At 40.6% G+C, this 576,716-nt stretch overlaps 5 protein-coding genes across 10 annotated transcripts; 2 read left to right on the top strand and 3 right to left on the bottom strand.

Moving 5' to 3' along the window:
- The first annotated feature begins 16,584 nt into the window (after window positions 1-16,584).
- MMD (monocyte to macrophage differentiation associated) lies at window positions 16,585-44,168 on the top strand. 2 transcript variants are annotated; one of them, XM_047757393.1, is made up of 7 exons: window positions 16,585-16,871; window positions 24,104-24,185; window positions 28,505-28,665; window positions 32,203-32,277; window positions 34,184-34,285; window positions 35,883-35,952; window positions 42,240-44,168. In XM_047757393.1, the coding sequence occupies exons 1-7, from the start codon at window positions 16,846-16,848 to the stop codon at window positions 42,438-42,440; spliced, it is 717 nt and encodes a 238-aa protein (XP_047613349.1). In that variant the 5' UTR covers window positions 16,585-16,845; the 3' UTR covers window positions 42,441-44,168. The 2 variants fall into 2 exon arrangements, with proteins under 2 accessions (XP_047613349.1, XP_047613350.1); XM_047757394.1 differs by lacking the exon at window positions 32,203-32,277 and having other exon boundaries at window positions 16,595-16,871.
- Window positions 44,169-96,871: 52,703 nt separating this feature from the next.
- Window positions 96,872-150,861, bottom strand: HLF (HLF transcription factor, PAR bZIP family member). 2 transcript variants are annotated; one of them, XM_047757104.1, is made up of 4 exons: window positions 150,320-150,861; window positions 147,211-147,546; window positions 106,065-106,285; window positions 96,872-101,198 (listed from the first exon to the last, which is right to left on the bottom strand). In XM_047757104.1, exons 1-4 carry the CDS (start codon window positions 150,432-150,434, stop codon window positions 100,980-100,982), a joined length of 891 nt encoding a protein of 296 aa, XP_047613060.1. In that variant the 5' UTR covers window positions 150,435-150,861; the 3' UTR covers window positions 96,872-100,979. The 2 variants fall into 2 exon arrangements, with proteins under 2 accessions (XP_047613060.1, XP_047613061.1); XM_047757105.1 differs by having other exon boundaries at window positions 96,872-101,195; window positions 150,320-150,859.
- Window positions 150,862-269,053: 118,192 nt separating this feature from the next.
- STXBP4 (syntaxin binding protein 4) lies at window positions 269,054-460,527 on the bottom strand. Of its 2 annotated transcripts, none has more exons than XM_047759350.1 (19): window positions 460,436-460,527; window positions 443,712-443,781; window positions 443,127-443,254; window positions 439,411-439,543; window positions 428,183-428,289; window positions 427,787-428,006; window positions 426,404-426,482; window positions 425,522-425,566; window positions 419,360-419,454; window positions 400,279-400,375; window positions 397,567-397,658; window positions 381,075-381,164; window positions 377,357-377,422; window positions 350,974-351,150; window positions 343,846-343,962; window positions 343,308-343,357; window positions 340,520-340,653; window positions 287,744-287,801; window positions 269,054-269,482 (listed from the first exon to the last, which is right to left on the bottom strand). In XM_047759350.1, the coding sequence occupies exons 3-19, from the start codon at window positions 443,171-443,173 to the stop codon at window positions 269,371-269,373; spliced, it is 1,719 nt and encodes a 572-aa protein (XP_047615306.1). In that variant the 5' UTR covers window positions 443,174-443,254; window positions 443,712-443,781; window positions 460,436-460,527; the 3' UTR covers window positions 269,054-269,370. The 2 variants fall into 2 exon arrangements, with proteins under 2 accessions (XP_047615306.1, XP_047615307.1); XM_047759351.1 differs by having other exon boundaries at window positions 419,378-419,454.
- An 11-nt stretch (window positions 460,528-460,538) lies between these two features.
- Window positions 460,539-468,247, top strand: LOC125115301 (cytochrome c oxidase assembly protein COX11, mitochondrial). 2 transcript variants are annotated; one of them, XR_007132028.1, is made up of 5 exons: window positions 460,539-460,951; window positions 465,068-465,223; window positions 467,314-467,439; window positions 467,608-467,703; window positions 467,840-467,973. XR_007132028.1 is itself a non-coding variant. In XM_047759354.1 (4 exons), exons 1-4 carry the CDS (start codon window positions 460,601-460,603, stop codon window positions 468,020-468,022), a joined length of 816 nt encoding a protein of 271 aa, XP_047615310.1. In that variant the 5' UTR covers window positions 460,539-460,600; the 3' UTR covers window positions 468,023-468,247. The 2 variants fall into 2 exon arrangements, 1 of the variants encoding a protein (XP_047615310.1); XM_047759354.1 differs by lacking the exon at window positions 467,608-467,703 and having other exon boundaries at window positions 467,840-468,247.
- Window positions 468,248-468,552: 305 nt separating this feature from the next.
- On the bottom strand, window positions 468,553-523,447 carry TOM1L1 (target of myb1 like 1 membrane trafficking protein). 2 transcript variants are annotated; one of them, XM_047759352.1, is made up of 16 exons: window positions 523,302-523,447; window positions 520,949-521,033; window positions 518,348-518,426; window positions 511,487-511,636; window positions 510,481-510,606; window positions 509,066-509,167; window positions 507,473-507,589; window positions 493,709-493,842; window positions 486,682-486,742; window positions 485,617-485,731; window positions 484,225-484,321; window positions 477,673-477,724; window positions 474,860-474,965; window positions 474,063-474,144; window positions 469,847-469,911; window positions 468,553-469,294 (listed from the first exon to the last, which is right to left on the bottom strand). In XM_047759352.1, the coding sequence occupies exons 1-15, from the start codon at window positions 523,357-523,359 to the stop codon at window positions 469,848-469,850; spliced, it is 1,428 nt and encodes a 475-aa protein (XP_047615308.1). In that variant the 5' UTR covers window positions 523,360-523,447; the 3' UTR covers window positions 468,553-469,294; window position 469,847. The 2 variants fall into 2 exon arrangements, with proteins under 2 accessions (XP_047615308.1, XP_047615309.1); XM_047759353.1 differs by lacking the exon at window positions 523,302-523,447 and adding an exon at window positions 521,618-521,708.
- Window positions 523,448-576,716: the final 53,269 nt, after the last annotated feature.

Genomic DNA, 576,716 nt, shown 5'->3' with positions numbered 1-576,716 from the left:
TTTTAAAAAAGCAGGGACTCTGTGTTATTAAAAATTTTTTTAATAAAAATTAAAAATCATTGATAGGGAGTTCCCATCATGGCTCAGCAGGTTAAGAACCTAGCATAGTGTCTATAAGGATACTGGTTCAATCCTAGGCCTTGCTTAGTGGATTAACGATCCCACATTGCTGTGACTGTGGCATAGGATGGCAGTTGCAGCTCTGATTTGACCCCTAGCCCAGGAACTTCCATATGCCATGGGTATGGCCACAAAAAAGGAAAAAAAAAATATTGTTAGGATAGAATCCAGAAGTTGGGGCATTCATGTCAACTGTGTGGTCAAGGAAGAGACATCCACCCAGCAGACACTTCCTGAGTATTTAGCATGTACCAGGGAAGGTCATCTGCTGAGTGGGAAATGCAAGTGGAGAAGGACATGAAGAGAATTGTGAAAATTCGGAACAGGTTCTCAGAACATTAGGAGAAGATGCAGAGCAGAGGACAAAGGGATTCTCTGTTGCTGCAAAGGGCCCATTGCAGTTAGAGACATTTTTCAACCGAATAAAAGGAAGAATTTGCTGACAGTAAAACTGTCCAAAGTTGTCATAGACTCTCATAAGAAATGACAACCTCTCCATTACTGGATGATTTCAATCAGAACTTTGCATGAATAAAACCTATGTATCAAGAATAGCCAAGCTGGATATTACTAGTAATTTTGGCTTTTAGGAGTTAAACTGCCAACCTTCACAAATGAATGACTTTAAAAATATTCTTTAGAACACAATCCAGCCTATCTCTGTAACAGCATCTGTCTTAACTATTTACATTATTGATTCGCTCTGAGTGGAAGAAAAAGGTGTGGCCCAAAGTTAATGCCAGAAATTGCACACAACCCACTAACTTTCCTATCTCATCAGCAGAGGTGATGTGTATCTCACACGTATCACCATCCATCAGGTGTGGAGTAGTGGAAAAACAGGCATCAAACTGCTTAGACAGAAAGTACTGTGGCAGAGGGGGATCCAAGAAATGAATTCCAATTCGGAGCACGGATGATGGCAAGCCGGTAGCAGTTAAAAGTCTTTCTAACTCTGATGTTTGGTGATTCTACGAAAACACTTGTGCATCTATTTGTTCTTTTGGTTTGAAAGTAAAAACTTCCTATAAGACGGAGAATGATTCACTACATAAATTATTCAGGGCTTGAAGTCCTTTAAAGAATTGCCCTCTGGTCTTTGATCGAGGCAGCCCAAGTCTCCCACAGCCCAAGTCTGGATCGAGGTTGCATTTTTTATTTCTCAGATGCAGAGAAAGGGCATGCATAGATAATTGGGCCATAGGTAACTAGGCCTCCTCCATCTTTTTTTTTTTCTTTTTTCCCACCCTGAAGCATATGGAGTTCCCAGGCCAGGGATCAGATCTGAACCCCAGTGGACATCTATGCTACAGCTTCAGCAATGCTGGACCCCTTAACCCATTGTGCCAGGCCAGGATCAAACCTGCATCCTGGTGCTGCAGAGATGCTGCCCATCCCAATGTGCCACACCAGGAACTCCCATCTTATATCTTTATAATTATCACAAGTATCACATTGTGCACAGCTTGCAATAAATTATTTTCCTTAAGGCCCAGAATTCTTGTTTGGTCAGATGAGGTGTTACTGCAGAAGGATGTCATAGCTAGCAAGGTGCATGTGACACAGCAGTGCCTCTGTGTTCAGGTATAAGCTTTACTGCTTTAGTTACCTTAGGTAAATTGCTTTCTGCTCAATGCCAGCTTCATCATCAGTAAAACCAGGATAATGGTGCCTACCTCTGAGGGTAACTATGAGGGCATAATACATACCGCATGCTTAAATTAGCATCTGACAGGTACAAAGCTAAGTACTCAGGCTCCATTAGTCAATTGCAAGTCCTGTCTTCTAGGAGTTGAGAGAAAGATTCATTCAAATGGATGCACGTTAATAACACATGCAGCCAACAAAAAAGAACGTAAAACAAAAACAGAATTAGACCATGGGTATTTTTTTTACTTTTCTTTTATAGGTTCTATTTGTTTATAAAATCAAGTACCTACTCTTTAGGTTGGCATCAAAGGCCATTCTGATCTCATGGCAATGTTTCTACACACATAACACATTCTTCTCCATTAAGTAAACCAAACCAGACCATTAACTATGGGCCCAATGGGCTCTATACTTTCCTTTTTTTAAGGTATGAGATTTTTCTGTTTAAGTTAATTTTTATTTTATATGGGAGTAGAGTCAATTTACAATATTGTGTTAGTTTCAGGTGTACAGCAAAATGATTCAGTTATACATATACATATATCCATTTTTTTCAGATTCTTTTCCCATATAGGTTATTACAGAATACTGAGTGAATTCCCTGTGCTATATTGTATGCCCTTATTCATTATCTGTTTTATATATAGTAGCATGTACACGTTAATCCCAATCTCCTGATTACACCTTCTTACCTCTAAAATCTAGTTCATTATATTTGCTCACCTATGTGTAATATGGTTTTTACTCACATTCACCAGTTAGTATCTTCCCATCTTTCACTATCTAGCCAAATGTTTTTCTCCAGAAGGCTTTCTTTAAAACCCCAGCACACAGACTGTATTTATGCCCCTCTGTGCTATCGATATAATAAATAATACCATATTTATCATCCGCTCCCTTGGTTTGGAGTTATTTTGTGAGGCTCACCAGATTTTGAGTACCCTGAAAGACAGAAATTGATCTTTATTCATCTTTACATCCCATCCTTGGACGAGACCTCACCATCGCCACCTTCACAATATGCACAGTGCAGGCCATGCCACTTTATTCACATTTGACAAATGTGGGCTGGGTTTGTGGATTTCTAGGGTGTAGGAAAACGTAAGTGGAGTGGAGATTGGGAAGAATCTCCTAAGTGGTCCAAGTAGGGAAAGAAAAAGAAGATGGCTATAACCCAAGGGCTGCAACCACTCATGAAAATTAGTTATTCAATGGCTGAGAACAAATTCTTTTTCTTTGTCTTTGTCTTTTTTTTTTAATGTTTACAGTTGTGCCTGTGCCATATGGAAGTTCCTGAGCTAGGGGTCAAATTGGAACTGCAGCTGTAGGCCTACACCACAGCCACAGCAACAATGGATGGATCCTTAACACACTGAGCGAGGCCAGGGATCAAACCCGCATCCTTAATGGATACTAGTAGGGCTCTTAACCTGCTGAGCCATAACAGGAACTCCTGAGAACAAATTCTTGCACATATGCAATATTTAGGCATCTTTTAGGTGCTGGCTACTTTCACACCTCTTTCTAAAATAACTGTCCCTCAACCTCCACAGCCCCTAATCAAATGGGGGCTAAGTCACCTGGATTGTTCTACTGTAGTCTGACCTTCAGCCTAAGTTGATTGGATCAGGGTAGCCAATTCACAGAAAGCCTGGTTACCTATGGCCCCATGAGACATGAGCAGCTCAGTCAATGGAGAATGTCAAACTGGAACTTGGAATATTCAACCAGGAACTATAAACACTGAAGCTACTGTAATAATAACACCACAGCTGTATTAATTGAGCATGTACTATGTGCCACGACTCTACTAAGTATTTAAGGACATTGTCTCCTTCTCACAATATTCTATGAGATTGAGGCTGTTACTCGCTTCATTTTAGAGATGAGGAAACTGGGACTTAGAGAAGTTACGTAACAAATAAGGAGTCAAATTCAAGCAATCTGTCTTTAGAGTCTGTGCCTTTAACCTCTGTGCTGAAATCTTTGTTTCCCCAGGACAGGGCAGGGCAGGATGAAATGTCCTGAAGACTGAGAGATGGGACACCCCTTGGAAGATCACAGACAAGCCAAGTGAGTAAGTGGAAGAAGCCAGTCTACAGAGGAAAGAAAAACAACAGCAGAAGGAGCGCCAAAGAGAATAACGTAAATGTAAGATTACACAGCAGCAGAAAGACCTCATTTCCTGTCAGCTGTAAAATTCCCAGGGGCTTGGCAATATTGTGTTTCCTGCCATAGGATTTTGTAACCTGACTGCTTATGATAAACTGACCTTTCTGTGATCTAAATCAAGTGGGTCTTCTTTGCAATGAAAAGAATCCATCTGTACTTGTTTAAAGCCTGTTTCCATATTGAAGTTTCAGCCTGCGGACTCAGAAGTCACTTTCATTGCATGGTCCCCAACTCAGCCCTAGTCCAACCCTGAAAACCCTCCTGTTCAGTAAAGAATTCCTTATTCTGAGTCAGAGGACCTCACTGGAGTTCTAGCTCCGTCATCCTATTAAACTCATGACTTGAGACTGGTCCTTGATGTGTCTGAACCTCAACAGCTTCATTTATACAATGGGAGTGGGGGAAGGGATGACCAATAACAAAACCATTGTCCTGCCTTCTGTCTCCAGCTGAGAATTGTGGCAGTGGCTTAACCAAGGCTGAGCAGGTGAAGGCTGTGCAAATATGGAGCATTTTTTAAAGCTTAGCATTCCTTAGGACTTATATGTAAACTATGGCTTTTATCAGTGGTGCTGGGTCAGTAAAGAAAAAGGTAATGTTATCACCATCACATTTACCTTACTCGTGTCTCTGTTTACAAAGTCACAGGTATTGCTAGAAAATACTCAGATTCTTGTGTTTCTCACTAGTGAGTCAATTCTGGGAGCACTAGTCTCTTTATCATCAGTAAGATATCTATTTTTCCTCTACTCCGTTTACTCATGAATATAAACAAACTCTTGGGCTGTGTTTCTTCATAGTCTTGGCACTCAGTCTTGCCATTTCTCTGCTTCACCAAACTTTACCTAATCTGCCAACTTGGGCCTAGATGGCCTCCTTCCCACCCCCAACAAGTATTTTGATTGCTGTCCAGTGGACCCCTAATGGACTGGGGAGAAACTAACTTGACGAAAATGAGGTGGGCTAAATAGATATTAGCTTGAGAGTCCAGCCAATGGTGTGATTCTCTGATATAATTAAGATCAATTGTATATTATAATACAAAACACAGAAGGGTTTTAAATTAGATTTAATTTCATTGACGGGTTTTTTTGTAAATGAAGCATGCCTTCTTCATAAATATTATTTTGTGGGGTTTTCCCAACTTTAGAAACGTTTAATGCCTCATCAAAACTGTAAAACTCACAGAGTTCCCTTGTGGTGTAGTGGGTTAAGGATCTGGCATTGTCACTGCTGTGGCTCAGGTCGCTGCCATGTCCTCTTTTTTTTGTTTGTAGGAAATAGGCCTCATTCAGCCTCCATAACCTTCCCTAGGTTCCAAAGGGCAGGTTTAAGTAGCTGCTAATCGGGGAAGCAAAGGGACAGAGAAACGAGGGAGAGCAGACAAGAAACCGGAGTACAGCCTTGGGGCAGGTCCCGGTTCCCCCTCAAGGGATACATATAACAATATCTTTGAGCTCTTCTGCAGAGCTAAAACCCCCAACAAATGGAAGGTATTAATTATTCGATGAAGTCTTCTTCATTCCAGAAGGAAGGTCACAGTGCTATCTATAGCCTCGAGGACCACCAGAACCCATCCCAGGCCATCTGACACCTGCCTTGAAGAATGCAAGCCTACATCTACCCTAATCCTAATCTGTAGCCCTATTTTCCACTCCCAAACTGTGAGACCTCATCTTATTTTCTCCCAAAGAAGGGCACAGTTTTTGGCACATTAGCCTTCTGTGGCCTCCTTTGCTTGGCAAAGAATTAATATATGAGTGGACCTGGTTCGTACCTTCATCAAAGAGAGACAGCCAGACTTTAAAGTGGGGAAAACATTTTATTCTGTAACTGACAGTAAGGGAACGAGCTGAACTCCACCCTGATCTGCACAGAGGTGACTGGGCGTTTAAAGGGAGAGCAAAGGAGTGGGGTTTTCAGGCGGGGGGGTGGGGACAGCAACTGGGGGCTCAAGAGGAAGATGGAGAACATTACCAGAGGCTGGTTAGTGTAAACTGACTAGCCAACTCTGTCAGCTAGCTGGCAATTAATTACTGAAGCAAGGAATCTAAACTCCCACAGAGACTGGAAGACCAAGGCCCTATCCTTCCAAATGATTCCATTTCAAAAGAATAGTTTTTAGGTCCCTGAGATAGACATTCCTGAGTTGTAGGAGACACATATACATTTCAAAAGGACAAAGGAAGAATATACAATTGTAAGGGTTTTTTTAGTAAAGGCTCTAAGAAAGGGAGGTCAGGGGCCTACCCTCTAGCATTGGCTAGAAGGGGCAGTAAATTATTTTGACCACCCTGAGCTCTTCCAGTAGGAACTCTACAGGGGGCTGGGCCATCCCAGGAACCTGGCCTAAGGCTGCTGGAAGCTACGGAGCATTGGTCTCTAAGTGCAGAAGTTTAGAAGGAGTCCTCCTGTGCCCAGAGATCTTTGCACTTCTCCCCTTCAAAAGTGCCTGGCACAGGAACTTGCACTTAAGAAATTACCATAATGTTACCAAATTAGATATGAGGCCTCTCTCTTGGGGCCCTGGTTTGGTCCCCCTGGTTTGGTCAGGGAGTTCTTTTCTGCTCTGATTTGTGCTGTCAATAACAATACTGAGTCTGATGCAAGCAAGACAGGCCAGAGAATGGAGAAGGGGAGTTCGTGCTCTAAAGCCACCTTCACCATGAAGGGAGGAAAATGGGGAACTTTTAAGAAGTAAGGGGCAGGTGCTTCGTCAGAACCTGGGGAGAAGGACAGGGATTTCCAGGAACAGATGGCCCATGCACTGTTCCTCAGGCGCCCTTGCATATGGCAAAGATTGTGCCTAGCAGAGTACAAATCCCCACTTTGGGCAGAGATCTTAGCATGGTAATGAAGCAAGGGTAATTTTCAGACACCTCCAGACTTCACCTGCACAGGCACATTACTGTGATCGAGTCAGAGCTGGTTTGAGGTGGTTGACCACTTGTATATCCCTCGAAGCAAATATCTCTCAAAGTACAGCTGCAAAGAGGCTCTGCCAAACATCAGGTACTCTTGAAACAAACACAAAAATAAACCAAACAATGAAAGCAGTGACCTTTAGCCTACCTTGCCCACTATCTGGATCTAACCAGTTACGTCTGGTTTTGTTGCACGCCTTTGTGGCATCCTGTGGATAAAACACAATATTAGCCTGCATGAGTTTTTGTTTTGTTTTGTTTTAGTACTTTTGTCCTATTTAAGGCCACACCTGAGGCATATGGAAGTTCCCAGGCTAGGGGTCCAATCGGAGCTGTAGCTGCCAGCCTACACCACAGCCACCGCAATGCCAGATCCGAGCCGCGTCTTCAACCTACAGCACAGCTCACGGTAACGCCAGATCCTTAACCCACTGAGCAAGACCAGGGATCGAACCCGCAACCTCATGGTTCCTAGTCAGATTCGTTTCTGCTGCACCATGACGGGAACCCCTAGACTGCATGGTTAAAAACAGTTTTGGGCCATGGGGCCTAGCCTGGGTGACAATTCATTTATTTTTTCAAAATACTATAAGATCTTTCGTGATGAAACTTCATCCAACCAGATTTTTTTACAACTTATATGTGAAGAAAGGACTTTTGAGGCAAAGCTTTAGTTGGGGGTGGGGGGAGGAATAAGAAACCTGCTTTAACTTGCTTAAAACATGAAGTCTAAGAAAAATGTTGGCAAGCAATGGACAGTTTAAAATGAATCTTATTTTTTCATTAAGAAATCTCTTTAAGGAGTTGCCATTGTGGTTCAGCAGTGATGAACCTGAATAGTATCCATGAGGACTCGGGTTTTGTCCCTGGGTTAAAGGATCAAGGACTACTGAGGCTGTGGTGTAGGCCTGCAGCTACAGCTCTGATTCAACCCCTAGCCTGGGAACTTCCATATGCCATGGGTGTGGCTCTAAAATGCCAAAAAGAAAAAAAGAAAAGAAAAAAAAAGAAAGAAAGAAAGAAAGAAAGAAAGAAAGAAAGAAAGAAAGAAAGAAAGAAAGAAAGAAGAAAGAAAGAAAGAAAGGAAGAAAGAGAGAAAAACAAACCTCTCAAGACTTGCAGTCAGTGTGGTTTTTTTGGTTTTTTGTTTCTGATGTAGTTGGTGATCTATAGGCACAAAATACATATATTTAAGTTATTCTAGAATTTGTACTATTCATTAGCTCTCATCTTGCCCCACTTTAGTCCAAATAAAAAGAATTCTTAGTTTCTGAATATGTCAGGGTACTACATTGATTTAATTATATCTACATTGCAGCTGATCTGAGCTGGGTCTGGGGAAAAGTATATGTCCTATTTTTATTTCTCTTTACTCTTTAGATTTCTATTTTTAAATGGTACTGAACTATGAGTTTAACTTAATGTTCACATAAGCAGTCATTGTGGCACTGTATTCTCATAGATTCAGGCTTTATATAAAGAATCTTTTCATCCTTCTCAGATGAGCTTCTTTCTCTCCACTCTGATGGCATTAATTTAGTTCTGACCTTAATTTCTTCTTGGCTGGATTACTCTGATCACGTTTCACCTCGTCACTCTAGCCGCAGCTGCACTCACAGTATCTGTTACACACTACCATATGTAAAAGAGATATGCATGTGACAGAAGCCCAGAATAAGAGTGGTATAAATGAGATAGAACATTCCTGCTCTGGTGTGCAAAAGTCTGATTGGCATGGCATTTCTGGACCAAAGTCATGGGGGCCAGCTCCTTGTACATTGCTGCTCTACTCTGCCGCATACTCCCAATATTGCAGTTCAGTCTGCAGAGAAAAGGACATGGACAAGGGGTATATCTTTACCTTTCAAGGAATAACCCAGCACAGAACTTGCACTTCAGTTCACATCTCATTGCCCAGAACTTACTCGTATGGTCCACACTTAGCTGCAGGACAAGCTAGAAGATGCAGTCTCTATTTTGGGCAGGCATGTACCCAATTTAAAAAATGGGGTTTCTATTAGTACAGATAAAGAAAAAAATATATAATAATGCTGTCCAATATGGTAGCCACTAGCCACATTTCAAATGCACAGTAGTGGGAGTGGCTACATGGCATGATATTGGGCAGCACAGATATAGAACATTTCTATCATCATTGAAAGCTCTATGATAGAGCTGATATAGACAACCAGTGATCTTGCCCACATTCCTCCAATTCTTCATACAAATTTTCTGATGTACAACTGGTCACTTTGCTTGGGTGTTTAAAGTTTATCAAAGATACATGCACTCCAATGCTCATTATAGCACAATTTATAATGGTCAAGACATGGAAGCAACCTAAATGTTCATCAACAGAAGACTGAATAAAGAAGATGAGATATTCCTCATCAGTAAAAAAGTAAAAAAGAAGATGCAATATTTACTCATCAGTAAAAAAGAATGAAATAATGTTATTTCTAGCAATACGGATAGACCTAGAAATTATCATACTAAGTGAAGTAAGTCAGAGAAAGACAAATATCATATGAGACCACTAATATGTAGAATCTAACAAAAAAATGAAATAAAAGAACTTACAAAAGAGAAACAGACTCAAAGAATTTGAAACCAAATTCATGGTTACTAAAGAGGATATATGGGGCAGAAGGGATACATTACAAGGTTAGGATTGACATATACAACTACCATATGTAAAATAGATAGGTAACAAGGATCTACTTATAGTATAGGGTAGTCTACTCAATACTATGTAATAAACGAGATGGGAAAAGAATCTGAAAAAAATGGATATATGAATATGTATAACTGATTTTCTTTGCTGTTCACCTGAAACTAACACAGCTTTCTAAGTCAACTATACTCCAATAAAATTTACTTTTAAAAAATAAATTTTTTTCAATGAGTGTCTACTGCTTTTGGTATAAATTTCCAATTTCCCTAGCTTAGCACATCAGTCCTTTGTTTACTCTGAATCCTTCTTACCACTCCATCTTCATCTACTACACTTTTCCACAAATGCCTTTTACTTATATCATGTGGAACTACAAGTCTTGAAACACATCATGATTTTGCATATGCTCTACTCTCTTTGTTACCTGAAAAATGGATTCAAATCTTTGTGAGTGCCAAGCCAGAAGACCCCCTACATTATTTCCTTCCAAGATTCCCCCTTGAGATATTTCACTCCTCAGTCTTGAGGGGTACAAGGCCAAATGTCAGTCTTTCATAATTGCTTCCTGCTGAGACTGGGCATTGTAGTCTCCCCAATCATAGAAATGAAATGCTCTTGTTTAAAGAGCTAGATAAGTTTTGGGGTCCATCAAAGTAGTGTCTTAACCTCACTTGAATAGCAGGTGAGGGAGGGGCACAGCAAAAGAGATATTTGACAGCAACTATGCAATGTCATTAGCAGAGACTTGAGCCAAGAGCCTCCTAAACCAAACCATTTTTCTAATATTTTCCCTAAATTGGAGAGGGGATCATTCACGTGATCTGATTTTTCACATGTGTCATAAGTTGAATCACATTAAAAGTCTCATATTTGGTACGTATTATAGCATAAGTTCATTCTTCGGATGATGTTAAAATGTCAAGGGCTATGTGGTTTCGTGGGATCACTTTTTGTATTGTAGAAACATTTTAGCTCCAGCAGATCAACAGACAGATTACTATTGTTTTAAGACTTGCTAAGTAAAATTCATTAGGCTGCTATATAAATGACAACATCCTCTATTTTTTACTTTTAAATGCATTCCTCTCCTCAATGGCCAAAGCAGATGTACAATGCATGTTTGATAGGTCACGAAATAGGCCACTTTGATCGGTATAAGTTAAATTTGATGATAAGATTTGAGTTAAACCACGTATTTGTCAAAATTACTTCCTCATACCTCAATTGGAATTTTTTTTTATCATTTCCCTTTTGATTGCAAATCTTTGGGTAGATCAAAATATTTATCCCTTCATGCCATAGTGGTTGCTGTCTGCCCTGGGTCCATCATGTCCATTGGTGCTTGGGCCACTTTTTCATTCATATATTTGCCTACCTATCCACATTGGGGGAAAACAAATCAGATATAGTGAACAAGCTCAGAGGAGGTGTTAATGAGGAAACATTTTATAAGCTATACATGTTATCAATTAAACAGAATTGTCACACAAATATTGTATACAGGCTTTTAGCAGTAGACTTAAAGCAAGACATGATACATGCCATGAGTAGTTATAATACTCTGTGACAATTTCACTAGAGAATTTTCTTTATATCCTAAACACTGGAGAAGTTTCAATAATGACAGGGAGATAAACATTTGGTGAACAGTTCAATTAAACAAATAGGATGTCTTAAAGGCCTGGTCCAGATTTTCAGGTCAGCTGCCTACCAGTGCTGTTATTTTTTCCTCATCCTGATAGGTGTCCTCTGGGGTAAGCAGTCCTTTCTACAGACCAGTCTAATGTAGAGGCCGTGCTGATAAGGGTCCTTTTAATAATCCAATTAAACTTTACAATAATGTAATGTAACAGCAAGGAACCACCTGGGAAGTGAGTTGTAGGCAGTAAATACAGATTTCAGTTAACAAAACCAGAATTTAATATCCACTGAAACATAATCTTTTCTCTCTAAATTTATTCTCATTTTTACCAAATATAGCCAAGTTAAGACTAATTTTTTTTTTTTTTGCAAAATAAGTCTGGTTAGAGGACCACATAGGTTCTTTAAATTGACTGTCCTGAAACATTTCATGAGAAAACTAATCCTTTCTGTTAATAGTTTTATGAAACCATCATGTTTTTCACTAAAATTCTTTATTACCCAGTTCAGCAGTATGATCTGATGTTTATCAGAAATCTGTAATTGTCAAAAAGTCCCTTCTGTGCAGGAGTTCCCATTGTAGTGCAGCAGAAAGGAATCCAACTAGTATCCATGAGGATGTGGGTTCAATCTCTAGCCTCGCTCAGTGGGTCAGGGATCTGGAGTTGCCGTGAGCTGTGGTGTAGGTTGCAGATGCTCAAATCCCATGTTGCTATGGTTGTGTCATGGGCTAGCAGGTACAGCTCTGCTTTGACCCCTAGCCTGGGAACTTCCATATGCCTCGAGTGCAGTCTTAAAGAAAAAAAAAAAGGAAAAAAAAAGTCCTTTCTGTGAATCTTCTTGAAGAAGTGCTTTCGCAAAAATATCAGAATAAAACAATAGCTTTTTATGAACGGCAAATGACTTAAACGGCATGGTTAACTCTTCTGTACACCTGAAATAAACACAACTTTGTAAGTGTTGAAATAAGATTTAAAAAATAAATAAATAAAAGGCATGATTAAATACCTAATCACAATACAGTTGACAAAGAATCTTGCTTATAATCACTAGAATTATGACTGATAATATTTTATCAGGACATGCCAGATTTTTAGAAATTTCATATAATTTTTAGAATATCTATACTAATAATATTTACCTATAAAGTATAACCTGAGAAGGCTTTTCACCACTCCTTTGACAATGCTTCCCATGCAATTTAACATACCAAATAATCCTAGTTAATTTAGTCTCTCTCTGAGAGACTAATTCGGGGTTACTCTGAAGCAACCCAAAGTTAGATGGTCAAAAGAACTTTAATTAGTATTTGATATTTGGGAAGTTTGTCGTAAATATCAAAAAGTTTCAAAACACCTGGTTAAACAGCTTCATAGGTCACTGTGAAATATTCACTTAACCCAAGTGACGATAAAAGATCTCAGAGGCAAATATAGAAAGTTACAATCAGATCTCTCAAAAGGCAGAGAAACTCATAATCTGTTATCAAAAGAAGCTCAACAGTCTAAGAAAATTTTGTTTTCCCAGCAGAGAGAAAAAAAAATTCCAGTCTTACATCAGACTACTCTTAATAACAAAATTCATTTATTTAATTAAATTCAATCTAATCTAAGCCAATTTTGACCATTTACAAAGCTCTTTTCTCAGTGTTCCTTTTCCACAAACCTTATAACTTAAGGTAAAGACACTGTATCTATAGTGAACACAGACATACTTAGATCCACAAAGATCCACAGGAGATCTCATAGTTTTCCTACTTGAGTTTAAAAAACCTTTACCTTTTTTCTTTCAGTCTCAGGAATTAAGAATGGATTAGATAAAAGTTCCTGAGAGTCTGAGTAGAACATTTATATCTCAAAGGCACTGAGAGAGAGAGTTCTCTGGTGGCCTAGTGGTTAGGATTTGTCACTTGCACCACTGTGGCCTGGGTTTGATCCTTGGTCTGGGGACAAAAAAAAAAAAAAAGAAAAGAAAAGAAAAAGAAAAAGGAAAGAAAAGATTAAAGGCACCAGGAGAGAAAAGCAAGTTCCTCCTAGAAAGCCAGTTGTTATTAACTGTACAGCAAAACCAGTTTTAGGTTGTCAAAGGAGCCCCATTTTTGCCATTTCCAGGGTGAGATATCCTAGTATCTCTCTTTTCTGATGTTGTATTCTCTCTTGGAGGGAGATGTTGTATTCTCTCTTGGAGGGAGACTCCTTTAGACTGCCAATACTGAGAATACGGTTCTGCTACCTAACAAAAATTCAGTTGGATCTCCCCCTATTTCTAAGGTAACCCAAGGGCTCCTTAGGGGAGGTTGGGTTGGTGTTTTGAGGAACCAGCTGGGGAGCCCCCAGACCCCGTCAGTCCTCATCTTCAGCTACTGGGAACTGAAAGGAAGGGCATTTAACTCAGGCCTTCCCTCTCTGAGGACAATCAGAGCATTTTCTCTTCCAGTGTCCCTCTTTCTTGCAGTAAATGCATTGACTAGGTCCCAGCTTCCCTGGAGGCCTGCATGGACCATGTTGGGGACAGGGGGCATTCACCCATACCTGGGGTGGGCTGCTTTTTGTCTTCTTTTTCTTCTTTCACCATGTCTTGCATACTGAGAACCCTAAAGGCCACTTCAACCAGTTGAGAGGTGGGGGTGTTAAGTCCTACCACAATCTTTTGAAGTTTGTGACAAATATCTGGAGCATTCTGAGATATGAACTAGGTGTTTATTATTATTATTGGACGTCTTGGATCCTCAGGGTCCAGGGTTGTGTATTACCTAAGGCATTCTCTAATCTTTTCCAAAAAGGCAGAAGAATTTTTATCTTTTTCTTCTACAAAACAGTTCAAGTTAAAAGATGGCAGTAGAATTGAATGAGCCATTCTCTGGTTTTTTCTTCTGGCTGCCTAGTTGATATTGTGGCCAGACAGTATACAAAAGAAAACAAGGTTTTGTTTTGTTTTTCTTTGTTTTGTTTGTCACTTGAGTACAGCCATAGAGTTTCCAATAACTCAAAATGCACCCTAATGGGCTGTCTGAGACCACAAGTATCTGGTTCCCCATATCCCCAGATAAAGCAATTATTAAAATGTAAAGCCTCCCAGCCTTTTCCCTTTGATATTTGTCATACTTGTAAAGAGACAGATTGAAAGCCAGTCTCAGAATAAGATTTATAATCAGAAGTTCAGGCAACCTTCCTGGGCATCTGGAGTCACGTCTGGAACAGAGATGCTACTTTCTGATTGAATGATTGCAGCCAAAGGACTGGGTTCCAGGTGCTTCCTAGTATGGTCAGCATCCAGTCCAGGAACTCTGCAAGAAGGGCAGATAATTCTCCTGAGAGATTTCTCTGCAGCTGGTAATTTCTCCATCATAAATCCTTTCTTCTAGGCCAGGCTATGCAAATTCTAGTCCGCAGTTGTGCAGAAAGAAGAACTAGTATTTGTCTGAGCTTAACAAAAATGTCACATCCTGCTATTGTGAAAAACTTTCCATTTTCTTCCACCCCGCAACACTAATCTCTAAATTGAATCTAGTACCTCTTTTCTGCATACTAGGGATTACTCCTCAAAAAAATTCAAATGGACACCTCACTTAAAAAAAATGTAGTAGGTGTTTACATAAATAATCCCAAGCTGTTTTGCATTTTTTATTTTTATCTTTTGAGAATTGCTTTCACTTCTGGGAAAGAGTCACCACTAATGAGGCTGACTTAAATTTGTGATTATATTGTTTAAACAAGCCACTTTTAGTGCACATTCCTGCATATTATATTCCTGTGATATTTCTATAAAGAGACCACTGTAGGTCAAGTTATTTTATTCTATCAATTTAATATAATTTTTATCTCACTAATTTTTTTCCTTGGGTAAACACCATTCATATCGATGTTTCTAAGTCCAGGTGGCCACTCATAAATCTTTCCCGTACTGACCATGACTCCTCTTTGTTCCAGCCATTGTCCCATATGAGGCTGTGTGCCAAGTCATCCCCATCATCTCTTTCAAAATCCATCTCCAGACTTCTCTCCTGCACCCCATTCCCTAATTAGCCTCACCACACTTTGATACTTCTTATCTGTGCATTCCTAAGTCATTGCTAGAATGGGTGACATGGCATCTACTGTGTCATTGGTTTTTTTAACCCTTCCTATGTTATATCATATGTTTATTTTTAATCTATTTTTATTAGTTATTTCCTTTGTGACTCTTCTCTCCCCCACCAATTCATTTAACCTAGTGACTGGACATAGCAGATTAGTAAATTTTCAATTCATGCTCATTTTTCTGAAAAAAATTTTTAAAGAGATATAACACTTAAGGAGAGGCAATCTGGTGCACTGAAAGGAACAGAAAGTTAATATTAGACCAAAATACCTACAAATTCTAGTCTTGCTTTTGGCAAGTTTCTAAATCTCTCAGTCTCCTTATCAGTGAAATGAGTAAGGTAATGTCTATCTCTTGGAGTTCTTGGGGAAATTAATGAAATAACCATGGAAAGCACCTTCTAGGTCCTGCCAACTGGGAAAGTGTTAAAGCAAAAGAAAATAGAATTACAGGTAAAAGAGTTCTCAGCTTTCTAACGCTCCACTGCATGCAGGGTGAACACTCCTAACAGGCTGGCCTAATGCTCCCCTGAGAATCTGAAGTTTGGGTGTGAGAGACTGTATGGACAGGCTACATAAGGGGAGCATATCTACATTCCAGGGGTCATAAGAGAAAGCATCAAGAAATCAGCCATTCATTATCCTTTGAATGTCTTTCAACAAGCCCTCTGAGCTTAGGGTTTGCTACAAAACCCTGATTCAAATCTACTTTTTGGTTTATTTGGAAAGCCGTTAGAAAGGAAGGAAGGGAAGGAAGGAAGGGAGGGAGGAAGGAAGGAAAACATGTAAGTTTCTCTTACATGTAAGGATTCCCTCGTTCTCAGTGAATCTGAGTTAGAAGATGCTCATCATATGACAGACAAGGAAAGGTTTTAAAATCTACCCTGGAACCTTGCACAACAGCCTAGGAGTAGTTGACTCTGAAGATGAACGGAGCGACAGTGAAATGAAAGATGGAGAATGAATGAATGACACACAGTCAGGACCAGAAGGCAGAAGTCCCAGTTTGCTGCTATTTTCTTTACAATTTCCTTTGCGATTCGGGCTCCACCCCCTCCCTCACAATTTCTCTTCCTCTGCCCTCTGCCTTAACTAATTTCTTGCTCCAACTAGACCCATTCTAGCAGTGAGCCGCCCTTCCCCAGCGCCCCGCCCCTCCGCCGCGAGGTCCCGCCCCTCCAATCCGGCCCCAAGGGAGTGAAAGGCAGCCTTGCCCCTGCTCCGCTCCGGACGCTGATTGGCCGCTCGAGGCGGTGACGCGCCGGCGGCCGCGGGAGCACGCAGGCGAGCGGGGAGGGCGGGGCGGAGCTGGGCTCCGGGGCGGGGCGCGGGCGCCCGGGGGCGGAGGACCCAGGAGGCGGGAGGCGCTGGGCCGTTTAAGTGGCCTTCCTCCCGCCCCCAGCCGCCCGGTTTGGCCCCGGCTGCGTCCCGACCCCCAGCCTGGCCCACTCAGGTCCTGCCCCACCGAGCGGTCCGCCGGGCACACGGCGGTCTCCGGAGCAACACAAGCCCATGAGGGCCGCGCGCCCTGCCGCCGGCGCTGACGAGACGGAGCTCCCGGGCCCGAAGGAGGAGCAGAGGATCAATGCGGTTCCAGAATCGTTTCCAGCGGTGAGAGGGATGGCGCCTCTGTCCCGCCGCCTGTACCGGGAGCGGGTGCCGGATCGTGCCTTCTTCCGCGTGGGTTCCGGCTCCTCACCTGGGTCCATCTCCCATGAATCCCGCCGCTCGGCCGGGGACGGCTCCCGGGGGATTCTCGGCCCTGCTGTCCCTGGGTGATCCTCCTCCTCCGAGGACCGGGATCTCGTGCCTGCCCGGGTCCCCCCTCGCGATCTGCAGACCTCGGATTCCCTGAACCTGCCCTCCTCCCAGGGGATCCCATTAGCCTACCCAGCCTCACTCTCCGACTCCTACTGTAGACCCCATCCCAAAGTCCTCCGACCCTTGCTTCGGCCTCCACCCTTTATTCCTAGCTTGGAGGGTTCCCCCGGCGCACGAAACCGGGGCCGGGTTGCTGCTGCGCCCTGCAGCGAGATTTGCCGTAGAGCGGGGGTGCTGGGCATTTTAGGGGCTTTGTCTTTGAACGGCGGTGACAGTGGAGAAACTGAGGCACGCTCCGCTGGTTTAGCCTTGCCTGGCCAAGTCCCGGCCAGCGGGTTCTCGGGCTTGGAGTCCCAGGGCATGCTATTTTGGGCACTGTGAGGGGGCAAGGTGGCGTTCGGGTAGAGACCTGCTCTTGAACCGGCTGTGTTAGAAAGGAGGAGGAGGAACCGAGGAGGCACCACCGGAAGGCTGGCCGGCTGCTCTTTCTCTGGAGAGCCCTTGGGAACACCACCCTGGGGAGGTACCATGGCCTTAACCCGGACTCCGGGTCTCTGCCGTCTAGCAATGGATGGAGGCTGGCCATAGCTGCGAGAGGAAGCTCTAGGCTTTTTTTTTTCTCCTCATTCTTCTTCGTTTAAGTGGGTGAAAGTTCACCTCTCCCGTGTTTGTGATAACTCTCCATCCCTTTGTCTGAGTCAGGCAGCCAGCTGTCCCCGTTACCAGACCATCACCCTGAGCAGGTTAGCTTAGTGTGGAGTGACCGGAGGAATTTAAAAGACAGAAAAAGAATGCATGAAATCTCCCAGGGAGGGAATTGCTGCGTTTTTAGGCATTGGCTCTTATTTCAAGATTTTAAAAGGCACTTTTTTTTTTTTTTTCCTTTTCAACTCCCTAATCCCTTGATGCCCCTTCACCCATTCTGCTGATCTCATTCCTCTCCCAGCTCCAAAGGAATAAAATATGCATAGGGAGAGTTGTGGTGGACTGTGCCATCCGAAAGGTGATCACTTTGAAGACTTGGATTAATTTATAAGTATTGCTCATCACTCAGGGTGTCGAATGCCTGTCAGTATTCCTCTAGTGGGAACATCATGTCAGTACTTCTGAAGGCAAAAAGGAACCTTGATGTTCTGGCTTTAGAACGTGAAGTCAGTCAGCAATGAGGACTGGAGGAGCTAAAAGGGAGGATGTAACAGGGGTTCAGTCATGGTTGGCAAAACCCTGTGCATGTGGTTTGTTTGATTTGGTTTTACTTCTCTGCACATCTGTGCCCTTCCTGTTTTCAGAGAACAGTGGCAACATTCTGTGAAATTACCGGTTTTTGTTTGAGTTGTATTTCTTTCCTATCCTTTGAATTGTTCTCTAGAAAGAAGAGAAAAAGAAAAAAAGAGCCTACTTTATTGTTTGTTGCACAAACATTAAAAATGTTGAGGAATGAAAAACAAACCTTCATTTAGGAACCTACCATCTCAACTGATCAAACTCTACTTTTTGCTGGACACTAACCTATCCAGTTCTTATTATCACAGTTGTCATGTGATTTTGCACTCTACTTTCATTCATTTAAAAATGAAAAATACAGGCATTTTCTTTTGGTGCAGCATAGATTAATTTTCTCAGCGACTGCACAATATCAATGGATATTTAACAGTTATTTCCTTGATGACATCTAGACCTACTCTGATTTTCTTTGAAGATTGAATGATCCCATAATTTGTTTTTTTATCATAGGCTAGAGTGGAAAGATGCTTCTAAGGGTCCATTGGAACTTAGAAATAAAGCCTGCAAATAAAAAATATAACAAACCATCCTGTTTTCTGTGGTCCTCACATTAAAATGTTGAGAGTACTGTTGTGCACCTCTTACTGCTGTGTTTATTGTACATCTTGTGAGCATTCAGATAGTCACAGGAGGGTAAATGGCAGAGGAACTAGAGAGAGGAGCAGGCAGACTTCGAACACATGTTCTCCCTCTGAAAGATTTCCTAGGCCTCCATTGAAGAGCATTTGGCTGCAGTAAAAACATTTCATTAGGTCATAGTTTGTGGCTATTCTAAATAATAAAACCTGAATACCTTGCTGGTGTGTTATAATGGAAACTTGGTGGTCACTGTGGCTTTGGATCAACTTCCAGAACTCTGCCATATCTGTGGAGGAGGGCTATAAGGACATTTAGCCCACTGTCATAGTGGAGGGCTTTCTGTAGGCATGCTTCTCAAAAAGCTTAGGATGTGAAAAAGTCCCACTGGGACACCTTTTATCTTTCTTGCTTTATCCCTTCCACATTTGATCCACCCCTCCCCCTGCCACACATACATGCATACCCACAGTCATTCCCTCCCTTACACACCATCTCTGACTGATTAGCATACCTGCTGACATTCATTGAGTACCTACCTGTGCCAAGCACTGGCTGGGTATTTGTAGATTCCTCATCTCATCCTCAACTTTGCAATGTTGGAAGGCAAATTGTATGCCTATTTAGTAGAAAAGAAAATAGGGTTAGAGAATAAAAGAGAACTTGCCATCATCACACAGCTAGGAAGGGGCAGAGTGAAGGGTTCAATATCACGTCCCTCTCCACCACCCATGCCGCTATTCATCTCTCTCTGTGAGGGAGAGCCCTAAGACCCACAGAGCTCTAATATTGATGCATCTTGTTGATGCAAGTTCTCCAGCCTGCAATGCAAGTTCTCCAGCCTGGCAACCAAAAATCCAAGGAGAAGGATACTTGTTTCCTCTGCCTGCCCTACCTTCATGACCACTGGCTGGCTACAAATTGAATATGTGGTAAAATGTCTTATTCTTAAAAGCATTAGAAAGGCTTCTAGGACTGTGTGTTGCCTTTTTTTTTTTTTTTTTCATGTTCTCAGAGACTGAATCATAGGCTGTGGTAGTCTCCTTATATATGTCATCTCCCTTATTTAATAATTAAGTTGAATGTCCCGCACCACTATCACTGCCTCTGGCAGCAGGCACTTTGCCTAAACATCATGCTCATTCATAAAGGGGAGCTATTAGGGGGTGTACAGGAGTCCATGGAATTCTTGGCCTTTAAGAATATTATTTTCCTGGGATTCAAGATTCTCTTTGGCTCTAAGACTGCCTGTTTTTCTTTGTTGCATACAAAATCCCCAGTGACACTAATTGATGACAGGATCTGTCTCAATTAGGATAAAATAGTTCAGCAGCAGGCAGAATGTCTGTCTTTTAATTCATTCCACATTTATTTATCAAGTTCCCGCAATATGCCAGTCCTTGTGCTTGGGGCTGGAAATGAAATGGTGGAAGATAGCCTTCATGGAACGTACATGACAATGGGGAAAGATGAAATTAAAAATGAACAGGTTAAAAAATCTGACTCTGAATTGTGATACGGGCTCTGGTAGAATGGGGAAGGCCGACGTGATACTTAGGTGGGATGATCAGGAAAACCTCTCTGAGGAGGTGACATTTGAGCAGAGCTTGACAGGTGAGAAGAGAGCCGGGCGTTCTGGAGAAGACTGTTCTAAGCAGAAATAGCAAATGCAGACGTCCTAGGGCAGCTAAGACCTGGGTGATTTGAGGAGCAAAAAGGATGTGGTTGGCTGGAGGCGGAGAGTGAGAGGAAGGCAGCAGCAGAGGCTGGAGAAGTGGTGAGGGCTTGTGGCCCACATGCTTTCTGAAGCACCTGGGGAAGCCAGACAGGTTTTTTAAGCTGGGGTTGGTATGTATGCCATGATCTGGTGTTGAGAGACTATTGCAGCTGCTGGGTAAAGAAGAGAGTCCACGTGTGGACAAGCTGGGAGAGCAGAGCTTTTGTATCTCTACAGACCAGAGGTTTGATTTCTTTCTTTCTTTCTTTCTTTCTTTCTTTTTTTTTTTTTTTTGCTTTGTTGTAGGGTTGGAAATTCCCAGGCTAGGGGTCAAATCAGAACTGTAGCCACCACCGGCCTACACCACAGCCACAGCAACGCCGGTTCTGAGCCGCATCTGCGACCTATACCACAGCTCACAGCAATGTTGGATCCTTAACCCACTGAGCGAGGCCAGGGATCGAACCCGCATCCTCATGGATGCTAGTCAGTTTCATTAACTGCTGAGCCATGAAGGGTACTCCCCAGAAGTGTGATTTCTTGATTTAAGGTAGGATCTGTGGTGCTCTACCGATGGGGACTCATTCGGAAAGTATTTTGAGGGTTTGGTAGCATTGACTGCATTGACAGTATTGACAGCACTGGCATTTGGAGTAGGGAATACAGGGGAGTCAAGGACAGCTTGTGAGATTTGATCTTCCTTAGGCCTCTGAGATCTCCCGGTGGGTTACAGATTTACCTTTGGAAGGCAGACTACCTTGAGCTGAATTTAAATGAGTCTAGGGAGTGTTCCCAGGTCCCGATCTGTTCCCTCTCCATAGTTTTGAAATTCTTTCATGTGGAGAGCCTGAGGAGTTGAAAGAGAAAGTGAGGGGGGCTAATGAACAAACCCTCCTTAACTAATAGCTGTATTAAATGGGGTTCCCACACCCACGATAGTCGTCTTGCCTCAAACCCTCTGAAACAGGCTGGATGCTCTTTCTCGCGTTGGGTAGCCATTAGTGTGGGTCTTCCATAAGCTCTTGAGAACCCGCTTCATTCTTTTTTTGGGAAAAGAGAATAGGCTCAGTATGGGGGAGTTTATTTGCATTTTGCATCTGCTTTTCCATTTAGGGCTTGGGCAGCTAATTTCTCCACAGTGATTTCTGCAGGAGGCTGTGTTGAAGGCTTGATTGTACCCTGCCAGATCAGAGAGAAATGGAATATTGCCTGTAAATTTTCCCACAGAACCATGTGTGGTCCCACGGGGCCCAGACGGCTCTGAGCTTGGTGTACTTGCTCTTCCCTTTCCTTATTGCCGGAATCTGGCCCTGCCCTTAACAAGAGACTACCTTAAGTCACATGGATGGGATATTTCTCTCTGAAACCTCTGAGTTTATTTTTAACCTGAGCAGTTCCAAGTGGGAAGGGACTAAGCTGTCCCTCGTCACCTAGCTTCTTTGTTTTTAGGAGAAAATTTGAAAGTCTATCCCTGTTGCTGTGTAATAGCCTATTTTTAGATTGGACTGCCAGAGATACAGATTGCTATTTTAGTCTGCAGCCTGGTGGTGGGTAGACAAACCCTACTTGTAGGGCCCTACGCAGAGCACTTGACATTTCGTCTACCCTCAGCCATCCCAGAGCCTTGCTTTTTACCCTTAACAATTCCTGATCGGGTATGCTGCTTATAGCCCTGTCGTTATGTCTTAGGGTAATGATGTGGAGATTCTTGAATGCTTGGGACACTTTTAAAGCATCCTTCCCAAGAGTGTAATTATTTTCCTTCTTACTAATAGCTGCCATATAGCAACACTCTCGTCCCTTAGGGAATTAGTAAAATTATATAAAGGATCATCAGGGGAGAAAAGATTTATTTATCTATGTGGGAGAATAGCTTGGAATAATTCTGAGGCTGTTAACTGTACATTTCTCTTAAACAGTTTTCAGGCCATCTGATGAATTCCATTCCATAAGTATATATTTTGCTTATTTCCCATTGGTGGTCCAAGTAAGGTATCTTCACTGTCCCAAATCCGTTCCTTAGTAGATCTTCCACCTGAGCTCTCTGTGCTGGGTTAGCAGGGACTGCCGCTTGATTTTTACTTACTTGCTTCAAGCTAAGAGGCCCTTCTTAATTCAGGGGGAAAGTATTGGCTAGTCTTTATAAACTGGGCACTATTTGGAATGGCTTGACCGTGTGTCTGACCTAGCTCTGCCATTTTGTTTAGCCTGGTACCATTTTTTTCATCATGTTAATTAATAAGATGTGATTAGTCAGAACTCATTAGTGATGAATAACAAAATCTACCCCCCCCATCCCTAACCCCTAAACTAGCTCAAGCAGGAGGCTACTTTATTGTACAAAGTCTGTTGACATCCTGTAGGCCCCAAGCACAGGAATCCTGCTTCAGTGCTGAGACCTGAGTGCCTCTTGGGTAACAACCTCCATTGTTTCTCTGTATCTGCTTCTTTCAGGCAGCTGCCTGTTTTTGTTTTTTTTTTCCCTGAACTTACATCTCCCTCCTCCTAGAGAACACAGAGATGAAACCAGAACCCCTCATGAAATGTGGTATGGGTATATATTGGGTCTGGGGGATCCTCACTGAACTTGGAAGAAAGCTATTCATCTTTTCAGGCCTGATAGTATTTGTGCTTTTCACTGTTTCACTGATTGCCACAAAGTTAGCTCAGAGAGAAGTATGGAATATGGGCATATGTCTATATGGGTAACAGAGTTTGATATTTAGATACATAAACACATTGTTGTGTATATATGAATTTTATAGCCACTGTAGCAAATGCTAGTCATAGAGATTTTGAGGGAAACTCTTTTAATTCAGGAAGGATGCAGGTGAAAACATACCTCTGTTTTCAGGTGACCTGGAGGCAGCCAGGTATCATTTATTTAAGCCGTCTGGTGCCGGAACAGGTAATGCAATATAGGGAGACTAGTTGGACAGGCCTACTAATCATGGGATGGAGGAGGGTTTAAAGATCTACATGTATCAAGCTTTATACATTTTGAGAGAAGCCTTTCAAGTGCATTGAATTTGCAGTAAATGACAGTTACTGGTGTTCAAGTTTAGAAAAATTACCTTGGTTTTTTTCTGTTAGGATTTAAGATTTGATTGTGCCTTTATTTTTTTATTTTTTTTATTTTTTTATTTACCATAGGGGTACCAGTTGAAGGGGGTGGATGTGGTTTTTGTTTGCTTCTGGTTGGTAGAAGGTTTTTCTTTTGAATAGACGGAAGGAATACTTAATCCTATAAACTAGGGCATTTGCTCCAAGAGCATTGCTGTTGGCTCAGTTTACACCCATTTAATGGCTTTGGGTTTGTTCCCATAACTGGGTATTTCCAGCAGTTACCTCTTCAGTTAGAATAGACCAAACAACCACAGACAGTCTTCCCCATTGTTCTTTACAAACTCAGAGCTTTTCTCACATGATGTCTTTGTCCCTGCAGGTTCATGAACCACCGGGCCCCAGCCAATGGCCGCTACAAACCAACTTGCTATGAACATGCTGCTAACTGTTACACACATGCAGTGAGTATGAGTTTTTTGATGTTTCCCTCCTTCCCAAAGGGCCTCAGTGGGAGGAAGGGGCAATTGCCTCACTTAAACTTAGCCCTGTGAGTCAAGTTTACCCATCTCTGTGACCTTGCCTGTCAGGGTACCAGTGCTGGGTCATGACACCAGGAACTGAGTGTGTCAGAGACTTGGAGTGCTCTGACCTGCAGTCAGCCCTGTCCCTCTTGGGCTTTCTTTAGATGTACAATTATGGGAGATCCCTGGTGGCCTAGCAGTTAAGGATCTGGCATTGTCACTGCTGAGGCATGGGTTCAGTCCCTGGCCCAGGAACTTCTGCATGCTGCAGGTGCAGCCAAAAAAACAAACGTATAATCTTGGTAAGCACCTTACCAAGGAAAACTCAGCTCTGGAATGAAAGGAAATACATTTTCGAGACAATGAGCTGTATTCATTTGGCAAGAAGAATTCAGCATTTGTTGAAAAGGGTATTTTTTTAAATAAGTGAATCCCTAAAATAAGTAGACACATCCTCCCCATCTCCCCTGTGGCCACTGCCTCTCAGAGCAGATGTTAGTCCGTAGTGTAGACAATAAGACTGATTTAATCCATAAATTCTTAGTTAATATTTTTTTCCTTATAAACATGTTCATTATAAGAAACTTAAGAAGTATTGAAGAATATATAAGAAAAACAAAACTACCCAGAAATAAACCGTTAACACCTGGGTGCATTTCTTCTTTTGTGTGTGGTATTTGTGAATATATATGTATTTTCATAGTTTTCCTATTAATGTCACAGTATTGGCATTTTCTTATGTCATTATGAATTTCCCTTTGTGATTTCATTATTCCTTTTGAAAGTTTCATTTAGTGAGACTTTTGAGGGATAAATCGTAGCTGCTGTATAGTGAGGATAAGAAACAGAGAAGTAGGAGTCTCTTGTGATGCAGAGGATAAAGCACCTGGTGTGGTCACTGCAGCAAATTGAGGTGTTGCTGTTGCACAGGTTCTCTGGCCCGGGAACTTCCATATGCTGTGGGTGCGACAAAAGAAAAAGAAAAGAAAAAGGAAGAGAAGGAGACCGGTTTACTCCTTTAGTGAAGAGTGTTTAGAACAGGCTAATTGAATTATTTTAGATAGTGTTAGTACAATATGTAGGTTATATACGTATGTTATTAGAATAAAGTTTGCTGGAATTCAAGTTGTGCCTTTTCATTTCTTTAATCCCCTTCTCCAAGAATAGTCAGTGTTTTCTATAAAGGAATCATGATGCCAAATAAACCTGAAGTCAACTAGTTTTGGTGGATTCTTTTATAATCTAATAGAACAATGCCACTTGGCCATTACTAGCAGAAATCAGCTGTATAAAGTATCAGTTTTATGTAGCATAATGATGAAATTCACATATTACTTCGTAATACTGAAATATTATTCCAATTTACGTCCTTCTTCCTTAGGTAGTCAAAAATTTTTTATTTAAATAATTAATATGCTGAAACCTTGCTAAACTTTTTTTTTCTTTAGAAAAAAGTTTGCACCTGACATGCCCACTCTGGATTCTATAAGAAGGCTTCAATAATGAAATTTGGAGCAATCTTACTAGTAGACAGTCTCCCTGGACCTATGGCATAGATTCTGGGGACAGCAAGGATTTAGTGGAATTCTTTAGATTTAATTGACCCCTGTCTTTGCATTAATGACATGCTTTGTGAAGTGAGCTTCACAACACCAGAGCATCAAAATGTTTAGAGTCCAAACTTGGTTTTAAAGACTGCACAGACTAATTTGACTGTCAGCTATACTTGCCTGGATATCCATCTTTTATTCTTTTATTATTATTATTATTATCATTATTATTATGGCTGATTTAATAGACTTTGGAATATTCAGTTTCAGGTATACAGCAAAGTGATTAAGTTATACATATGTTTTCTTTTTCAGATCATTTTCCATTATAGGCTATTAAAAGATACCGAATATTGTTTCCTGTGTTATGCAATAAATCCTTGTTGCTTATCTATTTTACATATAGTAGTTTGTATCTGTTAACCCCATATTCCTAATTTATCCCTCCCCGATTCCCTTTCCCCTTTAGTAACCGTAAGTTTGTTTTCTATGTCTGTGAGTCTGTTTTTGTTTTGCATATAAATTCATTTGTATTATTTTTTAGATTCCACATATAAATGGTATATACTGTTTACCTTCTCTGACTTAATTCACTTAGTATGATATTCTGTAGGTCCATCCCTGTTGATACAAATGGCAATATTTCATTCTTTTTTATGGCTGAGTTTTATTCCAATGACTATATATACTACATCTTCTTAAACCAGTCATTTGTTGACTGGCATTTGGATTGTTGCCTTCTTTTATTCTTGAATAAATGTCAAATAACTGTTTTATGACTTGCTTCTTTGTTTATTATTTCAAAATACATCCATTGTTTTCTCCATCAACTGACTACAAAACACTGATAAGAGTTACAAAAATAATGCCCTGATAGTTGTCATAATACTGATCAATAAAAACAATCAATGAAATACTTTTTTACTTGACATAATGTTGAGCACTTAAATATAATGGTTTTGCATTTCCCGTTGTGGCTCAGCAGTAACATATCTGACTAGCATCCATGCGGACGCAGGTTCAATCCCTGGCATCGCTCAGTGGGTTAAGAATCCAGCGTTGCCATGAGCTGTGGTGTAGGTCGCAGACATGGCTCGGAACCCACATTGCTGTGGCTGTGGCATAGGCTGGCAGCTGCAGCTCAGATTTAACCCCTAGCCTAGGAACTTCCATATGCCACATGGCCCTAAAAAAAAAGACGAACTATGTATATAATGGTTTGGATGTTGAAATGCACAGCTCACTTTTAAAAATAATATTTGCTTGAGATAGACCTGAATAATCCCTTGGCTTATCTCTTCTGGATTGTCATAAGGAACACTTTAGAAACCAAAGTTAAGGAAAATCTGTCAAAACATACACATTAATTTTTTAGAACAGAAAACATCATCTTATTAAACTTACTAAATTATATCCCTAATTTTTGGATTTCAGAGAGCAGTAAAATTTCTAAAATGGACCAATAAAACCTTCTGTCTAATGTCATCATTTCATTAAAGAGAAGATAGGACAGGAAAAAATTAGATGGAGTTCCCTGGTGGCCTAATGAGTTAAAGAGATAAAGATCTGACGTTGTTACTGCTGTGGCTCAGGTTGCTGCTGTGGTATGGGTTCAACCCCTGGCCTTGGAACTTCCATATGCCGTGGACATGGCCCAAAAAAGGTAGAAAGAGTATAATCTCAAAGTAAATTAATTAAGTTCTCTTTTATGATAAACTTACTTTGTTGTCCTTAATTATCTCATTTTGTTCTGGGCCAGTGAAAACTTCAACATTTGAAATTCAATGCTGATCTCATCTGGAGGATTTAATATTTTGTGGCAAGAGGGAAAATGTAGGTGTTGGGGACAGAAAAGATAGGCTTGCTAGAGTTTGATTTCTTTGCTGGGTATGTTTATTCTAATATCTCATAAAGCAGTTTCTGCTTTAATGATTTCTGCTATTCTAAAATGTTTACTTGTCCTACTGATATGACTAGACATTGAAATTTGTCCATATGTAGTATAAATTGTGGTACAGAAGGCAGAATTCTGAGACTCTAGTCTCTTAAAATTATTTGAATAGGTAGGCGTGGATTACCCTTGCTTACTTGAAAGGTGCTTTTAAAAATGAAATAAACCCAAAACACTTTCATTCTGCAGCAGCCCCCAGATTGGTGGAAAGTACATATCCAAACTAGATATGAGGACATATAACTGGAACAGGTGATTTATTTGCGTGTAGTCTGTACATTATAGAACTTAACTGACTTGATTCATTTGTTGCTCTTTGCTGCACTATTGGGCTTTCAGTAGTGCATGGAGGAAACTGAGAAGATTGTTTCAAGATCAAGACCTCCCTGGGAAAGGGGTGTATCTTCTTGGTATTTGACTACTTTAAGTGTCTACCCTAAATCACATTAGAGAATAGAATGAAACATGTTCTTAATTAACAAAATTAGGATAGGGAACATTTGTTTTGCAACAGTTGAATAATGTTTTATTCTTACTGCTTGATTGTGCACCCATTGGTGAACACAGTTCCTGGGCCCTGAATAGCAATATCTGTTTTCAGGGCAGAACCTGACAACTTCATCTGGCTCATGTGTCCAAGGAAGGCAAATGTTAGTTTTAAAATGACCGTCCTAAAATTGTCCCTGGTAAACCTGTGTATTTTTAACAAAGTTCTCAATTCAGTGTTTTACTGGCTATTTTCTTTCCCTTTCTCTCAGTTCCTCATTGTTCCGGCCATCGTGGGCAGTGCCCTCCTCCACCGGCTGTCTGACGACTGCTGGGAAAAGATAACAGCATGGATTTATGGAATGGGCCTCTGTGCCCTCTTCATCGTTTCCACAGTATTTCACATTGTATCATGGAAAAAGAGCCACTTAAGGTACAGTGGATCGTATGCTATTTCAACAGGTCACAGAAGTTGACTTGAGTCAGCCTCCTGTGCTGGTTCGCTTTGGTCACATGAGGCAAAGAAGTGGACATTTTCCTCCCTGGTAAACTCTAATGCTGTCCCATCATTCAGGACATGGTCTATGGATTGGACAGAGTTTGAGGACTCCTATATATACCTAAGAAAGCAGACCTTTGCTCAGAAACCAGTTGAAATTACATTGCTTCCCCAGGACTTTCAACGTACAATCCTGGGACCTGTTTTCAGGGTATCCGCCTGGCAGCTGGACTCCTCTGTTGGGCTTTGAGCCCCAGCCCTGCCCCTTAATCTTGTGTAGATCACTTGACCTCTGTTGCTTCTGTTACTTCGTCACTAAGATGAGAATGATAATGCCTGCCTCATGTGCTATTGTGACAGGTAAATGAGAGGATGCATGTGGAAATGATTTGAAAACTACAAAAGACTTCAGAATTCTTTGATGGATGGAGGTATACGACAGCTCAGGTTTACTGTCTAGCAAAGTTCAGCTTTCAGAATTAGGTCCCATGTATCTATTCAAACAAAATTCATGTATTTTGCTACGATTAATTGTCAAGCACTTTCCAAACAACACTGTGGTCCCTAGCCTCCCAGTGATAAGGACACAAAAGCATTCGTCCTTTGAGCGAAGGTTAATTTGGGAGATTACAAAGGGAGCAGCACATCATTCACTTGCTTGCGAAATAGATTCTGCACAACCCCAAAGGGCAAAATTTCTCAAAAAAGGAGAATGCAGAGCAAACTTAGAGTGATTTAATACATTGGAATATACCTTTGATTTTATAGAATGTCCAAAAAAAAAAAATCTCAAACTTATTCAAACAGTCTGATATTAAAAAGGTATGCTTTAGAAGTTTTCCTATTGTAGCTCAGCAGATTAAGAACCCTACATAGTGTCTGTGAGGATGCGGATTTGATGCCTGGCCTCACTCAGTGAGTTAAGGATGTGGCATTGCCGCACGCTGCAATGTAGGTCGCCGGTGTAGCTCAGATCCACTGTGGCTGTGGCATAAGCTGGCAGCTGCAGCTCTGATTTGACCATTAGCCTGGGACCTTCCATATGCCACGGGCATGGCCATAAAAAGAAAAAAAGATTCACAAGATGGATTTTGGATTCATGAGATGATTCCTGGTTTCCTCACATGTAGAATCAGAGTTTCAGAGCTGGAAGATTCCTAAAGGATTATTGAATCCCACCCCCTTAATTTTCACCCGGGGAAACTGAGGCCCAGAGAAGTGGTCAGACTTGCCCACGTCAGTGATACCAGCAGATTCTGACCATCCCAGGACCTCTCACTCCCAGTCCTGAGGTATTTTCACCACACCCTTCACAGCATTGCTTATAGTCTGCAACATTCCACCTTCGCCTGTAAGCTGACAGTTCCCCAGGCTTAAAATAGAACCACAGCATTGAATCATGAGGGGACTCTGGGACACACTCAAAAGTGAGCCTCAAAAGTACCTGTCCCAGCTCTTCAGGATGTACTGTCGCAGAGCCAAAGGCCAGAGCACTTCATTATCTTCTTGGCACAATCCAGTGCTGTGGTTGCCTTGGCTGACTTGGCTCTGCTGTCTAGATTCCTGAATCAATAAAGAGTCGTAGGTGCCGGCTTTGGTACTCAGGGCCTCCCTGCCAGGGCCTAGAGAAGGTGTGATAGAAACCAGTCTCTCCTGAACCTTGAAATAGCATTGCAAGAATCATACGCCACATGTGGATTTTTGCTCTGTGTTAATTTTTTGTTGTTGCTTTTGTTTTTTAGGGCCACACTCACAGCATAGGGAAGTTCCCAGGTCAGCAGCCAAATTGGAGCTGCAGTTGCCATCCAACACCACAGCCACAGCAACTCAGGATCCCCAACCTACTGAGCAAGGCCAGGGATCAAACCCATGTCCTCACAGATACTAGTTGAGTTCATGAACCACTGAGCCACAATGAAAACTCCTGCATTAAGTTTTTAAAATATCCAAGTAGAGCTTTAATTTAAGTATGGGGAGGGAATTAGTGTCTATTGAGTAACTACTGTGTTATAGGTGCTGTGCTAAACCATGGCTACATCATCTCATTTAATGCTTACAGTGATAAAGATGTTACACTTTTGTTTTACCTGTGAGGAAAGGGAGGGTCACAGAGGTGGGTGGTGGATCTTGAGTAAAACTGCAGGCCTTACTTTACCTGCTGCAACAGTGCATAACAGTCTAGAAAGCAGAATTAGGAAGGCCCCAAACCTGGCTCAGAATCCAAGTCATCCAAGGAATTTAAAAAAAAAACAGATTCTTGGAATTCCCTTGTGGTGCAGCAGGTTAAGGATCTGATGTTTTTACTGCAGCAGCTCAGGTTGCTGCTATGGCATGGATTTCATCCCTGGCCAGGAAACTTCCATATGCCACAGGCACAGGCAAAAAAAAAAAAAAAAAAAAGGAAGAAGAAGAAGAAAAATTAAATTTAAATTAAAAAAATTAAGAAAAGAGATTCTCTTCTTCACACCATCTTCTACCTTATCCTCTAGGCCTTTTAAATTAGAATCTTCTGGACTGGAGTTTGTGACTATGGTATAAGCTCTCTCGGTGATTCTGATGGTCAGTCAAGTTTGAGAAGCATTAATTTGGTATTTGCTTAGACCCATGACCTAAATTATTTTCAATTCTGCACTAACACGTAACTAACACTAACCATGACTGGACGACCTCAGCCTGCTTTGGTTGACATAATATCGCTGTTCCATCAAACCACAGAAGCTACCCTTGGTCCAGAAAGTGGATTCAAGATGGTGCAATGCATTTTTACTTTGAAATTACCCCAGTAAAGGGCGGATTCTGTCTCATCCGTTTTGTGAATAGATCTCAGTGAGCCAAATCTTTGTACACTTCCTGACTCTTCAGTTTTGGAAGGAAGAACTTGCTTAGAAATCCAGGTGGCTACCTTCTTGGCAGCAAATGCCATTTTTTTGTTTTTTTTCTTGTTTGTGTTATTGCTGTTCCTAAATTAGTTTCTAAATTTGCTTTATTGCAACTTATTGTCTACACTAAGATATTTGAAGTAAAACCTTCTTCAAAGAGATTCTAAAAAGAATGTGACTTTGGAGAGAATGTACTGAGCCTTCATGAATTTGTGCCCTGCACCATGATAGAAGTTGAGAGGTGGTCCACCCTCAAGGAATTTCATCTTTCTGTTTTCTAGATAGATCTACATAAAACGGAAAACATCAGAAAAGACAGATTGTGTTTGTTATTTTTAACCGCTTCAGAGTTCCTGATTATTGAGGGGTCCTTATATGGTGAGGATCTGTGATATATGCAATCTTAAAAATAATACAGAGCTTTTACTTGTGGCTTCATGTTATTAACAATAGCTGTGTGACTTTGAAGGCCAAGTTATAAATGCCAAGAGAAACAAGAACAAGCGCGAAGTTGCAACATAGAGGAGTAATAACTCTTTCTTCCAGTCTGCAAGTTTTTTGAAAACTTTGTCTAACTTTTTTTTCCCACTAGGACAGTGGAGCATTGTTTTCACATGTGTGATAGAATGGTTATCTATTTCTTCATTGCCGCGTCTTATGCTCCCTGGTAAGATCCAGTCTTTCTATCTTTGAAGGTAGTTTTTTTAATGAGCGAATTCTCACTCTTTCTCTCCCTTCTTCCTGTCCCCTGCTCCAGCCCCCTCAACACACATATATGTACACATGCATTTGTTTTTATTTTGATTTACTTGGATAAGATTGCAGATGTTAAGGGAATATTGTTGCCATTCAGAATACGTATGGCATTGGATTGTTTGAGAGAAGTGCTACAAACTCATGTGTGGGTAGCACACTCACTTCTGAAATGTGTTACCTTTGCCTTCCATACTCTTCCTGTGTGCTTCTGCTGCTGTCCAGAATACCTGGCATCTAATTGTTTAAATGGAGATGCTAGAAATACATATAAAGAAAACAAGCTCACTTTTCAAATTCATGCTCTTTGTCTTAAGTTCACTTCACATCACAGTAGCTACAGGTCTATGGGGTGCATTTCTCATTTTTTTAACGATGCGACTAATAATTAGCCACATTAGTTAGCACTTTAAAATATTTACAATTCAGAGTTCCCATCATGGTGTGGCGGAAACGAATCCGACTAGGGAACCATGAGGTTGCGAGTTTGATCCCTGGCCTTGATCAGTGGGTTAAGGATCTGGCGTTGCCATGAGCTGTGGTGTAGGTCACAGACGTGGCTCGGATCCGGAAGTTGCTGTGGGTCTGGCAGCTACAGCTCCAATTAGACCCCTAGCCTGGGAACTTCCATGTGCCATGGGTACGGCCCTAGAAAAGGCAAAAAGACAAAAAATAAAAATAAAAAAATAAATAAATAAATAAAATATTTAGTATTCAGTTCAGTGTCCTTGATTTTCTTGCCTTTTGGTATAGGTCAGATAGAATTTTGCTGCTTTGAAATGCATAATTAAAGAAACATTAGTTTTCCTCTACCAAGACATGGTCCAGTTTTAACCACTCAGAAATTCATATAATGCCATCAGCGACTGTAGTCATTAGAAAGAGCAGGCCTCTGGATTCTGACTAATGCAGCAGCCGTCATTCAAAAGAAACCTAATTATCTGTTGGAGTAAAAAGTAAGTGCTGTTTCTTCCTAGTACCTGTTACTAAATTATAGGTCTGCATCATATTGGAGCAAGAACACTTAAAGGCTTTTGTGAAGTATACCTCAATTTAAAATAAGTAAATAGTCATTTGAAACGTAGGCTGAAAAAAATCAAATACTATAGTAGGCAGTTTGTTCACATGTAGCCTTCGATATGCAGGCGCTACTTTTTCCATTTGGAAGTATTAATTTTGTAGTTATGGCCATTCAGAACATTTTTTAATATCCATTCTTAATCTGAATTTAGTATAGATGAGTATGCAGCATTTTAAATTCAGGCTTCACAAGAGTCCATGGTTAAATTCTAACAAGGTATCTTGCATAACCTATATTGGGTTCATCCTTCTCATATTCTCTCTTGGCAGAGAAGTTGACCATGGAGACACCTGGTCTGTGTATTAGGTATCTGCTGTGTGTATTTGATCCAGTTCAGGGTTTTGTTGAATTCTCAGTAAGCTTTGTAAACAATCCGCTCCCAAATACGGAATCAGAAGTAAGAAAGCGAGTAGCTTGGACAACAGTCTGCCTAATAAGGAAAGCCAGGCATCACAGGTGTGCCAGGACTCACTTCTGCATGTCTCCTTTTAGCTGGTTCTGTTTTTAAACCACATTAGAGCTAATTCTAAGTCCTAAAGATTGAATGACGATTTTATCTTTGAGTTACTAATTTTACCCCAGTTGCCCAAATACCTCCACAGCATGTTGAGTGCCTTTTCTTTCTGGCCATATCCTAGTACCTTCCCTCCCGGTTTTCAAGACTAGAGGAAAACACAGGTTGTCTGAATTCCCTTCATTTATCACTTCTGTTCTTTGTTGTCATGTTTACATTTTTTAGGTTAAATCTCCGTGAACTTGGACCCCTGGCATCTCATATGCGTTGGTTTATCTGGCTCATGGCAGCTGGAGGAACCATTTATGTATTTCTCTACCATGAAAAGTAAGAGAAAATAATTTATGTTTGATAGCTTTAAAATTAATTTCCTAAATTTTGTCTACCTTATAACACAAATTACATTTTCATTTCAAAATAGTAGAAATACATAAATAGAATATATATTGCTTTAACAAATCTTCAGAACCATTTGATACTCACTATTGGTGGATAGATTGCTTCAGAGAGAAGAGAATGGTATGCTTGTGTGGCATAATGTTAGTTGAAGGCCAAGGTGGACTTGTCCCTCACAACACTTACCTAGAGAGGAGCCCAGAGGATATTCCAAACCAGTATTCCCTGAGAAATGGGACGTTTGGAAGGGCATCTAACTCTTCATGCCTTCAGCATGTGACACACTTTCTTTAACCTGTCATTCGTAGCTCCTAGTCATTAGTGTTAAGCAATATAAAAAGGATGCATATTGAAATTCAGTATTTTAGTTCTAGGGCAGACCTTCAAGGTCATCTGTTTCCACTTCAGGCTTTAAAAATGAGAACATTTAGTACATGCATCAAATTGGTGACTCATCTGGACTTAGGACCCACGTGTCCCCATTCCTATTCCGTCACTCTTTTCATTATCTCACATTCCTGGACTTGAAAAACTTACAACCATGAAGTCGCTGACATTGGATACAGTTTATTAAATTCGTTATGTATTGTCTTTGGCATATTGGCCCTCAGGATTGAGTGTTATTTGTGTTTATCACAAAGTATTACATTTTTTTCTCTTTTCAAAAGAAAATGGTAGTTTGAGCAAACTTCGCTCTGACTTTGAAATTCATTTAAACACATTTTTGACCATAATTAGCAATTCTGAGTAGTGTTATGTGTTATATATATCCAAGGGAACAGTTTGTTTCGCAGCCTCAAACCCTAATTTATATCCTTGGATAAAATAGGAAATTAAGTAAGACAACTGTTTTTTCTCCTACTCCAGGCCTTTGTTGTAAACCAAAGCCATATTCTTCTCCAGTCTACTTCCTGGTGGACTTTGAATATAAAACACTAAGAATGAGATCCAAGTCACCCTTGACTCTTAAGTCAAACTATAAACATAAGCTGAATTTCGGTACAGTGTGTTTCTTAGCATTTTCAGGTATTCCGCACCCAGTGCAATGAACCTTATGAATTGGAGTTTGTGCAGGTGCAAAATAAAGAGACGAAAATATATGCCCTTAGTTTCTTAGGGCTCCTATCCCTGTGCCACTGATAAACCCGGCTCCATGCCCCCTCCCTATGCAGCTTCAAAACTTCAGGGTCTCCTACCAATGGATGGGAATGACAAGGCAAACATGCTGGGATTAGAAGGGGAGAGATGCATGGTGGATTGGATTCAACGGTAACCAGTTTTGTCAGGAAACATCTTCCCTGTAGCAAGTGCAGTTTGATATCTTATCAGTTTTGAAAGAAATGCTAGTTCACTGTTACTCAACTACAGCTACAGTATTTCAGTTAGAGGCCTAATATTCTCCTACTGGGAAAATACACTTCATTTGAACAGTTAGGTGTTTACGTTCTTTTTTCAAAAGGAAAAACTGGTGTAGAAATGGTCTAAGTGTTACAAGAATAGATAAATCAATGGCCTTTCTCTCTTGCAGGTATAAGGTGGTTGAGCTCTTTTTCTACCTTACAATGGGGTTTTCTCCAGCCTTGGTGGTGACATCAATGGTAAGAAGCGGCCTCATAATCTTAATTATTTCACCTTATTTTCTTTTAAATTGCTGTGACCCTTAATATGTCTATAAATATGATACGTAGCTTTTCTTTCTAAAGCTATGACATGTCTTATTAACTAGAGACGCCAAAGAAAAAAATAAGTGAGTTACAAAGTGCCGCAGCTTATACTAGTGATTGTCTAAAATTTGGAAAAGCTATACATTGAAGTGTGTCTATGTGGTCATCTGCTGTATTTGTTCTTTTACATAACCTTTCTGTTCACCCTACCCCTACCCTTTTGCCAAAGAGGTATGAGATTATGTGAAAGTGAGCCTTTCTACTTGAATTACTTAGTGTCTTAACCCTAAATCCTAAATTATGGTTAGTGACTTCTTAAACTTAAGAATTGGAAGGACCTCTAAAGGTCATTTTTGGTTCCTCATGTTGTTGGCTGTTTCTCACATCCCTTCATGCTTACTTTTCCTTTCACTTGCATATTATTTCTATTTCTCAAGAAAGTGCTTTTTTTTTTTTTTTTTTTTAACTGTGCTTGAAAATTCCTTGTGGGGACTTTGACAGGTGAAAGTGTGGCATTACCTGCAGTAGGCATAGGCATGTATGTGTTTTGTACTCCCATTGAGACCGATCACTGTGGAGACCTCGATGTGTGTGTGTCTGTCCATTTGAAACAGTAACATAACAAAACAATCTCAGGATCCCATCCACTGGTCCCTTGGGCCTTTAGCTTATGTATTCCTGGTGCTACACTTTGCATTTTGGGGCACTAGCCACTATGTTACAATTTGAGCTCTCTTCTCAGCCTGCAGTGATCACAATTATACCTATAATTTCAACCCTGAGGTCCTAGGCATGTTACAAGAATGTAATTTTGCTGTAGATCTTGCCCTCATCACAAAAAAAAAAAAACACCTGCAAAAGGTTTTAGAATTTACAGGTTTACTTATGTTTCCCCCTTTCCCCACCAAGAGAATATCTTAGGAGAATGTAACAGTATATATTCTTTGAGATAGGAGATTTATAATGGCTTTAATAATTACCTAGCGCCAAAAATACATACAGTTTAGTTGGTCAGGGCAACAGGGAGGTGAGGGGAGGGAGATGAATGACAGAAATGAGGAAAATCTGCCTTGAAGGCCATATAGTTAGAACGTGACTGAGGACACCAAAGCAATGTAAGCAAGATCTAGGTTGATAGGTTACTGATCCTTAGAGTGGAAGTTCAAGTAAATACACTCTTATCATAAGAGTAAATTTATCGAGTATTTTTCGTAGGCCTAAGCCTTTCATGGCATTTTCACAAAGTGGTACAATAGCAGATGACGAATGTTTGTGACAATCAAACAGGAAAATCCCCACACTTGCCATGATAAATTTAGAATCAAGCAGAAAAATACCATTCATATAAAAAAGGAAACTACCATAAGGTTTTATAATGTCTTTGACTGGGGAAAGTGCAGCCTGCCATGGGAGCACATAATGCTAATTAATCTGATTCAGAAAGATAAATAGGAGCCAAGAGATGGAAGAGGTGCTTCCAGTGGTACAGAGAAAAGATACAGCATGGAGGAAGCTCTAGAGACAGGGAAAGCACAAGCATCTTTGAAGAATTAAAAATAGTATCTGTTTGAATATGCATATATGCATGAGGGCATGTAATTATGCAGGTAGCACAAGTCTTGTGATAAAAGCCCGTGAGCTAGATGGAGACCAGATCAAAAAGAAATTCATCAGCCATCTGAAGGAAAAAAGCAGCAGTCTAAGTGATGAAGACTCAAACCTGAAGTGTTTTAGTCAGAATAACGGATATCAGACTTACCCTCTGCCGTTAAGAACTATAAAATTGGGAAAAGTATATGAAACAATTGTTTTTCGTCATTGGACACAGACACTTAGGACTGTGATCCTTGAAAGGAAGAGAAACCACAAGATGAGCTTCAAAGGCACTGCAGTTTTCTCCCTGCGCACACTTTCCAAACTGCAGTAGAGGAACGTAGAGTCCAAGAGCAGCCGTCTAGATGGAGGAAACAAATCTGCATTTCAGCTGCAGAGCTGGCTGCAGTTTGAGGGCAGGGTCCTGGAGAGGAGGGAGCGCCACTCACAGAGAAGAATCTGCAGAAATCTACAAAGGGGTTCCCTGGAGTCCTTGCCTGAATATTAAGCTGCATTTGTTCAGGGCAAGACTCTGTGGGCCCTGGCTGAGAATAGCTATTGGAAGGCTGTGAGATAAATAGAGATTCCAGAAGGATCCTATGCTGGGAGATACTAGCCGGAATAGAGTGACCATGCTGAACAACTCAGTATTCTGTTGACCCCACCAGAATACTGGGGCCGGAAGAGCTACACTGGTTCTAAGTGAGGGTGGCTCTGGCACTGCCGTAATAAAGCCCAGAAACCTCAAAAGGTCAAAAGTAATCCTCCTGTAAATAAACTGCCTGTCAGAATAAACCCAACATTCTTTTGAGGAAGACAACAAAAGCTATACTCTTTAACAACCTGGCATTCATTATCCAAACAAATATTACTAGATAAGAAATAGGAAATATCTAAGGAAAAACAGACCAATAAAAACAGTTCCAAAGATGACAGATGGTGTTCCCATTGTATCTGACTAGTATCCATGAGGACTCAGTTCGATCCCTGGCCTTGCTCAGTGGGTTGAGGATCCGGCATTGCCATAAGCTGTGGTATAGGTTGCAGATGTGTCTTGGATCCAGCATTGCTGTGGCTGTGGGCTGTGGTGTAGGCTGGCAGCTCTAGCTCCAGTTTGACCCCTAGCCTGGGAACCTCCATATGCCACGGGCACAGCCATAGAAAGACAAAAAAAAAAAAAAAAAAAGATGGCAGATGTTGAAATAGCATACAAGAACTTTAAAACACAAGGAGTAAACTGATGAGGAATCTCAGAAAAGAAATGGAACTATTAAAAAAGAGAGCCAAATGGAAATTCTAGATCCAAAAACTGTATGTTAAGAAAAAATTTATTGGAGGGGTTGAACAACAAATGAGACACTGCAGAAGAAAAGATCAATGAACTTTAAAATGAATAGTCAAGCCCCAGACTGGGAGAAAATATTTGTTTTCTCTGTGTATATCCGACAAAGAATGTATCTCAAATATATAAAGCACTCCCAATCAGTAGTAAAAAAGCTAATTCTATAAAAAAGAGTAGAACACTTCAACAGACACTTGACAAAGAAAAAGGTATTCAAGTATCCAGTAGCCCTTGGATAAGTTCTCAGTGTCACTAGTCATCAGGGAAGTCAGGGAAATGAAAATTAATACCTCAGCATGCCACTACTACACCCCCTGTAGAATGATGAAAATTAAGACTGATGCCACCAAATATCAGCAAGGATGTGAAATAATTAGAACTCTAGTTCATTGCTGGAGTTTGAAATGGTATAACCACTTTGGAAATTTGTTTAGCAGTTTATGATTAAAAAATGGAATTCCTTGGTGGCTCAGCAGGTTAAGGACTTGGCATTGTCACTCCTGTGGTTAAGGTTCAATCTCTGGCCCGGGAACTTAGGCCACAGATGCACCAAAAAATAAACAAATAAATAAAATAAAATTAAGCATACCTTTATGACTCAAGCAGTATTATCCAACAGAAATAACAGCATGTATCTACAAAAGGACTTGTAAAATAATATACATATTAAATTTATTCATGATAGCCCTCAAATGGAAAGGATAATCAAATGATGTTAAATAAATCAGTGGGATACTAAGTAATAGAAAAAAAAAAGAATGACTTGGTACACAGTAGCACATTCATGAATCTCAAAAACATTGTACGCTGTTCATTTCAAAAAATGAAGCCAGACACAAAAATGTACATAGAGTATAATTCCATTCATGTGAGGTTCTAGAACAAGCTTAGTCTGCGGTAAAAGCAATAAGAAAAGGGGCACCAGAGAACTTTGTGGGGTGTTAGGATACATGAGCGTGAGTATCTTGATGGGGTGGAATGGTTTACATACATGTGTGCATTTTATCAAAACCCTTACTGTTCACTTAAGATCTATGCATTATCCTGTGTAAATTAATCATCTGTTTTTTAAATGACCGCCCCCCCCCCAAAAAAAAAGGAACATAAGTTCAGGAAATAGACCACCTTGGTTCTTTGTTCACATCATGATTCTGACACTTAAAAGCCTCATAGCTTTGGGCAAATAATTTACCCTCTCTGTGTTCTGGCTTTCTCATCTATAAAGTTGAGATTAAAATAATATCAAAATATTAAATGAGGGTTTCAAACAGGGCCTGGTACACAGAAACATATTGACATTGATAATGAAGAAAACATAGCTGGTTTTGTTTGCTCTAGGTTTAACTATGTTCTTGTTCTTTGAGGGTTGATAAAGCAGATGTGCTGTCTTGAAGAACTAACCATCTATTAACAGAATGTGTGTCAGAACCAGCCTGTGCGCTTGGTTTGGTCTCTCGTATATTGTTTTAGCAGAAGAAAAAAGAACAGTGTCTTTGGGGCATCAAGCAGCTGTGTGACTTTGTTCAGGTTACTCGTTTCTCTGACCTTCTTAGTGTCTTCATCTAAAATAAGGGGGTTTGGGGAGTTCCCTTCGTGGCTCAGTGGTTAAGGAACCCAACTAGGATCCGTGAGGATGCAGGTTCGATCCCTGGCCTTTCTCAGTGGGTTGGGGAATCTGGCGTTGCTATGAGCTGTGGTGCAGGTGGCAGACATAGCTCAGATCCCTCGTTGCTGTGGCTGCTCTGTAGGCCGGCAGCTGTAGCTCCAATTTGATGCCTAGCCTGGAAATTTCCATATGCTACAAGTGCAGCCCTAAAAAGCAGTCAATCCGTCAATCAATCAATCAATCAATAGGAGTTAGTTGAGTGACTCCTCACTGAGGAGTAGATGCCCCTGTGAGAATCCCATGAAAACCTCCTCTCTTAGGAAAATGCCCCTAATACACATACACAGAGAATTGCGTATAATTATAGAATATCAATTGCTTTGTAACCTTTAGGAAATAATAAGTGTGTATGGTGGTTTGTTTTGCTTGTTTTCCTTTTTAAGGAAAACGAAATCTGGCTGATGTCCTACCTTAGCGAGGTTAATGAGAAATCTGGTATCTGTCATTTTGAATTGGCTCCTTCCCTCATCATTTTATCCTACAAAAACCATGGTGCTTATGTGAACTTGAAAAATACGGCAGATCCTCACCCTGGCCCTGGATCCTCAGGCCTGGTTCTTGGCACACATCGTCTGTGGCTGCCATTGCTCTGGCCTAGGCCCATGGGGCCCTTCAAGCAAGTGGTTACAACGAGGCTTCCCTGTGTTCCCTGTTGAACTTGGCCACGGGGATCTGCTCCAAGGCTCCCAAAGTCACAGCCACCCGGTCGGTGCCCAGTCCTCTAGGTTATCCATACACCTCTCCCCATCCAAGGCCATGCCACAATCTGGCTTTAGTTTCCACTCACCCTACAGAACCTGATACCTTTTTATTCCTAGTCTCCAGGAATCCCAACTTGTTTCTCCATCAGCTTCCTAAGCCCTGCCTCTGTTCTCTTCCCCTCTCATTCATACAGCCCAATTTTAATCTTATAAATGGGCCAAGGTCTTTGAAAACCAAAAGTAGCCTACGCATTCTCCTTTTTATGCTATAAAACACACAAGGCTGTTAATTTCCTGCTAAGCTAAGAAACTCCCAGGTGCAAAGACAAAAAGGCCTGGGAACATCCAGAAGGTTAGGAAATATGCCATGTGGTCTCAGGTCTCAGAGGTCATTCCTAGCTGGATTTTCCTGTGTCAGCCATAAAGAAGCAGTAAGCTCACCGAAGCAGGGGGAGAGTCTCAGAAAAGTAATTAGTGTAGAACAGAGTTTGAGGAAGACAAAGGAGTGGAAACCAGGCTGAGAGGTGGATTATAAATGGAGTGGTGTGGGTGTGCCTTAGTAGGGAAAAAAAGCTCTTAAAGGGGAAGATGAAAGCCAAGGACTGTACTTTATTAAAATGAATTATCATTCATTTTAGATGCAATCACAGTCTGCTTAAACTTGCTATAAATGAGCAGGAGGTGCCACTTTTTACCATGGGACCTGTAACTTGACCGCTCAGTCAGGTCAAGACACTGATCCAGAGGGTAATCTAGGTCAATTTAAGTGTAGTTCATGTTTACAGGTCAGGGTTCTGTCTATGCAGAGCTACTTCATTGTCTAGACAGTTAGGAGGCTTAGGGGGAATTGCAGTGATCTCTTTAGCTTGTCACATCAGAGTAACATCAAAACCTTATTATTTTTTTCCTCTGTTGACAGAATAACACTGACGGACTCCACGAACTTGCCTGTGGGGGCTTAATTTATTGCCTGGGAGTTGTATTCTTCAAGAGCGATGGCATCATTCCATTTGCCCATGCCATCTGGCACCTGTTTGTGGCCACGGCAGCTGCAGTGCATTACTATGCCATTTGGAAATATCTTTACCGAAGCCCTACAGACTTTATGCGACATTTATGACCAATCTGTACTAGGTCTCCAAACCAGTATTATTTCAATTATGGCACTTAAAAGAGTGAGGTCAGACCTGAAAACTGCACGGAGGAAAAAACAACAAAGAAGACAACTGCACTGACTTTCTTTATATCTTTTGAATATAATTACTGTGAAAGTACAAAAGCTGTGTTCTGGAGTTTTCCCCCTCACAGCAAATAAGTAAAGTTGTGACTTAATTATTCATTCCATTCCACTATTATGAAGGACTCTGGATAGGCTTGGCCAGCTGATGTTTACAAACCAGAATTTTGTATTTTAATTTTACAGATTTTACTACATGATTTTTCTAAATTACCAGGTCAGGTTGTAAAAGTCAGTGCAATAACAAAACTTCCTTTTTAAGAGAAAATTATTTCTATCACTTTCCCATTAGCCGTGTAAAGAATCATGGACAGAACTTACACTACTTTTTACCATGTTTCATCTTGGCATAACGCGGTTATTTTTTAAAATAGAAACTTCAGTTTTTTGTAAATTTTTTAAAAAAATACTTCATTGAAGCGCATCTCTGCGGTTCCTCATTCATGTGAATTTTTGCAGCAAGCTGTCAACATTCCACAAGAGAACAAACATTATACCTCTTCTGATAGTTTTGTGAAGCATGGGGAAATTGCCAATTTTTAAAAACTGCAAGTTTTCCAAAACTTTTCTGCCAACCTCTGACTCCGAATTCCGTGCTGCTTTGGGTCATATACTTGACCTAGTTAGGTGTCCCAGTGATGGAAAAGTATTTTGATATAAACTTTTTCAAAAGATTCAACCTTTTCTCTATGCCTTTGCCATGTTTTCTTCAGGGTCTTTTCTCAACAGCGGATGCCTATTCAGTCTGTATTAGAGTATTGTTGGATTGGCCATCCATAGAAAACTCCTGAAGAGCATTCTGAATTACAGAGAATAGTGGTCATGCCTGTTTGGTGCCTAATGGTTAAGTCATTGTCACTTAGCTGTACATTATCAGTTTGATATTCATTTTAAATTGTGGAACTAGATGCATAAATTCACATTTCTACCTTTCCTTTGCATTTCTTGATATACTTTTTTTTCTTTTTCATAAAAAAAAAAATATTTAAAGCCTTGTTTGGCAGATAAAAACTCATGTGCCTGTAGTCCATGGGTTGTATCCTGACTCAGTGGAGTGGTATTTAATATGTTGTTTTTGGTTTTCCCTCAGTGTCTTATATTAAGATTAACATATCAGTTGCTTTGTTGGTTAATCTCCTGGTGGTGTTTTAATAAATGAGATAACCTTGCCTTTATATCAGGTGCTGATATTGCCTGTTTTCCAGTAATGGGTTTGATCATTGGACTTGTTGGCTTGACAGTATATCAAATTCAATTAATTGAAATATTGTACTGATGTGGCTTTAAATGAGGGTTTATTTTGTGTGTGTGTTTAGAAATCTCTGACTTTGGTAAATTACATGGGAAAGAAGAACAGAAGAACTGCTTTTTTGCTGGTGAATTCTTAAATAGGCAAGGTACCCAGTCATAACACCGTCCAGACCACCCCTTCTGCATGATTCTGAACATCTGGATGCCTGTTGTTTTATTGTGTATATTTAATTTTTAATATATTAACTTTTGTGGATTCATTTAAAGTCTGCTCTAAAGTAACACTATCAAAAACCACTAAAATGTATATAAAAAATTGTGCTGTAGACTAAAATAAAATTGTTACTTGGATTTGTTCCACTGTCTCTAAATTAGATGACTGTGAAAATGATAATGCGTTTTTGAAAGCTTGAGCTCATCTAGTATTTGTCATTGGTATACTAGCCTTTTTTTTTTTTTTAAAAAAAAAAGGGTGAGAAGACAAATGTGCCCTGTCATCTAGAGCTTTCTAGTCCACTTTTTAATAGTTGAATTACCAGAACCAGTGCAAACATGAAAACCGAACCACAATTTTCAGTTTAAAATATGCTGTCAGGGGCTAAAGATTATAAATTTTATACATGATGTGTCTGTCGCAGAGAGGCCTTTTGGTTTAGTTTATATAACATACTGTAAGGCTGGGGTTACATGTTTTTATGTTAGCAAGCAGGCACGTATCATGTTGCAAAGCTAACAACTCTGTGAGTGTTAGGTTTCATCTCCCTCTTCCACACACCAGGAACCAGAGTCAGAGAACTTCCACTGCTTCATCCTTGGCCAGGGATCTAGGAGCAGGAACCCAGGTCCATCCAGTTCCAAAACTTCCTATTCACTTTGTACCACAGCATTGTCAGCAAAAACAAATGAGTTGAAAAACTTGAACTGAAAATTGTCAGGCATGCACATGGCAAAGGAAACAAAGCTTCACGCAGTCTCCATACACCCTCAGGCAAACCTCTGTCAAGTCTGATTTTGAAGACTGAATGCCTTGAAGCATTATTATTCCCAAGAATTCTGTCCTCTGCTCCACCAGGGTAACTCATGTCTTTTTAGAGCATCTGGCAACCTCTGTGCTGTCACCTTCCTTATCACTATCTGCAGCCTTACACTGGTGTCTGAAAGCCAGACCTCTCTAATCAACTGCCCAGGTGCCTCCCACACAGCCCAGCACACTTCACTCGCCTGGTCCCAAACTGAGTTCATTATCTCATCCTTATTCCCCCACCGAATCCATTCCTCTCAAGTGTCCTATCCTGGTTAATGGCATAGCCACAGTCATCTATCCATCCTTCATTTCTCACCCCCCAGATCCAACCAGCTAGCCAGAGCTGCCACCTCCACCTCAGGCCCAGCTCCCCAGTCCAGGTCCTCACCTCCCTTCCCACTGCAGGGTCCTAAAAAGCCCATGTAGCAATCCTCAGACTACTGCAGCCCCCTTCTCATCTGTACTCCTGCCACTGGCCACACCTCTACCCTGCTACCAGTGTTATCTTCCTGAAAGTCTCTCCCCGCTTCAAAACTGCCACTGACTATGAGCCTATACAATGTAGGCCAATCACCTTCCTGTGGCCTCTTCACTCTTCCTGATCTTCCTCTCCCTGACTCAGCTGAATCCCACAGACCAGCCCCACCCCAACGTCTTGTGCACATGGTGGCTTTGTAACTCTGTTTTGGTACCTGCTGTTCCTGAAACTGGAATGCCCTTACCGCAACACCTCCCCTGCCCTGGAAGCATTTTCTAGGTCCAAGCCTCCACCAGTGCCACCCAGGCCCAGTGAATGGTACCCTCCCCTTTGACCCTGCAGCACTGATGCCCCTTCATGGCCCCTGTCATGTTGCACTGGGATGCATTTGCTTGTCTGCTCCCTCTGTGGCCAAAGACTGACCTCTCAAGGCAGGAGCTGAGTCTTATCCACCTCTGTCCCCAGCACAGCACTGGGCTCACTGTAGGAGTAGAAAGAGGGCTTGGAGAGTTCTCTGGTAGCTCAGTGGGTTAAGGATCTGGCATTGTCATTGTTGTGGCCCTGGTTACAGCTGTAGTGTGGGTCCCATCCCTAGCCTGGGAACTCTGAATGCCATGGGCATACCTTACCCCCCAACAACAACAAAAAAATGACAACAAAAAATGAAAGTGATTGGGAATGAAAGGAAAGAGGGAGGGGTGGATTGGAGGATGGTGTCATGGAAGAGAGAGACTGAAAATAAAGTGCTTTTAGGATGGACTTGGTTTCCACCCAGTTCATCTGGTCCATGAAAGCTGAGGCAGGTCTTGCTGCCTGACTGGAGTCTGACTCTCATTCCCTATCCTACTGGCTTCCCTGGCTCAGGGGTCATAGCAACCATGGCAAAGTTGATGAGATACTGCCGTGGAAACATTAAATAGTGTGTCCTAATTAAGGAAAAATCGAAGCTTGTTTACTGAAGGGTTCAGAGAGCCTAAAAGTCTACTCTGCATCTCTCTGCTCCTCTTCTCCAAACATAACAATAAACTAAATAGAAATAACATTCAGTTCTGCAACCCATGAGTCTCAGTCCAGGTTGCACTCAAAAAGCAACAACTTCAGCATAATTCTAAATATTATTTTGTATATTTTTACTCTAAAAATCATGCAACTATATAAAGCACTTTGGAAAACAGGAAGCTAAAAATTACAGCGTTCACTCATCCTAATGCATTTTCATATATTTCCTGCCGTTCTTCCCCCCACCCCATTTATGGGATTTGGGTTTTGTTTTATACAGTTGTAAATAGGCCATAAATGCAATTATGTACCCTGCTCTTTCCCACTTATTACATTATGAACATTTTACAAAATGATTATGTAGTTTTTGTAGCCAGAATTGTTAATGGCTCCACCATCTTTCCAAACCAAACATGCAGCCCATTTTGCTTAGTCATTCACCTAATTTGGGGTTTTTAGATTCAGATTTTTCATTTTTGTAAATAGTGCTGCATGACAGCTTTGCATAATGCTTTGTCCATGTTTATGGATGGGTCTTTAAGGTAATGATAAGAAACAATTGAGTACTTCCTATGTTTCGGGGACTGGGACTATACTAGTTACATGTATTATTATCTCATTGAATCTTTACAAAAACCCTCATGGGTAGCTAAGTTTATTGTCTCCATTCTGCAGATGAGGAAACAAGCACAGACGAATGAATTTGTCCAAGTGTCAGAGCCAGATTGAGCCCAGGAAGCCTGGAGTCTTAGTGTTTTCATCCTCAGCGGTACCATCCCTGGGTCAAAGTTTTATTCACGGGTTTACCCAAAAGAAGCCCCTTTAAAGATAAAGCTCATTCCAAACCACCACATTTTTACTTGGCACCTTCAGGTTTTGTTTCTCTACTCCTCTTGTGTACCAATCAAACAGAGAGCGAAAGAGGAAAATCTCCCAATGAAACTGACCTCGAGGAAGCTCATTCACCTCCCGCCTCGGGAAGCCAAATAAAGTTTCTCAAGCGGATCCAAGGAATGTTTTTAGTTTAACAAGGTTAGAATGACTGTATTTGTGTCTTTCTGCTCCTTTTGCTGGTTGAAACAGACAGTGCCAACCTGTTCTTACATTCTGTGCTTCTTCCTCCTACATCCCTGCAATGTATCGGGGGTGATTTTTCCAAGAAACAGTGCTGCTTTGCAAAGGGATTTAAAATTGTTCTCAGGGGTCTGTTCCACTCAGTAACACATGCTCCTTCTCCTACACAGCGCACTGTCTCTTGGACTTTCACTGCACTCGGAAGCCTTCAGGGGGCCTTGGGACAATGTGCTCTTAAGTCTTACTGTGTCTCCTGGGAGAGGCCACAGATCCCTTTGCCATTTTGTGCCAGGCCAAACTTAGTACATCCAAAGAAATGTGTCAGTCATTGAAAGGGTCAGGAAAATGCATTGATCTAAAAGATTTGGTTCTCCTACCTATGAAACAGAAATAGACTCAGACATAGAAAACAGACTTGTGGTTGTCAAGGGGAGGAGGAGGAGAGACTGGGAGTTGGGGGTTAAAAGATGCAAACTAGTATATATAGAATGGATAAGCAACAGGGTCCTATTGTATAGCACAGGGAACTATATTCAGTATCCTGACATAAACCATAATGCGAAAAAATATAAAAAAGAATATATGTGGAGTTCCTCTGTGGCTCAGTGGGTTAAGGATCGGCCTTGTCACTGCTGCAACTTGGGTCGCTGTTGTGACTCAGTTTCCATCCCTGACCTGGGAACTCCCACATGCTGCAAGGGCAGCCCTCCCGCCCCCCCAAAAATGTATATGTATGTATGACTGAACCACTTTGCTGTGCAGAAGAAATGGACACAACATTGTAGATCAAGTATACCTCAATTTAAAATTTTTTTAAAAGATTTGGTGTATAACTGATTCACTTTGCTGTACACCAGAAACTAATACAATATAAGTCAACTATACTTCAATAAAACTTAGAGAAAAGGGAGTTCCCTTTGCGGCGCAGCGGAAACAAATCCGACTAGTATCCATGAGGACGCGGGTTCGATCCCTGGCCTTGCTTAGTGGGTCACGGATCCAGCATTGCCATGAGCTGTGGTATAGGTCATAGACACAGCTCGGATCCTGGGTTGCTATGGCTGTGGCTCCGATTCGACCCCTAGCCTGGGAAACTCCATATGCCACGGGTGCGGCCCTAAAACACAAAAATAAATAAATAAATAAAATTTAAAAAAAAAAAAAAAAGATTTGATTCTCTTAAAATCATGAGTATTTTCTGAACCTCGTCTGCAAGCTGAGAGTTAGCATGGAACCAGCCAGCCTGAGACTGACTTGCCCGTGAGCACTGGCAAGTTGTGACCTGGGAGCCTCAGTTCCTACCTGCAAAAGAGGCACAGCACCTCCCTCGGGGTGCAGACCTGGGATTAAATGACAGCACCTAAAGTGTCCAGTTCATGCAGTCTGGTATATGACCGGCACTAGACAAAAGTTAGCTTCCTTCCCACGTGGCTAAGCTTTTTAAATGATGGTTGTAGCCCCCCTGAAGAGATTTTCATGCAGAAGCAACTTGAAGGAACAGTTAGTAGCACTGTTAGAAACTCCTGTGCATTTTTTAGTTCTTGAAAATGGACTGAACTGTGGCCAAGGGTAAATTGAGGCACATGGACACCGCCAGCCTTCCAATGATTGTGAGCAAATGCTCTTTAAATATTCAGTATTTCTTGAGACAGACTGAGAAGTACATGGAGAAGGGGTGGACAAGGGAAGCCGGGCAGTTCTACTTCTGTGCCCAGATGAGAACGTGCATCCTCCACTTAGTAAACCTGAAGGCCTCTAGCTAACTGGGCCCATGCTTTTGGACAGCAATTCCGTCACTATCTTTTTACATGAGCGCACCACTGGGGAGACTCACCCACCAGATCCAACTTTGGTGGCTTATTAAAGAATTCCTTCTGGAGTTCCCTGGTGCCTCAGCAGGTTAAGGATCTGGCATTGTCACTGCTGTGGCTCAGAACACTGCTGTGGCATGGGTTCGATCCCTGACCCAGGAACTTCTGAATACGCTGCAGGCGCAGCTGAAAAAATTTCCTTGCACCTACAGGGCTACGATGTCTCCTCCATCTTCTGTCCCAGTGAAGTTGCACATTCATTCAACAAATGTTCAGTGGAAGTCGAGTCTGTTCTAGGGACTGATCTACCACTGAGGATCATATAAAAGGACAAACCCCTGCCTATCCCTCAGGCAGATGATCCCCTGACTCCACTCACTTATGTGAGGCCAAGGTGGGTTTTTCCCTGACCTATGTTTTGGCGCTTTCCAGATGACTATGGCCAGTGTACACAACGCTGTGAATAGGCAAATAGAAGTCGATGCTGGGTTAACTAGCTTTGCAGCAGGTGCAAGAGGGGTGTCTTGCTTGGTGCAATAGATCTGCATCTGCTGGGCCGGGTTCAGGTGCCCCGTCTGAAAATCAGCTCTTGCTTTGGAGAGCACTGAAAGCAGCTTACGATATAAAGGAACCCTGGGTGAACTCTGCCCTCAGACGTGTGATTCCTGAGAGGGAGGGAGCTACCCTGCACCCCAGCAGCTCCTAAGTTCAGGTGTGTTCGGCACCTTTGAAACAGGTCCCCAGCCTCCCAGGCAAGGGGCGGCTGCGGGGGGTGAGAAACACCTGCCTGGCTGAGAGGTTTCCTTTGGTGTTGACAGTGCCCAGGCTGCCTATAGCCTTCCATCTCTCACCTCAGCCCTGGGTGTGTCATCCATGAGGAGGTAACACCAAATAAGGTAAGTCTGTGCCCTCCAGCCATGGACATTCTCCTGGAGAGAAAGAGGAGGGAAATTAGCAATTATATTGCAACTTAATTGCAATGTTTGTATTGGATGCTATTATTGGAGGAGGGAGTGATTAACTCTGCCCAGGGGAGTCTGAAATCCTCCCTGTAGAGGCAGTTTCACCTGAGACTTGAAGGGTGAGTGAGGAATTACCAGGGAGCAGGAAGTGAGGGGACAGTGGGGAGAGAGAGGGTGGGGGAAGGACAACATTTCAGGCATAAGAGCAGCATGTGCAGGGGCAGGTGACGGGAGAACTCCGGGCAGGCCTCAGGAACATGGGATGCACATGGGAAATGCTGTGTGGGATGTCTGGAGGGGGAGATGATACTCAAAAATAATAGTAACAGCTCATATGGACTGAGGACCTCTTATATATGATGTCTCGGGAGACTAGAGAGAGAGGGAAAGAGGGGGTTTCAATTACTTTGGATAACAAGGAAGATGATCCTGTATGCATGTGGATTTTTCTGCAGCAAACTCTGAATCCTGGAGGGGTTTCTTTGTTCCAATATTTCCAGGCTGCTTTTTCCTTTCTTTCAACCCCTCATGAGCATATAACATCATAGAATTCTTATGGGAGGCAAATACTCCATGGTACATTGGAGCTAATTCCTGGATTACTATATGAAAATGGAAGTAGCACATGGTGAAGTATGTTATAAGTTGGTCGGGTAGGTCATCCAACAATGGGGACTATTATCCTTTGCTGTTGACATAGATAAGCAAGATCAGAGGGTATGGAGACCACCATTCAGGCAGCCAATTCTCTCAACAAAGAATAAGCCCCTCCTTCATGCCAGATACTGAGGCTACAGCAGTAAGCAAAACAGACACCAAACTCTGCCTGGTGGGACCGGCATTCATTCTCCTTGGGGGAAAACAGACTATAAACAAAAATGTCTTAAGTAAGCACAGAGCATGGTACTTGGTGCTAATTGCTACGAAGCAAAGCCAATGAGAAAGAGGCATGGGGAGAGCTGAGGGCAGGGGTGGGCTTGCGCTCATAGATGGGGCTCTAAGAGCGGAGATTGAGTAAAGACCTAAGGGGCTCTGATTACTGTTGAGAATTTGTTTTTTTCCAGTGCCTTTTGGCTTTTTATTACTTTACATAATGCTTTAATTACTCTTGTGAATGGCATAGAGAGTTTTATAAGAAAAGTGGATAACTTGATCAAGTCACAAATATACAAATGAGATATAATTTCCCTGCATCTCAATCATGGTAGTGATGCCCATCAAATACATGCTTTGCAGAACATGATTGAGGGAGTTGATTAGAAACTGTGGTTGACTTCTACGTGAGTCTAAACTTTGTGGGCACTTGGAAACAGATCGCATGCCAAGGAGGAGGGGGGCACAGAAGGAAGCCTGTCAGGTGCACTTTAAGTGAGGGGAGAACAGCCTGGCAATGAGGTCAGGAAGGCTGACAAAGACTGCCTCCTTTGACCAAACTGGAGTCAGCCTCCCAAGCGCTCTTGCTGACTACCCCTGACCTTGGACTCCAACCTTGGCCGGGGTAGTCCAGTTTTAGCACGAATCCTGCTGGATCACATTAGTGGAAAATCCCTGGCCATTGCTAGCTAATGAAATCAATTAGCTGGGTTTCCCCCTCTGGCTCAAGAGGTTAAGAACCCAATGCAGTGTCCATGAAGATGCAGATTCATTTCAGTGGCTTAAGAATCCAGCATTAACACAAGCTGCAGCATAGGTCGCAGATGCAGCTCAGATCCCTGTGTTGCTATGGCTGTGGTGTAGGCTGGCAGCTGCAACTCTGATTCCTTAGCCTGGGAACTTCCATATGCTGCAGGCACAGCCCTAAAATAGATAGATAGATAGATAGATAGATAGATAGATAGATAGATAGATAGATAGATAGATAAAATTCCTCATCCCTCACCATTAATATCTTGTAACCAGGCCCTGGATGCTCCATCCACTGGCCCCCTACCCCCACCCCATGCTGCCCCACTTGTCAATCTCATATTGAGTCAAATCTCTTTCTCCTCCTCCAAAGCCCACTGCAGCAGCCCCTGAATGAAGTCTCCCCTTTCACAAGTGTCATGGATGATTTCGTCTTTAGCAGGGTAACTAAGTGGTGAACACATAGGGTCTTAGAAGCCACAATAAAGTCCACAGGTATGTGTGTGGGGTTGTTAGTGGAGGAATTCCTTGAGGGATCACCTTCACCTCTCAGGGTTAGAGAAATCTCAGCACTGGGTTCTGAATAATGAACTGAATCCTGGCTTCTAAATAGTGGAAAGGACATGGGAAAGTCCCTAAGTTTTGGCCTTTTTTTTTTTTTTTTTTTTGGCTGTGCCTGTGGCATATTGAAGACTCCCAGGCCAGGGACTGAATTCGAGCCACAGCTGTGACCTACACCACAGCTGCAGCAATACCAGATCCTTAACATGTTACACCACAATGGGAACTCCAGTTTGTTTCTCTTTTTTTCATTTTTTATTTCAAAGGAGTTTTATGGCATAATTCTGTTATTTGTCCCACAAATAACGTATATTTATAAATTAATAAATGTACATAAACAAAATCATTTTAAATCACTTATCATCACCATCCAGAAGTAAACACTATTAAGATTTTGATGTTCCAGAGTCACTGTCCTGGCTCAGTAGTTAACAAATCTGACTAGGAACCATGAGGTTGCGGGTTCCATCCCTGGCCTCACTCAGTGGGTTAAGGATCCAGTGTTGCTGTGAGCTGTGGTGTAGGTAACAGACACAGCTTGGATCCCGTGTTGCTGTGGCTGTGATGTAGGCCAGTAGCTCCGATTCGAACCCTAGCCTTGGAACCTTCATATACCGCAGGTGTGGCCCTAGAAAAGACAAAAAAAAAAAGATTTTGATGTTCCAGACTTTTTGTGTGGTGTATGTATACACCACACCAAAAAAAAATCATATATTGATTTTATTTGCTTCCTTTTAATTTTGTAATTTTCTGAATATAAGAGTAATAACCTACTTTTTGGAGTTCCCGTTGTGGCTCAGTGGTTAACGAATCCAACTAGGAACCATGAGGTTGAGGGTTTGATCCCCAGCCTTGCTTAGTGGGTCAAGGATCCGGCATTGCCCTGAGCTGTGGTGTAGGTTGCAGACACCGCTCGGATCCCGTGTTGCTGTGGCTCTGCCGTAGGCCAGCGGCTACAGCTTCGATTCGACCCCCTAGCCTGGGAACCACCATATGCCACGGTGTGGCCCTAGAAAAGACAAAAAGACACACACACACACACTCCCACACACACACACACACAGAGTAACAAACTATTTTTTAAACTATTTTTAAATATTTTTGAGTAATAGAAATTTTGGAAAATAGAGAAAGAATTTTTAATTTTTAATCATGTATAACCTTACTACCTTACTATGAACATATTTAGTATTTTAAAGTATTATTCTGTCTTACAGCTATAATTCTTGAAATTTTTTATTTTAAAATCTGAAAACATAAAAAATAAAAATTCATCACTAATGTAATAACCCCTGTTAAAAAGTAGATGTTTACCCTTCCTCAACTATTTCCTGGGTTTATACAAATACTTTTTACCAAAAAAGTGGGATCATATTTTATATACTGTGTTTTCATTTATTTGGGGGGGTGTTTCTCTGTAAAATGCAGATTTTAATAATAAGATCAGCTTCAGAGGGTAGCAAAATACTATAGAAGTATTGATTTAAAAATGAGCACCAATCTTAGAGGTAAAAAAATGAGCCCTTATATTCCCAAGCAGCCTTGAACTAATTGTTTAGGAGAGGAGATATGCAACTAAGTCTTGTGGGAGCTGACCTCCCTGCAACCAGCTGCCCACTCCCACCCCTCCCTGGCTGACCTTTGCACTTGAAAAAGAAAGCCGTTTTGTGCAGGGCTTATCTCTCTTCTGCCCCTTGATGTAACATGTTTGTGCGGAGGCCTCCTTTTGGTAGAAATCTACCCTGTGTCTAGCCCAATCTTATCTTTTCTCATCAGCTTTAGGAACTTGAGCCAGTGAGAGATAAAAGGCTGGCTCTTCACAGATCTGTTTAAGGGGCTGTGACCTGGCCAGTAGAGAGGAAAGAGAAGTGACCTGACTGGGACTTAATGTCCTCAGTTCAAAAGGGAGGATTATGCTGGCACCTCAAAGGCCTATGCTGATGTTATTTGTGTGAAGCATCTAACACAAGACCTGACCATCAATAGGTGTGGAATTCCACGTCCAAGTGGTCTTTCTCATCAGGTGCTCCAGAGATAGTGAAATAGCTCTCAGCCAGGAAACAGGGCAAAGAGATACAGGGAGATGGCTCTCTTTCCCAGCTCCTTTTGAAGCAACTCAGATTGAGACTCAACCCAGCCAAACTTGAACCCACGCACCTGGTGTCAGGACTTCCTGAAGCTCAGGTTCTCTGTGTCTCAGCACAGAAGGAATTCAGCCAGAGGCAAAGTGATAGGTAAGAAGGACGTTTACTGAGGGAGATGGACAGAGTGTGGGCCTCTCAGGAGGCAGGAGGCCCCAAAACATGGCATGGTGAGTCTTTATGAGCTGGGTAATTTCACAGGCTAATAAGTGGGAGGATTATTCCAACTGTTAGGAGAAGGGGCAGGGATTTCCAGGAATTGGGCCACCCCCTACTTTTTGGCCTTTTATGGTCAGCCTTGGAACTGATATGGTGCCTGTGGGCATGTCATTTCGCTGCTAACCTTCAATCATTTGGGCCTAATCAGTTCTAACCAGTTTATGTCATACCCACAAGAGCTAGGCCATTCTTTTAAAGGTTCTGCCCTGCCCGCCCCGCCCCCTCCTGTTTCACTTTATCTCATGTTAGAGAAGAACAGCCCTCCTGCTGGCTAAGGCTCTTCCTGAAGCCCATCAGTTACAGAGGCCTTGCTCTGCCAACCACGTCCCCTCATTTTTCGACCTTCATCATAATCTTCTCCCCCAGGAACTTGACAGCACTATCCATCCCCATCTGAAAACTGCCCTGCCCTCCCTGTCATGCTGCCTGTTGATTCCCCCTGCATTTCTGGCCTGTCTTTCTCAGCCTTCTTTCCTGGACCATCCTGATCTATTTGACCTGAAATATTGGTTTTGTGGGGTCCTCCTTGGCCTTCCTTCTTCCCCTCTTCCCCCTCTCATCCTATGTGACCCCACCAATGCCCATGGTGATGGCCTCTGGCCCCAACCTCTCTCTTGTCTTCCAATCCCCAAACCCATTTGCATTCTGGCTACTTCCACATGGATGTCCCATACACACCTCAGTCTTTTCAAAGCTAAACAAATCATCTTTCTCCCAAACCTGATTCTCCTTCTGTATTGCCTAAGTAAGCCAGCAGTCTGATTATCTACAGTCGCCTAAGCCAGGAACCTGGGATCACTCTAAACTCTCCCTCTCTTGATTCTGACCCCAATTCCATCAATCCCTGAGTCTCATACCCTCTGCTCGGGTCCCTCTCCAACTCTCCCCTCCTCCACCAGCACTAGCTGAGTGGTGGCCTTATCCATTCTCAGCTGGCTTAGGAGGTAGCTCCTGACTGGTCTCCCTGCACCCACTCTACTCCTTCAACCTCACATGTCTCTCTTCTCATCTCTACGTTTCTGCCAGAGCATCCTTTCCAAAATGAGAATCTGACTTGATTCTCTGAAGTCCATTCCCCATGTTCTTCAGGATAAGCCTAGTCTGGACCTGACATCTACTTACCTGGAATCATCTCCTCCCACTACAATAAGTACCCTCAAGCCAATCAGAGTGCTTGCTGTTCCCCAAATATGCCACTGCTGCATCATGTTGCCATGCCTTTGCACATGCTGGGCCCACTTCCTAAAATGTTCTCCCTCCCCCCACTTCATCTTGATCCATCTACATGAAAAATTCCTAAATTCCTAGTCTTCAATCCAAGTTCAAGTGTTTCCTCCTCCTGAAAGTCTTCTCTGACTCCACTAAGCTTAGAAAGGGTCCCTCCTTCACAGCCTCCAAAGGCATTCCACTATGACAGTTATTGATCATGCCACATTGTACTCATCTGTTTCCCACAACAGACCTCAAGGAAGTTTTCTGCTCTTTGTACACCTGATCCTTAAGAAGTTCTTGACCTGTAGGAGCTACCTAGAACATATAGGCTTAATTGAAATAGTGCATGAATGATTAAATGAAGACTTGATGGTCAGTGGCATTTGTTGAAAGAGCATCAGTAGCATTGAGAAGACAAGAAGCTGGGAGACCAGGCTGTCAGATGAGCCATCAGCAGGTGTACTGAAGCCTTTGTAAGTGAAAGCAAAGACAGGTGAGTCTTGAGCCAGACTTAACTCCAGATGACCTTCCTTCCTCCACCTGATATCTATCTGGGTCACCTCTCCCTTCCATTTTGCAAAGCTAAGCCTGAGAAAACAAATTTAAGAAGGTTAAAAAAATTGTATTATAGCAATGTTAAATTAAAGTGATTCTACTCCTCGAGATGATCTGCTCTTTGAGCTGATGATCTGCCCCTCAGTATGGATATTCAAGGACTGACCACATCTCTTTCTCAGGACATTCCACTTCCTGAAGGATCTGTGCAAATTGATAACACCTGGGGTGAAAGCTGTGTCCAACCAACCAAACCAATCAGGAGGCATCCAGCTTCAGAAGATCTGAGTCTCATCCCAGCCTGGTGGATCACTGAGGTCCTTTCAGCTTTAATTTGAGGGAAACAGAGAATGCCAGGGCCCTGGGCTGTAGTAACTCACACACTCAGGTGAGTTTAAGGAAAGCTCTAAGAATAATAATATCTCCCAGCTTAAAATGTCCTTTTTGGGAAAATTTCCAGTTGCCGTCATGGCTATCACTCTACCTTCTCTTTCAGTTTTCTTGGGAGGCCCATTTGGTGCCAAATAGCATAATTCCTATGTTACAATCGAAGAAAGTGAGCCTCTTAGGAGAGAAATAATATCTCAAGATCATACAGTGAAACGGACGTCCACCCAGGACCAACACTTAGGCAAAAATACCTTCTTAAAGACTGCTTCACCAAGTCTTCTATAAGCATCATCTGCTCTTTATTTAAGTCTGGGGAAAAAATTAACTTTGGGAAAAAAGAATAGAAGCATAATTAAAGGATCTGGCAGGAGAATATAAAACCCGGAGGGAACAACTCATTCCTTTGTGCCTTTTTTTTAGCTGCTTGAGCACGCGCATGATTTTTCTTACTTCTTATTCCCAAATGTTCTTTTTTCTTTTCTTTTTTTATAAGTTGGCTCTGAAAGCACTGAAGCCCAAATCCTTCAGCACCTGACTTCCTTGTGGCCTGACCTTCCCTTGCTTCTTTCTGCCAGGGACTGACCAAGCCACTCAATTCCATTCTTTTCATTTAAAAAATATTTATTATGGAAAATTACATATGTATACAAAAGTACACAGCAACTAGAGTTCCCTGGCAGCTCACTAGGTTAAGGATCTGGCATGGTCACTGCTATAGCTCAGGTGATTGCTATGGCTCAGGTTTGATCCCTGGCCCAGAAACTTCCGCATGCCATGAGCAAGGCCAATAAAAAAAAAAAAAACTGATTTAAAAAAAAGTACACAGCAACCCAACTCTAAACACTTTTGACAACTCTTTCAACAAATAATGCAACACAAAAAAAGCCTTGGCCTACATATGTATTTTCATCTCATTAGCCCATTTTTTGGTCAACTACACTGAGATAGCAGGAACTCAGGACTTGAAGGAAAGCATTTGCACCCAGCTTTTCCTCTTCTGAACTGCATGGCTTTTGGAAAGTCGCTCTGAGGCTTGGTTTCTTTACTTGCAAAATAGGAATCACCAACACCATAGAATGGCTGTGACAATGAAATGAGGTAATGTCTGGGAATATGTTTTGTAAGTTATAAAATACTCAAACTGTGAAGAACAATTATTAATCTTTTATGAGGCCCTTGGAACATTGCCATGCAAAGGTGTGGTTAATATGCTCAGAATGCAGACCGAGGTTTGTGGGGCAGGAGCACTGCCATGCCCACCCCTCTGCTCAGACTTGGTCCTGAATAGGTCATCTCATGCCATTTTGATTTTCACCCACTTGACTATCAACCTCGCTTCCCACTACTTCTTTTCCTTCTTATTTCAAGGACAATTTGTCCATCAATCTGTCTTCCCAACTTTACCCAGGTGCCTCTGGTCAGCAGTTCTGTTCTTCCACCCTGTCTGTATCAACTCAGGCTGCCTTTGTTTAGAAAGATCTCTTCCAAGTGGCATCTGTGAGCCTCTTATTCCAGTAACATCCTGATTGGCAGCACTTCACCCAGTAGTCAGGACCCAAGCAGGAAAGCATCCTGGGCTTAGGAAGGAGGCAGGAGAGGATGAACCCTCTTGCTGGGTCAGGCTCTCTCCTGAGGGTCAAGGAAGGACCCCCCCACACACACACTTAGAAGGTGGTTTAGGGACCAGTGGCAAACAAGATGAAATCCATGACCTCATGAAGCTTCTATTCCAGAGAGGGAGCTAACTATAAATGAACAAACACACGAATAAATAATAAGTAAAATTGAAAAACAAATAATAGTTCAAATTGTGAAAGAAATAATGCAGAGTGAGACTGCAAGACTCTCCAGCAAGAGACTGGAGGTAGGGATGGTTAATTAAGATGTCATGGTCAGGATTTCCCGCTGTGGTGCACTGGGTTAAGAATCCAACTGCAGCAGTTTGGATCACTGCCTAGGCACAGGTTCAATCCCCAACCTGGTGCTGTGGGTTAAAGGATTCTGTGTTGCCATAGCTGCGGCATAGGTCACAGCTGTGGCTGGGATTCAATCCCTGGCCTGGGAACTTCCATATGCAGCTATACAATTAAGAAGAAAAAGACAGCATGGTCAGAGTCATGGGTTGTGGCTTTAGTTTTAGTTTTGCAAGTTGCAAGTGCTTTCCCTAGCCTACCTCATGGTGAACAAGGAAGCTAAGTGTTGCACTTGCTGCTGGCAGCCATCCCATACCCTAAAAGGAGCTAGTTATAGGATTAAGCCATTGCTATAGAAAACAGAACAGAAAAAGGGAAAATTGTGTCCTTGATGCTATGGTTAAGCTACTTATCTTTGAACCCTGAAGCCCACCTAACTCTGGACCTCCTAGGTAACTGAGCCAACAGCTTGTCCAGGCCATTTTGATTTGGATTTTCAATACCCGGCAACCAAAGGCATCATGACTGATAAATGCCTCTTGTGGGTTATAATCCTCACCCAAGCAGCTTATCCATCAAGCCACATGCAACTCTTCCCATGAAGATTCTAACAAATCTGAGCTTCTCCACTCCCCTTCTTATACCTCCCTGGATGCTATTACCCAGGTGGGGCATTCTTCTCATGTCTCACTTTTTTCTTTTTTTTTTTTTTTCTTTTTAGGGCCACACTTGCAGCATATGGAAGTTCTCAGGCCAGGGGTCGAATTGGAGCTACAGCTGTCAGCCACAGCCATAGCACTGCGGGATCCGAGCCGTGTCTCTGACCTACACTACAGCTCTCAGCAATGCCTGATCCTTAATCCACTGAGTGAGGCCAGGGATCAAACCCATGTCCTCATGGATACTAGTCGGGTTCGTTTCCTCTGTGCCACAACAGAAACTCCTCAAATGCCTCACATTTTAATGATACTTGACAAATGTCTGTAGAGCTGAAGTGAGTCAATAAGCCAGAGCACTACTTCAAAGACAAGATGTCCCAAAATAAAACTCTTCAGCCCTTTCTAGGTCACAGAAAGCTTTCACATACCTTACTCCATTACAAGCCCAGGGGCCGTCATTGTTGTTGGTTTGTGGATAAAGAACCAGAGGAGAAAGGTCCAATCAAGGAGCATGGCACTTTGATACGCAAAGGTTTTCTGACACCCCATCTCTTTTCTGGATTCTGCAAATAAGCTGGTGGACACAGTAGATATTCAGGAAGGACCAAAGAGATGTTCATGGGCTTATTGACCTCAGAGAGCAAAGATCTGGAGACAATGGTGTGGAAAATGTGTTTATCCAGAAGCAGTCGGGCACTGGAGGGACCACATATTTGAGACAGGAACATAGGAACTCTTTTCTGTGTTACTTCAGCCAAAGCTGAGTCCCTCCTTATTCATGGGAAAGTATGATAAAGGCTTGGAGAGCACCTTCCTCCCACTCCACCCTTATAATACCAGCAATAAATTTACTGCACTTTTTTTCATTGTGCAATTCATCTTTTTTAAAAAGTTATTTCCAATGAAATCTTAATTTTAGAGTAACTTGAGATTTACAAAAAAAGTTGTGACGGTCGTATTAAGTTCCTATATATTCCCCCACCCCACTTCTCCTTATTATTAATATCTTACATTAGAATGGTATATTAAGGAGTTCCCATCGTGGCTCAGTGGTTAATGAATCCAACTAGTATCCATGAGGACGCAGGTTCGATCCCTGGCCTCACTCAGTGGGTTAAGGGTCTGGTGTTGCCGTGAGCTATTGCGTGGCCCCAAAATGACAAAAAAAAAAAAGTATATTAATCACAATTAATGAATCAAAATTGATAAGTTATTATTAACTCAAGTCCTTACGTTCAGATTTCCCCAGTTTGTATTAGTGCCCTTTCTGCTCCAAGATCTCCCCCAAGATCCATTTAGTCTTCATGTCTCCTTAGGCTCCTCTTGGCTGTTACAGTTCCTTAGACTTTCCTTGTTTATCATGATCTTGACAGTTTTGAGGCAGACTAGACAGGTATTTGTGGAATGTTCCTCAGCTGAGGTTTGTCTGATGTTTCTCATGTGATTAGACATGTTTATGGGTTTTGAGAGTGAGACTGATGGGGGTGACGTGCCTTTCTTATCATTTTATACAAGGAGTGCATGCTGTCAACACGACCTATCACTGCTGACGTTGACCTGGGCACCTGGCTGAGGCTCTACCGGTCAGCTTTCTCCACTGTCAAGTTGCCCTTTTCCCTCTCTTTCCATACTGTGCTGGTAGGAGGAAAGTCACTGTGCACAGCCCACCCTAAGGAGTGGGCAGTATGTCCCCTCCTTGAGGGCAGAATATCAACATCAGTCATCTGGGATTCTTCTGCAGGAAGATGCGGCTATTCTCAATCCCATTTACTTATTTATTCAGTCATTTATTTCTGTCAGGATAGACTCAAGGGTATAATCCAACACTACTTTGTTGCTTAGATTGTTTCAGCTTTGGCCACTGAGAGCTCTTTCCATTGGCTGACTGCACTTTTACCCCAAGTATATATATTCTGATGTCTTTTTTACCTGAGAGCAATGAAGCAAAGAACCAGAAGAACTGCACCCTGCTCCATCTCGACCACAAATTTCTGTGTCATTTTGAGCAAAGCTCAGCTCGTTTCTCTGTTTCTTCACCTGTACAGTGAAGTAAACACCATCCCCTCCCCTTTTATCTCTGCTGCGCTTGCAAAGCTAAAATGAGGGAGTGGGTAGGAAAAGACTCTAGAAAATTACAAACAAAACATGCAGATACATCATTTTAAATTTCGGCTTCCCCTCCCTACTCACTCTGTTAAGCTTCACCACTGAAGCGCTCAATAAATAGTTTCTGAGTGAACGAATGAGCGAGCAAATGAAAAAATGCATGCACACTTCCTGAGCTAGAACAATAGATGAGCAAAGGAGAGGATGGGGCTCAGCCCAGGTGTGCCAGGCAAACCTATCACCTCCACCTCATCCCAGTTCAGAGCCAGCTTCTCAGGTAGGCATGTGACGTGCAGGCCTCAGGCTCGGGGAGAGTGGGGATGTGTCAGACACATCCTGCCACGAAGGAGTTTACAATCTAGCAGGGGGCCAGGCATGCAAACTGTCTGCAAAGGATGTCATATATCTCACAGAGGCCAGAAATGCATTTCTTTTCTTTTCTTTGTTATTTTCTGTAACTTGATTTCATCTCTATAAAAGCCTCTACTCCCCCCCCCACCCCCATCACCACCACCTCACCCACTTCTAACTGAATTCTTAGTCGCGCATCCTGGGCCTTCCCAGTCAATCCCATGTGTTCCACTTTTCTTTCCTAGCACTTCCTGGGGCTGCGTGTGAGTAAGTATCATATGCTGAGAGGGCATTAGAGGTTGGGCAGGCACCTGTCACCACTGTGCTGGCCTCTGCATGATCCTCAGGTGTGGTTACCTGCGGTGTGCTTACCTGACCATCTGCTTCATCATGATGCAGACAGCACCAGGCTCTGTCTCTCATACTCTGACTTGGAGACCCAGGGAAATCTGGAATTCTCCCAAGCAGCTTTGGAGCCCAGGACACTGAGTGGCTGCTTCCAACTCTTTCTGCTCTCAGCCTCTGACGTAATCATCTCTATCTGCTGCTCTCATGACACAGGGGTGGAAGGAACACCTTCATAGCTGCCTGAGTCTCGATCCAGGCAGGGCTCCCCTACTCCTGGATATTCATCGCATCCCCTTTGAAGCTGGCTCGGGGGAAGAGGGACCCTTCTCAGGCACACTCACCTGCTTTCTTGTTTTCCTTCCAACCCTCTAAACTTCTTCTTGGAAGACAGATGTGGGTAGAGGGAGCCTAGCTCAACAAGTATCTGTTAAATCATTGCTGCTCAAACCTGGATTACGACGGCGATCTTGACAATGTGATTCTTGCTCGTTAGTCCCACCTTGAACTTCAGAGCCATCTTACCTAGCTGCCTGTATACAGAAAGAACTCAAAAGGATAAAAGGGAAAAGCCAGCCGTAGTAATTGGGTAACATCCAAGAGCCAATGCGAGTGCAAATCTGCATCTTCCCTCTCTAGGAAGGGAATATGATGAAGAAAGAAGACAGGGTGGCAGTCGTCTTCATCCGCGCCTCCTCCGCACTTCACCCCTCACCTGCCTCTCCAGGCAGCATGAACTCCTGCATCGAGGGAGGCGTTTTCTCTCTTCTCCTCTGCGTTAGTGACCTTCGGAGGTTAAATGATACTAGGACTTTAGGTTTGCTTAACATGTCACAGTTTCCTGAGCATTTTACATCCTTCAGGGCATTACGTTATCACATCCCCATTTTACAGATGAGGGCCCTGAGGTTCAGAGAGGTTAGAGGACTTGGCTGGGTCAAACCAGATAATGACAGCAATCACCTTACAGTCTTCTGTGGAGGGTACATTCAAAGGTAGCCTCATGACCTTGGGAGAAGGAACAAATGGCAAGGCAGCAAGCCCATCACTTTCTTTCAGCTTCGAGGAAATTGCCTTGATGTAACAATTGCAAGAGCACTAACTTTTCAGTGATAGCCAACAGCTGCTTTTCAGGTCCCTGGAGGGGACTATGTGATAACAAAAGGGTGCAAACTTGGGTGTTAATCATTTGTTCATTCGATGACGTTTGTGAATTGTCTATTAGTGTTTGGATGTTTGTTCTAGGTGCCAGGGATGAAAAAGATGAATAACAAGATTTAGGAATTCACTCCCTAGCAACAAGAGACACAAATACGTGAAATACGATCTTTGTGCAAGTCAGAGATTGTTCAGCTCAGAGAGGGATAGATAAGTCCGTCCTGGGAGCAGAGGTGGGAGCCTTCATGGAGGAGGAGCCTCTTGGGCTGACTCAAAAAAATGAGTGGGTTTTGTCACTTGAAGAAGATGAGAGACAGGGCCATGGAGGGAGAGGAGGTGTGGGGTAAGGTCCTGAAGCATGAAATGATGTGAAGCATCTAAGGAAATGCACTTCACTGTAATGAAGCGTTTTGTGCCGTGGGGACAGAAGGAGCTAAGACTGGAGACCAGGGGGAAAAAGCCAAGTCCTTAGAGGTAGGGCTGCCCCAGAGGCGGGGCCAAAGGTCAGGAATTTTTTTTTTTTTTTTGGTCTTTTTACCTTTTCTAGGGCCGCTTCCCACGGCAAATGGAGGTTCCCAGGCTAGGGGTCTAATCAGAGCTATAGACACCAGCCTATGCCACAGCTACAGCAACGTGGGATCCTAGCCGCGTCTGCGACCCACACCACAGCTCACGGCAACGCGGGATTCTTAACCCACTGAGCAAGGGCAGGGATCGAACCCACAACCTCATGGTTCCTAGTCAGATTCGTTACCCACTGCACCATGAAGGGAACTCCAAGGTCAGGATTTTGTCCTCAGAGCCATGCTGTCGGACACGGTAGCACTACCACATGTGACTATAGAGCCTTTGACATGGCGTAGCCTGACTGAGAAGTTGACTTTTAATTTTAATTCATTTAAATTTCAGAAGTAGTACACAATTCAGTTACTGGGAAATGGTTAGGCATGTTTGGAGCAGTTTGGATAAGTACATCAATGCTTTCAGTACCCGTGTAAATCTTATGAAATCTAAATCTAAATCAAGTAGTTTTAACAAAAACTTAACACTGAGTTGAGGTACACTGTAAGTGTAAAAATATATGTGAGGTTTCAATTCTTTGGCATAAAAAAAGAATAAAATATCTCATTAATGATTTTTATCTCATTTACATGTTGAAATTATAATTTTGATCTATTGAGTTTAATAACATATTTAAATTAATTTCATTTTTTAATTAAAATTTTTCTAGTAGCCACATAAAACTTCCATATGAGCCTGCATTATATTTCTTTGGGGATAGTGATGCTCAGACACTGAGGGAATATTGAAGAATTTTATGTAGGGTAGAGACATAATCCGATTTGCACTTGGAGGGAACATTCCGGCAGGAAAGGAGAAGACGCTCAGAGGAATCAAAGGCTGGAGAAAGGGACACAGTTAGGAAATGACTGTAATAGTTCAGATGTGAGGCGAGGAGGTCCTGACTTAAGAGGTTCAGGGATGGAGTAATTAGAGACATAATGATGAAGGTCAATGTAGAGTGTTTATCACATCACCTGGAAGGCTTGTCCCAGCCCCAAAGATGCTGTTTCTGAACGAGGGTGGAGTCCAAGAATTTTTATTTCTTGGATTCTGTTGCTACTGGTGAGGAAGTCCTTACTCTGAGTATCTCTCCTCTATGGGACTTGGCCACCAGTGGGATACAGGAAGAGAGGGAGAGGAAATGGGAGAATTCTGCGAACGTGCAAGTTCCTGCTTGTGGCTGTCTGGGTAGACAGAGACTAAAAGAAGCGATGCTTGTTTGGGACAAAACTGGGTGGGTTTTCAGTTTGGAATATATTGAGTTTGATGTCCCTGAGGAACCCCCAGGAGGAGACATATCATCAGTCATTGGATAAATGGGTTGGAACTCAGGAAAGAGGTTGAGCTGTCATTCAATGATTGGAAGTTAAAGCCCTAAGCATAAGTTGCCCAGAGAGACAGTAGGGAAGGAGAAGAAAACCCAAGGGCAGATTCCTGTTGATGGAGCTATGTTTTGATCAAAATCATTAGTTGGACTTCCTGTGTGGCTCACAACATAACTACTCGGCGTTGCTTCTACAGTGGCTGTGGCTCGACCCCTAGCCTGGGAACTTCCATATGCCGCAGGTGCAAGAAGAAAAAAAGAAAAAAGAAAAAAAGGAAAAAAAAATCATTAGTGATCAAGAAAGATAAGATAGGCATGAATTTCCACTTGTCATTTTTTAACTGTACGCCTCTTGTGTTTGATCATGGTGACCCAGGCTTAGGTAACAGTTTCAGTGGACTTTAAAATTCTTTTTAAGATTCGAGTCAAAAGTTATCTATGCTTCACCCTGACATTACAGGCATTAAACAAAACCTTTTGTTTATGAATCTGATCATTAATAAAGTAGTCTTGGACAAGACCCTCCTAAGCTTCCGTTTCTTCGTCCATAAAATTAGGATGCTGATACGTCTCCCACAGGGTTTCTCGAAAACTAGGGATAATGTATGTCAAGGCACAGCACCTGATAGACACACAGGAGCATGTCAATATAGGTAATTACCATTATTGCCACAAGACCACCTTCTAGATGAGGCTGCATTCCTAACCAAGCCTACTGGATAGGGGCCAAGGAAAGAGTCACAACCCATGGAATTCCAGCCAATGCCCAGAGTGATTTATAGTCTACCACATGAGCAAGGAATCTCAATCCTGGGTATATATTCAGACAAAACTACAATTCAAAAAGATACATGCACCTTTATGTTCATAGCAGTACCTTTCAAAATAGCCAAGACATGGAAACAGCCCCTAATTGTTCATTGACAGAAGAATGAATTAAGATGATGTGGTACATACCTAAAATGGAATACTACTCAGCCATAAAAAGGACAAATAATGCCATTTGCAGCAACATGAATGTAGCTAGAGATTCTCATGTTACGTGATATAAGTTAAAAAGAGAAAGACAAGTACCATATGATATCACTCACATGTGGAATCTAAAATATGGCACAAATCTACAGAAGACCTAGCTCACAGACATGGGAAGCAGACTTGTGGTTGCCAAGGGGAAGGGAGGAGGGAGTGAGAGGGACTGGGAGTTTGGGGTTAATAGACACAAACTATTACTTTTAGAATGGATGGGCAATGAAGTTCTATGGTACAGCACAGGGAACTGTGTCCAATCTCGTGGGATAGAATATGATGGGGGTTGATATGAGAAAAAGAATGTATCTATATGTATGACTGGGTCACTTTGCTGTACAGCAGAAATTGGCACAACACTATAAACCAACTATACTTTAATTAAAAAATTTAAAAATAAATTTTAAAAAGTCAACAATAGCAGTAATAATTTCAGTATTACAATTATTGCAACTTTGGCATTCAGAAGGAAATACAATTCCTTAGAGCAGTGTGTGTACATTGCTTCATTGTAATTTTATGACAATTGAAGTGGAAGGAAGGTAGCCTTCCTATGTGCTAGGCCAGCCAGATATATTATTACATTTAATTTATCAATTTAAGGCCCCAGTGAATTGCACTAAGTGTTTCTTAGCAAGAGGAGCTGAGTCCCTGTGGTCCCAACAAATGCCACTGCTGAGGCAATCAAAAGCTAGGTTGTTGCAGGGGGCCTGTTATCATGTATTCAGAGCAGCAGAAGGCTGGACAGAGTTCTGACTTAACCATTGGGCAGACCAGACCTGTGTAGACAAGCACAGCCATTCTTTTGGGCATTTAAACCATTTTCTCCATTATCCACTCCTGTGCTCCCGTTTTGTTTGAACTCCCCAGCATTCCTTTGATTTGCCTGCTTTTCTTACCCCAGACAAAACCCTTCTCAACCTGAGAGAGCAAGTTCTCTCACATTACCTTTAATCTGAATATCAATTTCAGCATCTTAACCAGAGAGCCTTACCTGGCCTAGCTGCTTTGATTGAGGTGTGGTCTGGAAAAAGCAAAATTGAATTTGTGGGACCTGGCTGACATTTCTCCTAGTCCTCCTATACTTTCCTTTCAAGAGAATTCTCACCTCTCCCCAGGTCCTGGTGTGCTAATGAATTAGATACTCTCTTCTGTTTCTGCTGGGCACAAAATGAGGCCCAAATGCATTTCCTAATGGTTTGTTTTCCAGCTGGGCTGAACAGAATCAAAGCCCCAACTAGCAGCAAGGGCCCACGAGGGTTAGAAGAACAGACGAAGCTATTTAAAATGCTAGAAAAATACAATGAAATGAAATTGGAGGCCAGTGGAATTCTCTGTAGTTATTTTATTGAGTAGGAGGATATTATGTTTATATAAATGTATAGCATTAACAAATTATGTCATAGTAAGTTACTTACCAAACAATCAGCAATGTTCATGCTGCTTAAAAAAAAGTCTATCTATGCACCCCCCCATCCAATCAATCTTTTCCTCCTTCCTTCCCTCCCAACCCTCCACCCCGCCACCAAGAACTCCCACTAAGTCATCAGCAGACTCAGCTATATCCTCAAATTCTCTGAGTATTCCCACACCTCCTGGCCCTGGTTGAGACCCTAGGCAACTGTGTGTCCCTCCCTCTCCTGCCGCTCGGGGTCTGATGGGAAGAAAACTCCCATCTTGGGGACTATTGCTGCTTCCAACCTGTCTTCCCCTCCCCTCATGTAAAACAAACGAACACAAAAGCATACAACAACAACAGCAAACCCAGCTCCTCTGGAGCCCACACTGTCCCACACTACCTCCCTCTCCACACCCTCCCTTGTCACCTTCCCTCATTCACTGGAGCTTTAGCTATGCCTCCTGGTATCCACGCCCCTAGCTTACTAACTACACATGCAGGTAAGCTGCTCACCCACTCACGGACCTTCCTTAGCTGCTCCTCTGCCCATGATTCCAACACAGACTCTACCTCCAGGAACCTACAGATCTGATGTTTAGACCACATCTTCCTATCCTGCCAGGAATTCTTCAGCCTCCAGTCTATTAATTCAACTGCTTATTTTATTTTATTTTTTTCTTTTTCCATCTGCCGTCTCTTGACCTCACTTCAATCTTCAGGACTTAGGGTTCATGGTTCCTCAGTATCACCACTCCCCTGCCACTGCCTTTAACCCTATTACCCTTCTCACACACACCTTACAAACTGAACAGTTTCTATACCGGTCCCTCCAGGAATGGCTACAGAAAACCACAAAATAGATTGTTGTCAGTTTAAGTGAATAACTGACTTCAGCTGGGCACATCATGAAGGCTGGGATTCCCACTCTCTCTGACCAGCTTGATCTCACTCCTTTTGTTCCTGCCTCAAATTTCTTGGGCTTATCTCTTACCTTTTACTTTACAGTTAAAATATAGGCCGGGAGTTTCCTTTGTGGCTCAGCAGAAACGAATCTGACTCTATCTATGAGGACATGGGTTCGATCCCTGGCTTTGGTCAGTGGGTGGGGGATCCAGTGTTGCCATGAGCTGTGGTGTAGGTCACAGAGGCGGTTCAGATCCTGCCTTGCTGTGGCTGTGGCGTAGGCCAGCAGCTGTAGCTCTGATTCTGCCACTAGCCTGGGAACTTCCATATGCTGCATGTGTGGCCCTAGAAAGCAAACAAAATAAAATAGAAAATAAAATAAAACAGGCCATCATGGAGGAAGTGCTCTTTCCCTGACCAGTCAGGACACCTGCTTGTCTGCATCCATCTCCTCTTTTCTGTCTGGTCCAGAGGAGCAAGTGCCTACTCCTGCTCCTCTGAAAGCCCACCTTCTCAATGTGCCAGGCTTTTCTCTCAGAGGTCATGCCCCTTCTCTACGGCATGTCATTAACTGCCCCATCTTAACTGGGTCACATACAATCCCATCTACACATGAACATTGTGCAAGAGTTCCCACCTTAAAAATGTTACAAACAAGGAGTTCCCGTCATGGCGCAGTGGTTAACGAATCCGACTAGGAACCATGAGGTTGCAGGTTCGATCCCTGCCCTTGCTCAGTGGGTTGACGATCCGGCATTGCCGTGAGCTATGGTGTGGGTCACAGAGGTGGCTTGGATCCCACGTTGCTGTGGCTGTGGTGTAGGCCAGAGGCTACAGCTCCAATTGGACCCCTAGCCTGGGAACCTCCATATGCCACAGGAAGCGGCCCTAGAAAAGGCAAAAAAAAAATTTACAAACTAGCAAAACTCCATCCCCTTGAAGCCCCACCCTATTCTCTTTGCTCCTTGTGCCTCATTCAGACCACGCGTGTGTCTCCACTTCTCAGCACATTCAGACTCCCCTTCACTCTTGCCCCCATTCTGGTCTGCTTTCTCCCCTCACCACTCCAGAACAGCTCCTCTCCAAGGTCCCAGCAACTTCTTGGTCCTCATCTCATTCTGACGATTCCCGAAGGGGCAGCATATCCCTCCGACTTGGCTGTGATCAAAGGGGAGTTCTGGGCATCTCTTTCCCTGGTTTTCTCTCTTAGGCTTCTGGCTGCTCTGCCGTTTTGCCTGTATCACGCGGACACCAGCCTCCTTGATGGCTCTCCGAAAAGATCACGGTTATTTTCAACAACGCTCTTAGGCATGGAGTTCTCCGTGACTCCAAATAAACTCAGAGCCGTGGAGCTTTTCATTCTTATGACCTGCCTTTCCCTCCAGGCAGAACCCCTCTACCACTTCACTGGAGCTGGGTCAGAGACCCTCTTTCCCCAGAGGGACATCCCGGCTTTAGAAGCAAGTTCTGCAAGAAGGGAAAGTGGAAACCCTTTGTCATCTCTGCATAGAATCTCTGCCCTGCAAGTGAGCTGGGGTAGGGGCAACCCTAGTACCCTTTACTTTCCAAGCCTGGAGGAGAGCTTCCACCCCACAAGTGGGGGCTGGATGAGGAGAGGGAGACAGGGTCCTTTAGCATGCCTATCTGGAACAGAACTTCTGCAAAATGGGCCTGGGGACCGCAAAACTCCAGCATCCCTCTTCTGGGGTCAAACCACAGCCCCAGACTGGGATCTCAGGAGAGATGGAGCCCTTGGCTGCTCATGCCTGGGGTAGAGCTTCCATAACATGGAGCTGGTAGGGAGCGCGATGGAGCAGAATTTCACTGTTTTAATTGAGATACCGTAGATTTTTTTTTTTGTATTTTTTTTTCTTTTTTGCCACACAGGCTGTATGTGGGAATTCCTGGGCCAGGGATTGAACCTATGCCGCACAGCAGCAACCAGAGCCACAGCAGTGAGAACCCGCTAGGCCATCAGAGAACTCCCTGAGATACCACAGATTTTCTTGAATGGATATTTCTCCTTTGCTGTGTGCCTTTAGGACACTCCAGAGACTTTCAATGATGGCTATTTTAAATAATATTCCCAGTTATTTTGTTATTTTGCTGGAGAGAAAGCCTGCCAGAGTTCTCCATTATTCCAAAAATCTCTTAGTTCCCCTTTATACGCCCACTGTAATGTCTCTTGCATGTTTGCCTAACCATCAGCAGCAGCACAAGCCCCGGTATAACTAACTTGGGTTCAAGTTTCTATTCTGCCACGTGTTAGCTGTGTTACTTAGAATGAGTTATTAAACCAGTGGCAGCAGGGGAGGGTGGTGAGGGTAAATGAACTAATCTGAGCATGATATTTGGCTCAAGAATTCCACAACCGCTCAACCATCACATCTTCTTAGTAAGCACTGCATGGTGACAGATTGCCACAAGGGGGCACCAAGAGCCAGGTACAATGATGAAGCACTCCAGGGATTTAGTTAGGTCATCCCAACACATCCATCTGTAGGCCAACCAGAAGAAGGTATTTTTCCAGACAACAGAGGCTGGAAGAGTTATTTTGTTTGTCTGTTTATTTTATAAACGCTTTACCATTTTTTTTCCTCTTTGGCTGTGCCCACAGAATGCGGAAATTCCTGGGCCGGGGATCAAACCCAAGCTAAAGCACTGACAAGGCCAGGTCCTTAACCTGCTGAGCCACCAGGGAACTCCCAGAAGTTGGAAGTTGAAGGCACTTCCTAAACGTCACCACACCACTTTCCACAGAAGATAGAAATTCAGGACCTTCCTAAACATCACCAGGTCTCTTCCCTGTGGAAACTGAGCTGGGCACAAGGACACATGCCGTGAAGAGGAAGATCTCTGTAAGTCACCACTACTGTGTTCAATGTCATGCTCTAAGGAGCTGGGAGGATGCAAAAGTTCCCGCAAGGACCAGTCAAATGTGGTTAAGTTGGTATTTAGTTATAAAGTGCCAGCCATGCCTGAATGGGGGCATCACCCCTTTCCTTTCATTCTGATTGAAGAGGGCCCAGGGGCTCTGCTGGGGATATCATTTGTTCGGAGGATCATAAAAAGTCAACAGGTATTCTGGAACAGAGAGGAGGAACCTTAATGAAGAGGCACTCAGCATGATTTATTTGGAGTGATGTGGTGGAACGAAGAGTGGCAAAAGTCAGGGATGCCCGGCAATGTTGCAGCAGGCCAGCACGAAGCCAAACTCTGTGACAGCAAAAACTCTTAATAAAGATAAATTGTTAGAGAAACCCCAAATAGTTAAGAAAAATAAAAATGAAGCCATTGTTCTGGCTGAAACAGGAGTATGGAACCTGGGTCTTCACCCTCTATGCCTCTTTCTTACCTTCTTCCTGCCCCCAAAGGGTGAATTGGTTACAGTTTTTAAAATCGGAGTTCCTGTCATGGCGCAGTGGTTAGCGAATCCGACTAGGAACCATGAGGTTGCAGGTTCGCTCCCTGGCCTTGCTCAGTGGGTTAAGGATCCTGCATTGCTGTGGCTTGGTGTAGGCTGGCGGCTACAGCTCTGATTCTACCCCTAGCCTGGGAACCTCCATATGCCGCGGAGCGGCCCAAGAAATGGAAAAAAGACGAAAAAAATAAATAAATAAAATCATGGAGTTCCTAAGTGGTTCAGTGAGTTAGGGCTCCAGTGTTGTCCCTGCTGTGATGTGGATTCAATCCCTGGCTCAGGAACTGCTGCATGCCATGGGCATGGCCAAAAAAATCAAATCACATGTTGGGAGAACCTTGGGTGTATCTCTGTGTAACACGATGTGAAAACTCCTGAAATGGTCCAAAGAGCACAGTGAGTGGATGGAGACCCAGGATAAAGGATGCCTATAGGGATGAAGATGATGGGGCAGAAGGGTAAGCCAGCACTTATGCCAGCTGTCAGCAGCCTTGCTCATCCCAGCTGCTGCCTGTGCCCTTTGCCCCCTCCTCCACTTCTGTTCCCCCTCATTCTGCCCATTGTCTTACACAAGGCTCAGGACCTGAGCCATTCTTTGGCATTTATCTTGGTTCTCATCCTGGGTTATAATTCACATTTGGCTTTCATTTCCGGGAGACAACCCCGCCTGCCCCAGCCCTATACGTGGGAACCCTAGTGTGGACTTAGGAGGTCACTACTTTTGCCAGAATTTTCTAGCTCCTGTGAAAATTAGGAAAGCAAAATGAAAGGAGCCTAACAAGTGATTGTATATGGAGGCAGAAATGTGTATAGTATTACATACTGTAACTATTTATATATGGAGGATATGCCATGTAAGTACTATGCATAGTTCTATATACTATACACATTTATATACGGAGGCAGAACTACTATATACTATGTATGTAAAATACACTATATATACTATACGGTATATATTATGTATATGGAAGCAGAACTACTAAAGGAAGGGGAAGAAGAAAGAAGTGTTAGCAATAAGCTAGTATTTATTATTAAGTGGTGGTTATGTACCTGGCATATTGTGGGGTTTTTTGGTTTTGGGGTTTTTTTTTTTTTTTTTTTTGGTCTTTTTGCCTTTTCTAGGGCTGCTCCCATGGCATATGAAGATTCCCAGGCTAGGGGTCGAATCAGAGCTATAGCCGCCAGCCTACGCCAGAGCCACAGCAATGCGGGATCCAAGCCGCGTCTGCAACCTACACCACAGCTCACAGCAACGCCGGATCCTTAACCCACTGAGCAAAGCCAGGGATCGAACCCAAAACCTCATGGTTCCTAGTCGGTTTCGTTAACCACTGAGCCATGACAGGAACTCCGACCTGGCATATTGTTAAGATCATATATATTTATATTTATACAAATATAAGAGAAGCAGATAGGACTGGGACAAGTTTAAATGCACAAAGCACAATGTTTTTGATGAGAGTCAGGCATTTTTCCTGAGTAAATACTCCTCGGATTGTTGCAAGACTTTGGTTCATTTCTAGAGTTCTGAGAATGCTGATTCTGATCATTTTTGTTAGGGTTCTCATGGCTTTTGGAAGAGAAGATGTTCCGAAGTCTCTGCTCTGCTGTGTGCAAGCTGGGGCCCCAGCTGCAGGCTTTCTAAGCAACAATATCATGTTCTCACTCATACTTGGCTTTGTAGTCATCAAAACTTCAGTCTTTTGTCATGAGCTGTTGGCTACTTTTTCCTGTATTTAGTTGTTTCTAAGGAGGTTTAAGCCTTTTTTGTTTGTTTGTTTGTTTGTTTGCTTGCTTGTTTGTTTGCTTGTTTTGCCTCAACCCAATCCACAGCAGCAAAATGCCACATCCTTCACCCACCAGGCCACCAGAGAACTCCCATAGGAGGCTTCAGATTTTTCAGTTCGCTAATTACATTTCATTTTTCTTCACCATTGTTGTTTCAGGATGTCAAAAATTGTGAATACTGCCTCAGTAAGTATGATTTTTGGTTTCGCTTAAGTCTCAGACAAGGTCACTGACTTAAGTCAGAGAACAGACCAGCCCATTGTGGCTTCATTAGGTACCCCTCCAGCGGGACTTGCAAACCATTAAAATCTTTTGGAATCTTTATCTGTTTCCAGTCTGTGCCTCTAGCATTCCAACGTCTACCAGTGAGGTAACTTTTTCTCAAAAGGGAAGTTGGTGAATTTTACATGATTGATTCATAGCAAAATTTCCCAACTCTCTTGCTTCACTGTTTCTTCACTGTACAGACATCCTTTGTTTCCAAAGGAACGTCCTACTTAGTGAAGCATCAGGGAGCCAGCCATCAGTGCCCCTTTTTGAAAATTGAGGCAACCTTGGTCTGCCCTCAAGTTGCCCTCATCTTTCTCCACAAATTTCTCAAAGGACAATGACAGCTGGGTGAGAATTAATCTGCAGGCTTCACAGCCTTGTTCCTGGTGAAGGAAATTCTGACCAGGAGGAGCATAGTCTGGGAAAATCCAGCTCAGCTGCATAAGCTGGTTCCAGTGTGGGCAGCACATTGATCCTTCCAGGTGTGGTGTCATGGGCCGTCATTGAAACCAGAATTCCACACTGCATGCAGAGGGCTGTGGTGGGGTTCAGAGCTGGCATTGATTGATTGATTGATTGATTGATTGACTGTATGAGAGCACCTAATTAATGATTAGTGGACTAGTGGATGGAGGGAGGAGAATCGAGCATTCCCCACTCCCTAGGAGGGGCTGGTGAGAAGAGCATGGGATAATAAGCCCCAGTTACATGGACTGAAATTCAGGCTGCAGCTTCTGACTTAGTCCCCGGGCAGGAGCCCTGACTTGGGCAACTGTGTGGGCACAGGGACACCAGCCCTTTTGATCCTCCTGCTGATGTGTCCCTTGCCTGTCTCACAAACAGCTCAAGGCAGGGTGTGGCGCCTCTATGATTCCAGTTGAGAGGGGCAGGAGAAGACAGGAGACCCCAGGGAACACTGCCTTTGAGGATTTGCCTGGTAGAGTGGGAAGAGAGTTTAGTAAGAGTTAATAGAGATTGTGGTGAAACCTCTTGGAAAGTTACATAATAACTTTGTGTTTCAAATTTCTCATTTATAAAATAAAGATAATCTCACCTCTCTTGCAGGATGGTTATGAAAGAAAAATAGGTGCATTAAGCTCTGAAAACACAAGCGGCCCCATAAATTGTATTTTGGGGAATTCTATTCTGTAGGTGGGTTGCTTTCTGGGAGCAGTTTCCCACCTTTACTACCAGATGGCGCCTGTGAGCACTGCTGCCCTTTCCAAAGGCTTTCCTTCCCGCCCCTTGGGTGCTCGGGCTGGTATTTAAGATACATTATTGCACACAGACTTTGTGTTTTTGATCCATCTGCTCCATGAAGAACTGTGAAACTCAGAAACACGTACTTCTAGCCAGACACCCATTTCCCCCCTAGGATTTGTCAGTTGATAAGCTTTTGTGATATAACCAGGCAGTTGGATATTCAAAAGGAAGTCCAACACTTAGCCAGGAACCTGGCTTTTTGTATGTTTATCTCTATTATAAATTAACGAATCCAGAAAGAGTACAGAAATTCAAAATTCAGGCATGTGTATTTGAATCTCAGGGAGCTGAGCAACTCTGGACAAACTGTCTGAGCCTCAGTTTCTTCATCTCTAAATTGGTTGTAATCATTATGGCTGCGTCACAGGATTGTTGTAAGGATAAATGAGATAGTATACATAGGATATTCAACACAAAACCTAATACATAGTAAGCATGTGCCGAATGTAAGCAATCATGACTGTCAAGGGCATGAGCTTTGAGGTCAGACAAATGTCCATCTGATGTCTAGTTTTGACTTAAATGTTGCATCATCTTAATAAATAAGTTATGTAAACTCTCTGAGCTCCACTTGCCTTGCAAGTTGCAAGATTATCATGAAAATTACAAAAATGTGTATACAATGCTTTTCACTTTTTATTTGCCTCATGACCCCATTTCGGGTCGGCTTTGAGTTTACCCACTCAACAAAAAAATTAGCCCAATGACTTTTTTTAAGTAGGTAACAAAATCAGGGTGAAGGAAAACCAAGGATGGGAAAAATGAGGAAGAACATGAGACAAGGTTAGGATCTTAGATCTCATCGTAAGAGTCTGTGTAATTGCTAGTGCTGAGGCACAAATCTGGCTTTGAGCTTCTTAGCATCCGAGGCAGTAAAGACAGGAAATCTGGTTAGTGAAATGATTCAGAGCCAAGATGAATGCAGAGGAGTTCTGAAGAAGAAGCCCGGCTATTCCTAGATCTGAGACTGAAGAGCACATGGTGGATACACAATAGACACATAAATGTTAGCCGTCCTCATCTTCAGCTCAGAGGAAAGAGTGAGTCTAAGAATAAAAGCGACAGGGAAGGGGTAACATTTGAGCCAAATAAGACTGAACAGAATTTTCCAGGTGCCTGGAGGGCTGGAGAAGAGAGGGAGCCAGTCCATTAGGGGAGAGGGACAGTCTCCGGACCACCCTCACCCCTCAAGCACAGGGGTAGGGGCTTGGGGTGGGGCTGGGTGGGGGGATGCAGCTCCCATTAGGTTAAGAGGCACCAGCGGGACCTGCCTGAGGAAGCTGGAGGCAGCCTTGTCCACGCAGCTGCTTTGGTTTAGAGTCTCTCCCTGCTGGACATCTGGTGTTTAATGACAATCCTCAGAGGGAAGCTAGTTGTCTTTTTTTTTTTTAAGTGTTTTGTTCTCTTTTCCCGAGAACCCAGTCTTAAGGCTCTTGATGGAAGAACATGGTCAGAATGGTTACAGAAAATGTTCCTTTTTCCCTCCAGGTCTTCTCAGCGCTTATAACCTGAGAAGGGGATTCTGGGAGAATCTGTGACATAACACTGAGAAAGTGGGTTTTTTAGGCTGTAAAGACCCAGAGAACTTTTGGGGAATCATACGTATTCCTCCTCTTCTGGTGTCTCACTCCCTCCTCTCTGCTTCTTTCTCTTCCTTCATTTCTTCCAACACATTCCCCACCACAACCCCTGTATCTTGGTGGGAGAGGGTCGGGGATGGGATAGACCTGGCAGAAGTGTGTTTCCTCCTGCTTCAACCAGGCAGAGGGGACAGGCTCTGAGGAGCATCCAAGTTCCTACATTCCCCTGCAACTTTGTCCTAAATAAACTTATATGTAAAGACAGAGCTTTGCTGCTTCGAAGTGTTTGTGCTCAGGAGGTTGAAAATGAGCTCATTAGTGCTTCCAATTAGGTTTGGATTTCTGAACACACACTTGGTATTTTTGCCTCTCTCTAGAGACAGTTGAGGACTTAAATGTCTAGAGACATTTTCAGGACTTAAATTCCCTTTGGGCTCTGCCTGGCCTGCCCAGAATAGGCGGAGGTGATCATGCAGCCCAGGGAAGTAGCTCACTATCTCTGCAATCAGCCATGTTCTAAGAACCCTCCCCAGGGCCACTTCTAGGAATGGTTCTGATCACTATCTTTGTACCCTCTGTGTGACATCTGTGGCAGAGTCTACATGCTCTACCCAGGCACAGTAGAAGGGCCGCGGGATGGGAAAGTCAAGACATCTAGGCTTCCGGCTGTGACTATCACAGACAGGTTTGGTGGCTTTGGATAAGTCACTTCTATTTTCTGGTCTTCCTTTTCCCCATCTGTTACAAAATTTGCATGTTGGGAATTCCCGCTGTGGAGCAGTGGATTAAGACTCTGGCATTGTCTCTGTAGCATGGGTCACTGATGAGGTGCAGGTTCAATCTCTGGCCCTGCACAGTGGGTTAAGGATCCAGCATTGTCACAGCTATGGCATAGATCAAAGCTGTGGCTCCAATCTGATCCCTGGCCTGGGAACTTCCCTATGCCACTGGTGCTGCCAAAAAACAAAAAAACAAACAAACAAACAAAAAAAACCATATTAAAAAATGTTTGCATGTGGATTTTTCTGAGGAAATTGTTCATGGCTGCCACTGTTTTCTCAAAGGCTCTGTGACCAACAATGGCTAAGATCTAGACTTGTCGATTCACAAATTCTTATCATCCAACTTGGAGCGAGTCTTTGGCTCTGTGCTTCTAGGAATATTGTACATTTACCTGTTCAGCAGTTTTTGCCAACTGTTTACTGTGTACCAGGTCCTTTGATAGGGTCCAAAGATGCAAAAGTAAATAAGATACCTTCCAAAGAGACTACTCTCCCATGAGAATGCTCAGGAATGCAGAGGTATGTGGAACAGGAGCCCTGCTGTGCCCACACTCCGCTCAGACTTAGTCCTGAACTGGTCATCTCACACCACGTTGCTTTTTAACTTGATTACCAACCTTGCTGCTGCCCACTACTTCTTTTCCTTCTTATTTCAAGAACAACTTGTCAGAGTTCCCACTGGATCTGCGGCATCACTCCAGCACTGGGACACAGGTTCGATCCCCTGCCTGGCACAGTGGGTTAAGGATCTGCAGTTGGCGTAGCTGTGGCATAGGGTTGAAACTGTGGCTCAGATCTGATCCCTAGCCCGGGAACTCCATACACTGTGGGGTGGCTAAAAGAGAAAACAGAGAGAGAGAGTTTAAAGGACAATTTGTCCATCAATCTTGTCTTCCCAAATGTACCTGGCTTCCTCTGGTCAGCAGTTCTGCTTTCCCTCCAGTCTATACCAACTCAGGCTGTCTTTGTTTAGAAAGACCTCTTCCAAGTGGCACTGGTGAGCCTCTCATCCCAGTAATATCTCCTATGAGGGAGAATTATGATGAGATGTCTGAAACTAAAGATGGAAATATACTCAGGGCTTTGAGGAAGTATGGGGCGCCTTCCTCCCCACTGCCAGAGGGACATGAAGGGCTGAAAAGAAAGAGCCCTTCAAGTGGAGGGCATGCCCCCAGCCAGCACCAAAGACCATGGGCTCCCACTGACCATCTCTCCCAACACCCTCCACATGGGGTCTCTCTCCTTGTGCTGCCAGCAAGCTTGTTGGCCTTGTGTGGAAATGGGGTGTCACCCCTACTGTGTATTCCTCAGACCTGCATCTCCTGGAGGAGAAGTCCAAGATCCTTCAGGAGCCCCAGACTCCCACCTGACCATCTTTTCCTGCCTTTCCCAGGGCCTCTTGGGCCCTGTCAGGTCCATCATTGCAGGAGAGTGAACCATACAGATGCTGAAAGGTATGAATCAGAGTGGCTCACTAATCTTGCTCAGGGGTCGACCTTAGCAGCTCCCAGTGACCTCATGGCTCTGCAGGAAGCACTGTTCAACAGGGCATCTACTTAAAAGAAAGGCAGAAACATTTATACTGGCACATAGTGGGCCAGAGGGGCAGGTGCTACAACAGACCTGGTTCTTGTCCTAGTTCTCTGACTTACTTGGATCCGAGCTTCTACAACCCATTGCTGCCCTATAATCCTGCTACCATCATCTCAGCCCTCCACTGTTCCACTTAACATCCACGTATGTTCCACTATAACTGATACTCCGTATGGCAGCCAGAGGGATATCTTTAAAAATATGTCAGAACATGCCACTCCCCTACTAAAGCTTTCCAAATATTTTCACTGCACTTGGAGTAGAATCCAAACTCTTCACCAAGCCCTGTGACACCTCCCATGACTGGCATCTGCCTACCTTTCTAGCTCTATCCTGGACCCCTTCCTCCTCACTCACCAAGCTCACTGACCTTCTGTCTCCACATTGCAGTAACGGCCTTTCTGCCTCAGGGCCTTTACACTTGCTGTTCTTGTTGACTGAATGACTATTCACCCCTCTTGGTATGTCTTCTTCCTTTTCTGATTCAGATCCCAGCTTAAAAGATACCTTTTTTTGTTAGAGTTCTTCCCTGAGGCTCTATCTCACCTAAAGATTCCCTACCCTATTCAATCACAGCCTTTTCACTCTGCTTTCTTTTACTCTATTTGTTGTCATCTGAAATTATCTAGTTTATTTATTGTGTGCCTCCCCTGCCTCACTAATGAAGCCTGTCTGTCCCATTCATTGTATCTTCAGCATCTAGAATAGGGTAGGGCCCATAATAATAATCAAATACTTGTTGAATGATTGGATAAGTAATGATGATAAAGTCATTTAATATATTGGAGCACCCAGTCTTCAGCTAAACATCTGCTCTTTCATTATCTTCAGAAAATTCCCTGAGATATTACCATCATAGCCACTTTATAGTTGAGGAAATGGAAAGTCAGATGAGTTTAACAATTTGCCTAAAATCATACTGTGGCCTGGACATTTATCTCTTTTAAGATGCTAATAGACACTTGGGGGAGAGAGGCAGAGGAGAGAAATTCTCTCTATTCTTCCAAATTTTAAATCCCACATCATGTTATCCATTCATCAGAGAATGGAATAATGCACTGCCTGTCTGGTCCATCCAAAAGTAAGATCTGTGGCCAGAACTCAGTCCCAGGGGGTGACAGACCCTCTTCCCACACACAGCTCTTCTGCATCTGATTCATTCTGAAAACATGCCCACAACTTCCGGTTATTTATTTATTGATACATGGATTCATTACCTATATACTCTTCACAGGTACAATGGTAGACACCTGGCAGCTCCAGGGAGACAAGTAACCTCTATTCATGCTAAGGTTTTGTCGCTGGTCCTCCCTAGAAATGGATGATGCCTAATAGGGCCCGTGTACTTCTTTTGATTAAAAAAATAATGCATAGAAAATGATTATTAGCTGGGATTCTAGCTTGGAGTAGGCAACCAAGGAATATTAGTGATGATGAGAAGGTTATTAGAACCTGGACTTCTTTTCTCAGTCAGGTTGCCTACAAGGGGGGAGGGAATTAAAAATACCCTTGGACACTGTAAATCAACTATACTTCAATAAAAAAAAATTTTTTAAATGGAAAGAAATTTTTTAATTTAAAAATGCCCTTGGACATTGTAAATCAACTATATTTCATTAAAACTTTAAAAAAATGAATGAATGAATAAATAGATAATAAATAAATAAATAAATAAATAAATAAATAAATAAATAAAAATGTCCTTGGCATTTTTTCCCTTCCAGAGCCATCCCATTAAAAACTCCAGCTCACATGACTCCCACTGCCTTTTCCTAAATCCACAGCCTGTACAAGAACTGCAAGTAATAAGCATAATTTAAATGCTGTGTCTTTCCTAATTAAAATCCTTCCAGAAGGGAATGCCAGAGTTATTTCAGTCCATGTGCCAGAAGAAGTTCCATTATATTAGTCCAAGCTTTTAGACAGAGCTGGAGGGGAGACGTGTCCGTTTGCGCCCATGTGTGTGCACATGCGCACGCGTGTGCATGGAGCATGAGTTTGGGGCACTCTCAGGAATGCGTAGTGGGCTCTGAATAGGTTGAAGGCTATCTATTTTGAAAGGGAGCTGTTGATGGAGCCACCAGGGACTGCTTTCAGGGTGCCTAAGGATGGTGAGTAACCCTGGGGTCTGCCCTGGCCCTTTTAGGTGCTTCTGAAGGAAGCCACTGGATGGATTTTCCAGGAGATGATCCTGTCCTGGCTCCCTCCGTAGGATGCTCCATGTGCTTGGCGGCTCTCCTAGAAAACACTGGTTGCCAGAGCAGCTGTGTCAGCCCAGCTCCCCCAGAAAAGAAGGGAAAGCAAGCGGGGTGCCGTTTGCTAACCCAGGGTCCTCTTTCCAGGGGACAACGCCCAAGAGCAAACCACAGAGAAAACCAAATCCAGATAGAGAGGAGATGACAATGGAAAGTCAAGGCAGAAAGGGAGAGAGGGCAAGAAAACTCCGAAGGGCAAGGAGGTTTAACAGGTTTAAGAGGCATTCTCTCTGAGAACAGGTTTTGCTTAGCAAGCGCAGGAGTAGATCTCTGTGTGGGAGACAGTAGGCTGAAGGATGAAGACACTCTGGGGACACTTTTCATGTCCAGAGGATTCTTCTTGCTCTGAGCCCTCATTATAACTGCTAATATTTTTGAAATACTCCTCCATGTATTTTCTCTTATTGACAAAACCATTTCTTTCCCAGCAGCCCTTTGGCCATATGGCCCCTGGGAAGGAGAAGAAAGCCATGGAGTAGAGAAGAAGCAAGACCGGATGTTAAGGGAACCCCACACCCAGCAGGAAAGACATTTGCAGGTCTGAGAAGGGGGCTTAGAAGAGAGGGATGAGAGGGAAAGAAGGTGTGGGTATTTCTGCTTCTCAGCTCTGGGTCAAATCCAGGTGATCGGGGGTGAGAGGGCACAAAAGATATTTAGCAGGGGTTAGAAACACCCAGATGGAGAAATAGGGTGCAGATGTCTTAGCCCAGGCAGGCCCAGAACACTGCAGCATGGCCCCAGGGCAGCAGGCTGAGGAAGGTGTCCTGGAGGTCCAACTGGTGGAGACTTGCACACTCTAGCTGGGTGCAAGATACACACCTGAGAGTTCCTGAGGGAGGCATAAGCAGAAATCCATGAAGGACTAAGCTAGATCTGGATGATGGAAAGATGACTTATCTGGAGGTCAAGTAGGGGACCCTACACAGAGCTCCAAAGGACAAGGTGGGATTCCTTTCCCAGACAGTACCCAGGAACCAGACCAGGAAGGCCCACAAGTCAGCACCTACTACCATGACCAACATATAGAACTGTGACCACACCCTGTTTCTGTAGGATGTTTTTTGTTTGTTTGTTTGTTTGTTTTTGGTCACAAGCATTGCATGCACAAGTTCCCAGACCAGGGATTGAACCCTCACCACAGCCGCAACTCAAGCCACAGCCGTGATCCTTAACCCACTGAATTCTTATTGTAGGGCCTGCACCCAGACACAACCTGGAGAAAGGGGATAGATATTTTGAAGGAAACTGCTCTGGATATTTGTATTTTGAATTGATTCGATTCTTATCCTAAAGAGAACAAGTTGAATGGTGGAGACTTTTAAATTGGAGAAGAAGAAATTACTTTTAATTGGCCAATTAAGTTTTCTGGGGACTCAAAGATGAAATCAATTACAGATACTTTTGAGAGCTACATTTTTTTTTTGCACAATTGAATTGCCATGTAAAAATGTTGACCTCTGTCTAATGATGCTTTTACTCATCCTCAAATGGATGTAGAGCCATTTTCACATGTGTTATCATTTTTGAACTTGACATCAAATCAAAGTAGATGTTTTATTCCAACTTGACAGATGCAGAAAAGAGAGGGTCAGTGATGGCCGGAGCCTTGTTCAAGTTTAGCAACAGCGAAGTCAGCCTCTTGCAGGTCCATTTCAGTACACACTGCAGAGTCTTTGTCTACTGTAGTGGTTCTCAGCTGGGGCCATTCTGGAGACAATTTTTGTTGTCAGACTGTGAGGAAGGATGCCACTGGCACCCAGTGGATGGAGGCAGGGGATGCTGTTGAACATTCAGTGATGCAGAGCACAGCCCAAGTTAAGAATGATCTGGTCCCAAATGCCTAGTGCCGAGATGGAGAAACTCTCCCACATACATTATAGGAGGTTGATTCCAATGGGGGGAATTGTGTCTCTCTTTTCACACTTGTGAAAATGGACTGGGACCCAGAGCCAAGGTGATTACCACTTAATAAGGAAGATGCAACTGATAAACCTTAACTTGCCAAAGACATAGCCTCATTGGAGCCTCATTTCTAACATGCTATGGGGACGGAGGGGGGGGGGGGGGCGGTAAGTCAAATGTTTTGTGGGGTCCAGAGGAATTTGTGAGAACCCTGGGCAGGCTGGTGCCTGGGGTGTACTCAGAACAGATAATTGTCAGCTTCCTTTCCTCTGTGCAGTACACTTATTTTCAGTAACAGTCAAATGAAAACAAAAAATGGCCAGGAAGCTGAAATTTTTTTAAATTGAGTGTCATATATATAATCATGTCAGTAATGAAAAATAAGTATAAAGAAAAGAAAAAAGAGCAGTATAATAATACTTTCTATTTATACTATAGCATTTTCTTTCAAAGGAAAAAAAGTATACCTGTATATTCGTCTGTTGCAATAATGAATATTATAGATTCTGTGTTCATGCCTTGATTTCTAAAAATCTGTCAATGATTTTGTTAATATTAGTCTTATTTTTCAAAACTAGCCTTCTTTGCATATTCATGTTTGGTAGACAGTACAGCCAGTTTTGTCAAGCTATCTTTACTCGTTGTTGACCAAATAATTTTTTGGGGGTGGTGCATGCAGAAATTTCTAGGCCAGAGATTGAACCCAAACCACAGCAGTGACAGTGCCGGATCCTTAAGTGTTAGGCCATCGGGGAACTCCAAAAAATATTTTTTTTTCATCTTAATTTTGAATTTTTTTTTTCACATAAAGCAACAGGTTTACAAGTAGGAATTTTTTAATACCTACCTAAGGATGAGTTTGGCTGAGATACATAACATATCCCATTTCTCAATAAATTCTAGAATTTGCAATACTCCTGGTTTCTTTGTTTCTCTTTGGGATTTACTCTAGCAGCTTTCCAAAGTCTCCACAGTTGAAAATTTCCACTAAAATACTTTCAACAGAAATCTTTCTAATTTCAGTGCATTGGGTAAAAATTTTGAAAAATGTTTCTTCCACAAAAACAGAAAATGACTGAGTAACAGGGAACATTGACATCGTTTTAAAAATCACTTCTGACAATGAACCCCTTACTGCCTACACTCAGGGCTCACCTGTCCTGTACCCTCTTCTCCCCCTCAGTGCCCCCTCAGGCCTGCCCACTGCCCAGCCCTTGGTGGACACTTCCTGGAGGAGGCGAGTTCCTAGTTACGTTGTCAGAGGAGGCCTGGGTGCTTCATGGAATCAGTATTCCACCAGTAGGTCTTTTTTTTTTTTTTCCACTCTTTGTATAAAGAGTATGAAAATACAGGAGTTCCCATCATGGCTCGGTGGTTCCAACCTGACTAGTATTCATGGGGACACGGGTTTGATCCCCGGCCTTGCTCAGTGGGTTAAGGATCTGGCGTTGCCATGAGCTGTGGTGTAGGTCACAGACGCGGCTCGGATCCCACGTTGCTGTGGCTGTGGTGTAGGTCGGTGGCTGTAGCTCCAATTGGACCTCTAGCCTGGGAACCTCCCTATGCCGTGGGTGCTGCCCTAAAAAGACAAAAAGCCAAAAAAAAAAAAGTATGAAAAAAGAGAAACACATTAAAGAATAAGAATGACACACTGCACTAGTTAGGATCATGTTTGGTTTTCCATCCATAACGTAGTCTCCGCCCTTGAAGAGACTGACGTCTTTGTGGACGGGCCACGTTGTAGACCAATGTATCGTTGCAGGAAGTTAGGCAAGAGAGGGACAGCAGGAGAGCTTGGGTTGGAAGTGGGGTGAAATTCAGCTTGGGGAGTGACTGCACCCAAGCAGGAGTACTAGAGGAGATTTCACCAGAAAGGGACATTTCGGTTTGTCCTGAATAATGAATGAGTAGGGTCTGGATACTGAAAGTAGGATCTGCTAAGACCTCCATTTCTCCATCTGCAAACCAAGAAGCAGATCATCTTTGGCCCTCGGGTCCACCTCGGAAACAGCGCAGGAGGAGACAGGGCCCGGTCTGGGAGGCAGAGCCTTGCTATAATTGCACTTAGCTGTGTGTGACATTCAGCAAGTCACTTTCCTTCTCTAGACCACAAAAAAAAAAAACAAAAACAAAAACGAAAGGATTTACCGGATGAAATAGCTCAAAGGTATCCTCTGACTCAAACATTATTGTGCAATGCTCAAAGTGCCTTGGGGTGGATTTCTGAGAATGGGAACTGGGCTTCCTGGTCACATAGACACTTCGGTGAATGGATATTGCTTACGAGTTGGCTGTGGTGTTTTCAAGGTCACAGTCAGGGGCCAGGAACTTGGGGCTTATCCTGTCCCATCCACCTGCCTGGGGCCTTGAACCTCTGTCCCCACTTCCCCTGTATCCAGCCCTCTCATCCCCTCTCCATCTCCAGCACACACGAGGGAAGGAAATAAGAAGGGAGAGAGGGTATGAGGGAGGGGGCCGAGAGAGACAGAGAGAAAGGAACCATCTCAGGGCACACATAGCTCAAATCCAGGCTTCCCACCAACAACTGAGATCAAGACAAGTCTCATCTTTTGGTTCACTCACCTTCTCTCCTTTTTAAATCACTTTTCCTCTATTTCTGAGATTCATCTTCATTCAAAAGAAAGAAAGGCCCTTTGGTCTTTTAAGGGTAGCTTTTCATGAGGCCTTTGTGTGTGTCCGTTTCCCTCTGTAGTTCTGGGGAGGCAGCAGGGGGCAGGGGCACTGAAAGAAGGGTGGCAAGGTTTCTGGATGCTGCAATGCTGCCCAGGGAGGGAGGTGGGATGGGCAGGAGACGGTGGGGGGTGGGCAAGGGGGGGTGTCTCTGGGCTGTCACAGAAGGCCTGTCAAAGTACTCATGTTCTGGCCTTCAAAGCTAGGAACAGAAAACTTAGGAAGAGAATAAGGGGACAGGTGGGGAAGATGCATTTTGGAGAAAGGCAGTCCTATTTCATATGAAATCAACCAAACCCAGGTTCTCTCTCACAAATCCTAATCTGATCTCAGAGGTGGAGGGTGAGAGAAGCACTGGGTACAGGATGAGGAGTCAGCACCCTGTCAGAGGCATTTTTTTTTTAATTTATTTGAAATTTGGAATTCCCATCGTGGCTCAGCAGTAATGTATCCGACTAGCATCCACAGGGATGCAGATTCGATCCCTGGCCTCACTCAGTGGGTTAAGGATCTGGCGTTGCTGTGGCTGTGGTGTAGGCTGCCCGCTACAGCTCTGATTAGACCCCTAGCTTGGGAACTTCCATATGCCATGGGGGCAGCCCTAAAAAAAAGACAAAAAGACCAAAAAAAAGTAGAAAAAAAAAATTTGAAATTCATTAATTATAGCTGAGGAAGTTGGGGCATATTTGCAGGGCTTTGAGGAGACTCGAGATGGACGCGACAAGGTCAGTACACTCCCTTAGGGAACAGAGGAATGTCGAAGCCACTCTGTAGCTCAGGCTGCCCCTCCTCTTTGAACTTGAATGAGGCTTGCTCTCACCAGCCCCCAGTTTCCTTATTTATTCTATCCCGAGCACCTCACAGCGTTGTTGAAAGGGCCCAAATGAGAAAACAGATGAGGGACCATTCTGTGATGCAGTGGTGTCCAGACACATCCGGAACCTCAGCACGTGGAAGGAAGTCATTTCCTTCCCTGAGTGTGTCTTCCTCATGTGACAGGTTCAGGAAGAGATCTGCCCTTTTCTCTCCTTCCTTTCACCCCCCTCTCAAGTCACAGGAGGCTGTGGGATAAAGGACAGAAGTGGAGACGAGAACTGGATTGGAGCTTGGACTCATGCTGGAAGCTACTTACTCCCCAGGAAAACTGTATAATTCCCAGCTGGCTGGGGCCTGCGTGTTCACCCTGAAGGGGCATGGATCTGATTCTTTACATCCTGAGAGTCATTTTGAGGAGTGGCTTTGGAGTTCCTAGGTAGACGTGGCTTAGTGCCATCATTTGGGGAGTAGGGTGCAGCTAGAAGAGCTTGAGCCATGTTAGTAAAGAGCATTCTGGTTTTACTTAAGCACATGCTACTGAGGGAAAGCTTTCAGAAGTTAGTAGTGATCATGGGATACAAAATTCCATGAAGCTCCACACCTTTTTGAAACAAGAGGGAAGGGGACAAGGGGACAACTTTTAAAAGAATGACAGAGCTGTTGAGAATATGACAAAAACTGATTAGAACCCACTAGACCCAAGATGGCAGAGAGTGTGACTTCCGGTGGACCTTGAGACTCATTCTACCATTCTAAGCTCACCGTAACACCTTAGCAGTTAAATGACACATCCACAGGCACCATGATGGTTCAGAGGCCGACCATAAAAGATTAAAAATGGGGTGGTGGGAGTTCCCGTCGTGGCGCAGTGGTTAACGAATCCGACTAGGAACCATGAGGTTGCGGGTTCGGTCCCTGCCCTTGCTCAGTGGGTTAACGATCCGGCGTTGCCGTGAGCTGTGGTGGAGGTTGCAGACGCGGCTCGGATCCCGCGTTGCTGTGGCTCTGGCGTAGGCCGGTGGCTACAGCTCCAATTCAACCCCTAGCCTGGGAACCTCCATATGCCGGGGGAGCGGCCCAAGAAATAGCAACAACAACAACAACAACAAAAAAGACAAAAAGACAAAAAAAAAATGGGGTGGTGGCCCAAAGTGGGCAATTCCTGGAAACCCCCACTCCTTCCCCAAAATAGTTGGAATACTCCTCCCACTCATTAGTCTATGAAATTACTTAGCCCGTTAAAAACTCACCGTCCCACATTTTGGGCCATTTTCAAGGCTTTTGAGATGGCCCACACTCTGTCTATGGAAGGTGTTATCTTCCAGGCCACTCCTTTTGAGATGGCCCGCACTCTCTCAATCTATTTCTTACCTTTCACTTTGCTTCTTGCTGAATTCCTTCTGCATGGAGACATAAAGAACCTGAACTTTAGTAAGTCCTGAGTCTGGAAGCATGATTTCAACTAAAAGATGGTGGGTTCAAGTCGCAATCTGGGTTTTGGCTGGGTTAGAGTCCCAGTGCGTGGGTTCAAGTCCCGATCAGAATTGTGCGGTTTCAAGTTGATCTTGGAGGGTAGAATTAAAGATTGATTGTAGTTCTTAGGGAGCATGTTAATGTCATAGCAGGAGCATTAGACTGGGAGTTTGCAAACTTAGGATAGAATCCAATCTCCACCAGCAAATATTTTATTTCTCATCTTAAAATAAGGGTAGTAGATGAGAGATTCTCCAAGACTCCTTTTTTAACCTATTCCTTCTCCTCTGATGTGTTGGAATAAGCCTCTCCTTCCTCCAGCTTCTTTACCTCCTGCAAGGTCAAGGAAAAGGGGAGTCAGGCAGTATGAGGGAAGAGACTAATACTTGTTGAGTGTTCAGTATTCCAGGTTGCCAGGTGCTTCATATATGTCATCTTGCCTAATGCAAATCATGTTAAGAAGGCATTAAATAACTCTGAGGTCCATAAAAATTAAATATAATTCTACTTAAAAAAAAACTTCTCTGTGGTGAATGCTCAATGAATATTTGTTTATTAAATAAATGGAGGGAGTTCTCATTGTGACTCAGTGGAAAAGAATCTAACTAGCATCCATGAGGACACAGGTCCAATCCCTGGCCTCACTCAGTGGGTTAAAGATCCGGCATTGTTGTAAGCTATGGTGTAGGTTGCAGATGCAACTCAGATCTGGCATTGCTGTGGCTATGATGTAGGCTGGTGGCTACAGCTCTTATTTGACTCCTAACCTCAAAACCTCCCTATGCCCTGGGTGCAGCCCTAAAAAAGACAGGGGAAAAAAAAAAAGGATATCAGAGATGGGATTTGAACACAGGTTTAATTCAATTCCAAAGCCTTAGATTGTCAATTCACAATTTGCAGTTGGAATTACCTGAGGAGTTCTTTAAACTACTGCTGCCTGGGTTCCATCTACCCCAGTAGATTCTGAAAACAACTGGTTTGAAGTATGGCCTGGGAATCAGGATAGTTTCAAAAGCTCCCCAGGTGATTAAAATGAGCATCAAGTTTGTGGGTTTTGTTGTTGTTGTTGTTGTTGTTGTTTTGTCTTTTTGCCTTTTCTAGGGCTGCTCTCGTGGCATATGGAGGTTCCAGGCTAGGGGTCTAATCAGAGCTGTAGCTGCTGGCCTATGCCAGAGCCACAGCAACGTGGGATCCGAGCTGAGTCTGCAACCTGCACCACAGCTCACGGCAATGCCAGATCCTTAACCCACTGAGCAAGGCCAGGAATCAAACCCGCAACCTCATGGTTCCTAGTCAGATTCGTTAACCACTGAGCCACGACGGCAACTCCAGCAGCAAGTTTTAAGAGCCCCTGTCTTCAGCTGACTCGAGGGAGTGGCTTCTCTGGGGTTAGGTGTCCCTCCTAGTTCAGGCCACCATGGATGGAGCTGGGGCTCACAAACTATAAATACATCAGCCCCACTTGGGACTATGCAGGGAAGGTGGGCAAGGATCAGCAACTCTGAACAGTAGAGGGCTTGGGGGGTCCATACAGCTTGTACAAATCCTGGCATTACATTTCTCTGGTAGTAAACTCTGCTCCAGAGATTCTGATTTCAGAACTCTGATTTCAGAACCACTCAGAGGCATGGTTTCTTTAGGTGCAATGGGAAAGGTCTCGAGTGAGAATGTTTGAATTGTCACGAAATGGATATGATTTCAGAGAGAGAGCAGTGGGTGATGGCTTGGAGCAAGATTTTACTTCTCTGCTCAGGAAGTGAACCTGGGCAGCCTAGTTGAAAACCAAGAATCCTTAGCCACTAGACCAGCTAGAGGCCAAAAGTAGAATTGCCCTGATTCTTGCCCCCGTTTAAAGCAAGAATGTTTCAAGGAGGCAAAGACTGTAAAAACAGGTATGAAGTCTATTGTTAGAAACACAACACAGCATGTGGGAGGCACAGAGAAGTCTATTTATCTAAGGCAGAAGCAAAGCAGTAATACACAGCCGAAGGAGAAGTGTGGGTGCCGGTGTCCCCCTCAGTGAGGCGCGCACCAGAGAGGTGCTTTAAATCACTTCTGTGGGGCAGTTCTTCCAGGTCTTCGCTTCTCTTTGGCCAATTATCTTGCTTTATCTTTCACACCTATTCAGACCCAGGGCCCTCCACAGTATGCCTGTGCATCTTTTGGCCAAGATGGATTCCAAAGCAAGGTATGGTGGGAAGGTTATCTAGACTTATTATGGTCTGACAGCCCCCTCCCTTTCTGACCCAGAGTGGTCTCTCTACACATGTATAGTTGGGGGTCTCCTTGACCCAAAGATGGGAAGTATGTGACCTCTTGGTCCTTTGCCCAAGCAGGATTTAGCCTGTCTTTTGATCCTGTCTTTGCTGGTGTTTAACAAGTTCACAGAAGACAAATACCAATTATTTGCCTTGTGCCTGTTGTTATTTCTATCTTGAAGTATAGATAGGTGGCTGTTTGTAAATGTCTATCCCAGAGTCCATCTATCTCCTGCCTCAGGAAGTGCAAACAAGAGGCTAGTTGTAAATGGCTGTCTTCGACCCGGTCTCTCTCCGGCTTCTAATATACCTTTAGAGAGATAGGATGGCAACTTCTCTGGTAACTTTCTTCAGACACTTCCTCATCTTTTGAAATATTCCTTAAAATCCATAAGATAGAAGTGGCCTCAAACCTTCCTTTCTGAGCCTTGCCTTGGCTCCATATCCCAATCAGAGTGTGCTAAGGGTCACTGCAGTGCTGTTGAACCAAGGGCATGAGGGAAAGAGTCAACTCGGAGAGTTTTCTAAGGAAGACAGGCTGGTCTTCCACACCAGAGGCTGCAATTCTTAGAGGGGTGCAGGCATGTGTGTCTTTACAAGCTCCACAGATGATTCTTCTCTTCATCCCTGGCTGTGACCCACTGATCAGCTAAGGTCATGTAAATGAAATCTCAGAGATGCCCTTGACTCTTCTATCAAACCCTGTGACTCAAGCTCCCTAATCTACCCACCCAGCTCACCCCTAGAGTCTTATTTGGAGACTAATGTAGGGACCTCCCTCACCCTCCAACTCCTCCATCTTTCATATAGTTGACCGGGTAATCTTTCTAATCAGGACCTTGCTTATGCCACTGTCCTGATCAGGATGAAGTCCAGAGGCCTTGGAATGCTGTGCAGGGACACTCAGGGTCTGGCCACACTTCGTTTTCCACCATGATCCCCCTCAGATCCTAAGATCCTACAAGGCTGTCCCTCCTAGGAGGGTTCTGGTTTCTCTGACCTCTGTCCCGCTCTCTGGAATATCCCTCCTCCTCATCTTTTCCTGACAAACTTCGGCTTTTCCTCATTCAGCTCAACCATCACCGTCCCTGTGGAGCCCTCCCACACCCATCCTGGCCCCTGTCAGAGAGTGAGGGAGGCTTGGGGCCACTTCTGTCTTATGGATTTTAAGGTATATTTCAAAAGGTGAAAGTACTCAAAGAAAGTTACCCAAAAAAGTTGCTATTCAGAGTTTCCGTTGTGGCTCAGCAGTAATGCACCCGCCTAGTATCCATGAGGATGCAGGTTTAATCCCTGGCCTCGCTCAGTGGGTTAAGGATCTGGTGTTGCTGTGAGCTGTGGCGTAGGTGGCAGACATGGCTCAGATCCTGTGTTGATGTGACCTGTGGTGCAGGCCAGCAGCTGCAGCCCTGATTCGACCCCTAGCCTGGGAACTTCCATATGCTGCACGCCTGGCCCTAAAAAGAGAGAAAGAAGAAGTTGCTGTTCTATCTCTGTGAATGTACATTCATTTGGTGACAAATCAAACTTCCTAATTTGAGACTTGGACATGCAATTGTGGGATATGTGTGCACAGGCAATTTTTAAGGGAATTTCTAGATCTTCAACTTCTATATGTACTTTTTCTTAAATTGATTTGTCCAAGAAAGTGCTCATTGATGCTGCTTCTCCTTTCCTTTCCTCCCTTTTCTAAATCATACAAATTCCAACTGGCTTTTTCAAATGGATCTTGGCAGGTATCAAATCACTTGGGTTTTTGTACCTCAGTGGCTATGTTAAGAAGAGCCATGTCATGCTTTATTAAAATGCCAATATTTAGAGCAGCTATTGCTCATCTGCAACTATTTATACTTGTGATAAAAATTTTATATGTCCGCTTTATAATGTGTAATGTGGGTTCACGGTTTAAAAAGAATTTTAGGGAGTGAATTAAAAAATGGGAAGATCAGGAGTTCCCATCATGGCTCAGCAGAAACGAATCTGACTGGCATCCATAAGGATACAAGTTCGATCCCTGGCCTCGCTCAGTGGGCTTAGGATCCAGCATTGCTGTGAGCTGTGGTGTAGGCTGGCAGCTACAGCTCCTATTGGACCCCTAGCCTGGGAACCTCCATATGCCATGGGTGAAGCCCTAAAAAGACCCCTCCCAAAAAAGTAGGGGGAGATCAGTGCTCTAAGAGATGTTAGACCTCAATTCTAGGGAGGTATTTGAATATCTGGGGTGAAGGACAGGGGAGGGACCAAGTGGTAGGGAGAGAAAGTCTGGGCTGGGGGAGGGATGAAGACTAGTCAAGCTGACCTGGAGGTAGAGGCTCGTCCTCCTAGGGCAGCTGGACAGCTCTAGACACTGTTCAAATGAAGGAACAACTGAGACAAGATGTAGGCAGTAATATTCTGGAGATCAGGCTCAACAGGCTGGGCCAAACCAGGTGGGAAGTTTTCCCAGGAGGTAGGCAAACCACAAAGTCCTGCATGTGAGAGATGATGAGCCTGGGTTCCAACCAGGAACAATCCTCCACTTCCCAGCATGGGGAAGAAGCTGGCATAGATAGGAAGACCTCAAATAAGGATGTTATAAAACCTCAGAAGGTTTCCCAACCAGGGTTGGCTGGCCACTGCAACAACCAACCCCAGGATCTTAAAAGTTTATTAGTATAGAGTAAGGTTTCCCTCCCTCATGTAACAGTTCAGTGACTCATGGATCTAAGTGCCTTCCTTCTTAGTCTCCACCTTATCATGGCATGTGCTGGAGGCAGAAGAAGAGAGAAAGTTGGGTAGCAATGTTTGTGGGCCAGGCATGAGATCACACTCAGGAGCATTCCTGCTCATAGTCCATCAGCCAGAATTCAGGTGTTTGGCCACACTAAGGGCAAGGGGGCAAGAAAAGGTGGTCTAGGGGAATGTCTAGGAGGGAAAGGTTTGTCAAGCTGCTGACTTACTTCTCACCCTTGACATAGACCATGGGGACCTTGGTCTGGCTCTACAAGTGATTAGCAGTAACTAAAATAGGGAGAAAGAGATAGACATACAGATCTATATCTATACAGACATAGGTAGAGATATAGACATAGACATGGGTATAGGTACAGTGATAGGTGTAGACACGGACATAGGTACAGGTATAGACATAATCATAAACATAGATATAGGTATAGACATAGACATAGGTGTAGATACAGTTATAGGTGTAGGCATTAGACCTACAGATAGGCATAGATATAGACCTAGACACAGGCAGAGACATAGACCTAGACTATAGATATGGACATGGACATAGACATAGATATAGACATAGAGACATGGACATACATAGATATAGACATGGACATGGACATAGATATGGACATGGACGTAGACATGGACATAGACACAGGTAGAGGTAGAGGTATAGATACATAGCTGGGATACTGGGGCAGGCCTGAAGGCAGAAGTTAATGGAAGACTCTTGGGAACCACCCATGACTTCTAATCTCTGTATGACTAAGAGCCTTCCCTCACACTGCAAGGATCAGCCTTTTAGTACTGTTCAGTACATTCATTAATGGCCTCCAAGATCCCAACAATATCAGAGGCAACGGAGTTGGCTTGAAATTGGTGATGCTTCATGAATCTTATGTGTAGACAAATAAATCTCAGAAGCACAATTTGGCTTATAAAGGGGTCACACTCTCTCCTATTTACTCATTCATGAAACAGGGATGTTGCCAAAACATAGCAGTGGCTCTTGAATCAAGTGTTTGCTGAATAAAAATGTATCCACTAAAATATACTACGTATAGATTGACTCTCTGGTAACACTTTGCTGGTTAAAATCAAATCAAGCAATATTTATTAATAATGACTATTATTATTACAAAAAGCAAGTATTTGTTGAACTCCTGTTACACTTTGGGCATTGATCCAAGTGTTTTAATTGCATGTTCTCAATCCTAAAAATGACCCCATAAGGAGAGTAGTAGTAGGCCCATTTTGCAGATAAAACTCAGGGCCATTTGGAGAATTTTCTATGGTCACACAGATAGTAAGAGATGGGATTTAAGTTGAGGTTTGCCTGCGCCAGGCTCATCCTCCTAACCACGGTAATTGCCTTTGCTGAGTCCCTAATTGAAGTCATGGAGTAGAGTACCACAGAACGCAAACTCTGGAATAAGGCTTCCCATCTGGGCTTAAATTCTGCTTACTTTGTTTCCATGAGCCTGTTTCTTTATCTGTAGAACAGGAAAAATATTAGAACCTATTTTAGAGTATAAAAATTAAGTGAGATGTGGCAGGTACAAGGTTTAGGACTTGCTAACTTAGCTTTTCCTATCATATCAGGATTTGCAGGATGAAAAGAAGTCAGAGAGGGGCCTTTGCACCTAAGGCCTCACTGACTCAAAGCCTAGAGAGGCAGAGGATGCTGACCAACTTCTTAACTCTGGCCTTTCTCCTCTGATAGGTTCTTTACGTTTATTACCAAGAAGCCACAAAGGCAAGATTTCAATAATTCCCTCTGGGTTCCTGGCTAAAGAGGCCCAAAGAGGCTGCTAAGCCAGTGATTTTCAAAGAGGGAATGGAATTCCTGTGCTTTGAAAAGCAGGCCTTTGTGGTTGGATGGATCGTTATGTTTAAATGTGAATGGAAGAGCCATCCCAAGGGCAGCATGTGACAGGCCCTGGGGGCTGAGGGCTTGTGAATGAGTGGGCAGTCTACACAGCTGGGCTTCACATGGGTTCCTGACATCTTAAGAGTCAAAAGTCTCCAGACATGGAGCAGCCGTCATTTCCTCTGAGATATCTGAAGAAGCCAAAATATAAAATCAGTTGCTCAAAGAGAATCTTAGGTTATGGTCATTCATTGGACCTAATCCTCTGAGAAAGGTAAAAGGAGTTTGTTGATGAAGTAGAGCTGAAGCTTGACTTGTAGCTGCTTAAACTGGAAGGTGCCACCTGGATGGACCTCACCCAACCTGTGGCCAAAGCTCTGATCTACTAGGGATGTCAGAGTTTGGACCACACCTGTGCTGGGAATCACCTGTTCCCTTGCCACCAGACACCTGCCCCTTCTTCCAAGCAGAATGGTTTCCTGAGGGAACCAATGGTCTGAATATTGAACTGGAAAGAGTGCTCCAGATACACATTCTACTCTCCAGGCCCCCATGGCAGTTATTTATTTATTGAGGGCCGATGATATGCCAGAGACTATGCATTTATTACATCATTAGTTTTCCCATCAACCTTCAGGGGTGGAGAGTCAACCTGCCTCTCACAGATGAGGAGATACGGGTTCGAAATTGCTTAGTAGCTGTTCAAGGTCACACACCGCTAAGTGACAGATGTGAGTTGCTAAAATCCTCACCAGAACTCCCTGTTCTCCTGCCAGAGATGCTGAGATCCTTGGCCTGGGCTGCGGCCATTGCAGCCAGGGTTTGGAGCTCCCCAGGTGACTCTAATGAGCCACCTGGGCAGGGAACCACCACACTACATCAGCCTTCTTATAAACTTTTTTCACTCCATCCTGCATCACAGATTCCTTTGGCAGGTGGGGAAGCTATGGATCTCCTCTACAGAAAAAAAGAAGTGTTATACACAAAAAAAAATGCATACAGTTTCAGGTAATTATGAAAGTTCTGAAGGGTCCACATAGATCCACCAAGGGTCATGAACTCAAATTGAGTCAAGTCTGTAAATCCTTGGCTTCCATTACGTGGCCACGCATGGGAGTTAGCTGGGAGCCTTTAAACAATTCAGGTTTCCAGGCCCCATCCCAGATTTACTTATTCAGAATCATTGGATCTGTAGTCTTGTAATATGTTTCCAGATGATTCCTACACATCTAACCAGAAAACAATCTTCAGACTGGTTTTTGGAACTACCGTTCTAAATGACGGCCATTTGCTGGATCAGAACTCATTTCTGTCGCTTCTTCCAGCTACTTAACCCTCAGGACCTTCTACCTTCTCTTTCATAGGTGGAGATAACAACTGTCCCTATCTCATAGGGTTGACATGGGATTAAATAAAATAGTCCATGCACAGTGTCTGGCACCTAAGTACTCAATGTTAATTTTTCACTCATTATGTAATATTATTACTTTATTATTGATGTAATTAATCTCTGTAAATAGCCTCTTGGTGATAGAAATGGGAAGCGCATCTGATTTCCAGCAGACTGTCAACAAAAATACATGAAAGACAGGAAACAATTCAAAGTTTATTAAACATTAAGAATAACAGATAAAGGTTTGGACTAAACAGCATAAACACCACCAATACCATGGTGTACAATTAAACTGACCTCAAGTGAACCTGTACCTGTGTAACAGATGCAATCTTTGCAGTGTTGCCAAAGGATGAGGTGGTGGATTATCGATGTTTGGTAAGGTGCTCCAAAAAGAAAAGATTTTATGTCTCAACTATTCACACACACACACACACACACACACACACACACACATTCCTCTACATACACTTGGCTCTCTGCAAAATGTACTGACTTTACTTGCCAAGTCTAATGCACCAAGATCAAGGACATGGCTTTGCTCATTGCAAAAATGACATTATTAATTATAAAGAAAACCTAGAGATCTTGGGCTCCCCAGTGGGGGCCTAGGAGGCTGCAGCAAGAAGCTGGCAGACTGAGAGCAGGAGTCTACCCGCTTCTGGGATTGCTCTAATTAATGCTGAGAGAGTTTGAGTTACCCTAAAAGGAACATCAGGGGGAAAGTAGATAAACTCTATTTCATTTTACAGAATAACATTTGTTTTACTTTGGGGTGGTGGGGGCGGTGAGAGGGACTCTACTTAAAATTCTTGACTCTTCCGAAAACAGACCTAAGACCTTTCAAATGTATGTTTAGAATTATTTCAAGTTCCCTCACAAAACCAAGGGGTTGGGAGGAACCTCTGGGCCATCTGGTACAGCGTCCTCCCTACCCAAAGCCAGAATTCTATCTGCACGCTCCTCAAATAGTCCTGCTTCAAGGGATGGTTTCACCACAGCCTGTTGTATTTGAAGATGAAAGGCCTCTCACAAGTCTTGCCCACTGCGGGTTTTGAATGGTCAAAAGGTAGCCACTTTCCCGAGGCAGAAATGATCACTTAGAACCTTCTTCCATCCCTCACCTACATCCTCAAGGCAGCACAAACCGAGGACAGGCTGACCAATTTTTGCCTTTCTCTGCAAGTCTAGTCAAAAGAGAGGATGATATGACCTTGTCAGGAAGTCCTAGGCTGCTCATTCCAAATCATGTCTAAATGATGTTGGGCATAATATGATTTGGATTCATTTTTAATGGCCAAGCAATTAATCTCTGCAAGATGCTTATGATGAAAAGGTGAAAAATGACAACAGGACTCTTTTAATAGCTGCAGTCTACAGAACTCATTTGACCCTAGATGATCCAAGTCATTCCAAATTGGGTCATGGCTTCCCACGCCACTTAGCCGTACTGCTTTATTTACTAGTTAACTGCCCCGACAGACAGCAGTGAAAGCAGGGTGAGTGCTCATGTGCCTGGTGACAATGACCTACATAGAAGGCACCTGTGCAGACTCCAAAGGTTTTACATTTTTAAGACGAGGTAAGTTACTGAAACCTCCTCTGGCATGCCAAAGAATAAGTTTTACAATGCTCTTTTCCTTTCTTCTGTGGAAAACATTTATGATGCTCTTTTGATACAAACAGCCTAATTTCAGAAAGACCAATGTTCCAATACAGGGTTTATTTTTGTTTTTGTTTTTTTTCTTTCAGCCACCACTTTATATGTCAATGAATTTGGATGGTCTTTAGTACAGTCCTTCAACACTCTCCCACTTAAAGATATTTGTTTCTGTTTTTGTGACTATTTGACCACTCTGCTGCCATTAGTCACCTTACCTATAAAGAGGCCAACTCCATGTCCACTTGGTTCCCTTTCTGAATACCACTTATCACTTCTCTTTAGGTTTGCCAAAGGTTTTGTTTGTTTATTGTTTACCTGAACAATGCATTCCAAGTCCAATATTCTCCCACCTCCCGCCATAATCTACAGCTTGGGATAAAATGGATACCTCATAGGAATATCTTACTATTCAGATTTCCCAAGACTATGACACCATGAGAGGAATGCTGCTGATGGAATGACAGTGAGACCACCGGGTCATTAAAGAATTACATCTTCTGGAGGCAGGAAACTAGAAAATCCCATGGATGAAAGGGTATTTTAATCTAGCAGAAAATGTTTTTTTTGCAACAACAGCAGAATCTCTTGACACAAGTTAGAGAAATGAAAGAACAGTCGTCTTTAAGGTCAAAACATCTATTAAATTACAAACCATACACATAGCACCGATATTAACCTTATGCTGTGTAAGATGCACGTGCCCACAGAGGAGAACAGAATTGTTTGGGATGCTTACAGTGATATTCCATTCCAGGAACTCATAATTTTGAAGTGAACATTTTTGTGGCAGATGCTTTTCCTAAAAAACACTGCATCATCCAATAAATATTTGACTAACATCCATTTTGTGCTTTTGGGTTACGTTAACTGACTTCTTTCTGAGACCTAATAAGAAATAAGAAAGCCCCTTATATATTTTAGAGCAGAATTCGTCACAGCAAGCTTCGATACTGTCATAAAAATTTAATTGAAAGCGGAAAACATGCTGATGTGTTGGTGATAGGCTTAAAATATTAAAGACTTCAAAAACCCCCAAGCACTTCTTCTCTGTACAACGTTGATGAATATATATCTTTGCTATATAATTTTAAAACATGGAATAGTTTTCCTTTTCTCTTTGCTATATATAATATATGTCTTCCAAAATACATTGTCAGTATTTATATCTGAAAAATACTGTACAAAAAGAACTTCCTATAATTACTCTGTATAAACATTAGACATTTAATAATCTCTCCTTTTGGTCTACAGTAAACATTTAAATTGATTGGATTAACCACAGTTTGTGACAACACCATCCCCTTCTGAGGTACACACCAGTGTCTTTTACATTCATTTTTCAGAAGTCCACTTTATAAGAGCACATACGTTCAAAAGCAAACAGAGAAGAAACATAAGCTCCAGAATAATTAATTTATGAAGCATTCAAAAATGACACCACTAGGAAAAAGGGTTTTACAAAACATCAACTTATTAACTTAACTGATTTTTTTTAAAGCAACCAGGTATAATTCACAAAAATATATATATTACAAAAAATGGGGAAAACTGAATCTTAAGTAATTGAATTGTATTGAATATCAAGAGGGATGTGGAAAAAGTTAACTAGAAAATTGGGGGTTGGGAGTCTGGGACAGGGGAGAAAACAAAGCAAACACATCAATATCAAAGCTGTTCCAAGATGCATTTTTGGGCTGTATACTGGTAAGTTAACCCCTCGTTCTTAGACCTGGCATTTCCCTCTGCTTCCCTGTCCTGGGGATGTTCTGGGCATGCTCAAATGCATTACTGTAATTTTTGTTTTTTAAAAGACAGTGAAATTCTTAGGTAGGGAAAATATCCTACGTCCACTAGTAATACTCAGGCAGCATGCTCTAGCGTACAATAGGATTATTGCTTTAGGTAGAAACAGTGCAAAAACACACTCTGTGTTCTATAATAGTACTCTTACTTGCTGGGGTTGGTAGAGTTCAAAGGAAACTTAGTAGATAGCAGTAAGTAAATATGGGATCTAATAAATCTAAACAGCACTTTAAATTTGAAGACGATTATCACCAAAACGGAAAATATGAGGAAAGCAACTTAAAACTGAAGAGAGCTGCAGTGTAGTGCTAAATTATTCTGTGCACCTTATTAGCTGGGTAACTTACAGATTAAACAGAAACAAGAGCCTGTGGTCTTGAAAACCGACATATACTATTTCACCAGGGCCCTTCTTAGTGGACCCAAGCAGAGGGTCCTGGAAAACAGGTAAGAGCCAACATGAAGCCACGCTGAAAGGGCAGGAGTGGAGGAAGAGGAGGGGGCAGGAAACCCTTGAGAGGTCTCCGCAGTCCAGTAAAAACATGGCACCTTTCATTTTAGGAACTAAAAGACCATGAGGGCTATCAAAATGGCAAGTGCAAAGGAACGCACACACACAAACACACACACACACACACATACACACGAGCACAAGCACATACTCACACACACCATTGACCACACATGAGCACAAGCACATACTCACGCACACATACACACACCAAAATGTGAGTCCGTTGTGTTGATGCGTCTGGTAAAGTGCTGATGTCAGGAAGGTCGGTCGGGTGCGGTGCTATCAGCCAGGCAGCCACTGTCCGGGGCCGCGGACGCCCGCCTACAGGGGCCCGTGCCGGGCCTCGTACTTGGCCAGGATGTTCTTGCACTTGCCCAACTCTTTGCGCAGGTCGGCCACCTCCTGGCGCAGCGCCGAGTTCTCCTTCTCCAGGAAGGACGCGCGGATGGCGATCTGGTTCTCCTTGAGGCGCCGCGCGTCGCGCGAGCGCTTGGCCGCCATGTTGTTCTTCCGGCGGCGCGCCCAGTACTTGTCGTCCTGCTCGGGGCGGACCGACAGACCGCGGTTAGACCTCGGCCGCGCGCCGGCCCCGCCCGGAGCCCAGGGGTTGCGCCCGGAGCCCAGGGGTTGCGCCCGGAGCCCAGGGGTTGCGCCCGGAGCCCAGGGGTTGCGCCCGGAGCCCAGGGGGTTCCGTCCGCAGATCACGCCCCCTCCCTGAGGCCCTGGCAAAACCCGGGGTAACTGGCGGGGGCACTCCCCCACCTCAGCCCCATGCTCCCTGGATGAGGCCGATGCCTTTCCTCTCTTTGCTGAAACTGTTTGGAACCCTTTTCTTCCCCACGCACGTGGCCACACATGCTTCCTGCTCTAAGTGGATCCATTATTGTTGGAAGCCACTGGGCAAGATCAGCGATTTAAATGCCGTGCCATCTCTAAGCTCTCATCCTATTCCAGTCTTCATCACCTGCTCACTCCCACGCGCACAAAAGTTTTATGCAGCGTTGTTTGTAGTAGAACAAAATGGAGAAAAACTCCTATTTATCGGTAGGAACTTTAATAACTACATCATGGTAAACACAGAGAACTGTTAAAAATAACCATCCGGCTGAACCGGAAAGATGCTCGGGATGTGCCACTAGGTGCAGGAAGCAGTAGGTGATTTGCAGCTATGCAAATTTCCTGTTTAACTGTTCTCTAGGCCTTCTTAGCCTGAGTGCTGTTTAATTGTGGTCAATGTGAAAGCAATCCCTCCTTGCCCCCCATGGCTGCTCCCCCTGCCACAAAGGGAAAACCTTCCTAGGAGCACTAAGGTATGTAAGCCTTCCTTTCATGGTACCACCTGGTGAGTTTTGCAAGCTTCTTTCAGTAACTTGCAGCAATAAATTCCTGGATCCTAGCAAAGCTAATACCTGCAGTAATGTGACACCCAGAATAAGGGTGAGTGACTGCGGCCAGTTCTTACCCTCTGCAAGGGTTCCAAGGGGCATTTGGCACTGGAGGAGGTCACATGGGTTGGGGCCAAGGCCCAGAGAGAGCAAGGTCCAAGGTCAGTGATCTGCCCTATCCCTGCCTATTACCCTCCAACATTTGCCCAGCAAAAAGACAGGAAGTGTGAGATAGAAAGCATGTTCAGGCACCTTCTGCCTGCCCTTCACAAGCTGGTACTGTTCCCTTATTTATAAAGCACTCCCAGCTTGCTATACATATCATAATAATACATAACAAAGTGAAAAGCATGATATTCATAATAGCTGGTACCAGAATTCTCCATAGAGAGGAGGCTGTCCTTTGGAAAATACCTGGATAAGTAAGCTTGGGGCAGGATTTGTTGACTGTCCTCCAGAAAGGAAGGGGAGAGAGGCTAGGCCAGTTGGCTAGAGAGAAGCTGGGAGGGGCTAAGAGAGTGCAAGACTCCACAGGCTCATTAACAACAGTGAGAACTCCTATTCTGATGGAAATTATGTTACTAAGCCCCAATTCCATCCCCTTAGTCAGTAAACCCACCATACTCAACAGTGTTCCCAGGAGTGTGGTTTCTAACTTGATTTGGAAGAGGGGCTGACTTAGGATGTATCAGAACCTGCACAGAGGGGTCAGGAAGTGAGGAGGTGGCCTGAGAACAAGACCCTGGGAAATTGGAGAAGCTGTGTGTTTGGGAGGGGATGAGGAAGAGGTACCACCACAGGCCATGGATCTGGTGGTTTGTGACCAGCTTTTAAGGGACAGAGGAGTCTTGGGGAATCAGCCTAACAGCCAATTTACGAGCTCTTCTCACTGGAACTCTAGGGTGCCTTCAATTCCTAGCCTCAGCTGCCTATCTGTGCAAGTGAGTTAGGAAAGGTGTGGAAATGGGACCACCTCAGGTGAGAAGGGAGTTGGGAAAAGGAGTGGAGCAGAAGAGCAGAAGGTAGGAATGTTGAGAGAGGCACTGTCCCAGACTAGAAAAACCAGCTTCCCCTGCTTTGTTAGCACAGATTGGGGTGGGGGCGGGGGACAGTATATTGAATGGGGCTCATATAGCACCTGTACCCTTCTCTGTCTTCCAGGCACAGATGCCACCTGGCTCCTGCAGTACCCCCACCTGGCAAAGACCCTCTCAGGCCAGTCCCATCCTCTTCTTGAGAGTCTTGTGTTTGATGCCACCTCCTCCCAGCAGGTCCCTCCTGGCATGTTAGCATCGAGGGTAGGAACACTGTCAGTAGTGGCTCACCTTAGAATCCCCAGGCCCTGACAAAGGACTGGCCAGATACCCACAATTGAAACATATTTGTTAAGTGAATGGATGGGCGTTTGAAAGACACCACGGTGATTAAACGGATAATCAGCCAGGAATCAGTATGCTCCACCTTCAGCCTCCCAGGAGGCGCCTGCTAGCCCAAAGGAATGGCTCCCAAGAGGAAGTTAAGGCAGCAGAAGGGAGGGCCATTTCACTGAGTTTGCCCATCCAGTGCTGGAGGCCACACACATCTCCCACCCACCCCTATTCAGCCTTCCTGCCAGAGGAGACACATGTTACGGCTCTGGTTCTTGCTTCGCCCATGCTCATGGTCTGGGGCCTGGGGCTTCACTCACAACTGAAGGAATGCACGGACACCTGGCAGGAGAATGTCCCTGCCCGCTTCCCCCACTGGCATGTGAAAAGGCCAGGCCCAGCCACGGTGCTGGTAATAGGCATAACTCCAGCATGGACAGTTTTCATGTGGCCTCTTTGCTTCCAGGGTTACCTGGGTCATTAAGTAAGCTTGCTCTGTGCTTTAAGTCGGCAAGTCTGGAGATCCTGTGCAGGTCTAGCTAGAAGTTCTATATATTACTCAGCAGCAACCCTTCAAACTTGCCTCCAATCACAAGGAAACCCATGCTGAATGGGCTCCCTGGTTCAGTTTACGAGGCAGGTTCTAAAATGCACACAGAATTGAGTGGCTAAGGACACAAGGTAAAAAAAGCATCCGTTGAAAGAAGATACTTAACTGCCAGGACCTAATCCCCATGGGCCCCTTTCTTATCCCATCTTAGTCTAACCATCAATTTCCTGATTAGCTTCAATTTTTCTCATGTTTTTATTCATTTTCCTATTTTGATTCTCAGGGTGACAGCTATTGGTTTGTCACCCAAAGGCCCCTCTCATAGCTCTTGTCAGGACTAACATGATGCAGTGGCCTTTCTGGAAGCTAGCTGACTTGGAGCCAGGGTAAGCCTTACTCTAAACAGTGGTGCTCACCTTCCCTTTTCTGCATCTCCATTTCCTGGGCAAAATGACCACGGTGATCTAATGAATCTCTGAGGTCCCTTTTGATGTGGATATTTTATGATTTTGCATCTTAGGTATGTGGATGACAGCAGTGACTTAAATCTGCCAGGTAGGAGTTTCCATCATGGCTCAGCGGAAATGAATCTGACTAGCAGCCATGAGGATGCAGATTCGATCCCTGGCCTCGCTCAGTGGGCTTAGGATCGGGCGTTGCCATGAGCTGTGGTATAGGTCTCAATACTGCTTGGATCTAATGTTGCTGTGGCTGTGGCGTAGGCCAGCAGCTACAGTTGCAATTTGACCCCTAGCCTGGGAACCTCCATATGCCACAGGTATGGCCCTAAAAAGACAAAAAAATAAAAAATAAAATAATAATAAATCTGCCGGGTACTTTTCCCGCCAGTGCTCTTTGTAGATATGAAAAACAAAGGTAACTGGTCTAAATCAGTTCCAGGACAAAGTCCCAAACTCCCATTTTCCCAACAGGAGTATCTCTTCATGTAAACCACGTTCAGGTTTGAGAAATGGGGGTCACAAGTTAGAAACAATTTAATTATGTCTGCTTCCGATGCCTTAAATGCATATAATTGTATCTCTCATCCAAATGATTGGAAAGCAGCATAAACACAAAACATTCTAAGCGATGGCTCATCAAAAATGGTTCTATTTCAGTATTAGCAGGCATGGCATAATTTTAGAAAGAATTCTCCCTAAGGTATCATTAAATGTGTCAGATTAATTTTGTGTTAAGTTATATTTGGTTTCCTAAGGTAAATCTATTTTCCTATATAATGTGTCCCTTCAACACAACAGAGAAAAACCAACCCAATATTAACCTTTTGTTGTGATACTCAAGTGACCATGACTTGAGACACAGAGTGAACATTACTTATACATAGTATCAGGAGACCCGCTGGCTTTCTTAAAGAATCCCACCCTGGCACCCAAGGTTGGCACTGTGGACAGAGGTCCTATCTCTGGCTGTTACTTTCTGAGGCCTACAGAGAAATGGCAGCAGTTCATTAGCTTTCAATCAATTCTCAACGGGAAGGTGACTCTTGGAGGACTATGAGATCCAGATACCCTTCCCAAATAATCTTCTTTCTCTCTCCAACCCTGAAAGATCCTGGCTTGATTTTATTAGGCTCTCGTGGGTTTCCTTGCAGAGAGTAGTGGGCTGGCTTCCTTCACAGGCTGCAAAGCACTCCATTTTGTTGCTTTTCCTCATTTCCGTGCATTACCAAGATACGAAAGGCGTACTTCAGAAGACACCCAGAGAGGAAGCAACCTGCCTAGTCACATGCCAAGAAATGGGATCAGAAATCACAAGTCCCGGAATTCCCACTGTGGCGCAACAGGATTGGCTGCATCTCTGCAGCGCTGCCACGTGGGTTCGATCTCCGGCCTGGCACAATGGGTTAAGGATCCAGTGTTGCCACACCTGTGGCACAGGCTGCCGCTGTGGCTGGGATCTGATTCTGACCAGGGAGCTCCACATGCCACGGGGTGGGGGGGGGTGGGGGGCAAAAAAGAAAAAGGAAAAGAAATCGCAAGTCTTTGTTCACTAGCTTCTGTGATTTTCCTGGGGTCCCCCTTTTAACCTGCCTCTCTATCCCACTCTCCAGTTGCCCACAGCCTCATTACCAGTTCCAATTTACCTTCAGATCATCTGGGATGAAGACTTTGCGAGCTTTCTTAATCATGGGCTGTGGCTTCAGTTCTTCCTCGGAGAACTTGCGTTTGCGAGGGTCAAACATTTCCTGCCCGGGGATGCTGGAGAGGGCAAGGTCAGCTGGGTCTGGCTCATAGCCCACCGGGACCTGGATGGTGTCAGGATCAATGGGGCTCGGAGTATTGCGGTTGGCAGGCAACAGCTGGCCTGAAACGACACAGGAGTTTTAATTCATAAACACTCTATCCAGACCCAGGAGATACCTCCTTGAGGAGGCACTGGGATGAGTGGCAAGAGTTTTTAACTCACTTACATGCGGCCTTAATGAAATTTAACTTGTTCGTCCTCACCCATGTTCCTGAGACACAGCAGGCTGAATGGCTTTACTCAGACCAGGGGAAACAAGGACCCACATACGCGTGTTCACAAACCAATTTAAAGAATATATGCAGAGTTCCCACTGTGGCACAGTGGGTTAAAAATCCGACTGTAGTGGCTCAAGTCGCTGTGGAGGCATGGGTTCAAATGCCCAGCCAATGAAGTGGGTTAAAGGATCTGGCATTGCTACGGCTGTGGCACAGGTCACAGCTGCAGCTCAGATTCAATCCTTGACCCAGGAATTTCCTTATGCTGTGGGCACAGCCATAAAATTTTTTTAAAAATGCATTCCTTCCTTCCTATAACATATTCACAGAACACCAACTATGTCCTAGATACTCTGCTTTTTACTTTTCAGGTACTTTCCAGATAAGTTGGGGAATCAGACCAAAACTATCCAGTGAAATACAGTGAAGGGATGGAAGCAAACTATATATGCTTCCAGAGTGTGGGGAATAGGATATAACAGGAAGGAGGGTAGGGGACATGTCCTAGAAAAGATGCTTCAAGAGATGTGGTCAGAGAGGTAAGCAGTCCTTGAATGTCACTGAGGGGAACGTTCTGAGCACTGAAGTGACGAGCAGAGCTTAAGTGTGGAAAGAAGACTCAGGCAGTGTGAGGAGTGAATAAAGGGGGCAGGCCTGGAGATGGGGGCCGAGCTGTCCTGCTAAACCACATGTGCATACAAGAAATATTGTGCAAAAGAGAAAATACATGATGGAGACCATCCACCTTCCACTTGAGGGTTCTGCAGAGCAAACCACGGAAACATGCACTGCAAAGCAAACCACCGCAAAGCAAACCACTGCAACATGTCCAGGTGGACTGCATGGCAGAATGTGTCTTATTGGTGAAGAGACCACAGTGCTTACACGCAGAGCTCTGAATCTTAACTTGTAGTTCCATCTGAATTTTAGAGTCACTCCTTTCACGCTCAAAGGATAAGCGAGAGGATTCGGCTCAGCTGGGTTTGGCCCACATCCTCCTCTTCCTCGTGCCATGTGGGGTTCCAGGAGGTGCCCTTAGAACCTACCCCTGCTGAAGGGTGAGGCCATTGGCTTGCTTTCTGGCTAAGCTGTGAAACCATGCTCCGGAAGGGCCTAGTGGGGAGCTTGCAGAATGAATGTTCTGGGTGACCTTTTTGTTCCCACTCTGCTTTGAGCTCTCTTTGTATCCTGCCTGCCAAAGAGGAAGAGATGGGCCCCAAGGCTTTGGCAGAGGATGGGGATTTCTCATTAGCCAAGCCCAGTTCACTCCAGCTTCTGGAGGCTGCTGAGTTCTGTACTGGATGGTGTCAGGCTGGATTTGATCTTGGGCCTCTTGACACTGCCTCAGAAAATGAACCATATAAGAGTCAAATGAGGATTTTATTTTCCCGTTAGAAACTCTCTTTGAACTTAATAATAAAGCTACTCCATGGCCTCTCACTCCCCACCAGTTCCTTTGCCCCCACCCTAAACACACACTCACAGGCACATACACCCTCTCCTACCCTTTGGAAGCATCACTTAATTAATGTTTCCTGAACCTAATTGCTTAAAGTTACTTTGAGTTCCTCCTCAGTACTTCAGTATTCTGTTAATTATGTTGTATTTAAATGTTCTCCTTTATTGCTTTATAAATGTTAAGCTTTATACACACACACACACACACACACACACACACCTCCTCTCCCAGACCACATGGTCCTTCATGTTTTCTCTATTTTATTCCCACCCCTCTCCTTATGGTAGTGCCTATTTCAGAGCTCTGTTTCTACAAAGAATATTCCTCACTTAATGGTGGCCCTCTGAGATGCTGGGTACTGACATTCATTCTTGGACAGTCTAACAGTAACACTGCACAGTTAGAACCTTTATCTGCATTCTTTCTCTCCAACCCTCTCTCCCAATGGAAGTAGGTCAGCCCTACCTGCGGATGGAGATAAACCTAACCAGACCACAGATGAGTCAATGGCTTCCTCAGCATCAAGAAGCAACCAGCAAAGGACCTGAGAAACACAGCCACATCTCCTTTCTGTCAAGGTACCCTTGCACCATCCTGTTTGTCTATATTTTCTGTTGCATTAACTCTGCTGGACTCATCTCCCCCCCCCACCTTATTCCTAAATGTCAACAGTATCACTGAGTAACAGGGAGGTAGATCTTCATTATTTTGTCCTACCTCCTGTGGATCTGCAAAATTTTGAGAATTTTTAAATTAAGAATGCATCATTGCATTAATTTTTTTAAATTAGCAAAGATGTTCATTGCAAAATTTCAACAAATGCGAAATGTGTTTCCCCTGCTCCCAATCCATCTTGCTCCTCTTCCCAGAAGACACCACCCTTAACTGCTTGGTACAAACCTCTCAATTCTTGGTCTTCACACATAAATGATTGAGCCCAAATAGGATTATACTAACACATAGATCTTAAATTACTTTTTCAATATACCAGTATATCCTATGCAACTACCCATGTTAGTACAAACAGAACTACTCTGATCTTTTCAAAGAGTGAGTAGTATTCTATAGTTTGGATATATAATGCTTTACCTAATCATTCCCCAAAATGGGTTTTTAGGTATGTAAGTACACTTATAGAAGAGATTTCTAGAAATGAAACTGCTTATGCAAAAGACATGTGCATTTTATATTCCTAAATGCATCATAGCTAGTTATACTTGCATTAACATTTATGAGAGTGCATTTTTGCACAATTAAATATTCATTTTATTTGTTAAATTTAATTAATTTATTTTTGGGCCATGTCTGCAGCCTATGCAAGTTCCCAGGACAGGGATCAAATCTGCACCACAGCAGCTACCTAGGCCAAGCAACAATGCCAGATTCACTACCAGCTGCACCAGAAGGGAACTCTGAATTTTTAAAATGTTGCCAATCCAATATACACAAATGTTACTATTATTTAATTTACATTTCCCTTGGTACTAGTGAGACTGAACATCTCACATGTCTCCTGGGTATTTATTTCTTCTCCAGTATACTGCCCTCTTTATATCGTTTGCTCCTTTAAATGGATTTTGTTGTCTTACTCATTTGTAAGAACTGTTTATATAGACTATTGATATAATCTGTTCATCTGTTTTATTTGTAGAAAATATTTTCTCCCAGACTGTTTATTTTCTACCTTTGCTTATAGAGTTCTGCACTATTAGTGAGATCTTACCCCATAATACAGTAATAATATCTTGAAATTCTCTCCTTTATGGCTTCTAATTTCATACCTTCTCTATCCCCAAATAATACTAAATGTACACACATATACATACATACATATATGTATACATATTACCCTATACTTTTCTCTAATACAACTATAATTTATATTTTTAGGATTTTGAGTCACCTAAGATTTATTTTTGTATATAGTACAAGAGGCTTTATATATTTTCCAAATATCTTCATATAACAGTATTAGTAAGGTTTGATATTTGATAAGGCAAGTTCTACCCTCTTTATTGTTCTTTTCAGAAACCTTTCTTCACTATTTTTATATCTTCTACATGGATTTCAGAATACATTAAGTTATATTAAAAGTTATTAAGGGGATTTTTGAATGAAGATTGCATGAAAACCACAGGTTTATTTTGGGACAACTGGTACCTTTAAAATATTCAATGTAGAATGGCTCAGTGGTTAACGAATCTGACTAGGAACCATAACGTTGGGGGTTCATCTTGGCTCAGTGGTTAACGAATCTGACTAGGAACCATGACGTTGGGGGTTCAAACCCTGGCCTTGCTCAGGTGTTGCCATGAGCTGTGGTGTAGGTTGCAGACACGGCTCAGATCCCATGTTGCTGTGACTCTGGCATAGGCCGATGGCTACAGTTCCGATTAAACCCCTAGCCTGGGAACCTCCATATGCCGCATGAGTGGCCCTAGAAAAGGCAAAAAGACAAAAAAATATCAAAAAAAAAAATTCAATATACCCATCGTATACTTCTCATTTTAATTTTTTGGACTTTTTCTTATATCTGTCAGTTAAGTTTTATAGTTTTCTTCACTTTACCCTTTCGCATTTTTTTTGCCAAGTTTATCCCTTGTGTTCTAATAGTTGTTGTTAGTGTGAATTTCCTGTTATACTAATTGGTGATTGCTGACATAGAAGATGTTACTCATTTTATTCCTTTTTGCGTTTTATGGGCACACCTGCAGCATACGGAAGTTCCCAGGCTTAGGGGTCGAATCAGAGCTATAGCTGCTGGCCTACACCACAGCAACACAGGATCCGAGCCACGTGTGAGACCTACACCACAGGTCACAGCAACGCCAGATTCTAAACACACTGAGCAAGGCCAGGGATTGAACCTGTAACCTCATGGCTCCTAGTTGGATTCGCTTCCGCTGCACCACAACGGGAACTCCATGTTACTCATTTTAAAAGCTGGGTTTATGTACAGCCTCTTTACTCCCTAATTAATTCTAATAGTTCTAACTTCTCTGTGTTTTATAGATAATCTTTTCTGCCTCTAGAGATATGTGGCTGTGGCATAGGCCAGCAGCTGCAGCTCCCATTTGACCCCTAGCAGGGAACTTCCATATGCCGAGGGCATGCCCATAAAAAGAAAAAACCTCCCTGCATTAGCTCTGCAAGACCATGCGTAAAAGGGATGAGACTAGAGATCCCTGCTTGTCCCAGACTTAAATGAAACAAGCTTTCAAAGCTTCACATCCTTAAGGTTTGTTCCAGAATCCTTGTAGGTGAGAGTTTGACAAGCTAAGATAGTTCCAACCCTTCCAGCCCTATTGCACCGAGACCCCCCTTTTTTTTAAACCAGAAATTATGTATTAAACTTCCTCAAATGCCTCCTTAGCATCTGTTAGGATGATCATGTGGGTTTTTTTTTTTTTTCCCTCCTGTGTTTGTTAACTCTGAGCTTGGTATTTCTCCAAGGCTTTCTCTGAAAGATCTGGGGTGAATAAGATCAATTCTATAGTGTAGATTCTGCAGGTGGCTGGAACATTGTATTCTTCCATGAAAGCATCTTAATGAAAGTCACTTCCAGAAGGGCCAAGGAGGATTTCTGGTGGAAAGGGTGGAACAAAGGGCTTAAATCTGGAAGGAGATGAGAAGTGACCTTCAAACTCAAAATTGCCCTCCCTTTTGTCACAGAGTAGCCTGAACCTCCAGATAGCGTAACTGAAGATAGGATGTTTCTTATTCTTAGATACTTAGCAAGAATTTAGCACATGTTCGATAAGCTGACTGTCTAGAAGTCATCAAAGAATGGGGACAGCCACAGTCCAGCATCCCAACCTCAAGTTGATGGTTTATTTCCAGCTACATCAAAGCAAAAAATTGTAGCTACATTTATGACTTAACCCTCAAAACTAATTACGGCACTAATTCCTGATGTGCGCCCCATTCAGGAAGTTAAACACAGCTGTGCTGCCAGGACAGAGCACTGTCCACCACTGACCAGCATTAGCCCGCAGATGAACATGATTTTCCATAAAGAATGCTGAGAAAACATTCAGGTTTTGATCAAAGGGTTGTCTATTAGAACTGATAGGTGAAATAATTCTTTGCGATCCAGAGCATAGTCCATGATCCTCCTCTTCTCCCCATTGCCGGTCTGTGGTCAGTTTGCTTAACAACCTGCTTGACCCCAGAGAGTCATAATTTGGGTTTGAAATAGCATCTCAGACTCTATTTGCATCCACTGCTTTCAGAAGAAAACCACCATCAGGGCTCACTTCACTGGAAAGTGCCCTGCTTCTGAGGATCCTTACATTACAGGGAGCCAGTGAGCTTAGAAGACTGCAGTAGCACTCAAGCATTAATAAAGATTGGCCATAGTAGATTAAGTGAAGGCTTCACTAGTACATCCCAAGGACACAGAATTCCTGGACTATGAGGCTGGTTAGCTGGTCGCTAGTCCGATGCCAGGAACCTGCTGTCCTGTCCGACAAGAGCTCTGCAAAGGCAGCAATGTCCGTCCCTCGCCTCACGTCCTGTTCTATGTGTCTCTGCAGTGCCGGGCCGAGGATATTCCCCCACCCTTTGAATCTGGGCTGGCCTTATGATGTGTACCAGCCAACAGAATGTGGAAGAAGTGACAAGAGTGTGAGTTCTGAGGCTGTGCCCATAGAGGCTCTGCATGTTCCTGCTGCATCTCTGAAGCACTTCTGTCACCACCAAAAATATGCTTGGTCAAGCCTCCTGGGGGTTAAAGGACATGTGGAACAGGCCAGCCTGGTCAGCCCAAGTCCCCTGTTCCCGAGATGTGTGAGTCCAGCCATGATCAGCAAAGCCCTAGACCAACTTATGGCAATTTCAAACGAGTGAACAATAAACCCTCATTCGTGTGTGCTACTGAGTATTTGTGATTGTCGGGTAAACCTGTGATGGCAATAGATGACTGACCTACAAGCTGAGCTACGCTATGCGGGGAGATGCTTGCACAAGAACATTAACATTATAGCAAGATTTGAAAATGTACAGGGTAGTGGTTAAGCTGTGAAGTGAGTCAGACCTGGGTTTGAATTCTGATTCCCTCAGCCATGTTATAAATATGGTGTTTGTGAATAAAGGACTGGCAAGAAATACTCACCATTTCCTAATAAGGTCTGCTGTAAGAATAGCAACTACTGGTGACTTTCTCCCCCTTTTTCAAATCTATCCCTTTGAGTTTCAATTTCTTCCACAGCTAATGGAAATTACCATGTTTGCTCCATAGGGTTGAGAAATGAATGAGACAAGGTATCTATAAAGTGCTTAACACAATGCATAGTACCTGGAATGTAAGCAGTGATCTCCATATAAACACAAATATAAAATATAGATACCATGATTCCAGATATTTTTTAAAAAATTGAACAAAGAGCCCATGCCTCCTTGTCCGAGCCAGCACGATTCTCTGCTAAACCCTGTCATATCCTTCTAACTACTCTCCCTCCGTCCTTCCATCCGTGTCCCTACAATGGATTGTCCACACAGCTACTGGGAAGCACGCTAAAAGCACATACCTCTGTGGGCAACCCCACCTCAAACCCTCCAAAGGCTTTCCACTGCCACAGGTGATACCACTCAAGGCTCCCCCTCACCCTGCATGGCCAGCCTTGCCCCCTTCCTTCTGCTCCTCAGATGCCCCAAGAGGATCCCCCCAGGCCTGTGTCCTTAGTGCTCTCTCCACCTAAACATTTTCCCCCTGCGTTCTGCCTGCCTGGTCCTTCCACATCCTTTAGACACCAGTTCAAATGCCACCTCCTCTAACCCTCTGACTTTCCTCTGGTCCAGCCCACCGCCTCTCAAACTATCCTATTTCATTTTCTTTGCAAAATTCATCTTCACCCCCAAATGATCTTTTGTATTTGTTTGACACAATCTCCCTCCTCTTGCATGTAAGCTCCAAGGGACGGGGACCTTGTCTTCCCCACCTTCGAGAAGAAGCCTGCATGGAAGAGGTGTTCAGTACTAACTACTGAGTAACCAGAAATCAACACCCCTGGTTCCTAAAAACGACCGTCTGGGACAACAGGGACTGCTTTTTTTTTTTTTTCAACTGATTATATTTTGCAAATTGTCTATAATGAGCATCTTTTACTTCAAATACAGACATAAAACATTATTTTAAAAATGGACTTTGCTTCACCTTGTGCATCTATAACTTTCAAGAGGCTGTGTTAAATGCTGCCAAGAGAAGGCTATTCAAGCCCCTAGAAAGGAGGAAGAGGTGAAGAAAGAAAAGTCTTAGCCAAAGATTAAATTAGAAAGTGTCCTTCTCAACCCCAGCAGCTGGGAATCTGCCATAACCCTGATTCTTTTCAAGTGTCCTGAGCCTCATTGAGCCATGGCTGATACAATGACTTCAAGGGAAAGATAAATCTCTCTTCTCCTCCCCTTCTCTCTCTCTTTCTCTTTCTCTCTCTCTCTCACACACACACACACACACATACACACACATCCTTTGTGACAAATCCAGAAGGAACCCAGTAAGTGCTGCCCATGATTGCAGGATAAGTACACTGAAAGGTCTGCTATAAAGATGGCTTTGATCAAAGCAGCTCTTTTCCAACAACTTCCCCCCACACAGCAACAGGCTGTCAATGCAAATAGGGGTAAAGCACAATGCTGAGAAGCCAGCCCAATTCATTATGCAGAAACATTAGGAAGGGGTCTATCTGTTACCATTTACTGAGATGACAAAAGAAATGGAGTCCCGTGAGCTGTTAGACTAGCCTCCCCAGTCCACTGAGTAACTGCTATTGTACGTGCTGAGCAGCCAGGAGGAGCTCCCGCCATCTCCCAGGCACTGCTCCTGTATCACCTCACTCAATCCTCACAATAGCTATGTGAAGGTAGAGTCATGAGACCCCCCCCATTTTCTAGATGTGGCAATAAAGGAATGGAAAAACACCATTTAACACAAGCTCAGAAATGCAAAATAATTTGCCCAAGGTTGGCCAACTAGTAGATGAAACAATCTCACCTCCCAATTCTTCTGACTCTTTAAAACCCAAGTTCTTAAATTGTTTCGTCAAAGGAAAGCAAGGGACTCTGCTTCCTGATAGAGTCCAGTGTCAGGATCTGGGTCTCCTGGCCTCATGTACAATATCCCATGGACCCATCAGCCTGCCCAATTTATGGATGAGGAAATGGAAGGTCAGAGGTGAAATCACCTGTACAAACTCATGCATCCAGAAAGCTGGGGGAAAGCCAGTGGAGCATAGTGTCCCAGGGCCACTGCCCTTTCTACTCTGCTCCACTGTCCCCTCAAAGGGCAGCAGAGAAAGAAAGGCGGACTCCCTCCAGCTCCCTCCCCTCTGGTCTACCATGTTCCTGGGCAGCAGCTGGTTCCCCAAGAAAGCCTCCTGTCATGGACAAGAGCCCCAAGAATACCCAGGCAGGCAGCCACCCCATTCCCTTTCCCTCCCTCCCTCCTCTCCTCTCCCTCCCCTCCTTCACGACCTCAGTCCTCTTGAATGGTGAGCTTGTGCCAAGGGCACGCCTTCAATGACAAAGCAACTAATGACCCACAGGGCTAGGGGCCCTGTCAACATTGCATCTCACTCAGGCATCTTTAAAAGAGCTTCTAGACAGCCGGAGACCACGCCTCATTTACTCTGTTATGGGATGTGGCTGCAAAGGTCACGTCAGGGGGAGGCATGTTTTACTTCTATCCCCCTAAAGTGTTCGAATGCCAATTCCTACTGGGTCTGTGTTCGGGCAGAGACAGTTGGAACACTGCTCCAGGCTTCTGGCCTTTGTCCCCCACTGTGACCTGTCCAGGGAGATGGCATGGTTCAGCAGAAAGCACAGACAGACTTGGACCCCCTGTGCCTTTGCCCCTTAACAGCTGTGTGGCCGGGGGCCAGTCACTCCACCACCCAGAGTCCTGCTCCCTCATCTGTCTGCTAGGGCTGTCTGGGATGGGCAGTACAGGGGGAGGCCCCTCGGGGACAGGGAGTCCATGCGTCCCTCCCCAGGTCCCCCCCTCCACCTCCCCAGAGCTGTAGTCCAAGCAAAGCCTGTTGGATGTTGCCAAGTGTGACCCCATGTCCAGGACAAGCATGTTGCCCTGGGATCGTGCATCAGTACCCAAAATGGCCCTGACTTGACTTGGCAGCTCCTGACTTGGCAGGGCTGGACTGGATTAGCAAGGCCTCTCATTCCAAGGGTATTTATCATCGGGCGCCTTTGCCAGTGGAGTCAGCAAGAAACCTGCCTCCTTGAACCGACTAAGAGGTGACAGCAAAGGGGCTCAGAACCACGCCTGTTAGCATCAGTGACACAAGTCCAGGACAGGGGTCAGGGTACGTGTGGGCTGCTCGCCCCTCCACCTCTTCTCCTGGGGCCAGAGCCTCTCCCCACTGGTGTTACAGCATCTTAGGGTGCAGAGAAGTAATGGGGTGGCCAGAAATGCACTCACAGTGCCAGAGATCAAGGCCTGTGTGAACTGCACCTCAGATCTTGCAACACTGACCACCCGGCCCCCCACAAAGGTGCATAGGGAGGGTCATGAATGGGAAACAAGAGGCACTGTCCTACCCCCACACACTCATGTCTCTGCCCCCAGTGCATCCCAAAGTCATGGAACACGGAGAAGAGCAGGCCCCCTGGTTTCCTTTGCACTTGTAGCAAATGGGTAAAGGCCTGGGAAATAGAAGGTTAATGCCCACCAACCATGCACTGGCCAGTGTTCAAATCTTGGCTTCAGCCATTCCTTCTGAAAGAGCTCCATCCCTCCCAAGGCCACCACAGTGACAGCAGCTGTAATCAAAAATGGCCACATCAAGCCTTTCTGCAACTCCACAGGCTCGAGAACGAGCAATGAGAGACATCTGGAGAGGATCAAGTGGGGCCTGGAGTCCCATGGGTGTTCACCTCGTCCCTCCTCAGAGCCCCCCCCCCCACATGCACAGTGATGCTGTCAGCTTTCCACAGAGGAACAGGTGAGAGGGGCTCCTGCCTGCATTTACACGCTGCACCTAGACCTGGTTTAGGTGCACGATGTGTGAGTATCTACAGCCTCGCCCTGCCTCCCGACTGCCCTGCCAAGTATACAGGTCCACTGGGTACCTTCTACCTATGGAGAAATTGGGCCACTAAGCAATTTACTGAGGTCTTCCTAGGATGGGGCTACCTTCTTATCCAGAAGAGGAACAAGCTCTCTATATACCTGCAGCCTATTTTCAGAAGCTCTTTCCATTTTTAATGACAACACACACCACTGGAATCAGCACCACTGAGGTCCCTGGCGTCTCTTTAATTGTCTGAGTTGGTGAAAATGTGCAGGCCTAGTCGTTTGAAACATGCAGTTTTCAAAGTGCTGCCACGGCGAGTTATTAAACTGACTCTTCTCCTTTGGGCCATGTGAGTTTTCTGTTTGGATTTGGAGGTGAGAGTGAAGCAAGGGACGAGGGAGGGGCGAGGCTTGATGATGCCCACTGTGAACCCCGGGACACACTGCAAACAAATGGCTCCCCCTTTCCTGAGTGACACCCTTCCTCCTCTCCCAACCCCCAACCAATCCAAACAAACATAGGAAGAAAAACAGGATTGTTTTAAAGCCTGAGTTTCCGGATGAACATGAATAGGATTCAGGTGTGTCGGTGGTTCTGCGGCTTCTCAAGGAGATCCACAAAAATTCTTTCCTGTGCAAGTTTCCAAGCTGAGCACCTAAAGGTAAACAAGCTTTTCCAAAGCCTCCTGCCTTGGCACCTAGCCAGTGCTCTCCGAAATCCTCTCACCCCAAAGTTCAGAGAAAGTCCTGCACTGGGCAGTGTGCGGCTGGTCACTGCCTCCTGCTCACTGCCGTCCCGAAGCTAACATGTTTAAGCCAAACTCATCCTTCAAGCTCCCAGGGACACCAGCCCCTCCTCCAGGTCTGCTCGTGCCTGTGAACCATCTTGCCTCTTTTCTGTAAGGCCCTGAACTTTAGCCACACCCCCCTCATGCAGAAGGGAGAAATGAGCCATGGATCCGAATCCACAGACCCTGCCAGGAGCTGTTGGGGGAGGGCCTCCCTAGGCTTGGGTTTGACCACCTGTTATATGATGAGACGAGAGTCTGGACTGACAGCAAAGGCTCATTCTAGCTCTAGCAAGAAAGTACCCTTTAGTTCAGCGGAGGTTTTCCGTTGTGGCTCAGATCCTGGCCACAGGCCAGGGGCAGGCCACTCCTTTGAGGACTTGGGCAAATTCAACACCTTCCTAACTGGTCTCTGCCTCCTGAAATCCTGTCTCAACACAGCTACCAGGTTCCTTTTCCTAGAACATCACCATGATCAAAGGTAGCCAGGGGCCTCCCACTGCCTCCCAATCTGAGCTCTCTGTCTGGAAGTCAAGGACTTCCTCATGCAGGCACTGCTGCTCCCACCAGCACTCTCTGCTCCAGCCACGCTGGTCAGCCTTGTCTCCTGGACATTGTTGCCTCTCATCCTCTCTACCTGTTCTACCACCACTCAAGGCCTAGGTGGTCTCCCTCCGGCTGACTATCCCAATGTTGGCGACAATGCCCAACTTCTCTCACATTGAATGTCTATATGATGCTGCACTTCAGCGTATGCCACCTAGAAGTTTTCTCAGGTGAAGTGACTTTGTAGCATTTAAGCCATTATCCATCCTCCAACTAGACTGGAAATCTTTTCAGGAAAAAGGCTTGCAATGCCTTGCACAGAATGATGAACAAAGACCTGTTGATGAAAACATTCTTTTTTTTAATAGACATTTATTGAGACCTGTTGATTAAAACATTCATTTTTTTAGTAGACATTTATTGAGACCTACTATGGACTAGGCTCTGAAAATATATAAATAAACCCCAGCCCCTGGGAGACGTGTCTGGAGGTGGAAACACATAAGCACCAGGTTTGGGGCACTAGTGCCAAGTGCTGCGGGAGAGCGCTGCCCAGGAAACCCAAGGGTGGACTGCAAAGCCGGTCACTAATCCAGATCCTTGGAGGAAGTACAGGGAGGAAAGGCTTCTCAGAGAAAGGTGGCATCTTGAAAGATTCTCGGAATCAGCCGTAAAAGTAAAGAGATAAGAGGTGATCAAGGCAGAGAAAACAGAAACTGAAGTCACGAAGGTGGGAGAGAACTCATGGGCCAGTTAGGGAATCGAAAGCAGTCGGTGTCCTTGGAGCTCAGAGGGCAAGGAGCAGGTGGAAGAGTTGAGGCCTGACAAAGAGAGGCCCTCCGGGTGCAGACCTCCTTATCCTCAATGGACAGGTGAGTGGAGGAGGCCGGGGGGCGGGGGGGGGGGGACAGGAAATGGCAAGCATTCCCCCACATCAGTGGAAGAAGAGCAGGTAGATTCAAAAGTTGTGAACTGGGGGGGATGGGGGCGGTGCTATGAGTCTATGCCAAGTCAGTAAGGGGAGAGAGAAAGAGGGTAAATATGGACCTTCGGGTTTCTGGCTCAAACAGCCAGACAGGTGGTAAAAATTCACCGAAACAGGCAACATGGGGGAAAAGACAGCCTCTGACAGGGATCCATTGAGTCCGAGGCACCTCTGAACTCCAGATGAAGATGCTGGTGGACACAGCTATCAGCTTTATACACGAGTCCAGGCTTCAGAAAAGTAATCCGGCCTAACTAGAAGTACAGACTGCAGGGCCTTGCCCCCCTGGAGAGAATACAGAGCAAGAAGAGAACCACAGAAAAGGCCTTGGGGGACCAGTGACATTTTAGGGACAGGTAGATGAAGAGGACTCTGTGCATGATACTTCAGAGAGACCAGAAAGGCAGGAGGTAGGCTGGTTCTTGGACCAGCTGCTGAGATGGGACTGACGGTGGGAGGGTTCTCCTAGCTCCATTACCCACCCCTCCTGGGAAGTCACTGTGCCTCCCAATCAGGGAACTGCATCACCTGCATTGAACAAACCGGCACCAACGTGACTAGACAGCTTGGGTAACTCGCTCAAGGTCAAACAGCTCATAGGTTGGAAGAGACTGCATTCAAGCCAGGGCTGCTCTAAAGCCCGAACCTTCTTCCTGCACTTCCACCTGTGCATGCCCACCCACAAAATCAGTGCTGAAGGCTAGCAGCCGATGATTCCCATCATGCAGCCCTCACCTGGCCCTACCTGCGGCAGGAATCCTGGGGTGCTCCTCCGGACACGGGTGTCTTCCCTGCATTCTCCGTGGGAGGACTCGGAGGGGTGCTGAGTGACTCAGCCTAACAGAGACGGCCCCTCTGCACCTGCTGCATCAAAAGACTCAAGTCCCCGTGACATCTTTTCATTTGTTCACTCTTGGTCTGCAGAGTGTATGTTATGGGTGGGGGCGGGCATGGGCTATGGAGACAGGGAGGATAATGAAAAATACCTGTAGATACCCCTCTAACCCACAACAGAGATTTCCATACCACAAGCTGTGTATACAACGCTGAACACAGACACTCTTTCTCCATGTTGGTTAATGATAATTCTGAAAGATTACTAAATAAGTGTTGCTAGGCAATAGGAGCTGAGGTGGGGACTGGGGGTATGCTCAGTCAGGGATGTAGATTCTTGGGGAGGGGGGGAAATCAACTTAATTCCAAGGAGTGGGCTGGTAACTAAACAAAAGGGACTTCATGTCCCCCAGCGTCTCCTGTTGGGTGAGATGAGCACTGCCAGCCTCTACAGCAGCCCCTCGGGCACTCAGCTTCATGAAAGTATTCACTGCACAGGTCTTGTTATTGCCTGACGGGCATATACCTTTGTGATGAGGTTTCACGTGAAAAATGACATCATAAAGAAGTGACAGCTTGATCTTGGTCATCCGGGCAGAGGAAAAGGGGAGACTAAAGAGCAACATACATCGTTTACAGCCATCTAGAATCTGAATCAACATTCCACGAGCATGCATCATGCCTCTGATTTTTACATCCAGGAGCAAGCCAAGACGTGAGAAAAGGCACACACTCAGGTTTTCTCGACTACATTCAAGTCCCACCCAAGGGAAAAGCTGACAAACAGCCACTGAATTTTTTAGTAATTAAAAAACAAAACAAAACAAAATGGAGGGGCTTACTTAATCCGGTTCCTATCACCACCTTGTTGATGGGGGACAAAGGGAGAGGCATGCACATTTTCAAACGTATTTATAAGCCTGCAGTAAGTCAGCTCATAGTCATGCAGCTCCCGAACATACGCTAGAATAATATTCTAAACCAGACAATTTCTTAGAAATGTGTTGTTTCAGAAAAACTGGAATTTTCCAGCTTGCACTAAGATTAGCCAAGCTAAACCCATCTGGCTCCTGCCTAATGTAGAGAGCTCTGTATGGGACAAAAATCTGCCTTTCTCTTCCACAGGCACGAGGTGAGGTCCGTGTGCCTCTCAGGTAAACAGAAACTAGATGCTAAGCCATTCTCAACATTTGCGTGGGTCCTCGGGGGTGTGGTATGTGTTCTCCTTCAGCGTGGCCCTGGGCCCACCAAGACCACTCACGAGAAGGGAAGACCCAGCATAGACTGAGACCCAGGGTGTCCTGGCACCTCTGAGACCCTCTGCCATTCCAGCATGCCCACCCCCACGCCCCAACCAGCTCAGATTTCCTCATACAAACTCCTTAACAAAAGGCGGTTCTTACCTAATCACTAGAGTGAGATAAAGAGACCAGCTGAAATGATCTGTGGGCAACTGAGAGATGGGAGGGGCAGGGGTCAGGTTCCTCAGAAAGGAGAAGACAGACGTGCTGTGAGGTGAAGACAGTGGCCTTGAGGTTGGAGGGAGGTGTGGGGAGTGAAGCCTGGACATGGCTTCCTGATGCCACAGAGCAAGAGACACTGTGTCCTCTGCCAAACAGTTCAGTGGACAGTGACACGGAAGAGGATGGCAAGGCACGTCCTCAAGGGGAAGAATGAAAGCCCTGAAGGTGGGTGACTTTCTTCCGAAACAGGCTGTGAAGGAAGAATCACTCCCCAAGACGGAGAAGGCTTAGAACGGGTTTCCGAAAAGAGAGGTCCATTTTCTCTCTCTCCATCCATTGAAGCTAACTAACCTCGAGACAGAAGGAGTTCCTGCTGTGGCTCAGCAGTTAACGAACCCGACTAGGATCCATGAGGATGCAGGTTTGATCCCTGGCCTTGCTCCGTGGGTTAAGGATCCAGTGTTGCCGTGAGCTGTGGTGTAGATCAGATCGCATATGCGGCTCAGGATGCTGTGGTGCTGTGGCTGTGGTTACAGCTCTGATTTGACCCTGAGCCTGGGAACCTCCATAGGCCACAAGTGTGGCCCTTAAAAAAATAAAATAAAAGCTAGAGACAGGACACATTGCTACTTCGCAAAGCTGGCCAGCTGTGTAGCAGCTGGCTTTTCATACTGAAATCAGAGAATGAGGTTTTGTCTTTAATATCCATCAACTCTACCTCTTCTACTGGAATCTGGGGCCACACCGAAAGGAATTAAACAGTTATTTCTTAAGAGTCTTTAAAGGTAAAATGGATTATAACCAAATCATTATAGGATAGTGGGGAAAGTATCAAACTACCTAAGCGTTAACTTCTCTGACTCTTGCAATTTTAATCCTACTCAATATTAACAAATACGGATTTAATGTTTACATCATGCTAAATAAACATCTCTAGTTTAACAAGGAAATGGGTGGCTCTATTCCCCAGCTGGCCACAGTAAGGGCAGTCTTGTTGTTTGGATCTGAAAGGGTGTGACTCAGACATCATCACCTAGGAGCAGGGCTCCAAATTTTACCCCCTCTAAGGCCATAGCTCCCAATCCTGGTTATGGACCAGATGCACCTGTGCTTCTTTTCAAACATATCAATGCTAAGCACCCTCTTACCTCGATCAGAAGCTCTGAAAATGGGACCTGGGCTCTGTATTTTTGTTTTATTTATTTATTTACTTATTTTAATGAAAGTGGAAATAGCCTTCTCATATACGTTTGGTGGGACTATGAACTAGTATGACTCTTTCAGAATTCACATACTTACATACATCTAGGGGTTTAAACTTTAGATTATGCTGAATGTATGGAGAATTGCAACCAAGGAGAAAAACAAGCTAAAGATACTTGTTAAATAAATGATGGCATATCCAGAGGACAGGATTCCAGGTGGCTGGTAGATCTGTATGTACTAATATGGAAAGACAGTCAAAAGCTATTAAGTAATAAAGCAAGTTGCATAATCTTATGTATACATGCACTATGTATAATATAGATACTACATATACTATTCTGTTTAGTGTGCATATACATATATTTTCATACTTCTGTACACAATCTCTAACTATACAAATATATTTATACATGCATATGCTTATAAACACAGAAAATCTGGAAGAGTATGCAAGGAAGTGCTGACTGTTAAATCTGGGAGTGGGATATAGGAATGCAAGCTATTATTTTAATTTACAATGGTCATATACTACTTTTGTAATCACGTATTTTTAAATAACTTGTTTTCAAAAAGCTCCAGAGGTGATTCGCATGTGAGGCCAAGGTTGAGAGCCAATGGTCTAGAGGAAGTAGCCCCTGTGGAGATAAGTAGTTGCTTACACTAAAGTAAGGAAACCCACCACCCACACATATTCACACCATGTCATACCTAGGAGTTGCCAGAAGGTGGCGCCGCAGAGGCAATCACCTAGCTCTTCCGCCAAAACTACAAAACCAATTTTTCATTAACTCTTTTCGCTACTCTAATGACTATTTTATTTATGCTTAAAGCATTCTTTGCTGCTCCTTCCCTAAAGGGAGGTATACACACATTTATGCCATATGCGTTTTTCAAAGCAACGCTCAGATCATTCAATACATTCAAATACAACACGGGGGAGACGTTTTCCTGAAAGGTGTTGGTGCTGCTTGTTCAGACCGCCCCCTCCTCCTCCACATAGTTTCCCTGTCGTCTTGGCTCCAATTTATTCATCTCTTTGTCTTTTTCCAGGGTCAATTCCACAAAGGCAGGCAGCAGTCAGAATCTGTCTGTACCACGCGGCTCAGAACAGGCAGTGTGGGGCAGGGGGCAGCCCAGGGCAGGTACCACAAATTTTCCTGCCCTCCCACTAACACTAACTTTCTGGAAGTGGGTGTGTTGCCACAGCAACTGTCAAATCACATTAGTTATGCCGCCTCTAAGCTCCCAACTTTTTTAAACATACCTCGTCTGAGACACGTGGCTCGGCTGCCCTGGCATTGCAGAGCCTAGGTCTCTCACCAGGGAGGATAGTCGCCTCTGTGTAGAAGGGAGCTCATTACCCCTCCATGGATTAACCACCACGTTATGTTCTTTTTATTCTCCCCTGACACACCCTTTTTTATTCCAGTCCCATGTCCCTTAACACTATGATCTGAATTAATTCTTGAGCATATTTAATGGAATTTAACTTAGTATCAGTCAAAAAAAACTCAATGAGTCACATAAATGTATCCTTCTTACTGAATAATTTTTGCTCATTCTTCAAGACACAATTCGAGGAAGTTCCCTGGTGGCCTAGCAGTTAAGGATTAGGCATTGCCACTGCTGTAGTGCAGGTTTGATCCTTGGCCCAGGAACTTCTGCATGCCATGGGCACAGCCAAAAAAAAAAAAAAAAAAGCACAATTTGAGGATCATCTCTGATCTTCCGTCTGCATCTCATTCCGAGCTGACCACTCTGGCTTTCCTGGTTTCATCCTCTACATCCCCTATTACATTTCATTCACAATGATTTATCTCCTTGCAAATGATAAACTTCTCCAGTTCAAGGGACGAAACCTTCCTTGTCTCTGAATTCCCAACACCTAGTTTGGTGTCTGGTAAAGAGCTGGGCCTCAGTAAATGTCAGGTAAGGAAAAGGATAAATGCATCCAAACAAGCGTCCAACTGCTGTGTTTCTCCATGAATTTTTACTACGTTATTAGATAACAGGGATAATGACATGATGACCAGGTATTAGGCTTGAAAGTAAGCTCCAAAGAACACATAACGCAAATCCTTTTTAAGAAGGAGAACACAGAAAGTTCACTCCTGAGACTTTCATCCTCTTTTTCAGATCCAAGAAGAGCATGGAGAGAGAGCCTTCTCCATATGGAGAAGCAATGAAGCCCCGAAGAAGGAAGCCGTCACATTCCTGGAGTCCGCACCAGGCAGCCTGACATCTGGTCCACACTCCAGGAAAAGAGGCCACATCCTCACATGGAGATCTATTTTTGCATCCGAACTGCTGATGTTTCACTTGTACAACTTGCCTCACACACAGGAAGAGGAAGGGAACTAATATTTACCAAGTGCTGGTGGCATGCCCCATGCTGCTTCACACACACAGCCCCCAAGACTGCATGCTCCCCATGGTCTGGATCTGCAAGGAGCTCTCAGCAAGCACTTCTCTGAAAAGCACGTGAAGGTGAAGACTCCCGCCCTCCCTCCAGCTGATGGCAAGGTGAGAGCCGCTGCCCAGCACACCCACATGGGCTTCTCAGGGCAGCTAAAGGCAAGGGGGAGGGGACCAAGATTCTACAGACTGATGGGTCTCCCTATTGCACTGGGGCAGATCAGCAAAGCATGGGCGCCAGGAGGATGATTCCTGCTGTCTCTGCCTTGCATGGATTGTGAGGCTGGCACTGAGGCAGTGCTTGGTCCTAATACCCTCTAGACTGTCCCTGACTCTTCCTAGATGGTTGTGTTTATCCTTTCAATGTTTCCCTTTTAAGATCACACTAGAAGGCACTGCAGATTTGAGAGTCATACAAAAGCACAGAAGCCATTTTTAAATTAAATCCTTCATGATTTAAAAGTCAAGCCTGTGTTCCGAAAACCAGCCTCCCTGGGCCCCAGCTACAGACATGCATTTGACCTGATCTTGGGGCTCCTTTCATCTGTGTCCCTTGCACATCCAGGTTCCGGTACACCTACATCCCTGTACTGACTGACACGGGTTTTCCGAGGTCCCAGGAGTTTGCCAACTTCATGAGGGAAAGTGCCTCCTACGGAGAAGCAGTGAAGCCAGCGGCTTGGCACACAGAGGCTGGCACGAAGGTGGGAGGTTGTACCTGCCAGCCCCTGTCTCCTAACTGGGCTCCTATCAGCATTTTACTCAGATCTCTGGGCCTTGGTGTTCTCATCTGTGAAAGGGTCACAATAATAGCACCTACCCAGTACGAATAATAGCAGTACCCAGAGGTTGAGTTTAAACGAGGTAACACATGCAAACCTCCTAGCTTAGTGCCCAGGCTACAGGAAGCACTAGAAAAGGGTTAGGTGTCTCTTTATGGTTTCTTTTCTCTCCATCCGAGGGGAACTCTGTGTTCAGAGAAAAACTGCTGCACACTGTTGACTGCCTGACTCTCAGGATCTCACCAGGCAGAAGGCACAATGGTGACTGGTTACTGCCCGGTCCGGCTGCCACACAGAACCAGGACCCCCATGACACCTGTCTTCAGGCTGCACCATGCCCTTCCTTGAATGCTGGTTTTGTGTAGTTAGTTGTCTGTTTTTCTTCAGCATCCAGGGAAGAAGATCACTCTGCTGTGGCCTGTCCTGAGGTTTAGGGATCCTCCTCTTACATTCCCAAGGGAAACACCCAGAAACTCTGTGCCAAAGAGCTGCCTGCCCACCCTCTGTCAAAGTCTAACCAAGGGGAATGCGGTGTTCTGATGAACCAGCCTGGATTTCTTCTCTAACTAGACTAAAACCAGGCTTATTTATTAATACAAAGGGGCAGGAGGAATTCACACCTGAGAAAGCAGATTTGGAATTATTTCTGATCTGCCTTACAAATTTATACACAGCTCTTTTTTTATAAAAGTTCACCCAGATGCCAACTTAATCTATAATGTTTACATTCATAGACAAATATATAGATAGATTTAAATATGTATATGGTAAATATGTCAAATTGTTAATTCTGGATAATGGAAGAAAGGTGCTTGGTATGTATTTCTTAATACTTTAAATCTGAAAATAAGCCTCAGTTGTTTGAATAATTTTCTGCACTATTCTTTCCAGAGCCTTTGCAATCTTACCCTGGTAGGAGGGAGGTTATTTTCCCCAACATTCTACATGGCAAAGTGAGACATGGTAAACTGAATAGCACCAGTGCATGTAGGAAGGGTCAGGCATCAATGGGTGTTGCCAGAAGCTTCACACTTGTTTCCCTGCACACAGAGCAGGTAAGGGGCTTAGAATGCATTCTGCTCAGGGAGAATCCAGCCATCACTTGTTCCAGCTCTTGACTTTCTGCTGTGGGAGCAGTGAGCCAGGAGGATTCTCCCACCACCAGCAGCCCCCTCAGTGGGGGCTGCAGGTGCCTCCGGTGTGGACGGAAAGGGGACCAAAGCCCCTCTCTTCTCCAGGAGCACCACGTACATCTGAGTGACTCCAACCGCTGGCTGCCAAGGGTGGAGGCACCATTCCATAAACCAAATCCTATGCTTAAGAAAGGCATACCCTAACCTGCCACCCAGAGAGGCATCTTCCAGCATCTACGATCCAAAGAAATATAAGATTTTTTTGTTTTTTTAATCTACACCCCTTTCCATTCCTCCCCTCCCCCAGCCCAACATGGAATTTCTCGACTTACTTAAAATTCCAATTAAGAACCTGTTAGATGAGTTTTAAGAACTCTCACAGGTGCTCTGGGACTACCGTACAGGCTGGAGCTGCTGACTTCCAATTGTGTCTCTCATTGAAGATGGAAAATTAGGAGTCAGTAACCACTCTGATGTGCAATCTCTCATCTGAAAACACTCTTTATCCTTGGCTATGAAACAACTGATCAAAAAAACAGCTAGATGTTGACATGGAAGAGCAGCTCGCTGAGGCCTCCTGGTGAGCCCTGGCCCTGGGACCACATCCATCCACAGGGGTCTGTCTGCAAGTCACCTCCTCGGAGACCAGCCTTGCTGAGCTCTGCCCCAAGGGGCTCATCAAGCTCTCTTGACCCTTTGCAGAGACTCGCCACGATGAATTGCACTGTGCTCTCCCGCTGAAGGTAACTCGAGCACAAGGACTCTTTTAAATATAATGAAAGTAATGTCTTTGTTATTTCAATCATTCAACAACGTTTACTGAGGAAACACTTTCACCAACTACAGTGTAAAGCATGGGCTTAGGTGCTGGAGAGAAAAGCCCTGTCCCTGCCTCTGAGACACCTGCCAGCCGACGGCAGGGTCCACACAAGTGCTTTGGGGAAGATGAGAGTCAACACACCCTCACCTGTTTTATGCAAAAACAAAAAACAAAAACCCTGCAGGATTCAAGTACTTGCACTAACACAAGAACAGGCCAAACTCAGGCCCAACCACTTAACCTACCGATTTTCAAAGTACTCCCAAAAGAGTCAATTCTAAGTGACAAGTGTCCTGCCATGATAAGGCACTAAGAAAAGCACTGTGCATTGCTTCAGTTAACTATAACATGAAATTACACTCCCCAAACACTTCCCCAAGCAAGGGCAGAGGGGAGAAGCCTCGAGGTGCTGTCTTGCTGAGTGGCAGGTGACAGCTAGCCAAAGCTTATTCATTCACCTCCACCAATGCAGAAAGCGGAAGATCCACACGACAAACCTGCCACGGCCAGCAGATCAGACCGTCTCAGTCGCCGGCCTCGACTTCTGACCATCAAAAAGAAAAGTGTGACTAAAGAATACCTGTCTTGTTTATAAGCGGAAGGAGAACAAAGCTTCAAATAAACTTCTGAACTTCAACCATTTCTCAACACTTTCAGGAGACCTCTCTGAAACTGCAGGACGACTTTTATCTTTCCAATTACCTTATCTGACCTCACCTGAAATGACGGATGTGATTGCAACAGTTTCACTTTGTGAAGTAACACTCTTTCCACCCCCCACTGAGCTGAGGCCTCTGCGGCCCTACGAGAACTTACCATTATTTTTAAAGCTAATCACCTGCAGGTTTCTGAGACAGGTGGAATAGGTTTCTGCCACCTCCCTTCTGCAGAGTAAGCAAAAGCTTCACCAGGTGACTAGCAGGAGACTGCAACCTGGTCCCCCCACAGTTCTGGGCATCCAGAACTTGCACTAATACAAGGGGGAGGGAGGGTTTCCTGTGGGTGGCCGGTCCTATGAAGCAGAAACTGGCAAATGCATCTTGCTGAGAAAAATTTCTTTAAATCTTGATAAGTTGTCGCTTGGCTGGATGGGACTGATGGCAAAAGCAATATCCCAAAACAGTGAACACTAGGTCAGAACAAGGCTTGGCACTTGGGAAATCCCATGGAATTTATAGGTTGGCACAATGAGGAAGGAAGAGTTTTTCAATTTTTGTGCTTCAAGATGGATCTATGTCATTGAGAAAAGAGGAGTCAGCATCATTCCAAAAAATCTTTGTTTTCTAACTATTCCAATCTTTCCCAAAAAGGTTTTAAAATTTCAGAACCAAATTTCCTTTCAAAACCAAGTCAGGCTTAAGGCATCCACCTGTAAGAACTGATTATATTCAGGAACACCCAATTCCTCTTTTTGAAATTAGATATTTGTGTTATTAAAGGCAAAATGATCAGTTTGGCTCCTAAGTGAGATGGAGATGGGAGCAGAGGTGGAGAAGGGAGAGTATTACAAAATGGTAAAGTACAAGGGAGGAAAAAAAAAAGGAAATAAAAATAGACCAGTAAGGGAAAACTGAATGGAAGAGGTTCCTTTGTTTATTTTAACAGTGTTTGCCATTCCAGGAGGCTTGGTGAAGTTCTTTCCTTCAATGCTTGGCCTTGGACCAGCATTTGAAAAGTCTTAGATCTCTGGAAAGGAAGATTTGGACAACAAAGTTGTTTTATCTGGGAGGGTAACTAGTTTACTCAAGGGTTCCAGGACTTTGGTTTTGATGTTATTACCTTGGCCTAAGTTTCTCTGTCCCAGGCAGTCCTGGCTGTGTTTACTGATTTAGGAAACAGGGAACCTGGGGGTGGGGGAGGGCTTCTCTCTGGTGCTGCTGCCACACTCAGTAGATCCCCTGACTCCCTGGGCACCTTGAAGACAATAAATGCGGGGAAAAGTCAAGCATTTTTTTTTAAAGGTCCCATCTCTCGACACTCATAAGAGGGAAATAACACTTCGCTAACTTACTCCCCAAATAGACACCGCCGTGGATGTTCTGCCAAGGAGTGATGCGAAAGTGTGTTCCAAAGTGAAATGTAAGCTTGGCCCGGTGCCCAGCTCTCGGCTGTATTCTGCACAGAGCGCTGCAGGCTGGCGAAGCAAAGGAGCACATTTCTCTCCATGTGACGGCGCGAGCCAGGCAGCCCAAGCAGATTTCTTTGTGTTAATAAAATGTGATCTCTAGACTGTACACACCAGCAGCCCTGGGGAAACATGAGCCAACGAGAAGGACCCAAGGAAACCCATGGCCCTGGCTGAGAAGGGACCGCAGGTGTCGGCAAACTTGGTTGTACTGAGGAAAGGCATCCAGGCCCGGCAGGTGCTGAAGGAACACAGGGTCAGAGGTGGAAGGCGGGTCAGGGCGCAGGTGAACACTGATTAAGACACAAAGACAAACACCATCCTGTGCCAAGGCTCGTTCTTTCTTCACAGGCCACAGGCGCAAGTCCTCCAGGGAGAGCTTCTCAAGATTTGGAGCTGACCCACGGAACAGATCACCCCAAGTAGGGCAGGAATTTGGCTCCTGGGTTAAACTGTGGGTATTCTGGTCTGGTGGAAGGTGTGGCAAACAGACATAATTCCAAGAGCTTGCATTCGTGGGCAGCTCCCACTCTGTTACGACTGTGGCCTTGGCCTCCTCTGACACCAGGAGGGGGTCACTGCTCAGGGTCTCAAGCCTGTCCATTTACATCTTTGGGGCAGCGAAGTGGAGGGGGTGTGGTCATAGGCTGAGGAGGAAAGTGGGGACTAGTAGCTCTGCTCTCTGGGCCCCTTTCAACATATTAGATCCCATCATCCCCAGACTTTCCAAGTTACAGTGCTCTCCAGCCGTCTGGATCTTCCCAATCTGGAGAGTGTTAGGGCTGGAAGGTACGGGGGCGGGGGGGGGGCGGGGCGCAGAGGCCGAGTGCCAGGTCGCCAGGAGCTTCTGAACCTCTCAGGGACTGGGCTGGAGACTGTAGGAGTTTAATAGCCAGCAGGCTCCTCTGGCTGAAGGGAGTGGAAGGTCCTAGAAGACCCTGCAATTCCCCCGCCCCCTGCCCCCCAGCGCAGCAGCAGCCCAGCCCTCAGGGTCCTTGACCATGGGGTACGCAATCAGCCATAGCCAGCTAATTACGGGCAGCTGAGTTGATGAGCACCTCCCAGGCCCAGGTGAGCCTTCACCTTGGTTAATCTGCAAACCGGTTAATCAGCCTCAGGATATTTGAGTTAATCGTGTGCACAGCTCAAGTGCAGTCACTGGAAACAGCAGGAAACTGCAGTAGCAGGGGATGGTAGGTCCACTCTCAGGGAACTCTTTGCTAGACTTTCCATAGACAATGTTTAACCTTGAGCCCACTTCACCCACCACTCCATCCCTTCCTGCAACCTACCCCTTGTCATAGCGACCCAGGTGCCTGGGAGCACACAGTAAGTGCCCAACAAATGGCAACTATTATTAATCCACTGGTGTCGTTCATGGATTTAAAGTTAGGGGACTAGGAGGTCTCCAAGCCACCTGGCTAGCTAGGGGACACATACTGGGACAGCTGTGAAAAGTACGACACTCCCCCTCAAGGGTGCTTTACAGAAAGAAAAATCCGCAGAGTTCAAACATCACTAGGAAAGCAGATCGACAGTACAAAAACATAAAAAAGCACATTCCAAAACCGAAGAGAAATAAGCTTCAGAATGACTTGCATGGATAACTGAGGGTCATCCCCAATTTTAAGTAGATGAGTAAATTCTTCAATGCCCTCTTAAGGAAAGTGACAGAACTTGTGTTTTAAATGTCAAGCATCAGTGTGTGGAGCACGAGGGCCCAGACTCCTGGTCCTTCCAAGGCCGGGTTTCCAGGGAATCCGTAGCATGATCACTGGCCACAGCTTGCCAGGCTCTGTGGTTTGTGGCTGCCTCTGTTGAGTAGCAAGCACCCCTAGGATGTACTCCACTGGAGTATCCGCAGGCATCTGACGGGGACTGTTGGCATCACCGCTTCCCTCGACCTCATAACTCCTGTCCTGGGACCATGGTGCAGAATCAATGGACTTCCCTTCCTCCATCTGGGAAGCCGACCAGGCTGCGTCTCCCACTGAGAGCAAAAGAGTGCATGCCAGGGGCTTGGAAAAACACTTTTCCAGGACATCGGAAACAGCACTGGCCTGACTCTTTGATCTTTTGCCCACTGGAGGGCCACTGTCCTGAAGGATCTTCGCAACCTGCTCTGTCAGGACAGCAAATACCTGGCACAAATAACGGTCCCAACTAAGCCCAGGGCAGACATTCCTCATCAATCACAGAATTCTTTCCACTGAGCCCAGACCACGTTTCGGTCTCTGAAATGACATTCCAGGCACCTACTAATCCACTGAAACTGGCTGAGGGGAAACCTACAGCACGGAGAGCTCCTTCAAACCGGAATCCAGCCACCCAGAGGAGCAAACCGAGAGCATAGCTGGCCACTGCCCTTCTAGAAAAGCTGCACCAAAGCCAGTGCAGGGCCTTGGGGTTTTCCTTTTTTGCTTTTATAGAAATTTTATTGTCTGGCTAATAAAACACGCTTTTAGAAAAATCTAACCCTTGGAGCAATGATTCCAGCCAGATAACTTGCTTTCAGCGTTACCCTGGAAGGCTGAACACCAGAAAGAAGCCAGCAGTTCCCATTCAGAATGAAGACCACTTTTTAAGGAAGCAACCAGCATTAATACTATTGCCTTCCCCTCCCTCCTGCCCCCACAACCTCGCAAATGTGTCAAATGTCTTTTGCTTTTCAGTCTTAGTTTTTTGTTTCCTTTTTTTTTTTTGGTCTTTTTGCCTTTTCTACGGCCGCTACTGTGACATATGGAGGTTCCGAGGCTAGGGGTTGAATCAGAGCTGTAGCCACCGGCCTACACCAGAGCCACAGCAACTCAGGATCCAAGCCTCATCTGCAACCTACACCACAGCTCACGGCAACACCAGATCCTTAACCCACTGAGCAAGGGCAGGGATCAAACCCACCACCTCATGGTTCCTAGTCGGATTCGTTAACCACTGAGCCACGACGGGAACTCCTTGTTTGTTTCCTTTTTATGGCCACACCTGTGGCCATGCTAGGGGTTGAAGGGGAGCTACAGCTGAGGCCTACGCCACAGCCATGGCAACACCGGATCCATGCCACATCTGCAACCTACACCGCCGCTCGTGGCAACACCAGATCTTTAACATGCTGAGCAAGGCCAGGGATGGAACCTGCATCTTCACGGAGACTACGCAGGGACCTAAACTTGTTGAGCCACAGTGGGAACGCCAACAATCTTAGTTTCTGAACTCTACCACCCTTTATGAGTGACAGAATATCAGACCTTTAATCCACTGGCTAGCGTGAGTGCAGTACCCCAAGTATCACCCCAAGAAGATTTACATTTTTTGCATCAAAATTTGAATATTAGTCTTCCAGTTCATAGTAGCCTTAGAATACAGGATCACAGAGCTAGCACAGCACCCACATTTGACAGATAAGAAAACTGAGGGCTTGAGAGATTCAGGGACATCTCCAGAGGTCCAGTCCAGAACCTAGACTGGTTGGTCCAAAATTGTGTGCTCTTTACAAATGGCCTACCTTGAGACTGCTATGTGTGTTCCCCTCTTGCCACCTAAAACGCAACGGAAATAACAATGCTAACCCAGTTTATACTTTGATTTGACTTTGGTTTGGTCAATTTTCTAATTGGTTATCTTATAGTTATGACATATTTGTAAGTCAGAAAGACACAGACTATTCCCATCTTACATATGAAAAAAGGAAGCCCAGAGAAGTTGACAACTTGCTTAAGATAATTAACAGCACAGCTGAGACTATACAGATACCAAAAGAAGCATCATAGGGCTTGCAAAGACTCAGCCCAGCAACTCAGAAACCTAAAAGTGAGATTCCAAAAATATGAACTCCAAGTACATTCTAGAAAGTGATGTGTATTTTATTTTATTTTAGGGCCGCACCTGCAGCATATGGAAGTTCCCAGCCAAGGCAACACCAGATCTGAGCCACTTCGGCAACCTACACCACACCTCATGGCAACACTGGAGCCTCAGCCCATTGAGCGAGGCCAGGGATCAAACCAGCATCCTCATGGTTACTGGTCAGGTTCGTTACCACTGAACCAAAACAGGAACTCCTAGAAAGTGATGTTTAAATAGCAGATTCTTACTCTGAGTTAAAATTTACTGAGTGACAGCTCCAGCAGGCACAGTCTCAGGTCTGTTCCCTGATTAGCCCATTTAATGTAATTTAACCCTCACAATGATCATATGAAATAGGCTGTTGTGTTGTAGTTGAGAAAAAGGGCTCAGAATTTAGGTGACTGGACCAGGGTGTCACGGCCTCGCAGGTGACCTCTGACAACAAATCCAATTTAGTTTAGTGTCTAACAACCGTGTAGGGATGCTATTAGGACCATGTTTCTCCGAATGTCTTTCTCAAAGTTTGTTATTTCTGTCTTAAAATGATTTCATCCTGTTCTCCATGGTTTTTGGCCACTGAGATAGGCCAACATTTATTTTTAAGCAGCTTGTAATCAGAATGGAAGGCCTACGATGAAAAGAGAAAACATGCTTTGGCAACGTATCCACAACATCCAATCCTCTTGGGAGCAGACTCAATTCAAGGAACCAATTTCATTTCTAATATGAGTTGATTTCCACAGCCTCTTACATTAAGGGCTTAGCAGCATCCGGGCTTTAACACACAGTGGGTATTGCTGTGACTTCATTTGAATTTATCACATTTAAACCTAGGAGCACTGTGCCCACTCATTATAAAAGCTCAGAAATATTTGGTTGGATGTAAAAACATGTGGAGGGAGCTTCAGCTGGAATCAAATATCCCTCTCAAGAGGGAACATCTTGCCTAATTTTGTTTTTGTTTTTGGTCTTTTTGCCTTTTCTTGAGCCATTCCTGCGGCATATGGAAGTTCCCAGGCTAGGGGTCGAATCGGAGCTGTAGCCACTGGCCTACACTAGAGCCACAGCAACGCGGAGATCCGAGCCAAATCTGTGACCCACACCACAGCTCACGGCAATGCCAGATCCTAACCCACTGAGCAAGGCCAGGGATCGAACCCGCAACCCCATGGTTCCTAGTCGGATTCGTTAACCACTGTGCCACAATAGGAACTCCCCTGTTTGTTTTTGGTTCTTTTGGGAATGCTTAAGGCATGTGGAAGTTCCCTGGCCAGGGACTGAATCCGCGACACAGCAGAAACAACACCAGCTCTTTAACCCACTGAGCCAACAGGGAACGCCTACCCTGCCAGCTTTGATGCTGATGTGCTTTGTTATCCTTAAGACAGGACTGCTGTACCTTTAAAAGGTTAATCCCACCACACCCATATGAACAGTACAAACTGTACTCTATCAAAGCCCATGCCAAGAATGCCACTTCTCTAACCTGGTTGAAAAACAAAGTTGTAACAGGTTAATCCCAATTCTTAATCAACTTCCAGTTGCCCCTTGGTGTAAAAAGTACTTTCCCACTTTTCTTCCAAAAGAGGAGTCCCTCATGTTTCCATTTGATTTTGATAGAAAGGTTTATTTTTCTTCTCTGCTGACCCCCTGCCACTTTTTCATTTTATAGGGTGAATAAAGGAGGAGTTCCCTTGTGGTGCAGTGGGTTAAGAATCTAACTGCAGCAGCTCAGGTTGCTGCTGAGGCACAGATTCAATCCCCTGTCCGGCGCAGTGGGTTAAGGATCCAGCATCACCGCAGCTGAGGCGTAGGTCACAGCTGGTGCTTGGATTCAATCCCTGGCCTGGGAACTTTCCACGTGCCACAGGTGCAGTCATAAAATTCAAAAAAAATAAAATAAAATAAAAAAGTGTTTGAGAGAGTTACACCAGGGGAGCAGAAAGCCAGGGGGTTCATTATCACTGGAAACCCATGGCCCTGCCTCCCCCACGCCAGGCATACTGCTAGTCCTCCGCTTCACACACAAAGCCACCACCAAAGAGGAAAAAGAAGAAACCCCAGTCACAAATCCTGTAGCTCACTGGAAAGGCTTAAGAGCACTAACCGAAACAAATTAAGTCCCATTTCCCCCTTTACCCGCTCAAGGTCTTCCAGGCACAGACTCGGAGGATGGCAAAGAGTATGAAGATGAAAGACACGGCTCTGGCCCTCAGAGCTATCCAAGGAAGCCGGCATGTACACCCTTACAGAGTCAAAAGCAGGATTTTCAGGTGAGGTCTATCTTTTCACAGATGAAAATACCTAGGACACTCACCTGCTCTGCCTCTTCATTCCCCTTTCTTCCCTACAAGGCCCGAAAAGGTGGGGAGCAGTTCCTGGCCATCTTTTTTTTTCTTCCAACAAGAGGCCTTCACATATTTATTACTGAGGCAAAGTGCTATGCAGAAACACCCACACACAGGGGACCCGTTTCCTGATACACCCAACTGTGGCTGTGACATTTTCAGAGTGACATGGTCAGATGCAAGTGACTGTCATATGGCATAAATACATGTGTCACCTCATGTGCGGAGGCTCCCTACAAACCCAGCTTGGTTCACCTCCAATGTCTTCTTTTCTGTCACCTCATGTGCGGAGCCTCCCTACAAACCCAGCTTGGTTCACCTCCAATGTCTTCTTTTCGAGTTGTACCTGATTTTACCAGTTTTCATTCGAATCCATTGGGGAATGGGACAATGTTGCATTTGTTTCTTGGCCAGGAATCGCTTGATCCTGAAAGTCTTGTGAGAAGACAGGGCAAGGAACTAAATTCAACCGCACACAGGATGGCGGAGAAGAGAAGAGAGTCTGGAAGGTGCCGTCGGGGGTGGGGCTTGGGGAGGTCTGGCCATCTTTGCTACAGCACAAGATTCATTTCTACTTAAGCGTCCTTAAGATGACATTGGGGGTAGGAAAAGAGGAAAACAGTAATCAGAGAATACAAATAAAAGCGGTGGAAGCTTCTATTCACATACTGACCCCTGTTGTAAGTGCTTTCCATACAGCAGCTCACTGAGTCCTCCAGAAACTGGCTGGAGCAGGGATTACCATACCCACATACAAAGCAGAAAACAAAGGCAGGAGGCAGAGAGCTGGTCAACGCAGAGCCAAGATCTAAGCCAAGGCTGGGATTTTAACCACATCATGGTGCCCCACTGCTGAAGGGAAGGGAGGGGAAAAATGAGAAGAGGCTGCTCTAGTGGGTGATTATTTCATTAGAAGCATGAGTTCAATCCCCTGCCTGAGGAACTTCCATACACTGCAGGTACAGCCATTAAAAAAAAAAAAAAAAAAAAAAAAGGCGGTATTATTCTAACTAGATATAAGATTTCCATCTAGTTTTCTCTAGTAAAAGCTCCATAATCCCCTTCAGCGATACTAGCTAAGCCTATAGCACAATGACTCCGTTCTAAAGTGAATTAAGTCTTCTGATCAATCCTTTGGGCAGATGGAGTTTGACTGCCACCTTCCTTGGAACTCTTCCTATCTTGGGGTACTGAGATCTCCGTTCTGGATAATCTGATTACTGCCTATCTAGATGATCTTGTTCATCTGGTTTATAGCCTTGATTCCCATTGGTCAGGGCCTGGTGGCTTCTTTCCCCAAACAAACCTTCGCTTTCCCATTCAATTCCATTCAAGAGGCATTTATTGTGCATGAATGGACAGCCTCGCTTAACTCTTTCCATTAAGTGCAGAAACACAGAGCAGCAGTGAGACTTTCCTTCTCCACTGTCCATGCTTGGGTTCCACAGCAAGAACATCAAAGCAGACTGTTACCCAGAGCTAATTACAAAAGAAAGCACTGCTCTTTCCCAAAGAGTTTCTGCCAAGGCACTTACTGCTGCTGATCCATTTATGCAATCCCACTTTCTAAGAGAACATTTTGTCACAGAAGATTTAGTGTGCAGCTCCCTGGAGCATCTTCCTGTAGCGTGCACCCATTGTTTTGAAGGCATCTAGGGTCTTCCACACAAGATCTTTCGGTTTAATTAGCCACAAGCCAGCTCTCATGATGAGACCCCAAATGCCAAAGCATCCTTCCAAAAATCATTAGTGGGGGGAAAAAAATTCCTAGATGAAACTTCTAAAAACAAAACTTTCAGGAAATCTGTGGCAGTGGAACTGTGCAATTATTTAGGACAGAAAGTGAGACTGGATTCCCATTCTGAGCTGGGTGGTTAGAGAGCTGAGACAGTAACAATACTTGTTAAAGTCAGAAAGGAAGGAAAACAAACATTTTAGGAATTTTCACATTAAGTCATGGAGTGTGTATCCACCAGAAGCCAATTTAGCAGGAACACGTACTGTATAGTTTTCCCCCAACAGACGCTTGATGCTGCCAACACTCCTGTAATTGTCTGCTGTACAGAGCTGGAGGTGAAACTGCACACGCCGAGTGTTATTTTTTACTTAAGTGGACCAGTTTGGGTTATGGCAACTCCTCCCGCTTTCTGTAATCTTTGCTCAATACCACAGAACACTTCAGAGAGACCTGAGTGAATTACTTCATGCAGGTGCCCTTCAGGAGCCCCCATGACTCCCCCAGAGGCTGCTTCCTCCCTCAGGTCCCTCTCCTCCAGCAGCAACCCCAACACAACACCCTTTCCTCGGCAGCCCCAGATCTCAGCATGATGCGTGGCAAATTCCCGGTCCAGGGAAGAAGGGAGACTGACACAAGGTCAGGACTCAAGAATACAAAACTGTAATAAGGACTCCTTTGTCTCTAAGAAGCAAAATTAATAAGCTGGCCAAACACTTGGCTAAATGTTTTCAGTCTGATATTACTGTTGCAGGTAACCCTTATAATCAAGTACCATTTGTATCACTGAAGCAGTAACACCTTCCTTCTTTCTCTCTCTTACATATGCATATATATACAAGTACCTAAAAAAAAAAAAAAAAAAGACTCATAGAAATAGGTCTAACATACCTGTTTGCAAACCCAATAAGCTTTATAACATAGAGGCATTTTAAAGACATGAATGCTCATGGATTGGGTTTACGAAAATCTATTTTTTTACTCCTATGAGACCAGGCCTGCTTTTGAACTTGTAAATTCCCTCAAACTGCTTTCTTGCCAGAGCATTTCCCCCAATCACCAAAATGACGGGCTGTGTAACTGAAACTTAAACCCTGTGTTTTTGAATTACTTTCTCTAGATCATTAGAACATTGTGTTTTGAAAAGCTGTTTGATGTTCAAGGGAGAGTATTTATTTTCAAAATAACAATCATAAGGAAGTCCCGGTTGCCAGAGGAAACTATTGTGAAGTATCTAAAAATGTTTCAAATCCAACCTTGAACCCAAGAGGAAACGTCCACATGCCATTTCCCTGCTCAAAAACCTTCAATGGCTCCCCACTGCCTCCTGGATAGAGTTCAAGCTCGGTAGCCTGGCATTCATGAGGCTGCCAGCCTGGCTGGCACCTGCTCCCTAGATGCATCTCCCTGCCTCCTTGATGTGAATTTTCCGCACCGGCCAAACTGGATCAACACCTTGTTTCCCAAACCCCGGTGGGCATTCCTGCCTTCACACTCTGCTGCACCACTGCCGCTCACTCACAGTTCTGGCTCCTCCACCTCTCCCTCTGAGGCCCCAAAGAAGGTCCAACTCCTGCAAGAAGCTTCACCCCAGGCCCTGGTGCTCCAGACTGGGGCAGCTCCCTGTGAGGCTCGGCAGTCCATAGGGTCTGCACTTGCTCCCTTATTCATTTTCAAATGTTTTACTGTCTTGCTTACCCTTTCACCCTCCTCTTTTCAATAGATACTGGAGGCCTCTCTGTACCCATCATCTGGCACTGAGAACATGCTAGCTTGTCCTGTCACTCATCCTTTCACCCAAAGTTCTAGCGGCTCTACTAAATTGCCATCTCCTTGAGACCAGCTGCCAAACCATACCCTTGTCTTGTCTTCCCCAGGGAGGAGTAATGCCCAGTGGGATGCTATTTCTGGGGACTGTCCACAGTGCTTCCAGCCCCTACAGCTTCCTCTGCTGCTTTCTCATCTTCATATCATCGACTCGAGGAAAGGGACTGATCTGGGGTAAGACTTGGCCTACCACGGGCCAGATGCCATGCTGGCCCCTCATGCACATTAGAAAGCTCACATCAACCCAACAAAGTGTTACTTTGAAGACGAGAAAGTGAAGGGGCAGAAAGAGTGAAGATCTATTCATCAAAGGACCATTTGGAGGAAGGAGGAATTATTATTCTGGAAAGTCTTGCTTGAAGGCACAAAAATGAACTAGACTTTTCTCCTCTCCTAGCACCTAACATGGCTTTATGGTTTCTTTACCTCCAAGGTCCTGTATTTCCTTAAAGTATAATTACTGTCTATTAGGAAAATTCAATAGTAACATCAATTGATTTACTAGCCATATATGGCATGGAGAAATCCTCTATTCCATAACTTCTTTGAAGTGCATTTGGTTTCCTTTCTTTCTCTCTCTCTCTCCCTTCCTCCCTCCCTCCCTTTCTTTCTTTCTTTCTCTCTCCCTCTCCCTCTCTCGGCTGTAGCATGCAGGTGCTTGATATGGGATCTCAGTTCCCAGACAAGGGACTGAACTCAGCTGCAGTGGTGAAAGCACTGAGTCCTAACCACTAGATCAACAGGGAACTCCCCTTGTTTGAATTTTCTGATCTCATCCATGAGCAAGCAGCATTGAATAAAGGTTACAGTTAGCCACTCGAGGTTACTTAAAACTCAGAGGTGAAGAGAAGGGTGAGCAAGACTTGGCAGAGAAACAGAGAAGAACTTCCAATTCCAGAGTCCTGAACTGGCCAAGAAGGGAAAAGCATGGAGGCTGCCCGGGAGTCTGACACAAGCTCCTCCTATAAAAAATGAGATCAGATGGGAGTGAGGACACCACTTCCAGCGGCGGATCCTGGGTGCTTACCGTGTGCCAGACACTGTGCCAAGTATTCTCCAAGCAGCAGGTCGTATGAACTTCAACAATCCTAGGAGGCAGGTCCAGTGATTACTCCCAAGTTCCAGATGGGAAATCCACAGCTCAGATCATTTAAAGGACCTGCCCAAGATCATGAGCAAGCATGGCAGACACAGCTGTGTTTGTCTTTCGGCTCTTATGCCCTACAACACTGCTTCACTGCCTGGATGGACCCGTGTCTCAAACACAGCTCGTTCTGACGGACATGTGAATGGCAGTCAGGAGACATCTAGGTCTGAAGATCTTTTAAGTTTATTGCAAAACAATGGTTTAGTGGTTTCAGGTTAGGACATTTGCTGAGGGAACACCAAATATCATAATAAAGATATTAGACGGGACCAAAATTCTCAACCATTCCCATCAGAGAATCAAATGCAGGTCCTGCTCCTCCTCATCTATCTCCCATGTATTCTTTTCCGATATGTTTTCCATCTTAATACTTCCCCTACCACCTTCCCTCTTCCCTCCATTTTCTCTGCTGAGACATAAAAAATGATTCCTGGGTAAAAGTGATTAGTGCTGGTCGGAACAGAGGTTCCTGAGAAACCTAATCCATCACTGCTGTCTCTCACCCTCCGGCTCTCTGCATTAGGATGTTATCACGGCTCCTTTCTTCCCACCTCCCCCACCCCCTTCCTTCTTCTCTACCTAGTTCTGTCTTTATATTGCTATTTTTCTAGTCTGGTAGACACAGTGCTGAACTGAAAAGCCTCTGCCAAGCTCCTTGGCAGCAGCCGGCCTGCAGGAATCCTGCCCACCGCGGCAGCGCAGAGAAGACAGCACCTCTGGGCAGACAGGGAGGGGAGGGGCCCGCATTTGGGGTCTGGCTAGAACGCGGGGCAGGCCAGGTTTCCCTGGCATATCAACTGCCCTCCGAAGCTGGGCTTTCTCATCATGCCAGGGTCAGGATTACAATTTCTCGCTGGCGCTTGCTGGAGCTAGCCTGGGAAGGGAGGCAAGAGTGGGGGCGGGAGGGTGGCAGGCAGCCAGCACGCCACCCAGCGCTGGGCGAGCTCCACAGGGCACAGCCACGTGCCTGGAGCACACGGTCACACAGGCGGGCAGCCAGGGGTGCTGGGGCTTGCACAAGAGCTGGGGGCTGGGGGCGGAGCGGGGGGGGGGGGTGCTGTTTCCACGCTGAAAGAATAGGAGGTTGCTAAGCCAGAAGTGCCGCTACTGGGGCTAACATCACAGAAGTGGCTTGTACTAGCTCAGAATGAAGGAGAAAAGTCAAGCTGGCTACACAGAACAGGGTTTGGGCATGCTGGCAAAGAAAAACAAAAGCATGCACATCCTATTTTTGCAGAGGGAAGGGCACTGGATGAAACAAATCCCTAAACAGAGACTGCGGCTGGGGATAAGCCCTTCCTTTCCCTACTCACACGCCATGACATTATTCTAGGTCCGGTGTCTGAGTGTACATGTGCCACACACCCTGCTAGAACGCCACAGGAGGGGGACTATTTATAGTACCCCTTCTATTCATGAGTAAAGAGAGACTTAAAGAGGTCAAAAAACTGACACAAAGTTACACAGCAAGCCAATGCGTGTCCAGGAGGTGGACCCAAGTCCCTGGGTCTTAACCACCAAGGCACGCTTGCTGTCCACACCTATCTGGGAATACCCCTTCCCAGAAGGCTAGGATCGGCCGTCCTGGGAATGCTACACATGACAAAGTCAAAAGCACAAGGCAAGCCTGTCCTCCACAGACTATGGTGGAGAAGATAGACCTCTGCAAGAAACAGAACCAAAAAAAGTCCTGCCTGCCTCCTAAACAGAGCTATCCCAGGAGGAGTTCCCATCATGGCTCAGTGGTTAACGAACCCGGCTAGGATCCATGAGGATGCAGGTTCAATCCCTGGCCTCACTCAGGGGGTTAAGGATCTGGCATTGCCGCAAGCTGTGGTGTAGGTCAAAGATGCAGCTCAGATCCCTCATTGCTGTGCCTATGGCGTAGGCTGGCAGCTGTAGCTCCAATTCGACCCCTAGCCTGGGAACCTCCATGTGCCATGGGTACGGCCCTAGGAAAGACAAAAGGCAAAAAAAAAAAAGCTATCCCTGCCCGAACCGCCCCACCATCCCCACCCCCCAACTCTGTGATCACCTTGATCCTGATGAAGGAAAAGCACTTCCAAGATACCGGAGGCACAGTGCACCTCACAGCGCTCCCAATCTGCAGACATACCAACATGCTAGATGGGAAAATAGAGGAACTGCTTGCCCTTAAGGGAAGGGAGAAACTAGAGCTTTATCTCATGATGTTGGAAAAAGCAAGTGAATCCTGCTGCCTCAGCAGGACTTCCCATAATCCCAAAACTACCAGCACAGAACTCCCCTTCATCATTGTTCAGATCCACGGCCAGCATTTTCCTTCCCTGTCATAACCTCATGACAAGGGAAGGTCAGTAAAAACGGAACAGAGGTTTCACCCTACGAAGGTGCAATGGCTTCTCCCCTACCTCCCCACTCTGCTTGGGCCACCCACTCATGCCCCCCTCTCCCCAACACCACCACATGGAAGAGTTTTCACGTCGCTCCGTAACCAGCTCTCGTCACAGCCTAGTCTCTGTGCTCAGAACTGGAAAGAGAGGCTTCTCAATTCTCAGTTGAATACGGGTCTAACAGTGGTAGGACACCCCCAAGCTATTCAAAGAAAAACCACCAGAGGAAACAATTTCAAATCTGGCTTTACAAGCATGTGATTTAAAAATAACTCTGCCTTTGTCTGCTATAGATGACTTTCCCTAAAGGGACTGCTGTCCTTAAAGCAATCGCTCAATTCTCAGAGCAAACTGATTATTTTCCTAGGACCCAGCACATACCTCCAGCAAAGCACTCTTGGGTACCACCTCTGACAGTATCTGACAAGCAAACGTCAAAGCGGTCAGGATGATTCCTGCCATCTCTGCGGCACCTCCGGGGACTGCACAGCCTGTGCAGGTGGCTCTAGCATCCAGGCACCAGCACTCTTCCTTTAGTACGACGTCAGCTCAGAAAGCTCAGCAATAACCTCACAGCCATAGGAGGTGTCAATGGATCCCTGGGTTATTTCTTCAAGGAAAACTGTATTTAGATATTTAATTCATTCTTTGATCAGACAGCTACACAGAGGAATAAGGATGGGTGTATAAAACAAGAAAGGAGCTGGAAGCCAGTCGGGGTAAATGGTAAGAGAATCCACAAGACTGCTCACCTGGGGTACGCCTAGAAGTGCATAATCTGTCACCTTAGGGCTTCATTTCCATTCAACTACACAGGTAGCAGTTATGGCACAATGCTTCAGAGTGTAACTCAAAAGACACATGCCGAGCAGAGAGCAGAAGACAAATGTTTAGGAAAACTGCTTTGCAATTATCTGCTGATTAGCCTGACGCCTTAGTTTTATCAACTAACAGTGTATAACTATGTTCTTATTAACATTATATTTCTTCTTGGCAACTTAAGGTCTCCTGACTTTCTCCAAAGTTTTGCCATAAAATGTTACAGAAGTAGAAAAACATCCATGTGTGTGACAGGATGCCGAATTAAGCCCAGATTTTGCAGTTCAAGTTGAAAGTCTAGAGCAGTAGTTCTCAGCAGGAGTGATTCTGCCCACAGGGGATGTGTGGCAGTGACTGGAGACATTTTTATTTGTCACAGGGTAGAGTGTAGGACCAAACATCCTACAGTGCACAGGACAGTCCCTATGACAAAGACTCACCTGAAACGCTAACAGCGCCAAAGATGAGAAATCTTGCTTGAGACTGAAATTCTACAATTCCCGGAATGTTCACAGCTACGTCTGTGCTCCGCCCTTCTGAGGACTTATTTTCCTTGAGATTAACTTGGTGGTTCTATTCTGGTCACCTCTGCGATTACGCAGAATAATCAAAAAAACGTTCTCCTTTTTCAGGTTTGCTTGTAATAGAGCATCCATCCGTTCCACATTCCCTAGCACCTTACCTCACAGTGTAATCTTTATAATGGTCAGCACTGTGAGAACAGCAGTGCCATGTTAGCTGCATTTGGTATTTTAAGAAGAGCTCTAACTTCTTTTCCCTTTTTTTCCAGGAGTATCATTGAGTTTAAATGAACTGAAGATTATGTTGAAGTATGTTTCTATTATAAAAAAAAGACGTTTAAATGAAGAGCTTATTGCTAGATCCCAGGGCCCTCTTTAACTCTATAACCTAAGAAAATGATATCCATTGAAACTCAGGAGTCCTCTGCTGTGGACTGCAAACCGGACTGGGGTATCACAAATTTCTGAAAGTCAGTGATTAATACTGATTCTAATGAGCTCTAACAAATGACTTTTAAGGAAGCTTCAAGCTCTAAAAACTTGATTCTTAATTTTCAGGAAGAACCCAGGTGGGAACACAACATTTGCATGCCTCTTGGGGAAAAAAAATAAAACAGTATTTCCAACATGGCACACATCCTGTACTCAAAAGAAGACTGAGACATACTTGTCAACTGAGTGTAAGTGTTAGGCTTAGAATACCTCAAGCCAAAAGCTAGTGGTCAAAATCTCCTGACATTTCTCTCCAGAATAAGGGGTTATATACTGCACACTTAATTACTCTATGAAGATAAACAATGCTTTCATTAAAAAACACTTAGTGCTAGTCACTTGACCCTTTCTACTTTATCTATAGTTTCCACAAATAACCCAGTCAAGTAGACATCACACCCTTCTACACAAAGGGAAACTGAGGCCCCAAGAGGTTGGGTCACTTTGCAAGTCACATGGCTAGGAAGCGGTCATCTCATCCTGCAGAGCACCACAGCCTTCTCACTGGGGCGCTGTCCCCTTCCTCCTGGCTGTTTTCTCACTCTGAATAGTTATTAATTTTGTCGTCTGTTCCTTGGAAGAAACTGGGACAATGGCCCTGTACCTTCTAAGGGACAAGGGCTCCGGGCCACATACAGGAGGGTTTCCCCAAGCTTCTGCAGCCTCCCGAGGTGGTCGGAGGCTAAGACTCAATTCCATTCCAGCCAGAGGCCTTGATGTCATCATTCAAAGTGGGTTTTGGAGAAGGGGCAGCACCAAGAAATTTGAGGGGAGCGCTTTAACTCCAATACTAACATTTCAAGGCAGGGGCATCCTCTTCCTCCTCTGCACCATTTCCTTTCATTTCAATCTCGCTCTGCGTGGCACAGAAATTCTGTATGAGTTGAGGACACAGAGTTCAGGAATGATCTCTAGCACAAGTCTCCCATTGTCCTGCTTTCTGTCCTCCCTGCAGCTAAGGCCCCTGGCTCAGCGACCTTCCTGACAATTTATCCGGCTGAATCTTTGTTCCTGGTTACCAGTGCACATGAAATGGCCTTTCTTCCTGTTCATTTTGTACTACAGGGTGCAAAAGGCACCAAGACAGAGCCACCTCCACTCATGTTTATATCTGAGCATTTAACAGTGGGTTTTGAAACACTGGTCATTTCAGGTAATGTTTTTGTGTAATGTTTCAACACCATTTAAAGCTAGCCTTGTGGGTTTTGATAAAAGTGGATTACATGTGGTGGACAGATGAAAATGAAAAGGAAAAAAAGGAAGGACAATTTGGTGTATAGGAATAGTGAAGAAGGAATGATAGGCTCTAATGCTCAAGAAGCCTAAGCCATGCGGAATATGAGAGGTACTTCTAGATTCAGTTCCTCAATCAGTGACAACACAAGGTGAAATGGATGAAAAAGCTATCTGCCCAGCACCCCTGACTTGCATTTGTTTTCTTTAGGCCAGAAAACAGGAACAGAGGTAAAGCACAGCCTTACAGAGAGTCTCCCAAATCAATCAGCAAAATCTTATTATCTGTGTATTTGGGAAATGAGGGAAAGAGACAGAAGGTGAGATAGATGGCTTCATTAGCTAAGTCATTAGCTGTAGGTCGGTTGCAGTTCTTGAGTCAGCTGCATTAGAATCCCCTAGGGAGCTGGTTGAAAACGCATATTCCTAGGCTTCACCCAGATCTGAAAAATCAGAATTTCTGAGGGTAGGTCCATAGAATTTGCCTTCAGCTAACTCTCTAGGTGACACACTCATTGAAGTGGGACAACCACTACTGTGGCTGAAATACAAGACTCCACTTTTAAGGTATGCTAAAAGCACCCCTGATTGTTAAGGTGACTGTGTCACCCACATCCTGTGACCATTATTTATTTATTTATTTGTTTGTTTATTTATTTATTTTTGGCTGGGCCCACTGCATATGGAAGTTCCCAGCCAAGGGACTGAACCCACACCACAGCAGTGACCCAAGGCCCTGCAATGACGTCAGATCCTTAACCCACTGTGCCATAAAAGAACTCATGTCACCCCCATCCTGCCCCACCTTTCCCCCTCCTCCCCATTTGAAGGGAGAACCTTTTGAGAGTTTACCTGGTCTGATGGGGCTCTGCATGCAGGTCGGGGACGGGATGCCAGGGTGAATGGGTGCAGAGGCCCGGCTGCTGAGGTCCATGACGGAGGGTGCAGCCGAGGAAGCTGGCTGCAGCCCAGGAGGGTGAGGGCTGTGGTCATGCTGAGATGGGCTGGGGGGAATGCCATTTTCCGACAAAAACTCCTCCAGGTCCATGTATTCCAACTGGAAAGTATCTCCGTCATAGGGAAGGGTTTTGTCCCATAAGGTGGGTCCCAAGAATGCAGACTGGGGGACCGTCGGGCTATTACTCTCATCATCCAGCTTCTTTTCCTTGTCTTTATCTTTACTAAATGCTGCAAAAAAAAAAAGGGGGGGGGGGTGGGAAGATTGGACTTTAAAAAATAAAATAAAAAAGTGTCCCTTTTTTGTCACCCCTTCTGGCTTCTGCTACAAAACTACTTTCCACACACACAAGGGCTCTTCTCTGGCTGCTGGCTTTGTGGCTCTAGAGTTAAAAGTTCAGGCAGGACATGGATCTCTGCCTGTTTTTCAACATCTTCCTATTTACTTTGGAAAGAAAGCACCAGTCCTTGGGACAGGGTTAGAGACCTATCTAGCATATAAACAAGACAGCACAGGCTTCAGTGCATTATTTGAGGAGACAAATAATAATTGAAATCTATAGAGGGAAGAAAACACCTGCAATTACATACAACTGCTGTGATTTATAAGAAAACAGCCAATAACCAGGCATGATTTATCTTCCAGGAAATTCATTACAGTAACAATATGAGGTCATTCAGATTTAGAAAGCCAGTACATGGGTAATTCTTTTTTTATATGTAATTTTTAAAGTTTCATTGAAGTATAGCTAATTTACAAGGCTGTGATAATTTCTGCTGTACAACAAAATGACCTAGTCATACATATACACATATGCATTCTCTCTGATTCTTTTCCCCCATAGATTATCACAGAATACTGGGAATACTCTGTGCTATACAGCAGGTCCCCTTTAGCCAACTGTTCTATATACCTCAGTGTGCATTGCATTGGTGACTCTAATTTTGGTAAAACAAGGACTCTCTTCCCTTGAGTACCTACGACATACCTTGTTCTTTCCACATATTTCCTCCCTCCAAACATCTCATAATAAACTTGCAAATATTGACTATCCCCATTTACAATGAAGAAATGGAGGCTTTAAGACTTACAGGAGCTTAACGAATGTTTCAGATTGCAGAGAAGAGAGCTGAAAACTTCCTAGTCCACATGTTTTTCCTTCTAAAGTCACTGCAGTACATTGTATTTTAACAACAGAGCTCTTTTGTTTTGCTTTGCTTTTATTTTATTAAAAAAAAATTCTTCTTAATTTTTTCTGGCTGCACCTGCAGCATGTGGAAGTTCCCAGGACAGGCAGGGATCGAACCTGCTCCACAGCAGTGACTAGAGCCACTGCAGTGACAATGCCAGATCCTTAGCTGCCATAATGAAACTCCTTGTTTTGCTTTTAAATACAAAGTGTTTTCTTTCTCCCACCTCCAAAAAGCTTAAGTATGATCCAACTCAAAACATACACAACCTGTCAAAAAGCACAGCTACCAGAAAAGGTGGTTCCTCTATCTACCTGTGATGGAGGTGTGCAGCTATTTTCTACCTAGATGTGTCGTTCACCCAATTACATCTTTACATTTTAATAAATTATACTTGATTTACAATATTGCAGTAATTTCTGTGGTCCAACAAAGTGATTCAGTTATACATATACACATATCCATTTTTTAAAATTTTCCTCATACAGGTTATTACAGAAGATTGAATAGAGTTCTCTGTGCTATACAGCAGGTCCCCACTGACCATCCATTCCATATACAATAGTGTGCTTAAAGCAGTTACAAACCCCCATTGGATCTTCAACCAGTAATCTGGATTTGGACAAGTCTAGTACTCAGGCGTGGGTAGAATCTGGGATTAAGGAATTTGGCTTCTGAGTTTCTTCCTTAGGGAAACACAGCCTCCACCGCCATCCATTCTAATCCTCCACAGTCTCATCTCCTGAGAGTCTGACTTCAAAACACCCACAGATACACAAGCCTGCAGACAGCACCTTCCCCCCAAGTGCTACTCCATAAAGGAGAGTCAAGAGGGAGCTATGTTCTGCAGACTGCGAACCAAACCCCTCAACTCTTGCAATGCAACAGGTTGTCCCTGCTAGGAAAGAAGATGCGAGTCCTCCAGAGCTACTTGTAACCAGATTATCTTTCAAGACCACACTGTGAGCCTCACGATTTGCATCTGCTATTGGGAAGGCATGAAACCCATCAGCCCCAAAGACAAATCCCGGTAGCATCAGCTCTATTCGGAGCCTCCTCACACGACTCCAGCCAAGGTTGCCTGCGGAAGGTTTGTGACTTACCAAGAAAAGAGCTCAAGCCAAAGGAGGCTCCTGCGAGGTTACACGTGAGCCTGCTCTGCTCTCCCCTCCCACCAGGAAAAGTGCACAGGGAAGGTGGCAGCGTTGGAGGCAGTGCGCTGAAGCCGCCCAGAGACCACTCCCCCACCCACCCCCACCCCCACCCCCACCCCCGGCCAGCCCCAGCCCCCATCCTCCTTTCTGAAGCACCCTGCCCGATCTCACCTCTGGAGTTCCAAACAACTACTAACAGCAGCAATAAGCACGATTCCAATACCAAGGCTCCGCATTAGGACTCCCCCCTCCCCTGGCTCGAGCCCCCACCCGAGTGGAAGCCTTCTCTCTGGTTTCTCTCCACAGCCGGCGAAGCTCTGCCCTCGCAGGCAGTTTCACTCTGTGTGCGGCTAAGCCTCAATCTAGGGAACACTGACCTGTCAAGTTCTATCTCCCACCTGAGCCTCCCGAGCTGGACGCGGGGAGGCCGGGCCGGTCTCCAACGCTATTTTAAACGTGGTTCGGAGAGGGGGTCCCCCCTTTTTGAGAAGGAAGGGTGGGGTGATGGGTGAGCTCTTCAATTTCATCAAAGCAGGGCGGGGGTGCCGGCGGCAGGGATGGAAGGGACGGATGCTCCAGCGGGGGTGCCCAGCCCAGGAGGGGTTCCCCAGGAACGTAGTTCTTTCCCAGAGTGGGGCAGCCAGGAGGGCAGCGCTCACCGTCTTCGTGATGAAGGGGGAGCTTCAGCGGGTTCTCCAGCAAGGACCTGAGCACGCCGTAGGGAGGTGGGATAAAGGTGGGATTCAGGGGGAGCGGTCGGGACATTTTCTCCATCGCGATGCACTCGAATCTTTTTCTTAAAAAAAAAATAACAAAAAACCCAGCCGCCCCCCAAAATGTTGCTGAGCTTTTTCCTCCGTCCTTTGCCAAAAGTACTCGCTTTCGAGGCGGTGGAGAAAGGGGAAGAAAAAAAAAATACTTGTGTCTTTATAAATACATCTACATAAAAATATAAAAACAAAAAACTTTCAGGTTCCCAGTGCAGATGGTCCCTGGAGAGCGCGCCAAGTGGCCGCGGGCTCCTGGGCGACGCGCAGGATGCTCTCACCTGCCTCGAACCTCTCGTCTTGCAAAATGTTCAAAATTGCGAAAAAGGCAGGAAAAAAAAAATGCAGACAGCTGCAGAGAGCGGAAGGAACCGCGCCGTCCCGGCCCGGTTGCGCGAGCTCGGAGGCCGCGCGCCTTCCCACCCCACCCCCCTCCCCGCGCCGGCGGCCGCTGCTCCCCAGCGCGCAGCGGCCCCGCAGCGCCCGGCTCAGCGCATCCGGCCGCCCATGTGCCGCGGCCTGACAAGAGTGACGTCAGGGCCCGCACCGCGCGCCGATAGGCGTGCGGGGGCGGGGCCCACGCGGCCCCTCCCGCCCCGCCGCCGCGTGTTTAGCGTCGTCGCGCGCGCGGATTTTTTGGGACTGTGCAGCGCTGGCAAGCTGCAAAAGGACGGGCACCAGGCGCCAGGTCTGCTGGCCACCGACCCGGGCTGCGAATCTAACTTTTTCAGAGTGAAAAGAGGAATGAGAGATTTATCTCTGTACTTTTTAATCTAGGAGTAGTCTAGAGAGTTTAAAAAATATCCAGATGCCCAGGCCACAACCTAGATCAATTAAATCAGACTCTGGGCTGACATCCAAACAATATTAGGGTGTTGTTGTTGTTGTTTATTTTATTTTATTTTATTGTCTTTTTGCCGTTTCTTGGGCTGCTCCCCCGCATATGGAGGTTCCCAGGCTAGGGGTCGAATTGGAGCTGTAGCCGCTGGCCTACGCCACAGCCACCGCAACGCAGGATCCAAGCCGCGTCTGCGACCTATACACCACAGCTCATGGCAACGTCGATCCTTGACTCACTGAGCAAGGCCAGGGATCGAACCGGCAACCTCATGGTTCCTAGTTGGATTCGTTAACCACTGAGCCACGACTGGAACTCCCAATGTTAGTTTTTAAAGCTCCCAGGGTGGTTCCTCTGGGCAGCCAAGTTTGAGAATGATGGGTTTAGATCAAATTGAAGGTAAATACTTATAAATATTTCTCTTGGCCCCAGGCGAGCTTAGCACCCTCTCTCTTGCCCCACCTCTACATGCACCAAAAAATAAGCACTTGTTACAGGTTCTAATGAGATACAAAAAGTAGAGGGGGGAGCGACAGAGGAGCGCTGTGAACTGTTTCCCACGCTTTCAAGGGATGCATGTTGAATAAAGGCAAGAGAGAGACACACTGAAAGGTATTTAAGGAATATTTGCTCTAGGAGAGCGCATAGGGCTGTGCCTGGGTTACAGTAAGGTCTGCGTGGTAATTAAGATAATTTATAAGGTATTCCTTCAAGTGGTATTGGCATTCAAGGCCATCCCAGCTGCTGAGCTTCACATTTTGCCAGTTGGCTCCAGTCGCGCCGGTGGTCGCTGAGCGCTGCGTGCACGCCCACACCGGTGTGGGTTGGTTGGGAGCGCTCGCATCCTGGCCTGGAGAGCTCCCTGCAGGCTTCAGGGTCTTCCCCTCCCTCCCAGTCTCCTCTCTAAGATTAGAGTAGCGTGATTTGGGGAAAGGTGGCATAGTTTATTGGGAGGTTCCCAAAGTAAGAATCTACTGCAGACATCCAGTTTTGTTTTGTTTTTGTTTTTGTTTTTTAATCTTCAAATAAAGGCAAATAAGATCAGAGAATTTATCCAACATCGTCTGGACAGAGCCAGCACTTGGACCAAAACCTTCTAACGGAAGTCCAGCGTGTCTTGGATGAATATATGTCCCCTAGGTCGTTCCTTCAGTATTAGTTCAAAACAACTTGTGTAAAGCTCTGAATACTATAAGATAAATCAGACCAGAGGGATCAGGCCGATGGGAGCTTACAAACTAGCTGGATGTAACCAATGTGAAAAGGGATGTTCTAAGGGAAACAGAAAGAGTACAGAAGAGGTTTGGAGGATAGAGAGAAGGGAAAAGAACCTGCAAGTTTCCTGAAAACAGAACATTAAAGATATATAGTATTTGTACATGCAGAAATCAGGGATGGGGATAGGAAAAGGGGAATTCCAGAAGGGAATGACATAGGTGAAGATATGGAGAGAAGAAATTGACAATTTGAGAATGCATTTGTATTTCTCTTGGGTAAACAAGTAGAAGTGGAATTGGTTTCATTGGGTAGATGTAGGTTTTACTTTATGAGAAAGTGCCAATTTTCCAAACTAGGTGACTTAACTCTATTTTTCAGCAGCAGTTGAGAATTCTGGTTGCTTTGGATTCTCACCAACATTCAATGGTGTCAGTTTTTAAATTAAAGTGAGTGCTTTCAATTTGAATTTGAATTTTCCTGATGACACACATTGTTAAGCTCTTTTTCATGTGCTTATTAGTCATTTGTACATCTTTCTTTGCAAAGTGTCTGTGCAAGTCCCTTGCCCGTTTTAAAATTGGGTTATCTTTCCTATTGTTGAATTTTAGGAGTTCTTTATATACTTTGGATGCAGATCTTTTGAATAATGTGTTGTGTTTTCTTCCAATCTGTGGCTTGCCTATTAATTTTCTTAACATTGTCTTTCCATGAGCAAAAGTTTTTAAATTTAGTGAAATTCAATTTACCAATTTTTTTCATGGTTATTACTTTCTGTGAACTAAGAAACATGAGTCTTGGTAATATTTTGCTCTAAAGCTTTTATAGTTTGAGCTTTCCCTTTTAGGTCTATGACCCATCTCAAATTAATTTTTGTTTAAAGCATTGAGATAGGGGTTGAGGTTTATTTTTTTCTCATGGGACTATCTGTTGTAGAAGAAACTGTTGAAAAAACTTTCATTTCTTCCTTGAATGAATGACTTTGGTGAATTTGTTGAAAATTATTTGACTGTATTTGTGGGTGACCAAAACCTCTGACCCCAAGGGAAAATGGGTGCTTTATCTCCGGGGACAGAATAATGCTATTTCTAAGTTTCTTAGGCTCTGATTCATTTCAAGCAACAGAACAAAGTTCATCAAAGTTCATTGCTAAAATGAATGGCTCACTTTTGATGGCTCATTTAGCTTGTTTCAAAACCTTCTACCAATTGTCCATGTTAACTTTAATAAGAGCCTAGAGGCAGAGGCAATGGCCAGTTTGCTTTTTATGTATATGAGCAAATAATTAAGTCTATTGAATGCTTTTGGTTACAGCTATGAATATTTTCAGTGCTCTTGTCCTAACCTGCATGTGCTTGGGGGGGAAAAAGCTCAAAACTAAACCTCTGTTGCAAAAGTCCAAACAAATAACTACTGTAAGGAGAACATTTGACAAGTCAGTGGAAAACTCTTCAGCTGTCTCTTCAAAGAGGGAAGGAGAGCAGAGGCTCCTGGGATATGGAACTGTCCTAAAAATAGATATGACCATGGAAGAGGGGAGTTCCCTGATGGTCTAGTGGCTAGGATTTGGCACTTTCACCACTGTGGCCGGGGTTCAATCCCTGGTCTGGAAACTGAGATCCAACATCAAAGCACTGTACCATCAAACCCCTGCATGCTATGGCCAAAAAAGACAAAAAAAAAAAAAAAAAGAAGAAGAAGAGAAGAAGGAGAAGAAACGACCATAGAAAAAAAGTTTCTCAGAATCAACTTCTTAAAAGATGCCAGCACAGCCCTACTCTGTCCTGAAACTCTGGAAATCAGCCTTCTGCCCCGCCAGTGGTTTCCAACCTGTCTGTCATCTCAGAAGTTTGCACAGGGAGGTTGGGCAAGGAAGTCATTCACAGCCTGGGGTGGGGGGTGGGGGGTGGGAGGGCAGAGGTGATGCAGCCATCTTCGCCCCTGCAGATCTGCAGAAAGGTCTTTGCGGAATAAGTAGCGTCTGTGATTTAGATTCCCAATGGATATGAAATCTTGTTGAGCACACAATGCCTGCCACTCTACCCTACCAGGGCCTGGAAGCCTGGGGTGGATAGGGCAAGCACTGTGGTCATGAAAGTCTTTCTGTGTCAGTGAGCCAAACCTCCAGATGAACCTGTTTATCTTGTTGCCAGAAAGGACGCTTTATCTAGGGAATTAATTCAGAAGTGAAAGAGATCACATGGGAGTTCAGCTAGACCCACCTAAACCAGCTTGTCCTTCTCTCCTTCCTGAAACCTCTAACCCACCTAAAACACCAAAAAATGGAAAATTATATTTAATTAGCTTAACCACTGGAGACCCTCAAATCCATTCACTTGGAGCAGGAACATGCAAACCCAAATCAACACGTGTTGGGAAGGCTAAGCTGTCCTCCAAACAATGACTCGTGCTAAGAACCATGGCTGGGCTTCCTACCTCAGCTTTGGGTCCTGCCATGCTTCGTAAATGTGAGTGAGAAAGACTCAGACAGATGGGTGTAAGAGGTAGGTAGTAAGCCAGGCACATGTGTGTTTATTGAAAGCCAGAGGTTTTATGCATGTGTGATAGGAAGGAAGATGAAGAAAAATTGTGTTCAAGAAGAGAGAAAATATATATGTTGCAAAGGGAGAGAAAAAAATCAATGCAGTGTGTTGCAGTAGAATAAGCACAGTTTGGGGCAAGATATACCTTGGTCTGTTACTGAGACATACCTCGGTATCTGTTACTCTTCCTACTAAAATAATAAAACAACAACATGGAGAGGAAAATGCTCATTTCTTATGTGCTTAATTGTGTTCTGACTCAGCAGTAAACTTTTTCTTGCTCTTTAGGGCCGCACCTGTAGCATATGGAGGTTCCCAGTCTAGGGGTTGAATCAGAGCTACAACTGCTGGCCTACACCACAGCCTCCAGCAAGGCGGGATCCAAGCCATGTCTGCAACCTACACCATGGCTCACAGCAAGGCCAGATCCTTAACCCACTGAGCAAGGCCAGGGATCAAACACGTGTCCTCATGGATCCTAGTCTGGTTCGTTAAGTACTGAGCCATGAAGGGAACTCCAGCAGTAACACTTTTTAATATATTCTCTCACTTTTTACTTACAACAACAGCATGGAGTATGGAGCATTATTACCCCTATTTTACATATGAGGACAGTAAGGTCCAGTCAATTAGAGACCGGCCATGGTCCTATGACATGTAGAAGCTGTGAGTTAAAAACACCTCTGCTTGGAGTTCTCTAATGGTGCAGTGGGTTAAGGATCCAGCATTGATGCTGCTGTATATCAGGTCACAACAGTGGCAAGAGTTTGATACGTAGCCCTGGAACTTAGGCATGCCTTGAGCAGGTGGCCACAACCAACCAACAACCAACCAACCAAACAAACCAAAACAAAACAAACTAGCCCTCTGCTTGTTTCCAGAGCTTGTGCTCAGAACCTCCATACAGTAAATGAATGACAGTCTGACCATCCAGTAAACTCACTGGGCTTACAACTGGTTCAAATTCTGCCTCTGTCCTGTGACCTTGGATAACCTCTCTGATCTTCATTTTCATTGTGTAAAATATAAACTAAAGCCTCTGTTTCCCAGCTCACAGAGTCGCTAGGAGAACTAAATGAGATAATGCATATGGAGGTACTTGGTAAATTGTGAGGGACTAAACAAATGTGAGAACTTGTTAATTGGGGCATTTTTGCATTTACTGGTTCTTCTGATCCTTAGCAGGAACACTCCCACTTGTGAGTCTGCATATCTGTTTATTTAGTCCGTGATATTAGCTGCTCCTTTTCATCCAAACACACATGTCCTTTTGTCTTCTCACCCTTTTCTCTGTCTCATCAGGGTAGCCACCTTCTATTGCTCAAGGGTCCAAAAGACATACAAGTTTGAAGTTCAATGAAAGACTCAAATATAGCAGGTCCCAAATAGCCCTTCAGCCTGGGTAGGGAAGGGATGCCCATTTCCCATATCTTACTAAGGGGTGAGGAATAGTAATGTGGGGGTCAATTGGCTGTGAAAATTTCAAATCTAGCAAATATAACTGAAGTCAGAGATGATTGAGCTACAGAGGTAATGACTCAGACCCTAGTCTTCAGTTTGTTCAGGATTCCAGGGTTGATCAGACTCAGCAAAACTGACCAGCATTCACCACACTCCAAGCCGCATGTTCAGCTCTTTTATGTGCATGGAGAATGCAAGTCCAGATGTCCTGAGGTGATGAGAGTTTAGTGTTAGGCTAAATGGGCAGAGAGGAAGACCATAAAACTCTGCTAAGGACACGCATGCGTTCATGGACCAAGGACTTCCTTGTCCATTGCACCCCGCAGACCTGGAGAGAACTCTCCTCACACTGGGGTGCAGGACCAGCCTCCTTCCATTCATTCTGTCTTCACCCCAAGACAAAGGTTGATAGTAGACATTGTCACCATTCGAGTGTTTTTTGCACTGGGCCAAGTTTCTCGTGAGCTGTCTCATAAATGACTGGCCAACCTGATGCCTACATATGGGTGTCTTTGCTGGGACACTGAGAATCAATTCAACTGCTAGAGGCCAAGGCAGCTGGTTTAACTCAAACATATGCTCAAACCATGTGCCACCAGATTCACTTGGCATGGCTTTCCTTTGGAAAGGAGCTCTGGGCACGCCAGATACGTTGAGCTTCAGGCAATACTTAAAAATTCGTGTCAGCTGGACCGTGTGTTCCCTGCCCTCTCCATGGGACCATTCACGCTGAGCATGGGAGCAGAAGGGCAAGTGAGTTACGTGGCCTTAATAACACCAGGCAGTGCCAGCCGGGTGCACACAGTCTGGCTCGGACTTCTTTCCCATTGAATAAGTGTGAGGATGCAGACATTCCCATCACAGGGACCCAGAGCCAGGGTAGAAGAAGAAGGAGAAAGGGGTTTGCTTGGTTGGAGGTGGTGTTAGGTCTTCCCACACTGACAGACATGCTCTAGGCTTGCTTTTTCCTACTCATTATGTCTCAGAGTTTTCACATCTGCTGGTCTTTGCCCAAAGCTGGAGGCAGCCTTCCTGGCTCTTTGGACTCCACTGTCACTAGGTGTCAGCCACATAACTCCCCATCTGTTACTCTGTGTGTGTGTGTGTGTGTGTATGCGTGTGTGTGTGTGTGTGTGTGCGTGCGCACGCGCGTGCATGTGGCAGGAAACATGAAGATTGAGGAGCTTTCAGCGAGCCTGCCTTCCTGCTTCTGCAGGTCCTCTTCTCCTCCATGCAGAAAACACTGATGGAGGGCTCTTCAGGGCTGACTGCCATGCTGACAATTAAAGCAGGGGAGTATGGGGTTCCCTGCAGTCAGGTGGGGACACAGCCACTTAACCAGACACCTGTCCCTGTGATCCATACAACTGAGAGAGATAAAGGGAGTGTGAAGAGGGAGGTGACTACCTCTATCTGAAGGGCTTAGGAAGTCTTCAAACTTTGGGAAGGTTTTGTAGGTAGAATAGGAGTAGATTAAGGAGGTGAAGAATGGGAGAGGCATGCCAGGGACAATGTACACTCTTAGCATAGCCAGAGCTAAGGGTTTTTCAGTTTCCAGAATGCAAGGTTTACAAAAGAATGATACCATGATCTGAACCACAAGTACTATTTGCAGAGCACTGACCCAGCCTGGCTCTGTGCTAAATATTTTGCATCATCACAGTCCATCTTCAGAAGATGGGCACTATTTTTTTTTTTTTCTCTTTTAGGGCCGCACCTGTGGAAGTTCCCAGGCAAGGGGTTGAAGGGTTGAATTGGAGCTGTAGTTGCCAGCCTACACCACAGCCATGGCAACACCAGATCCAAACTGCATTTTTGACCTATGCCACAGCTTGTATCACTGTCGCATCCTTAACCCACAGAGCAAGGCCAGGAATCAGGGATCGAACCCACAACCTCACACTATGTTGGATCCATTGAGCTACAATGTGATCGCCTCAACCTCCTTCTTTAAGTATTAATTTTTAGCAGTTTCCCTGTCAGAGGGTGGCCCCTTTGTTTCAAGGTTCTGGGTTCAACTTCTGCACATAAATGCTAACTAAATACAAGATAGTGGACGAATTAAACTCACACCTTTTTGAGCTTCAGTATTTGATCAAAACTAAAATTGATAGTCTAATAAACTGCCTTCAGTGTGTGAGGATTACATCCTGTCTCTACCTAGAACTATATTTCCATGAAGAGAGAAGAATTTGCAATGAAGTAATCACATTCTTTCGTCTCTCCCCTCAAGGATGATAGCGCAGTCTGTGGCCATGCAAGGGTTCTTTTGGTGACAGAGATGGTGAATTTTCCTGTGTTTTATGTTCTTTCAGGTGATGATCAGACAGGTGTGGCCACAAGAAGGGACAAGGAGAGGCTCAGGAAAACAAGTTTATTATACTTGCAGGTCCTAGAAACAGGAGGCACAGCACCCCTGGCACCCCAGGGCCACGTGGAGAAGAACCAGGAGTGAGTCAGGAGGCAGAGGGCCTGGACTGAGGGGAGAACTGCGGCCATGGCCTTTCCTGGAGTTTCTAGGAGAAAAGCAAGGGGAGGAAGGATAAACAGTCTATGATTGGCTAGTTTAATAACATCAGTGGGTCCAGGCTATAGTGATAGTTCCTAGTTGCCTGGTACCTTGCCCCGGAATAATTTAGGCAAAAGAGCTCTGGGACATATACAGGCCAGATAGAGGAGATTCGGCTTTGGGTTGGTTAGTTTTTATATCAAATGTATGCCCCCAGCTGAGTCCTTTGCTATCTCTAAGTATTATCTGCCCCCAAGAGGGGCAGTATCCCCTGAGCCAGAAAGGTTTTTAAGATGCCAAATCACCATAATACAAAGAAAATAGAAAATAGAAACAATATGGCCAGGCTAGCACAATTTTTTTGTCTCAGCCAAATAAGCTTGGATGCCCTCATCCTCAGGAAGTTCCAAATATCTGAGAATCTAATTCTCTTTGCAACATAACCTGAATCACGCTCCCCTTTACTCCTACTCTCAAATAAACGAATTCTTCCCCCTTTTATACTTCCTCCTTCCCCCACTGGTACCAGTTTATCCAGTCACCAAGTTAGAAGCTCCAGACTTGACCCTCCTTTCTTCCTCATCCCCCAATTTGACTCTTTGAAAACTAAATACAATTATTTATAATCAAAAGCAGCTTCTATTTGTTTCTCAGAAATATCCCCTCCCTCTATCCTCAATGCTGCTGCCTTGGTTAAGACTTACTTCAGCTCTCCCTCAGAGGAAAGCCTCTTTCCTTACTGCTGTCCTTATACTTCCCCTCTTCACTCCCACCCCAAATAGTCTTCCACCAAAGTTATCTTCCAAAAGCCTGATTGGGTTTTGTTGTGTGTTGTTTCACTTATGAGCCCTTAGTGTCTCCACACCACCTGCAGAATGAAACTCAACATTTTTACCATGCTGCTTGGACCCTACCCTCCAGACTCATTCTAGCTCCTGCTCTATTCCCACTCCCACTGCCCTCCAGCTGTACCCCAGCCCCACCAGCAGGGGACAGCATCCAGTGCTGGGGTGGGAGGCTCTGGAGCAATTTGGAGCTCAAATCCTGGTCCCACTACTCATTAGGTGGATGATTTGGGGCAAGTCGCTTAGCTTCTTGGTGCTTTGGTTTCCCCAACCATAAGATGAGAATAGCTCTTGTACCAATGTCACAGGCAAGGACTAAATGCATAAAAACACAGGAAGAACTTTAGACCTGAGCCTGGCACAACGTATGAGCTCCATAAATATGGCAGCCATACTTTCACACTTCCTGCTCACTTCCTTTCCTCACTTAACGAACACTCTCTTGACCTTCAGGGCCCTGTTGCCACTCCCTGCTGAAGGCTTCCTGATGCCCCCAGAAACACTTCATCCTCCTTTGTGCTCCTGAAACGCTTGCTTCCGCATCCGTCTCCCCCTCTGCTCCTCGAGGGTGTGGTTCTTTTCCCTTGGTGTACATCACCGCACGCAACACTGTACATGCCAAGAAAAGACACCCAACACCCATCTGAAGGCATAAATATATAGATTCCATGGAGGCAACACCAAAATTTAGAGGCATCTGCCTGCGGCGTCCAAGCGTACTGCTCAGTTTACCTAACCACTGTTTTCACATTTCAGCCATTCCTACTGGCCTACCTTGGGAGGTGTGGGAAGATCATTTACAAAGGTCGGTTGAACCTGCCCGCTTTGATCCACATCTGAGTGTTAGTCGTGTTTGTTATCAGTGCTTCCCAGATTCTCCGTTACCTCTCCAGCTTGGTTTCTGTTTACCTGCTGAGACCAAGCTTTGACTGTTCAGCCGTCCTTCCTCATTCATTTCTGCCCACACTGAATCAGAAGGGTTTCCCATCCAATGAGACCTGCCACCTGATCTTCAGGTTTATGGCTCCCGTTGCTACACAGATAGTGTTTAAGTAATTATAAGTCTCCAATAACTAGTAATCTGGATATCTCATACCTCTGCCTAATAATCCTGGGTTCGGTGCTAAGAAAACAGCAGGCAGCCTATGTGATTTCCTTTTCCATTAAAAAAAGAAAAAAAAAAAAAAACCTGGAGTTCCCGTCATGGCTCAGTGGTAACAAACCTGACTAGGATCCATTAGGATGCAGGTTCAATCTCTGCCTTGCTCAGTGGATTAAGGATCTGGCATTGCTGCAAGCTGTGGTATAGGTCGCAGATGTGCCTCAGATCCCAAGTTGCTGTGGCTGTGGTGTAGGCCGGCAGCTACAGCTCTGATTCAACCCCTAGCCTGGTAATTCTGTATGCCTCAGGTGTGGCCCTAACACAAAAAGACAAAAAAAAAAAAAAAAACTGAAAAAATGGGTCCACTTCAGCCCCAAAAGACAGAAATCACACTCCATTGTTCTTTATCAGCAGCTGTCAAGCTTTGTGTGTCAACATTTAGAGGGGTTCGTTAGAATGCAGATTCCTGGGTCTGCTGCTAAGGCTTCTAGTTAAGGACTGTGGAATAGGGTCTAAGTATCTGCTTTTTCTTTGTGGGGGGCAAGGGGGGGTTGTGTGGCATGAAGAAGTTCCCAGGCCAGGGATTGAATCCTCACCACAGCAGCAACCCAAGCTGCAGCAGTGACAACGCCGAATCCCCCATCCCCTGAGCCCCCAGGAAACTCCCTAAGTATCTTCTTTTTTATCAAGATGTATCGTTTCCTAGGACTGTCCTAACAAGTTACCACAAACTTGCTGTTTGAAAACAAAAGGAATTTTGGAGACCAAACTGAAGGTGTTGGTAGAGTCAGGGTCTCTCCAAAGGCGCTTGAGGGGAAACCTTCCTTGCCTCGTCCTGCTTCTGGGGTCCCAGGCATTCCTTGGCTTGCAGCTGCATCCCTCCAGTCTTTGCCTTCACCTTCACGTGGCCTTTGCCTCCGATGTGTGTCTCACATATACCTCTTCTTTCACTTGTAAGGATACTAGTCACTGGATTGGGAACCCATCCTAAATAGGGAAGGATTTCATCCAGAGACCCTAAACTTAATTTCATCTCCAAAGATGCTATTTCTGCAACTGGGGTTAGGACTTGGGACATATCTTCTCAGTGGGACCAAATTCAACCCACTACAGAAAGTTATTCTGATGCACAGGGTTCTGGGGGTTTTACTGTAAAAGCACTTCCCCAGATCCTGGATCTGTTTTAGAACTTATTTATTTATTTATTTATCTATTTTGTCTTTTGAGGGCTGCACTGCGGCATATGGGCATTCCCAGGCTAGGGGTCTAATTGGAGCTGTTGCTGCCGGCCCATGCCACAGCCACAGCAACACCAGATCCGAGCCACGTCGCCAACATACACCACAGCTCATGGCAATGCCGGATCTTGAACCCACTGAGCGAGGCCAGGGATCAAACCCAAAACCTCATGGTTCCTAGTCAGATTCATTTCCACTGAGCCCTGATGGGAACTCCACATTTTAGAGCTTATCTTTATACTAGTTTTCATGATATCGAGACAGTTCTACACTAGAATACTAATACGTTGAAAAAATAAGAAGCAAAAGAGAGAACGCTCTGCCCCTGGGGAGAGCATTTCTTCCTTCCCATGTTGCCACTGTGGACGAGAGGAAAGGGGAAGACATGCTGAAGAGCTGGCTCCCTCTTCTGCTCGGTACTGCTCCCTCCACGCCCCTCTCCTCCCCTTCTCTCCCCATCTCTCTTCTCTGAAATTCTGGGTCTTTTCCTTCCTAGCCACCAAAATAAGACTTTGGCTCTAAAAGCATAGTTTTAGATTCAGACTCTGCCTCTTCAACCATATGCCCTGAGCCTACTGCTGGAAATACAGATATTAAAGGCATCGATGAATGAATAAACACACAGAAGAATGGAAGTATTTCCTCTTCTTTCAACTTACTCGAGGTTTTGTATGTGGAACCTTGAAAAAAAAAAAAATCAACCTTTCCTCCTGGTAATCCTTATCCTGGTTTTCTCCTCCTTATGTCTTATCAGCAGGGTTTTATCATTGAGATAAGATTCCTCCTCTTTCTCTTCCTGTATGTTAGTCACTTTCCCCATCCTGTTTCAAACCAAAGAATTCTTTGAAAGCAAGGATCCGCAATAATACCTGCCTTTTCAGCAAAAAGTATGGCTGTCTTAATTCCATGTTTGCAATCTGCCTTGTCTACAAGAGCCCCGTCTCTTACCATATGTTTATTTCCTGTACACCTAATCCATCAACTATCAGTTACAAATCCTTTAGCTAGTGCCCCCTCTTTAGACAAGACATATTTTACCTTTCATACACTCCTCAATCCCTTCCAGGTCTTAGAAACTTTCCAGAAGCTGTGACCCTCCTTGACATTAGGATCAGGCCAATCACACTGTTTTCCATCCCCAAACTCTGTCTCCCCTTTCTAAGCCCCTTCTCAGACACTCTCCTGAAAGTAAAACCGGTTAGGAGCACCTCTTCACTGGTGTCCGCCTCTCTCATCCTGGTACCCCTGCTCTTCATTCTCCCCTCAGTGAAATGAATGAACCCACTCCATGCAACAATGTGTTTAGTCTCACAAATACAACATGGATGGAACCAAGGATCAGACCAGAAGAAGATGCATCAAGTATAAAGTTTCTAGGGATCTAGAGTCCAGTAGAGTAGCCATTACTCTTGGAGGAATGAGTGGGGGACTGATGAACGTTTAACATTGGCTCTCAGAAAAAGAAAGCCTTGATTTATAGTGTTGGCTGATTTCCCTGGTGTAAATATTCCTATCATGGCCAATTTCAAGCTGTTAATGTGATGTCGCTTAATGCAAAGTTGGGAAATGCTGTTTTGTAGCACAACATTATGTGGGATTTCCACTGGACAGATGTGAAAAACTTCAAGAGTGTAATAATAAAATGTAGTAGAATGCTTAGGAAGTGGAGAATTTGAAACATTTATTACCTTTTTCTGTACGCCAAGTGATCTGTCCAGCACCTCACTCACATACAAATTTGAAAGCCCCTACAGCTAATATCTTCTAAGATACAGGATTGAAATGACTTCCAATGTCCAACTACCCTCTTGGTTCCACTAATCGTGAACCCTCCTAGTCTATCGATATTTATTCAGCTTATCAACAAATATTTAGTGAGCTATGTTCCAGGCACCTTTTCCCCTTTTTGACAGCTCTGTTGAAGTATAATTGACATACAGTAAACTACACATGATTGAGTATACAATCCAAGTTTTGCTCTCTGTAGACACCCGCAAAACCAGTGCCACAATCAAGATAATGAACACATCCACCACCCCAAAACTTTCCTGATCCCTGTGTGACGCCTCTCCCCTTCCCTCCCTGCCACCCTCCATCTCCAGGTCATACCGATCTGCTTCTGTCTCTATACATTCATTTGAATTTTATAAGATTTCTTACCTTGCTTTTAATATAATTTTTTAAATTAGAGGACTGTGTGTGTGTGTATACACACACATATACATACATTATAATGCATGTATATATATACACACTTATATACATATATTATAATGTGCATATACACACACACACATATATTATAATGGCTATGTTTCGTAACAGTTCATAAATTCCTGAAAATTTGATCCCCATCACTCACAAGCTGCCAGGAGTCAGCTTCAGCACAAGTCAGGGGTGGCTAAGGAATGAAATGGGATGTGAGGGGAGATTCTGGGCTCCAAGGAATGTTCTGTTTCTTGATCTGAGTTCTACTTAAATAGAGATCTTCACACTGCTAAAATTTATTAGCCGAACACTTACAATATGTAGACTTTTCTGAGCTTATTTTAGTCTTTGATAAAATTTACCCATAAAAGGCACAAGGATTTTAAACGTTCAAGGTGGAGTTCCCACTGTGGCACACTGGGATCAGTGATATCTCAGGAGTGCTGGGAGGCAGGTTCAATCCCTGGCCCAACACAGTGGGTTAAGGATCTGGTGTTGCTGCAGCTGCAGCTTAGGTGACAACTACAGCTCATATCTGATCCTTGGCCTAGAAACTCCATGTGCTGGCGGGCAGCCAAAAAAAAAAAGAGGAAAAAAAAAAAAGGTAGGGTTGTTGGATCATTTTTCTTCCCTATTTAAAAATCCTTCTCTGGCTTTCTGCTACATTTCAGCTAAAACCTAAGCTCATTTCTAACACCTCTAAAGCCCTGGCCTACAGATTCTGGCCCCCGATTCTATTTCCAGCTTCATTTACTTGAGCCTCCAATACTCAAAACTCTTCAGTTCTTTCCAGCCTTCAGGCGCTTGCACACACTATTCCCTCTGCCCAGAGCACTTCCTGCCACAAATGTGTAATGGTTTGTTTATTCCTTTGTGTATGGCCTGGGCCCCCTACTAAACTATAAGATCTCTGAGGCCTGGTACCATGTGTCTTGTTGCTCAGTGTGACCTGGGCACAATATCAGGCTCCTAGAAGGTACTCAATACATATTTAGCGAATGAAGCCATGAATCCTTGACTTCCTTGGGGCCTTTGGGAAGCCGTGGCCCAGGGGGGTGTGTGGCTGCAAGGAATGGGAGCAGAGGCGCTGGCCCAATATATGGATCGGGAAGCAGTGCTCTGGTCTTTCCTACCCTAGCTGCAGGTTCCACAAGAGTCCAAGACCACCCAGCTCAACCCCAGCACCCCACTGTTTGCAGACATGGACACTGAGCCCACAGAGCCCCAGAGTCCTGAGAATCCCTTTTCCTCAGCCCCATCCAGAGCTCATATCTCCTCATCACACTGTCAGAAATTAAGAGTAGGGACAGGGTGTGGAGGGAGAGTTTTTAACAAGCACAAGTTGGCTTCTCAACTTCCTCGTTCAGCATTCATGCACAAATAGCCAAATCTCTTAAGCCCGTTTTCTCATCAATAAAATGGTGATCAAAATGACAATTTATTGGGCTCTTGCTCTTGTGTGTAAAGCACTGATCGCATTATTGGTATTAGGGAGAAACTTTATTGGTTGCCTTTTTCTCTCTGTAGTGGCAGCAGCTGGTCAGGGCAGAGCAAGACGGGACCTTTCTTGACTATGCCATGGATTTCCTAATCAGGGCTCAGACTACTGCCCAATTTAATTAATACCCTGTCAGTGGGTTGATATTCACTTAAGTGTGTTAAGAAAAGAGCTGGTACCACAACACGGTGCTAACACATCAAGCTTCTGCCATTGAATGTCTAAAGAATTCATTCCTGCAGGCGCTCTGAGAAGTGTGAGAAAACTAAGGCTCAGATTGGACCAAGAGCTAGCTATGACCGTTACAAGGCATGAAACCAAAAATGCCTCACTTCCCCAAAGAATAGGAACTTTTTCAAGGTCAAAAATATAGGAAGACATCTCCTGCCAAACGTTGTAGTGATGCACTCCTCTTAAGAACAACTTTTCTAATTATTGGTATTTAGTTTCCCATTAAAATGTAGTCACACTGATCTTAGGGTTTCCAGACACTAAAATGATGTACTGAATACGGCAGGGGGAGGAGCAGGGCATTAGTATATTTTTAGTACATACTTTGCTCCAAACACTGTGCGAGGTGTTAGCCTCCCTATGAGTTAGGTGTACTTGTCTTCATACTAAGAGTTTCAGATTTGGAGTTCCCGTTGTGGTGCAGCAGAAACAAATCTGACTAGGAAATGTGAGATTTCGGGTTCGATCCCTGGCCTTGCTCGGTGGGTTAAGGATCTGGCATTGCCGTGAGCTGTGTTGTAGGTCTCAGACACGACTTGGATCTGGCCTTGTTGTGGCTGTGGCATAGGCCGGCAGCTGTAGCTCCTAGCCTGGGACCCTCCATGTGCCACAGGTGCAGCTCTTAAAAGGGAAAAAAAAAAAAAAAAAGAACTTCAGATTTAAGTGTGAAAGGAAATATACCAGTTAGGTGGGAACTAAGATGCTCTAACAAAGGGACCCAACCATATAGAGGTTCCAACAGGTTAGAAGTGTGTTTCTCTCTCACATAACTGTGCACAGGTAGGAGCCTAAGATCAGGAGGTAGTGGTACCCCCTCAAGGCAGTGCTTCCATCTCTGCACTCATGATGGCTGCTACTCTACTGTCATTGTGCTTGCATCCCAGACAGCAAAGTCAGGGAAAGGCAAAGTGATCCAGAAGTACTGCACATCATTTCTGCTCACAGCCCTAAACAGCAATGCTTTCAATAATATAGAAGTTTACTTCTCTCGTAACTAGTCTGAAGTTAAGCAGTCCAGGGGCCTCCACAGTGCCAGGAACCATTCTTCTTCTTGTTATTCCCTATACCTTGCCATCTTCTACATCAGGGAAGGTCACTCACCATGGCATGGTACCCATGCCAGACAACAGAGCCAAGGGAAAGGAGAAGGAAAGGACAACTCTTTTCTTCCTAAGGGCACAATCTAGAAATTGTTCACATCAATTCTGCTCATATCTTATTGGCCAGAATTTGGTCACGTGGCAAAAACTTGCTGCAAGGGAAGGTGGGAAATGTGCCTAGCTAAAGGTAGGTAATTTTATCAGTAGAGGAAGAAGAAATAAATGATTTCTGGTAGAAATAAATTATTTCCATCATAGAAAGTCATCATAAGGATTTGTGCAAGGCAGTGACCCAATCTGACTGATTCCTCAGCAGTTGCTATGGCTGCTAGAGGAAAACAGCTTCAAGGGGGTCTGCACAAGTGTGGAAGCAGAGACACCCATTGAGACATAAAGATAGCTTGGTCTAGGATAGTAGCAGCTGAGGTGGTGAGAAGTGAGCTGATTCAAGATATATTTTGGGGGTTCCCACTGTGGCAGAACGGAATCAGCATCCTGAGGGCTGGATGTCAAGTGAGACAAAGAAAGAGGAGTTGAGGATCTTTGGATAAATGGCTTCTGCAGGTTGTTCAGGGGTCAGCTCCAACACTGAAGTTATCCTTGATCCACTGCTTCCTGGCAGTCATGCTGCCACCTCATCCTGGTTCTTCTTCCTAAACATATCTCCATCTGAAAAGATCTTGTTTAGTTTTGTTTGTTAAATTATTTTCTCCTCCCACTAAAGAGTATGCTCCATGGAGTGGAAACTACATCCATCCTGTTCATACCTCTACTGTTGGCAACCTGACACATAGTAATATGAAGAGCAGCAACTTGATACTTGTTGAAAGGATGAATGAGTTAAAATAGATAGTTGGTGTATCTGAAGATAACAGAATAAAAAGAAAATTTAAATGATATAACAAGAAAATGCAATGATGGAAGCCAAAGAGCTACACAATGAAGGGTCTATGGTTTTCTAAAAAAAATGATTAAATATTGACCAATGTTATCACATAATCTTTGGGAAGTTGTTATTCTAAAGTTTACAATCTACAAGTGCCCTAGCAGAAGAGTCAGGTTACTTTAAAAGAAATATTCAAACCTCCCTTTGGCCTAGCAGATGACAAAAAAATAACAATATTTTTTAAAAAAGAAATCCCAGAATTCTCATTGTGGTTCAAAGGTTATGGATCCAACATTGTCACTGCTGCAGCTCTGATCACTGTTATGAACTGGGTTTGATCCCTGGCCTGAAAACCTCCACATGCCCTGAGTGTGGCCAAAAAAAAAAAAAAAAGTCCTAGAGACATAAAGGGGAAAAGCAGTGACCCAAGAATTTGAAAACGATCAAATCATCATTCTCCACTCCAAAACTATTGGAACTAATAAATGAATTCAGCAAAGTTGCAGAGTATAAGATTAATATACAGAAATCTGTTGAATTTTTCTATACAGTAATAATTAAATATCAGAAAGAAAAAGTAAAAAAACAATTCCATTTAAAATTGCATTTAAAAATACCTAGGAATAAACTTAACCAAGAGGTGAAAAACCTATATGCTGAAACCTATAAAACATTGATCAAGGTAATTGTAGATGATTCAAAGAAATGGAAAGATATCCCAGGTTCTTGGGTTGGAACAATCAATATCATTAAAATGGCTATACTACCCAAAGTAATCTACAGATTTAATGCAATGCCTGTCAAAATACCCAGAACATTTTTCACAGACCTAGAACAAATAATCATAAAATTGAGATGAAACCATAAAAGACCCAGAATTGCCAAAGCAACCCTGAGGAAAAAGAACAAAATGGAAATATAGCACTCCTAGACTTCAGACTATATCACAAAGCTACAGTAATCAAAACGATATGGTATTGGCACAGAAACAGACACAAAGATCAATGGAAAAGAATAGAGTGCCCAGAAATAAACCCATGCATCAACAGCCAATTAATCTACAAGGAAAGAGGCAAGAATGTATAATAGTGAAAAAAACAGTCTCTTCAACAAGTGGCTCTGGGAAAGCAGGAAAGCCACACGTAAAACAATGAAATTAGAACATTCCTCCACACCAAATGTTAAAGTAAACTAAAAATGGCTTGAAGGCTTAAAGATAAGACATGAAACCACAGAACTACTAGAAGAGAACATAGGCAAAACATTTTTGGACAAAAATCATGGTAGTATTTTCTTGGATAAGTCTCCCAAGACAAAATAAATAAAAGCAAAAATAAACAAATGGGACTTAACTTAAAAGCTTTTGCAGAGTGAAGTAAACCATCAACAAAATAAAAATACAACCTACAGAATGGGAGAAAATATTTGCAAGTAATGCAACTGACAAGGGCTTAATACAAAAAATATACAAATACCTCATACAACTCAATATCAAAAAAACCCCAAACAATCCAATTGAAAAATGGACAGAAGACGTGAATAGTTATTTTCCCAAAAAGACTTACAGATGGCTAACAGGACCCTGAAAAGTTGCTCAACATCACTAAGTTTTATAGAAATGCATTTCAAAACTATAATAAGCTATCACCTCACACCAGTCAGTATAGTTATCATCAAAAAAAAGTCTACAAATAACAAATGTTGGGGAGAATGTAGAGAAAAGGGAACTTTTGTACACTGTTGGTGGGAATGTAAATTGGTGCAGCCACTATGAAAAACAACATGGAGATTAAAAAACTGAAAATAGAATTACCATAAGATTCAGCAATTCCACCCCAGCTATATATCTAGAAAAAAAATGAAAACACTAATTCGAAAAGATATGCACACCAATGTTCTTATCAGCACTATTTATAATAGCCAAGACATGGAAGCCACCCAAGTGCTTCAAGAGAAAATTGAATTAAGAAGATGTGATATATGCATATATATACTGGAATATTACTCAGCCAGAAAAATAGAATAAAAGATTGCCATTTGCAGCAACATTCATGGACCTGGAGAATATTATGTTTAGCAAAAGAAGTCAGAGGAAGACAAATACTATATATCACTTATATGCAGTGTCTAAAAAATAACACAAATGAGTGTACAAAAACAGACTCACAGACACAGAAAACAAACTTCTGGTTACCAAAGGAGAGAGAGAAGGGGAGAGATAAATTAGTAGCATGGGATTTATAGATAGAAACCACTACATGTAAAAGTGATGAGCAACAAGGATAAACTGTATAGCATAAGGAATTATACAGATTATCTTGTAATAACCTATAATAGAATATAATCTGCAAAAATACTGAATCACTATTCTGTATACCTGAAACTAGGACAGTATTATAAATCAACTGTACCTCAAGTTTTATAAATTGTCGTTCAAATATGAAGAACCCTGGGAATATATCACTCACATATCGCTTTTGGAACCAAAAGATATCATCAGGGCCACTGAGCATGATTAAGAATAAGGTATTTATGGAAGGGGTGATATGGAGGCATATAAGGATTATCAGGTAACATTTAAATATACCTGACAAAAAGCAAATTTTTATTTTTATTTATTTATTTATTTGGCCACAGCATGCAATGGCTTGATGTGAGATCTCAGTTCCCAGACAGCAGATGGAACCCAGGCCACAGAGATGACTCTAACCACTATGCCACCAGGGAATTCCCCAAAAAGTGAATTTTTTTTTTTTTTTTGGCTGCACCCGAGGCATGCCGAAGTTCCCGGGCAAGGATCAAACTGTGCCACAGCAGCCACCAGAGCCACAGCAGTGACAATGCCAGATCCTTGACCTGCTGAACCACAAGGGAACTCCAAAAAGTGAATTATTAAATAATAATGGTTATAAAACTTAATGTGAAAGTTACAACTCTCAAAAGAAAAGCTATAAAATATAAAATAATAATAGGAGTTTCTGTTGTGGCTCAATGGAAACGAAGCTGACTAGCACCCATGAGGATGCAGGTTCAATACCTGGCCTCACTTGATGGGTTAAGGATCCGGCGTTACCACGAGCTGTCAAGTATGTAGGTCGCAGATGCGGCTTGGATCTGGCTGTGGTAAAGGCTGGCAGCTGTAGCTCTAGTTGGACCCCTAGACTGGGAACCTCCATATGCCGTGAGTGGCCCTAAAAAGAGACAATAAATAAATAAATAAATAAATAAATAGAACGTTGATTTGGTATCTCTATCTTTAACAGATACCAACTTAAGTGGTTAAAATCATGATAGAAGATCATATATGAAAGGGAATGTATACACATGTATGACGGGTCACTCTGCTGTACAGCAGAAACTGGCACAACATTGTAAATCAACTGTAATTAAAAATAAATTTAAAAAAATAAGATAGAAGTTTAGTTCTCCCTCTTCCAGCAGTCTGATTGGAAACAGTCCAAGGCTGATCTGGGACTCTGTGGTGTTGGAAACCCAGGTTTTCTCTCTCTTCTCATCCCCCATTCCCTAAAGGGTGGCCCTCTTTGGCTTGGTTGAATATGGCTCACTGGGTCCATATTCTAGCAGCAGGAAAGGTTAAAAGAAAGGGGCAGAGATTGCACTCATATCTTCTACTCACATCCAATTAGTCGTCTATCTAGTAGCAAGGGAGGCTGGGAAATCTAGGCTCTAGCTGCATGATACATGTCTACCTAAAACTTCTATTACTACAGAAGAAGAAAAAGACAGGTATGGGGAAGAGAGGTATCATTCATCTTTGCTTTACTACTTGAGGGGTTGCTGTGAGGATGAAATGAATAGGATACAAGCTTAATACCTATACCTGCAACATAGTAAGTATCCTGTGATCATTAGCGTTTTTTTGTTTGTTTGGTTTTGGTTTTTGTTTATTGGCCATGCCCATGGCATACGCAAGTTCATGGGCCAGGGATTGAACCCTTGTCACAGTGGCGATCCCAGCCACTGCAGTGACAAAGCCAGATCCTTAACCCGTTCTGCCACAAGAGAACTTCTGGGTATTCTTTTTAAATGAAAATAATCTTATTTTTTTCTTATAAAAGTGTTGGTTATAAAGTATTCAAACAATATGAAAGAACACAAAAAAATTCCGGGTCACTCTGAACCCTATCTTCAGAATTAACCACTGCTAATACTTTGTCCATATTTAATGGTTTATCAAGTGTTTGAGTTATTTTTATGAATGTTTCTACTCTTTAAAAATAATATGCAATTCCTCTTTACAGGGTAACTTGATATTCATGTTATTTCAACTATTTTCGTTATGTTTTACATTTTTGTGTTACATTATTTGGGGCAAAAAGATTTACGATAGTTATACTTTGTAGTAGATATACTTCTCTTTGGTTTTGAAGTCTGATATTAACATCACGACCCTTCCTTTCTTCTTCCACTTCCTTGGAGGCTCAGGTTGATACAAGAATTTGCTCCAAGTGAATATAGGACTTCAACAGGTTAATTTTTTTAAGGGCTCAATTTTCTTCTCTCCTTCCCTCTTAACAACTACGGTACAGTTTACAGCCACCTGCTTTGTACTTGCTAATCTTAGGTTCTATAAGAATCTGAGATCTTGTAAATACTACATATCCTATTTGAATCCACTTCCCCCACAGTGAAGAAGATTGAGCCTCAACTCCAGGGAGCTAGAGTTTTCACAAGATTTCCAGTGGCGCTATCCATTCACAGCTAATGTGCAGTTCAAATGAAGTTTAAGAGCTTTTCATTTTCTTGAGCATGTCACATATACCTTAGTATTTGCACATTTCTGTACTTCATCTATAGAGAAACAGCCACTTCAGAGTTGGCATCTCTGGTTACCAAGAGATTCCAAATTTATTCGTATTCCTTCTGAATTCCTCTTATAAAGAGGGAACTGTGAACAAAAAGTAAAGCCTTGCTCATTTGCATCTATTTTTTTCTAAGAAAATAATGATGATGATGCCAAGAACCATCTGGGGGTGCCTATTATGTGCCAAGCACCTTACATACATCAGCTTTACTCTGATCCTCAGAGCCACCCTGCCACGTGACTGTGATGTGCCATTGTTCTGACCGGAAATTCAGCAGGTGAAGCTGCAAGGAGTTACACATGTAAACTAGTTGTGGCAAGAGGGAGCTGGAGTTTGAACCAGTTCTGTTTGACTCCAAAATGTCTGCTGATTCCACAGCTCCAAGAACTTTACTTCTCTGGGAAGCAGGAAGTTCTTTGTTTTTCTCTGCATTGAATAATGTTTCCTCTTTTTCACTCCTTGGATGCTCTTTGCTGGAATCCAATGAGAACAAATTCCATATGCAGCTACAGAGATGCAAGTCTGAAGGAGTGGAAAGCTGGAACCTGTTTAATTTACAGTTCAGCAAGCAAATGCAATTTCCTTACATAAACCCTCCAGGAGAGTTGACAGAATCAAGCCTCTTGTTATTTTTGTGCTGTAATTCCAGAACATACCTCAGTGATTTAACAAAGAACATTGATACCAAATATTGCTCAGCACCTATTGTAAATGCCATACAAATTTTGTCGTTGTTTAGAGTACATTAACTCTGTAGAAAAACCCAATCCTAGTTTCAGAAATGCTAACTGCATTTAGAATGGCAAACTAGGTAAAATTCTATGAGTTACTTAGATTTTTTTTCACAACCAACTAAAATTCCTAACATGGAACTTTGTGTTCTTTTTTGGCCATACCCACAGCATGCAGAAGTTTCCAGGCCATGGATCAAACCAAAGCCACAGCAGTGACAATGCTGTATCCTTAACCACTAGGCCACCAGGTAACTCCCTACTATGTAACTTTGGAAAAAAAAAAGAGGCATCCCTATTGGTTACAGATCTATTTCCACTAATGTGAGCGGGACTTGTAATACACGGTGTTTTAGCATCATTGGCCAAAAGGACCTGGGAATGGTTTAATAGGAAGGGTGAAACTCACAGTTCAGAGGAGGAGGCACTCAGCATTATCCCTATAAGATCTTCCCACAAATTCAGGCCTTTCTTCAGACTCACTGATTCAAAATATTGAGAAGTGGAGTCACAGGCTTATGTGCAGAAAACAATGTCACAGGTGATTCTGGTGTGCATCCCTGGTTAAGAAGCCCTGGATAAGTATGCCTTCCTGGGATGGTACCCTGTAGCAATGACAAGTATTTTCCTTAGAATGCTGGCTTCCACCACAAACAATTTTTTCCTTCCCCTTTCCTCACTTTAGGGAAAAAATAAAATAAAAGAATACTACAGTGAAATTAACATGAGCAGATGTTCAAAGATGGGAGATCTGGATCATCTCATTCTGAAGAAGTGTGCCTTCGTGATCTATTGTGAGAAACTGATGCAGGTGTTTTTTGTTGTTGGTTTTTTTTTTTTTTTTGTCTTTTTTGCCATTTCTTGGGCCACTCCAGCGGCATATGGAGGTTCCAGGCTAGGGGTCGAATCGGAGCTGTAGCCCCCAGCCTACACCAGAGCCACAGCAACACAAGATCCGAGCCGAGTCTGCAACCCACACCACAGCTCACGGCAACGCCGGATCGTCAACCCACTGAGCAAGGGCAGGGATCAAACCCGCAACCTCATGGTTCCTAGTCGGATTCGTTAACCACTGTGCCATGACGGGAACTCCTGATGCAGGTGTTCTTTAACAGCCACTTGCATGCTGGGAAAGAGTTTTTGAGAACAATAAGTGAAGTTTTTATATACAACAAAGCCCAACAAAGAAACCAAAATACCTTCTTTTCATCCAATCGTATGATAGGTAGACAGATACAACATTGGAAATTGTGGAGTCCAACTGCTTCACTTACATTTGGAAACTGACCCCACAATTGGGGAAATGACTTCTATGCCTCACGACTTTTCCCTAGAGTACAAACTCTGTAACTCAGTGACCAGCCTAGGAAGGAAAACCAAGCTTTCCATTCTGTTTTGGAAGCTTGCCTTACTGAAATGAGAAAGAACGGAGAAACAGCTGTTCAACCATGTCTAGAAATGAGATTCCACTCTTCAATAAAGTACCAGAAGTTTAGCCAAGTCTCAGGTGGGAAATCTACCTCCTCCCTACTCTCACAGCTAGCTCCTTTTCTTACACCTCTCAGCTTTATTTTTCTTCTCCTAGTGGCTGGACCGCCTCTGTTTCATATGTTTCCTTCTTTTTTTTTCTTTTCAAAAAACCATTGAATCAATTGCAGACAAATGGCCTTACAGACCTACAGATACCACCAGATCCCTTCCACTTCACCCACCCCTTAATCAACACCCTTATTCAGCAGGAAGAAGCTACAGAAGAAGAGACCTCCATCCCTTTTCCTATTAAAAACAGGGAGGAATCATAGGTAGGAAATGAAACAAGACCTAAAAGGACAAAAATTAGCATAACCCAGCAGAATCCAGACTTGCAGACTCCTTCTTATGAGCAGACCCATGTAATGGATAGAGTTCCCTAGAACAAAGACAGCCCCAAGCCTGCAGACTACATGGCTTAACAAAGTGACACCTGTCTATAAAAAACCAAGCACTCCCCTGTGGGGAGGAGCCTGAGTCTTGCTTGAGCTCCTAACTCACTCGTTGGTCAATGAACTCTACTTTCAATCTCATTGCTCCAGCCTCAGCCTCCTTCTTCCCTACCATTCTAACACCAAGAAGTGTTAAGAGGGGAAAAAAAAAAAAAAGGTCTGCCTGAAGAAGATTCTTTAGCAAAGTTGCCCTTCTTCACAAAGAGTAAAATAACCAAAGCTACCTTTACATTTACCTTCCTGTTATCAATGTGAAGTGTCCCTTGAGAACAGATATTTAAGAGAAGATTTACCCTGAGCTTCACTGCATGCAGGTTTTCTGGATCTATACTCAGAAGCATGCTCTTCCAACCTCAGTCTCTCTGTCCCTTCCTCAGCCCCTACACACACACACACACACACACACACACGCCCCTGAAACAACAACTAGAATAAGACTTAAAGTCTGATATTAAATAATCCACATTATATCATTCATATCTTGGAGGTTATGAGCTGAACTGTGCCCCCACCTCTGCCAATTTCATGTTATTAATTCCCAGACCCCAGTACCTCAGAATGTGTTTGTATTTGGAACTAGGATCTTCAAAGAGGTAAGTTAGTTAAAATAAGGTCATGAGGGTGAGTACTAACCCAATACAAATGGTATCCTCATAAGAAGAGGAAATTAGGAGACACACACCAAGGGAAGTTCATATGAAAACATAGGGAGAAGGAGTTCCTGTTGTGGCTCAGTGGTTAACAAGTCTGACTAGCATCCATGAGGATGCAGGTTTGATCCCTGGCCTTGCTCAGTGGGTTAAGGATCCAGCATTGCTGTGAGCTGTGGTGTAGGTCTCAGATGTGGCTTGGGATCTTGCTTTGCTGTGTTTGTGGCAGAGGCCAGCAGCTACAGCTCTGATTGGACCTCTAGCTTGGGAACCTCTGTATGCCACAGGTGAGGCCCTAAAAGCAAAAACAAAACAAAGCAAAACAACAAAAAACAAAAAACAACACAGGGAGAAGACAGCCATCTACAAGCCAAGATGAGAGATCTCAGAAGAAATAACTTTGCTAACACCTTGATCTCAGACTTCTAGCCTCCAGAACTGTGAGAAAATGAATATCTGCTCTTGGAGCCACCAGCCTTACCACTCAGTGGTTTTTTTAATTGGGGTTCCCCTATAAAATGAATGCATTGGATCAATGTATTCATCTGCCATGGAGGTAAGATTTAATCCTGTTCTTTAACAAGTTCATGCTCAGAAGGGAATGCCCCTGTCATCATTTTGACCCTTTAGTTAGAATAAGGACTTTGGCCTGGTATCACTTAGGCATGGTATCACTTTAGGAGGTTCTGCTGGCAAATAACAGGTAATCTAACTCTAATGACTGAAGTAACAAATGGGATGTGTTTGACTCAAACAAATGAAATGTTAAGAGGTAGTGCAGGCTGCAAGGGAAGTTTGATCAGGGTGTGGCCTCCTCTGCCCCTCCTTATTTATCAGGTGTATGGTTGGGTTGGCTTCCCTTAAGGTAGAAAGACAGCATCAGTAGTTACACATGTTTCTTTATCCCCATCCAAGGAGAAAGAATGTCATCATGTAACCACTAAAAACAAGTTCAGGCTTCTTCTGATTGAACAGTCATTGTTACACTATAATAACAACAGCAGTATCAACAACAAATGTTCTCCAGCTCTTAACATGTGCCAGCCAGCCTTCTAAGTGCTTTTGCTGAATTAACTCTTTTAATCCCCATAAGAAGAGCAATGGGACTACAATGATTTGTTAATTCAATCAAGGTCTGAGGGCTGAGGGGAGGTAAGTCCTGCCCCTCAAAGTATAACACGCAGAATGGATATTAGGGAAGTAACCACAGTATGAACTATAATCATGTTTGCAAAATCATAACTGCACCAGGCTTCTGGTTACCTTAACCATCTAGCTCAATACAGGCAAAAAAGTAAGATATGTCCTGCTTTCATTGTCCACATTACCTAAATTACTTTCCCCTAAATGTCCTTTTGAGTGTCACAGCTTTGTTTTTTCCTTGCAGGTACAGATGCCAACAGAGACCAAGCTGGGAAGCATGCAGGTTTCTGGAACTTAGTACCCAGACTCATGACCTTCTTCCTATAAGTTATAGTGGCCTTTCAGGTCAGTCTCAGGGCTTCTTTGATTCTGCTGCTTTTCTGACATTTTCAGAGAGGTGTGGAAACTTCTAAGCTTGTTCTGGCTTGTGTGAAGCTACTTTCTCTGTTCCTCTTGATTCACAAGAAAGGAGCAATCAGAGAGAGCATTTGTGCTCCTTTAGTAGGTATCACTCTTATCCTTCCCTTCCCTCATATGTTGCTACCCAGTTCCCCATAAGGCGGAAATGCACTGATCTGCCATTTTTTTTTCCATTTTTCAAACTTGAATTCAATTAGAATTGTATCATGGGTCACAAAAACTACACATGCATGTATTACGATTTATGGCATTCTAATAAATCATGGGTTCATTTCATCAAGCTTCATTGATTTGAAATGAGTAACAGGCAATTTACTGCCTGAACACTAAGTATTTAAATTATACATTGCTACAAATTACTACAACTGTGTAGTACAGTGCTTTATCAGAAGTTACAGGAGTTCCCTGGGGGTTCAGTGGGGTAAGGATCCAGCAGTTGTCACTGCAGTAGCTTGGGTTGCTGCTGTGTTGCAGGTTCAACCCCTGATGTAGCCAAAAAAGAAAAATAAAAAAGAAGTTACAAAATATTTCTGCCTTCTTTCTAGCCATCCTATTCCTAGGATTTACTTTAAAATGGAGAGGTAAAAGCGTTGTGCACAACTATGTTCATTAAAGACTGGTTTAGAATAACATAAATGGAAACTGTATACATTCCAACTACATGTGCTGGCTAAGACAATTATAGTAAAGGACTCCATGAGGGAAATATTATGTAACTATTAGTAGTTCCCTTTGTTTGGAACACTTCTTCACCCCCTCTGCCTTACTTTTCTGCCAGCTAACTCCCACTTAGCCGTCCAGACTGAGGGTACCCACCCCTGCGCTTGGGTGCCCCTTCGCTGTGCTTATGTAACACCTGGGCACACCTCTGTCAAGGATTTACAGCCCACGGCAGCGTAGCCCATTGACTTGGCTTCCTCTTCTTCACTGGATTGCAACCCACTGTGGCAGAGCCCGTTGTGCAACAAGTTAAAAAGCAGAAAGGGAGGGGGCAAGACCTAAAATTAACTCCAAATACATAAAATTCAGGCTTCAGTTGATTCAGGGCTGCCTTCACACCCCCAGGCCCATCAGCACCACTATCACCTCTTAAGTCTCTAGTGGAAGGTGAGAAATGTGCTTAAAATCCCTGTGGGGAAATGTGGGGGAGGGGTAGGTGGTGGTGGTGGAAGTGGCAAGGAGGGCAGTGGGTAGAAGATGAGAAATAGGGGGCGTAAGAAGATTGCTGCAAATGTTCAGAAGCCTTTCACATTCTTTTCTATTTCCTTTGAAAAAGTTCGTTTCCATGTATGTCTGAGTTCCCTTATAGCAAACAGGAACCGCAAAGAATCGATGGGATTCTGTTGACACCTCAACGCAATTTGACCTTTCCTCTTTACAGGCAGCATTGCTTCAGAAAGCCGCGTGCGGATGTCAGGGACGTGAGCCCGCTTTCCCGTGTGGGTCATCTCCATCCCGCTTCCAGAGGCACTGCGCGGCGCTCCATTTGCCCGCCCGACTTCGGAGCGGAGCGCCTCAGAGGGAGGCGAACCGGCAAATCCTTTCGGGCGCCGAGAGCCCGCGGACCCCGCCCGCCCCGCCGCGCCCAGCGGTCACGTTGGCTGCGGAGCGCCTGCCGGCTGCGCTCCAGCGGGAGGTGCCGGGGTAGCTGGGGGGAGCTGGTCACGTGACAGGAGGAGTCTGACCTACTTTTCCCGAGGCCGGCGCAGGCGCACTTCTCCTCTGCGCGCCGCTGGATGCCTCACGTGGAATCGCACGTGCGGCTCCTCCGCCGGGGCTGCAAGCTGTGCGCGCGCTAGTGTAGGGTCGGCGGACGGGCGTGGCTGAGCCCAGGGGCAGGAGACCCAGAGCTCGCTCTGCGGATACCGCGATCTTCACCCCAACATGGAACCCGCAGCTTTGAGGAGGTGCTGCGGCGCCTGCTCGCGAATTCATCGAATTTAACATTTCATGAATTCAAAAATGAAAACAAAGTTACTGAACATAAGCCCTTTGTTTGAATCAGCAATTCCACTACCCAGAATTGATCCTACAGATGCGGTCCCACTTCTATGAAAAGTCTCCCTAGAAGGGTAATCATGACACCACTGTTTGACATAGCAGAGGATGGGAACTGCTCTTAAATGTCCAACAGTAAATCTGGTCAAATTCATGGAAACAGAAGTTAGTTTAGGGCTATGTTTGGAATTGTCTGCACTGGTTACAAAGCAATGGACTCTATAGATTCTGATGTGGAGAGACCTCCAAGATACACTGTGATCTAAAAAAAATATATAAAATGGGGCACAACATTGTGGATGAGTTAACATTTGTGTCATATATATATATATATATACACACACACACACTCATATATATTATATATATTCATAAATGTATAACTCTGGAAATAGGCACAAGAAATGCAAAGGAAAACATGGTGGTTGAGGGGGTCAGGAGAAGAAGAGAGATTGATTTTACACTTACACCCTTTGGTAACTTAAATGTGGTACCCTGTATGATTAATTTATTTTTAAAAATAAAATCTAAAAGATTTTTTAGCACTTACTCTGTGCTGGGCACCAGGTTTCATGTAAATCATTTCCTTCTAGAAGGTTTGTTATGTGCCCTATTTGCTACACTTCATTCTGCTCAGCTTTATTGTAGTGTTTCAAGCTTTCTGAGAAACTCTTGAGAAAAATTTTAATTCCTAAGATACCCATCCAACAAGGCTTCTACATATTTAAGATCCTCTCTCAGTTTTATATCTTAAGGGAGACAACGTAACAGAGGGAGGGCCTCTCAGCCACAAACATTTATAAGATAAAGCCTATAGAGCACTTTTGGATCTGTAATTAACCTTTACCCTCCCAATTACTCTGTGAGTTTGTAACCCAGCTATTATTGTCATTATGGTTATTATATGTCGACCAGTTATAATATATTTGGTTGCCAGTAACACAAAAATCCAACTCTAAGTGGCTTGAACAGGAAACTCATTTAACTGAAGCCCAGGATAGGATGGACTTCAGGGATGGTTTGATTCAACAGCTAAACAATATTGCTAGGACCTGGTTTCCTTCCATCTGTCTGCCATGCCTTCCAAGTGGTCAGCTTCATCTAAAGTTTTGGGAAGTTCTCACTTAATGAAAATGCTTCTTTCCCAGAGTCAGCAAGCAGACATCTTTCCTGGTCTTATTGGCCTGAATTGGGGCAAGGGCCCACATCCGAACCAACAACCATGGCAGGAGATGGAATTATGCTGATTCATTTGGATTAATCCCATGTGTTTTGAAGGGAGCTAGAGGGAACAAGCAAACATACTGGATACAGATGTGGAGAGGCAAACACAATGCCCCTCACATTGCTTCTATTACTACTATTGCTTTTACTGTCTTTTTTTTCCCAGGTGTGGATTAAGTGATAGATTTTGGTTTGCCCCAAATTATGAGCTAGTATAAGTGCATTTTTTCCTGCAATGTACACCTTTGCAGTGAGGCAGTGAGTAAGAGCATCAGATCAGGAAAAATCCATCTCTACGACTAGAAAAACAACTTAAGTTATGGTGAAAGATCAGTGATGTCATTTTGGTAGAACCACATTTATGTGCTATTTCTTCATCCATACATCCGATACATATTAGACTCCTTCTATATGTGGAAGCACGAGGGCTCTTGGAGGAATATGGAAGACATTCATGACCCCTGAACTCAAAAGGAATACAGTCAGGTTAGGCAAACAAGACAGACACTTGGAAAGTGTTAAATAATGAGACAGCATGCAATTAAGTGCCTAAGAGGATGATAATGCACTGTGGCAGATATTCACAGTAGAGAGGGACCATAAGGCAGAGAATAGTTTAAAAAGGTAACACATTGCTGTGGCTGTGACATAGGCCACCAGCTACAGCTTTGATTTGACCCCTAGCCTGGGAACTTTCATATACTGCAGGTGCAGCCCTAAAAAGCAAAAAAAAAAAGAGGGCCTTTAAGGATTGCTCAGCCTAGGTTAGATAAACAGGGAGAAGGGAAGGGCTGTGGAGGTGGTTGGATGCCATATGAGCAAAGGAGTGGAGGTAGTAATGAATCCAATATTCTCAAGATTTGAGACCAGATGTATTGGCCTGGGGAAGGTTGTGTTGGTGAGAGTGATATATGATGTCGGGATGTAAGAAACCAGATTCCCCAGGCTTATAGCCCTTGTGGATATAGATGCATAGTAATTATTTAAATGGCCCTGGCTTCTACTCCCACCTGCTCATCCTTTCCAAATCTCTTCCAGTTGTATCAGAGAGTACCCAAAGATCTTTTGCATGTGCGTGGAGATCAGTCAGCTGATTATAGTCGCCCCGCAGAATCTCCTATGCTCTTCCTATCCTGCTCTGGTACACCTCCTATCATCTTTTCCTAGGAAGCAGGATGAAAGATGTCTCACCATCACCTGATTGGTTTTATGGAAAGGAGAGGGAGGAGTCAGGAACAATCCCTAATGTATACACCATGTTTGTGGCAGGCTGTGTCAACACCTCGTTCATTACATCCCCATGTTCACACCATAAGGGGAAGGTTCTCCTCCAACACACTGGATACTCAAATATTCACTACCTATCAATTTAAGATCAAGGCATACCCTCAATGGCAGGACCAAGACTAAAGCAAGGTAAGTGAAGCTGGCTGAGAGGCACTCACTTGGGGTCCTGCAACTTTTAAGGAATGGTGTATCACCATCTTTGTCTTGTAGTCTGGACAAACTCAAACTAGAAAACTCAGAGTGTCCTTCTGAGGCTTTTGTTTGTTTGTTTGTTTTGTTTTGTCTCTTTAGGTCCATACCCACAGCACATGGATATTCCTGGGCTAGGGGACACATTGGAGCTGCAGCTGCCAGCCTGCATCAGAGGCACAGCAATGGTGAATCTGAGCCAAGTCTACAACCTACACCACAGCTCACAGCAACACCACCAAGCGAGGCCAGGATTGAACCTGCATCCTCCTGGATACTAGTCAGATTCGTTTCCACTGGGAACTCCCTTCTGAGACTTTAAGATTCACAGTATATCAAGGAAGTCTTAATAATTGGCAGTGGTAAATGCTGATTTTGACTTGCTTCCACGTTTTTATGTGTTTTTTTCTCTTTCTCTTGAAAATCTTTATCATCCATCCTTCTTTCCTACAGCCCAAATCATACTCTATAGACTTTGGATTATTAACCATGTCTGTGAATTCATTTATATAAGCTGTCTGTTCACCTGAATTATCATGGTGAATTACGTGCATTGAAGGTCTGCAAGGATAGGACTATGATGAAAATAAATTTAAAAAAAGTTTTGCTTTCCAGGACATCATTTGCCATAGGAAAAGACAAGCTTATAAACAGACGAGGACAATAAGCAAGCGTAAAAGTGTGTCAGGGTTAGAGGGACACAAGAGAGTGAATGGCAGCCTCCACTACAGTTGGCGGTGGGTAGGAGGTAGCTGAGGTCAAAACATTCTTTCCATAGGATGTGACACCTGAGCTGGGTCTTCAGAGGTGAGTCCTTCCCATAAGCTCCCCACCCCATAAGCTAGGCCTTGCGTTAAGCAATTGGAGTAGGGAAAGGAGATGTATTTAAACCCTCGCAGTGCTCTTGGGGATAAGCCTGAAAACAGAATTGCAGAAATCCTGAGAAGTGGTCCACAGAGGCTTCTGCCCAGTGCTATGAAGAACCATATTAGTAGCCACTGGTAAAGAACCATTTTGAATTATCAATAAGCCATGACCTCCTTCTTTGGCAGTGCAATTGCAATGCAATAGCTTGTGTTCAAATAATCAAGTTATGGGTGTGTTTCCATCAGGATAAGCTAGGGTGAACCACAGTAACAAACTCAAATTCCAGTGGCTCAGCTAGCAAAGAATTATTTCTTGTTCACACTCTATGTCCATTTCAGGCTGGCAGGATCTCTGTGCCATCCTGTCACTGTCCTCAGTTGAGGATGGAAATAGAAGGAGCAACCCTCATCTGCTGGTCTTCTGGCATGTTCTGCATCAGAAATTCAAAACCCCAGCCTGGACGTGACGCATATGGCTTCCACCCAGTGGCCAGAACTAGTCATGGGGCCACTCAAGCAGTTGAGTGAGTCCTGTTCCACCTGGCACCAGGAAAATCTGGGAGCTGGAATACTTTGTAAAGAGTTTCAACAACTGCTACACATGTGACACCCTTTTCCTCTAGCTGGTTCAACAAATTCAGATTCTGATGGACAAACTGAAATACTAGGAATATTAGTGGTGAGAATAATAATAATGAAGAATATTTATTGAGTGCTTGCTAATCAGTTACACTTGAGCTAGGCACTAGTGTTAGCACCTTCCCTGTAATAACAAATTTAATTCTCCCAAAAACCTGGAATCATATAAAAGGTAGGGCAGGGAGAGAGAGTCTCTCAGCAACAAGTGTAACCTTGGAGTCATACAGATTTTATTATTAACAGAAAAATGAACTTATTTTATAAACCAGGTTCATGAAGGGGGGTGTATAGATTTCTCATGTATATCCATTTTTGCTTTGCAAAGGATGGATTCAGTGTGTAAGAAAGCAAGGGAAGTATAAATTCAAGGGCCTGCATAAATTTGTTCTTGTACCCCGCTGTCTACAGTAATACTAGTCACTTTATCAACTCATGCCCAACATTTTATCACAGGCTTTCCTCATCCCAAGCAACCATAGGCGCATCCAGGGAAACAGTGATTAGCAGACCTTCCTCTACGTTGGTTCAAGAATCAACCCTGGAGGGCCAGAGCCAAGAGAGCTTACTGGGACACATTGTAGAATTCTATCTGAGGGGCACCTGGAAAATGTGTGTGTGTGTGTGTGTGTGTGTGAGAGAGAGAGAGAGAGAGAGAGAGAGAGGCAGACATGACTATGTATCCCTGAGTGTGTTTTTCTTCTCATGCCTGCACATCTTCCCTGCACAGTCTGAATATCTGTCCCCCCTGCCCCAAATTCCTATGTTGAAATCCTATCCCCAAAGATGATTATATTAGGAAGTAGGCATTTGGGAGGTGCACAGGTCGTGAGGGTGGGGCTCTCATGAATGGGATTAGTGCCCTATAAAAGAGGCTTCAGAGAGCACGCTAGCCCCTGCCACCACATCAGGACACAGCAAGAAGGCATGGGCTATGAACAAGAAGGGGACCCTCACCAAAGGCAACCATGCTGTCACCTTGATCTTGGACTTCCACCCTCCAAAACAGTAAGCAATAAATTTCTGTAGTTGGAAGTTTCCATTGTGGCTCAGTGGTAATGAACCTGACTGGTAACCATGAGGATGCAGGTTCAATCCTTGGCCTTGCTCAGTGGGTTAAAGATCTGGCATTGCCGTGAGTTGCTGGTGTAGGTCACAGATGTGGCTTGGATCTTGCATTTCTGTGGCTGTGCTACAGGCCGGCAGCTGCAGCTCTGATTTGACCCCTAGCCCAAGAACTTCCACACACTGCAGGTGCAGCCCTGAAAAGCAAATAAATGAATAAATAAATAAATTCTGTTGCTTAAGAGAAGTCTGTGGTATTTTGTTATAGCAGCTGGAATTAAGATATTGCCCAACTACTTGTAAGTAGTTTATTGAGAGTCTTTCTTTCACTGCTATTTTCTGAGCCCCCAAAGGGGCTACCAAATATTTCTGAGAAATTGTTGCTGATTTGGGAAAATATTTTATGAATTGTACATCAAAATAGTGACATAATAGCTAACACGTGAGAGTTTAGTATGTGCTAGGCACCATGCAAACTACTCTACATGCATTGTGTTATTTACCCACAAAAGAACCCGAGGAGGTGAGTAATGTGATCCGCTCAAGCTGGCAAAGAATGTGTTGAGGCAGCGAAGTCACACTGCTGATTGCCAGAACCCCAGAGCCTACACTTAGAACTTCAGCTTTCTCCTGCCCCCACCAGCCTTCCTTTTGCCCACCAGTGTCTGGCCCTGGGTTCTAACCCTGACCCACTGTTAAAACTCATCATCCCCTGCCCACTTAGACTTCCTGCTTCTGGCTCTTGGCTGTGTTCTGAACACCTCCAGGTTGATTTGCATGACTTTTCACTTTCAGCTCATTCTATCCCCTTTGCCAGGTTGGGGTGCAGAGGTGACTAGGACACTATCCATGCTCTCAAGTATCTTACAACATGGTGACAAGACTGATACCAGCAAAGTAGTTTAGATGCAAAGCAGGGTAGAATTTAATGCTTTGTCAGAGGAGGTGTGGAAAGTAACTCATACTTACTGAGTCATCCAATGTGATAGAGAAATGGCAGCTTTGCTCCAGCCACCGAGCCAAAGGGTGAGAATGCAGAGGTTGATAAAATACAGTCCCGCCCTGAAGCAACAACACATCCAGGGAGGCCTGGGACATTGGTATGTGGCCTGGCTTTACACACAGTGACCACGTTCTGGGTTGATCTCAGATTCTCCTCAGTAATGACCTTTGCTGCCCTCAACTCCCCTCCAGATGGGCTGGTGCTGCTGCCCATGCTATGGATCAGAAACACAGATCAGGAGGGCTCCTCAGTGACCATTTATTCAACGGTTTCAAACTGTCCTGTGTGGCCATCAGAGGTTCCCATGGGCTCTTACAGGGGCAGTTGGGGGTGAGGAAATGGGGCAGAGAGAAATCAAGAAAGAAAGTTTAATCTCCACCCCTTTCCATTTCAACCGTGGCAGCTCATCTTTATTTGTTTTCATTTTCATGTAAAATTTCACTCAAACAAAGGATTGTAAAGCTGGAAAAGTTTGAGAGGCACTGATTTTATTTTCACAGAGAAGAAATCTGGACGAGAAATGGCCCTTCCAGAGAGATCCTGGGTGTTCAACTCATGAACTGCTGCACCATCCTCCCAACCGGCTCCCTGGGAGGCAGGCACATCTGCAGGTGCCTCAGGCTCCTCCCTAAATGCCTGTATCGGGCCCTTGTTGAGTTTACACATAGGAGGGGGTGCAGGGCCGTGGAAGAGCTGCTGTTGGTGGTGTCTCAGCTCTCAGGTCAAGGTGGCTTTGAGTGTGTTGAACACGTGCATATGCTGTGAAAGAACCCAGAGGTCTCTTCCTGATTCTGAGAAAGAGCTGTCAGTCAGGGGCTCCTGGGAGCCAGAGATCAGAAGGTAGAGTGCATTTGGAAAGAGGGATTATTTATGATGTGCCCCAGAAGAAACAGAAGGAAGCAGCTTTTCCCAGGGCCTCTGGAACCCAGGCAGCTTTCAGAGTAATGACCCACCCTTCACTGATATGCCAAGTGCCTGTGGGGGAAACAAAGGCACATCAGCCTTTGTGTTTAAAGAAACCTGTGCTCCAGTGGGGGTGGAGGTAGGGGGGTGGTTAAGCACCTACACTAAGGATGACAAGAGGGTGAAAGAGAGAGGGCCATGCGAGCTAAGGGAATGGGGGCAATGTGTGCTTCCCCGTGCAGGGTTGCTTTAGGCTGACACTTGAAGCAAGGTGAGCCCACAAGAGCTGGGAAAAGGGCTCCCTGCAGAGGACACAGCAGGAGGCAGGCACAGAGGCAGTTCTCCCTGGGTCTGGAGTGCTTTAGTCTGGTTTTGGTGCACACTCTGGAAGGCTGTTTTGAACTCCATCATGGTCTTCCCAGAACCTGAGGGGGTGACCTCAGGTGGCCCTGTGCCCTGGAAGACTAAGGGGGCTGTGGCTGACATGGTTAGCTTTTGGGGATATGGTTTTGCTGCCTCCTGAGAGGAAGCTGACATCAGAGAGAGACAGTCAAAGGGTTCCAAGTGACGTCACAGCTTTGAACCTTTTCTTTGGTTTCTTCCCAGAGGCCCCACAATGAGTCTGAGAGGGAGGGGTGTGGATGGCATTCACTAAGAACTCTGGTCTCCCTCTGACTTGGACTCTAGCAAACAGCTTGGAAACCAACCTGAAATCACCAGGAATAACTAACTGCTGAGCCAGTTTGAAAACAGTGTTTATTGTTCTTTGGCACCTTCCCAAGCCAGCCACCTGACGTTACTCACAGAGGAGAGAGGGAATGGAACATGTCCCATGGAGGGCATCTCCTGCTCCCCTAGAGAGAAGGTGGAAAGGGGCGGGGGGGGGGGGTGGCATTCAAGCAGGTCTTGAATGATGTGGCTGAGATCTGATGCATATTGGTTTCTAGAAAATTAAATCATTATCAAGGAAAACTTGGAGACAATAATGAAATGCTTTCCAAGAAAGCATGTGTTTGCCTTTGACAAAGCATGCAAACAAAATAATTGCATGTTCCCTATGAATGTGTGACCAGGTGGACAAAAGCTGCCATTCAGAGATCCTCAAGCTAGAGATCCAGCTAAGCAGACATAATTTTGAACTAATTTTGATCATTTATATTTTCCTTATAAAAAAATCTTTGAAATTGGAGTTCCCTGGTGGCTTAGCAGGTTAAGGATCAGGTTTGTTTCTGCTGTGGCTCTGGTTACTGCTGTGGTGTGGGTTGCATCCCTGGCCCAGGAACTTCTGCATGCGGTGGGAAAAAAAAAATCATTGAAATTAGCATGGAATGATGCATGATATTCTATTAAAGGTTTAGAAATAAAAAAACTCTTCTCAATAATTTTAAAGTTGTAACGTGCTTTCTTTAATGAAACTGCCATAGAAAAAGACTTATTTGAATAGTCAAAACATCTTAATACATTGTGAAGTATGAAGAGGTAGCAACCAAGTATGTTTTTTATTTTTATAAACATCAATATGTATAGAATGAGAGAAAAAGAATTAAAATACATACACTTTTGTGCTCATCTATCTTCTCCATTGGTATGTGTCTTCAGAGGTGCCAAGACTGGCCAGTGCTTGGAGCATTCTGTCCTTCAGCTATCTGTTCTCAGAGAAGGTGCTGGTGTGGGTGTCAGAGGCTGGACTCAAAGGGGCTGGAGTGCAAATGAAAAGAGGTCAAAGCAGGGGAAATAGGATAATAGCAGCAGAGAGGAGCCTATAGTCAGAGCCAAGGAATGGAGTAAGAAGAGGTCAGGGAGTTCCCATATGGCTCAGCTGGTTAAGAACCTGACAGTGTGTGTGAGGATTCGGGTTCAATCCCTGGCCCTGCTCAGTGCGTTAAGGATCTGCCAGCATTGCCACAAGCTGCAGTGTAGGTCGAAGATGTGGCTCAGATCTGGTGTTTTGCTGTGGCTGTGGTGTAGGTTGGCAGCTACAGCTCTGATTTGACCCCTAGGCTGGAAACATCATATGCCACAGATGCAGCCATAAAAAGAGAAAAAAAAAGAGAGAGAGAGAAAGAAGAGATCAGGTGCTGAGGTGACAGCAGACTGGGTCAAGAAATGAATTTGCTGTGATCTTGGGTAACAGGGCTCTAGACTTGGACTCTGTAAGGTGTCAGGACTAAGTTTCCCAGGATATTGGCTATGCAGTTGGGAGTGGCTTGGATGATTTAAAGAGCTTACCTGGGTTGGGTATGTGATTAATTCACTGAACCCAAGTTCATGGCTTGATATTTATCTTTGTTAAATTCATTCTTGCTATATTAGGTCCATTGTTACAGCTCAATAAGATATTTATGGGACCTGATTCTGTGACCCAAGTGTTAGTTCTTATTCCTAGGTCTGTCCATAATCCACACATTGAATCAGCATGTCTTTCAGGCACTCATATCAAATCCACTAAAATCCAACACCAAAGATCCCTCCTGCATCCTTTAGGGAGAATCATTCAACCATACGCCAGTTCCCTCACCCTTTCCCTTCTTGTCTCTGAGAATAACTTGAGAGGCCCCACGAACTCCTTTTTTGTAGAATAATCCCGCCCCCCCCCCCAGATCCATCAGTTTAATGATCCTAACTGAAAAAGACATTAGATGAATTTGAAAAGACTTGTTTCACTGAGCAGATTGGATCCCATCTCAGCATTTTTCTCCTCTAGGCTAAGTAATCCCAAGGCTCTAATCTTTTCCTGACATCAGAACAGGGAGTAATGAATTGCAATTTAATTGAGTGACAATAAGCTAGATCCATCTCTGCAGAGGTGATGTACGAATTTCCATTCCAAAATGCTTGTGTGGCTGTGTAGAATCACTTTACCTAAAGAGTCCAGCTGTCTGGAAACCCAAACAAGTACCCATAAAGTAACCTGATCTTAGTCCTAGATCAGGTCTGGGCCCCAGTCATTTGCTTTCTTTGGTCTAGAAGCTCTTTGATCAGTTCCTCTATAAATGAAGAGATTCAGGAAAACCAGCTGATGACAAACATTCATTTATTCAACAAGTTTATTGACTTATTTGAAGAGAAAAAACACTTTTTTTTCCTTCTTCTTTAGCTGCGCCAGCCCGATCAGAGACTGAACCTGCATCACAGCAGTGACCCAAGCCAATGCAGTGACACCTGGATCCTTAACCTGCTAAGCCACAAGAGAACTCCAAAAAAGTGTGCGTCTTTGTATCTCCTTTGTGAGTGGCACTGTTCTGGATACAGCCGCAAACAGGATAGTCTCCGTCCTCACTGGATTATGTCAGTGAGAAGAGGCAGATGATAAATAAGTAATCAAATAAATAAAAGATGAAATTTTGGATACTTTTAAATGCCATGAAAAAATAATGCAGGATGGGGGATACGGAGTGACGGGAGTGTGGCTGTTAGATAATTGATTATATTAATGTATGCATTGTTAGTATGGATTTCCTTTTCTGTGGTCAATGCTTGTGTCCTCTCTCCTGAGCTTTAGTTTTGCATTATAGGGGACAGGAAAGCAAATTGGAATGCATGTTAATTTGGAAATCAAGGGACTGGTACAAAGGAAGAAAGATGGTAGAATGTGATTATAGCCTGTTCTGTTGCACTGAACCTCTAGTAGACCCAGTGGAACGATAAGACATGAAATATGGACTATGAATATTATATAACTGTGGTTCAACAAGCAATATAAACCTAAACTCAATAACGTCTTAGAGATACGATCTGAGATATCTCCTCTCTCCTCTTCACCTAACCCCAAGCTAAAGGGTACGAAGACAAGAATGCACGGTTCTGGGCTCTGAATTCAGACTTGACAACCCCCTTGCTCTGTGTGGGCTTTTGAGCCCATCCTCTATATAACAGTAGAAGCAAGGGAGGTATTAGAGTCCTGCTCAGTCATATCGGCATCTATTCATCATTTCATTTAAACTGTGTAGTGCTTTTTAGCTAATGAGAGAAATTATAAAACAAAAAAACTTCAGCTGAGTCTGACTTAACAGTGTTGCCATCTGCAAACTTGCAACAGCCTCAAAGACTAGGTTTCTAGTCTAGCTCAGAATAAAAATTAAAGCTATACATTTTAAGCACTTGCTATGTATCAGGCACCATTCTACAGGTTTTACATAAACTTAACTTACAAATACAAAGCATTTAGTAGTGTATTAGTAAAGACGGTTAGCTGATGTATCAAATGAATCCCCAAAGGAATAAGAGTTTACCCCCTAGAATTTAATCTTTTCTCCTACAAGCAGTCTGAAGTGGTTCCAGATTCCTAAAGAGGCTCTGCTCTACAGAGTCATTCAGGTTCCTAAGATGTTGGATGCTCTGTCATATCCAGCCAGTGGGAAAGTAAAAGGATGAAAGAGTAAATATAGGACGTTTTTAATGGGTTGAGTCTAAAGGAGTTGCATACCCCTTCTAGGTAGAAATCAGTCACGCAGCCACTTCTAAAACTTTAGGAGAGGTTGGGAGATGCAGCCTCACTGTGTGCCCAGGAAAAGGGGGCAAAAAGGAACTATTAATACTATCTCAGTTTTACATATTAAGAAGCCAAGGCTCAGAGAATTTGAGTATCTTGTTCAAGATAGTAATTGTCAGTAAATAAATAAGTGGATAATCTAGGGTCCTGGAGTTCGAACTAGGGTCTTCTGAGTCTAGAGGCACCCTATTCGGCATTCTCTATGGCTTCCTGAAATATCTGCAGGCTGTGGCGAACCTTCCAGACTTACAGTCTCTCTCCCTACCGGGTACTAAGCACACAAATCCAAATCTTGCCTCTCTGATTCCCATTTTTCTATACTTTTTTTTGGCTAACCAACACTCTTCCTTGCCACAGTCTTCCTTTAGATAGGTTGATATCAGTTAGGCTGGGATTAACTTGCCTTTTCCCTTTGTCTGGGAAAATTTTCCATATCCTATTTCTGCATTGATTTTGCTGACAAACTGTCAGAATCCTCAGGTGCCTTTCATTGTTTCTTCTACTTAAGATGATTCTGCTTTTAGTCCATAAAGTCACTGCAGAAAATCAGAGTACTTTCTAGACAGCATTTTTACATATGTGCATTCAAGGCTGTCAAGCCAGCTCTCTCTTTTGTTGTCGTTGCCAGGAATGTCCTTTTTGCAACTGTTCCTTCTCTGAGATGCTTGGGTAACATGGTTCTGTCTGTCTTCAATCAATGTTACTAACCTGATGAGCATATGCTCATCATGGGAGCAAATGAGTGAGTGACAGCTGACTGTGAATGACAGCTCAGGGGGTTACACTTTCACAAAGATATATCATTGTTCACAACCTGCCCTGTCCACATTGCAATAACTTCCTCAATTCCTTCCCAGTTTTGCACATATGCTCCTCCAGCCATAAAACCTACAGCAGTAATATGTAAGGGGAATGTTTTCAAGATAGATAGGAGGAATGAGCCTGACTTTGACCCCAATTCAGAGGTGTTTGCCATTGGGGTCTTGTTTAGTGGCAGGAGGTCTGTGATATGGGCTGGTTGACCAGTGATTGGAAAGTGGTTCTTTCCTCAATATGAGACCAGACATTACAGCCTGGTCTCAGCCAGGGAAGGATGCTGAGTCAGGGACGGATGCTCAGAACCACAGATGTCTTTTCCAGCATGAATAGAGTATGTCACTATGGATGAGGTAAAATTACAGCTCTGATGATGGAATTATTACTATTTTTTTTACCAGAAAACCTCTTGCAAAGAAAGAGAATGCTGTGGTCTCTGCAATGCAGGATTTTTAGGGAATAATAGAAGTACTACCCTGAAGAGAAAAGGGTCAAGAAATTAATTGGATATATTTTCTCTTTAAGCTGGAGTATCACTATAGTGCATCCAAATTCTGCTTAAGGATTCCCACGTTCAGAGCTCCCTAAGTAGTAAATAGATTGTATGTGATGGGAAGTATGGCTGATCTTGTCACTCTTCTCTTTTCTAAAATTGCTAGAGGGTTCCTTACCATTCAGCTTTGAGGGAAAGTGTGCAAAATGTAAACAGGGCATCCTCTTTTATTTCAACCAAGAACTTCAACAATCCATTGCCTATAGTTTTTATAATATGAATATTCAACTCATAAGGTTGAGTATTTCTTCACATCCTCTCATATATGATCCATATAACTCTGACCGACTAGGGCTGATGAAATTCTGTTTTCATACCGGCCCTCTCCTCCTCTTGAAGAAAATGGTAAGATGTGGAAAGGAGAATTGGTTTCTGTGACCTGATGATTCATGCATTTGAGAAAGGTAAGTAGAAAAAGGGTATTTTGGGGAAATATCTGGGTGAGCAGAAAGTTTGTTCCAAGGTGGAGAGGTAAGAAGGTTCTGAGATATTCGGTAACCACTGGTGGGAGCAAATGCTTTTGAGCATAAGCCTGGAAAGTGCCACCAGACATTCCTTGGCACCTGAGGAGATTGCCTGAAGTTCACTAGAAAAGAAAGACAAGTGGAATATTAGATCTTGTGCTCTACAAATTAGTGACCATCATTGTCTTATTCGCCACTGTGCCTCCAGTTTTAACCTAGTGTCTGGTATAGAGGAGCTACTGGTCAAATGTTTGTTGAATACATGTTGAATGAATGAATGAAGATGGTGAAAGCCAAACTACTCTTTGGGGTTGCTTGTATGTTAAAGAAGTTATGTTAATCGCTGGAGAGAGAACTTTCTCTATTTCAATTAGCAGTGGAAAGTCAAGTGAGGCAGTGATAACCGGAGGTTAGAAATGCAGCAGAGGTGGCAAAGAAGAAGATCTGGTGGTCAAGGCCACCACAGGGCAAACGGGGCTCCCCTGACAATGTAACAGAATGGCAAGCTATACAACCACAACAGAGAACAGTATAGAAGTTCCTTAAAAAACTAAGTAGAGAACTACCACTATCATATGATTCATTAATCCCACTCCTGGGCATCTATCTGGAGAAAACCATAATTTGAAAATATACATGCACGCCAATGTTCATTGCATCACTATTCATAATAATCAAGACATGGAAGCAACCTCAATGTCCATTGACAGAGGAATGGATAAAGAAGATGTGCTACATATAAACAATGGAATATTACTCAGCTATAAAAAAGGACCAAATAATGCCATTCACAGCAACATGGATGGACTTAGAGATTATCCTACAAAGTGAAGTATGTCAGAGAAAGATAAATATCATATGATATTACTTATATGTGGAATCTAATAAAAATGATAAAAAAGAGCCTTAACTTATGAAACAGAAACAAACTCACAGATTTTGAAATCAAACTCAGGGTTACCAAAGGGAAAGCCAACGTGGAGAAGGGGTAAATTGGGAGGATAGGATTAACATATACACAGTACTACATGTAAAATAGATAACTAACAAGGACCAACTATATAGAATAGGGAGATCTACTGACTGATCTGTGTAATCTACATAGGAAAAAAGAATAGATCTCTGTATATGAATAGCTGACTTGCTTTGCTACAAACCTAAAAGTAATACAACATTGTGAATCAACTATACCATATGTTTTTTTAAGATTAAAAAAAAATGGTAATCTAACAGCAAGAAGTGAATGAATCCTATCTCTCAGGACCTGCCACGGGAAAGCAGGAGACCCAAGAATTCCAGGGCCAGAGATTCTACTGGGAATGTGATTTCCAGCCATGTGGATTGTGGCTTGAACCTTTAGCCATGGCTCAGCCTCTCTCCTCTTAGCTTCTTCTCCCTGGTTCCCACTTTCTTCCCTCCATGCTAATATGACTTGGGAGAAATGAGAGAGTAAGTTTCTGTTAAAAAAAACAAAACAAAAAAAACCTTCCTCCCTGAAACTGAAATCTAATTGTGCATTGAGGAACAAGAACCCCAAATAAACCAAATTTCTTTTCTACTGTGAGTCCTTCTAACAGAGAAAGTATAAGAGCAAAGAATTCCATTTTCCTTTTATCTTGGAAAAAATCCAGAGGTTACTTCTCACTACTTACATTGTGGTTGTTGGAGGATTTTGTTCAAGTTATACCTCACAGTCTCATCTTACCTTCCTGAGTCTCGGAGAAGAATTTAATTTAATTAAGACACTGCAAATTGATTACTAAATAGAAGTGGGACCTCGCACTCCCCAGTTCATTTTCTTGACAATTCCAAAGTCATTTCAGATTGGAGACATATTAATTTGGGTTTGTTTTTTACAGAGTGAAAATGTGCTCACTGTCCAATACATAGAACCCAGGTGGATAGACTTTGTCTTTCATTTCACATGATCAGATTTATAAAATCAAAACTGCATGTAAACAAATAATTTGCTGCATGCTTAAAGCTGGTGCTGATCTCCACAATAACTGCCCATAGGGTAAAATGTCCTTTATTTCTACCCTTTGTTTCTGGGGATTCTTCCGTTGCAAGAGAGCATAGATCTGGGAGACTCTCTTCTGGCTGGTCTTCAACTCACTTTGAAGTACATTTTTTGGTAATTAGTGGGCACGTATGGCTTGTCCTAGAGTCTCTTTCCCCACCCTTAGGCTCAGGAAACTGCAGAACTACTGGCTTCCTTCTTGTTGGCTCTGAGTAAGGAGGAAGTGGGTGTACATGTGGTGACTTCTGTTAGATAACGAGATTTGAAACTCATGAATTACAGATTAAAATCTAGAAATATTAAATACAGTTTGGTTCCTTCCTTCACACCATGACCCTATCTCAATTGACTCAGCAGCATTAATTGCCTCAGGGAGTAATCATTGAAAGAAATCCAAATAACTTAGTAAGAATAGGGGCAAGTTCTTTCATTCTTTCCTTTTATTAATTCCAAATAGACTCTTTTTTTTTTTTTGGTCTTTTTACCATTTCTTGGGCTGCTCTCGTGGCATATGGAGGTTCCCAGGCTAGGGGTCGAATCGGAGCTGTAGCCACTGGCCTACGCCAGAGCCACAGCAACACAGGATCTGAGCTGCGTCTGCGACCTACACCACAGCTGACGGCAACACCGGATCATCGTTAACCCACTGAGCAAGGGCAGGGATCGAACCCGCAACCTTCTGGTTCCTAGTAGGATTCGTTAACCACTGCGCCACGACGGGAACTCCAAATTCCAAATAGACTCTTGAAACTCAGAGCAGAGTCATTAGTTTTAGACCTTTTTAAAAAAAATTTTTTATTTCTCTAATACATTATTTTTTTCCCCTACTGTATAGCATGGTGACCCTGTTGCACATACATGTATACATTCTTTTTTCTCCCATTATCATGCTCCATTATAAGTGACTAGACAGTTCCCAGTGCTACACAGCAGGATCTCATTGCTAATCCATTCCAAAGGCAATAGTCTGCATCTATTAATCCCAAACTCCCAATCCATCCCACTCCCTCCCCCTCCCCTTGGCAACCATAAGTCTATTCTCCAAGTCCATGATTTTCTTTTCTGTGGAAAGGTTCATTTGTGCCATGTGTTAGATTCCAGATATAAGTGATATCATATGGTATTTGTCTTTCTCTTTCCGACTTAACTTCACTCAGGATGAGAGTCTCCAGTTCCATCCATGTTGCTGCAAATGGCACTATTTTGTTCTTTTTTATGGATGAGTAGTATTCCATTGTGTATATATACCACATCTTCTTAATCCAATCATCTGTTGATGGACGTTTAGGTTGTTTCCATGTCTTGGCTATTGTGAATAATGCTGCAATGAACATGTGGGTGCATGTGTCTTTTTTAAGGAAAGTTTTGTCCAGATATATGCCCAAGAGCAGAGATGCTGGGTCATATGGGAATGTGAGCTGGTACAAACACTATGGAGAACAGTATGGAGGTAACTAAGACCTTTTATTTCTGAGGCAGGAGATGAAGTTTTTGGTGGCTTCTTTGGTTTGGGGTTCTGTGCTTCTAGGCTAAAGCTCTGAAGGAAGCCAAGTATAGAGTTAATTCCCTCTAGAGGTTTCTATAAGAAAAGGTGACAACCTGAGTGAAGAGGAGCTTCAGAGAAGGATGATCGAGCTTAGCTGCCAGTCAGTCCCCGAGATGGGCTCCTTCTCCCTGCCCTGAATAAGTCTGGAAAGGATAGATGCAGCAGGCCACAGCCCAGAGAGGGAAGGGGGTAGCCAATGTAGAGATCTGCATATTTCTCTCCAGATAAGCCTGAGGAGGGCAGTGCTTTAGAGAAATCTTTTGCATCCACTTTGGAAAGTTGGCTGTAAATGGGGCTAGGGCAGAGCTAGGCAAAACGGGCTTGAGACAGCATCCTTCCTACCCAACAGCTCTTTCTTTTATGTCTTATGTCTGTCTGTCTATCTATCTATCATCTACCTATCTTTTTTTTTTTTTTTGTATTTTAGGGCTGCACCCACGGCACATGGAGTTTCCCAGGCTAGGGGTCGAATCAAAACTGTAGCTGCTGGTCTACACCACAGCCACAGCCATAGCAATGCCAGATCCGAGCCGCATCTGCAACCTACACCACAGCTCACGGTAACGCCGGACCCACTGAGCAAGGCCAGGGATCAAACCCCCATTTCATGGATACTAGTCAAATTTGTTTCTGCTGAGCCACAGTGGGAAATCCTTTATCTATGTATTTTTTGGCCATGCCCGCAGCATGTGATAGTTCCTAGGTCAGGGATTGAACTTGAGCCATAGTAGTAATCACAGCCACAGCAGCAACAATGCCAGATCCTTAATCTCTAGGCCACCAAAGGACTCTGAAAATCACTGAATTAATTGACCGTTTAACTGGAGCCATTGGGGAATTCCCCAATGGTTCTCCTGACACCCAAGAGACTTGGAATTATGGCCAAATGTTCCACATGCCCCTTAGAGCCCCACAGAGAGGCTGACAAAGGATGGCTCACCAAAGAGGAGCCTGGTCATCTGAATGAAGAGAATGACCTCTGTGACCCTGTCTGCCAGAGGCAAGGCAGGCTGAAGCACATGCTAGCAGATACAGGAGGGACCCAAGTAATGACAGGGTCTGCACAGGGTGGTTTATAGCCCAGCAAACTCCATCAGAACAGCTCAAACAGGAGGAAAGCTGCACACCAGACAACCCAACCCATCAAAGCTCCTCTCAAAGTTTACTGCCACTTTAGAGGTAGAATCATTAAGTCTTAGCCTGAAGGGACTGGAAAGAAAACCACTTAATTTTTTATTTCTATTTTTATTTTTATTTGGCCATGCCCACACCGTGCAGAAGTTCCCAGGCCAGGGATGAAACCTGCAGCACACAGTGACCTGAGCCATAGCAGTGACAACATCGGATCCTTGACTTCTAGGCTACCAGGGAACTCTAATAATCACTTAATTAATTGAAAGTTTACCTGGATTGAATAGATTATGTTTTATACATCAGATAAAATGAAGGCCCTGGATGAGTTATATTGGATGAGTTAGAGAAAAATTTTACCATTATATTCTTTGTGTCCATGAGTTTTATGGCCTAAAAATTAATATCCACTGTTTATATTAGGGCTTTTGGTGGCAAAGGGCCTGCTCAGAAACAAGGATTTGATTTTATTTAATGAAGTCTCCTTTACAGGTTTCTTAAATAGTGGGAATTTGCATCTGACACAGATGGCATAGCTGTTAACTCAGCCTATAGACAGATCAATGGACTAGATGACCAGGACAGTCTGCCCCTAGGGTTTACTGGTTTGATCTTTGGGCATTTAAAAACATATCTGCTGCTATACAAACTCCCTAGGATTAAATGATTAAATGTCCCTTTCCTAATTTGCTTCATCCTTTCATGAATTTTTTCTTGCTTATTATTTAAATAATTTAAAAATTTTAACACATCTATCTGGCATGCTGAACATCAGGAATTAAGGGACACAGCAGAAAACAACTTGCTCCTGCTCTTACCACTGCTCCTGCATACTAATTTTGGCAGGCCGCTTATTTTCTATTCTCCTGGGTAAAATCCTGGGCAGCACCTTGCAGCTCAGTCCTCTTAGATAATTGATGTCTTCAGTTACTTTAGGCTGCAAACATTCTCAGTCCAGCCCAAAGTCCAAACTCTCACTGAAGTTAAAGCTTCTCCTATTTTCCAGCTTGGAGTGTGTGTTTCCATTCCTTCTCCTCGGTTGCTGGTACCATTTCTGACCATTCTAAAGTCAAAATGGGTGGGGGGCAGGGACAGGAAGAGAGGAGAAGGGCAAGAGGGCAGATAATGTCTTATTTGGTTCATATTATGCATTGTCCCTCTCTGGGCTCAGATGTTTTCTTTCCTTTTCGTTTCTTTCCCCTTCCTCCCACCCTCCCTCCCTCCCTCTCTTCCTTCCTTCCTTCCTTCCTTTTTGATCCTGGCTAGAAGGGCTCTCAGAGGCTACCTTGCCAGGTTATTTTCTTTCTTTTTAAAAAATTTTTATTGGAGTATAGTTGATTTACAGTGTTGTATTAGTTTCAGGTGTACAGCAAAGTAATTCAATTATACACATGCGTATATACATTCCCTTTCAGATTCTTTTCCCCATAGGTTATTACAGATTATTAGTAGAGTTCCCTGTGCTATACAGCAGGTCTTTGTTGGTTATCTATTTTATACATAGTAGTGTGTATATATTAATCCCAAACTCCTGATTTTTCCTTTCCCACCATGTTTCCCCTTTGGTAACTATGAATGTGCTTTCTATGTCTGTGAGTCTTTTTCAGTTTTGTAAATAAGCTCATTTGCATAATTTTTGTTAGATTCCACATATAAGTGATATCATGTAACATGTTTTTGACTTCACTTAGTTATGATAATCTCTAGGTCCATCCATGTTGCTACAAATATCACTATTTCATTCTTTTTCAGGCTGCAGTAACATTCCATTGTGTATATGTACCACATCTTTATCCATTCCTCTGTCGATGGACATTGAGGTTGCTTCCATGTCTCGGCTACTGTGAGTAGTGCTGCTATGAACATTGGGGTGCATGTATCTTTTCTAATTATGGTTTTCTCTGGATTCATGCCCAGGAATGGGATTGCCGTATCTATTTTTATTTTTTAAGAAACCTCCATACTGTTCTCCATTGTGATTGCACAAACTTACATTCCCACCAATGGTGTAGGAGGGTTTCCTTTTCTCCACACCCTCACCAGCATCTATTGTTTGTAGAATTTTTAATGATGGCCCTTCTGACTGGTGTGAGGTGTTACCTCCTGGTAGTTTTGATTTGCATTTGTACTTTTTGGCCATCTGTGTATCTTCTTTGGAGAAATGTCTATTTAGATCTTTCGCCCATTTTTTTATCGAGTTTTTTGTTGTTGTTGTTGTTGTTTTATTGAGCTGCATGAGCTGTTAGTATATTTCAGAGAGGAATCCCTTGTCAGTTGCTTCATTTGCAAATATTTTCTCCCATTTGTAGGTTATCTTGTTTATGGTTTCCTTTGCTGTGCAAACAGGCCAGATAGTGAAAGGGGACTTTCTTTGGAGTACTTTGTGGCTTCTTTGCAGTACCCCTAGCACTGAGGGTCTCACATCTACCATGTCCTGATATGGAAAATGTACACTTGGACAATTATCCCAACTCTTCCTTTGGCTTCCCACCTCTTTCTGATCAAGTCTTCTTGTGCCACCAGATAGCTGCACTGATTCTATCTAGTCCCTGAGAGAACAGGTTTCTTAGATCTGCTGGTGGTGGACCCAGTTTCTTTTCACCATAGTTTTCTTTCTTTCTCTACTTCCTGTCTAAGGATGCTTCAGACTCTCATCCTTTAGATCCCTGAGGCATGACTCCAACACCACACCATCATGCTGCCAGCTCCAGGGTACTGACAACCACCTTTCTGGGTGGTCCCAATGCATCTACCTTCACCTGACTTGTGTAGAGAGGAATGCATCCTCCACATTTTCTCTGTGGTGCATGTGTATTTTGTGCAGAAGGGAGGGGGAGTGGAACAGGAGGCAGCTTTCAGACTATTCTCTCTTTTAAGAAGTCTCAATTTCCAAGCTTCCCTCGCCTCTCCAATGTAACCCTTGTGATGTTTGAGAAGGTTAAAAAGACAAGGATCATGAAACCAGTTTTCCTGGCCTCCTCTGCTAGTCCTGGAAGGTGAAGGTCATCTCACTTTGGAATACAGATGTAGTTGACACCTATGGTTTGGGGGTTTCAGCCATTCTAACAAGCAACAATTAAAAGATGTGGTGAAAATGACTTTAAAAGAAAAAAAAAAAAACCAGCATTCCAAATATCTAAGCATAAACATAAGTAAGTAAATAATAAGTAAAGATGTAGGGTATCATTCTTAGAAATTTAGTGAAAAATACAAAATAATATTTGAATAAGTTAAGAGGCATTACAAATTCTTACATGAAAGACTAAAAATCTCCAATGTAATATGACAATAATAACAAAGTATTGAACCTAAAGCATGTAGCAGTCACTATGGTAGGAACTTAAAATTTTTAGGGTTCATAATTTATATCATAATATTTCTGGATGAATTTAAGATGGATTTATCCAACCATTTTTTCACTCACAACGTATTTATTGAGCACCTGCTTTGTGCCACCCTGGAGAGGCATCATGACCCCAGGACCCTGCTCTCAGGGAGGCATCAGATCCCAGGACCCTGCTCTCAGGGAGCTTATAGTCCAAGGGAGGAAACTGAAGCTGGAAGGGGTCAAGTTGGTTGCCTGGGATCACATGACTTGTAAATAGCAAACAGCCCATTTGAACTCTTGCATTAGAGACCCATGCTCCCAAGTGCTAAGGTATAAAAAAACCAACATTTGCCCAAACAAATGTATAGGTGCAACATGATCTCAGTGGAATGTTAAATTGGTTGGGGAACTTGTCAAACTGATTCTGAATTAATAAAGACATAGTTAAGAAAATGGAGGGAAAAATGTTAAAGTGTTTGTAAATGATCAGATATCAAAACAAATTACTCAACCTCCTTAATTTTGGCATAAAATGCTAAAAGCAAAAGGGAATAAGTTGAACAGGATGGAGGCTGTGGAATAGTAAATAAATTGTGTGATGAAAGAAAATGTACTAATAACAGGGAAGGGGATATTCAGAAACTAACACTGAAGTAGTTAAATCTATTTGAAAAATTTAAGTTTCTTTTTTTTTGGCTACACCTGAGGCATTTGGAATTTCCCAGGCCAGGGACTGAACACAAGCCACAGCTGTGACCTATGCCACAGCTGGCAATGCCAGATCCTTAACCCACTGCACCTATCAAGGGATCAAATCCACACCACTCAGAGGCAGTGCTGCATACTTAACCCACTGCACCAGAGCAGGAACTCCCTCAAATTAGATTCTTATGTTACACTTCCCAGATGATGAATTTCATGTGAATTAAGTATTTTTTAAAATTTGAAAACATGAAGAATGTATTCAAATAGTAAACTAATTGGGGATAGAGGAGTACTTCTAAGCATAAAAGCATCAGGAAAGGTCTTTTTAAAATGATTGCTATATCTGGCTACCTAAAGATGTAAGGAATTTGTCACCAGCACCAAAAACCAAATGAAAAGGTGTGTGACAAATTGGAAAATCCATTTGCAAACCAATAAAATGAAGGGCTAATTACCTTAAATTAAAAATTTTAAAAATCAGAGTTCCCAGTGTGGCTCAGCAGGTTAAGAACCTGACATAGTGTTTGTGAGGATGTGCGTTCAATCCCTGGCTTTGCTCAGTGAGTTAAGTATTTGGCATTGCTGTGGCTGTGGCATAGGCCACAGCTGCAGCTTCGATTCAACCCCTAACCCGGGAACTTCCCTTTGCTAAAAGTATGGCCTTAAAAAAATAAATAATTTTTAAAAACTTAAAAAATTTAATTATACAAACAATAACACCAGTATAAGAAATGTGCAATGGACAAGCACACAAATTGACATGATTGAATGATGCTCAAGGCTGGTGAGGGCGGGGTGAGTGCTTGGCCAGGACTCCCTCTCATGTGAGTCACACAGAGACAAATTTCATAAGAAGTATCCTACAAAATGAGCACTTCTCTGAATGTAAAAATTCCATGTCTAGAATCAAAAGTGGTATCTGATTCGAAATTTATATTTAGGAGTTTCCATCATTGCTCAGCGGAAATGAATCTGACTAATATCCATGAGGATGCAGGTTCGATCCCTGGCCTCTCTCAGTGGGTCAAGGATCTCACATTGCTGTGAGCTGTGGTGTAGGTCAAAGACATGGCTTGGATCTGGCATTGCTGTGGCTGTGGTCAGTGGCTACGCTCCGATTCGACCTTAGCCTGAGAACCTCCATATGTAGCGAGTGTGGCCCTAAAACAAACAAATAAACAAGTTTATATTTAAACATGTTTACTTTTCATGTATTACTTATAATGATGATCAACTGGAAATGGTCCCTACAAATAATGATAGGGGCTTGTTCGATTAATAATAATTTATGCCTTACCCATGATGGATAGATAGCATGTAGCCACTTAAAAATTGTTTTCAAATACGATTCAATGTCAGAGCAATGATAATAATATCAGATTAAATGGAAAAGAGCAGGATACAATTTAAGTATGATGTGTGATTCCAATTTTACCACATACACATATGCCCCCGGATTTGCATATGTGTCTCTTCATAGAAAAATGCTAGATGAAAACACACATAATGTATATAATGTCTACATATATTTCAAGTGGAGAAAAAAAATCTACCTATCCAGGAATTAATCTTTTCTTCTTCTTTCTAATTTTGTGATTTTTGTAATCTGGTGAAAACATGATAAATTGGCACATCAAGCAAAACCATAATCTTATTTTTGGCATTTGTTATTTCTCCTCTGAACCCTATCAAAGGAAGTAATACAGGCCGTTCAGATGGCAGCTTGCCAATACCACAGATCAAGATTTTAATGAATTCCCTCCTTCTGAGGCCTAATTTAAGCCCGATTTAAAGTAAACAAAACAAACATATTACTCCACAAAGGAGAGTGAACACTTCTTTGTTGTGTAGGCTTTGAATTTGAATCTCTTTATAAAATGAATAGAGCAAAAATGAGCTTAATAAGCTAGACTTCTCCTCTGCTCAGGCTTTTCTCATTAAGTTTTAATAACGTAAAATGCCATTAGAAAATTTATTTACATAGTGCCTCAGTGATTCAGCTTTCTCCCTGAATGTTTAGAATGAGTGGATATTCTAGACGCAGGGGGTCAGCATGCTCTGGAGATAATCTGCGGGTTATGAGTGACCTCAATCCTTTTCATCTCACTTCTTTCTTCTCACTAAACACACGTGTACACACACATGAACACATCTGCATGCACACACACGTACACACTTACCCTGACTTGTTTTGTGAACCTACCCATCGCCAGGGGTGTTAGACCTTATACAATCAACCTGCCTCCTGAGGATGCCCTGAATCTCAAAAAATGAGAAGCCAGTGACCACACGATGGGTACCCCTTGGAAGATGGACACAAATGGTGGGATGGACAGCCACATTCTCCGTAAGCAAAAGCTGTCATACAGAGCATGACATGTCCTGCAGGATATTAATGGGATATGCTTTGTCTGTCTTAGTCCATTTGGGCTGTTATAACAAAAATACCATAAACTAGGTGGCTTGTAAACAATAAACGTTTATTTCTCACAGTTTTGGAGACTGGAAAGACCAAGATCATGACAAGGGCAGATTCAGTGTCTAGTGGGGACCTGCTCCCTCATAGACAGGTGTCCTTCTTTTTGCTGTAACTTCATGTGGTTGAAGGGACAAGGGGGATCTTTAGAGTCTTATTTATTTATTTAGTCTTTCTTTTTTTGTTATAGCTGCACCTGAGAATATGGAAGTTCCTGGACTATAGGTCAAATCAGAGCTGCAGCTGGGACCTATGCTACAGCCATGACAAACACTGGATCTGAGCCACATCTGTGACATACGCCACAGCTTATGGCAACTCCAGATCCTTAACCCGCTGAGCAAGGCTAGGGATCGAACCTGCATCCTCACAGAGACAACATTTTGTCCTCAACCCACTGAGCCACAGTGGGAACTCCTGTGGAGTCTCTTTTATAAGGGCACTAATCCCATTCATGAGGGCTCCACCTTCCTGACCTAATTGACTCCTCAAAACACAACCTATAAACAGCATCACATTGGGGGTTAGGATTTCAGCATCCGAATTTGGGGGTGAGGGACACAAATACTGTCTATAGCATTGTCCAGGTCATCAGCAGCAGATGGGAAATAGCAGAGACTAGTGGAACACAGGTCCCCAGGCTGCTCACTCTTTATAAGAACAAGTGTTTCAAAATTATTGGCTCTATGGAGTTCCCGTCGTGGCGCAGTGGTTAATGAATCCGACTAGGAACCATGAGGTTGCGGGTTCGGTCCCTGTCCTTGCTCAGTGGGTTAACGATCCGGCGTTGCCTTGAGCTGTGGTGTAGGTTGCAGACGCGGCTCGGATCCCAGAGCTGTGGCTCTGGCGTAGGCCGGTGGCTACAGCTCCGATTCAACCCTTAGCCTGGGAACCTCCATATGCCGTGGGAGTGGCCCAAGAAATAGCAACAACAACAACAACAACAAAAAGACCAAAAAAAAAATTATTGGCTCTGGTAAGGAAGATGCACACCTGCCATGTTTGTCTCACTGAATTTTCACCTCACATTGTAAGGTAGGTGTTTTTTCCCAAATGGGAAGATGAGGAAAATGAGGCTCAGAGATGCTTACACTATTTTCCCAGGTAGTTTGTTCAGGTCTTTTATTCCGAAGCTCAGTCTTGTCCTCCTCTCAGATGAATGGTTGTGACTGGACGAGCCTCAGCTGGGTCTGGACCTGAAATGGCATCTCTGCCAGTTGTCAGCAGCCACCAGCCAAACCCCTCCAGCTCTCCTCTCTACCCAATCTGTTGGGAAAACTTTGTTTCCAGGGCGTTTGTTCTCTGAAGCATTATTATGCTTCCTCGCACAGCCGCTATTTGTCTGTCAAGGGTTGAAAATAAACAGAATTATTTTCCTTCAAAACCTTCAGCCTTCCCTTCCTTCCTGATAGCTTTCCATCCCTCCCCTTTTATAATGTGACTTGAAATTGCTAGCTTTTACCAAAATTTTTATGCAGGTATACTACTTGTCGCAGTTCTATTTTATCTTCAAGCTTCATGTCACTAATTGTGAAAAAGCTTTATGTACCACACAATAATTTGTAGGACAGTAAAACACTATGGATATATTCTCCCACCTTCTCCACGCCCCAATCCCCTCCTTTCCCTCCCTCTATCTTTCCTCCCTTCCTTCCCTCCTTCCTTCCTTCTTTCCATGACTATATAGACTTGTTCTCCCAGAACAGTCTGGATTTTCAAGTGCTACACCTGTGTAGCTGTGAGTAGCCCTCACTTTGACTATCGGAAATGTCCTGTTTAGAATGATAAATCATATGACCTCTCAACCATTCAACAAGCACTTACCTGAACATCTAATATACATTTATTTTACATGGGCACTGTCCTGAGTGCTGTGGATGAAAAGAGGCAGTTCACAGCCTATAGGCAATCAACCAACACCAAGTGTTTCACTGCCTGCCACCCTTCTAAGTGCTAGATTATGATATACAAGAACTGGAGAGGGTTTCTGGAGGCAGATGACATTGGTTTCTGAACCCAGGGCAGTTTAGAACATTGACCAAATTGGCCTCAAAGAATCCTCATCTATCCAAAGGGCATAAGCGTGGGTCTATGAAGAGGATTAAAACAGGTAATGTTCGTAGAACATCCAGCATGGAGCCTGGTACTTTGAGATTTGAAATACTAGCTATTATCAATATTTTATTGTTATTACTATCATTAGTTTTTTATCATTTCCATAATTACACAGGAATTGCATGCTCATTGTAAGAAAATTCAACAATAGAGAAATATAGAATGAAAAATGAAAATCGCCCATCACACTGCCCCCCGTTATACTGCAGAGGCATCATTGTTCACAGTTTGTGGGTCTCCTGCTTCCTGTTCCCCATTAACAGAGCAAATATATGTTTATATGTGTATATATATCGTGTAGATAGATATGAGTATGTATTATATGTATACAAACACACACACACACATCTGTATCTGTGTGCATGAGATAGTGAGGGAGATACAAATGTGACAGGATGCTAAACAGGATATTTCCCATTGTTTTGGATTTGCAGCTAATGCACCAAAGCTGAAGATAGTAGGTGATAAGTGACCTATATTCTAAAGAGAAGCATGATACACACTCACACAGGATTTTCCAAAACAAAGCACAATGAGACCAGTGACCTTGTCACTGACAGCTTATGGGAAAGCAGCTAGAAATCAACAAGAAATACCATTATTTGAAAGGAATTTGGTGGGTCTTTGGATTTTCGCCTCCAATTCACATTAAGGGACTCCCTACACAAATGGTGCATGTGACAAGGGAAACAGCGGTCCTATTCCCTTGCTGAAGCCCTGCTGAACTGCATGCTTGGAAAGGGGCCTGACATGAACAGAGCAGGGTGGGCTGTGTGCCTCCACGAGAGCACTAGGATGGACACCTGCCGTACAAAGGGCATCGACAGGACGCAAGGATTATCACAGCCATGAACAAGCAAGACATCTGGCTCTTTCCATTTAAAACCTCCTTTTCCAAGACTTGAAGCCGTCAGCAAGGGTGGGAGGAAAGAAAGAGTAAGAGGATAGATGTTTTCCCCCAACCCCACAGCTGGTCTTCAAACTATCACGCCTTTGCTAAGACGAAGGGGAGGTTTTAAACCGGATGAAACTAAAGCTTTGATTTCATGGGCTACATTTGATGGTACTTTCAAGGCAGCAGAAAAGAGGCTACAGGATCTACCTGTTATAGTATTATACAAGAGGGAAGAGAAAACATGAAGGCAAATGCACTGCCATTTTCTGTTGTTTGCTGAGTTCATTTAATAAACCACTTATACACATACACACAGAAACACACACAAATATACTATTCACAGCCGAATTTTTTTTAGCTGCACCTGCTGCATGTGGAGGTTCCCATGCCAGAGCAATGACCCGAGCCGCTGCAGTAACAATGCCAGATCCTTAACCCACTGAGCCACCAGGGAATTCTGTACCAGTAGAATTTTAAAGCAAATGGTGCTAAAAATTTTTTATAACTTGCTTTTCTCGTAATCAATATATATGATAGTAAGTATAGAACTACCTTGTACTTCTTAGTAGATGTGTAGTGTGCTATTTAATGTGTGCACAAAATTTTATTAACCATTCCTTTACACAAGATGCATTTAGTTTCCAATTTTACACTGTAAGAGAAGTAGTGCTTCAGTATATTTCTTTTTACTCAAGTGCCAATACCTCTATAAGAGAGACTCCTGGAAGTGAAATGATAGGCATATTTTAAAGTTTGATAAATATTGCCAAATTGTCCTCCATAATAATTGCATCAATTTATCTTCCCACGAAGAGTATATAAGAGCTCTTATTACTGTCCACCCTTGACAAGAATGTATGTAAAATTTGTTAATGCGAAAGATTTAAAAAACTTTATCTTATTATTTTGTTTTTCAGATTTTTTAAAAAATGTGGTAGTTGGACATCTTCAAATAGGTTTTTGAAAAAAATTGTAACGTAGATTGACTCTTCACCTTGCTCACTTCTGCATTGGATAGTTTTAATCTTTTTCTTGATTTGTGTTAGGGCTGTTTCTGTTTCCCTCTCTTTTTTCTGTCTGTCTCTCTTTATATATATATATATATATATTTGCCATTTCCAGCTTGTTGTTTAGCTGTTTGTTATTACCTGTTTAATTTTTAACACTGCTTATGATTTCTTATGCTGAATTCATTTAATAACCCACTTACACACATACAGAAACAGTTTTATTTAATGTAGACAGTCAATTATTTGGTTTTTACTTTATGTGTTAACTTAGGAAGGGTTTCTCTACTTTAATATTATGATTTTTTGAATCTTTAGATCTTTTATTCATCTAGCATTCATTTTATATGAAGTAAAATTTCTCCTTTTATATAACATATAGTAAATACACAGTCTAACAAACATTTCTAGATTGTTTCCTGTTAAATGGACCTGCTATTCTTGTCTCAGCCTTACACAGTTTTATTATTAAAACTTTGTTGTGAAAAGACAAATTCCCCCTAATTAAAAAGTTTTTCCCTTGGCAATTCTGTTGCATTTACTCTTCCAGATAAAGTTTAAGGTTTATCCAGTCAAACTCCAACCTTCCATACAAACCCTCTAGTAGGATTTTGACTCTGGCAGTGACAACAAGTCCTCTTATTAAGAAGTACTAGATAAGCTGGACAACTAATATTTAAAAAAAAAAAAACTATTTGAAAGTATTGGAAGGCTACGAAGATGGCAAGAAATATAGGTATAGATATAGACATTTTGGAAGATTTTATATATATGTATATGTGCCCCTGTGTATAATTTTTTCAAAGGTATTGGAGAGCAGAAAGTACTGGAGGGGGTAAGAAATCAGGGAAGATGAAGTCCATAGAATTAAGCCCAAATGGTGTTAATCAGTGGCTGAGAGGCTGCAAAGCCAATGAAAGTATTCTTTTGATTCATAGGAAGGAGACACTGCCAAAAATTGAGTGCAGAGCCTACTAAAGAAGATAGATCTTAGTAAATACATATCCAGGGCTTCCAATTGGAATCCCTGAAGGGCTGTACTTTGGGAGTAGATGAAGCCAGAAATAGACTAACTTCACTGCTTACAAAGACTGAAGCCTGGCTGAAAGGGATTAAGGTGATCGAAGTGTCTAAAACTACAACAGTTGTCAGAGCAAAATCAGATCTTTTCTGAGGGAGATAACCTCTTTCATAGCCTTGAATTATCTTTGCAATTTTTCATACGCAACATGTAGAATTTGACAAAACAATAAAGAGATAATAATGAACAAAAAAATCAGATAAAAACCCCAGAAAATGGAAATAAACCCACAGATGATCTAGATGTTGGAGTTATCAGGTGTGGACTTAAACTCTGGTTAACATCAAGAAATTGGGTGACAAAATGGGGAATTTCAGCAGAGAACAAGAGACTATGAGAAAGAAGTAAATAAAAATTGTGGAAATAAATAATATAGTAATTGAAGTTGAGAGTTAAGTGGTTTAACATCACATTAACCATAACTAACGAGAGAATTAGTTAACTGGACTATAGTTCAGAAGAACATATCTATAACAATACAAGGAGAGAATAATCTTAAAAATCAGAAGATAGACATGGTGAAAAGATCTACCATACATGTGGCTGAAGCCCTAGAAATAAAGGGAATAGAAAAATGGGGCAGAGCATATTTGAAGAGACTGGTTGAGATTTTCCAAAAATGATAAAAAAATTACATTTTCAAGAAGTGCTATTAAACTCCAATTGTATCAAGGAATAAAGGGAACCACAATATGCATAACAGTAAAACTGGTTAAAAAAAAAACGTGGACAAACAGAAAATATTAAAACCGTTTGATAAAAATTGTTTTTTCATATTGTGCTAAAATGTATCTGCCTATAATTTTCACCAGTTTTAGTTTTACACATGAGAATTTCAAAGAATTTGGAGTTTCAGGAATTTTAGAGTGAATTTTCCTCTTACGTCTTTGTGGAGGATAATTCTCAACAGCTTCTAGAGTTTGGGCAACAGTTTTCAAGCTTACCTAACATCCACTACCATCCATCCTTTCTGCAAACACTGAGCATCAATTATCTACCTATCACATTCCTGCATGGAGGTGAATGCAATGATAACTATGACCTGCTCGTCCTGGATGAGAAGCTCATCACAGAGAGGGTAGAAAAGACAGTAGATGGCAACTGCAATGCTGTGTAATCATTTCAATTATAGGTGTAGTATGAGATGCTTAGAGAGTATAGAGCAGGTGCAGCTAATCAACATTATGGAAAGAGGACAGATCTCCTAAAGGAACTTATACTTGAGATAGGTATAGCTATGTTATTTTTCTTTTTGGATGGAAAATCAAAAGAGGTGTTCCAGATGTAGAGAACCATACATGCAAAAGCATAAAGAAGGGTCTGGTCTTTCTGCCTTATTCTCAAGTCTAGTAGAGGAGTTCCTTCCCGCAGCTAGGAAATATAATTTCCGGCAACTCCAGAATGGCCTTGTTCCATCTTAGCCAACTCACTGGGAAGAAGCTTTTACCTATAGTCCATTTATCATTTTCCAGTGATGGGGCGTTAGTTGAACTTGCTTGGCCTTTGTGCCCAACCCCTTTGTGTCAGGACCACTTAGTTTGATGCAGCACCAGGACTGGACAGCCTTGAAGTATGTAGGATGTACCCACCCCTTGGAATAAGAGGGATTAAGATTAGAGAAGGATCAATAGTTTCCATCTCCAGTGGAATCATGTGGAAGAGGGAGGGGAGGATCCCAAGGGATAAGACATTGGTCAGAAATAAGCAATGTTTGTTATACTCTCTCAGCTTAAACGGCAAAATCTATCTGCAGTTCCATTCTCCAGAGTTTTTCTGTGTCTTCATGGATAGAGCATGGAATGTGGAGTCTGATCTTCTGGCCACGTACCACACTTATCACCATGAACAAGTCTTTAAACTTCAACTTCTGTATTTATTTATTTATTTTGGCCATGCCCACAGCATGTGGAAGTTCCTGCATCATGGATTCAACCAAACCACAGCAGTGACAACACCAAATCCTTAACCACAAGGCCATTGGAACTCCCTGTGTTTCTAAAAATATGTGCAATATCAGACTGGATAAATTCTTGACAAATTTAAAATCATATCATCCATATAAAAGCACCTATAACAAGTTCTCATACTCGATACCTATTTAGATTTCCTTTGCTTTTTCCTAGGAGTCTCAGAAATCTAATTCATTGAGGTGAGAATTATATGTGTGCACACACACACACACACACACACACACACATCAAGTATTCCCAAGATCAAAGGACCTAGATCTTGGAACTGTGGAAGGGAAAATGTGGAAAGGGCTGAGTTAGTGGGAGAGGAGCAGATATGGGAGTCATGGTGGAGTGTCTTAGCTTTTGAGCTGTCACCCTTTGTGTGTGTGTGTGTGTGTGTGTTCATATCCATCTCTTGATTATATTGACCAAGTTAAATGTGAACTATTGACACTAATACTGAAGAATAAAGAATAAGAGAAAAAAATCTTGAGTTAACCATATAAATATAATTCCACCCTTCAAATGAGTTGTTTACCACTTATGCTAACTACTCAGCAGCATAATAACTCTGAATAGTATGAAACATGCTTCAGATTAAATTTGTTGCAAGTTTCACTTGGTGACAATGGTCAACTGTGTATATGCATCCTCAGGCTTGCAGCTGGCTCCTTGCTCACAATTTTGAAAGAGAAAGAAAACTGCTGAGGAAGCAAATCCAGATAGAGCAGACCTCTTAGTGTTTCTTATCTTGCCCTCCCCTGTCTTTGCTGTGAATGTTTCCTTCACTATGACCTTAGCAGTTACAGCTTGATTAGACTTCTTTTTCCCCAGAATATGTTCAAATTTCCTCAGCATGCTGAGAAGGGAATTGGAAGTTGATGGGAATGAGAAATGCTATACTTAGAAGCATCTTAATATCGAAAAAGAAATTGGATCTTTAAATTTATTTTCATTAATAACACAAGACACTGGCATCCTGGAACATACCCCCCTTTCCTCCCTCCTCCTCTGCTCTGCCTTCCTATCACCTCGTCTTCCCCTCTCCCCTCCCTTTTTTACCTTCCTTACCCTTCCTTAATTTTGATCTTCATTGTTTGAAGAAAACATCATAATAATAAAAATAATTTTGAGATGAACATTTATTATTTAAATAAAAACATTATAATCATTATGTTAAAAAAAATTAAAGCTTAACCGACTTTAAAAATTGCTCTTGTAATTACTGCTTTACACACCAGTGTGACTGTGGAGGGGAGGCTTATTTCTGCAGCCACAGCTTACGCGCTGCCATGGAAACATCTGGACTACAGCATTCACAGTGAAGCTTGTCATCAAAATCAGCTTTGGCATGGAAAAGTTACAGTAAATGCAACAATTTCCACTGTGGGATACTTCCATTAAGCAAAGCATGTATACACATGTCTCCAGAGAGGAAAAAAAAAAAAAATGGATGAGTCCCTCCCTGTGACCATCCTTAATATGGAGAGCAGTGGGCTCCTCACTGGCTTAGAGAGAGCCTGACCTGTTTACTCCATCTCTTCCATTGTCTGTTTTTCATGGATTTGTTTTGTTTTTAACATATGAGCTGTGTTTGTTAATTGTTAAAAATGTATCCTGAAATTCTTCCTAGAAAAAGAATTTTCTCCAGCAAGTTAACTTAGACTTAATTTAGCTGTACATTCAATCAAATTTGAAATCAAACTATAGTTTTCCTTCAGGGTAGATTCCTCCAAAAATCGTCTCCAGACTTTGGCAGGAGTAACTTGACTGCAAGACAGAGAGACTAATGAGGCAGGGATTGGGTAGGGGGGAAAGACCAGTAAATTAAGAACCCATCAATTTGGCCTTGAGTCCTAGTTCTGTCCCTTACTAATTTGTGATCTTTGGCAACTAAGAAGATACAGAAACTCTGAACTTAGTTTTTTCTTCCCTATCATATAGGGAAGATTATAATGGTAACAGCACAAGGAAGCTTTGTGAATTATAATGTGTCATATAAATGTCAGTTATTATTATGGGATTTAAGTCCCTTTGAAAATGTTTACTTTCTCATTACAGAGAAAGGGACTTACTAAGGAAGTTTCATTATTAGTTTCTATTAGTTTCATTATTATTAGTTTCTAATGGTTTCACTATTAGTTTCATTAGCTGTGACAGTGGAAAGACACATGTCTGTTCTATTGAAAAACATACTTTTGTCAAATTATTAATTAAAATATTAATCTGAATCCATGCATTCATTCATTTATTTTTATAGATATCTGAAATTAATTGAGATGCGAGTAAGTAAAAGGCATGGTACTAGGCAGTGGAGATACTATAATGAACAAGAATAATTTAAGCTCTGTCTTTCTAGTGACTTCCTTCTACTGGGAGATAAAGGCAAAAAAAGTATACACACGAACAAATTAATTACAAACTGTAATTAAGAGGTACAAGAAACAAAGAAGGAAATTAGAAAGAATTTACAGCAAAAGAAAGGTAGGGCCAGGTGGATATGATCATAAAGGACTATCAGAGGACTTAAAGCTCTAAAAGACAGAGAGGAAGGAAAAGTATTCGGGAGAAGCAGTGTGTACAAAGGCCTGGGGAAGAGAAGATGTTGGCTTACTAGAGAGACAGAACAGAATTTTGACCAGTGTGTCTTGGGCATATGGGCCAAGGAAAGAGGGGCATGGTTGAGAGTAGAGACACAGCTAAAGGCCAGATCATACTGGGCCTTGGTAATTTTATTCTATGTGAAGTGGAAAATCATCGAAAAATTTTTAAGCAATGGAGCAACACAGTTTCTTGGGCTATTCTATTGTTGAGTCTTTTTGAGTTAGAATTCTAGTTATTTTGATGAGTACCTTAGCATACTTGAACATACAAGTACAAAATAAACTCTGGTTACCACCATTAAAGGAAATCTGAGGATTAAGCTGAGTCCCCCTTTCCTATCAAATTAGAAAGTTAACGTGAAAACAAGAGAGGGTTTGATTAGTGGAAACATCCTCCATTTGTATGATGAAAAACATCTTATGTTGATAGTCCTTAGAAACTGAGGTACAGGGAGAAACAGACTGAGGATTTTCATCAGGGAGGCATGCATATAATGAACTGAAATTCTTTGAACTTAACTGATTTTAGGGGGAAAAAAAAACCCAAAACATTGTTAAAAGATTTTATTAGTTTCCAATAGGGCTTTCTTTTTCCTGAGGAGATATTCAAAAATTCACAAAGTACTGTTTTCAGCAAGAATATGAAGAAAACTTTCTGTTCTGTTGTGCTTTCTGCTTTAAAATTTTTGTTCTGGGTAGAATCCTGTCAACTGAGCAAGAAATGCTAATTGGACATTTGATTCATCTGGACAGCTGTGAATGGAATTTTTGCTAACCAGCAGCAGATGTAGACCTGAAACAGCATGGCAAATGGCCGTTGGCATAGATGTGATGTTAGCTGGCTGTGCCCATGCTCCGATCCACAAAGATCTCAAAGTCTCTGCTTTTTTCCTTGAAAGATTTTTATTACATATTTCTGTAAATTAATCTTAGTAATTGCAAGAGGCCAACCCAATTCATTGGCATGGAAAGGGAGACTCTGTCATAGCATTTATAGCACTCCAAAGAGTGCATCGGCGGAGTTTGATGGGAAATACTTGCTTTCCAGTTGCAAATGTGGAACAGATGCTGGCGTTATTAACAGAACATTGCCTACTTGCAGTTCATGTCCTGTATGGAGTTGTATGCCACTTGGTCTCTTACTCTTTAGTTTATTTAGGAATAAATGTGCCTTTGGAAAAAGAAAGAATTTAATACATTCCGAAGAGGATAATGATCTTTCTTTTTGCTTTTAAGTTGGATGAATTGGTGAATTGATGTTCTATCAGAGGCTGGTTCATTTAAAGCACTTACTTTACCCAGAATAAACCTTGGAAATCACCCGTGAAATTTACAATAAACAAATAAGCAAACAAAATGGATTCTATCTCTAGAGTTTTTGGGTTTTTTTTTTCAAAATACTTCTTGGATGATTTTGATGTGTATACTCTCCTAGTTGAGAATCTCTCACCAAAATAACCCTTAAAAAGTAGTTTAAAAGCTCTATTATTAGCTCGATGCAGTGTCCATGAATAGTCACACCATACATGCATGGTATAGTTCCCATGCTGAAGAAAGAAGTGGGAGGAAATCAAAGGGTTTGGCATTCCCAAATCTGGCTGGTTGATCCTCCCTGCAGTGTTCTTTACTGTTGCAGCCTGAATTTCTAACGGAAATTAGGTCATTTTTTCCACAGCAGATTCCCTGGTCCAAGGGATGGGTTAGCTTCCCAATGTGTCAAGCAGTGCCCTATTCTCCCTCTCATTCCATGTAAAGTAGAAAATTTTCCATTGGCCACTTTCATTTGAGGGGAAACATACTTTCCCATTGATACTTAGATCTTTGGAGTGTCTTCCTTTATGCAGAGTTGCTCAAGTTCTCCACCTTGTCTATATATTAGAATTACCTGGGAATTTAGTGTTTTGTTTTGTTTTAGGTCATACCTACACTCTCCACCACCCAAGAGATTCTGATTTAATTGGTTGGCTCTAAGGTGTCTGTTTTAATGTTTTAATAGTTTTCCAGATGATTTTAATATGCAGACTTAAGGTGTCCATAGCCTCCCACTGTGCATCTAAGGATCTGGCTTATTATATTAAGAATGATCTATAAAGATATTTGTTACTAGATATTTTACAAATATGCTGAAATATATGCATATTCTTCATCATAACTTTATTACCACTTGGCTATTTACATGTCTATCTGCAGATCCAACCAATTTTCCAAACCTGTGGGTTTAGCCCTCAAGCCTCAGAGGATTGTCATCAAGTCTATTTTAGCACCAGACAGGACTATTCTTAGAGCATCCTTTATTCATTCATCAAACAATTATTGAGTACCTCATATTTGCCAGAAATGGAGATAGATCCTGAGGAGATATACTGATCTAAGAAGCTCACAGTTTATTTGGGAGAAACATATGTGCAAACAAATATAATGTCATAAAAATTCTATGTAGGAGCAATGCACTCAAGGAAAATTAAGATTTAACTAGGGATAAAAAAAAAATTTCTACTATTTATAAATAGTTTTAAGTGCTGGTATGATGGTTTGTTCATATTGCCCCAACTGCTCATTTTGTCATTGGGACTAATCTTCTAAGAGCCAGCCCGCTGGGTTCTGACCCCAGGTCAGCCACTCCTCAATGTTGTGACTTGAGGCAAGTTGTATAACCTCCCCATGCCTCACTCATCATCAGTGTCTGCTTCACAGGGTTGTTGTCAGTGTTGGTCCAACATGGGCCTGTATGTCAGTGTTCAGAAGAACACTGTGGAGAGGGGTGTGTCACAGTCCTTATTGGACTCAACAACAACTGTGTCATTTGATGTTGGTGATGATTAAATTCCATATGCATTAAAGCACATAGCATAGCATCTTATCACCCACAGTCTAGGATTCATGCTGGTCTCTTGGATTGAAACACCTTCCTTGGAATTCTCTGATGGTTCAGTGGGTTAAGGATCTGACGTTGTCATTGCTGTGGCTCTAATTACTGTTGTGGGTGCAGCCACAAAAAAAAAAAAAAGTTAAGGAAAAAAAAAAGAACCATCTTCCTCAAACTATATCCCACTACCTTTAAATAACCTGCTCCTAACACCAGCCTCCATGAAGCTTTCATGAGTGTTCCAGGCTAAATTCATATTTCTTATTTCTGAGTGCCTGTTGGTACTCAAATTTTTCTGCAATATTTTATGCCTATGTATATTGGTTCAATACCTGGTGTTTGCAGTCAGATAGATCTGACTGCAGGTGTGAAATTGGGCTGTACCCATTATTATCTCAGTGTGTTAACTTCTCTTGGTGTCAGTTTCCTCATGAGAGAGGCTCTTCTGTGACTGTGACAGAAGACACAAAATCAGGGGTCACACTGTTTGGGTTTGAATCCTGGCTTTAGTGCACACTAGCTGCATCCCCTGGAAAGTTAGTTAACCTCACGAAGCCCGAGTACCTTCATCTGTAAAATGGGCATGCTATTAGTAGATACTTCAGAGAGTGATTGTGAAGATTAAATGAAGTAATCCGTATACAGGTTAGCAAATTCCTAGAAATAGGATCAATAGAGTGGGAGCCAATCACTCTTAGGAAGACTGATTCTTCTCCTCTTGGAGAAGGAAAACTTCCATGGTTTCCAGGAAAGAGTGACTCTTTCCTTCCATGCAGAAGGAGCTCAATCGGTGTAAAAGTCCTGGTATCTTTCCTCCCTTTTACTTGTTGCACCTTTAAGGGGAAAGTAGGGTGGAGTAACTGACTTGACTGGTAAATTCAGGAAGAACAAACTGACCCTGCTTGGTTCAGTACCTCCCTTTCTTCCTCTTGAGTGTGAATTGCCTGCATGAAGTATGTTTACTTCTCTGTGGCTCCATGCTATACATTTTATAGGAGAGTGCCTCTCCATTCGGAGATCTGCTATGATTCAGGATATCTGTGTGAGTTTATTTACTTCTGGAGAACAGTAGTGGGAAATGCATTCATAAAGATGATATGTTTGGTAACTTTGTCTTTTTCTCAATTATTTCAGAACTCAGAGAGAGATAGAGAGAAATTCCTTATTGGACTCAACAACAACTGTGTCTTTTGATGCTGGTGATGATTAAATTCCATGTGCATGAAAGCACATAGCATAGCATTTGGTCAAATATAGATGTTTATAAATCAGAATTCTTTTGGGTTTTTTTGTTTGTTTGTTTGTTTTGTGTGTGTGTGTGTGTGTGTGTGTGTGTTTTGGCTACACCCATGGCGTGCAGAATTTCCCAGGCCAGAGATTGAACCTGCTCCATAGCAGTGACCTGAACTTCTATAGTGACAATGGCAGATTCTTAGCCCAGTGCACTACAAGGGAACTCCCAAGAATTCTTTGGCCAACTTACACAGAACAGGAATCTATCAGAAGGCCATTGGATGACTCACATAATAATAGAAAAAGAACGAGACTCAGGACAGGAAACAAAAAAGCTCTGGAAAGAACTGAGGGAGAATTTCTGGGGCACTGCTGTCCGGGTGTCAGCTCCAACTACTTTCAGTCTTCCTGTCACTGTGCTCAAAATTCAAATTCTAGAAGAAGAGTCTTTGATTCACTTGGCTTAGGTCATGTGGTCACCACTTACCAGGGGAAGGCAAACCATTGTCAATTTAAAAAAAAAGCAGAACTTGAAAGTTGAGAGTAAGTTTTATTTGGGGGAAGATTAGGACTTAAGACCAGGACAAAGCATCCCAGGTAGCCCTGAGAAACCATTCCAAGAAGGTGAAGGGGGAGCTAGGATATATTAGAATTTTTGCAACAAAGGGCAGGTAGCAGGAACAAAGGAACTCTGGGCTCACTGAAATCATTCTTTGATATGCACCTCCACTATCAAGGCCAGTATCCTGAGTTTTCACAGCCTACAGGATGACCAACACTCACCCTTGGAGGCGGCTACATTTGAAAATGACCATGACATCTTTTGTTTTGTCCACTTAACTACAGTGCCTGGGTGGCAATATTTCAGATATCGCCCAAAGAGGGAGGGGGGAATATCAGGATATATGTGACAAAGGTGAAAGGGGAGGTGCATGCAGCTATACACATATTTCACAGAAGTTTACTGCTGGTCTCCTGAACGTTACTACTAGTCACGGACATCAGTCGTTATGAAGGATTTTAGTATTTTTCTAGATATGAGGAGATGCAATTGGGTACATAAAACCCCCTTAAAATATCTTATACCTGAAGACCTGATTTTCTATTTTCCCAGAGTCCAGAGTGCCTCACTCCTGATCTCTGCTCAGGGGGTGCTGAGGGTTGGCAGCTGCAGTGGCTCATGATTTAATCCATGTAGAGCTGATGGCAAGTACCAAATGCCAGTTCATATCATCCTGACTGGGAGCCTCATCAGAGAGTAACTACAGAGGAAATGTGGTCCCTACCCGCTTTATCGCAAAATGAGGAATGAATGCCGGCTCACAAAGTCAAACAAATACACTAATAACTAACCTCTCTCATTGATAAAAATGCGTAATCATTCTCATTATCAATTCGCCAACTAGATTTAAAGCATCCTAGAGGGAAATAACTGTCCTACACTTTTTTTTTCAATACTTCATAGCACATTTTGACTTACACTGAATATCCCCTTCTCTTATTACTTGATACCATGCTTTTCTTGTCCCATCTTTTCTTTCTTTCTATTTTTTGTCTTTTGTCTTTTTAGGGCCCCACCCATGGCATATGGAGTTTTCCAGGCTAGGGTCAAATCGGACCTGGAGCTGATGGCCTATGCCGCAGCCGCAGCAATGCAGGATCCAAGCCACATCTGTGACCTACACCATAGCTCAAGGCAATGCCGGATCCTTAACCCACTGAGCCAGGCCAGGGATCAAACCCATGTCCTCATGGATACAAGTTGGATTCGTTAACCACTGAGCCATGACAGGAACTCTTCTTGTCCCATCTTGTGTCTCACTTCTAGACAGTGCTTCCTGAGTATACTGGAGCAGTTGGTGAGCAGATATTGATTGATTAATTATGAAGATGAATTGTCATTGCCTATTGAATTGGAAGGCATCATGGTGAGTTGGCCTTTGTTCTGAAGGCAGGATGCAAGGGAGAGTGCAAAATGTGAGCCATTACTTGTCGCTGTAATTCAAGAACTTGGACTGATAGTCAAGCATAAGAGAGGGGGAAACACACTTGGCATTAGAGACTGAGAGAGATGCAGCAAGAGACCAGAAGAGACAAAGACAAGGGTGAGAAGTGAGATAGATGAATTATAACAGAAGCCTTTCATGTCCCACAAACATCAACGGGACCAGATATTGCTTAGGTAAAAGTCGAGGGACTACTACTTGGCATTTTGAAAAAGTAGGAAGGATCACCCACTGCCATAACCATTCAAAATAATTTCTCCTGGGAAACACAGCTATGATTGTCTTTTCTTGTAATGCCCTTTCTCCAGCAGCAGTAGCAGCGTCATGAAGCCAGGTGGAAATGCAGAATCTCGGGCCTCACCCCACACTTTGGACTCCAATTCTTCAATTTTATTCCCAGGTAGCTCAGGAAGAGAACTGCCCAGGTTGAGAACTGCCTGGGGATGGGGGTGGGGGAGAGCGGGTATTCAAAAATAACTAGAGGGAAAATCAGAAGACTTGGGTTCTAATATTCCCTTCTCTCCTCTCCAGCATGTGACTCTTGAAATGGCTTATTCCCACAGAGTCTCTGCTTTTCCCTTTTGTAGAGTGGGGATGATATATTCACACTCCTTGTTTTCAGGACTTATTTGGCAGAACCAATAATTTGAATGTAAGGGCCCTGGAAGAGGAAGTCTTCACTTGGTACCCAAGGCTGGGGAGGAAACCCTGACCCTTCCCCTGGCTGTCACTTGCAAGTTGAACTTGACTACTGTAGCCTCTCTTTCTAGCCCCAAGTAAATTTGCCCCGTGTGAAGAAGATGTGAACAAGTCAGCAGATGATGCATTTATTCTTGTGCACATTACTTTCTTTATCAACTCTATTTTCTGAGGGTATCACTGTATTACATTAATGCCTCAAGTTGTTAACAATACCAGCTGGCACTGCAGGCATCACTTATCCTCATGGTATAAAAACTCAGGGAGTAGACTGGAAATTGCCGTCCAAAGCCCACTGCTGGATCTCCTCCTTAGTGTGCTTTTTTCCAAAGTCTTTTATTCATGATATCGTTTGGCATCTCTGCAATGTATTTATTTTTTCTCTGATGGATTTTGAGGTTTGAGGGGAAAAGAGACTGTTCATGGGTTCTTTTATTTCTGTCTCTTCAGGGCTTAGCTCATAGTAGGAATGCAAGAAATATCTGTGTGATGTGAAGGGTGGCAGAACATACAAGGTCTACCAATTTGTCCTTACTTATTTATTTAACCTCAGGATCAGCGGGACTTTCAGATAAGCTATCTTTGACAGCCAAGACCAGACCCTGTGCTCCCCAGCACCCTTTGAAAATGCTCATCACAATGTACCTCTTGAATGTATGTATTTCCTGACAGCTTGAGAGATCTCTGACAGCAGAGTTTGTCTCTCTTATTCTTCCCTATATCTTCAGGGCTCAGAACGATGTCTGTCCCTTAGTAGATATTCAACAAATATCTGTAGGTTTAAAGTGAGTGATTTGATATGGATTCCATTTTTTAAGGATTTCTACTTTTGATGCTTCTTTCCACAACCAGTTTATTTCGACAGTAAACGTCTCCAGTTGGAAATCTGGGCGATGTCTTCCCAGTTTGGGAAGGTTTCCTATTGCTGCTTTTTCTCTTTAGGGGCCAACTAACTACCTGGAGAGAAGGAAAGTAATATTTATTGAATGCTATTTTCAACAATATATAATAATAAGTGTTATTACCTCTGCTTTTCTACTGAGAAAAATAGTGCTCAGAAAGTTAAGTGGCGTAACCAAGGTCATTGCTCTACAAGAGGCAGGATTTCAAACCGGGTCTAACTGAATTTATAGTCATACTCTCTCTGAATCACATTGCCTGTGTAGACTTGCTTCAAGGCAGCAACTTTGTCTGTATAGGTGTCACAGAACTAATCAATGTTTGAGAAGAGGGATATTAGGAATTTAATTCCTTATATAGATGTATTTTCAACAAGGACCACTTCATATCTCAGCCTTCATTCTTTCACATTAAGCAGTCTCCTTCCAGCTGGGGCCTGTAACTTGACTGTGGCCTCATTCTATCTTTCTCAGATCTAGGGAAGTGATGGTTTCTCATAGATTCTTATTGGTGATCTTTTCATCCTGTGATGGAAACTGGGTTAAGGTTCAAAGTAAGCTCTGATGCAAATGTATTTGCATTTTTAAGAAGTACGTCTTTCTCTCTCCCAGATAAGTGGCCTATCCTTGGCTTCTACTTACTCAGAGCCTATTCAAGTCACATAGTTCATAAAATCTAAAGAGGAAAAATGACCATCAGTATAATTATTGTTTCACAGTAGACCCACTGTTTGTTTGTTTGTTTTTTTAAGTATAGTTGACTTACAATGTTGTGTTAATTTGTGCTGGGCAGCAAAATGACTCAGTTATACACACACACACACACACACACACACACACACATTCTTTTTAAAAAATATACACTTTCCATTATAGTTTATCATAGGACATTGAATATAGCTCTATGAGCACTGTCATATTCTTAGCATACATTCACATCATATTCTCATAATACACATTCTTGTAATTCTTGTTTAATCTCTTACTTAATGTTTTAATTGATTTTTTGAAGCATTCTTTCAACATTCATTCCCCACATACAGTTGGCCCTTGAACAACGAGGGTTTGAACGGCACAGGTCCACTTATTTGAGGATTTTTTTCAGCAGAAGATACTACAGTACAGCCACCTGCAGGTGGATGATTCCTTGGATATGCAATCAGATACAGAGAATTGACAATAAAGTTATATGTGGATTTTGACTGCATGGAGGGTTGGTGCCCCTAACCTGCCCCTTGGGTCAACTGTACAGTAGTCCCTTGATATCCATAAGTCCATTGATATTTGTTCCAAGACACCGATGTGGGTGCCAAAATCCATGCAAGTCCTTATGTAAAATTCAGAGTGTTCGCATATGAACTACAAAGCCTCGCATATACCCTAAACCATTTCTAGATTACTCATAGTACCTAATACAATGTGAATGCTTTGTAAATAGTTAATGACGTGGGGTAAATTAAAGTTTTGCTTTTGGGAGCTTTCTAGAACTTTTTTCCCCCTAATTTATTTTGACACTTGGTTGAATTGAATCACTTGGTTGGTTGAATCATGGATGTCGACCCAACAGATATAGAGGGCCTTTGTGCATATTGGATGTCTATTGTACATCAGGTGTTTTGCTAGGTACTGAGAATGCCAAAGGGATACATCCTGGGCCCTGGCCTCAAAGATGATTCATTCCTACAAAAAGTGCCCCTGTGTACCTCACAGACTTGAAAAAGGTTTTCTAAAGGGAGGGGACCTAATGGTGACTGGATAGAGGAAAAGAATAACTATTTCTGGAGCAATTGGGTGGTAGCTGAGAAAAGGACATGGTATAAGGACAAATAAAGGAACAGCCAGTTTTTTCTTGTCTTTTTAGGGCCACACCCATGGTGTATGGAAGTTCCCAGGCTAGGGGTCAAATCAGAGCTGCAGCTGCCAGTCTATGCCACAGCCACAGCAATGCAGGATCCCAGCTGTGCCTACGACCTACACCACAGCTTATGGCAATGACGATCCTTAACCCACTGAGGGATTCTGGGGATCAAATCCACATCCTCATGGATACTAGCTGGGTTCATTAACTACTGAACCACAACAGGAACTCCTAAGAACAACCAATTCTTTGGTCTTCCCAGGTACTATTGTTTAATACATTAAAGAACCCCCCCCCCAAAAATAAAAGAAAGAAAGAGGAAAGAAAGAAAGAAAGAAAGAAAGAAAGAAAGAAAGAAAGAAAGAAAGAAAGAAAGAAAGAAAGAAAGAAAGAAAGAAAAAGAGAAAAAAAGAAAAGGGACTTTTTAAAAGAGAAAAGGAGCTGCTGAAAATATTCAAGGTCATAGTTTTGCTCTGAGAACATTCTAATAAGTTTTTCCTGTCCTTGTGTTGTCCTTTTGGTGAAAAAGACCTCTGAATTTCAATTGCCAGGAAAGAGCCATCAGGCTGAGCAAATAGAGAAGTCCCTTCATGGGGTCCTTTAAAATCAGGAGTGGCTGCAGTGCTCTTGACTGAGACAAATGGGACAATCTGGTCACCAAGAATAAAGTGGCAATTGTGATAAAGGGCCTCTTTTGTTAATGGCAGTGCCCTCTCCAACCAAGCCACAGGATGCTCTAGAATGATGTGTGTGTTTTCCAGGCCCCATACATTTTTTTTCCCTTGGGAAAGAGGAGTAATTTCATACAGCTGAAGGGATTTGAGTCAAAGTTACATTGAGCACTCAGTTTAGACTTGATGGATAGTTGAATTTAAATCCTGGCTCACCATATCCCTCATTAATCATATCATACAACCGAGAAAGCATCTACTCTAAACTCCTCCATTTAGATGAGGAAAATACAACCCAGAGAGGTCATACAATTTTCCCAAAGTCACACAGTTAATTAGTGCCAGGTCTGTATTAACCCAGTGCTGACCTTATAATAACATCATGTAAACTGAAGTTTGGCACTTGCCATTGGCCTCTACATGGAGTAAAACATGAGCAGCTGCCGACCTGCAGCACCCCATGAGTGGAGCTCAGGGTGGAGACCAGGAGTGAGGCACTCTGTGCTCTGGGAAAACTGGAAGAACAGGTCTTCAGATAGATATTTTTAGGAGAAGATTTTATAAGCCCAATTCTTGCATCTCCTCATATCTAGAAAAACACTAAAATCCCTCAATGATGACTAATCTCTGTGACTAGTAGTAATCTTCATGAAACCAGCAGAAAACTTCCATAAAATGTGTGCATGGCTGCATGCACCTCCCCCTTCACCTTTATGACTTATATCTTGATATCCCCCCTTTCCTCTGAAATACTACCTCTGAAGTTCTGTTGAATGGTTACCTTTGTGATTTCTTTGTTCCTTATGATTTGATAAATGCACTCTATTTTGAGTCTCTTGAGTCTTTGGGCTGCAGTTAGTGGACAAAACAAAAGATGTCATCTGTAAGACCAGCACTCCCAAGGGTGGGCCAGTGGCCCTGAGGGAACTCAGGAAAGCCTATCAAAGGAATGATTCCAGTAAGCTCAGAACTTTTCATTTTCCTAGAAACTGGTTTTCTGTAAATCTTCTTCTGTAAACCTGGTTATCTGTAAATCTTTTGTTCCTACTACCTCCCCTCTGGTGCAAAAACTCATAGATCCTAGTTTCCCCTCACCTCTCAGAATGGTTTCTCAGGGCTACCTGAGATGCCGTCTCCTGGGCTTAAGTCCTAATTTCACCCCAAATAAAATCTAACTGTCTACTTTCAGGTTGTATTTTTTTTAGTCAAAAATCAGTTACATAGTTATTTTATCAAACATTATTTGCTGATATAATGTTACCAAATTCGAGGTCAGCTTCTCAATGTTCAAGAGCCAATACTTGAGAGAGGAGTGTTGGTTGGAAAGGAAAAATGGGGGAAACTGAGAGGAAGGTAGACTTGTGTCCAATAACCAGTTCCAAAGATTCTGCTCAACCATGAAAATTTTTCAAAGGAGAATAATTGGGGAGTGGGGGTGTATGTCTTTGCTATCTTTGACTTTGTGCAGACTTTCTTTTGACTGGTTGGTGGTGAGGTAACAGGGCAGTGCTCCAAGAATATTGTGCTCAGCCTAAAGTACCATCTTCCACTCAAGTGAGGGCCTTAGTTATTGCAAAAGAACTCAAAGATATTATTTTGTTGTTGTTGTTGTTGTTGTTTTCGGCTGCAACTGCAGTTTGTGGAAATTCCTGGGCCAGAGATTGAACCCATACCACAGTGGTAACCCAGAGCCACAACAGTGACAATGCTGGGTTTTTAACCTGATGAGCCACCAGGGAACTCCAAAGATATTATTAGGTACCAAAGATATTATTAGGTATATTCTCTGATGAGGACCCAGGATCCTGCCCCAACAGTCCACTGTTGTTTCTTGACTCCACCTCCTTTGTTCTTTCCTCCTCTCCCTGATAATCAACTAGTTGAATCTGCCCTTCAGAGCTCCGGGAAGGTCAAGGAGGCTGAATGAAGCCTATTTCTTCAAACATGAGACTGGAGGACACAGAAAGCATTTGTACCCTGGAGGGATCCACAGGGTCCTGTGTTGTTTCAATGATGTGCTAAACACTTTGTTAGGATGATTGTTGTCATGGATTTTTTTTTTAATTTATTGGAATATAGTTGACTCACAAAGATGAGTTAATTTAGGCACATGGCAAAGTAAATCAGCTATAAAATAATTATATCCATTCCTTTTCCCAAATAAGCTACCATATAGTACTGACTAAATTCCCCTGTGTTATACAGGAAGTCCCCATTACCCATCTATTCCATATATAATAGTGTAGATGTATCAATCCCGACCTTGCAATTTAGCCCCTTGTCCATGTCATGGATTATTTTCAGTAGAGAGGCCGTGCTCTGATATGAGTTCGTGCTTACTGCTGTTGGATCTTAGCTTAGCTGCATAGCCTCTAAAGCCCAATTTTCCTATCTGTAAAATGGAGATGAAGAGTTCCTGTTGCACTGACATCATGAAGATTAAATGAGATAATGCACATAGAGCTCAGCATAGCATCTGGCACACTTAATACCCAGTTCACTAAGATTTAATCCTTCTGGGCTTTCTATCCGAGTGAAGATCTTTACTCGGTAATTCTTATGTCTGTGTGCCCTAAAGATGGTTTTGAAAGGTTTATTTCCTTTGAATACTTTCATTCTCTCTAGGTCCCTCTAAATCCCTGATCGACAAGTCTGGAGGGCTTGTCTCCCTCACAACCATCCTCTTCTCTAGATCTTCCTTCCCCTCCTCCAGGTTCTTGGCAGCCTCCCCTGGAAGGAATTCAGATGTGTTCCCATTAGCGCCTTATAACCTTGGGAGGGAGTTTCATCAACCATGTGCCTGCAAGTCTGTCCAGATCTATTCAGAGAGGAACAGGGGCCAGTTCCCTGATGGCATATCATCCATCTCTGAGCTTAGCCAGGTTTAGATTGGCTCACAAGATCTGGGGCTTGCTGTAATTTCTGGCATTCTAAGAATGGGTTCCATAGAGCCCTGAAGTTAAAAATATAATGAACAGGACAGCACATCAGCCCTTTTGGCAAAAACCAAAGGAGGAGCTCTTTTTCACATATTTGGCTGTGCATGGTCCTAACAGCCTAATAGAGTTTTCTTGGTTCCTTTGGAAGCTTGATCACTTCTAATGTAAAAAGTCATCTTCTGGGCAAGATTTGTGCACAGGCATGAACACCCTGCTTCTCTGATCTGCTTTTGCAAATCATCCTCCCTGTGAGTGAATGTGCACAACTAGATGGAGGGGAAGCTGGCCATTCAATGCACATTAATGCTGGCAATGCCTTCCAAAGGGAGGCAGAAGCTTCAGCAGAGGTCTGGAGAAGATTTACAAAATACTCTATCTGCATAACACTGCTCTAATCATTAGTGAATTCCTTAGGGCCACAGCCTCTGAAGTTCTTTGTGATTTCTTTGTTCCTTAGATTTGATAAATGAACTCTATTTTGAGTCTCTTGAGTCTTTGGAGGATCTTGTCTTGCTTTTTTTTTTTTTGTCACCTATGAAAATGAAGATGTAGCTTTGAGGTGGGGCAAGAGGAATAAATGAAGGACTTTTTGTGGGAGGAGTATTTACATGACAAGACATCCATTTGTCATTTAATCTTCATGGCAACTGGGCCCCAGAGAGATTAACTGATTGGCAGAAGATCAGAAGGACTTTGTTTTTCTGCATCCAAATACTGTGCGCTACAGCACAGATAAAATGATTTCGTTATTTCATTACCTCTTTTTCAGGTCAGGAGTACATTTTTTTTATCCCCAAATTTGCCTCTCTCTTAACATTTATGTGTTCTTTTGATCTAAATATCATACATTCTTTAGGATCTGGGGCATTGCATATTTCTTCCCATTTGTATTCGAATATTTATTTCTTACATACTTGTTCTTTTACAGCAATACATGCTTTGATTTACTAAACAAATCCACTCAAGTTTCTTTTAATTTGATTAGTGGTGGAAGTATTATTGTGTTCATTTGCTTAGTTTATGATTAACCTCTCTATTCAAAACATTCCATTTCTTGTCCTACACCTGTTCTCAAGATTGAAGAGTATCAGAGAAAAGGGGGAATTTTAACCATGCAGGATGCTATGAGGCCTTCCTGGGGCAGACCCCTCCCCCATACCCTCCGCTTTGGTTCTTCTCTTAAGGACCTAGATAACAGTATCTGCTGCAAATGGTTGTCCAAGGCTGGAGCCCAGGATTCATGTGTGGAGGCAGCAGGCCACAAAAGTAGCCTGGACTTATTCTGAAGGGGATGGTGTATCATAGGTTTGATTTTTTCCTGTGGATTTTTATAGATACCATTTGTAATATTAAGGAAGTTCCTTTATATTTTGAGATTTCTGAGATTCTTAAATCATAAGATGGAAATGATAATTAGTCTTTATTTTGTTAAAGTTGTAAGTTAATTGTTCAATTTTTTTGACAGTTAAACCAATCTTGCCTTCTTGGAATGTGACTTTTTTGTCATAATATATAACGTATTAAAATTTTTAAACATTGCTAAATTTGGTTTGCTATATACTTGTTTATACTTTGTGTTTCTTCAGATTGAGTCCACCCTATAATTTTCACTTATAATATCCCTGTCAGATTCTGGCATAAAGATTGTGCAGTCCTTATATATGAGTCTGGGAGTGTTCCCTTTTATGATGTTCTCTGAAACAGTTTGTGCATAACTGGCTCTGTCTTCCTTAAATTGGTAGAATACACTTGTGAAACTATTTGGTACTAGGTTTTCTTTGTGGAGAGTTTAAGATTATAGTTTAAGATTTAGTTTCTTTGATGTTTTAGGATGACTTAGGTATTCTATTTTATCTTGCGTTAGTTTTATAAATTGTATTTTTCATGTAAGTTTTTCTATTTTGGCAAACTTTAGAATTTAATGATCTAAAATTGTTTATAATATATATACAATATAATATCTTTTCTGTTTTTGTCTTTTTTTTTTTTAGGGCCACAACCACAGCATATGGAGGTTCCCAGGCTGGGGGTCAAATTGGAGCTGTAGCTGCTGGCCTGTGCTACAGCTCACGGTGACACCAGATTCTTTTTTTTTTTTTTTTTTGTCTTTTGTTGTTGTTGTTGTTGCTATTTCTTGGGCCGCTCCCGCGGCATATGGAGGTTCCCAGGCTAGGGGTTGAATCGGAGCTGTAGCCACCGGCCTACGCCAGAGCCACAGCAACGCGGGATCCGAGCCGCGTCTGCTACCTACACCACAGCTCACGGCAACGCCGGATCGTTAACCCAGTGAGCAAGGGCAGGGACCGAACTTGCAACCTCATGGTTTCTAGTCGGATTCGTTAACCACTGCACCACGACGGGAACTCCAACACCAGATTCTTAACCCACTGAGTTAGTCCAGGGATTGAACCTGCATCCTCATGGATTCTAGTCAGATTCATTTCTGCTGAGCCATGATGGTACTCCTATCTTTTTAATATTTATAAGATTTTTAATGATTTTCCTTTTTTCTTACCTAACATTTGTTATTTTTTTTCTCTTTTTTCTTGAGTGTTGCTAGATAGTTATTAATTTTATTATTCTTTCCAAAGGATCAACTTTGGACTTCATTGTTTCTCTCTATTGTAAATTTGTTCTCTTGCCTTAATTTCTGTTTCTATATTTCCCCCCTTTATTCCATTTTCTTTGGTTATGAATTGCTCTTCTATTGCTAATTTCTTGAGATGATTGCTTAGTTCATCACTTTTTACTCTTTCTTCTTTTATAATGTATACATTTAAAGGTAGAGATTTTCTATAATATGTATTCTGTAAGTGTTTTTATGTACTGTTTTCTTGATGTTTCAGAATTTTTATCTAAAGTATTTTCTGGAGTTCCCGTTGTGGCTCAGTGGCTTAAGAAATTGATATAGCATCCATGAGGATGAAAGTCTGATCCCTGGCCTTGCTCAGTGGGTTAAGGATCTGGCATTGCTGCAAGCTGCGGTGTCGGTTTCAGATATGGCTTGGATCTGGCATATCTGTGACTGTAGTATAAGCCTGCAGCTGTAGTTCTGATTCAACCCCTAGCCTGGGAACTTCCATATGTGGCAAGTATGGCCATAAAAAGAAAAATAATAAAAATATATATTAGTAATTTTTAATTTTGATTTCTTCTTTGAATAATGTGTCGTTTAGAAGGATATTTCTTAATTTGCAAACATGGGAATTTAACATTTTGATGTCATTGAGTCTTAGCTTAATTGTACTGTGGTTTAAAATTCATTCTATAGAATGATTTCAGTTCTTTGACATTGATTAAGATTTGTTTTATGATCAATAATATAATCAAGCTTTTATCAATGCTTCATGTGTATTTGGAAAAAATGTGTATGCTACATGTACTGAGTAGAATGTTCATACATGGTAATTATGTTACATTTACTAATGTGTTGTTCAGATTATCTATTTCTTCATTGATGGTTTTTTCACTACATATATGATTACTGAAACAAGAATGATAAACCTCCCTAAGATATTGGGTTTGACTAATTCTCCTTTCAGTTCTATCAGTTTTTGTTTTGTATATTTTGGCCCATGTTACTTGGTGCATGTAAATATATAATTGCCATATCTACCAAGCAAATAAAAGCTTTTTAAATGATAAAGTTTATTTTTTATTCATTTGTAATATTTTAATCTTAAAGTACATTTTTTCTGATATTAAGTTAGCAACACAGCTTTTTTCAGTTATTCTTTGCATGGTATATACTTTCCATTTTTAAAAAATTTTTACATCCTTTTACAAAAATCTACATATTTATTTTACTTAATTTTATTTTATACTAGGGCTGCACCCATGGTATATGGAGGTTACCAGGCTAGGGGTCAAATTGGAGCTGTAGTCACCATCCTACACCACAGCCACAGCAATGCCAGATGTGAGCCACATCTGCAACCTACACCACAGCTCATGCCAGATCCTTAACCAATTGAGCAAGGCCAGGAATTAAACCTGCATCCTCATGGATGCTAGTCAGATTTGTTTCAGCTGGACCACAACAGGAACTCCCAAATCTTCATATTTTAGATTACCCTTGTGAAGAATTGATAGTAGAACTTTGTTTTATTATAAAGTGTAACATTCTTTGCCTTTAATTGGAAAATTTGATCCATTTACATTTAATTTATTACTGATATATTTAGTTTGACTCTCTGATTTACTGTTAGCTTTCTATTTATGCCAACCAACATACATTCCTATATTTCTTGTTTCTTTTCAGAAGACAAGAATATAAAAGAATTTATATTATTTGAATTTTTAAAAATTTCATTTACCCTGTACTCTTTGTTTAATCCTTATAAAATTTTACTAGTGTTTTGGTGATGTCTTACTCAGTTTGGGCTGTATAACAAAACTGGTTGGCTTATCAAAACAGGCATTTATTTCTCATATTTCTGGAGGATAGAAGTCTGAGATCATGGTGCCAGCATAGCTGGGTTTTGATGAGAGCCCTCTTCTGGATTGCAGATGAAAAACTTCTCCTTACATGGTGGAAAGAGAGAAGGGAAACAAGTTCTCTTGTGACTCTTACAAAGGCACTAATCCAATTCATGATGGCTCCACCCTTATGACCTCATCTGATCCCAATTCCTTCCCAAAGGTGTATGTCCTCGTATAATCACATTGAGGAGTATAGTTTTAGCATATGAATTTTGGAAGGACAGAAACATCCAGTCTACAACAGGTGGTCACTCTAAAGATTACTACATGCTTCCACTGTCTATCAAAGGCTAATGTTATTTGGTACTTTTGACTCTCTTTCTATACAGTGTAAAGATCTTAGTACATTTGAACTCTGCCCTTTTAATTTATATAGTCTTGTTGCTGCATATAAATAAATTTACAGATATTTTAAACCCTATTACAGCTAACAATGATTGCTTTATACAATAAATATTTACTGAACATTAATCACACATTTACTCTTTCAAAAAATTTTTTTTTCAATTTTTGTGGCCCTTGCCATGGCATATGGTCCAGGGCCAGGGACTGAATCTGAGCTATGTCTATGACTTATGCTGCAGCTGTGGCAATGCCAGATCCTATAACCACTGCACTGGGGCAGGGAGTGAACCTGTTTCTCCACAGTGACCTGGGCCACTGCAGTGGCTGAAACTAAAACTATATTCTAAGAAAGGTGTTTTTTGATAGCATGAAGACTTTTTCAAATCTATTTAAATACCTTGATAGATGTGGATAGTCAAGAAGGGAAGAAAAGCTGAATAACTGCAAAACAAGATAAGAATTTGGAGTTTTGTGTGACAATCATAGGCAGAGGAAGCGAGGGAAAACCAAGGGAAAAATTAATAAAGACAGATGCCAGTGTGATGGAGGTTATGAGCTTAGCAGTGTACATCTGTACATCTCCTTCCACAACTACTCTCCTCATCTTCAGTAAGATTCAGTAAACTCAACCTTTATAGCAGAAAACAAAACATGAATTATTTTTTATCAGTTGACATGGTATAGAATGAAATCTTGGAAGAGAAACTCAAAAAGGGAGTTGGACTTCCACAGGCTGGATGAGGTAGCCTAGGTACACATCACAACCTCTGGGCTATAAGCAAAACTGTCTCTCCTCCTATCTGGAGTCTCTTCATGGGAAAGAAACTCCCCTCAGTATAGACCTGGGCAAATTTTGTTTCCCTGTGATGATGGAGGCTCTCTTTTAATACCACATTACCTTCCCACACCTGTCATAGTGAGGTGTGAGAGCTTAAATGACAGACAGTATAGGGACCTAGGAGTTCAAAAAACTGTGTTATAATTCTAACTCTGTCTCAGAGAATATGGGATTAAGATGGTGGAATAGAAGGTCTGGAGCTCACCTTCTCTCATAAAAACATCAGAATTACAACCAAATGCTGGACAACCTTTAAAATAATGGACTGTAAACTTTCAAAAAGATATCCTACTCCAGAAGACAAAGAGGAGGAAACATCAAGACAGTAGGAGAGGCGATTAAATGATATAAGCAACCCCATATGCACTGAGTGTGAAGCTCACAGACTGGAAAGTAACTGTATCACAGAGACTAACCTACCAGAGTGAGAGTTCTGAGCCCCATGTCAGGTCCCCACACCTGGGGATCTGGCACTGGGAAAAAGAGGCCCTGGAACATCTGGCATTGAAGGCCAGTGGGGCTTGTGCACAGGAGCTCCAGGGGACTGGGGGAAATGGAGACCCCATTCTTGAAAGTTGCACACAGGCTTTCACGTGCACTGGGTCCCAGGGCAAAGCAGAGGCTCCATAGGAATCCGGATCAGACCTGACTACAGTTCTTGGAGGATCTTCTGGGAAGACAGGGGGTGAGTGTGGCTTGTTGTGGGGGAAGGACTTTGGAGGCAGAGGTCTTGGGAATATTCATCAGCATGTGTTTCTCTAGAGGAGGCCGTTTGGGGAAAATCTGGCTCCACCCATCAGCACTGAGAATCCCCAGGCCAAACAATAATCCAGGTGGGATCACAGCCCCAACCATCAGTAAACAGGCTGCTTAAAGCCGCCCCTACTCTTACCTAGAGACAAAGCCCCACCCACCAGAGTGATAGGAGTCAGCCCCACCTACCAGTGGCACCAATCCCTCCCATCAGGAAGTTTACAGCAAGCGCCCATACCAGCTTCAGCCACAAGGCAGACAGACATCAGAAGTAAGAAAGGCTACAAATCTATTGTATGCAAAAAGGAGACCACACCAAAAACATATAAAAATGAAAAGGCAGAGAACTATAACTTAGATAAGGGAACAGGAAAAAAAAAAAACTAGAAAACCAGCTAAGCGATCTGGAGATTATCAGCTTCCAGGAAAAAGACTTTAGACTGATGATGTTAAAGATGATGCAAGACAGGAGTTCCCGTCATGGCTCAGTGGTTAAAGAATCTGACTAAGAGCCATGAGGTCGAAGGTGTGATCCCTGGCCTTGCTCAGTGGGTTAAAGATCTGGCATTGCCATGAGTTGTGTAGGTCGCAGACGCAGCTTGGATCCTGTGTTGCTGTGGCTCTGGCATAGGCCAGTGGCTACAGCTCTGATTGGACCCCTAGCCTGGGAACCTCCATATGCCATGGGAGTGGCCCTAGAAAAGGAAAAAAGACTAAAGAAAAAAAAAGATGATGCAAGACATTGGAAATAAACTGAAGGCAAAGACTGATAATTTACAGCAAACACTGAGCAAAGAAATATAAGATTTAAAACTTAAGCAAGCAGAGATGCAAAATACAATAACTGAAATAAAAAATTCATTAGAAGTGATTAACAGTAGAATACAGGAGACAGAAGAACAAATAACGAAGGTGGAGGACAGACTAGTGGAAATCACTGATGTGGAACAGAAAAGAGAAAAAAGATTGAAAACAAATGAGAGTCACAGAGAACTCTGTGACAATGTTAAACACACCAACATCCATATTATAGGGGTGCCAGAAGGAGAAGGGAGAGAGAAAGGGACAGAAAAAATATTTGAAGAGATTATAGCCAAAAACTTCCCTAACATGGGAAAGGAACCACTCACTCAAATCTGGGATGTGCAATGAGTACCACATAAAATAAACCCAAGGAGGAATGCCCCAAGACATATATTAATCCAACTGACCAAAATTAAAGACCAAGAGAAAACATTGAAAGCAGATCAGGAAAAGAAACAAATAACATACAAGTTATTGGCATATATTTCAGCAGAAACTCTGCAGGCCAGAAGGGAGCGGCATGATATACTTAACGTGATGAAAGGAAAAAAACCTCCAACCAAGATTACTTTACCCAGCAAGGCTCTTATTCAGATTTGAAGGAGAAATCAAAGCTTTACAGATAAGCAAAACTAAGAGAATTCAGCAACACTAAACCAGCTTTACAACAAATACTAAAAGAACTTCTTTTGGCAGAAAAGAAAAGGTCCAGACTAGAAACAAGAATACCACAAATGACCAGGCTCACCAGTAGACATACATACAGTAAAGATAGGAAATCATTCACCCATAATCATGCTACCAAAATCAGAAATCATAAGAGGGGGTACAAATGCAGGACACTGGAGACACATTTGCAATTAAGAGACTAACAACAATCTCATATGTATTTAGACTCCTATATCAAAACTTCAGGGTAACTCCAAACCAAAAATCTACAATTGATATAAAAACAAATAAGAAAAATCAACTCAAATACAAGAGAGAACAAGAGAAGAAGGGAAGAAAAAAGAGCAACAAAAACAAATCCAAAACAGTTAATAAAATGGCAATAAGATGATACATATCAATAATTACCTTAAATGCAAACAGACTAAATGCCCCAGCTGAAAGACTAGACTGGCTGAATGGATACAATAACAAAATCCATACATATACTTTTTTCAAGAGACCCACTTCAGGGAGTTCCCATCATGGCTGAGTGGAAACAAAACTGACTAGCATCCATGAGGATGTAGGTTCGATCCCTGGCTTCGCTCAGTGGGTTAAGGATCTGGCATTGCTGTGAGGTGTGGTATAGTTTGCAGATGCAGCTCAGATCTGGCATTGCTTTGGCTGTGGCTTAGGTCAGCAGTGACAATTCCAATTTGACCTCTAGCCTGGGAACTTCCATATGCTGGGGGTGCACCCCTAAAAAAAAAGACCCCTCTGCCCAAGAAAAGACAGACTCATTTCACTTCTAGGGACACATACAAATCGAAAGTGAGAGGATGGAAGAAAATATACCATGCAAATGGGAATCAAAAGAAAGCTGGAGTAGCAATACTCATATCAGACAGAATAGATCTTAAATTAAAGAATATTGTAAAAGACAAAGAAGGACATTACATAATGATCAAAGGATAAATCCAAGAAGAAGATATAACAATAATAAATATGTATACACCCAACATAGGATCACATCTGTATATAAGGGAACTGCTAATGACCTTAAAAGGAGAAATTGACAATAACACAATAATAGTGGGGAACTTTAACACCCCATTTACAGAAATGGACATATCAGCCAGACAGAAAATCAACAAGGAAACACAGGCCCTGAATGAAGCATTAGATCAGACGGACTTAATAGATATTTTTAGGACATTCCATCCAAAAGTAGCAGAACACACATTCTTCTCAAGTGCACATGGAACATTCTCTAGGATGGATCACATTGTAGACCACAAATCAAGCTTCAGTGACTGTAAGAAAACTGAAATTATATCAAGCATCTTTTCCAACCACAATGCTATATGACTAGAAATCAACAGCAAGAAAAAACGTGAAAAAACAAGAACACGTGGAGACTAAACAACATACTACTAAACAACCAATGGATCACTGAAGAAATCAAAGAGGAAATTAAAAAATACATAGAAGCAAATGACAACAAAGATATGACACTCCAAAACCTATGGGATGCAGCAAAAGTAGTTCTAAGAGGGAAGTTTATAGCAATACAAGCCTACCACAGGAAACAGGAAAAAGCTCAAATAAACAAAACCTAACTTTATATGTAAAGCAGCTAGAGAGAAGAACAGACAAGACCTAGCAGAAGGAAAGAAACCATGAAGATCAGAGCAGAAATAAATGAAATAGAAATGAAGAAAACCATAAGAAAAATCAATGAAACTAAAAGCTTGACCTTTGAAAAGATCAGCAAAATTGACAAACCCTTAGCCAAACTTATCAAGCAAAAAAGAGAGAGGACTCAAATCAATAAAATTAGAAATGAAAAAGAAGTAACAATGGACATCCCAGAAATACAAAGGATCATATGAGACTACTACATGCAACTATATGCTAATAAAACTGAAAACTTAGAAGAAATGGACAAATTCTTAGAAAAGTACAATCTTCCAAGACTAAGTCAAGACCAAAAAAAAAAAAAAACCCACAAAAAAACAACAAGATGAACAGATCAATCACAAGTACTGAAATTGAAAATGTGATTAAAAAATTCCAACAGGAGTTCCCATTGTGGCACAGCAGAAATGAATCTGACTAATAACCATGAGGTTGCAGGTTTGATCCTTGGCTTTGCTCAGTGGGTTAAGGATCCGGTGTTGCATGAGCTGTGGTGTAGGTTGCAGACCTGGCTAAGATCTGGTGTTGCTCTGGCTGTGCTGTAGGCCAGCAGCCCTAACTCAGATTTGACCCCTATCCTGGGAACTTCCATATGCCCTGGGTTCAGACCTACAAAGCAAAAAAAAAAAAAAAAAAAAAAAAAAAAAAAAAACCAAAAAAACCAAAAAAAAAAACAAACAACAGTCCAGGACAGGACGACGTCACAGGCGAATTCTAGCAAACATTCAGACAAACTAACACCTATCCTTCTGAAACTATTGCAAAAATTGCAGAAGAAGGAACACTCCCAAACTCATTCTATGAGGCCACCATCACCCTGATACCAAAACCAGACAATGATACCACAAAAAAAGAAAATTACAGGCCAATTTCACTGATGAACATAGATGCAAAAATCCTCAACAAAATACTAGCAAACAGACTCCAACAATACATTAAAAGGGTGGTACATCATGATCAAGTGGGATTTATGCCAATGATGCAAGGATCCTTCAATATCTGCAAATCAATCAGTATGATACACCACATTAACAAACTGAAGAAAAAAAAAACATACGATACTCTTAATAGATGCAGGAAAAGGCTTTGACAAAATCCAACACCAATTTCTGATAAAAACCCTTCAGAAGATGGGCATAAATGGAACCTACCTCAACATAGTAAAGGCCATATATGACAAACCCACAGCTAACATCATTCTCAATGGTGAAGAGCTGAAAGAATTCCTGAGATCAGGAATAAGACAAGGATGTCTGCTCTCACCACCACTATTCAACACAGTTTTGGAAGTCCTAGCCATAGCAATCAGAGAAAAAAAAAATAAAAGAAATAAAAAGAATCCAAATTGGAAAGGAAGAGGTAAAACTATCACCATTTGCAGATGACTTGAAAATCCTAAAGATGATACAAGAAAACTGTTAGAGCTCATCAATGAATTTGGAAGAGTCACAGGATACAAAATTAATACCCATGAATTGACTGCATTTCTGTACACTAACAATGAATCATCAGAAATAGAAATTAGGGAAACAATCCCATTTACCATCTCATCCAAAAGAATAAAATACTTAGGAATAAACCTACTTAAAGAGACAAAAGACTTGTACTCTGAGAACTATGAGATGCTGGTGAAAGAAATCAAATATGACACAAATAGATGGAAAGACATACTATGCTCTTGGATTGGAAGAATCAATATTATCAAAATAGCTATACTACCCAATGCAATCTACAGATTCAATGAAACCCCTATCAAATTACCTAGGACATTTTTTACAGAACTAGAACAAAATATTTTAAAGTGTGTTTGGAAGCACAAAAGACTCAGAATAGCCAAAGCCATCCTGAGAAAGAAAAATGGAGCTGGAGGAATCAGGCTCCCTGATTTCAGACTATACTACAAAGCTACAGTCATCAAAACCACATGGTACTGGCACAAAGACAGAAATATAGATCAGTGGAACAGGATAGAAAGCCCAGAATTAAACCCAAGCACCTACAGTCAACTAATCTATGACAAAGGAGGCAAGAATATACAATGGAGAAAAGACATACCATTCAATAAGTGGTGCTGGGAAAACGGACTGCCACATGTAAAAGAATGAAATTAGAACACTTCCAAACACATACACAAAAATAAACTCAAAATGGATTAAAGACCTAAATATCAGACCAGATACTGTAAAATTCTTAGAGGAAAACATAGGCCAAACACTCCCTGACGTAAACCACAGCAACATCTCAGATTCACCTCCTAGTGTAATGACAATAAAACAAAAATAAACAAGTGGGACTTAATTAAACTTAAAAGTTTCTGCACAGCAAAGGAAACCCTAAACAAAGTGAAAAGACAACACATAGAATGGGAGAAAATATTTGCAAATGAAGAGACTGACAAGGGATTAATCTCCAAAATTTATAAACACCTCCTGCAGCTCAAGACCAAAAAAGCAAACCACCCCATCAAAAAATGGGCAGAAGATCTAAACAAACATTTCTCCAAAGAAGACAACAGATGGCAAAAAAAACACATGAAAAGATGTTCAACATCGCTAATTATTAGAGAAATGCAAATCAAAACTACTATGAGGTGCCACCTTATACTGGCCAAAATGGCTGTAATCAAAAGTCTACAAAGAATAATTTGCAGAGGGTGTGGAGAAAAGGGAACCCTCTTACACTGTTGGTGGGAATGTAAATTGGTGCAACCACTGTGGAAAACAGTATGGAGATTCTCAGAAAACTAAAAATAGAATTACCATTTGATCCAGGAATCCCACTCCTGAGCATCTATCTAGAGAAAACCATGGCTCATAAAGATACATGTACTCCAATGTTCACTGCAGTACTATCTATATACAATAGCCAAGACCTGGAAACAACCTAAATGTCCATTGGCAGAGGAGTAGATAAAGATGTGGTACATATATATACACAATGACTCAGCCATTAAAAGGAAAGAAATAATGGCATTTGCAGCAACATGGATGGACCTAGAAATTATCATGCTAAGAGAAGTCAGTCACACAGTGAGATACCAACATCATATGCTATCACTTACATGTGGAATCTAAAAAAAGGACACAATAAACTTCTTTGCAGAACAGATACTGACTCACAGAATTTGAAAAACTGTGGTTTCAAAATGAGACAGGTTGGGGGGCAGGGAGATGTGCTGGGGGTTTGGGATGGAAACGCTATAAAATTGGGTTGTGGTGATCATTGTACAACCATAAATAAAATTCATTGAGTAATTAAAAAATAATAATTCTGCCCCACATTTTTGGTTGCCTTACCTTCATAGTCTCTGTTTCCTCATCTATTAAATGAATTTGCTTTAGAGTTTGCAATTATTCTCTGAGGATTTACTGTTAAAATGAAATATTAAATGGAAGTATACATGGTGTGGTCTGTGTGGGGGTTGGAAAAGAATTTCCAGACTCAGGAGTTCCCGTCGTGGCGCAGTGGTTAACGAATCTGACTAGGAACCATGAGGTTGTGGGTTCGGTCCCTGCCCTTGGTCAGTGGGTTAACGATCCCGCGTTGCCATGAGCTGTGGTGTAGGTTGCAGACGCGGCTCGGATCCCGTGTTGCTGTGGCTCTGGCGTAGGCCGGTGGCTACAGCTCTGATTCAACCCCTAGCCTGGGAACCTCCATATGCCGGGGGAGCGGCCCAAGAAATAGCAACAACAACAACAAAGACAAAAGACAAAAAAAAAAAAAAAAGAAAGAAAAAGAATTTCCAGACTCAGAGCAGGGTGCAGAGCTAGACAAGTTTATTGAGATAAGAAATGCTACTATCTCAGTGAGAGGACTTCCTTCTGATCAAGGAGAGCCGACACTGAGCACGTGTTTTTATCTGTTTTTATAGCCCAGGGACAAAGGTGAGAGGAGAGGTTTTTTGTTTTTGTTTTTGTTTTGTTTTTTTGTCTTTTTGCCATTTCTTGGGCCGCTCCCGTGGCATATGGAGGTTCCCAGGCTAGGGGTCCAATCGGAGCTGTAGCTGCCAGCCTATGCCAGAGCCACAGCAACGCGGGATCCAAGCCGCATCTGCAACCTACACCACAGCTCACGGTAACGCCGGATCGTTAACCCACTGAGCAAGAGCAGGGATCGAACCCACAACCTCATGGTTCCTAGTCAGATTCGTTAACCACTGCACCACGAGGGGAACTCCAGAGAGGAGAGGTCTTAAGCACACCTGCCAAACAGCTGATTGGCTGGAGAAGGAGGGGTTCTTACAATAAACTTGCTGGTTGGTTAGGGCATATAATGCCCCTATAGGGGCAATGTAAGGATGGGCCAAATACCTTCCCCAATATGGAGCCGGGAGAAGTGGGGCAGGTTGCTGAAGGGGGAGGGAGAGCTCAAGGACTTTGTAATAGTTGCAATGGTACCAGTAGGGGATAAGGGTCTGGTAATTTTTATCCCAGTCAGATCATCTTTATTTTGTTGGAGAGGTTTTGAAGTCCCACAGTGCATACATAAAGCAAATAGTTGAAGTGGAAGGGCGGGCAGGGTGTAAATCTTACCCAAATGTGCTTCCTCCACCAACAATGTTTAAGAAAGCTCAGTGTAAAATATGGCCTGATAACCAGTGGAGTTGATGGTTCTTTCAGTTCCAGCTATCTCCTTATACAGAGAAGAATGAATGCCATTTTTCTGTCATCTGAAAACAGTAATTTAAGTTTACATTTTCCCTTAGTGAGGTGGGAGACAGAGAGTGGAAAGAAAGCTTACATTCATGCAGGTCTTAAGTGCCATACACAGAGCTAAGGGCTTAACCTACCTAAGGGCTATGTGGAATTAGTTTTATGCCCAAAGGAAGGAGCCTCTGAAGCTCAGTGATGAGCATTTGGCTCAAGGTAACATGGCTAGAATGTGGAGGCTGTATTAGAAGCTCAGTTCTTTATGACTCCACCATCAGACATGAAGGTGGTGCTTAGAAAGTAGGCACCTCTGTAAATGAAATATAGGTTTGGGTCTAGGAAAAGGCCATGGGACATTTAAAAAATTTTTTTTAAATTAAGATATAGTTGGTTTGCAATGTTCTGTCAATTTTTGCTGTACAGCAAAATACATATACATATACATTCTTTTTCTCTTACTATCTTCCATTATGTTCTATCACACATGATTGGATATAGTTGTCTGTGCTATACATCAGGACCTCATTGCTTATCCACTCTAAATGTAATAGGTTGCACCTACTAACCCCAAACCATGGGACATTTTGTACAATGAAAATATATACATCTTTTTGTCTTTGGTTTTAAACTCATTTTTTCCCTTGTTATTTACTGTGATATGGGAGAGTCTGATGAGATGCCTCACCCCAAGTAAGTGCCTTCTTCTAATTCATGGTCTAAACTTTTCCTTGCTTGTTTCTATACTCACAGCCCTAGCCTAGAGGGCTGGCAAGAAGCTGTTAATTAGGGAGTTTCCTGGAGGCCTAGTGGTTAAGAATCTGGCGTCATCACTGCTGCAGCACAGGTTTGAGCCCTGGCCCAGGAACTGCATCCTGTGGATGTGGCCAATTAAAAAAAAGAAGAGGCTGTTAATTAGGCTTTTTAAAAAGTGCTCTAGGGAACAATATGTAGCATTCTCCTATTTCTGAATTACTAACATACCTTCCCACCTCTTCCCAAGATTTTTAGGGAAAAGTCCCAGTGGTAAGAATATTTGCCATGAATTAACTGAATGTGCAAATTGTTGAAAAATCCCCCTAGGGAATAAAAAATTGTATGTGGCTTTCGATTTCATTGTCATTATACTGGTGATTCTTTTTGGCTTCAAGACTATGTGATACAGTGGCTGGACAGACATAGAAAGCCAAGTCCACAGTAATTACAATAGTAATAATATTGCTAACAAAGCACCATTTCATAAGCATGATGGTTAGTTTTATATGTCATCTAGACTGGACCACAGGGTACTCAGATATTTGCTTAAACATTATTTTTGTGCATGTCTGTGGTGGTATTTCTGGATGAGATCACCGTTTGAGTTGGTAGACTGAATAAAATTGATGAGCTTCCCAGTGTGGATGGGTCTCATGCAATCCACTGAACACCTGAATAGAATAAAAGAGTGAATAAGAAGGAATTCTTTCTCTTTACCCATTTTTGAGCTGGGAGTTTGGCTCTCCTGGCTCTAGGGCCTTTGGACTCAAACGGGATTTACATCTCTGGCTCGCTTGCATCTCTGGTTTGCAAATGGTGGGACGTCCCAACCTCCATAATTGCTCGAGTCAATTCCTTATATTCAATCACAAATTTTGTTTCTTTACAGAACCCTGACTAACATACTAAGTGATTACCGTGCCCTGAATTTCTGACACATAACATCTCATTTGATATGATCACTCACTACCTTATGGATTCAGTGTTTTGCTATTTTCATTCTGCAGATGAGGCTTAGAGCAGTTAAGTAACTCTGCCAATGCATAGAACTTAAGTGGGAGGACTTTCATACACCAAAAGTCATGTGGCTTTGAGTAGTCAATGAATTTATCTGCACTTATGTGTTAAATGGAGATGATAATGCCTACCTTGACACTGTCAGGGGCATTACACGAGGTGATAAGTGTGAATGACTTAGATAGGGTAGAATGCATGGTAGGGACTCAAGAATAGTAGCTTTTTCTATTTTATTTCTTATTGTGTTACAAAATTCAGAGGATTTGCAGCTTGTAGAATAGATGTAGTTTCTCCAATGTAATATATCAGTAACATCTGAATTTAATCATTGGTTCATGTCCATTAAGCTCCAACGATATTTCATATCATCCTGGGGAAAAATGTGATTACCGTGACATTTAAAATTCTGCACAACCCAGGGAGAGGGAGGAGGCACACTCCTGGAACAAGAGGAAATCCTGGTTAGAGTGTCATGAGACTCCAGGTTGCTATGCTTTAGGAAGCTGAACAGCTGCAAAGGTCATCAGGAGATGCTTTGTTTCCCAAAAGGTGTTTGGTATTTACTTTCACTCAAGCATGTTCCTTCTGCTCTGATAACCATTGTCATCTTCCATTACAATAAAAGCTGTCAGAGGGATTTTTATGGGCATATGGCATTAATTTAGTTTTCCCTCCGTGGTCATAGGAGAGTTTGCAAAAATGAAAACAAAACAAAACAAAGCCCTGCTCAGCCATTCATCAATTCATATTTATTGGACAGAAATCATGCGCCACACAACAAGGAGGACAGGATCTCCATTTCAAAACCCATGGCATGCACACCCTCCTTTCAGCATGCTGGCTCCAGTGCTGCTTCATTCTCAATTTCCTCTCTAGTGTTTGGGAAACGGGTCGGAGTACCATGCCAATTTCTTTGGGAAAAATAACAATATCAGCCACATTTTCTTCCCATTACACTAGTGGGGATGCTGGCTGCACCTTAGAGTTGCCAGAGTCTGTTCATGTTCCTCTTATTCTTGCCCCAGTCCAGTGAGGTCAGCTGGGCAGGACTGATTATTTTTGTCACATAAGGCGAGGGAACTTGAAACTCAGAGCTGTTGAGACACTTGGCCAGGGTCTCAGCCAGAGAAGGGGCAAGTCTATGAAAACTTCCACTCTTGTTCCTTGCCCATCACACTTTGGAGAGCTTTTAAAAAAATCTGATTATAGGAGTTCCCATCGTGACTCAGTGGAAACAAATCTGACTAGCATCCATGAGGATGTAGGTTTGATCCCTGGCTTCACTCAGTGGGTTAAGGATCTGGCGTTGCCATGAGCTGTGGTGTAGGTCCCAGATGTGGTTCGGATGTGGCATTGATGTGACTCCAATTCAACCACTACCCTGGGAACCTCCATATGACATGGGTGCAGCCCTAAAAAGACAAAAATGTCTGATTACAAAGAAGACATGGTACATATAAACAATGGAATATTACTTAGTCACAAATAAGAACAAAATAATGCCATTCATATGGGCATTATAATGGGGTATAGTTGATTTATAATATTGTATTCGATTCAGGTTATATATGTATAACCTGAATATATATATTCAGAGTGAATCAGATATATCTATATATCTATATAGATATAGATATTCTTTTTCCCATATCAGTTATTACAGAACATTGAATAGACCTCCCTGTGCTATGTAGTAGGTCCATGTTAGTTATCTATTTTATGTAATAGCTATACTGAATCCCATTGTATCACACTTGCTCTCATCTCCCTACCATTACTTAGGAGGCTCTTTCTACTTACTCATTATTGAAATCTCCCTTTGGACATAAATTTCTCCAAGAAGCTCTCCCTGATCTCTTATTTTTAAGCTAGCTGCTTCTGCTCTGTGCATCTGTCACAACCTCTTCCTTCCCTCTGCTATGTCTATTTGACCACCTCTCTCACTGTGAGAGTGAGGACTTTGTCATCTCATGCATGGGCAGCACCTCTGCACCTAGAAGGCAGGCAGGAATTAAGGAGTGAATGGGGACTTCCTGTCATAGCTCAGCAGTAACAAACCAGACTAGGATCCATGAGGATGCAGGTTTGATCCCTGGCCTTGCTCAGTGGGTTAAGGATCCAGCATTGCCATGAGCTGTGGCGTAGTTCACAGACGTGGCTTGGATCTGGCATTGCTGTGGCTGTGGCCTAGGCTGGCAGCTACAGCTCTGAATGAACCCCCAGCCTAGGAACCTCCATATGCCTTGGATGTAGCCCTAAAAAAGACAAAAAAAAAAGCAAATGGTTCATTTACTCATTCTGATGAAATTTCTCAGAGAGCAGATCTTCTCTTGCACACCGTTCAGGGATCACTGGACTACTCCTTAGGCTGATTATCCTCCCTCCATCTGTCCCCTTCTGCCCCAGGAAGAAGAGGAACCCTCAGTTTTCCTGCTGGATGTTTTGGGCCGGCTTTTTTCCAGCGGTGGGAAGCACCCGCAGGAGAAGGAAGAAGGGTCAGGACAAACCCCCTTCCTTTCTGCTCCTTCTTGCTTTGACACCATGTTCTGAGAGTAGCTTCATCCTTCTGCAAGTACAGCTCCAGAGGAGCCTCTTTCTCCACCAGCCATGTTCAGGGTATATCAGCATTACACCTTTCCTTATCCCTCAGCCCTAAAAGTAGAAATGGCTTCTAACTATTGTGAATTTCTGGGTGCTTTGCCATCACTTGTTTCTTCCCTGAACCTCACCTTAGGTCCATGGTGAATCTTAGACCTCACCATAGGTCCAAAAAGAATCTTCATTTGGACCATCCATGGTGGCTTCTTTTTCCTGCTAGGACTGATGAAATACTCTGCTTGGTACAGGTAACATGATTTTCAAATACTCTGGTATTGTTTATGGCAACTTTAGATTCTTGGAGGTAGTTCTCAAGGACAACTACAGATTGCTGCCTTATTGTACAAAAGAATTTCCAGAAGTTTAGCGATAAATTTCCCCCCCTGCTTAATTTTTAGTATTTCATCTATGAGCTTCATTAGGTAGATGTATATCTTATCTTTTTAGAGCTGCACTTGTGGCATGTGGATGTTCCCAGGCTAGGGGTTGAATCAGAGCTGTAGCTGCCTGCACAGCCATAGCAATGCCGGATCTGATCCTCATCTATAACCTACACCATAGTTCACGGCAACACCAGATCCTTAACCCACTGAGCAAGGCCAGGGATCAAACCCGCATCCTCATGGATACTAGTTGGGTTTGTTAACCACTGAGCCACAGTGAGAACTCCCAGCAGGTAAATTTAGACCTCCAAAGTCATATTATCTTCTAAGCCATTTTGATGTCTATATATCTATAGAATTCAGTGGTAAGGAAAAGCCCTCCTCCCTGCTCAGGAATGGTTCTTTAGTGTTCTCAAAATTCCTTCCAGTTCACCTTGACTTCCTCTCAGTTGAGTCCCCTAATGGTACACTTGTGAAGGCCACATCCACAGTCACACAATGGTTGTTAAACTGAAGGGACATGGGTGTGGAAGTAGGTAGAAGTGCCATGAGGTTAGGCATCAAGGTTTTCCTTTCAGATCCTGTGATCTTATAATAATTTTTTAATGGAACAAAAGTTGTATTCTGTAAGAGGAATATAGAGATATAGAGATAGAGTAATTGCTCATATAAGTGTGGGTTCATTTCTGAGCTCTCTAAGTTTTTTTGCTTGTTTATTTGTTTGTTTTGTTTTGTTTTTGCTATACCCATGGGCCAGGAATCAAACCTGCACCACACCTGTGACCCAAGCTGCTGCAGTGACAATGCTGAGTCCTTAACACAGGTAGCCACCAGAGAACTCCCCAGGCTCTCTTTTCTGTCCCATTGATTTATGTGTCTGTGTTGAGAATTTTGGATCAATATTCATCAGTGATTTTGGCCTGTAATTTTTTTGTGTGTGATTTTTTTGGGTCTAGTTTTGGCATCAGGGTGATGCTGGCTTTGTAGAATGAATTCAGAAGTGTTCCTTCCTCTGAAATTTTTGAGAATAGTTTGAGAGGAATAGGTATTAATTTTAAATGTTTTGTAGAATTCTCCTGTGAAGCCATTTGATCCTGGATGTTTTTTTGTTGGAAGTTTTTATATCAGGGTTTCAATTTCAGTACATGTGATTGGTGTGTTCATATTTTCTATTTCTTCCTACTTTGGTTTTGGAAGACCATGCCTTTCCAAGAATGTCCATTTCTTCTGTGTTAGGTTATCTTTTTTATTTGCATATAGTTGCTTGTAGTAGTCTCTTATGATCCTTTGCATTTCTGTGGTGTCAGTCCTAACATTTTTTATTTCTAATTTTATCGATTTGAGCCCTCTCCCTTTTTTTTCTTGATAGGTCTGGTTTATAAATTATATCTTTTCAAAGAAGCAGCTCTTAGTTTCTTTGATTTTTCTACTTTTCTTTACTTTTTATTTCTTTGATTTCTTCTCTGATCATTATGATTTCTTTTTTTCTACTAAATTTTGATTTTTTTTGTTATACTTTTCTATTTCCTTTAGGTGTAAGATTAGGTTGTTTGAGATTTTTCTTATTTCATGTGACCTGTATCACTATACACTTTTTTTGTTTTGTTTGTTTTTTTTTGCTGAGTCCCATAGATTTTGGATCACTGTGTTTTCATTTTCATTTGTTCGTATTTTAAAATTTCTCTTTTGATTTCTTCAGTGCTACCTTTGTTCTTTAGCAGCATATTGTTTAGCTTCCATTTGTTTGTGTTTTTTGCAGTTTTTTTTTATTGCTGATTTCCAGTCTGATAGTGTATGGTCAGAAAAAAATGCTTGATACAATTTCAATCTTTTAAATTTACTGAGACTTGTGTTGTTGCCTAGCATGTGATCTATCCTGAAGAATGCTCCATGTGCATGTGAAAAGACTGTTTATTCTGCTACTTTTGTATGGAATATCCCACATACATGTATTAAATGGATTTGGTCTAGTGTGTCATTTAAGCCCAGTGTTTCCTTTTTGATTTTTCTGCCTGGATGATCTTTCCATTCATATAAGTGGGGTGTTAAAATCCCCTAGGACTTTTGAGTTACTGTCCTTTCTTTCCTTACATCTGTTAATATTTCTGTATTACTCCTATGTCATGTTTATCTATATTTAAAATTGTTATATCTTCTTCTTGGATTGATGCCTTAACCATTATGTAATGTCTTTCTTTGTATCTTAAGTCTGTTTTGTCCAATATAAGTATTGCCACCCTAGCTGTCTTTCTTTTCCATTGGCATAGAGTACCTTTTCTATCCCCTCACTTTAATTCTGTGTGTTTTAGATCTGCAGTGAGTCTCTTGTAGGCAGTATGAACATGGGTCTTGTTTTTTTTTTTTTTTAATCCATTCATCTACTCTACGTCTTTTGATTGGGACATTTAGTTGGTTTACATTTAAATTAATTATTGATAGTTATGTACTTATTGCCATTTTGTTAATTGTTTTGCAGCTGTCCTGTAAGTTCTTTTTTGTTACATTCTTCTTCCTTTGTTCCTTGTAACTTGATTATCTTTTGTGTTATATTGGATACCTTTCTTTTTTCTCTGTATGTATCTATTATAGATTCTTGGCTTATGGTAACTAAGATATAACTATGTATCTATGTATGTGTATATTTATCTACCTATCATCTATCTATAGATATACTTTTATATCTACCTATGTTTATAGGTATCTATCTGCACTTTTAAGTTGCTAATCTCAAGTTCATAGGCATTTCAACAACCATGAAGCTTTATTGCCCCCTCCAATGTTGATTATTTTTGACATTATATTTTGCATATTTTTTTGTTTTGTGTATCCCTTAACTACTTATTGTGGATATAGATGATTTTACCATTTTTGTCTTTAAACCTTTCTACTAGCTTTACTATATATTTATTGATATTACCTTTATTATATATTTGCCTTTACCAATGAAAAATTTCCTTTTATAATTTTCATGTTTCTAGTTGTAGCCTTTTCTTTTATCACTTAGAGAAGTCCCTTTAACATTTCTTGTAAAACTGGTTTGGTGGTGCTGAACTCTTTTAGCTTTTACTTGTCCTTCATCAAATCTTTTTGAAAGCCCTGCTGGGTAGAATTTTCTTGGTTGCAGTTTATTCCCTTTCATCACTTTAAATATATTGTACCACCCTCTACTGGCCTGCAGATTTTCTGCTGAAAAGACAAATGATAGCCTTATGAGAGTTCCCTTTTATGTAACTTGTTGCTTTTCTCTTGCTGCTTTTAATATTCTCTTTATCCTTAATATTTGCCTTTTAATTGTAGTGTATCTTGGTGAGATCCTCTTTGAGTTGATCCTGTTTTGGACTCTCTGTTCTTCCTGGACCTGTATGTTTGTTTCCTTTCCCAGATTAGGGATGCTTTCAGCTATTATATCTTCAAATATATTCTCTGCCACCCTCTCTCTTCTCCCTCTGGAATCCCTAAAATGTAACTGTTGGTGTGCTCGATGTTGTCTCAGAGGTCTCTTAAACTGTCCTCCTTTCTTTTATTCTTTTTTTCTTTTCTCTGTTCAGCTTCAGTGAACCCTGAGTGAACTATTCTGTTTTCTGTTCCTCTCTATCATTTAATCTACTCCTGGTTCCTTCTGGAACATTTTTCATTTCAATTATTTTTATTCTTGGCCTAAAAATGAGTGAGGCCAGTTCCTGACATGGCTGGCTAAGGGGTCTGGAGGATCCTAAAGCTGATGTCCACCAGCTGGTGAGTGGGGCTGGATACTGAGGTGGCTGATTGAGCTGGTATCTGCCTTCTGTGGGTGAAGCCACAGTCATGCAGGGTGGTGCCTAGTCCCAGAGCAGATGCTGGCCTGCTATTGGGTGAACTGCATCCTGATACTGCAGGATATAGGGCTTCAGTAGCCCTGGGGCTGATGTCTTCCCACTGGAATATAAGGCTAGTTCCTGGGGTCTCTGCCTGCAGGGATTGTGGGTCCTAGAATTGGTGTTGGCCCACTGCTGGGTGGGACCAAGACCAGAGAGTTCCAGTGCTAGTCCTGCTCACTGGTGGGTAAAGCCATGCCCCAAGGTTTCTGAATGTATGTATGGTCCTGGGGATCCTGTAGCTGGTCTTTTTAGCCTACTGGTGCCTAAGGCTGGTCTCAGGGCTAGTGATGACCCACTGTTGAGCAGAACAGGTCTCAGGTCTCTGGCTATAGGGGCCTGGGGCTTCAGGGCCTAGTGCCAATGTACTGGCATGAGGGGCCAGGTCTGGTGAGCAAGGCTGGGTCTGGAGTACCTATGGGATCAGGGGTCTTAAGGCAGCTGCCTGCTGGTCAATGGGGTGTGCCCCCACCCCCAGCTAGTTGCTTGGCTAGAGGTGTCCCAGTATTGGTGTAGACAGTCTAGTGGGCATATCCAGCTAGAAGGAATATTCCAAAATAGCTCTTTCCAGCACCAGTGACTGTGTGGTATAACAAGCTCCCCAGAAGGGCTGCCACCAGTGTCTGTGTCCCCAGGATGAACTCCAGTTGCCTCCTGCCTCCCAAGAGCCTCTCCAGGATCAGCAGGTGGTTGTGACCCAGGCTCTTTTCAATGACTGCTTCTACCCTAGGTCCTGGAACATATGAGATTTTGTGTGTAACTTTTAAGAGTGGAGATTCTATTTTCCATAGTTCTCTGGGTCTTCCATAAGTTAGCCCCACAGACATTCAAAGCCAAACATTTGATGGGCTCATCCTCCCAGTGCAGGGCCCCTGGGCTGGGAGCCAATGTAGCACTTGGATCACTCGCTCCTTTGGGAGAACCTCTACAATTGTAATTATCCTCCTGTTGGAGGGGAGTATGGGTCTTGACTCTACAGGATCCCTGTCACACCTACCTTTCTTGTTTGGTTTCCTTCTTTATGTCTTGTAGAAGATCTTCCCTGCTAGTCCTTTGGTTTTTCTCATCAACACTTGCTAGGTAAATAGTTGTACTTTGGTGTGAGAGAGGATGAGCTCAGAGTCTTCCTACTCTGCCATCCTGGCCACTCCTGGGTATGGATTTTGAAATGGTGATGTTATCTTAGATTTTCTGGGTGGGCCCAGTGTAAACAAATCACATGAGACTTTAAAGCAGAGACTCTTTCCTGGCTGAGTCAGAGAGAGATGTGATGTGAACGGCTTTGAAAGTGGAGCAAGGGGGCCACGAGCCAAGGGAGGAAATAGTGGTCTGATTTCTATAACTGCAAGGAGCTGAATTCTGCCAATAACTGAATGAGCAAAGAAATGGGTTCTTTCCTAGAGCTTCCAGAAAGGAAGGCAGCCTCACTGACAGCTTAGATTTAGCCAGCTAAGACCCACGTTGGGTTTCTAACCTATGGACCTGTGAGTCCATAATAAGTGTGTATTGTTTAAGCCACTAAATTTGTATTGTTTAAACCAGTAAGTTTGTGAAGCAATGAAAAAAAAAAAATACACCACATGCTCAAGCAATCTTGCCTCTGGGCATTTCCCCTAGAGAAGTGAATCCTTATGTTTATACTAAAACAGGTACTTAAATCTTATATTATGTGAGATTTTAAAACCATAATTGAAAAACAACAAACACCAAGACATGAATGTGTACAGCAGCTCTATTCATAATAACCAAAGCCTGGAAACAATCCAAACGTCTTTCAGTAGGAGAATGGATGAATAAACTGTGGTCCACCCATGCGATGGAATACTCCTGAGGAATGAAAATGAACAAACTTGATACACCCGACGACCTGGATGAATCTCAGAGGCATTATGTTGAAAGAAAGAAGACAGTCTCAGAAGTTTACACATGCTATGATTATTTACATATTCTCAAAAAGACAAGACTATGGTTATGGAGAATAGAGCAGTGATTGCCAGAATTTGGGGATGGGGTGAGTATATCTATTAAAGGATAGCAGGAGGGAGCTTGTGGGATGAAAAAACTGTTTTATTTCTTCGTTATGGTAGTGGTCAAATGTGTCATGTTTCATTTAAAAATTCATTAAAATATGTTACATTAAAAATTCAGGAGTTCCCGTCGTGGCGCAGTGGTTAACGAATCCGACTAGGAAACATGAGGTTGCGGGTTTGATCCCTGGCCTTGCTAAGTGGGTTAAGGATCCGGCGTTGCTGTGAGCTGTGGTGTAGGTTGGTTGCATACACGGCTCAGACCCACATTTCTATGGCTCTGGTGTAGGCTGGTGGCTACGGCTCTGATTAGATCCCCTAGCCTGGGAATCTCCATGTGCTGCAGGAGTGGCCCTAGAAAAGGCAAAAAGACAATTAAAAAAAAAAAAAATAAATAAACAAACAAACCAAAACTCTAACAAGCCAACAATAACTAAACAAAACAAATCATGGAAACAAACCTGATACAGCTTTCCACTCTGTGGTCTGGGAATTTCGAGTCCTAGGGATTTATGGTTCAGGGGGGAGATTCCATCACTTTCCTTTCTTTGTGCCCTGGCACCCCCTCCACATTGATCCCAGAGTGGAGGCTAGGTTGAATTGGAACTGTAGCCACCAGCCACATGGGATACAAGCCACCTCTGTGATCCACACCACAGCTCACGGCAATGCTGGATCCTTAACTCACTGAGCGAGGCTGGGGATTGAACCCACATCCTCATGGATGCCAGTCGGGTTCCCTAACCCCTGAGCTATGGCGGGAACTCTTCCTTCTCCCTTTAAAAAGAGGGGTTGACTTACACACAACTCAACAGTCCTTCAGAGCTGGTAACTTGGGACTCAGTCTCCTGCCATAGGTTGACCAACCAACTTGGCTTGCGAAAAACTGAAGGGGCTCCTGGGATATGGGACCTCCAGTTTTGAACTGTCCCAGGGAAATGGGGACAAGTTGGTAATCCTAATATGATTTAGGAAATTCACAGAACTTATCTGGGCTTCAGTGTTTTCTCATGTGCAAAATAGAAAGAATGCTTACCCTGATTACTTCACCAGGTTATGATGAGAGGCAAACTTTAAGCTGTAAATCCTGTATAAATTTGAGTTGGGGGCATTATTGTTGCTGTTAAAAAACAATAAGGGAATTTAGAGGCAGTCTCCAAATATGCAAAATGGGGAAGTGTTATCAAAGAAATCATGCAATTGGACAGTGTGTATGTGTTTGTATCTGATTGAAAGCATTGTTGAGTTTGCACTTTCAGTTTTGTGACTGTAAGAATATAGGCACCAGAGTGGTTTTGGGCAGCCTGCTCCCTGGGAAGTTTCAGTTACCTGGATCCAAGATAGGTAAAGGCAATGATTCTCCACCTTGGCTTCATACTGTAATCACTTGGGGATTCTTAAGACATGGGTGCTGGCTCCTACTCCCAGGGATTCAGTTTCAACGAGTCTCGGTCCGGCAAGGCTTCATGAGTTTTTAACACTTCCCAGGTGATTTAATGTGTAGCCATGGGCCTCTTAAATATTGGCTTGAGCATCACCCACATGGGCCCTGTGTAGGTTTGTGCTCACTGCTACCCCATATGGATCAGATGGTGCTCAGTCTAGTGAGCTTAGGCCATGAGGGAAGAGGCTGGGAGGAACTCACCTCTACAAAGAATGACCAACAGTGCCATCAGTCACTCAAGTGACTGATACTGTGATTATTACCGTTTTCTAATATAAAGGGGCAGTTGTGGATTTGGGGGAGGTCCATTAGTTTGCTAGGGCTGCTGGAACAAAGTATCAAGAACTGAGTGGCTTAAACAACAGAAATGTACTGTCTCACATTCTGGAGGTGAGAGCCAAGACGGAGGTGCTGGCAGGGCCATACTACTCCTGAAGGCTCTAGGGAAGGGTCTGTTCCAGGTCTCTCTCCTAGTTTTGGGTCATTCCTTGGATTGTGGCAACATCACTCTCATCTTCTCACGGTGATTTGCCTCTGTATGTCTGTCTCAAAATTTCATAGACACTAGTGATATCGGTGAAGGGTCACCCTAATGATCTCATTTTAATTTGAGTGTCTTTGTAAAGGGCTTATCTCCAAACAAGGTCATACTCTGAGATGCTGAGGGTTATGACCTGCACAGAGGAACTTGGGGAGAGGGCTCAATTCAACCCATAACATGAGAGGAGTCAGTTTCCACGTAGACAATACCATGTATCTCATTCAGATATCCTACGAAACACCATGGTGGGATTGGGTCGAAACCACAGTATCCCACTTTGCCTCCTGTGGAAAGAGGAAGGAACTATTTTACTGTTATCACCTATATGCATGATTTCAGAAGAAGGTATAAGCCCTCATAAAGAGGTGTATCAGGAATCAGCAACTGAATCCTTAAATGACTAAGAGAGAGGAAGTTGAACATGAGCTTGAAAACTACAGAATGAACTTATCTGAAATCCAGCAAACAGCTTCTCTTTAAGAAAAATGCTGTATCTTAAACTTGGTAAAGTAGGGTTTTTTATTCAAAGCATTAATAATTAAAAGCAATTTAATGAGAAAATAATTTTTTTGTGGATTCTTTTCCTTTTTTTTTTTTTTTGTCTTTTTAGGGCTGCACCTGCAGCATATGGAGGTTCCCAGGCTAGGGGTTGAATCGGAGCTATAGCCAGCAGCCTACGTCAGAGCCACAGCAACTTGGGATCCGAGCCGCATCTGCGACCTACATCACAGCTCATGGCAATGCTGGATCCTTAACCCACTGAGCGAGGCCAGGGATCGAACCTGCAACCTCATGATTCCTAGTCGGATGGGAACTCCCACGATGGGAACTCTACTTTTCCTTTTTTTGGATTTCTTTTTCCGTCAGCAAAGAAAATCCAAGTGAGAAGGCTAACTCAGAGGTTATTTCTTTTTGATAGATCAAAATCTTGGTTGGAAGTTATAAGAGATGAGTTTTTTTTTTTTAAATTATCAAGTAAAATAATTTTAAAAGGTGTTAGCAAGTTCCTCCTCAATAGGAATATCCCAGGAAAGCCCTGAAGAGCTATTGCTTTTTTTAATGTTTAATTTTTCAATTTAATTTAATTTTTATTTTATACTTGGTATAGTTTATTTACAGTGTTGTGTTAGTCTATAAATTTATATATTATATATATTCATTGTTTTATACACATGCACATATATATAAAATGCTTTGAAAGATGTCCAGGCTAGAGGGACTTGAAAGTTCATATCGACTCAAGATTTTGTGCTTCCTGCAAATATATTATTCAGAGTTTCACCTAATGTTTTAAGGAAAGAGTCCTGTACCAGGCCTGTGTCCAAAGGAAGAATACTTCAGATCTGGTTCTAGGTAAAAACAACTATGTGACAAACCTAATGACACATCAACTCTGCTAGAATCCATTGCTATTTTAACTGCACACATGTTTTCAGTGGAGAGACAGTGGGTCCAGGATCTTTGAAAATGGCAAGATACAGATGGCAACCCCAAGTGCCCTGCAGGACAGTTCACTCAATGATACTGCTCAGGAATATTAGTTGACACCTATAACAGCAGTGAAGGCCTCAGTCTTCATGCTGCCCTCACACCTGGCCCTCCCTAGAGAACGGAAAAGGAATTATCAAGTCTGTGACAATTCTATTTTTCTAGCAAGAAAGAAGTTCTGAATAAGCATTAAATACAGGCAGTAACTCTGGCCACACAACTGGGGTAGACACAAATATTAAATACAAGTCTATTTTTTGTTTGTTTGATTTCATAATAATCAATTTAATTGTTGAGATTACAGGTCAGGTCCCATTCATACCCACAGCCCAATCAATCCTCTTTCCAGTTCCTATAACATAAAAATTTTCATTGAATTACATAAAGCGTTCTAAAGCAAAATCTCCTAGAAAATGAAGAAATTAAAAAAAATCAAAACAGATACACTTTTTTCCATACATACATCAAATTATTAATATTAATTTTTTCTTATAAAATACTTACTATAGAGAATTTTCTTTTTTTTTTTCTTTTTTTGGCTGTACCTGTGGCATATGGAAGTTTCTGGGCCAGGGATCAAACTTGTGCCACAGCAGTGACCTGAGCCACTGCAGTGACAATGCAGATCCTTAACCCATTGTGCCACAAGGGAAATCCTAGATAATTTTTAAAATGTAGAAAAATATAGCGAATAAGGGAAATGGCATTTATAATGTCATCTAATAAAAGAACTTCAGGTTCTTTTATGACATTTATATATAAAATACTATTGGTATCAAATTGTACACAGACTTCTGTTTTCTTTTATTTCCACTTAATGTTATAGTGTGATATTTTCCCTGGGTCATTAAATATATTAAACATTTTCCATCATATTACATTTTATTCAGATATTCTCCTAGTTTGAGGCCTACAAGTATTTTCTAATCTATTCTATTCTATTCATTTAATTATTTTATGGCCACACCTATGGCATGTGGAAGATCCCAGGCCAGAGGTAGAATTGGAGCTGCAGCTGCAGGTCTACACCACAGCCATGGCAACACCAGATCTGAGTTGCATCTGTGACCTGTGCTGATGCTTGTGGCAACTCTAGATCCTTAAGCCACTGAGGGAGGCCAGGGATCGAACTGCATCCTCACAGAGACAACCATTGGGTCCTTAACCCAAGCTACCACAGGAATTCCTATTCTATTTTTTAAAAAATTTTATTTATTTTTTATCTTTTTAGGGCCACACCTACAGCACATGGAGTTTCCCAGGTTAGGGGTCAAATCAGAGCTGTAGCTGCTGGCCTATACCACAGCAACAGCAACGCAGGATCTGAGCTCCATCTGCCACCTACACTACAGCTAACAGCAATGCTGGATCCTTAACCCACTGAGCAAGACCAGGGATGGAACCTGTGTCCTCATGGACGCTAGTCAGATTAGTTTCCGCTGAGCCACAATGGGAACTCCCCTATTCCGTTTCAAATAGTGCTTCAGAAACCTTTTCAATACAGTTTTTAGTTTTTCTGAGGAAAATTCACAGTAGCAGGATATTTTTAAGGTTCTTGGTAGATATTCCAAGATTACATTCCAGAAAATTTATAGTAATTTATAAATGCCCTAACAATATTTGAGAATATTGATGTAATTTGCCCTCACCACCATAGAGCATTACTATTTTAAAAAATGTTTTTTTAATCATATCTTAAATAATTAATCAATAATTCTAGGGGAGTTCTTTTCAGGTGCAATGGGTTAAGGATCTGACATTGTCACTGCAGCAGTTCTGGTGTGGGTTGCTGCTGTGGTGTGGGTTTGATCCCAGGCCTGGAAACTTCTGCATGCCCTTGGTGTGAATGAAAATAAAGAAATAACTCCAGGGAAGCCTCATATCACAGGTGGGGAGGTTTGTTTCCAATTTCTTTGAAATTGGCAGGAAAGAAGGCACTGGTGTATATTATTAAGGAGTCTGAATTGTCCACAGGCTGAGAGATTGACATCACAGAGTAAATATAGAGTTATCTGTCCTGGATAGTTTAGACATTCAACTCTTGTTAATGCTGGGGTACACATCACTTGATCTCTCCCAAGTATTTTCTGCTACGATTTTTAAGAATAGCTTTTAAAATAATTTGATTGAAGTAAATAATTTTTTAGAAGGGCCATTCTGTTTTCATTTGTGAAGACATTTCATCTTTAACTCAATTTTAGGGATGTTATGAGAGGAGGCAGGAACAAGGAAATTTGATCCTCAGCACCACATTTCATCAATTCCAAGACACATTTTTCACATTTAAATGCCTTTGAAATTGGGATGTGAGACAGACACGGTCCGTGCTCTTGGATCGCTCTACCACTCTCCTGAACACGAACTAGCTCTGAGTGTTTTCAGTCCGAACATCCAGCACCTGCATCCCTTTGTTGGAGGGCTGCGGGAACCCACTTTGCCTACACAGGGCTAGAAGCACCTAGAAACCGACTTCTCCTTCCAGGCCTTGCATACTTAACCCATGACTGATGGTGTAGGGGTATAAATAACTAGCTCCAGCTCCCTGAACTGACTTGGACAACTGACATACGACTCACTGCCTCCAGAGCTCCCTTGTGGACGGAGCCTAGTGTCATACCCACTCCACACCCTGTGGTGGGTGGACTTTGCTTGACATCACACCCTTGTGTGTTTTTTTCCTCTATTTTTAAATGTTCCAATTGCTTCCCCGCCTCCAATTCACACAAATTCACACCTTAGTTCGGGAGAACCGAACATATTCCAACGTGTGTCTTAAACTTCGTGATTACTTGCAGTTGCTGTTGGCCAGACGACCATAGTGGAAGCCAGCTAAGCTCACCACTATACCACCAGCACTGCAAGACAACCATAATGATCTTGTCTTTGCCTGTACATGCATGAACTTGGTTATTTTTCTTGTGGAGTGGATGGACTGCGACTCTTTTGCTTTTTGGTGAATAAAGCATTTACGAACTATTTGAGAAAGGAATATGAATCCTGGTTACTGCCTCCTATTCAATCCTTTTGAAAAAATTAAAAAAAAGTACCAGCACTAAAACTGCAGAATAGACATCAAAAATACCTGGGGAGAAACTCTGGGGGACAATAGCGGCACACGCCTTTATGAAATGCTTCATTTTGAAGTTCCCACTGTGGCTCAGCGGAAATGAACTCGATTATTATCCAAGAGGATGTGGGTTCAATCCCTGGCCTCGCTCAGTGGTTAAGGATCCAGCATTGCCATGAGCTGTGCTGTAGGCTGCAGATAAGGCTTGGATCCTGTGGCTACGGTGTAGGCCTGCAGCTGTAGCTCCAATTCAACCTATAGCCTAGGAACTTTTCATATACTGCAGGTGGGGCCCTAAAGAGGAAAAAAAGAAATAAGGAAAGAAATAAAGAAAGGAAGAAATGCTTCATGTTGATGGCAGAGAGGTTGTTATTGTGAAAATTGTAGATGACAACTCTGACTTCGAAGAGAGATTCAGGGCTTTCCTCGTTCAGGAAGATGCCCACACCTGTACTTCTCTTTTGGGTGTGTATTACTGGTTTGCTTCTGTTTTAAATAAATAAACTACTTCCCCATGTGCTCTCCCAAAGGGGAAATAAATAAGAGGTTCAGAAGAGTTCCATTCTGAATATATAGAAGTTATAGGGGAGTTCCGTCATGGTGCAGTGGTTAATGAATCCGACTAGGAATCATGAGGTTGAGGGTTCGATTCTTGCCCTTGCTCAGTGAGCTGTGGTGTAAGTCGCAGACGCGGCAGCTCGGATCCTGAGTTGCTGTTGCTCTGGCATAGGCCGGTGGCTACAGCTCCAATTAGCCCCCTAGCCTGGGAACCTCCATATGCCGCAGGAAGCGGCCCTAGAAAAGGCAAAAAGACAAAAAAAAAAGTTATAGGAATATTACAATTTATTTGTATTTCATTTTCCTTTATATATACATGAGGAAAAAAACTACGTTCAAATAGTTCTTAGATTCACCTAAAAGGCCATAAGACAAAAATTCAAAGTACTATGTCTATTTTAGATGCTTTTTTTTTCATTTTCATTGATACATAAAATAATGATATGTCATAATGAATAGTGTCTTACATTTTGTGAAATACTAAACAGGAATATGCTACTCAAAAAGATAGAAAGAACGGAATCAATGAACAACCAAGCAACACGGGGACAACAGAGATAACTTCACAGACTTTTCACCTTGTGTGGGTCACAACAAGGGTCCATTTGTGAGTGAGGAGCCACCATTGTGTCACATTCTTTAAATTTTGTAGACTTTAGTCTATCACGTACATTATTCCCTTCAGATTTTCCTTATGTTGCGTACTTTTACTACTTGGAGAAGTAACTGCTGCTTTTAATTTGGTGCCACTTTTTATTTTTTTATTTATTTTTATTTTTTGTGGTGATCACCGAATCATATATAAGCCATGTGATCACCACACAAAAATAAAAACCTGGCATTAGATTCAACGCATGGTTTACTTCCCTGAATGATAAAACCACTCAGTATACAGAAACAGGATCTGCCCACAAACATCTTTTCATATTCCATTTCAGAGAAATACCTGACCTGAACTATCTATATGCCAAGTAACTTTATTATTCACTCCATTTGTTTTGTCTTCCTGTTTTCCCATATTTTGCTGATGAAAGATGAATTTCTCAATTGCGAAACCGCACACACAAGCAATTCCACTGGGCTTAGTTACAAATGGTATAATTTCTGAACTTTCAGAATACTGTGGCCATACATAGCTCCCTGTGCCAAATCAATTCTTCAACCATATGATTAATTAACCTGTCAGAACTGAAGTTTAATGCTGTTGCCTTGAAATGCACATGTATTTTGCTTTTGGGTTTTATCTACCCTTTCATACAAAAATCATTCTGTTATTATGTATTCAAAACCTTGGGCAATCAACCATTTCTTCCTATGTGCTTTACAATGTTTCCACTGCAATCATACTGTGAGTTTTATGGTCAGACTTATGCAGCACACACTTTCTTCTCAGCAAAATCCATTACACTGTTCCAACTCTAGTAGAACTAGTTGGTACAGACATGCTTAGTTCACCCCCATCTCATTTTCTTTTTCGTTTCCTTTTTTTTTTCCTCAATCAGAAGCAGGAAGCAGCCATAAAAATTTTTGAAAGCAATGAATCTCTTTTAAAATGTATGCTATAAACATTTATTGAACCATATCATGCTCTGTGAGAGGGATAAAAAAACAATTCATGGACACTGATTTAAAGGGCTCAAAGGTTAGTAGGACAGACAGATGCCACCCTTTCCCACCCAAAGTCATTGCAAAAATAGTGCGACTGAGGCTTTATGAAAAGGTTTGCAGTGATGGGGGATGGGGAAGGGTTTTAGGGCATGTCTCCTCCCAGGTAACTTTCTCAACGTCCAGGTTCTAGATAAAAACACCCCACTGCTACAATAGACAAGTAAGAAACAACAGACTATCTAAGGAAATCTCTGACTGATTTACTCACCTAGCTGCTGATGTTGAATGGGATAGCCACAGTGAGAGAGACTAGGTTTTATCCAGGTTTTAAAACTCTGGTTTTATCCAGGGTTCTGATGCTTGTTACCATATGGAGAGAGGAAGCCCCCAAAAGAAGGTGGGATCAGATCTCAAGCCTTGAAGACTCAGTAACTTAGATCACTAGATAGAAATAAATTAGTAAAGATGTTTGGACAAACAGGTCAGCACCTCATATTGGGGGGGGGGTTTCCTTACTCCACCACCCCCTAGTGGGGAAGTTGGATGGACATGGGTGAACCAATGCAGAGGGGGCACCTGGAGAGTGCCAGTGCTGGGCATGGGGAGGGCATCTTGGGCGAGGATCTTACACAGGAGGCGAATTGAGCTTGCCTTGAAGGATGAGAAGCAATCTGATAAGGATATGAGGCAGAAGACACTTCCTACACAGGACGGTCTATCTGAGTGACTACTGGGGATGCTAAATGCGGCTGGAGAAAAAGAGGAAGGGGTCAAGAATGGAGACGGGTGTCACAGGGAGGGAGAAATGTATATTGCCTCCATTGTCATTATCCAGGTAATACATGAGAAAGACCTGAAAAACAAATAGGCAGTGTTTGCATGGATCAGAGACAGGAGACTATAGTAAGAAATGTTCTAAAAACAGTCCATGTCTTTTTCTTTATGACATGCTCACCAAGCATGTAAGTTACTACCTGAGGGTGCAGAGGCAGAGATAGGCCAGAGGTATTACGCTAAAGGAGTATTTTCCATCCAGGAACCATCAGGGATAGGGAATAAATGATCTTGACCCATAACTAATCTCAGTCAATTTGCTGTTCCCTCCATTCTCTGGTCATTGCTAATCTCTGAGAGGCGTACTTAGTGCCAGGGCACTCTGGGTTTGGATGGTCGGATGTCATTGTCCAAACTGGGTTCCACTGAGAGGCTATGTGGATTGAATGGGGAAAAAATCCTCAGTCAGGTCCAGTTGGTCCTCCTGTTACTTCTTGGATCCTTTTGGATTCATCGAAATCAATCTGATCTTCCAATCTGGGCCACAGTTGAGGAAGCCAGAGGAAGCTCAGTGAAGCGGTTCAAGGCTCCATCTGCTACACACACCATGCAGTCATTTCCATCCAGGGTACAGCAAGGAATGGGCCTCCTCTGCTTTCAAAACTAACACATATAATTGGGTTTTGCTGCTCCCGGGAAGGTGGCCCAGGAGGTGGGACCCTGCCCCTTTCTCTCAGCCTTCCCAACATTTTTGTTCTTTCTTCTTTACCGTGGGGAGGGAAATTTTTCCTAAACAGGAAGTAGGAACACTTTGCTCTTCCTCCTATGTGCTCTCACATCTTTGATCTAAATCATGAATCCTTTCCAGTGCCCTAAGGAGCCAGGTTTTTGAAACTCAAAAGAGCATGCATTCCTCTGCTTTCTGATGTCACACACCTTTCTTGAGGCAATGAACATTAAAGGGCCTAGAAGTTCAGATACAGGATAAAGAAGGGGAATAAAGAAAATAAATGGAAAAAGCTTTGGTTTATTTCAGTTGAATGTCCTTTGCATAAAATATAAATCACATAAAGGCTAGGACCCCATCTGCTTTGCATTGAATCTCTAGGACTTTGCAGTGGTGTCTGGCATCTGGTAGCACCAAGTGTTTTCAGTGGATAAATAAATACAAGGGCATGAGACTTAAAAGTGGGAACTAAGTCCTAGTGATGGACAGCACATTACCCATTCTATTCGGCAAGTGAATAATGAACACCTACTCTGTGACAGGCCCTGTTAGACCCTCCCTCATGGTGCTAGATCTTTCCTACGGTGGTGAAGGAGACAAATCCCTACCATCAGGGAGCTCACTCCCATTCTTACTCTCATTATTAAAGAAGACAATAAACAAAAAGATCATTACAAATTGAGAAACAATGTAAAGGGGAATCAAAGGGTAAAGTGATATAGAATATTTTGGTGATGAGGGAACAGGACTGGAAAGGGGTCAGAACTATTAATCTGATGCCACGTTCCTTCAGACCACCCCTGTACCCTGGGAGTGAAATTCGAACTTAAAAAAATAACAAAAGCCGTATTAGTTAAATGGAAAGAGTCATAGGAAGAAAGCAAATACAGAATTGCATTGAATATTTACATAATCATCATGCAGGCACAGTGCTATTATGTGTGGATAGGTGTGGTTAAAACATCTCGGGATTTTATTTCTAAAGTTAAGTTCACAGACATATTCTATTTTAAAGTTCTCATCCTCTCGAAATTTATAGCCAGTAGAGTATGGAAACTGTTGTAACGTTAGCTTAGTTCTCTTTGTTCTGTATACTGTAACATTCGAGTTTGTTGACTTTTGAAATTGTTGCATATTACTTAGCAGAGAAAATAAAAATGTCCATTTCCTCCTAGAAAAAGGATAATATTTTCTAATTTTGCAAACACTTTATGAAAGTATCATTTGACTCTGTATTTTTACAGCTGCTTAGCATTTATTATCGAAGAGGCCCTTCATACACTATGTTCCTTTTCTTCCATTTCTAGTTAAGGGGTGTTGTTAATATTACTTTGGAATTATTCATATTAAAGAGAGTGAGAAAGGGTTTCTCTTCAGGGGTCCTTACTAAACAAACCCCTAACTTATTATTCCTTGAAGAAAAATAAAAGATTTTTGAAGAAAAAGGAAAGAAAGGAAGAAAGGTTTTGGACTACAGGATCCTGATTTGGGAGTCATAACTACTCAGTGTGGCATCTTCGAGGCCCTGCACTTCGTCTGGCACTGAGCAGGTGCTCTGCAAGTGGCTGCTGGGCCGAAAAGGGTTGGGAAGAGTCGGGGGATTACCATCCTCTTCATAAAGGTGGAGAAACCAAGGCTCAAAGTGCGTCTGTACTGGGCTTTACCAAGGCCTCTCACCCAAAGCAGCGCATTTAAAAGTTGGTCCTCACCACCAATATATATGGCAGCAAAGGTCAATACTTTGAAGTTAAAAGCTGATAGTAATGATGTGTTCGACACAGAGTGAACTGGTCACTGTTGGACTCCCCTATGTCCAGCCTCTGCTGCCAAGGGACAACTAAAACTCAGTGATGAAAAAACTCAGGTTCTTAAGACAATGACGGAAAGAGGATTACTCTCCTAGGGACAATCAGAAAAGTTATTGGCAATCTTTGGACTAAAAATAGTGTGGTAATACATAGAGAAAAAGCTCCCATACACTCTTGCGATGGTGTAAATTGGTTATATTTTTATGGAGGAGAACTTCTGATGATCTACCAAAATTAAAATGAATGTAATTTTAATGTAGTGATTCACCTTTTTAATGAATGTATCATCAGTGCATAGATATGTGAGGAAAAGGATTTAATGAGCGTGAGAATGGTCACTGTGGCATTGTTAGTAACCAGAGATAATTTAAAACAGCCTCGGGAGGGAGTGGGAGGGATCGGGAGCTTGGGCTTATCAGACACAACTTAGAATAGATTTACAAGGAGATCCTGCTGATAGCATTGAGAACTTTGTCTAGATACTCATGTTGCAACAGAACAAAGGCTGGGGGAAAAATGTAATTGTAATGTATACATGTAAGGATAACCTGACCCCCTTGCTGTACAGTGGGAAAATAAAAAAATTATTAAAAAAAAACCAAAAAAACAGCCTGGGTGTTCATCGTAGATTGCTGGCTATGGAAATTATGAGTTACCTGGGTAGTGATATTTTATTCAGACATTTGAAAGATAATATTAGTCTATGTATTACCCTGAAAAAAATGACCATATTAAGTCAAAAGACAGATGCTTAACAGTATGGTTTCCTTTGAGTAAAAGTACTCATCAAATTACTAGTGATGGCTACCTCTGGAAAGTGATATGGGCTGTTTTTTTAAGCTTTATGCAATTCTATACTACTTGGTTTTTTTTTTTTTTTTTAATGGAACCAGATTATCTTTAACATTCAAGAATTAAAGAGAAGTTATTCAACTCTGGTCATCTGAGAAGCTTTTAACTCTTTAACCAACAGTAAGCAGACCCCAGGAAATGGTTCACTATTACCCAGTTTCACCATGCTTGGCACATTGTTGGTGGTTGGTCAATATTCTGAGAATAAGTAAGGAAGGAAGGCTAAGCCTGGTCACTCTTGAGTAAAGTGAGATGCAAGCACATTAGACCACTGAGATTTTCTAATCCTAAAATCTGATTCAGTGTGTCAGTAGAGGAGAGTGTACACTGACCAATGAATTAGATTGACTTATATTAAAGAAAGGTGGGTTATACAAAGGTCGGCTCAATCCAGAATAATTTGGGTGTTCTACCTGCATTGAATAAGAACCTTTTTTTCGGCTGTGGCATGCAGCAGCTTGATGTGGAATCTCAGTTCCCAGACTAGGGATTAAACCTGGGCCACAGTAGTGAAAGCTCTGGGCCTAACCACTAGACCACCAGGGAACTTCCTGGATAAGGATTCTTTTTTTTTTTTTTTTTTGTATTTTTAGGGCCACAACTATAGCATACGGAACTTCCCAAGCTAACAGGTGAATCTGAGCTGCTGGCCTATACCACAACCACAGCAATGTGGGATCCCAACTACTACGTCTGTGATCTACACCAGAGCTCATGGCAATGCCGGATTCTTAACCCGCTGAGCAAGGCCAGGGATTGAACGCACGTCCTCATGGATACTAGTTGGGTTCATTACCACTGAGCCACAACAGGGACTCCCTGAATAAGGATTCCTAAAGAGTCCCCACCACATGTTTCTTTAAGCTCTTCTGGGGCATTTATCTGTTGGTTTGGAGCTCTCAGACACACGAAGAAGAAATCTCAGACAGTGCTCAAATGGTCCGGCCAGTTTAGATCCTGAAAGTTCTCAGCAACATTCCCCTAATGAGGAGTTCAGACGGACAGAACACTTCCTGGGACATGGCTTCCATTTTCTCCTGGGGAATTCTTTCCTGATGCATCCTAGCTACCACAAAGCTCCTTATCACACTGAACTGGAATTTGCATCTTTGTAAAACTCACCCATAGACTCCAGCTCTGCTGCTGGTGTCACACACAATGGCTCTAAGTGGCTCTGCACAGTGGTTTAATTAATTTATTTATTTTTTTGTCTTTTTGCTATTTCTTGGGCTGCTCCCCGGCATATGGAGGTTCCCAGGCTAGGGGTTGAATCGGAGCTGTAGCCACCGGCCTACACCAGAGCCACAGCAACGCGGGATCCGAGCCGCGTCTGCAACCTACACCACAGCTCACGGCAACGCCGGATCGTTAACCCAGTGAGCAAGGGCAGGGACCGAACCCGCAACCTCATGGTTCCTAGTCGGATTCATCAACCACTGCGTCACAACAGGAACTCCTTTTTATTTATTTATTTATTCATTTATTTTGTCTGCACAGTGGTTTAAGAGAAGGGCACTTCAAGACTTGAGCCTCAGCTTCCACTCACAGGTACTCTGTGACCCTGATGAAAAGATGAGCAATTCTCTCTAATCCTAAACTTCTGTACAAAATGGGAATGATCATAGTTTCTACTTCATGGAACTGTTTTAAGAAAAGAATGAAATAATAGATACAAAATGCACACCACAATGTATGGCGCAAAATGCCCAGTAAATAATATCATTACAACATTTATAGGCCTTTTCCGTTAGGTATTCATTAGGAAGCAGGGAGGAAAGGGGCACAAAAGCAAAGTTAACATACGAGGTGTCCACTAGTGACGTGTGTCCTGAAAACTTTGATGCCAAGTGACTCCAGCATTTCTTGTATTTTTCTCACCAAAAGCAAATTAGAAAAACACTCCCAATAAGGTGAGGGAACTTTCATGCCTTTACTTTGGCAACAACAAAAAAGTCTGTACTTTCAGAATTATAGATACTGACATATACAAGTAACTTGGGGTGTCTGAGAATCTGTCATCTCTGCCAGACACAAAGAAAGAGCTCCCTTAGGTCCTTCCCTCTAAGCCTGTCTCCCTAAAGCTTCCTAACATTCGCAGAGCTGTCAGGTAAAACACAAGTCTTCTCCAGCCATTCCGAAACTTTTCTCAGGGCTAATGACTAGCTATCAGCTTGGATTTGATTTATGTTATTATTCAAGACATACATCGTAAATCCTACCTATGTTCAGAAATGTATGTGTGAGCACAATGTACATGTATATTTACAATATAGACCTATTTGACATACCCTTTGAAATTTAGTGACTAGGAGACTTAGGATCTAGGCCTAAGTCTGACCTGGCCACTAACTTCCCATATGAACTTAGGATCTCAGCTTATTCATCTATAAAATGGTTACAATTGATGACTCTAACACACTATATTCTAAGGAGCTTTTGGTCTGCATAGCAGTGCTGGTGGCTGTTTTAATTGAGATCCAGGCCTCCATCTTGTTTTAAGCAAAACAACAATATTTAAAAAAAATTCTGTTACATATATTGAGATTCTGCATAAGAATTCACTTGAAAAATGAGTCTTTTTCACCAAAAGATGTTTGAAAATCAGTAAGTCAGGGGATCCTCAAGGCTCTGAGTTCCTTTTTCCTACTCAGAGATGGTGGGGAGGGAGAGAGAGAGAGCAAGAGAGAGGAGAGAGAGAGAGCAAGAGAGAGGAGAGAGAGAAGGAGGCAGAGGAAGAAGAGAAAAAGGAGGAGTGATGGTTGTAGAGGTGGTAGTGGGGTGGGGAGTGCAGAAGAGAAGGGAAGAGAAGAGGCCAAAAGACACAGTGACTTCTCTGTGTTATGGGAATAGAGGCTTGGGCATAGAGGATTCTGATTAATGAATGATTCCTGCTCACTTTCTTCCAAAGTATATTACCTAACAATATAATAACACTGGGTAAGGATAAGTCCCTTTTTATTATTCAGTTGGTACTTAATGCTGAGAGCATTTAAAAATGACTTCCTCCCCGTATCACATCCCCCTCAAGGCCCCTCCCCACCCCATTTCCTAGCCCCAGGTTTAAATCATTAAAATGAGAGAAAATCTTTAGCCCTCCAAGTCAACGGCTCATTCCTTCCAGAAACTGTCTAGTAGCATCCTTAGAATAAAATGAAGTAAGATCAAAAGCAGGATCAGTTTGCAGGGTGATATCAGCAATAATGAGGTCAGTCTGTCAGGCACAGCAGGAGTTCAAGGATTTCTCTTTTGATAGAGAGATTCTGGGTGCTCCTCGATTCACCAGCTCCCTTCAGATGCTCCCTCTGGCAGGGGCAACCCTGGCAGGGCAAATCCCTGATGGGAGCTGAAAGAAGCCTGTTGAAACAACACTGCAAAGCTGTGCCCTGCCTTGGTGTTTCGGGGGAGGGTTTAGAGGAGAACCGTGGGGTTAGGTGGGGCCATGTTTGAATGACGACGTGCCTTATGCCTCTGTGGCCCCTGAGGTGCACAGCTGTAGAGTTCAGCTGCATCAACAGAGCCCCGGGGCCCTGTGTGTTGGGCTGCAATCTGTCTCTGCAGGGGCAGTAGGGTTCGGGGTGAGGGGTCTGGATGTGGAATCAGAAGATGTGGGTGTGAGCCTCAGCTCCAGGACAAGGTGCTTCATTTCTTTGAGCTAATTCCCTAACTGAAAAACACCCACTGGATCTGCCTCATAGGCAGCATGGTTTACACAAAACAGGGTCTGACAAGCATTTTGTAAATTAGAACATACCATAAGGATATAAAAGATGTATCCAGGGGTCTATGAGATTGTTATCTAAATTGATCCTTCAGAACTCCCAAAAGCTTGCTTAAACCGCTTTCATAAGATATGCATATAACAGGTTAGTGAATTATCAAATAAATGAAGTATTTCACTAGGTTCACATAATTTTTCAGTATGTCTTAACTATAAAAAAAACCACTGGATCGGAAGTTCTATCAAGAACTATAATATTACAAAGATCTAATTACACATGAAAAATTACACATATTATAAAATCTCATTATAGATGCTTTCAAAAAACATGGCAAGATTTTTCTTAAAGAACTACTCTAGTGGCCATCAATTTTGTGACTATATACAGTTATATCAAAAAGTTATACAAAAATAGCCTAAATCAAGAGTCCCCATTTCACAACTTCATTAAGTAGTGTGTGTTTTACTCCTATTTTGCATGCTGCGTTTTTGGGGTCATCCATGTAGATGGAAATGCCAGAGCCCCAGGGCGAGCAGCTTGCCACAGAAAGCCATCAGTTCTGGTCAGGAAGTTCTCTGGAGCAATCCTCTTCATTCTCCTCTGAGCAGGACAGGCTCAGCGCACTCATCACGGGATGTATCCAGGATGTAGTCTGTGTCACATGACTTGGGAAGAAGAAGGGATGCAATTACACTCTGAAAGACGGTCCTTCTGCCCACCATCCAAGTAGTGATCCCAGTGACAGTGCTTCCACTCCACTACAGCTCCCCTGAATTAGGAAGCAGCTGGAACTGGATCCCATAGGTTTTTAGACATGCTTTTAGGCTCAACAAAACTCACTTCTCTCCTTCTTCTTAGGTAAAAAAACAATGCAGAACAACGCATCTTCTTTGACTCCTTGCTCTTCCTTACCCACCAAGTCCTTGCTGTAACAGCTCTGGAATCATTTCCTTCCTCTCTTTTTCCAGTGCTCTAGCCTGGGTCACTGAAACATCTGGTCTGGTCTCTCTGTCTGTTCTAGTTTGCTCATTCATTCTCCACTCCAGCCAAGAGATCCTGCTGTTCCTTCCTTCTCTCTCTTTCCCCCCTCCCTCCTTCCTCCCTCCCTTTCTTCCTTTTTTTTTTTTTAAATGGTTGCACTCATAGCATATGGAAGTTTCCAGGCCAGGGACGGAACCTGCACCTCCACAGCAACCTGAGCCACTGCAGTCGGATTCTTAACCCACCATGCCACAGTGGGAACTCTCAAGAGATCTTTCTAAATGACAAATCATAGACTGTTGCTCACCTGCTAAAAATTCAGTGCCAACCAATGCCTTCTGGATCAAATACATACTCCTTGGCATGAAATACCTTTTTTTTTTACCTGCCTCAACAATATTTTTTTCTCTGTTACAATCTTCCTCCTTCCCATCTGATTTATCCAGCTGACCCATACTAATTCTAAAGAACCAAATCTCCCTCAAGATTCCTCCAATCTGTGCCCTTGGCCTTACCTCTCATTACACTAGATTACCAATGCCTGTTTATTTTTCGGCTTATGAAGCTCCACAAGGACAGGAACTGTTTATCTCTGAATCTATGGTGCCTAACACGTTCTCAGAACAAATGACTAGGTATTTCCAGGAAGAACACAAACAGAGGGAAGGAAGGACATACAAAGATATAAGGCATGTTCAGGGAATGGTGAAACAGCATCACTAAATGTGCCCCTAGCTGGTGGGATGGGGTGTCTTGGTTATAATATCCAACTCCTGGCCCTTGGCTGGTTGACTTTCTGAAATCCGCCACATGTGCCCAGCTCCTTAGTGCTGGACAGCAGCTTCTGGAATGAGATGATTTGTTTCTTCTCCTTGGATCTTCATTCTAGCCCTGGTTTACCCCCCCCCCGCCCCCCACCCACCCAACCTATTCATCCTAGACCAGCTTCCCCTGCCCATATCCTGCCCAAACTCAAACTCAGAGCAGCATCCTGTCTTTGATCAAGTCCATCTGAGGGCTGGCACTTACAAAGAATAAATAAGATTTGTGGATCTGAAAGTGCCTCTTACCTTACAGAATAACATTTCCAAGTGTGTTACCAGGGTTTTTAATACATGTTATGTTACATAAAAAAGAGAATTCTATGGTCAAATACATTTGGGGTTCACTAGTTTAAACGTAGTTATATTTCTTTACTGTAAGATTCACCAGAGCCTTAAATATACAAATATGCTTTACAGCTTTCCAAGTGTTTGCAATATTACTCAGACTGACACGCCTCTGTTAGTGCACATGTGATGAGCGTTCCCTTGAGCACAAGTTGGGATCTATCACAAAAAGGCCCTTGCTTTTTTGGCTGTTGATGACAATAGCTGAAATATTGGACTTAGAACAAATGGTCAGTTCCACTGGCATTACTGGATTTATTTTTGTTTTCAATCCCATTCTCTAAATTCTATCCATATCCCCCAATAAAGATTCTATGGTCAAATACTCTTTTGTTCAGTCTCTCTTTTTTTTTGCCTTTTCTAGGGCCACTCCCCTGGCATATGGAGGCTCCCAGGCTAGGGGTCTAATTGGAGCTGTAGCCCCCAGCCTACGCCACAGCCACAGCAACATGGGATCCAAGCTGCATCTACAGCCTACACCACAGCTCACAGCAATGCTGGATCCTTAACCCACTGAGCAAGGCCAGGGATTGAACCCTCAACCTCATGGTTCTTAGTCGGATTCGTTAACCACTGAGCCACGATGGGAACTCCTGTAACTCCTCTGTTTAAATATTGAAAGTGCAGCTTTGCACGGACAAAGATGACTTATAGTTTCACTTAGATGCACTTAAGTTGTTGAAAAATCAAGGTGGAGGTGGCCACGCCTAGATATCTTCACGGTTTTGAAGCCTCTCAGTGTATGACACAAAGAATCATTATTCCTTTGACAGTAATCCACATTACTATTATCTCTTTAAAATGGTTTAATGGAATTTCTTATTATAGAGGCTACACTTCCTAAAGCATTTGATTCTGCATAGGTTAACTTGTTTCAAGGCCTTTTTAAAGCTGGAAAGCTGCCTAAATTGAAAGTGGTTTTAACGAATTACCAGGGAGTGTAACACAGAGGTCTAGAATACCACTGCAAGGGGAAATGAGGACACACTGTCCTGTACAAAGCACCCGTCTAAAACTCAAAGGGAGACGCTTGATGCGCTAATTTTTACCATCTTGGTATACTTGCTTTCCTAGTTCTCAGCACTTTATAATATGTCAGTCCAAAGAAGAGACTTTAATTTAAATTACTATAAATCCTTCCTCCCTAACTGGGGAGGGTGAAAAGGAAGAAAAACCAGAACAATGACCTAAGGATGCATGGGTCTGGGTGCATGCCTTCTTATGCAGCTGAAAAAAATTCTCAATAACGGCTTGTATATGGACATTCCACTGAATTGATAAAACAAGCAAAAGTAAAATTTTGGAAAAAATGTAGTGATGGACTCTAAGCAATGAATATTAGAAAGTTCTACATAGAAAGTCATCCTTGACAGTAACCTTCGTTAAATGCTTTTTATCTATGAACATCTTTCTTCAAATACAAAATAATGCCATAAAATATTAATATTAATTGATTAATCTTATGTTCACAACATGCTTCTCTGTACACGTTTAAGAAACACACACCTTAGCACCAAACATGGAACTACAACAGTCACTCACTGGAAAAAATAAAAGGGAAACAACAGAGAGTTAGTGTTTTGTGCTTCAAGTACATATTTCACACCTGGGTTTTTTAGTAAAAGCATTTAGAACCAATGCCTCTAAAACTCAGGTAATGCATGTAAAATGCCTGGCAAAAAGTAGATATTCAATAAATGATCATGGCTGATTTTTTTTTTTTTTAATAATTAGGGCTTTCTGAATATTGTTGGAAAAACTTGGAATTCTTCCTGCAATGCTGGAACGGCGCCATTTGTGCGTATTCCATTCAATTTTATGTCCCAGTGAGCATTGTGACTAAAGAGCTTTGACATAATCAGTATGATGAGATAATCCCAGATTTGCTGGCTTGGAGAACATTCTAGCATTAGAAATATTTTCTCTCTGGTTTGTGTGCTTGGTAATTCAACTGAGAAGAGAGAGAGAATAAATCAGCCCTATTGACTCTGTTTAATTAATAAAGACCCCATGGTTCACAAAGTGAGATGCTGCTACTTAGTATGAAAAATTTAGAGGTCTGGAAAATAAATGAGGCTGACTATGAAACATGAAAATCTTCCATTTGAACATACAGTACCCCTGGCAAATGTTCCTGCAGAGAGTGCATCTGACCTGATTTGGGGAGCAATCAACAGCAGTTCAGATATACTTGAAATTCTAAAAAGCCTAATACTACTTGCCTTTGAATGACTGCCAAATCTGTTGTTGGAAAACAGTAATATTTGAGCTGGGAAAGTGATAGTGTGTTTTTTCTTTTATAATATTAGAAATTTGAAAGACATATTTTAGAGCTTATTAAAAAAACCTAAGAGAACATGCTTTATTTTATTGGCAAAGAAATGTAAGTGAATTATTTAAATCCCATTATAATTATCCTCCTTATGTTTCTTACCTCCTAGCATACAAAATGTTTTCTTTCAAAATAAAAATTTAGGACAGCCTGTTAAGAGAAAAGTGGTTTAAAGACAAAAAAGTGTGCTAGTTTTGTAGAAATTCATTCTTATAACAGTTTAGAATGATGAAAGAGGTTCTTTTGTTAATCTTCCACTGTAAATGATACTATTTATATGTCATTGTGAATTTAGCAAGATTGCATGTATTATTTTATCTATTTAAGATAAAGCTGCAGAATAGGCCAAAGTGATTAATTTATGATGTTCTTTTTTTTTTTTTTTTTTTTGGTGGGGGGTAGGCGGGGTGCTCGTGTATATATAATACTCATATCAGCCAGAAAATAAAGACAAATACATAAATATGTTAAGCTGTCTCTGGTATCACTATCTTGGAATTGTTGAAAAATTTTACACCTGGTCATAAACTGCAAGCAGTAATGAAAAAAAAAAAAAAAGATTTAACAAAAAATATTCCCAATTGAAAACAAATCAGAAAGCAAGAACAGAAAGTGAACCATGTCCATAAAACTATACAAAAGGTACCAAACCTTGGTGAGACAGTATTGTAATCTTGTCAGGCATGGGTTATGAGGATGACTACAGATTAGTAATAGAAAGGATCCATTTCAAAATACGTTTGAGAGAAAAATGGAAGCAGTTTGTTTTCACATATATATGTATATATATAGAGAGAGAGTTCCCTCTTACGTATTTTTGGAAGTACACCCTTAAAATCAAAATGAATATTTTTCATTACTGAACTTTGTAAATATCACAGAATACTTTGAACATTTTATAATTAGGCATTTGGAAATCCAGTGAGGTTCTGATCAAATATGAGTAGGATCCCATTCAAATCTTCAGTCTTGAAGCAAATTTTATTTCTATTCTATATTTATGGTACTGTTTATAAAAAATACATCAGATACATTTTGAAATTTAAAAAATCCAATTAATTAAAAATGTCAGAGTTCCCATCATGGTGCAGTGGTTAACGAACCCGACTAGGAACCACGAGGTTTCGGGTTTGATTCCTGGCCTCGCTCAGTGGGTTAAGGATCCAGAGTTGCCCTGAGCTGTGGTGTAGGTCAAAGGCAAGGCTCGGATCCTGCATTGCTGGGCTATTGCATAGGCTGGCGGCTACAGCTCTGACTAGACCCCTAGCCTGGGAACCTCCATATGCCGCAGGCGTGGCCCTAGAAAAGACAAAAAAAAATAAAAATAAAAATGTCTTTAGGCCTAGATATTACACTATATTATAAGAATCTAAAGTTATAGTAATATATTACTTATGTATAATATTGGAAAAATTTACTATGTCACTAGACTTATAAAAAAGGAATACTGAAAAGTCCTGAAAATATGAATTACATTTTTTGAAATAATATACCCTGGCTTAGATTGCTGTCAATCATTGCATAAAACCAAAAATATCTTAAGTATAAAGCTGAAACAATAAAGAGAAAGAAGGAAAGAAAAAGAAATTGTTCTATAGTCTCAGGCTATAGTTTGGGGGTAACTTTAAAAAATCTATGCTGTTTTTGATTGTGGAAGGATAAAAAAATACAAAAGACCTCTAAGAACATGGCCTACTGACACTGGTACCCATACACTGGACTATTGGACACTACAAAACAATTTTAGAGAATTCTGTAGTTGGTATTTCTGTACATCCTCATATACCCATACTGTAAAGTTGTTACCAGGAGGCAGCTCCCAGGCAGAGACTACATCCTTATGTGAGCACGTGACTAGTTCCTGTGAATGGATGGGGAGACAGTTGATGTTTGTGTCTTGTGGGCCCGGGGTTTTTTAGAACAGTGCTGGAGTTCCGTCTCTACTCTCACTCCTCATCCATGACTGAACTCAGAGAGAACGCTGAGGCCCTAGTGGGTAGCAAAGCCATGAGCTGGAAGAAGCTGGGGTCTCAAAATTGCCACTCAAAGAAAAGAAAAGCCACCCATCGACCAGGAATTCCTGCACTGCCTGGTGTGTGAGCCTTAAGCCACTGAGAGGTGGCATTTGTTACAGTAGTTAGTGTCCCTCCAACTACTGAAAGAGATTATTTTAAGATGAAGCCATGACTATTACTTTCCCAGAAAATACATGTACAACTTTTAAAACCAAAGAGCTTCTTCTTCTAAAATATAAAAAACAGGCGATAAATACAAACTTCCAGGCCACTTTTAAGAATCAATGTCAAGAATCAAGACTCTGTCAGAATACAGATTAATGGAAACTAAATTTAATTAGAAACAAGTGTACAAGACCATTGCCAAAGTTTCCACCCACTTGTGAGTAGAAGTGCATGAACTGTAGAAACTATTTTAATTTTAATGTTCATATTAAAATGGTAAGAATTATAATATAAGGCTTTTTTTTTTGTCTTTTTTGCTATTTCTTGGGCTGCTGCTGCGGCATATGGAGGTTCCCAGGCTAGGGGTCGAATCGGAGCTGTAGCTGCCAGCCTGTGCCAGAGCCACAGCAATGCAGGATCCGAGCCGTGTCTGCAACCTATACCACAGCTCACGGCAACGCCGGATCGTTAACCCACTGAGCAAGGGCAGGGACCGAACCCGCAACCTCATGGTTCCTAGTCGGATTCGCTAACCACTGCGCCACGACGGGAACTCCATGGCTTTAATTTAATTTATGCAATAAAATAACTTTTCTTAATTACGAATTTTAAAGATTTTTGAATTTGAAATCCTAAAAAACTAAGATTATTTAAAACATACAATTTCAACTAATTTTGTACTTATTCTAATATTATTATTCTATCAAAGTTAAACCTACTATACAAAGAATATAAAGCTATAAATACACATTATTTTAGAGAAGAACTAAACATTTTAAAATCACAAAGCATGGAGTTCCTGTCACGGCTCAGCAGAAACAAATCTGACTAGCTTCCATGAGGATGCAAATTTGACCCCTGGCCTCAATCAGTGGGTTAAGGATCCAGTGTTGCTGTGAGATGTGGGGTAGGTTGCAGACTCAGCTTGGATCTGGATTGCTGTGGCTGTGGCTGTGGCTGTGGCTGGCAGATACAGCTCTGATTCGACCCCTAGCCTGAGAACTTCCATTTTTAGTAGGTGCAGCGGCCCTAAAAAGACAAAACAAACAAACAAACAAACAAACAAAAACTACAAAGCTGGAAGGGACTTTGAGGGGTTCCTTAAGAGACCATTTCTAAATTCTCGAGATGTCTCATCAGTATTATCGGATCCATAGTGCCAAGTGCAGAAGCTCCTTGAAGGGAGTGAGTGCTATAACACAGAAACTTTCCACTACAGTAAAATATTACGGGATAAAAACCAAATGTGCCATCAACCTTTACAGCTGTTTCGTCAATTTTACATACTGATTATTTCTAATAGTACCACTTTGGAACTGTGGATAAATGGGCTGAACTGTCTTTTAGAACCTTGTTTTATATTTTATAAATACTATGTACTTTATATATTTTAATTCATCTATTCATATTATATATATATATATATATATGTATTTATATTTTAAAGGGGAGAAAGTTATATTTTTTATCCTCATTTTATATATGAGAAAGCTAATAGAGTGGTGAAATAACTCACCCCAGGTCATAAAACTAGGAAATGTTAAGAGTCAGGATCTGAATCCAAATCTGACTTCTGAGAATTTTACCACTATGTTAAACTCCTTTCTGAGGCTCTGTTGGTTTCAAAAACAATATACATGGAAGCTCTGGGATGGATTAAAGGATATCATCTGAAAAGGGCTCTTTAGTTGTACAAGATGAAATAATTAAATCTGTGTTAAGTCAATGATCATAGATGATATAGGTCTAAAGCATTTTAAAACATGTACCATAAAATTTGTAAAAATTTTTATTCAGTAAGTATGAATAAAATTTATTTCTGTTGATGCCTGCTTTCCCAGCAGTCTTAAACTCTTCATCCTTGTGACAATGGAAGAAACTGAGGTTAAGAGAGTTCCAGGGCTCTGTCCAAGGTCACACAGCAGCAGAGCTAGGGCTTGGATGCAGGCCAGGATTGCAGTTTTTTTGTTTAGATTGTGCAGACCTTGTCTGAAATTCCGTATTGCCCATGCACTAACAGGGTCACTGGTATGTCTCTGGGACAGTTACCTAAACTCTGAGTCTTGATTTCCTAATCTGGAAAACGTATAATAATCTGCCTCAATAGTGTTGGGAGATAAAATATATAAACCACCCAGTTTCATGCCTGACTCATGCTAGGTCCATCATAAGCATCACCTTCTCTCCTCTTTTTTTTTTTTTTTTGGTCTTTTTACGTTTTCTAGGGCCGCTCCCGTGGCATATGGAGGTTCCCAGGCTAGGGGTCTAATTGGAGCTGTAGCCACTGGCCTATGCCAGAGCCACAGCAATGCAGGATCCGAGCCGTGTCTGCGACCTACACCACAGCTCACGGCAATGCTGGATCCTTAACCCACTGAGCAAGGCCAAGGATCGAACCTGCAACCTCATGGTTCCTAGTTGGATTTGTTAACCACTGCGCCACAACAGGAACTCCCACCTTCTCACCTCTACATCTAACTTCCTATGTTAGTCTTCTATTGGTGCGGTAACAAATTACTACAAATGTAGTGGCTTAACGCGACGTTAATCTACTGGTTTACGGTTCTGCAGCTCAGAAGTCCGACGTGGTTCTCACTGGGCTAAAATCAAGGTGTTGGACAAGTTACATTCCTTTCTGAAGACTGTTTCCTTGCTCTTCCAGCTTCTAAAGGCCACCCACATTCCGTGGCCTACATCTCCAAAGCCAGCAACACAGCATATCTCTGACCCTGCTTCCACTGTCAAAGCTCTTCCTCTAACTCTCTCCTTCTGCCTCTCTCTTTCACTACTGAGGACTCATGTGATTAGAGTGGACCCCCATGGAAATCCAGGATAATTTCCCTATTTTTAAGGTCAGCTGATTGGCAACCTCAATTCTACCTGCAAATTTAATGCCCCTTTACTGTGGAACTGGTCATATTCAAAGATTTTGGGGATTAGCTTGTGGGCATTGTTGGGGAGCCATTATTCTGTTTACCATATGCCCCTGCCCCTCAGCTGCTTCTCCCACTAAAGGCTAGGGTTTAAGGGAAGAGGCAGTGGTTTGTATTAATTCTTGCAATTTGGCAAATGTACATACAGAAAGACTATGTGCCACATTGGGTTTTTTGTGTGTGTGTCTTTTTTCTTTTTCTTTTTTTTTTTTTTAGGGCTGCACCTGTGGCATATGGAGGTTCCCGGACTACTGGTCAAATGAGAGCTGTACCTGCTAGCCTACACCACAGTCCCAGCAACGTGGGATCCAAGCTGTGTCTGCAACTTACACTACAGCTCAAGGCAGCACCAAATCCTTAACCCACTGAGCAAGGCTGGGGATGGGACCTGCGTCCTCATGGATGTTAGTCGGATTCGTTTCCACTGAGCCATAACATGAACTCCAATTCTATGCTACATTCTAATGTAGAACATTGTCTGAAGAAAAAGGTGCTAGAGATCTTATGGAAAGTAATTTAAGGGAGAAGCAACTGTTACGGATTGAATCACCACCCCCTCCTCTTCAACTCCCTAGCAAAATGTTGCAACTCTAAACCCTAATGTGGCTGCATTTGGAGAACAGGGCCTTTGAGAAGTAATTAAGGTTAGATGAGGTCATGGGGGTAGGGTCCTGATCCAATGGGGCTGCTGTCCTTGTAAGAAGAGAGACACACTGAGACCTGCCTTTCCAGGTACACAGAGAAGAGGCCATGAGAGGGCACAGTAAGAAGGTAGTTGTCTATCGCAAGAAGAGGGGTCTCACAAGAAACCAATCCCAATGGCACCTTGTAGCCTCCAGAATTGCGAGAAAAATTAATTTCTGTTGTTTAAGCCACCCAGTTTGTGGTATTTTGTTATGGAAGCCCTATGACACTAATTCAACAATCAAATTTGGAAGGGAAAGTGACAAAAAAATAGTATCTGTTGAGAAATTTAAATAAAGGGTCTTGGGAATCCCACATCTGACTAAATAAAAATATAACCCCAGAAAGATAATGACTTTCCAAAGTACTTTACACAATCCCAGAGGATTTTCTTATATCATCCCAATGAAATGCTAAAAAACATGCTTCTGTGGAGTTCCCATCGTGGTGCAGTGGTTAACGAATCCGACTAGGAACCATGAGGTTGTGGGTTTGATCCCTGGCCTTGCTCAGTGCGTTACGGATCCGGCATCGCTGTGAGCGGTGGTGTAGATCGCTGACGAGGCTTGGATCCCGCGTTGCTGTGGCTCTGGCGTAGGCTGGTGGCTACAGCTCCGATTCAACCTCTAGCCTGGGAACCTCCACATGCTGTGGGAGCGTCCCAAGAAAATGGCATAAAGACAAAAAAAAAGATTAAAAATAAATAAATAAATAAATAATAAAATACATGCTTCCTGCCTCAGGTATACCTGTCATTAGTTAACTGGGGATGAAAAGAGTTCGATGTTGGCTGTCTAGATGTGGGTGTTTTATTCATTTCAATGGGTTTTGCGATTCTGTGTAACCTTGGCCAGCTGGCTGGCCTTCTGTTTAAAAGATAGTTGCTCATACACCCCTTTGTAGATATTTATAGAAAATCCAGAGCAGCCTGTCTCAGGCTCCTGAGCAATCTCTGCTCCCATCACAGGGCTTCTAACTGGCTGGGGAGAGGCATAAGTGTAGGTTTTGGCTACTGGTTTCTATTTGCAGCTGTGCAGATGCTGTGTAAGTTTAAAACTCCTCCACTGGCAAATGCAGTAGAAAAAAATAAGGGCAGGGAGGGGAAACTAAAATCTGTTAGGCACTCACCTTGTTCCAGTTATTTTATTCAATTCTCAAAACAACCCTGAGAGATATAAACTACCACCCTTATTTTTGGATGAGAAAATGGGGTAAAGACAATTGAAATAATACCAATTATACCAAGGTCACACTCAAAAGTGGTGGTATAAACATCAGAACCCAGGCCTGTCTGATCCAAAAGCCCATAATTTTTCCCCACCAACTGCTTCCTCAATGACAGTTATTTCTCATTTGACAAATATTTATTCAGTCCCTACACATACCAGGCATTGTACTAAACCAGTTATCTCATAGATGGGTACATCCAAACTAGTTTTATTTATTTATTTATTTATTTATTTATTTATTTATTTATTGTCTTCTTGCCATTTCTAGGGCTGCTCCTGCGGCATATGGAGGTTCCCAGGCTAGGGGTCGAATCGGAGCTGTAGCCGCCGGCCTACGCCAGAGCCACAGCAACGCGGGATCCGAGCCGCGTCTGCAACCTACACCACAGCTCACGGCAATGCCGGATCGTTAACCCACTGAGCAAGGGCAGGGACCGAACCCGCAACCTCATGGTTCCTAGTCGGATTCGTTAACCACTGCACCACGACGGGAACTCCCCAAACTAGTTTTAATACCTTACAGTTTATTCATAGCTAAGGAGTGTTCAGGGACAAAATACTAAAAAGTTCCATATTTCCTGTTTCAAGTCCTTCAAGTCCTCGGTTGGTTTCTTCAATATCGTCTTGTTAAGCATGAAATGCTCAGGATTGTCATATGTGTAAAGACAGTGGGGAACCTACCCCCATTCTCCGTATCTAGGCTGAAGTTAGGTGCATAGAAATTTCCCTGACACCTCAGCAAGTGTGCTACTTAGACTTCAGTAGTCTGTCAGTGGGCATTTCTTAACTCATCCAAAATTAATCAAAGCAGCCTAATTAATGAGGTTTTCAGAGGGAGGGCTCCTGACAGTATCTACTAAAGTGAACTGAAATAACCTGCCAAGGATTTAGCAAAAGTTAAAAGTAGTAGCTTGTTATGTCCAATCCTGAACCCACTCCTTCCTCTCCACCTTCCCTTTCCCAGTCTCCCTAATTTCTTTAAATTACATTAGAATTACCTAACATAGACTCTATATGCAAAATAAAGTTGGAGGTAAGAAAAAAGTAACCTCAACTTTTTCCCTTTTGTGTTCTCTATTTTTTATTTATTTTATAAATGAGATGATACAATGTTACCTAAGTCTTTAATTAGTATAGTAGGCTGACAATAACAAATTTCATTCACATACAGATTATGATCCACATTCTTCTCTACCTGGAAACAATTAAGGCTGTGCTATCCCAAGTTTAGACAATCATTTAGGGTCATTAATGAACTCTGACTGGAAAGAAAAAAGAAAAAACGTGCCTACTGGAAATCAGCTTCCCTTTGAAGTCATAAAAGGCAAAGCTCTTAAATACTGAGTATCTCGTAAGAACTTTGGTGGTGGGGGCGTCACCATTTATTTTGTCATTTCAACCTATGATTTGAATTGTTACTGTTTATCCTGGCAGAGTTCCCGTGTTGGCAGTATGCTCTAGAAGACCAAAGAGTGCAAAGATGTCACCCACAGCAGACATTTCTGATGGATCCAGACACACATCAGTGAGGGTGAATATGGTCTCAGAATCCTTCACAAGAACACTAGAGAAAGTGAGTTGAAATCTGTTTGCTCTCCCTGCTCTAAAGAGAAGTTTCTAAAGTTGTTTTATTCAGAAATCACAGACTCCCTAGGTTTTACAGATGTGCATCTATAATATTATAATACTTCCTGTGTAATGGAGAATAGGTTTTATAATATGAGGAGTGTGATCTCAGATTTCAAGACCCGACTTGAAGGCATATCAACACAAAGGAATTATCAGCCACGTGTGAGTAACTTTTAAAAATGATTATACTGGAATTCCCATTGTGGCTAAGCGGAAATGAACCCATCTAGTACCCAGGAGGATGGGGTTTGATCCCTGGCCTCGCGCAATGGGTTAAGGATCCGGCATTGCCGTGAACTGTGGTGTAGGTTTTGGCTTGGGTCCCGTGTTGCTGTGGCTGTGGCATAGGCTGACAGCTGCAGCTCCGATTTGACTCCTAGCCTGGGAACTTCCATATGCCACAGGTGCAGCCCAAAAAAGCCAAAAAAGAAAAATTAAATAAAAAAATTAAAAAAAAAATAGAAATCACAATGCCTACTCAAAAAATAACCAATAGTACAACCTTTGTTTGAAGCAAGTATATGATACTGATATTTCTGTATTGTTTACACAGATGTATATATTATATATAATATGTTTAATTATTAATACATTCCATGGTGAAAAAGCATTGTGGAGGGCATCATCTAAGATAGCTGCCAGTGGTCCTTACCTCTGGCACTCATGCGCTTGTGTAGTTGCCTCTACATTACATCAGGGTTGGTCTGTGTGGCCAGTAGAACATTGGGAGAAGATACGTAACTCACTTCTGAGACTGATTATCAAAAGACAGTTCAACTTTGGTCTTGGTATTTCTCTTGCTCTCACTCTTTCTTTTGTTCCTTGTTCTGGGGGAAGCCAGCTTCCATGTTGTATGCAGCCCTATGGCCCAGGGATGGAGAAAGGCCCATGTGTCGTGAGGAACTAAAGCCTCACATGTGAGCTTGGAACAAATATTCCACCCCGCTGAGCTATTCTTCAATTCCCAGATCTGGCTAACAGCTTGACTGCAACTTTATGAGAAACCCAGGTTGAGAGAAAGCTAGCATGATCCAGCAAAACCACATCTGCATTCTTGACTCTCTGAAACTTGGGTAAAAAAATAAATGTTTATTATTTTAAGCTGCAAAATTTGGGGGAAATTTATTAAGCAGCAAAAGAGAATTAATATGATCATGGCCACTGATCACATTGAATTAGAACTTTTCAACAGAAAAAAAAGAGTACAATGAAAGCAAGGTAGTGGCTATGTGTCATTTGTAATATCTAAGTTCATTTTTACTATCAAACAAATCTCATAATTTTGTTAAGTTATATGATATAAAGTATATGAACTTTTAAAGTGGAATTGTGTCAAAAGACTATCATAAATTCATAATGATACACAACTTCAAAAGGAAGATAAAAAGATGAGTGGTAAGACAGATTCATCAGATAATTTCATTATGGCACTATTATGATAACTGGTATTTTGTCATTGAATTTAGGAATGCTGCCGCTCTGTCTTTAGGGAGAAAGTAATAAAGCCTTCTCTTGAATGCACTGATAATATATATAGCAAGTGATTAAGCCCTGCTTATTTGCATATATGCACACACATATTGGTATATACACAAACACATATATAGACATACATACTTGTTAGTTCTATGAAACACTGGCTCTAGCAATGTCAACATTTTGATTACATTTGTTTATACCAGGTAAAATGCTTTCTTCTCTTGTGTCAGAATGTAAATAGAGGACTACAAAGTACTAATGGGTGAGCAGTGGACATGTGGGTGGTTAGGAATATTCAATGAAAGCTGTCTTCATCTGGGCATTCTCAGGACAGCATTGACAGTTATTCCTTTGCCCAAGGCTTGGCTCCCATCAAATGTAACAATTCAATTTCTGGGAAGACAGTGACAGGTGTCAATCTCAGGGAAGAGATTACCATCAACTCCTCCAATGTTCTGGAAGGGTGATTTCAGTCACTGTTCTTTTTAAGTAAAGGTGACAGAGGCAATGACCTGAGTTCATTTCTTGTTATTTCTTGCCTCCAAAGTACCATTCACACAGAAGATGAATTACCCCTACCTCAAAAGCTAACACAGGCTATCCAGGTGCAAAATTTTGGTTGGGATAGTGAGAGGATGAAAAAAAAAAAAAAAAAAAGAAATCTTAACAGATCCAAGAAAGACATATAGTGGATGCTTGCTTATACAGACATTACTTATCTGGCAACCTATCTGAATGCAGTTAAGTGCAGAGAGGAAATGCTCATGGAAGTGTTAAGAGTGAGGAGGGAGTGAAGGGACCTACTTTGGGTCAGGTTCTCTGATAGGTTCTTTACGTAGACAAGCTCATTCGTTCTGAGCAGGAACTCTATGAGGGGCTAATACTCTTTCCATTCTATAAATGTAGAAAATTAAAGCCCAGAGAGGTTAAGTAAACATGCCCAGAGCCAAGACTGCCCAGCTATTCTGTGGTGACACAAGCATTTGAATCTAAATTTTTCCAAATCCAGAGCCTGTGCTCTTCTTTTCCCTGTACCAGATGGCCTTCCTGGAATCAAAACCACCTGTACCAGAACGTATGCACTTGGCTCACACACAAACCCTTGCAGACCCACCTTCTAGCACTATTTACAAGTAATTCAAATTAGTCTGATTTAGCATTCTGTCCTCCTCAAATAAGAAACTTCTGGGGAAGACAGTAGTGTACAGAGGATTTAAAAAGGAGAATGGGGATGAAGAGATGGCCAGGCCTGTTGAAAGCAGGGAGAGATGACAGCTGTCTCTATTCAAGCTTGTACAGCTTAATATCCCCCTGCAGAACTCACTGTATTATGCATAAGATTGATGCTCATAATTTTTGTTCAGTGTCCTCGGTATAAGAAGGCAGGGAAGCATACAATACTTTTAAAATAACACTTTCATCAAGAATAGTTAAACTAAAATAAATGTTGGTGCTTGAATGGGATTAACTTCTAGCAAAAAAAAAAAACAAAAAAAACAAAAAAAACAACCAACTCATGGTAAACACTTGATTCCTCCATGAGATAAGATAGAGAAAACACGGGTATATTGTTAGATTTTCTTATCTTTACGGTTTGACCTTTCTAATCTCCAGGAAATAACTACTTATGCTTACAACTAAGTTTCTATTCTGCAGTTTAACAATGGATAAAGTACAGAGTTCTACCTAAATCAAGATCTGTTTAAAATCTCTTTGTTCTCTGTAAATACCCTACATGACAGTAGAGAGGTGGAGATGATGCAGCATGGGCCTGTGTTTTAGGAGGATGGCTTTGGAGTCAGATAATCCTAGATCTGTATTTCTACTTTGCAATTTTACTACTGCATGGCCTGGACGAGTTTAGCCTCTTTTCCAGAGTTTCTCCAATTGTAATTTGTCCTTCAACAAATCTATCTCATCTCTTTCCTGCTTTTCTTAGGAATCAAGATTAAAGTCAAGGAAGAGAACTCCCTAATGAGTGTATTTTCTAGACTGGAGTGGAGTATCTTTCTAGTCCTTCCACAGGGACTGAGTTCAATGGTCACTCAGTAAAAGGACTTGCTTACTGCTTCTCTTCTCTCCTCTCTTTGGATGCTGTTGTCCCTTGCAGCAGGAGCCCAACCAAGGCTATTGTTCCCGTCTGCAAGGGACAGTGGCTTAAACCAGCTGGGTACCAGGCAATGAGACACTTATTCTCTGACTCAATCACACTCACGTCGCTTTCTCCCTCTTTTTCCTTGGTCGATGGTGATTGTGCCCTTAGTATCTTCTCCTCACAGGGCACTGTTTAGGCTGACAGAGTTTTGGTTAGGATTCTTAGGCTAAGACTAAGTTGAGGTGAAGGAGTTCCCCACAGGGGCCAGATTCATTTACTGACATTTTTCAAAGGCCCCTGAATTCAGAGCCCTGGTTTACAGTGAATGCTAGTTTGCCTTCCTTTGACTGGGCATTTCTCAGGAGACCTTCTAGGAGAAGGCATGGCTGAGGGCAGTATACAGCTCACCAGAATCATAATACCATGATAATACCATGAGCGATGCCCACTTTCCACATTGTTAAGAAGATTAAATGATACAACAATGCATAGAGAAATACACCCAACATCTGCCTGGCTATTGAGCATCAGTTGGTGCTCAATAAATGCTCACTCCTCACCTCCCCATCTTTTCCCTTCTCCATCACAAAGTGAATCTAAGAAAGAAACCCAATGCAAATGTGAATGTGGCTTTTCATTTTCCTGCTACACCTACAGTATAGTGATTCACATCTTCCAGGAACTAAACATAGTTAACAAGGTATACTGGAGAGAAACTTCCCTCACAGAAGAGTTATGCTTTGGGAAGTGAATAGTGTGGTGCTAAGTGTACATGGAATTCCTGGGTCCTCTGCTCCAAAAGTCCTTTTCTCCTTCATGTGTTAAACTACAAACTATTGGTTGTGTAAATTATTTTTTGGTAAGGACCACAAGAAAAAAAACCATGAAAATACTTTTCCAGGTTTACCTCCAGTTTTTCCTTAAATCTTTGCAAAATATGAAGCTTTTGAATTCTCAATGTTTTTAATGGTCATATGATTTTCCCTGTTCTTTTTTTCTACCATGATGGTTTTCCCATATTGTAAATTAATGCTGACTGTTTATTAGACATATACTGTGTTCAAAATTTTATGCTAGGTGCTTAACATTTAACAAATCTATAAAATAGGTAATACACTCCTTACTTTATGATGAGAAAATTGAGGTGATGAGAGAGACAGGAACATGTACAAAGTCACAGAGCTTGAGAATCCAATGTGTGGATACTGCTTTGAAAAATACCTGCACATTTGTAAGAACAGCCAAAACACATCTCTCTTTTCTTCCCCAAATGCATACCAAGTATCAGTTGCTTAAAAAAGGACATATAACGGAGTCTCTTGGGATCTTAAGAGTCTGTTGGGAGTCCCCTCTGTGTTCTCATCACTCCAACTTTGACATGAAAGGAGATATCCAGAACATAGTGGGAATAAACCAGATTGCTGGGTTCAGAGTAAAACTAACCAGCCCAGCAGTTAGAAAACATATTTCTGTTGGGGCTCTCAAAGAGTGGTCTCCATCAGCAGTAGTCTAATGCAGTGGAAAGAATCCTGGCCTGATGATTTAGTAGCTGTGGATCTTTGGCAACTACTCTAGGCTCTTATTTTTTTCATCTATAAATGAAGGGTGTTCTGAGACTCTATTGAAATGAGGTTTGTTCATATACTGACTCACTTATCTCTTCAGTTATATGCTATATGTTTTTCCTCACTGTTAAGAAAACACCCTATTATCAGAGAACTGCTCTGTATATTTCACTACTTTCCAAGGCATGGAACACTGCCTGGCACACAACAGATGCTCAAAAAATATCTGCAGAATGAATGAACTGTGTGCAATGTACAGCATTAAAAAGATTGGTTATTATTAGCATTATTGTTCATAAGTTTCAAGATATATAAAGGAGACTTTTTCATTAGATGTTAACTTTGCATAAATATTAATACTTTTAGTCAGAAGTGAATTTAGGCAGTCAACATTTAGGTTCAAATGACAATCCTGTTCCAATTTTTTGATGTTTCCCTTGAAATAATTACTAGGTTTTTTTTCCCCCCCCAAATGGTATCTGATATTAGCATTTAAATCACATGAAATGAAAATGGTGAAGTTTCATTTCTTGTTACTAATTTTTGTAACCTCCAAGAGGGTTTCTTGGTTTTACTGATTATTCTGCAACTTCCAGGTTCCCTCCAGATGTGAAGAAAATTGCTTACTTGGTCTGGATGCTTGTACTTACTTGATGAAGTACTTGATTCCATCTGCTGTGTAAGCTTCCTCCCACCCATAAGGTAGACCTAGAGTGAAAGGAAACCAAAAATACATTTAATAAGATGATAAAGATAACTATATTTCCTGAACAGAAACTTCCCACAGCTTTACAATTATTTGAGCACGTTTCTTGTACAAAATAATTGTCTAGAAAAGAGGAATTAAAACAATTCAGATGAGCTTTCATACTCAGCATCTTAGAATACAATAAATAAGTCTTGAACAGTTAACAATCTGCTTTAGTTGCATTAAATGGATTATGACTTGTCATTTACATGGGGTGAGCATTTTTGTCAGCAGGATTCAGGCAAAAATTTTTTGGTGCAGGGGATGGCTTTTGCCAGGAGGCAGAAGAATGGACAAGAGGGCCTCTGCTTGTCTGTTTTGGCTCTTTAATTGGCTCCCTTTACATTCTTTCAGCTCATCTCCACAGGGAATCCATCCAAGAGTGCCAGATCAGCAGGAGTTTGAAAGGCGCTCTTAGATAAGACAAAAGTCCTTATGAAGTTTGAAAGTTTAACAAAGTGATTTACAATGGACTGTGGTATTTTGTTTTGTTAATTAAGAATTTTGTGCACTAAACATAAATGACCAAACAATTGGCTAAACTTAGCTTCTGTTTCTGTAATGAGACTGAGAATAGTTAGCTATAAAGAGATGCAGATTGAAGTAAGTAAGCAATTACCTGGCCATATTTCTGTAAATAAGTACATTTTTATCCACATCATACTAACAGAACAGGACCAGGATGAGGCAGCCCATTCTCTTATATTCCATTACGGGTGGTACCTTTCTAGAACTAGAACACAAGGGTTTCCATCCCTTGACTCTACCCCTGACTGTTGTGAAGGATTTTCTGATCTTTCAGATCAGTCCTTTGGTATAGACTTATCAAGGCTCCTTTAAAAGGTCTAAGATATATTAACACACCAAAGAACACACTGGCTCAGGTAGCCTACTTCTTTAGAAGGTAACTGAGCTATAACAACAAACCATTGACTTCATTTCCCCAAGCTCAGCAAGGGGCAAAGGAAAAAGGCAGGAACTGCAACCATCTGAATGAAATAAAACCTTACTCAATCACCATTTGCCTCCTTCTTTGCAAATAGCTGCTTTTATAATTAAGGAAAATAAAACAAGCTTTATTTTATATTTATCTTCAGTCTTTTAATATAAGTTGTGTAAGATAAAACCTTGGCCAAAAATTCTGTAACTATTTCCTTTGTGGATGAACACAGACCACCTAGGAGTTTCTTTTCTCTCTTAATGAATAAATGTTCCTATTTTAAGAAGAAAATTTCTAGAAACTCAGCATAAGCAAACAACTGGCTTCCCCAAAGCCCCTGAAGTGTCACTACATACATCTCTGTGAATATCCATGGCCAGCACACACTTAGCCAGACAGGCCATGATCAACCACTGCTGCTGCTCCAGTTCATGTGGATTTATTTACCCTCTTTATACTCTCTGTATCTTTGTTATAGATTGTTTCATCCTTCATCGACAAGCCCCTCACCTGAAGGGCAGAATCTGATGACTGTAGATAAAAACCTTGCTTTTATGACAAAAACGTTCAGAAATGCCAGGACAGCTGATCAATAAGGTGTGAACTGGAGTTTGGCACTTGCCATCTGCCTCTATATGGATTAAATCATGTAGAGGAGCTCAGTGTGGAGGTCAAGAGTGAGGCACTCTGTGCTCTGGGAAAACTGGAAGATAGTTACTTTAGGAGAAGATTTTATGTGCCCAATTCTTGCATCTCCTCATATCTAGGAAAAAACTCAAATCCTTCATGGTGATGTCTGCCCCTTGGAGTCACCTTCTAGTAGTACTGTCTGCTCTAGTAGTACTTCTGCTTCTGGTAGTACTGTCTGCATCCAGTAGTCACCTTCACGAGACCAGCAGCAAACTTCTGTAAAAGATGTGCGTGGCTACATGCATCTACCCCCTCACCTTTATCACTTATATCTTGATATTTCCTCTTTCCTCTTGGGGGTGGTATTTCAGAACTATCTGAAATACAGCCTTCTGGGCTGTAGTTAAGTGGACAAAACAAAGGACGTCTCAATCATCTTTGAGTTTAGCCACTCTCTTTTGTTCCTACTACCTTCCCTTTGTTGCAAAAACTCCTATATATCCTAGCTTCCCCGTCACCTCCTTGCAGTGGTTTCTCAGGGCTACCTGAGATCCTGTCTCTCAGGCTTAAGTCCTAATTTTGCCCCAAATAAAACTTAACTCTCAACTTTCAGGTTGCGTAATTTTTTTTTTTTTTAAGTTGATAAAAGCAAAGACAGCTAAAAGTTAAGTAGAAAGTCATTCAAATAAGTGACTTGTCTGTCCAGGGCAATTTCTTAATTCACAAGTTTTTTTATGAGAAAAAAATGTGTACTTTAAAGATAGTATGTTTTAATCCACAAAATAATTTGAAAATTGGGAATGATATTGGGATACCACAACCTTTATGCCATCAGGATAGAGTTCCTCGGAGTTCCTGTTGTGTTGGCTCAGTGGTTAATGAATCTGAATAGGAACCATGAGGTGACGGGTTCGATCCCTGGCCTTGCTCAGTGGGTTAAGGATCCGGCATTGCCATGAGCTGTGGTGTAGGTCACAGATGCGGCTCGGAACTGGCATTGCTGTGGCTGTGGCGTAGGCTGGTGGCTACAGCTCTGATTAGATCCCTAGCCTGGGAACCTCCATATGCAGAGAGTGCGGCACTAGAAAAGCCAAAAAGCCAAAAAGCCAAAAAAAAAAAAGAATAGAGTTCCTGCCCTGATTATTTTCTTACAGTTATTAAATAAGGACTATAACTTCACAGTGGACTTACTAAAGGTACCAATCCATATCCATGTAAGTCAAAATGCTTATTCAATGACTACAGCCATCAATTTATTCCTATGTATTAAATAATATGATAGCTTATACAGATAAATTCTCTGTCCTGAAAAACATAAGCATTTCTTTCTTAGAAGACTGTGCGGCTTCATCTTTTTCATGGAGTAAATATAATCTGTAAAAAACAAATTTGGGGACTAAATTGATAGTACCTATTTTTCAGTATAGGTCCGTAATAGAAAACACAATCACTGTCCATGTATAAACTGAAAGCCACAATATATTGATAAACCAAACAACCTACTTTATATAAAAAAAGAAATTTTGATTTCTACAATAATATATAATTATGATGGACTCGATTTTCCATTAGAAAATGTTTTCATCTCACAGTAAGTGATTTGGGTATAATTATAACATATTTATCTAAATACTTTTCAATAATTTTTATTGTTCCAAGGCATTAAAATTTCTACTTGCCCACATCTTTATACTTGCAGATATATAATGCTTCTATTTTTCCTTTTCTTTTCATATTTGTTTTAAAACTGTTATGACTATAGTTGCCAGAAATTGTTTCTGATTGAAAGTATTTGTTTATGAACCCTCACATAACATCTTTCCGTCAGAGATGATCTTTTCCAAAATACTTTCCATGAGTATTTTGCCAAACCAGGAGTCTCTCATGCATATTCAACTTAGAATAGTGGCTTTCACTTAACAATGCATCCAAAACCAAACATCACATGTCCACACAAAACAGTTCCCTCTACTTTCCCAGTCTATTTATGCACCAAGGTTTTCTTTGTCATATTTGGCCCATTCAGTAAATATTTATTGATCATTTTTATGTGCTTAGCATTTTACTTGATGTTTGCTAGACAATGATTGACAAATAAACATGGACCCTAATCTTATAGAACATTAAAAAATCATAAATAAAGACATCATTAAAAATAGGAATAAGTACTAGGGAGGAAAAGTATTGAATACTATGAAAGAGTAACTCATAGCATAGACAAAAGTTAAACGCCTTAATACATAAATAACCCCAAGAAATCAGTAAGATAAAGAAAGACAAATAACAAAGAGAAATCAAGCATGTGGAACATTCAGGACACAAGTGTCCTTAAACATATGAAAATATGCTTAATTTCACTCTTAACAAGAGAAATGCAAATTAAACTAGTATGAGATGAAGTGTTCATCATGTCGGCAAAGGCTAAAAAGTAGTTTAATAAGACATTGTGTTGAGGGTAGGAAGAGGCAGTCATTCTCCTACTGATGGAAGAGTATAAATGTGATAGACCATATTTATGGGGAGAAACATGTCCAGATCTATCTAAAATTTTAAATGCTAACAGTAACAACAGTTGACCTTAATGGAGTGGGTACGTGCTAGACACTGCATTCTATGTGTACCAACTCTCCACACCTCACAACAATTCTAAGAGGTGCTATTGTTATCCCCATTTTCCGAATGAGGAAACTGGGGCATGGGAAGGTTCAGTCACTTGCCCAAGGTTATCAGCTAGCAGGTAGTAGAGCTCAGACTCTTAAGATGGCACTGAACTGTCTCCATGTACCATTTAATCCAGTGATTCTAGGGATTTACCCTGTATATAACCTTTACGTACAATATTATTAATTGTAAAAATAATTGTAAAAATAACCACTAATTAAATAATCTAAAATAACAAAGGGGGGCTGATTAAAGACTATATATCAAGATGATGGATATTGTTCAGCTGTAAGTAAGAATGAGGAAGTAATTCATGTACAGTTTGGACAATGGGATGTAGGATGAAGGAAGGCTCTCTGGAATTGCTAGAGTCGAGTCATCCAGGTGCAGACATGGGAAAGACACTCTAGGCTGAATGAACAGCAGAGTGCAAAGGCTCGGGGATGGGGAGCAGCTCGGCACATTTGAGGAACTGAGGGATCACTGTTACTGGAGCATAGTCTGTGAAATGGGGGGGTGGTGTGCAAGATTTGGCTGAAGAGACAGACAGATATGACTATGCAGGGTTTTGCAGGCCATTTTTAAATTGTTTGAAAGTTTCTTAAAAGGGAAGCAGGAGCTCTACTTCTGTTTAAGATGAACAAAGCTGCAAGAGAATATTGCTCCCACCATATGCAGGGAAAGCTGCACAGCCTTAAAAAAATAGTTGTTTTTTTTTTTTTCCCAGTTCCTCAGAGACTTAGTTCCTCACCTGAGCTGAACCTCAGATGAAATGAATTCCAAGGGCGACAAGCCCCTCTGAGGAAAGATCGGGGCCCATGAACTCTTTCTCACTTGGCAGAGCACAGGAAGAAGTGTTGCCATAAAGTGGGTAAGAAGAAAACATCTAAAATTATAATAAATTTTGAAAGCCTGATTGTGGGCTAGCCGGAGTTTAGTGTCCCTGGGAGCCCTAGACACAAGAGCACCTACTCTCCCTAAATAGCTCTTTGCTTGGGATATAGGTTGGGGGTGGTCAGGGACCTGAGAGAGCCTCTGGGTGGAGCAGGCACATGCAGGACAGCAAAGGTTCCAGGGCGGGGCAGGCATATCACCCATGCCCTGGGCTCTCTCCTGGTAGGAAGTAGCTGTGGCTGCAGCTGGGGGAGAAACAAGGGACACTCCCACACCCTGGACAGGACTCTGAGTGACAAATGACAAGTCCTCTGTTCCTGGGGGAGGGTCAGGAGACTGTCACATCCTCAGTCCCTCCCAGACTCCAGGAAAACCCCATGTGTTCACATCCTCAGTCCCTCCCAGACTCCAGGAAAACCCCCTGTGTCCTGGAGGGGCAGGTAGCAGTCTTCACTGCGCAATGAAAATAAGTCACTGGAGATGCGAGGGCAGGAAACCTTTCAAATCCAGAATCCTGCACTAACGAGAAGCAGAGGTTGCCTTCCACAAGGAGAGGGGCAGGAAACTCACCTGAGCACTTAATAGGAAGTGGGGTTACTTGCCACCAAGGAGGGACAGGAAGGCTGAGAAAATCCTACCCCTGAGACTTGGGCACAGGGCCTGCCTAAAAACCAGAGGCCAGAGTAGGGAAACCAAGAGCCTCTCCCACATCCCACACTCCGGACATCCACCGAGCACTGAGCTGTCTACTCTGGGGGAGGGCAAGAGAGCCAACAGTAAATAGCCACTGTGATGCGGGTGTGTGGAGCCTGCTGCCAGCTGAGGATGCAGCAGGAGTACTGAGAGCCCCCACCCCCAGCTCCCCAGACCTCGCATAAGCACAAGAGAACAGCAGACAAGCACTTGAGGAACTGGAAGTCTCTGGTAAAACTCAACAGTAGAAACAAAATGCAAACCCAGCTTGCCCACAAATGCGAGAGAATAACCCTCCTCCACTAATGGCAGTCATCTTGCCTGGCTTATAGGGTTATCATGAGACTCTTATTAGATAATACATACCCATACAATGATATACAAAAGGAGACCACTATTCAGAGTAAGGAAAATAACAGCTCCTTCTTCACTGTTTATGGTTCTAGAGATATAGAGCAATTTGGATGCTTAATATAGGAAAGGTATTTAAATTATCTACAGGGGAAATCTCCATTAATATACAGGGATATTTTTTACAATCCTCTCCTCAATACAGGAAATTATATAGTCTCTATTTCAATCATTATAACATCCGATAAAAGAATAAAAGAAACCAGTGGGATGCTCTTGAATCTCAACGAGTAAGATGATGATCAGTGTTTAACAACCAGTTCTTAGAGGGCCAGTGGAGCCCTAATTTGTAGCATTCCTTGATTTCCTAGGTATAAAAATACCTACCATGACTGATTCCCAGCCACTAATGTCATGTCACTGACTAAAGAGTTGAGAGGTGGAGTTCCTGTCGTGGCTCAGTGGTCAACGAACCCGACTAGGATCCATAAGAACTTGGGTTCCATCCCTGACCTCACTCAGTGGGTTAAGGATCCGGCATTGCCGTGAGCTGTGGTGTAGGTTGCAGACGCGGCTTGGACCCTGAATCTCTGTGGCATAGGCCAGTGGCTACATCTCTGATTTGACCCCTAGCCGGGCAACCTCCATAATGCCGTGGGTACAGCCCTAAAAAGACAAAAAAAAAAAAAGTTGGGAAGAAATATGCATGATATAGTATTCCCAGACATGAAAGACACAAATAACCTCAAGAACAAAGATAAGGAAAGGAATTAGGAAGTGGTAAATTTTGAGTATTTAGCTATAATTTTCAATTTAAACATTTCAATTTTTAATAATGACTATGTTTCACAATTAATTCACAAAATTCTTGCAAGCCAGTACTATCCAGCTTCAGGATAAGCTCCTGGCCCTAGCATTATGTTAAAAAACAAACAAACACTTAGAATAGATATACAAGGAGATCCTGCTGAATAGCATTGAGAACTTTGTCTAGATACTCATGTTGCAACAGAACAAAGGGTGGGGGAAAAAATGTAATTGTAATGTATACATGTAAGGATAACCTGACCCCCTTGCTGTACAGTGGGAAAATAAAAAAATTAAAAACAAAACAAAACAAACAAAGGATAGAAATACTGTTTTATGCAAAAGTTGATTACATTAAACGGGTATCAATCTCTAATGATGTGGAGAATCACTGCCCTAACAATAAACTATTTTTCAATGTTCACATAAAGAGTTTTCTATGTGTCTGACATTCTTCCAAGCATTTTATAATGTTAACTCATTTTATCCTAACAATCACTTGAGATAGGGGCTAATTAACCTCATCTTTCTGAGGAATCAAGAGGTTTAGGGAGTTCCGTCGTGGCTCAGCGGCTAACAAATCCAACTAGGAACCATGAGGTTTCGGTTCGATCCCACTGGCCTTGCTCAGTGGGTTAAGGATCTGGCGTTGCCGTGAGCTGTGGTGTAGGCGGCAGACACAGCTTGGATCCCAGGCTGCTGTGGCTGTGGCATAGGCCAGCGGCTATAGCTCTGATTAGACCCCTACCCTGGGAACCTCCATATGCTACGGAAGCAGCCCAAGAAAAGGCAAAAAGACAAAAAAAAAAAAGAGGTTTAAGTAACTTGCCCATTGTCACATTGCTGATAAATGGTGCAGTCACAATTTGAATCCAAGCAATCTGGTGTTACAGACTATGCTGCTTTCATTTCCCTAATTCCTGTTAGCATTGCCAATGATCAATATTTTTAAATGGTCTAAAAATAACATTTTGAAGAAAAAAAGAAAAAAAAAACACTTGACACCTCAATTTCTGCATTATTACCCAGAGAAATGTACTTCTGAAATAAACTGAGATAATTTTTAGGCTTGAACACAAAGCAGTCTATTTTAGAGACGTTTTAGATTTATGATTGTACAAGTTAATTTGTAGGTATGAAATGCAGTGCCAATTTTAAAATAACTACTAGCTAATTTTCCTATGAGAAATGAATCTATTATACTGAGAGATGGTTGTAACCTATAAATAACCAAATAATGCAGTATTTTAAGTATAAAAACTTTTTAAGGAAATAATTTATTAACTGTATTAGCAGACAAATTTGGACTCGTGACTTGATTTTTTACCATATGGTTACATATATCATCATTTGAACAAACTAAAAAGCAAATGACATATAATATAGGAAGATTTTATGCTTTTATATTTACATGCCTCAAATTCAGAAGTGAAAATGTTAATTAGACATAAATTATTTCTAGCTAGAATTCACTCATTGAACAGGTTAAAAGCTGTAATATATTAAAGGAACAACACGATAAAAGCATTTCTAGAGGTTATTTTGTGGTTCATAGTCCTCTTTATCTTATCACTCTTTAGGGGTAAATACTACCCACTTTTAGGAGGAGAGAAAATGCTGACATTCATTTTATACATTTCTTTCCCCAACAGATGCAAAAGTCAGTATTTTTACAGTTGAAATTCTTCTCATATTCCCAGTTAAAATCATGGGGTGATTTGATTTCCTTGAACTCTGATGTGCAGATATTAGAGAAGCCAGCTGAAATGTTCTTTCTTACGCTGCTAGCTTTCATCCTGTGAGCCAAACTGAAGGCGAGAATGCAGGATTTCACTGGCAGTTGTCTCTGGGCATTCTGACAATACTGGGAGAATGATCTGGTTTAGGTTGTTTGGCTTGAAATCGACAGCATACAACAGACTTCATTTTATGCGCTAATAAAACAGCACAAAACTTGCTGAAGCTTTTCACTAGAGATGAGATCTCTCTCTGCATAACCAGACTAAGAGGTGGTGGTGGTGGTGAGGGGGTGTGTGTGTGTTGTGTGTGTGTGCGCACATGCGCTCCTAATTCCTTTCAGATTTTCTTTAAAGCACTGCTATTGCTACAAAAATGAAAATATCAAGAGGTCAGTGACTGTGGAATATGAATTAGTCAACAACATACTTCAAGGGAAGAAAACAAAATGCGTTTTCCCCTTTCTTCTCCATTTGGCAAGACTGATTTTAGTATCAGAGGTGGTAGAGTTGCTTTCAAGCAAGCTTGATTTCCATGGGTTAAAGGTCTCATGGAAATACCTTTAGTATTTGGTATTTTTGGTAGTCCAAAATGGACACTAATATTTGCCTGCAACTAACAGCTGTCTAAAAGGAACAGCTAGACAGACTTGATTTAGGAAAATAGGAACAGCAGCTTTTTGACTAGGTCAAAATGTTAGATTCAAACTGACAGGGAAATTAGTGTTTCTCTTTAGGTGATTTCATGAATATTTCTATAGTTCCTACCACCATATTTATAAAAGTATCCCATACCAGAATACCAGAATTCAAAAAATTAAATATTATGGAGGTAAGCTTTTGAGAAAACATACTTACTGTCCAGGGTTGTGTTAATTTTCTACTCTTGCATAACATATTACCACAAACTTAGCAGCTTAAGATGACACCCATTTACTGGCTCACAATCCTGTAGACTGGAAGTCTCTGCCTGGGGTATCAAGGCTGAAATCAAGCTGTCACTCGGGATGAGTTTTGATCTTGGGGTTCTAGAGAAAACTTGCTTGCAAATTCATTATTGTTGTCTACAGAATCTAGTTCCTTGCAGCTGCGCATAAGACCGGAGTCCCTGTTTTCTTGCTGGATGTCAGATGGGGGCTGCTCTCAGCTCTTAGAAGTAGCTGAAAATTCCTTGCCATGTGACCCGCCTCTATGTTCAAGCTAGCAATGGCATGTAGAATCTTTTTCATGCTTCCAATCTGACTTCTCTGTCTCTAATTTCTAGACTCAGATTTAAAGGGCTCATGTGAGTAGGGCAGGCCCACCAGGATAATCTCCCTGTCTTAAGGTCAAGTAATTACATATGCAAAGTCTCTTCATAGCAGCACCCAGATTAGCATTTGGTAGAGGTGACTGTTTACTAGGGCCAGGAATTTGGAGGCCACCTTAGAATTCTGCCTACCACAATGTTCATATTATTTATTTCACATAACATCTGAATCAGAGATGGGGCACCACCTTTTTATTTATTTATTTTTTGTCTCTAGGAAGGGAGATATCTTTGACAAAAATATGTCAAAAGCCACATACAAATAAAAAGACCTTCATAACTAATTTCCATTTTTAAAAAGGCATATAAAATATCAAAGTATACTACAATTTAAATTAGTCATCTGATTACAAATTCCCCCCCAATAAATCCAGATAACTAAAAAACAATTTTGTCTTTCATCCTGCAGTCAGAGAGAGAAAGTTATAAAAGAGGAGAAAGGGGAGGAAAAAGAGGAGGAAGCAAGCAAGGGAATGAGAGATCATAAGGTAGGAAAGTTGTAAGGAGATTTTAAAAACACGTATTGCTCTTAACTAAATTGGCTATGAACTCTTATAGTTGTGTATAATTATAAGCCACACCAAGGAAAAAAAGGAGAGAGAGAGAGAGTACATAAAAGGGATTATGGCAAGTTAAATTTAGGCATAGTAAATTTGGGCAGACAAAGTGGACTTGGAGATGGTAGACTCAAATCTCCACATTCTATCTATCTTGAAATCTGATCTGGAGTCTCATCCAAGTTATTACTGGTACAGTTAGTCAAAATCTCCCTCATTCTTGTCTAGCATGGTAACCTCCTGAACATTCTCAGCAGTGCTTCTGGCTCTTACTTACCTAGACTCTGGGTCTGTCAGAAACTTCACTCAACACTTTTTCTACTCATACTTGTTGAGTGACTACTATCCAAGGCCTGGTCGAATGGTGACCAGATTCAGAACAGTGCCTCACACACATATCCTGGGCACTCAAAAAATATTTGTTGACTGACTGTGGGAATTTGCCTCCCATGAAGGCTGATGATTCAGTGATTCCTACACATATTTGAAATTTTATTGTTGTTATAAGATCTTTGTACTCATCAGGGGAACATTCTCACAAATATTTGCACAACTGTTATTTGTGGATTTTGATAACAGGATAGTGGAGGACCAAAAGATATGCAATTTTAGACATACCGTCACAGACCAGATGAAGTTAAGATCATTTATGTTTCCGCCCTGAGGATAAACAATGCAATTCCAGGCATCGTTAGTCCCTAATCATATAGTACCTTGCTCTAACATCTTTGTCTTTAAATTTTTTAAAAATGTGATTATCCGAAAATCTATTAAGGATGTCACACTATTTTGAAATAAAATCAGAAACAATCACAAAAACAAATTTCTTTTGGCTATCTTCCCTTAAAAAGATTTGTTTAAATTTTTCTTAAATGCATTTTTTAAAAAAAAAAAGATGTAAAGAAAAGCAATAAAAACACTTTAATAGAGCAAGTAAAATTTTCAAACAATAGCTTTCATGCATCCAGATAAACTCAATATTGATTAAAGAGTTACAAACTCAGATTAAAAGAACTTTGCTCTTTCTCTTCTGCAAATATTAGTGTTAACAGTATAATAGATTACCACTTAAAAAATTAAAAATCTATAGCATGGCATTTAAGATCTTTTTAAAATACACATCCACAGAAAGACATATACTTGAATGTTCACAGAAGCTTTATTCCTAACAGCCCCACCTGGAAGCATTCAAATGAATGTCCATCAATTGGTGACTGGATAAATAAATTGTGGAATATCAATAAATGAAATACTGTTAGAGTCTATTTATATGAAATTTTAGAAAAGGCAAAACTGTAGCCACATAAAGCAGGTCAGTGGCTGCCTGGGACCAGGGGTAATAGAGCGGACTGAATACACCGGGGCACATGAGAAAGTTCTGGCGTAATGGAAATGTCCTGTAATACGATTATGGTAATACACCACTGTATACATCTATCAAAACTCAGTGAATTCTATACCTACATTTTACTGTATGTAAATTATTCCTTTTAATTTAAAACTTTAAAAAGCAGAGGAAAAACTCTTAAAACAGCAGGATAAACAACCCCATTTTAAAAAAGACACTTTATTATATGGCTTTAATTTCTTTTTCATCTTTATGTCCTATTAGTTCCACTTAGTGTCTAGTCACTGAGGTATTTCCCAGAAGTATTGACTTTTCTCCTTCTATGGTTTTTTAGATGCTGTTCTTTCTATCCAGAATGCTTATCACTGTGGAATATGTTCACTCAATAACCACCTTTGGATGACTTCAGAGACAACGGTCATGTACCAGAGTCCCTTTGTCCGATTACAGGCAGGTCTTTAAATTTAGAGACTTCAAGTCTATCTAGGTTTTTTTATTTGATGTACAGTTTATATATAATAAAATGCACAAATCTTAAGTTTTCATTCACTGAATTTTGACACATGTTTACACCTATGTAATCTAAAACTCCATCAAAATACAGAATATTATTATGGCCTCATAAAGACAACTTTTCCATTGATTCCTACCACCATTCCCCAGAGGCTACCACTGCTCTAAATTTTAAAGACACTATGTTTTTTACTTTTAGAATTTCAAATTGGTTTAAAAAAGGATATCTATTTCTCTAATTACATATCCTATCTTTGCATTCATTGTGAATATATTTTCTTTTTCTTTTTGTCTTTTTGCGTTTTCTTGAGTTGCTCCCATGGCATATGGAGGTTCCCAGGCTAGGGGTCTAGTAGGAGCTGTAGCCACAAGCCTACGCCAGAGCCACAGCAATGTGGGATCCTAGCCACGTCTGCGACCCACACCACAGCTCACGGCAACGCCAGATCCTTAACCCACTGAGCAAGGCCAGGGATCAAACCCTCAACCTCATGGTTCCTAGTCGGATTCGTTAACCACTGTGCCACAACGGGAACTCCGTTTGTGAATATATTTTCTTATACTTCACTGAACATAGTTATAATAAGCACTTTCAAATCCTCGTTCCAACATTTCGATCTTTTGGGAGTTGGTATCTTCCCATTGTGTTTTTACTTAAGAATGGTCACATTTTCCTCTTTCTTTTTACACTGAGTAATTTTGGTTTATATTTGGAAATTATGAATGTTATTTTGTAGAAACTCTGAATTCTGATATATTTTTGTTTTTGCAGGAATTTTACTTGGTTGGACTCAAGCCCTAAGATCTACCTCTTGGGCAATGGTTCAAATCTCAGTTCAGGGTTTTGTTTTTGTTTTTGTTTTTAATCTCCTTGGCTGGGCTGTTGTAATCTTCCCTAGGCTTGTGTAGTTTGGGGACAACCAGAGAGTTGGGCAGAGTTTATGCACAGAATGTGGGGGGCCTAGGATCTGACAGTCTCCTCTCTAAGCCTTCCTTCCTCACTTTCCAGCAGTATTGGTTGCCTCAAACTTAATCTTCTAGTTTTAAGCCAAAGAGATTTCAGGTTACCAGAGTTTTACTGTCCCATGAGTCCTGCTAGGTCTTGGAGAAGGGTGAGGCAAGCAAGGTGTCCATGGTGCAAAATTTGAGAAGGCGCTCACCCTCAAACTCATGCAAGTGCAGAGTCAGCACCCAAGAGTGAGTGCCTCCTTAAGAGGGCCTTGCTAGCCTTGCTGTAAGTCCCAGCCCTGGGTCCTGCCCTCAACTTGAAAGTGGAATGAAAATAAAAAACCTTATCTCATGTTTATTCCTTCTTCCAAGTTTTGACTAATGTCCAGAATCCGTATGATTTTACTTAATCGCCACAGGCTTTAGGTCGCTGTTTTAATATTTTGCCCAGAGTTTATATTTAGTTCTGCAAGATGGTTAGTCTGTCAGGAGTTTACTCAGCTATACTGGAAGTGGAAATCTCAGAATCAAAGAATTTTGGGAGTCCCCCTAGTGGCTCAGCGGTTAACCAACCCAACTAGGATCCATGAGGATGTGGATTTGATCCCTGGCCTTGCTCAGTGGGTTAAGGATCTGGCACTGGTGTAAGCTGTGGTATAGGTTGCAGGTGTGGCTCGGATCCCACATCGTTGTTGCTGTGGCTGTGGCGTAGGCCAGCAGCTGTAGCTCTGATAAGACCCCTAGCCTGGGAACTTCCAGATGCCACAGGTACAGCCCTAAAAAGCAAAAAAACCAAAAAAACAAAAAACAAACAAACAAACAAACAAGAAAACCAAAGAATTTTTGAGTGGAAGGAGATCTTAGAAATTCTTCTATTCAACTGTCTGGTTGTATAGAGACTGATACCAATACAGGTTAAAAAGCTTTGTCATAGAGTCAATTATAGGAAAGGAAGGACAGTAATGTAACTTCTAATCTAGTCATCTTCTGCTATTCCACTCTGTAATGATGCTGAAAGAGCAACATCTGTGCCAAGTGCCAAGTGTGGCACTCAGACTTCTCTTTCAAATGTAAATAGTGTGTCAACTCTCAATTATTAATTACTGCCTGCTTAAGAGTTTGCTATTGTTATGGAGTGAATATTTGTGTTCCCACTAAATTCACACCCCCAGTGTGGCTGTATTTAGAGATGGGGGCATCTAAGAAAGTAATTAAGGTTAAATGAGGTCGTAAGGGTGGGGCTTTGATCTGGGAGGATTATTGTTTTTATAAGAAGAAATTCCTGACCCCTCTCTCCCTCCTTATGTGGGCCCAAAGAAGAGATCATGTAAGCACACAAGGAGCTGGTGGCTGCCTACGAGCCAAGACGATAGGCCTCAGAATAAAACCAACCTTGCTGGTATCTCGATCTTGAACTTTCCAGCCTCCAGAACTGTAAGAAATAAGTTTCTGTTGTTTAAGTACTCAATTAGTGGTATTTTGTAATAGCAGCCCAAGCTGGCTGATACAACTATGAAAATGGATCCAAATTTTGCCCTCGACAAAATTACTTCAGCGTGACTACACAGAGGTAAATTCATATTCTTTTTAAAAAGAATTTGAACTCATACAAGAGTAAAAATCTGCCAATTGGTATGATAAATCTAAAATTTTTGGGGGGGCTGTGTCCATGGTATGTGGAAGTCCCTGGGCCAGGGATTGAACCTGTGTCACAGCAGGGACCTGAGCTGTTGCAGTGATGATGCCAGATCCTTAACTGGCTGAGCCACAAGGGAACTCCAAATTAAATTTCTTTCGAGTGCTAAACCCAACATTTTAGGTAAATTTGCTGAGATGCTGGATGGGAAAAAGTGTTTCTAAAACAATTTCATCCTATTGTTTTTCCTTCTTTATTTTTAAATACATGTATTTTAAATGCATATATATGTATATATATAAAACAAATAATATACAGCAGAGTCTATTCTACAAATGCCTTATAGAGTCACACCTTCCAAAACAGCAGGTAAACTGGCATCATGTAAGAGTGACGCCTGAACACATAGCCCTTATTTGCATCTTTTCATCTGGCAGCACTTAGTAAAAATCATCTATGAGAGGGAACAAAATATGAGAGTTATTTCTCATTTGACCAGTAATGACAATAATTTCTGATAGTTCAGACTAAAAACACTTACTTGAATTATAAATAGTCAAAATTCTTTTATATAGTAATTTTGTTTGACGGATGCAAACAATCATTCCAAGTAAATAAGATGCCAATCCTGCCAACTCTCCCCTTAACTTTATACCATCATATCCAGCTTTAGGAAGGCCCTAAAGTATTTATTTCCCTTTCATTTAATTATCTTAAGTTACTGAACAAAAAAGAAAAGCTGTTATATTTGAGGATTCTGATAACAAAAGTACTTAGGCAGGAGATTATCTAACTACTATGTTGGAATTTGGGGTTCTTTGAACAATGCAAGTTTTAGGACTGGAGTTTGAGGAAAACCTTCCAAAACTGTATGTCTGCTTTAATTAACAACAGAAAAGAAGAGGAATAACAAACACAAGGAATATAAACTCTAAATTTGAATTTAAAAAGGAATTAGTGAAATTTCTGAGAGTTTCTTTTTCTTTTCTTTTCTTTTTCTTTTTTGCTTTTTAGGGTCACATTGGTGGCATCAGGAAGTTTCCAGGCTAGGGGTCCAATCAGAGCTACAGCTGCCAGCCTACACCACAGCCACAGTAACACAGGATCTGAGCCACGTCTGTGACCTATACCACAGCTCACGTCAACACTGGATCCTTAACCCACTGAACGAGGCCAGGGATTGAGCCTACACCCTCCTGGATCCCAGTCTGGTTTGTTATCGCTGAGCCACTATGGGAACTCCCTGAGAGTTTCTAATTAAGAAAATTTAGTTTCCTATTTTCAAGTACACTTTGATTTGAGATAATAATCTTCAAGGATTATTAAAGACACACACACATATTATTTACTTTTTTAAGGCCGCACCTGTGACATATGGAAGTTCCCAGGCTAGGGGTCCAGTCAGAGCTGTAGCCTCTGGCCTACACCACAACCACAGCAACTCCAGATTCCAGCCCTGTCTGTGACCTACACCACAGCTCACAGCACGCCTGATCATTTAAGCCACTGAGAGAGGCCAGGAATCGAACCCTCATCCTCATGGATACGAGTCAAGTTCATTACCACTGAGCCATGATGGGAACTCTTAGGATATATTTTAATGATTGCGTAAAATATTTTTACCGAAAATGTTAAGTATTTATAGCTAAATAAGTGCTTCAACAGTGCTTAAACATTTCTTCTTTTACTTAAGGCAATCTCCTTCTAATTCTAATATTTTAATTTGCTTAGAAAGTCATATATCAACACATATATCTAAATATGTGAAATTACAGTCTAGAGATAAACTTCTGATTAGCTCACGTTAATATTTTCATAAATTCAAACTAGATGGAGTTTAAATTAAGTAACTTCTATGAATTATATAAGTAGGTTTATTGAGTAAAATTTATCTTCATTTTTAAATAGAGTCGACTCTGAAAAAAAAAAAAAAAACTTAAAATTTTCCAGCCACTCTCAATTTTTTGCTTTTCCCCAATACCAGCCATGTTCCTCCAACTCATCATTGCATTTGCTCAGGCTATTAACTCCACCTACAGTTACTAACTCTTTCTTCCCTGCTTGTAAACTTCTGCTCACCGAACTAGAACCAGCTTAAATAGTACTTGTTCTGTGCATCCTCCCCCAATTTCCTTGGCAGAGGTCATCTTCTCCTCCTCTATGGTAGTTCTGTGGTTTGTTCCAGTTTCCATCACAGCACTTATCACTCTTTAATGTCAAACACGAGTTCCTTGAGGGCACTGACCATGTTTTATTTATCTTTGTATCACTTTCTGGTTCACAGTATAGTCTTTGGTGCAGAGTAAATATTCACTAATGGTTTGTTGAGTACTGACATCTAGGAATTACAACTTAAGTTCAGATTTTTTTTTTTTTTTTTCCTTTTTACAGCTACACCTGTGGCATATGGAAGTTCCAAGACTAGGGGTCAAATTGGAGCTGCAGCTGAGGCCGACGCCACAGCCGCAGCAATGCTGGGTCTGAGCTGTATCTATGACCTACACCGAGCTTGCAGCAATGCCGATCCTTAACCCATTGAGCTGGGTGTTGAACCCACAACCTCATGGAGACTATGTTAGGTTCTTAACCTACTGAGCCCCAATGGGAACTTCTTATCTTTAGATTTTTAAAAGCAAGATTGCCTGGAGAATTTAGGAAAAATGTGGCATATTAATTAGGAATGTTTTCAAGTGAAAGTGACAGACTACCTAATTAAGGGGGCGAACAAATAGGAGTTTATTTTTAGAGGCTGGAGTTTGCCCAACAATAACATCAAAGTCCCAGGTTCTTTCTTTCTACTTCAGCATCCTTAGGGCAACCTTTTATTTGTACAAAGCCCTCCAAAGCTACAGACATTATATCTATATTGAAGGCAGGAAGAAAGGCAAGAGAGGTGGCCACAGCCTCCATTCTTATCCATTAATTAAAATTTTGCAGAAGTTCCTAAGCAGATTTTCCATCATATCTCATTGGTCAGGATTGGGTTGAGGGGCTACCCTCAGATGCAGGAGGCCGAGAAAGCAAGTTTCTGGTTTTACAGTTTCCAATATGACAGAGTGAGTCGGCCATACATAGCAGAAACAAAAGGACAACAGGAGAGTGGACTAAGGTTAGTTAAGATATTAAGGTACCTGATTTGTCAGAATGAGTGTGCCTGAGACCTTGGGGACCCTAGGGTATCAGTACGAATGTGCATATGGTTAATTAATGTTACAATATTTTTTAAGCCTGTGTTGCTCATAATGGCACAAATAATGAGATATCTGTTTCAATCTTGCATCTCGTAATTCTTTCAGTGCTTTTAAATTATGACGGGTTTTCTTTATTTTCCATTTGCTCCAATTTCCTTTTGGTTCCATCCCTGCCATTCAAAATTTCTCAGAGCCAAGTCTTAAATGTTTCATTCTCTATAAATGCTTTCCTGACTTTACAACAATTTCCCACATTGATCTTCTGAGCTGTTAGCACTTTTTACCATTCATAAAATACTTAATTTTTAATTTAGCATTATGACAATCAGTTATTTTTTTCTCCTCCTTCTGTAGACTGCTAGCTTCTTGAGGGTATTGAGTCTTACTCAGACATACTTGGTTCTAAAACATTTATTTTTTGAATTGAATATTTAATTCATGTCCTTTCATTTGCTTATTCAAACTCTTAGTTTTGGAGGGAAGGAAATGGAAGGTAAAACTTACATGTATAAGAACAAGGCCACTGCTGGTCTATGGGGACATAAAAACTAGAAAAAAGAGGTTCTGTTCTGAGTTGAAAATGTGCAAGGGCTGGAAAATAGAACCTCTATGAGCTGATGCAACTCAGCTATGGAGCTTGGAAGGCTGGTGGTCCTTCTGTAAAAATTATAAAATGGCAGTCCTTCCTCTAGGAGATGCAGTGCTGTACCACAGCATCCAGGTGGGCGAATATGGCAGGGATGGTGCTTCAGGCCCCATGTACTCTCCTGACCTTTACAATATGCTCAATGCTCTCCTGCAGCCATACAGAGGCATTTCAGAAGTTCCATTTTCATCCAATATATCTACAAGTCTTTTATGATTTCTCCTGGCTCTGTAGTGATGGGAAATATAGGAGTTGGCATTTTTGCATAGGTCTAATGGTCCAAGGTTCTTGCTCATAAGTGAGTGAAAATTTGTTCTCCTGTTGCTTCTATCTGACGGTCCAAAGACTTAATTTTTGATGCTATATATAATAACCATGTCTCAAAGCAATGAACATGTCTCTGGCAGGAAGCCACATCCTCAGCAACACAAAAGTAACAGAATGTTGTGAAACTGTTTATAGATAGGGACCATGGACATATGTATTTGGTTATTAGATATCTGTGTATGTGTACAAAAAATCAGTATTTAAAATCCAATAAATCCAACATAAGATTCTAATTTGTAAATTCTTGCAATCATTTCTATTTTTCCCCCAATGGATCACCAAGCTATTATACCCTATTTTATTACCTACTCACTTTAATCACTTGCCATCCTACATTGTTCACTGACAATCTGACTATTAATATGGGAATTTTAATTCGAAAATATTATTATTGATGATTAAATACTTAGAGCTAAATTTATAGAACAGTAAGAACTTACATTTAGAATATAGCAACATTAAAAAAGATTACTTCTCATGTCTTCTAAGTATCTTGGGCAATGTCTGAAATTAGTTGCAAAGAAAATTTCAGAAAATAAGGGTTAAATTCTTTTAATTTATAATATTTTCTATTTGAGAAGTAGGCTTTAGTAACCTTAACTGTGGTTATGTTTAAGAAGTGAGACTATAATGTTGGTTTGAATTAATGAGTAATCAATTACATTCTTAAAGTTATCAGTATGATTAAAGTAAACAAAGGCCAAGTGCAGAAACAAAGGCTAGGTACAGAAGAACAATAACATGTACTTAGAAAATTCAAAATATCCAAACTTATTTTCCTTGTTTGAGGAATTTAAATATCAAAACCATGAAAGATAAAGAATAAACTTTTTTTTCTTTTTATGGCTGCACCTGTGGCATCTGGACATTCCTAGACTAAGGGTCAAATGGGAGCTGCAGCTGCTGGCCTACACCACAGCCACAGCAATGCCAGATCCAAGTTGCGTCTTTGACCTACATTGCAGCTTGCAGCAATGCCAGATCCTTAACCCACTTTGTGAGGCCAGGAGTCAAACCTGCATCATCATGGAGACAACATCAGGTTCTTAAGCCACAACAGGAACTCCAGGAATAAACTTTTATTGAAGATTTCACTTATTCAATGATAGTTTGTTAATCCCTTTTGGTAATGGAAGTAGGCTGAGTTAAAGTTTATTGTTGGAGAGTTTCCACTGTGGCTCAATGGTAACAAACCCAACTAGTATCCATGAAGGGGCGGGTTCTATCACTGGCCTTGCTCAGTGGGTTAAAGGTTCTTGTGCTGCTGTCAGCTGCGGTATAGGTTGCAGACACGGCTCAGATCTTATATTGCTGTGGCTGTGGCGTAGGCCAGTAGCTACAGCTCGGATTCGACCCTTAGCCAAGGAACTTCCATATGCTGCAGGTGTGGCCCTAAAAAAAGATTAAAAAAAAATTAAAGTTTATTGTTATATTAGCTACGGAGGAAGGTTAACCATCAACTAAGATATCATATATATGTGGATATATTTTTCTTTTATATTTATGTATTTTATTTTAAATCAAAACATGTAAGTATATAATCATTTGCCAATCTTTATCAGGCTATAATCTTTTTTTTTTTTTGCTTTTTAGGGCCACACCCGTGGCATATGGAGGTTCCCAGGCTAGGGGTGAAATTGGAGCTATAGCTGCCGGCCTACATCACAGTCACATCAACGCAGGATCCAAGCTGCGTCTGAGACCTACACCACAGCTCACGGCAATGCCACATCCTTAACCCACTGAGCAATGCCAGAGGTCGAACCTGCATCCTCATGGTTGCTAATCTATTTGTTAACCACTGAGCCACGATGGGAAAAGGAGAATCTCTTCTTTGTTGATCAGCCCTCTGATTAGGGTTCTGTGTTATTTTTCTTACAGAAACCACGCTCAAAATGCATCAGCTATTGCTTCCAGCTTCAGGTTCTTCAAAGTGGATTAAGAATTAAGAACTTTTATGAAACAATCCAAGAGCAGAGAAATCCTTCTAGACTTCTATATTTTCCCTCCAATCTTTTACAGATGACTCTCTTACATCTAATCAATAACATTAACTCACCTTTATCAAATCTCTCTAAAGCACTCAACTTAGTTTTGTAAAATCAATGTTTTCTTTCCACATTTCATCAAATTACCAAAATTACAATTAATTTATAGTGGCAAATACAACTAGCATTAGTCATTTTGGAAACAAACACAACTAACTCTAATATACATTTTAACTGGTAGCACTTTAAGTTTATTGTGGTTCTAGAAAGGGGCCTATTAAGATTGGTTAAGATAATTTCCACATTTGGAGAAAGTGGTCCTAAATATATATAATACATAATATAAATATATAAAATATAAAAATACAAAATGATACACATGATATATAATGATATATTATAAATATGTAAAATATAATTTTCCATCTAAATTTAGAAAATGGAAAATGTCATCTAAATTTTAAAGGATTATTCATTTTTAGTCCAGCTTCTTTCTCTAGAGACCTCTAAATGTTCCTAGGGTTCAGTCTTGCATCCACGTCTTTCCCCTTCTCATATTCTCATCCTAGGTGATCTTATCACTTTCCTAGCTTTAAAAATCCTATACATGCTGATGACTCTTACACTTATTTCTCCAGTCCAGCCTTTCTTCTGACTCTAAACGAGTATAGGCAATTTCCCAATAACATCTTCACTCAGATGTCTCACAGGCAAATTATACACAATTTTCCCAAAATTAAGTTTTGATTCCTTTCTCAAAAGTTGACCCTCCTTGAGATCCTCCCCATTTCACTAAAGGAATCCACTCTGGTCTCCTTTCATTTCTTGGAGTTGGAAGTTCTTTGCTCAGCCTAGAATGCTCTCCCCTTAGCTCATCAGAGAGCTGCCCTCTTTCAATTTCCTCTATGAGGGTAGAGGTCATATTTGTCATTCAGCCTTGTCTATTATGAACCTAACAAAACAGCTGACATATAATTGGTCCTCAAAAATGTTTGCTGAGTAAATAACACTTTATTCTTGTTCTTTAGAATACTTACCATAATTTGTAAGAATATAAATGACTTCTTAAAAAGTATCCAAATGTATGTTCCCAGAAGGTCATGTCTATTTTACTCCCCCACTTAGGACACAGTGTTTGACACACAGTAGGTATTCAATCAGTATTAGTTATAGAAAAGAAGAGGGAGATGAAGGAATAGGACAGATGACGAGATTGAGGGGGAGAACAGAGCCTACAGGAGAAGGCTTTATAGTGAGACTGTGGTAAAAATTCAAACACAAGCTCAAAACATTCAATTAATCATTCAGTTGTTTTGCCCACATAATGTAAACATCTGTACCTTTGGAAACAGATGAGTCAGTATTTCATCTGTAATACAGATGTGTGAGGTTATTTGGGTACAGCTGCAACTATCATTTTATTTTCTATCAGTACAGCCAATTTGGATAGAATTATACTCCTTTAAGATACACAATTCTTACGAGTGCTGTGCTATTTAGTCAAGGCCAGAGTGTCGGGAAGTCTTGACCATGTGATGCACATTCGCTGAAATAACCTGGAATTTGTCCAATCTGCTAACAGTAATGATACAGCATAATGGTTGCCTAAGACCTTTGTCATGATCAAAATCTGAATGGGCTACAAAGAGAAAATTTCACAACTAGTCTTTTTTATACTAAAGACTGAGCCACGAGGAAAAGCTAGACTATGGCTGAAATATGCTCCGTCACTTTACATATGACAGAACTGGATAGATGTTCATCATTTTTCTAGAGTGTAAATGCTCATTAAGAAAAAAAAAGAATGAGTTTTTTTTGGTCTTTTTTTCTAGGGCCACACCCCGCAGCATATGGAGATGCCCAGGCTAGGGATCCAATTGGAGCTGCAGCTACTGGCCTACGCCAGAGCCACAGCAACGCAGGATCCGAGCCGCCTCTGCGACCTACACCACAGCTCACGGCAACACCAGATCCCTAACCCACTGAGCAAGGCCAGGGACCAAACCCACAACCCCATGGTTCCTAGTTGGATTTGCCAACCACTGAGACACGACAGGAACTCCAACGAATGAGATTTTAATAGTAGACTATAATAACAAGAAAGAATCTTTGAAGAGAATTGATCAAAAATATTTGCTTAGTACATTATTAAAGAGTCAAGAATTCCAAGATTACATAAGGCATGGAAATAAGAAATTTCTTTATGTGTACAAAAAAGCATACTATTAAAAATATTGAGTGAATCTTTAAATATTTACTGCCTGAGAAATTTCTCTCTAGAAAGGTTCTTAATTATAAGAACTAGCTCATCTGCATTATAATGACACTAGGTATTCATTTTTTCAATTAATAAAAGTTTTTGAGTGCCTCTACATAGCTGACTCATATTTTATTATTAGTGGTAGGTGCGCAGAGAGGGAATGCACCGGTGTTCTAGAGGAAATACTACAGAGATTTGAAATCTAGGTCATATAACAGAGCACTGTCATAACAGAAGAGCACAAAGGCCCAATGTTTTTTTTGCCTTCCACTCAAATAACAAAATCATATTTAAACAAAAGTTAACAATTAACTGCTTTGTAATTATACTTGGTTAACTTACATGATAATTACATATAACCATAATTATCTTTTTGACCTCTTCACAGTCTTAACAGGTTATCTTCATAGTCAAGTAAATTTATATTCAGTGTGTACTAAGAACAAGCACTAGATAGAAAGCCAGATAATAAAATTTGTGCTTCCATGAAATTTTTTATTTGCAAATCTCAAAACTTCTAGATAGCAATTAAGTTTCTGTGGCATCATAAGGCAGTAGAGTTAAGATGGGGAAACTTGACTTGTCACATGGCGAGTCAACAACTAAACAGAAAAGAAAGCACACTTATTTTCATCCTCACACTCATTAAAACAAAAACAAAAAATGAAAAAAAAGCACACTTACTTTCCTGTGCATTCCAACAGATTTACTTGTCTTCCTGGTTTTTTGGATGTTATATTACGGTAAACACATATCTCTGTGCTATGATTTAGGCACTAATAGTCTTTGACAATAAAATATTTAATCTGTGTTCTCAAATGCAAATATACTACAAAGCAATGTTCTGAGTATCAGGTCTTTGAGTATATTTTTGAGTATATTTATTGGGCCTTTGAGCATTAAAAAATGTTTATAAATGTGTATATGTCATTGAACTTTTTTTAAAAAGCTCTTCAGACATGAGAAAGTAGTTTAGTGTTTTCATTTAAATATAAACAGTGGAGGCAGGATCAAGATGCTGGAGGAGTAAGATGTGGCGCTCACCTTCTTCCACAAACACATAAAAAAAAAAAAAAACCATCTAGGAGCTCCCGTTGTGGCGCAGTGGTTAACGAATTCGACTAGGAACCATGAGGTTGCGGGTTCGATCCCTGGCCTTGCTCAGTGGGTTAAGGACCCAGCATTGCCGTGAGCTGTGGTGAAGGTTGCAGACGCGGCTTGGATCCTACACTGCTGTGGCTTTGGCGTAGACTGGTGGCTACAGCTCCGATTAGACCCCCAGCCTGGGAACCTCCATATGCTGCGGGAGCGGCCCTAGAAAAAGGCAAAAAAAAAAAACCCATCTACATGTAGGATGATTGGCACAGAACATCTACTGAACACTGGCAGAAGAGCTTTAACCGCCCAAAAGGGCAAGAAATCTTCCACGTAACTGAGTAGAACAAAAGAGAGAGAGGAGAAAAAAAAATGGGAATCAGGACCAGCACTGCTAGGAGGGAGCTGTGAAAGAGGAAAGGAACCACACCCTGGGAGGCCACTTTAAACCCTCAAAAAAAAGGTGTAGCAGCCAGACTGAGGAGGGCAAAGCAGAAAGAGAGCCACACAGACCATTGGTACCACTGCCCCTGGACACCACAGCCTGAGATGCTTGGGCAGGAGCTGGGCACTAAGACTCAGGTTCCAGAGATTAGCTATGGGGAGAGGTTTAGGGCTGGCTGTGTGGAGACAGCCTGAAGGGCTAGGGAGCTATACACCTGGGGCTGGGGAGGGGAGTGCCACAGCTGAGGGAGCACGGGAGGAGGCTTGGGCCTGAAAGAGAAGCAAGGCGTCACTGTTGGGGAGGGCACAAGGAGGAGGGGTGGGACTACCATAGGAATATCTGTGGCCTCTAGGGCAGTGGGTTGCCTCTTGCAAGGGCTAAGGGTGGCAGGGGCAAACTGCTGCAGGCATCCCAGACTCCAGAGGTGGGCATGGCCCACCACAACTAGGGGTCCATGAACAGGCACCACCTATGGTCCTGGTCACCTCTGGGGTTGCTCCAGAGGAAGGAACTGCAATTGAGTGCCACCCATCACCCTCACTCCCCTGGGAATGCACATGCCCTGCTGTTGCCACTGCTAAAGGCTCTGGGCACTGCCTACACCTTCGTAAAGGTCACTTCTACTTCCCAGGGCCCTGCAACCAGAAGCAGCCTGTGCCACTTCCCCATGGGTCCTTGCCACTGTCAAGGGTCTTGCAACCAGGCACTGGCTACTGGCCCTGCCTATTGCCTCCATCTTCCTGGAAGCAAATGCAGGCCTTACACCTGCACACCTCCTATAAAGGGCATAACAGCCTGCACACACTGAGCAAGCATCCAAATCAAAAGTAGCACTCAGGTCAAAAAAAAAAAAAGCCCTCACAAGCTATCCAGGGGCACTCTTGCATGTAAATAGTCCTCTGGGACTACAGGAGTTGTTTTCCCTAAACACACAGAATAAGAAAAATATAAACAAAATGAAGAAACTCAGGAACCATTCCAGTTAAAAGAACAGGAGAATTCCCCTGAAGGAACAAACAATGAAACAGATCTCTGCAGTTTAATAGACACTGAAATCAAAAAGAAGAGAATGAAAATACTGAAAGTATTAGAGTAGATATGAACAGTAATGCAGATTAATTAAGAAAGGATTTAGAAAATATGAGGGGCCAAGAAAAATTAGAAAATTCATTTGCAGAGACACAAACTGAGTTAAAAGCCTTGAAGAGCAGAATGAATAATGCAGAGGAATGAATAAGTGACTTGGAAGATAGGATAATGGAAATCACCCAAAGAGGACAGAAAACTAAATGAAAACACGTGAAAACAATATAAGAGATCTATAGGATAATATAAAGCAGACCAACCTATGAGAAATAGGGACTCCAGAAGGTGAAGAAAAAGAAAAGGGGATTGAAAATATATTTGAAGAAATTATGGCTGAAAACTTTCCAAATCTAAAGGAAACAGATATCAAGATACAGTAAACACAATTGATAGAACACTGTAAACCAGATATAATGGAAAAAATAAAAATCATCATTAATCTTCCAAAAATAAAAATAAAAAAGCTACAGTAAAGACAGAGGGGCCCAAACAGGTTGAACCCAAACACATCTATACCAAGACAATATTATAATAAAAATGGCAAAACTTAAAGATAATAATATAGAAATACAAAACCCATTCTAAAAGAATTACTGAAAGGTCTCCTCTAAATAGTTAGGAAGTTAGAAGCTATAGGATGGTGGAAGTCAAAACTGGAAAGTAACCACTTAAATAAGCCAGTTTATAGATCTAAAAGTTAAAAAAAAAAACTATTTGTAAAAGCGATGATAAACATGAGGAACAGGAAAAGGATAAACATGAAAACGTTAAAAAGGACATCAAAATCATAAATTGTGGGGAAGGAAAGTAAGAAAATCTAGATTTTTTTTTTTAAGAATGTATTTAAGCCTGTATGACTATCGGGTAAAGCAAACAGATACAGGAAGGGGTTAACATACTTGAAAAACTGGGCACCCACAAATCAAAGCCAAAAAAATACACTCACAATAACTAAAAAGAAGACGACACAAGCATAAAACAAACAGAAATCACCAACCAAAAAAGGAATGGAATAAAGGAGAAACAGAGAATCAACTGAAAAAAAAAGGTTTAAAATGGCAATAAATACGTATTTATCGATAATTACCTAAAGTGTCAACATACTGAATGCTCCAATCACAAGACATAGTGTGTCAGACTAGACAAAAAAAAAAAAAAAATGAGCCTATAATACACTGCCTATAAGAGATCCACCTTAGGGCAAAGGACACATACAAATTGAAAGTGAAGGGATGGAAAAAGTTATTTCATGCGAATAGAAAAAAAAAGGAAAGCAGGAGTTGCAATACTCATATCAGACAAAACAGACACTAAAACAAAGGCCATAAAGAAAGACAAAGAAGGACACTATTTAATGATAAAAAGATCCATTCAAGAAGAGGATATTACAATTGTCAATATATATGCCCCTAATATAGGAACGACCCAAATACATACAGCAAATACTAACAGACATTAAAGGAGAAATTGATGGGAATACAATAATAGCAAATTTTAACATCCCACTCACATCAATGGACAGATCCTCTAGACAGAAAATCAATAAGACAACAGAAATCCTAAAGGACACAGTAGAAAAGTTAGACTTAATTGACATTTTCTGGACATTATATCCAAAAAAATCAGCAATGGAGTTCCCATCATGGCGCAGTGGAAACATATCTGACTAGGAACCATGAGGTGGCAGGTTTGATCCCTGGCCTCATTTAGTGGGTTAAGGATCTGGCATTGCCATGAGCTGTGGTGTAGGTTGCAGACATGGCTTTGGATCTGGCCTTGCTATGGCTGTGGTGTAGGCTGGTGGCCATAGCTGTGGTGTAGGCTGGTGGCCATGGCTGTGGTGTAGGCTGGTGGCCATAGCTCCTATTAGACCCCTAGCCTGAAAATCTCCATATGCTGCAGGTGCATCCCTAAAAAGACAAGAAGACAAATACAAAACAAATAAACGAACAAAAAAACCAAAAAACCAAAAAAAATCAGAATATACATTCTTTTCAAGTGTACATGGAACATTCCCAAAGACTGACCACATACTGGAGCATAAACTAACCTCAACAAATTTAAGACTACAGAAATTATTTCAAGTATCTTCTCTGACTACAGTGGCATGAGACTAGAATTCAGCCATAGGAAAAGAAATGAGAAAAAACTGGCTACGTGGAGACTAAACAACATGCTATTGAAAAACCAATGGGTCAACGAGGAAATCAAAAGTGAAGTTAAAATATTCCTCAGCAAATGACAATGAAAATACAACTGTTCAAAATCTCCAGGATGCCATAAAAGCAGTGCTTAGAGGGAAGTTCATAGCAATACAGGCCTTCCTCAGAAAAGAAGAAAAACCTCAAATCAACAACTTAACATACCACCTAAAAGAATTAGAAGAAGAATAAGTCAGCAGAAGAAAGGAAATTATAAAGATCAGAGAGGAAATCAATAAAATATAGATTTGAAAAACAATAGAAAAAAATCAATAAAACCAAGAACTGGTTCGTTGAAAGGGTAAACGAAATTGACAGTCCTCTATCCAGTCTCATCAAGAAGAGAGAGAGAATCCAAATAAGGAAAATAAGAAATGAAAAAGGAGAAATCTTAATGGATACTGCAGAAACACAAAAAAACCATAAGAGGATACTATGGACAATTATATGCCAACAAGTTTGACAACCTAGAACAAATGGGCAAATTTCTAGAGACTTAACAGCCTGCAAGAACTGAATCAAGAAGAAATAGATCATTTAAACAGACCCACGACTAGAAATGAAATTGAATATATAATAAAAACACCCCCTACAAACAAAAGTCCAGGACCAGATGGCTTCACAGGTGAATTCTGCCAAACATACAAAGAATTTATGTCCATCCTTCTTAAAATTTTCCAAAATACTGAAGAAGGAACATTCCCAAAGTTATTCTATAAAGCCACCATCACACTAATACCTAAACCAGACAAAGATACTACCAAAAAAAGAAAATTATAGGCCAATGTCTTTGATGACTATAGACATAAAAATTCTCAACAAAATTTGATCCAACTGAACCCAACAACACATAAAACAGATCATACACCATGACCAAACGGTAAAGTTTCATTCCAAGCTCACAAGGATGGTTCAACATGTGCAGATCAATCAATGTCATACACCACATTAACAAAAGAAAAATAAAAAACCACATGATCATCTCAATAGATGCAAAAAAAATTTGACAAAATCCAACATCCACTCATGAGAAAAACTCTTACCAAAGTGGGTATAGAGGGAAAACATTTTAGCAAAAGCCATTTATGACAAACCTATAGCCAATATAATACACAATGGAAAGAAGCTGAAAGCTTTCCCACTAAATTCTGGAACAAGACAAGGATGCCCACTCTCACTTCTATTCAACATAGTACTGGAAGTCCTAGCCACAGCAATCAGACAAACAAAAGAAATAAAAGGTATCCAAATTGGAAGAGAAGAGATAAAACTGTCACTCTATGCAGATGACATGAGACTACACATAGAACACCCTAAGGACTCCACACAAAAACTATTCAAACTCATCAACAAATTCAGCAAACTAGCAGGATACAAGATTAACATTCAGAAATCAGTTGCATTTCTGTATATTAATAATGAAATATTAAAAAAAGGAATATAAAACAAAACAATAATTTTAAAATCACATCCCAAAAAATCAAATACCTAGGGATAAACCAGACCAAGGAGGTGAAAGACATATCCTGAGAACTATAAAACATTAATCAAGGAAATTAAAGAGAATTCAAAGAAATGGAGACTTCCTATGCTCCTGGATTGGAAAAATTAATATTATGAAAATGGCCATATTACTCAAAGCAATCTAACGATTTAAATGTCCATTGACAGAGGAGTGGATCAAGAAGATGTGGTACATATACACAATGGAATATTACTCAGCCATTAAAAGGAACGAAATACCAGCATTTTTAGCAACATGGATGGACCTAGAAATTATGCTAAGTGAAGTCAGCCATAAAATGAGACACCAACATCAAATTCTTTCACTGACATGTGGAATCTGAAAAAAGGACAGACTGAACTTCTTTGCAGAACAGATGCTGACTCACGGACATTGAAAATCTTATGGTCTCCAGAGGAGACAGTTCAGGGGGGTGGGGGGATGTGCTTGGGTTGTGGGATGGAAATCCTGTGAAATTGGATTGTGATGATCATTATACAACTACAGATGTGATAAATTCATTTGAGTAATAAAAAATAAAATAAAATAAAGCAATTCTTATCAAATTACCCATGACATTTTTCAAAGAACTAGAACAATCCAAAATTTACATGGAACCATGAAAGAAGACCCTGAATTGCCAAAGCAACCTTGAGGGGAAAAAAAAATAAAACAAACAGGAGGCATAACTTAGGACGATAGTACAAAGCTAGACCTAAGACAATACTACAAAGCTACAGCAATCAAAACAGTGTGGTACTGTACAAAAACAGACATATGGACCAATGGAACAGAATAGAGAGCTCTAAAATAAACCCAGACACTTATAGTCAATGAATCTTCAACAAAGGAGGCAAGAATATAAAAAGGGAAAAAGACAGTCTCTTTAGTAAGTGGTGCTGGCAAAACTGGATGGTTGTATGTAAATTGATGAAACTGGAACACGCCTTCACTCCATGCGTAAAAATAAATTCAAAATGGCTTAAAGACTCAAACATAACACAAGACACCATAAAACTCCTAAAAGAGACATAGGCAAAACATTCTCTGGCATCAGCCATCCACATGTCAATCTCCTAAGGTCAATCTCCTAAGGCAATAGAAATAAAAACAAAAATAAACTAATGGGACCTAATCAAACTTACAAGGTTTTGCACAGCAAAGGAGACCATTAAAAATAAAAAAAAAAGAAAAGAAAACCTGTGGAATGAGAGAAAATAGTTGCAAATGACAAGGGTTTAATCTCCAAAATATACAAATAACTCATACAACTAAACAGCAAAAAAAACAAACAAACCACCAAACTGAAAAATGGGCAGAAGACCTGAATAGATATTTATCCAAAGAAGACATACAGATGGTCAGTAGGCACATAAAAAAATGCTCAACATCACTAATTATTAGAGAATGCAAATCAAAACTACAGTGAGGTACTACCTCACACTGGTCAGAATGGCTATCATGAATAAGACTACAAACAACAAATGCTGGAGAAGGTGTGGAGAAAAGGGAACCATCCTGCACTGTTGGTGGGAATGTAAATTGGTACAACCACTAGAGAAAACAGCATGGATGTTCCTCAGAAAACTAAATATACAACTACCATATGAACTAGCAATCCCACACCTGAACATACATCTGGACAAAGCTTTCATTTAAAAAATACATGACCCCCTATGTTCATTGCAGCACTATTCACAATAGCCAAGACATGGAAACAACCTAAATGTACATCAATGGATGAATGGAGTAAGAAAATGTGGTACATATACACAATGGAATACTACTCAGCCATAAAAAAGAACAAAACAATAACATTTGCAGCAACATGGATAGAAATAGAGACTCATACTAAGTGAAGTAATTCAGAATGAGAAAGACAGTTGCCATATGCTATCACTTATATGTGGAATCTAAAATATGGCACAAATGAACCTATCTAAAGAACAGAAACAGAGTCACAGACATGGACAACAGACTTGTGGTTGTCAAGGAGGAGGGGGAGGGAGTGGGATGGCCTGGGAGTTTGGGGTTAATAGATGCAAACTGTTACATTAATAATGGACAGGCAATGAGGTCCTGCTGTATAGCACAGGGAACTATGTCCAGTCACTTATTATGGAACATGGTGGAAGATAATATGAGAAATAGAGTGTGTGACAGGGTCACTCTGCTGTACAGTAGAAATTGACAGTACAATATAAATCAACTATGATAAAAATAAATAATGAAAAATAAATATGAACAATCAAACAAGGCATTACTTCCTACAGTTTGTATTTATTCTCTTAATGGACTACCAAGACTAAAGTAGGAAGCCTAAAGTGAACTAAATCCTTCATTACAATTCAGAAATTGAAGCCTTCACTCTTGTCATTTCCCACCATGCTTAAACCAAGCACAGGAATCACTTCTGATTAGTCAAATGAAGTTCAGATTTGACTCCTGAATTGTACATTTAAGAAGTAATCCAGGTGCTAGAAGATGACCATCTTACCCTCCTAACAAATACTCTCACTATTTAAGCCTACTTCCCTTTATAACTGCTTTATGACTCTGAACTTTATATTCACTACTGCAGAACTCTGCTGATGAATTACTGCTGTAAACTGTGAGCCAGACATCCAAACATTCTAGTAAAAGCTTATTTTAATAAAATCAAGCGATTGCATTTCATTAAAGAGAAAACAAGTAAACTATGGTTTCTACTCCAAAGAATAAAAAAGAGAGTGCAGTTAAAAATTCAGAAGATATATAAAGAAAATTTGCTCTTCTATTTGGGAAGAATATAACTAGTCACTCTTTAGAAAACTTCAAGACCATGAGATGAAGCAACACAAGTGGCCACACAAATATAACCTTCTTCTTAGTCAATTCCTAAAGAATGAAATACAAAGAACCAGGAAACTGACAGTTCTGTTGGATTAAGAACACATCCAAGGCTTTTGTTACTCAAATCTCTAGTAAGTCATCTTACATTCTGATATATTTTCCTTATCTGTGGATTAGAAAAAAAGAGCTAGATGATTTAAGAACTATGTTTAATATATTGCATTTATATTTTTAAAAACAGCCAATGTGTTTCCTAAGGAAGTCTTTGAAAGTTGATTTATTGCAAGATACTTAGAAAAACCTGCTGCAGTCTGTTTCCTTAAGTTAATGTCAATTCACCATCTTTTCAAGCAACAACACAATAGCATTTTGCTGTTTATAAAAACGTTCCAACCCAGAACGTAGCAATGCACTTCACAGAACCTTGTCAGAACCTTATCAATAAAGACGGATCCACTTTTGGATAACGGCCTACCTTACAGTACTAGAACAGAGCAAAGACGTTTTCAGAAAAGGGTAAGGATGACAAAAACCTGGCTCGCAAAGAAGGAATATTATAGATACTTCAACTATTTTTTTCTTCTGACCTCCTAAACAAGAGAGTAATTGAAAGGGTGCCAAAACGCTCAAAATCAAGGCTGGCTCTGGGAAGCATAACTATAATTGTCATACCCAAATGACGCATTGAGTTTGACTGGGAGAACCTGGGGCTTAATTTTGTTTTCAATCATGAAGCCATGAAAGAGATGTTACATCTTTTATGGCCATGTTCTTCTGCCTTGATGCTATTTGACCAATTATTTTAACCAAGAAGCTAACAGGGCCATCCTTCTTAATATTCCCTTCCTTTAAAGATACTTAAATTTGAATCCTTTCCCAAAGTACACAAAAGAAGAAACTTTTCCCTTGGAGTCTCTATTTCTTAAATAGTTCAAATTTAGCCTAGTCTTGGAAACACTTCTGTCACAATAGTCTGCACAGAGCATACACAGTTGTGATGTGGTGCCTGCCGTAAGGGACATATTACTGCTAACGGCCCATCCAGTCATTCGATTATCATTGTATGGCTAATGGATTTAGGATAATAACTCTGATGCAGACAATCAAATGCTTTAATTAGTTTATTATCCTTTTTTATTTCAGAATAGAGTCAGTCCATATTTGAACTGAATGGAGGGGCTCAGTGCAATGCAACTTTAAGGCCATTATAGACAAGCTATCATTCTCAACAGGGTTCCTCAGTTTCTCATATTAGCTTAGTATCTGGAAGTAGAGGTGACTCCCAACCTAGATTATATTTGTGAATGATATTTGCATCTTAAAATCAATGCTGAAAATATAGAACATCAGGAAAATGATAAATAAAATAACAAAAGTGGGAGTGTCCGTCATGGCTCAGTGTTTATTAACAAGTCTGACTAGCATCCATGAAGACATAGGTTCAATCCCTGGCTTTGCTCAGTGGGTTAAGGATCCTGCGTTGCTGTGAGCTGGGTAGGCCAACAGCCACGGCTCCGATTTGATGCCTAGCCTGGGAACCCCCATATGCTGCGGGTGCTCCCCTAAAAAGAAAAAAAACCCAAAAGGATGAATAGTCTTCCAAATGAGTACCAATGGAAGGGGAAAACAGAACAAGATTGGAAAGAGTATGGGATCAACTCTGCTTTATATGCCATATATTATGACAAATAAGCTTATAAAATAATTTATTTGTTCCTACATTTTATGTGTGAGGAGACTGAGGCACACATTGGTTATGAAACTCTTCAAGATCTTGTTGCTGATGAGAGGCAGCGATGGGATTTGAACCCAGGCAATCTGCTTCTCAAGCTCATGCTGTTAGCTGCTATATTCCTTCTATCATACAGAAAATCCTGCAAACCTGTTAGAAGTTTTAAAAAGCTGAAATAAAGGACTGAAAGTAACTAGGTCAAAATGTAAACAATGATTGCCTCTTGGTGGTGGATTATGAGCACTTTCCCCTGCTTATTCATTCTTTTCAGATCTTTTCAAAATAAAGAAAATAAAGTTTAACACATTTTTACATCAGCATACAGTAAAATAAAAATATTGCTGGCCTAACATTTTTCCTTTTATCTTGCCACGTCTCAATTTAAAAAACTACACATACACTTAAATGACACTTTGTTGACAGCTACCAGCGCACATTGCATCCCTCACTACAAACCTGGGCACAGGCAGGAATTTGTTTAAATTAAGTAACTTCTAACATATGCCCTAAGATCAGTATAGATTCAATTTGGTTTCCTATACCTTTTCCCTTTAATCCAACACCTTTTAAACTACAGAGTTACATAACTGATATTTATAAAGTGACCAGGAGATCCTTAGAGATACTGAAATGACTTATGAATCACAGAGGAAAGATTTAACTGACATTCAAGAGAGTGTTGGTGTAAAATGTATTTCTGCCCTCGCCAATCTACTGAAGCTTCTCTCATAAAGGTCACAAATGCTTACAATCACAGCCAATTCGTTTTTCACATGTTGCCCTCTTGTTATCAGCATTTAGAACTGCCTAACACTCCCTCCTTGAAATTCTTTTCTCCCTGAGCCTTTTTTTTTTTTTTTTTTTAAAGCTCGCAATAATCTCTTTATTGCTACTTCTACCATCCTCACTGCTCCCCATCTGGCCCCTCTTCTGAGTTTTCCCTGAAGGACTCTTCCTTCTTCTCCTGTCACACCGTTTCCCTGCCATCTTAGGGTTTCAATGATCAGAACTACATGAATAATCCCTTAAACAACACCTGCCAATCTCCCTCTCGATGCTTGCCAGCGTTTCTAATGTCTAAACAGAACTGGCCTTTCTTCTCTTCCAAATCTGTCTTTCTTTCCCACTTCTTTGTGACTTTTTTTCCCCCCATGCCTGTGGCATGTGGAATTTCCCAGGTCAGGGATGGGAATCCACACCAGGGATCCAAGCCACGCCACAGCAGCCACCCAAGCCACTGCAGTGATGCCAGATCCGAGGCCCACAAAGTAATTCCCCCTTGTGACTTTTAATGGTTCTACCATTCTCCAATAATCCAGGCTTGGAAATTCAGTGTTATTTTTACTGCTTTACTTCCTTGTTTCTCTCTTCAATTGACAGTCAGGCCTACACAGTCTACCTCTATGATTTTATTCATTTAACTATTTACTTAACACATATTGAATAACTGCTGGTCGATTCTGGGGCTGCAGTGGTGAACAACACAAGGACCCTGCCTTCCTGAAGTTTATAATCTAGGGGAGCACATACAATTTCAGGTGGTAATCAGTGTTATTAGAAAAATAAGAATAGGAGTTTCCATTGTGGCTCAGTGAGTTAAGGACCTGACAGTCGCCATGAGGATGTGGTTTTGATCCCTGGCCTTGCTCAGTGGGTTAAGGATCCAGCGTTGCCACAAGCAGTGTAGGGCACAGATGCGGCTCAGATCCAATGTTGTGATGGCTGTGGCATAGGACTCAGATGCAGCTCTGATTTGACCCCTAGCCTGGACACTTCCAAATAACATGGGTGTAGCCATAAAGAAGAAGAAAAAAAAAGAACAGGAATAGAGGGATCATGAGTGATTGGTAGTGATGATGGTTAATACTTTAGATAGAGGAGCCAGGAAAAACCTCTTTCAAAAAAGACATTACCTGAATGAAATAAAGTTTGTCTTGTCAAAATCTGAAGGAAGACAATTCTAGGGAGGTAGAACAGCAAGTGCAAAGGCACTGGGGTAGAAATGAGTTTGGCATGTTTGAAGAACTATAAAAAGACCACTGTGACTGGAGTAGAGTAAGCAGGGGACGGGGAGCAGATGTTCAATCAGACAGCTAGCCAGGCCTGGAAATGAAGGACCTTGGTAAGGAGCCATGGTAAGGAGTTTGGATCTCATTCTAAGTGTGATGGGAAGTGATTGGAGAGCTCTGACCTGGAGAATGATGTGACATGATTTATATGTTAAAGACCAGAGAAATCAGACTGTAGGGGAGAAATAATAGTCTGTTAAATTTTTAAAAATTAGCTACATTGGTAGCCAATACATATGGCCACTGAGCACTTACCAATTTTTTTTTTTAATGAAGGTTTCAGTTCAACAGGTATGTAATTTCCTAACTCATAAATCATGACATTTTGAGTTGAAATACTTTCATTTCCTTAGTTTAGATTAAAAAATAACATGTTCCTGAAATGGACAGTAAAAACAATGGAATGTATATTTTTGCCCATTTTATACTTATATGTTATGTAAATGAGAGCAAATCTTTCGGGCATTTGTCTTCAGTTAGGTCCAACAAGGCAATTAGGAATTAATTAATGAAAGCATTTATAAAGAATTTACAAATTGTTAGTAATGAGGTACAATGTACCAGCCATTCAGTGTACCAAACAGGAATGAATTATGTTGAAATTATGTTTCCACTAGAGGTCTACAAAGAAGGAAGCTGACAATACAATGAATAAAAGATAAAGGCATTCCAATTATTGTCAGGTTATAAAAGGTTTGTACTTTTATGTGATGTGAAGACAGAAAATAGAGACATAACAAATGAGTCCATTATGTCTGTATCATTTGGAATCAGACAATTAAGCATTTGGCATTTACCAACACTGAATAAGACTCATATAAAACTAAACATGTCAATTATACTTCAATTAAAAAAAAAACTAAACACAACTCTGTAGGCTGAGAAGGAAAAAAAGAGAATTATAAAATTATCTGTATTTGGAGTTCTCTGGTGGAGCAGTGGGTTAAGGATCTGGCACTGTCACTGCAACAGCCTGGGTAAAAATGCTGTGGTGCAGGTTTGATCCCTGGCCTGAGAATTCCACATGGTGCAGGCATAGCCAAAAATTTGTTTTAATTAAAAAAAATTAAAAAATAAAATTATCAGTATTCATGATAGGTTTTGAAAGTTTCTTTTATTAACAAAAGCAATTCTCTTATCTCTGTACAGTCAGGGTTCATGCATTTGCTTCCCTATACATAAATAAGTGCCATTACTACCTTTTCATTCCCAAAAGTCTAAGAAGGAAAAGGACTGCAGTAGGGAAGGATGACTTTTCTTCTTTCTTGTTGGATTTATAGGTGAGGTAACTTAAGGGATTCATTCATCAATCACTGCGCATCAAAAATGTGTCGAGCACTGTGATAGGAACTGAGGATGCTCTAAGTGATGAGACGTCGTATGGGGAAGGGGGAGAGAGGTGGCTCTCAGGAAGATTCATGACAGCACTTCTAACATAATAGCAGTTGTCCGCTTCTGGAGGCTCAAGCCTTAATTATGCTTGTGAGGGAGTATCCTTCAACACCCCCCAAATTTCCTCTGACTGAACTGAAAAGAGTCAAAGAGGTGAGGTAGATAGAAAAGAGTCATCTCATGGGGAGTCGGAAGGTTGAATCGAAGCTCTAAAAATGTAATTTCTATCTCTTACTCTAATAAAAAAGAAAGTTTCTTTATACCAGGGAAAATTCTAGCCTTGATGTTCTGAAGGTCATTTTTTCAACTAGGAAGGTAGAAGTAAATACAAGTAGTTTATGATATTAATTTTCTACCACTGTGTTACAAACTACCACACACTTGGCAGCTTAAAATAATACACACGCACATATATATCTTTTTATCTCACAGTTTCTGTAGGTTGGGAGTCTGGGCAAGGCTGAGATGAGGCCTCTGCTTAGGGTCTGTCAAGGCTGTGGTCTCATTTGAGGCTTGACTGGGGAGGTTTTAGTATTGAAAACAGAATTCAATTCCTTGTGGTTATAGGATCAAAGGCTTCAGTTTCCTGGCTGTTAGCCTGAGACTGCCCTTAGATCCTTGCCATGTGGGCCTCCCAACACAGCAGCTCACTTCTTTGAAGCTAGGGAGTGAGAGACTTGAGCAAAAGGAGCACTACAGTCTTATGCAATGTTATCAAGTACATCTGTCATCTTTGCTGAGTTCTGCTGGTTACAAGTAAACCACAGGTCCTGCACATCCTCCAGGGGAGGGAATCATACAAGGGCATGACCACAAAGAAGCAGGGATCATGGAGACCACCAACGACTTAGGTATTCCCCCTCTATATTAACTTACCAAATCTTCTTTTTCTTCATTATGCTTCAAATATAGCTTGGCTCCCTTTTAATTTTTAATTTAATTTTTTTAAACTTAATTTTGGCTTTAACCTTCTTGCCTCTATTCTTAAGAGTTTTTTTGTTAGTTCTAGGTTGTTCCTTTGTCCAACATTTATATATTTGTTTAAATATCTAAGCCCATCAAAGAGCTCTGTGATGCTTCCCTGGATTTATTTGTGTATCTCTACCTTTCCTTTCCTATTGAGACTGTAAATAATTGTATACAGTAGAGTTCTTATTTTAGGATTTCTCACCCTACGAGGTACATTCCCACTGATGGTTTCTAACCATGAGAACATATCCACTTTACCTAAATTTCAAACAAAACAAAGCAAGACAAAACTCCTTTCATGGAATCTGTGGTATGACCAGATATGTACATGCTTAAACAATCACATCCTCTCTAGATTCTTTTGGAAGAACTACAATTCCAGCAGATGTTATACAAGATACAAGTGCTTCACTATTACAACGGCTTGGCCACACTAGTTAATGATCTACTCTGAAAAAAATATCATCTGTATTCTTTTCTTGCCTTGGCTGTTTGAGGGCCACTTGTACAGGCTTGCTTTGGTTTCTTTCTTTCTCATCTCTAAGGCTCTTTATGCTGCATCGCCTCCCTCACAGTTCATGGCTTCAACAGTCTTTACTCCCCTTCTATCAGATCTGTTGCTTTGGAAAAAAGGCATGGCCATTCCTGCTAGTATTCTGGTCAGAAAGTCCTGCCTGATGGTGTGGGGTACCCAGGGTGTATATGTACAAGAGAGAAGCGTTGATTTGGTTCCTCCTCAAGTCTCACCTGCCTCATACCTGGGCCTCGAGGACACCCTCAACGTTAGCAGAGCCAGCCTCTCTTCTCAGTGCCTGATGCACAGGTACTCATCATATATTCGTGGAAAGAACTATCTGGCATCTATTTGTACATACAAGTGGTATTTCTGTTTATTAGATTCATGGATATAGATGGGTATTTATTTCTGCTATAGATTCCTAGAAGTAGAACTGAGGGTTCAAAGAAAGTGTACATTTTAGACTCCTAGAGCCAGAGACGGACCACTCTCCAAAACAGCTGAACTGACTAGCATCTAGAACAGAGTGAGGATGCCGGTTTCCTCCTGTGCCCACTAAGGGTCACTGTTAATAGCTGGCCCTTGGGTGAGTAACAATGGGGACTCACTATTTTAAGTTCACTCCTAAGTAAACTGTATTAAATATATATGCTAAACATGCATATACATTAAATATATTAAATAGATGTTAATCACAATTATGAAATAACACCAACTATAATGGAAAAATAGAAATCACTAAAAAATAAAAAAGGAAATATGAATATTTTGTGAACACCTACTATGTGTCAGGTACTGTTTTATTTGTGACCTAAATTGTGGTGAACAAGACACTCAAGATCCCTGTTCTCAAGGAGCTCATATTTTAATAGAGGAGACAGAAAATTAACAAGAAAAGAAATAAAAAATAGATAATGTGGAGTCCTAAGAAAAGAATAAAATACAGGAGTGAAAGAGAGTATTTGGAGGTGGAAAGATGCCCCAAATTAAATAGTTGGTTAGGAAAGGTCTTTCTGAGAAGCAGACAATGAGCTGAGGACTGAATGATACAATGAACTGACTCCATCCAGACCGTTCTTGTTCTTGTCAAACAAACATGGTATTCTCCTGCCTTAGGCATTGGACTTGCATCTGGAACATTCTTCCATCAGATATCTCTATGGCTTACTCCTCCTCATACAGGTGAAATACCTGTCAAAGTCTTGCAGAGAACTGTGCCTCGTTATACCCACCCATGGACAATTTCAGTATTTCTATCTTCTATACAAAGTCAGCAAAGCTGCCCTTTCCACATACAAGACAGTATCAAACCCTAGAGGCTGCTGGTCAGATACAAATTTCTTCATTATTTCCAATTTTTATCCATGAAAAAAAATTCAAGTTGAAGTTGGGTTTCCTATTCAAATCTTACTGCTATGTTAAAGTGTGAAATGTTACTTTAGAATTGTTTTTAGGGGTTTTACCACATTGTTTTTTATATGTTCTCAGTGAAGTAATAGAATAATGATAAATTGTATAAACCTACACTAGTAGAAATCTTTCACCACCTTTCCCAGTTCTCAAAAAAAAAAAATAAATAAATAAAAAGAGGGAGGAAGAGAATAGTTTATCATATCAGACTAGGTTGCAGGGACAAAATAATCCTTTCATATAATAACAATGAATGGTGAAGATTATAATTATGATGAAGATAATGATGAAAATATATTGAGCACCTATCAGATATAAGTCACTTTATAAACATTACCCTTAACTGGGGAGTTACTTCAGTTATATTATCTTTAATTCTCACAACAACCCTATGAATTAGTGTTATCTCCGTTTTCACATATGAGAAAAATGATACTCAGAGAGCTTACAGAAGCCCTAAAGCATAAATCTATTAGGGGTTAAGAGCTGGAATTTGAATCCTGTGGTATATGGTCTTTTCACTATATTATTCTGCCTCTATACTAGTAAAAATGAATATACATTTTGACAAAGGTATCATTTAGGGTGCAAACAACTAATTTTTATATAAAAACTAAAGACAATTTCACAAATGTTACTTCATTCTATCCTGTAATCTAATGAGCTGTAATGCTCATTCCTTTCATTTTATAAATGGGGCAAAAGTGACGTTGAGGAATTTACTTCAGGCCTTATCTAAGAAGTAGATTTTCTCACTCCCAATGCTGTATCTACTTTGACTTTAACTTAGCATTTGGGGATTATTATAAAATAAATGAGAGGAGTTCCTGTTGTGGCTCAGTAATTAACGAATCTGACTAGCATCCATGAGGACTCAGGTTCTATCCCTGGCCTTGCTCAGTGGGTTAAGGATCCACCGTTGCCGTGTGGTGTAGGTTGCAGATGCGGCTGGGATCCTGCATTGCTATAGCTGTGGCATAGGCCAGTGCTCTGATTCAGCCCTAGCCTAGGAACCTCCATATGCTGTGGGTATGGCCCTAAAAAGCAAAAAATAAAAATATAATATAACATAAATGAGAAACACCAAGAGCATTGTGTAGCATTTTGATCTAATTGCTAATCTTGGTTGGATGAGTTCAGAAGGTCACAAATTTGTGAAAAGAATTATTAAAAATTCAGTTCTTTATCTTATATCCTCAATTTTAAGGTTTTTACACAAGTACATTTATTATTACCTCTTTATACAATGTTTTGTAAGTGACTCCAAAGAGAGTTTTTATTTTTCATTGTGAGGTTTTCATGATGCTTAAAAATTTATTTTACTTAAGGATGCTTTTAATTTTAGAAGTAACAAATACTTACTCCAAAAAACAAACGAACAATACAGAGGTTTCTAAAAAAAACAAAACAAAACCAAATCCAGATACTCTTCCTAACCAACCTCCTGAGAAAACAACTGTATCAGTGAGTTAGGTATCCTTCCATACCTAACTGAAAATTATTAAAGTGTCCTGAACCAGTGTAATTGGTTGCTGTATTCTGAATATTTGTAAGTCATGAAAATTACCCAATGATTCTAATTAAAATAAGAAATGAACTCTAAAACATAATCCTATTTATACAACACTTTATATTTCACGAAGCATTTTCATACTAGTTAACTTAATCCTTGAAACAACCTTATGAAGACTGTATCCCCAATTTAGAGACAGAATCTAAGATTCTGAAAAGTCATCATATTTAAATTAAAGTCTAAGGTAACACTGAATATAAAGTATCCTGCCATTCTTATGTTCCCAAGGGGACAAAAAGCCAATTAATTTTGATATAATAACAGCTATACTCCTATGAGACTCATAAGACTTAATATTAGAAGACCTAGGTTAGGGTTCTGGTATTCTCCTAAGCATGTGACTTAGTAAATCATTTAAGTTCTCTGAGCCTTAATCTTTTCATATAGTTTTAAATTAGAAATAATAATGCCTATCTCATAGGGTTGTGGGAGGACATACTGATGTAAAATAGTACTTTTATTTTGTTATTATTATTTTTGGACATGCTTGAGGCATGCAGAAGTTCCCAGTCCAGTGACAGAGCCCAGGCCACAGCAGTGATAATGCCAGATCCTTAACAATTAAACAACCCAAAATAGTACTTTTAAACTGTAAAGCTGATAGAACGTTAAAAACCTCCTATATCTTTGCTATCATTATTTTAAATGATACTATCTGTAATAGTAATATTGACAGTCTGTTGTTGAAGGCAGAAACTTCTAGATCTGAATTGAACTATTTTTTCCTAAATTTTAACTGTTTAAATAATTATTAAAGCTGTTACTATACACAACTGCTACTGCTGCTGTCTTTCCTGAGATGAGTTTTTAATAGTTTGTCCTCATATGAACTCTACAGAATACATATTCCATTAACCTAAAAAGAATGCATTCAGTTTGAAAGAGGACATTTTCAGGCCTTGAGGGAAAATATTTCTTTTTACCATCAGTAACATTTTGCTTGTCCAGTTATAGGACTGAAACATAAACTACACTTTAGACATTCTATTACAGAGAGTTCTAATTGTGAAATGAATTATTTTCATTTTTTTCAGACGAGAGCTAATTCACTATACTTTACCTTCTATGTTTTCTGTAATTTCTGAAGCACTCCTTGTGTTAGAAATCATTTTATGTTATGATCTGTTTACCATGTTAGTACTAAGGTATATAGCTTTTTATTTAATTAAATCCTAGATATTGTGCATCCTGCAATTCCCTTGACAACTATATTCCTGCCTTATGGGAGAAATTAGGTCTTGCTTGTCTAGCCATGCCTTCATACCTTACGGCTGCTGGCAGCATATGTGATTAAAGTATATATCTGAAATACTCTACTGGAAATGATCTTCTAAGAAAAGCTCTGGGATTGGTTCACCCTGGATATCTGCTTGTGTATACTGAATACTGGAAATACGGTGCCTTCCTAATTTTTATGACTTGCAAACTATATTAGGTTTTCCCTGTGTATCAGTAGAGAACAGTAGATGGTTACTATAGATTTGGTATTACTAAGTCATTTCAGCACTACAATTCTCAGAAACTCATTGAATGAAAAAGCAAACATCCCACAGTTAATTAATGTGTGGAAGGAACAGTAGGGAAACATGAGGTAGTCTAAGATCCAAGATGATGACAGATAATTGCTTTGTGCTTCTGGACTTTGGGTTACTCATTGACCCAATTTGCACATGAATATCAAGTTTAAACATTAATACTGAATTTTAAGTGTTCCAAAAAATTGTACACACCGATGAACTACTAATCTCTCTTTTTAAAAGTAAATATTTGTTCCTTGCTACTCCAAACCTAGCCACACTGCGACCATCTTGTCAGTCATGTCAATCATGTAATAGCCAACTAGTCTTCCTGCTTTCTTCATTCCTGCTACTCTTATAGTCCAGATCATTCAAACTGCCTGAATGATCATTTAAAATGTAGATCAATGCATGTTATTCCTTTTGCTTAAAACCATTAGTGGCTCCTATGATAACTCAAAATAAAATCCAAACTCCTTAGCATGGTGTTCAAAGCCCTATATGATCTGGCTCCTTTCTACACCTCTACTCTTACCTCATGCTCCTTTTCTGCTTGCTCAAACCCAGGGTTTTTTTTTTTTTTTTTTTTCCTGTCCTTCAAAGATTGCTCCTACTTGAAAGGCTTTCTGTACTTGGCCTAAAAAGCTCTTCCCATAGAGGTTTTATCTTGGCTGGATCTTAGCTTAAATACTACCTCATATAAAAGAAAGGAGTAGCATCCCCACTTACATTCCCATACATGTCATTGGGCTTGTATGCATAACAATCTTCACTGTCTAGAGGTGTCATGTCCCTATTTGCTAACTTGTTTGTGCATCTGTGCCTTATAATTTACTTAAGCAGCTTGACAGCAAGGACTTTGTTTATGCTGTTATCAAAGGGCCTAGGTCAGGGTCTGGTCCATTGTAGACAATAAACAGAAGAAGGAAGCAATGAATCTAAGTGAATCTTAAGTAATACATTTTTCCTCTCACTTTTTTTTTTTTGGAAATATAATTGTACCAGGAAAGAAATTACTTATTTTTCTTGAGGCTAATAATAATCTGTCCACTTAAAACAAAATTAAATAACTCAAGCATAGCTTATTTTCTAGAAAATACCCCAAGATTAAATTTGATAAATTTTCTTAATGGAACATTACAGCAGTGACCTACTTTCAATTTGCAAAAACATGAGAAGATATGTGAGCTTACCACTTTCCTTTAATGGTAAGACAACACAAATATTTACAGTTATTACCTGGCTCTGACTAATCAAGTCACTAGAGAACAGGTCTGCCTTACAAAAACAGGTGAAGTTGTTTCCTACACGGCATCAGAATCACATGAGATATTCCCTTTTACTTGGAACATTGAAGAAAGATATATAAATATTACAATTACTTTATGTGGAAGTATATACCATCACGCTCATTCTAAATAGTATGGGTTGACTTTCACCAAAGATAATATATACATACATACATACATACATATATATATATATGACTTTTCTTTTGATTAAATCATGTTATTTAATAAAAATATGCTTTGAAGGAAAGCATATAAGGAATGCAAAGATGAGAGTTTGAGACCTAGAACAAGTACAATGAGAAGATGCTATATCAAGCCTGAGTTTTGGATCTAAAAGAAAAATTATGAAGGCCTTTAAATATTGCAGGTCTGCATTCCCCCTTTTTCTCAAAAAAACCTTCTCTTCTGCTTAAATGACTTCTAATTAGCTTCAAATGTAAAGACAAAAAACAGCCATTACTGATGTTCTAATTTTACAACTTAAAATATTGCTAACTTCAGACAGGGATACCTGAACTGAGGCAGGAGTCTCACATAGATAAATGTGTGTAACCAGATGGTCATTGCTTGGTAGGAGAAAAGATCATTCTTTCTTTTAGTGAGTTGGGTAAAAGCTACATAATTATTCAACAAATTCATAGCAGTTGAATAACAATATTTCTGCTATTATAAGTAATGCCATGATGAAAATACTTGTATATACATTTTAAGCACACTGCTCATTATTTTCTTTGCAAAGATACCAACAGGGGGGATTATCAGGCTAAACTATATGACCATTAAAATCATTTTTTTAATTAAAAAAAACTTTTCCAAATAGACTGTTTTTTTTTTTTTTTAATTTATGGTCACACCTGCAGTATATAGAAGTTCCTAGGCCAGGGACTGAATCCAAGCCACAGCTGTGATCTATGCTGTAGTTGCGGCAACACCAGATCCTTTCAACCCACGGAACCAGGCTGGGGATTGAACCCACACCTCTGCAGAGACCTGAGCTGCTGCAGTCAGGTTCTTAACTCACTGTGCCATGGTGGGAACTCCTCAAATAGACATTTTAAAAGCTCTTGATATATACTGCAAAACGGATTCCCAAGAATGTTGTGTCAAGTTATATTCCCACCTGTAGTGGATGAAAATATTTATTTTCAACTTTATTAGTGGCAGGCCCAGACAGCTCCTAAATTGGAGGGACTTTCTTTTTTTTTTTTTTTTTTTTTTAAATGCCTAATAAGTAACTTGAGGAAATAAGGTGTATTGTTTGCAGGAAGGTTGCTGCTCCCTGCTTCCTTTGCTCTGGCATTATTTGGGCCTGAGTGGGTGTAGAAACCTTTGCTCCAACTGCTCATCTCAAACCTGTGAATTCCAGAAGCTTAAGACCCTAGTTATTACTATAGTTTTACCCTCTGTTTTGGGTGCAGGCAGGCATTCCTTTCTTGGTTTTTTATCTTTTGAACACACATAATTTTAAATGTCATTTCTAAGTGTAGGAGCAGAATGGGGAGGTTTTGGCATGAAATCATTCTACCATCTTAATCCCGAAGTCTATTCTGAATCTTGATAGCTATCTCTATTTTCCTAATACTATGGACTTTTTCATAGTCGTGTATTTGTATGTACACACACACACACACACGCACGCACACACGCACACATGTTTATAAGAGCTTGAATGAACTCCGTGTGTGTGTGTGTGTGTGTTATACATTTCTCTTCATACAGGCTTCAATGTCGAGAGCTTCCTATGCAGAACTGGTTTTTAACCTTTACCAGCATGTGCGACCTCTCAGCCAAGCTGTTGCTGAAGTCATGCTCTCAAGCCCAGGCTGGAGGCTGGTCCATGTGCACTGGTGTTGAGAGTATAAGGATGATGCAACAGTCTGAGGGGAGTGGTTGTGAGCCAGGACAAGAGGTGGCCATGTAGAGCAAGGTGGCAGGTGGTGCAGAAGCCATTGTGCCAGCCTCCCTTTACATTCAAAGTATCCTGTATGCTCCAGTGTGCCTCAGGTATAAAGTGTTTTAGGCTGCCTAAAAGACAAAGCCCTAGCTGGCCTTCCGCTTGACACAGAATCTGCTTGGAATGCCTGCCTGCATTTCAACAAATGACACTGACTCACCAAGATAATAGAGTTAAAAAGGAGTCCATTTGCCCACTAGTCAGTTTTTTACTTTATTCATTACCCCTTCAAATTAGAATGCATTAAAGGGTGCCCTCCTGCCAGAGTTCCTTCCAGTTATTCTCATAATTGCCATTGTTGTTTAGTAGAGAGAGTAGCAAGTTGGACCATCATGATTTTCTTCCATGTGGTCCTACCTGCCCTATGTTGAAAAGTTTTGGAAATTTGCCTGTAACTGCTAGTGTTTTGAAGATTTCCACCCCATTCTTTTATTCTATTTTTCATTTCCACGTGAAGGAAGGGAGATGCTTGTGTTTATGCTGCTGATTTCCCAGGAAGTCAGAAAGTTCTGTTTTTATTAAAGACTTCTTATTGAATATCTGGCCAGATATTGTTTTAATATGCAATTTTCTTAAAGAAAACTGCCTCTTCCTACTTTCGTTACAGAATTTTGTGAATTCAGATGTCGAAGACTGCACTTCAGAACACGTAGTTATTTCAAATAAAGATTGCACTAATGCATTACAATACTGATCATGTAGACACTGATGGAGATTGATATAAGCTCTCTATTGGGAACCTTCACTAGGTTCCAGTACTGAGCGAAAACACCTGTTCTGTCTCCATACTGTTTCACTGAAAGTAATGTAACAGAGCAGAACCGCGTTTCCTTAGTTAGCAATAAACAACTGAAAGATGAGATGCTGACTCAGGCATTTACCCACAATTTCCTGTGATGACTACATTCTAACCCAAGATCTATAATAACATTAGATGTTACTTACTAAGAAAAGCTCTCATCTATCACATTTTCAAATGTATCCAAGTTGAATGAAGCTTTCGAAAATAATACTGAATATGTATCACAGAGAAAAGTATTAATTATTTAAATTAATTACTTTAAATAACAAGGTGGTATCAACAGCAGTCATGCTTATTTATGGACTTATACTATTAAGTGCTCTGTTAGATACTTTTAAAAAATCATTTACTTATATACATATTTTTCCTACTGTACAGCATGGTGACCCAGTTACACTTATATGCATACATTCTTTTTTCTCACATTACATGTTCCATCATAAGTGACTAGACAGAGTTCCCAGTTCTACACAGCAGGATCCCATTGCTAATCCATCCTGAAGGCAACATTCTACATCTATGTACCCCAAGCTCCCAGTCCCTCCCAGTCCCTCCCCTTCCCCCTTGGCAAGCACAAGTCTATTCTCGAAGCCCATGATTTTCTTTTCTGTGGAAAGTTTCCTTTGTGCCATATATTAGATTCCAGATATAAAAGCTATCATATGGTATTTGTCTTTCTCTTTCTGACTTACTTCATTCAGTATGAGAATCTCTATTCCATCCATGTTGCTGCAAATGGCATTCTTTTGTTCTTTTCTATGGCTGAGTAGTATTCCATTGTGTATATATACCACATCTTCCTAATCCAGTTGTCTGTCAATGGACATTTGGTTTGTTTCCATGTCTTGGCTATTGTGAATAGAGCTACAATGAACATGTGGGTGTATGTGTCTTTTTTTTTTTTGTCTTTTTTGCTATTGCTAGGGCCACTCCCGTGTGGCATATGGAGGTTCCCAGGCTAGGGGTCCAATGGGAGCTGTAGCCGCCGGCCTACGCCAGAGCCACAGCAACGCGGGATCCAAGCCGAGTCTGCAACCTACACCACAGCTCACGGCAACGCCGGATCGTTAACCCACTGAGCAAGGGCAGGGACCGAACCTGCAACCTCATGGTTCCTAGTCGGATTCGTTAACCACTGCGCCACGATGGGAACTCCGCATGTGTCTTTTTTAAGGAAAGCTTTGTCTGGATATATGCCCAAGGGTGGGATTGCTGGGTCATATGGTAGTTCTATGTATAGATTCCTAAGGTATCTCCATACTGATTTCCATAGTGGTTTTTACTAATTTACATTCCCACCAACAGTGCAGGAGGGTTCCCTTTTCTCCACACCCCTTCCAGCATTTGGTATTTATGGACTTATTAATGATGGCCATTCTGACAGGTGTGAAGCAGTATCTCATGGTAGTTTTGATTTGCATTTCTATAATAATCAGTGATGGTGAGCATTGTTTCAAGTGCTTGTAGGCCATCTGTATATTTACCTCATTTAATCCTCAAATCCTGCCTGGATGTTGTCATCTCTATCTTTTACATGAGGAAGTAGGCCCAGAGGTTAAGAAACCTGCTTAATGAAGTTGGATAACCAATTTAGGTGCTCCCCGGGTCGCCTCTAAGGAATATCAGAGATTCTGAGGCACACTGTTTAGGTGGATGCAGAGTGCTGCTTGACTCCTGGATGCTTCTGATTCACAGACTTTTCCACTGGTAAAGGGATTTTTTTTTTTTTTTGGTCTTTTGTCCTTTTAGGGCCGCACCTGCGGCACATGGAGGTTCCCAGGCCAGGGGCTGAATCGGAGCTGTAGCTGCCAGCCTACACCAGAGCCACAACAATGCGGATCCGAGCCACGTCCGCAACCCACACCACAGCTCACAGCAATGCCGGATCCTTAACCCACTGAGCAAGGCTAGGGATCGAACTTACAACCCCATGGGGCTCCCAGTCAGATTCGTTAATCACTGAGACACGACGGGAACTCCCCTGTAAAGGGATTCTTATGAGAGACAGATGGTTATGTTTGCAGTGCTGTAGAAGGCATTCGTGTTCCCTGGGATTCTACATTAGGGGTTCTTAAGTTGGGGTTCATAAACACTTTGAAAAGGATGAAAAGTGTGCATAATTGCACATTTCTCAGAAGAGGAATTTTACCCGATTTTAATGGAGCCCATAATCCAAAAATGGTTCAGAACTGTCTTCTAGATATTCCTTAGAGACTGGATTTAAGTTATAAGACCTAAAAAAATCTTAATTTCATTTCTGAGGAGATTCCATAGTATAATATCCTAGAGTGTACTCAAATTAACAAGAAAGTGGAGGCAATTACCCAAATTAACATTTCAAATTGTAACTTGAAATAATCAGATAGCCATGGCAAGGAAATGAGGTGGAGTGTGTGGCTGAATTATCTACCTCACGATAGTAATTTTCTCTCTTTCATTACAGATAGAAAAAGCAACTGCTTAAAGGGAAAGAAAAATGAGCTGAGTTTATCTGAATTATCACACTTAAAAAGATATGTCATAAAATTATAAAGGTACTGGGAAATATGCAAAAATTAGCAATTACATATCTAAATAAAACTATTTGCTAGTTTTCAACAGCAGAGTAGGTACAATCTTGTAACAGATTAAAAGTGCAGATAGAATTCTTTTCTTCGAAAAAGTCCTGCTGAATTTCAAATATTTTCTTTGAATAATCATGTTTGACAAATACAAAGGTTAATGTTAGCAAGGTAATTAAAATTAATGATTGCAATGTCCACTGGGCTATGTCTGTGCAGGTGTTTCCCTTCATTACTCCCACCCTAACTTAAAAATGTCTGATATATAAAATTCTGAGCTTACACATAATACATCAATAGTAGTTATTTTTACCCTGCCTAAAAACCACAGATTTTCTTTATATAAAGAGTTCTTATAGGGTTTCTAAAATATAATTTGATTTTAAAAAATGTAATAGGTCATACAAAAATATAAAAAAAAAACTCACTGTAGAAATTGAGCGTGGATTCCGATCCTCTATAACATTGTTTTAAGGTCAAAAGTTCCCTTGAAGGATATCTGAATATTAGCCTATTACCAAGCCAAGCCACTTACTATCCAGGACTTTACTCAAAATTTATTATTTTGAGGAAGTTCCCATGTGGTGCAGTGGGTTAAGGATTTGGCATTGTTGCAGTGCAGCTGTGGCTCAATCCACATCGGTGGCATACATTTGTTGACTTGGCCCGGGAACAAGGTACAGATATAGCCAAAAAAAAAAAATTAAAAAAAAATTTTTTTTGATGCTTGGTTAACATTGACTTTCTTCCTCTGATACATTTTTGTTTTATTATTTTGGTTTTTAGGGCTGCACCCACAGCATATGGACATTCCCAGCCTAGGGGTTGAATTGGAGCTACAGCTGTTGACCTACACCACAGCCACAGCAACATGGGATCCGAGTCGTGTCTGCAACCTACACCACAGCTCATGGCAACAATGGATCTTTAACCTACTGAGCGAGGCCAGGGATCAAACCCGCATCCTCACGGATTTTAGTCCGTTTCCACTGCGCCACAATGGGAACACCCTTGTATTTTTTTTTTTTTTTAGTATATTATCTTAGACTTTTATCTGTATTTCTATACGTTTATATTTATGTACATTTGATATCTGGTTCCCAGCAGAGAGATTAAGAGTGCAAACCAGAGGAACAGTGGAATGTTGGAGACCGGCACAAGGACAACTGGCAGATGACACTAAGGGAAAGGACAGAAAACAGACAAATAAGAAAGTAGGTCCAGATCCGTGATAGAGGAAAAAAGTGTCTGGAGATAGGAGAGGGAAGGATGGAAATACCCAATCATTTAAACTTTCCCCGAGGATCTCTCCCTCTGTTGGGATGTAGGAGGTTACTCAGAGCATGGCGCTTTTTTTTTTTTTTTTTTTTCCCCTGCCCAAAGCTTGCTGACTGTTTGCTTAGCTGCCCAGTGATAGATCATGCAGTTCCTTAAGAGAGGTATGCATTCCCTTGGCTCTAGCTTAGGAGTGAATGCCTGAGCCAGCAGTTCTGAGAGTAGGGAACTGGTTCAGCTATTCTATAGCCCTTTAATTAATTACCCTCGTGACGGCCCCAGGGTTTGTTCCTACTCTTCTTTGTGATCCTGGGAGTTTCCCCACATTTCTACTTAACCCACTGTTTCAGTAGTCTTGCCTTTCATCTTTACTGTGTTTTTTGGGGGAGTCTTGTGCTCAGCTGGGCCATACCTTCAAATCTTATTCCATCTGTTGTATATTATTTAAAAAAAACCCCATTGTTGATTCCACCCTTCCAGGTTTCTAGTGCTGTTATGGATTTATTTATTTATTTATTATTTACTAATTTTTTTTAGGGCCTCCCCTGTGGTACATGGAAGTTCCCATGCTAGGAGTTGAATCAGAGCTGCAGCTGCCAGCTTACACCACATCCATAGCAATGCCAGATCTGAGCCGTGTCTAAGACCTATACTGCAGCTCATGGCAACGCTGGATCCTTAACCCACTGAGCGAGGTCAGGAATCAAACCTGCATCCTCATGGATACCAGTAGGATTCATTTCTGCTAAGCCACAATGGGAACTCTGGATTTATTTTTATATTTGTTCTTCCATTTCAAAGAGACTTTGTATGAATGTACAGGTAAAAAAAAAAATGTCTTAATCAGCTATTGCCTATTGGAAGTCATTGTGGCACTTCAAAGCGAGTATTTCCCCCCTACAATTGGTTACATTAAGATTTTTACCCATAAGCTATCAGTTTTACTGTAGGCAAAACAATACATTTGACAAGACTAAATTACCAAACTTAAAACAGTGAAAAATGCAGAAAACTTACAATCCATATCAAGCACAGCACGGACAGATTTAACAAGTTCCTTAGATTCAAGTGCCAGTGTTGCTGGGATGTTACGTCCATTCCTTCCCAGAGGTGTGAGCGAAGTCTGGGAAGCTAACATAGCTCTTCTTTCACTACGAAGGCAATGGAAGAAAGCTGAACTTATTACACGGTAAATAACATCTATCTTTGCTAAATATGAATTCTTGTTAGTTACGAAGCTATACAAAAATTTTTGATTTCTGGGAACATTGTATTGTTATAGCCATAACTGAAATAATTCACACAAAATAATATTTGTTTTCAACGCTTTATTATATATTACATAGGCATATTTAAAGAAATTAGGTTGACCTCATTTCTAAGGAGGGAGGAACAGGATAGCCCATACTAAATTTTAAACTGATGACAAAAATCACCATTATTTATAATCCATCTTCTTAAGTATAAAGGTATTAATTTACAAGGAGAAACTAAAGCATCAATTCTCAAATTCAAATACAGGGCCTTTATCCTGTGTAGAATACCAAGGCCAATATCCACAATAGAAGATATAGCATATTAAAAAGACTGAACCAAATCTTACTTGTATTTAACTTTCTAAGATATGGTGAAAAGTTGCTTTAATGTTGCTTTTTGATTTATAGCTGAAATACTGTCTTAGTTTCAGGTATACAGCAAAGTGATTCAGTTATATATATATTAATGTTTCTTTTTATTTATTTTTTATTTTTATTTTATTTTTATGGCTGCACCTACAGCATATGGAAGTTCCTGGTCCAGGGATTGAACCTGAGCCCGCAGATGTGGCAACTCTGGATTTTTTTTTTTTTTGTCTTTTTGCCTTTTCTAGGGCCACTCCCACAGCATATGGAGGTTCCTGGCCTAGGGGTCAAATCAGAGCTGCAGCTGCTGGCCTATGCCACAGGCACAGCAATGCCAGATCTGACCTTCGTCTGCAACCTACACCGCAGTTCTAAGACCTATACTGCAGCTCATGGCAATGCTAGATCCTTAGCCCACTGAGCGAGGCCAGGGATGGAAACTGTGTCCTCATGGATACTATTGGATTCGTTAACCATTGAGCCACGACAGGAACTCCTGGATCCTTTTTTTTTTAACTCACTGTGCTAGGCCTGGGATTGAACCACACCTCCCCAGTGACCTGAGCCACTGTAGCTGTATTCTTTACCCACTGTGCCATGGTGGGAACTCCAATGTTGCTTTTTAAAGTTATCTTTGTTCCCTGAACCTGCAAGGGTAGGCTCTGGCTTTTAAATAGTTGTGTTTTCATTGTTGTTGTTGCACCCACAGCATGTGGAAGTAACCAGGCCAGGGACTGAACATGCACCACAGCAGTGACCCAAGCTGCTGCTGTGACAATGCCAGATCCTTAATTGCTGCACCACAAAAGAACTCTGAAACAGTAATTTTTAATATCAAAACTTTTGAATTACTATTCAGGGTCAACATGAAATCTTAAATAGTAGGAGATGGGGATAGGCCTAAGCCATACAGGGGGAATCTGATTGCTGAGTATTTTAACATTCTCACTGAAAATAATTATCAGGGAATTCACATAATTATCTTATATCATAAGTGGCATAGATAATAAAAAAGGTCAAATTTCACATGGAGAAAATACATTAAAATTAGTTTAAAGGTATACCACCACAGACATTTTTGTAAATTCAAAAATGTTATGTGAAAACATAAAATATAAGAATACAATGAATCATCTTTATTTATTAAACTGCTATCTTCACAGTAAAGAGTAGAATTTTCCTATGTTTCTGCAAGGAGAAATTGCTAGAAGCAGAAGTATCTTGCCAGTAGCAGCCTTTATAAGAGAAGGAAAAAATTTCTTTGAAAAATGTATAAACAAGACTCTTTCTTTTGTATATGTCTTTCATCATTTATCTAAATGACCATAAACTTGCAGTTTGAAATAAACAAATCTTATTGTTCTGTTTGTAGCTCCTAGTAAGAAACTTTAACTTGAAACAAACTGTGAAAAATAGCAAAATCAAGGTGTATTTTCCAAATATACTTATTTTATTTATATCTACTAAATGTTGAAAAGGAAAGAAATTGATTGCATGTGCATATTTTGCAAAACTCCGTTTGGCTTTGCAACTGCTCTGCTGGGTTGAGACCGATAGTTAGCAGTGAATCTGTGACTGGTATAGTCCAACTTTTATTCATACCCAGGATGCTCAAAAAACTTCATCTCATCTTTACAGAACTCAAAAATGGATGATTTTTTTTTTTTTTTGGCTTTTTGGCTTTTTGCCTTTTCTAGGGCCGCTCCTGCGGCACATGGAAGTTCCCAGGCTAGGGGTCTAATTGGAGCTGTAGCCGCTGGCCTTTGCCAGAGCCATAGCAACGTGGAATCAGAGCCGTGTCTGTGATCTACACAGCTCACAGCAGTGCCAGATCCTTAACCCACTAAGCAAGGCCAAGGATTGAACCTGCAACGTCATGGTTCCTAGTCAGATTCGTTAACCACTGTGCCACAACGGGAACTCCAAAAATGGATGATTCTTACATCAATTTTAGAGTATAGGTTACAGTGTTTGGCTAAATACCTCTAGGAATTTCTTTTATAGAGATTGGGTCAAAAACAACACATCTTGTATCTATTTATACAAGAGATTAAAGAACAGCATCAAGTAGGAGTTACGCAGCATCTTAAGACTTTAAGAGATTTTAGTATTTTAGCCACAAATACTAGATGAAAAATGTAATCAGTGGCCATACTCTGCACAAAGCACTTAAATTTTCTTACCTTAAATTTGACAAAGGAGCAGAATTATCAGAAAATACTTCTTGAATAGTCTAGAGACAAATAAGACATTAAGGCAATGTGTAATTTTGATAATTGTTAAAAGTGTTTTTTCTTGCTTTAATAATATTTACAACCCCCTCCCCCAACTGATTAAAAATGTGATTCTGTTATGGAGGGGAAAAAAATCAATTATATTAACATACAATTATCAGAATTATAATACACAGAGAAATATTTCTTATAGGGTAAATATTTATCAGCTAATGTTTACATAGTATTGTGAGTTTAAAGAAAGTGTTCATTAAAACATAATATATGTTTGGGATCATATTACCTTGTCTTAATTACCTCCCTTAACAATCTGTGTGTTATCTGGTCTTTTATCTAGGCAATTCAAAATCTGATTGTAAATCAGCATTGCTTTTTTAAGCCTAAAGAATGCTTCACTAGCCACCAAACACCATGACATCGATTTATATTTCAGCCATCTATATATTTTTAAAAAATGGACATAAAGTGATACAACAGGAAAATTTACCTCTACAAAATGAAGAAGTTTTTCAGTGGATGCTTCAAAAGTTTTTCGAGCCATTTCTGATTTTCGTAATTGGCAGTCAAGTACTGTGATTCTCTTTCTTAACTCTTGAACGCTTTCCTGGACAGAGATATCAAAAGGCGCATCTTACACAGTTCTTTAACTTTATATTAGTGGATTCTATTTTCATTTTTTAAATTAACTAACATCCATATCATTTATTTTCTCTCTTACACTGTGTATATTTTCTGATTTGGGGGGGCACTTAACTAATATTTTTTAAAGTTAAACTGCACAGGGATGCTGCAAATACTTTGATTCTTTTTTTAAATTTTATTTTATTGAAGTATAGTTGATTAGCAATGCGGTGTTAATTTCTGCTGTATAGCACAGTGACTTTATTGATTCTTATAGTAAAATATAGTTTAATCAATCCATGGTATTTTTTGACAACATGGCTTATGAGACACAGACAGAAACCCCTATTAGTGTGTGATACAATCCAACATACTGTAGATATACGCCCATATTTAATGTAATATGACTAAATGTAAAGCTGAGCTGATGAGGAAGTAAAGGAATTCTGTGGATAGTAAAGGAATTTCATGAAAACAGGCATCAGCAATGCTGAGAGACACCACTGGAATTAGAGTACGCTATAGCACAGTGTGATTTGAGGGTATTTGCTGGTCGTTGGTGGCCTATAGCTTGGGCTTTCACCCAGGCACAGATGGCAAATGGGATAACATCCATGGGTAAATTAGGAAGAAACAAACTTTTGATTTTGGCTCTGGTGAATGGTTAAAAAAAAAAAAAAGTGTCCCCTGCATAAATGTCAACCATAAGCCCCCACTTGTGCAGGTTTGAGGTCAGAATTTATATATTACCTATGGGGCCTGTACATTCATAAGCTGAAAATTTAGTTTAAATTTGTCCCTGGCTGGTAAATGCAAACATATAATTTCTCTAATGGGTTATTTTCTAAAGTCAGATCTCAAAGAACTCCTCCATTTAATGTGTCAAAAGAACATGATCTTAGCAAATAAGCTACTAAGGACAAAAGTCAGATGAAGGAAACAATTTATAGGATCAAACTTAAAAAGACAGCAGATATGAAGTGACTGGATACAAAATATAAAGTCATGTTTACTATGCTTGAAATATTAAAAAAGAATTAAAAGCAAAATAAAGAAACAAAAAACTAAATAGATCCAGATGACATAAAAAAACTATTTTAAAAATAAAAATGTAGCCATAATTAGAAACTCATTTTTTGGATTTACTACCCAATAGAGGTGAGAAGAGAATGGCTGAACTGGAAGACAGAGGTAAAGAAACTCCTCATAGTAGAGCAGAAAAATAAAAATGGAAAATATGAAAAAAGATAAGAAGGAAATAACCAGAAGAAGATCTAATATACATCTGGTTTGAATTACATAAGAGAGACCAGAAATAATGAAAGAAAAATGGGTCAGGATAACAGCTTAGGGTTTTTCAGAAATGGTGAAAGATCCTGTTTCTCAGATCAGGAAGCTCATTCTATGACTCTCAAGCAATAGAAATAAAAATATGTCAACACATGACTAATGACAGTCAAACTGCTGAACACCCAAGATAAAGAGAAAATTATCTAAAATGAAACAGCAGATTGCAAACAAATGATAGACAGACTGATACCTGAGATCACAATCATGGAATAAAAATAATGAAAGAAATTCAATGCCAACTTAATATTCTAAATGTAGTAAAAATATGTTTCAAGAACAAGAGTCAATAAAAATGTTTGCAGACAAAAAAAAACAAAAACAAAAACAAAAACACAACAACAACAAAAAAACCCCAAACCCAAAGATGATAGTTTATTACTAACTGACCCTCACTATTTCTAAAAGATATAGCTCAGGAAGAAAGAAATTCTAGCAAGAAGATCTGAAATGTAAGAAAGAATTTTGAACACATCTAAGCAAAGATTGATTGCATGAAGTAAATTGCAAGTGTCTAATTTATGATGTTAAAAGTCAAGAAAGAACTAAAATATTGAAAAAAATAGAAATTAAATAGAAAGGTATGATTGATTTATGTTTTAAAGTCCTTACGATATTTAGAAGGTGAAAGTTGGTGATTAGTTTTATAATTTAAGTTAGAATGCTAAAATTTCTAAGATGGTCACTAAAAATTAGAAACAGAGTGTTTAACTTCTAAACCAGGAGAATGAAATAAATGAAATGAGAGTGGGGAGACACAGGAGAAATACGACCCAATTAAAAAAAAAAAAGGAGGCAAGAAATGACAATTAGAAAACAGGGGACAAATAAAATGCACAAAATAAAAGGGTAGAAATGAAGCCAAGTGTATTAGCAAATAAGAGTATAAATAAGATCTTCCCAATTTAGAGTCAAAAATTATTAAGATGGGAAAAAAATCCAACTACCTGTTGTTTACCACTGACACAATTACAATATAAAGATACTGAAAAGTTGAAAGAAAAAAGGATGGAAAAAATACATAGTAAATATTAAAAGAGAGCTGGTATAGCTATTTTAATATCAATCAAAAATAAGCAGTAAGAGGGAAAGAAGATTGCTAGATTGAAGAGTGATGTTTTCATAAAAGGATAATAACATGATTCCAGCTTGCATGCAGCTAAAAAAATCACTTCAAAATACATAAAGAAAATTAAAAAAAGAAATCACAAGGGAGATTTTAATCTATTCTCTGACAAAGAAATTAATATGACTAGAAAAGAACCCCACGATTAATGACCCTCATCTACTCAACTACGTAAAACAATGCATCAAATGCTGGCAGAATTCTTTTCAAGCTCACTTTGAACATGTATAAACACCAGTCATACAGTAAGCCATGACTCAACCATCAACAAATTTTGGAGTTATCTATAGACTAGATTCTCTGGACAGATGCAATGAATCCTTCTGTTCCTCAGTGATGTTTATGAATCAAGATGCAATCATAGATATGTTAATTCTCCCCAAATTATTCTACATATTTAATGCATTTTCAGTAAATTTTTTTCTTTTGATGGAATTTATATGCTGAATCTAAAATACATAGTAAAGATCAAAGTGTCATATAGCCAACACACTTTTAAAGAAAAAGAACTAGACAGGATGATGAGATCAAGATTTATAGTAAAAGAGGCTTTTGAATGAATGGTGCTGGGATAGTTGGTCATTCATTTAGAATAAAAAAAAAAGAAAGAATGAAATGAATCCTCACCTCATACCATGACATAAAACCATGATAGAAGGATCAAAATTTTTAAACTTCTAGAGGAAAATATAAAAATATCCTTTTATCTTTGGGAATGGAAGGACTTCTCGAAAGACATATGAGGGAAAAGACGGATATGTTTGATTATATGAAAATTAGTAATACCTATTCATTTTACCACAGGGTGAAAAGGCAAGCCATAAACTCAGAAGATTTTACAACACAATAAGTAATATGGTTAGTAACCAGAACATACAATCACTATATACGTGAATGTAAAAACCACAAATAACTCAATGGAAAAATGGTTAAAAGATATGAAGAAGAATTTTGCATAGAAACACAAGTGCCTAACAAATGCAGAAATATTAGCTCAACAGGTTATCTGAGACAAAGAGCAAAGCCCTGGTTTACTGCATTTGGGGTGTAAATAACCCCATTATGGCTGATTTCAAGCTACCAACCCGATGTCATTGAACATGGAGTTAAGAAGAAAGGTACACAATCAGCTCTCCTGAGCCAGTGCCAGCTGGTCCCAGCACATCAGTAGCTCAAAATCATTAGTAACCAGAGAAATTCAAGTTAAACCACAATAAGATACACTTATCACACCTAACAGCTTGATAAAAATTAAGAGAAAACAAGCATCAGCATGGATTTGGGTAAATGGTATTTTTCATTCACTACTGGTGGGAGTAAAAATTGTTTCATACACAATTAGGCATTACATAATTGTAATTAGTAAAGTTGATCATACAATCATCATTCAATCTAGCAATTTCACTCCAAGATATGAACCCAAGAGCACTGTCACACATGTGGAACAGCATATATGTACAAAACTGTTTTTAGCAATATTGTTCATAGTAGAAGAAAACTGAAACAATTACATTTGATTTGTTAATTCATTTGCCCATCGAATACACAGTGGACAAATATATTGTATTATATCCATTCAGTGGAGTTCAAAAAAGCAATGAAAAGACATGAACTAGCTATAAACTTCAGATAGATGAATCACAGAGGAGGAGCGAGTGAAAAAAGTGAGTCAGAACAATAGAAGTAGTAAATTTCTTTTTATGTAAAGTTGATAAACAGGCAAAATTAAACCACATATTATTAAGGGACATATTCATAAGTAGCAAAATTATCACAAAAAATGGTTAACACTAAATCCAGGAAGGTGGTTTACCTCAGAGGGCAAGGGCGGCGGATGCAAATGGAGAGGGATATTTCAAAGGCATTGGGAAAGTTTTCTTTCTTTCTTTAGGCTGCTATGGTCAGGGATTGAACCCACACCATAGCAGCGACTAGAGCTGCTGCAGTGACAACACCTGATCCTTAACCCACTACACTGCAAGGGAACTCTGGTAAAGTTTTATTTCTTAAGCTGGAGGTAGAAAAAAAAGGAAATAAGCAAATACAGATATAATATAAGGGAAAACTTATAGGAATTTTTCCTATAAGTTACAAAAAGAATCTGTTTAAAAATGAATATTTGGGAGTTCCCGTCCTGGCACAGCAGAAATGAATACGACTAGGAACCGTGAGGTTGCGGGTTCGATCCCTGGCCTCGCTCAGTGGGTTAAGGATCTGGCGTTGCTGTGAGCTCTGATGTAGGTCGCAGACTCGGCTTGGATCTGGCGTTGCTGTGGCTCAGGCATAGGCCAGTGGCTACAGCTCTGATTAGATCCCTAGCCTGGGAACCTCCATATGCTGCAGGTGCGGCCCTAAAAAGGACAAAAAGACAAAAAAAAAATTGAATATTTGAACGTGCATCCTCTAATATCTTGGTCAGTGTGTCCTCAAGCAATCTCAATTTTTAAAAATTTGCTTTGGAGTTCCCGTCATACATGGTGCAGCGGAAATGAATCTGACTAGGAACCACGAGGTTACGGGTTCGATCCCTGGCCTCACTCATTGGGTTAAGGATCTGGCATTGCTGTGCAGTGTAGGTCGCAGAGGTGGCTCGGATCTGGTGTTGCTGTGGCTGTGGCATAGGCCGGAAGCGGTAGCTCTGATTTAGACCCCTAGCCCAGGAATCTCCATATGCTGTGGGTGCAGTCCTAAAAAACAAAAAATAAAATAAAATAAAATTCTTTTTTTTTTCTGCCACCGGTATTGGGTTAGAAAATGTTGCAATACTCCTGTATAACACCTCCTCTTTGCAAAAAAAAAAAAAAAAAAAGATTATTTTCAGAGGCAAGATAATGGCTTAGCTTAAGACTTTGTTAAGAGGAATGGCATGAGACTCCATTATGCTAAAAAAGAGAAGAACTGAATTAATTATATTACCACAGAACTTAGGACAAAAATGTTCCTCAGCTAGAATCTGTAAAGAGAATTGCAAGTAACTACACTTTAATAAAAAATGAATAAATTCATGTGCACTCTTTGTTTAGAGAGTATTTTTAAAGACTTATCTCTCCAAACGTAAATATAGTTATTACAAAAAAGGATTTTTAATATTTTGATAATTTCCCAAATACTTTCATAATCATGGTAAAGTTACATGAAATAAGCACGCATCTCTGATTTCAGAACATAAACATAAATTATATTTATGTTTTCAGAACATAAATATAATAAATATATTTAATATTCTTAAGTACTCTGCTTTCTCAAGTAATATGTTTTCCTATTGGTCTTGTTGTATTATCAAAGGGTGGCAAGAACATCAGCTTTCTTCTGGAATTGGTTTAAATGGTCAGATGTAAGAAATATATTAGTGACTCTTAAGAGCTAACCAAAGAAAATTTCAGATTTTCTTTGCGTTTTGGTTTTCTAAAACTGGTTTCATTCTATTTGGTACATTTAAAGTATTTAACTTTTATTTATTTATTTATTTTTGTCTTTTTGCCTTTTCTAAGGCCGCTCCCACGGCATATGGAGGTTCCCAGGCTAGGGGTCTAATCAGAGCCGTAGCCACCAGCCTACACCAGAGCCACAGCAACATGGGATCCCAGCCGTGTCTGCAACCTACACCACAGCTCACGGCGACGCGGGATCCTCAACCCACTGAGCGAGGCCAGGGATCGAACCCGCAACCTCATGGTTCCTAGTTGGATTCGTTAACCACTGAGCCACGAAGGGAACTCCTAAAGTATTTAACTTTTTTATGTTTAAATAAATATACATAAATTTTTCAAATTTGCTTCATGTTCTCTTGAAAGATAACTGGATTAGAAGTACCTACACCTATAGCCGTTATAAATGAACTCTACAAAGTTATAAAATATTTATTTCAATTTATTTAATTTTCTACTTTAATTCAGTGAAATAAAAATGTAGATGTCTATTACAGTTTTTAAAGACCACTCAATGAATATAGTATGCATTATGCTTAAAAAATTATGTAATAAAAAAATTCATATTAAAAGGGAGTTCACATTGCCTTCTGAAAAGCCTTCAATATTTTGCTCTTGAAACTGGAGCCTACTAAATTCAAACTCAGTTTCTTTCTACTAATTTTCTTGGAACTTGGGCAAAAAATTATTTAACTTTTACACTTCCTTAAGGACTCTAATCAAAGACAAAACCCATCCCTAGACTCTTTTCCTCCCATCCCCACAAGACAAATTATCGAGTTGGGGGAAAAAGGAGAAAACTGATGTAATCAATTAAATGTTAGATAGTTCCAGGACTGAATGCCTGACCTGTACAATGCTGACCAATGACCCAAATACATTTGGGGCACATCCTTTTCTATCCCAAAGCTATCTGGGGAAAGGGAGGCCGTGCTCTTCACATTACCCCCATCACGACACATCATCCTATCACTGAATGATAGAGACAAACACTGACCTAGTTTAGAAGTGCAGATGAAAAGAAAATGAAAACAGGATACATGACAACGGCAAGGAAACCATGGTAACTAGAAGAAAGAACTGTTTTGCTTACTTTATTTTGGTCAGAATAATCAGCAAGCTGAGCCTTTAGCTCTGTAATCTCAGCCTCTAACAGACGGATCACTTCTTCATAATCCATTTCCATGCCATGCGCCTGTCTTTGTGCGGCTTCGGCAAGGTGGATCCGACTTCGCAGGGCTCTTGTTTCTTCAACCATAGCTTTGGCTTCCTAAAGATTTCAAAAATTAATGTCATTGAAAAAAATCCATGTAAAAATAGTTCAGTGGTTTAAACAAAGTATTTTCCTCCTTCTGGAAGTTAATAATTTCAAAAATGAATCAATATACATATGTCTCACATCTCAATTTGAAAACTAATACTCATATTATTTTATTATACAGAGTGGCTGCCTGATCTTACTTTTCCTTTCTTGATTTCTTGGATCCTTTTCAGTAGGGAATCTCCAACTTCACATACCTAGCACAGAATTTTGAAAATAAGAGAAGCAGAAGAGAATAGAAAGGGAAAAATAGAAGAATAAGAATTGGCTCTAAAAATAAAGAGTAGGCTTCTACAAAAGTCAAGAAGGTGATAGGCTCATGTTCTAGGAAGATGAATCTTGCAGATTCATCAGATACTGCTGAGGAACATAGTGGTCTAAGCCCCAGGAGCCAAAGCTTATTCTTAGACATCAGTCTAACTGCTACTTCTCCATTTTGATGAAAGCCAAAAGGTGGAATTCAGTAGCAAAACATACAGCTATTTCTATAGGATGCGATGCTCACAAGATATTTAACATATGTTATGTCTCAGATAATTTATGTGTCTTCTCCCATTTGCCTTTTAGAACAACAGTGGGAGAAAGGAATTATTAAAAACCATTTATACATAATCAAACAGAGGCTCAGAGAGGTTACATAAGCTACCTCAGCACACATACCAGTGCCAGAATTTAAACCCAGGATTACCTGAGTCCAACGTCAGTGCTCTTGTCACCATTTTACTACACTGCAAGATGACAAACACACACACACAAACAGGAAAAACAAAAGCAAAAAACTTAGACTAGCTACATTCTCCACCTTAGGAAGAGGATACTGTAGCCAAAACCACTTATTCTCTCAAAAATGTGTCTTAGTGCTGGGTCAATAGCAGTTCCCCAGGTCGCCAATATAATTTAACATGGCAGCTGCTATAATGTAAACCATTTCTTTCTCTTTACTTGATGCAGAAATTTCTTTTCTCTGCAATGGAACTTTCTGCTCCAATTGCCATGGCTAATATTCAACTATGGCTATTTTAATTTCCTAGAAGTCATTATGGGACACTTGCTTTTGTTTGAGCCTAAGGGAGGGTTAGAACTATGGACATATTTTTAAGGGTCAATTTTTAATTTATACATTTAAATAACTATTTATTTAGTACTTATGTGTCAGGTTCTGTTTCTGGTACTGAAGAGAGTGCACCTAACAAAACAGAAAAAAAAAAATCCCCCTTTTGCCCCCCAGAATTTAAAATCTAGTTTAGGGAAACAGCAAATTAGGATCATCAGTGAAGATCTCACTGAAAAAAACATTTAACAGAGAACTATAGGAAGGATGGAGCCATGAAGATTTCCCAAAGAGGAGCTTTCTGGAACAGTTTGTGCAAAGGCCCTGAGCCAGGATTGTGCCTTGCATCTTCAGAGAACAGTCAGGAAGCCAGTGTAGCAGAAGGAGACAGTAGTGGGGTACAGGAAGAAGTGGTCACAGGAGCTTGGGCAGAGACGGGGTTGGCATGGAGTGGTAGATCTTCAGAGGCTTTGTAGGCCATCTCGAGGACTTTGCTTTTACTCAGAGTGAGATTGGAAGTGACTGGAGAGTCTGAACAGAGAAGCAGTATATTCTTACTTAAATTTTAAGTGGATAAGACATTCACTGCACTCTTTTTTTTTTTTTCTTTTGCTGTTGTTAGAAAATTTTAATGATACAAAATATAGTAAAATTTAATTCAGACATTCACTGCACCCTTGAAAGTAGACAGCTCATCATGGAGTGGGCAAAGGTAGCACAGGGAGAAGAGGAAGTGGGCCAGAGAAAAAGTTAACTGTACCTTGGACGAGGGGAACAGTGGTGTGGATGGTGTGAAGTGGTTAAGTTCTAAATGCAGTTTGAAAGTAGAACTAACAGGAGAGTTTATCATCATTAACAACATTTCCTTAGCACCTACTGCATCTAGATAATCATGTTAGGTGATTAAAGAAAAGACAAAAGTGCGTAAAAGACACTTTCCCTTTTTTGGCTCAGCCTAAAACACGAGGTATGACTTAGCTCGGCGGAGGAAGAGGGGAGGGCATATTAGATGGAACAATGTAAACAAAAGAGGGGCAAGAAGGCATTTGAAAAATGACATTAGATCAACTTTGGACTGGATGCTTCCTATAGGGAAGAAATGGATAAAAAAAGGGAGGGAAGGGGCTGGGCTCTGGTAGAAATAGCATGACAGACAAAGGCTTGAAGTCTTCTGAGCAGAAACTTATATGAGAACACAGTGCTTTAGAAAGTTAATCTGGCAGTAGCTGCAGGATGGAGGGATGTGGCCAACTAACTGCCTGCTATTCACATAACCTTATTTCCTTATTTTTTTTTAAGTAATTGTCTTGCAATAAAAGGTACTTTAAGAAAAAAAAAAATCTAAGGAAATAAAAGGACATCTAGGCGTTCCCGTTGTGATGCAGTGGTTAACGAATCTGACTAGGGACCATGAGGTTGCAGGTTCGATTCCTGGCCTTGCTCAGTGGGTTAAGGATCTGGCGTTGCCATGAACTGTGGTGTAGGTCACAGATGCGGCTCGGATCCCAAGTTGCTGTGGCTCTGGTGTAGGCTGGTGGCTACGGCTCTGATTAGACCCCTAGCCTGGGAACCTCCATATGCCGCGGGAGTGGCCCTCAGAAAGGCAAAAAGACAAAAATATAATAAAATAAAATAAAACAAAAAAATAAGAGGACATCTACCTAACTACCACATCAGTCAGTTCAGCCCAGGTGATCAAAGGTCGGTCACCAGTGTCACAATTGGATCAACTTCACATTAGACTGTCCACATAGGAGGTAATGGCTTAGTATATGTCAGCATGGCTCTAAATGTTTTACATGGATCAACTCAGACAATCTATTCAATGCTGTGTGAAGTATGACTATTATTATCCTCATTTAATAGCTAGGAAACTGAAAGGTTAAGTAACTTGCCCAGAATCAAACTTAACAAGTGACTGAGCTGGGATTTGAACCCAGGCAGTCTAGGTACTAAGTTCATGCTCTTGGTTACTAACTACAGAAACAGTTAAAAAATCCAAATCCAGACACAACTTAGAATAGATTTACAAGGAGATCCTGCTGAATAGCATTGAGAACTTTGTCTAGATACTCATGTTGCAACAGAAGAAAGGCTGGGGGAAAATGTAATTGTAATGTATACATGTAAGGATAACCTGACCCCCTTGCTGTACAGTGGGAAAAAAATAATAATAAATAATTAAAAAAAATAAAAACAACAACAAACAAACAAACAAAAAACCCAAATCACTTGTAGATGACAATATCATCAGTCCCCAGACATGCAAGAACTTAGGATGTGCCATTACAATATACTCAGACACATTTGAGGCTGCTACACTGTTCTCCATTTTCCATTCAATCAAGCTAGAAAAAAAAATATTGCCACTGAAGAGAAAGAGGAGGGGCAGAGAATCCATAGCTGCAGTGAAGAATAACTAATTTGATGATTTGTCTCCTTCACACTCGCTTCATGCAGCTTTTATTCCTCTATAAAAACAGCACTTTTATTTTTGTTCAAAGAATGCTAGTTAATTAAATGAAGAATCTGGATGGAATTTATATAGCCATTTAGTGCACTGATGGTAATACGGTGTGAAATGCAGTTGGGTGGTAAAAGGTACAGAGGTTTTGATGCTGAATAAATTCATGCTATTTCCTTTGTGAATGTATAACTGTCAGGTTGGTAAATGTGACCCCTTAGCAAAGTTCTAGCCCAATTCCCACTGAATGGCTGCTTAAAAGATTAGTGCATTGAAATGAAGACTCTTAGAGGAAGTAGTAAAGAAAAGACAACAGCAGTGTGCTGTATTTAGCAATACAGAACCACATAAATCCATTTTTTTCTTTTCCTCCTGGGCTGTCTTCTAATAACTGTAAAGCCTCCTATGTCAGTAACAATTCGAGCCAGAATTTTCCCAGTACCTAACCATGAGTCAGGGTAAAATGCGGCAGCCAGATCAAACCACATTAGTTTGTATTAGGTACAAGTTAATTCAGTTTATAAAGCTAGAAAATAAAAGAGAAACTAAGGTGGAATAGTAAATCAGAAAAATCAACATAAGCATTATGCTTTTTATACTAAGCTGTTTGAGCAAACACAGTGGAAAGGAATCCTGAATTATGAAGGCAAATCGCTGAATTAACTTTTTTTTTTAGTGACACTGAGGAAATACTTTCAACTCATACTGTCTGATTGTAAAATGAGGATTTTCCACCTCACAATTTCACAATGAATCTTCAGGGGAGACCAGACCAAATTCTTCTTTGAAAATATAATTCAAACTAATGAACATCTATGTAGGCTACAAATATGTTGAACTTAGCTATGTGATTGTGTTGAAACAAAGGGCAGTATAATCTCAGACACTGGGCAGTATAAGCTCAGACAAAAGACTATATGCTGTTTTACCACATTCAGCACTTTTTCCCCCTTAAGGCATTAACATGATATAGAATAAAAAATATGGGTATTAGATGAGATACGAGGTTAGAATTTTAGATTGGTGATTTTTTTTTTTCATGTTCTGGCTCTGTAATTCTTTAAAACTCCTTCTGTTCATTCGCACAATGGTAAATCAAAGCATCTGCTTTGTAAGATAAAACAACTCTCACAATAGGGTTAAAGAAACTATTATAGTTCTTGGTATACTTTTTTCCCCCCTGTACCTCTTTACTGCTTTTGAAATACATACATAATCAACAATATGATTAGGGAGCTAGACTATATCAAATGATTAAGGGCTTTCTTGAGGCACTCAGATAGTAATACCAGTTATTGAACTTCAGAGCAGTTTTTTTGAAATATAGTTTGCACATGTCTTTTTATATGTTAGCAACAATTATGTAAAACCTTTCCTTCTCTAGTTGTAACGGCTCTCTAAAGTAGAAGGAAAAAGCACTAACTGTAGTTGCACATTTGTAATTAGATAGCATATTCACATCACTAAACTTAGAAGTTCTGTAATTTTAAAGCTAATCAGTAAATCTTTCAAAATGTCAATGGCTGACAGGAGAAAAAGGAGACTGCAGAGAGATATATGTTTTAGTGTAATGTAACTTATGCCATCAAGCCCCGAAGAATGCGCCTCTTATCAGCTTCCTACATCCACTCATTGGAAAACCCTTCTTGGTCTTAGTGCCATAAGAGATTGTGAACAAGATTAAGGGTTACTGCAGGAAGAGGGCTGTTGAAGGAGAAGTGTTTAAAAGCAAGTTATATCTAGTTTTCTTAATTTATGTATCAACTTTATTAAAATATGTTTAATATTCATTTCCATGGACGATCACAAAGTAATCTGCTAGATATTTACAAAATGACTCTACAAGTCATCCCTTAACCATGGCCACACTTGGGCAAGAAAATGAATTCACAGAACTTTATATATGTCTCTGATACGTGCTCTCTCATCTCCTTTCCTTTCCTACGTCTTCTCCATGAATGTATCAGCCCATTATTCTACCTCTTTTCCAGCTTTAGCACATTCATTTCTCCTATAGGACCACCATATCCAAGTACATTCACTTATCAAATTCCCCAGATTAAACTCCCCTACTCTAAAATGCTTTTGAGCACATTATTCCTTTCACTAGGCGAATTCACTTTTCCTCTTTTATCTTCATCCAGTTTTCATATATCCTTAAAAATCAGATTTTGCCTCCTCTAATCTTTCCAGACCACTTAAGCTTACAATGATTTTATCCTCCTTTTATCCTTAATAATATCTATCATCTGTAATTAATTGCATACTACTTAGTATCTCCTACTGCTATGTTGAACTGTTGTTAAATTGTTAAGTATTTAACTCCCAAACTTTCTAAAAGTCTTGACTGCCCAAATTAGAACACAAGCTATCTGAGAGTAAAACCCTATGTAATATTAACTGGTGCTCCACTTAACATAAGTGGGTTGACAAACACTAAAAATGATATTTTGATTTTCATATATAATAATGGCTTTAGAGAACTTTGGTAAGAAGCTTTCATAGGAAGGTTTCAATACTATGGGAATATTAGTAGAATTGTATTTCATTTAAATAATTACAGTAACAACCATAAGCCATGCTATGAAAAATATGACATAATGAAAAGCAAATCATTTCATTATGCTCTCTTTATATATTAAGCAAAATCTTTTTATAATATTATCAAGGAAATGGGATTACATCTAAACCATGTAGAATGAAGAATATCAAAGTCAAACAAAAGGAAGATGGATATTCTTTGGTCAGATGAGCAGTTTATGAGGTTTTGTACTATATAAAGAGACATCTTCAGGCCTTGTGTATGTACAGTGTAAAACCTTTAGATATTTTATGTTGCAATATATGTATTTAATGCAATAATAAAAAACTTATTCATTAAAAGAAAAAAAAGAATACCAAGGTTGAAAAAGGACTGACAGCTACAGCTACACTACACTTTATTGTGTTTGACAATTTACTTTCTTGGTTTTTTTCATTAAATGGATTTAAAAATTAGGCATACTAGTTTATATTTCTCTAAAATTTACAATTTCCGTCACAAGTTAATATAAAAAAAAATGCTCTCAAGGACTATATAATCTTGAAAGTCCTTTCTAATCCCACCCAGATCCCTGATTCGGTGATTTATGCGGTGACACTCCTTTGTAAAGTATATAAAAATGATAGATATTTGCAAATCTAAGAAACAAAAATTTTCTTTTGTTTGTATGAAAAAGCAAAATCCTCACTTTCCAAAGGAAGATTGGTTAAGCTTTCCGGAGGAAAAGCAGGTCAATCAAATTATAATTAGCTCTAATTAACCTTCCCAAGAGCTGTCAACTTCTTTACCTGTAGCTGCCTCATCCTCCAAAACGTGCAAAATTGAATTCTGACTCTGAACATCAAAGAAAAATCAAAGAAATAATGTTCAGTCTCTGCTTATACACACAGAAGTCCCTAATCAAAGACACACACACAAGTATATCCATTTGATAAAATTTATCACGTGAACTTGTTCATAATATAAATATTAATCAGTTAAAATCCTGTTTTAACAATATATTTAACCCCTAACATGCATCTTCTGGTTTAGTGAAGGCTGACATAAAAGAAAACTATTTTCCTACTTCTCCAATTCTGGCTACAAATGTACCAAAAGGGAACATTTACAATATGGGAAATTCCTTTCCTAATTGGAATTTAAACCCTGTTTACTGAAACCTAGTACCACTCCAAGGTTTTTAGCTATTAAATATTTAGAATTCATCTGAAGTTTGGGGCTTAAGGGAGATCTGGTTTCAAAACAGAAAATGTATTCCTTCCAAATTAGCCTTTAGAGAATTCAGTTGGAATCAAAATTTCATCGAATTTTGTTCGTTTTGGAGGAAATTGACCAAGAGTTCAAAATTTGAATCTAGATATAATAATACCTAAATAATAAATAAGATTCTTAAATTGATTTAGAAGAAAAGAAATAGAGAGAACTGGCAAGCAAATTCTGAAAAATAATAAGGAAACAAACCAAGGTAGAACATGGCCTAAGGATTTAAGGCACATATAGACTACAAAAGTTGTTATTGGTCAAAGCAGAGTTAGATAAAACATTCATTCAGTCAAAGAATATTTATGGACAAAGCAACTGGAAAGATTAGATAGCCCCTAACAGACCCCTAGATTACATGAGGATTTAATTTAATGTAGCTACCACTAAACAACAAGGGATTGTGACAACAAACTATTTGAAAAAAGAAAGTGTAAAGTGTAGACCCTCGTCTCATACGATATGTCAAAGAGAATAACTTCTTAGATGGGCTGAATACAGATAGACACAGGAGGAAAACTAGGTAAATATGTACCTGAAATTGGTAGGAATGAAATTTTTAAAGTTTGAAAGAGGAGAAATCACAAAGAAAGAGAAAGATTTGACAACAGAAAGTTACCTGTGTGTAAAAACTTAAAAAAAAAAAATTAAAAACGCAATTTGTGTAGGGGAAAATATCTGTAACAGATTTGGTAAGATAGGGTTATTAACTATGATGTAAAGAGATCTTACAAAATGACGAGGGAAAAGGAAAAACAGCTATCGATTAAGAATAGACGTAAAAAAGAAAAAAGAGTGGGAAGGGGATGCAGATGACACAAGGGGCGTATCTGCAGTGACAGAAAGTCACCAGCAGGTATATCAGGAAACAAGCTGCCTTGAATATGAAGTATGATGGAATCCACAATTTAATTTGAAATCCATGGTCATAGACAATCTTTGGGATCAAACCTAGATGGCAATGAATCAAAACACGTACAGTATTTTCAAACAGGGTAATTTATCTATGTAAGGGTAGGTAGGACTAGAGAAGTGTTGCTTTTAATTCTAAAATAGTTTGTTAATAAATCATTTAAAACAATGTCAGAGTCCCATAGCAATGGAAGAGTACAGTAGGCGTTCCTCACATGTTAAACTGCCAAGATGGGAGTTTTATAGTATCAACTGCCTTATCACTACTTCCTCCTTGGGTAAAATTTACTAGTTTGTCAGCCAAGTTAATATATATTGCTCTAACATCAAGAAACATAAAATGTTTGGCATCTACACTGATGCTTAAAATACATCCTGGAAAGGTGCTCTCTTAGCAAATGACTTATGGAATTTAGAGAGTTGTATTTGCTTGTTTTTAGTTAAATAAGGAAAATTATAGGGAGTAATGCCTACTTTGGTATACAGTTGTGCCTCTGACAACTCACCAGCTATAGGGCACCTATTCTGAGGCACTTTCTAGGAAGCGATGGTTTTGCTCCATTTTTCGTTTTTCCTACTAGATTAAGAGTTCCTTTGTAGAGAATATGTCTAGCTTTCACAGTGCATTCATACAAAATGAGCATTAAATAAAAGAATCTTAAACACTTCCCTTGCCAAGTTGCCCTTATAGTTACTGCAGGAATGTGTGAAACAACTGATGAAAGAATGCTGAATGTGGTCCCTGAACAGCCAGAAGAGAAGTGGCTCACAGTATGGAAATCAGAACTCTTAACATCAGTTCTAACTAAGGCAACTGCTACAGAAAACACTGTAATTGAATTGAACTGAATGGTTTCTACGAAGAATAAGATCACTTCTGTCCCCAATTTTTCTAACATTGTAAATCCTGTGATTCTAATTAATCTAACACAATTAAAATGGTTCTAGAGTATCAATAGGGTAATAAAAATTTTTCTCAGAATTCTTAAAATGGTAAGATTTTTCTACATTAAGAAGAAACAACTATTTGGAAATGAGTATCTGACAGACATCTTTGTTTGCCAAAGCTTGCTTAGAATGCTACATTCACCTCCAGTGAATCACTAAATATGGCTCCTGTCTGCAAACAGGAATGCCAGCCGAGCTGTCTTTCTTTTCCTTTTCTGAGCAAGCTGACTTTAACTTAGGTAATTTCTTGGGCAAAACTAACACTGCAGGTTTTTTTTGATTCTCATGAAGGGAATTAAAGTTGAAAAATAAACCAACCAAGTTTGTTTAATCAATTTCTCCATTCAGTTGTAAGAGCTTTATTATTTCCAATTTCTTTTCCCAAAGAGGGGGTTTTTTGGTTTTTGTTTTTTGCTTTTTAAAAATCATTTTAAGATCTTTGTAGATTATAAGTTGTAAGATAATACAGAGACGTTTCCTGTATTTTTCACTCAGTCTCTTCTACGGTTTTATGCAGCATTAGTATGTAAAATATCACAACCAGGAAATTTCATTGATACAATCCACCACTCTTAATCAGATTTCATCAGTTTTATATGAACTCAGCAATAAAAAGGAACAGTGTATGAATATGCAAACAACCTGAATGGGTCCAGGGGAACGATGTTGAGTGAAAAAAGCCAATCCCCCAAAGTGACACACTGCATGAAAAACATTTACATAACATGCTTGGAAAGATAAAACTATAGATATAGAGAAGATTACTGGTTGCCAGGTGTTAGGGAGTTACTGTGACTATATAAGAGTAGCAGGAGGAAATCCTTGGAAAGAGGGTTTTTAATAGAAAATACAAGTCGACATTCTGAGGTTACCAAGTGAGCATGTGAAATGGAAACACAGGAACTTTTTACTACCATCCCCTTTTAGAAGAGAAAAAAACTGTCAAATCAAATGTATGTATTTTTCTTAATGAGACTAGCATCTTGGAATGTCTACTAGCTCCATACTGAACTATTACAGAAAGTTCAGATCAGAAGGATAAAAACAGTATGAGAATTCATATCAATTCTTAAAATTAGAGGCTTTACTATTTTTTTTTCACATTTTTTATTGAAACAAATTTTTAATTAAAAACATTTAAACAGAACCATAGGTGACTTACAACGTCATGTTAGTTTCAGGTATACAGCACAGTGATTCAGTTATATATACCTATTCTTTTTCAGATTCTTTTCCCTTATAGGTTATTACAAAATATTGAGTCTAGTTCCCTGTGCTACTATTCCCTGTTGGTTATTTTATATATAGTAGTGTGTTAATCCTGAACTCCTAATTAATTCTCCCCTTCCCGTTTGGTAACCATAATTTTGTTTTCTATGTTTGTGAGTCTCTTTCTGTTTCGGAAATAAGTTCATTTGTACCTTATTTATTTATTTTTGTTTGTTTTTTAAGATTCCATTGCTATTTATTTAATACATAAAATTAATAAATCTCTCAAAATGTGAAAATGTGAATACTTCTCTAGTGATCATATATTATTGCTCCTTTTAGAAATATATTTAATCTGTTCTTAAAGTTTCTTTTGTTGCTTAAACTGTAAACCAAGATATCTTGCATGTCAGCTATACTAGCTGTACCTAAATTCATGCTCAACCTCAACTGTCCACAGAAAACCCTGTGTTGATCTGACCTCACATTTCTCCCTTAGGACTTCATGCCCTCCTCAACAGTCCAACCCAATCTTTGCACAGGAGAGGCCAACTACAACTGGGCTTATCTGAAGTTTGAGAAGTTGCCAAATGCACAATTTCCTATTTCTTTGGGGCAAAGACTGGTTCAGACAAGTTAAATATTTTGGCTTTGGACTGTTCACCAATTCACTGCTGCCTTAGGTCATAATACGGTGCTGAAAGAAACTTTAAAAACAACTTGAGTGTGAGAGTAGGTTTTAGAAAGTTGTTGATCAAAGTAAGTTGCTAGAAAAATGGCCCAAGCCTGTTAAAAGTTGTTAGAACTTGAAGAAAAATTAACAAGCAGTATATATAATTTCATGGGAAATTGCGCTCATGACTTGTTTTTAAACAGAAAGGTTGATTATGTAAGGCATAAAAACTCATCAAAAAATACTTAGATTTTAGAGCAGTACCACCAGTTCTTCACACACACACACACACACACACACACACACACAAACACACAAACACACACAAACACACACACACAAAGCAAGTATTCCGGTAGTCATACCTGATTGAAACAAACAAAGGTACCGATCCTTTCAGTGGAAAATGATCCCTTCACAGATTGTTTTTTCATTTTTTAAAAATTTCTTTTTTCCTTTCCTCTCCCTTCCTTCCCCCCATTTTCCTTGTCTCTCTCTTTTACTTCTTCATTGTTTCCTTTTGGGGTTATTACAGTAAATAAAGATAAATTAATTTCCAAAGTTTAAAGATTATTTGGCTTTTATGTCCAGGTGACTGTATCACAAAAATTCAATTAAAAGTTTTCAGTGAACAAAGGATATCAAATTGTGTTCTTTTTTCCCTCTGGATGCAACTGGTAACCACCACTGCAACCTAAACTGAAAATCAGTCTAGCAGTGTTTTAATAATTAGGTTACCTATGTATTTAAAGGGTTTATATGGTGTAATTATTAGCACTGTACTGATTTTACATCAAGATCTTCAAAAGGATACTAAAAAAGGGGGGGGGGGGCAAGAAACTGCCAGATTTCATACAACTCAAATTTCTGGTTTTTAAGTTTTTTAAGAGAAGAGTTAATGATATTTTCTATTTGCAATTTGTAAAGGCTCTTGCTAATTGTGAAATAAGAAATTTAATCCTTAGGAACATGGAGAGGTAGTATTTTCACTAAAGAATAGGAGCTCTTTCATTAACAATCAGTCCTGTTCCTCCATGGCTCTGCAGGTTAAGGACCTGGTGTCGTCACTGCAGTGGCTTGGGTCACTGCTATGGTGTGGGTTTGATCCCTCGCCTGGGAACTTCTGCATGCCACAGGTGCAGCCAAAAAAGAGTCCCTATTCCTGAAAACCTCTTAACGGAATAATAACATTCTCTACATACATAAGGGAAGATAAATGGTATATGTGGTCAAATTTGAAGGCTTTAGGGTTGATTTGGGGTGGTATATATTTATTGCAAGTGTGTATTTCTGAAATGTTGTGCCGATTGTATCCATGTGTTTGCATGCACAGGCATATATATATTTAAATTGTTCCTAAAATTGGAAAATATGCATTAAATAAGGCTATGAGTTAAAACATCTTGACTCTCAATCTCTTTTCTCCTTTTTTGTTAACTGCATTATTATAGACTATCACCACATTGCAAAGTCTTAGCCAATTTTTTTGGATTATTACTGCACATGCTATCCCCATGAAGTCTGGTTGACTTTACTCTCATGGAATCTTTCACACAGACCACTCTGGTATACTTGGTGTAATTCCCTTGCCATTACCTAGTAAAATCCTCTGCTGCCTGTTATCTGGACAAGCGCTTTTCAAATTTTAAGATATATATATATATATATATATATATATATATATATATATAAATCACCGAAGGACTTATAAATGCAGATTCCGTTTCAGTAGGTCTAGGGTTAAGACCTGAAATTACATTTTTAAGTTCCAGGTGCTCCTGACACTGCTGGTCCTCAACCAGGCTTTGAGTAGCAAGGATGCAGAGTTCTAGATCTGCACTGTCCAATGTGGTAGCCACTAGCTGTATGTGGCTATTGAGCACCGGAAATATAGCTAAGTCAACTGAAGAATGGAATTTTTAATTAAATTGTCATTAGTTTGTATTTAAATTTAAAAACTTAACTGTACAATATTTTTCCATTGCACAAAACTTTATTGTTTTGATGGAAATGTAATATTCCACTTTAATCACTGCATCATTTAAGATATTAGTGTTGAACTGTATGTAGTGTTTGTGTCAGGCATGTGTCATTCATGTTATATATATAAACTCATAACTGGGAGTTTCAGTTGTGGTTCAGTGGGATAAGAACCTAACATAGTGTATGTGAGGATGCAGGTTCGATCCTTGGACTGACGCTCAGTGGGTTAAAGATTCAGCATTGCCACAAGCTGCAGCATAGGTCACACATGTGTCTCGGATCTGGTGTTGCTGTGGCTATGGTGTAGGCCTGCAGCTGCAGCTTTAATTTGACCCCTAGCCTGGGAACCTCCATATATTTCAGGTGCAGCCATAAAAAGAAAAACAACAACAACAACAAAAACTATATAAATGATCTGGTTACTGTCAAAGAATTAATTAATTTCGAAAGTTTTTTTAGACAACAATGTACTTATCTGAATATTTTATGCAATAGCATGAGTTATAGTAATATGTGTAAATCATGATTGGTAATTAAAGTTGAAATACTTTTTATTAGAATATGGTTAAATTATTTTGTATTTTAAAAAGTAGATATGGGAAAATTTTAATTTAAAATGAAGATATATTATAGATGCAAAATAGAGATAAATTAGCTAGTAATATAACAAGGATAAGAAAAAGACTAGAAGAAGATATGTTGCAAATTTCTTTTTTTTCTTTTTTTCTTTTGTCTTTTGAGGGCCACACCTGCAGCATATGGAGGTTCCCAGGCTAGGGGTTTAATCGGAGCTGTAGCCACCAGCCTATGCCAGAGCCACAGCAACACGGGAGCCAAGCAGTGTCTGCGACCTACACCACAGCTCAGGGCAATGCCGGATCCTTAACCCACTTTGTGAGGCCAGGAATTGAACCCGCAAGCTCATGGTTCCTATTCGTATTCGTTTCCGCTGAGCCACGATGGGAACTCTGATATGTTACAAATTTCATAATGAAAGCAATTGCACTTTACAAAGCTGTTTGTTGGATAATTTTTTTAAACATCTGAAAAGTGAGCAATTAAGAGATTTTTGAAAATGTATGATAAATTCATTAAGAAGTTTTCTCAACAGTCAAATAAGAACAATGAAATTAGTTACTTGAAACCAGAAGTAAGTGTTCAACATGTGTTAACTTTGGCAGCTATAAAATGGCTGGGATTCTTTGAATAAAAGAGTAAACCATTTTAATATCAATATGGTAAGTTCAGTTATGATAGAAGATTAGAATATTTTAAAAAAATGAAAGATTTCAATTAGGTCATGAAACAAATGCCCACAGAATACAGGAATTTTCTAACAATATCAATGATAAATTGATTCAAAATTTGAAGAAGTACAAGCACTTTTCTTTAGCTTTAGGTGAGCCATGTGATATAGAAGACACCACCAAAGTCATACTTCAGACATGCAAAATCTTAATGGACTCCAATTTTTTGAAAAAATGTTATCAACTGGCAGCCTAAAAAAGTAGACTTATGGTATAGATATGTTTTTACATCTGTCAAACAAGAGCTTCAGCTGGACAATGAAGAAGTTTTTTTATCACAATAGATGGTGCTCCAGCTAAGCTGGATCAGAAATTCAGAGTTATTGACATTTTCAAACAAGAGACTTTTTTGTTTGTTTCATGCCATTGTATGATACATTTTGAAAATTTCTGTGCTCAGTTTCCTGAAGTTAACTGTATAAAAAACAACATGGATAAATTTGTTAACCTTATTTAGTATATATGCAAATTCTACAAATCCTCACTAGTTTAGAAGACAAACAAATTTAATGATCCTGTGTTCTTTTTTTTCTTTTTTTGTCTTTTTAAGGCTGCACCTGTGGCATGTGGTGCAGGGGTCTAATTGGAGCTGTTACTACAGGCCTAGGCCAGAGCCACAGCAACACAGGATCCGAGCTGCATCTATTACTTACACCACAACTCAGGGCAACGCCAGATCCTTAACCCACTAAGCGAGGCCAGGGATCAAACCTGCAACCTCATGGTTCGCAGTCGGATTCGTTTCCGCTGCACCACGACGGGAACTCCTGTGTTCTTTTCCAGTGCTCTTTGAGCCATGGAAGAGCTTTACAAAGATTTACTGTATTTCTAACTTCGATTTAAGATTTTCTTAAAAGGAATGGTTGCCTAAGAGTCAATAATCCAAGACAAGAAAATGGCAGTGTGATTACATTTTATTAACAACATCACATTGCATATGAATGAGCTAAATTTGAAGTTGCAAGAAAAGAGAAAGCTTATTTGTGAAACTAGACAAGTGTGAGAATTAATACTGGTATTGAAACTTTCCATAATATAAATCAATAATAATGATTTACCTGTTTTCTACCATAAATCTATTAATTTTAATGACATAGTGTTAAATCAATTAACTTCAAGAACTTAAAGACTTTTGATTTTTGACGAAAATTATGCTTAGTTGATTATTTAATAAATTTACAGTTGCTTTCAATATATGCAATACTCCCTTGAATCTGATGTTAATGAGTTGCCTAGAATTAGTGATATACTTTACTTAAAAAAAGATGTAGCTTTGAAATGATTTTGCTTCAAAGAAAAGGTCTTCTAAAAACATAAAAAAGTTTTGCCAATATGGGGATAAATACTAAAAGAAAGATTTTTGTTATTCATTTCAGTTACTGGACATTTTTTAACTTTATTTGGAACATTTGGTTATATGAATCTACTTTTTCAACTATAATTCCTGTTGAATCTAAATATAGCAGTATTTCCAATGAGAGTTTAGTGTATAAATTAAGATGTGCTGTAAGTGTAAAATAACATTGGACTTCAAAAATACAGCATGAGGAGTTCCCGTCGTGGCTCAGTGGTTAACGAATCTGACTAGGAACCATGAGGTTGTGGGTTCCATCCCTGGCCTTGCTCAGTGGGTTAAGGATCTGGTGTTGCCATGAGCTGTAGTGTAGGTTGCAGATGTGGCTCGGATCCCACATTGCTGTGGCTCTGGCATAGGCTGGCGGCTACAGCTCCGATTGGACCCCTAGCCTGGGAACCTCCATATGCTGCAGGAGCAGCCCAAGAAATGGCAAAAAGACAAAAAAAACAAACAAAAAAAACCAGTATGAAAAAATGTAAAAATATCTCACTAGTAAAATTTTAATATTATTGCATGTTAAAGTATTTTAGATGTATTACATAAAAATATATTTAAAATAATTTTACCTGTTTCTTTTTACTCTTTTTAAAATGTGGCTACTAGAAAATTAATAATGATAGGTGACTTCCAATATATTTCTATTGGACAGTGCTAGTCTAGATTATTATACGAGCCTCTTATCTGCTATCAGTTACTTCCAAACCTTCTACTAGGTTAACTTCCTTAAAGTATAGATATTCTTCACTCAGCCCTTCAACCATTCACCAAATATTTATTGAGCACCTACTCTATATCGGTGATTGTTCTAAGATATATCAGAGAACAGATGAAGGATAGCTCCCCTCCTCACAAAACTTTCCCTCTAGTTGGTGGATATAAAGGACAAAAACATAACAAGTATATAAGAAAGCAATCAGGAATACCAAAAAACTTATCCACAAAGAGGGAAAGCTGGAACGTTAGTCAGGGGATGGTGCAGGGAGGTCAGAAGGGCTGGGGCACTAGTAGGGGAAGTGGGGGGAGAGTGGTAAGGCATGAGGTCATTGAGGTAAGAGGAGTGTGGGAAGGGGATAGGATGGTAGATCAAGGAGGCTCTTTGACATTTACTTTAGGTTTCTGCTTGTAGGATTTTGGCTTTTACTCTGAATGAGATGGAAAGTTTTGGAGAGTTCTAACGAGTTTTCAAAAGATATTTCCGGCTGCTGTGTTCAGATTAGACTGTATGGGGATGGGGCAAGGGTAAAAGCTGGGTGATCTGGAAGGAAGCTATCATTACAACACAGGCAGGAGATGATGGATGATGACGGTGGTAAAAAGTGGCAAAATTCTGCAATTTTTAAAAAGTAGGGCCAACAAGTTGGATGCGGAGAGTGAAGGAGAGAGAGGGCTAAGGTTATAAGTGAAACGAGTTGATGTTTTTTCTCTCCTTGTCAAGTATCTTCAATGGCAGTCCAATGTCTAAAATCTTAGGTTGGTATTCAAGTGCATATCTGCTTTGACCCCAACACACCACCTCCGCCACCATCCCTAAATGTCATTTCCTAACCCTTTCATCTGTCCCTGTCTCTCTTATATTCCTGGGCTTTAACAATAAGATAATGGTGATGATGATAAAAGAATACAAATCAAAACTATTATTTTTTAAGGACTTTATTATATTCCTGATAGTTTTAGGTTCTTAAAAACTCAAATCCTATGAACAAATTATAAGACATATTATCATATTTTCAGATACAATGTAAATATATTAACAAATAATAGTAAAATTGGCATAAAAAGGGGGCCACTTATGACTCTAAATCAAGACTTTCTCTCTTTTTTTTTTTTGTCTTTTTGCTATTTCTTGGGCCACTCCCTCGGCATATGGAGGTTCCCAGGCTAGGGGTCCAATCGGAGCTGTAGCCACCGGCCTACGCCAGAGCCACAGCAACGCAGGATCCGAGCCGCGTCTGCAACCTACACCACAGCTCACGGCAACGCCGGATCGTCAACCCAATGAGCAAGGGCAGGGACCGAACCTGCAACCTCATGGTTCCTAGTCGGATTTGTTAACCACTGCGCCACGATGGGAACTCCAAGACTTTCTCTTTTATACCATGATTTTCACGCTGCATCCTCTGCCTGGAATGCTCTTTCCTTTCCATGTTGGGTCCAGTTCATATGTTACCTTTTCTCTAAAAAGCCTCCTCAGCCAGAATTAGATTTTCTTTCTCTAAATCTAATGGCTAAAACAAATCATTCCCACCTCTTTCTCCACACCTACTATTTCTTCCTCTATTATAAATAATAATGACCATAAGACAACCTACAGACTGAGAGAAAATACTTTCAAGTGATGTAACCAACAGGGGCTTAATTTCCAAAATATACAAACAGCTCATACAACTCAATTACAGCAACAACAAGAAAAACCCGAGCAAAAATGGGCACAACACCTAAACAGACATTTCTGCAAAAAAGGCATACAGATGGCCAACAAGCACATGAAGAAACAGATGCTCAACACTGCTAATCAATAAATAAATGCCAATCAAAACCACAATGAAGTACCACCTCACTTGGTTCTAATGGTCATTATTACTAAGTCTACAATAAATGCTTGAGAGGATGTGGAAAAAAGGGGCCCCTCCTACACTGTTGGTGGGAATGTCTGTTGGTGCAGACACTATGGAAGCAGTACGGAGGCTCCTCAAAAAACCAAAAGCAGAGTTGCCATATGATTCAGTGATCCCATTTCTGGGAATATATCTGGAGAAAACTATAATTCAAACACATACATCCAACCCAATGTTCACAGCAGCACTATTTACAACAGCCAAAGCATGGAAGCAACCTAAATGTTCATCGTCGGAAGAATGGATGAAGAAGATGTGGTTATTACCCTACAAACTTAGTATTTCCTAAGTATAAGGATATTCTTCTTACACAACGGTAGTACAGACATCAGATTTAGGAAATTTAACACTGAGCCAATACATTTGTCTAATCTACCATTTGTATTCCAATTTTGTCAGTTGTCTCAATAATATCCTTTACAGCATTTTCTTCATTCCAGTGCAAGATCCAGTCTAGGGTCAGTCAGTGATTGAATTTAGTTTTCATGCCTTTCATCCTCTTAGAGTCAGATATTGTAGTTTTCATGTCTCTTTAGCCTCTTTTTAAATTAAATTAAATTAAATTTTTTGGCTGCTCTGAGGCATATGGAGTTCTCACTTCAGGGAATGGATCTAGGCTGCAGTTTCGACCTATGCTGCAGCTGCAGCAACACCAGATCATTAACCCACTGTGCTGGGCCGGGGATCGAACCTGCATCCTGTCACTCCAGAGACACCACCAATCCTGTTGTGCCATAGTGGGAACTTCTCTTTAGCCTCTTTTAATCTGGAATCTTCCCTCCCTCTCTCCTTCCTCCCTCACTTCATCCCTTCTTTCTTCCTTTCTTGTTTCATTCTTCCTTCCTGTCTCTGTCTCTCTCTTCCCTCGCTTTCTCTCATCCGTTCTTTCTGTCTTCTCTCTTTTCTTCTGTTTTTTTTTTTGGCATTGACTGTTCTGAAGACTATAACTCCTTCACACCTATAAACCTACACACACCTTTCTAAAAAATAAAACTGTCCCATTTGGGGTTTGTCTGATGCTCCCTCATGGCCAGATTCAGGTTCATACATTCTCAGCCATAATACTATGTAGATTATATGTCCTTTTCAAGGTTATCACATTTGAAGTCACTCATGTTCGTCTGTTCTTTACTGGCAGTATCATTTTTTAGCACCAGACTAGGAGTTGTCTGATTTCACTACTGTATAATTACTATTTTCCCCTTGCAATTAGCGAGCAGTTTATAGAGAGCTACTTTAAAACCATGTAAATATGAATATATTCTGCTCTCCATTAAAAAATTCCCCCTAGATTTAGCATTTTATGATTCTAGTCTGATCCATCTCTACTGAAACAGATGCAAAATGCTGACCTCCCCAAACTGGCAGCCTCTCTACAGTAACCGTAAGTCAGCACTCAACAGTCTATAATGAGCAAGAGCCCTCCGTTCTCCCCATTAATTAATGCATGTCTTTACTAATGGTGTGGACTCATGAATCATTATTTTTTCAATGTTTTTTAATTCATTACTGTATTTAATTATTTTGGTGTTCAATTACTTCCATATTGGCCTGTGGGAGCCCCTTCAAGCTGGTTCCTTATGATATGTTCCCATCATTTGGGGCATTTCCTTATTTTCTGGCATAAGATGTTTCAGGCTCACTTTGTACACCAGCCCTGAAATCAATCATTTCTCCAAGAAGCCTAGATTCCTATTATCGGAGAATGGTTTCTGGGTACTGATATATGCTATGGCCTTGCTCACTGCTATTGGGGTGTTTGCTTCTTGGCTCTTTCAGCTCAAAGAGCTAGGAATATACATATAGAAAATACACACACACAATACATATACATACACATGCACACATACACACATACATATATACATGGGCACATATATGTTTATTCTCATATAATACATGCATATTTTAGAAAGGATGCATTCATAATGATACCTTCAATTCCAGTCCATCCACAAGATTCTTTCTTGAATTCCTTCATTCTATTCTGTATGTCTTTGCTTTTTCATTGAGATTCTGGCTTTCAACAACAATCAATATATTTGCTGAGAACTTTATTACATCTAAAAAGTATTTCAGAATGTCTTTGACCACACTTCTAAAACAACAAAACATACTAAAAAAAGTTTGGGATTTGTTTGCAATTCTTTTCTAACTCATTCCTACCTGTTAAACACTGAACACAAATACTGTCTCATAAGTCACTTGAATTGATTCTTTGTTTTCCTTTAGTACAGCTACGGCATTTGTTTGAAATGCAAACGAATTCATTTCAGTTTGCTTGTAGGTTTAAGTTCATTTTCCCTTTCCTAGCTTTATTGATTTATCTATTTTGAACGTGTAGAACATTAGCATGCCCCAAAATAAAAATTATGTAAAAAGGTATTCTCAGAGCGGTGTCACTCCCTCCTGCAATCTTATCCACTCTGTGTCCACCCATACAGTAGATAATCTATTTCATTGCTGTGTACATTATCCATCCTTTGGTTTCTTTTGTAAAGATAAATACAAATAATACTGCAATAAATACTGTGCATATGTATTTTAACATTATTAGAGGTGTGTCTTCAGGGTAAAGTCCTAGAAATGAGGTTGCCAGGTTGAGGGATAAATGCATACATAGCTCAATCAGAAATGCCAAATTCTCCTTCATAGCTGCATACCATTTTGCATTACCACCGGCAATGTGTGAGAATGCCTATTTTGAAACAGTCTCACCAGCTGTGCACTGCTGAACTGTTGAATATTTGTTAATCTGATGGATGAAAAATTGGATTTGCATTTTTTAAAAATTTCTCTGTCTAGGCAGAATTTACTTTGCTAAGTAAAATTTACTAATTTTAGGTACATAGTTTGATAACTTTGATTAACCCAACATCACGAAAGTTTCTTCTGGAATTTAATTTTTAGTTCTTACGTCTAGATCTATAAACTATTCAGAGTTAATTTTTAAATATGATATGAGGTAGAAGTTGAGATTAAAATTTTCTTATATAAACATTTCCTTGCTCTAGAACCATGTACTGTAATGAGCAGCTTTTCCCCACTCAATTGTCTGTGAAACTTTTCAAATATCAAGCGACCATAAGTGTGAGTCAATTTCTGTTGGTATCAGATTGCTGTGAGCTCCAGGCTTAAAATCGTAGAAATAAGAAATTTATTTCGCATAGTTCCCCTGTTCTCAGAGGAGCAAGCAGCTGGTCTATGTTCAGTTTCCAATTCCTTTGGTAGTTGCTCATTGTGTAATGTACACATTTTAAAGTTGTTTTCTGTTGTTGAATGTATTCTGCCAGTGTCTCACTCAGTACTAGAAGCCCTGCCTCAATGCAGATTTAATTGGTTTTACTCTTATTATGAGAAAGATTGAATATCTTTTCAGATGTTTTATAACTTTTCATGTTTCGTATGACCTTCTCATTGCTTTTTTTTTTTGATGAATGTTTTGTTCATGGCTTTTGCTCAGTCTTCTATATAATTTTGGCTTCATCTCAACTGTTAAAACTTTTTTTTTTTTTTTGGCTTTTTAGGGCCGTACCGGTAGCCAATGGAAGTTCCTGGGCTAGGGGTCTAATTGGAGATACAGCTGCCAGCCTATGCCACAGACACAGCAACGCCAGATCCAAGCCACGTCTGTGACCTACACCACACAGAAACACCAGATCCTTAACCAACTGAGCGAGGCCAGGGATCGAACCCACAACCTCATGGTTCCTAGTTGGATTTGTTTCTGCTGAGTCATGACAGGAACTCCATCAACTGCTAAAACTTCTAATTGGTTATCATTTGTGTATATGGATGCAACTGAGTCTTGCATATTAAGTTTATATCTTGCTAGTTGTGAGTTCTTCGTCAAGTTAGTTTTATCGTTGGTTCATTAGGGTTTTCTGCATACAATTATGTCACTTGCAAACAGAGACAGTTTTATTTTTTCTTTTTCAATTCGTATGTCCCTAGTTGTTTTTTCAGTCTAACTGCATTTTCTTAGGCATTAGGTGTTATATTTGCTTTAAGAAATGAATTTGGTAATCTTCTTTCTTTTTTCCTTCTTCTCCTTCTTTTTAATACTCAGAAGCCATTTCTGTAGTTTTGGGATTGATTGCCAAAGGTTTGGCTAAATTCTCCTGTGAAATCATTTGGCCTGGTCCTTTTCTACAGGGTGGTTTCTTGGTAACTTCATTTCTTCTATTGAAATGAGCCTGTTAATCTCTTTCTACTGAGGTCATTTTTTTAGTAAACTACATTTTCTTAAGAAAACCTTTTAATAGGTATGGTAAACTTATTTATGTTGATTAAGATCACAATTATGTTCAATTTCAATTCTGCCATATCGTCTCTTGTTGAAATTATTGTATATATTTACTGCATGTGTTTATTCATACTCTACAGATTACCTTTGTATTACAACTTTTTTTTTTTTTTTTTTAGGGCTGCACCCATGGCATATAGCAGGTCCCAGGTTAGGGGCTGAATCAGAGCTACATATGCTGGCCTATGCCACAGCCACAGCAATGCGGGATCTGAGCTGCGTCTGTGACCTACACTGCAGCTCATGGCAATGCCAGATCCTTAGCTCCACTGAGAGAGGCCATGGACCAAACCCAAGTCCTTATGGATACTAGTCACATTTGTCACTGCTGAGCCACAATGGGAACTCTGTATTATTACTTTTAATACTGCCTGAAATCCCCTTTGTCTTCACCTAATCTCTTACTGTTTGGTGTCCCTGTTTTATATGATATTTGCTGGCTATTATACAACAGAATGATCATATTCTATGTTCTTTCTTTTCCCTTATCCTCTCATTAAAAAATAATTGCATCTTTGATTTTTGTCAGACATGCAATATTTACACAGCATTCTTTTACCTGTGAACTCACACTCACTGTAATCTCAGCTTATACAATAACATATAGGAAATGCTCACTGTTTGGAAATTCTTGTCAAAGCTACTTTTTGGCTGGCTGAAACTCACCCTCTCCCAGATTCCTTAGGAATACTACATGTGTACATTATTCTCTGAATACTGGCACATTCCTGTTTTCCTATGGCATTGCTATCTGCAAGTCAGTTTGCTGGTATACAATACTCTTTTTTTTTTTTTTTTTGGTCTTTTCCAGGGCCACACCCACGGCATATGGAGGTTCCCAGGCTAGGGGTCAAATCAGAGCTGTAGCCGCTGGCCTATGCCAGAGTCACAGCAATGCGGGATCTGAGCTGCGTCTGCGACTTACACCACAGCTCACAGCAACACCGGATCCTTAACCCACTGAGCGAGGCCAGGGATCGAACCCACACCTCATGGTTCCTAGTTGGGTTCGTTAACCACTGTGCCATGACGGGAACTCCAGGTATACAATATTCTTCATTTACACATTCCCTCCTTTAGTTTCTTGAAAATATAGCTCCATTAATACCTTACTTTGTATGTTGTGTAAAGAAGGTTCATGCTGGTTTAATTCTACTGCCTTTGTAAGTTATTTGATCTTTTCATTAGGAGGCACTATGAATTTTTTCCTCTATTTTGAAGCCTATTAGTTTTACTAGGATATTTCCTAGAGTTGATCTTGCCAAGTTAAATTTCCCCACTATCCAATAACAGTTTCAGGTTATCTTGTACTTCTGGTAAGTTTTCTTAGCATATAGTTCTAAATATTAGTGCCGTTGAGTTGTTTTGATTTACTTCAAGAATATCTTTAATTTCTTTATTTCATTCTTATTTTTCTGATTTTCTGTGAGGCCTTTTCATTTGATTATATTCTTCCTTTGGCAACTTCTAATTTAATTTTCATTTCTGTTATCATTTTGTTCTTTTCTTCTCTTTCCTAGTTTTATCAACTCTCATTTAATTTATTCCTGTTTTGTCATTTTCTCGTTTTAGTTTTTAAATTCTGATTTGAAGTGTTTTTTCTTAATGCCAAATGCTTATTTGAGGATATTAAATTGTTCACAGTGTGGTGTTACAGTTTTCGTTAGCTTTGTGGATGAATTGTTTTGAAGTGTTTTCATCAGGAGGAAAGCTTTAATTCATACAGTTTGATTTTTACAGTTGTTTTGTAATGACTGGGACAGCTTTTTTTTTTCCTATTCCTTTTTCTTTCATAGAAAGAATTTGTAGTTCAACAGCACCCTCTTCTGTGCAATTTCTTTTGTGGATTATGTGTCAGAGGTCGTGGTGGGGGTATAGATGGAGATTTAGTATGTCTTGCTTCTCTTTCACTTCTGCAAGATCCTTACCTTTTCCCTCTTATTTCCGTCTTTTTATTTCCTAGTCTCTAAGGGACACCCACCCTTCTCTATTTGATCCGTCCCCAGAAATTATGATTCTTTTTTGTTGTTATTGTTGTTGTTGTCTTTTTTGTCCTTTTTTTAGGGCTGCACCCACAGCACATGGAGGTTCCCAGGCTAGGGGTCTAATCAGAGCTACAGCTGCCTGCCTAGGCCAGAGCCACAGCAATGCCAGATCCGAGCCATGTCTGTGACCTACACCATAGCTCACGGCAACGCCGGATCCCCAACCCACTGAGCAAGGCCAGGGATCGAACCCGCAACCTCATGGTTCCTAGTCAGATTCGTTTCCGCTTCGCCACAACAGGAACTTTGAAACTATGATTCTTAAAGGCTGCCATTTCTGGTTGCACACACTTTCCCAAGTGCTGAGAACCAAATCCTAGCCTCTGTTCAGTATTTTGGCATTCATAGTTGCATTTTCTCTTTCTGGGGTATGATTTTACTAGTACTTCATCTAATTGCTCAGTTTCTTCTTATTCCTTTCGACAATTTTTAAAACTTACTTCCTCTGCTCTTTGTATTCCAGTTTCAGCGGCAGGCAGGCTGCAAAGAATCTCTTGAAATTTTTAAACTCTATTTATATGTACTTTGAAGGTTCTGGTGCTCTCTGTCACACAGCCATATTTAAGGTATGGGTCCTGTATGGTTGATTTTATTTGCTCTGTCAATTTTATGTTTTCAGGGAGGATAATCTTGGGGAGATTCAAAATCAGGAGATTGCCACTGATCTATAACAATGTCCTCCTAACTATCTACTGTTATTAATTGTTTTTGTTTGTTTGTTTGTTTTTGGTCTTTTTGCCTTTTCTAGGGCAACTCCTGCAGTACATGGAGGTTCTCAGGCTAGGGGTTGAATCGGAGCTATAGCTGCTGGCCTACGCCACAGCCACAGCAATGCCAGATCCGAGCCACGTCTGTGACCTATACCACAGCTCATGGCTACACCAGATCCTTAACTCACTGAGCGAGGCCAGGGATCGAACCTGAAACCTCATGGTTCCTAGTTGGATTCGTTAACCACTGAGCCACGACGGGAACTCCTCTACTGTTATTAATTGTTTGTTATTTGTATCTGTTTCATGATGATGTAATTTTGTTTTGTTTTAAGCAAACTAAAATTCTTTAAAGAATGAAAATAATTTACTTTTTATTATTAAAAATATAATTAAAAATGCAACTTGGAAGGCTTTTTTTCACTTATTTTGTTTTTATCTTAATAAAATGAGTATGAATAAAAGAAGAAAAGAAAATGGAAGAATAAAAGCAAAAGAAAAAAAAGAATAGAAAAGCAATGAGACTGATCATTTCAGTCCATGGCGATCTGGTTTTGAAAGAAATTTCAAAGAGGAGTTTTAACATTTCCTTTGGCAGCATGAACAGCATAGGTACAGAGCCTGCAACCGATTGCCTTTAAGATTTACCCCATCTTATACAATATTGTTTACATTTATAAGCTCTGGGGTATTATACACATCAGTGCTCTGGAATTATAACTCACATATTTATGAATGCATACACGAAATGCACACATAATACATGCACTTACTTGCTTTACATTCTGGAGTTCTTCTGTCAATTGTTTCCTTTGCTTTTCTGATTCAAATAATTTTTCCTGTATTTAAAAACCACTGAATTAATAACTTGTTATGAAGGTATCAATGGGTGTCATTTTAGGGCTTCGTTTCAAAGCTTACAAATTCCCAAACATCTAATTGAAAATGTAGTTCCCAGTCACTTTTCTGGCTTTATGTATATCAACTAATAACTAAAGTAATTAGTTACTTACAATATAATTGTGATGTCAGTGTGCTTTCTGTTGCAATAATTAGCCAGTTTTAAAAATCTCAAAATCTGGAGTTCCTGTCGTGGAGCAGCGGAAATGACTCCAACTAGGAATGTGAGGTTGTGGGTTCAATTCTTGGCTGCGCTCAGTGGGTTAAGGATCTGGCATTGCCGTGAGCTGTCGTGTAGGCCAGCAGCTGTAGCTCTGATTTGACCCCTAGCCTGGGAACCTCCATATGCTGTGGGTGCAGCCCTAAAAAGCACACACACACAAAAAAGAAAAGTTCTCCGTTAAAAATCTCAAAATCTGAGGTCCAAAATAAGTCAGTCAGGATCAAAGTGGATAATATTAACCGAATGTTGGATAATAGTTGTCATTGCCAAAGAGTTTGAAAATTGAAGAGCATTATTATTATAACTTAGAAGTCTCTCTATACTACAGAGGGCTATGAAATTGGGTTACTATTATTTCTTTTTTTTTTGTCTTTTTTTTTTGCCATTTCTTGGGCCGCTCCCGTGGCATATGGAGTTTCCCAGGCCAGGGGTCTAATCGGAGCTGTAGCTGCCAGCCTATGCCAGAGCCACAGCAACGCGGGATCCGAGCCACATCTGTGACCTACACCACAGCTCATGGCAACGCCGGATGGTCAACCCACTGAGCAAGGGAAGGGATCGAACCCACAACCTCATGGTTCCTAGTCGATTCGTTAACCACTGTGCCACGATGGGAACTCCCCATATTATTTCTTGAATTTAGCTTATTCTTGGAAGATTACCCATACAAATGAAGATATGACTGCTGTAACCAAAATATGAAATAATAGTTACTAAGGTAGAGTAATATTAGGCATGTCAATCAAATATTAAAATATTTGAACTTAAAATGAAGTTAAGGACATACCCTAAAATGTTGAATTTTGTTAAGTATGTCATATTTTTTGATCAAATTAGAGATACTAAGAGTAATTTAAGAATCATTTTACTATAAACCTGAGCAGAGGAATTGCTCAAAGATTATACTGAGTGGTAAATATTCATGGCAACATTGCCATGTTTATAAGAAGCAATCCGCTTTCTGTTACGCTTTAGATCATTCTTGTCTAAGAGATAAAATGAAGGTACATGAAGATGAATATAACATAGCAATCTAATGAATCTGCCACAGACCAGGAGCCAAGAAACTGCTGGCTCCTGTGCTTTTATGCTCTAGCAAGTCACCTTCACTTTTTGTGTCCTAGTTTTTTGCATCTGTAAATGGAAAATATATCTATTTTCATTCAGCTTTGCAAAGCAGTAGCAATGTGTATTCTGCAGAAAGGCTTTAAGTTAAATAAAGTCCGTAGTAATTTTAAAAATCATTCTTGCAAAATAAAAATTAGCCAGTGGCATCAAATTCTCTTGGCTTCATTTTTACTTGTACCTCAAATTAGACATGAAGAATAGAGATGTCACAGGATAATGGGAAGTGATGAGAGACCATCTACACACTTTATGAACGTCACTGAATAACCTCTGTTATTTGTATAATGTGTGTATAATACAAGCAGAAAAACTGAAAGTACAAAAACATTACCTCAAATAAAATATTTATCACTTTATACAACCTTTTCTACAGCTAAACAAGTGGTTCTCAGCCAATAGATAGGTTTTCAGGGAGAGGAAATTATCAAAGATAGAATACATTTTACCTGTGATTTCAGGTTTTGTCATATTAGGATATGTTCGGTTACATTTCATAAATTTTAAATGTGAATACTGATTTACTGAATAGCTTCTCAGGACAGCTTTGTTTAAATGTTAAATGGATATAGTTTTAAATTAAAATTCTAATAACTGCTACTGATATTTCAACAAAAACTTGAAATACATCACTAAATTTAACAGTGATAAATATTAAGGAAATGAAAAAGAACCGAATCTCAGAAAGTTCTGGTGAGCCATGATTTAATGATTTATGCACAGTAAATTATATAAAAATGCTATCTTACCAATGTAACCAATATTATTGATGTTTTCAAAGAGAATATGAAGAATTTATATTTAAATTTATTTTTATGAATTTATTTTTAAAACAAAATTTGTATTTTTCATCTCGACTCAATTGTCATACAAAAATTGTGGAAAGACTGGTTTCAAAGATGCAAAAAGAAGCATATAAAATATTTCCTTTAGTAATAAAATGCTTATATATATTTGGAGGGAACATAAATTGGTAATATCTTTTCAAAGGAAATTTAGTAAGATATAAAATTTTATATGTTCATATCCTTTGATAAAGCAATTCTGCTTTCAGAAACTTATTCAATTCATACTTTTACAATTGGGCAATTGCCCAAACATATTTATAATGAAATTGTTTTTAATACTGGAAAACTGGAAATAGCCAAATATCCATCAATAAGGAACTGACTAAGTAACCTAGAACTGAACCTTTTGTTGATAGAAGTGTTAAAAAGAATTAGGTAGATAAGTATATTAACCTGAAAAGTAGCCCAAGCTATAATGTTAACAAAGAGAAAAAAAAGAAAGCAAGTTGCAAAAAAAGTGTGTAATTAATGAAGTAATTTTGTCAAAGTTAAAATATATATGTATACACATGTATTTAAACATATGGTTGGCTACATAGACCAAATCTCTTAAAGGGTAAACAAGCTATGTTAAATGATGGCTTCCTCTAGGGGTCAGAATTTAAAAACTGAGGTAGCAAGGAAATTCTTTTTTTCGTGTAAAGGTTTGGCTTTAATAATAATTAAACAAATAACAGAATTATACTTACTTAAGAAAATAATTTAAAATAGTTTTAAAATATATTCCTATGGTTAACTAATGGTAAACCAAGTAGTTATGTTGTTTTTCTTGAAGATCTGAAATATATAATGGCTTTCTACAAAAATTAGGATATATTATAAATAATACTCTAGTAAATATGAAATAAAATATATAAAGAGAACTGAAATCTTAAAGTATATTTGGGATATACTGTGTGTTTTTATTTCCCTTAAATCATATTGCCTTAATTCCAAACTATGCTGACAAAAGAAGATGTCCCTGAAGCATGCCCATGAACAGGGAGAAAATGTATTTTTCCAATGAACATCTGAGGATCCAAAATTCTCATGGTTTGCTTTGTTGGCTCCTCATCTAATCTGTGTTGGCACCCCATTCTTACCATCAGTGTGAGAAAAAAAAAAGGTTGAGAAGTAGTCAGATCAGAAGGTATGACTAAAAACCACTGATCACATTGACACTTAGAAATTATGATATATAAATAATAAGTGTGTAGAACTGAAAAATTAATTCTCTAAAGGTCAGCTGAAGAAATAAATATCAAATCACTTGATGTTAATACTCAATACTAAGCTTTTTTATATTAATCTTCTTAAAATATAAAACTAAGCCCTAATACTCCAGAATTCAACAAAAGGTAATTTTCTCTTTTCTTTTTTGTAAAGAAAATATAAGGAAGCTAATTTGGATATTACCTTAAGTATATTTACTTCTTCCAAGGCATCATTTCTTTCATGTTTAAGTCTTTCCATTTCATCTGCTTCTAAGGAATCACAGGGAGGAAGCTGTCAATATTAAAATACAAGAGAAAAGTTATATATTAGATACTAATTATGAGAACTAACATAAAAATACTTTTGATGCGTCTTAGAATTTTGCGTTCCAATAAGAAGATTGTTTTTAACTTTGGAATCCTTTCATTAGATAAAAGAGAACATTAAAATATTCTCAGATAGGAAGTTCCCATTGGGCTCAGCAGGTTAAGAACACAACTAGAATCCATGAGGATGAGGGTTTGATCACTGGTTATGCTCAGTGCCTTAAAGGATCTGCCACTGCTGTGAGCTGCAATGTAGGTCACAGACACAGCTTGGATCTGGTGCTGCAGTGGCTGTAGTGCAGGTTGGCAGCTGCAGCTCTCATTTGGCCCCTAGTCCAGGAACTTCCATATGCCACAGGTGTGGCCCTAAAAAAAATTAATTAATAATAAAATTAAATTATCTGGGATAACTTAATTCTTTAAAATTTAACCTTGTATTTTTGTTACTTACAACAAAATTTAGATGATTATAAGGTACATATACTCTGTTGTCATCTTTATGATTTTTATTTTAACAATATAATTTTCCTTAAAAGTCCAAATACCAAGGCTGTGTTTAGAAGTATATGTGTTTGTAACATATATATGAATGTATGTATGTATATATATATATACACAAACGTGTGTGTGCACACACAATGGAATATTAATCAGTAACAAAAACGAATGGAATGCAGTATGGATGGACTTAGAGTCTCTATCATGCTTAGTGAAATAAGTCAAATAGAAGACAAACACCGTATGATATCACTTATACGTAGAATCAAAAAAATAATACAAATGAATCTACATGTAAAAGAGAAACAGACTCACAGACATAGAAAACAAACTTATGGTTACCAAAGGGGAGAGGAAAGGGGGAGGGACAAATTAGGGGTATGGGATTAACCAATACAAACTACTATATATAAAATAGGTAGGCAACAAGGATATACCGTATAGTACAGGGAATTATACTCAGATTCTCTTAATAAACTACTATGGAATATAATCTGGAAAAATACTTAATTACTATGTTGCACACCTGACATTAACACAGTACTATAATTCAACTATACTTCACTTTAAAAAAGACTATGAGTTAGCAACAAAAACACTCCCTAAAGTCATCCACTCTATAGTATTTAATGCTAACAAAATACTGGACATTATCAACCAAGATAGTTCACATCAACCCATTAATTTATTACACTCATTGATTAGGTGTCTTGTTTTAACTAAAAAAAAATGTAATGTCACAGCCAAAATGGTTTAAAAAGATTGCTGCACAGAAACTATGCCTTGAAGATAATATTAATAATTCATGAACAAGTGAATGGCAACAACCAAAAAGAGATGACAATAGCAGAGATGACAATTTCTCTTACTTCTAGCTTGATCTCTGACAGTTAATTACAAGGTAAAACATAATAGCAATCTTATCAGAGATAAAAATCCAAGTCTAATTATACCCATCTTCTATGTGGAAGTTAGAACTAAAAATAGAAAAAATATAATTTAAAGGACTGAGCAGAGAAAGTAATTGTTATATGAGTATAACTTTAAAGCTGGACCCTTCAGAATAAGAGGTGAATGCAGAGTAGGAAAAGAGAATACAAATAGTTAATGATATCAAAAATTTATTGAGAAGTTTGTGCAGTTATATTGTTATGGACTATGTATATTCAATACCAAATGCTTACTATAATCTTGTCTTCATTGTACAGATAAGGGACTGGGCTCAAAATGTTAGTAATGTCTAATGTATCACAGCTAACAAATCGCCATTCCAAGATTCCCATAGAGTCTGTGATTTTTATTAACTGTTTAACAAAAAATCATGGTGAAATGGGTATGACAAACACATATCTGCTTTCCAAATCCTAGAATAACAGAAGTAGGCGTCATTCCTACTTAAGTTTTGGCCAAAATATTTTTCCTAAACATTATTAATTCCTTTTTATCCTGACATCTACTTTTGCCTATCTATGGCCATTGCCCATACCATAGTCTTCATCTCTCTATTATTCTATTTCATAATTACTTAAAACACACTCATAGAATTCATTCTTATACTGTTTTTGATAAGTTCTGAAGACATGTTCAAATGTAACAATATTTTCCAAAGTGTGTTCCAAAGGATATTAATCTGTTCTGTACAAAAGCAAAACCGGGTGGTGGTGATAGTGATAGTGATCCAGTAAGTTAGAGAAACGTAGGATTTAGAAAAAGTTAACCTTCTTTCCCACAGGGCTTCCAATAACCTTGATATGGTAATAAGCATTGTGAACATCCAAAAGGTAACATAATGACTTGTTTTCCTCAAGTTTTCTGACCATCTATGCCTCCCTCACTCTTTGATTTATTTATCTTGTAACATCTCACGGGACTAATGTCTGCAAAGCACATTCTGGGAAACACTGCTACCCAACATTCAGTTGGGCTTATTCTACCTTGTTATATTAAGAAATAAAAATAAACAATTCAACAGCTGAAATAAGAATCTAGATAACAGAGATATAATAATTTACTAAGATAAATTATGGATTGGGATTTTAGGGATGTAGTAGTAAACTTCTGAGTTTATTTTTTTTCTTTTTTTTTTATTTTCCCACTGTACAGCAAGGGGGTCAGGTTATCCTTACATGTATACATTACAATTACATTTTCCCCCCAGCCTTTCTTCTGTTGCAACATGAGTATCTAGACAAAGTTCTCAATGCTATTCAGCAGGATCTCCTTGTAAATCTATTCTAAATTGTGTCTTATAAGCCCAAGCTCCCGATCCCTCCCACTCCCTCCCCCTCCCATCAGGCAGCCACGGTAAATCATGCACAAAAGAACCCATGGTACTATTTGGGAGGCAAAACACTACAGTGGACAGTCACAGAACAAATCACGACTTAAATTTTTTTTTTATAATTCTATTGCTATTTTAGGGCTAAGCAGCAAAAACTTACAGCCAGACAACTGGCCATAGACATTACTTGAAAATTCTTTGAGAAGCCTTTTTGTGGCCAAGTGATTTTCTAAATATGCTTCAACTAAGCAAGTAGCAAATGAAATAAATTGTTGCTGTTTAATATCAGTGATTCCAGAAAGATACCAGTTTTCTAATTTACTTCTAGCAGTTGGATTTTATCCTCCTTACCTTCTCACATCCCTTTCCTGCCTGGCTGCCATGATACCATTTTCCACCCTCAGGCCCCCTGACCTCTGCAATACCTGGTAAATAACATCATAAATCATTTCCACTCTGCCTTCTGAAGTCTCCTATGGTGATACCAAGAGATACTGCAGAAAGTCGCTGCACTGAGCTGACTGGGTCTGACCTCAACTCTCCTTTCACTGTTGCTCCACCATCATACCTTTTAAGTTATCTGACCTGGGCCAATTTTGAATAGTCGCTATTCCACTGGCTGCATCTCCAACCTCAATTCATCTTAAACAGAACAAAACAACTTTCTCTTCCCTAGGTTTTTGATATTGCAGTGTCTCATCTACCTTGGAATATTTAGGCTGTTTCTAATGACTTAATTTAATTTCTACTATTTAAATGGGTAAGCAGAAGTTCCCCAAAGTTTATCCCTTTCCAACACCTTCTCTACAAGCTCTCTCTGAGTGATAACATTCACTGCCATGCTACCATAACTATCACCCTCCAGATAATTCCCAAATCCCTTTCCTGGTACCCAGTTCCTTATTTCCAATTGCCCCCCCCCTTTTCTGTCTTTTCTAGGGCTGCACCCACGGCATATGAGGGTTCCGAGGCTAGGGGTCTAATCAGAGCTGTAGCCAGCAGCCTATGCCACAGTCACAGCAACTTGGGATCCAAGCTGCGTCTGCGACCTATACCACAGCTCACGGCGACACCGGATCCTTAACCCACTGAACAAGGCCAGGGATCGAACCCGCAACCTCATGGTTCCTAAGCCACGATGGGAACTCCCCAATTGCCTTTTGGTTATTTATACCTGTCAGCATCTTGAACTTACTCTTTCTAGAACACAACCCATCATCTTCACTAGCTTTCTCTTCTTATTCCCTCTTTCTAATAACAGTACCAACATGCCATTAATCATCCAAATAAAAACTTCGGAGTTATCTTTAATTCATTCTCCCTTGGTTCTTACACAGAAATGCAAACCTCACTGATGACGCTCTTGCTGTTTAGGTAAATACCTTGGATCTGTCTCTCCATTCTTTTATATACTCACCTTCACCATAGTTTAGCTGTTATTATTCCATATTTGGATTCTTTCCTTTGTCCTTTGTCTAGATTACCAACCACCAGATTAATCCCTTCCAATATAACCAATACTACTATAAATTTACTATTTCTAAAACATCACATTGTTCATGTCACAATTCCCACTTAAATACAAATACAAATGTCTAATATTTACTCTTCCAGACCTAACTTCCTTCACTGACCTGCATGTACCCAATTATCTTTTTAAAAAGTAGATTACTCTCTGGCTACTATCCCATTATATACATTTTTTTTTCATGCTAATATGCTTATCAAGCTCCAGTCACCTCTTTGAGCAAATAAAATCATATTTATCATTCAAAACTCACTCAAATGCCAACTCTGTTTTGAATCTTCTCTGAATGTTCTAAGCTCTATTACTACTTTGGCCTTATCACAATGCATTTTTAAACTTTAATTATTTACATATGTGAATATCCTTATACTATACCCTAAATTCTTTAAGGGACAGCCTCGACTGTTTTATTTATCTAAATAACATGTGCTGGAGCACCTAACATAATGCCACACACACTATAGTTGTTCAATATACAGTTAATATTTTACAGATGAGTATATAGTGAAGTTGGCTATAAAGTATTTACTGCTACACATAGTGAGAAATACAATTTATATCACAACCCAACATTACTCACTTTTATCATATACGGTTCACACTGATATTTTCCATTCTATTCTATTTCACTTGTTAAAATACAGTCCACTTAATTGATTTAGCAAGAACCCTAATTGCGAAAATTCAACATTGAGACATTTATAGTGTTCTCTCTGTGATTTTTAAGATCCATTTATGACATTTGATTAGTGTGATAAATCTATCATACTAACATCAACTATAGTCTGCTGATGCTAAGTTTAGAGTACTTCTAAATGTAGGCTTCAACCTTGCCTTTTTTGAGAATAATCTTGTGCCAGCAGCAGGTGTAGCACTATGTGAATTTTTTAATATAGCAATGATGATTAGAAACACAGCCGGATAATTATATTTTTGGTTCTAAATGTCATATTACACCAACCAAAAGTTTTTCATCAACCAAACAAAAATAGGACTGACTCACAAACTCTTCCTTTAAAAAAGATAACATCTCAAGAAATATTATGAGTCAAACAAAATGATTAGCAAATGAAGCTAGTTACAAAGGAGTACACATTGCATGATCCTATTTATTATAAAGAGCAAGAATAGGCAAAAGTAAGCTATGCTGATATGAGTCAGAATAGTGGCTGCACTGTATAAGTGGGAGTGGTGGCAGGCTGGGAAGTTGGCAGGAAGGAGCCTTTTGAGTGGTGATTACACGAGATACTAATATAAATTCATGCAATTGTACACTTCAGATTTTTGTACTTTATGTCCATTATGCTTCAGTAAAAATTTTATTTTTAAAAGATAAATTAAGGAAAATACAAGTCAAAAAAGGGAAACATATGAGTATAAAACAAGAATCCTTAACAGATGGATTATAAAATCTGCCTGTTGTTTAAGATGAGATGGTTGAGGGGGTGATCAGAGTGTAATTTCCCCACCTTCACAGTCTGTCAGTATCCTGATCTCAGATCAGTGGACATACTACTTTAGATGAGCACTATAATGTTATTTAAACTCAAAAAAATTGGGTATTATACTGTAAAATATTTTTAACTTGTTTCTGGTGAGCTGCTTGACAAGTAGTGATTTTTAGAGTATTTTTCAAACTGTGCTGCATGATTCATTAGTAAATTATAAGACCAAATATTTAATTAAATAGAACTAAATATTAAATATATGATGATGTAGACAACATATGTAATGTTTTGAGACATTTGTTGCAGTTATGTATGTGAGTATGATGAAGTAAAACATATGCTTTTTATGGATTTGTGGATTCAGGTGAAAAAAAAAAAAGCCAACATTTTATGGGGATTTTTCTGTGTGCTGACAAGCAGAAATACAACAAAAGAATTCTTGTAAACTGATATAATGCCTCTTGCACAATATATGATATGAAGCCACAAACAGGAAATTATTGGCATGTAGACCTTGCATGATTACCACTGTCACTCTGCTTTTGCTATCAAAATGCCACAGATTGAATACATTCTTATCTGCCATAAAATAATATTGGTACAAAAGAAGTAAATTACTAATTTAGAGCATGAGTATTTCTTTACAGCTGCTAAGAAAACTTTGCTTGCTCATACAAAGTACTCTAAATTCCTTTTGATGTTGTAGGCCACCCAATGACTTGCTTTTCCTCATCAAATATGGGTATGGTAGCTTTTAAAACTGGTTGGCAATTAGATAACAATACTCTCCTGTCAACATTAGATAGATAAATACATAAAAACTGAATCAGTGGAAGGAAAACCATGCTCTCACAGCGTGAGTTTTCCTACTCCAAAAGCTACAGACTTAGTTCTGCTAGATCAGTGCCTCAATTCTGGGAGAACCAGGAGAGCTCCAAACAACTAGGTCTTTGGGAACTTTCATTGCTGGTGGGAATGCAAATTAGTACAGCCATTTTCAAAGACAGTTTGGAAGTTTCTTTCAAAATTAAACAACCTCTTACCATATAGTCCAGCAACTGAGTTATTGGTATTTATCCAAAGAGTTGAAAATTTATGTCCACACAAAAACTTGCACATGGACATTTATAGCAGTTTTATTCATAATTACCAAAACATGAAGCAACCAAGATGTTCTTCAGTAGGTAAATGGATAAACATCCAGATAATGATATTAATCTGTGCTAAAAAGAAATGAAAAGACATAGAGAAACCAAGCCAATCTAAAAAGGCTACATACCGTATGATGGCTAGGAATATGACATTCTGGAAAGGGCCAAACTATGGAGACAATAAAAGGATCAGTGGTTGCCATGGGTGGGGAGTGAGGTTACAGAGAGGTCCCAGGCAGTGTACGGAGAATTTTTTGCATAATAATACTCTATATGATACCATATTTATTGATGCATGTTATTATACATTTGTCCAAACCCCAAAGAAGGCATAACACCAAGAGTGAACCATAATGTAAACTATGAACTTTGGGTGATGATGATGTGTCAGTGTAGGTTCATCAATTCTAACAATCCTCCAGTGGAGGAAATTTCTGCACTTTCCTCTTAATTTTGCTATGAACTTGAAACGGCTCTAAAAAAAAAATTAAAGCCTTACAAAAAATTCACTAGTTATTATAATGGCAAATAAAGTATATGGTAGCTAGAAGTAAATCTAACAAAAGATCAATAAGGTTTGTATTAGGAAAAAAAATACATAAAATGTATTTTATGTCATTCAAAAGATATAAATTCAGTGCATGTGCATTCAGAAGACCATAGAGATAGCTGTTTTGCCTATATTATGGAAACAAAACTGTTTGGCCTAATTTATGGAAACAAAACCCAAAAGCCAAACAAAATGAGGAGACAGAGGAATATGACTCAAATGAAAGAACAAAATGAAACCCCAGATAAAAACCTTAATGAAATGGAGATAAGTATTTTACCTGATAAAGAGTTCAAGGAAATGGCCACAAGTAAGGATACTTACCAAACTCAGGAGAAGAATGGAGGAACACAGTAAGAACCTCAACAAAGACTTAGAAAATATAAGAACCAATCAGAGCTGAAGAAAACAATAAAGGGAATATAGCAGAGACAATGTCAGATTAGATGATACTGAAGAACAGATAAGTAACCTGGAAGACAGAATAGTGGAAAACACCCAATCTAAATGTCAAAAATAAGAAAAAAAAATGAAGAGAGTTTAAGAGATCTTGAGGGCAACATCAAGAGTACCACATTTACATTATAGGGGTCTCAGAAGAAGAAAAGAGAAATCCAAAGACTTATGTGAAGAAATAAAAGCTTCTTTAAGATAAAAAAATGAAATAAATGCTTTTCCAACCAGGAAAAGAAAACAGACATCCAGGTACAGGAAGCACAATATCCTAAACAAGATAAACCCAAAGAGACTCTTACCAAGATATATTATAATTTAAATGGCAAAAGTTAAACAGGCAGCAGGAGAAAAATAACTAATTGCATACAAGGGGAACCCCATGAGACAATTAACTGATTTTTTTCAATAGAAAATTTACAGGCCAGAGGGAGCAGCATAATATATTTAAAGTGCTGAGAGAAGAAACAAAACAAAACAAAACAAAAACCATATAACCTAGAATACCCTATTTGCCAAAGTTATCATTTAGAATTGAAAGAGAGATAAAGAGTTTCCCAGACAAACATAAAGAAGTTCACTGCCATTAAATCAGCCTGACAAGAAATTTTAAGGGTATGCTTTAAGTAGAAAAGAAAAAGTCACAACTAGAAATAAGACAAACTTAGAAGGAAAAATTCCCACTGGTAAAGGCAAATATATAGTAAAGGATCAGCCACTTAAAAACTGGTATGAAGGTTAAAAGACAAAAGCAGTAAAATCAACTATAGCTACAGTAATTAGTTAAGGGATTCAGAAAATAATAAGGTGTAAAACATAACATCAAAAATGTTAAAACGAGAGGGCAGGGAGAGTAAAAATGTAGTACTTTTAGAATGCCTTCAAATTTAAGTGACTATCAGCTTAAAATAGATGGCTATACATACAGTTGATATCTAAAAACTTCATAGTAACCACAAATCAAAAACCTTCAACGGATACACAAAAAATACACTATAGTAATGAAAGTATGGTACCAGCACAAAAACAGAGACATAGATCACTGGAACAGAATCAAGAGCCCAGAAATAAACCCACATAGTCAATTAATCTACAGCATTAAGAGACAAGAATATATAATGGGGAAATGACAGTCTCTTTGATAAATGATGTTCAGAAAATTGGACAGTTATACGCAAAATGATAAACTGGACTTTATTACATCATATATAAAAAGAAACACAAAGTGAATTTAAGACTATGAAACTCCTAGAAGAAAACAATGGCAGTGTGATCTCCAACATCAGCCTTAGAATATTTTTGGGGGTGTTTCCTCAAGCAAGGGCAACAAAAGCAAAAATTAAAAAAATGGAGAACAGACATGTGGTTGCCAAGGCGGGGGGAGGGAAGAAGTGGGATGGACTGGGAGTTTGGGGCTAGTAGATACAAACTATTTTATTTGGAGTGGATAGGCAATGAGATCCTGCTGTGTAGCACAGGGAACTATATCTAGTCACTTGTGATGGAACATGATGGAGGATAATGTGAGAAAAAGAATGTATGTATATATAATAACTATAATATAGTAACTATAATAGAAACATAAAAATCTTAAACAAATAAAAAAATGAGACTACATCAAACTAAAAAGCTTTTGCAGAGCAAATGAAACCACCAGCAAAACAAAAAGGCAACTTACGGAATGAGAGAAGTGATTTGCAAATGATATATTCAATAAGGGGTTGATATCCAAAATATAAAAAGAACTCATAGAACTCATTATCAAAGAACAAAAAGCCCAAGTGAAAATGGGCAAGAGCAGACATCCTTGTCTTATTCCTAATCTCAGCGGGAATTCTTTCAGCTTTTCACCACTGAGAATGATATTAGCTGTAGTTTGTCATATATGGCCTTTATTATGTCGAGGTAGGTTCCCTCTATGCCCACTTTCTGAAGAGTTTTTACCAGAAATGGTTGTTGGATTTTGTCAAAAGCTTTTTCTGTATCTATTGAGAAGATCACATGGTTTTTATTCTTCAGTTTGTTAATGTGATATATCACACTGATTAAAGATATTGAAGAATCCTTGCATCCTTGGGATAAATCCCACTTGATCATGTATTGTTGGAGGTGGTTTGCTAGTATTTTGTTGAGGATTTTTGCATCTATGTTTATCAGTGATATTGGACTATAATTTTCTTTTTTTGTGATATCTTTGCCTGGTTTTGGTATCAGGGTGATGGTGGCCTCATAGAATGAGTTTGGGAGTGTTCCTTCCGCTGCGATTTTTTGGAATAGTTTCAGAAGGACAGGTGTTAGCTCATCTCTAAATGTTTGACAGAATTCACCTGTGAAGCCATCTGGTCCTGGACTTTTGTTTGTTGGAAGTTTTTTAATCACAGTTTCAATTTCAGTACTTGTGATTGGTCCATCCATCTTTTCTATTTCATCTTCGAAGTCCTAGTTTGGGAAGTCCTAGCCATGGCAATCAGAGAATAAAAAGAAATAAAAGGAATCCAAACTGGAAAGGAAGAAGTAAAACTATCACTGTTTGCAGATGACATGATACTATACCTAGAAAATCCTAAAGACACTGCAAGAAAACTATTAGAGCTCATCAATGAATTTGGCAAAGTTGTAGAATACACGTAAATCAACTGCATTTCTATATACTAACAACGAATGATTGGAAATAGATATTAGGGAAACAATCCCATTTACCATTGCATCAAAAAGAATAAAATACTTAGGAGTAGACCTACCTAAAGAGACAAAAGACCTGTACCCTGAAAACTATAAGACACTGGTGAAAGAAATAAAATATGACACAAACAGATGTAAAGACATACTATGCCTTTAATATGATCAAAATGACCATACTACCCAAGGCAATCTACAAACTCAATGAAATTCCTATCAAGGACATTTTTCATAGATCTAGAACAAAATATTTTAAAGTTTGTTTGGAAGCACAAAAGACCCAGATTAGCCAAAGCCATCCTGAGAAAGAAAAATGGAGCTGGAGGAATCAGGCTCCCTGACTTCAGACTATACTACAAAGCTACAGTCATCAAAACCATATGGTACTGGCACAAAGACAGAACTATAGATCAGTGGAACAGGATAGAAAGCCAAGAATTAAATCCACGCACCTACCATCAACCTATCTATGATAAAGGAGGCAAGAAAATACAATAGAAAAAAAACAGGCTGTTCAATAACTGGTGCTGAGAAAACTGGATAACTACATGTAAAAGAATGAAATTAGAACATTTCCTAACACCATACACAAAAATAAACTCAAAATGGATTAAAGACCTAAATATCAGAAAAGATACTATAAAACTCTTAGAGGAAAACACAGGCCAAAGACTGACCAACTAAACCACAGCAAAATCTTCTCAGATCCACCTCTTAGAGTAATGACAAGATAAACAAAAATAAACAAATGGGATGTAATTAAATTTAAAGCACAGCAGAGGAAACCCTATACAAAGTGAAAAGACAACCCATAGAATGGGAGAAAATATTTGCAAATGAAGAGACTGACAAGGGATTAATCTCTAAAATTTATAAACACCTTTTGTAGCTCAATACCAAAAAAACAAACCCTATCAAAAAATGGGCAGAAGATCTAAACAGAAAATTTTCCAAAGAAGACATATAGATGGCCAAAAAACACATGAAAAGATGTTCAACGTCACTCATTATTAGAGAAAAGCAAATCAAAACTACTATGAGGTACCACCTTACACTGGCCAGAATGCTCATAATCAAAAGTCTACAAAGAGTAATTTGGAAAGGGTGTGGAGAAAAGAGAACCCTATTACACTATTGGTAGGAATGCTAATTGGTGCAACCACTGGAGAAAACAGTATGGAGATTTCTCAGGAAACTAAAAATAGAATTACCATTTGAACCAGCAACCCCACTCCTGGGCATCTACCCAGAGAAAACCATGACTCAAAAAATACATGTACTCCAATGTTCACTGCAGCACTATATACAATAGTCAAGATATGGAAACAACCTAAATGTCCATTGACAGTGGAGTGGATAAAGATGTGGTACATATAGACAAAGGAATATTATTCAGCCATTAAAAGGAAAGAAATAACGGCATTTGCAGGAACATGGATGGACATAGAAATTGTCACGTTAAGTGACTTTAGTCAGACAGTGAGACACCAACATCATATGCTATCACTTACATGTGGAATCTAAAAAAAGGACACAATGAACTTCTTTGCAGAACAGATACTGACTCACAGACTTTAAAAAACTTATGGTTTCCAAAGGAGACAGGTTGGGGGTTAAGGGGATGGGCTGGAGGTTTGGGATGGAAATGCTATACAATTGGGTTGTGATGACTGTTGTACAAATATAAATGTAATAAAATTCATTGATAAAAAAAGGGAAGAGGGGAGTTCTGGTCATGACTCAGTGGTTAACAAATCTGACTAGGAACCATGAAGTTGCAGGTTCAATCCCTGACCTCGCTCAGTGGGTTAAGGATCCGGCATTGCCGTGAGCTGTGGTGTAGGTTGCAGACGCGGCTCGGATCCCGCATTGCTGTGGCTATGGTGTAGACTGGTGGCTACAGCTCCAATTGGACCCCTAGCCTGGGAACCTCCATATGCCACAGGGGCGCCCCAAGAAATGGTAAAAAGACAAAAAAAAAATGGAAGAGGATCTGAATAGATATTTTCCAAAGAATATATACAGAGGGCCAATAGGACCATGGAAAGGTGTTCAATATCACTAAACATTAGGGAAATGCATATGAAAACTATAATGAGATACCACTTCACATCTATCACAATGGTTATTATCAAAAAGACAACAAACAACAAGCGTTGGGGAGGATGTGGAGAAAAGGAACCCTCAAGCACTGCTGATTGCAGCCATTTGGAAAACAGTATGGAGGTTCCTCAAAAAACTAAAAAGAAAACTACCATAAGATCATCAACTCCACTTATGGGTATTCATCTGAAGAAAAATAAAACACTAATTCAAAAAGATAGATGTACCCCTATTTTGTCGCAGCAACATTTACAACAGCCAAGACATAGAAGAAACTGAAATGTCCATCGATAGAGGAATAAATAAAGATGTGGCATGTGTATATATACATATATAATACTCCTTAGCCATAAAAAAGAACGAATCTTTCCATTTGTCATAACATGGATAGACTTGAAGGATATTATGCTAAGTGAAATAACTCAGAAAAAAACAAATACCATATGATCTTATTTACATGTGGAACCTAAGAAATAAGACAAAGTGAACAAAACAACAAAAACAGATTCACAGATGCATAGAACAAGCAAGTGGTTGTTAGAGGGGAGGTAGGCGGAGGTGGATGAAAAATAGGTGAAGGAGATTAAGAGGTACAAACTTCTAGCTATAAAATAAATAAGTCATAAGGATGTAATGAATATATAGGGAACATAGTCAATAATATTGTTAACAACCCTGGATGGTAATAGATGGTAAGTGGTTTTATTTTGATCATTTCATAATACATAAAAATATCATTCTCTGTTGTACACCTGAAACTAATACCTTAACTGTACCTTAACTATAACTTGAAACACTTTATTTACATAATTGAAAACCAAACCAAACCACCAACCAAAAGAAAGGTGGTATAGCTACACAATTAGCCAAGTTAATTGTAAAGCAAGAAATATTCTCTTGGCTTGGTTTTTTGTTTTTTTTTGTTTTTTGTTTTTGTCTTTTTGCCATTTCTTGGGCCGCTCCCGCGGCATATGGAGGTTCCCAGGCCAGGGGTCTAATCGGAGCTATAGCTGCCGGCCTATGCCAGAGCCACAGCAATGCAGGATCCGAGCCGCGTCTGCAACCTACACCACAGCTCACGGCAACGCTGGATCCTTAACCCACTGAGCAAGGGCAGGGATCGAACCCGCAACCTCATGGTTCCCAGTCGGATTCATTAACCACTGCATCACAACGGGAACTCCTGGGTCTTTTTTTTTTTTTTTTTTTTTTTTTGGGCTATATCCTGTGGCATGTGGAAGTTCCCCAGCCAGGGAATCAAACCTGAGCCACAGCAGCGACCCAAGTCTCTGCAGTGACACCACTGGATCCTTAACCCATTATGCTACAGGAGAACTCCAAGGCAAGAAACATTCTAGAGATGAAGAGATTCAAAACCTGTCAGAATACAATAATACTAAAATTGTATACACCTTATAACACAGCCTTATGACATGTAAAGTAAAAATTAGCAGAACTAAATGGAAGAGATTTTAAAACATTTCTTTCTCTGCAACAGAGAATACAATAAAGAGGACCAAAAAATGGGTAAGGAAATAGAAAATATTTTTAAAAAGGAAGTAGAAAATTTGAACCAGAGTTCCTATTGTGGCTCCGTGGAAACAAATCTGACTGGAATCCGTGAGGATGCAGGTTTGATCCTTGGCTTTGCTCAGTGGGTTAAGGATCCTGTGTTACTGTGAGCTGTGGTGTAGGCTGCACACGTGGCTCGGATCCCATGTTGCTGTGGCTCTGGCATAGGCCAGCAGCTACAGCTCTGATTAGGCCCCTAGCCTGGGAATCTCCATATGCCGTGGGACTAGCCCTAGAAAAGGCAAAAAAAAAAAAAGGAAAGAAAATAAAAGAAAAAGAAAAAAGAAAATCTGAACCACATGATTAACAACCTTAGCCCAAATAACATATAGAGAGCACTGCATCCAACAAGTGCAGAATATACATGCTTTTCACAAGATGGGAAACATTTCATAAAATTGAATCTATGCTAGGTGTATGGTCAAAGGACCAATACCATATAGAATATGTTTTTAATCTTAGTAGAATTAAACTGGAAATTAGCAAAAGGGAACAAACTACATAACTAAAAAAAAAAAAAAACATTTAAAACAACTTAAAATAAGGCTCAAAGAAGCATGTACAATGGAAACATACACTGTTGAGTTACTATTAAAATATGGCCTAGAAAAACTAATGGGTGTGATTACTTTGTAAAAATTGTTCAGTATATCTATAAAATAAAAAGCAATATCATCAAAGATAAAGATTAAAAACCTAAAAAAATCCCATGTTAGTATCTGATAAATTCTAATATCTTGATAAAAGGAAAATTTTTATAGGAAGATGTACGTTAACAAAATTATTCAAGAAAAGGGCAAAAAATTGAATAGAACAACCATATAAGGCATTAAAATTAGTAGGAAATGGCTCCTCTCTTGAAAGATACAGGCACAAATCACTTGGCATATGAAACACTTCCAAATCTTCAAGGAACAGATACAGTTTCTATTATTTAAATGGTTTCAGGAGAACTGGAAGGGTATATAGCTGACCCGTGAATAATGCAAGGGGTAACGGACACCAAGCCTCCACTAAGTGGAAAAATCTGAGTATGACTTTACAGTAGGCCCTCCATATCCACAGTTTTGCACCCAAGGATTTAACCAAACTTAGGTCATGCAGTAAGTGCTACAGTACATGTTACTGAAAAAAATCCATGTATAAGTGGATACGTGTAGTTCAAACCTGTGTTGTTACAGGGTCAACTCTAAAATTATTCATTAAGATAATGCTAACTTCTTTTACAAAACTAAAAATGTAAAGTGGCTCAAATATCATGGAAATTAATTTATTGCTCATTTTCGTAGCTCCTATTAAAGAGTATTCAGAGAAAATAAAAAGTGTGAAAGAGAGAAAAGCGTAATTAATTTCAAATGTCTACCTAGAAAACCTAAGAGCACAAGCAATTAGAAAGGAACATGGGGAGTTCCCACTGTGGCGGCTTGGCGGAAACAAATCTGCCTAGTATCCATGAGGATGCAGGTTCAATCTCTGCCCTTGCTCAGTGGGTTAAGGATCCGGTGTTGCCCTGAGCTGCGGCACAGGTTGCAGATGCAGCTTGGATCTGGCATTGCTACGGCTGTGGTGTAGGCCGGCACCTATGGTTCCGATTCAACCCCTAGCTTGGTAATCTCCATATGCCACAGGATTCAACCCCTAGCTTGGTAATCTCCAAGGCCCTAAAAAGACAAAAAAAAAAAAAAAAAAGAAAGAAAGAAAAAAAAAGGAAAGAAAGGAACATGGGGGTAAGAGAGCATCAGTGTCCTGGTAGTTTCTTTAACATTGACTTCTTGATGTGGATGCTGATTACACGAGGATGGTTCAGACTGTAAAATTTCAGAGGGTATATACACTTATGATCTGGGTACTTTTCTGTGGTAAATTTAAATATGGGAGTAGCAGGAGGGAACAGTGAAAAAGGAGGATAGAGGAGATCAAGATAAAACTTTACTTTTGATTTTAAATTATCTATATGTTATATATTTATCCAAGAAGTATGTATTACTTGTATAATTTATTTTTTGAAAAGTAAAAAGATGAAAAAAGCCAATATATACGACACATAACATTCAAGACTTATGATTTAAGTGCAATCAAGACAATTTTACAGGGCATTCTCTACCTGTGAATCTAATATGTTGGAAATTTCATGTGCACCAACATTTACTTCATCCAACTGCAAGGAAAACAAGTTTCTGGCAACCTGGACAAAATCTAAAATGGAACATATTTTAATAAGAATATAGCATTTAACCTCATCTAAGTAAAACTTACCTTTTTCTATATGAAGTTGAAGCTAGGTGTTAAAACTGATGCTTAAAATTTAACTTGTAAAATTACCTTAACATAGAATTAACTGAATGGCAGATAGATTTAAGTTCACATAAGAAGTGAGAGATAAACTGGTTTTCACTCACTTCATTTAACTGTGCTGAAGTTAATAAATCATATTATGATGATAAAACATATCACAGGCATAATTATCTCTTCAACTCCTTTGAGTTGAACTTTTTCTGAAACATATGACAACATTATGATTTACAGCTTTTCTAGCTGAAAGAACCCAACGTTTAACAATAATAATAATAATAGCAGCTAATGTTTCTTTAACAGTCTCAACGTGCTAGGCATGGCACTTTGCAATTTCATCTTCAAAATTTTCTGAGGTAGGTCCTCTTACCCTCTCCATTTTGCTGTTTAGGGCTAAGATAAATTAACTGTCTTAAACTTCCCAAGGCTACTTGGCAAATAAGCAGCATAGCAAGACTCCATTTAAGGTCTGACTCGAAGGCATACTCTCTTGATTGTTATATAATACTGTCTGATGCCATCTTAGCAAACCATAAGCTTCTTTGGACATGGATCTATCTTCAACTTTTAAAATTTTGGTTATTATACTTTTAATTTCCAATGATACTTTTAATTGTTCTCATTTTACAATATCCTATTCTTATTTCATGGATGCCTTAGTTTTGCTTATCTTTTTAAAGATGCTAATTATGGTTTATCTGAAGTTCTCATCTGCTTTTGCAATATTTATTTATTTTTCTGAGTACCTCTTTTTCTATCTGTCTGATTGATATTTTGGGGAATCTATATTTTATGTTGGAGGATTTCTCCAAATGTCTGGTGACCTGTAGCTTTAAGTTCATATTTAAGAAGAATCAGGCACTAAATCACTGATGGGAGGTTTTGCGTGCATAACCAATTCCCTTTGTCAACTAGCGGGTTTCACTACAGAGCAATCGGGTGTCTGACTATTTTGGTATTTTGTTCAGCTTCTTCAGAGAGAATCCTACAACCTATTGCCTATAAACATGGTTGCAAATATCACTGAGCAACCTAGGTGTGTTTTATGAGTGATAATTCACCATACATGTCCATAAATTTCTTAGCTGCTGGCAAGTACAGGTCCAGAACCTCTCTGGTTTAATTTCTCAAAAGAATATATTTATTTTCCTCTGCAAAGGTAAGGGAGTGGTGGTTGCTGGATTGCTTGAGAGGGGGGCAAGAAACACTATATATAATTGTTCCTTTATACTGATTTCTAACAATTGTTTTAAATTCCCTGCCTATATGCAACCTGAAGTACCTGATGCTTTCACTTCCTAAGTCTTTCCAGGAATCAGCTTGCTCCCCATTGCGATTCTCACGTCTATTCGGACTTGGACTTCACATGCCTCTGCTCACTAATGTACTTACTTTCCTCATCTACTTTCTGCACTTATATTGTGGTTTTAGTTATACATGTATTTCTGTTTTTGTTCTCATTATTTTGGGATGATATCAGGAAGAGAGAGAAGCAAATATATCTTTTTTTTCCATTACTTCAAACCACCAAATTTCTTTCTTTAGCAATGCAGATACTTTAAAAATGATATAATGTTGCACTGCTATATAAGAAAAAAAATTAAATATTTAATGCTATCAAAGATACAAAACCTATTACATATAAACATTACTAGTGGCAAAACAAGCATGTGTGTAAAATATCTCTGGAAAACAATTTGTCAATACATTTCAAAAGTATAAGCCACTTGTGGGGACTTATCCTAAGAGAAAGAAGGAAAAAGCTATGTTAAACACAGAAGTATTTATATTACCAGTTAATGAAAAGCCATCAAAATGCCCAACAATGGAAAGTTTTAATATTATAGTATATCAACATTATGCTATCTTTAAAAATAATTATATAATAATAAGACTATAGCATCACAGTGTTTCCACTGTGGTTCAGCGGTAATGAACCTAACTATGATCCATGAGGATGTGGGTTTGATTCCTGGCCTCGCTCAGGGGGTTAAGGATCCAGCATTGCCATAAGCTGTGATGTAGGTCACAGACGTGGCTCAGATCTGGCATTGCTGTGGCTGTGGTGTAGGCTGGCAGCTGTAGCTCCGATTTGACCCTCAGCCTGGGAACTTCTATGTGCCGCACTTGTGGCAATAAAAAGCAAAAAAAAAAAAAAAATACAGCATCATGAAAACATTTATTATATCATACTAGTTGAAAAAAAATTAGAATTTCATAGTAGCAGAATAGAGCTGTTTTCTTTTGTTATTACTAAAGCGGTATTTATACAATAAATTAAAAATAAAAAAACCAATAGTGATGATATTTTAAAGTTAAAAGAGGCTAAGAAAGTTCTCCTTTTTGCTGACCCACCCAGGCCAGAAATTACAGCTGAGTTTTCAGAGTACTGGTGAAGGAACCTGAAATAGATGTGCTTTTATTTTTCCTTCTCTCCTTCTAAAGAGGCACTCATTGAAAATGGGCCACAATAATTCTTAGACCAAGTTTCTACCTTGATACAATATGATGAACGTCATGTTACCTCCAAAAGACACTGTCCCCTTTGAGTCCACTTGCACTTGCCGTCTCAGCGCCCGGTGTTGTTCCTTTGTGGGCTGAATACCAAGATAATTTAGAGCCTGGAAGGAAATGGACTCATGTGAAGCAATTTTTCAATCTCCAAAGATTAAAACTTTTCATTACAACTTTATTTTACAAGCTAGAGAAAAGAGTCAATATCCAGAACAGTGACATGCTCAAAGAAAAATTTCTGACTATTTATGGATTAATTTTCTACTAGACATCAGCTTCTTAATCTACCAGCACCTCATTTTTTTTTCCCCAAGGTTACGACTTTGGCTGATGCCAAATTTATAAGCATATCCCTAGAACCAAAATTCAAACTATTTCTTAGTTTAAAATATATGACATGGTAGAAGAAAAAAAAAGCAAGGAAATCCTATTAAATTTGATTTAACATTGATTTCTCTAAGTAGCAGTCTAAAACATGGACATGTTGATGATATCTTGTACTTGAGACAAAAATGGAGGTTAACAGGAACTAGGTTAAATACAAAATATTTTAATTTTGGTTAGTTCATGAGCAGGCTTATACAAATAGTAAACTAAAAAGCTTTCCCTGGAACCTACTCTTCTTTCTCTTCTTAGTATCCATAGCTGATTAAAGCTTCAGAGGCTGCTGGTTGTATTTCAATGTCCATGCTCTCCTCTGTTCTTCAGTAGCAGAACCATGAGTTTTAGCTAGAAACATTGTTGTCCAACTTAAAGATATTTCCCAGCCCCTTCTCCAGCTTGATGAGGCCATACGACTATGTACTAGTCAAGGAGATATATGGCAAATTTGTAGGGAACATCTGTGAAGTCTTTCAAAAGTAAAGGTAAGTAAATCTTGTCCCCTTACCTTCTTTCTTTAGGCTTACTTAAAAGAATAACAAAAAAGATGAAAAAAAAGGAAGGAAAGGAAAGAAAGGAAGAAAGAAAATATCGCTGGAATTTAAGTTGTCACCTTGGTTCATATATCTCAACAAAGATGCTGGAGCAGAACGATACCTGAAGCATGGAGAAACTCCAAGCCAGCCTTGGATCACCTAATTCAGCCTTCTTTTTGGTGTGACAGAAATAAATTTCTAATGAAACAACTATGTTTTAGGTTCCCAGGTTATACATAATCTAATCTTAACTAATGCATATAGGGCCTGACTAGATGCCCTATTACTCTATTCTTGCAAGAATGTCGAAATTAAAATGTAGGCAAAGGTTAATATGAGTAATCAGCCTTTATATATTTCTTCCTCTTCTGAAATCTGTTCAGTCACCTGTCATTTAATTTACCAAATACTTACTTAGTGCTTACTATTTGTTAGGCACTGAACTATGCAAATGGACACACAAACAAGATACAGCTGCTACTCTCAAAGAGCTATGGTATCCAAGGTGAGAATAAGATGTAAATAAATGTAATTAGCACATTATACAAAATTTAACGGAAGTGCATATAGGATATACCGTGGCAAAAACCAACTGGTCAAGGTATAGGTGGTTGGACACAGTCATAGAAGAAGACAGGAAAAAGGGAAAACAGCAAAGATTCCTTCAGAAGTGATTTTATTTATTTATTTATTGTTTTTTGGGGCTGCCCCCACGACATATGGAAGTTCCCAGGCTAGGGGTAGAATCACAACTACAGCTGCTGGCCTACCCCACAGGCGCAGCAAGCCGCATCTTCAACCTACATCACAGATCAAGGCAACGCTGGATCCCTGACCCACTGAGTGAGGCCAGGAATCAAACCCACAACCTCATGGATACTAGTCGGATCTGTATCTGCTGCACCACAATGGGAACTCCAAAAGTTATTTTAGAGTTTAACTTAGCAGCATCCGCCTACCCTGTTTACACAATCACATTTACCTTGCATAACATGGAATGATTCTTAACATTTGATATTCTTTTCCTGCAATCATAAAAAATGTTCCAAATACACCAAAAAAGGGAAATTTGTATTTAACTGCTATTATCAAATATATACTCCCTGATATTTGCTTGAAATTTATACATCATAGACTTGGTTGAAAGCTCTATCCACTGTTCTTCAGCAGGAACCACTATCCTAAGGTTGAGTCCATGCATTGATGCCACTGCTACATTTATCCCCTAATAACATGTACTCTTTTGCTTTTAAGATTTTACATGCATAGTATATTACAAAAGGATAAACTTACAAATTATTTTTATTTTTTACCTGAATGTTATGATTTCACAATTGCTCAATATTGGTTGGTTTTTTCTTGTTATTTCTCCAATACAATTTTATTTTCTACTGTACAGCACGGTGACCCAGTTATACATACATGTATACATTCTATTTTCTCACATTATCATTCTCCATCATAAGTGACTAGACATAGTTCCCGGTGCTACACAGAAGGATCTCATTGCTAATCCATTCCAAAGGCAATAGTTTGCATTTATTAACCCCAAGCTCCCAATCCACCCTGCTCCCTTCCCCTCCCCCTTGGCAAACACAAGTCATTCTCCAAGTTCATGATTTTCTTCTCTGTGGAAAGGTTCATTTGTGCCATGTATTAGAGTCTAGATATAAGTGATATCATACTGTATTTATCTTTCTCTGACTTACTTCGCTCAGGATGAGTCTCTAGTGCCATCCATGTTGCTGCAAATGGCATTCTTTTGTTCTTTTTTTATGGCTGAGTAGTATTCCATTCTGTATTTATACCACATCTTCCTAATCCAATCATCTGTTGATGGACATATGGGTTGTTTCCATGTCTTGGCTATTGTGAATAGTGCTGCAGTGAACATGCGGGTGCATGTGTCTTTCTAAAGGAAAGTTTTGTCTGGATATATGCCCAAGAGTGGGATTGCTGGGTCATATGGTCGTTCTATGTATAGATTTCCAAGGTATCTCCATACTGTTCTCCATAATGGCTGTACCAATTTACATTCCCACCAACAGTGCAGGAGGGTTCCCTTTTCTCCACACCCCTTCCAGCATTTGGTATTTATGGACTTATTAATGATGGCCATTCTGACTGGTGTGAGTGTTATCTCATGGTAGTTTTGATTTGCATTTCTCTAATAATCGGGGATGTTGAGCACTTTTTCATGTGTTTGCTGGCCACCTGTATATCTTCCTTGGATAAATGTCTATTCAGGTCTTTTGTCCATTTTTCAACTGGGTTGTTGGCTTTTTTGCTGTTGAGTTGTATAGGTTGTTTGTATATTTTAGAGATTAAGCCCTTGTCAGTTGAATCATTTGAAATTATTTTCTTCCATTCTGTAAGTTGTCTTTTTGTTTTCTTTGTGGTTTCCTTTGCTGCGCAAAATCCTGTCCGTTTGATTAGGTCCAATTGGTTTGTTTTTGCTTTTATTTGTTACTTTGGGAGACTGACCTGAGAAAATATTCATAAGGTTAATGTCAGAGAATGTTTTGCCTATGTTCTCTTCTAGGAGTTTGATGGTGTCTTATCTTATATTTAAGTCTTTAGCCATTTTGAGTTTATTTTCATGCATAGTATGAGGGTGTGTTCTAGTTTCATTGATTTGCATGCAGCTGCCCAGGTTTCCCAGCAATACTTACTGAAAAGACTGTCTTTTTCCCACCTATATTCTTGCCTTCTTTGTCAAAGATTAATTAATTGACCATAGGTGTCTGGTTTATTTCTGGGTTCTCTATTCTGTTCCACTGGTCTGTATGTCTGTTTTGATACCAGTACCACCCTTGATTACTGTGGCTTTGTTATATTGCTTGAAGTCTGGGAGAGTTATGCCTCCTGCTTGTTTTTTGTTCCTCAGAATTGCTTTGGTAATTCTGGGTATTTTGTGGTTCCATATAAATTTTTGGATTGTTTGTTTTAGTTCTGTGAAAGATGTCATGGGTAACTTGATAGGGATTGCATTGAATCTGTAGACTGCTTTAGGTAGGATGGCCATTTTTACAATATTAATTTTCCAATACTGGAGCATGGAATACCTTTCCATTTCTTCACATCTTTGCTAATTTCCTTGATTAATGTTTTATAGTTCTTGGCATAGAAGTCCTTTATCTCCTTGGTCAGGTGTATTTCCAGGCATTTGGTTTTTGGGGGTGCAATTTTAAAAGGTATTTCTTTTTATTCCTCTTCTAATCTTTCATTGTTAATATACAGAAAGGCGACTGATTTCTGAATGTTAATCTTACATCCTGCTACTTTGCTGAATTTGTTGATCAGTTCAAGCAGTTTTTGGTTTGAGTCCTTAGGGTTTTCTATATATAGTATCATGTCATCTGCATACAGTGACAGTTTCACCTCTTCTCTTCCTATTTGGATGCCTTTTATTTCTTTTGTTTGTCTGATTGCTTGGCTAGGACTTCCAGTACTACGTTGAATAACAGTGGTGAGAGTGGACATCCTTGTCTTGTTCCAGATTTTAGTGGGAAAACTTTCAGCTTTTCTCCATTGAGTATTATATTTCCTGTGGGTTTGTCATAAATGGCTTTGATTATGTTAAGGTATGTTCCCTCTCTACTTTCAGGGGTCATTTCTATAGTTTGTGGCTCAATATTGTTAATTGCAAAACTAGTGCACTTATTTTAACTTTAAATTGTGTCCTAATACATTAATATATTTTAATTGATTGATTATTCCAGTCTGTTTTTTATAATTACTCCAGTCTGTTTTTCAGTAAAAGACATTTTTTTTTTCTTTTCAGGGCTGCACCTGTGGTAAATGGAAGTTGCCAGGCTAGGGATCGAATGGGAGCTGCAGCTGCCGGCCTATGCCACAGCCACAGGAATGCCAGATCCAGGCCACATCTATGACCTATACCACAGCTTGTGGCAATGCCAGATTTTTTACCCCCTGAGCAAGGTCAGGGATTAAACCTGCATCCTCGTGGATACTAGTCAGGTTCTTAAACCCACTGAGCCACAATGGGAACTCTAGTAGAAGACATTTTGTATGTCTCCTCATCTAGATAAGTGAAGACTTCTTGACGGTACATTCCTAGAAGAGGAAACACTGAGTCATACATTATTTACATTGTCAACTTTATTAGAAACTGTAGAACTGCTCTCCAAACTGATTGTATCAATTTATGTGCAACACTAGTATATAAGTACTTGTATTTTTCTATATTCCTAAGATTTGCTGTTTTCATACTTTAATTTCTGTCAATATGTTGGATACGAAATAGTACTCTGTGAATTTTAATTCTTCTAACTACAAGTGAGATTTAACTTCTTTTATAATGTTTGTTAGCAATGTTTTTGGCTTATGATTTATTTAGCAATATGCTTTAAATTTTCATACATGAGGTTTTAGGAAGTATTTTTTGTTAGTGATTCCTAATTTGATGGCATTCTCTCCAATTGTGAAAACTAAAAATGTCTGCAGACACTGCCAAATATCCCCGAGGCAAAAACCTTGCATCCCTGTCCTTGAGAACCACTCCGGAGACAAATGCTATTAATAGTTTGAAGTATAATTTTCCTGATTTTTTTTTCATGAATACAGCACCTACATATTTTTAAAAAGGTATATTTTTACAAAAATTACACTATATACAGAGTTCCGTGTTTTTAAAAAAATTATCAATATATCACAGCTTTCTACTCTGTACATTTTAGATCTTTTGCATGCTTTTTAAAAATTATTTTAATAGAACATTAAAGCCTAGAATTTAAGTATGTTTACTTCAGATTTTGAATGTATTGCAAAACATTGTAAAAGCCCCTTCTAAACTTCTCTCCAACTATTTTAATATTCCCAAGCATTTTATTATGTATTTGGAATATACTAAAAATATACATATAGAGTTCCCGTTGTGGTGCAGCAGAAATGATTCCGACTAGGAACCATGAGGTTGCAGGCTCAATCCCTGCTTTGCTCAGTGGGTTAAGCATCCGGCGTTGCCGTGAGCTGTGGTGTAGGTCGCTGATGCGGCCCAGATCTGGCACTGCTGTGGCTCTGGTGTAGGCTGGCAATGGTAGCTCCGACTAGACCCCTAGCCTGGGAACCTCCATAAGCCATAGTGGCGGCCCTAAAAAGACAAAAGACAAAAAAAATTAAAAACATACATATAACAAATATACATGTTTTAAAGCAGGACAATTAAACATTCATGAATCCATTTAAGAATTATAAACCTGCTAACACTGTTGAATTTATGTCATATACTCCTCTCCTACTATACTAGAGGTAATCACCACTAAAGAATATGTCATTATCATCCCCATACTATTTACTTTGAAATGGTTTGTTGCACACACATGTATCCCTAACATGTTTTTAGCTTACTAGCAAAAAACATTCTTGTACATATCTACAAGAGCACACAGGTAAAAATTTCTTTAGGGTATACACCTAGGAATAGTATCAGTGGGTCTTTTTCTGATTTATCTCTAGGAGTTCTTTATATATTTTGGATACCAGCATTGTATACATTAAGTGTATTACAAATATTTTCTCCCAGTTTTTAGCATAAGTTTTTACTTTCTTACATACTTTTTTTTTAGTGGAGTTTCTTATAGATAGTTCACAGGCATGTTTTTATACCATTACTTCATATAGTAAAAGTGTTTATTTATAAAAATGTATATAAATTTATAAATATATAAATATATTTGATGAATAGTTTTAAAAAATATTTTAAAGTTTTGATTTGTATATAAGTGGTACTGTACTGTATATATCAATATGTGACTTTCCTTTTTATTAATAGCAGATTTGAGATATAATTCACATATGCTGTTTTGGTATATAGCTAAGCAGTATATTTAAAAAGTTGTACATCAATTACCTGAGTCTAGAAAACTTTCATTACCCCCAAAATAATCCCATACCCATTAGCAGTTACTTGCTATTTCCTTATACTGCCAGCTCCAGGCAGCCACTAATCTATTTTATATCTCTGTGGGTCTTATAGAGACAGAAAATAGATTCTGGGCATTTTATATAAATAGAATTAGCTAACTTTTTGGATCTAGCTCCTTTCACTCAGCTTAATGTTTCGATGTTTGTCAATGTTGTAGCATATATCAACTTCATTCCTTTTATGGCCCAATAATAGTCCATAGTTTGTATTACTACATTTTGTTTATCTTTTTTGAGCTAAAAATGTGAATCAAGAATAAAATCAGGAATAAGATATTATTGTTAAAATATTAGGTAGAAAATAACAAATTAGAAATTCAATGGTCATATGAATGAAATAGGAGATGATTGCCAAGAAAATGAATTAGAGAAACAATGCCTCAATAAAGCTGGGCAATAAGAAGCATGTAATTTGGGAGGCAGCTAATCAGAGTTAGTATTATAAACACCTTGTATGTTTGAAAGAAGGACAGAGATTCTGATTAATTTTAGACTAAGTTAAATAAGCATGTTAAAGTTTTAAGGTAATCACTAATAGAATTATGCAAGAGAATGCATAATTTCTAAAAAAGTTGGGGAAGAAAAAATAAAATGCAAAAACCAAATAATCATACATAATCAACAAACCAAAGAGTGATTTAAAAAAGAACAAGGAAAAATAAAAAAATAAGATGGCAGACATGAGCTGTAGTATAGATTGCAGATGCAGCTCGGATCGCGCATTGCTGTGGCTGTGGCGTAGGCTGGCAGCTACAGCTCCAACTGGATCCCTAGCCTGGGAACTTCCACATGCTTCAGGTGCGGCCCTAAAAAGACAAAAAGACAAAAAAAAAAAAAAGATGGCAGAAATAAATCAAAAGGTATCATAATGAGACTGAATATTAAGTACGTGGAGCAATGGCAACTCTTTCATAAGACTAGTAAGAGTGAAGATGGGCAGAACTACTTTAGAAAACAATACACCAATCTAATAATTATTTTCTGAGCATGTACTATGAGCCAAATATTTTTTTAGGGGCCAGAGAAAGAAAACTGAAAATTCTGACAACACCTTAAACAAATTCTTTGACCTCGTTAATATTTTAGTAATCAACTTTTAAGCGGTGTATAAATGATAAATTCAGTATTTAGAATAGAGTTACCATCAAAAAAGAAAAAAAAAAGAATAAAGTTATCTCTTGAGGAGAGAAAAAGTTATATATGACCAAGAAAAGAGCACAGGCAATGTCAAGGATTCTCATTCTTAGCGGAGTGGTGAGTATGTGTGTGTTTATTATTCTTTAAACTGTACACATAAAATAACCATTCTTGCACATGATAGATATTTTCAGGTAAAGGAATAACAATTTTACTAAATTAATGCAAATAAAATACCTATCACAGAAGGTACTCAATAACATTATATTTGGTAATAAAATTGCAAAATGCAATTAACTACAGTATAAATTGAAATCCTGAAATAAACTTAGAGGAAAATTCTGTTTAAAGTAAAATTTACTCTAGATGAATACAGTGTGTTAGTGAGGAAAGTTCACAAATTTAAATTGGAAGTAATTTGATGAGAGGCCAAGAGTAAGAGGACATAGAACTCATCTCCCCCCATAAACACATAAAAATACACCTACAAGTGGAACAATTCTCATGGAAAACAAACTGGAAACTGGCAAAAGGACTCCTATACAACCAAGGCTGAAAGAAAGATACACCATAACTGGGTAGGACAGGAAAAAAAGTAATCCAGTTGGGATCTGTGGCCATGGAAGGATGATAAGAGGAAAGATATTACAAGGGTGGACACTTGCCCAGAGAAGCGAGCATGCTGAGACATAGACTAGGCATCCCAGTCCTGAGCAGGAGGTGGGGGTTCCTTTGCATAGCATACGAGACCCTTTGGCTGGAGAACTGCTGGGATAGACAGAAAGGCTGGAGAAGATGAGACTATACTCGTGAGGAGTATGTAGGTATTAGCCCACCCCCAGGCAGGGCACAGAGAAGTCTGCCCTAGTAGCTGCCACCCTGCCATACTCCAGAGTCCAAGCTAACAGAACAGCCCAGCCCCACTCACTCCATTCCACAGTGTGACACTAGAGCTAGGGAGACCAGGACCTGGAGAAGTCTTGGGTGGAGGCAGCCATTCTTGGCTCAAGAAGTAGCCCAGAAGCAGCCCAGACTTCTGACAGCAGCAAGGCAACCAGATTTCCTAGGACTGCCGTCGCTGAGTACACAGGCCCAAGCTGAGTGAACACTCTGGCCCACCTCACTCTCTACCAAAGCACAGCACTAGATCTGGGGTGACAGTGACCAGGAAAAAGATGTGACTATGGGCTGCGTCTGAGTGGAGCAGAATAAAGGGAAAAGAATGAAAAGAATTGAGGACAGTTTAAGAGACTTCTGAGACAACATTAAAAACACCAATATTTGCATTTAGGAGTCCCAGAAGAAGAGAGAGAGAGACAAAGGGCTGGAGAAAATATTTAAAGAAAATATTTAAATAGCCAAAAATTTCCCTAACATAGGAAAGGAAATACTCAAGACCAAGAAGCGCAGTGACTCCCATACAGGATAAAACCAAAGAGGAACATGCCAAGACATATATTAATTAAATAGACTAAAATTAAAGTCATTGAAAATATTAGAAGCAACTAGGGAAAAAGCTACAAATAAGATGCAAGGGATTCCCCATAAGGATTTTTTGCATAACCGATTTTTTAGCAAAATCTCATAACTGATTTTTTAGCAGAATCTCTGCAGGCCAGAAGAGGGTGGCATGACATACTTAAAGTGATCAAAGGAAAAAATCTACAACCACGAATACTCTACTCAGCAATGCTCTCATTCAGATTTGACAGAGAAATCAAAACCTTTACAGATAAGCAAAAGCTAAGAGAATTTAGGACCACCAAACCGTCTTTACAACAAATGCTAAAGGAACTTCTCTAAACAGAAAAAAAAGGCCACGATGAGAAACAAGAAAATTATGAATGGGTAAGTTCGCCAGTAAAGGCAAACATACAGTAAAGGTAGGAAATCATCCACATAGAAAGATTATATCAAAGTTAGCAATCATTAGAAGAGGAGGGTACAAGTGCAGAATATTGGAAATGAATTTGAAACTAAGAGACCAACAACTTAAAACAATCTTGTGTGTATATATATATATAGAAAGAGAGAGAGAGACTGCAGTATAAAAACCTCAAGGTAACCACCAACCAAAAGTCTATGATAGATACGCATACTAAAAAGAAAGAGAAATCCCAAAACAATACTAAAGATGGTCATCAAGTCACCAGAAAAGAGAACAGAGGAAGGAAAGAAAAAAAGACCTATACAAAAAATTCAAAATGATTAACAAAACAGCAATAAAAACATATATAGGGATAATTATCTTAAATGTAATTGGATTAAATGCACCAACAAAAAGACATAGACTAGCTGAATGGATAAATAAAACAAGCCCCATATGTATACTATCAATAAGATATCCACTTCCACCTAGAGACACATACAGACTGAAAGTGAGGGGAGAGAAAAAGGTATTCCATGAAAATGGAAATCAAAAGAAAGCTGGAGTAGCAATACTCACACCACACAAAACAGACTTTAAAATAAAGACTATTATAGTAGACAAAGAAGGACACTACATAATGATCAAGGGACTGTTCCAAGAAAAAGATATGACAGTTGTAAATATATATGCATCAAACATAGGAGCACCTCAAATATAAGACAAATGCTAACAGCCATTAAAGGAGAAATCAACAGTAATACAACAGTGAGGGGCTTTAACACCCCACTTATACACAAAGCACCCAGACAGAAAATAAGGAAGCACAGGTCTTAAATGATGCATTATATCAGATGTACTTAATTGATATTTATAGAACATTTCATCTGAAAGCAGCAGAATATACACTCTTCCCCAGTGCACAGGGAATATTTTCTAGGATAGATCACACACATTCTGTGGCACAAATCAAGCCTCTTAAATTTAAAAAAATTGAAATCATATCAAGCATCTTTTCCAACCACAATGCAAAAAGACTAGAAATCAATAACAAGAAAAAAAATAAACAAAAATGTGGAGCCTAAACAATATACTACTAAACAACCAATGGATCACTGAGGAAATCAAAAAATACCTAGAGACAAATGACAACAACGATATAATGATCTAAAACCTACAGGATGCAGCAAAAACAGCCCTATGAGGGAAGTTTACAGCAATACAAGCATACCTCAGGAAACAAGAAAAATCTCAAATAAACAATCTAATATTACGGCTAAATCAACTAGAGAAGAAAGACAAACAAAACCCAAAGTTAGCAGAAGGAAAGAAATCATAAAGACCAGAGTGGAAATAAATGAAATAGAAATGAAGAAAAACATAAAAAAAGATCAATAAGACAAAAAGCTGATTCTTTGAAAAGATCAACAAAATTGATAAACCCTTAGCCAGATTCATCAAGAAAAAAAAATGGAGAGGGCTCAAATCAATAAAATTAGGAACTAAAAAGGGAAGTTACAGTATACATTATAGAAATACAAAAGATTGTAAGAGACTACTGCAAACAACTATATGCCAATAAAATGGACAACCTAGAAAATAGAAAAATTCTTAGAAAGATATAAGCTACTAAGATTGAACAAGGAAGAAATAATAAGATGAATGGACCAATCACAAGTACTGAAATAGGAATTCACACTGTGGATCAGCAGGTTAAGGACCCAACATAGTCTCCATGAGGATGTGGGTTCAATCCCTGGCCTTGCTCAGTGGGTTAAGTATCTTGAGTTGCTACAAACTGCATTGTAGGTCATAGATACAGTGCAGATCTGGCACTGCAGAGAAGACACTGATGGCCAAAAAGCAAATAAGATGCTCAACATGGCTAATTATTAGAGAAATGCAAATCAAAACTACAGTGACATATTAACTCACATGTCAGAATGGCATCATCAAAAAGTCTACAAACAATAAAGGCTGGAGAGGGTGTGGAGAAAATGGAATCCTCTTACATTGTCCATAGGAATATAAATTGGTATAACCACTATGGAGAACAGTATGGAGGGTCCTTAAAAAACTAAAAATAGAAGTACATATGACCCAGCAGTCCTACTCCTGGGTAAATAGCTTGAGAAATCATAATTTGAAAAGATACATGCATCCCAATGTTCATAGCAGTATTATTTACAATAGCAAAAATATGGAAGCAACCCAAATGTCTATTGACAGAGTAATGGATTAAGAAGATATGGTGTACATATACAATAGAGTATTACTCAGCCATAAAAAAGAATGAAATAATGCCATTTGCAGCAACACAGATGAACACAGATATTACCATACTAAGTCAAGTAAGTCAGAAAAAGACAAATATCCCATGATATCACTTATATACAGAATTTTAAAAAATGATGCAAATGAACTTATTTACAAAACAAAATCAGATATACAAATTTTGAAAACAAACTTATGGCTACCAAAGAGGAAACATGGGTGGGGAGGGATAAATGAGGAGTTTAGTATTAATATATATACACTACTATCTGTAAAGCAGATAATTAACAAGGACCTACTGTATAGCACAGGGAACTCTACTCAATATTCTGTAGTAGCCTACATGGGAAAAGAATCTGAAAGGGAATGGATATATGTATAAATATAACTGGATCACTTTGCTGTATACCTGAAACAAACTCAATCTTGTAAATCAACTGTATTCCAATATGAAATAAAAATTAAAATGAATTGGAAAAAAATAAAAATGAAATAATTTATCACTAGAATAGAACCGGCAATAAAAAAAGAAATAACTCCCTGCGAACAAGAGTCTAGGGCTAGATAGCTTCAAACATATAAAGAACTTATTCTTCTAAAACTATTCAAAAAAACTGAAGAGATGGGAACACTCCTATACTCATTTTACAAGGCCACCATTACTCTCTTACCAAAATCAGACAAAGACACTACAAATATAATTACAGGCATATATATAATTTTTTTTTGTCTTTTTGTCTTTTTGTCTTTTTAGGGCCACACCCACAACATACGGAGGTTCCCAGGCTAGGGGTCTAATCAGAGCTGTAGCTGCCAGCCTACACCACAGTCACAGCAAGGCCAGATCCTAGCCACGTCTGTGACCTACACCACAGCTCATGGCAATGCCAGATCTGTAACCCACTGAGCAAGGCCAGGGAACGAACCTGCAACCTCGTGGTTCCTAGTCAGATTCATTTCTGCTGAGCCATGATGGAAACTCCTTTGATAAATATAGTTGCAAATATCCTCTACAAAATATTAGCAAACTGAATCCAACAACATATGAAAAAGATCATATACCACGATCAAGTTGGATGCATTACAGGGTCACAAGGATGGTTCAACATACATAAATAAATCAATGTGATACACTGCAATTACAAAAGGAAAGACATAAACAACATGATCATCCCATAAGATGCAGAAAAGGTATTTGGAAAAATGCAACATCCATTCATGATAAAAACGCTCATCAAAGGGGTATACAGAGGATATATCTCAACTTAATAAAGGCCATTTAGGACAAACCCACAGCCAATGTGATACTTGATGAAAAGCTTGAAGGGCTTCTCAGTAAATTCAGGAACAACACAAGAATGCCCATTCTCACCACTTGTATTTAATATAGTATTGGAAATCTTAGCCACAGCAAGCAGACAAGAGAAAGAAATAAGAGGTATCCAAGTTGGTAGAGGTAAAACTCATTATTTGCAGATGACATGGTACTCTAATATACAGAACCCTACGGACTCTACACAAAACTACTAGAACTAATAAATGATTTCAACAAGATAGCAGGATACAAGATTAGAATACAGAAATCTGTTGCATTTTATACTTTAATAATGCAATATCAAGAGGGTAAAGTAAAAAAAAAATCCTGTTTAAAACTGCATCAAAAAGAAAAAAGTATCTATAAATAAACTTAACCCAGGAAGTGAACTATCTATACTCTGAAAACTATGAAACAGTGATGAAGGAAATTGAACTTGATATAAAAAATGAGAAGATATCCCATTCTCTTGGATTGGAAGAATTAATATTGATACCCAAAACAATCTACAGATTTAGTGCAATCCCTATCAAAATACTCATGACATGGTTCATAGAACTAGAACAAATAATCCTAAATTTTATATGGAACCATCGAAGATCTAGAATGGCCAAAGCAACCCTGTGGGTAAAAAAAGAACAAAGCTAGAGCTAGAACCTTCCCAGACTTCAGACAATACTACAAAGCTACAGTAATCAAAACAGTATAGTGCTGACAAAACAACAACAACAACAACAATAACAAACCCCAAAAAGACAAAGAGACAAAGAGATCAATGGAACAGAAATAAACCCATACACCTATGGTCAATTAATCTACAACAAAGAAGGCAAGATATACAACGGAGAAAAGATAAACTCTTCAGCAAGTGGTGTTGGGAAAGCTGGACAGCCTGATGTAAATTAATGAAATTAGAACAATCCTTCACACCACATACAAAAATAAATACAGAATGGTTTAAAGACCTAAATATAAGACATGACACCATAAAACTCCTAGAAGAGAAAATGGGCAAAACATTTTCAGATATAAATCATAGCAAAGTTTTCCTGGATCAGTCTCCCAAGGTAAAAGAGATAAAAGCAAAAATAAACAAATATGACCTAACTAAACTCAAAAGCTTTTGTACAGCAAAGGAAATCAACAACAATAAGAGACAAGCTATAGAATGGGAGAAAATATTTAGAAATGGTGCTACTGAGGGGTTAATATCCAGAATGTACAAATACTCATAAGTTAAATAGAAAACAACAACAACAACAAAACACCAATCAAAAAAATGGGCTGATCAGCTCAACAGGCATTTCTCCAAAGGAGGCATGGAGTTGGCTGACGGGTACATGAAATGATGTTAACATCACTAATTACTAAAAGATGTAAGTCACAGCAACAATGAGATATCACCTCATCCCTGTCAGAATGCTTATCATCAAAATCTACAAATAACAAATGTTGGAAAGGATATGAAGAAAAGAGAACATGTACACTGTTGGTGGAAAAAAGTATGGAGATTCTCAAAACAAACTAAAAAGAGCACTGCCATATAATTCAGCAATTCCACTCCTGGGTATATACCCAGAGAACCCCAAAACACACATTTGAAAAGGTATACGTACCCTGATGTTCCTGGAAGAACATTATTTACAATAGCCATGATAGTAAAGCAACCAAAGTGTTCATTGACAGAGAACTGGATTGGAGTTCCCATTGTGGTGCAGTAGAAATGAATCTGACTAGCATCCATGAGGATGCAGGTTTGAACCCTGGCCTCACTCAGTGGGTTGGAAATCTGGCATTGCTGTGAGCTGTGGTGTAGATCACAGACATGGCTCGGATCCCATGCTACTGTGGCTGTTGTAGCTCGGATTTGACCCCTAGCCTGGAAACTTCCATATGCTGCCACTGTCCCTAAAAAGCAAAACAAACAAATAAGCAAAAAACCCATAAAACTGCATAAAGAAGACACAGGAGTTTTTCTGTGGCACAGTGGGTTAAGAATATGGTGTTTCATGGTAGCAGCTTGGGTCGCTGCTGTGTTATGGATTCAATGCTTGGCTGGGAACTTTTGTATGCCACAGCCATGGCCAAAAAATTTTTAAAAAAATAAGAAATTTGGAGTATTACTCAGTCACAAAAAAGAATGACAGTATATCATTTGTAGCAATGTGGATGGACCTAAAGATTATTGTACTATGGAAGTCAGAAAGAGAAAGACAGGAGTTCCTGCTGTTATGCAGTGGGTTAAGAATTCACGTGGTGGCTTGGGTATTTGCAGAGGCACAGGTTCAACCCCTGGCCTAGTGCAGTATGTTAAAGGATCTGGCACAATTGCCGCAGCTGTGGTATAGGCCACAGCTGTGGTTCAAGAATTAATCACTGGCCTGGGAACTTCCATATGCTGTGGGTGCAGCCATAAAAATAAATACATAAATATACAAAAATAGAAAATAAATAAAAAATAAAAATATTAAAGAGAAAGACAAGTGCTATATGATATCACTTATACAGGGAATATAAAAATTAATGTAAATGAATATATATGCAAAATAGAAACAGATTTGCGGATGTAGAAAATAAAGCAGTGCTTACTAGAGGGGAGAGAGAAGGGAGGAGGGGTAAATTAGAGGTATGAAACTAAGAGATACAAACTCTTGTATTACGTATAAAATAAATAAGCAAGAGGGATATACTTTTTGGCACAGGGAATTATAGCTATTATCTTATAATAACCTTTAATGCAGTATAATCTATAAAAATACTAAATCACTATGCTGTACACCTGAAAGTAATACAATACTGCAAATAAATGATATTTCAATTAAAAAAGTAAATGGGAGGTAATTTAATTTTGATCTAAAAGTTGATTCCAATAATTTCTTGAACAACTAATGCCATCTTTTAACCTTAAACAAAAATACAAATTTGTTCAGTGGAGAAATAAATGCCCTTGACCTTTTCTGACATATAAATGATGAATCTAAAAAATATATCCTCTTTACTAGTCACACACTTCCTAATTTAATACAAAGAAAACCTCATTAACTACAATCATCAGATATAGGCTATGCAACTGCTCATTACAGCTTTCTTCAAATGTTACAGTAATGGCAGGAGGTAAAGTAAATATCAGCGGCATGCATCTGTATCCCAAAGCATTTTTCTCAGGTTCAAAAATACAGATAGTGAGGAGGTACAATAAATCTTCATCTTCAAACTAACTAATATATTATATCCCTATTTCTATGTTTATCATACCAACTGACAGGTTTAACGCTGGGATCAAATGACACACAGAATACTCATAAAAACACTTGGAAGAAATTATCCCTACAGATAACCACGATAATAATTATTTTAAAATATTTGTATATAAAATCATTCTCAGAGTATTCATGGAAAGAGGCAATCCATTTTCAGATAAGGAAATAAGAAATAACTAACTCAGTATTAGAAATTACTTTCCAACGTATACTGATACAAAAATGTCTATCTAGACTAAAAAAACATGGAGGGTTTCATGAATACAATGCCCCACATACACATGTCTCGACAGGCAATTTGCTTCATCAAATTCTAACTTTTTTGCCTTTCTTAAAAATTGTGCTGAGTTGGTTAACGACTTAATAACCACATAATTGTCAAAACATTTTCCTTGTGAAATCTTTTACGTCACAATTGCTTAGATACTGTATGCAGATACTTAAAGAAGATAAAGTAAAATGATATGATTTACTACATTTTAAAGACTTGAACACATTGGCCCTATCTTTTACTAAACAGGAAATACGTTAAAAATGTAATAGATAATAAATCTGAATCTACCTACAAAGTAGCAAGTAAAATGGAAGGATCTATTTCAAATTAAAGTGATGCAGCTATAATTACATTAATACATAAATGTCCTTAATAGCTTAGAAAATATTTAGGTAAATAGAAACTAATTTAGATTTTAGAAAAAATGTTTTTATTAAGTGACATTTAGTATCAAACTATGAAAACAAAGAATGATCTACTAATACAGTTATGAAATAAATATTTGGGATAAAAGCAGGGAAGCTGAATTTACAGAAAATGTAAATGCGTCTTCTTTGCTGTAAAACGGCCATTTTATTTTTCTATAAAAATAAGCAATTTGCTTAGGCTAAAAAGAGGACTACAAATGAAATACTGACTCAATATGCAAGAAACTCAAATTTCTCAGAATCAATACAACTTGGGATGATTTTTATATCTCTAAGAACATTAATGAATTTAAAAGTATCATGCACTAGGAAAATTTAAACTGGGTAAATGAACAAAGGCTGCTAGGTAAAGTCATTAACTAAATAATTTTCTCCTTATCCAGAGGAATGGTTAGTATTAAATTTCGGGTGTCCAGAAATGTATATTCCAGCAATATCATTAAAATGATAATTATTCATTTTTTAAGATACTAATAGATATATTTTTAAACCTCATTCCATTTTTTGAAAATGTCAGAATTGACTGATTGTAACAGTTGCCATTATCAAGAACTCACATTTTAGCCACAAACAAAAAGTAAGTAAAAGATACTTGGAAGCAAAAGATACTTAGGAGTTTGAAGATATAAAGGAGACCACCTCAAGTATCTGATATGGGAAATTTTTATTGAGTACAAACCAGGTGTTTAAAAAGTGGCAGGTACACAGGATTATACAGACGGTTTGACCCACTGATAAACATAAAAGATGACAGGGTACTGCAAAGTGACATTCAGTGCTATGGATATGCAAAATATGGCAGTATTGGCCTGTACTGTAAAGTTTAAGGAGCTGGACCAAGGACTTGGAATTCAGTCAGCATTAGAACAGTAAGATTGAAACTGGCCTTCAAGAGGGTATTACTAATAAGACCATGCAAAAGTCTAACTATGTGAATGAATGTAATTCGTATTTGTTCCAGCTGTGCATTTTCATACTCTTCCTAAAATGTGAAACAATCCTTATCCACAAAAACCATCAGGAATGTAGAGGCTGTGAACCTCTATATCTACTTTAACATTAAAAAAAAAAATTTAACTTCACATATATTTGCTCCCAGGTAATCTGAGAGGAAAATGTTTTAATGCTTTTCGACTTGCAATTCTTCTTTTTAAAATCATCTTATGTTTCTTTTACATAAAGAAACTCTCCCCAGGATAACTTTTTGGTACATTGCTACCATCCTCTTTATATTTAGTAGGCGTCTATTATGTTCTTTAGGATTTAGTTTCCTTTGACTTTTTAAAACAGTGAGTGATGGAGTATCACTTCCTTGCACTTATTGCTATAACATATACGAAGTCTACTATACTTTTCTTAATTTATCCCGTATTTCCTGATTCCACATTGTAAAACACCACATTTGTCTCATTTCTACACAGGAGGATACTGTTTAGTTTGAATGTCAATTTAGTTACCAAAGATTTTATTTCTATTTTTGTACTAATGAAGCACTAAGAACTGCTCAACTTAAATACGAACTGAATAATTTAAACCCAAACTGTCACTCATTTACCTGTAAATCCTAATAAGTCTTCAAAAAACAAATGGCTCCAATCCTTTACACTCACAAAGAATAAGAATACTTCTTTGCTGTTGTTTATGGAAGAACAATGAAAACTTTAAGTATTTACCATTTCCAGTTTTTCTACCTTAAGGCGAACAGAAGGATTTAGGGAAATCTTCTTTCCTTGTGGTCCATAATTATCAGTCCAGGCAGGGGCAATATCTAAGAGACAACAGGGTGCACATTAATTCGAAATTTAATTGGAATGGAACTTTTCATTTGACAGGATGTGTTCTGGGCTCCTGCTGTTCAAAAATAATTCTGGATAATCACTTGGCAGTTTTCACTATTTTTTTGTTCTTTAAATCTAAAATGTATCATATAAACCAGCTTCATTTGAGCCCTAAAAGATATAAAAAGAATAGCATTAAGTCCCACAGAAATATTAATTTAAAAGACAAACATACATCCTGCCACTTACACTGTCATCACAATGCCTTACTAATTGCAAAGTGAAAAGTCTTTTTTTCTTCCAAAATGGAGAAAATCACATTAGGAATTCAAAAAGGTCATTTTTCTTTGACTGGCCAAAATGGTTTTGCTATGAGAGTTCTGGAGGTACTATGGAAAAACTCATAAATGCTAATTGTTTCAGGTTGGCATATAAAGTATGATATAGACTCAGAACTTCTTGAACTATTTCTTACTTTACAGAAGGGTTATATTTCCAGTGGCATAAATGGGGTCTCAAGAGTTGAATGTCATACACCTTTCATCCATTCTTTAACTCCTCAGTATAACTAATACACTGTTTAGATGAGCTTCGTACTTGGTGCATGAATAAAAACCAGGTGTCACAAGGAACTAGACCTTAAAAAATTATTTGCTTTAACATGCCAAGGTTTCTCAAATTCCTGCAATTCACGTCAATTTTCACATCTAAATTGTCACTATTCTAAATACACTTTTTAAATGGTATTTTACTAGTTCTACATAGAAACAAGAGGAAGAGAAAAAACTTTTTAAAATGTCACATTTTTATGCAGTGTTTTAATTTTTTTTTTATTTCTCAGAGCATCTGTCTCTAAGTACAAAATGATTTGCATTCTCTTTCTTAAGAACATAAGAAGTGCATATGAAAATAAATAGTCTTCCTCTAAACCTTTAACACTTCCTTAACAGTCTATGTAAAATCTTGAATATAGCTTATAGGTGTCAAGATCATAAAAAAAATGGTTACTGACTTTTAGCTTTAAATGGAATTCAAACCTTGAGAAAGACTGATTTTAGTATAATAGAATTTTTATAATTTTGATAAAAGCGACAAAGATCCCTTTATTACTGTGATACCTAGGGGTTGGCCATGGGATAAAAATATACTATACATGTATTATTTTCCTCTTAAGAGAAATTCTGTGCCAATTATAAAGTGCGGCATAAAAGATGAGCAGGGAGTGAAGTGGTATGGAAGGCCAAAGAGCAGATAAGTCAACTTTATTTTTCATTTTTAAGATTGGGATGTGTGAGGCTTGACAATGACTTTCAGCCTGGTGCCTGGCCTACCATTAGCTTGTGTCCATCTAACAAGTGTAAGCGTGTGGAAGGGGTAGACAGGAGACAAAGGACAGAGGGAGGGACAGGAACACACACCAAGGCATGTGTTCTCATTTATGTTTCCCTACGTCTAAGCATAAAAAGTTGCTGTGTGCAACAGTGGAAGTAACAGATGATTAGCTCTTACTTATGCTTACTTTTAGCCAAGCAGTACACTAAGTACTTAATGTTTATAAACTCAATAATCTTTACAATAACCATAGTGACATAGGTGTTAATATATTCAACCGAAGGACGATGAGACCAAGGCCCAAAAAGGTAAAGAAACTAGCCCAAGATCATACAGCTAGTGGGTGGCCATGTTAGGATTCTAATCTCTTGTGACTCCCTTAGACAATCTCTTAAATGTGTCAGTGTCTTTCATCATCAGTTTTCTTTTCAGTGAAGTAGGAAGAATAAAACAGTCCACCTTACAGGAATTATAAAGGTAAAGTAAAAAATCATAGAAAACTACTATGAAAACCATAAAGTACTGTTCATATTAACACAGATACAGAGAGATTAAATAGGAGATTTAATGTAAAATTATACTAACCCCACAATTAACAATATACAATCATGGCTTAACAAAATCTTACTTTCCTCTAGCCAAGTTTTCCCCTGAATTTTTACCTTTGATCTAAAACCTTAGGAGGATCTGGGCATAAATCCAGCATTCTTTGGTAATTCACGGTAGCTTGACCTGAAAAGCACCCCTCATTTCCCAGTGTCCTCTCTTAATTCTAGCCTTGAGCTCTTTATTTGCTCCTCTCTGGGGGAGTGAGACTTTTCAAAGTATGGCTTATTATTCTCTTGGAGTGTCTCTTCCTATTCCTCTTTTCAGGAGGAGAAAAAAGTAAATGCTTCATAACGGCAAGATCAATACCGTTTAGTTAATACCATGAAGCTCCCCATGGATATTTTTCCTCATCACTGGTTTGTTTTCAATTATAAAAACCTTACTACAAGAGAGTTAAGGCTTGTGCTATGGTACAGGTAAAGGAATGATTGTATTTCTTCCCTTAATAATTCTTTTTTTTGAGCAGAGAAAGGTTCTTTGCAGGGTCATACAAGGAGATGATGGGTAGCTTATGCCCCCCCGCCAAACCCTGAACTCCTCTAAGGGTTTTCACAAAGCATTTTTAAAAGCCAGGTTTTGGGGGTGGGGGTCCCAGGGTATGTGATCAGCTCATGCACAATTCTCTGACTGGCTGATGGTGAAGAAACAGGCAGTCTCACAGGGGTTAACATTATCGGTCCTTAGGCTCTAGGAGGCCTGGGGGCTGTATGCTCATGGTCATCAAATACGTAACATCTTCCGTTTGGTGGGGGTTTTTCACACTCATAAAACAACTCAGAAAATGTGCATCACACGCTTCAGAGAGGAGCTATGGCAGAGAATATGGGGCAAAGTCCTGCCCTGGGAAGTTTCCATAGGGTCCTGCTCAGTTATAATTCCCTCCTTTTCTTTGATACTCCTTAATCTTGAGGAGAACAAGGGTTGGGCAAGAAAAGGAATAAAGGATAAGGAGGTTAATCATAAATTTGACAGAGGTAGCTATAGGGTCCTGCTCAGTTTCACCAGCAGACACTGCTTTGAGAGTGGTGGTATCTGAGTCTGTCACAGCTACTCCATTTTTACTTCCAAATGCATTTCTCTCAATGGCCAAAGTAGATGTCACCATTAATGATTTCAGTGCTTTTCTAGATATCAGAAGATCAAAAATCAGGTTTTCCCAAAGCACAGAGTGCCTCATTTCCTAACCTCCTTCCTGAATTCCCCTCAGAGGGTGTTGAAGGTCAGCGAATGCAGTGACTATTGATGTAATCTTTATAAAGGAGGATGGCGAGTGCTGATTTTTAGTTGGCAGGGCTCCCTCATGGTCATAAACTTGACAGTAGTTTTGGGGGCATTTCATGATGACGGGCAACTCACTCAGTGTATTACTAGACTAGACCTTATTAACTGTAGCCAAAAGTTTCTAGACTACCTATCTTACTAGTCTCTTATTGCCCAGGAAAATATTCCCTCTTGTTGCTTCTTCCCATATCTAGAGATACACTATTACAATCATGATCTAGAGATACACTATTACAATCATTGATCTCATATGGAACTATATATCATCATCATTTTATCAGTCATACATATGTTAGTACAAGAAATAGTTTTGTAAAACAGGCAATATAGGTCATTAAGTCGTTGCAAATATCTCCTGGTTTGGGCCAGAATTGGGAGGGGATGTGTCAGTTTCTTCTTTGCTGCAGTCATTCACAGGTGGGCTGGGTCAGGATGCTTCCTGGGAGCCCTCTCCAGCTACAATGAAATCTCAATCTCAATACTTAACTTCTTGAAGACAACTTCAGTTGGATAGGCAGATCTGCCCAAAGAAACACCTAATGTGGACCACAGCTCCAGACTTTTGAGCTCCAAACATGGGGGGCCAGCACCTGTCAGGGACAGTCCCTCCAAGATCTCGGAGCATAGTGTGCTCTGGCAGCTGCTGAAGGCTCAGGGATGGCGCTGCTCCTGGACAGGGCTGACCTGCCATGGGCACGGATTCCTAGGCTGTCTTCACCAAAATTGTTAAGAGCACATTTGTGTGAGCGATGCACAGTGAGGCCAAACTGAAAAGTCAGAGTTTGGAGCAGAGAAAGGTTTATTGCAAGGCCATGCAAAGAGACGAGTGGCTCATGGCACCTCAAACACTTAACTATCAATAATTCTTTACTAATTTCCTTAGGAATATCATTAGTATATTTTTAGCTCACTTACAAACATACATTTTACGGCTATGGCAGGAGCAACTGACTCTGGACTCTGAAATAAAAAAATTTATATAACAATAGTTTCTACAAACATATTCAGGAATAATGTAAATTTAAAACACCCTAACCAGTATTAAACTTGGGAATGATTTTGAGAGGGGAACAGGGATAGATTTGTCTCACTAAGTTTATTTTTGTAGAGGTTAACATTAAAACTCATTTCTATTTTTTAAAAATTAGAATTCCAGCTGGCTGAAGGAATCTAAATGTTATGGTTAGGGGTTCTAATTTTGGAATAATCTATAGTTAACTACTTATATCAGACAAATCACAATATATATGTTACCTAGAGATAATTTAGAGTTGACTTTGCTATTTTTCCCCCCAGAAACATCTGGCCTAATGACATTTATGTGGCATAAAATGGTACTGAGTCAATTCCATTTCTACTCTAGAAAAAGGTTCCATTTTAATTGCATTTTAATATTTATGTACAGTTTACTCACTCAAATATACTTTTCACTAAACTATTTTTCTATTACAAAATCTAGCATCATTTCTTACAGTCAGTGACGTAAATTTCCCTCAGTTTGTTCATTGCTACAGGATGTCCTTGTCTAATCAGATTTGCCTCCCAGGGTCACCTGACATGTAGTGTGTCCTTATTTCTTTGCTTTTGATCATGGTGCCTCCTTCACTTAGGATGATCTCCTACCTCCATTCATCCATCAACTGATGTTTACCACTCCTTTCAAGAAAATTTTCTCTGTTGATTTTTACATATTTTGTAACAAATTCTTTACTTGGTTCTAGCTTTTGGAGTATAGGGGGGAGGATGCAAAATTGAATTAAAGGATAGCTTTCATTTCTGCTCTAAAAAACATGTCTTGGAATATCTGAGCTATCCTCTAAACTTCAGGTTCTGTAATATTAAAAACAGTAAAATGTACTGAGAATATTCTATGTACCAATTACATAACACACAATCTTATTTAATCACTGTGTTTTCCCTATACCACACTCAAGCCACTTATTCCTTTTTCCTTTAATCTGCTTTGTTCATGACTACATGACTTGTGCAAATGTGCAATTCATCCACAATACAGTATACTTCTTAAAGTACTAAAACCATCTACCCCTGTTGTCTTCAACACAGAACATTACAAATAGTACAGTAGGTATTCAATAAAATAATCATATACAGACATAAACAAACACATATGTTTTCTAATCTGAATAAGGAAGACTTTAACCTGTGTTTTATTTCACAAAATACTACTAAGTATCTCATGGAAAATATCCTAATTCCTTCATAATTCCTATTGAACTATGATACACGTGACACACTTAAATATTTACGGAATAAATAAATGGCTAAAAGAGGGATTAAGTAGTTCAATTACTTTCAAAATTAAAAACAAGTTACATAAATGCCTCCTCACCATTGTTTGCTTCTTTCATATATCTCCTTTTTCTCACATGGTTTCCCAGTTTAAAGTAAAAACAATATATCAAGAGAATGGAAATAAATTATGTAAAATAAATAATATTAATAAAGTTTCTAAAAGTCAACAAATCCCACCAAATAAAAAGATATATAATTTATGGCTAAGCACGGTTCCTAACCCACTGGTAAACACTGTTCCAAATCAGAGAAACTAATATGGAACCCACTATAATTTCTGTTTAGTAGCTATGTGCTATGCTGTGAATATTTGTATCTACCCAAAATTCAGATGTTGAAATCCTAATCCCCAGAGGTCACCATCTAAGAGTTGGGAGCCTTTGGGAGGTACTTAGAGCATGAAGGTGGAGCCCTCATCAATGTGATTAGTGTTCTTATGAAAGAGACCCCACAGTGCTCTCTAGATACTTCCACCACGAGAGGACAAAACAAGAAGTTCTGCAACCACAAGAAAGCTCTCACCTGGACCATGCTGGCACCATGATCCTGCACTTCCAGCCTCCAGAACTGTAAGAAATAAATGTTTATTGTTTATAAGGCACCCAGTCTATGTTTTTTCATTACAGTAGTGCAAATGGACTACGATACTACCTACTTTATACTAAATCTTGTTTATTTTGTAGTTTTGATCTAGATAATGTTCAATTCAATATTAAAATATATGATTAACAATTTGCTTTATAATTTAGACATATGTAATTAACTCTTCCATAGTACAGTTGTTTTATAAATTTTAGAAATAATTTTAAGGGGAGGAGTTTTATAAAACTTTACAGATTGATAGAAATCCTTTTATGGGTAACTTATACAATTAATCCTTTATTGTTTAAAAGTCAGTAAATCATTTCATAGTAATCAAGAACCAATAATGCTGAATTCACAATGCAAACGATGTTCTTTCCAATTTATATCTATCTAATCTCTTCCAAGAAACATAAAACATATTTCTTTTCTTAAGCTATACTCCCTCCTGTAATTTCTCTGAAAGGTACATTTAATATACTTCACCAGGACTCCACTAAAAGGGCGCAGCAACCTAATCTTCATTTATAGAAGAGTTTTCATTATTTGATTTCAACAGTTCATTGATTACCGCAGCTTTGTAGACACTGTTATGACAATGCATCTTTTAAAATTTCAAACTTTTGTTCAGGAAAATTTCCAATAAAAGTCATAATCTAACAGGGACCACTGTACAATACATTCATTCTGCTCTTTTATTCAATGAAGGAAAAAGGCATAATGCACCCTTCTTTAAAGTCTATTAAGTCACATTATGCACTCCTCATTGAGAGAGTAATTGAAAAAAATAACTAAGCTAAGAGGAATTAAATGTGCATTTACTTGTATTAGACATATCTGTAGGGCTGTTGTCCAGAGAAGTAATTGGAGTTTGTTCTGTTTTCTTGTATCCAGTTTTTACCTGTGAATGAAAATGAGGAAAATGAAATGTCATTTTCTAAAGTAGGTCAAAGACTAGACTGGAAGCTCATGTGAACATTAAAATAATGATTAAAGAGATTAAAGCAATAGTCCCCGAAATATGAAGCCTTTAAAATTTTGGTATATTCATCTTCAAACAAAGCAATTCAGAATTAAATGCAACAATTGTTTTCAGCTCTACCATATCCAAGGGCAACAAAACATAAGGCTATGTACCTTGTCTGTGAAAAGGTATTATAAACCCAAATGAAAAAGTATAAGGGGCTGAGATAAAATCCTAAATTCTGGACCTGAAACTGAAGTTACCTTTGATGAATTTTTTTCCACTGACTAAAAGCCTACCTGAGTTTCCAGTTTGTTTTACAGCTAACACAGATTTAAAGAGTATATGCTCCATTTTATAATACTACTACTGCACTATAGCAATTAGTAATCATAGTCATCCTTCCATATCCACCAGTTCCACACCTGCAGATTCAACCAACAGCACATGAAACTATTTTTTAAAAAAATTCCACAAAGTTCCAAAAAGCAAAACTTGAATTTGCCACACTGGCAACTATTTACATAGCATTTACATTGTATTTACAACTATTTACACAGCATTTACATTGTATTAGGTACTATAAGTAATCTAGAGATGATTTAAATTATACAGGAGGGTTGTGCAGGTTATATGCAACTATTACACCATTTTATACAAGTGGCTTGAGCATCTGTGTATTTTGGTATCTGCTGTGGGGGATGTGGGGAAGTCATCCTGGAACTGATCCCTCTGCAGATAGTGAGGGAGGACTATAATTACATCAATTTTGCCATAGAAACTCCCCTTTTTGTGATTCCAGGATGAACTATATTTCTGCACATACCTGTGAGGGAACAACATTTACCTACGCTGTGTACAAAAGAGCCGAGGAACAGAAATGACTATTGCCCATCTTTAGTCAAGAAGAAAATGGGAAAAATAATGAATGAAACCATATTAGAGACGATCTAAAAATAAATATAACATTTCATATCATAGTTTTGAGTGATATCTAGGCATACTTTGCAATGCCATTCCTGATGATGATTTTCTGGACAAAGGATGCACTGACGTGAAAAACGACATTTTTCAGCACAGCATAAAAGTCTTAAACAACAATAAAAGATCTTTCAAGGAAACACTAATTTGCTAACAAACTATATTACCAAAATTATAGGCATATAATTTCATATATATATGAAACATAAAGACATAGGGGATTTGTGGACTGCATAAAAAACAGAGAAATTTAAGATTACCTGATTTATCTTAAAAGAAGGTAAAATCACATTTGTAGATTTGGGAGTGGATGAGGTCTTTGGAATTAGTGTTTCAGGGGGAGAAGAAAGAAGACTAAATGTTGAGGCTTGAGGTCCATATTCTCCTGTAGCTTGTAAAACAGATATACACGATGGATTTTCTAAATGATTGTTGTCAGATTTTTGTCTTATGAATGCTATCTCCCAAGCAGATTCTGACCTAGCATTAAAAACAAATCACTTTATGGATATTAGCACAGTTGAATTATATGATATTCTTTCAAATATTATCAAAAAAATACTTCTTTTAGATCTAAAGTATTAAGACAACATAAATTGTTATATTTAGGGATCTATGTTAAATGACACATTCCGTTTTATAGATAGAATAGTTACCTCAACTTGGCTCTGGTAATTATGCTTTTTGCTTCTTCAAATGACACGCCAATCATAGACTCCTTGTTTATTGAGACAAGTTGATCTCCTGGCTTTAAACGTCCATCCTAACAGAAGATAATTACAGTTGTAAATAAATTGATTAAGGTGTTTCTTTAAAAAATTAATTGATAAAATATTTCAAGCAAAGCACAGTTTTAAGAAAGAACGTCTTGGAGTTCCCGTTGTGGCTCAGCGGAAATGAATCTGACTAGCATCCATGAGGACGCAGGTTCAATCCCTGGCCTTGCTTGGTGGGTTAAGGATCTGGCATCGCCATGAGCTGTGGTATAGGCCATCAGCTACAGTTCCACTTTGACCCCTAGCCTGGGAACATCCATAGGCCACAGGTGTGGCCCTAAAAAGACAAAAAAAAAAAAAAAGTCTTAAAGAAAAGAGTTGTAAGAAAAATTTTAGATAAAGAACCTCAATAGCAAAAAGTTTTGATTAAAGTCTGGTTTGGTAATATGCGTGATGAAATGGATATATTTGTGTATTCCTTGAATAAGCTCATGGCAAGGAATCCTGAACATATGAAGACATAGTGCGGTACACCAGGAAAAGAGACCTGTTTTAAAAGGTCAGTATAATGAGACAAACACAGCTCTGACGGTGATAAAGCATGTCAAATAATTCTAGGATATTATAGAATACCAGGCTCATTCACTTTAGTTTCTAAGAATTCCTGTATCTTTTACCCTATCAGATATTAGGAGTTATTCCACAGTTAGAAAATTGAAAAATTCAGTCAAGGATCTTAATTATATTGATTCTACCCATGTTTCTGTCCATGGTCAAATCTTTACTGGATCTGCTATCCCTCCTGTGACTCAGGCCCACCTGGTTGTACACATAGCTTTAGTCACATTCTACTAATACAATGATCAATTCTAAGTGGCTGCCTGGCATTGTCTTTGCCAAGTCCTGGGACTCTGCCTACAAAGAGCCTAACTGAATAAGAAAAAGCATAAAAGTTACAAGACTTAATGTATATGTTAGGCAAGCTTCTCAATCTTCATTTGTCTTTCTCTTAATTCAAACTGGAAAAGAAGAATGAAATCTCTTCATTTTCAGTTCCTAAGATGCTCCTGGATTTCTCATTCACACAAATATGGAAGGTATTATTTATATATATAGGGAAGAAGATTATATGGTTAAAAAGCATTTTTACCCTTGATGGTATTCAAGTAAATTCAAGGAAATATCTTTTTTTAAAGTCTTATCTACAATGTATCCTTGAATAACTGATCTTTGATTTGAACTGCATTATAATCATGTGTTTTATGATTACTTTACTGCTAAATAACAATAGACATTTACTATTATTTCTTACACTGAATACCAAATACATAGGTAAGCAAATAAATATAACTTATCAAAAATTGTCATGGGAACATGTTATTTCAAATACTGTATAATGAAAGATATTATAATCTAAATGCATAATGACCCTATGACTCTTCTGAAATATAGACAGAAAAATTAAACCAGAAGTTCCCATTGTGGCTCAGCAGTAATGAACCCAGCCAGTATCCAGGGCAGGTTCAATCCCTGGCCCTTCTCAAATGCTTAAGGATCCGATGTTGCCATGAGCTGTGGTATAGGTCACAGATATGGCTCAGATCTCCTGTGGCTGTGGCTGTTGCATAGGCCAGCAGCTGCAGCTCTGATTCAACCCCTAGCCTGGGAATTTCCATATGCCGCAGGTGCGATCCTCTTAAAGAAAAAGAGACAAGAGTTCCCATCATGGCTCAGTGGTTAACGAATCCGACTAGGAACCATGAGGTTGCAGGTTCGATCCCTGACCTTGCTCAGTGGGTTAAGGATCTGGCGTTGCTTGAGCTGAGGTGTAGGTTGCAGACGCGGCTCAGATCCCGCGTTGCTGTGGCTCTGGCGTAGGCTGGCAGCTACAGCTCCGATTAGACCCCTAGCCTGGGAACCTCCATATGCCGCGGGAGCGGCCCAAGAAATGGCAAAAAGACAAAAAAAAAAAAAAAGAAAGAAAGAAAAAGAGACAAAAAACCACATTAAACTAAAAAGGCAATTTGATTTTAAAATACATAAAATTTGAAAACTAATTTGAATTTTACAAGTATGTGACTCAATATAACCATCAGAGTACATACAACTGCAATATTCACAAGTGATTTTTTTCCTCCTTCCATTTGATAAATATATGAGGAGTAAAACATAATAGTAATTCTGGAAAAGGCTAAGCAATATGGAGAAAGCATCTACCATATGGATTCTTCATGTTCAATAAAATGAGAAAGACCTGGTTTTCTAAGATTTTATAAACACAGTTCTATATTGCCTGGGCCCAAGTCTTATCACAGACTTCGCTTACATGTGCATTTAAATCAACTATACCCCAGACTATATTTATGTACAATAGCTTGCAATTTAATATGCTAAAAGTTACTCTGAGGGTAAGTCATTCCCTCAAGGTTAAAGGGAAATGGTAACAACATTTTTCTTTTGCCACAGGCAAAAAGTCTAATAACAGCTAAGGAAGAATAAACAAAATTCTGGACAGTACTTATTTCTGGGAGGGAGGGTAGAGAATGTAATGGCAGAGGGTAGGGAGAAGACACACAGGAGGCTTCAATAGCAAAGTTTTCTACTTCTTATGCCAAACGGTGAACTCCAAGTGGATTCCTAGGTGTTCATTATGCTTCATAAATTAGATGTACGTTCCTATATCCTTATGTATATGTCAAATATTACAAATATTAAAATGAAATTTTTTATTCCGCCCAAATAAAAAGAAAGGTCATGATATATGCCCATAATGTTCTGAACTAGATGAATTTTACTTTGGTTCTATATCCCAAAACTAGCATTGTGAGGAAACATCAGAGATTTTTTAAATATAATTTAAAAAAAATTTTTTTTTGGTCTTTTTAGGGCCACCCCAATGGCATATGGAGATTCCTAGGCTAGGGGTCAAATTGGAGCTGCAGCTGCCAGCCTATGACACAGGCTCAACCAGGCAGGATCTGAGCCACATCTGCGATCTACATCACAGTTCACAGCAAGGCCCGGTCCTTAACCCACTGAGCGAGGCCAGGGATCGAACCTAGGTCTTCATGGATGCTAGTCAGATTCATCTCTGCTGAGCCAAGACAGGAACTCCAATAAGTAAAATATCATTGTTAAATTCAGCTCTAGACCATTTAGAATCTGCAAAAATAAAATAAAAATAAAAATCCTCATTAGAATTAGCCTAATAAGGTAAATCATAACTGAAATTTAATGTCTGTACTTCTTTTGCCTGTATCTCAAAGCCTAGCAACAATTTAGAGAAAGGGAAAAATGAAGAAAGCCCTGCTTCACTGGAGCAAAGCATTTAAACGACACTAACAAGGGGAAAAAAGGGGTTTTTTAGAATTGGGATGGTGGACAGTAGCTATTAAGTTATTTTAATTTAATCTAAATATTCTTTTTATTAACAGTTCCTTCTTTTGTTAAAGTTCCTTGAAAAGAAGAAATTCTATAATGATGACTCTAAGTCAGGTGGCAACTTAACTGTCTTCTGTTTGGGCAGGAGCCTTCGGAGGCAGTGGATTGATGTGGAAAAAAGAGTGTGAAGCAACCAGACAGATCTGAATTCGAATTTGAGGCTCCACAACTCGCGAGTTAGATGTTCATAAACAGTAAGAGAGAAGAAAGAAGATGTAGGAGAGGCTCGACCTCATCCACAGTGAACACACAACTCAATTGCCAGAGGCAGCTCCTATATCCACGCATCTTACAGAAAGCACACAGTTGTTTGTCAGCGTTATGGAGAAAAAGCCTTCAGAAAATAGAAGTAGGTGATAGGGTTTAGGCTGACCTACCACCTCCCACATTCTCTTCTCAGGCCGCAGAGTATTATTACAGAGGAAAAAGCTCTCAGGAAGACAATTTAACATATCTTAAAGTACACTGATGTACTAAAGTAGCATTTTCCAGCAAGACAAGAGTCAGAAAAGAAGAAAGCCTCTGACTGTGGTTTCTGGTGTTTACATATATTTTTCTTTCTAAAAAGCACTCACGGCAGTTTTTTTTTTTTCTTTGCCTCCTAGAATAAGATTTTAGCTAATCATGTGAATTTCTGAACCTGTTTAAAAGTTGGAACCTGCAAACTAAAACAAAGCTATTTCTGTAAAAGTCTGGCATTTAAAGCCTGTGAATTCTACCCCAGCTGGATTAATGTGTATGTGAAGATAGTAACTTCAGGGCTGTGCTGAGGCCTCTTCCACACTGTCTAGATTCTTATTCAGCACTTACTGAGCAACTACACATGAGAGGCAAGGTGCCAAGCACTTTCACACGCCCAACTGCAGTCTGAATTCTTTCACATTGGCATTTATAACAAAGTCGAAATAATAATATATTCTTGACCAGTTAAATACTTTAATTAAAAACTACCAGCACTGTCCATTTCAGATTATAATGGTTACTATATGGTTTTCTAAATAACATGTTACCATATTATCAGGAACCATCTATACAGCCTGACTGCAACTCGTTCTTCCAAAATACTAAGGAATGTGCCTTTAAGACTTTAGAGTCCTTTCCCAAACTTTCATAAACTACCAACTGCAGGTGCCCCTCTTTAGTTATTAACATGAATCTAGGCAATTTGTTTAACCACTATGAGACTCATTTTCTTAACTGTATAATGGAGTAAATATGGCACAAGGTTGCTGTGATAATTAAATAATGTATAAAAAAATCCTGGCACATTGTAGGCATTAAACAGAGGTAAGCTGAATTAGGATCCTACATCTGTTACGGGCATTTTCACAGTGAGAGCGAATGTATCCTTCTACTCCTCAAATTAAGAACCCCTGATGACTGTCCACTGGTAAGAAAAGGTTCCCAAATCTAGCAAACAAACTAGCTACAGTCTTCTTTTTCTAGCCTCACCATCCACCTTCCCTCCTCAGCAAATAAATTCTTCATTCTATTCTCAGAAAATGATCTTCAGGAGTTCCTGTTGTGGTGCAGAGGAAATGAATCTGACTAGCATCCATGAGGACACAGGTTTGATCCCTGGCCTCGCTCAGTGGGTCTGGAATACAGCGCTCTTCTGAGCTGTGGTGTTGGTCACAGATATGGCTTGTATCCCAAGTTGCTGTGGCTGTGGCATAGGCTAGCAGCTGTAGCTCTGATTCAACCCCTAGCCTGGGAACTTCCACATGCCGTGGGTGAGGACCTAAAAAGCAAAAAAAAAAAAAAAAAAAAAAAAAAACAAAAAACCAAGAAAATGTTCTTCAAACCAGCCACCTCTTGCAAACCTTAATGCACTTACACATACTAATTCCTGTCTAGAATGTCACCACCCACCTTGCCACTTCTCTGTCTGATGAACTCACTTAAACTTCACAGCCAAATTCAAACACTATCTCTGCTCTAGGTTTTCCCCAATTCCCTAGATTTACTTAATTATTCCCCTTCTCTTTGTTCCAAAAGCGCTGTTTTTGAACTATTGCACTTACTCTGTACTGTCCTTGTTTAGGTACCTTTTTTCTTCCATTAGAGTATATGAATTCAGCAACTCCCAAATTGGCAGCACTGATTCTTCCTGTTGGCCAGCACCATGTCCTCTTCATGGTTATTCCCCCGAGCACAGGGCCAGGTATACAATAGGTCCACAATAAATGAATAAGCCCCAGGACATAGTTTGAGGAAAGCAGGTGTCTCCAACACAAAACACAATGGCAAAGGAGAAGAGAGAGTGACATGGCAAAGTGAACCCTCTTGGCTGCTATGACTTTAGTCCCACCCATGGACTGACTTCTTTACCCTTTGCTACCCAGAGGCCCTTGTCCTATCGATCCAAAAAGTCTTGGTCCCAGTCCAGCGATGTGCCAGCATATCCTGAAAATGGATTTCTTCTAAAAGTTAAATATGCTCTCCCATAATCCTTTGTGAACAAAGACTAACCATTAGCATTATATGAATGACCTTTGTCTTAATCTGTAAAGTTGTATCTGAAAGGCCCTTAATTTATCACATTTAAGAGGACACTATTATAAGATACACCATTATTTTAGGTAGCACTAAGAGAAAAATGCTACCAATTACACTAAGACATTTATTGTAAGACTCATTTCAATTCCAGAGAAGCTACAGAGAGAAAAACTATATAATTACGTACCTTATGTGTAATTACATACCTATATATGTGTTTCATATACATGCGTATGTGTATACAGTCACCCCTTGGGGTTCAAGGGAGATTGGTTCTAGCACCCTCTTGGATACCAAAACCCATGGGCATGCAAGTCCCTTATATGAAATGGCATAATATCTGCATATAACCTAAGCACATTCTCCCTGTATACTTTAAATCATCTCTAGATTACTTATAATACCTAATACAATATAAATGATAGGTAAATAGTTGCTGATGCAGCAAATACAAGTTTTGCTTTTTGGAAATTTCTGGAATTTTTTTTTTGTCTTTTTGCCTTTTTTCTGAGCCTGCTCCCACGACATATGGAGGCTCCCAGGCTAGGGGTTTAATCAGAGCTGTTGCCGCAGGCCTACGCCATAGCCACAGCAACGCGGGATCTGAGCCATGTCTGCAACCTACACTACAGCTCATGGCAACGCCGGATCCTCAGCCCACAGAGCAAGGTCAGGGATCAAACCCGCAATCTCATGGTTCCTAGCTGGATTCATCAACCACTGAGCCACGATGGGAACTCCGAAAATTTCTGGAATTTTTTAAAGCATATTTTCAATCAGAGGTTTTGTTGGACCCATAGATTTGGAACCCAAGGATAGGCTGATACATATGTGTGGGTGTGTGACTCCTAAAATCAAGTAAGTGAACTATGAAATATATAGATTTGAAGAAAAATTTCGATTCCTACCTGCTTTCCCTTTATTATCAGCAGAGAAACAATGAAAAAACAAAAACATTCAAAGTGTTATCCAGAATCAGACACAAAAAGCCTGCAAGGAGAGGTACTTTGGTGTGGAGCCCAGATGGTGGCAGTAGAATGGTAAACAGGCAGATCAGTAATTCTCAGAAACGTGACTAAAGGATCATTCATTCACTGGTATTAATTGAGCAATTAGTGTGTGTCAGGTACCATGCTAGGGACTAAGGATACTGTGAATAAAATTAGATAGAATCCTTGCACTTGGGAAATATTCTGGAACCTGTGGTTCAGATAGAGTTGGTAAAACAATCACAGGTATTGATATATGATTACAAACCGAGATATGTGATATGAGGGGAAGGAATAGGCTCTGGGAACACAGATAGGAAAAAAAAAGAAAGAAAAAAAAAAACTGGCCTGGACTTGGGGAAACCCAGGGAATACATTTTTTGGAAAAGGCCTCTGAATTGATATTTGAAAGCAAAGGAGTTATTCTTAGTCAGAGGGAGCAGTTTATAAGATTAGAAAGAACTCTGGCAGCTGTCCTGGAACTGAAACAATGTTACTCTGGGAGCATGGGGATGGAGAACCAGAGAAGTAGAGGGCAGAAGTTATATTAAACAGAGCCTTGGAGGCAAGTAAGTATTGGCGGCATAGGTTGCAAGGGAAATAGGCATGGTGCATAAGAGCAGACAAAGCTATTTTGAGGTTTAACAAAAACTGATGAAAGTTTAAGCAATGTTGATCACAATGGCGATCAAGAAGACTGATAGGTTCAAGATCTATTTAAAGAGCAAAACAGTAAACAGTCTGTATTAATGATTTGGATATGGGTGTTAAGGGAGAGGTAATAGCTAGGATGCTGTTAAGTTTTCTGACTTATGGAGACTGGAAGGTGTCAGTCACAGATTGGGAATATTGGAAGAAGTCTGTGTGGAAAGAAACGGTAGATGAAAGTGTGGTGTGAGTCCTGCCTCAGACATGCTTTGTTTGATATGCCTTTAAGAGACCCAAGTGGAAATGCTGATCAGGCAACTGAATATGTGGGTATGATGGTTAAAGGAGTGTTCCAGCCAAAAAAAAAAGATCTAAGATTCAACATATGACTCAAAACTGATAAAGAGATTGGTTGGTGGGTGAAAAGGGCCTTGCAGTTCCCATACTTCTTTAACTTAGTACCTAGTGTATCTGTTCTCATTCTATACTCTCTTAAAGCTGGGAGAATCTTCTTTCCTACCTGAACTTCTTTCCTACTTGTGTCAGGATGTTCCAAATTTGAACTTGGAATAACATTTTTCCAAGAAACATGACCATTTTGATTACTAAATCAGCATTGTATTTCATATTTTCTATGAGGAAAAAACATTGTGTGTGAATGGAGGTGAGGGGAGATAACCATGATTAATTAAAGATGGCTCCTTCTGAGATCCAGTGACCCCCTATCTATGAAGTCTGGAAATATAAAAGGAATATAATGCATCTCTAAGCTTGAGATTGCCGCTATTATTAGTTCTGAAACAACATCTTAAAATAAAATTAGAGCTGGAGTTCCCATCATGGCTCAGCAGAAATGAATATGACTACTATCCATGAGGACACAGGTTCAATCCCTGGCCTAGCTCAGTGGGTTAAGGATCTGGCATTGCGGTGAGCTGTGGTGTAGGTCATAGATGTAGCTCGATCTGGTATTGCTGTGGCTGTGGCGTAGGCCAGCGGCTACAGCTCCGATTCGATCCCTAGCCTAGATACCTCCATATGCCGCATGTGTGGCCCTAAAAAAGACAAAATGAAATAAAATAAAATTAGAGCAAGTGACAGCACACATACACTTTAAAAAATACTAACAGTTGCTCAGTTCAGCAACTTAATAAGGATAAATCTTGAGCCTTTGTTTCCTATTCTGTGAATACACGTACAAAACAGAAATTTTGTGCAGATTAGACGTTCATTAACAAGCTTAACGCAGTATTTAGAATACAGTAAATTCTATTATTCACAAAAATATTTTAAAATAAAAGTTCATTAATTTGTAATCCCAGAGTATATATGTATATGACTCTACATCTTGAGGAAGTATACAAAAATAAATGTAAGCATTGTAAACCTACTTATTCTTCTCTGTCCACACCTTTCTCTACTTTGGCAGTTTTCTTCTCTTGGACATGACCAGATATTGTCAAAAAACATTAACAACCCTGTGCTGCTCTCTAGTGGTAAATATAGAATATACTCCATTACATGTTTTTGCTTTCAATACTCTTTCACATAATGAAATTCTCAGAAAATCAGCAAGAGAAACTGTATACTATAGGTATAATTTCTTAGTCTGTGATCACTGGCAGGAGATGAGTCATTCAGCACCACTGCTATAAATTTATTACTTCATAAATATTTTTCATGGGAATAAAAAAAGCATAAATTGATGCTTATCTTAAAAATAAATTCTTATCACTTGTTAAGGACCATAAAACTACTGCATTACATCAAGTATAGTCTAAGAAATACCTCAGCCATACTGAATATACACACAGCCCTCAGCTTTAAAACTAAAGTAGTACATTTCAATTCTCACAAGAAAATTTTTTTTGTTTGTGCGAATTTAAGTTTAGCAATTAAGTATGCTCTTAATTAGTTAATAAAATCAATAGCCAAAAATTTGCATCATTATAACATCCTAAATTTATTGTAGACTACTTACAACTTGAGAAGGGTATTTGGAAGATGCCTTATTATCTAAACAAGCATGAAACAATTTAAATCTATTGTTTTGGAAGTTATTGGTAACTGGTTTTTGTTTTGTTTTGTTTTGCTTTTTAGGGCCCTCCCATGGTTTATGCACGTTCCCAGGCTAGGAGTTGAATCGGAGCTACAGCTGCCGACCTACACCACAGCCACAGCAAGGCAGGATCTGAGCTGAGTCTGCGACCCACACCACAGCTCATTGCAATGACAGATCCTTAACCCCCTGAGCAAGGCCAGAGATAGTACCCACATCCTCAAGGATGCTAGTCAGATTCGTTAACCGCTGAGCCACGATGGGAACCCCTTAACTGATTTTTTTTCTAACAAGGAATAAAATCCAACTGAATAAACAAACTGCTTGCTAAACAGTGTCTGAGATAGGGCTGGGAGGTAGGAGTAGGACTATTCAACCAAAACAACTAGAATGAGAACAATATGAACAAACTTTATTTGAAGATCTGTTCTCATATTATATAGTTTGATATTAACGGAATATTTTATTAAATTTTTTATAGCCTACGTCTCTCCAAAAACAACAGATGGCAATTTTCAACAAAAAATAGAATCACATTAGTAAAACACAAATAGCGAATGAAATTTAAGAGAAATGAGCATGGAAATACAGTAATCAATTTGCTAAGTGCTTCAAATATGGATCTGAGCTTCCTAGCAATCAGAGCAAAAAGGAACTCATGATTTACATATTTCTTACAGTGAAGAAGACAGTAAGGCTTTCTAATTTCCTAAAATTATTTTCTAGTCTTAATTCTAAATCTAATTGCTCATATGGGTAACTACTGAGTGACATAGTTAACACATACAACAAGAACTACTGCAAATTCAGAAATGAGTAGATTTTATTTGCTTAGTTTGTTTTGTTTTGTTTTGTAATTAGGAGAGCTAAATGAATGTAGTTTTAAGTGATCTAACTAAACCCTAACTCAAGGCAGTAGAGAGATAATATGTCTTCAAATATAATTTCTCTCAACCAGACTTAGGATAAAAGTTGAACAGAATATAATTAAAATTATATCTTTTAGTTAGAACTTGAAATCTGTTCTTTTTATATTTATTTCTTATTTACTTCCTACTCATTTGTTAGTTTAAAGCTCCTGGAGAGTAAAGGTCTAATCTTCCAGTCCCTCTGTATCATTCACTGAGAAATGGGCACAGTGGACATTCAGGTAATGTTAAAAATATGGAACTCCTGTTGTGGCTCAGCGGGTTAAGAACCCAACTAGTGTCCATGAGGATGTGGGTTCAATCCCTGGCCTCACTCAGTGGGTTAAGGATCCGGCATTGCCATGAGCGGTGGTGTAGGTTGCAGGCACTACTTGGATCCCAAGTTGCTGTGGCTATGGTATAGGCAGGCAGCTGCAGCTCTGATTTGACCCTTAGCCTGGGAACTTCCATGTGCTGCGAGTATGGCCCTAAAAAGACACAAATGAGTAAATAAATAAAATACATACATACATAAATAAAATTTACTGATGACATAGGAAAACAAATCTCATCACTAGTAGTTTTGTCTTTGTGTCAAAGTATTGCTTTTATTTTCATTTTTACCTTATAACAGTCTCCTCCAGGAATGATTTCCTGAACATATACCATAGGACCTTCATTCCGGTTAATTCCCCCTAGGATCTTCAGACCGAGGCCCGTTTCCTTGGTAACTGTAATCATCTGAAAGGCAGGATCCCTAAGATAAAGTAAATTAGCATGCACACGTTAGCCTGAAGATGGATACCTACTTTTTCTTTAAACTACTTGCTAAGTGCTTAGATCAAGACAACTCAAAACACTCAGTACACACTAGCAACTACATTTTAATAAGTATGGTCATGCAAAAGCAATTCAATGAATTTTCTTACCTCTATTTTTAATTTTTCTATAAGACAACCAAACAACAAATTACTGCAATAATATTTATTTCTTTAGAGTATAAGAAACATACGTTCAAAAGTGTTTAAATAAAGATTTATTAAAGGCGACTGGAGAGACTTACTTTCAGCTGACTTTTCAACTACACTGAAGGATTCCAAAACTAAATAATAACTTAGGTAAGTGACTTTAAACGACATGTTCATGGCCATTTAAAGCAAAATAAACATGACTTTCATTTGAATCTCAAAAAAAAAAAAAAACCTCCCTCAGTTTATCCTTTTAATTTAGAAACAGAATTTTTCCGGTACAAAGCTCTTACTCTAGTTGTAATTTCTGCCAGACATAAAAGTGATGCCATTGGAAAAGGAGCTGTTAAAAGAATTCTGCCAAAGGCATTCCCTCCTCCCCAGCCCCAGCTGCATTTCGTAACAGTGGTCAGAGAAGAGACTTTAACTGGTCCAAGAGAATTTAAATAATGTATGAAATAAGGCTGGGGGCCGTCTGCTTACTTATGGTATAGTGGGTACTACACTAAGCAATATACATAATTATGCTATTCAATTTAACATTTATAAAATCCCTAAGATTATTGCCCTCATTTTTCTAAAATAACCAAAATCTGGGAAGGTTAACTTGGTGGCTCAAGTTTACAAAGCTGGAGAACAGCAATGTCAGCCTGGTCTGTCTTACTCCAGAGGCAAGGTGTGATCTAAGATGTGCTTTATTGTTGCATTAAAGCAGCACTGAATATAGATGTCTAGTTGTCTTCAAACATGACCCCCCCAAAAAAAGAATTACTTCATATCTTCTATACGATTATAGCTTTAAAAAGTTTTCTTGGCTTTTGCCATAGAAGTTCTAACTATATCTTTAAGAAAACTTGTATTTAAAAGTTAAATCATAAAAAAGCAGGATGAAAGAAATTAAAATTTTAAAAAACTTACAAAACTCCCTGTTTTTGAATATTTTGCTCTTTATATAGCACATGCTTTAGGGTTGCATTATATTGAATTCAGCTCCAATTACCAATTCCAGGGCTGGCGGGCCTATCTGATTACTAGGGAAAAAGGCAGAATATGTTCTACTGTCAGATTTCAGAACCTCAACCCACCCTGATGGAAGATTAGGTTGCAAGGACATAAAGGGGTGAAGCCTAGAAATGGAAGAGATGGAGGAGAGGGACTAAGGTCCTCAGTCGTTACCTCCAATAACTGCTTAAAGCCTCTGTGAATTTCCTTCAGTGGGGACACATGTGATCTCCTGCCTACATTTTTATTTCAGTAAAGACTCCTTCCTTTCTAATCTCAACAGAGTATCTATTATTAACACAGCCAGTGTATTTAACTTATAGGACCTTACTTTAAAATTCCCTTATTGTTAAGGATTTATATTACTTACTTTTCTTTTTTGGCTGTTAAAAATAGTTCTGCAGCTTAACTTTAACCATAATAAGACAATTACAAGTTAAAAACCAGGCAGAGATACTGCTTTTCACCTGTCAGATCAACATAAATTTAAAATTTTGACAATATATGACAAGGCTATAGAAAAGAAGTAATCTTGTACATTGTTGGTGGTGATGCAAAACAGCATAAACCCTAAAGATGGTGCCGCTGCACACCATGCCAAAAAAAACCAAAACAAAACAAACCTCACTATATATAATATGCTACCTTTTTGTTAAGAACGCTCTTGCAAGTGGAGCCTAGGAGCTGGATTCTGAGTGTTTGGAGACATTCTGCCTTCTCATATGTTTCTTTCTCATGAGCTTGATTTTGCCCTAAGTAGTGTGGATAAAACTTTGCGCTGTTACACAGAGCAAAGCTGGTCAGCACCAATGCATGAAACAGTGCATAGAGTTCTTTTTACCTGCCACACAGCTGGGCCTGGCTTGTGACCCTAGGAGACTGGAGCTTTCCAGTTCTCCCAGGAGGAGGTGTTAGAGCGCGATGCCCTAAGTTTAACTGACCTGATACCCTTCTCCAGGGAAGAGCTCCAGATCTGAGTCAAAGGGCTGGTATACACTTGTTTACTATGTAAGCAAGAGGAGAAGAATGTCTAATGTACAGTGGAAATTTACACAGAAAAAAATAATAGCTTTGAGAAAAAAATGTAATTTTATATATATATATATACACATATGTAACATGCATATGTATACATATTTATATGTATACCTATTTGCTTATGCAAAAAGAAGCACTGAAAAAGAACTAAGAATAATGATGGCTATATATAGGAGAAATGAGGGCACATGGTGAAGGACAAGACGGAAAGCAAGACTTCTCTGAATATACTTTATTATGTGTGTTACATGTTAGCAAAATGACCACTAATTCTGCCCATCTCTGTCTGTGTGCCCCTTGGAATGTGACTTTACTGTTCCTTCTACTAAAAAGTAAAGCTTATAACTCTAGACCTTGAATTTGGACTTGGTTATCTGAATTGCTTCAGCCAGGGGTGCATTAGCAAATATAAGGAAAATGGACATTTGAAAACCACTTGTGCTTGTTGCTGGGAACCATTCTGCCACCGTGTAAAAAAGCCTGAGCTAGCTACCTCGAGGACGAGAGGCTGGTGAAAGAGACATCGGCTTACTGGCCTCCCCAAAGGGGGCCCCAGAACATGTGAACAAGGCTACCCCGCATCATCAGGTGCAGGCGTAAGAACTTCCCACAGAATCATAAGGATAAACCCTTGTTTGCTTTAAGGCACTTAGAGATGGTTTGCAACTCAGCAAAAATTAATCTTACATTATGTTATCTTTATACTAGAATTATAAAGCATTTTATTTTTTAAAAAATGTCATTGGACTATAGGTGATTTACAATATTGCTTTAATCTCTCCTGTTATACTTATAGTGACTCAGTTATATATTCTTTTTCATATTCTTTTTCATTGTGGTTTTTCACAGGATATTGAATAGAGTTCCCTGTGCTATACAGAAGGACTTTGTTGTTTATCCATCCTATATATACTAGTTTGCATCTGCTAATTCCAAACTCCCAACCACCCCCTTCCCCCCAACCCTTTGGCAACCACGAGGCTGTTCTCAGGTTTGTGAGTTTGTTTCTGTTTTGTTCATTTGTGTTTTATTTTAGATTCCACATATAAGTGATATCATATGGTATTTGCCTTATAAAATATTTTAGATTTTAAAAAATCAGATCAAATGTTTAAAAAGCAATCTCTATAAATAATTCTAAAAGAGAATGAAGAATTTGTCCTATACATTGATTTACACTGAAAGGTAAGTACTGATCAATTTTCTCATTACCACTGTCTTACACCACAGGTAGAAAATAGCTATATGAAACTTTCCACCAAATGTTCTTAATATTCTATATACTTTAAACTATGACAGTTCAAAACATATTAAATTTAATATAGCAATTACTTTTCAAGTAGACCTGATGATACTACAGCAGATATATTTTTACTCATGGTTTCACCACTACTGTAGCCTTGGATTTAATAGCTGTGTAAATGAAGCTCTTGATGAAGAGTCTACAAATTCTTCTTTCCCTAGGATCAGAGAAGTAGAAAATAAATTGTTATTATCTTAGAATTTACTTTCAACTTTGCATAAAAACATTACACATACTTGGCATGTAAACAATGTGTATAGATGATAGATGTATTTTAAAATTTTTGGGCTACGGCATTTTAGTTATTGCTGATAACATCTGAGAAATGTAAAGGCAGTTGTGCAGCTAGAAAGCTAAATACAGCTATAGGACTATATGTTATTAATATCTATAGCTAAATAAAAATCTGCATTTCTAGCAGAAGTGAAGAACACAGTTAAGCTTTAGGTAATTATTATAGCTTCCACCATTGGTAAACTTAAAAACCACATAATAATAAAAGACTGAGGAAAATGTCTCTTGGGAGCACAAGACTAGGAAATTTACAGTCAGAATATCTACAAAATAATTATACAATACACTGTTGAAGAAAACAGAAATTCCTATTGTCTTACCAACGATCTTGAGGGACTTCCTGCAGATCCTTTATTACTCTGACTCATTCCATGAGCCTCTTACACATTCCTATAAAAAGAAAAAAATTATTTCTTTAATTTATTTATTTTTTTGTCTTTTAAGGGCCACACCTGTGGCATATGGAGGTTCCCAGGCTAGGGGTCTAATAGGAGCTGTAGCCGCCGGCCTACGCCACAGCCACAGCCACAGCCACAGCCACAGCCACGCCAGATCTGAGCTGCTTCTGTGACCTACACCATAGCTCACGGCAATGCTGGATCCTTAACCCACTGAGCGAGGCCAGGGATCAAACCCACAACCTCATGGTTCCTAGTCAGATTCACTTCCACCGTGCCACGATAGGAACTCCTGAAAAAATACTATTTTAATGTTTCAAAGAGCTCCACTGTGAAAATTACAGACAATATAGTGCAGTTTCATTTAATTAAAAAAAAAAACAAACACCTATTTGAACAGAGATATAATACCACCTCTGCATAGGAAACATAAATGAAGTGCAGAAACCTGAAGTTGAAAAAGACATTAGGATCACTGAACACAACCCTCTTACAAAGAAATGAGTAGTTCGCTTCAGAGGCTGTGTACTTTCCCCATACAACTGAAAAACCATCAATGGTTTTTTTTCCCAGTTAGAACTTGGGCTTCAGAGCCCCCAGCATGGACCTTGACGTTAATTTGACCTTCTAAGTTTCTCCAAGACTCAGTTTCTTCATAGGTGCAGCAGGTAGTAGTGATGTACTTACAAATGGATATACATGTCAAAACTTACCAAACTGTCTCACTATAAATATGTACCATTTGTTATAAATCAACATGGAGATTCCAAGCCTCTGTGGAATTAGACCTACAGCTGCTGGCCTATGGCACAGCCACAGCAACACAGGATCTGAGCTGCATCTGCGACCTACCCCACAGTACACAGCAGCGCCAGATCCTTAACCCACTGAGCAAGGCCAAGGATCGAACCCTCAACCTCATGGTTACTAGTTGGATTCCTTTCTGCTGCACCACAATGGGAACTCCTAAAGTTAATATTTGTAAAAGATCTAATTTTCAGTTAAAAATGGCAGCTTGACCTTGGCATGTATCTTCTACTTCTTTTGGTTTTTTTTTTTTTTTTTTGGCCATACTGGCAGCATGTGGAAGTTCTCCGGCCAGAGATCAAACCCACACCACAGCAGTGAGCTGCTGCAGTGACAACGTTGGATCCTTAACCCACTGCACCACAAAAGAGCTCTGCACATATCTTCTTTTCCTACAAAGAGCTCACCAATATAAGAGTAAAGGGCCACAAACAGTATAAACTCATAATGTTGAAGAAAAAATGGGAGAAGAGCCATAAGATGGAAATTTTCTTTTTTTTTTGTCTTTTGTCTTTTTTTTTGTTGTTGTTGTTGTTGCTATTTCTTGGGCCGCTCCTGCGGCATATGGAGGTTCCCAGGCTAGGGGTTGAATCGGAGCTGTAGCCACCGGCCTACGCCAGAGCCACAGCAACGCGGGATCCGAGCCGCGTCTGCAACCTACACCACAGCCCGCGGCAACGCCGGATCGTTAACCCACTGAGCAAGGGCAGGGACCGAACCCGCAACCTCATGGTTCCTAGTCGGATTCGTTAACCACTGCGCCACGACAGGAACTCCGGAAATTTTCTTTTTTTTTTTTTGGCTGCGCCTGCAAACATGTGGAAATTCCCAAGCCAGGGATTGAACCCAAGCTGCAGAAACGACAATGGGCCACAGGAATGACAGTGCCAAATCCTTAACTGCTAGGCCACCAAGAAACTCTGAGATGAAAATTTTCAAAAAATTTATGGAAGACAAAAAATAGTTGGTAGGGTGATAACTGACAAAGAAGCCCCGAAGAAATTGAAAGTTAAAGAAAGACTTTGTAAACACCACGTTTGAGCACACATAAAGAAAATGGTAATATCTACAGAGGCAGCACGCTACACCTCTACGAGGCTGAGGGGAAATCACGAACTCAGCACACCATAAATGATTCATGGCAATATTGTGGCCTCAAAAGCAATTGGAGGAGTTCCCGTCACGGCTCAGTGGAAACGAATCTGACTAGCATCCATCTGGCGTTGCCGTGAGCTGTGGTGTAGGTCACAGACATGGCTTGGATCCAGCATTGCTGTGGTTGTGGTGTAGGCCGGCAGCTACAGCTCCGTTTCGACCCCTAGCCTGAGAACCTCCATATGCTGTGGGTGAGGCGCTAAAAAGACCAAAAAAAAAAAAAAAAAAAAAAAGCAGCCAGAGATGTGGAGGAATCTATCTTGCAGAATCCCAGACAGCTTGAGGATTCAGAAACCCAAGTTCTAGAGAGCTCGAAACTAAGACAGAGAACTAAAATCAAGGGGATTACCTCATCGCTTCTCCAATCACTATATGTGAAAGGAATCCTAGATTCTTCTGTAAATAAATTAAATGGACCCTAAGGAAAGAACCAATTACCTCCTGGAGGCCCAACACAGAACTGTATCACTGGCCTGGGTGTTAAAATCTTGCTTCAGTGGAGTTGCTTGCTGTGGCTCAGCAGAAACAAAAACAACTAGTATATGTGAGGATGCTGGTTTGATCCCTGGCCTCGCTCAGTGGGTCAGGGGATCCGGCATTGCTGTGAGGTGTGGCGTAGGTCACAGACATGCTAGGATCTAGCATTGCTGTGGCTGTGGCCAGCAGCGGTAGCTCTGATCTGACCCCTAGCCTGGGAACTTCCCCATACGGTACTTGCGGCCCTAAAAAAGAAAAACAAACAAACAAACAAAAATGCTTCAACTTTCATAGTCCCTGTGGTAAAAAGCAACAGAAAGAGTAGGAGCATGCAGATCAACAGCAGCATCAACAGCAGCAGGGAAATGAAGCCACTAAGCAACACCACTATCAGCAGCAATGGCCTGGAAGGCAGTACCCGTGAGGAAAAGAAGGGGGGTCCTTAAGAGAAGAGCTTAAAATCCTAGGGCTTTGACAGAAGTGACTCTGAGTCAAGAGCTGCTGCAGTGGTCCACAAGACTACTGCAGCATGGAAGTGAATTCAATCCTAAAAGTAACTTTTTAGGGAGTTCCCTGGTGGCTCAGTGTGTTAAGGACTTGGTGGTATCCCTACTTTTGTGAGGGTTTTGATTCCTGGTCCAGGAACTTCTGCATGCCATGGGCATGGCCAAAAAATAAAAATAAAAAAATAAGAGTAACTTTTTATAAGTTCGTTATAAACTACTTTAATAATACCTGAATGGAGCAGATTCCCAAACCTCAAACAAGGACATTTGATAGAACGATAATAGTAGCAACTGCCATTTATGGCACCAACTGTCACACACTGTGCTAAGTATTTCAAATACTTTATCTTATTTAATACCATGGAAAATACATTAGATATAAGTTTTTTTTTTTAAGCTAAGTTCAAATGGCAATATTGCTATATGCTAGCCATACAGACTTAAAAATGTTACCTAACCTCTTGGTATCTCTTCATATTAATAGGTAGTAATAGTACCACCTAGTTCAAAGGTTTGCAGTGAGGATCATGGGAGATGTGAAAAACTGAGCTGTCTTCACAGTGTTACCAAAGTGAATTAATCCCCACCCAGCAGTGATTTGTCTTAAGTGGGCACTGGGTTGCCAGGTCATGGAACATATCTAAGTATGATGATATGTCATTGCTAAATTCTACAACAGATTTCATATAATGTCATACATAACAATACATTTAAACTTTTTTCTACTATAAAGTATTAAAATGAAATTTAAGCTTTTAAATTATTTCATTCATCTAACATATCTGATAGTGTCTAAAGTGCTGGAAGTGAGATAAAAAGCAAAGAGTCTATGTCCAGAGGCAGTCAAAAACCTGAACATCAGGAAGGTTTTGGTGCTGACAATGGCAAGCACTGGGTGGTGGGGGCATGGAAGAGGCCCCCTAACCCAGACTGGAGGAGTCATCATTAGATAACAATGCAGCCAGGCACCACACTAGAGGATTTCATCCTCAGAGGAGCCTCAGAGGAACCCCAGAGGCAGGTAACATTATCCCATTTTACACAAAAGAAAATCAGTTAATGGAGAAGCTATGAGACTTGTCCATCGCCACGACACTAAATAGTTGTAAAGTGGAATTTGAATCCATTCTGACTGGCTTCAAACACAAGCTTTTTCCACATCAGCAAGCTAGAAAATTAATTTATGTGGAAAAATGTCATCCTCCAAAAAAGCAGGATGAGAGAGTGTTAACAGTAGTTAACAGGCTTTCTTCTATGAAGATGATACTATTACTTGCTTTTTTTTTTTAATTTTTTTTTAAGGGCTGCACCCATGGCAGATGAAGGTTCCCAAGCTAGGGGTCCAATCAGAGCTACAGCTGCCAGCCTACACCACAGCTACAGCAACATCAGATCCAAGCCGTGTCTGTGACCTACACCACAGCCCACACGCTGGATCCCTAACCCACTGAGGGAGGCCAGGTATCAAACCCACAACCTCATCATTCCTAGTTGGATTCGTTTCTGCTGCACCATGATGGGAACTCCTGAAGATGATACTACTGATTAAATTTTTTTTTACAATAACAGAAATGGGGTTAATCTTATTCAACCAAACAACAGCCTTTTTTTTTTTTGTCTCCAAATGAACAAGGTATCCACTACCATATCCTTAAAAATCATAAAATGCCTTTTCCTTCCTTCTCCCTTGCTTGGTTCCTATCCCTTCCTTCATAATAGGGAGCAAAGCCCTTAATCGGTCATAGAAATGTTATATACATCCACCCCACAACAACTTCACAATATTACATTTTACAAATGACATAGAAAGAAAATAGTCTACTCGTTTACTAAAAATATGCCCATTCAAGGAAAGTATTTTGTTTTTCTAGTCTGGTGACTCATAATGGGGAAAAAAAAATAGGTCAGCAAAAAACAGAGAGAGTGAAACACTGTGGGGGAAAAATCTTGGTTTATAAAATGAATCTATTCTGGAAAACTTAAATTAGAGCTTTACATTGATATATAACTCTCTTATGATTGCATTAAAAGTTTCCATTCCACATAATTAAAAATCTCATTAGGTACAAATCTGCCTATCATGCATATGTTTGATGTATGTAGACTTAATAATTTATACTCTCAGAGACATGACATTCAGTACTTTCTAAAACTAGTTTTTTTTACTAGACCAAAAACAGAAGATAAACAGGAAAGGAAAAACACATCTGACAGGAATAGTAAATGTTAATTTGATAAAATTACCATAATGCAATATGAAATATATTTAAAAATTTTAAATAATAGCTAGTACATTCCGATGGTGATATATATGGATGTACAATGGATGAATATATCTATCCTATCCACCTCTACACCATTTCCATACACTTAAGTGCCTACTATTTTAGTTTCTTGTGAATTCTTTTAGTTCTTTTACATATTAGCAATCAAATATGACTAAATTTTCTGATTCCTTGACTTTTGTTTTGACACCAAAAGTAATACAATCAGGCACAAGGGACCTAGTTGTTCAGGCCACACACTGTGCAATTCCAGGGGGTATGGATCATACAGATTCTGATATGAACAGGTCCTCTGGAGTGTGTGATAGCCTCTATCTAGCGTATCACTAAATACGCTATATGAACTACTGTGCAACTTGGTTTTCTTTTCACCTTAATATATAACTTTCATATTATTTTCATATTTTTACATAGCATACTAGTTCTTTTTATTTTTCACAGCTGTGTGGCATTCCATTTTATGAATGAACCATATTTATTCTCTTATTGATATTTAAATTGTTTCAGATTTTCTGCTATTGTAAACATGCCATAATGAAATCTTCTTAAATAGGTCACATTACATGTGTACAAATACATCTGCAAGACAAATTTAAAAAATTCAGGGTTTATTCACACTTGCTATTTTGACAGAAAATGGCAAACTGCTCTGAGTCAGGGTTGTACTATTTAACATGCCGTCAATAACAGTGCCTGGTTACTTCTATTTCTCACCAATATGATAAACTACATAACTTGGATTTTGATAGTCATATTGATGAAAATGGTATCAATATAGTCTGAGTGAGGCTGAGCATATTTTTAGGCGTTTAGAACATTTTATGTGGACTGTGTTTTCCTACCGTCTGCCATTTTTTTCTATTTATTGTTAGCTTTCTTCTGCCTAGTTTCTAGTTCTTAAATCCTAGGGAGATTATTCCTCTGTCTGCACTAAGAACTGTATGTATATCTTCCCCAGTTTGTTCTTCGTTACGGATTTTTTTTTTTTTTTTGGCTATGCACAAGTTTGTGACTAAATTTATCTTTTCTTTTATGATTTCAAATGAAAGTCCTTGCTCACTCCAAAGTTACAAAGAACTCTCATATTTTCTTGCAGTCCATAGTTTCATTCTAAAATCTCTGATCCATTTGGAATCTGCCTAGTTTACACCATAAAGTATAATCCAACTCTTACTTTCCCCCATGAGAAGATCACTCAGTTGTCTCAACCACATTTATGAAACAAACCATCTTTTCCTCATTTGAGATGCAACCTTATCATATAACAAATCTCATAAGTATTGGGATTTACTACTGCACTTTTTATTCTGGCCTATTTGTTAGTCTACATATTCATGTACCAATACTATTTTATTTTAATGATGAAAACTTTATATTTTTATATGTGGTAAGGAGACCAATCGCCTCTCAGTTGGTCTTTTTTAACCAAGTTTCCCAGGCTAATTCTGGTAATTTTTACACATTATCTCAATCTCCTTATCTTGTTTAAAAAAATATAAAGTTAATTGTTGGAAAATGATGCTAAATTTACAAATTAATTGAGAAAGTACTAGTGTCTACCTCTGATGTTAAGTTTTCCTGTCAAAGAACTCGGTGTATCTTTCCATACGTTCAAGTCTTCTTTTGTGACCTTCTGTAGGTTTTAAAGTTGTCTTGCACATTTCTTATTTATTTAATTCCTAGGCATTTTAATATTTTTCCTATTAACTTAATGTCTTTTAAAATACCTATTATTTTGTAAAGGATAACAGTTTTTGGAAAGTCTAGTAGCATCTTCTAGAAAACAATTTCTTTCACCCCAAATTATACCACATGATTTAATGTCTATTTTTTAATGTCATTAATAAGCTAGTTGAAGGGAAAATAGGCACAATTCATATGTCAGATTTTAGTTGAAAACTGTGGAACTGTAATGTTGTAAGATACATCCAAGCGTATCTTAGTTAACATTTCAATACATAGACGCCTACATACAGCGTACAGACAATTAATTAAATAGAAGACTTATTGAGCTATCATTACAAAGATTAAAATAATACTTTTAGAATAGACTCATAAGAGCTTTGTAAGAGATAATGCTATCCTCCCTTGACAAAGTAGTTTTATATCTACTTCAAAGTTCTTAACAAGCTAGCTGCCAAGGAAATCTAATGTTTTTTAGTTGTTCCTCTAAAGTGAAAAGATAACCAGATGGAAATAGACAAAGGGCTATTCCCTTTGTCTATTTCAAGGTATGTAAACAGTGGAGGAGGGATTTAACACTTCATACTGAACCCTAACAGTCTCCCCTCTTCTTCCTCCTCCCTCATCATTTTAAAAAAGCGTAAGAGAAAGGTGCTTTGTCAGAGACTATTGAGGTCATGTACATCTAAATGTCTCTGAAGACTAACCACATTATTTCCATCAAGCAGGGATCTTTAGTTCATTACTGAGTGTGAGAACTTATGCTTATGCTATAAGAAAGGGGAAAAAAGAAGGGGATATAATGAGGTTTTTTTCTTTTTCTTTTTTTTTCTTTTGTCTTTTTGCCATTTCTAGGGCTGCTCCTGCGGCATATGGAGGTTCCCAGGCTAGGGGTCAAATCGGAGCTGTAGCCGCTGGCCTACACCAGAGCCACAGCAACACAGGATCCTAGCCCTGTCTGCAATCTACACCACAGCTCACAGCAACGCTGGATCCTTAACCCACTGAGCAAGGCCAGGGATCGAACCTGCAACCTCATGGTTCCACGACGGGAGCCACGACGGGAACTCCGAGGTTTTTTCTTAGGAGAACACTCACTGTTAGCCTTTCCACGGGTATAAATTAGGGATCTAATTGTTTCTTCAGGTTCACACACTACATAAAGTAACCAGATTCCAGATAGAGCAACAAGGACATTTAGGGCATCCCTTGATTTTATGTTCAAATAGGAATATTTGGCTAAGTTCAGAAGAATCTAAGGACATTAGGTAATGGCTTTTGGTATTTGTTAAATAGCTCATAAAAGTAAAAATTTCGCACGTTTAATAATCAATTATAAATAATAGGGGAAGAAAGGATTATTAATATGAGAGGGCAAAATCATCTTAATGAGGACATTTGAGGAGACAGGGTATCAGTAACAGTGGGAAATCCAAATCCAGAATTTTGACACTGAGGAGTTCCTGCTGTGGTGCAGCAGGTTAAGGATCTGGCGTCTCTGCAGCGGCTTGGGTCACTGCTGAGGCACAGGTTTCATACCTGGCCTGGTGCAGTGGATTAAGGATCAGGCGTTGCCACAGCTGTGGCAGCTTGGATTCGACGCCTGGATCCCTGGCCCAGAAACATCCATATGCTGCCTTTAAAACTCTACAGGTGGCAGAGGTGATCTGGTGAGCACATAAAAATATTTTTTAATTCATAAATATCATTACAAATAAGTTAATAATGACAAGACATTAGAAACCACCTACATATGTAATCGATAACTGGTTAAACAGCTTATAGTATACCCACATGCAATAATACTACACAGTCACCAAAAATGATCACATAGATCTATCCCTTCATGTCTGGTGATTTGTGAAGAAGTTCCCAGTACATTATTAGATGAAAAACAACAGCTGGCTAAAAACAATGTATAGAATAATTTCGCCTTTTAAAATTACATTTATGAAAAAATATACACTAAAATGTAAACAATGGCTGACAGAATGTCATTTGCTATTTACCGTTATTTTTAATTTTCTTCTTTAAATTATTCTTTATTTTCTGAATGTTTCACAATGAGGATGTATACTTTGACATACCATTTTGATAAAGGAAAAATATTTTAAAATTTAGTTATTAAGTTTGAGAGTTCCTTCTTGGCATCTAGTATATAAGATTAGTTCATTCTAGTTCTCTCTCCTTTAAAGTCATATTCCCCTTATGCCAGTCTCTTCTTTTACCTCCATTTGTTAAGTTATCAGTAAATTTTACAAGTTGAAAGAGAAAACAACATAGATCTGGTGTTTACCCAAGAAAACTGGCTATATGCTTTAAATAACATCTTATGACTACTCTTTTGTAAGCAAATTGGCAAGCAGTAAAATAAATAAAACATACCTTGTCCTGCTGTTATTTATTTATTTACTTATTGGCTACACCTGTGACATGAGGATGTTCTCAGGCCAGGGATCGAACCTGCACCACAGCAGCAAACTGAGCGAGTGCAGTGACAACGCCAGATCCTTAACCTGCTACACTACAAGGGAACTGCATCCTACTATAATTTAAAAAGAAATGAGACCCATCAAAGAAGCTCATAATTATCAACAGTATTTAATTTCTTCTGAAATTAACTTGCCACAGTCCGTTTAAAAAGAAACACTGTGGAACTCTCCTTGCCCCTGGTTTTATGTTCAAAAGAGCACTGCAGGAGTTCCCACCATGGCTCAGTGGTTAAGGAACCTGACTAGCATCCATGAGGATGAGGATTCAATCCCTGGTCTCCCTCAGTGGGTTAAGGATCTGGTGTTGCTGTGAGCTGTGGTGTAGGTCACAAACATGGCTTGGATCCAGCATTGCTGTGCCTCTGGCATAGGCTGGTGGCTACAGCTCTGACTGGAACCCTAGCCTGGGAACCTCCATATGCCCCGGGTGTGGCCCTAAAAAGACAAAAAGACCAATACAATACAATACAATACAATCGCCTTGCATTGGAAAAAGACTGGTCCACTAAAGGCTAAGACATCCAAGTTTAAGTTCCAATTCTGCCGCCCAGGAGCCATGTAACTTTGTGCTGCCATTTAACTACTCTGCTCCCCAGTTTCTTGGCAGGTAGAATAACAAGATCATTCATAAAAGTTCTTTTTTGGCTCAACAAACTAAAATTTCTATTTCATCCTAAACTAGAAGTACCCACCCCCAATGTTTTCAAGGGGAGGATTTCCTTTATCAAATGTGCATGACCCTCATAAGATCAATCTGGTTCATGAATAAGACGGGGTAACCTGCACTCTGGTCATTTGGGAGGAATAAAAAGTGGGGGATAAAAAGTGCTTGTCTAGTGAAATTTTACATTAAGATCATTTCAAGGGAGAAGGAGGGCCACCCAATAAATTATCTGTCTGGATTCTGGGACTGACAAATTAGAAGTGCCTGTTATTTATAAATTCACTGGAACTAATATTAAAAATGTAAATATTTCTTGTAAAGTTAGACTTACAGACTCAGTATCACACAAAAGTAACAGCGTTTAGAAACTGTGGCAACTTAAACACTTACGTCTTCGAGATAGCAACAGCTATTTATATAACTGTAGGGTTGCTTAAGAACATTGGCATAAATCAGGGATGACTCCCTTCCCTGGACTAGACATTAATCTTTTTAAAATAGCTTGAAAGTTTCAGGAAATCAAGATATAAAAGGTCAGTCAAAGGGTTATTTTACTATCTTCTTTATTCTGTACCCAAAGGCAATATTCCCCCTGGTGGTGCATTTTTTCTTTCAAGAATCTAAGCAGTTCAGGAATGCTACTCATTTGTCTTGGAGGTAGACAAGCAACATCTACTTATAACCCACAGCCCAACCCTGAGAGGAACAACAGAAAACTGCTTCAAAGAAGGAGTCCTAAGCTTCCAGAACAGCTCACTACTCCTTGGACTACCTGACTGCCTTCTGCTTGCCAATCCTCAGCTCAGTACAATCACGTGCATGTACTATGCCAAGTGCTTATGAGATTATGCTGAACAAGCCAAGCCCTCTGCTTTTATGGTATCTACATGCCAGTGTTGGAAGAAAGATAATTTTAAAAAGAAACAAGGTGAACTAGGTTTCAGATATTGTAAGGTAAAATAATCAAATGTAACTGGACAGAGGAGGGCTAATTTAGATAGCGGAGTTAAAAGCTAGGATGCAAATAATAGGTCAGCCAGGAAAAAAAAAATTGAGAGACCAAGTTTTTCAGGCAGAGAACAGGTCTCAAGGCAGAAAAAAAAAAAAAATTTGGCGTGTTTACAGAACAAAAACGCATGGCTAGAGCGTGGTGAATGGGGAGAAAGAGATGAAGTTAGGCAAGTAGGCAGGGTTAATTAGATTCTTAGAGGTCATGGCAAGGAGGGTGAATTTTTGCTTGATTTTATTTCTTAACAACCCGACTATTCTCAGGAGACCTGAATCTGCCCTTTACCTCATCTCTTACCTTTAAGTTCTACTTTTTCAAGGCAGACTGACTGTACCTTTGCCTGAATTAGGTCAGAATGTCAGTCAGTTCATTTGGGATATAATAAGTGGGGGGGGGGGGCAGTACAAAATGAAAAATGCAAGGCCCCCTGTTTACAAAGTTTTTAACAATCCACAGAATGGGAGAAGATATTTTCAAAGAAAGAGACTGACAAGGGATTAATCTCCAAAATTTATAAACACCTTCTGCAGCTTACTATCAAATAACAAACAACCCCATCAAAAAATGGGCAGAAGATTTAGACAGACAATTCTCCAAGGAAGACATACAGATGGCCAAAAAACACATGAAAAGATGTTCAACATCACTAATTACTACAGAAATGCAACTCAAAACCACTATGATCTACCACCTTACACTGGCCAAAATGGCTATCATCAAAAAGTCTACAAACAATAAATGCTGGAGATAGTGTGGAGAAAATAGAACCCTATTACATTGTTGGTGGGAATATAAATTAGTGCAGTTACTGGGGAAAACAGTATGGACAGTCCTCAAAAACTAAGAATAGGATTATCATTTGATCCAGCAATCTCACTCGTGGGCATCTATCCAGAGAAAACCATGACTCGAAAAGATACATGTACTCCAGTATTCACTGCAGCACTCTATACAATAGCCAAGACATGGAAACAGCCTAAATGTCCATCAACAGAGAAGTGGATAAAGAAGCTATGGTACATATACACAATGGAATATTACTCAGCCACTAAAAGGAAATAAATACCGGCATTTTTAGCAACATGGATGGACTTAGAAATTATCATGCTAAGTGAAGTCAGTCACATAGTGAGACACCAACATCATATGCTATCACTTACATGTGGAATCTAAAAAAAGGACACAATGAACTTCTTTGCAGAACAGATACTGACTCAGACTTTGAAAAAATTATGGTTTCCAAATGAGACAGGTTGGGGGGTAGGGAGATACACTAGGGGTTTGGGATGGAAATGCTATGAAATTGGGTTGTGATGATCATAAAATTCACTGAGTAATAAAAAAACAAAGTTATTACGATAATTACTCAAGGTAGTGATAATAGAGCATTAAACCAAGTACAGGATCCAACTAAGTGAGGGGCCTTTTTAAAGGTACGGCCTTCTGTGCTGACTGAATAGGTCACATACCATGAAGCTGGCCCTGGTCCTGATGTTACTTGGAAAAAAAAAAAAAATGCCTCTACTGATGATTTCTGTTTTTGTTTTACTTTGTCAATCATATAAAATTATTCACAATCTTTTTGTGTGTGTGTGTGTGTGTGTGTGTGTGTGTTTTAGGGCCACACCCTTGGCACATGGAGATTCGAGGCTAGGGGTCTAATCAGAGCTACAGCTGCCGGCCTACACCACAGCTCACAGCAACAAAAGATCCTCAACCCACTGATCGAGGCTAGGGATGGAACCTGAAACCTCATGGTTCCTAGTATATACAATTATTCACAATCTTTTATATAGAGTAGCTTCTCAAAAAAAAGTGGTTTAAAGGAAGCTGCCTGGAAATAAGAAACTAGGAGGAGTTCCCGACATGGCGCAGTGGTTAATGAATCTGATTAGGAACCATGAGATTGTGGGTTCAATCCCTGGCCTTGCTCAGTGGGTTAAGGATCTGGCGTTGCCGTGAGCTGTGGTGTAGGTCGCAGACACAGCTCGGATCCAGCGCTGCTGTGGCTCTGGCAAAGGCCGGTGGGTACAGCTCCGATTAGACCCCTAGCCTGGGAACCTCCATGTGCCGCGGGAGCGGCCCTAGAAAAAGGCAAAAAAAAAAAAAAGAAATAAGAAACTAGGATATCAAGACTTACTGAGACAACCTAAGCTATTATTGTGTACTAATTGGAAAACAGTGATTATCCAGTCCATTCTCAAGCAAACTATAATTCACTTGATCTTACCGTTTACTCTAATGCATTACTCTTCCTCTTTTAGGTACAAAGAAAGTACTGTAGTAAATACTTACCAAATAAACAGTTGTTACTACTGTTGGAATAATTAGGTACTTCATATTGACAAGTGGATCTAATAGCTTTATTAGGCAACCAGCTAAGAAATAAACTTCAGTGACTGATAAGATTTAGGATGCACTGTCCTTAACTTATATGATGTATTAAAAATATTAAAAAAATATAATTACAAACCAAATTTTAAATACATGCTTACAATCCTTACATCTTCAGAAAGTTTCAAAACCAATAATCAGATAAGACCTTGCGTGACTATCAGACTATTTTTTTTCCAATTTTTCCTTATTTTCCTACCTTTACCCACTTTGCTCACCCATCACCCCCCAAAATGATTTCTGTGAAAAACGATAACCCCATTTTACCTACTGTGTAAAACCAGACATGACCATAGCTAACTAGAAAGGGTTCACAAAGTTTAATTATTTATTGCTAAAAATGATATTGCAAATTAAAGGTGGCGAGTCTGAAATGTCAGTCCAACCCCTGATGTTTTAAGTTTGTAATCAACACTTTTACCTGAAGAACAGGGTTATACAAGCCTTGCCTGAGGCTCTCCCATTCCATTCATGACAGAACTCATTGTTCAGCATTAATTATCATAATGATTTATGCCACATCACAAGCATACTCAGGCTCACAAGGAATGCAGCCAACACTACTCTCTTACTATCAAGATTATAGTTCTTTGGAAAAGGGTAGTTTCAACTGCAGTTACAAAACAAAATAAAATAAGAGAGTCCAAAACAAAGACATTTTTATTGATATATTTATGCTACTGCCTGTTGCTACATGGAAGGGTTACCTGGAAAAAAGAATGGTTAAAGGGAATGTTTTGTTGCTGTCAGTGATATTAATGTTTATATGGGGTTTAAGTCTACGCTGTACGAAATTTAAAACATGACAGGTCTTGTCCTGAAAGAAATGCCAATCTGGAGTAAGAGCAAAAGGAGATACAGACAAAAAAGATTTTCAAACATTCTCATAAAACAGAAATAAGGAGTTCTGCTGTGGTGCAGCGGAACAAGTCTGACTAAGAACAAGACTAGGAACGGAATGAGGCTGCAAGTTCGATCCCTGGCCTCGCTCAGTGGGTTAAAGATCCAATCATTGCCGTGAGCTTTGGTGTAGGTCACGGACCCAGCTCAGATCTGGCGTTGCTGTGGTTCTGGTGTAGGCCGGTAGCAATAGCTCAGTCTAGACCCCTAGCCTGGGAACCTCCATATGCCATGGGTGCGGCCCTAAAAGGACAAAAAAAAGAAAGAAAGAAAAATAAATAAATAAATAAAAATAAAACAGAAATATGTTTGTAGAATCACAGAATCTTGAAATTTCTGTGCCAAAGTAGAAGACTCAGAAGATACTTGAACTTTTTTTTGGCTTTGTAATTTTCTGCCCGTGTGACCACAAGTTAATCAATAGCTCACTCAAGGTGACCATCATCACTCAGCTGGCCTAATGCAATTGCCTCGTAATCATTGTATCTTCTTTTTTGCTCGCTCCCCTTTAAACCCATTCTCCACATCACAGCCAAGATCTTTTGAAAAGTGTGAATCAAGGAGTTCCCCTTGTGTCTCAGTGGTAACATATCCAACTAGTACCCATGAGGATGCGGGTTGGACCCCTGGCCTCGCTCAGTGGGTGAGGGATCCAGCATTGCTGTGAGCTGTGGAATAGGTCACAGATGAGGCTCAGATCTGGCATTGCTGTGGTGTAGTGTAGGCCAGCAGCTACAGCTCTGATTTGACCCCTAGCCTGGGAACTTCCATATGCTGCAGGTAAGACCCTAACAAAGGAAAAAAATAAATAAATAAAAATAAAAAGTGTGAATCAGATATCATTGTATGCTTCAAACTCTGACAGCTTATTACTCCTTTATTTTTTAAAATTATAGTTGATTTACAATGTTTCCAATGACTCTTAGAATAAAATCCAAACTCTTGGACATGGCTTAAAAGGCTGTTATTATCTGGTTCTTGCATACCTGCTCTGGCCCATTTCCTACCACTTTTCCTGCCTGCTCACAATGGTAGGAACACACTGGCCTTTCTGTTCTTCAATGGTAACTAACTCTTGCTTGTCTGGGGCCTCTGCATGGCTTGGAATTGTCATTGTGTAGCCTGCTCCTTATCATCACTCAGGACTAGGCTCAAATGTCAAATCCTCAGAAAGACCTTCCCTTACTTTCCCTCGTTTTGTTTGTCAATTACACTGTATTGCTTGTTAACTGAAATTCCCTTATTTATGTATATGTTATTTGCTTGAAAGTCCCTTGGAGAAAGGACACACTCCATAACTGAAGTGATCTTCTTTGACTTTCTCTGTGCTGTAGCCCCAGTAGGTTGAATAATGTCTGGCCCACAAGAGAGTAGAATAAATAAGATGCTGTATCAGTCCAAGTCATTTAACTTCTGGGGACTTCAGCTTCCTCATCCATAAAGTGGGGATACTTACATCTGCTCGGCACATCTACAGCAAAGCCTACTAAATGTTTACCTGTGAAAATCACTTTACATGCATATTCTTACTTACTGCCATGATTTTAAAGAGGTCATATAACTGCCCTAGGGACACAGGGTCATAGTGAGAGCCCAGGTATGACTCCACACCGGTGCAACTTCAGAATCTCAGCTCTTGACCACTATTTTACATAGTTCCTTGAAAGATGCTTCCTTCCATTACAACAAAATCAGCTGCGCGGTCCGCCCCACTCAGATCCTAGTTTGTCCTGTAGGACAACTGAAGAAAACTATTATTTACATCCTCCATGCGCTTCTTTTCCAAGGTAAACATCCCCATTTCTTTCAATCCTTCTTTACATGATCCTCATATCCTGGTCACTATGCTTTTAAAACCAAATTTGACAACGTCTCTCCCGCCCCTGAACTGGTTAATTTTCACTGGGCAATCGGTTTAGGGACATCAGAGCAGTAGAAGCCGATTCCCAAGGACTGAGGAAGTGTAGATGCGTGAGTGTTCCAGTGGTCTGTGGTTAAAACACCGGAAGCCTTCCTGGGACAGGTGAGCCTAGAGCCCGAGTCCAGGGCAGAGAGCGGACCTGCGACCAGGGTACCCCCTTCAAAGGACCGCGCGCGGGACAGCAGTCTCTTGGGGCCACCAGGTCGAGACAAAGGCTGATGGAGGTTAGGAAGATCACTGACCCAAAGCCGTGGGATGATGGGCTTGCACGCCGTTTTCCTAAAAGTAAGTTAGGTAAGTACAGGAGAGAGGCAAAGGAGGAGGAACAGTCACGAAGCAAAACGCGAACTTACCCGGCGCCCGGCAACCCGGCCTCCGTAGCCCGACTACAAGCGCCACCACCAGAGGAGCCTGGTAGCCAAGGCAGCGGCAGGCTCGACCCAGAGATCGCGAGATAGAGCAGGCCTCGCGAGATCTGGCTTCTTGCCCCTGACAGGCGGGAGTTCTGTTCCGGGGCTATGGGAGGGCTCTGGCGTCTAGGATGGAGCCGCGTCGCTTTCTGCGGCTGGCCCTGGAGCCACCTAGGGGCCCCGACCAGGGCCGCGGAGAGGATAGAGCCGTGTCTCGGGCACGGCAGGAGCGGCACAGGAGGTGCTGAGAGGGGACTGAGGCGGTTGGGGACATGGAGGCGCCCAAGCCTGGCAGTGCAGCCGCTCCGGCGGCCGAAGAGTACGAACCCCTTCACGCGCGAGCAGGAGGAGGATTGGCGGCGGCGGAACAAGACGGTCCTCACGTACGTGGCCGCTGCGGCCGTGGGCATGCTGGGGGCGTCCTACGCCGCCGTGCCCCTTTACCGGCTCTATTGCCAGGTAGGGCCGGCGCTGCCCGCTGGGCGGCCCTTCGGGAGGGGCAGAGGTGCAGGGCAGATCCCTAGACAGCGATGCTTCACCGTGTCGTGTTGGAGGGATGTCCGAGATTATCCACCAAAGAGGAAACAGGCCTTAAAAAGTGACTTAGTTGCCCAAGGTCACCAAAGAAGTTAGTTACAAAGCTACCAGTGGAATCTGAGCTCTTGGAGTGACCGTGCCTATACCCCACTGCCCAGTGAAATCTCTCGATCTCAGCTACACCATCGAAAAGGCTTGCAGCCTATACTCTGGTATCTGGCAATCTGCTTTATGCTCCTCCTGCTCACACACGTGCCAGCTTTTCAAATGTAATTTATGTTCTTATATTCATTCTGTAAACCACTATATTTTCTGTGCAAAGGTTGACAGAATGGGAGTATGCTTGCTGCTCATACTTCACCTGGGAGTAACTTTTTATCTATCACGAGTGCGAATTAGGACTGCGAGGCGTTTCTCCCTTATTAATAGGTAACTGTAAAGTCCTTACCTTTTAGATCAGACACTCTAGTGCAGTCATTTGCAAAGTTCAGTGGGCATCAGCGTCATTATCTAGGAGGGGAACTTTAATGCAAATTGTTGGGTCCAACCCCAGAACTGTTGAACTCTGGGAGTTCCCACTGTAGTGCAGTGGGTTAAAAATCTGGTGGTAATGGTTCGGGTGGCTGCGAAGGCACGGATTCCATCCCCAGCTGGCTCAGTGGGTTAAGGATACAGCATTGCCACAGCTGTGGCTTTATGCTGCAGCTCAGGATTAGATCCCTGGCCCTGCAACTTCCTTATGCAGCAGGGGTGTGGCCTTTAAAAACAAAAACAAACTCTGTGGGCAGGGTCCAGCAGTCAGTGTTTTGACAATTTCTGTAGCAGATTTTGATGCAAACTAATGTTTGAGAACCAACCACAAGCGCAGACTTCACCTCTTCTCCTAAGTTCTTTGTTTTTTGTTTTGTTTTGTTTTTTAGGGCTGCATTTGAGGTATAGGGAGGCTCCCAGACTAAGGGTCAAATCGGAGGTACAGCTGCCAGCCTACACCACAGCAACACAGGATCTGAGCCTCTTCAGCCACCTACACCACAGCTCATGGCAACGCCAGATCCTTAACCCACTGAATGAGGCCAGGGATCGAACCTGAAATCTCATGGTTCCTAGTCAGACTTGTTTCTGCTGCGCCAAGATGGGAACTCCTCTCCTAAGTTCTTAAATAGTTGTTTGCTGCTTTGTCTAGGCATTAGGCTCACGGATGGAGCTTCTTAAGTAAACCTGTCAGGGCCCCCCTACCCCAGAGATTTTGATTAGGATACTTGGATAGGGGCCGGAAATTTGTTTTAAAAACATGCCATAAAGGAGAGCTACACATTGGGTTCATTCAGTGAATGAATGATAGTGGTTTCCAAACTTTGTTGTACATGGGAATCACCTAGTGAGCTTTTCACAATCCTGACACCCAGGTCACATCCCTAACCAATTAAATCAAGTGGGACTCAGACATTAGTAATTCTTTAAAGGATTCCAGTGTGCAGAAGCGTTTGGGAGTCACTGGTTAACTGCTTTTTCCTGCTACAGTTGTTAATACCTGGCTTACTTCCCCTGTCCCTATGAAGGTTAACTTTTGCCTTTGTTTTTGATAATGACTGAAACAGCAGAAATCTAAAGGACTTTTCAGTCTCTTAATATCAGCATTTATATGGGAAAGTGCAGTAGCTTGATTTCTGGAGGATGAGCATAGAATGTGAATTAATTTTCATCAGAGGGCAGCCTGGACCAAGGATGAATCCCCAAGCTACCAGTTGGTTAAATAATAAGCATAACTGAATCTAAAACAGCAAGTGTAGTTCAGCCCAAACCATGGAGGGATGGTGTAAGAAGATGGGTGGTTGATTTTATTCTTCAGTGAATATGTACCATTTTAGAGGGGAGATCTCTACTGGTATCTAGTGGGTAGAGGCTAAGGATGCTGCTAAACCTCCAACCCTGCAGATAACAGACCCATTTCCCCACCCCACAAAAAAAAAAAAAAAAGTAAAGAATTATCCTGTCCAAAATGGCATTAGTGCCAAGATTGAGAAGCCCTGCCCCCAGCTGAAGTGAATGACAATATTTCATGCAGAAGTATCAAAGTACAGGGCAGGAAAGTAAAAACAACTGTATTTTTTTTTCTTTTTCTTTTTTAAGTCCACACCCACAGCATATTCCCAGGCTAGGGGTCAAATCGGAGCTACAGCTGCTGGCCTACACCACAGCAACGTTGGAGTGGAGCCGCATCTGCAGCCTACACCACAGCTCATGGCAATGGTGGATCCTTACCATGGTGGAGCAAGGCTAGGGATGGAAATTGCATCATTGTGGATACTAGTCAGATTCATTTCTGCTGGGCCACAGTAGGAATTCCCAACAATTGTAATTTGTGATCCTGAACTTAAATCACAGTTAGATGTCCAGTAGTGCCATTTCTGCAAAAGCATCTCTTTCACTTTCAGAATCACAGAACTTTAGAGCCAAAAATAAGGGATTATATAAACCACATTGAGCTCATTTTATGAGCATGGAAAGTGTAGCTTAAAGTAAGATTTATTTAGTTTTGGAGCTAGTTAGTGAAAGAAATTAGACTGAAGTACAGGACATTTTCTTTTCACTGCCCTTTTCTATGTTTAATTTCTCAAATCATCACACTAACAAATTTGAAAAATAGATATTCAAAGACTGCCTGTTAAAAAATGTTAAAGAATCTTTCTTCAAGTAACTCAGATTATTCAGGAAATAGAGTAATATCTTAAAATTTAAGCATTATATCTCTCTTGAGTAGAAGAATGTACTTATAGGTAAATAAAGGCTTGCCCTCTGATGCATCTTGTAGGGACATAATGTCATTTGGTAATATTGCATGGCAGTTTAGTGAAGCTAGCTGACTGTGTAACAAGGCCAGATAGTAATACTATATTTTGCTGGGAGTCTTCCCTAGCCTCAAAGTTAGTATTTTTTTCCTAGTTTAGTAACAGATAAATTATCAGGAAACCAGAATTCTGGCAACCTCAGCCTTCAGAAGAATGATGACACTGGAGGTAAGGATTTTTTAAGCATCTCTGGTAAGGAAATAATTAATGGCAATGAAGATAGACAAGAAATGTCAAGACAGATTATTATGATGCCTTATGATTAGTTGATTCAGTGGCCAAAAAGATCAAGTCTCTGCTTAATTAGTGATATCTACATAAAGCTGTACTACACTAAAAAATTACAGAAAAAAGATTTTACAAAAACATTTACCAACATGGAAAAATACTTATGATACTTGAGGAAAGAAGACTACAGAAGTGAAGCTAGAAACCTACCTGTGCTCTAAAAAGTTATGATATGGAAAAGGACCAGAGAGGAATGTGGAAAATGGAATTATTTAAATCATCTTATTGAAGTGACAGGGTTGTGGGTAAATTTTATTTCTCTTAATAATAGTTGATATTAAATACCAGCAATAAAGGAATTATGTTTAATGAAAAGTTCAGCTAAAAATTTCAAACTCTATCTATGAGAGTCTGTTCTCTTCCAAGTGATTCATTTTGACTATGTCAGATAACCAAATTATTACTGAAAAATCATTTAACAAATGACTTTAACAAATACAGGCCCTTGACACTCAAAATGTGGTTAAACCATTGGCATATTCTTAGGGAATGGTGGGTGACAGTGTATTAACTTGGATCCTACTGGATTATTAAATTGTTTTTGAAATTTTGTTTCATCCAATAAATAGATCATCAGCACCTAAATCTGTGGGTTTTGGTGGTTTTTTTTTTTTTTTTTTGGTCTTTTTGCCTTTTCTAGGGCCGCTCCCAGGCTAGGGGTCTAATCAGAGCTGTAGCCAGTGGCCTACGCCACAGCCACAGCCACATTAGATCCTAGCCCTGTCTGTGACCTTCACCACAGCTCATGGCAACGCTGGATCCCTAACCCACTGAGCAAGGCCAGGGATCGAACCCGCAACCTCATGGTTCCTAGTCAGATTCGTTAACCACTGCGCCATGATGGGAACTCCAATCTGTGGTATTACTGTTCAGCATATTATACCTTTATATCTTTTTCTAGACTACTGGACTTGGAGGATCAGCAGTAGCAGGTCATGCATCAGACCAGATTGAAAACATGGTACCTGTTAAGGATCGCATCATTAAAGTCACCTTTAATGCAGATGTGCATGCAAGTCTCCAGTGGAACTTTAGACCTCAGCAAACAGAAATATACGTAAGCGATTAAAGCAGTTTTTAAAAGATTACTTTGTTCCATGTAAAAATTCTTACATCACTTACTATTTCATGATTTGGGAAATACTCATCTAAACTTAATTTCAAAATACTGACAGATTCCATTCTTTTATTCCCGCACACTACTTTTTGACAGTGACTAATGCAACAGAGTATACTTTTAACGTTTTAAGTTACATGGCATTATAATAAAAGTTAGTTTGGAACAATGGAAAATGTCATATATTTATTAGGAGCATATTAAGTGTTCACTAAGAAGTTCTCTGGTCACTAATTTCGAGAGTAGAAGCAGCTGTCCTGCTTTGTAGTTGGCTTTACCTGAGGTATGGATGATAGGAAATACGTTGAAAATCAGTAGTTACAGTGAAAACTAGTTTACTGATTTACATAAAAAATACCCCACGGAGTTCCCGTCGTGGCGCAGTGGTTAACGAATCCGACTAGGAACCATGAGGTTGCGGGTTCAGTCCCTGCCCTTGCTCAGTGGGTTAACAATCCGGCGTTGCCGTGAGCTGTGGTGTAGATTGCAGACGTGGCTCAGATCCCGCGTTGCTGTGGCTCTGGCGTAGGCCGGTGGCTACAGGGTGGCTACAGCTCCGATTAGACCCCTAGCCTGGGAATCTCCATATGCCGCGGGAGTGGCCCAAGAAATAGCAAAAAGACAAAAAAAAAAAAAAAAATCCTAGTCCCTTAAAAAATAGTAAATAGTCACATTCTACTTGATACTAAATAGTCATGTTCTACTTCAGAAAGACTATACACCTTAAAGGTCTCCTAAAATCTTGACTAATGGAATCCTAGAGGATTTAACTGAAATTATCTCATGAATTGAGGTATAGCGAGAAAAGCTCAATTGTTAACGCTTATTGGAAAACCACTATCAATCTTACCCAGGTTAGTAATCCTGACTGACTGTAATAATTGAGGGTTTTTTTTTTTTTGCCTTTTCTTGGGCCACTCCTGTGGCATATGGAGGTTCTCAGGCTAGGGGTCGAATCGGAGCTGTAGCCAGTGGCCACAGCCACAGCCACAGCCACAGCAACGCGGGATCCCAGCCACGTCTGCTACCCACACCACAGCTCACGGCAATGCCAGATCCTCAACCCACTGAGCAAGGGCAGGGATTGAACCCGCGACCTCATGGTTCCCAGTCGGATTTGTCAACCACTGCGCCACGACGGTAACTCCAATAATTGAGGTTTTGAATATAGTTCTGAATATTAGTTCCAATCACATAGTGGTATATTAAGTATTAGTGGCTAAATCAGTACATGTGACAGCATCCTTTGGAAATTGACTTTTTTAAAGCTTTGCAGTTTATCTGTTATTCTATATATATAAAGAATATTTTTAAAAAGTATTAGTGCTTTTTGGTTAAATAAAAGTTCTATTCTGTCAGTTATACATTTAATTTACTCTGGCTGTAAACTAAGGTTGGTAACCTTTTCTAAAAAGAATCTAATCAATCATATAATGATATTCAGGGATAAGGGTTAAGAAGTTAGACTTGTTCTTGGATACATTTTGTTTGTTTATTTTTTATTTTATTTTTTGTCTTTTTGCCTTTCTAGGGCTGCTCCTGCAGCAGATGGAGGTTCCCAGGCTAGGGGTCTAATTGGAGCTGTAGCCACCAGCCTACGCCAGAGCCACAGCAATGTGGGATCCGAGCCGCGTCTGCAACCCACACCACAGCTCACGGCAACACCGGATCCTTAACCCACTGAGCAAGGCCAGGGATCGACCCTGCAACCTCATGGTTCCTAGTCGGATTTGTTAACCACTGAGCCACGACGAGAACTCCTTTGGATACATTTTTAAAAACATTTGCAGATCTCACTTGAAAACTTTGGACATACAATAGGATGATCCATAACTAAGGGTACATTATAGTGCATTGGTTCTTCACTGATATATGCCAAGTAACATCAGAAAATCAGATGTCCGTGGGTAGTGTTCAGTTTATTTTGCTGACCCTTGACATTAGATTAGGCATTATGGTCTGAAATGAAAATAAGGAAAGAAGGAGAGTGAAATTTAAAGTGCTGAAAAGATATATTTTCCTTAAAACAGGTGGTGCCAGGAGAGACTGCACTGGCGTTTTATAAAGCTAAGAATCCTACTGACAAACCAGTAATTGGAATTTCTACATACAATGTTGTACCATTTGAAGCTGGACAGTATTTCAATAAAATACAGGTAAAACATATTTTAAAATGCAAAAAAAAAAATGCAGACATGAGAATGTGATAAAAGTATATAAAGTTGTTTCGTACTAAATTTACTGCAGTATTTTTTTAATAGGTACTAATTTTTGAAAGTTCCTTTTTTCTAAACTTCAAATTGTTTTTCCATTGCTTATAATAGCTGTGCAGAGCTTGAGAGCCAAACCGTGTGAATATCTGCTTTTAAAATGAGAAGAATTTGCTCGTTCTCAATCCTTAAAGCAAAACTCAATCGGAGGTGAAAGATTCTATCACAGAATTTATAGATTATAATTAACAGTATCCTTATTAAAGCCAATAAATGAAGCATTAGTTTTTATTATATATAGTAAAATAGAAATATTAATAAATGAATACCTTTCTATAACTTCTAGTGCTTCTGTTTTGAAGAGCAAAGGCTTAATCCACAAGAGGAAGTAGATATGCCAGTGTTTTTCTACATTGATCCTGAATTTGCTGAAGATCCAAGAATGGTGAATGTTGATCTCATCACTCTTTCTTATACTTTTTTTGAAGCCAAAGAGGGGCAGAAGTTGCCAGTCCCAGGCTATAATTGAAGTCAGCAACTAAGTCCTGCTTCAGATTTGTGATTTTTGAAAAATCATGTATCTTGTCTTCTCAGAAGAGAAATATTTACAATAACGTGAAGCCTCCTATTTTAAATATTATGTATCAATGGTTCTTTTTCTCCCAACTTATTTACCCTACATTAGAATGTATGACTATTTGAAACCATACCTGGAATTTAAGTAGTATTAAAAAAAACTGCTTTGTTTCTTAAATACAGTCACTATTTTAAAAGCTCAAAATGGAAGAAGACTCTCTAAGCCCTAATAGCTTGCTCAAAGATTGCATTCTGATTTCAAATTTGACTATATCCTTTAAGATCTACAGTTATTTTATATTTAGAGTACTAAATAATTACTTTGAAATTTTGGTACCATGACATTTAAATAAAATGATTAATTTATCTACTAGGCTTTTAGCATTTCTTGTGAAGTTCCAAGTTCCCAAATGCTAAAATATAAGTATAGGACTGTGAAAGTTTACTGACATCAAGAGTTCTCTGAAAAAAGATATATTAAACTGTTTTAATAGTAATTTATTTTGGTTTGTAATTATGACATAAATGAATGCATAATTTATTCTGCATGTTTTCCAGTAGTCTTTCTTCCAAAAAGAAGAAAAAAGAACATTTAGTATTATAAAGAATTATGCTTAAAGGTAATGCAATGTAGAATCCATTGACCTCTTCAGGGTACCTGAAATATAATTAAGCTAAAATCATCAAGGCTTTTATAATTCATAATTATAAACAAGAGTATTATTATAAAGAAGTGCAAATTGACTTTTACATTCAACTTTAGCTAAATGAAGGCACTCATTATTCTTCCTGAATAATGTATTTAATTTTTCACATTTCATGCTTTCATTTATAAACAATTATTTTGTAATAAAATCATCCTCATCTACTCTTATCCCAGCTCTTGTGATGACCTCTAAATGTAGGAAGGCCTGTGAAACATAAGCTGCTACACCTAATTAACCTAGTTGGCTTCAGTGCCATGAATTTTTCTTCTTAATTCTTAAGTGAATTTATGTTACAACCAAGTTCTTTTGAGATAAAGCCTGAGCTCCTGTCGGGTCATTACTGTTAACTCTGGAACTGTTACTCTTCTGTGTAAACTTTGTTACTGTGGAGGAGAAATTTCCACCATGGTTTTGATGTGTTGGAAGGTCTTAACTTCGGGTCTCAAAGCTGGACAGGGTCTCCGTTTTAGAGAATTGGCACCAGAAATGCAGCTAGTGAGCTGGTCATCCACTTGCATCTGGAATAAAAAGAAAAGTAAACCACCTCCACCCTTTCCTCTCTTTCCCCATTCCTTGATAACGTGAGAACCACAGTCTAGTAGAGGAAAGGTAGGAATGTACTACTTCCATGGTGAAGGTATGAAGGGAATAAATAAGGTGAATAGGTTATGCGCATTTATTAGTAAATAAATGGGATGATTGGTAAAGCAAGAGAATCCAGACCTATCTAGACTAATAATGGGTTCTACTAGACCCATTTAACAAGTATTAACTGCAACTTTGATTCGAGTGCTAAGTTTTACTGATCATCTGTTTTTGTTAGCAATATTTCTATACCATGACTCTGATTCCCAAGAGTCATAATTTTTAGCTAACACAGTCACAAAGTATTTCATTAGTGAACAATAGTTCACTATAATTTGAGTGATTCAGAGGAATTTGTGTAATATTATTTTACTCATCAAAGTGTCAGACTGAGATGGCCCTTACAATGTAAATGCTAACTGTAGAAAGTGATGGTTACACTGCAGTCATGTGCAATGTAAGTTGTGTAAAAGTGAAGTCTTTACCTCAACAGTTACTGTGACTTTGAGCTTCTTTATGGTGATGAGCGTCAATGTCTTCATAAATAGCTCTGAAAGAAACAAGCCATCATGGCAAAAGAATTATGTATCAATTTCAATGTATGCTCTGACTTATTAACTGCCAGCATCCTAACTGGCCATAAAAATCTGGTGCCATTTTCTGTGTTCAGGCTCTATCGGTGAATAAAAACAAAGGTCTCTGCCCTAAAGCTTACATTACAGCTTTCTTAGATCCTAATGCTGTAGGGGATCATGCAGCTTATCACCTTAAATAACAATTTCACTTTCAATTAAATGAGAATTATGGCTCAAATTTGGACAGTCTATCTGTTAAAAAAAAAATTGTTCAGCTTTCCCTGGCATCAAAACATTAAAAAAAATTCATATTCATAGTTTATTGAACCTGTGTTATTACAGTCCAAACTCCTGAGCTACCTTTAGCATATAACTGTCATCTTTGTAGTTTATATAGAATAATTTCTCTTTTCTTTTCTTTTTTTTTGTCTTTCTAGGGCCACACTTGCAGCATATGGAAGTTCCCAGGCTAAGGGTCTAATCTGAGCTTCAGCTGCTGGCCTATACCACAGCCACAGCAATGCCAGATCTGAGCTGTGTCTGTGACCTACACCTCAGCTCACAGCAATGGCTGGACCCACTGAGAGGAGGCAGAGATCAAACCTGCCTCCTCATGGATACTAGTCAGGTTTGTTACTGCTGAGCCACACAGGAATTCCCTATATATAGTAATTTTTCTATGAGAGCCTTCATTCAATTCTTTATATTTGTCTTACGTATGTCCACAGCTCAAAAATGTATCTATAAATACTGGTATCAATATACACAGTATAGCAACACATGGCTAAAAAAAGAAAAATCTCATAAAAATACAGCACTTTGAAGGCATACACATTTGAAGGCCCCAACCCAGCATGGTCCAGACATTTTAATGTTTCTTTGTAAGTTTTGTCTCTCATTTTCTACAAGACTGTTTTAACCCTTCTTCACTCAAATCTCTGATCCCTCTCCTGTCAGTCAGAAACCTCAGGTTCCCATCACCAGATCTTCAAGTCTGTTTTCATCTGTACCATGATCTACTTCTGTGATCCTATCTCTCTACCCCTCACTTTTCAAATACTACACTCATTTAGTGTAGTGTTTCCCTTCCAGAATCTTCAGCTTCTCATTCTCTACTACATCCTACCCCTCAGGATTCATAGATATCCCAGTATCTCCCGTTTTACAAAATAATACACTCAATCCCATGTCTACTTAATCACCTCAATAATCCTCTACCTGCCAGACCAGTTACCATGATCCCTTCATGTTTAAGTTTCTGCATAAGTTATAACCTGTGCACTTAGCATCTACTTCATTTACTTTCTTTTTTTTTTTTTTGCAGTCAAAGTTTTTTTGTTTTGTCTTTTTGCCTTTTCAAGGGATGCTCCCGCAACATATGGAGGTTTCCCAGGCTAGGGGTCCAATTGGAGCTGTAGCCTCCAGCCTATGCCAGGGCCACAGCAACGCGGGATCCAAGCCGTGCCTGCAGCCTACAGCACAGCTAAGGCAACGCCAGATCCCTAACCCACTGAGCAAGGGCAGGGATCCAACCCGCAACCTCATGGCTCCCAGTCAGATTTGTTAACCACTGCGCCACGATGGGAACGCCTCAAAAGTTTTTTTATTGATATTAACAATTTGTCCCTTAAAAAGTCTGTGGGACTTTAAGAATTTGACTTTTTTTTTTTTAAACAGACTTCATTTTTTAGAGCAATTTTAGATTCACAGCAAAACTGAGCAGGAAGTTAAGAAATGTCTCATATGTCCCCTTCATCTCTTATTTTTTAATGCACTGAAATTTGGCTCTGTCCCTGTCAATATACCAGAATGCTTCTACTGAAATCACCAGTGATTTCCTGTTAATCCATTATCTAGTGTTCAGACCTCATCTTTCTTCAGCGATGTTCATCATAGTTATGCATGCTCTTCTTTTTATTCCCAAATGGCAGTTTCCACATCTGGTAACAGGTTCCCTGTTGCTCTCTTTGTCCCTGGCTTTTCCATTTCCTTGAATGTGCCAGTCTCTCCCCATAGGGTCTTTGTGTAAACTGTTACCAGGGCCTGCAACACTGATTCCCAAACTTGCCATCATACTAAAAATTGCAGGTCTTAGCCTTAATGTCACTTCCCCAGGCTTTCTCTAACCCTCATTTAAATCAGTTCTTTCTGTAATATACTGTCAGCATCTTCCATACCATTAACACATGTTGCAAAATCCATGTCTGCCTGGTGATTTAAGTTCTGCCTCCAAACTAGATGTTCAACATGATAAATTAGGCATTGATCATTGTCTCTTGCACACAGTTAATGTTCATGCATTTATCAAGTGAATGAATCATGTGTATGTATAAGTACTGTACTCTGTGTTCTGCTGGAGTAGAAATTCTTTCTTTTTTGTTTTTTTAATATCTGTTGCACCTCCATATTATAAGAATCTCCTAATATCTCCTAATATTCTAGATTCCTATTGGATGCAGAACTGATAAGAGCATAGTTGCATAGTTTACAGATAGCATACCTAGTTTAACCAATCTCTAATTTCTTTTCTTTTTTTTTTTTTTTGGTCTATTTAGTGCCACACCCAAGGCATATGGACATTCCCAGGCTAGGTGTTGAATTGGAGCTGTAGCCACCAGCCTACGCCACAGCCACAGCAACGCCAGATCTGAGCCATGTCTGTGACCTACACCACAGATCATGGCAACGCCAGATCCTTAACCCACTGAGCGGGGCCAGGGATCGAACCTACAACCTCATGGTTCCTAGTCAGATTCGTTAGCCGCTGAGCCATGGCGGGAACTCCCCAATTTCTAATTTCTTAAACCACTAGTATATTCAGTGATACTTTATCAAGCAGAATGACCTAGGGAAATTTCACAATCCTGTTAGGAAAAAATATTTAATGAACTCCTAAGCCTATTAAGACTTATTCATAAATCATTCCAAAATGGATCACTACATTGAGAGTGTAGCAAATGCCTCATGTACCTGGCAGATCAGATGAAGGGATGCAGGGGGTCGGGTGGGGCCTGGTGGACCTCAGAATCTACCTGTCTTAAAGAGGCAGCTACTACAAAGCCCCAGGCTATTGTTAGCATGTAAAAATGCAGGCCTGGCATTTCTGTCATGTCCCAAAGAATCCAGAGGTCCAGATATTTTTTTTTACTATATCTCACTTTTTAACTCTTGGGAATTAATTTGCAAATGCATATTTAAAATTCAGATAGGTCAAACACACACAGCTGCAGGCAAGTTATAGCCTGCAGGCTGCTGGTTTCTAAACAATGATTTCCATAAATTTGCTTTAATCATTGTATACAATTTGGGGGGATAAACTTCAGTCAATCAGAGTACATTACAGCTCTGTTGAGCCTACCATCCATAAATATATATTTTTTTGTCTTTTTAGGGCTGCACTCATGGCATATGGAAGTTCCCAGGCTAGGGGTCCAATCAGAGCTGTAGCTGCTGGCCTACAGCTACAGCAACGCCGGATCTGAGCTGAGCCTATGACCTACACCACAGCTCGTAGCAGTACCGGATCTTTAACCCACTGAGTAAGGCCAGGGATTGAACCCTTGTCCTCGTGGGTATCAGTCAGGTTCATTAACCACTGAGCCATGATGGGAACTATCATAAATATTTATATACAGTTGACCAGTATGAAATCATAAAATAATGCTGTTTAAGGATTTCAAGTTAAAGTTATTTTTACAGTAATAATCCATTTTAAACATATTGTTGTCATAGGTAGTGAGAATTAAAAACAAGCTCTTATATGAGAGCACTAGTCAAAGAACAACTAAAATATCCCCTCAATGTGGTACTTATGTTACCAGTCCATGAGTAGCTCCCTTCTCAAGCTGTAAAGAACCTGACTTTCTGCCCAGGTACCTATGAGGAATGCAGTAATGCACATGAGAGTTCGGGTTATTTCTTCATGTGCAGCCCCAGCATTTTTATTTTTTAGTCCCAAGGCGGAGAATGACAAGACCAGTAAGAGCCTCCACAAAAACTCAAGTCATTTTTAAATAAGCTCATTGATTTCTGCCAAAACCTTAAAAAGAATGTATAACCAAGCCCTGTTAGCTTTGCTACCAGGGAACCAAGACCAAAAAAAAAAATCATTTTGTAAATGACTTACTCTGTAGTGACAGCAGGCGCTAAGGGATCAAACTCCATTACTTCGTAGTAATTGGGTAGCTGAAGATCATTCTTTGTCATTGCTATAGGCAACAAAATGACCAGAAAACACACATTGTGCTTTTTGAAGAGATACACAAAATCAACATTCTCTTTATGAGCTAGACTTCAAACGAAAGATCCCAACAAACACTGACAACCAGACATAAGCAGACTGCTTTTGGTTGCTGTTGTTGTTGTCTTTTTAGGGCTATACCCACAGCACATGAAAATTCCCAGGCTAGGGGTTGAATCAGAGCTGTAGCTGCCAGCATACACCACAGCCATAGTGATACAGGATCCGAGTCACGTCCTCGACCTACACCACAACTCACAGCAATCCCCGATCCTTAACCCACTGAGCAAGGCCAGGGATCGAACCAGCGTCCTCATGGATACTAGTCAGGTTCATTACTGATGAGCCACAACAGGAACTCCCACACTGCTGTTCTAATGCTACTTCCAAGTACAAAAAACCTGTATCTAACAAAAAGATTTCCAAACTTCCACTAAAGATTTCCAAACTTCCACTAAAGGTTCAGCACTCACTCAAAATATAATATTCGGTGTAAAACAAGCATTTTTACAATCCCCTATTGTCAGTCATATCTGCCCTGAATTTATCTCATGGAGCTTAAAAATGCAAATGCATCTCTAATTTTTCCTCTCTGTATGTTTTCAATTACCAATAAATCCCTAGCAGATCCATATATCCTCACAAGTTTCCTTATTCAATGCAAATAATAAAGTGTCACGTACATGGATGATTGCTGGGCAAGGTCGGCAGTCTCTGGTTTGATGATGTTGCTGGAATGCTCTGTAGACTAACTGGCTGTGGTAATAATGAATCTGAATATTCTGGAAACTAAAGAAAGCAGAGTGAATGTTTAAATAAACATTCTATATTAAGCTTTTCTTTATTAGATTCCTAGACTTCCAAGTGGTATGATTCCAAGAACTATATACTCTCAACTTGCTAAGAATTAGTAATTATTAACTATTATTTTAGCCTTTAGGTAACAACCCCTTACAACATTTATTACTTTTCTGTCTGGCTTCATGCCCCTTGCACCTCATTTCCCATATAAAATATAAACTTAAAAAAATAGGAATGTAAGGCTCAGTCTAGAGTCTCTTGTTCCACACTGAATATAAAAACCTCAGCCTCAAGGAGGACAAAAAACATTAGCTACAAAAAAGCATAAGGTGAAGATATCAAAACTTACAGATAAAGAGTAAAGTTTTAGTAAGAAATATCTCCTTGTAATTTTCCTTATTCATTTCACAGATATATCCTGGGGACCTACTATGTACCAGGCTCTATAAATAAAGCAGTATATAAAAGAGGCCAAACCCCAGCCCTCAAGAAGCAGATAACCAACAAATGTAAACAGGTGTCAGATGGCAAGTGCTCTCAGGAATAAGCTGGGCCACAGGAGAAGAGGCTGGGGTGGGATATTGCTCCAACAGTCCTGACAGTTGTGGTCAGAGAATGCCTCATCCCTGGGGACACTGAACAAAGCTCTGAGTCTGATGTGGACCCTGTGATTATCTGAGGGGACACTAGGTCATACACTCTGAAGCAAGGAGGCCAGGGCAGTTGGAACAGTGTAAGCCAAGGGAGAGAGGCAACAGGTGAGGTTGGAGAGGTAATGGGAGGGGTCAGATCAGCATTTCAGGTTTTTACTGAATAAAGTGGAGTGAGGAAGAAAATCGTAGGTGGGTTCAGAGCAGATGAGTAATATAATATGAACTTTACTTTTATTTTTATTATTATTATTTTTTTTTTTTTGCTATTTCTTGGGCTGCCCCTGCGGCATATGGAAGTTCCCAGGCTAGGGGTCGAATCAGAGCCATAGCCACCGGCCTACGCCAGAGCCACAGCAACGCGGGATCCCAGCCGCGTCTGCAACCTACACCACAGCTCACGGCAACGCCGGATCGTTAACCCACTGAGCAAGGGCAGGGACCGAACCTGTAACCTCATGGTTCCCAGTCGGATTCCTTAACCACTGCGCCACGACGGGAACTCCTGAACTTTACTTTTAAAAGATTGCTTTGGTTTCTGGAGTTCGCCTCATGGCACAGAGCAAATGAACCCGACTAGGAACCATGAGGTTGTGGGTTCAATCCCTGGCCTTACTCAGTGGATTAAGGATCCAGTGTTGCCGTGAGCTGTGGTGTAGGTCGCAGACGTGGCTCAGATCTGTTGTTACTGTGACTGTGGCATAGGCCGGCAACTGTAGCTCTGATTAGACCCCTAGCCTGGGAACCTCCATGTGCCGTGGGTGTGGCCCTTAAAAAAAAAAAAAGATTGCTCTGGTTTCTTTTTTGAGACAAGATTGTGTGATGGGGGTGGGGGTGGAGAGGGAAGTGAGGGCTGTGGCAGAGGAACCCTCAGGGAGGCCACTGCACGAGCCATCTGATGGCTTGGACCAGGATGTGAAATGGAGGGGGTGAGAAGTGGCTGGATAATAGATACATGTTGCAGGTAAAAGGTAAGTAGAGGGCAAGCGTGACTTTCCCAAGTTTCTGAGCTGAGCAACTGAAATTGTGGTCCTTTACTAAGCGGAGAAAACAGGAGGAGGAGCACATGGGGAGCTGGGGCTGGGAAGAACACAGGAAGAGGTGTGAAGCGGAGGGTGGAGATGGAAGCTCTGAGTCTAGGGGAGGGGTATGGGCTGGAGACAGCAACTTGTCAGTAGGAATCTGAGTAGTGTTTCAAGATATGAGACCAAAAGACCACGAAGGGATGAATGTAGCTAGAGAAATCTTAAACCCTGGCATCTCTAACACCGAGAGGCCAGCAAAGGAGGAGGGATGGGTAAAGGAGATGGAGAAATGAGGCAGGAGAAGAACCCCAAATGAATGGTGCCTGAAAGCCCTGAGTTGCAGAAAGGAGGCCACGACTGTCTCTGTCTCTTGCTGTTGGTCAGATAAGACAAGGACTGAGAACTGCAGGACAGATTTAGAAATCTGGAGGTCTCTGGTGACCTTGACAGAGCTCTGCCAGTAAAGAGATAGGAAGGAAAACGTGTCTGAAGTCTATCAGAGGATGGGAGGAAAGAAATTTGAGAGAGCGAATATAAACAGCTCTAAGGATTCTGATCCTTAACTATCTTTGTAATAGAAGTGAGATTCCAGGAGTTCCCATTGTGGCTCAGCAGAAACAAACCCAGGCAGTAGCCATAAGGATGAGGGTTTGATCCCTGGCCCTGCTCAGTGGGTTAAGGATCTGGCATGCTGCAAGCTGTGGTGCAGGTCACAGATGCGGCTCAAATCTGGCATTGTTGTGGCTGTGGCATAGGCCAGCAGCTACAGCTCTGATTCGACCCCTGGCCTGGGAACTTCCATAGGCCACAACTGCAGACCTAAAATACAAAAAAGAAAAAAGAAGTGAGAGTCCACTTACAAGAATAGATAATAAGAAAGGTCCTTCCAAGGGCTGCATCAACACACTATGAATATAAAGAAACTCCGAGCAGAACATGAGAATTAAGGACCAGGCGTTCCTTTTCAACCATGACAATCTGCTTCTTAGTGCACTGCCAGCGAAGGCCTTCATTACTTACATTCTCATATGCATGACTCGAGGCGAAATCATGGCTGGTCCTCTGGGCAAACCTAGGATAGCGTGATAACACAACATGATTACCCTACAGTAAGTACACAAACGCAAAAAGTTTGTTTTTGAAATCCTGGGCTCACACCCTGATCGGTGCATCCAGGGCTGATCCCAACTGGATGCCAAAGATGTTGAGACCTGAACACACAGTCTGCTGTCCAGAGCTTATACTGACTACGGGGTGGCACACATGTGGGACAGAAGGCACGTACAGCACTGCAAAGGCTTTGAGAATTAAACTGACATCAGAACCAAGGCACACAGAAGGCAGGCTGAAACTGTGCCATAAACCTCACGGGGTTGTTTGCCTACAAATTTTATCTACATTCTCAACAGGATTTCAGAAGGTCTCATAGCATTGACAATGTCCAAGACATAATCCAAATTTACCATGCATATGAAGAACTGGGAAAATTTCAAATTGCAAAAGAAAAGACAATTAACAGAGGTTGTTATCTAGAGGACACAGATGTTGATATTTTCTCATAATTTGAAAAGAGCATTACACAAATCCTTCAACAAGCAGTTGTGAACACTCTTGAAAAAAAAATAGAAAAACAAAGTCTCAGCAAAGAAACACAAGATTATAAAAGTAATTTTAGAACTGAAAAATGCAATAACTGAAATTAAAAAATACACAATGAGCTAAACAGCAAAAGAGGGATGAGAGAGGAACCAGAATGAGAAAAGCAATAAACAGAACCCTATAGATCTATGAGAAAATGACAATAGGTCTAAAGTGTGTCATCAAGAGTCCCAGAAGAACAAAGTGTGTAGTGCAGCACTATTTGCAATAGCCAAGACATGGAAACAGCCTAAATGTCCATCGACAGAGGAGTGGATCAAGAAGATATGGTACATATACACAATGGAACTCAACCATTACAAGGAAAGAAATACCGGCATTTGCAGGAACATGGATGGACCTAGAAATTACCATACTAAGTGAAGTCAGTCAGACAATGAGACACCAACATCAAATGCTTTCACTGACATGTGGAATGTGAAAAAAGGACAGAATGAACTTCTTTGCAGAACAGATACTGACTCACAGACTTTGAAAAACTTATGGTCTCCAAAGGAGATAGTTTTGGGGGTAGGGGGATGCGCTGGGGTGTGGGTTGGAAATCCTATAAAATTGGATTGTGATGATCATTGTACAACTATAAATGTAATAAATTGAGTAATTAAAAAAGAAAAAAGAAAAAAAAATTGAAGAAATAAAGGCTAAAAACTTCACAAATCTGGTGAAAGAGAAACCCACAGATTTAAGAAGTTCAATGTAGTAATTTGAGTGGTAGTTCCCAAAGAATTAAGTCATTGTCTTCATTCCTGGAACCTATGAGTGTCACCTTATTTGGAAAAAGGGTTTTTGCAGATATAATTAAGGACCTTGAAATGAGGTCATCCTGTGTTACTTGAGTGGGCACTAAATACAATGACAAGTAACCTCAAAACAGACAAGCAGGGGGAGATCTGAAACACACAGAGGGGCAGGCAATGTGAAGGTGGAGGCAGAAGAGGAGTGATGTGGGCAAAAGCCGAAGAAGCAAAGGAGTGCCAACACTTACCAGAATCTGGAAGAGGCAAAGAATGGCTTCTCCCTTCAGAGCCCTGGAGGGAGACTGGCCTTGCTAGCTTTCAGGTTTATAGCCTCCAGAACTCTAAGATAAGTTCCTGTGGTTTTAAACCACTAAGTTCATGGTAATTTTTTTTTATAGTAGCCACAGGAAACAAACTCAGCAAACCCAAAAGACAGCCATGCCGAGACATATCAAGATCATACTTCTCAAAATTAGAAATAAAGAAAAGTTCTTAAAAGCAGACAGAAAAAATAACACAGAGTCAATAGGGGAATAAGACTTTCAATGAACAGTGGCTTTCTCATTACAAGCCATTTAGGCCAGAAGAGACTGGCGCAACGTTCAAAAACTACTGAAAGAAAAATCAACCCAGAATCCTAAATCCAGTGTGAACATCACTCAGGAACAAAAATGAAAAAAACAAACTCACATGAAATAAAAGTAACGGACTTTCGCTGTCGAAAGAACTTCTCTAAAATAATGGCTAAAGGAAGTTCTTCAGAGGAGAGTAATTGTACTAGAAGAAAATAAGAATAACAGAAATGGGTAAACAGACTATTCTGAGTCTGTAAGATACATTTGAGGCATACAAGCAAAAACTATACTATGGAAAAATAATTGTAATGTAGAAAATTACTGTATAATAATTATACATTGGTTGTGGTTTTTAATGAACATTATGTAATATATATAATAACTATAATATAAAGGGGAGAGAGAAGGTTTCTACATTCATGTCAAGTGGTAAAATACGTTTTAAGTAGGCTAAAAAATTTTAATTCCTAGAGCAACCAGTCCTGCCCTCCCCATATATAAACTACACAAACATACAAAATCATGTTGAAATGGAAGATTTAAAACATTCAAATAAAGTATGAAGGAAAGAGGAAACAAACAAACAAAAAAACGAAAAAAACCAAAAGGAACAAATAGCAAATTACACAATGGTACACCTACACCCAACCCTATTAAATGTAAATGGTTTAAACATACTAAAGACAGAAATTGTGAGAATACAGTAACAATGCATAATCCAACTTACATTATCTACAAGAAACTCACTTCAAACAATGAAAAGTAAAAAGGTAGAAAAAGATATACCATGCAAACATTAATCAAAAGAAAGCTAGAGTGGCCCTATTAATATCAAAGTAAACATCAGGGCAAAAAAAATTACAAGGGACAAAGGGGTATTTCATAACAATAAAAAGGTCAATTCATCAAGAAGAGAACAATCCTGAATGCAACTGCACTTAATGACAGAGTTTCAAAATTCATGAAACAAACCATCTTACCCAATATTTTCTAGAAATATCACATACTGCATGATTCTATTCATATGCTATTGTCAAAAAGACAAACTATAATGACAGAGAACAAATTGGTGGTTGCTGGGGGTAGGAGGGTGTGACTATAAGGGAAGAGCATAAGAGAGTTTTGGGGGTGTAATGAACTACTTTAAATTCTGACTGTGGTTACATGAATCTATCCATCTATCTACCTACCCACCTACCTACCTATAAAAATACACAAACCTGAATAAAAACAACAAAAAGAGTCAATTTTACCATAGGGAAAATGTTTAAATAAAATTAAAGGGAAGACAAGACAGGTACTGAAATCAGATCCACCTGAATATGAATCCTCTTTCTGCACTAGCTGGGCAACCTTCGGCAAGTTAATATTCCTCAGCCTTAGTTTCTTCACTCACACAATGAGAATGATAGGAGTACCTATCTCATAGACCCTACTGGGAACACCAGTAAGTAATTAGTAAGCATTTCCTATTCTTCTTTAGCCTGTTACCTGATAACAAGTGGGCTATAAATATGACCTGTCACTTTTTCCCATCATCATGACTGCTTTTCAAGCATCCTTTGTTATGAATAATTCCATCACTCATTTGTTCTGTGATGATAAACTGCAAACACAGAGGGGTGAGAAAATCTCAAGACCATAAGGCATTTTGACGGCTGATTCTGCATCTCATATGGGATCTGTGGCATATGATTTAGCCCCTCATGCCTTAGGTAATTTTGGTACTTCAATTTCTGACACTGTAAAAAGCCGGACTAAATATAGCTTTATTCGTGTATAAGCTTTTTTTGAAAATTAGAAAAAACAGATACGAAAGGCATATTCTAGAAAAATATAGATGCCACACATTATATTTTATGAATTCTAAAAGCTATTATAATTATTTTGATAATTGAATCTTGGGTATAAAATCACAATAGGGTTTCAAATCACTATCTTACAATTCACCAGAGATGCTTAAAAAAAATTTTTTTTTTGGCTGCACCTGCAATACACAAAAGTTTCCAGGCCAGGGTCTGAACCTGAGCCGCAGCAATGGCAATGCTCAACCCTTAACGACCAGGCCACCAAGGAACTCCCAGAGATGCTTTTTAAAACTATAAGATTCCTTTTACTGAATCAGCGTTTCTGAGGGCCAGCAATTTTACTTTTTAATAGTCACCCAAGTGATTTTTATACACAAAGTATGAGATCCACAAGATGACAGATTAAAATAATCAGCTATTAGCTAGGATCTGTCTAAAATTCACTGTATGAATTTCATTTTAGTTTATTATTATTATTATTATTATTATTATTATTATTATTTTGCTTTTTTTTCAGGGCTGCACCTGCAGTACATGGAGGTTCCCAGGCTAGGGATCTAATCGGTGTTACAGTTGCTGGCCTATACCACAGCAATGTGGGATCCGAGCCCTGTCTGCAACCTACACCACAGCTCACAGCAACGCCAGATCCTTAACCCACTGAGCAAGGCCAGGGATTGAACCTGCAACCTCATGGTTCCTAGCCAGATTCATTTCCGCTGTACCATGACAGGAATGCCCACTGTGTGAATTTTAGACAGATATTTTTTGGTAATGGGATTTCATCTCTATGTTCAATCTTTTCTAACCAGGTTTACAGGATGAAGGAAAATGGAATCAGCGGCTTTAGACATGGTTTACTAAGCAACTTCACTGAAGTTCTACCTACACCATTTCAACTTTTACTTGCACCACAGGAATCAAGACTAGACAGCCACTGAGATGCTATCATGTCACAGAAATCTATCCTTTTTCTCTTACACTATTTTTTTTTTGCTCTGCTTCTTCCCACTTAGATTTCCCTCTTTTCTCCTCCTACTGTCCCACTCCCGTTTTAATAAACTAAAAAATTATGTAAATCCATGACCTCCACAGCCAAGATATGCTGTTGAGTGAAAGATAAAAGCAAAGGAGTTTCTGTCATGGCTCAGTTGGTTAACAAACCTGACTGGGAACCATGAGGTTGCGGGTTTGATCCCTGGCCTCACTCAGTGGGGTAAGGATCCGGCATTGCCATGTGCTGTGGTGTAGGTTGCAGACACAGCTCGGATCTGGCATTGCTGTGGCTCTAGCATAGGCCGGCGGCTCCAGCTCCCATTAGACCCATAGCCTGGGAGCCTCCATATGCTGTGGGTGCGGCCCTAGAAAATACAAAAAAAAAAAGGTTCAGAACAGTGTGTAGAGTAGAGTATGCTGCCCTTTATTTAATAAAAGAGAAAAATCATTCATTTTCACACTCACCTAAAGATGCTTTCGAAAGATAAATAAGAAACTAATGAAAAGGCTCCCTGGGTGGGAGCAGGAATTACATAAGGGAGGGCAACAGGCAAGATGAGGATGGAAATAAGATCAGGTATTGTCCTTGACATCTGTTTATATTGCTTTGATATCTAAATCATGGACATGTACTGCCTATTACCTAAAAAACATATATTTAAAAGGAAAAAAAAATAGGCTTTGATGGAAGACAAATCCAATTTCTATTCATTTCTTTGCTATTTACTACTCTATCCTGCCTCTTCCTGACCTTAGGTAACCATGCTTTTTTTTCAGTTTCTTTTGCATCCTTATGTTTCTCTAAGCAAAGAGATACAAATATTAGAATTTATTATTTCTCATTTTCTTATACAAATGCAAGACAGTATACACGCACTACTTTGCACCTGTTTACACTTGATAATAAATACATTGATGACTGTCCCTCACAAAGAGGGCTTACTTTTTTTTCCTCAGCACTATAATAATACATTGTGTAGATGGTTATTACACCATCTCCCAAACTAAAGGATGGTTGAGTTGTTTCTAATTATTAGCTCTTGCAGAAATGTTGTCAAGAATGATCTTGTAAAGACCTTGGTTTGCACAAGTATAAATTCCTAGGAATGAGATTGCAAGTTCAAAGGTAAATGCATTTATAATTTTAACAGATACTGCCACTTGCCCCCATAAGAACTGCATAAAATCTTCTAGCAGTTTAATTTATATTTCTGTAATTGTAAGGCTGAGCATTATTGAGCAAAAGTATGTTTTCAGGTAATTTGTATTTCTTTTTGTGCTACTAAATTGCCACATGAAGTTGAGCAAGTTCTACTTTCTAAGTTTCAGCTTTCTTTTCTTGTAAAATAGGAATAATGATAACAGCACTGATCCAAGAACTTTTGCAAAGATTAAATGAAATTAAAAAAAAAAATAGCAAGTACCTGCCACATAGGAAGTGCTCTGTAATCTATGTGTCCATTTCCGTTCCCCTCACTTTGTCACTGAATTTTCCCTACCTCCTGTTACCACTAAATTTACTGAAGGTTAGTATGATGTACCAAATGCCATACTAGGAAGTACATACAGCATTTCACAGAATCTTTGTAAGAATGCTAGATTCTTCGAAGAAAAATGAAGCCTCATACTAGTTAAGTTTCTCATCCAAGGTCACGGAAGCAGTACTGAAATTCTAGATCAGTTATATGCAATTCCCAAAATTATATGAGATTGTCTTTTCAATTAAGTTATGTTTTCTTAAATATGAGGAATCAGAATGAGATGGCATTAGTTCTGGAGTACCACCGACATACTTACAAAGGTGTTTCTGTATTTTCCGAGGCTAGCAAATCTACCTGTGGATGAAGACTTGGTTTCAAGTTGTTTGTTACAACAGGGCTTGGAGAGCTGAAATCTAGAACACAAAACGTACTTGTTGTTTGGCTTTAAAACATTCTGTTAGTCAGTTCTGTTGGATTTTCCACAGTTAAAAAAAACACCACCAAATTAAAGAAACTGAGATAGCTCTGTCACCATAAAATCATGGGATTTCTACACAGAGAAATTCAAAAACAATATTTATGGCATCTGGAAAGAGAGAAATGCCCTGCTACAAAGAAAAGATGTTGTAAAGGCAGCAGATATTATTGTATTGGGTTTTCTAAAACCCCGGCTGACTCAGAATGGAAGGGATTTTATGTCTTGTTCTGTCAAACACAAAAAGTAAAAAGCTATGGTTATATACAGAGCTTCACCCTTACCTCCTCCAACTCTTAACTTCCCATAATCATGAGACATCCCAAAGCGAATAATTATTCCTCCACCTTCTGCCCACAAAATGCCTGATAAAACCTCAAGGAAGCTCTTCAGTGTAACAGACTCCAAATATCCCACTGGTCTAAGCAAGCAGTCAACATTTTAGAAATGGGGGAAGTTTTAGGAAAACCACAAATTGAGTGAAACCAAGTATTATGATTCTGGAAAAAGCTGCTAACATGAAAACAAACTGATTTTAACTTGGCAGAAAATTCTGGATTTCAGCATTTTTCATCATCCTTACTTTATAATTTCCCAAAACTCTCTGGGAAGGAGAGTTGGAGATAAGTAAGATAGATAAGGTACGTCACCCTAAGCCTACAATGCAACCTGATTCATTTGCCTTCACAGAAATGCATTAAAGCAACCATTGCTCTCACTTTCTAAAGCAGGAAAGTCTCACAGGTCAGGTGGCTAAGAGGAGGCAGAACTGGCATTTCAACTTGGACTTCTCTGACTCAAAAGCCTCTGTTTTGCCCTCTACATTTCACCACCAGAGGCCTCCTAATTCCTGATTATCTCTATCTGCACCAAATATTCCCTACCTGATGCTGTAGTATGGCAGAGAAACCCAAAGATAATAGTGTGTGGGTTCAGAGTAGGTTTAAACATTGGCCATGGAGTTGAACAAGCTCTATAAGCAGGCCAGGTGAATTCCATGAGATTCTAAGGCAGTGTGATGAGTTTCAAGGACCTCCTCCCCCAGACACATCCTATTCCTGTTCTGGGTATGACCCCACTGTTTGCCAAGAAGTAATTACATCTCCTGATACAGTTCTCTGATATTCAAACTGACTTCCGTCCTTCTCGGGTTGCATTTAATCAAGAAACCAAGCAGAGCTGTTTCACATCAAGCTCTTCTGCTCGTCTGAAAAGGCCCATGTGCTTATTTACTTAAGTCTGAAAGCTGAGCGTTCAGGGTGTTGAATTCTCCCAGAGTGGCCCTATGCATCAGAGGGCTGGGGCTTAGGTCGAGAAGATCCGAGGATGGGGCAGAAGGTTCACTGGTCTGAAAACAAAGCAAACAAAAACACAATTTAGAGGAGTTCCCATCATGGCTCAGCAGAAACGAATCTGACTGGTATCCATGAGGACGCAGGTTTGATCCCTGGCTTTGCTCAGTGGGTTAAGGATCTGGGGTTTCCATGAGCTGTGGTGTAGGCTGCAGATGCAGCTTGGAGCCCACATTGCTGTGGCTGTGGTATAGGCTGGTGGCTACAGCTCTGATTCGATCCCTAGCCTGGGAAACTTCATATGCTGCCAGTGTGGCCCTAAAAAGACAAAAAAAAAAAAAAAAACCCATCATAGTTTTAGAAAAAACTATGTCAGGCAGTTTATCATGCCTTTCTCCCCAGAGACTTTCCTTTGGAGAAAGGAAGGTCCTATTTGGAGGTATCTTAAAGGGGAATTCTCCACTCAATAGGCAATGTGAGTACTAATCCTATCTCACCACTGACATGGGTCCCTACCTAATAAGACTTCTTATGACTTATCAATAATTCAATAACATCAAGTTGGGAGTTCCTGTCATGGCTCAGTGGTTAACAAATCCACTTTGGATTTAACCACAGGAACAATGAAGTTGCAGGTTCGATCCCTAGCCTTGCTCAGTGGGTTAAGGATCAGGCGTTGCTGTGAGCTGTGGTGTAGGTTGCAGATGTGGTTTGGATCCTGAGTTGCCATGGCTCTGGTGTACGCCAGCAGCTACAGCTCCGATTAGACCCCTAGCCTGAGAACCCCCATATGCCACAGGAGCGGCCCTAGAAAAGGCAAAAAGACAAAAAAATAATGATTCAATAACATCAAGTTATTAAAGCAAATACTCTACTATCAAAACCACCCCAAATCATTAATGCACGTCTCCACTTTTTCAAGACTTGTTTTAGGTAAGCCTTGCTCCTTACGGTACAATTTGTAAAATTTTAAATTGTTTATTTTATAACATTTCTATCCACTTACATTGGCATCTTCCCTCTGGCTCTTATTTTGCTCCAAAATCCTTTGTTGGTTTCGAGTAAACCTGTTTGAATTAACAAAATGCTAATTACTTAAAAGAAAACAGGTATGAAAATGCTGTAATATTTAACAGACAATTAATATGCAAATATTTAGGAATAATCAGCTTTATCCCCAATCAATACCCAATAAAGTACTTTAATAACTGTTCCCCAATTTCTAAAGGTAATAATGCCTTTAGAAAAAAATGGACAAATATTACAAATATTAATAATTCCGTCACCCGGATATGGTCTCTATTAACATTATGATGTATTTCCTTCCAGTATTTTCTTCTGTAAGTTATCTATTTTAAACTTAGTTGAAATTATACTTTATATAATTCTATACCCTAATTCCATTAGGCTGTGAGCATTTTTCTAGTTATTCAGAAATGTAACATTTAGTGGTTGCATAGTTTATAATTATGAATATTTAAAAATCCTCCTTATTCTTGGAGTTCCCGTTGTGGCTCAGTGCTTAACGAATCCGACTAGAAACCATGAGGTTGTGGGTTCGATCCCTGGCCTCGCTCAGTGGGTTAAGAATCTGGCATTGCCGTGAGCTGTGGTGTGGCTCGGATCTGGCATTGCTGTGGCTGTGGCGCAGGCCGGCAGCTATAGATCCGATTAGACTCCTAGCCTGGGAACCTCCACATGCCACAAGTGCAGCCCTGAAAATCAAAAAAAAAAAAAAAATTCCTTATTCTCAAATATTCATTTCTAGTTTTGCCAAAATTACCATTTTTCCATGAAACTCACATATATTTAACTTTCATCTTTATAAGATACTGACACCTAAAAACACAGACCTTTTATAATTTTGTTTATTTTAATTTAATTTTATTGGAGTAGAGCTGATTTACAATGTTGTGTTAGTTTCAGGTGTAGAGCAGTATGAATCAGTCACTCATATGAATATATCCATTCTTTTTTCCCACATAGGTTATTAAAAACTATTGAGTAGATTTTCCAGTGTTATACAGTAGGTTCTTCCTAATCATCTATTTTGTACAGTAGTGTGTGTATGTTATTCCCACACTCCCGATTCTTCTCTCCCCACAATGCTTGCACCTATGGTAACCATAAAATTGGATTTGAAATCTTTGAGTTTGTTTTTGTTTTTTAAATAAATTCTTTTTACAAATCTGTTTTAATTTTACATTGCTTGTACATTGTGGGTAAAGGAGGAGGAGTTTAAATGAGAAAATAGGTTTGAAAGAATAGTGAAGTTGAAGGCAGAAATCCAAGGTGTAACCATCAACATTATTAAGTAACCGTAAGACTATGCATATAATCCTCAATTCTCCATCTACTCAAAGAGAAGAGCAATATTTGAACCATTTCCTTAGAAAGTTATTCTCAAGGGCAAGATACAAACAGACAACACAGGTAGGTGAAGATGGAAATGTTTTGCAAACCAACTGTTGCTTCAGAAACACACAGTATTACTATTACGACACATTGACTCCGTGAACCAAAACACTTTAAAGTATAAAAGCTTACACTGAATTAGAACATGCACTTAGGGAGTTCCTGCTGTGGCACAGTGGGTTAAGAATCAGAATGCAGCAGCTCAGGTCACTGCAGAGGTGCAGGTCTGATCCCCAGCCCAGCACAGTGGGTTAAAGGATCCAGTGTTGCCACAGTTATGGCACAGGTCACAGCTACAGCTCAGATTCAGTCCCTGGCCTGGGAACTTCCATATACTGTGGGTGCAGCCATTTTACAAAATTAAAATAAAAAAATAATTTAATAAAAAGAGGAGTTCCTGTTGTGGCTCAGCACATTACGAACCCGAGGTATCCACGAGGATGTGGGTTCGATCCTTGGTCTCACTCAGTGGATTAAGGATCTGGCATTGCTGCAAGCTGTGGCATAGGTCGCAGGTGTCACTCGGATCTCAAGTTGCTATGGCTATGGCATAGATTGGCAGCTGCAGCTCTGATTCGACACCTAGCTAGGGAACTTTCATTTGCCACAGGTTCGGCCTTAAAATAAAAACAAGTAAGAACATGCTCACATGCACTTAGGTTGAAGGATCTTTCTAACGCACGTGCTTCTTCCTCAATCTATCCACGGTATTGCTTCTGTATGCTAGTTAGTTACGTGCAAGGTATGAAAACCTTCACGAATCAAGCCTTGGGTAACAAATTTGTTTCTTTATTTGCATGACTATTCCCTGGATGTAATGAGAGGAGTCTTTGAGGGATGGTGGAATAGGGTGAGCATACGCTGCTTGTAGAATGGATATGAATATTTGGGGAACAGAGGGCAGACTGTGGTAAGCAGAATGACTGTACCATGCCCTGCCCCCAAAGATACCCACATCCTAATGAATGGAACAGTGGATATGGTAGGTTAGATGGCACATGGAGTGAAGGTTGCTAGAAGTGCTTTAATAGGGAGATTATCCTGGACTATACAGATGAACCCAAAGTAATCACACAGGTCCTTAAATGTGGAAGAGTAAGACAGATGAGGAAGCAAGAGCGCTATAGTGCAAGAAGGACCTGATCAAAAAATGTTGGCTTTGTAGATGGAGGAAAGGCATTAGGAGCCTAGGAAAGTGGCAGAGATTGCACAAAGCAAGGCAATAATTCTCTAGAGCCTCCAAAAAGGAACGCAGCTCTGCCAACACTTTCCTGATAACCCAGTGAGACCACATCAGATTCTTACAGTACTGTAAGAGGGTAAGTTTCTGGTTGTTCTAAGGCATGAAGTGTGTGTAGTAATTTGTTACAGCATCCCACAGGAAACTAATACATCCGTCTAGTTATCTTTTCGAGAGGTGAGACTTTTTCTCTGAATCTTAAGATGTGCTTCTGTCTCCCAATTTACTGCAGTTGTTTTTGGCACCCATGGTTCCAAGCGCAACCAGAAAAAGCTGTTCACAGAAGTTATACAATCTGCTGACATGGAGGTGAAATAAATACACATTCCCCTTCACAGGAAGCTTTGAGTAAGTGGTCTTATGGTTTGTAACAGAATTCTCCAAAATGAAAACTAGATGTCAGTACTCTACTGAAAACCCCGTGGTTCTCCTTAGCTATCTTCCCACTTCCAAAGATTTATTTCAATGAAAAAGAAGGGCAAGGATTGTGAGAATTTGTTCAGTAGTAAGAGAATATGGTCATGGGGTTCACATCCCTCACTTGGTGCTCTACTGTCTTCAGAGAACGGCCTCCCTCCTAGACAGTGAGACAGTGACGGAAAGAACTTATTTCACAACTACTGGTTCTGCTTCCCTGATCCTCTTGGTCCTCACGTTCAGTGGGAAAAAAGTCTAGACAATAAATTAAAAGTCTCAGTGGGACATTAGCAGGGAGAAGGATAAGAAATTAATATTAAATGTCACAATGTTTTATCACTCAGCTATGCACTTTTGTATATATTACTGCATTTTTTTTTTTTTGACTTAGACCTTGGCATGTGAAAGTTCCCTGGGCCAGGGATCAAACCTACACTGCAGAAGTGACCTAAGCCAAAGCAGTGATGTTGGATCCTAAACCCGCTGAGCCAACAGGGAACTCCCTACACATTATTACATTTGACAAAAAACCAAATACACAAACCCCCTCCAAAAAGGTAATCTTCTTGAATAAACAGGAAAAGGCTTAAGTCTTAAAAACATTTAGCAATTTGTCCAAAATCATCAGCAAGGTTTGAATTTGGGCCTGTTCACCTGTCACACTGGTCCCTTGCTCATCAGCTGGTGGAAAATACAGCCACTAATTCCCAGGAATTCACAACAGAAGGGGTTCTAAAACTTCTTTAGGGAATTCCTTGGTGGCCTAGTGGTTAAGGATCAGGCTTGTTGTTGCTGTGGCTCAGATCACTGATGAGGTGTGGGTTCGATCCCTGGTCTGGGAAATTCTGCATGCTGCAGGCGTGACCAAAAAAAAAAAAAAAAAAAAGAAGAAGTCACTTTAACTAGGAGGAACACCTCTGGTGTTTAGTGAATAGGAGCCACATAAGGGAAAACTGTCCTACCCCAAATGCCAATACAACTCCTCTTTGAAACAAGGATCTAGAAAATTTGGGGGGGGAACTCAGAGGTTCCAGAATTTCTATACTAGGAAGGCCTAGGGATAGGTGTGGAAAGAGACCAGGAGATGTACCTGAAACTATGTTTTTATATGACATTTTACATTAAGAATAAGGAGAAAGCCACCTGCCAGTCAAAGCACTGTTTCTTGGGGCTGGATTCTAGGTGCTGGCTCTCTCCCTGGACCTGCTGTACTTTCCCAGAGCTTCACAAAGGATGTGCTACTGCCTGCTCCTGGTTTAGTCATCTCTTCCTCATCCCGTAGTTCTCAGCTTAAATGGTACTTCCTTATAAAAGCTGAATTTCCTCCCTTGTCCCGACCTAGATTAGGCCTGTTAGTCTCACAAATAGATCTCCTGTACTTTTGGTTTACTGCATTTATTTCACTTCCCAAGTGTGTGTGTGTGTGTGTGTGTGTGTGTGTGTGTATGATTGATGCTGTATTCTTGACTATAGATTCTAAGACTACTACTTTAATGAATGAATGAGTTAGAAACAACTTAAATGCCTCATAAGTGAAATATGAGAGAAACATGGATGATTATACAGCTATTAAAAAGAATGGTTTAAACCTAAACCATTGACTGATGAATGGATAAAGAAGATGTGGTACACGTGTACACACACACAAATATTATGCAGCCATGAAAACTAATGAAATAATGCAATTTGCAGCTACATGGATGGACCTAGAGATTATGACACTAAGTGAAGTAAGTCAGAAAGAGAAAGACAAATATCATATGATATCACTTATAGGTGGAATCTAAAATATGATACAGGAGTTCCCGTCGTGGCGCAGTGGTTAACGAATCCGACTAGGAACCATGAGGTTGCGGGTTCGGTCCCTGCCCTTGCTCAGTGGGTTAAGGATCCGGCGTTGCCATGAGCTGTGGTGTAGGTTGCAGACGCGGCTCGGATCCTGCATTGCTGTGGCTCTGGCGTAGGCCGGTGGCTACAGCTCCGATTCAACCCCTAGCCTGGGAACCTCCATATGCCGCGGGAGCGGCCCAAGAAATAGCAACAACAACAACAACAACAAAAGACAAAAAAAAAAAAAAGAAATAAAATATGATACAAATGAACATATCTATGAAATAGAAACAGACTCACAGACATAGAAAATAAACTTGTGGTTGCCAAGGGAGGGGGGTCGGGGGAGGGATGGATTGGGAGTTTGGGATTGGCAGATGCAACCTAGTATATATAGTATATATAAGATGAACAATAAGGTCCTACTGTATAGCACAGGGAATTATATTCAAAATTCTGTGATAAACCGTAATAGAAAAGAATATGAAAAGGAACATTATAACTGAGTCACTGTGCCATAAGGCAGAAATTAACACAACATTGTAAATCAACTATACTTAAATAAAATTTAAAAAAATAATAATTTCACAAAAACATTTAGAACACAGGAGACACAAATATTTGTTATACAGCACAGAAAATCAAGGAAGAAACAAAACTATATGTTCTTTAATGATCACAAATATAAAAAAAGTTTAGAAAAAATCTAAAATGTTAAAAATAAAATTATGAATATAGTCAACTCTCCGTATGCACAGGTTCTGTATCTGTGGGCTCCTCATCCAAGAATTCAACCAAACTTGGATTGAAAATACTCAAAAAAGAAAACAAATTCTAGAAAGTTAAAAAGGAAACTTGAATTTACCATGCACCGGCAAGTATTTTACATAGCATTTACACTGTATTTAAAACTATTTACATAGCATTTACATCTATTAGGTTATAAGTAATCTAGAGATGAGGTAGAGTATATGGAAAGAGGCATATAGGTTACAAGGCAAATACTACCATTTTACGAAAGGCACTTGAGCATCTGGATTTTGGTATCCTTCAAGGGGTCTTGGAATCAATCCCTTGTAGATAGTGAGGGATAACTGTATTAAAAATTTTTGCCTTTGGAGTTCCCATTGTGGTGAGCAGAAACGAAATCTGACTGGTATCCATGAGGACACGGGTTCAATACCTGGCCTTGCTCAGGGTGTTAAGGATCCGGTGTTGCTATTAGCTGTGGTGTAGGTCACAGACAAGGCTCAGATCCCATTGCTATAGCTGTGGCATAGGCCGGCAGCTACAGCTCCAATTTGACCCATAGCCTGGGAACTTCCATATGCTAGAGGGTGGCCCTAAAAAGTAAAAAAAAAACAAAATTTGCCTTCATACTTTTCTGAACAGATTTAATTAATTAATTTATTTATTTATTTTTGTCTTTTTAGGGGTGCACCTGCAGCATATGGAGGTTCCCAGGCTAGGGGTTGAATCGGAGTTGCAGCCTCTGGCCTATGCCAAAACAATAGCAACATGGGATCTGAACAGTGTCTGCAACCTATACCACAGCTCACGGCAATGCCAGATCCTTAGTCCACTGAGCGAGGCCAGGGGTCAAACCTGCATCCTCATGGATATTAGCTGCGTTTGTTAACCACTGAGCCAAGATGGGAACTCCCCAGATTTTTTTTTTTTGTAATCAATGTTCATATGCAGAATTTCCTCACTGACTGCTCTGGTTTTGTATAGACTATTTTCTCCATATGAATATCCTCCCCTCTTCTCTTAACCATTTCCATGTTGTTCTCCACATTAAATTTAGGGTAAAGCTCACTTTCACTAAGACACTTTATGTCATTCATTTATTTGAGAGCCTATAATGTGCTCACAGACAATATTCATGAATAGGATTCACGGCCAGCTCACACATCCATTTGTGGCCATCACTTATGAGGCACACGCCTGTCCCTGCAGGCCTGTATCACAGGCTCCCAGGAACAGGATTCTCTCTACGGGGAAGAAGGCGGGGCTGATCGGGAACTTGTTCTTGATCTTTCTGAGTGTCCACCAGAAGGACTCTAGGAACACTGAGTCCTCCAGTGACAACAGCACTGGAGAAGGGCGGGGAGGGCACACCCCTGCTCACCTCTCACACCCAAGGATGGCGTTATTCAAATCCTCATTCACTTGAATTAATTCAACAGTGACATCTTCATTCTCCACCACCACGAGCAGGTCCATGATCCTCTCCTGCATCTCCCGACCTGTCTTATAAAGTTTCTGTCAAAGAAAGGGGAGAGAGATTTCTTCTTCCATGCTTCAAACACCTGACCTGCCAATCTGTACACTCCTGCGACCACCTCCATGATGAGCCACCTATGGGAGATTACCAAAGCATTTAACGATGGACAGCTCATCTTCCCTCTATCAGAAGGATAGCAGAATGAGAGTCTCTTCTAAAAATCTAAATAGGCACCATAAGGACAATAATGTACAGTGCACGTAATGCTTGACTAGAAATGCCAAGTGGTGTACAGGAATTCTAGATGTACTGCTTACTAGCTGTACTGTGTTAGGAAAAAAAAAAAAATCACCTTCCCAAATCTCATTTTACTCACTTGGTAAGTGAAAAATATAAGATTTGCCACATCTACCTCAAGGGGTGATGTAAAAATCAAATGAGATGTGTAGAGTGAGGAACTCTATAACTACAAAGCACTAAAACAAAATTGGTGTCCTGTGCAGTAATGGAAGAAAGAAGTCATTAAAATGCATTTATAGCAGTGTAATGTTCTTATTATGTTTTACTTAAACACGTGAAGTTTATAGTTACAACATCACATTCCAACGTAAGCTGAACTGTGATTAAAAAACGAGTCATCAATATCATCCTTATTTGGACTGCCTAGAATCATTCTATTATAAGAACGCCACTCCCTAAACTAGCTTTTTCTCATTAGCATCACAGGCACCTAGAGTAGATTTAAACTAATTCAGAATCACCAAGCCTGAGAGTTTGGGCATTTACATTTTTTAATGAGCATCTCCAAATGTTTCTCATGTACAGTGACATTGGAAAACTGCTACATAACAACTTACTTTCCTCTTAGGCAAGCCTCCAATAAGCCTGAGAAGCATAAAACTAATAATACTAATTCCTTCAAACCCACTTTGGCTAGAATTTGTTCATGTAATAGTACCTTAACATCAGGCAAAATACAGGGAAATTCCCCTTTCAAAATGAATTACAGCAAGTTCTATTACATTACCTGATCTTTTCCCTCAGGACAGGTAGACCCGCTGAAAAACTTATGCTTCACAAAGCCATTTAGAATCTCAAACAATGTATTATAAAATTTCTGAAAGGAAATCTCTAAATAAATAAATCAAGCCACTACTATCTGGCATTTAAACTCAGAGGTAAAAAGCCACCACACCTCCACAAAATCTTAAAAAATAAAATTCAGAAAACTAGAAAAGGAAAAGGAAAAAAACAGGTGAGAGAGACAGATGACAGACTTTGGGTTTTTATACTCACATTGCATGACCAGAAAAACTGTCTGGTTCCTAATGACGTGGTCACTGTCAGCAGCAGCTGACAAACATTTTTTTAAAGGCCCAGATATTAAATATTTTCTGCTTTGTGGGCCACATGGTCTGTGTTGCAACTATCCAACTCTGCCATTTGTTTACAATATGCAGATAGATGGGTGTAGCCACATCCTAATAAAACAGGTAGTGGCTAAATGTGGCTCACTTATGGGCCTCTGGTGTAGCACAATGAGAAAAAGACTTTAGACTCAGTAGACCAAAGGCCTCTCCCATGTAATATACCTGATGTGGGTGGGATTTGGTTAAAATTCAGCCTCAGTGTATTTTTTCACCTATAAAACAACGATAACAATCATCTTGTAGGCTTTTTTTTTCTCCACACACCACACATGAGGAAGTTCCTGGGCCGGGGATGGAACTTGTGCCACAGCAGTGACAATGCCAGATCCTAAATCTGCTGTGCCACAAGGGAACCTCTTGTAGAGGTGTAAGAATAGAGAGAGAATGATGCAGTTGAAACCTCATCGTGTCTGGTATACAGGGCAGTCAATGAATGTATTATGGTTGCCTAAGGAAGTATCACGAGCAGCTAAACTAGCTAATACATTCCTGTAATACCTGTGCCTTTACCTAGGACCTGATACTAAACAAGGAAAAAACCGAGAACAACATTTGTTATAACCCCACAACGAATAAGAACTCCGTCTTTATTCCTTCGTTCTCCTTCCTGCTCACTGACAGTCTTGCTAGAACAATGTCAAGATCAAGGAAATACAATGGCTGTTAGACGCCTATGACAAAATGTAGAAATAGGTTTGAAAGGAAAGTGCAGCCAACATCAATAGCACCCAGTCACATGAAGACCATTCCTTTGCCCTTTTAAGAGACAGATGGAATGGAAACATGAAAGGAGCACCACATTTCTCAGCAGATTTGCAAAGCAGAATCTGAAAAACCTCTTCAAAAGCCGACGCGCTCTGATCTTTGCAATTGATGTCTGTCTCAGAGGAGGGCCAAGCCACCTGGAAACAGCGGAGACCAGGCACCATGGTCCAAAAGGAAGGGTCAGAAGTTCCCTACAGCAGGCACCTGCAGGGATGCGGACGTGGGGAGCCAGGGGGACTAAGTCTAAACAGGAAGGAGCAGCTGCTGGCGCATATGCCCATTGCAGGGGCCCGGGAACGGCCTCCCTTTACATCACATCAAAGCAAAGGCAGGTTTCTAAGTTAAAGTGAATTTAGTAATCAATTCCAAAGGCTTTGGAGCAAAACAAAAAGGAGCTCATTAAGAGCCTCCTCTTCGGACATCCAGATGCTTCCACTCTTTCTCACAGCACTCAGTAATTAAGGAAGAAGATTTCCCATACTTTCAACTCCAACTGCCATTGTCCCACATTCACCAACAAAGGGCAACTCAATAAAAAGAAAAAGTACCTGGATGGATCTCTTGAAAAAGTTGTAAAAGGAAGAAATGTGTTTGCTTGGCAGCCTTCTCTGGAAATAACATCTGCCTGGCACTGCTGCTATAACACATCTCTCTCCAGGACCTCCCACAGACAGCAAGAGAAGGTCCCTATATACTCAAAATCAAAACTGCTCTGTTCACCCTAAAACCAAACATTCTTCAGCATAACTTGCTCATATAGTCTCCTCTTTCTTTTACAGGCCTCCACTGAATGAATGACAAATTAACTGTTAACATAAGCCTCCAGAGAATCATTAGCTTATGAGAACCCTTCCAACTCTCTTTCCTATCTAAATATTATCAATATCTTCAATAACTCCTTGGCCCTTCTTTTGTCCTAAGTCATTAATTCTTCAACAGAGAATCGATATATTCAGTTTGACAGACATTTAATGAACGCCCTCGGTGTACAAAACATATACTCTAAATCTGCACAGTTGTATAGATTTACAAGTAGATGTCTTATTTACTGTCGTCCAAGTTGCTTCCATCTAGCTAAGGAGCTAATACCCACATGGAAAGACAACAGGCTAGCCACCCACACTAGAAAGTCAGTCCTGGGTTCAAAATGAGAGACGAGTGCTACACTGCATGGAAGGTGGCCTCAGGAGGAGAAGGTTCCACTCCAGCTCCATCCTCACTCACCCCTGTGCGGACAAAACACCCCCTTTCTGAATATAAGGCCTCATCTGTAAAGGGAGATGGTCTCCATGGCACTGAAAGTCCCTTCCACTGTGAATGCCTTACAAGTCTCTGAACTGGAAAGACAGTAAGAGTGGTCCTGGCAGGATGACTCGTGTTTTCTTTGGCCACGCCCATGGCGTGCAGAAGTTCCTGGGCCAGGATTGAACCCCAGCAACAGCAGTAACAGAGCCACAGCAGTGACAACACCGGACAGGATGACTTTATTTCACTCTCAAGTTTTGTTTTTTTTTTCAACTAGTTACCAATTATTCTCATAGTACTAAATTTTAGATTTTAAACTTCTCTAATAAATGAGAGTAAGGCTTTCTCTAGTTGTGCTCTCAAAATCAGTGTTCAGTTTATTCTACAGAACACTAAAACATCCTCTTCTTTTTCTGGGTCTAGGCAAAAACTGGCTAAGACTAAAATGAGAGATAGCAGAGAAAGTCAGCGACTCAAGGTAAGGGTAAGGTGGTTCAGAGCCAAGTACACAATGCCTAGAAAGCAATTCCAAGAACAGGCAGCTACATTTCATTCCTGTGACCAGGACAGATACTTTCAACCCATTGCAACACCCATTAGACTGGATATGGCCCCAGAATCTTTGTATTCTGGCAAACCAAAAGAAATCTTGACTCTGCCTCTAATGAAGTTCAAAGTCCAGGAGCAACACAGGAGAGGAAAAGTGTCTTTCACCAAAATAGTTTTATTGCCTAAGGGTCTAACAAAGTGAAGGAGCCCTGAGAATTTGCAGGGCTTCAGGATCTAACTGTTCAGCACAGATTGGAGGAACAGAGAGGGGATTCCAAATAAGTATACTGGATTTCAGATGGAAGGAAACAGACGGGGGACGCAGTCCAAATAAACAGAACAGCTGCTAGTAGGTTTGTGCCAACAGACAAAACAGGAAGTGATTCCAAGGATAGAGACTGCTTTTAATGTTAACAAATTGCATATAAGACTGTGATCATTGGTAAAGTGTATATACAAGAAGAGCCAAGAAATTTTTTTTTCTTTTTATGGCTGCACCCCGTGGCATATGGAAGTTCCCAGGCTAGGGTCCAATCGGAGCTGCAGCTGCCAGCCTACACCACAGCCGCAGCAACACCAGATGTGAGCTACATCTGCGACCTACACCCCAGCTCACAGCAATGCCGGATCCTCAACCCACTGAGCAGGGCCAAGGATCAAATGAGTATGCATCCTCATGGATATTAGTCATGTTCTTAACCAGTTGAGCCATAACAGCAACTCCCAGAGCCAAGAAAGTTTGAGTGGAGACTTTTCCTATGGGCTGGACGCCTTTCTTTGCCTTCCAGATCCAGCGTCCACACACTCTGCCCTGCCCTGTGCCCTAGGGGCCAGCCCACAGGGAACACACATTAGGTCCCCTGCCCTCTCACAGCTGACTGGGTTCAGCTGGCAGGAAATGGGCGAAAGGAGGAGGGTGAGGTCTGGGTGTTCATTATCTTCATTCCTTCCACCAAACGCACTGCTACTCTCAAGGCTCCCTTTCTCACATGATTCTTCCCACTGAATTCTGGCCAAAGTTCCCTCTTGCCTATTTATGCCTAGAGATATAAGCTAATAGCTCAGGGTAACGAACTAGCTCCTGTCATTCATCTGAACCCTGTGGTATCTCACCAAATAAACAGTACCTTGATTAAACTGCCTTCAAATTACCCAAATGGAGCCTGCCATCTGTTTGACTGATAAACCCTATAAGGCATGGAACAAAGTAATTAAAATAGAATGATACCAACACAGGAATAGACAAACAGATCAAACCACGAGAATAGCCTCTGGAAAGGCATCCTTGCATCAGAATACAGAACATGATTAAGAGATGTCTGAAATCAGTGGAGAAGGTATATACACTATTGATAAATGTTATTTGGACAACTAGTCATCTAATTGAAACAGATAAATCAAGGTAAAGCCTCTAACTCAAACCAAGGCTAAAGATGTTAATATTAAACCACATAAAATCAAGGGAAAACCCATGAATGTATTAAAGATATTTTTCTTGAGTGATTCTATCATGCAGCCCTGCTCTGGGCACAGAACTTGAGCTGTAAACAAGACAAGCCTGTGGAGTGTCCATTCTAGCAGGCAAAGGCAGCTGCACAAATGTGCAGGAAAAGCATCAGTGTGCTAGGCAGAGGATGAAATGGGGGTGTCACAGGAAAGTGGCTGACTTTGGACTGGGAAGCCAGAGAAGACCCCTCCAAGGAGGTAACATACAAAGTTGGCATGATGAGACAAAGCTGGCCATGGTAAGACACGGGAAGCATGAGAGTCAAGGGTAAAACAGCTCCCCTGCAAGAGTGAACTCAGTGTGTCCAAGAAACAGGAAAGTGGCCGGTATGGCTGGACCACGGAGAGCACGCGTGCTGCAGAAGGAAAGGTGGGCAGGAGCAGATCGGGAAGGGCTCTGCGGCCAGAGTGAGAAGGCTGGGTTTGACTTTAAGTGTAACAGGAAACCACTGGAGGGTTTCCAGCAAGGAATAACATGATCTGGTTTACCTTTTAAAAAGCTATAGAGAGGAGTTCCAGTCATGGCTCAGCAGAAATGAATCTGACTAGCATCCATGAGGAGACAAGTTCAATCCCTGGTCTTGCTCAGAGGAGGCAAGTTCAATCCCTCCTCGCTTAAGGATCTGGCGTTGCTGTGGCTGTGGCGTAGGCCGGCGGCTACAGCTCTGATTCGACCCCTAGCTTGGGAACGTCCATATGCCACGGGTGCGGCCCTAAAAAGACAAAAAAATAAAATTAAAGTAAAAAATAAATAAAAGACAAAAAGCTATATAGAGATGCTCAATAGCATCAGTCATTAGGGAAATGCGTATCAAAACTATAATGAGATAGTACTTCATACTTACTGGATGGCTATAAAGACAAACAGAAAACAAGTGTCGGCAAGGGAGTGGAGCACCTGAAACCCTGTGTGTTGCTGGTAGGAATGTAAAATGAGCAACGACTGTGGAAAATGCTTTGTCCCTGCCTCACAAGTTAAACACAGAGTTTCTATGTGACCCAGTGATGCTACTCCTTAGGTACATACTCCAAAGAACACAGGTATTTAAGCATGAACTTATACATGAATGTTCACAGCAGCATTATTCACAACAGCCGAAAGGTAGAAACAACGCAAATGTCCATTAACCCGTAAATAAATACAGTACATCCATACGATGGAATATTGGGCCATAAAAGATACTACAACAACCTGGAAAACATTATAGTAAGTGAAAGAACATATTCTATGATTCCATGTATATGAAGTCTCCAGGATAGGTAAATCCATGGAAACATAAAAGATACTACAACAACCTGGAAAACATTATAGTAAGTGAAAGAACATATTCTATGATTCCATGTATATGAAGTCTCCAGGATAGGTAAATCCATGGAAACATAAAAGATACTACAACAACCTGGAAAACATTATAGTAAGTGAAAGAACATATTCTATGATTCCATGTATATGAAGTCTCCAGGATAGGTAAATCCATGGAAACAGAAAGCAGAAAAGCGGTTGCCTGGGAACTGGGCAAAGGCAGGAAGGAGAAAAGCTGCTTAATGGGTATAAGGTTTCCTTTGGGGATGACGAAAATGTTCTAGAACTCAGTGAAGGAAATGGTTGCGCTGTGAATGTGAATGCCACTAAACTATATACTTTAAAGTGATTAATTTTATGTTATATGAATTTTGCAATTAAAGAAAAAAACAAATCTATACAGTTCTTGGTTTCCAGCATAGCACTGTCCTCAATATCCTGAAAACCTTTCTGATCACAAAATACCTAAAAATGTTGGATACAACAGAAAAATATTTTAATTAAAAAAAAGAAAAATATTTTAATATGCATGCATTTTAATATTTAATACAAAAAACCAAATAGGATCCAAAGATATGAGGGGCAATAGAGGCACAAGGGTTCAGAAGGTACCAATCTGCCAATCTCTAATAACCCCGAAAGGCAGGAGGCAAACAAGGTGCTGAGACGGATCAAAGACCCCCACTTGCAGCTGGGACCTCTGAATGGCTACCTATACATAAAATATCTTATATATATAAATATATATCTTTGCCTCCATTTTTGACAGAGCTCCTAAATCCCTTGGAATTTCTTGGGTGACAGGGAGTATTTTGTTCTGATGAGGCAACTCTCTCTTCTTCTTTTTTCTCTTTTTAGGGCAGCACTTGAGGCACATGGAATTTCCCAGGCTAGAGGTCAAATCAGAGCTGTAGCCACCAGCCTACACCACAGCCGCAGCAACATGAGATCTGAGCTGCGTCTGTGACCTACACCACAGCTCACGGCAATGCCAGATCCTTTAACCCACTGAGCAAGGCCAGGGATCGAACCTGCATCCTCATGGATACTAGTTGGGGTTGTTACTGCTGAGCCACATGGGAACTCCTGATGTGGCACCTCTTGATGGGCTCCTAGATAGGGGCTGGTCACAGCAAAGACCAGGACATGATTAGAACTTGGAACTCTTAGTTCCACCCTCCATCCTCTGGAGAGAGAGAGGGACTAGAGATTAATTGACCTTGTCTACTTGATGAAGTCTCCATAAAAGTCCATAAACAGGAGTTCCCGCCATGGCGCAGTGGTTAACGAATCTGACTAGGAACCATGAGGTTGCAGGTTCGATCCCTGGCCTTGGTCAGTGGGTTAACGATCCGGCGTTGCGGTGAGCTGTGGTGTGGGTCGCAGACGCGGCTTGGATCCCGTGTTGCTGTAGCTCTGGCGTAGGCTGGTGGCTACAGCTCCGATTCGACCCCTAGCCTGGGAACCTCCATATGCCGCAGGAGCGGCCTAAGAAATGGCAAAAGAAAATTAAAAAAAAAAAAAAAGTCCATAAACCTCGGGGTTCAGAGGGCTTCCAGGTTGGTGAACACATCCATGTTCTTAGAGGGTAGTGCACCCCAACTCCCTAGAGATAGAAGCTTCTGTGTTTGGGTCTCCTCCAGACCTCACCCTTCGCACCTCTTCATATGCACCCTATCATATAACACTTTATAACAGCATTTATAATAAACCAGTAAATACGCGTCTCCTTGAGTTCTGTGAGCCATTCACGCAAATTATGAAACCTGAGGTTGTGGGAACTCCTAGTTTATAGTCTTCTGTCAGAAGTATGGGAGACCCTAACTTGCAATGGGCATGTGAAGTAGGACGGTTTTGTGGGACCAAGCCATTAACCTGTGGGATCCAGTGCTAACTCAGGGTAGTTAGTGTCAGAATTGAACTGAATTGTAAGACACCCAGCTGACACTGAAGAAAAGGTCAGTGTGAGCAAAAAAAAAAAACCCACCCCACACATATTTGGTATCATAAGTGCTGGTTGTGAGCAGTACAAAAATTTTCATTTTGCTAAATATAAGTTATTAAGTTAGAGAAAGGAGCTCAGCCCCCCAAAGGAAAGTGGTGAGAATGGAGTTTAGTCTCAGTTTTGGAGGAAAAGAAGGGAAACGTGGAAAGAAATTCCTGGGAATTCTAACAGCCTTACTCTCTCATCGTCTCCAGGGATGAAACTTCCTGCCTTCAAAACCAAAAATCCCTAGTGAGTGCTTGTCCTTTTTCTCCGACTGCTTAGGCCCCAGGTTCTTTTGGAAACCGCGAGCTATTTCAAGTCCTTTTCCCCTGCTTCTATTGGTGACACTGGAAGTTCCCCGCTCCTAAAGTTAGGCTCTGGGGCAGCAGAGGATATGGTTGCTTCATCTCCATGTGAGTGCACAAGACCCATCCAATCTCACTCTGATTCTGAGGTTAGTATGGGCTTCTTCCGAGGAGAGTCACACTGGAAGCGACTCTTTCCCCTGGGTGGGGCTGTGTGTACCTCAGCTGGCAGATCCCACCTACATTATCCCACACTGAATATCCTCCCTCTTCTGGTCCCCTGATGGTCTGTCTAGGTTCTCCTGTAATCCTTGGAATGTATTTTATTTTCACATTGTCTGTCATTTCAAAGGGATTTGGAGAAGACGAGGTAAATTATTTTAACAGGCTAAAAAAGTGGTTATTAGCCAATTTGGGGGAAAAAAGTGTCTGTTTCCCAACTCTCACAGTGGATTTCAGACCCTTTGAGCTCTTCTTTAGAGATATACTGCTCCCCCCAGAGCCTGATGATCACTAGGCTGCTGCTGAAGCCTCCAAAAGTCCCTGGGGTTACATGGCGAAGCCAAGGAGCTAGCATTACCTAGGGGTCCTAACTCCATCGATCTGAATAGTTTAGACAGTTGTGAGAAAATCTTTGAAAAATTAGAAACGAAAGAATTACTTTAGGATCTGCAATCATACTCCTGGCCATATATCCAGAGAAAACCTTAACTCAAAAAGATACATACACCTCAGTGTTCAATGCAGCACTATTCACAATAGCCAAGACATGGAAGCAACCTACATGTCTAGTGACAGAGGAATGGATAAAGAAGATGTGGCTGTCACACACACACACACACACACACTGAAATATTGTGCCATGAAAAAAAGAATGAAAGAATGTGATTTGCAGCGACAAAGGTGAACCTAGAGATTATCATACTAAGTGAAGTAAGCCAGACAGGGAAAGACAATTTCATGTGTTATCATTTGTTTGGAATCTAAAAAAATAAAGACACAAAATGAATTCATTTACAAAACGAAAACAGACCCACAGACATAGAAAACAAATTTATGGTTACCAAAGGAGAAGGGGAGGGGAGGAACCAATTAGGAGGCTGGGATTAACATATACACACCACTATGTATAAAATAGACAACAGCGGTCTACCATACACCACAGGAAACTATACTCAATATTTTATAATAACCTATAAGGGAAAAGAATCTGAAAAATACCTGCATCATTGTGCTGCACACCTGAAACTAACACAATATTGGAAATCAACTATATTTCAATTTAAAAAAAAGAATTACTTTCTTCCTCCACAGTCTTTGTTGGTTTCGTTTTTAGATCTTTGAATGAAAATAGGTTCCGTGTCCTCTATTTCCAAAGATTTCATCGCATTAGTCTAGATATTAGGCTATCTAATATATATAATAAGGAATATACATTTGGTCTTCATCCCTAGATTCCTAGCACAGAGCTTCTAAAACCCTTGGAATTCCTGAGTAGCAAGGGTGAGAGGAGCATCTTTTGTTGTTTATAATAAGCCCCTTTCAATCTAGCCTGAGTTTATGCTAATGAGATGATTCTCAGAGGATAGGGGCTGGCTGCCAGAGGAACCAGCCCTGTGACCAGAGTTTAAACTTTCAACCCTACACCCCCCACCCTCAACCCCCAGCCCCCACAAACTCCAGGAAGGGGAGGTGGCTGGAGACTGAGTTAATCACCAATGGCTAACGATCAAATAAATCATGCCTCTCTCTACAAAACCCTAAATTATGGGGTTCAGAGAGCTTCTGGGTAGTGAACACACCCAGGTGCTGGGAGGGTGGAGAGCTCCAACTCCACAGGCACAGAAGCCCCTGTCTATACCTCCTCATCTGGCTGCTCATTGGTATCCTTTATAATGAACTGGGAATAATAAGGAAAGTGTTCCCCTGGACTCTGTGAGCCGTTCTAGCAAATTACTGAACCCGAGGAGGGGGTCATGGGAACCGCCAATTTGATTTATAGCCAAAATGGGACAGAAGTGTGGGTAACCTGGGGACCCTCTGCTTGTAAGGGTGCCAGACATAAGGGCAGTCTTGCGGAACTAAGCTCTTCATCTGTGGGGTCTGTGCTATCTCTGTGTAGTTAGTGCCGGAATTTTTTAATGTGAGGAAAAAAATTCAGACCTGGTGTCAGAAGTATTGTGAGTAGAGAAACAGTTTTCTTTTATGAGATTATTTCGATTACAAGAAAAAGTTCAAATACGTGTCAAAAGAATTTGAGAAAACAGCACTCTCCACAACAGATTTTAATGTGTTACTAACAAAAAGCCTAGAGAGAAAAAGTTACACATTCAATAGGCTCCGTAAACAAATGGATTTGAGGCCAGAACCATTTAACTCCAACTGGCCAAGGGTAGTATTCTAAAGGTGACTCACAGCCCAAGTCTCTTTATTATTCCAGGCAACACACAGCCCTAAGCTTTGGCATCCAAACAGCAACCAGCAAGTCCATTATTATCCTTGCAACAAATTCAACCAAATAGCTGCACCCAAAGACTCTAATACCAAAAGCCATTTCAAATGGCATCAAATAAGACCGGATTCACATATTTAAATGGGATGTTTCAGTGTACATTTTACTGAAGGATTGACTGTATGCCACAGATGGAAGAAAACATGAGAAAGGTCCTATCACTTCACTTGAGACCATGTGTAACTAGAAATACTACTGTGTCCATTCTCGTAAAGTATTATCTGCCACGTAGACTTTTACTCTGATATTTAACTTTTTAAATTTTAGTTTAACATGCTTGTTAACATCACGAGTCACAAAAGTTATACCCGTAAATGTCTTTAGGTGTGGATTTTTCAAAAGGGATTATGTAGGTACTTTAATGATTAATTTTCTGGAGTTCCCATCCTGGCACAGCAGAAATGAGTCCAACTAGGAACCATGAGGCTGTGGGTTCAATCCCTGGGCTTGCTCAGTGGGTTAAGGATCCAGCATTGCTATGAGCTGTGGTGTAGGTCACAGATGCGGCTCGGATCCCACAGTGCTGTGGCTGTGGTGTAGGCCAGCAGCTACAGCTCCAATTTGACCCCTCGCCAGGGAACTTCCATAAGACATAGGTGTGGCCCTAAAAAGAAAAAAAATAAAAAAGGTAACCTACAAATGGGCGAAAATACCTGCAATCAGTGCAACTGACAAGGGATTAATTTACAAAATATAAACAGTTCATACAACTCAATAACAACAAACCAAAGAGCTCAATCAAAAAATGGGCAGAGGGAGTTCCCTTCCTGGCACAGTGGAAATGAATCCAACTAGTATCCATGAGGATGTGGATTCAATCCTTGGCTTTGCTCAGTGGGTCCGGCATTGCCATGAGCTGTGATGTAGGTCACAGAAGTGGCTCGGATCTGGTGCGGTTGTGGCTGTGGCCTGCACATGTAGCTCCAATTCAATCCCTGGTCTGGGAACTTCCATATGCCATGGGTACACCTATGAAAAGCGAAGGAAAAAAAAAAAAAAAAGGACAGAAAACCTAAAAATATATTTTTCCAAAGACTTACAGATAGCCAATAGGCACATGAAAAGATGCTCAACACTGCTACTTATTAGAGAAATGCAAATCAAAACTACAATGCAGTATTCACCTCACACTGGTCAGAATGACCATCAAAAAACTACAAATAATAAATGCTGGGAGAGGGTTCCCCTCCTACACTGTTGGTGGGAATGTAAATTGGTGCAACTGCTATATAAAACAGTATGGAGGCTCCTTAAAAAACTAAAAATAGAGCTATCCTACAGTCCAGCAATCCCACTGCTGGGCAAGTATCTGGAAAAGAAAGATAAAAACTCTAGGAGTTCCCATCGTGGCACAGTCACATCCTGGAAATGAATGTGACTAGAAACCACGAGGTTGTGGGTTCGATCCCTGGCTCTGCTCAGTGGGTTAAGGATCCGGCGTTGCCATGAGCTGTGGTGTAGGTCACAGATGTGGCTCAGACACTGCATTGCTGTTGCTGTGGTGTAAGCTGGTAACTGCAGCTCTGATTCAACTCCTAGCCTGGGAACCTCCATGTGCTACGAGTATGGCTCTAAAAAGTGGGAGAAAAAAAAGAAAGACAAAAACTCTAACTCAAAAAGATATACGCACCCCAATGTTCACTGTAACACTATTTACAATAGCCAAGATATGTATGCAATCTAAGTCTCCACTGAGAGATGAAAGAAGATGTGGTGTATATATACAATGGAATATTATCCAGCCATGAAAAGGAATAAAATAATGCCATCTAAAGCAACATGGATGGACCTAGAGATTATCATACAAAGTGAAGTCAGTTAGAGAAAGATAAATGTTATATGATACAATTTATGTGTGGAATCTAAAAATTAATACAAATGAATTTATTTGCAGATCAGAAACGGACTCACAGCCACAGAAAACAAAGTGGTGGCTACAGCTCCAATTAGACCCCTAGCCTGGGAACCTCCATATGCCACAGGTGTGGCCCTAAGAAGAAAAAAAAAAAGAGAGAGAATAACTTTAAGAGACACTGTGACTGATTATCCCCGAAATCATACCACACCTGCAGAAGCTCTATGTCTTCACGGTTTTCAGAACCAGGAATGTTCTCCATTAATATGGCAGACATCACTTTCACATTCATTTTCACCATATCTAATTCACTATGCAATTTTCCAATCTGTAGAGAGCAAGATAATCACCAGTGAGTGTGACACAAAGAATGGCTACCTTGCATCCTGCCCCCAGGGGACCTTAGCTGGAAGAAAAAACACTTTTGTAAAATTTCATATTTTCAAATTTATGTAAATACATACAGAATTATTTCACAAACGTACAATCTATTACCTTCTAAAAGGTCTGGAGCTCTCTTGTAATAAATTTAAAAATATGATCTGGGCAAGTTAATGAAGGGATAAAGTCATATTAGAACCATTATGAAGAAGGAAGAGGGCAACCCTATCAGGAATTTGGACAAAATGTTAGTCTGGGTTTCTTAGAAACAAATAGGGGAGAAAAGTGTATTTTATAGTCCCATGGTCTTAGAGAAGGAAGAATCAAGAAAGAAACACTTTTTGCCTTTCTGGATTAAATTCTAAGAGGAATTAATCAATGAGTTTTTATATAATACTGAATAATAATATAAAGTCTTAAATGATAGTTCCTTTATAGTAGGGAAGAAATGAGCTTCACTTAATAATTATTTTTCTAGGGAGTTCCCATCATGAACCTGACTAGCATCCATGAGGATTCAGGTTCAATTCTTGGTTAAGGATCTGGCATTGCCATGAGCTGTGATGTCTTCCAACAGCTACAGCTCCGATTAGACCCCTAGCCTGAGAACTTCCTTATGCCACAGGTGCAGCCCTAAAAAGCAAAAAAATAATAATAATAATTATTGTTATTATCTATCTAAACCTTTGATAAACAGATATAAGAAGTAAATAAAATCCACTTGGCACAATGAATATTAGTAATAAGACTCCCACTCACTGAGCTCTCTGAAATGACATATGGACAGTCCTATTGAGAGCAACATGAATCAGCTGGTTGACACAAGATCCATTCTACAGCCAAGCCTCCCCAAGCCACAAAAGGCCCTAGATGAGCACAACTATTAAAAGCTCAGGCTTTAGAATGAGGCAGAATCCCTGGGATGAATTCCACTTAGAAATGAACCATGAGGGGAGTTCCCGTCGTGGCGCAGTGGTTAACGAATCCGACTAGAAACCATGAGGTTGCGGGTTCGGTCCCTGTCCTTGCTCAGTGGGTTAACGATCCGGCGTTGCCGTGAGCTGTGGTGTAAGTTGCAGACGCGGCTCGGATCCCGCGTTGCTGTGGCTCTGGCGTAGGCCGGTGGCTACAGCTCCGATTCAACCCCTAGCCTGGGAACCTCCATATGCCGCGGGAGCGGCCCAAGAAATAGCAACAACAAGAACAACAACAACAACAACAAAAAAGACAAAAAAAGACAAAAAAAAAGAAATGAACCATGAAAACTTACATAGCATCACTAAGCTTTCATTCCCTCCTCTGTAAAATGAGGCTAAAATACACCTCCACTTTATAATGTGGTTAAGAAGAAAAAAAAAAAACTACACATAAAGTGCTTAGAACTTAAAAAAAGTGATCAATAAATATAATCATTGCTTATTACCTGTTCTGGGACCAATGTAATGGTGGCGTTCTTAGGAACTACACAAGAAAGAGCAGGTGCAGTAGGAACAGATGGTGGTGGATTTGGTGAGATCTGAGCAGTCTGTCAACATGAAATTTAGAAATATTATTATTTGAATTAACTTGGCCACCCCAATCCCACTTTTTCCATTAAGATGACCCAATCACTAGGGAAAGTTAGCCCTTAGGACAAAGCCTCCACAAAGATCAGACTTTTGATATACACCAGAATTGGTTTTTCTACCAAGGCAGGATTCACCAATCCACAGAAGTAAAGAACTACTGTTTTTGCATTATGGAAATTATAGGAAATTAGGAGCTTAATTATAACCAGCCACTCAAAGTGTTTTAAATTTAAAACCTTGAAAGTTACTTACAAACCTGAGAATGAATACATGTGAACATGGAGAAAGTCTCCCATGGGTATGGAATTTTTTTGTATTATTTTACTTCCCTATTTATTTATTTATTTATTTTTATTTTTTAATTTTTATTTGTTGGCCATCCTTAATAAGCCCACAAATAACAAATGCTAGAGGGGGTGTGGAGAAAAGGGAACCCTCCTGCACTGCTGGTAGGAATGTAAGCTGGTACAACCACTATGGAGAACAGTATGGAGGTACCTTAGAAATCTATACATAGAACTACCATGTGACCCTATTTATTTTTTTAATTACTTAATGAATTTTATTACATTTATAGGTACACAACAATCATCACAACCAAATTTTACAGCATTTCCACCCCAAACCCTCAGCACACACCCCCACCCTCCAAGTTTTTCAAAGTCTGTGAGTCAGTATCTGTTCTGCAAAGTTCATTGTGTCCTTTCTTAGGTACAGTATTAATAAACAAATGTATTATATGACTACCTACAGTAGAGACCCCTGCCTGTCCAGCACCAATTCTTTCTTTTGAAAACTCCCCATCTTCTGTTCCACCTATATGATTTTCATATGGAGCCACCACGTTCTTGTATGACCACAGTGAGTTTGTGCAGAAATGGAAAAATCAACCCAGGTTGATTCACTGAGTCCCCTTTCTGAGTTTTTGAGCTTGGAATCTGAAAAAAGCTAAGGCTATAATATGAAAATTTGGGAATTACGTTGTCTACCACATGAAAAAACCTAGTCTCCAATGAGGGAGACGAATGAAGCTGATGATCAAGGGGAAACAGACAAGTAACAGGCATGTGAATGCTTGGTTCTCTGTTGTTCCAAAGACAGAGCTAACATTACCCTCGTGGCTTAGTTACTCCATGAGATACCACAGTGCCCTTCTAGTAAATTAATCTTTTAGCTTGAGCAAGGTGGAGCTAGGGTTGTCCCTCTCAATGAAAAAACACCCACGTACTACACTGTCTTACTCTATGCAGGTCAAAAAAAGGTCTCCCACCTCTTGTCTGGCTGTTTCAGCCTCTGCCTGTGACAGAGGAAACTGAACACCTTTCTTGAGGAGGTCCAGGTACACTTCTTTTACTTCACTCACATCCACTCCTCCTGGGAAACCCTGTGACCAAGTCTGAATTCAAGAGATGGAAAGTTCCAGAGTTAAAAGAGCAGCAAAACAAAACACAGTTCTTAACCTAATGACAGAAAATGAGAGACTCATAAATATGTACCTTACTCAGGAAGAGAAAGCTACTTTTGAATGCCATAGGCAAAATGTACATTTTTAGAGACTAGAATATATACATATATATATATATTTTTTGGTCTTTTTAGGGCTGCACCCGTGGCATATGGAGGTTCCCAGGCTAGGGGTCCAATATGAACTGCAGCTGCAGGCCCACATCACAGCCACAGCAGTGTGGGTTCCAAGCCATGTCTGTGGCCTATACCACAGCTCATGGCAACACCGGATCCTTAACCCACTGAGTAAGGCCAGGGATTGAACCCGAGTCCTCATGGATGCTTGTTGGGTTCGCTAACTGCTGAGCCACAACGGGAACTCCCAGAATAATATATTTTTAATCATCAATTACCTTAACAATTTACTGAATATATTTAAAATATATATATATTTAAAATATACATACACATATATATCTAATATATAATTTTTGATATAAATTATATATTGAAATATACATTAAATATATAAATATATATTAAAATAATGTATTTTTAATCATCAGACAATATGCAAAATGAACATACACTATTTTTCCTACCTGACACAGATAAAATAGGAACTGAGAGACAGGTACGGAAAAAGACTATAAATTCTTCAGGAAAAGAAAAGCCACTCTCCAATGCCAAGAAATTATTATCACATGGAAAACAAAATAGTAGAAACACTCTGGGGCTCAATCCCAGGCTTGTAAAGGATCGCTGAATGAACTGGGCGTCAGATAATTAAATTTCTAATTACCATCCCATAAGGTATATAACAGACTTACCTTAATGAAACTCAAAATTCTATTCTGAATGTCTACTGGCAAGGTGTATCTGGGATTCAGCAGCTTAGCTAGGCTATCTTTAACAAATTCCTTCTTCACAATCAGAGACTGGAAACGCGGACCACAATTCTGCACACACATGTCAATAAGCTAAAGAGAAAAATAAAACATTTCATCTCTTTGGCAAAACCACCTCCTAAATATAAGGTAAAAATTGCTAAGTAATGATTTCCCCAGCATTCTCATTAATAAATATAATGTACTGTCTACTAAAATACATGGAAAAACGTAGGTTCTGGGTTGTGAAGAAGTGTAAGACATAATATAACTGCTTAGCAGATAGCCTTGTTGGGGAGCCAGGACACAATTATAGAGAACGAGTAACAATGTGATGGAGTAAATGCCAAGGGCCAAAGGGGAGGTGCCAATGAAGCATGTGGGCTCTAGACAAGGCAACATCTGTCCTAGTTTTTCCAGCAAAGTCCTGGTGAATGCCTGTCATCCTGGCTTTATTAATAATGATACTTCCTTTCACTCTCAAATATGTCCTTATGTGGGTGATAAATACATGGTGACTGAGCTGTGACAATGTCAGGCTAGGGGATCTTAAAACTTTTGGAAAAGGGTGGACCTAAGCTGGGATTTGAAAAGGAGTCAGGAAAAAAGTAGAAATGAGTATGGAGAAATACTCTGAAAAGGTAAATGGTATAAATATACGACCCGGTGACAAAGCATGTGAGTTATTAGGAGGAAAATAGTCACTCCAGTTTGTAGAGGCTTCCTTACAAATGAGGGACACTGGGGAATGGGGTGGATGAAGTCTGGAGGGGCTTCATGCAGACTGTAGAGAAATTTGTGTGGCAATGTAAAGAATTTGGACATTATCTTGAGGGACTAAGAAGCCACTGGAGGGTTCTTACTAGTTGGTCACCAGCACACCTCTATTCTGAACTTGAGAGAAAAGTTAGTGAGTGCAAAGTACTCTGATGAGGTTTTCAGGCAGGGCTCCACAATGGGAACTGGAGGGCAAAAGACCCTAGAATGATGAAGAAACCCAGCAGGGACCCACTTGTACAGCCTAATGTGAAAGGCCTCAACTAGGGTACAAGGAAAGGAAAGACATGAGAACTGTGAAGGGAGAACTTGCAACAACTGGGTGTCTGCTGAAAGAGGATGGCTGAAGGTTAAGGTTGGATTGATGGCACCTTGGATGGAAATTTGGAAGTGTACGGAATAGTGTGACTGGTCTAAGGTCAAAATAATGGGTTGATATTTAGATACTTTGAGATTACAAGTCCTGTGGACTGAATGTCTGTGTCCCTCCCAAGTTCATACATTAAAGCTCCTAATCCCTAATGTGAATTAGGTCAGGAGAGTGGAGTCCTCATGAATGAGGTTAGTGCCCTTATAAGAAGGTCAAGGCAAGATAATCTCTGCCTTGGCCACATGAGGATAAATGAGAGAGGACCAAAGGGTGGGCTCTCATCAGACACTGAGTCTGCCAGCACTTTGACCTGACTTAAGAGTCTCCAGGAATGTGAGAAACTGGCTGTCTGCTGTTTAAGCCACCTAGGCTATGGTATTGTTGTTACAGCAGCTCATGATGACTAAGACAAAAAGGATGGTAAGACAGTCAGGTAGAAATTTTTTTTTGCTGAGAGCTGTACATGCACAGTTACAGTTCAGAAGAGAGCTAGTCCAAAAGTGAGTAATGAAGGCTGCCTAGGATAAACAGAGAGGAGGAGGGGACAAGGGGGTTCACTCATTAAGCCAGAATAAAACTCCATAAAGGCAACTGAATGCAGAAACTGATGCATAAAATAAAGAGAACATAACGTTGGCAAAGTCAAAAGAGGTAAGAGTTTCCACGAGGATGGAGCGTCAAGTGGTTAAGAATATGGATTGAGAAAAATTCAGCTCAATCTGAGTATCAGTCTTAGCTCAATCTCAATCTTGTTGATTAGTGGGGTCCTCAGTCACCTGGAAAAAAAGATTTTCAATAAAACAATATGAGCAGAATCCTGGCTAAGGAAGAATGAGCTGATACTGAAGAACTGTATGAAGAAAGTGGATTTCTAAAAGTGATCTAAAAACAAAATCTCTACTTCCCATGATACCACCTTCTCAGTCTAAGGAGGTCACAAGAACTGCAATGTGATCAGGCTACATACAATCATTTCTGCAGAAAAGACACCCTGAAAATTAATTTTACACCATGCTCTGTACTGTGCCACTTAAATGGCAGTACAAAAAGAAGGTATGAAAGCTGTACTTTTAAAGGCAATGTGGCTAAGAAAGCAACCATAAAATACAAAAGCTGAGCATGTGTAGCTTTGTGAAACACAGAGAACCTTTAAGGCAAAGGAAAATAAAAACAGAATCCAAAACATACTAAGATGAATCTATTTTAATGCAAGTTGTTTAGAGAGAGACAATTTGAAAAGTTGAATAACAAATGACTTTGTTTGATATATTATTACGAGGGCTTTTTAATCAGGTGAAATGCTGAGAGAAAAAGCGCCTCCAGTTCAATGGGAATTTATAGAAATAGTTCATGCAACTGATTATGCAGCCTTAGGCAATATAACTTCGCCTCCGAGTCTCATTTTTCCCTAATGGTGAAATGAATGCTAAATATTCCACAAACCCCTTTTTATGTTTGGAGCACCAAGATTTCATGATAGTGGATAAACATTCTCAAGAGGTTACCCGCACAAAATCAAAGAGTCAACATGAAATGCTCAGAATGTTAACATCTGGAGATGGCAAATCAGGCGCTCTGTGTTTTCCCACTGGCATCTAGAATGTCAGCCCCGATCACTTCTATGCCATCATCACCTCTCCCATTATGTCACCAAGTACCTTTTTCACACCCCAGCCCACTTAACTAAGCCAATAAAACTTACTGTGGCAAATTGGAAAAATTAAATACCTTGTTTTTGCACATTTTGAAATTGGGCTTTGACGCAATTTATGTGTTCACACATAACCTGTATTTGCAAACAGGACAACCAACAAACCATCACCTGAAGCAGGACAGAGAACCTAGGCACCAAGCAACTGAAAGGCTGAAGAGGATGCCAACTTCAGGCTTCACAAATCTCCTTTGGCACCTGGCCCACAAATCACTAATCCTGACTAAGCCTCAGGATCTTCATCTGCAAAATGATCATAATGCCTTCCTCCATCGACCTGCTGGAAGGCTTAAGTGAAATATAATGTCTATGAAGAGCCCAACACATAGCAGGTAGGACCCTAATAAACAGTAAGTACTGTGATCATCTGCTTCCATGGATAATTTCCCATCAAGAAAGAATGTATTGGAGTTCCCGTCGTGGCGCAGTGGTTAATGAATCCAACTGGGAACCATGAGGTTGCAGGTTCGATCCCTGGTCTTGCTCAGTGGGTTAATGATCTGGCATTGCCGTGAGCTGTGGTGTAGTTCGCAGACATGGCTCGGATCCTGTGTTGCTGTGGCTCTGGAGTAGGCCGGCGTCTACAGCTCCAATTAGACCCCTAGCCTAGGAATCTCCATATGCAGCGGAAGCGGCCCTAGAAAAGGCAAAAAAAAACAAAAACAAAAAATAAAAAGAATGTATTGATGAACTGATATAAGTATTCTTTTCAGAAATGCTGAGGGAAAAAAGAGCTACATGGTAGTTTTATTTCTCACAATAAATTTCTAAACCAAGCACAGTAAACCAGGTTTTGGCATCATCTGGAGCTGAAGACCATGCCAACATACAGCCACCTTAGGGGATGAACTCACTTTACAACTTCCAAGAGGAATAAACATATTTCACACTAATTCTGAAGCCCCCACAGCTCATCACCTAGCAGGTACTCCAATTAATTAACTGATTCCCAGGAACCTATTGAACCACCTTCCTTTTGACAATAATAGTATCTTGCTTAGACTTATTCCAATTGACTCATTCAAGCAAAGCCTTGCCTCTGGCTAAGAGTTATAAAGCCTGGTAACAAAATGCTTTTAAAAATAAAACAAAACTACTGGCTTCTTGACAAAACTGCACCATCAAGTGATGGCAGGAAATCCCATCAAAGACCTTATCAAGGCTAACAAGTCTGCAGAGAACCCAAGTGACAGAAAATATAAAGGACATTATAATTGACTTTGACAGGCTCTCATCACTTCATAGTAATCAAATGAAAACGTAATATATGAGGATTCATTTTTAAAGAGTTTATCAGTAAACATAATTGCCTTTGACAGACATTGGATAATGCCTTCTGTGACTAATTTCCCTCAGAATTAAGTCTGACTTAAGTTAATATTCAAGTCAGTTCTGAAGCCTTAAACACACCACTACAAGGCAGTGAGTGGTCTGACATGAGGTGACTGGACCACTGAATATACAGCTTGGTCAGATCTGCATGGAGCTATCAAGAGTTAAAGGCCTATTTAAAGAAAATCCAAGAAGTACGTACCTGAATGAACTAGGCCCCTAACAATGAGGGGTTGTTCTGCCCCTCAACCTGTGACTCTTCATCCTTACTGTGGCACAGGTTTTAGATTCACTGGTTCTCACATAAAAATAAAATCATGAGGTGAAGAATGCACAGTTACCTGAGGTGGAACAAGCAATGGGCACAGGCAGCTAGCTGGGAGCAAGGCTTGAGAGGTCACGCTATCTGAAGGACAGAGTGGAAACCCAAAGAGAGATGAAGGGCTAAAAGAGACAACACTCCGGAATAAGCCAACTTCCTGAGGGCAGAGTCCTGGTTCATCCCCGGAAGGAAAGAGGAAGATAAGGGAAAAGAAGCAACCACTGAAACGTCAAGTAGGCTACAACGGTGAGAGAGACAAACGAGTTGCACAGAGCAAAGAACTGTAAGAAGGTGAAATACCAAATGCCAAAATATAGGAAGTGGTATAAGTTCATCTTCCACCCTTAGGTTTCTCAGTCAATTCTTCTTTCAGCAACCTTGAGAGATCCTAGATCCACTTCTTTCCAGGGCACAGCTACATATCTTTCTTTCCCAACTCTACAGAACATTTTTTTTTTTTGGTCTTTTTGCTATTTCCTGGGCCGCTCCTGCGACATACGGAGGTTCCCAGGCTAGGGGTCCAGTCGGAACTGTAGCCACCGGCCTTCACCAGAGCCACAGCAACGCCGGATTGTTAACCCACTGAGCAAGGGCAGGGACCGAACCCGCAACCTCATGGTTCCTAGTCGGATTCGTTAACCACTGCGCCACGACGGCAACTCCTACAGAACATTTTATTAGCCCTCTAGTCTTCCTGGATACTAGGAAAGCGGTATGGGGGCTGAAGGACATGAAATCATGAGTCAGTCAACACCTGATACACTTATGTACGAGGTCCTACACCAAGTACAAAGGGGTAGAACACAGAAATGACACACAGTGGTCTGTTGTTTCAAGGGGCCTGATTTGCTCTGAGAAGGAAGGTGGTATAGGGCAAGGGCATGGAATTTAGAATCTGAGAAATGGGTTGAAATCTTGCCTATGCTCCTTAAATCTTGAAGGGGAAAAAAAAAAAATCACATAACCTCACTAAATCTCAGTTTCCTCATCTATGAAATGGAGTCAATAATACAACGTTTTCACTGGTTTGTTGAGAATATCAACCAAGTACTAGGCAGAGGTTTATTTCCATCATCGACCCATTGCTCTGATATTGCTACTGAAATGCCTTATCTTTCTTAAGTTCCTCCACTCCATGACCTCCCTGAGGAGGATGCTATGGAAAAGGACAGAGGAGAGGTCAAAAAAAGGTGAAGGACGGCTATCCCTCTAAAACTACATGCAGGGAGTTCCCTGGAGGCTCAGCGAGTTAAGATTCTGGTATTGTCACTGCAGCAGCCAGAGTCGCTGCTGTGGCACAGGTTCGATCCACGGCCCAGAAACTTCTGCATCCACATGCCACAGGCATAGCTGATTGATAGATAGATAGATAGATAGATAGATAAGTAAAACTGTATTCAGCCCCAACTTCGAGGGTGTCTTCAGTGACAGTATCATTAAGACTGTTCATTTCTTCTCATTCAGTTGCTCATAAGCAAGATGTGATTAACTTCTTTTCCCTATGAAGCTAGAAAATGGGGGCTGTGCTCACCTCTGCTCCACAGCCCTTTGGATGAAGACCCCCAAATGCCCTAAGAGCAGTGTGATACTGGCCGATTAGTGCCATAACCACGTGTAGCTTGGGGCTAGACTGAGGTCAGCAAAGGCATGCAAAAGAAACTAGAACGCCACACAGCTGGCGGGGCTTGCAAAACATCCTGAAGTAAAAGGAGCAACTCACCAAGGGACTGAAGAGGGTCACATGGCCCAGGCTGGCGGGGATAAGGGGAATGTGTCAAACAAATGACCATGCCCAAATCAAGAGATAAGGTGCACAGGAGAGTTGTTCCAATCAACAAAGAACATTCTGCAAATTATTCCAAGCAGCAGAACTTGGCTGAACCCTAATGAGCTGCCAGCACCTCAGAATTCCCAGAGGTGTTCAAGTGAGATAGAAAGCTGACGGGAGGCAATCTTCAAGCTTACATTCTTCCCATGTGTAACGCGTACACAAACTTCTAGATCAATTCAATACCACGTTTTTCATTACTATGTCCCATCTCCTGACCAGGAAAAACTGATTTTTCCAGGAACACTCTCTTCCTGCAAAATTAAATTGCTATTACAATCAATGAAACTCCCTTAATTCTGCAATTCTCAATAAATGAACAGTTTTAATCAATACTGTAAATAACTTTTTGCCAACCTGTTAATTATCTTAGAATACTTGTATCTTTTTTACCCCAAATTAGAAATGTGACTACAGCTTGGGACATCCTAGAGTCTTAATTATTAACGTCAAAAAATACTTACTGACAAGGTAAGCTGGATTTCTTTATGATTGTAGTTTTTGGAAATCCTTTTCTTCAAAGCTCTTACTGCATCTTTTGGCCTATGGTAATGAATATAGTAAAATCATCAACAGAGGCGTTGCTGAAAGCAAGCAGTCTCTGAAAAGCAATATGCAGAGTGGCTTTTTATGGAAAGAGGAATGGCTCAGGAGACAACCAAGACCTTGGATCTGCTATGTGACCCTGGGCAGAAGACAACTTTTCACACCTGCTTCCTCACATATCTATGCAGACAATAATACCACTTACCTCTTTGTAAGACTCAAATAACATCTTCAGATGGTCATTACCCAGAAAGCACTACATGTGAAACGCATTCATACCCCTATCAATTACAGGAAATGTAATTTCCAAAAATATTACCTATTTTCATTATTAGTATTTCCTAAGCACCCTATAGGCAATGGAATGTCAGAGCTAAGAATAACTAGGCCAGCTTCTGATAGTCCACAATTTTATGTTACAAAAGGAAGAACCACGTATAAGGAGAGGGTCCAAATTTTCTTTAAGACAATCAAAAGGTAAAAACTTTCAATTAGAAGTACTGGGGATATAATGTACAACATGGTGACTATAGTTAATACTGTTGTATGGTATATCTAAAAGTTGCCGAGAGGAGTTCCCGTCATGGTGCAGTGGTTAACGAATCCGACTAGGAACCATGAGGTTGAGGGTTCGATCCCTGGCCTTGCTCAGTGGGTTAGGGATCCGGCGTTGCCGTGAGCTGTGGTGTAGGTTGCAGATGCGGCTTGGATCCTGCGTTGCTGTGGCTCTGGCCTAGCCCGGCGGCTACAACTCTGATTAGACCCCTAGCCTGGGAACCTCCATATGCTGCAGCAGCGGCCCTAGAAAAGGCAAAAAGACAAAAAAAAAATTAAGAATAATGTCGTGGGGTTTTTTTTTTTTTTTTTTTTACTTTTTAGGGCTGTACCTGCAACATACAGAGGTTCCCATGCTAGGGGTCTATCAGAGCTATAGCTGCTGGCCTACACCACAGCCACAGCAATGCAGGATCCTAACTGTGTCTGCAACCTACACCACAGCTCACAGCAACACCAGATCCTTAACCCCCTGAGCGAGGCCAGGGATTGAACCCACAACCTCACAGTTTCTAGTCTGATTCAATTCCACTGTGCCACAATGAGAACTCCAAGTATAATGTTTTTTTTTCATCAACATAAACTAATACAATCTCTTCTGCTGTTATTACTTTAACATGCACAGAAAAATTAAGAGAATTGTATCCCTTACAACAACTTGTAGTAATTCAGACGAAATCATGAAACAGTTGGCTTTCCTTTTTCTTTCTTTTTTTTTTTTGGCCACACTCACGGCATATGGAAGTTCCCAGGCCAGGGATCCAACTCAAGCCACAGCAGTGACCTGAGCCACAGCAATGACAACACCAGATTCTAAACCCACTGAGCCACCAGGGAACTCTAAAAATTGGCCTTCTTAACAACTGTTTTCTAAACTTCAAATCTCTATAAAGCGCAAAAAGTGTAACAGGAGTTCCCGTCGTGGCTCAGCGGAAATGAATCTGACTAGCTTCCATGAGGACACAGGTTTGATCCCTGGCCTCACTCAGTGGGTTAAGGATCTGGCGTTGCCATGAGCTGTGGTATAGGTCGCCGACAAGGCTCAGATCTGGTGTTGCTGTCTGTGGCTGTAGTGCAGGCCAGCAGCTATAGTTCTGATTCGACCCCTAACCTAGGAACCTCCATATGCCCAAAGTGTGGCCCTAAAAAACACAACAAACAAACAAACAAACAAAGAGAAAAAGTGTAACAAAAGATACCACATCATTTAAGAACTCAGCATGAACATGGGTGAGTCAGCATTTGAAAGCAAAGAAACTGTCTCGTGACAGGCAGAGAAAACAACTGCTAAATTATTTCCTGGTTGATAACAACAACTGCATAGATACAGGTCACCACCAGTTCACCAGCTTCAGGAATTCCTGTTGTGGCTCAGTGGATATGAATCTGACTGGTATCCATCAGGACGCAGGTTCAATCCCTGGCCTTGCTCAGTGGGTTGGGTATCCAGCAGTGCCATGAGCTGTGGTGTTGGTCACAGACACAGCTCGGATCTGGTGTTGCTGTGGCTGTGGTGTAGGGTGGCAGCTGAGGCTCTAATTCAACCCCTAGCCTGGGAATTTCCATATACTGAGTGCTCGGCTCTAAAAAAAGCAAAAACAAAGAAAAAAAAAAAAGGAGTTCACCAGTTTCCTGAAAGTATTTTTCAGTCATAGTAACATAAAACACTGGCAATCAGAGCAGGAAGAATTCCTAAAGAAAGAAACAGTATCTCCCTCTCTCCTTAACAAAGAATTTGAGCCTCAAAGACATAAAATTTGAAACTATTAAGGAAAAGACAAAGAGGAGAAAAATTATAATGGATTCTCAGATATTCTACATGCTGACATGTCTTCAAAAGGCAGTGGGTGCTTAAAACTCAAACACTCTTTAAACAAGTAAGCCAAAGTTTGCAAGAGAAAAATGAACTGTAGTTTCAATGCCTCTTATGACAGGCAAATACATGAACCACACACTATACTTACCCATCGTGGGTAGTGTTAATTATGTCACAGATGTGCATGAACTGGCCCCAATCTTCAGTCTGAACCCCAGCAAATGTAGCCTTTTCTGCAGAGAAAAAGCTGTTGTGTTGAGTCTGAGCTAAAACAGAACAAAACATGCCTGATCTTCCTGAAAAAATCTGGAGTTTGGTAGCAAGTACCAGAAAGGGCCCAGAGATTTTTTTTTTCTTTCTTTCTTTCTTTCTTCCCCTGATCAATTCCCAGCAATTCAAGAATCAGTCAAAATCCAGATTCGTAGTGCTGCTGTTGCAACAACAATGAGTGACCTATTAATAAAGGCTACAGGGCCAGGACAGCCCAGCTAAAACTAAAATTCCATCTTCCTGACTATCCTTCAGAGAAGGATAGCCAGGTACAAGGTGAAGTGCATAATGCTAAGTATTTTATTTTATGCAATTTCATTCAACCCACAGTTAAGAGATGATGAAACAGAAGTTCAGAGAGAGTAAGGAAATTACCCAAGGCTACATAGCCAGTACAAGGTAGAATTAACATTCAAATCTAGGCAGTTTGATGCCAGTTTTTGTTTGCTTTTTAAAAGTCAGTTATTCCTCTTGGGGGAAGGTGTTGAGACAAAGAGAGACCTATTGAAACCGAATGTACAAGGCCATACCCAGCACCTGTACTCACCAAAACTGCACCTACAAGATTTAAATGCTCCTGTAGCTGGGACCACCATCATTAAAAAATCAAGTGTCTTTTCCCTCCTTAGACATTGTCCTAAGAATGCAAAATGCCACCTGGGAAGGATAACAAAACACTCAACCTAAATGAGCTTAACATCTTTCCTACAAGAAAGGAGAATATGCCTTAGCATGAAAACATGAGGCCCTAAGGTGAATGAAGTGAAAGTTAAAAAGGATATGAAGAGGATAAAGGATTGGCTGGGAGATCCCCAAAGCTCAGCCTGCTTCCCATCTAGGAGAAGCACTATTTGAATCTGGCACTCAATGGACAAAGTTTACAACCTTGTGTTGTTTAGTCACCTATTGCTGTTCTGCCAGATTCCTTGCTCCTCATTCTGTGTTCTTCCTCCTACTTTCCCATCCTGCTGGAAAACTCCTATTCACTCTTCAAAAGCTGTGGCAGAGTTATGTTCTCCCTTTCCATAAGTTCTGGGTGTTTACATCTCTCTTCTATTGCAAAGATACTCTATCACAGTCACTACAAATGGCGTGCATCTTTTCTACATGATTGCGTGTTCCCTGATGGGTGAGACCAGGTCTAACTTTTGCTTGGTCTAGGTCTAGCACACAGCTGGCAATGTTCAAAGCCTTAAAGAATAAATCAGCCTATGAAGACGCAGTCCGGAACCGTTTCTGTTTAGGGCTCATTTTAATATCCAATAGGGATAGAACCAGCAGCAACTGTTTAGAAAGCATTTTCTCCTCTATGATAGTTCCACTCCATCCACTTCCAAAGGTGTGAGAACTAAGATTCAGGTTGAGCCGTGTGTTCTTGTCAGCAGTTAGCAGTTAACTGAGCTGCAGTCCCAACAGTCCAAATCTGAGCCTCCTTAGGATAACTGCTAGGTTCTCATGATTTCCTCACCTCACTAAGCTCCTGACGTGATCATGACTTGCTTGGCATCTATAAGCATTAGTTCCACACCCGGTTCCCAAGGGAGGCCTCCGAGATGAGGGAGAAGGGAGCAGGTGTTGGTAAACAATCCAGGCACTGACTCTGGCTTCCGAGTACGTCATTCTGAGCAAGCCCCTGGAGAGGGAAAGGTGTCAGGCAGACACCTGCATGGCCCCTAGTGGCCTGGAAAGGCCCCTTGTGACCCCAGCGCTCACCTGGCTCCCACTTCCTTCACTCCAGCGCTAAGCATTTTCACTCTTTGTTTCTGCCCAAAAGTAACTCAAGTTGTAAGGGTTTGGAAGCTAGAGGGAAGCGAGGTCACTGCACTTAGCCTCCTGGAACTTTAAAAACAAACATGACAATCCTGGGCCCTCCGGTGGACGCACTTTTTGACGAGATTCCCCTGGCCCAGAAGTTGACGCGCCCCGGTAGAGGCCCAGCCACGCCACACCTGGATCCCTGAAGTCCACCTGTCCGCTTCCACACACCCCCACGCCGGGACGCACTGACAGGAGAGAAGTAAGGAGGTGAGCAAGAGGGGTTCGAAAGAGATTAACTGGAGACAGGTGTCTGGCGGGGCGGGAAGAGCGCGGGGCCTGAGAAAGTTGCGGGGGCGGGGAGGGGAGGCCGCGTAGGAGGAGTTGGTTGCACTCGTACCCGCGCGATTCTCCGCTGCCGGGAATGGAATGAGCGCCAAGGGTCCCCGGCCCAAAACCTCAGGGGTCCCGCTTACCTATGAGCTGGCCCACGGAGGTCGCGTACGGGTCCCGATGACTCTTCCCGAACGCCATGGTAGCTCGGGGAGCCAGCCCCGGCCTCCGCCGCAGTCGCTCCCGTCGCTCCTGACTCCACCCGCCCCTCCCTGGCTCCTCCCTCCGGGCCGCGCTTCCAGGCCGCTGTGGGGTGGCCGGCTCCCGGCTGGGTCCCGCGGGGCGGGGACCCGGGGGCGTGGGCGCCGGAGGAGGCGGGAACCGCAGGGAGCAGGCGCCCGCGCACCTGCCACGCTCCAGGGGGGGAACCCACCGAGAGCCGCAGCCTGGGGCGGAGGGACCCGGGCGCGGATCCTGCCGCCCACGTGGCGAGGCGCTGCTCTCTGCGCCTCCCGCTCCCAGGGTTAGAGACGGAAATACAGGGTTAACACACGTCTGAGGTTACTGTGAGCGTTAACCACGTAAACCGCTTAGGTCAGTGTCTGGCACCCACAAAATAAATATTTAACCACTGAGCGAATCGAGTAACTAGAACTACTTACCCCATCCTCCCGACTCATTTACCCGCCCCAGAGATTGGGGGAGGAAGGTGTGTCCCTTGCTCTTTAAAGCTGCAGGTGATGGACAGGAGGCGGGACCGGCTTCAATTGAGAGACCTCCCGGGAGCCGGCGTCCTAGGTCTCGCCCCCATTTCCTGAGGGACGTCGGGGCGCCGCCAAGGAGCTCTTGTTTCTTCCAAGGAGCTGTTTTCCGGTGAAACTGAGAAGAGTGGGGCTTTCCTTCTGGCTAGGAGAGTTTGGCCTTAGGACTGCTTTGGAATGTAAATCCGAGCTGGAGAAATTCTACCTCTTTCCAGCTGCCTTTTCAGAAGAAGAATTTATTTCCTTTTCTTGTGCATTCGATTAACATTTGATTAGCGTTGATAACAATCTCCCTCGAAGCCAGAGCCTGCCTGAAAGTGGGGTGTCTCCAAGGTGATGGCAGTTAGCTTAAGATGAGCTTCCAGTGCCTTCAGATCTTGCTTTCTGTGGTCAACTTAGGCCCAGTTCTACAAGCTCTTCTTGGATCCTGGGAATGGGAACACGAGAGCTTGATATAGCTTATGTCCTTAGTCATATATTTTGAAACAGGGAGTTTCCTGGTGGCTCAGTGATTTAGGGACCTTGCGTTGTCGCTGGTGTGGCCCTGGTTTCTGTTGTGGTGTGGGATTCGATTCCTAGCCAAAAAAAAAGGCAAAAATAAAATTAGAAATCAAACCAATTACATTGTGTGCCAAGGCTCTAACTTGGTTTGTGTGTGTGTGTGTGTTTGTCGTCTTTTTGCCTTTTTGTAGGGCCGCTTCTCTCGGCATATGGAGGTTCCCAGGCTAGGGGTCTAATCGGAGTTGTAGCCACCAGCCTATGCCAGAGCCACAGCAACTCGGGATCCAAGTTGAGTCTGTGACCTACACCACAGCTCATGGCAACGCTGGATCCTTAACCCACTGAGCAAGGCCAGGGATCGAACCTGCAACCTCATGGTTCCTAGTCGGATTTGTTAACCACTGCGCCACGGCAGGAACTCCTCTAACTTGGTTTTTTTTTTTTGCTCTAATTATGTTATTTCAAATTTTCCTTGTCCTATGTAAGCTGATACCTGGGATTCTAAAATCTAGAATGAGAAGTTCCTGTTGTGACTCAGTGATTAATGAACCCAACTAGTATCCATGAGGTTGCAGGTTCCATCCCTGGCCTTGCTCAGTGGGTTAAGGATCCAGCATTGCTGTGAGCTGTGGTGAGGTCAAGACATGGCACAGATCCGGTGTTGCTGTTGCTATGGTGTAGGCTGGTGGCTACAGCAGTTCAACCTCTAGCCTGGGAATTTCCATATGCTGCCGGTGCCACCATAGAAAGACAAAGGACAAAAAAATAACATCTAGAATGAAACATTTTTGTTGTAATAGTATTTCTCCTGCCTGTAACTAGTAGTCTCCACCTGCTTGTCCAGGATGAGTAACTACTTCAAATGGTGCCACTTTCTTAGTCATCACTACAAGTTTCTGCTGACACTGTTGAAAACCTTCTGTGACCTCACCAACCTAATCTCTATTTCACATTACATATGGACTCTTGTATTTCACTCTCTGAATCCTACAATCAAGCAACCTTGACGAGAAAGTCACTTTCAGCTTGGGCTGCTGTTGGCGTTAGTGGCCTTCCACCAGCGAATGAGAACTAAGAAGGAACTAGCAAGGAATCAACATAGAGTGATTTTCTAAAAACTTGGTATTTTTTTATAATTTTTTTTTTCCCACTGTACAGCAAGGGGATCAAGTTATCCTCACATGTATACATTTTCCCCCCACCCTTTGTTCTGTTGCAATATAAGTATCTAGACATAGTTCTCAATGCTACAAAACTTGCTATTTTTTACATGAAAGGTTTTTCTACTCTCTTGTGTTATGGAACTGGGGCACTGAGAACAAGAGAAACAGCATTGGGGGGCGTGTGTAGGACATTATGTTTGGGTAAATAGAACCAGGTTGATGGGTATTATCAGAAGCTCTTTTCGCCCTATGTGTCCACAAGGGTGTGGTGTTGCAGCCTTCTTTCTGTGTTCTGTCACGATCTCCATGATTCCCCAAACTCTCGGGGGTGAATGTCAACCCAGCCAACGTTAGTATGGTCTGGAAGTAGGATAGAATTCACAGCTAAGGTAAGGTCAGACAAGGGGCAGAATCCCAGAAAGAAACAGGGGTAAAATTTCTGATACCAGAAGCTATATCTCACCATAATTTCAATTCTAACAGTTATTTATATACTAAGTCATAATGATAGGCAGAAGCAAAGAAAATAACCTTTCTTTTAAATACCCATGAGGGAGTTCCCATTGTGGCACACAGCGGAAATGAATCCGGGTAGTATCCATGAGGATGCATGTTCAATCCCTGGCCTTGCTCAGTGGGTTAAGGATCCAGCATTGCTGTGGCTGTGGTGTAGGAATTCCCATTGTGGCACAGTGGAAACAAATCCGACTAGGAACCATGAGGTTGCAGGTTTGATCCCTGACCTCGCTCAGTGGGTTAAGGATCTGGCGTTGCCATGAACTGTGGTGTAGGTTGCAGACGTGGCTCGGATCTGGCGTTGCTATGGCTGTGGCATAGGCTGGCAGCTGTAGCTCTGCTTCAACCGCAGCCTGGGAACCTCCATGTGCAGCAGGTGTGGCTCTAAAAAAAAGTTGTTTTTTTTTTTTAAAAAGGCAATAAATAAAATAAATAAATACACTTAAGTGCCTGGAACTGGAAATCTCTTAATATAGTCTTGCTAAGCCCGAGACAAGTAGTGTGTACCCCATTTTCACAAACATGTAAAACATGCATATACTTTTGCCACTAGGTGAATCTGTCGAACATGCTATATTACTTTTTTTAAGGATCTGTTTAGTTCAAAGTGAGACCTCTTAGTACTGGTGAATGACTTAAGCTTAAGAACAAAGGCCTAAAGGTCAGCTTAAGAACAAAGGTCAGCTGAATGAGGACTTAATGTGTTGGTCTAGGCATGGGGACCTGTGCAGATTGGCACACCATTTGCACAGCATGATATGTCCTCTTAAGAATAAAAGAGGAGCCTCATGGCCCCCAGGGGTTTATGAGGGGTCGTTAGCTGGATATACATTAGCAAGGAGAACCGAGGTGCGAGCCTAGGCTTACGGGGTTGCTGCAGATAGGCAAGCCCTCTGCAGAAGCACAATAGTGATTCTCTAGATGTTATGCATAGATAGCTGATGCCAAGCTTCCTCAAATGCCTAAAGGTCAGAGTAAAAGCTTAATCAGCAACAGGCTATGTGACTTTTAAAATAACTTAAAAAAAAAACCCTATATCCTGCACCTACAACCCCCTTCTCACTTGACTTAATCCTAGAGAACGCAATAAAAGCAGTGTGGTTTCTTAAGGTGGCGCTCTTGGTCCCTGAGACCTTGAGTCCCCCAGTTCCCACCTTTACTTAAGATAAATGTCTCTGTGTCTTGTTTTATGTTAACTTTTTCCCTTAAGTTTCACAGCACCCATTCTTCAGCCATCCTTCTGAGCTGGTCTCGGCAGGGGTCGTCATGTCTGCCACAGGGATTCAAGAATGCTGGCTCATATTCTCTGTGCTATGACTATAAGCTAGGTGTGCTCTAAATACATTATACACATTCTCTTGTTTAATCCCATTATAATTCTATGAAACCAGTACTATCATTACTCCGTTTTACAGATTAGAAAAACCAAAGTTATTTTTCACAGTTACTTTGCTGGTGAAGGACTGTCTGATTCCAGTGGCTGTGAGTTTAAACCTACACATACTTATAGGTAGACCCCTAAATGGTAGATGGTACCCTCTACTTTTTAAAAGGTGGGTCAGGGGAGTTCCCATTGTGGTGCAGTGGTTAATGAATCCAAATAGGAACCATGAGGTTGCAGGTTTGATCCCTGGCCTTGCTTGGTGGGTTAAGGATCTGACATTGCTGTGAGCTGTGGTGTAAGTCACAGACGTGGCTCGGATCCCGCGTTGCTGTGGCTCTGGTGTAGGCTGGTGGCTACAGCTCTGATTAGACCCCTAGCCTGGGAACCTCCATATGCCAAAAATGTGGCCCTAGTAAAGACAAAAAAATAAAAAATAAAAATAAATAAAAAAATAAAAGGTGGGTCAGGAGTTCCCATCATGGCTCAGTGGTAGATGAACCAGACTAGCATCCATGAGGACATGGGTTTGATCCCTGGTCTTGCTCAGTGGGTTAAAGATCCAGTGTTGCTGTGAGTTGTGGTGGAGGCCGCATCTCTGATTTGACCCCCCAGCCTGGGAATTTCCCTATGCTGCAAGTGTGGCCCTAGAAAGACAAAAAATAAAATAAAATAAGAAGTGGGTTCAAGGGAGTGGTACCTGGTGAATGAGGTGACCCAACGTGGCAAATACACACATCTGGAAACAAAGCTGGCTCATCATCAGGCTTTATGCAGCCAGGAGTCTTTTTTCATCTCTTTTGATTCTGTTCTTACTGCCAAACTTTTTAGATTGTCAGATCTGGATATGGCCTCAGAAATCACATAATCTCTACCCTACATTTTTAGATGAAGAAAATTGATAACCAGAGAAGGGAAGTGACAAGGACGTTCAGCTCCAGCTAGAAGGCAACACTGAGTCCCACACTCTTCATCTCCTCTCCGTTTTAATATTTAAACGTGCTCCCCCAACCCTCCTCATAGCCCTCTCTTTATCCTTCTCTTTTTCTAATGGGTCCAGTTCTAAACACCTCCTACTCTCTCTTCCCTGGCTGTCTCACTATAGGAACTAATTTCCGTAGCCATTCGATCATCCCATCCAAGCCATTTCTCAGCCTCAGCCTCTTTGTTATCTCTGTGCTGGGTGAAGCTGTTCCATTAGTCATCCTTCTTCCCCCAACTCCCTCACCCCCCCACCCCCCATCACCTTTCAGGGCACTTCTCTGTCCTACATTCATTTTTCTGGCTGACACTTCTGATCTCCATCTGGTTCCTCTTCTCACTGCCTGCTGAACCTGTTAGCCACCCCACAGTTCTGTAGTCTGTCTTCTCCTCTTTTCCCATTTCCCTCATGGTGTCTTCATGTCCCTTCTCTGCAAAGCTTTTTATGACCACTCCCAAAAGAACCGAGTTCTCCTTTCTTGTCCTTCCAAGAGATTTCTGTCTTAAAGCTCACAACACTTTGTACTGCTCTTTGTTTAAAAACATGTTCCTCCTTTCTAGATATAAGACCCTCAAGGGAATAGAATCCTGTTTGTTGGACTGGGTATCCAGGCACTTAACAGCCCTTAAAGAATAATTATTGAATGCCTGAATGGCTCTCTGAAATCTTGGGACACTCTATCCTTCCTGAGATCCAGTCCTTATTCCCTCCCTGGATGCCTTGTGGGCACTTTGATCTCGCTATTACTGGAATTATACTCATCCCCTTCCTCCACCACCTCAGTCTGCTACCCAACTTCCCTGTTTTGATGAAGGCAGTTATCTATGTTTTGGAATCACCTGGGCTACTGTAAAGGGTACTGATGCCTGGGTCCCACCTTCAGAGATTCTCATTTAAACATCTCTTCAAGATTTCTAAAGGTCCCCAGATTGACTAATGGTACCATAATTTCCCAGATAAAAAATCTTGAGGCGTTCCTGTCATGGCCCAGCAGTAACGAACCTAATATCCATGAGGACTTGGGTTCAATACCTGGCCTCGCTCAGTGGGTTAAGGATCTGGCATTGCCATGAGCTATGGTGTGGGTTGCAGATGAGGCTCAGATCCTGCCTTGCTGTGGCTGTGGTGTAGCTCCGATTTGACCCCTAGCCCGGGAAACTCCAAATGTCACAGGTGTGGCCCTAAAAGGACAAAAACAAAAAAAACCTTTATTTCCAATTCTTCCCTTTCAATTAGTTCCAGATTCCTTTGTGTTCTTTATATGTCTCCTTGCCTTTTTCTCTATGAATACTACTCAATCCAGAATTGAACTTTAAACCACACAAATGATTTCATTAGCTTCTCTTATCATATGTACAATTAAGGAGTGCCACTGAGATCTGGGACTGAAGGGCAGTTGTTGAATAAATTTGTCAACTTAAAGAATTCTAATGAAATTTTAAACCAAAATTTTATCTGGAAAATAAACCAAGGTAACAATTATTTTCATAACCTAAGTAAACTAGCTTGTGATGGGTTTCACCACCTCACCAGTTCACACTTAACTTATTTGGGATTTGGGATTTAATTCCTCTGTGTTCCTTTGGAAATCTAGCTCAGCTTTGCAAGTCAAATCACCTGACTTCAAATCCCCACTCTCAGGTGATAAAAATAATTCCAATTTCATGGGGTTGTTTTGAAAAATTTGATTATATATGTATAGCACTTAGAATGGTGATCAGGATATAATAAAGTTCAGTAAATATTAACTAGTTTATTTACCTATTAGGTGGCCACTATTAGTAAACAGTTTCTGAGGTTTGGCAAGGTCTCCCTAAAAGCCACGATTTAAATATGCAGGTGTTACCTGTTTGGGAAAAGAATTTCATATTAGCACTGACTGGCATAATACCAGTCACACATTCAGTTTCTATTATATATTATGAATCATGTATGATTTGCTGATCAATTTACTTAAAAAAAGGTCCTGTGGGGATGGGGCTGAAAAAACCCAAATGACTCAGAACTGGAATTTCAGGCTGGACTAGGGGAAGGGCAGGCCTAGAAGGATGCTCCTGGGACATTTGCTCCCCAGGAGAACCTAGAGAGGAGTGGAAACCAAGGGGAACAGTGACATTAATGCACATGTTAAACTGAGTTCAAAGTTTAAACTGAGTTCAAACTGCCATTTACTAACTTCGACCTTTGGCAAGTAGCTCATTCTTTCAGAGGCTGTTTCCTTTATCTATAACAAAGAAGCTAATTCCACATTTCTCATTGTGTCTCAAAATTAAATAACACAGCATTTGAACACTTTTAACAAATGCCTTGGCATGTCACTGGTGCTAAAAATAACAATTTTGAGCTCAGAGCCAAGGCCTAAAGTTGGCCTCTCTTGCGACTTTCTACCACATCGTCTTGCTAATGCTGATTATAGTCTGAAACTGTTGGGTATAATTATTTTCTTACTTGTTGCCTGTTTACAAAAGTTAATATTGCCCTCCTTCAAACTGCATACCCTCTAGTTATTCTACTTGGCCCTGCATGGAAGACCCACTGTGCAGTTTCCCACAGTCCCTGAAAGCTCACCTACCCAAAGAGATGCATATTTGCTCCTTCATCTAACAAATTCAGGTTCGCCTGCTCTCCACTCAAAAGCCAGTACTCACAGATAAGCGCTGGTAGCAATGGAAAGTTGCTTTGTTCAGGAGGCCAGCAACCTGGGGAGATGGAGGACTCAGGCTCAAAAACCGAACTCTAAAGATTCTGTTTGACTGTGAACGTTGTTAAAGGGAGGATGATTTGGGGAGGGCATCAAAGTCTTTGTTATCTTCTCTTGTGTGCTGACTTTCTTTGATTGGTTTGTGATGAGGTGACAGGGCAGTGCTGCAGGAATCTGGTGCTCAGCCTGAAGTTACCATCCTCCACCTGGGTGGGGGCTGAGTTCCTACAGAAGAACTCAAAGGTATTGTTCCGTATACTCCTTCAGGAGGAACCAGGACCCTGCCCCAGGACTGCTCTGTTGTTTCTTGACTGCTTCTCCTGTGTTTCTGTATTCCCCACTTTCTCTGAAAAGCAAATGTTTGAGTCTGCCCTTTGGAACTCAAGGAAGATCAAGGAGGCTAAATGAAGCCTATTTCCTACAAACAAGAAACAGAAAACAAGGAAAGGTTTTGTACCCAGGAGGGCCCCATAGGGTCCTGTGCCATTTCACCCACATCCTCAACTCTCATTCATCCTTCAACCCATTGTAATCTAGCTGTAATGTCCCTTTTGAAAGATATGGCCTTGCCAATACTAAGGACAGTCTGCTCGACTCATCTTACTTTTTCTCCTAGTACCATTTGTCACAGTTGATCTCTGCTGGCTTCTTGAACACATTTCTTCTCTCACCCTCTCGTGATGGCATGGTCCACTCTTCTGGGCTTCTGCCTCTCCGCACAGTACTGATCTAAGCCTCCATTGGCCTTGACCTTTCTTTATCCTATTACTCTGTTTTATTGTCTTCATAGCACTTACCATTATTCGAAATGGTCTCATTCCTTTATCTGTTTGCATGTTTATAGTTCTCTCCCCCTCATCCGCTCTGAGGGCAGAGAAAGCTCTGTTTGTTCATCGCCACATTTCTCAGTGGCTGTGACATTGCTGTACATTTCATGGTTCATTGAATCTGATTCCTACTGTGGTGAGATGCACTATTATTTTGGGACTATTAGTAAGATTAAAACAGTTTCCAATTAAACTATGACATACTGCTTCCTGATCACTTAGAATTTTTATTTTATATTTGTTTAAATAACCCTTTGAGACATATTAGTCCTAGATTTTTGCATATATAACTCTTGGTCATATGCAAGGAGAAAAAATGCAAGCAGGAGTTCCTTTCATGGCTCAGTGGTTAATGAACCCAACTAGAAGCCCTGAGGATGCAGATTCGATCCCTGGCCTCGCTCAGTGGGTTAAGGATCCAGTGTTGCCATGAGCTGTGGTGTAGGTTGCAGATGCGGCTTGAATCTGGCATTGCTGTGGTTTGGTGTACTGGACCCCTAGTCTGGAAACCTCCATATGCCCCTGGTATGGCCCTAAAAATAAAAAAAGAATGCCAGCAAAAGAAATTAACAAAGTTTTGGAGTTCCTGTCGTGCCTCAGTGATTAACGAATCCGACTAGGAACCATGAGGTTGTGGGTTCGATCCCTGGCCTTGCTCAGTGGGTTAAGGATCTGGCATTGCTGTGGCTGTGGTGTAGGTCAGCAGCTGCAGCTCCAATTAGACCCCTAGCCTGGGAACCTCCATATGCTGCTGATGCAGCCCTGAGAAAGCCAAAAAAAAAAAAAAAAGAAAGAAAGAAATTAACAAAGTTTTTTTCCCCATATATAATCTCACTCTCCTGACTTATTCTTGACTCAGAGATGTCAGTGTGCCAATGTATTCCCTGCACCATGTCATCCTTTGTACCATCAAGAGTGCTGGTGATTCAGCATTCCTTAGAATACTCCTCTGTTTGTTTCCAATATTTTCTGCTGAACTGTTGGCACCCATTTTGCAAGTTTGGATGGCGGTGCTTTCTTAATCTTACCAGAAAGAGTCAGTGAAAAGTTTTTCAGGGAATAAGCAGAATTGGTTTTCTCTCCCTGAATGGTTTTTTTCCTTGGGCCGCTCCCACGGCATATGGAGGTTCCCAGGCTAGGGGTCGAATGAGAGCTGTAGCCGCCAGCCTACACCAGGGCCACTGCAACAGGGGATCCGAGCCGGATCTGCGACCCACACCACAGCTCAAAACGCCATATCCTTAACCCACTGGGCAAGGACAGGAATCAAACCTGCAACCTCATGGTTCCCAGTCGGATTCGTTAACCACTGCACCACAACGGGAACTCCTCCCCGAATGGTTCTTGAATAGACTTGGGGAAGGATGATTGAAACATCAAGAGATTGCTGTTCTCATGAGCTACCAGCAGATGTAGGTGCCCAGGCAGTGACAACTCCATGCACATCTCTGCTGCCACCTGGTGGTAAGTCACAACATACCATAGATTGCAGAATGCTTCAGAAGTGATAAAATGTGAGGAAAAAAAGGTATCTTAGAATTGTTGCAATTCCCTAGTAACCACTTTATAGATGTTTACTCAAGAAATGAATATATGAATGAAACCAGTGTTACTGCCGTGTAAGGCAACTAAAGCCTAAAATGAATTACCTATGAAAGAAATCCCACGGTCTTTTGTTGTTTGTTTCTTTATGGCTTCACCCATGGCATACGGAAGTTCCTGGGCCGTGGATTGAACCAACCTGCAGCTGTGACCTGCTGTGGCCCTAGTCCACTGCACTGGGCCAAGGGTTTGAACCTGAGTCTCTGCAGTGATATGAGCTGCTGGAGTCAAAATATTTTTTTTAATTTTAATTTTTTTTTTTTTGCATTTTAGTGCTGCACCTACTGCATATGGAAGTTCCCAGACTAGAGATTAAATCAGCTGTAGCTGCCGGCCTGCACCACAGCCACAGCAACACAGGATCCAAGCCGCGTCTGTGACCTATATCACAGCTCATGGCAATGCCAGATCCTTAACTCACTGAGAGAGGCCAGGGATAGAACCTGAATTCTCCTGGATACTAGTCAGATTCGTTTCCACTGTGCCACAATAGGAACTCCCTCAAATTCTTTTTTTTTTTGTCTTTTTGCCTTTTCTAGGGCCACTTCCTGGGGCATATGGAGGTTCCCAGGCTAGGGGTCTAATTAGAGCTGTAGCCACCGGCTTACGCCAGAGCCACAGCAACACAGGATCCGAGCCGCATCTTCGACCTACACCACAGCTCTCAGCAACGCCGGATCCTTAACCCACTGAGCAAGGCCAGGGATCGAACCTGCAACCTCATGGTTCCCAGTCGGATTCGTTAACCACTGAGCCATGACGGGAACTTACCCCTCGAATTCTTAATACACTGAGCCACAGCAGGAATTCCAGAAATCTTTCATCAGTTTTTAAATTCTGAAACCAGTAATGAATTTTTTTTCTTCTTCTGTTTTGGGGCTGCACTTGGGGCATACGGAAGTTCCCAGGCTAGAGGTTGAATTAGAGCTGCAGCTGCTGGCCACAGCCATGGCCACAGCAACGCCAGAGCTGAGCCTCATCTGTGACCTACCCCGCAGCTCATGAATATGCTGGATCCTTAACTTGCTGGATCCTTAACTCACTGAGCAGAGCCAGGAATGGAACCTGTATCCTCATGGATACTAGTTGGGTTCATTATTGCTGAGACACAAGGGGAACTCCCAAATTAAAAAAAAAAAAATATTTTGGCCACCTTGCAGACTGTGAAAGTTCCTGGGCCAAGGATTGAACCTGTGCCATAGCACTGACAATGCTGGATCTTTAACCCACCGAGCCACTATGAAAGTGGTAACAAATTCTTGATGGTGATTGTAATTCAATATAGAGGAGGCTTTTCAACTGAGAATGTACTTTTTCTGCTTACAATTTTTATGTATTTGCTTTTTTTTTTGCTTTGTTTGTTTGTTCTAGCTATGCCTGTGGCATGCAGAAGGTCTGAGGCCAGGGATGGAACTTTTCCACAGCAACAACCCAAGCCACAGCAACAACCCAAGCCACAGCAGTGACAATGCTGGGTCCTTAACCCACTGAACGACCAAGGGACTCCAATCTTACTTATCATCATTTATTTCATCTTATCTTAGAATCTGACCTCAGTGTACTTTAAATTACCTGCTTTAAAAAGACATAAGTATTACATTTTTTAATAGGGTGCCCTGAATTTCTGTATATGGAAAATAGAACATTTTTTTCTATACAGGTGATTTTTTTCTTTTAACCACAAGAGGGCAGCATTGTATAACTTATCAGATTCTCCCACTTGGCTAGCTGGGCAGCCACGTTCTGGCAGAATGATTCCTGGGAGCAGGAGGGGGGTTTGGGGAACAGCAGGCAGCTGTGTTTTCTAGGGTGTTTTACTGCTAAGGGCTTGCTGCTCTGCAGGGGGTCACACGGATGCTTCTCACTGTTTTTCCTTCCTGGGGGTCTCACATTTGGCAGCAAGACCTGGTATTATTTAGTTAGCAGGCAGATGAGGGGTCTAGGGGAGGTGGTTGTTTAGGGATTGATATGTCTCAGGAATTAGGTAGCTATAGGAAGGGATGGTTTAATTAAAGCCACGTCTAGGATTTGAACCTCTGAATGGAAGATATATACCTACAGTTGTGCACTTTGAAATGTAGTTAGAGGCTGCCTGGAGAGGCTACATTATTAAGAAAGATGTGAGGTTGAAGGTGAGTCTAACAAAGGAAGTATATCATGATCAACTGGCACAGATGGTCAGGGAGATGAGAGGATAAAGCCTTATATTTTACATTCTTATTACATCATGTATTCATTTATGATTGAATTTTATCATTAGGAGGTACAATATGAATTTCTAAGCTATTGTGAGAGAAGCTGTCTACTAAAAGGTAATTACAATTCCGTCTAAGTGGTGAGCACAGAGTGGGAGCTAACTCTGCAGGGTGGCTTGGTGGTAGTGTGGATGAAAGGTCTGGGCAGCCAAGGTAGGGTTAGAGCCAGGTCTGTGGGTGTCGGCCTGAGCACGAATACTGCAGAGGCCAGGAGGGGGAGAAAACTAGTTAGGCCTGCATCTCACAACCTCTTCCTTTATAGGGAGGACTTTAACTTTGTTTTCCTATAGAGGGACGGTAGCAGTTACAAAGATGAGCCCAGTTTCCTTCACAATTAAAGGTCTTTCTCTATCAGCTTTGCTAACGAAGCCCTGAGAACATATGGCAACATTTCCTTGTTTATTCTACAAACACACATCAGGGCCTCCAAATGTGCCAGTTCACTGAGCTAGGAAAGATGTGCATATTTATTCATTCAGTGGTATATGAAGAAGAGGAAATCCAATCTCTATACTCCAAGCACTCAAAATCAAATAAGGAAGAACTTCTAACTTAGTGGGCAAAGTTACTTTCTTTGTGCAAATGGGCAGAAAATTCACTTTTCATCAAGTGAATCTAGTGATCACAGTTTTTCCTCGCCAGCTTCTTAGCATAAAAGAATCAGATAGCTCCAAAATGGTAGAAATTAGAGTATTTCATCTTGGTTTTAGCCCCATGTTATAAGGTGACTGTCACACCGTGTTCCTTACAAAAACATAACAAACTAACATCAAATCGCATTCCAGAGTTAAATAGAAATGCTTCTCAGATCATGTACTGTTTTGATATTTCTATGTCAGGGGTTCTCAACATGATAGGAAATCCATTCCAATTCGTAGAGAAAAAAGAAAGTTACTAAAGAGATAGTAGGGGATCAATATCACTTTCAAGGGAATTAATTTATATTTTACCCACAGAAAAATTATCTATATAATTTGAATGTATGCATATTTATTCATTCTGCAATGTTCATACAGATCTAAGGACTTCTCAAGACACCCCTGCATCTTTCTCCTGAGGCTTTTAGTTTAGAAATCCCTGTACCACTCCAGAGCCTTTCCTAAGGAAATCCACTTACTGCCCCTTTTCAGAGCACTTCTTTGCTTGGCTGTGTTCGAAATCAGGAATCAGCTGACACTTTCTGTAAAAGGCCAGATAGTAAATATTTCAGGCTTTGTGGGCAACTGCTCAACTCTGCCTGCCAAGCAGTCACAGACAACACATAAATGAGTCAAAGTACAAAAACAGGTGGCAGGCCAGATTTGGGCTCTGGGCCATACCTGGTTCTAAATCATTTCACCCTACCATTTTAGCTGATTGGACTAGGAGAGGGCCCTGAAGTTAAGACAAATCTATTAGCCAATCTCTGGGTCATCAGCAGTCTTGGAAGGGACCTGGTATGAGACTTTGTATTAATTTGTGTTTCTTGTTAGGTAGATAGATAGATAGATAGATAGAATAGATAGATAGATAGATAGATAGATGATAGGTGATAGAGCAATTGTTAGTAGGATCAGATACAGTGGAAGCCATCAGAAGCTATCAGTAAGCTAAAGCCAAAAAGTAGAAAAACAACATCCAGACGGAAAGTGGAGTAGTTGGTAAGTAAAATCAATAGTAGAGAATTTGAGAGGATTCTCAATGATGAGGGTTGTCAGGTTTTTGATGCTGATGGGTCTTGGGAACTGTATATCCTGAAAAAAAAAAACAAACGTAAAGTTTTAAGCTACATTCCAGCCTCCGTCCAGCCATTCTCCGGTTCCTGGGAGATTTCTATTGTTCTGAATTCCACATTTCATCTTGCAGCTCATCTCCCGTTGCTAGCGGAAACCTCAAAGACTCTCTATTTCTGGTCACTCCGAAGAGCCTAACACTCTCCTCTGCCTGTAGGTTGGGAACCAGAGCTGTGCATGAAATATTCATCCGGGAATATTGGCTATGTTAGGAGGTTTTCTTTGTTAATCACTCCTTTTGTACTTTGTGTCTCGTCTTAGAATGGACTGAATGTGTCTATGTAAGGCGTCCCTTGAAGAGGCACAGACGTTTTCTCTGGGGCATTTGATGAGGAACAAGTATGATTGTGTATCCCCTTCAGGCCCTTTGGGGCTGCTCAGTGAGGCATTCGGGCTCCATATGGTGAAAATTATTCTGTGACAAGTCTAGTTTGTTCTAGTTGTTGCTTCTATTGAGGAGCTTGGGGAAACCTTTTCGTATTCCTCACCTGAGTGCAGCAAAGGGTTTGGGGCTGTTTGAAAACAGCTTTAAAGGAAGGTTACGTTATTAATCAATATGCTTTTATGTCCAGTTATCTCGAGTGGGCGATGAGTCCTTCACATCCCTCTTAACAGTGCCTGGGTCTTAATTCAACCCGTGTCATTGCTGACAGTGTTTTATTGTTCCCTTCTCTGACTGCCTATGTTAAAATAACAGATTTTGGAAGAAACTTTTGTCTTTTTCTTCCACAGTATGGGGAAGGAGGTGCAATTTTGCAGCTATTCAGGGTAGAAAGATGTTTTAGTTTTGAAGGGCTGACTTCTTGGATTTGTTAATACAGTTCCTTTCGCACCTATACTGAAGGATATTTTATTTCTCTGATTCTTTCTTATTATTTAAAAAAAAATTAGCCAATTGCCAACCATTGCATACAATGGCACCCTGCTTTTGGAAACGCTTTCTTATAGACCTGGGAGTACAGGGGAGTTATTAATGTGAAACCTTTGCTGTCCCCTCTTGAGAGAAGGTGAAAATAGATGTCACTACTGTCATCATTCTATTAGGGACTAAGCTGAATTCATAACAGACCTCGTATTTGCAAACTTGCCATGTACTAGACACCGAGGCACAGAGCATTTGGTAACTTGCCCAAGGGCTCGCAGGAAGCAGCAGATACGTTTGATTCCAGGGTATGTAAGCGTTGTGCCTTGCTGCTTCCACAGCCTCATGCCCATGAGCTCAGACTACAGAAAACTTCAAAGAACTCTCCATGCACAGGACGTGGAGATCTGAAGAAGAAAACCCAGGTGTGTGTGAGCAACAATATGTTTGATCCCTTTAAATGTCTTCCTTTTCGGTAAGCAGGAGAAATAGACGTCTCTGGGTTGTGTTTTTAGTAACAAGGCAGATAGTCAATGCCATGTATTGATGCCACTATGTGGCAGCCTCCCCCTAGGCACCTGTGCAATGATGCTACAATTCGGAAAAAGGCAGTTCAGGGACGAGTTGGTGCGGAGATGGACAGAGGCCGGCGGTACAGCCTTGTTTGACATGAAGCCCGTCTCTTCTTTATAGAAAGCCATGTTCCAGACTGCTCACATCGCTGTTTCCTGTCCTAGTTAATTTGTGAGCCCTCTGTTGGATTTTAATGACAGACCTATTAATTCCTGGGAAGAGTTGACAGATGTTGTAGGTTGGTCACGGCAAATTAGTAGGCTGGTGCTGGGTAGAAAGTCCTGAAGACGCTTCAGTAATTGACTCACAGAGATGTTGCTACTTGGAAGTAGGAAGCGCAACCAGGAAGATCTTTAGTTACTGAGGCTGAAAACACAGCTCCCTGTTGGGACCTGCGCTTTCCATGGACGTGGGGAAGGCGGGGATGAGGTGCTATGAAGAGAAGGAATGGGGATGGTGTGAGGTTGGGTCACCTGGAAAGATTTCAGCAGAGTCCCCAACCTCAATACAAAACTCCAGAGAGTGCTAAACGATGGAAAGTTCTGTTAATGCCTTCGTTAAGGGCCTAGAAGCAAACCTGGGGAGACGGCCACATTTTCCCTCCAAAGTCCATTTCCACTTTGGAACTTTGTCCCATGGCCGAAAGAAAAAGCCACGCTCAGAGACCCAGAGTGCAAAACCCTGCTTTCCTCACTGTACAAATGTCCCTGCCCCTGGTTTTGCCCTGGCTTAGTCCTAGGAAAAGGGGACAATAGAAGCAATAAGCGGATCAGTCTCTTCCCGTTTGGAAGGAGCCCTCTCTCTGCCTGGTGCCTCAGGGAAATCTACAGAAAGTGGAGAAAGGCCATGCTGATTAAGTGACATTTTGACACATTGTAAAGCTCTACCCAGAAAAGCAAAGCCCTCAGTTTAGGGATGCCACCTCTTCAGTGCTCCTGCCTCCTGAAGACTGATTTTTTCCCTCACCCTGCTTTCTCCTTGGAAAGGGGTAAAACAGGGATGGCAGAGAAGCAAGGGGCCTCGAATTGCCTGTCTCTGTAAAGAAATGAAACCATCCAAGCACCCTGCCCAAGGCAGGATTTCTGCCAACCAAAGCATCCTCTTGGGAATGAATTGGAATTACAAAGAAAGAGATTAAGAGCATTTAAGAACCTTCTAATTAGTAGAGTGGTGAGATTGTAGAATAAACAAAGATAACTGAAAAATCTCTTTAACTCCTAAAAGGTAGAGATAAACAAATGCAGGAAGCAGTTTTTCTAATGTGCCCCTACCTTTTCAACATAATTCTTACCAATCTTTCAGGACACCCCAACCCCCACCTCCGACTCTGGACCGAATTTGGTGCCCTTATGCTTACCTCTAGAGCACATTTGCATATTTATTATTATACCTATTCATGGGCAGAGAAGGTGGTTTATTTTGCTATTAAATATTAGTTGCATTACTTAAAGTAACATGGTATTATTTTAAAAAACTGTTACCAAAACAACAGTTTAAATGTTATCAAGCAGATTCTTTTCCCTGAAAATTTTCAATAATGAGGCTGTTTCTATAGGCAAAGTATGTAATTATAAACCCAGATATCACAGAGCAGATCCACATTTAATTTTCTCAAATGAAATGGCTTCTTTCCCTATAACCACTAGTATCCTCATTAGCAGAGCTTTTCTTATCCCTCTCTTTGTGACTTGTTACATCCATTGTAAATGCAAAACAAAACTCAGAGTCTCTCAAACATAGTAGATGCAATAGGTCAGCAAAAGCAGTTTTATCATATCAGGTAGATGACACATTTTTTTCCTCCTCCCGGCATTGTGAGTTTCTGGCCAACCCTTTATAATTGACACTTGTGCTTGCAATGCAAACAGTGTTCCCTAACTTTTCAATCAAATAGACAAATCGTGTTATGAAAAATATAAATTAAAAGGGAGCTGCTTTCCACAACTGGCTGCACATCAAAATCGCCTGGGCATCTTTTACACACCACAGCGTCTCACCTGCACATCAGATTAACAGAATCAGAATCTCGGGGAAATGGGGTCTGGGAAGCTACATTTTCAAAAAGCTTCCCCCAGGATTCAGAGGTAGAACAGGATTTGGAAAGCACTATATGAGATTACCTACCTCTTATAGCCTCTCAATATTTAGAAATCTTACAAATGAAAAAAATATTCATTTTGCCACCCCTCCCCCCAGTTAAGATTCTTACAGGTAATAGTTCCCTAATTAACAACTATGGAAGGAATATAATCTATTACTTGTTCATATTTATAAAATGATCATATAAGATTAAAAATTTTCCCAGTTTGGGAGTTCCCATCATGGAAACGAACCTGACTAGGAACCATAAGGTTGAGGGTTTGATCCCTGGTCTCACTCAGCAGGTTAAGGAACCGGCGTTGCTGGTGTAGGTCACAGACACGGCCTGGATCTGGCATTGCTGTGGCTCTGGCGTAGGCCTGTGGCAACAGCTCCAATTAGACTCCTCACCTGGGGAACCTCCATATGCCTTGGGTGCGGCCCTAAAGAGACAAAAAAAAAAAAAAAAAAAAGACAAAAAAAAAATGTTCCCAATTTGGAGTCCCTGGTGGCTCAGCAGGTTAGGAATCTATGGTTGTCACTGCTGTGGCTCAGGCTGCTGCTATGGCATGAGTTTGGATCCCTGGCATGGGAACTTCTGCATGCCACAGGCATGGCCAAAAAAAAAAAAAAAAAATCCCAATTAGAACTGAAATGAAGATGGCCAAGGGAAGTTGGCCAAAGATTTGATGACATGATGTATCTGAAAGTATCACAACAAAGGTTGACATATAATAGCTTAAAAGATGCTGAAAAGTGTATTTCTTTCCTTTTAGATTTCCAACGCTTCTATTTTCCATAAATGCAGAGAGAGAGAAAAAAAAGATATTTTAAAAATCAAACGTTATGTAATGTTAGTTATTATTCTCTGGAATGTAGTTGAAGTTAAATATAATATTTCTACTTTTACTGCTTCGATGACCATTTTCTTAGTCTCTAGCAAACTAACCCCTCTATATTCGAAGTTACTTCTTTTCTATCCTTCAATAAGATAGTCCCCGTCCTCTGTTTTTCTTGAAGATTAGCAATAGTTCAGACAAAAATCAATCCCTTTTTTCCTCTTTGGTCCCAAAGCACGTCGTACCTCTGTTGTAGAGTTATCATCCACTGGCTTTCATTGTAACGACCTAACTGTGCATTCACTTTTCTAATTTTTTGATTACTCTTTGTATATGAAGGGGTATCGGATTTTAGGGATAAACAGCAATAGCAGCAAAATTGGTTCTGGTCCTTGGAGGCTTATTTTTAGAACAGTTTGTAATGAGAAATGGGAGAAGGAAACTTTGGCCAGGGAGTGAAGAGAACTTGGTCTTAGTACCCACTGTGTCGCCAATCGATGAGCGCTTTGAGACAAGTCACTGGAGGCCCCTGGACCTTGACATTCCCACCTGCTCAATGAAGACTTAGGCTTAAACTCTTCTCTCAAATACTTTATAGCTCAATAAGTCGATAATCCTAATTGAGGAAACAGGACATGCACACATGAGCAGACCTAAGAATGCCCACAAAGTAATTTAGCAGTAAGTACACACCAGTGCAGATGGTGTATAAGAAGTATTTAGGTGGATCACCTGAGAGAGTGACCCCACTTGGGTAGCCCTGTTCAGGAGAGATATTGACATCTTGCCTGATGAGTCCTATGCCAATGAACTGTTTACAATAAAACATTTAGAAAGAAATGTGTTCATCACATGAGGTTGGACTGCATGCATTGAGTCTCCACAGTAGATAAACGGATGAAGTAAAATTCTACTTGCTGTCTGCTAGTGCCAGGCATTTTCATATTCATTATTTCACCTAATTCCAGAGAAGTAACTGGCTAAAGTTCATCCTGCTAGCAGGAGGCAGGATGGAGATTCAAATGTATATCTTCTAAGTCCAGTGTTGCTGCTTCTGGAGCACTATTGCCTACCTTCTACTTGGCTTCATCCGTGCATGCAACAAGAGAGTCTGACTCTAGACCTCAAAGAAGCTAGTCAACTGGCAGCTGTCTGTCTCCCCTAACCTCTGGCTTGCATAATGCTTTTACATTTTAAAAAATGAAATAACATTTCTTGTAATTGCCTCTCTATTTTTTTTTCTTCTGTTGATGGCATTCCAGAAGCTGGCAGCTGCTGTTTCTACTGATTCCTGTGCATCAACGGTGACAAATAACCTCCATGTGTATTCAGCTTGCTTGAGCTTGTCCTTCAATTCCCATCATACCCAGCTGATTCTTCCAAAAGTGACTCCTTTACTGTGAAGCATTCTTCTCAATTTTGCAGTGGGAGAGCAAACGTTATCATTAAGTTTCTTTACAATGTTTTTCTCTCGTCCATCTTGTTAGTCTTTACCACACACCCACTCTGGCTTTGGCCACTGGAGTATTTCCTTGAGTTGTTACTAATAGATTAATGCATGGTGCTTTATTAAGATGTATGGATGTGTCACCCTAGTGCCATGCTAAACATTAGCTGCTCTGGAGGGCAGCTGCAGTCCTTCCCTTGAGCCCTCTGCAAAAAATTAAATGATCAGACCATTCCACCAGTGCCTGGAGCAGCTCCCTGCATTTTCCCCTGGTGAGTCCCTCTATGGGAAATATCCCATACAATGAGACAAAATAAACTGAGAGAGAAGTATATCTGTCACGTGGCAGGCCAAATACCCTGTTTCAGAAAGCTCAGAAACAATAATGTAAAGTTACACTCTTTCTCAGTCAGGGGCAATTGCTAGTTTCAGACTGCACACGGCGAGCTGGAATCACCTCGCAGATGGCAGCCTTCATGAACCTGCATTTGCAGCGAGTATTCACCAAGTTCACTCTAGGAAGCGTGATTCTTCTTTCAATACTGCTCATTAGAGAGTGTGCTACAGGCCAGAGGGAACATGTCATGCACTCAGGTTGAAATAATCCTCAAAATTATATAAAGGGTATTCTTGCTAATTACTATATTTTGTTCATTGTGAGAAAGCAGAAGTGTATCCAGTGGAGTCCTTTTGGTTCATATATTTATATTTTATAATCCTTAAAAGAAGTATAGAACTTGGGGATTTTCGAAGACGTCAAAAGATTAGCTAAGAATGATTAACTCCAAAGTGTGTGATAGAAAATCCTACGTTCAGTTTTATATACATTCTTTTTCAGATGAGGAAATTTTGAGGTTGAGTAACTTTAAAACACATGAAAACAGTTATTAGTAAATCCAGGTAGGAATTTTGTTTTTACTGTTGAATCAATGGTGGTTTATGCTTTCCTACAGGTCACAATTCCATTCGGACTCCACATTTTGTGAAATACTTTTCTATTACTAAACTTTAAAGGTAAATGTAATAATTATTTCACATATATTCTTTTATTAAAGTCAAGCTGATTGAGCTATGACTATACACTATACAATTTATCCTGTTTTGGTATACAGCTCTGGGAATTTTGACAGATATATGTAGTTATGTAACCAGCATCACAATCAAGATATACACTATTTAAAAAAATTTTATTGAAGTATAGTTGATTTACAATGTTATAATTTCTGTAGTATAGCAAAGTGATTCAGCTATACATACATATTCTTTTTCGTATTCGTTTCCAAGATATACAGTATTTCCATCACCCTCCAAAATGCCCTTCTTGCTGCTTTGTAGTCAATAGCCCCCTGACCACGCCTTGGTAACTACTGATGTATTTCTTTCCCTATAGTTTTGTCTTTTCCAAAATGTAATATACATGGAATCTACTGCTTGTACCTTTTAATTTGGCCTCTTGCACTCACTGATAAAGCTTTTGAGTTTCCTCCTAGTGGTTGCGTGTTATCAGTAGTTGTTCCTGTTTATTGCTAAGTAATGTTCCATTGTATGGACAAGCCACACATTGTTTCTTCCTTCACAGGGTGATGGTCATGTCCTCAATCTCCCCAGTTTTTGGCTATTACGAAGAAAGCTGCTATGGACATTCATGAGCAAGTCTTTGTGTGCATGTATGTTTTCATTTCTCTCAAATAATTTCCTAGCTGTGGAATGGGTGGGTCACTTGGTACGTATATATTTAGCTTTTTAAGAAATGGATAAACTGTTTTCCAAGGTAGTGGGCCATTTTTAACAGTACCATTAGCAGTTTGTGAGAGTTCCAGTTGCTCTATATCCTTGCCAATATGTGCTATGCTCAGACTTTTTTTTGGGGGGGGGGTGTTGAATAGGTAGGAGAAGATCCTAGTAGGAGTCTAGCTTTGGAGAATTAAATTAAGGAATGTTTTATAATCTAGATTTTCTTTTTCTTTTTTTTTCTTGCTTTTTAGGGCCTCACCTGTGGCATATGGAGGTCCCCAGGCTAGGGGTCTAATCAGAGCTACAGCTGCTGGCCTACACCACAGCCACAGCAATGTCAGATCTGAGCCACGTCTGCGACCTACACCACAGCTCACAGCAACACCAGATCTTTAACCCACTGAGCGAGGCCTGGGATCGAACCCTCAACTTCATGATTCCTAGTCGGATTTGTTTCCACTCTGCCATGATGGGAACTCCTATGCTCAGATTTTTTTTTAATTTAGCCATTCTAAAGGTGTAAAGTAATATCTCATTGTAGTTTTAATTTGCATTTCCCTAACAACCAGTGAAGTTTTTAGTTATTAGTCAGTACTCAAAAAAATTTACAAGAGATTGAACATCTTTCTATGTGCTTATTTGCCATCTGTGTACTTTCTTTGATGAAGTGTCTATTCACATCTTTTCCATTTTCAGTTGTGCTATTTGTTTTTTATTATTGGGTTATAAGACTTCTCTATATATTCTGGATTTCAGTCCATTACGTAATATATGTTATATAAATATTTTCTCCCATTTCGTGGCTTCTCTTTTCATTTTCATAGCAGTGTTATTCAAAGAGAAGGTTTTAATTTTGATGAAATCAGATTTTTCTTTTATCAACTTTTTCTTTGATGCTTTATGTTTTTTTGTGCCTAACGAAGAAACCTTTACCTACCTTCTTTGATAAGGACAGTAATTCTCTACAAAACCTGGAAATAAGTTCTCCATGGCTTCAAAACTTTCCTAAAATTTGCATCTGTGCAAAAGTCCTCAAAATAAATCTCTCTTTTGCATACACACACAAATCTTTCTAACTGAATTATTTTAGTTCACAGTGCTCTTTTCCTAATGAGAACTTCTCTATGTTGGTAGAACTGCTTTAGGTATTTTTATTATCATGCATATGAGTCATCATTAGGGGCTAAGGTATTTTAGAGTTCTTTTGTCTGGTCAATACCATGAGGATATTGTCTGTTACAAGTTATTCGATGTTCTTTGACCTATATTGCTTTCTTATCACTCATCTATTAGTCCTTAAGCCTATCGTTTAATGACATATTGACACAGCCATTGTTTTAAAAATTTATTTTCTTTTTTAATTAAAAAACCTATTTAAATTTTTTGGCCATGCCAGTAGCATGTGGACGTTCCCAGGCCAAAGAGCCAACACACATCATAACAGTGACAGTGCCAAATCCTTAACCACTAGGCCACCAGGGAACTCCATTTAGTGCTTTATTTCTAAAGGCAGAATCAACTCTACAACGGAGAATGCTGTGTGTATTTCTTGAAGTGCTAATCTAGTTAAGTTAAATAAATTTCATTGTTAGTAACAGTTATTATTATGTTATCGAATATATTGCTTTTCTGCTTCAGTTTTTGTAAGGAGTCACTTTTTACAGCTTCATTTTGACATAGTATATTTCATAAAATATTTCATAAATTATATAGAGCTTTGCACAGAAACAAATCCAAAAAACAGAATGAGAAACTTACTTCATTGAGTGTAACACGCTGTGCTCGCCTCAATCCTTCATCTTAGTGTTCATTATGCCAGTTAAGAATAGCCATAGTTGGAGTTCCCGTTGTGGCGCAGTGGTTAATGAATCCGACTAGGAACCATGAGGTTGTGGGTTCGATCCCTGACCTTGCTCAGCGGGTTAACGATCCGGTGTTGCTGTGAGCTATGGTATAGGTCTCAGACGCGGCTCGGATCCTGTGTTGCTGTGGCTCTGGTGTAGGCTGGTGGCTACAGCTCTGATTGGACCCCTAGCCTGGGAACCTCCATATGCCATGGGAGTGGCCCTAGAAAAGGCAAAAAGACCAAAAAAAAAAAAAAATAGCCATAGTTGGGAGTTCCCATTGTGGCTCAACAGATGAATCCGAGTAGTATCCATGAGGATGTGGGTTCAATCCCTGGCTTCATTCAGTGGGTCAGGGATCCAGTGTGGCCATGAGCTGTGGTGCAGGTTGCAGACATGGCTTGGATCTTGTGTTGCTGTGGCTGTGGCTGTGGTGTAGGCCAGCAGCTGCAGCTCTTATTCGACCCCTAGCCTGGGAACTGCCATATGCCATGGGTGTGGCCCTAAAAAAGCAAGGGAAAAAAAAAAAAATATCCATAGTTGAAGTTCTTGCTGTGGTGCAGTGAGTTAAGAATCCAGCTGCGGAGGGCTTAGGTAGCTGCAGAGGCGCAGGTTTGATCCCAGGACCAGGAACTTCCATATGCTGTGAGTATGGCCATTAAAAAATAAAAATCAAAAGAATATCGATAGTTCCTCGACAAAAAAAAATTCATTTGTATTTCTTCTCTACACAGGCAGTTCCTTCCTCAGTTGCATCACTAGTACAGTTGTTGGTCCTCTGTGTTACACGTCCTTGTACCTGTGTTTATTTCTTATAAGTCCCTTGAGGTCAAGGACTGTGCCTTCTTCACATTCATATCTCCAGTACCCAGCAGAGCACCTTCACACAGACACATCAATATTGAATTCACGTCTGGATTAGTGCAAACTAACAAAATATTTATTTTCTATATTCATTTGTCTGGAAACAGAATACAGTTGTTCTTGGAGATCAAAGATTGGGTTTTACAGACTCACAGACATGGAGAATAGAGCTGTGGGTGCCAAGGAGGAGAAGGGAGGGAGGGAGATGGACTGGGAGTTTGGGGTTAGTAGATGCAAACTATTACACTTAAAACAGATAAGCAAAGAGGTCCTACTCTACAGCCCTGGGAGTTATATCCAGTCTCTTGGGATAGACCGTGATGGAAGATAATATAAGAAAGGGGATTTATGTATGTATATATATGTGACTGGGTCACTGCTATACAGCGGAAATGGGCACAACATTGTAAATCAACTATACTCTAAAAAAATTTAAAAAATAAGTTGGGTTTTGGAGTCAGGTGGACTTGGGATCAAGTCCCATCTCCGTCACATCCTGACTAAAGATATTTTACCTTTTGTATAATTTTATCATTTATAAATTGAGGATAATAACATTCAGCTTCAGGCTGTTTTGAATGTTAAAAGAAAGGAGTCATACAAACCATGCATGGCACAAGTTATTCAACACATGGCAGCTGCTCACAGTGGTAGCATCAAAATGTATTTCTATATCTGTGTTTACATTATCACAGTATTCTGCCTTATAGAAATTTAAGATATTGAGTTTTACAGGCTACCATCAAATTGTAAAATTTTCGAGTCAATTTGGCTTTCTGTATTCTCTGAACTATCCCAAATTTTACCTACTTGTCTAGAATTCCAATTGCAGTGTCTGAGACCCTGTTGCATCTATTGATGTTTGCTTTGCTTGAATTTTCTTGATGGTATGTCGTAACTGAGTCAACTCTAAGGATTATGACTTCCTAAGTGAAAAGCTCACACAGCAGGTACCTGTCTTTTCTTAGGGCTTTCATCTGGTTTCTGCTTTACTCAGAGAGGGTGGACTCACTACTAAATACTGAAAAGCATTTTCATAATCATCTAAAAGGTTTATTAAAATGTTCTTATCATTTAAAAGTATTTTAAAGTTATTATCTGCCTACACCCACATGCATCTAGGATGCTCTAGCTGAGAACACATGATACCTTTCATTCATTCACTCACTCGTCTATTTTTCCATTTAAACATTTCTTAAGAACCTACTACATGCTAGGTACTGAACCCAGTTTTGGGGATTCTTAGTGGTATAAAAATTTGCTTCTTCTAAGAGTCTTAAATAATAGCATTCTAGGTTAAGCTCCCCTGGAAAATCTGTATTTTCTGAAAAATAATAATACATTCAATAATATTTTTACATGTAAATAACTAAAAGGGCATGGGGTATATTTCAAAAGTTAAAAAAATTAATCTCCAGAGAGATATGGGTTTCAAGTGGCTTCACAAGAACACAGTAGTTCAATTCAGCCAGCCTTCAAGAATACCCCCGACCCCTTCCAATTTCACATCTTCTAACCCCCTACAGATGTTAAGACATTGTGTCTGTGCCATCAATTTTCAGATTTCTTGTGAACTGAAGAATTCAAGCATGGCAGAGACAATCTTCCCTAGGACAGCCTGTTACTTACATTTTCTCTAGTTTGTGTTCATGCCAATTCTTAGTCTGGCTCAATAGAACTAAATACGTATCTCGTTGCATCTGATAATTTAACACCAGAAAACCATGATTCTTGGAATCATCTGCGTTTTGTCTTATACGCATCTTTGTTGTTACAATCAGATGTCATCTACGCAGAACAGCCAAGTTACTTTGGTCTCAAATAATGAATTTTGCCCCTTATTTCCACTCCTTTTTGCTCTGTGACCGTTTTTTTCTGTCTCCCATCTCTTTGAAAACTACGCTCCACACTTACAAAACACAAACACCTGGGTCTTCAAAGCTCCAATTTTTCTAAAGTCTTAGGCTAATGTTTCCATTAGTTTGGCTTTGCTTCCTTGAGGCAGGATAATTGATTTGCCTATATCCAGATCTATACATTATGTATTAGTAGATGAGAAATCACGCACAAATTGCAGGACTTGGCAGGAGGCATCAACACAGATTAGCTCTCACTGATCAAATAATAACCACAAGCCAGCTCTGCTCTCTGCTCAATGAGTCTCAAGAGGGAAATCATGGGAATCTTTTCTATTTTTCAAAATGGCTTTCCCTCTCTTGTAATCTTAATAAAAACATTTATTCCCTGGGCATCCTGGGGTAAAATTTAGTACTAATCAGTAACAGTCATCATAGCATTAAACATTAAAGGGGAGAAGTGCGATGGGGCTGTCAGAGTTCAGGGAATAATGGAGGGAGAGCTGAGCTAGTATTAAAGTAGCAATTAAGCACTTCCCAAGCAAAATGTGGAATTCAGGGAAAAGCCAGAAAGAGCTAGGTAGCTGATAGGTTAGTGCACCCACGGAATCATCAAACAGAACCCGAGAAGGAGGAGTGGCTTGTATTTTCTGACAGAGAAGAAAATGTTTTCTCAGTGATGGTCAGCAGTGTAAATTTCCACTCAAGCCTGAACATATGAAAAAGGTCCTTGGTCTGTTTAGCTGCCATTTAACAAGTAGACTATGTATGGGTGTTTGACAATATTAATTTGTGGCCTCTTTTGGAACCAAAGAGAAGGGGATGAGGGTTTTTGAACTATCATTAGAATGTCTCCTTAGAACTGGAATTTTTGCTTGGCCAACACACAGCCTTAAGGCTCTTTAAGAATACATGACCTCATGGAGTTCCTGTCTTGGCGCAGTGGTTAACGAATCCGACTAGGAACCATGAGGTTGCGGGTTCGGTCCCTGCCCTTGCTCAGTGGGTTAACGATCCGGTGTTGCCGTGAGCTGTGGTGTAGGTTGCAGACGCGGCTCGGATCCCGCGTTGCTGTGGCTCTGGCGTAGGCCGGCGGCTACAGCTCCGATTGGACCCCTAGCCTGGGAACCTCCATATGCCGCGGGAGCGGCCCAAGAAATAGCAACAACAAAAAAGACAAAAAAGAAAAAAAAAAAAAAAGAATATATGACCTCTTGCCTTGGTGTTAATCCCATCCTCGTGGGGGAGGGGGTGGAGCTAAGGAGCAGCAAGCGAAAGAAAATCAGAGCAGTCAGGGGCTGATGTGTATGTTAAAGTTTCCAACTATGGTTGGTGGAAAGAACATATCTTATAGGAACCACCAGGTACATTGAGACTAAGCCATCTTACAGTGTGGAAATTAACATTCTAGATAAGGGAATTTAGAAAGGTCCCTGGACAAATCAAACAAGACAGAAAACCAGGGTATTGGGATCAACTTAGAGGAAGCATGAGGAAGCCTGTGAAATAAATGCTTTGGCAATCCAGAACAAATTGTCAGATCCCACCTTTTAACTTTCTGCCCTTGCATGGACTGTTTAAAAGTCAACTGGCAGATGCTCTACTTCTACTAATAACTTTGTCCTCATTGCCCCCTCCTATGTCTTTAAGCCCTCAGGTCTCTGACCTTGTGAGGATCTTGGCTATGTGGTAGTAAGTACTTAGATTTAGACACAATACATACCAAGTTCAAACCCCACCTCTGCCTCTTCACTTGCTGTGTCACCTCAGTCAAGTTCATTCACCCTTTGGGGCCTCAACCCTGTTGTCTACAAAGTGGAGAAAATAATTCCTATCTTGCCGAAGTGTTATGATGATTAAATGGTATGATGATTAAATGATATGAGGTATGCAAACCCCCCATTACAACATCTGACATGGTGAATAATATGCTCCAGAAGATTCTGGCTTCTTACCAAGAATCTGATGGCTCCTGACTTAGGTTTGTATCCTGTAGGATCCCATTAATTTGTTGGCTTCTTTTTAGGAAAGGCCATCCTTGGCCATCCTTCCCTGGATGTTCCTAGCCCAGCATCTTGGCACTCTCCAAACTGGGAGTTATTTGTCATTTCATGAGTTCCAACATGGCGTGCCCTTTAGTTGTCTTTGTCATCCCAACTTTTGGTTTGTCCCTGTAATATTGTGATTGACAATAAGAAATACATATTTGGTTTTCATCCCTTTTTCTGGCACAGAGCTCCTAAAACCCTTGGAATTTCTTTTTTTTTTTGCTTTTTTTTTGCTTTTTAGGGCCGCACCCAAGGCATATGGAGGTTCCCAGGCTAGAGGTCTAATCAGAGATACAGCTGCCGGCCTATGCCACAGCAACAGCAGATCTGAGCCCCTTCTTCGACCTACACCACAGCTCCCTGCAACACCAGATCCTTAACCCACTGAGCGAGGCCAGGGATTGAACCTGCAACCTCATGGTTCCTAGTTGGATTCATTTCCACTGCGCCGTGGTGGGAACTCCCAACCCTTGGAATTTCTTAAGTGATAAGAGCCATAAAGGTGTCTTCTGTTATGTTAATGATTAGGTGATTTTTGGACCCCACTTAAGCAAGGAGGCTGCTTGCCAGGAAACCCAGCCAAGTGATTAGAGGGCTGGAGTTTTCAGTCTCCCCCACAACCACACACCTCTGGGGAGGAGAGAGGATCTGGAGATTGAATCAACTGCCAATGGCCAGTAATTTGATCAAATGTGCCTTGTAATGAAGCCTCTGTAAAAACCCCAAATGACTGAGTTCAGAAAGCTTCCAGGATGGTGAACACATGGAGATGCAGGGAAAGCGGGAGGCCAGGAGAGGGTATGGAAGCTCTGTGCCCTTTCCCCATACCTTGCCTTATGCATCTCTTCCATCTGGCTGTTCTTGAGTTATATTCTTTCATAGTAGCCTGGTGATCTAGTAAGTAAAATGCTTCTAGAGTTTTTTGAGCCACTCCAGCAAATTAATCAAACCCAAGGAGAAAGGGGTAGGTTGCTTAGAAGCACAGGTGATTCTAGACTCATGACTTGCATCTGAAGTTGGTGGGGGAAGCAGTCTTGTAGGTCTGAGCCTCTGGGATCTGATGTTCTCTCCGGGTAAATGGTATCTGAATTGAGGTGAATTGTAGGATACCCAGCTGCGGTCAGAGCATTGATTGTTGGTGTGGCAAAACCTTCTCCCTGCTCTACAGTGGAATTGGGGGTAGAATACTTAGTCCATTAGCCTTTTGTTAATCATTAAAAGATCTAATCTTCCTTCAGGATGCCACCTAAGCAGATCCCTAGAATTTCTTCTCCCCTATTCAACGAGTCCTCCACACTTCCGGGACATATTAGGCCTTATATCTGGTCTTCTATATCCCTGGTTTCCACATCCATGGACTTAACCCACCATGGATCAAAAATATTTGGTCCAGAAATTTCCAAAAAGCAAAACTTGAATTTGTTGCACATTGGTGACTATTTATATAGCATTTACATTTATTAGGCATTATAAGTAATCTAGAGATGATTTAAAGTATATGGGAGAATGTGCATAGGTTATACGCAAATCCACACTATTTTATATAAGGAACTTGAACATTTGGTATCCCTGAAGGTTCCTGGAAACAATCTCCTGTGCATATCAAGGGTTGACTGTATTTATATATTGCTGGATGACTAAGAGTTAAGAGCTAGCAAAAAATTTCTGACATTACTTATTTTTAAACCTCAGCTGTTAAGTCCCAACATAGTTTTTCTAGGCATTAAACATTTGGCTAAGTGTTTCAACATCAACTAAGATATAGGATAATGCAGTTTGAATTTGGTATAAACAGCATATTTAAATAGCCAAGTACATTTAATATTCCCAGGCATAAGTCAGAGGAAATGATGTTTCTGTTTTTTTCTCTTTTCTCTCTTTAGTCATTTCTCTACATAAGAAAGACCAGGATCTGAAAACACAAACACTAAGGAATTCACTTTAAAACAAATCGTTGGTTGCAACAACTCTCATCTGGGAGGAATACCTTACCTTTAGTGGCATATGGTTTGCTTTGCCTGAGGAGATTCAATTTTTCAATCTGATCATCTTCTTGGGTAAATCTCCTTTATTGAAAGGTTTTTTTTTTTTTTTTTAAACCCATGGGGCTGTCAACTCCTGCCTTGTTCCTCTTGCCCTTGTTTTTCTTTCATTGCAAATTGAAACTATCTTACTTTAAGCACATCATTTCTAGTTTTATTCTGGCTCCATCTGTTGGAGGCCACATATGCCCTGAGAATAATGACCACAGGCCAAGCTTAAGCCTACCCTTTGACCAGAGACTCTACTGACAGGGCTTCTATATTTTTTGGCCATCGTAGAGAGATCAGTAGCAGCATTTTCATATTGCCCTCAGCATTATGACACTAATTTTTCCACTTTCTAAAATGGGAGAAGCTGTACGTTTCCAATATCATCATCCCTTTGAATGAAGATGTGAAAAGGTGAGAGAGAATTAAGATGAAATCAGAAATATCAAAGATTTGGTAGTGTAATATCATAAAGACAGCCATACAAGGTGAGTGCCTTTGTAATTGTTTCTTTCAAGAATTCCTTTTTATTTACAAACCAAGGCAGTATTGCCATGATTATAGGTGTAGTCAGTACACTGAAGGGATAGGAACTAGAAAAATCTTTTGGTAGAGCAGTTTTGAGGGCCTAGAATGTGGCACCAGAGGTTAGTCAAGGATTCCATTAGGTTCAGTCCATGCGTAGACATCCACGGGCTCTCAGGGGAGAGATGGTGATTTGTCTGGAGATGGTTAATGGTACCAGATGCTTTCTACTCTGTAATTCTCTAATGGTTTTTTTAACTTGAGAGGATAGTTATAGGTATTTGGGTTTAAACATTTTTCTCTTAAGAAAACAGGGAGATTCCTTATGAAAAACATTTGAATAGGAGCAAATATGGAAATTTTGTAGGTAAAGTCATTCTTTACAGAATGGGTGGGATGAAGGGGCAAACTGGTCTTGCATTGTTCACCTATGCTAGGGGCTTTCCATTCAGTATCACATTCTCTACTCAGGCAAACTTGGGAACATTTAGGGATTTTATCCATGAGAAAAGAGAAGCTCAGGGAGGTTAACTGACGTAGCTTCAGATCCCTTTTGAGTAATTGGCAGAGGTAAGACTTGAGCCACATCTGTCTAACGAGAACACATGAAATCGACTGTATGTAACATATTGCAATGGAGGAGGAAATAAGCTGAAATGGGTGGCAAGACCTGGAGATGTGAATGCCAACATGGGCATCTGGGAAAACTTCCTGGAAGGAAGAAGATTATAGTAAAGGCTTGGGTGGGACTTAGGGAGAAAGAGATAAGGGCTAGGGAAAAGTGGGAGAGGGGTAGGTTGTATTCAAGATGAGTGAATAAATGGTGGGGAGGAGAACAGATCATTCAAAAATAGCAGAAAATTCACTGTGACTCAAATATAGGCTGTGGTGGATCAAAAAGAGTGTGCAATGAGTGATAAGACTGAAAATGTCAGTGGGGGCTTTAATACCCCAGTCCAGTGTGTGATTACCTTCCAAGTGGCTTATACTGCAAGTGATGTGAGTTCAGAGGAAGAAAAAGCAATGTGAGCATCTGCTCCTTGAGTCATTTTGTTGTGGAAATTCTATGCTGACAGTGCCTCTCCCTGGCTCTGTCTTCCTGAGTGATCTTTGAAAACACAGACTCTGGATCTGTGTGTAGCAGAGAGCTTAGCAAGTCAGCTAGTGGATCAAGGAAAATTCTGTCATTCCTCAAACTCAGGGTTATCTGTTCCCTCAGCCAGCATAGCTGCCAGAGATCCTGGAGAAATCTCAAAGGGCTTACCCATTCATGGGCTTATCAAGCAGAGCAGCTCAGAGGCTGTTTGTGAGAAAGACAAGATAGCAGGAGGAAAGAGAGGGAGGAAAATGACAGAGCAAAGAAAAAAATATGTGTATATATGTGAGTCTGTATATGTATATATGTGTGCATGTATGGATGCATCTGTCTATGTGTATATGCCTGAATATGTCTATTATCTATCTATCTATCTATCTATCTATCTATCTATCTATCTATCTATCTATCTATCATCTATCTATCTACCTATCTTCCTATCTACTGCTTATCTTCCTAATCTCTCCTTGGCTGGGCCTTATCATTTAGCGAGGTATCTCTTTTGAGGAAAGGGATTCCTCCCTAAAAGAAAATTGACATCAGATTCAGGTGGGGAATTTCCTGACTCAACCAGCATTGTTTTAAAAAAACAGTATAAGTAGTCTCAAATGAATTGCAGGGTTAAATTCTGAGCACAAAGCAGATGTCTGTGTTAGGGGTTCCAATAAAGGCCAAGTAAGCAAGCAACCAGTTTGGTAGACAGGTTTTGTAGACAGAAGGAGGGAAGAGGTGGTGAAAGCACAGACAGGTTATTACCTTGTGAGAATTTTGTAGGCTCTAATTCAAGCTATGCATGTGTCTGTTCTGGTAGTGGGATAGGGTAGAAAGTAGATGGACTTAGTAGTCAGGTCTAGATTAAACTTCATTCATTTATTTAGCAACTCTTTATTAAGTATTTACTAAGTGCCAAGCCCTGTGTTAGAAACTGAGAATAGTCTCTAACAAAAAAGAAAAAAGAGCATCTTCTACATGGAGCTGGGGTTACTGAGTCCAAGCTTGTACTGCTCACTGCACAACGCAAGTCCAGAGATGAGGTGTTTGGGCAAGAAATAGTGACTTTATTTGGAAAGTCAGCAGACGGAGAAGATGGTGGACTAGTGTCCCAAAGAACCATTTTACCTGAGTCAGAATTCAGTCTCCTTTTATTCTAAAAACAAGGAGAGGGTGTTGTTGGTTCTTGCAGACTTCTTGGTAGTGGTGAGACCCCAAAGGGAAAGTGATAAAACTTTTTTCTTGAAGCTGTCCTTATAGGTCAGGTCACAATGTTCCTGTAAGCCTCCAAGACAAATGTTATTCTCTGTTCTGCAACTTTTTATCTGTATATGAATGGAAAAGTGTTATACCCTCAAAGGTCAGAGCCTTGAGAAAGGGCTATTCTGTATATTTCTGGCTATAGGCAATATTCCTATCTAGAAGCAAAAGCAATAGTATATAAAGGTTGAAGGAAAAGAAATAGATCCAATACGGAGTCAGATTTGTTCTTCCCTATTACACTTGTGTTCCCCTCTCATCTATAGATTCTCCGTCATCTACTCAACACTATTCACAGAAAACCTTCTCCCAGGAGTAGTGTATTGCAGGCGTTGGCATACTATGGCCTGCAGTCCAAATCTGGCCTGACAACCATTTTTGTACAGCTTCAGAGCTGAGATTGGGTAAATAGTTGGGGAAAATTCAAAAGAAGAAAATTATTTTGTGACATGTGAAAATTATATAAAATTCAATTTTCATTGTGTATGAGGAAAGTTTTATTCATAAATGGGAATAGAGCTATGCCCATTTGCTTATATATTATCTGTGGTTGCTTTCACTCTCCAATGGCAAGCTCAAGTAACTGTGTCATAGACTGTAAGGTTCACAAAGTCTGAAACACTTAGCATCTGGCCTTTTGCAGACCCTTGGTCTAAAGTCCCCATGCTTCCTCACAGCACATCCTCCTCCCAGTTCGCCTCCCTCAGGCTCCTGTCTCCATACTTTCACAGCAACTGCTCTTGTCAAGCAAAACAATATTTTCCATGTTGCCAGATCCAGGAATTTCCTGTTACTTGATCTTTCAACAGCATTGTACCCAGTTGGCAGCTTTCTTCTTGCAACACCTTTTCCTCCTGGCTTCCAAGACCTGCATTCACCTTTGTTCTTACCTAACTGTCCATTGTGTCACCCCCATTATCGGTAAAACAAAAGGGCTAGAAAAGCCCCTCGTGCTTGTATAACCTGCACTTGCCTCCCATGAGACATGCTAATGTTATAAACGTCCTTGTGGAGCTATGCCTACATCTGCCCACAGCCACCTTCAGGCTTGTTCCCCACAGGCTCTGGCATTGCCTTGCTATCAGCTACATGGAGAGAGAAATGGCCATGAATTTTAGGATCACTGTGTCCTGTGATTGGTGACTATGCCTAGATCTCTGTTCCTTCTTCCACTCAGGACTGTACGGCCTAGAGGAGAGACATGAAGCAGAAGATCAGCCAGTTGTGCTACAACAAAATTTTTTATAATGTGAGTCAGCTAGTGTGTGACTGTGAAGTGAAGGAATGATGTCACAATACCAGGACATTATGTTGGTCCACAGGTGACTTTTCCTAGACAAAGTGAACCAGGACAGTAGCCTTCATTGCAAGGGGGGTGGGGGTGGGGGGAAGACATTCAGTTGTCTGAGGCACAGACAGAAGCTTTTTTGCCCAGTGTGGAGAAAGGGAGACACAAGCATTTGTACTGGGGTGTCCCTCCCTGCAGCAGACCCACTCAGCCTTGGGCGGATGGCACTTCCTTCTTTCTACTTCCACCTGCGTTGTCTCAGGCCTTTCGACTTTGGGGGTGGAGGATGAGCTTTCTCCATCCCCGTTGCCAGTTTGGGTTCTCCAAGTTATCTCCTAAGGTTCCAATTGTTGTTATCTATAGTGCCCAGGTTATAGTTACATAAATTTTGAATAATTTACCTAACAGGCAAATGGCATATTGGTTAATTAACTTACCTTTTGAAAGGTTTAGGGAGTGCTGGACCCTCTGAACCTGAGGACCTTGGGTTGATGAACCTGAATGGTTCTGCAGCAGAGCTGAGGAGACCCCAGATCCCTGTGGCCTTCTGCTGTCCTCTGAGGTCCAGGGCAAAGAGCTGCCTTCTAACACTGGGCACCCCTTGGATTCTTCCAGGTGAGCAGCAGCCTCCTCTGCTGGCCTGTGGATTTTCCCCGATTATGTTCTCAAGCCAGAACCTTGGGATTAGCTCAGGGCTTTGACCTTTATTTGGTGGCCTTCTCTGGGAACAACCAGGTCGTTTTGAGCTTTATTGTTTTCCTGTTTGGTTTGGTTATTTCATTTAGGAGAATCTCCTGGAGCTAATACCTCCTTCATCTCCTGTTATTTTTTTGGGAACAGGTCTCCTTCCTCCCTGGACTGTACTCATAAAAGACAGATGCTGTCACAGCATCACTAAATATGATGAAAGGGTTATGGCCTCCTGGAATCTTGCACAGGATGACTTTCTTTTTTTCTTACTCTTATTATGCAGGGAATTGAAGATTGTCTATGGAATCATGTTACTCTGAAAACAAGCCTAGTGGATTTCAGACACTTTTGGCACATGTGATAATGAAGTGGTGCATGTGGGGAGGACTAATGATCCGGGTTTGAGGGAGAGAGGGAAGAAGATATGTTACCAAAAGCAAGTTTGTGTGCCTAATGCACAGTGAGGCCAAACAAACCAAAACATCAGCGTTTGGAGCAGAGAAAAGTTTATTGTCCCCCATGCAAGGAAACACGTGACACATGCCCCCCAATGTCCTAAACTCTCTGAACCAAAATTGTAAAGCATTTTTAAAAGCCAGGTAAAGAGGGGTGGGGGTTCAGGGTAAGTGACCAGCTCATGCACAGTTCTCTGAATGTTTGATGTTGAGGTTCCAGGGCAGTGACACAGAGGTTATAACATGATCAGTCCTTAGGAGCCAGAAGGTCTGAAGGCTAGGAGCTCCTGGTCATCACGTAGCTAATTTCTTCCATTTAGTGGGGGTACTAGCATCTGAAAAACTCAGGAAATATACATCAGATACCATTCTCTAGGTCCTTCAGAGAGGTGCTAAAGCAGAGGCTGTGGGGGAGGGATCTGTCCCTGGAAGGCCCCATAGGGTTTAGCTCCAGTTACAGATAGTAGCGTCATCTCAAGGCCCAGAGGCTTATTTCAAGTTATGATTTCAATGAGCAGCTTAACTCTGAGGTTTATTCTAGAAGAATCCTTAAAAGATCATGTAAAATTTTTAACATGTTTGAAAGAACATGTTGAGCTCTCCCCAAGCAGCAATTTCATTAATTGCTGGCATTACTATGAGCTAAAATCATAATCCTTTTCTTATATTACAGAGCATGCTTCAACTAAAGTATCTCCCTTATATACTCTCATATTAAGGAATAATTTTTAAAACCAGTAAACCAGAAATGTCTCTAAGGAGGCTGTTGACATAATTCTTTTCAGATATCATGGGGCTTCTAAATGACATCCGTTTATGACAATATTATCAGTCAAAGTTTCTTAAAACTTTCGCTTAGTTTTTTTTCTAAATGGTCAAATATTAATTAGTAATTCCTTGTACTCAGGGGTTCAGGTACTATTATTCCAAACAGGGCTACCTAGAACGGAGAAATGACAATTTTACTGATATGGTATCATCAAACTAAGATGATAGGGATTTGTCTCAATTAGGAAGGTACACAGACACTATGCTATGTCATTATCAGTTGTGTTCTCAAGTTGGGGGTATGTGGTTCTTCGGTTCTGTCTTTCTCTTCCTCCTGATAACTTCAACATTTTTAAGGATGCCTTCCCTCCCCCGCCCCAAATCCATCCCTGGCTCTCTATTACCACAAGAGCAATGAAAGCATTTTAATGTGGTATCAAGATGTTACTTCTTCTTCTCCAGCTTCTCCCTACTTCTTCTCCAGCTCCCATCACAGCCTCACCTGCATTTTATGTACAAGCCATATAGAACTCTTGTGATTCAGTGAACAAGCTGTGCTATTTTTTTTCTTTTCTTCCTTCCTTCCTTCCTTCCTTCCTTCCTTTCTTTCTTTCTTTCTTTCTTTCTTTCTTTCTTTCTTTCTTTCTTTCTTTCTTTCTTTCTTTCTTTCTTTCTTTCTTTCTTTCTTTCTTTTTCTTTTTCTTTTTCTTTTTCTTTTTCTTTTTCTTTTTTTTTGCCACACACCCCTGTGGCATGCAGAAGTTCCCAGACAGGGATCAACCCCATGCCACAGTAGCGACAATACTGGTTCCTTAACTGCTAGGCCACCAGGGAACTCCCAAGCTGTGCTGTTTTTGTGGCTGTGCTTTTGGCAGGACTCTTTTTCCTGAAAAGCCCTTTAACCCCTTGCCTGTCTGGAGAATTCCTTCTCAATGCTCAAGCTTCAGTTCATTTGTCACCTTCTCAGTGAAGCCTTTTCCAATCCTCCCTCTCCATTCTCTCCCTCCTGCCATGAAGTTACTATTTCCTTCTTTGCATCACCCCTGAGACCTTAAACATATGATCTAGTTAATTATCAAGTATTTATATACTTGTCTTTCTTCTTTCCTGGACTCTATGTTTCTTGAGGGCAGGGTTGTATTTTACTAAGTTTGGTTGTCTTAGTGAAACCACACAACTCAGATTGGGACTTGAGCCCCCAGTGCCTAGGCCAATATCCAACATATGTAGGCACTCCAAAAAAAAAAAAAAAATGCTGATTAAGGAATTAAAACAATTTTATCAAACAACATGTTTATTGAACTGTTCTATTTTCTGCACTATGCTGGTGATATTGGGGATATAAAAGAGGCAATTATCTCTCTGCTCTTGGGGACTTTACGGTTTAACCTGAAAGACAAGGCTGGAGAACCTGAAACAATTAGACATTGCCAAAGCGTGTGTTGCAAAGCACTAATTGTGGGAAAGCTACATCAGAGAGTGTTCTGTGGTCAATTAAATTTGAAATGTTCCATATTATATTCTCCTTCAGAGATTTCAATGTACTTGTGTATCCTAAATGCTCTGAGAAATCTTGTGATAAAGAAGCCTGTGTAAATTTCAAATCTCAGGTTGACTAGGAGTCCTTTTTGTGCAGGTAACATTAACATCCTGTGCTTCCTAGGAATACACTGGTTTAAAGAATGTAGTTGATCTGTGCTAAACTACAATTATGTACAAAGTAGTGCAAAGAAAATACATCATTGGGGGTCTGAAAAGTAGGAAAAGACCCCAGTAGGAGTGCAGCTTTGGAGAATTAAATTAAGAAATGTTTTATAATCTGGATTCTTTCTTTCTTTCTTTTTTCTTTTTTTTTTGCTTTTTAGGGCCACACCCATGGCATATGGAGGTTCCCAGGCTAGGGATCAAATCAGAGTTGTAGCCCCAGCCTACACCACAGCTCACAGCAATGCCGGATCCTTAACCCACTGAGTGAGGCCAGGAATTGAACCCACAACCTCGTGGTTCCCAGTCAGATTCATTTCCACTGCGCCACAACAGGAACTCCATGGATTCTTTATGTTGCCTTTATTTATCTGTTTCACGTCGTAAAAACAGTTGCCCTCACCATTACCTGGGCAAGGTTAGATGGCTTCTCCTGCTGGCGGTTGTGGAGACATTGCATAGCATGCCATGTGCTCTATTTTCATCATTTCATTGCAACTCTGAGAGTTGATAATTATAATTTTTACTTCACAAGTGAGAAACCTTTGGGTAGAAGGTGAATGTGACCTTCCTGTAGGCATAAAACTAGTAAATAACAGAGCCAGGACTCAAAATCAGGTCTGATACCGAAACTCATTTAACCACAAGTTAAGTGTTGTACGGCGTCCCCCAGAAGATTGGAACTGTCCACGAAAGGAGCAACATAAATAAATTAGAGGCCACTGATATTTCTTTTTTGCCTAAGTGAGTTTGGTGGTTAGATTTATGTGTCATCTTGGCTGGGACATAGTATACCTGGGCGTTTGGTCATGCTTCTGTGAGGGTATTTTTTTAGGTGAGATTCATATCTAATTGGCAGACTTGTAAAGCAGATTGCTCTCTTTAATGTGTGTGGACCTCATCCAACAGCTGCATAGAAGAGAAAACTGAGCAGAATGATGAAATTCTGCCAGCACGTGGCCTCTGGATTTGAACTGCAACATCAATCTTCCTGGGTCTCCAGTTTGCCCATCCACCTTGTGGATTTTGGATTTGCTGCTTCCACAGCTTTATGAATCAATACCCTAAAACAAATCACACAGACACATAGACTCTCTCTCATACACACACACAACTTATTAGTCCTGTTTCTCTGCAGAAATATAATACAGAGAGAAAAGGGAAACCAAGTAACGTCCTCTTGAGTTGCAGGTTCCAGTCACAGAGATACCAGAGGTGAGAACTGACACTGCTTCCACAAGGGGATAGGTCTACAGCAAATGCAGACCATACAGAGGCCATGATTCACCATCTTCCACCCTGGACCATCCTGTGGACAGTACAGCAGTCAGGGCTTGCCCGTAGCTCGCAGAGCTTTGCAGATCCTGAACTTCAAATGTAGTCATCTGCCTTCCAGGAAATTCTTTCTTTTATGAAAGGGGTATATCCACAGACTTTCTTGAGTCACTGTGGTGAATGTCAAGCATGTCAGGAACATCATTTACCTTTGGTTCTGAGCCAAGGCCTGATGGTTTGTGTAGGTTCTAATTTTGGCTCGGCCACTTCTAACCATGGAACAGGTTTGAACACCCTTTGTCTTTGTTTCATCATCTGTAAAATGAGTATAATAATAGGATCTATCCCATAGGTTTCTGTGAAGATTAGTTGAAGCAATACATATGAGGTACCCTAAAATTAACACACAATAATCACTTAAATGCTATTTATTACAATAATAATTATTAGATCTTAGCAAGAATTAGTTTTCCAACCATGCTAGGTCATTTTTTTTTTGTCTTTTTGCCTTTTCTAGGGCCACTCCCGTGGCATATGAAGGTTCCCAGGCTAGGGGTCTAATCAGAGCTGTAGCTGCCAACCTATGCCAGAGCCACAGCAACGTGGGATTTGAGCCATGTCTTTGACCTACACCACAGTTCACAGCAATGCCGGATCCTTAACCCACGAGTGAAGCCAGGGATCGAACCCCCAACCTCATGATTCCTAGTCGGATTCGTTAAGCACTGAGTCACAACGGGAACTCCCTAGGTTGTCTGTTCAAAGCTCTTTGATTTGCTGACCCCAAACCCTCATTAATATAATTTTCTGTTCAAGTATGACTCTGTGCCGATTTGTACATCTTTACACTCAGACTTTAGTTGCTGGACATACCCAAGTCTATCTAATATGCTCCCTGCTCTCAAGAGGCTTGCAGTCTTTGTTAAACCAGTAAGGACCAGAGTTCCCATCATGGCTCAGTGGTTAACGAATCCGACTGGGAACCATGAGGTTTTTGGGTTCGATCCCTGGCCTCGCCTGGTGAGTTGGGGATCTGGCGTTGCCGTGAGCTGTGGTGGAGGTTGCAGACATGGCTCGGATCTTGTGTTGCTGTGGCTCTGGTGTAGGCCAGTGGCTACAGCTCCAATTAGACCCCTGGCTTGGGAACCTTCATATGCCACGGGAGCGGCCCTAGAAATGGCAAAAAGACGAAATAAATAAATAAATAACAGTAAGGACCAACTCTTAAGACTCCTTAGTTTCTAAGGAATTTAGTATTGATTTTCTAAGGCTGACAGGGATGAAGTAGGCACAGGTAGTTGAAGAAGTGCTAATAAGTAACCTTAAGTAGAGAGGGAAACCTCGGGAACTTTGGGAGATCACCGTAAGTTAATAAATGCTCAAGAAAGCCATCAGAACAAGGCAGGCTAGCTTGACAAGTGGAGGCATGAGATCTGCCTCAAGTCCTTGGGTCGGGGATGGGGTAAAGCCTGCATTCAGGTTCAGATCAAGGGCATACATGTAAGGACCATCCTTCTACTGATTTGAATATGGGATATCAGGGAGGAGCTGCTACTCCCGGAAAGGAAGAGGAGGTCTTTTCCCACCCCCACTCCTCTTGATGATAAAACTGTGGCCCACCTGCTCCTGGGGGCAGAGCCTCCTTGCCTGCCTGCTTGGCATCTCTCACAAGCATCCTATCTTAATAAATCTATTACTTGCCTATCTCTTTGTCTCTTGCTGAATTCTTTCTGTGCAGAGGCATGAAGAACCTGAGCCTCAGTAAGTCCAGACACTGGGTGAGTGATTCTAATTTAAAAAAAAACTGTGGGTTTAAGTCCCAGCCTGGGGTTTGGCTGGGTTCAAGTCCTGGCATGTGGGCTCAAGTCCCAGTCTGGGTTCCAGCTGTGTTCAGGCCATTAGTGTTGTCAGTTTCAAGGCAACTAAAGCCTCTTTCGTAAAGATCCACATTACTGCTAAAGCCCAAAGTTGAGAAATGTACCTTGCTTCCTGCCATTTCTTCACCCCTTATATCTAATCCAGTAGCGAAATCTCATCAGTCTCATCTCATCACTTGTATATGTGTTCTGAATCCATCTCCTTCGCATCACCACTGCTCACACTTGTGGAATTCAAGCTGCATAAAAATTGTATGTTTCCTTTCGCCCAACTTAATTGAAACGAGAACACCTAAATCAAAGTAACTTCACTGAAAGAAAATGCTATGGAAATTTTGTTTATACAGATGAGGTGCTATTCATGAAAGGCTTTATTTTGATCTGATAAGAAACTGAAACTAAACAGAAGTTTTGACTATTCAATTGTTCAAGCTGAAGGGGGGTTCCAATAAGACAAAATTTAACTGTTTTTCACCTGGTCCCTAGTAGCAGATTTCTTCTTTGAGTTTTTTTTCATCTCCTATGAAGATAAGTTTTATTGTTAGATTCTTTTTATCTGAGTATGCCTTTAAGCACTTGCATTGTAACCTTTGATCTCTCCTTGAAAAAAGTGGGTGGAATTGATAGTGAGAAAGTAGTTCTATCTATGTATATTCCAGCATCAGTTAATTTTAGAATAAAGAATTGATTAAGATGTTTCTGATTAGGGAGTTCCCGTCATGGCTCAGTGGTTAACAAGTCCGACTAGGAACCATGAGGTTGCGGGTTCGATCCCTGCCCTTGCTCAGTGGGTTAAGGATCTGGCATTGTCGTGAGCTGTGGTGTAGGTTGCAGATAGGTCTCGGATCCCGTGTTGCTGTGGCTCTGGCGTAGGCCAGCGGCTACAGCTCGGATTCGACCCCTAGCCTGGGAACCTCCATATGCCGCGGGAGCGGCCCAAGAAAAAGGCAAAAAAAGACCAAAAAAAAAGATGTTTCTGATTAAAAATCAATGTGGTTTATTTCCTCCCACACATCTATGTCCCTGCCGTTACTCATCTAGATTACACTATTGCCACCTAACCAATGTCTATGCCTCACTCTTGTTCCACTAATACTGAATTTTCAGCCAATTTTTTTTTTTTTTTTGCTTTTTAGGGTCATATCTGTGGCACATGGAGGTTCCCAGCTAGGGGTCAAATCGGAGCCACAGCCACAGCAACTCAGGATCTGTGACTTACACCACAGCTCACCACAATGCCAGATCCTTAACCCACTGAGCAAGGCCAGGGATCGAACCCACAACCTAATGATTCCTTGTTGAATTTGTTTCTGCTGAACCACAAGAGGAACTTCTCGGTCAATTTGATATAAAAATATCACAGTGATATATTTAAGACTTAGATAATGCCAACTCCAGCTGGAAACTCTTGAGTCTTCTCATCGGTTCCAGGGCCTCCACCTCCTCTTATCCCTCAGCCACCAGACTCCAGCTACACAGGCCTCTCAGTTCTTGGACAATTGCAAGCTTGCATGGACCTTAGGGCTTTGAACCCTGGTATGTTTTATATCTGTCTCCTCATCCTTCCTGTCTCATCTCATATGTCAGCTCTTCAGAGAAACCTGCCCTGATCACCTTCCCCAGGTGTGTCTACCCCCGCCCCGTGCTTGCTATCATGTCATCCTGTTTTACCTCCATCATAGTGACATTTTACTCAATCTGAAATCAGAGAGTTCATTTATTTGATTTTATGGTGTGTTCTTTATGGCTTCCCAATAGGATTATACATTTCTGAGGGCGGTTTGTTTGTCTGTATCTTGAGCACCAAGAATAGTTCCTGAAACATAGTAGTTGTTCAAAAAATATTTGTTCAATGAATAAGTAGTTACCTGGGCATGTTCCCTAATTATATTCCAGTCATAGACATATATCTGCTTCTTGACTGGGGAGTTAGATCCTAATTATAAGTTTATCTGAATATATCAAAACGAATCCCTGCTATTGTTCAGGTACTCATACTTTCGTGGAATGGATTGCATTAGTCTTATGTCTGCACAAAAATAATGTATCAGGATGTATATTGATGAATAAGTTTAGCAGTGTCCTTTCTGGAGCAACAGGGGAAATGCAGGAATGATGGTGGGGCCCTGCTGGGATGCCATTGAATAAAACCCATAAATACAAAGGCATCTGAAAACCAGAGAAGAGTATTTACTAACCTCGCCCCCCTGACCTGTTCGTCACTCACATCAAAATTCTCCTTTAAACATTCATCAGCACAATCTATCCTGCAGGGTATGGACCTTTCCAGGCTAGGAGAACAAAGGAAATAAGTGATAGATTTTGTCTAGTGGCTCTCCCCCATGTAGCTGGAATTTAATTTCAATAAAGCAGATGACTTCTTAGGGAGGGTGAGCTGAGCTATTAATTCATGGGAAGGAAAAGAGGAGGTTAAATGCAGGGCTCTCAATCTGAGCAATGCCCTTGCAAGACAAATGATACCATCTTTCCTTTTCAATAGCCTTCCTGGCATCTAATTTGCATGAGTTGTGAGATAACGTTCAGCTCTGTCTCATTTGCAAATCTGGAAACAGGGGACAGACACTGAGGCCTCCAACAGTAAATTCAGAAAGTCTAGCAAGGTTAACTCTTCTCATTTAGGGACAGAAATGATGTGCTGGTCACCTCCTGGATGAAAAAGAAGGACCTGTGAAATTATGGGGATATCGACTTAAGTAAACACTATCATAGCCCCTGAAATAAGAGTCAGATAAAGAGATTTACTGTGTCCAAATTGAGGGTGTCTGCAGAATACTACCTCTTAATGAATGAAAAAAATTCCTATCAAACAAAAAAGCAATCAGCAGACTGGACAATCATGGCTTTGTGATATTTTTGGAATAGTTATCAAAAAGATTCTTGGTGGAGTTCCTGTCATGGCGCAGTGGTTAACGAATCCGCCTAGGAACCATGAGGTTGTGGGTTCGATCCCTGGCCTTGCTCAGTGGGTTAAGGATCCGGCGTTGCCATGAGATGTGGTGTGGGTCGCAGACGTGGCTCGGATCCCGCGTTGCTGTGGCTCTGGTGTAGGCCAGAGGCTACAGCTCTGATTCGACCCCTAGCCTGGGAGTGGCTCAAGAAATGGCAAAAAAAAACCCCAAAAAACAAAAAAAACAAAAAAAAACCCAAAAAAGATTCATGGTGTGTAGAAATTCCCTTACCAGGGATTGAACCTGTACCATAGCAAGTGACCTGAGCCACAGCAGTGACAACAACCAGTTCCTTAAACTGCTGAGCCACCAAGGAATTCCATTTTTTTAATGTTTTGTTTTGTATTTCCTTTTCCTTATTTGGACTGCTGGATCTATGGCATTCATTACCTTGAGGTATGGGGAATGAAAAAGGAAGCCAAGAAAAATTTGAATTTTCATAAAAGAACAGTGGAGTTGGGAGAATATGAGTCAGAGTCAGCAATCAGGGCAGGAGACCAGATAGGGAAGGGACTCTATAGTTTGGGAGATGGGAAAAACCTTTGAGGAGAGGCAATGCAACATGGGCTTGGATATTATAAGTCCCTTGAAAAGCAGGTGTGGGAGGGTGTCCCCATCTTTACTTACTCCTTTGAGATAATTTAGGTGGGGGAATAATGGCAGCTGTGGGAGTTCCCATCATGGCTCAGCGGTAACAAACAAGACTAGGATCCATGAGGATGCTGAAGGTTCAATCCCTGGCCTTGCTCAGTGGGTTAAGGATCCGGCATTGCTGTGGCTGTGGTGTAGGCCGACAGCTACAGCTCTGATTTGAACCCTAGCCTGGGAACGCCATACGCCTCAAAAGCAGCCCTAAAAAGACAAAAAATAAATAAATAATAAAAAATTGGCAGCTATATTTGAAGACTCTGCATGCTGTTTCCAGAACAGAATCTCAGAGAGGTGGCAAGATCACCCCTAAAAAAGGTGGAAGCCTATTCAGATACTTACACCTAGGTCCTGAAAGAGGGAGGTGCATCTTTAAAATGTTTTAGCCAATTCACATATCTTAAGTACTTGAGGTTTTCCCAAAGAGAGTTCTATAGGTAGCATTCATTGTGTTATGTTATTTTTTAATTTGTTTATTTTTCTTTTTAGGGCTGCACCCGTGGCATATGGAGGTTCTCAGGCTAAGGATCGAATTGGAGCTATAGCTGCCGGCCTACATCACAGCCACAGCCACATCAGATCTGAGCCGTGTCTGCAACCTACACCACAGCTCACAGCAATGCCAGATCCTTAACCCACTGAGTGAGGCCGGGGATTGAACCTGCAACCTCATGGTTCCTGGTCAGATTCGTTTCTGCTGTGGCGCGACAGGAACTCCCCTTTATATTATTTAACATGCCACACATTTCAGCAACAAAAACCCATTTCTGGTACTTCCTGTGCTAATTAGCCAAACGTCAAGTGTGGGTTAAAATATGAATATGGAAGTGCTTGTGGTTGTTGCCTGTGGACTGCTGCTTTTATGATATAATGCCAGCTAACTACACAGGTCTTTCTGTGCTTTCTTTCTATCAGTGCTGAGATGTCTTAACAGAAAGCAGAGGCAAAAATATGTATCTCTCATGGCTTTTGAGTTTCTTAAGTTTAGCTTCTAAGAGGGGTATTCAGATTATTAGGGGGAAAAGCATGACAAATATCATCCTTTTCCTCAGTATAGAATAAATTCTTTAGGTCAGGGGCAGGGGGACAAAGGGAGAGAGGGAAAGTGATGAGAGGAAATGTTTGTTACGGCTGAAGGCAAGGGAGCCCATTGAAGGGATGATGAGTTGTTGAGTAAATGTTCTCCTACTTCACAGATTCACTTGAGTAAGTAGTGACCAGAGCCCATCAGTGGTCTGGATGACCATTTGGTCTCCCTGCTAGTAACCACGGTGCATCGCTCAGGCCCAGGGCCTCTGTTAGATTTCCTTCATGTCAGGTGCAATCACCTCCTTGCCAGTCACTAGCACAAGCAAGAAACATTAGCTCCCAGCAGGAAGAGGCTTTTTGTACTTGGACACAGCTCTGTCCCTGTCTGAGGTATCCTATGTAAACAATCTATCACCTTCCTCTATCTTGAAAGATTCCAAGACACTCAAGCCACATAGAAAAGCGGGATGGGGCCCCCGAGGAAGAAGGTGGTGCTCTGATATCTGGCACGGCAGTAATGGTTCCCACACCTGAACATGGGGTGAAGCAGAAGCAGCTAGACATCCTCTCTGAAGCATGGAACTGGTAAACTACCCCCACACTGACTTAGTTTAATTCCCTGAATGAGACAAACAAGAATTTAATTGCTTGCTAGAAATGTACCTCAAATACCTCCCCCTGTGGCCTGTGAAAAATTGTGCTGTGGACCATTCGGACTTCCGTTTGGACTAAGCCTCCCTTTGTAGGGCCATATGATCAGGTCTTGGGTTGATCTTGCTTCACTTTTCCTTTGCTGTTGGTACCTACATGTTGGCATGGTCCTTGATGGACATTTGTGTGAACTAATTTTTATGACATACACAAAACTCTAACTTTTTTTTTTTTTTTCTTTTTAGGGCTGCTCCCATGGCATACGGACATTCTCAGGCTTGAGGTCGAATCGTAGCTACAGCTGCTGGCCTATGCCATAGCCACAGCAACACAGGTTCCAAGCTGCATCTGTGACCTACATCACAGCTCATGGCAAAGCTGGATCCTTAGCCCACTGAGCGAGGTCAAGTCAAGGATCAAATCCACATCCTCTTGGATCCTAGTCAGATTCGTTACCACTGAGCCAGGACGGGAACTCCCACAAAGCTCTAACTTTTCAAGAAATTTCACCGCTTTTCCTCTTTTACTTTACTTTTAGGGAAAATAAATATCCCACCTTTAGCTGTATATAAAGAGAAAGGCAGTCTTAGGAAAAATATAGCTTTCCTAAGCCTTCACCTCTGTAGAGAAGAAGTAGCTCAGAGTGGAATCCAAAGAAAAAGAAAGAGCGAGCTAGTTGCCCAGGTTTGGGCTTTAAAAGACCACGTAGATAACTTAACTCAACAGCAACAACAACAAAACATGGGCACAGGCCTTGAATAGATATTTCTCCAAAGAAGATATACAGGTGGCTAATAGGCACATGAAAAGATACTCAACATTACTAATCATTAGGGTAATGCAAATAAAAACTGCGATGAGATATCACCTCATGTCTATCAGGATGGCCACTATCACACACACACACACAAAACAAAAACACAGAAAATAGCAAGTGTTGGTAGGGATGTGGAGAAATTGGAACACATGTGCACAGCTGGTAGGAATTTAGAATGCTGCAGCCACTGTGGAAACAGTATGGCAGTTCCTCAAAAAAATTCAGAATGGTAGTTCTCTTGTGTTGAAATAGGTTAAGGATCTGGCATTGTCACTGAAGCAACTTGTTTTGCTGCTGTAGTAAGGGTTTCATCCCTGGCCTGGGAATTTCCACATGCTGTGGGTGAGGCAAAAAAAAAAAAAAAAAAAATTAAAATTACCATATGATCCCAGCAACCCCATTTCTGGGTGGTTACTCAAAAGAATTGAGAGCAGAGTCTTGAAGGGATATTTTTACACCTATGTTCACAGCAGAATTTTTCACAATAACCAAAAAGTGGACATAACTCAAGTGTCTATTGATGGATAAATGAAAAAAAAATGCAATTAATATTATTCAGCCTTGGAGTTCCCATCACAGCGCAGTGGTTAACCAATCCTACTAGGAACCATGAGGTTGTGGGTTCGGTCCCTGGCCTTGCTCAGTAAGTTGAGGATCTGGTATTGCCATGAGCTGTGGTGTGGGTTGCAGATGTGTCTGGGATCCGTGTTGCTGTGGCTGTGGTGTAGGCCAGCAGCTACAGCTCCAATTTGACCCCTAGCCTGGGAACCTCCATATGCCACAGATGTGGCCCTAAAAAGCAAAAAAAAAAAAAAAAAGGAATGAAATGAACTTTGACGTTTGAGGATGTCATTCTAAGTAAATAAGTCAATCACAAAAAAACAAATACTATATGATACCACTTATATAAGGTATATAGACAAGGTAACTTACAGAGACAATGTAGAATGGTGGTTGCCAGGGCCTTAAGGGAGGGAGCAATGGAGAGTTAATATTTAATGAATACAGAATCCTGGTTTTGCAAAATAAAAAGAGTTCTAGAAATGGATGGTCGTGATGGTTGCACAGCACTGTGAATGTACTTAACATTACTGAACTGTATACTCAAAAATGGTTAAGATGGTAAATTTTGTGTTGTGTGTATTTTGCCACAATTAAAAAAAAAAAGACTGTATAATGAGGGGGGCATAGAGTTTGTCACATTTTCTAGTCCAGCTCAATGGAATGATAGAGCAGAAAGTATTTGAGGCTGCAATCCAAGTCAAGAATAAAAGGTGGGAATTTTTATGAAGGGTTCATATATTTTGCAGGAACTAGTTAGGAGATAAGAGGCTATGTGATAACAAAATTAACTTTGAAATCTAAGTCTGTTATTCAGAGAAAAAAGTTTGTCAATTAATTTATTTACCAAGTAATTTCCCAATTCATTTACAAATCAATGACCAATTATCCATTGAACCAGTTAGTTACCAATTACCAATAGGTACCAATTAATTAGTTTATTCCGATTAATTATCCAATTACAATTAATTACAAAAATGTCCAATTAATGAATTTACCAATTATGTTAGATATTGACTTAAAAATATGCACAATGTAAAGTTGAGAGTTAAGTTTTATTTGGGACAAAAATGAGGACTATAGCCTGGAAGGCAGCATTTCAGATAGCTCTGAAATACTGCTCCAAAGAGGTAGTGGGGATGTCAGTATATATGTGATTTGGGTGAAGGGAGGGGAGTGGGTACAGGCAACCAAACACAAATTTTGCAGAAGGTTGCTGCTAGTCTCGTGAAGGTTACTGCTTGTCATGAGGAGCAGACATCACAATGAAGGATTTTAGTGCTTTGCTAGAAATGAGGCAATGCAAGAATTGGGCTCATAAAATCTTCTCCTGAAAATACCTAACTATCTGAACTAACTGTTCCACCAGTTCTCCCAGGGCACAAAGTGCCTCATTTCGTATCTCCAGTCTGAGCTCCTTTTGGGAGATCGGGGTGTGTGTGTGTGTGTGTGTGTGTGTGTGTGTGTGTGTGTGTGTGTGTTGAAGGCCAGCAGCTACAAGGACTTATGACTCCGTCGTTGTAATGGATGTTACGATGTTCAGCGTGGGAGTGTAGAGGGCCTCTACTCCATCCACATAGTCACCCAGGGACCCAAGCTGATGAAGGCTCTGCCCTCTTATGATGCCCTTTCTCATCACGACTTCTCGGGTTATGGAAGCAGGGGAAGAGAGTGCAAGAAGATAATGTGGAATGGTGTTAAGTGTCATGCTTAGAGTGACATACTTTTGTTCTCCTAAATTTCTTTTCTTTTCTTTTTTGCTTTTTAGGGCCGCACCCACGGCATATGGAGGTTCCCAGGCTAGGGGTCAAATCAGAACTGTAGCTGCTGGCCTATGCCACAGCCACAGCAACGCGGGATCTGAGCTGCCTCTGCGACTTACACCACAATTTATGGCAATGCCAGATCAATAACTCACTGAGCAAGGCCAGGGATTAAACCTGCATCCTTGTGGATGCTAGTCAGATTCGTTAACTGCTGAGCCATAATGGGAACTCCATGTTCTCCTAAATTTCACTGGCCAGAATCCACAGATAAAGTCCCAACTTAATGGCTGGTTGAGAGAAAAGTGTATTCTGACTGGATGTCTAGCAAGAGGAAATTAAAGGAAGAACTGGTAAATGCATAACATGGTTTCTGTCATAGGGAATTTTCCTAAATACCAGAAATCAATAAATGGAGCTAACCATGAGTTGCACACACATTAAAAAAAAAAAAATCAAACCAACAGTGAAGCTATCATTATCATCCCACTTTTAGTTATTCTTATATTTACTTCCGGTATCTATTAATCCTATTAGTTCCTCTTTTCAAAAATGACTTGAGGAGTTCCTGTTGTGGCCCAGTGGAGACAAATCTGACTAGTATCCAGGAGAACAAAGGTTCAATCCCTGGCCTCACCCAGTGGGTTAAGGACCCAGCGTTGCTGTGAGCTGTGGTATAGGTCGCAGACATGGTTTGGATCTGGTGTTGCTGTGGCTGTGACATAGGCCAGCAGCTACAGCTTCAATTCAAATCCTAGCCTGGGAACCTCAATATGCTGCAGGCATGGCCCTAAAAAGCAAAAAAAAAAAAAAAGGAAAAAAAAAAAAAAAAAAGAAAATTAAAAAAATGACTTGAGAGGGCCTCCAAAATAAGAGTAGAGGAATATAGAATTAATAATGGGGAAGGCACAAAAATGTTAGTTTTTAACTTGGTGGAAAACTTCAATGATATCATTTTCTAAAAAAAGTCTCTGTTTATAAGGGGATCTAATACGTTTCTTGCACTGACTTTGCTTTTGGTATGTTTTGTATAGAAGGCATTACACAATATACTATTTTCAGTAGCAATTTTGTAAAAGATGACAAATTTTGGGTTCTTTCAATAAGAATACATAATGTTAAACTGGTCCGTAAAAGCATTTCTATGGGGAACTCATTGAATAATCTTTGCACGTAGCTTTTCTGGCTACTTGATTTGATTTGGAGATAAAGCTTAGAGGATTGAGGGAAATGAATATTTAGCAAGTCTCTTAGCCTATCTCTGTAGAATATCAGTTGTCTCAGGGAGAGTTTGTAGATTAGATGGATGGAATATATTATGAAGATCAGTGTCTCCTTTCTTAAGTAAAAATATTCTGTGTTATTGATTGAAGGCGATCCATTTACTTGAGATGAAAATACACAAGGGGAAGAGTTAACATTTTGATAGGAAAACTAAGGAGCCTGACTTGAATTTTTATCCCGAGTATGAATTTTAAAGTAGAGAGTTTAGAACACAGTCTTTAAAAAATTTTAAAACGTTGGTTAAGTTCTGAATTGACAATGCCTAGAGCCCATTCCTGTGTGATCTGTTTTTCACAGGGGTGATCTGACAAAGGCTTAGAAGAATCATTTAGAGTCCATGCCCTATTTTGAGATGACTGACCCAGACATGTTTCCAGCTGTGTGATCAAAGCCTTCAGCAGCCTACTTCTGATGTGTTAAACCAGCTGGTTATGTCTTCCTAGCTGCCCAGCTGTAAAAGCATTCCACAGATCCTTAAACGGTCTTTTTAGTTAGGACTTTGGATCTTTCTTGCTTGTTCTTGACATAAAATTTCTGATCTAACCCCCTTCTGACCTCAAACTTTTGACTCCTTCTCTCAAATCTCCCATTTCTGGCATTGTGGATTCCTCCTCTCCTTTTTTTTTTTTTTTAGCTTTTTACTGGAGTGTTGTTGACTTATAAGGTTGTGTTAGTTTCAGGTGTACAGCAAAGGGATTCGGTTATACATACATCTGTATCTCTATATCTATCCTTTTTCATAATTCTTTTCTATTAGAGCTTATTGCAAAATGCTAAGTATAGTTCCCTGTGGATACCGTAGGTCTTGCAGTTTAACTATTTTATATATAGTAGCATCTATATAAAAATCCCAAACTCCTAATTTATCCCTCCTCCTTCTTTTCCCTCTTGGTAACCATATGTTTGTTTTTTTATACCTATGACTCTATTTCTATTTTGTAAATAAGTTCATTTGTATAATTTTTTTTTTTGTCTTTTGGTTTTTCAGGGCTGCGCCAGTGGCATGTGGAGGTTCCCAGGCTGGATTCCACATGTAAATTATATCGTGATATTTGACTTACTTCACTTAGTATGACAAACTCTAGGTCCATCCGTGATGCTGAAATGACATTATTTCATTCTTTTTTATGGCTGAGTAATATTCTATTACATACATACAACACATCTTCATTCTCTGTTGATGGACATTTAGCTCACTTCTATGTCTTGGCTTTTGTAAATGGTGCTGCTATGAACATTGGAATGCATGTATCTTTTTGAATTACAGTTTCATTGGGATATTTGCCCACAAGTGGGATTGTAGGATTATATGGTAACTCTATTTCTAGTTTTTTAAAGAAATTTCATATGGTTTTCCATAGTGGCTGCACCGGTTTGCATTTCCACCTACACTGTAGAAGTGTTCCTTTCTTAAATTGCTTCTTGGTTTTTTACTTTCAGCTATCATCTACAGGTTTTGGTTTGTGTGCGTGTTTTCATACTGCCTTACATTGGTTATTCTCTAGTTTAAAGTTTCTGGAACCTCTAAGCACTGAGTCTTTTCTTATCAGATGGATCAGCCCTACCTCCTAAGGAGGATGTTTGAACAAAATTGTAGATAAATCAATTCTTACTTATAACAAGTCTTTAATTTTTTTTTTTTTTGGCCACACCTGCAGCAAGTAGAAATTCATGGGCTAGGGCTCGAACCTATGCCATAGCAATGACCCAAGTGACGACACTGGATCCTTAACCTGCTGAGCCAACAGGGAACTCCATCTAACAAGGCTTTAATTCTTATTAACATTCTCCATCAGGTAAAATTTGAGGGTTCAAATATTCAGTGGTGTACCAGTTGAATCTATAATTGGCCAGTTCTTCATGAAGCAATGAGTAGAAGGCTTCTCTTATAGAAAGGATGGTTTATTGTACTTGAGTTCATTTTAAAGGGACATATACTTGAGCCATTGATTAGATTTAATTTTTTACAGGAATTTGAAATTTTTTTTTTTTGTCTTTTTGCCATTTCTTGGGCCACTCCCAGGCATATGGAGATTCCCAGGCTAGGGGTCGAATCGGAGCTGTAGCTGCTGGCCTACGCCAGAGCCACAGCAACGCGGGATCCGAGCCGCGTCTGCAACCTACACCACAGCTCACGGCAACACCAGATCCTTAACCCACTGAGCAAGGCCAGGGATTGAACCCGAAACCTCATGGTTCCCAGTTGGATTCGTTAACCACTGAGCCACCACGGGAACTCCTGAAAATATTTTCTTTAGGAATATTCTTTA

The sequence above is a fragment of the Phacochoerus africanus genome, chromosome 14 (genome assembly GCF_016906955.1).
Source record: "Phacochoerus africanus isolate WHEZ1 chromosome 14, ROS_Pafr_v1, whole genome shotgun sequence".
NCBI lineage: Eukaryota > Metazoa > Chordata > Mammalia > Artiodactyla > Suidae > Phacochoerus > Phacochoerus africanus.
This window is presented reverse-complemented; position numbering and strand designations above follow the sequence as displayed.

What these genes read in the sequence shown, in the direction of transcription:
- MMD (XM_047757393.1), top strand. Translation starts at nt 16,846, where the DNA reads ATGCGGTTCCAGAATCGTTTCCAGCG. An exon ending in TGGAAAAAGAGCCACTTAAG is followed by an intron (nt 28,666 to 32,202) that starts GTACAGTGGATC and finishes TTTTCCCACTAG; the next exon opens with GACAGTGGAGCATTGTTTTC. An exon ending in GCCGCGTCTTATGCTCCCTG is followed by an intron (nt 32,278 to 34,183) that starts GTAAGATCCAGT and finishes TACATTTTTTAG; the next exon opens with GTTAAATCTCCGTGAACTTG.
- HLF (XM_047757104.1), bottom strand. Translation starts at nt 150,434, where the DNA reads ATGGAGAAAATGTCCCGACCGCTCCCCCTGAATCCCACCTTTATCCCA. An exon ending in GCAGAGCCCCATCAGACCAG is followed by an intron (nt 106,286 to 147,210) that starts GTAAACTCTCAA and finishes GTGTCGTTTCAG; the next exon opens with GCCAGCTGTTGCCTGCCAAC. An exon ending in TCATCCCAGATGATCTGAAG is followed by an intron (nt 101,199 to 106,064) that starts GTAAATTGGAAC and finishes GTCCGCCCCGAG; the next exon opens with CAGGACGACAAGTACTGGGC.
- STXBP4 (XM_047759350.1), bottom strand. Translation starts at nt 443,173, where the DNA reads ATGAGTAAAAATATATCTGCTGTAGTATCATCAGGTCTACTTGAAAA. An exon ending in AACTCCAGAATGTAAAGCAA is followed by an intron (nt 351,151 to 377,356) that starts GTAAGTGCATGT and finishes TGAAATCTTTAG; the next exon opens with GAAGCCAAAGCTATGGTTGA. An exon ending in GGAATCAAGTACTTCATCAA is followed by an intron (nt 269,483 to 287,743) that starts GTAAGTACAAGC and finishes CTTCTTCCCAAG; the next exon opens with TCATGTGACACAGACTACAT.
- LOC125115301 (XM_047759354.1), top strand. Translation starts at nt 460,601, where the DNA reads ATGGGAGGGCTCTGGCGTCTAGGATGGAGCCGCGTCGCTTTCTGCGGC. An exon ending in CTCAGCAAACAGAAATATAC is followed by an intron (nt 465,224 to 467,313) that starts GTAAGCGATTAA and finishes TCCTTAAAACAG; the next exon opens with GTGGTGCCAGGAGAGACTGC. An exon ending in AGTATTTCAATAAAATACAG is followed by an intron (nt 467,440 to 467,839) that starts GTAAAACATATT and finishes TATAACTTCTAG; the next exon opens with TGCTTCTGTTTTGAAGAGCA.
- TOM1L1 (XM_047759352.1), bottom strand. Translation starts at nt 523,359, where the DNA reads ATGGCGTTCGGGAAGAGTCATCGGGACCCGTACGCGACCTCCGTGGGC. An exon ending in GCCATCCTTGGGTGTGAGAG is followed by an intron (nt 486,743 to 493,708) that starts GTGAGCAGGGGT and finishes TAATTCAAACAG; the next exon opens with GTTTACTCGAAACCAACAAA. An exon ending in CGCTCAGCTTTCAGACTTAA is followed by an intron (nt 484,322 to 485,616) that starts GTAAATAAGCAC and finishes TTTGTGTTCTAG; the next exon opens with ATTTCAGCTCTCCAAGCCCT.